The sequence below is a fragment of the Leptonotus elevatus genome, chromosome 6, assembly GCF_054856555.1.
Source record: "Leptonotus elevatus isolate MCC_2025b chromosome 6, RoL_Lele_1.0, whole genome shotgun sequence".
In the NCBI taxonomy this organism is placed as follows: Eukaryota; Metazoa; Chordata; class Actinopteri; order Syngnathiformes; family Syngnathidae; genus Leptonotus; species Leptonotus elevatus.
The window spans coordinates 7495721-8072436 of record NC_141244.1 but is presented as its reverse complement, the minus strand read 5'-3'; the positions used below and the strand labels follow the sequence as shown (position 1 = coordinate 8072436).

Sequence of the window (576716 nt, the reverse complement as noted above, 5' to 3'; positions counted from 1 at the left end):
TTTTTTTCTTGCTCCCAGAAATAAGGTTCTCTGTCAACATCGGACACAAAATGGGAAATGCCTCATATAAATGGCCATGGTTACATCTGGCTGAGATGAAAAGATACCTGCATAATGCTTCAATTCCTTTTACATCCCCTCTCCAAGGCTATAGCATCTGCTGCTGGGAGACTAAATAACAGAAATATGAAGGCATTGCACACTAATTCCCTTTAGAGATAGATCTTGGCTGGTGCCCTGTCATAAATCAGAGAATTTCGATATGAAATGAGGCAAGCTGCTCTAATCATTTCTGCATTTCAAATTGGATCACTGGCTCAATCGCTTGGCTTTTAAACTGCTTGCCTAAGAGCAAATGTGAGGTGGGAGATAATTCAGCTGAAATCTCTGCCTGTTCCGTGCGGCAGTTAGTTTACTGCTTGAGTGCAAGAGAATGCTTCCCCCACCCTTCCCTTCGCCCATCGTTCTCTTTTCAACTTTCTTAAATTGACTTTTCATTTTAAAATCGATTAAATTGAGAGAGTCGCCGCTGTTCCCAGAATCTTTGAAGGGACACACATGCTTTTGCGGTTGCTATCATGGCCGCCGCGCTGTAAGGAATAAATATTTTCTTCATTTAATTCACCTTTTATCCCATTGGCTGGACTGTAAGCATCAAAGTACAAATGCAGCATTAAGCTATTGCTTATTTCACCCTTGCTGAAATGCTCACACAGGCTTGTATTTATATTGACCATGGGTGGCAAGGCATGCTGTTTGTTCTGCTTCAGACATACGGTAAGTGCTAATAAAGCAGACAAATGAGCGCTTAGCCGAGATTCTGCTTACACAACAATTCATCCCGAAATTATATTGTTATCTTTAAATATTTAAGTAAATCCAAACAAAAAAGACGGAAGGATTAATTGTCAATAAATACAGGATACATAGAGGGGACAGATGGCTCTGTTTTTAAGACGCACTACAGCAGTAGTTCTTAACCTGGGTTTGATCGAACCCCGGGGGTTGGGCCGAGGTCAAGACACACACCCTCATTCGTGATGATGCAAGTGATGATGCTAAATTGTTTGGGCTATCTGTGCTCCCGTGAATTTATAACGGAACGTACACTCTAAAAACAGTTGGGTTAAAAATAACCCAACTATGGATAAAAAATGGACCGATCCTCTACTTGGGTAAATTTGACCCAACTTGGAGTCAAGAAATGTGTCTTTTATTCTAAAACAACTCATAGATATTGGTCAGATCCTTGGATAAAAAAAAGGGGTCATTTTGTATAAAACAACCCAGAAAGTTCTGTCTTTTTTTTACCTATAAAGTGGACTGGTCCATTTTTGATCCATAATTGGATTACTTTTGACCCAACAGTTTTTAGAGTGTATGGTGTTCCACAGGGTTAAATTCTGGGGCCTCTGCTGTTTTCATTGTATCTGCTGCCCCTGGATACATAGAAAAAATAATTAATTAATTAATTGAATTAACACTGAGAGTGTTAAATCTAACACTAGAAACGTGTTTATATGTGTCCACACCAATGAGTGTAAATCTTGCACTTTTAAAAGTGTTACATTTTTCACACTTAACCAGTGTTACTCCAACACTGTATCGTGTTTAAAATCTATACTGTTAAACACTGAGTAGTGTTGAACATACTCTGGTGTTTAAACACGTATCCGTGTATTGCACTAGTTTCAATGGTAAAAAATTAACTCATTCAAACTACACTCAACTATGGTAAATGGCACTTCATTTATATAGTGCTTTTCCACCTTACAAGGCCCTCAAAGTGCTTTACATGTTGACTACTGATGACACAGTATCAGAAGCAACTGAGAGTTCAGTATCTTGCACGAGGATAATTCAACATCACACGGGCCAGGGATCAAACCCACACTTTCAGGGTTGTGAGACGTCAACTCTACCACTGATCCACGCAATTTACTCTGACAGTGTAAGTTTGTAATCCTAACAGTGTAAAAATAACACTGCCTACCGCAAATTTGATCGAACAATGGAAATTTAACACTGACCGATTTGCTGTGTACCATCTTATCAAAAGAGCGGTGGTTGTTTTGGAGTGATGGAAGTCATCGTCCTAACTGCATGATTTGCAATGCCAAGTTGAGCAATTCGAGTCCAGCACAACAATCTGAATAGCAAAACTAAAGGAAGACTCGCATGGGGAATGGGGATGGTGAATATAAGAACAAAACACTTTCTGAATTCAAGGCAAAGAGAGCCAGAGTTGATGAAAAGGCTACTCTCCCTCTTAATTGTGTTCACCAGTAAACCCTATGTCTTGAATTTGAAAATATTTATTCACATATTTTGTTTCTAAATAAAGAAGTGTTCTGTGAATGAGCATGGGAAACTATTGGGGTTCAGTACCGCCAACAAGATTAAGAACCACTGGACTACAGACACTTTGAGTTGCTCTTCTACAGTCAAAAACTTTCATATTGAACATAACTCCTTCCCTGTCTACCGCCACAACCACTTTCCCCAACCCGCCAACAGAATTATTCTACAATACCCCAAATTCAAATTTACCATCTCGTTCTGCTGTGCAGAACATTTTTCCCCAAGATACTTGATTTGAAATGTTAAACAAGAGAGTGGTGCATTTGTAATGCTTGTGCTGCAGGTCTTAATCATGTCTTGGAGGTACATGTTCAAACATGCACTTTGCTGTATTGCTCTGGTCGGAGAACATCCCGTCGCTTCACTACTCACTGTTTGAATTACAAGAAATTTCCCATTTGGATTCAATTGGTAAGGTTGTTTGATCTTTTGCATGTACTATATGTAAGGGCTGCCTGCCAGAGCATGTGGGGAGAAGTTGTGTGAGGAGCCATAATAGGAAACTCTGAGCCAGTAATGTTCAGGTGTACGGATATTAACGCAGTCCCTGGGGGCCACGGTGGTAGGTGACATATTCTCAAGACAGATCTGCTCTTTCCCTGTTGGGAATAAACATGTGGATCTCTCCAGAGAGGATGAAAGGGAACTCAGGAGTCAATCAGTCAGTGGGGTCATAAAAAATCCCTGGCCTCATAACTGCACACATCAGTCAGACCCTGTAAATATAGACACAACTAAAATGGCGGGCATGAATCTTAAATAAAGTCCTTGACTTTAGATAAACCTCTCTGCCCCCCCTTTCGGTTTAATATTCTTTTGAACTTCCTTCTTTCTCTGGGTGACTCAGAAATTTCACGTTGTATTAGAATTGCATCGCTCTGTGTGTGCTTTATATTTCAGGAGACTCTCTGTGAGCAGCCAATCTCACTTTTTGATGCATAAATTGGGTTCCAACATCTACAGAATATCAATTAGACTAAACAGCAAAACAATCGCAACAATGAACTGAAACGCATGGCATGCTTTGCTTACTGAACTTCGAGCCAAAAACAAAAGGAACAAGATACTGAAGTGTAGCTGCTTTCCATATACTGCCTGATCAATTCAAGTGTGCTGCATGGTTCTATACTGGAGGTTCATCACTGGGTGCACTTTAGGGAAATTGCGTCTTACTTAATCCACTGTAAAAGACCAACAATATTTACACTAAGTTAAGTAAATAAGATAAAGACCTTGCCCCTTACTAAATGCATTAGACGTGAACTCTCTTATCAGAGTCTCAGCACATGGACTGTTAAAAGATTGGATCCCGGGTTTGAAAATGGTCTTTGTTGCCCAATTAGTTTGCTGACGTCCAAGTGGTGTAATATTCTACTTTGACAGCCTCACTCTCATCCATCTAATGAGGCTCAGCTGGACCACCAAGGGAAATAATGGACACTATCCAGACCATATTGTCCAGCAAGCATCTTTTTCCTTATCTTCCATGATTATCTTCTCTTCTTTGGGTTAAAAGTATTTGGAGTTGGAAGTCCATCCATTCAGAATTCAGGCTGGATTCTTGTCTGAATGGAAGGTCATGTGACAATAATGCCTGCAGGTTGTTGTTTTTTATATCGAGACGTTTCTTTCTTTCTTTCTTTCTTTCTTTCTTTCTTTCTTTCTTTCTTTCTTTCTTTCTTTCTTTCTTTCTTTCTTTCCTTCCTTCTTCATTCTACAGACTGAGGTGAGGCAGCAGCACAGTGTGTATAGGCTATTGAGGACAAGTGATATAGAAAATTAGTAGGACTGTTCGATACCACTACAGGCCGATACCAGTACAAGTACTCGACTAGTCTTTGATACCGATACCAAGTACAAATACCACTAGTACTTTTGATACATAAAATCCTCCCATAGATACATCTTAAAAAAATATCTACATGTCTCGATATAGCATATTTCCTTAAAATTGAATGAAATGAATGCCAATTTTTTATTCTTTCTCATGTTTTCTCATTTCTAGCCCATGATCAGAAATCGGTCATTCGCAAGTACCGATACCTTAATACCTCAGAATTTTAATGAAAGACATATATAAATATATCCCCATATTGCATTATTCCTTAAAATTGCTTGAAATCAATGCAATTTTTCTAGTCTTCTAATTTCTAGTTCCTGATTGAAAAAGGGCCACAAATGAACCGACCGCTGTCGCGAGTACTGATACCTTAAAATAAGGCAAAGCACCGATACCGATACCTGGTACCGGTACTCATCCATCCCATTAGAAAATGGATGGATAGAAAACTAAGGTAAATTGTGGGCTATAACATGGATAGTTGCCAAAACGTCTCAAGACTAGCAAAGACTAATAATAATACGGAGCATCTGCTGTAAATGTACATGTTTTCCGCTCTACCGAGCACTTGGAGAGAACCCACACAGGCACACAAAGATCATGCCCACATCACACAACTCTTCCTGTGGGGTGACCACCGCACAGCGGCACTGCCCACGAGCAGGGGTTTGCAAATGTAAACAATCAAGAATTATCTGCAGCACTTGTCAAGGAAGTTGTTTTAACATATCACAAGAAAAGCCACGATGGCGACAGATGGAACAGCAGCTGGCAGCGCTCAAACTCGTTTCATTTTTCTCTCACTTTGCTTCTTCTACTTGTGCCTTCGCTTCAGTGGAGGTCTGCTGTGTATTGAGGTGTTGAATAATCATTCATTTGGAGAGACATATTGCATGCTGTCCAACCGGGCTATGTGCGTGAAGGGAGTTTGGTTGAGTTCAATAAATGAAGGGCCACAGCATTAGGTACACATGGACTCCCACCAATTTCTCCACAAAATATTTATAAAGATGAGAATGCTTGTAATGGAGACTGTCAGGGACTTATTAATTAAACAATTTGTTTCTTATTGGTTAGGTTAGGACGCTTTATTCACTATCTGATTTATTGAGTAGTAGTTGTAGTTATGCATAAGGGTAGGTGTTTGAAATATTGTTTTTACTGCTGTGTTAATTTAAAATATAAGGTCTAAAGAGAAATAAAAACAATTTCAGTATGACGAAGTACACTTTTTTTTTTAAATGTAGCCTATATTTTTGGTATAAGCAAATCTTTCAGTACAGCTTATACTGGGATAATCATTCGATTTTGCAAGAACACCTAATGTTGAGATTAGAGCATATCGTCACCCTCTTAAAATAATTGCCTGAATAATTTTTTTGTGTGCAAAAAAAAAATCATTGTTTTGTCTAAATCATCTCCTCATGATGCAAAAGGTTCAGTTTTTTTGTGTTTCATGAAAAATAAAAAATAAATGACTTGGCGTCGATATGCAGTGTGTCATTATTTTTCAAACCTACTTGACACATGTCAACATCGTATATCATTGTATATCTCCCTCAGGCACGCGCACACACAAATATGCAAATCACCAGCATGGTTTCAATGCACGCAATTACAACTGGTAGAAGCACTCAGGGCAACAACAACCTAATAGTGATTAATGTACAGTTCTCTGATTTTCTTTTTCAATCCAATAATGTCAATAATTTCATCACTAAAATAGCCAAATTTGGACACTTCGTTTTGAAATACATGGGCAAGATGGGAAGAGACAACGCACACATTAATTGACAGTCAATTATTTGCTCGTACCCTCACACAAGAGACCTTGCTGTTTATCTTTATATCACCAATATACGACTTATTGGTGCAACTGCATGCCATACACTGAACACAGAAAATAATGTAAAAATGCCACGGAGAAATCAATGTATTCAAGTTCGGCGGGCTGACGTAGTGGCAACGTAAGATGGCTGCCAGTGGCTTCACTTCTCCCGACAGCAATTAAGCAGCATTGTAAGTCCATAATAGAGATACATAACCGCGAGAGAAATCCAAATGAGTCCAAAACAAATCAATGTGCACTATTTAAGTGTGCTCCATATTAATTTGGTGAGTTGAATTTGCATGTTAGGACAGCAAAATGGCAGGTTCGCTTGTAGATCAGGCCGACCGTCATCGGTTACAATCATTCACTGTCTCCGTCTCTGACCAGCTGACTGAGTAGTTGACAGCTGCGCATGGCGCTGTGGGCATGATGAACTGCAGCCATGCAGAGACACTTACCTACTATAAACTAATAAAATAAACAATCTTTAGAAACCACAAAGGATCTGACTATCTCTGACACAGTCACAACCTGCTTCCAATTTTTATCTGACACATGTTGTAAAATTACAAACACACTCAACCATGAACAATGTCACTCGTTCATATAGTGTGTGATGGATGGTTTATTAATAATAATAATAATAATAATAATAATAATAATAATAATAATAATAATAATAATAATAATAATAATAATAATAATAATAATAATAATAATAATAATACCGTAGATATGTACAGCATGTTTCAAGGGACGCAAGGACGATGACGGAAAAGCATGCCAAATAATTAACATTGTAGCCATGTGAAGAGACCTCAGCCCTGATATTGGTTTAAGCCCAAGGAATAATTGATGCATGCAATCACATAATGGTTCTCCGCTGAAAATTTGGGCCCATTATTTCATTAGATGAAACCGCATTCTCGGTGCCAAAAATGTTGGTGTGCACCACAGAAATTCAAATCCTGTTAGTCCTGATAACGTCTGATGTTTGTAAACCAGATGGAGGAGTGTGCATGGCAAAGAAATACACCAACACAAATCAGTTTGTACTTCCACATTTTGATTTCTTAGAGCTTAACAGTTTGTCTGAATATGAGTGTATATTTGTCGCAGAGTTCCCGTCATTTTCGACTGTGTTCCATAGGTCCTATCCTGGGGTGCCTTCTTGCATATGTAATTGGGTGTTACTGTAAATAATTGCCTGAGCGTTTGCCAGTGTGATGATGGCAATGATTTGTGTCTTGTCTCGTGTGTAGAAAACGTGAATCTCTCTGTATGTTTGTGTGCATCTGTTCATACGTGTGTGTGTGTGTGAGAGCGAATGAGTGCATCTGCCCCATCCATACTCCACTCTCAAGTCCCACTGATTCTCCTTTCCAGCCATGTTGAATCCTCTTTTCCTTATCAGGCGAGCCCAGGCCTGCATCAGGCTCTCCTTGCTATGACAGAGGCTACAACAATAGGCCTGCGATACCGCTGCTTAGCGCTGCGTTTCGGAGGGGAAACCTGCCACGGGCGCAGATTAACTACAACACACACGCACACAAAATAGATTGCAGCCACCAAAACAAAACATTTTTCAGAATGCCTCCTCTTGATTAATGAAGCAATGACAAGAAGAAAAATATAATTTCTAAAACAGAAAAATCCGCCACCACTTGTTAAAGTTTAGGGGTAGCGAACAATAAACATATTGGATGGAGAGGGTGGGCAAAAAGGGTGAGATAAATGGCTTGAGTGATGGGCTGAATAATTTCTGGAGCATTTTTTTTTTTTGGTTACACATGCCCGTATTCCTACCCTTGTAGTGAATTGTACAATAATCACACTCCAATGGCTGACAGTCCACACGTCTCTCTCTAACCCAGGAGAAAATTAGGACAGTATCTTGACATTTTTGCTCTTTTGTAGTTGACAAGCTAAAGCTCTCTGTTCACAGCACATACAAACACGCACGCACACACACACACACATGTCTGCCTTCACACATACGGTATGACTCCACTTTTCCCTAATATGGGCGTTCAGTTGTCATCTCCAAATATAAACTGATTTAAATAATATGCACACAGTCCACAGCATCATCATACAATAGTGACAAATCATTATTATGAATATTGGGATATATTTTTTGTCAAACCACTTTGCTACTTACTGCTTGTATCAATTTGATTTACATTTTAATTTTAGCATAATTTGATTCTCACAGCACAATTTACTGATGTGTAACAATTATATTAAGATGAGATATCAAGATTTTCATCAACAATTAAGCATGTCATCTGCATTTAATCGCTGTGTAATTTACTCTAAAAGGCCCTCAAAACACATCAGGACTGGAATTCTATAGACTCATTACAGTGCACCTTGACTAAGCTCTTGTAATTAGCATTGGTAAGGCATTACAAGTGACAGCAACACCCTCATCAACACATTTACAACAGAGCTGGAAATCTGCCTCTCATTAATAGCTTGCCCCCAAATCAATTATTAACACCTACAACAGAAGCCAGGCTCAAGCGGGCCAGGCCTCTTCAGGCAAATTGTGGCCCACCTTCTCCTCCCAGTTCTGGCCAGTGGAGGTAATTATCGCTTTTAAAGACACCTGCTACTCAATAGCTTCGACCCAGGCTGTTCATTTAGCTCCCTGATTGGAGACATTTATGTCCGAGTGTCACTATTAATTTGGGCTCATTTGGAGAGTGAGGAGCCGCGTGGAGGTGTTTTCTACAGCTCCATGAATGTGCTTGTCGCTCACCTGCACCACGGCCGCTGCTGTAATTGCACTCTAATGGTCTGATTGATCAGAGAGAGAAGTGAGGGATGAGACGGTGCTCTGGCAGCTCGATCAGTCAGACCAAAAGGAGTGGAGGAATAGAGATGGGATAGCAGTAATGCCAAATCTTCTCTTTAATTCTTAAAAAATAATATCTATTTATTGACTATAAATATATAGTCAATAAATAGATAAATGAATACATTTATGTTTAATATATATATATATATATCATGTTAACATATCGCTGGTGTTCGGACGAAACCTCCGAAGTTATTTAGTAAATTTCATATTTTCTCCAAATTATACTTTTGGTCAGTCTATACATGTGGGTGTTATTTTTACAAATTATTGACCAATATAAAGTATTGAAAATGGCTTGCTGTCTTGTGTTACTATGTTAATAGTTAAACAAACATGACATTTTTGGCATGTCCTGAAAAGTGACTATTTTGCAGGTTCAAGGTTTTGGCCCAATGCCAGCGATATTATTGTTTAATAAAAAAAAATAAAAAAAAATAGCATTATGGCTGTCTGTCTGTCTGTCAGTGCAGTATAAATAGATTAGACCTATTCAAATACAATACAATCATACTGACTACGGTGGCGCTTCCGAGTGCCCCAGCCTGAATGTTTAGAATTATGAGTCATCGTTGAGTTGTTTTTTTGCTTCATGTTGTGTGCCCAAATTTGAATTATGAGCAACCTCCAGATATGCTGCCAATCAAGTCCCCCCCCCCCCCCCAACAAAACAAGGGGAACAAAAGTTGCAAATGCAATTTTAGCCATTACTGAGCGGGACCAATGAGCCCTATTTTCGTGCCCAGAGCAAGTCTAGCGGAAAGCACAGTAACTGTGTACATCGGGCAGGGCATTCTTTCTTTTGGTATTTTGGAAGACTAGCGCAGATAGATAGAGGTTGTTTGCGCATTTTAATGGGTACGGAAGAGCCACTTTGATTGGCCAGGAGTCGGCTGTGTATCATCCCACAACTGCGCAAAACGCCCTATTCTATCTGCACTACTCAACCAAAATACCAAATAGAAAGAAAACTCCACCCCTGTCCACAGTTAGACTACCGGTACACTTTTTGCTTCCACTTCGCATAAAATTAGGGTCCCTTGTCTTATTTCCTTTGTTTTTAACATATCATTAGTACCAGTGGCCAGTACTAAATATTAAACCAACAGGAAGCAGTTGGGTAATTAGGTCTGTCTTGTTCAACAGTGTCAATCAAACTAAAAAATATTATTGGTATAAACTTGGAATATACAGCTCTTGTTTTCCATCTCATTTGATTATGCATGTGAACGCAATGTGACTGTACTGTATCTGATAAATAATTCATCCATAAGAATTGACGTTAAATATAAAAGTCTAATCAATCACACCTTACACAGTGCAATATAATTTAGTCAACATGTCTGTAACAGCCATGATTATAATGCCAAGCTGAGCCTCTAAACTCCAGCAACAGACAACACATCAGCTGTGAAATCTGCTTTTCCTCTTGATAAACAGTACAGATATGACCCTATCTTTGTCCCACAGATGATCAGATTTCCTGTTATGTTTTTTTTCCCTCAGTGTTGTTTTTCCTGAATTAACTCTTTTTCTTCCTGCCATGTTGTTTCCTTCTCACCTTTCCAAGCTTTATGCATCTTTTTTTTTTCAGGCCGGTTTGCACATTGCATGCAACACTCTGCACCTCGTTCTTTCTCAGCAACATCCATCACTCCCGTCTGGTCATCCGCTGAGGTCTGTCATCGCTCGCAGCCAGCACATATTGGCCTCCAACCCATTGCATGTGTAGCGACAGGCTAGCAGCTCTAACTCACGCACCCATTTGCTGCCACCAATGAGGCATTTACACTAGAGTCCCTGCGGACATGGCAAACTTGTTTCAGGCCACCCTGGACAAAACGCGTGGGGACGGGATGGGTAAACGTGGCAGGCCGTAACTGTCATGGATGCCCGGCAGGATTTTTAAACAGTAGAAATGTTAATAATGGGCTTTTTTTCATGTTTTGTACCAGATATCAATTGTTGACAGAAAACTAATATCAAACGTTGCAATCCCACAAGGACCTAATGCCTTACAATTCCTTCCGAAGTTATCGTGACCTAAAAAAAACTTGAATATGGAGACAAACATAGCCAAAATCGTGCGGTGCACTACATTTCAGGCAAATGGGGTTGCCGTGGTTGCGCAGCATAAGACCACGAGCATCCTTTTCTTCTTAACCAACACTATTTCTGCAGGATTTACACTATTCAAACATAACATTATATGTGTTTTAATCCCAGAGTGCTGCTCATATGTAGTTTATGGCCAAAGTGGCTTAACTTGACAGATATTTCATTATATAGTTCATTATAGTCATTGCACCCCAGTATTATCGCTTCTGAGTTTTAGCCAACCATTTACAGGTTATTCATCACCACTATATCAAACTTCTAAGCAGGTAAAAGGAGATTTAATAGTCTGTTTAGGTAACATCTTAATTCCTCTCAGGTAAAGATGGGGCCAATGAAGCAATGGGCTTTTATTTCTATCCTAAACGTGTTATACTCCCTTGTGACCCCACTCTGGACTGCAGTGACATGCATCAGAAAGCTTTACACACACATCCCACTTGCCTAGGCCTCTCTATATCCTCACACACTACCATTTGAAACTTTGCACAATGACTCCAAAGTTAATGCTTATGCCAATAAAGCACATGCTTGTTGGTTAGGAATTCTTTCGTAAAACAGCAATTAATTACATTCAAAATGGAAGAATTAGAACTGTTGATGACATTAAAAAGTTAAGCTATTGCTTACTTTGGATCAATCACTCACAATTGTTTTGTTGACTTAACTATGGCACAAAATATTTTGCTTTTGTAAAACTAACTGATATGTACTGTATTGCTTTTGCGTACCGACCACAATGCCTCAAAAGTCGAAGACCCCGCAGTCTTTTGGTTAGTTGACAGAGAATCAAATGTGAGCAAAAGCAAGTAATAAAAAAAAAAGAAGCAAACCAGGCTCTCTCATAGATGTTTTGCATTGTATTTCTGTGGGGAAAAAAGGGGAAACAGTCACATGTCAAGGAAAAAGATACCCTCAGATTCCATAGCTCCAGCTAAAATACTGTTGTAGGACACATTATGTTTGCTTTTTATTTAAACAAATAATGAAAATCAACATGTAACATCTCAACTCATTATTGTCCCTTACTACAACTCCCGTGCTGACTCTTTAACAAATAATAGTACCCACACTTCCCGTTCCAGTTTCTTACTCTAATCCTTCTGAGGATTGTTGGATCTAAGGTTCTTAACCTTGTTGGAGGTACTAAACCCCATCAGTTTCCTATGCACATTCGCCAAGCCCTTCTTTATTAAAAAATTAAATATTATGTCCCCAAATTCAACCACCAAAACAACCACCGCTGTTTTCTTAGGTACAATGAAAACAGTAGAGGCCCCAGAATTGAACCCTGTGGAACACCATACGTTCCATTATACATATGAATTCATGTTGCACATATTCACCCGGCCACTTTCTTTTTTTGCGCGACATAGTTAGTATAAAGGGATTACAATAAAGAAATCACGCGACGTACCACACAGCCACAAGTCGACCACTGAGCACACCGAATATGACGGGTGCATATGATCATGAATCATTTGAGTCGGGTATGTCTTGACCTCTGGCGAACCCATTAAATTGACTCACCGAACCCCTAGGGTTAGATCGAATCCAGGTTAAGAACCATTTACTGTACCAACATAGGCTACCTAGCCCATACAGTATATGCGTGAGCTGTTCTATGTGGTGAATATTAACAAAATAAAACATTACAAAAGAGTTGCCTCACTGATGAACATCTAAAAGACAAGATGACATAAGAAAAAATAAGCTATTTTAAAAGTCATTCATTCCAATGAACGTATTTTTTATGTCTTTTAAGACTCCAGACATTCAATCACAGGTATGTATTTTCATGTGGGAGGGTAAAGGAAGGTCTATGTGACATATTGTAATGCACTTTGAGCACCATTTGGTGTAGAAAGTGGTATATAAGTTCAGTCCATTTACTATTTACTTTGGAATAATATTTTATATGAAAAAAACAAACAATTTGTTTTAGTATGTTCAATAAATGACTATACTGTTTGTCCTGCGATCTTAGGTGGGCTTTGAATTGTGGCCCCCTTGTGTGATTGAGTTTGGCACTCCTGAAGATCACAATTTCTTAGCTGAGCATCAAAAATTGGAACAAATAGGCTTGACTAGTGAATAGTGTCAAAACTGTGACCCGAAGATATCCCTTTGCTTTACATTTTTCATTGGGATGCTCTCTAAGCTTACACCACAGCCTATTTTAGTTAATCTTCTTCTTCTACTCCCTTCAGCCTCTTCGGTAGCAGGTAAAGTACAATCTCTATAAGGTTTCAGTCTAAAGATTCACTTGGCCTGTTCCCACGTTTTGCTCCTTATTAAATCTTATTTAGTAAATACAAGCTAGCAGTTTACCATTTGAAACCATGTCATGGTGAGTTGCAATGCGGTTGAATCAAGCTCCTTGCCATACCAAAATACAGCAATTGATGGATTGTTGTAAAAAGAAGTCACATTAAACTTTGGGAAGCTCACGAAGACAATACTGCAAGTTGTGCTGACCTAGCCTTTAATGAGACATACTGAAGAGCTGCTAACAGCCTGTATCCTTATGAGAGATGGAACCTAGGAAAAGAGGAGGGCAAGAAGCAAAGCACTGAAAGGGTCCCGTGAGAGTAGCCACACCAAAGATCCTTAAAGGCAAGATGCCGAAGCTTCTTCCTTTGCTTTTAATTGCGAGGAAGGTTTGGCATATTCTGTAACCCCATGCAGCCAATTAAAGCGTATGACCAGAACTTGCTCACAAAATGATAGAATAGAATTAGGATCTGCTAGGTAGTGATGAATTCCTTGGAGGGCACTTAGCTAAGAACACATCACTCTTGCCAGGAGCAGGAATCAACAATTAACTGAAACATTTTGTTCAGGAGGTTGGTGGTACTTTTTCAAGTTTGCACACAGCGATATAAATCATAATTGTATCTTTTGATAAGGACTGAAGAAGTTTGGTTTTGGATACCTGTCAGAGGAATTCATCGTCAAATTCAAGAATAACCGACTTTACACCGAAACAGCCATAATTCATGGCTATAATAGGGCTCAAGCTATTTCAAGCCACTGATGACTTCAAAATGATGAGGACAGCTTAGAAAAAAATTGAAAGTTCTCTGAAAATGGTTTAATAAAGTTGTGTTGATATAGCAATCCGGGGAATAGAGCGGGTGGGAGGTGGAGAGACCCAAATCCTCATGGGTTGCCTTATGTGTCTTTGCAAGGGGAATGTGGGACTGGTTACAGTTTTAATAAGAATTTGTTAATTACTCCAAATGTAGAACAGCGTATCAAACCCGTGGAGGACTCGTCTCTCCACCAGTGCAACAGGTCAACACTCAGCTTGGCTGGATCTTGGAAGACTTAAGCAAGTTGTCATACATTGCAGAAGTTACCTTCTTAAAAGATGTAATTGCTTCATGCGTACATAGATAATTAATTTTTATAAACATTGCCTTTGAAAAGCCCATATCCCATTGAGAGGCGAATGTTGGCGAAGGCAGCGGATGAGTGCTCCTGTCAGGGTTCGTTCAAGGTTCACAAACGTTTGCAAATGTTCGCCTGGAGTTCAGAGATAAGACTGTTTAGAGAACCATTAAAACTATTTAGAGAACGTTTAAGAAATGTTGCGACCTTGAACAAATGGGAAATCAACATTCGCAAGCGTCTCAAACGTTTTGAGTCAATATATAAATGATTACAATGCTACTATAACTATTTATAAGTGTGTTTCATTCCATTTATATATATTTTTCATTTAAATACAATTATGGAACTTTATAGTACTAAAAAAATACTTCAATATCTTCAAAATTTAAATAACAAAATGTAGGTTATGATTAGTACCACCACCAAAAACTACAACCAAAACAAACTGCACTCCCACTACAATTTAAATTCCTTTTTGCAACATTTAAATCTGTTAAATGTCATAACCTTAATCAATGCTCAGATATAGGTTTTTTTACATTGCCATTATAAGCCTTCACGTAAAGATCAGACACTTCAAAATCATCTCTGTAATTGCATGATAATGTATGTTCACCCCTCAAATTCATTCCATGCCACTCTGACCTCCTTGTTTCCTTTGATATGTAATTGCATGTACTATAACAGGAACATACCAGTGTGCTGTTCTCGGTACCCATCTCAATCTTCCCTTCGAAGGGTCCCCAAGTTGTTCCCACAGGCAGCTCCTGACGACTGTGGATCCGGCGCTCGCCATCTTTAAGGAAGGCATCCAGCTCTCCTGAAAACATGCAGCATTCATAACAGTTAACCACACGGCTCGATTTAGCCCAGGCGTTCCACGGCAAATCACAGTGACGTTCAGTCATTGTTTTTTCTCCTAAAACCTACATTCGGCATCATATGATTATCTCCGAGCCCTGCGGTATAAACATTCAAAGGTTAAAGCTAAGCAGTTTTAAAATAGATAAACAAATCAAGCAAGCAGCCATCTGATGGTGCACCTCAGATGCATCGTGCAGTAACGTTACTTGAAAGGTGTCGTCTGTTGAGATAATCTCTATGAGACATTGCAGGCGGCACACTGGATAGCGGCAGGACTATTTTTGAAATTCCAGGAAGGCAGGGCCCTCGTTAGTTTTTTTACAGCGCTCTACTTAATTAACAGTGAAACCGGATAGCGCTGTTCGTACTACCGGTGCTCACCTCCCTTACACCCCCAGCTATCTTATCTCTTAGATTGAGTGTACATTTTAGGAATGGTGTTTAATCAAATAGTTAGGATGAACTCCAAGTCAGGCTGCTGCACAGTGTACTGAGGCGGATGTTTCCCTGTGGGGGCACGTTTGTTTGTGTATCGTACAAAGAGAGAATGCTGCTCACAACTGTGAAAACATTTAGTCTTCTCTTGGCAGATTCGCACATAAAACTACAAACTTGAGAAATTGAGATGGGAATTGGCCATTAAAAATGAATGATGAATCAGAATTTTGGGATTGGAATAAGAATGATTAATATCACAACGTATGATGTATGTACGTACTGTATGTGGAGAGTGCGCAGCGCCATGTGTCGTGCGCTCTATGAGACCCGACACCTATAAACGTTTGCGCGTGTGTACGGGAATGTTTAGCTGGCTAATGAGCATTATATTAAACTGTTAAGCAATTAGTTAAAAAAGCCCATCCAAACAGTGTATCAACACCTTTTTCATGACTTTACTGTTGGCGTCTGACGCATCCTAGCACGGAGGGAGTTTGCAAACTTGGGCGCTGGACCAATGAGACAAACCCTCACAGAGGTTAGCTTAGCACTAGCTAGCTGCTACAACAGAGATGATTTAAAACTTTACCAAAATTGAAAAAACACACCCTGGGTTCTGCTGTTGGCCAGTGTACAGCGAGCGATCCAGGAGGTTAAAGTGGGTGATTTTAAACTAAAAATGAAAATCTTTCTAGGTTGACACAGCTGTGTTAGCAAGTTGGCTGCATATGTATGTACACTCCGATATATTTTTAATAAAGTGAATATAAGGCTTGGTGAAGAGCTTTGGACAACATATGGTGCAGATAAAGCGCTATAAAAGTGCACTCCATTTACCATTATGATCAAATTGGATTTTTTCATTTCTAGATTATGACATGTTTCGGTCATTTTACATTTGAATGGATTTGGGATTCGGTGAATGAATGGTAAATGATTATGCAAACGCATATTCGAATATTCAATGTGAATTGTGGCCCGTTTCATCAACTTTGACGAAAAGCAGATCTAAAATATACCCAAACCTTTATTAAGGTTTATTGTTTAATCAATTTGGTAAGATTTGAGAGGGAAAGTCAATGTTATTAATAAAGCATCGACACCATTTTTTTTTAACTATGACACAGTGATACAACCCTTACTTTCTGATCTATTGTTGTATTTAACCAATAGCAATGCTACACTATGTGTCATTCCTAGCATTCATGATTACGACAACAAATGAATTACTGTAATTTTCCAACTGAAGTTTAATTGTAGCTACATAGAAGGCACAGCAATGGAGAGAAACAGAACTGCAGAATTCCATTGAAAAAAGTACTGCCATATGCCAGCCACGCCCACTGGGCTGTTTAAATGGTGAGCTCGAGGTATTTACTGTTGTGCCCCTGGACAGAAGGCTGGCAGAAACAGGAAGTCAGAAAGTTACACATCAGGGGAATGACAAAAAAAAACCAGCACTATAAGGATTATAATGTATTTTACCATGTATACACATGAGTATACACTATGAATTAAATGTAATGGAAATGGCCTCTAATGCAGCGTTGTCACTGGTCTGATGTCATTTGAACTTTCCAATGGTTCTGGGGCACAATGGACTATTCAGGCCTTCAGTACTTTTTAAATACCAGATGCGTATCTCCACCACACTATTGTATCTGCCTGGTCTGATGCTATTGCAAGTTACACTTTTATGCTTCCTGCATGCATGAAAATAATCTGGACTTCAAATCGCTCCCTTCGTCAACAGTGCTGATTCATCATTTGTGATCACTGCTATAACAGAGAAAACCTAAATGTCACACATAATGGTAATTTGCTACAGTCTGGCATTCAGTCTTTGTCTTAATATCTGCGAATAAGTATGCACGCATTTCTACTTTAAGCGATTTTTAAAGTCATCTCGTCTTCTTTTCTCTCTCCACTTGTGTCCCTGCCGCTGCAGTGGAAGGTGGGTAAGCTCATTATGGAGAAATAATTAAACACTGGTGCACAGCTGGTCGTCATCACTGAGATCAACAGCCGCCGCTTGATGCATTCTGTTTGTCCTCAGATAAGACCCGCGGCCTTTAACCGCTTGGATGCAAGTTGCTGTTTAGCGCCACTTGACACGCAGCTCAACCAACCTCCAGCCAGCTATTCTTTTGCTTTTCTTTGGTCTTTCCTGTCCCTTTTGCTGGGGTGGTTTTAGTTTGTAGTGAGCAGTGTAGGTGCAAGTGAGTGGGGGAGGATGAGGTGCGGGGGTGAAAGGGGCATTTTGTGTGGTTTGTGGTTCACCGTGTTTGGGTTCCAGTTGTGTGCATCTCACAACAAATGTTGCCTGAGGACCTCGCTGCACAGATGGCTGGTCACATCTGTTGCAGGTACTCATGGACGCCACAGAAAAACAACCTTGGATGAATAATGAGTTGCCTTGGTGAACTGTCTGTATGTTCCATGTTCACTGTTATGGGTTTGTAAAAGTGAAACAAAACAGATTGTATGACCTGGACTCCCTCTCCAGTCAACAGCTCCTTATGCCATCGAGATGTCTTATCCTATAACACTGGGGCAAAATTTAAAGAATATTCTGTTGAGTTAGATTTTTGATGTTGATTAAAACTAAAATAAGCATGCTGATTCCAAAATTGCAGTCATTTTTTCCTAGCATGTCAAGTTTTTACTTCACAGTTGACCCTAAATTCCAGTGATTAGCTGTAGTAAGACTGTAGTAAGAAGAGCTGATTACGATTGGACTCATCTACAGCTACATAGAAACTATTCTGTTTTTTTCAGCTCTTGTAACATTGTGTTTTATTCACTAACAGACACGTTTAGTTCCTTTTTTTTTTATATACCCCTTCTGACCCGTAGATCGTTGCAGTAGACATGACATAATTGCATGTCTAAACCAATAAAAACGCATAATTTGGATAATGTCAACACTTCTGGTTCATGACTGGATACGAGCTAACCAATCACAATCACAAGTTGATTTGCAAGATGTTCATGTTAAAAATGTTACATATAAGCTTGGTAAGTTTACAACACATTACAGCCATACTATCCTGGCGTCCACTATAACAAATAAAAACATCAGATAACCCACATTTTTCCTTATGTTGTTCTTATGTGGGAAATCAGTCAAAAAAATAAAAACAAAATTTTGCCCAGCAGAAAAAAAATGCGGCGGGTCTGAAGGGGTTAAAAAAAACAGGGGTCCTATAGCTCATAATCTTGAAGTGATCGAAAAATTCAACTTTTAAGTATATTTCAAATATTTTTTTTCTGTTCAGAGTATTTGAGTCTGTATAAAAGTGTGTAATTTCCTTTGACACAGAAGAGGTTCGTGTGTTTTGTATGCTACATGTAGCAAACAACACAAAACTAAGTGGAACTAAAATTACTAACTTAATTCATGCGTTGACTCTTCTCTTTATCTAAATGCCAAAATTATGCCAACTAAAATATAATAATGAACCTTTACTCAAACTCCCAGCCAGCACATCCCTGCCTCCTTCACCCCCTACACCTCCTAACTCCACCTACCACTCACCCGTCTCCCACATACACACCCCACTGGACCTCCCTCGATAAGATCATCATCTGTCGCTAGACTCTCGGGTCTGTTCTTGCACTCCACAGATACTTGGCAGACCAATGAATGTGTCTTTGTGTGGAGAGATCCTCCTCAGATAGCACCCAAGATGCTCCATGCTGGCATCTGTTTGTTTTTGGGTGTCCAGTTTTTGTTATTCAGTTGAAGAATAAGATGCCTCCTCACTTCACTGGCATATGACTGAATGCTGATAAGTTCTTTGGTGGCAGAGTGCCAGCCTGGTATTGTTTAAAGAAGAAATGCTTGTAGACTTTTCATTCGTGGAGGGCATGAAACATGTAGACCACCATCTCAATTACATACTGCCAGTTTAGATCTGTTTTATTGTACAAAGTTGTTTGACTCCACGGATAGCGATTCAAGTCCCCTATATTCACATTTTTGTATGTTTCCCTTATTTCATATAATATATCGTCGTGAATTCTTGACATGTAATTTCTGACCTTGAGCAATGGTGCTGTTCATAATTTGAAATGACAAATTACTTAATCAAATTGCTCACAGATAACTTTTTTTTTTTTTTAATAGCAGTGGACCTGCTCCAGATATTTCCACATCAACTTTAAATTCTTAATTTTAATATGTCTCACTAGTTGTGAGAGCCAACTTAAAGATGGGAAACTACTTCGCTGTAAAACACATTTACAAAATTTTGCTGGTCCGTCATTTGTCATTCGTCTGTGCCCTGGACACCCTTCTGTTATCGTCAGTCTATCATTTTTTCAAGCCGAATCAAACTGTAGTCATCAGTCTGTCATTTTAACCACGCTTCCGTCATCACTTCATCACCATTATTTTAGGGCCGACAGACAAGGGTGGGCATTCAATCAGTACTGACGTCATCATTCGTGTACAAAACGGGCGTCTGTCACTGAGAGGTCTGCCGGTACTTGACACAGTTAGTGACGATTAAACTGAAAGAAAAAAAACACTTTTATCAGTCCTTAGTTCGTCATTTTGTTCTTAAAGTTTCTCATCATTCGTCATAAAAATGGCCGTCCGTCAGTACTGAGGCAACGCCCACCTCTTGTAAAACAAATCCATTTCCACCTGTATGGTAGATGGTCTTGGTTATACAATGGGAAAGGGCAGATCATAATAATCGAGACACTTGATATCAAACTGTCGTGAATTAAAGCTAATAAATGTCTGCTGCTCAAAGTACAACTAGCGTGGGGCAATTGTGACGTTTGTACTGAATCACAGTCATAGGATCATAGTAAGAGGCAGTACTTTACAGACAGCAAATGGGCTATAAATTAATATAGCACAAGAGAGGCATATGGGGTGAAATAGAATGCACTGTATCAGTTCAACAAGAGGTGTCACATCTTTATACCAGATAGGCCCGTGTGATATGAAATTTTACAGCTGAAGGAGAAATGTCACACAGCTTTGATAAGAGAGCGATGAACTTTCTCCTTCCCCTTACCCAAACTGCTATTATCAGGTCTCACTGAGCAAAATGCAACATTTATAACCCACAGCTCACACTATTATCTCTTGGGAGAGGCACTTGCTTTAAAACACCTCTCAGCTACCACACAGTACATCTCCTCCTCCTCCTCCTCACTCTCGGCACCCACCTCTATTATCCCCAAAAAGCCTAAAGGGTGCCGCTCCTGTCTCCGTTCCTTTTGAACAGCAGGAAGAAGGAGCTGATCGATTGTTCCCAGGCAGCAACATGATTTTGTTCACGCGTGTAAAGAAAAAACAAAGAGGTGGAGGATTGCCCACTTAGGGTCAGACTTGTTTTCAGACAATGTACAGTTAATGGGGAGCCTTAAATTGACAAGGAAAACATGGGCTTTAAAAAAAAACATGTTTTGCAGGTTTGGTTGAAACTAAATACATGCAGATTGAGGGTGGATTACAATTAATATACATTTTATTTAATTATTTATTATTATTTTTATCTTTTCTTGATCAGGGTCACTGGTGAGCTGGACCCTATCCCAACCGACTTTGGGAAAGACTGGCAGCTTCATTCACTCATGTGTTTTTGTTTGTTGTTTTTTTGCATTTTTTGGAGTTGGATCGCACATGCGCTTATATGTTGCTTTGCTCATAGGTCAACCTTCTGGGTTGCAGGACCGATGACTGAATATCATTGAGTCAGGTCGGGCACAGAGTATGTCATGAAAATGGCAGTATCGTGATATAATTATTTTAAAATTGCTTCAAATTTGTCATGTTACAATATTAAATCAGCACATCTGTTGAAAAGGCAGGTTGTTTTGCATTTGTGCAGTTTCAACATCCTCTGGTGGTTAGTTTATTAGTGCAGTTTCATTTTAATTAGGCATGTTTTGGCCACCTACATTTAAGACCTTTGCTAATCGGCAGATGAAGGGGAACGTAACACGTTTGTGTTCCTCCACAAATTGAGGAACAATGTGTGGGTGCAGTGCATAAGCAAGTAAATGCCTCAATGTTGTCATTCATGATTGGGGGTCGTTTAGTACATTGAAGTTAATGCTACCTGTACTATTTGAACTATATATATAATCATGACCTCAGATAATTAACATTTTATAGACGAACATGCAATTGCTCATGTTTTCTTGTAATAGGTATTTGTATTTGGCGTTCTACAAAAACCACACGCATAACCCCACACAACAAATTAAGGAGTCCAAAGAGAAAACCTAGTCTGATTATTACTCAGGTTTGTGATCTACATAGACCATGATACTTTGGCCACTGAGCCAATAAGAAGCACATGGCAATAAAAATGACTGGCCAAGCTTATTTCTTTGTCACTACTGTTATCATGCACATACTGTAAACCCAATGTTGTTTTTGTTTTCTTTTACAATATCGTGGGTTTTAATACTACATCATCAGTCACCAACTTGCCCACAACATCATGACTGCAAATAGTATAAATAGTATTGGTAGACAGGAAAAAGTTGAAGTGAGGCAACTAAGGCTACTTTTTAAACCATTTTCCCCCTTTTGAAATCATTCATCTGATTGCAGCACCAGATCAATTCCCTTGAAACGACAAATTACCCAAGTATTGTACTGTCACTTTTTGCCAGTTTAATTGTAATGGAAGGTAATCTGAATCCAGGCTAAGAATGCAGTTCAAATATTCAAATGATGGCTCTTCACCGAACTCAAACTTTTGTTGTCATTGAACAGATGAATTATGCCAGCTGCTTCTATCAAAAACCTGGCAAAGTTAGCAGCCAGCTTGCTGACAACAATCTCCACGACATCCATCTTTGGAGAAGCGCAGCAATTCCCACTGATTGCATGTAAAGGAAGACAGAAAAACTTAAAGACTGATTGCCCTCACACAAAGATATATCCCATATCGCCACCAACATCTAGAGGACACACACTACTCCTGCTGCAATCCAATTCTTTTAAATGCTTTGTTCAAAATTTCCAAGCCATCAAAAGGACATTACGCCACTTGTGTCAAGATGATTGAGAAATGGATGGTCTGCTAGCTTGGGATGAATTTTAAGGGGCAAAAGGAAGTTGCCATCATCACTGTTCAGTATTTTCATAAATAAAATGTTTAAAACATTGCATTGGCAAATGGTTGAGCTTGAAAGTACTGTTTCCACCAAGTAGTGGGGTGTTCTGTTTTGGATGCATTTGATTGTTTCCATTTTAAAATCCACGTCACAGCATACTCCATGCCCATACTGCACTTTTTTTTAATGCCCACAAGGTAATGACACAGCTAGGCCTGTCAGGAAAACAAATTTACCTTGATGATAAATTGCCCCAGAAAATATAGTGGTATAAATATTATTTTTCAACTAATATGATAAGGATTTAATAATGCAATTACATCCTTTTAAAGTTAAATGAACTTTTATTACTTGAGAATATTTAAAATTTGAATAATATAATGAAAAAAACAGTAAATATCCAAAATAATCAAAACCACCTAAAACTGTTAACAAAAATGCACTTGAATAAACCCCCCACAAAACTGAAAAAAAAATCTATTAATAGAAAATAAGATAATTAACAGGCAAAATTGGCAATCTTGGCCGATTAAACTGCCTTTGAAAAGTAATCTGATGTCTCTTGCCAGCCTATATGGGGCACTCATTTAGCAGCTAGCCGCTAGCCATGAGATGCTAACGCTAGCAACAGGTGCAATATTATACAATCGTAGCATAATTAATTGGAGGGGTTTTTAGCATCCTTAATAAGCAATGATAAGTCAAGTCAGCTGCCACGCCATGGTGCGCTGCCAGGAACTACTTCAAAATAAATGTGTTCCATTGATCTCCATGTATTACCATTACACATTCTTCTCTGAAATGATGGGTGTGTCTTACTGGCCCCACGCAAGAAAGGATGGGGACCATTGCATTCGATTTCAAGCACCCAAGTGACAAGCCACCTTAAGGTACAATGATACACCGTTATTTTGAGACTTCAGACTTAACACCGCATATAGTGCACATTTGATATTTAATTCTGAATATGACTATTTTAAGTGGTTCTGAATCTCCTCCCAAGTCAATTACCAGGCTGCAACTTCTCCTGGGTAACGGAGAATTCTGTGTTTTTTTTCCCCTGTGTGACCTAGTTGTCTTTTGTGAGTAGGTTTTAGCCGAAGCAGTTTGACAGCCAACAGATAAGATGGATTAAGCGCTTTTTTTTCATCCAGTTTTGATGTGAACAGCGTAAAAGCGGGTTAAATCATTGAGTTTCAGGAGTATTTTTAAATGCCTGGAGATAGTGTGATAAAGGAGCTAAACCTAAGACTTGGGCTTGGAAGGTCAAGGTCGCAGCTTTAGAGAGCAGTTACCCCATGACAGGCCAGCTCCCCTCTCTCTCGGAGCGAGCTGAGTGCCGTGGTCGAGCCAACCTCTCATCACTCCGAGAAAAGATACACGGAAGGAGTGAAACAAAATCCAGCTCGGGCTCAAAGAGCGTGGCACCCTCGCCTTGTGTGGGTGCGAATGTGTGCCTGAGAGAGAAAGAGAGCGTTTCAGTCCCTGCTTGTCCCAGTTTGTGTGCATGCAGCGATGGGTGTGTGCGCCTGCCTTTGTGTGTTTGTATACTGTAAAAATTCACCCATGAGCAACTTGCGCCATAATTAGGTTTTGATTATTTGCGAGGGCTGAAATAAAACAGCAATTAATCTGTTGATATTGAACAGGAAATGAGCAACAAATTGAGCATTGCTGTTTACAGAGCCATGCAACATCTAATTATAATATATATATATATATATATATATAGCGTATATGAGTGCACCCCCTTCAAAAAATTTAAAGATCTTATTCCCTGAATATAAAAACAATTACCAAAATGTTGACAAAATGTTTTCTGTAGAATATGCGCTTAACTCACAACATGAAAGTAAGGTTGATAATAGAATGCATAAATTACAAAATCCAATGCAAAAAATTAATGCATCCCACAACAAAAACGACTATATCTAGTATTTTCTATGACCTCCATGACTTTTATGGATAGCAACATGTCTGCTAGGCCTGGAATTAAAAAGTTGTAAGTCTTTTTTTTGTTTGTGTGTGCACTAATTAACACATTTTGTTTGCAATCAATGGCCCACGTTTGAGTATTTCGTAGTATAATATCCCATAGAAAATTTTGATTCTCAAAGGAAACTAAAGGTTGGGTTGTACTCATTTATGCTGAGCACTATATATAGATGGATAGTACAGTAGCACAAACACACATAATGCCCCATTGCCTGCGAATAGTAAATATCCACGTATAATTGAGGCCCATTGAAATACAATAGGGAAAAAATGGTTGTTTTATGCGTCATATATATATATATATATATATATATATATATATATATATATATATATAGATAGATATAGAAAGATAGATATAGATAGATAGATAGATAGATAGATAGATAGATAGATAGATAGATAGATAGATAGATAGATAGATAGATAGATAGATAGATAGATAATCGTAATTAATCACATTACTTTAATTGTAAACCCACAATTAATCACAAATTCTATATCTGTTCAATAAAATATTGTCTTCTAAGTTTTCATACTCTTTTTACCATAAAAGTGGGGAAACAATGTTGGCTGCATCTTTTAGTCATTGATACAGTAATTTCATAATAATTCATAAAATTTAGTTAAAAAACGAGTGTGATATTGATTTGTGTTGAGGTATTTTTTTTGCCACTAGATGGCATAATTTCATTTGTAAGACGTTGGTGACAGCTCAGTGCATTTTCCTTTTCATATTAAGAGCTATCTAATCTTTACCGTGACGTAACTTCTGCACATTTTTAAAATAGTAAAATACAACTTGACCCCAGTCTCCACAAATATATGTATTGTTATTAATTATTTATTACTGCTAAATTTTGACGTGGACGTGTCTGTTGCGTTGCGCCTGGAATCCCCCCAGTACAGGCTTTCCAAGTAAGGGCCGGTCATTGGCAGTGAAAAAAATGTGTGGCGTTAAAAGAACTTTAAATTAACTCAAAATGAACGCACTCATTTTGACACCCCTAATATATATATATATATATATACTGTATGTGTGTCTACAATTTGTGCAACACCTCCTCTTTTTTGCCTCCCCCAAACCTGAAGTGAGGCGTGCTTTTACACACGCCCAGAAGTTGACAGGCATACAATCACATGACGCCGCTCAGCCAATCTGTAATTCATTTGAATTTTAAGCTGCACAGCATTGAAGCCACTTGAGCAAAAGGAAAGGTGAAGAGGTGCAAAACATAACAAACAAGTCAATGATGTTGCACAGGGTCAAACTCCAACATGTTTACTTATCAGATGTGACATCAGGCCAACACTGAGAGCTTTCTGCTCCAAAACCTTTCCACTGGGACATATTTAGACACATTTTGTGGACATCTTTTCCCTGACTGCTCCTCATGTCAGTGACAGGGGAGAGTAATCCTATACACAGGCTGCTATTGTGAAATGAGAAACTAGCCTCCTTCACTGGCAGAGACCAGATGCACCTCTCTCTCTCTCTCCCTCTGTCCTAATCTGTAAACGACTTAAAGGAGCCTTATCTCCGGGCTCTTCTGCTTCATTTCATGCTTGATTTACTTTAATTTGTCTGATAGGGCACAAGGATTTGGAAATGGCCCATCTTTCGCTGGAAAATGTTCTGATTTTTCTCCGGCATTGTTATGTGGAGGTTTTTGACTTTTCTGCCCCGTCCCTCGCTTTCATTCTTCCATCTACATCTCTCACTCTCTTCCTTTCTCCTCTTCTCCTCTTTTCTCCTTTTGCCACCTTTCCTTGTGAGAGGGTGAATGCGGAGTGGGGGTCGGTCCAGCGCAACAGTCTGTTTGAGTGCAATTGGATTCAGCAGTAACTTTTCCACAAGGTGTGGTTTTTCTGATGGGCAACACTCGAGTGATATTTGCTTTTCAGATCCACGCCCGGTGCAGAGCAGCCAAGTGCTTCAAACCACAAAGATCTTATGTTTAAGTTAGGCGAGTAGGCGAACGGCTCCAGCTGATAATGTTGCTTCACAGTGTGGGACGCGGACAAGCCACACGCTTTCACAGATGCCTTGAGTTTTCCTTTCGACTTAAATACTTGCATGGCTGCCTGACTGCTCTCGTCACCAAGACATTTTCTCACTTGTGCTGAATGACAGTACAGGAAGGGAGTTATGATTAGAGAAGCCCAGATCCTGAATAATCTCCATCCCCTTCCATCAATGAGCAAGGCAACAGAAAAAAAGTCACTAAAGGAGACATGGGGAAAAGAAAGATATGAGCTCTGTGTACAGAGATGTCACATGGCTCTGCCAGTTTCCTTTACCAACTCAAATCTAAATCCATACAACCACACACTGAACAGTCTGAATGACGCTATTTTCAAATTATTAACATTTCAGATGTACAGGAAAAAGGAGATTACAGACTCCATCATGAATTCCAGGTATGCACGCTTGCATGCTTTGACACATACACACACACACAAACTGGTGTGAGACGTCACTACGTTCAAACACGACAAGAAACAAATGGTTAACCACACACTCTAAAACACACACACACAGGAAGAAGGATTGAAATTCATCCCACAGCCTGAATTTACTTAACTGCTGGGTCTGTATGTGGTGATAAACGGAGTGATGATCCAGCAACACGTCTTTATTCATGCTTTGCTTTAATTAACAGTGGCTTGTTTGTTGAAAAGATGATTAATATGCCAATGAAAACTGCATAATTGAATACTGCAGCACTGGCGCAATCAGGGAGGAACATGAATTTTTTATGAACTTTTGATTATTGTTATCATATACAATTATTATGTATTTTAATTCCCCTTGACAACATGTTTCCGCCTCTTCCATTTTTGAATTGAAAAAACAAACAAAACACAAGGATTGACCAGTAGGCTTTGCTGTGCACCACCAATGGCATGCCTTCACATCACAGAACATCAACTGATAAAAAATGCTAGGGCCCAGCTGAAATTCTTTTAGGCAGATGACGGTTATTGGCCAGAAGAAAAATACATATTGATTAATCAGCCGATTAAATTATATATATATGTATATATATATATATATGCATAAAACAAAGATTTTTTCCCTATTGCATTTCAGTGGGCCTCAATTATATGTGGATATTTACTATTCGCAGGCAATAGGGCATTATGTGTCTTTGTGCTACTGTACTATCCATCTATCCATATATATATATATATATATATATATATATATATATATATATGTATATATATACATTTTTAAACAAGCAAAAATTAAGATTTTCTTTCTTTTGAATGATAGGTCCATAGAATGACCTTTTCAGCAAATTTAATCATGTACAATATTACAGTATTTAAGGATGCTCAATACCACTTTTTTTTCAGACCGAAAACAGAACGAATATTCACTCTTTGAGTACTCATCGATACCTCATACCAATACCTCTAGTACTATTGATAATAATTAAAAATAACATTTAATTTAATACAATGACAAAAAATTAAGCAGGTGACGATTCCGTGATCCGTAGTTTAGTACTTATAGTATCGGTGGCTGGTATTGACACCGATACCTTAAACAGGGATATCCTGATAACGTTTCTTTTGCACCCAGGTTTGAGTCTGTCACATGATTTTGAGTATCTGCCGATACAGTCTCGATCAATACCTCTGCAATGAAATGCAATGAAGGAAAAGAAGACCATGTCTAAATTGTCTCAATATTTATGTATGTATGTATGTATGTATTTATTTATTTTCTTCTTTTTTTTTTAAAAAAGGTATCCCACCCCATGATACCTTTTTATATGGCTGCAAATCAGCAGCCTTTCAATTCAAGTAAAGTACTAAAATATGAAATCCGAAATACCGATAAACCTGAATATCATTTGATTTGCTGCGATTTCCAATCATGTCGATCAGAACAACCATAACCTTAAAATAAGGCTGGTATCAGCACTGATATAGATTATTGGTATTGGTATCCCTAATACTAGATTATGGTATAGATTTATGTGTAATAATGTAAATAATGAGACCAGTGCCACTTGTGTGCAACTGCTGTAAATGGTTAGAATATATAAAGGTAACAAATAATCAGCAAATATCAGCTGTTTGGCCGATGATTTTGGCTGATGTTTGAAGGGCCATAATCGGCCAATTAATCGGTCGGCCCTAATCAATACCCATGAAGTCCATAGGGGTATTATAATGCATTGCTGTAGGTTACTGCAGTAACTAGTTACAAGCAAAGCAGTGTCATGACATACATTATGGAAATATTTCAAAAGAACAAAAGCCACATACATTCATGCGTGGAAATAAAATCAGACCAATGTTAATCCAGTCCATTCTTTTAAAAAATCCCCCCACTTAAAAAAAATAAATTAACATTTCCACAACCAAGTAATTTTCAGTTGAGCAATCCAGAGTTTACTCAGAACTATTTCCCCTCTTTCAGCTTGCATTGTCTCCATGTTAATACTAAACAAACACATCAAATATTCAAGCAATTATAATGATACCTCTCGTATGCGCGCAGCCCCGAGTGCCTGCGAGGGTACGTATTGCAAAACAGCCATATTCAAAGAGCTGAAGAAAGACGCAATTGGTGACTGGCCCCCGGGGCAGAATCTGCACCACCAGCCGCGTTTTAAGTCAGATTCATTTTTAGTGACAACCCACATTTTCTCCCTGAATCTTCTTTCGACTTGCTCATGTGGAATCGCAGTCAAAAGATAGCATTGTGAGTTTTGTCTTGTAAGTGGCCATAATTTCCGTTGATATGCAGACAAAATGGTGGGGACTGAATTATCCTATTAAAGGCATTCTTACGAGGCTACATCCCACACATCTGTTTCAAACTAGAACTGAATGTGGTGACATCTTCCTTAGATGATAAGAACATTGATTACATTTTGTCCTATTTTAGATTATATAACTAACAACCATGAAGTTCCTCCATAAAGCCTCTTAGTATTGCGGATCAGTGACTAAATTTGCATCAAGGCGATGCAGCACAGGAGTACAGTGATTTGTCTAATCTCTTGTTGCATATTTCATCATTATAACCACGCGTCGTGAATGTGTGCGGCTGTGCTAAATGAGGGCTGTTCCTCACACAGGTGATGCCTTCAACAACAAATACACTTCCAGAATATTCGGGAAAAGCTGTTTCACTTTAATGGCCAACTTGTTTTAGATCAGTCAGTCGAGCAAGTTTGATAGAATCTGATGACGGACTTTCATAATAAGCATCAGAAATCGGCGCCATTCAAGTTTTGTCAGACTTGTCAGAAGATGTTTGAGTAAACCCCTTTAGGTACAAGATAAAACCTTTCTCTTCCCAGATAAAATTGCTGTGATGCACATCCAAATTTCTTGATTATAAGACGGCGGTGGTGCTGGCAAATAGGGTGTGTGTGTGAGTGTGTGTGAGTGTGTGTGTGTGTGGGGGGGGGGGGTATCGTGCAGAGAAAGTTTCTAGTTTGCTGATATAACAGTCAAGTGTGTCTATAAGTCTACTTAAAAAGCTTAGGTATCAGTCGAGACAGCTGTGACACCCTCGTCTTACGATTCTGTCGAGACAGTACACTATCAAACCTTTCATACCGTTCCCAAGCTACATTTCTGGTGACAAAAGCTTTGCGAAAGCCTCCTGAAGGATTCATCTATATCCTAATATTTCCAATCCAATTTAAGTGGAGCAGCCAGAGTGGTCTGTGCACTAGTTTACCAATCTTTGCTTTCTAAGACTCCGTATGTGAAGGCTTGAGGGGTTCAATCAATGGTGCTTTGATCTCGACTGGAACCATAATTATTTAACATTGTTACAAGGATTTCTCTAATCCATCCTACCATTAAATCCCTTTTACAACCTCATCTTCTGCAGCCTAATCTGCATCTGGGTGCTCCGTTTGTCTCTCTCCCCTCATTTTGCTGCATCCCTCTCTCCCATGACTGCACCCGGACTTGAGAAAAGAGTTAAGTGCCAAGTTGGAAAGTGTCTTGTTTAGAATGAGCAACCTGACTGGACTGTTGCTGTGTGAGTATCGCAATGTGTTTTGGTCTTAATCTTCTGCAGTCTGCACCAAATTCACTTTGAGTTTCAAAAAGTCAAATTGTAAAGACATTACATTACTTCAAGTTGTTTGCGGAAATGTACCTCTACTGGAGACCATGCTAGCCTCATAATTAAACAGTCAGTGATGATATTTTGATTTTAGATCAACTCAATTAAGGCATTAATGAAACTGTAAATTGATTAACCCTAGTAAGTTTATCTTATGACTCTAAAAGACAACAAAACAAAGAAATGCATGAATCTGGTCTCAGAGGTAATGCTAATAATGATTTGTGTTTCAAGTAAACTGGACTTTATGAAACTCGTGTTGGCTGGAACTAGACAAGCACATTTGAGTAATCCTAGAGTTTTTGCCATAGCTGGACTTCCATTAATCGTTACTTCCCATCGATGACGATACCCTTTCGACGAGGCACAATGACACGAAGCCTCTAATAAATACACAGAGTAAGCACCGGTTGAAGCACGTTTACGTCCATGAATCGGGTGAGTAAAGAGAGTCCCTCTCACTTTTGCGAGGCTTCGCGTCATAAAGCATCCGCTGGAAATGCGGAAGCACTCGCTGAAAGGTGGGCATCGTCATTGATGGGAAGCGACAATTTACGGAAGTGCCCGGTGTCAGCAAACCTGCGTATAGTAAACTATCGGTAGCCTCACCCTAAACTCAACCAAACACCCAACCTGTTCTTATTGCGCATGACCTGTTTCCTACAGCGCATGCACAGAAGTGCAAGGTATGCTACTCCGACGGGTATGCTGTTTTGTTGAGACACCGGCTCTCATTTTTGCAATAGGTTTTGAACAAATTAGATTTTTTTTTTTTTTTGTTGATGTTAAGGTGAAAATAATCGAGTTGACATAGACTACTTGATGACGTCATTATTTTTTTCTTTCCATTTAGTTCACTGTACTCACTTCCAAAGAAAAAATTGCTTGCTTACTCTACTCACTGCCCTCGGTTCCCCAAGCCCGAACCCCCTCTTAATCATCCAATCACATTCAGACATTCGCTCATCTGATCACATTTAGATACATTCAGGGAATGCTTTTCAATAATGTTTTGTAGCAAACCTGTAGTAGTAGTAGCAGTGGTGTAACATCATACTGAGTGGCTCTGGTGCAAAATGTTTTGCTTTTTTAAAATGAAACATTGAATGAATGTGTTCGATTCAGTGACCTCTCAGTCGTTTCTGTCGTTTGTCAAGCTAAGCTAGGCTAACTGTAGCATGGCGACCTATTGCTGTCAGATGCTAGTGTGTTCTTTCTGGTACAGGTATTTGTTCAATAAAGCCTTCTCACAGAGCAATAAAAAAACAGCCGTCATTCACCTTGTGAGACTCATCAGTTCTTCAATAATTTGGATGAAGATGCCACTCCCAGTTTCCTTAATCGACAAATTGGTTGAACCTTTGCTTTGCAATCTATTAATGTGAGGCTGGTTTCTTTACCTAAACTAAGGGAATTCAAAGTTCATCTGACGGTTTTATCCATTGGTTCATACAAGTGATCACTTTGAATTACAACAAAAGGTCTCACTGTCCTTTAGCAAATATTTGCGTGTCTTTGTTTCACCATGGCATAAATAGCTGCATGGGCAACCACAAACATTTGTTGAGCCACCTGCCAAAGTATCGTGGCCATCTGGTCCCCCTGTTCTCCTAGTATGACATATGTGCATTAAACCTGAAATGTTTTTGGACATGTGTGGAGAGTGGGGGGCATGCAGAAAGCCGATTGGTCACTGAGTATTCTGGATTGGCTGGAGTCACAAATGAGGCTTTTTACATCTGAGTAAAGCCGCATTTTCGGCATGTGCATGTTTGATGTCTTGAAAATGGAGGGAAGGGGGTGGGTGACAATGGATCTTTCATTTTTGTGTGTGTGGCTGTCAGGTAGAATCCATTGGCTGACCCCTTGGTCAATGGCCAACTGGCAGCAGGAGCTGAGCAAGGTGGGCCGTGCTGACGTCGAGGACAGCCAAGAGAAGCGATTTGTGGACAAAGTGGCCACATTGCTCATGTTCCATTCTGTCTACAACCAGACACAATAACAGATTTTTACCAAACGGGGCTACATGCAAGTAGACAATCCATGAACCGATACTCATTATCAAATGAGTATAAGTACAAATTGTCATTATGTTATCCTGCTCACTGATAAAGGACACAACAGAAATTTTGGGTTGTCACTCTCTTAAAAGAACATATTGTATTTTTCTGACCATAAGTCACACATTTTTCAATTTGGCTGGTCTTATGACTTCTACTCAGGTGCAACTTGTATATACTATGCTAAAATTAAAGCTCGGACTGGCACCGCAAATCCCCATTCCTTACTGTGTGTTTGGAAATTCACTCTTGATGCCCTTACACTACTTTGAGAGTGATTGTTGTCAGTGATTGTACGTACAGTTTCACATTAACCATTCGGAGCGTGGTGCCATTCGGTTATTCAGAGTGCCGCAAAAAAAGAGTTCCTGAGCCCAGTGTGTCAGGCAGTACAAAATGGAAGCCATTCAAGCACGAGTTGCTGATTGCTATATAACAGGGTTCACCAATTCCAGTCTTCGAGGTCCGGATTCCTACAGGTTTTAGATGTTCCCGCCCACTATCACATCTGATTCATATAATCAGCTCATCAGCATGCCTGATAGCGATTCCGTTTTGGAGGACCGGAATTGGTGAATCCTGCTACATAACATAAACTGTGTCATGGAGTGGAGCACATTTTGCCCTCTTTGAACACACACACTCTCAGAGTTATGTTAGGGCATCTAGATTTCAATTCATCAATTTCTGAACACACCCAGTCTTGACATCAGCTAACGAGGATGAAACTTCCGCTTCTAACTAAAAAAAAAAAGGGTTTCTTTTTAGTTTTAGTTTACAATGGCTTACCATCACGTGTTGTATCGTGGCCAAAAATAATACCCTGGTCGGTTAATGTGCCTTTTACGCCCTGCGCCAATTCTATATAGTTTGATTGTAGCCACATGCTAGTGGTGCTAGAAAACTTACAATTATGCATTTACGACTACTTAATCGTCTTCTCCTTCCAAAAGAAGAAGAAATTAGCTGCCATGAAGACTGCATTTTCTTTGTCTTCTTCAAACGGGAGACTCCAGACTTTTAGTCCGAAAACTAAAGTAGTACTTATCTGTTTCTTCTTGCTGCTCAGTGGGAAGATTTCAGTTTGTCAGTGATTATCACTGGCATTTCCACTTCAACCAACTCCTGTGACTTCCTCACTGTGGATTCCACGTCACTTGAATATTTAATTGCACCATGGGTGAGGGCACAATACAGACACCTTTCCTACTAACTAATCCTACACATTGACATATGATCACAATTGCTTTTTATAAGCAATGCTTATTTTACTTTTCCCGCTACAGTTGTTCTTCCACCACAATATGTTTTTTTTTTAACCCTTTATTTACATTAGCAGCGTTGTCTTCTTTCCAATATGATTAGGGCGGGTGGCGTTCCCACTAACTGTCGGTCCAGTTTTGTTGACGTCCCATGATGACTTAGCTTTTGTGAGACTAAAAGCTAATTTATAGGCAGAAATATTTCAGAACTACTGCTCCCACAATCTTCTTATGGCATTGTAAAGGGGGTGTGGTTTACACGCACAAGCATTTAGATAAGGCGGGGAACAAGTTCATTAGCAAAGTTCGCTAGTTGAAACACGCCTTTCCCAATTAGCCTAGAGGAGAGCAAGAGAAGGGGGATGAGAGACAGAGACAGATTCCTATCACTACTCGTCCATGAAAATTACAAGAATAGCGTGACACGTTATCTCCCGAATCAGCGGCTGATTGCGAAAGTGCCATGACAAGAAATGAACACGAGACAGAAGATCAGCGTGCAGATTTGCTTGAGGACATACTTGTAAAGACAAGGGGAGAGAAAGACGGCTCGCTGGGTGTTCCACATCAGAGACTCGGCACTCGGAACAACACAGACAGCTATCAGATTAATATTGAGTCATCGTGTATGGTTCTCTGCAGACTGAGAACCAATCAGAGAACAAGGGCCAATCATGGACAGTCACTTGATATGTGCACAGTGGAGATGAAAAGCAGTGACTAAAAAAAAAAGAAGAAATGTTCAATTACAGGATGTGGATTGCAAAGGCTTTTGTTGTTACTCAGCAAAAGGGAAAGTGTACAGAGGTGTTTCAATAGAATCACCAAAGCAGGTGGGCATGTTCCGAGTTAACCCGCCTCATTAAAAGGCTTGTCTCTCTTTTTATGCAACGGCCATTACACATCCTATTCAGATGCACGCGTGGAGTGATTAAAAATTATCTGTGGGTGATCATAATCATACCTGCTTTAACTTAAGCCAGCCACTAACAAAGAACTTTTTCAATGTGGAGCTATCTGAACATTTACAAAGAGATTAAAAGGTAGACAGTCACAAACTAAATAAATTTGCTTTAATCGCTTTGAACAGGAAGTCATGTCTTTTCAAATGTCCCTATCTGATGGTCTGATTTGCTCTTTATTCAAATTATAACATGCCCATCTGACTTTTGCAGTACAATGGGAAAAATTAAAAAGGGAAATGACCTTTCATGGCAGTCTTGATGGCAGAGTGAATGGCATTATTATGCGGCAAGATTAATTTCTGCCTACTCTGTGCTGCCCAATGAGAAAACAGAGGGGCGACAGGGTCAGCTCACTATTATGGTGGCATAAGCGTCGCATTTGTGGCAACGTATTGATTTAAACAGGATACTTTTTCAAGCCTTGCTGTCAAAATGAAGCAAGTGCAAGCAGGACGTATAAGAGCTGGACACAGCAATTTTTTCCCGGATGTAATACAGCAGAGATTAGGACGACGCGTGGAAGTCGACAAACCAAAGGCCGCATGATAGCTGAGAAGCACTCAGGCTGCGCTTTAGTAAAACATGAAATGGGCAACACACACAACCTCCTCCGCAGTTCAACTGAGTGTATGCAAGAGACTAAGTCCTACTGTATGCCAGCCCAACTGTGTGGCTCTGAGTCTCTAAATCTCATCATGACGAGTAAGTAGAAGGCAAGCAATAATTACAGTCAGGCATAAGTCTGACCATGCTACTGTACATCCATTCCTCCTTTTGAAAGTCATATTTTTAAGCTCAGCATTTCTTGGCCCAAACTGTCTTTTCTCTGCATGTGATGCCTTCTTTTTGTCATGGCCCGCATAGTTCTTAGCTGACCCCCTCAGCCTCGTCTCCTGACTGATCACAGTGATGGTTTATTACTGTCGTCCCAGCGCTCTTATCTGGCTAAAGATATGCAATGCTCATTTCCTTCCCCAGATTTAAATGCAAATGTGAAATTTAATGATAAATGCATTATCTGATAGGTGTGATAACGCTGATTCACTGTCACTATAAAATACACACCCCAGGGGGCTTTTAGCTAGCAAGCACAACTTGCCCAAATCCACTTTTTCTCTCTCACTCAATTCTTTTTTTCGGTCTGTCTCGCTTGTTTTGCAAACGCCTGTACCTGTGATGCATTATTGAGGTCATTTTATACATTAGATGGAATATGTTTTGAGTGTTCAGCAGTGTGTATGCAGGCTGTTTGATGTATTATCCGTCACTTTGATGATGTCACCTTTGGTAGAATGGCAAAACACGATTTGTGCTTAAAACACACAAATATTTACAGTGACTATGCTTACATGCAGTCCATAAACCTTTCAAAATCCGAATATTACAACATTTGGGTTTTGAAAGGCTATGTAAACACGAATTAAAAAAAACAGAATATATATATATATATATATATATATACGTGTATCAGGATACCTCCTTTGATGGCCATCTTAAGTTGCCACTTGCTTAACGAGCCTAACTTAAATAAATTGATTTCTTCGTGGCATTTTTTACGTTGTTTACTGTCTCTACGGTGAAAATGCCACAGTGTGTATATATACATACAAATATGCATGTATATATAGTAAGTCCGTGCATCTGAATTGCAACCTACTGGAAATACACAGGCAGAGAGAGGTAAACAAAAAGACTATTTTAATAGTGAGGTGAGTGACATGAATATAGCCTAATGTCTATTATTAACTGTAGAAAGCTAAACACGGAAATTATGTCTATTAGCTTAAATACGTTATACGTGTGCCACGGTTTAAAACGGAATATGGATGCAGTAGTAATTCTGGCTGCTCATGCATGTAAACGGGTTATCCTGAATGTTTCAGAAACTGGAATTTTGACGACAACCCAAATATTGACTGCATGTAAATGTAGTCAGTTTGACAGATCCTGCGCCTTTTATGGATTAAAAAAAGAAAGAAAGCGTAATGTGGTATTTACATAGCTTGTTCTGTTGCATGCAAATATTTTACAGATTGAGCCACCTTGGAATCGAAGACACAATACTTGCTGGATTTGCTAGCCCAATCACTTCTATACTTACTGGCATTCTATTCACTGTATTCTTAGAGTGAAATGCATTACAAGTTATTAATAACTTTGATGGCCCTCAAAGGTTTTCGAGCAGTGCCCATGTGAATGCCTTGCTTACTTGGACCATCCCATTCATCCGGCCCCACTGAAGCGTGCCTCGTCTTCTCAGCCTGGCTGTCCACCTCTGGTTCGCCTGCCTCTCGATTGACACTGTCCTCTCCTGAAAAAAAACAATTAATTAAAAAAAAAACTCTGTATTGAGCAGTACAAATACTATATAATGATGCACTTCATTGACCATACATTAGAAACACCCATAGATATTGTGTGTTTGCCAGAAAATGCACAGTAATAACTGACTGTGTATTGGTGTATACAAGGCAATGTATGTATATTAGCACTTCAGCAGTGAACTCACAAGGTCCAGCTGCACACTTTTATGTAAAAGGTTTCCCATGCGTTTTTGCAGGAGAAGGAGGAAGTGCCATTAAACAGGAAGGAAAGCCATGTGCGGGAAAGAGGTGGCTATTTATTACCGTTTGATCTATTGTGGAGCGAGGGAGAATGTGTGTTATAGGATGTTGGGCTGATTTGCAGTCTTTGGATTCAGACAGACCGCGCTAAGGGATATTTGGGTATCTCACTCCAGGAAGCAAGTGCTTAAAGCTCTTGTTAAATAGACACCACCTCCAAATGCACAGCAGTGACAGTGATGGGATTGCTTGGTGAGCAATCTTTGATGCACTTACCGAAAGAAAATTGGCATGCTTAGTTACTAGGGACATGTTGTCAAGAAAGGCAGAGCCCTGCATCATGAAGGGTATTAAACAATTATGATTTGATAAAAAATTATTTCAATTTCAGTTCTCTGGTATATTATACTTTAATTTGATTTTCTTTTTGGATCTAATAATGTTGCTGATTTTGTAGCCAAAATTACATTTGCTCATTTCCTAGCCTTACCTCACCTCAGATCCTTCATTAACTGGTTTGAAAGACTTGCAATTGGCTAGTGCTCATTTCTGTTTCTCTTCATGTCTCCAATATTTCAGAAACAAATTTCAGAAAGGAATTACAGAAATGAATTTTCTGTATTCAGGCTAGTGTATTAATTTGTGTTTTACATATTTAGTTTTGCTGAGTGCATAAAACCACAGCTAAAAATAAAAATGAGGTGAGGCAGAGAGTACTGTGCCTCACTAAAGGAGAGCTAACAGTGCCTCACCAGCCAAGCACATTGCCACAGTAAGAGTAAGAATAGTAAGAGTTTATATGCAATATTTCTAGGCACATAAATGATTGCCTCATATATATGCACATGTTTTAAGTGATTGACTGAGAGTGAACCTACAAAAATATATAATGTTTTTGTTAAAAGTGAACATGAGAATACTTTTCTACTTTTGCCACCACGGTGTCTATTTGGCATGGGCATGGGATTTCCGGTTTGATTGTTTACCGTGCCACATCTTTGAAGAGAATTGGAGAGGCCAGCATCTTTTCCCCCCCTCTCCATTCTCTCGGATGAGCAGAGAGGGATGGGTGAGCAGGTGCACGCAGTCGAAAAGGAGGGCTGGTGCGATAAAGACGAGAGCATACACGGATGCCCTTATGCTATGTCGATTAATGTGTATTGTTCTAAAAAAATTAGAATAATACATGCTGCCAGTGGGTACTAGTTAGCCTTAAGGACAACAGACGACGGGTCTGTTCTAATACTTCAGCCCAAGCCCTAAAAACCATATACGTTGTCAGACAGTGCTTCTTCCAAAGCCTTGAATGTTGTTGTTTACTTTTATCTGAATTCAAATTCCGTTTTCAAAATGCAAATGTTTTGGCGATTCTAAAAAAAAAACGCAGCTGCTGCATGTCTCCTTAAAGGACATCAATTGATGTACGGTAGTAATTTTTGAACAGCCACAACTGCACAGACTCAACACTTAATGAGTAAATGTGGCTCTACAGTTTCAGCACCTTGGCTCAAGGTATGAACAACAATCATTTCAATATCAGTTGTGCAGCCCATAACAATATATATATATATTTAAACAACTAGAAAAAAAGGCATAATGAATATGTTTTTGTAGTCCCAAGAGACTATTTCCCCTTGAAGTACATGTGCAGGTGTTGGTTATCAATTTCCAAATGATAGCTGACACAGGAAAACAATGTCCATCCTCACTTACAGTAATTTCTGGACTACAAGCCGCTACTTTCTTTCACTTACATTCGACCCTGCGGTTAATACAAAGGTGCGGCTTATCCATCAGATCACAAGGGGGCGCTCTATAAAGGAAGCGCAAGAGCATCCGGCAGAGCAAAACAAACCAAGTGAGCCCAAATACAGTAGGAGAGACAGAACGAGAGCAAGACAATTTCCGCTCTCATTATGGAAAAGAAAGTAGCGAGAACCCGGTGCGTTAACATTAAAACACCTGCGGCTTATATGTGTAACCAACTCGAGTATTCAGTAGTCAGATGCGCCTTGTAGTCCAGAAATTACTGTAAATTAATCTTAATCAAGCACACACACACACACACACACACACACACACACACACACACACACACACACACACGTTTGTTTAGATTTTTGGACATGGTTCAGTTCAAACAAGGAGGCAAACACTGCCAAAAGGATCAGCTGTCATCCTCCTACTTGTGTAGATGTTAAAGAGAGAAAAGTAATATTGCACTGAAGTCTTCAGATATGTCCTACTTCCAGCACTGGAGGTCATTACGACCCAGTTTTGTTTATGTGAGCGTCTGCTTGGGCAAGCATCTCTCTCCATCCACTCATTTACCCTCCCTGTATGGTATCAGAGACACACTCAACTAAATTCCTTGCTATTTATTGTTGGGACTGGAGAACCTCTTTTGCATACTGGGCTTGTATTATGAATTGGATAACAAAATGGCACAGACCAAGAGTTCTGGGGGGGAAAGCTGACGAGATAACATTAAAGGCACTACCTTGATCTCAGGCGAACATGTTAAGCCCTGTAACTAAATGTATTGGAAGTGTTTAATTACAGCCCGGGAAATAAAGCTACAAGATGATTCCTTAATTAAGGAGTGATTAAGGATTTTCTGCCTTCTATCTAACACAGTTTGCAATGCATTTTAAACACAATCGTCCAGGCAGTCTTACAGGGAACAATGTCACAGGGCTTTGATGAAGTTTCCTGCACAAATGTCATGAAGAAAAATCACATCAGGAGGAGGAAGTGCTGTGGCAGCAGTCCTTTGCTACAGCAAAGTAGGGAGAATTTTCATTTTATGGTATTGTAACCTCTCATGTATAGAAATAGATTTATTGAGGTGCTTAGTTTTATTCACAAAGGTCAATGCTAAGTAATAAAGACAACGTCCAGTTTCATTATTTGAACTGAGACCCGGTGAAGCCTTATGAAGAGAGACAGATTGTCAATGATGATCTTCTACTATTATCGCCTTCATCATAATTTACATCTGGCTTCGGTTCCTTTCCCTGCAGACTTGAGCAGAGATATACCAAAGGTTGAACAGAACAGAAAGGATGGTGAGCGAGGTGGCCTGCTGGTTGCAGGGTTGGCGGGCATGCATGTGGACAAAATGAGCTGTTCACATCAGTCCTATCACTGTTTTATCAAAGGACAGCACTCGAGCCAAATCACAGTCACACACGGTGTGACACACATTCAGGTCAATAAGCTTATAGGCAATTTACACAAACAATTCCTCGAGCAAGGTAGCAACAAAGTCATATTGGCTTTTTCTGTGCCTTTTAGCATTGTCTCTGCGAAGGAAGCCCTTGAAAATGTCAATCCATGTGTGTGAGCTGAAGGAGCTCAGAGCTCTTTAATTCTGACCACTGAGGCTAGAGACAGGGCACCATTTCAGCAATACAGCAATATTGAACATAAGCATTTGAAAGTCTTCATACATGATCGTCCTTCATCACTAAGTTCAACTTTTGATACTTTGACCTTAAGGCTTCCCCTTTTTAAAGCCATTTCAAGTAGGGATGCGCAGTATGTTTCAGAATGTGATGTAGTAGTTAGTTGATAATGCATATTTAGTTGCTGATGCATAATATGCAGCAACAGATTACATTTTCTCATAAGCAATCTTTTTCTCCAAAGTCAAGCATAGCTGTAAGACTTCTCTGCAGTCAGGAAAATAGGTTGAAATTGTTTTCAATTTGTGGCAGAGAGACCACGCCAATGGAGGGAGGCTATTAGTGCAATGCTCTGCCACTGTCTCTTTAAATGGCAATAAATTCCCATCATTACAGAATCTGGCAGTTTTCCTCCTTGTCTGCAGCCTGGGTCTTTATCTCGCTCTGCCTCCGTCTCTGAGCATGCAGATCTGGCCCAGTTAGATTGTCATACTTAACAAACATTAATGATTAATTTCCTCCACTGAGTCAAATGGGGCTAAAGGGATGACTTGATTCATCTTATCGCACCGCAAATTAGCATTTGCCCACATTCTCTTGCATCAACTGTGCATTAAAATTCCACAATCACCATTCTAGGCACTAGCAGCTGTGGCAAAAGAGCCAAGGAGACCTTCCGGTGCACTGTGAGAGATTCAGATTGCTTCTGTGAAGAAAAGAGTCATCTTTGATTCTGCCACTTTACAGGTCATTCGGTCAAGATATGTAATTGTGCTGAGATTAGGGTATTTGTCTACATTAATTGATTGTGAAAATTAACAGTTACACATGTCGTAGAAAAATGGGTACAAATCAAGGGGTCAATAATGTATTTTTAAAACAAAACAAAACAAAACCCAGCAGCAAGGAAACATAAATATATTTATAACAAATGTAATCACTTGTCAATCTTGTGACCAATCATTGCATTATTGCTTCAGCTAATGCTAAATGCTATCTTGGTTGACAGTTCAACAGTGTTAAACACATACGTACACTCACCATTATCCAACCTTTTTTGCTTGGCCCCGGCAGCTAATGGAAGCTGGCTGTATTGTTTAACTCGCGATCCCACATTGTAACATTGGAAATATGCCGCCACAAGAGCTCAACTTGCGTTGGGTTTGACTGGTGATCGCAGCATTAGCCTAGTACAGGGATAGGCAACCACCACAGTCCTGCATGTTTTAGGCTTCTCCAGAGCTTTCTGAATGAGCTGATCATTTGAATCACTTGTGTTGGAGGAGGGAGACATCTAAAACACGCAGGGCTGCAGCTCTGGAGGACCAGGGTTGCCTACCCATGTCCTAGTAGGACTACATTTCTCATGATTATTAGATACAGAAGCAGGTTGTGTTCTAGTTCCGTTATGACATAAAAACGTTAGCGATTAAATGGAGCTAGATTAGTCATATGAATCTCTATGACAACTGTATGATTGACATACACATGGCCCAAAAAATTTACCTGATGACTGGACAAAAAAAAAAAGGGACGCCAAGAAGGGATCTGTATAAAAGCGGGACAAAACAATGGGGGTGGCGACATAAGGCTCAAACGGTACTGCCCCGGTTAAACCGAGAATTCTGGTCACTCTAATGAAGGGGGTAATAACAGCTACTGTTAAATTTTACTATTTCAGTATGAGAGGTGTCACTCAATATGTACACACATATTTAAATCTATCAATTATGCTGACTGAACTTTAAAAAAAAAAAACGGGACGCACGGAAGGAACCTGCATAAAAGCGAGACAAAAACAATGGGGGTAGTGACACAAGGCTCAAACGGTACTGCCCTGGTTAAACCGAGAACTTTCGTCACTCTAATAAAGGGGGTAAGAACAGCTATTGTCAAATTTGACTATTTCAGTATGAAAGGTGTATACACACAAATTAAAATCTATCAATTATGGAGCCTAAATCTCTATGAGCAGCAGAAAGTGTTTGGGGTAAGATAGATTATGTTTTAGAAAAAGGCAGGGCTATTTCTTTATATTCTGTGCCATTTTTACATTAACCTTGGTAGGAACAAATTCTATTAGCCTGAAAGGTGAATTGTGTTAATTTGCGGTTTTAGGTTCTGTGTCTAGTCAAGGTATGCCGCCCTTAGCTGAACAGGTTCTGAAGTCAACCATCGCCTAATGTGGAGTTCTCCAAGGCTCCGACCAAGATGGGACATGAAGGTGCTCCCTACACTTATCTGGGGAGTCTCTTTTCTGCAAGGGTAAGGCAAATGGCTGAGGCTTTGGTGGCATTCAACTTCCTGACCTTTGCGCCTTTAAGCAGCTTTACTACTTCACCGCACTCTGATCAAAGTTAATAAGTGCTTCATATGTTAATGAAAATTGGTACTCTTCTTTGTGTTCCAACAGCTTTTTAATACCTATTATAGACTGAAACTTTTAATGGAGGTTTTAGGTCCCCCTGACAAGCCCATTTCATAGAGTGACTACACAGATACAAGGCTAAGCTAAGACCAGAGAGCCGCTGCTCAGTGGAGGAACCTTACACGGGAGACCTTATTCTCCAGAAAGCAGCACAAGATAAAGGCCATGGGATGAGTGGCTGCTTTAAAATCCACGTTCAAGTCCGCACATGGCTAATTACAGCACGCCATCGCATTTGAGAGGGTTTAGTTAATCAAGGGGTCCCTTTTCCTCCTATAGTTGAGTAATAACACACTTAAACCATTTAATGCTGCCTGAAATGCGTCTTTCTTAATTCACGGCACTTTCACACAAGTGGCGTAGATTTAAGCCCCACTGACATTAGTTTTAAATAGATCTAATTGAGAAAAGGATCATGAAGGCTACACCTGATGATGGCGTAAAACTTGCCACATTGAAAAAAGAAATGTGGATAAAGCATCACTTGGGTCTTAGGAGGCAAAAGAGACTTAGCCACTGAAAGTGCAGACAGAGAAGTAATACAAAAATCTGGCATGTAGCGCTTGTGTATGACAAGGAACAGATTAACAATTTCCACCAGTAAAACTAGCCCGTCACATTTTACTTTTTAAGTGTTAACTTTGTTCACAAACACGGGACATGAAAATTAGATTTTTGGTCACACGGTTTTATCCAAAACAATGGAAAAATCGCTGGCTTTGACAAACCACTTTGAAGATATTCTGAAGGCGAATATTTATTAATTTTTTAAAAGAATTTTTTTGCAGTGGCAGCAGCAGCTTCCAATGTGTTCGGCGGCATCTATATCATAGCTACCGGGCAATTACAAGCCTATATACACACACCACTTTGAAGTTTAAGGACACATCGTGTCAGAGACAAAGGCTAAAAGCGGACGCGGTGTTGCTGGTAATTGCAATTTCTAAACAAATGCGCCGTTCAACTTTTCCCAGAGAACAAAAGGAAGACATTGATACAATTACTAGGGCATAGCCTACCTGAAACATGAAAGTTTCATTTTCCTTCGGTAATGTAATCCCACGAGGCACATCAGTTTAGAGGTGTGAAAAAATAATTCTAAACCATTTTCATTTGAAAGGAGAAACAAGGCCATTGATTCAAAGAACGGTTGCTTCATTAAAAACTCAAATATATGGCAACCATGAGGGGGACACCTGGGGTAGCAAAGACATGCGACCTGGGGGTACGAAGAGGTGGGTGGAGGGGTTGGAGGGGGATTGTTATGAGGTTGGAAAACTCTGTCATCTTGTCACTGTAACCTGGAGAAGACCACAAATTAGTTCATGTGATGGCACGGTGTGACCAAAATGAAACAAACACACAAAGAAGAAATCTAATTGAATTGCAGTTCAAAGAAGACTGGCGCATGCCTGGCGAAGCGTGGCTCTTTCTAGTGTTGGACCTCCAAGCAGTAGCAGGTGCTGCTTAGTGGAGTCACAAGGCTTTAGCGCGACCTCAAAAGGAAGTGCCGTGCTCTCCAGTGCATTGGTGCGCCGTAACACACCTTCACAGCACTATCAGTCTGCCAATCTCTCAGATCAAACCACTAGTCTTCGGTGGATTGTGGGAATAAAATACCAACATGGATACTTTCCACTGTAGATAATGATGCTGGAAAAGTACAAGAAAAAAATATTCATGCCAAGCTTGATTTGAACAGGACTTTTATTAAAAGCCTTTGGCATGCGTTCCACTTTTTTTTGATGTCTTGGCACGAGGGTTCCCCAACATATTGTCAGGCATTAGGCATCAAAAAGAGCAGCGCACACGCCTTGTGGAGAATGATTGGGGTTTGGTTTCAAATAAGTAAACGATGCTAACCTTTGTTGCAGAAGTACTCCATGTCCTCGCAACTCATGTTCTCGGTATCAAACTCGGCAGGGAAGTTTTCTTCCACCGAGAACTCATCTTTGGCCAGGAGCTCGTTCTCCTCAGAGACGCACTCCTCATCCTCTTCCTCCAGGCCATCCTCCAGAGGACCTGAGGGAACACACACACATACACACATGTACACACACCGATGTTAAGCAGTTTCATCAGATCCTTCAGGCTTTCAACAAGTAAAAAAAAAAAAGAAAGTCTCTGTCACTTGTTTCGTTTTCTAAGCTAATACAAATGCAGATTCGATTCTGCAGTTCCTGTCAATAGAAAATAGTATTTGCTTATTTTTGCTGTAAGGAAGCTGTAATGCAGCCAAGGTCAGTGATGATTTTAATTACAGTCCTTGAAAAACAAAACGTCACACAGAAAAAGAAAAAAAGTTATTTTCCAGAGTTTTTATACGGGCATCAGCTTGGGAGCAGGAATAAAAATACTTTTATTAATTTGTTAGCCTTATCACAGGGTACAATGTAGGTTTTCCATTTACATTCCATGCCTCCAGGTAATACACCAGTGCAATCTTAAAGCAGACACTTTTCTCTGTGATTAATAACCCCCCCACACACCTCCTTCTCCTGTGCAGTATTATTTCTTTAAATCTAAATGATTCCAGAGTTTTGCTTGTAGCTGTACATCTATTTTGGAATTTGCATATTACCATTTTGCTTCAATCAAGGCCGTTGATGGAATTACTCTTTTGCAACCTGAATTGTATTAGCTGTGAAAAACATCTCACCCAGCCTTTGAATGTCATTAAGATAATCTCACACACTTTTCCTTCACACCACAACATGTCCCCAGAGTTTGTATACCAAATGCTCGAAGTTTGAAAGAATACAGTTCAAGCAAGAAAACGGCATTATTTATTTATTTATTTATTTATTTTTCTGAAAAATCCCTCTTGAGCTTAGGGTAATCATCATTTTAAGTGCTGTCATTGCTCGCTGCCTGCAACATTTGGGTGTGGTATCAGTTTCTCCTTGTCACATGAGTTGAGTTGCAGCCTCTTGTGCATCATTCTGAAGCTCAAACACAGCGCTGATATCCTCTCGACACCTTTCATTATGTTTCTCTCTATTGTGGTACAAGTGAATCCCTCCGCTATAGTAAAGCAGTGATTTCAGTTCAGTTCAGCAGCACTTGTGCTACTCTCATATTTCTCTCAATCTGAGCCACGGAAGAGACCCCCGCCCCAGATGTCCATAAACTGATTGCTCTTTTCATTAGTCCTATAAATGACTCTTTTGTAAGGGTCTACATGGGCACAAGACAATAATTAGCACACATCTCTAATAGACATTGCACAAGTCGGCATGCCACGCTTAAATCAGGATGCAGTTTTCTGATCGTATCTGCTGATTCGCTGAGAAGTGAAGTGAAGCGTGATGTGACTCTAGTATCACTTAAGATGATACAGAGAGATAAACAAGGCAGAATCAAGGATAGATTGTATGACTGGCATTAAATGCTGCCGCCAAAGCAAGTGGAGACAGAAGGTGCAAGAAAGCAGGAAAATACATTTCGATAAACACATTCTATTACACAGCTGAATAAGAGCTGTGTGTACAGCAAAACTATTCTTCCCCGGCTGCGGACAAATACAGCAGCACTAGCGCATACCATAGAAAATGGACCCACAGTGTTGTGCGATAATAAGGGTGAAAAGAGATTAAAGATAAACTTCATGGTCAATAAGACACAAAGATTAGGTAGATAAGATGAGATAGAATTGCAGTTTAATAGACTCTGAATAAGGGCATCTCACTTCCCCTCTCGAAAAGATAAAAACTAAATGGAGCATTTTCAAAGCGATAGAGATACCAGAGGCCTATCTGAATATGAAAAAAAATGAAATACTCCTCACAGTCAGCGTCCATTGCAGAGGCCAGATGGCAACTTCTTGCCGACTACATAGATTAGTTAAGTTTGTTTATATTCTCACGTTTAGTTTATTAAACAGTATTCATTGCATGGAGAGACCTGAAATTATTTCAGAGACAGCAACGATAAGAATAATGACTTTCTAAACGACTAGCACCACACTCCTAACTCATTTTCTGATAGTGGTGTCCCTGCTATATTTAGTTGTGTACTGTTTAAAATCCTGTCACATTCAGTGTGTGATCCATGCTTATTTGCTGCATTTCTATAGGCTTTGCAGGCCAGAGCAACGTCTTCTGCTTCACACAATTATCATGCCTCTTCGAGAGTTCAGTTGGCCAGCGGCACCAAAAAGAGACCTTTCAGTTTATCTAAGAAACAACAGTTTGTGATGGCTGGTATTATAACAGACTCTATTATAACAGGCTCAAATTTGAGAGGTTCTCATAAATCAAACAGCAATAAAAAAAAAATCAAAAATAGGGATGGGATCGAGTATGCTACTTTACGATCAGGAACGAAAGACATAGATGTCTGACAGATGCCAATTACGATGTACAATCACATATTTTGATTGAGACTTTTTCTGTCCACTGGATTATTACTTTAATTTCATTTATTGATTTATCAAAATTCCTTTTTAATGTGTGTTCTATACAAATGGGAAAAGGTAATAGAAAATTGCCATGAATTTCATGCAATTGTAAGGAAAATTTCTACATTGGTAATGGGATATATAGGTTTTAATTTATAAATGGTCTGTCATTGTTTTTGTTGTTGTTGTTGTTTTTTATGTACCAAAAGTACTAGTGTTATCGATACTTGATATTGGTGATTACTCAATACCTGAGTACTCACTGGTATCGGTCTGAAAAAAAGTGGTCTTAGGTCTAATTTGCAGCATGGTTGCAATTTTGAGAAAAAAAGCCACCACTTTTGAGGAAGAAAAAATCTGCTCCTACTGTCTGATTCTTCCTCTTCTTCAAGGTAAGTGTTCTGATCTGATTTTTTGCATGGCCTCTGAACTATATCATCCACATCCATCAAGCTATCTCTGCCTCTTGGAAGAGGAAGTATCGGCCGTGTTCTAACAATCATGCAGTGGGAGCAGTGGGCAGGAGCAGCCAATGTTAATAGAGACATTGGTGGCTGAATGCAGGCTTGATCACAGTGGCTCTTTTGTTCGTGGCATGGCCTCTGTCTGATATAGATCGCCCATGTAGAGTGGCGCTCCAGCATGGGTTATGCTAATGGCCCCACTGAGTTTATAAAATGGGGTGATACTCACAGAGCACATGATGGACAGAGGATTAATGAGTCACAGAGGAAGGGGATACTAGTAGAAGGAGGCTGCAGACAGAGGTTATGGAATGAGCGGATTTTTCATGGGAAACTCAAAAGCAGGCATGGAGGGGGAAAAAATGACACATACTGTACTTTGCAGATGATATGTAAACTTTGAAAAATGAAAAGGGCTGCTAAACAAATTCATGTGTGGCATGAGTGACTGATAATTTCATGGCATACTTTTCCACACTTCTGCAGCATGGGCAGCTTTTGGCCAAGTTATGATAGCGACACCTCACATTATCAGCAAGCTTCCCAGTGTGACGTGCGTTGCAGCCCCCTCTATAGCGCTCCCCAATTAACGGTGAGGTAATTGAATCCGACAGAACAAAGCTATCCATCTCTATAAGGATGGAAATCATTTGTGCTCCCATCTATACAAATTTACATTCAAAGGCTCGACTAAAAACAAAATGTAGTACTTGAGATGCAAAACATGGATATGTTTAGCTGAGCCAGGTGAGCATAAAAATATACACCTACCAGTCATAACCATTACGACTACAAAATAATGATATCCAATAGAAGAGTTACTGCATACAACACATGAAATGATTTAGGTAGATAAGATAATCATGTTAATTTTTTTGTACTGATTTTACAATATGTTCGTATTGAGTGGCTGGAGTTTTCTGTGGTGTATAACTATACAGTGAACTATACATACTTCCTTTTGTCACATTTCAGGCTTCAAACATATATATATATATATATATATATATATATATATATATATATATATATATATATATATATATATATATATATATATATATATATATATATATATATATATATATATATATATATAACATTTTAAGGTAGAGAATCAAAACCAATTGGGACGCAATCGTGACGTGGAATGGAAATGTATACATTATCTCAAACTTTTTTTTTGTAGAACGTGTAAAACGATCTACCCCCTTTTCACTCAGTGCAGCCAATTGACTCCAGAAGTTCCTTGGTGATTTTTGAATGATCCAACGTTGACCTAAATGACTGATGATGATAACTAGTGTCCACCTGTGTGTAATCTAGTGCCAGTATAAATGCACCGGCTCTGTGACGGTCTGTTAAAAGAATATTAGAGCGCAAACAGCATCATGTTGTGCAGAGGTTTAAAGCAAAAGATCAAAAAGTTCAAACTTTTAAGCGGTGTCTAATATTTCAGTAACATTAGACAGTCAAAAATATTAATGATAAGTATGATGCCAAAGATATATTGTCGGAGTAACTCCTCTCTGACAGTGTCAAATTTGAATATTTTGATTTTTGCAATGTCAAAATATATGACACAGCCGGTGTAATGTAGCAGCCAGTTAGTGTACTCATTCATACGTTTACACTCACTGGTGGTGTAAGGGAATTTTTCTCCACTAAAAATGTAAAAATGAAATGAAGCTAAATTGGCTCCTAATGCATGAGGGTTTGAGATGTGTGAGCAGGAGAGAAAGTGAAAGAGGAGAAATGCAAGAAGAGACTTGGGGCCATATTCTCTGCTCAGCTCTAATGACCTTTGGGAAGCAGAGGGCTCCCTCGGCCTTGGAGAAGACTTAGTGTATATGTTACAGGGCTCAGGCCTCTAATTTAATCCTTGATCACCATAATGAAATAGATATCATTTATGCTGCTCTTAATAGGTTAATATGTTACAGGAACCCCCGGAGGAATTCAACCATTCCCCTTAAGTATTACTAAAAAAGGTGGCCTTTCTTTAAGTGTTTCCACTCTGATCACAATAAAAAATGTAGCCAATTCGCCACTTGTACATACCGTAATTATTTGAAAATATATATTGTGTTCTCAAAGTTACAGCCTGTGACTATGATATTGTTTAACTTGATTTTCCAGTTGCCAAGCAATCTAATTCCAATGATTAGACATGGCTGCCTTCCAAAATTTGGGCAACAATCAGCAGTCAACAAACTAATCGGAAACTCAGCAGCAAGGATTCTTGCTTGGAAATTGTGTTAATTGTTAAATGCATTCACATTTTTGTAAAAGACAAGTAGACTTATGCTGCATTCGAGGATGGTCGGAAGTCGGACTTTTTCGTGTTCAAACCAGGAAGCGTGTACGGGAACACCCCCTTGAACTCGGAAATTTCACTTGCAAAGTCGGAAAAAAAAGGATCCCGACTTCACAGACGGACTACAATTGACGTCACTCTACAATGGCGACCCATTTGGAAACGTGAATGGTGAAACACAATTTACTCGAGTATAAAACTAGTATATATATAAAATAGCTTTCTTCATTCATAAATATTTAACATAACTTCACATAACACAACGTACGTGACAGTATGCCGCTATCTCCCTGCATAAAATTATACGATGAACTACTGAACTGTATGGAATGCTTATGAAATAAGATGAAAATAATAAATGAAGCAAAATTGCGAGAAGGTAAGTTTGCTGGAGGTCAAAATGAGTTTTGATGACCAAAATAAAAAACTATTTAGCACTATCCGACATTTACTTTCGCCTCCAATGCTTTCAGGTTGGAATTAGGAAAAAACAACTCTGATATATCCGACTTCAAACCATTCTCGAATGCAGCATCACCGTCATCTGGTGATATCTACAGTACATAAAGTGAGTCATATGACATCATGCATTTAGCTGGCCTATGATTGTTTATATTTGTGCATCATAGAGTGAAATTCCTTCCGTTTGATAGTGAGGCCTCTCTTAAATGAAAAGCATGTGATGGTGTTACCCAGATGTAGAAGGATACTATTTCAAAGAAATGGATGATCTGTCTCAAATATTACCTCAACAATTCTTTTTAGTATCAGACCCAACGATCCTGTCGTGTTTTCCGAGTTGCTGGCTTGACTGTTGTTGCGCCCAGTATGCTCTATTGAAGGGGAATAACACGAGCTCGTTTCTTTATCCAGTGAATTGGAATTGGACTGGCTTGAAAACATGCTGGCATTTGACTACGCCATTAAAATGCTGGAGGCACCTCTGAGCGTGCCCGAAGGCTTTAGCAGATGCCAGGCAGTTTCTCTGTGGAGTTAGCCGGGTCCTGCTTCACTCTCCCGCCTCTACTTGTCTCTCTGCAATTTACACATACAAGTGTAAGCGAACTTGGTACATCGCGTACGCCCTTAAAAGTCACAGAGATTGTCATTTAGTAATATGGACTTTGTCAATTCCTTCTTTTAAAGGACCCATTTTCCCTTTGCAGAGGTGCCATACTGTTGTGCCGGCTGGGTGATTTATTGCTATCATTCTGCTTTTTGTATGGAAATAAAAGTTAAGCATGTGCCGTACACCTAACATGACAGCTGAAACAAAGCAGGTAAAATATATTTGGCTTTAATTACGGCGTTTTAAGCAAGCTTTTCACACAAACGTTGACTTTTAATGAAGCCATTGAGTGCAGCTCCTCCGGGGAGCTATCATGGTTAAGTGGGGGCATCCATCTTCAGCCATCAGCTCATCTACAGACGAGTGCAGGCACTGTTGAAAACGCGCTCACCTCATACCGGCTCACTTTATCTCCACTAAGTGTCGTCAGTTAGGTGACGCTAACAGTGGGGCAAAATCTATTTGTTAACTAGCTGCGATTGTCCAGGGAATTTTCATGCTAACGAAGGCAAGAGAATTATATGCCTTTATGTAGTTTTTATTTTTCGCGGCGGAAGAAAAGCATCATCATCGTATTTTGTAATGGACTTCAATACTGTAATAGTAATACTTGTTGAACCTATTTTAATGTGAATATACAAAAAGAGTGTCAAGTGTATCAAATAATGTAGATAAAACAATATTTTCCATCAAGGAAATTCAAAGAAATTAATCAATCTGAGATGCCAATTTCATTCCCATTATGAAGGAAGGGGGTTGTCTTTCGCAATAAATTCTTCATTAATTTAATTCTAATTTGCCCCTAGTTCCTATTTCTACTATTGATAGTTCTACTCCTTAATACCTCGGATAAGGGGGAGCAAATCATCGCAATAACTCAGAAGAGGCTGTGAGCTGCAGATATGATCTAAATATTACCAATGCCAAAAGAAGTGTGAAGTCTGATGAACATTTCAAAAGAACAATTCTTTATGGATCAGCTAAATCTTTTCCACTTTTTAATTAAAAGTAAAGAAAATAGAAGTTAATTATCCTGTTAAGATTAGCTGCTGGGCATCTTTCTGTAAATTGGTTCTAATTAAAAGGAAATTGTCAAATGACATTCAAAGCAAGCACTGTCCTTTAAAACAGAGACTGAGATGGGCTTTTCTCTCTACAACCCCCCAGCGCCCCCACCCCCACCCCCATCCCTTTCCCACCCGCAGCCTCTCTAATTCTTGATCTGGCCTTGTGAAACTTCTTGCTGGAAGATTACAAATGCGCCAGCGCTTCACACACACACATACACACGCCTGCACACGCACGCACATATGCGCACACACTCCCTGGATAGCAGGCCTGCTCCCATGCAACCAGTAAAATTCACAGCGAGCATAGAGGTTATTGGAGATAAAAACTGTACATGTATACATTTACAGAAGATGCACTGATTTTAATTGAATGCTGATTTAGCTGTACTGATATAAAAAATATATATATATCAGTATTTTTTTATTTTTTTATTTAGCTAGCTAACAAGTGGGTCATTGACAGATACATTTGTTCAATTACGTCCATTTTATGAATTATCATGTGGTTCAACCAAATAGAAATAACCAATTTGCGACTTTGATTTTGAAATACATTTAGAGACAGGAGTTTGTATCATCCACATTCATGGGACCAGCTATCAGGTTTGTACTGTTTCACAACTATGTAAAAAAACGAAACAAAAACCTTTTAGCAACTGGTATGTAGTGATCACATTTGGTTTGAACAAGCATTAATTTCATTGTGCTTTTGCTCATTTTGAAGATTTTGACATTTTCACCTGAAGTGTACAATCAGGCTGAAAATGCATTTAAAGCAATAAAAAGTTCATTTTGGCTCATATATATATATATATGTCCTATATTATACATTTCATAAATTGTAGATAATAGTAAATGATGATAACGATTAAATATTTTATTTGTTTTTATAATAAATTAACTGTGCTCGGTCTGGTGAAATTATTATCCCTCAATGACCCAAGTATTACAAAACCTACATAATTGTTTTGCCATTAACTGTCAAATTGTTTCTAAGTTTCAATGCTATTTGTTTGTTGATATTTATTACAAACAAAATTTATGAATAAATACCGGCCACAGGATTTACACATTCACTGTAATACTAATAAGAATGTGACGTATATTGATTTTACTCGGGATTAGAGAGTACAAGTAGTAAAAACAAAAAAGAAAAAGAAAAAAGAAAATAGAAGAATAGAAAATTTTCATTGATTTCATGCAATTTTAAAGAAAAAAATATATATTGGGATATGTACGTCTTTAAAATTATCTGTCATTGTTAAAAATAAAAAATAAAGTGATATTGAATGTCCCTGGATTTTACCTTGACTTTTGGGATGATAATTTCGGAATTGAATTAATTTTAGAATGTATTGGATAGAAAATATAAAAATGTGCAACTCTTAACTAATTAACTCTTTTTATATTGTTTTGTTTTATCTTGTCGTCTTAATATGACATTCTGTTGTCTTATTGCAATGTTCTATAATATAATATCTTGACCTTGTATTCCTTTGTGATGTGTATTTTAATGTATTTTTGTATATGATACTACAGATGCAAATTAGCAACTGCTGCTAGAATCTGGCATGTTTACAACTTAATTTGTTGTTCATCAATGTGCATTGTCCCTTTCAAATAAAATGGAAAAAAAATTGTCTAATGTCTTGTCTGCATTAAAGTGAAGTTGTAACAAGCTGTAACACACTGCCCATGAATCTAAATACTGTCCACTCAAAACGAATGGTTTTGGATATTGATAATGACAACATTTTCTTCTTGAAATAACATTCTTGCACCACATTACACACCATTAGATAATGTATCCTTACATCTTTCACCAGTTAGAGATGAGCTTCGAAGCCTTTTGTGTGGGTGCTGTTATACCTTTTATCTGATTTCAAGTGTGTTTCATCATTCTCGCTTCCATCCGAATACTTTTTTTTTTTTAATCATAGACAATTCCAGCAACAGCCTTTCGGAAGAGAGAAACCCCTCGCTGAAGCCGCTCCATCTGCTGTGGCTAATGATGGTGCGCTCCGTGGCCTGCAGCAGAACTGTATAAGGGAGATTTACACCCATAACCCCCATGGGCCCTCAGAACTGCACCTCTCTCTAAAACACCGTCACTCCATCAATTCCCATACGATAGCTGGAAGAGCCGGCAACAATGGTCCAGCAACAATGACTTTTTGTACGAGTGACAAGTACCTTTTTTGGATGACATAACCTGCCGCGATGTCTGAGTAGCACGAAGCGCACTGGGAAGTGCATGACAGTTACACCATTGAGGCAGCAGCGATCATACCTGACTTTACTTGAAAAGATACTTGGTAATGAGCGTGACATGCCGCTAAGTGAGAAGGGTGGCTGTCTTTGTGGATGCTCTAATTAGAGTGATGGCAAGAGGGGGAAATAAGCAATCAATAAAAGAAAAACTGCACAGAGCTGCTTTTACTATTTAGTCTGTTGTTTTTGTTTATACGTTGTAATGGCCCTTCAATTTTGGTAAAACATGTTTTCACATATATGGCTTGTAACAAGTGAAGTAAATCTATAGTGAGATGCAGGAACAAATTGTGTGTGTGAGTATGTGTCTGAGAGGGGAGAGAGCACCATTCCTGAGGGATTGAATGCTCATAGTAAATGGAAGTGGCACAGCTCTGACCTTTGAGCTGCAGCATATGAGTAAAATGAAGGAACTGTCAAAATATTGCTTGAGAAATGACAATCCACTACGCCTGTCCCAAGTCTTGACATGGCATGCAAGTGCAGAGCAGTAACCTGCTGATCTCGACATTATAAATGCGGGGATTATCATGACAACAAACTGCTGCCTGACACACTGCGTCCCCTTAAGACATTCGGACAACTGCGTATGTCACGCACAGTGTCCTCAGCTATTTTTGTTTGTGTCAGAATTTTCTAAATACAGCAATTCAATACAAGACAATAACTTAAAACACTCAGTCTCACCATCTTGTTATGAAGTTTCTGCTGTTTCTAACCTTAAAATTTGGAAGCTGAATTGCGCCTTCATTTACACCCATGTGATACTCGAGTCCACCGAGAATAAGTCATTTTATAAAAGCAAAATATCACAAGCAAATTACTAGTGCTCTGAGAAAAGAAAGATTGGGAGGAACAAAGACAGGCAGCCATAATTATTTCTTGGCGAGGCTAGCATGTCAAAGCAGGGCCACCGTCTTTCTGGTGGCCAGTCCCCTGGGCATCACGGGCATCAAAATGAGGTCCAAATTATTGCAGTATAGTTGAAAATATCATATTTACTTGTGGCGCATTATGAATGTTGATGTTTACACCTGTCTGCGTGAAGACGGCAAGATTTATAATACTCAGTAATTTAGCAAATGTACAGTATGCATATGAGCTTGTTGGCAGGGATTTAAATTAGGTCAGAAACGGAATACATCAATCGCAACCCATATGTGCATCTTGTTTTTCTTTTTTACTCCCCGACCCCCACCCCCTTCCTCAGCCATCTTTGCTCAGAAGCTTGGCGATGAAGTAGCTTGAAGACTGCAGAAGTGTGATATGTGAAAATCACATTTGCAGATGAGCTTGAAACTCCTTTTTAATATTCAGATATCAGACATTCTGCACTGAAAAGCTCACTAAGACGATTCGGGGAAGAAAAAGCAAGATCCGCGCCATTAAGGGAATCGTTGGAGGCTTGGTTTACATTTGACATATTTCACAAAAATGTACAACCAAGTAAAACATCACCAGTTATCAGCGATAACAATGCAAATTTTTGTCACAGAGCGCAGGAAGATTCTGTCAAAATCCAAAGTCGCTCAGTTTTTTTCCCCCTCTGTGGCTTAACACCCTCAGCTTATTGGGGCTTTGATTTCTTTCATTTTTTTAACTGAGAAGTCAGACAGGGTTGTGGAGTAAAAGACGGTAAAAGGTATACTTGCCATGAGGCATTTAAAGCCAATAACGCATCAAACACACAAGCCTGTGGATGGATGGACGGAAGCCCGGCTGGCTCCAAGGATGCCTAAAAACCCGTTAACCAACTTTCACATGCACCACAAAGAAAAGCCAGTTTGATGACCTTTGCTAGCGCTTGTAAGCACGAGGAACACAACAACGCCACTGCAGGGTGTTTTTCCTTTCTCGTAGCTCTTCCTCTGTGGGGCACAGTAGCACTTTGACAACAATTTTGCTGCCTTACAGCATAAATCCATTCAATGAATTGCAGAATATAGCCTCTGCAATTCCCCTGACCATTTTCAATTCACTGTGTCTTAGCCGTGTGCCAAATTTGTCCCCGTGCCATTTTAATTATATACAGCCAAGACAATCTTTATGATGGTATTCAGTAAGAACACCAATCTGCAAAAAAGGTGATAAGTAGGAACACCATCCAGCTTTGGTATCAGTAATAAACAGACATTTAATTGAATAATTTGACCTAAGAGGCTGATGTGGGGAAAAGGCATGTTGATATGTAGAATGACAATATTTGGAATATTGAATATAATTCAGTGTTTTGCATGACGCCTGCAAAACTGTGGGTTTGGTTGGTTGCCCACCAACTTGCCAAGTGAGCTACAGGGTGAGTTTTTTCACGACTGATAAGCCTCACTAGCACTCAGATGTGTGTGTTCAATTTGGCCAGAGGAGCGCTGGCTTAAGTCTATGTGCGTGCCTGTTTGTATATACATGGAGGGAAGAGAAAAGAGCCAAATTGTACACGCATACATCTATGAACACACATGCAAAGAGACTTTCCGCATAGACTTCGATACAATGACACAAGACCCCTTCCTGTTTAGGGATAGCTGTCCGAGGACGCCTCACATTCAACTATTAAGCCCATATCCCACTGAGGGTCAGATGCAAGTGTTGGCGAAAGTAATGAATGTGCACTCCAGTCAGGGCTCGTCAGGGTTTGTTTGTTCAAGGTTCGCGAACGTTCGCCTGATTTTTCTTGTTGCAATTTCATTGCGACAAAAAAAAACATTAAGACTGTTTAGAGAACCATTAAAACTGTTTAGAGAACATTTAGGAAACGTTGAGACCCTGACGTAAAATCAATATTCCCTAGCGTCGCTAACATTCATCCCTCAGTGGGATATTGGCTTTAGAAATTATTAACTAATAGACTGCATTATGTCAGTATAAATGTTAGTCTGAGAGGCTTTTGATACAATTTGGGGTACCACAAGGTTCAATTTTAAGGCCATTATTATTGTTTCTTATACAAAGTATATATTGTCACCTTCTTAAAATAATTGCCTAAGTATTTTTTTTTGCAAAAATTATTACTTTTTTTGCCTAAACCATGATGCAAATGGTTAAATTGTTTTGTGTTTCCTGAATAATCTGAAAAAATGGCATGGTGATTATTTTAAGAAGGTGTCGTTATGAACGATCTTGCAGCAGTATTAGCACTTTATGTCCAATATTATTTGCTGATAATACCAATGCACTTATTTCCAATAGATTCTGCGTTCATGAATGGATTTAACAGTGTTAACATTTTTAAAATGTTAACAAAGTTCACAAATGCCTTCATGCATTTTCAGAATGGTTTCAAAAAATTAATTGGCATTAAATGTGAAAAAAATCTTGCATATGATATTTGTAGGGACAATTAATTATAGCCTAATTTGGGTTCAGTGAAAGTTCATATTGATGGTGAAGAAATTATTAAAGCTACATCAACAAGACTCCTAGCCTAGGATTCTACATCTCCTAGGAGTCCTTGGCATAGTAGTTTATGAGAAATGTACATGGAAAGAGCATGTTAGTTTTTTTTTCAATAATCTCTGGGGATTTTTTTTTTTTAAATTTACGTTATTACAGTCATCTTTTATATTATTATTATTATTATTATTATTATTATTATTATTGTCTTGTATATCCATATCTCACCTATTGTAATATTGAATGGGTGAGTACTTTCCGTACATATATATCTTCATACAATGTTACTGCTGCAAATGTGTTTTGTCAGAATGGCTGCTTTTTCCAAGTCCCTAACCGCTCCATTTGTTTTTCAATGTAACATACTGGCTTCTTTTTTCTAAATTTATAATATGCTTCAAATGTGTACATTCAATTTTAAATGGAAGTACATGGATTCAGATTTGCCACAAAGCAATTTTTTTATTTTAATTTTTCATTTTCAATTGCCCACTGTGTAAAATAACTAAACTAAATGAATCATCATTTATTCTTCGACTTTTTACTTTTGCTCACTGTCCGTTCACAGTTCAACACCATTTTGACTACTAGCAATTTTGCAAAGGAGACCATTTGCAGATGCAGCAGTTATCAATTCAAACAGACACGCAATCCAGGTCCAATGTCACTTGTCCTCATTATGTTAATGGTTAATATATGCAAATGAAAACATTCTAGCAATTTGATTTCTTTGAAGATAGTTTGGCATATTGTCTTAGCCATAATGATGATACACTTTTCTCCCGAGCTTCGATTTATGCGGGGCTAGTTTGTTCATTTTTATCAGCTCAGAGTTCAATTTCTAGAGCTACTGGTAGGTGTTTTTCACCTTCCCCTCACTATTTAACTAATTACGATTCAGGTACCATAAGCAGATTTTTCACGCTATTGGTGTTTTTCTTAATTAAGAAACAAATGAATTCTCCCCAGCAAAATAGATGGAACAACGGGATAGGGTGCCAGAGGCCAGATGCGGCGCTACTTAATTAGAAGTCACCCCATTGTCTGGGGTTTTTAATGAAGCTCCAATCTAAATGGATATCAAAAAAGCTTCTAGTGAAGAAGAAAAAAAATGCGCAAAGGATGGCCATTTAAAATAATAAGGAAATAAAGATAATGAAAGACAAAAGACATGTACTGGCAGCCCCTGCTCCCACCTTTAGTTGAACGCAAGCAGTGCTCCCTTCACCTCTGGATGAGCCCTATTAAAGCAGCGCCATTCCTCGCCTGCCCCACCTGCCTGAAGCCATGTCTAATGTTCTGCCAAACCAACATGGAGTTGAAAAGAGTGTGCTTTTCAACTTCTCATCAAAGTGGAAGTTTCATTACCCTGTGGATGCTTATCAACTAACCGAGGCAGCCGTCGACTTCCTGTCTCGACTGGAAAAAGAGCTGAGGCGAGCTGAATCCATGTTTGTGATATCATTGTAATTTGTGATAGGCCGGTGTTTTGTTCTGGGAAGACCGACACAAACTTCCAATTAGCTGAAACAAATTGTCACCTCCGTGTAATATGCACGCTAGAAATGCTGGTCGACAAATCGGGTCGGTCCTGTGAAGCCCAATCATCAGCTTCAGCGATGCTGGCATCCTGGGAAGCGAAAACGATAACATCGGGACTGCTTTGAGTGAAATAAAAACCCATAGTATGCCCATATGTGCTGCCAACTTCATCAGTCCTTCTTCAGACAGCATGGCTTAGGAGTTCCCAAAGGATGGGCCAGTGCCCACTGATACAAGCCCAGCAACCATCTTGTCCAAGCCAAGTATCCCTGCGCCCAGGGGCTGTGCCATCAATGCCATGACTTGTGCCAGAGTGGACCCCCACACCCCCAACCCTCCCAGGAATCCATTTCAAAGGCTTTTTTTATGGATCAGGTATACGGTGTGATTTTTCTTTCACTTTCTAATGTGCTGTATAAAAGGCTGGTGGAGGCCGACTGAACTATTTTTTTTAAGACATGATTTGATTTCAGATTGAAGAGATTAAAAGGGGGAAAACATTATTTAAGAAAAGAAAAAAATCAACCAATTATCAATAATGAGGAGCGTCTATCGAGATATACGTATCCAGTATCTGTCTAGACCCCGCTATGTGTGCCTGTCAACAAATTTCATTGCATGTGCGGATCTGGACAAAAAACGAACTATCTTTATTACCCAGATGCATAATATTAAAGGGAAAATGTGGGGGGAAAAGTCATTTTTTACATCTATAATCATTAATTACCATAATCCTCTGGCTGTTCACTCATGTGCTTTCCTCATTTACATCATTACTTGTTTATTTATATCTTTGAATGAGATTAGAGGGGGAGATTACTAAGCACAGACACATGAATAGCATTCAAAGAGTGGAGGATAATGTAAGTCGTTTGGTGATTCCTCAGCTCCTTTCAAATCTACCGGTGGAGTATTAGAACAATACAAGTGGATGTGCTCCATATAGTGTGACAACAATAATACAAAATCCTCAGGGAGTGAGCCCCCGTGTAAACACTCTGGAGCAACACACACTTGCAAGCTGTGTCCTCAAATGCATGAGAAATTAGCTTAGATGCCAGTGAGGGCACAGGAAAGCGGCAGTTCAGAGAAATTACAAGACCTAAATAGAGATGTGCATGGTTAAGTATCCGTACAAAGTGTTTTATTGTTGTCACTGTATCTGAGAACACACTTGCAGAACATCGGCCATGAGTTTACAAGAAACACTATATTGGTTATAGCCTATGAAGCAAAATTGTGGACTTCTATTTTTTTTTTTTTTACTTAACCAGGTGATGGATACAGTAAAGGTTGGCATGGTGGTAGGTAGGTAGGTTTTTTTAGGTATCAAATTGTCCCTAATATTTATAGTTGTGGCATGCTATATGCATGCATGTGTAAAAATATGGGAAGATGGTGGCAAGACTTGACAAATTAAGAAGGAACACTGTAAAAAAACAAAACAAAAAAAAAACACATTCAGTTGTTTTTACGAGAGAAAAAAAAATAGCAGGTGTGGTTGCCGGAGAACATTGGAAAAAATACTGTGTAAATGTAAGCAACTTTACAGAAGAACTTGTACATTTTACTGGTATTTAATGTACAATAAACAGTAACTTCTTCCAAATTTATCGCGATTCAATGTACAATAAACAAAATCTGCATGTACGTTTTACAGAACAATATAGTATAACAGCAGCATGTTCTTGGTAAATGGTACTTGTTTTGTATAGCACTTTCCTACATTAGAAGGCCTTCAAAGAGCTTTGCATTTTTGACTACTCATTCACCTACTGATTACACAGCATAAGGAAGAACTGGGGTTTCATTATCTTGCTCATGGATCTTCCACACAGTCAGACTGCACTGGGATTGAATCAACAACTTCAGGGTTGCAAGAAGATCATTCTACCACTGAGCCACACCACCTTGTTGTTAATTTATCACTAAAGGACTGTTGAATCTACAAGTTTAAAAATATTACAGTTGTAGGATATATAATAATACAAGTTCTGTACAGTTGTTTATATGTGCACAGTATTTAGTTTTATTTTTTTACAGAATTTTTCTGGTCACCACAGCTGCCATTTTTTTCTGTAAAAACAACAGATTTGTTTTAAGTGTATTGCTAAACTAATAATTTAAGTAAGTAATTAAGTAGATCAGTTTTAAATTAACATAATACATTTAGTTTAGCCTTTATATTCGCATGTTTTTTACTGTATATCTAAATATTCTCATCTGTAATATGAATTTGCAAAATGCATGTTTCCTTTGGCATAAACAAAATGTACCAAAGAATCTGCTGACAAAAAGTGTTATTCTAACACTGCTATGATGTAATTTTAACTGTATCCCACAGTTTTTTGTTTTTTTAAATTTTACAGTCATTTTTTAATTCTCCCCAAAAATGTGATCTTTTTAAGTCTTTTTCTTTACTGTCAAATCAACAGTTGTGTTTGGTTCTGAGTTTTACAACATATTAATGTAAATTAGCCAATGCTTCATTGTTTTTGTATTTACAGTCACAATTTTACAGAAATTCACAAATTCTACAGACATTTTTTACAGTGAAGAACACAGAAATACCAACAGAAAAATTCCACATGCAAAAATGATGTATGCGCGTTTTGACGAATAAACTGCAAGGTGGATTTATTTGCCGCTGCAAATGAAGAGATGGATCTAAGGAGCAGTTGGCTAATTATTTATCCTGCTGGCTTTATAGCTCTCATTAATTTCCTTTCCCTCTTTCTTTACCTTGCATTGGAAGTCTAAAGTCAACCTGCATCTGGTGCTGATAACGCTGGGGTCTCGACAGCCTCGCTCTCAGCCTTTCCTCAAAACACTTCTATTAATGAAAAGAACATTTCATATACATTTGCTGGATAATGCCATTTGACACTTTACATGCCAAATTAAAAAAGATGGAGAAAAAAGTATGTAAAGTATATTGTAACATGTATGTCAGTATGTGGGGTGCATCTGTCATTCCATGTTTCAATTCAAATGAAAGTGGGAGTCAATTAAATGTTATTTAATTTCCATGATAAATAATATGGGTAACAGACACTGTGATGTATTCAAAATGTGTTTAAGTGCAAATCCATCCATTCATCCATTGAATTGATTAATAAGCAAATGTGAAAAAGTTAATCAACTAAGATGTGTAAAATGTACTGCAATAATCAGGAGTTTGCTTTTTTTTTTATTGACAACCTTTGAATCCATAATTAATGAAATTACAAATCTGGTCATTTCAGTTTTTAGATTTGCAATATTGGAATGTATTCCTCAAATAGACAATTTATGCAATTGAATTAGTTCCTGTATCTAGATTTTTCACTTCCTATTGTAATAAGCGGGGGGGGGGGGGGGGGGTCTAAAATTGTATTTTATTTGAATTGTAGAGATTCTTGCGATTTGTCTCCCGTCATCATTGTCTCACTTGTCTCCTACTGCCAAACAGGGTGTAGACTGAAACGTGCCCACTTTGGTGCTTTCAAGAGATCGCACCTCAGCATTTCTGAATTGAGGGTGTCTGCCATTTCCTAATGGCCCAATCTGGCTCACTGCAACCTCCATCACGCTTGGCCACTCTCTCTCTTCCACCTGTCCATCACATTTACCCCATCACGACCATGACTGCAAAAACCTTCACTTCATTGTCAATGCGGCGACAAACCAAACGCCAAATTTGAAGCAATTCTTCAAGGCAGCGCACTGATAGAGGCTGCACACAGGTTGCAGTGGGCGGAAATTGGTGCAAAGCAAATATTGTCAACTTGCGCTGACTTCAAACAACAGTCAGATGGCAGACACCAGCTCAGCAGTACCACTGTTGCTTTACACAAAAGAGAAAGCACTTGGGATATTTTTTCTCACATTGCACTCTTCAGTCTAACAACATTAGACAGTTCCATGAAAGTAAAATAAAATAACTACAATATATGCATAATATAACATACTGTACACAGGGCTTGACATTAACACACACCAACTTTCCAAATGCGGAAGACAAAAACAAGACATCTAGTGGTAGGTTGTAAATGTTTTTGTTGTGGCTGTGCTGAGGCCAACATTAGCACTATTTTATTGTCATAAGTAACTACCAAACAGGCATCTTTTTGGGTAAACACTGTACTGTATTCTCTCTCTCTCTCTCTCTCTCTCTCTCTCTCTCTCTCTCTCTCTCTCTCTCTCTCTCTCTCTCTCTCTCTCCCTCTCTCTCATCAACGGTATTTTTGCAAGTTACATAAAATGTAGCTACTAAATACACAATGCTTCATCAATAAATCTGGTCAACAAGGCAGCATGGGATTTGAATATGATTGGATACTTCTGAGCACAGCAACATCTCAGTTGTAAGAGGGTGTGCACACTTGTTCAACCACATTTTTCTTTTGTTTTTATCTTTACCTCACCTCTCAAAAATATATATATATTTTTGACTTCTACAGGCTAAATACCACATTAATGGTGGAAAATGTTTTGAAATTGGTTTCATATTTTTCAACATTACAATAATCTGGCATTTGAAAATGGGTGTCTTGACTTTGCCTTGATTTGTATTGTTTTATAAAGCTTTATCGTGTAATTTCATGATTTTCTTTCTTTCTTTATTCTTATTATTTGTTTTTTAAGTTATATTGTTCAGCGTGGTACGGTGGAAGACTGGTAAGCACATCTTTCTCACAGTGCAGAGGGTGTGAGTTTGAATCCGGGCACTGCCTTGCTGGGTGAAGTTTGCATGTTCTCTCCATGTGGCCTTTCTCCGGTTTATGGCATATTCCAAAAACATGCATGGTAGGTTGATTGAACATTCTAAATTAGTAGTCTCAAACTCACGTAAATGTTGAGACAACCATGCTTAAATTCCTGTTTTGATTAACGTATTGATGATTTAAAATTATATGTATACATATACATATATATATATATAGTTGTGAAATACAAGGTTTCAGGCCAACACCCTTTAGTTGTCTTGAAAAAAAGAAGAAACTTTGGATAATAATAAGCATGTATGTATGTATGTATGTATATATGTATGTATGTATGTTCTCCTACGTTCCATTGAAGTGGCATAGAACATGTTTAACATTTTACTAAAGTTAAACTCAACTCAACATTTCAAACGACATATTGTACGTACAGTATAGGTCAATGACCCAAACTTAACTGGGAGAACTTATCCCAGTTAAGTTCTATTTCAAGCTCTAAAATAACTATCAGTGCTGTGAGGGTCATGGGCCTGGTCGGTCAAGATAAAGGAAATCCTGATGAAATGAACCATGAGGAAGCAGAGAGGAAACCCAGGAGAGGTGAGATTGTTACAGTGAGTAGGGTATTGACCTGAGAGACCCACCTTACTGCTTGATGGCACAGACGTTTGATTTGACCTGCACGTACATTAACATATATATATATATATATATATATATATATATATATATATATATATATATATATATATATATATATATATATATATATATATATATATATATATATATGTTTAGAATAAAACAAATTGAGTGGTGAGCACTTCTACCTCATAATTTAGGGTTCAAATCTCATCCTTCGTGTGCAGAGTTTGCATGTTCTCAGTGTGCTACCAAATTTACAACTAAAAATTTTCTCCAATGTAGGAATAATTATGAATGTGAGCGATTGTTTGTCTCTAAGTGTTTGTGATTGTCTGGCAACCAGTACAGGGTGTACCCCGCTGTTCACCCGAGGACAAGTGTTTTTTATTGAAAAAAAGATTTACATTGGTGGAAAGGGATACGAGTGGCTTTGACTTTGTTATCGAGTTGCAATCTGTCATCTGGCCAATTTTTGCTTTGACTTTTGACTTTTTATGCAAACCTGAGACACAAGCACTGTATGGTAGCATTGATTCACTTCACTTACCTACAAGAAGACAGGCTGGCTTACTGTAGGTTGGCTTGGGCAACAAAATAGAGGCTTCAAGCTGTTTATTGCCACTCCTATTGCCACAAGTTTTCTAGCTGAATGCTAATGCTAACACATAGCGGGAAACACCGAAGCTGGGCTGAGTGCAGCATGTAACATCTATGTACCCTTTAGACAACTGATATTTGAACACAATCGCTGAAGCAACACATGTTGGCACTATAATATAACCATACTCAGGCAAACATTCTTCATCTTCTGCAAAAAATAAAACTTATCTTACTGCTCAGGAGTATGGATCCCACACCAGACACACACCAGAAGCAGCAGCATACTGTACATATAACTGAAGCAAGAAGTTTGACAAAAATCTTTAATTCTTTACATTCTATTTAATTATCTCATCGATGTATGCTTTTCACATGTACAATATTATAAAGTGCTATTTTCCTTTCTCAAATGCACATTACTATGTTGTTGGTTTTTTGGGGAGATTTAATGTGTATGTTTTGTTACGAGTGTAGTAATGGATTGAATTAAACTCTTATCACACTGCACCACTTTACAAGAAATTCTGAAATCTAGTGGAGGAGTTGTGAATATGTATATTTTAATGGTGCATTGGTTTACAATTCATATCTGCAAAAATAACTGGAATTATTCAAAAAGAATAAACAAATGATGAAAAGGATACAGACTGAACTAAAAAAATACCTTTGGATCGATGTAATTTAAGTGCAGTAATGATGTTGTAATTTCATCCCCAAAAAATTAGGTGGACGTTCAATTGTACAGTTATGAAAGAAGAAAAAAATCACAAATATATTTAACCACTTATTGGGCCTCTTTTACTAACATTTCATGGCTACGCACTTTAGTGAATGACGCCAAATGTGACCAAATGATAGATGCGTATTTTATCTTGCTATGTTTTCATTTGCAGTATATTTTAAATACTTAGGGTCAATGATGACTTACAACAAAAAGGACTGCTCTCAATGATCCTTCTTATATGATTGTAGCAGTGACACAAATCAGTATTTACCATTTCCACATCTGAGACATACAGCGTATCGCCACCATTGAGCTGGTCAATATACATCACTTCTCCACCAAAGGATTATAGTGCTTATCTGAAATGATATTCAATAAAGTATGACCACAGAAATATCGAGTGGAGTGTTCCTGCTCAGATCTGGCTTGAGCCAAAAAGAGGGGGGGGGGGGGCTTTATTGGAGTTAAGATCCAAGTCAAGATTACCTGTAGAAAAAGCAGTTAGATGTTCTACTGCATCATCGTCCACTTTATCCTAAAGAGCAAATCACAGTGTCTTATTTCCCACAATGGGTTGGAGAGGTGTTAAAGGATACCTTTCTAAAATATATAGAAATTTTCCAGTAGCTTCCACAATTTAGCGAATATGTTTGCTTGGTCTGTGTGTGGGCAGAACACCAGTAACATTAGAATGCAATTTCAGGAGAAATTGTGTGCGAAGGCTGAAAGGCTGAATGAAAAGACATGAAATGATGTGGAATAATTTGGAATGAAATGGACTGATTATGAATGATATGGAATGACATACTATGACTTGGAATGAACTGGACATCTTGACATTGGAATGGTTTGAAACAATTGAAATGAGTGGAAACTGGAGGTGAATGTGTAAAAATTTATAAATAGGGAGAAACTGAACAGTTTGAATACATAAAAACAATGTAAAAAAAGAAAAAACACATAAACCTCAAATGTTAGCTTTTATTTTGGAACTTTGTGAAAAATGTAGAACTATTTGAATCGGTCAAACACTGTAGAAATTAGGACAGGAAATTCTTGATTTGTTAACTTTTAATTTGATTGGGAACGAATTGGGAAATTTCAGTGGGAATTTTAGTGGTGAAATTGTTCAATGTTTGATAAATGGGAATTTCGGCAGGTTGAAAATTGTTCCCAAGGTGAACTAAATGAGCTGAAAGTTTTGAAAGAGAATAATGTGAATCTGTTTTGTTGAATGCGTCACTAGAAATGAATGGGGATTTATTTTTTGTGGGGTGTAGACATTTTTGTCGTATCAAAAGGTGAACTGAATGAGCTTAATTTCATTTAGAATTTAGAATGTCAATATGTTTTGTTGAATGTAACATTGAAATAAATAGGGAATTTCTTTTTCATTTTTCTTTTTTTTGTGGTGAAAAATGTAAACTATTGATGTGGGAATTTTTGTAATGTTGAGACAAGTTGATGAAATTGGATTGGTATGAATCAATGAATGTGGAAACAAAAGTGAATAATATAGAATTTGTGAATTAGCATAAATTATGAATATTGTGAAAAATTTGACATTTTTGTTACTTGTGAATTTTTGAAGTGTTGAGAAAAGTTTTAAAGGTGAATTGAATAAGCTAGCTAATGATTTGAATTTAATTCTGAGTTGGAACGTTGTGAAACCTGCTGTTGAATGTCTCATTGGGAATGAATGGGAATTCATTTTTGGTGTGTTAAATGTAGAATTTGGGGGAAACTATGACCTTTTTGGAATAAGAAAAATAGTACCCCTGAAGGTGTGAATTTTTGGAACGGTGAGAATCGGTTCAGATATGGGGAAGTAGAAGCATGTCAAAAAAAAGTGCAAGGAACAAAATGTAGATTTTTAAATTTAGGGGTGAAGAATAACATATGTATGTGTGAAAGCCTTCAACTTCTGTAACATGACTTGCTTTAATACTCCACAATCCAAAATGCCAGTGAAGCATTGCTGGTCTTAATGTGATGCTTTACACCCACATTATTATCGAAGTGCACAGAATGATACTACTCCGTCACTTGTGTGGCCTAATTAGCTGTTGCAACTTGCCCACTGCTGTGCCATCCATTTAGAGCTCCTTGCAAAACGGCCAACATTAACTACGTTAATGCATGATGATGAAGCATGTTTAACTGAATTGCTCCAAAACCAAAGAATGGTGGTATTATGAACTATACTGTAAATATACAGTCACCTACAGGGGACCTTACACGTGAGATGACTAAAGTAGCTGAGTAAGAGAGAAACAACAAGTAGTTGAGTACAGAGTGCTTCCACAACGTGTACTAAAATCAACATTGTAGTTTTTTCCATAGCCCAAAATAATACAAACACGACAATACTGCTTTTCTTTGTGTAGTCATGATTTGCAGTCGCTCCACCACACACACACACCCACACACCGCCCCACACACACACACACCCACACACACACACACACACACACACACACACACTATTAACCCTGCTGTGCACAGTATAGCTTTTTTGTCAGGCATTCGATAAAGCCTTCAGTGAGTGTGGTTAGAGCACTTGGATTGAAGATCTGATGAGAAGTGTGGGGTCTGTCAGGTCTGTCATACACACTGTAAGTACATGCTAATTAACTGATGTTTGCAGGACCTCATCCATGTTGGAGAAGTATCAAAAAGCAATCAACGCCCCATCCCTGATGAGCCACAGAGATCCGCATTGTCTATGGAAAGATGATGTATTGCTGCACCCCGACTCAGCTTTCAGCCACCATGCAGCGCAATCACTAGATATTATGCGTACTTCTTAACCCCAAAGCCACAAAGGATAGGAAAAAAAGTAGAGGAAATGTTGAGTTCATCATTTTCCAAAGCAGTCTGATGATTATGACAATTGCCCTACTGAAAAAGGCTACTGTGAAGTGGCAGAAATTTGAGAATTGGCTTGCAGGTGCTACAAAATAAATCATTTTGATGTATAAGAGAAACATGTTTTTGTCTTGAGCAAGGTCAATGAGGCTCGGAATTGTATTGCATACTGCATTGCATCATGGATGTAGCTGCCATGTTAGGAGCTGGTAGACTATCAATTATGAAAATAAACAAGGTTTTTGTAACGACATGCTTCACATTAAAAGGGAAGAAAGGGAAGACAATTTATATAGAAAAAATAGATCATAATAAAAGAGAGCGATATATGGCAAAAATAAACATAATGGATGAATTTATACAAAACACCAAATAAAGATAGAAGCATTGATCCGGACCTACTGCCTATGTACGACGGACACAATTCTTTTTTCATTTTTTTATTTTTATTTTGAAGAATAAGCGGTTCAGAAAATTGATGGATGGATAGCTCGTTAAATGTCAGGTTGAGCTACATATATAAACAACATGTACAGCATTATCATTAATCAATGAACACAGTAATTACGCATGGTTCAATAGTACTTGACATGTACACTATGTATACTACTACTAAGTTTATTTCCACGTGCATTGGTCTGAATGATGGTATTTGCATTATTTGCCAGGTTATCATATGAAGCTGCTGTACTCATTTGTCGGTAAAATACACGAGGCAAAAGACTTGACAAAACATATCCAAAATGTAGACACACATACCACACACAACTCAGGGAAGGTTTGTCATTCACAACTGAGAAAATAGGATCTAGATTGCTGTGCCACTCTTTATTTGGCATTTTGTACAGAGCCAATCAATTTGACAGAAATTGGTCTCTTGGCTAGTCCACTAGCTCCTAACATGGCCACTAAACCCCACTATGCATTGTGGTTTCCAAGCCCTATTTAGTCTAGAGAGTAAACGGCAAGGGTAAGATAACAATTGGTTGGGCAGGGTTTTGGAAAGATTTGAATTTGGACCAAATCGATATGGAGAAATCAGCATTAAATAATGAGTAATAATGAAAAAGAAACATCCGCTAACACTAAAACTAGCATGTAGCTGCCTTTCATAATCTAATTTGACCTGAGGCCATACAGCCATTTCATTTGAGTAAAGACTATAGGTGTTTTCCCTGCAGGCTCCAGCGAAGAGAGGCATGTCGCACAAAGACCATCAGTTAGCAACGTACCGAAAGGGACTCTGTATCACCATCTTATCTTCAAAGGACTGGGCAGGGACTCAGGGGAGCTCTGCCACCGCCTCGCATCGACACAGACACACACAGAGCCGGGATTTGGAACCAGAGATCTCTCGGCCAGCACCCAGGCCTGGACCCGCCTCCAACTCGCCCGCGGAGAACAGGCAGGGTTCCTGCACATGCGGCACAACATCAGTGAGCTCATCGCCCTCCCTCCCCTGCTTCATCTCCCGCTCTCCCTCCCACCTTCTCCTCTGCAACCCCCCCTTTACCGACTGGCTACCCATTTGCTTCCTGGCTTGGGCTTGGTGGAGGGGATGGGATCTGAACTCAACTTAGACACAGAGTTTCCACATTTCACAGATGGCAGTGAGAGGCTTTGCATGGAGGTGAGGAAACAGCGAGAGAAGAGGGGAACAGAAAGAAAAAAGGGAGAGAGAGGAAGCCGCAGCACCGGCGCCGAAGCGAGGCCGATTTCACACCGTGGCAGAGTGCACTAAAGCAGGCCGCCGTTAATCCACTCACTGAGGGAAAGGCCTGGAGCTATTCCACCGCCCAACCGCCATCTCCATCCACAAAGCCATAAATGGTGCATTATACAAGCGGGCTTCAGAGACACTGTTGATATGCTGATAGGTGATGGACAAAGACCAAAGCAGCCACAGGAGCCAAGCCGCATACACGACTGAAGGCTTTAGCGCTGGACAGAAGAGCCCACACGTATTCAAGAATGATCTCTGTACCTGCTGAGGTGCTTAAATCTGCCTTGTATATCAAGGTTAGCTCAGGATCCCGTCCGTCCGAGTACATTGATGGGCGTCAAGCATACTAACACTCCCCCACTAAAGCAGCTTTTCTCTCGCCCCTATCCTCACGTGACTTCATATCTGTAAAGTTACCAAAAGTCTGAGAAGATGAGTCTTTGAACTTATGAAAGGCAATCATTATGAATGAAAGAAGACAGGAAATATATAAACATGAGGGAATTTAAATAAATCGCCACAAAGAAAATCACAGGGAGTTCAGTGAATTGTGTAACGATAAGACAGCGACCAGGCTGAGCCACAAAATGAGATGTTTTACATGAAGCGAGCAGCGGTCTAGATTAGAGCACCATCCTGTTTGGACATGAAGCCAATTGGGTTACTATCACATGTAGAGAAAATTTGAAAGATAAGTGAGAACTATAAGAATTGTTCTAATCCAACTGTAACAAAAGGATGAAGTATATTGGCTTTTCCCCTAAGAGCCACTGTATGATAAGCATCTTTGATGAAAGAAGTTCATTAGTTGTGCACAGTGTAATGTAACATGCTGTATTATGAGCACTAAGCCAACCTACAGCGAGCCGCACTCTAAATGAAGCCTCAAGCATTTAATGGACATCATTAGTTGAAAACATATAAGAGATAATTATGGTAATTACAAACCCATTTTATTCACCCTGAGTCTTTGACAAGAACATTGTCATATCAACCACTTCAAACAAACAAAGAGTTGTTGTCTCCTCACATAAATGATGTCCAGTTCCATTGGGATGGGAAGATTATGATTTGTATTATTTGGCTAGTGGCGGTGAATGGAGGCTCCGTTTTGCACAATGAAAACGTGATTAAAAAAAGATTCACAGTTGTTGAATTTGACTTCCATTTACACAACCACTTCATTAACAAGTGAGACCTTGATGTTGAAAGCAGCGCCATACAAAGCTAATGGATGTGTCAGTTATGTCCACGGACCCTCAGGCAACACTGTGGGCACATAAGGCTCTGCTTAAACATTACAAAAATGATGTAAACAGTTACAAAAGACCAAATGTTGCATAGAACAGAGACACTGAAGGTAAGAGGCAACTGAGAAATACATGTTTATTTACAATATGCATCCAAATGATCTTTTGTCATAATTCAATGCTGGTCTTTCTCCAAAACCGCAGACCAACACTGCAGATTTTTCCTCTTTGCTCCACAAACATAATATGGGGGTGCTGTCTTATCAGATTCTGCTTATAATAACAGATCGCTTCAAGTCAAAGCTGTTGTTTAACTTAGTCCATCCCCTGGGAACGTTCAGTTCAAACAAGTCAAGAGACATCTGCCAGTCGACTGCAGCTGATGATGTCAACGGGTCTCTGTTGGTACCAGATTCCTCCACCACTTTCAATCATTCCCTGTGAGATTACTGCAATAGGATATTACTGTACAAACTATGACCATGTGTCCTGCCGCCACAAAGCTTGGCAACATATTACAGTTTGTCAAAGCCAGCTATTGCCAGCGAGAGATAGATACAGCGAGGAAAGAAGCCATTGACCTTTGTGTCCTTCATATTTGCCTAGCTTCCCCTCAAGCCCAATCTTGAGAGTGAAATCATCTGATCCCAAACTAACTGTCAACTGGCTTGTGATGGTGGCAAAGCCGGCGGACATCAATCAATCAGATTTTCTCCTCGTCTATCACAGAAGGCTTTTTCCTCCTGTTTTTCTCAAGCTTATCAACTGACCCTGTTTCTGAAGCTTAAAAAAAACTTGATTATGGTCAAATGTACGTCTCAGAGATTCACAGTCACTTCCTGGGCTGAGCGCCCTATATATGTGATGATTGTAGCTTTTCAATATCTGTCATTTAATTCCGCTGTCATTCTGGAAATCGCGAGTTTGAGCCTGTTATCCTTGGTTTTCAGGAATGCATGAAGCTCAGATAAAAATCCAATCTGATACCATGAAACAAAATGCCATTTTAGCTGGCTTACACTTGCTCAGTGTCAACAGTTTTCAGTAATTACTAGATAAGCATTCTCTGAAATGCACAAGGAAAATGGGCTAATTCTGAAATGATAGTGACTGCTTTTCTCCCTGGATGTTTACTCACTTAGCCACTTAGCAAGGCCTGCTTTGAGATAATAAGTAGCAGATGTGCACTTTGCATCATGTCACTTCTTTTGTCACACACACTGTTTTGTCTTGATCTTCATAAGTAGTAGAAAAAATAATCAATAGTTTCCAACCGGTTTTGATTAGTAGTGCATTACTATTTATGTTGCAGCACTTTCTGCTAATCACGTTGGGAAAGATACGGCCCCGATCTCAAGAGGTGTAAGCCGCGCAGTCAACAGCTTTAGTAACTTTAAAATAGCGGAAATCAAAACGGGGCTTTTTGAAAGCATTAACATGTTTTGAAGTTTGTTTTATATTTTAAGCATATTCGACATAAATTGTTTATCTATTTACAAAGCCTTGTCACAAGTTATTTTCCACTGTTAAGATGCTATGCGTTTTATGCCATTTGCCTGGCGGAAAATGCTGATGTACAAATTGAACTGAAAGGCTTGTTGCCTTAATCCTCTGGTGCCACCTATGCCTTAACTATCCTTCGAGTCTGGTGCATTTCATCCAAATGTAAGGTTCTGCAATGCGCTCCCCCCACCCCAGCACCCAAAAAACAGAATCGGGAGGGGTGGGGGCACATCTCCAGTAAATCCTGCCAAGCCACAGATTTGGCCCGAGCAGCTATTAGGGTGTCACTCCATGATGTGCAAGCTACTACCCTTCTTTGGTGTTTGTTCACTAAATTATCCCCTTCATGACAGTTTGGACATGAATGCATTTTCTGTTGATTACAATATTATTGTGACAAAACCTAATAAGTGAGTTATTTTTTTCAGGAGTCACTCTTCCTGTTATCATCCAAAACCCAGTCAAAACAAAAATATATTATCTGTGTATTAGTGTTTGATTGACTGAAATCAATCAAACGGAACTAATTGAAATGACTTTATTAGACACATCGAGTCAAATTATTTTTAAATATGCAGAGGAATACTGCCTAACTTAAATCTTAACACTTAACACATGCTCTCATGTATGCAGATCAAAAACAATTGTGGCCCATCAAGAAGCATGATGGAATTAAAAAACCTGCAATACCCCTCAACCCCTTAATTGTGCACTGGCTTCATTCCTAATCTATGTGCATCACCAAAGTGAAAGGAACAGTGCTACTTTAAATGAGAGAAGAATTCATGATGTGTGGCAGCCTCTCTTCTGAGCCTCGCTATTTCCTCTCTTGGCTGGGCTAGTGAATGTTAAATGAGGCAATTGTGTCCCGGAGGCAAGAAGAGGATGAAAAAAAGTAGGCATTGCCCCTGCTCCAACCCTTAGGAACATTCTGCAGCATGATGAGGTACATCCAAGCACCCTGGCCTGCCGTTTTACCTAAATGGCTCAGAATGAAGCGTTCCTCCGATGAAAACAGACCACTTTGCTTGCAGTTAGGCCTATGATAATGACACCAGGAACACCACCAAATTGAGCATGCAAGATTTTTTTTTTATACCTACAGACAGCGTCCATTTTTTTCAAAATTGAAATAATTATTTGTTTGATTAGGCTTCTTGATATTTATATGTATTTAATTATTAGTTAAAGTGAAAAGTAATTGGAAAGGGTGGTGTGAATTTGAATAAATTGATTTAGGGTAATTTGATAAAAATCCAGCCTATGACATATGCAATGCGCACACACTGACTGTGAGTATAGAAATGTCAACACACATTTAAAGATGACCTATACTGATGATGATATATGTTTAGATTATGATTGCAACAATATATTGACAAAATATCATCATTGCTGTAATGGCACGTACAATATACGTATCGCATAGATGTGCAATAAAGTCATACTTAATACTTTGCATGTTTTTACCTGACTTGGACCAATCAGATTCAACCTTCAATGCACATCGCCATCCAATAAGAACAGTATCTGGATCATTACTAACACTAATTAACTTTTTTTTTATGTGCAGCACGAAAAAACATATTTATTTTATTAGGTAATAAGAATGTAATTCCTTTGACAATATTCAACAATACTGTGCAGCCTCTAGTTTAAATACAGCAGATGTCCATATTCACATATATTTGATTAATCTGGGAAGATTCCTTGACCAATGTTTAAAAATAAATAAATACATCAAGATTACCTCTGACAACAAACAGAAAGATGCTGCTGCAGGTTGGCAATGACATGTATAGGAGGACAATTTGGTTTAATAATTGTGAAATCTGCTATGGCCAAGTATTTGTGATGCTTCTTTTAATCCAAAAATCAATGGTAAAACTGCAATTATAAAGGAGGTTATCTATTTATATATTTTGGTATCTATTTATCTCATAACGCAACCAAAACATTGTTGCACTTCCTTTTTTTTCCCAACGGTATCATAATGGATCATATGAACCATAACATCAATCAGTAGACAGAATAGTGTGCTGAGTAGGACCTTTTAATATTCCGTGACTGTGTTTGCAGGAAACTGATCTCCCCTGCAGTCCCACACTGTCAGCTATACAGACACACTCCACAGTGACACCTCTGATAATCAAAGCTTTGTCTGGGTCTTAAAAGGACGTACTTGAACAACAGCAAGACCAGAGGCCCTCTTTGCTTGTAATGGCCTTTGGACATCAATATTTAAATCTTACATCTCTGTTGTGATTAGAATGTTGCCTTTCTCTCATCCTCACCACCCTTTCCTTTCCTGGAACAACAAGGTGGGGGGAAAAGAAAGCCTAAATCAATGATCTCTGAGTCTAAACTAGATTCCTAAGCAGTTTGCCACTCTCGGCAGCAAGATAAGATAAACTCTCTTTGACCTTAGAGATGAAGTTGCCATGACAATCGGGGAGTCCACTTCATTATTGATATTTTCCTGATGTAACAACAAATGGAACTAGATCTTGTGCTTGATAATGGTGATTAATTATTACCAATATTGATCCTACAAGCTGGAGCCAAGGCTATTAACTTAAAGCAGGCTGAAAGTCATTCTTACCTAGGGGCTCAATAGGCATCCCTGAAATCAAATCTGAATAAACAGTGAGCTACACAGTCAGGCCATAAAAAGCAACACAAAGTAACAGTAAAAATATTTGAAGACTATTTGTTTGACAGACATAACATGACATGTATGATATTATTAGTATTTTTTTTTAATTAGCAAAGCAATAGTACCAAAATAAAACCCACACAATGATAGCCTGGACAAGCAGTTATTGGAATAATAACAGAAGAATCCAGGAAAGAGGATGATAAAGAGGAAGCTGTGTGAGGAAGTGACCTGCACCTTGGTTGCGACCCTGCCCACATATCATATCACTGTCTAGGCTTTGCAGGCGGCAGGGCCACCAAGGACAACTTTAGGCACTGGCATTCCGTCGGCTACCAAGCACAAGCCCGTCCAACATGACACACGGCTCTTTTAAACAAAGGAAACAACAGCTGCTGTCCATCTTTTCCCTATAGCTTCACCTAACACAAGTTATCAGTGCTTAAAGTGCAAACACATTCTGTATTATATCCTTTAATAAATATATATATATATATTTATATATATATATATATATATATATGACTTCTTATTTTTCTCCAAAAGTAATGAGGCGATTGGGTATTCTTCAGTAAAAGACAAGGAAACAACACATGCTGTTATTGTCAGGGAACAGATGTTAACGTGAAAGTTGGCAACCGTTCTGCTTCGGAAACAAATCAACAAAAAAAACACGGGAGACACAAAAAGATTGTCACCTATTGAAAGACAGACCCTTAAACATACAGCGAGGGAGACATGGACAGTTTTTGATTTCCCACCCCCGAAACATGTGACAGCCGCAGTTGCCAGTCTTTGTGGGCAAGGGTGAGAGGCAGCACGGTACAACTCTTGCAGCACACAGCAGTCTCCACAAGAACACGGCGCTATGTTGTGAAAAATACGCACTCTCTTCAACTTCCACAAAATAAATACTTCAACACAGCTCACGGTTCTGCCAGATCAAATGGGCACATGCTTGTCGTACTGTACAGTAGGCTACATGTGCTAATGTATACACACGCACGCGCGTGCACACACACACACACACACACACACACACACACCCCCACACACACACACACACACACACACACACACACACACACACACACACACACACACACACACACACACATACACGCACACACACACACATACACAGGATGTTGGCAGACAATTCAGTAAACACTTCTCTTATCCTTTACAATTGTAATCTGCCTCTGATAAATGCCCCTCAAAGATAGAAATGTCACCTGATATGATATGAACAGTTTGCTGGCGTTCCATAAGTGGCCATATGCAAAAGCTGGGCAGATTAACAGTAGAGCAAAGAAAACTGTTGAAAGAAAAAATATATATATACCCTTGTATCATACAAAGGTTTATATACTTTTTTTTCTTTCAAACATACAAGTTGTATGTTTGGATCTATGTTTGCTTCAAAGTGCAGGGACTACATTGTTTGTTGAATTTAAAGTAATCCAAAAATATGTACAGTGCATGCTTGTACAAGTTATTTGTGTGAATGCTGAAAGATGTTTTTCGTCCTTCAACTACTTCTACGTACTCTCGACCGATTCAAACCATTCCAACTAAAATGCACGGCTTGCAAACTATTACATTTCTCATTCCAAATATTCACAGTTTTCCCACAATTCCACAAATTTTACCTAGAAATTCCCCATTAATTTATTTCCAATGGGATGTTCAACAATTCATTTCCATTTGAAATTCAAAATGTTCAGTTCATTCCATTCGCCTCGTGATCAATTTTCACCATTCCCCACAATGCAAAAAAAAAAAATTCACAGACATTTGCACAATTTTCACCAACAAAATTCTCCATAAATTTTCAAGGGTATGGGCTAGTGGGTCCATTCAAAATTCAATGTGTTCATCTCATTCAATCTGATCAATTTCACCTGCACAAAAACTTTCAACATTCCGCACTATTCTACAATTCTCCCCACATATTGCACATATTTCACCAATATCATTTCACCTAATTCCATATGAATATCATTCTATCTCATTCAATATCTTTCAATATCATTACTTACCATTTCATATACTGTATAATTAATTGCACATTTTCACCACAAACATTCAAGGTCATTATATATTGTAGAATATCAATCAATACCATTCCACATCATTCCATAATTTTGACCAACATTCCACCTCATGCAGCATTATTGCACATTTCTATATTTTTTTCTTTCAGCTTTTCAGCACTCACATGCAATTTCTCCAATAATTGCTTCATCTGGTTGTCAGTTTACAATGCTATACAAATAGCAAAATCCTAAAAATGAATTTTCACTTCAAATATCGTATACAATCTGCAAAATCAAGATGACCCTTTTTCTATATTTCTATGGGGTAGTGTACATAAAAATAATAATCAGAAACATAATTGTACGCTGCAGTGGATTATCTTTTTGGAAGTGAGATCACTATCACAAGAGTAGATTAAGCATGATGGCAGTATGACATAGTGTTAAGACCTGGGAAATGTGGGTGCTGTACAACATACAGTTGAAGAGCAGTACTGAAATCACCACATCTTGCTACTTCATTCTGATTGGATAATGTGAAGTAAAGGACAAAAAAAGAAGCTGCACAAATTCCCAGGTGGTCCATATAAAGATACCAACAGTTAAGGCTGAAGCACTAAGTCAGTTTAATAAGCACATTTGACATTCGATGTCTGAGCATGGCCTCAGTCGGCTGCTTCAATATGTTCCCATAAACACTAGCGGAGGCACACCCGCTACATCATCCAGATTCCGCTTTATGCTATGAAACTTTGGGGGGCAATTTTACAGAAAAATTACTCCGAGGGGCCTGGTTTCAATTCAGCCTGTTCATATCTTTCCTTCCTATTAAGCATCAAAATGTTCTCCTCTCAGTTCCAATAGAGGTATGGACACCAGCAGCCGCTGGAAGAAGGGAGGGAGAGAAGAAGGAAAGGGTGGGGGTGAGAAGAGAAGATACAGAGAACTTGGTGGCATTCACACATCATATTGCAGCAGCTAATCGCAATCCGCAGAGCATCAGCGATATTTTCATCACTCCTGTCCAATTCTACCGACCTGCCTAACAATCTGGGCAATTTATTGGCATATTGGCACGGGGTGATAAGGCTAAAAACAACAGCAGCGAGCAGCTGGGCCAGGGAGATGAGCTGATAACATTGATATGTGCTCCCACACAAAACACCTCCACCACTATCTCCATTTTCTATCAAACTCCTATTACAATAAAAGAGTATGGGTTTTCGCTTTCTTGGAAAAGGGGTGGGCGATACAGAAAATAAATAAATAAATAAATATATATATATATATATATATATATATACACGTACAGAAAAAAAACAAAGGGGAAAATACATAATTTATCACTGTATTATCGGGATATCCAGGCACCCTAATCAAGAGTACTGAGTGACTATTTTTTGCCTTATCATCCAAAGTGGTGAAAACGGAGAAGGAATTATCAGGCAGCTGCAGATTGCTAGGCTGGAATTTTAATGGTAATAATCGGGTTTCTGATGGTATATCTTCCCTGCTTATCTTTCCCATTATCTGCCCTTATCTCCCCAGTCATCGGAGCAAATTAATGGTGCTCTTTCAGCATTGCCTTTTTATCACCGCTCAGAGAGCACCCAAGGGGAAAGAATAAGCAAAATATTAAAATACTGCATAAATCACAATTTTAGATAACAGTCCAATGTATGCAGGAGGAGGTGGGGGCGGCAGCGCTGGTGGTGGGGCCACTACGCCCAACAACCTTTTTGTCCTTTAGAATGACTGTCTACGCTGACTTTCCATGCAGTGGCTTTTCCCCAGAGTTCCCGGGTTAGGAGAGAGGATCTAGGCTCCTCGTGACCTTTCTGGTGGCAACTAGAGCTTGATTATACAGCCGCACACCGGCTGCACATTAACATGATCTTACACATGACATATTAATTCACACACGGCCGGGTCACAATGCTGCAACACAAATGTTAGACTTCCTTCGCTTGAAAACAACATTTGGATGCTGCAATTGGATTGGCTCAAAGATGAGCAGGTGCATCATGCTCATACAACGTTGTGGATTGTTAGATGTGTTATGCCTTTGCTATGTGTTAAAAAATAATGCATTTACATTTGCTTACTTACTTACTTAACCTCAGAACTTTTTTTTCTCTTTTGATCTTATGGAATTTAGAGTGCAATTCCAAATTGACCAAATGAATACTTTCTGAGGACAAAAGTTACAGTGAGTAAAAAGTTTGAATAAATGGGAAATATAATATATTAAATAATGCAACAAATATTTTCAGCACTGAATATGTATGAAAAGTGCTGACAAATTATCATTAATGTTGAAATGTAAAAATCTAAATCAGGGCATATTTATATATATATATATATATATTATTATTAGCAATGCAATAAGACGGGTAAATAAATATTTTGCAATTAAAAATTGCTCAGTGTCCTTTGAGGCTCAATTTTGTGGTACAAAAGCAATAAAAAGCTATTCCATATCATTATATGTGTCCTCATGGATAGATGAACATGTGCATGCAACGTGTATGCAAATAATTGCTAATGCCCCCGCGCTACTTGAACAAGTGTTTTTCCTCTTTAGTCCCTCTTTGTCTTTCGCACCTCACTCCAAATTGCTTTAATGTTGACGAAGCAAATGTATTGCGAGACAAATTCGTTGCAGTTAAATGTTGATGTTGTGACCTCCAATTACAGTCCAAAGTGTGTCAACCTCTTGCAGCAGTGAAGTGCTGAAAGAAACAGCAACACTAAACATCCTTATTGAAGATACACGCCAGCTGCATTTAAGATTGAAGAATGTCCATGCTGATGTGCCCAGTATGTGAGTGTGACTATTGAAATAGTCCAATTTAGTTAAGTCAACAATGACGCACATCCGATTTGTAAATGATATAACGTGTCATTCTATAATTCCAAAGTAGGCCAAAGCTTCACACACTGATTAAAAAATAATAATAAGGTAATCTTCCCAATAGTGACTTGCAATTAATTTATACTGTATGTTGACTATGCAGAGGGTATAGTGTGGACACTAATCAAATACAGTTTTAGTAATTACAAAATAATCTATTGAAGAAAACAACATACATTATTGGAGACGTGTAACATTACAATCCAATAGCACTCATTAAAAAAAAAATGAAGCTCTACAGTAAAACGTGTGCGTATCAAAACAGGTATGCACACCTGCGGTAAATGACAATGCCAATGTGTGTGTGTGCGTGTGTGTGTGGGTGTGCGTGTGTGCGGGGGTGCGTGTGCGCGCGTGTGTGGGCGTGAGACAATTCCTGTCATGGCAATTAAAGCGTCTTTATAATTCACTAACAATTGTGCAGTTTTTTTTAAAACACTCGTTTCAATTATTATTTTTTTAGCACTTTATGTCCAATTTCCCACTGGCTACCCAAATGAGGATGCACACGCTGAACTGATGCACTGATCCATGACATACATTTGTGGATGGATACTAAATTAAAGTAGGACCAAATCACTTATAGGGTGAGGCTACTCAGTCTGTTTGTACATTCGGTAAAACTTTTGAGCCACGAGGCGGCACCATGGAGATTTGGACCGGAACTCAACTCACCTCTCTACAACCAAAACATGTAACTGCGAGGGAGCGCGTTCACCGTTTCGTGAATGGCGACAGTTAGGGCTGATTCGCCGTCGTTGTGGACGGACATAGCGTCTCACAATGATGAGCAAGCCTTACATAGCCGACATGCAACATTTGAAGAAAACAAACTTACGTTTGATTTGCCTGGGGTTGCTCTGCTTCCTTCGGGACATGCCTGCTGCGTGGCCGGTCAGCGAATCCAGGTGTAGTGTTGACAGAGCGATAGATTTTGGTTCATCCAAGCAGTTTTTTTCTCTTTTTTTCTGGCGGTAACTGAGAAGGGGAAAAAGAAGAAAAAGCGTATATAACTACTTTTCTTCTTCTTCTTTTTTAATGTCTATCGTTCCGTCTGTCTTCGCTTTATCTTTCTGTTCTCCCTGGCTCTGGCATTGGCTTTGCCCCTCTCTCTTTTCCCTCTCTCTCTCTCACATGCTCGCACGCTCTCTCTCTCTCTTTCTCTCTCACCCTCTCTCTCGCGCGCTGTCTCTCTCTCTCCCCGACTCACTCTCTTTCCAGCGTTCCTTTCGGTAATGAGGCTGCTGAGCTCCGCGGCGTTCCGCGTGCTCTGACTGTGTGGAGGTGAAGGCGTTTCGCGCTTTTGTTTGAAGATACGATTTGTTTCAAATCGGCTACCGTAGCCAAGGTTCTGTGAACTTCAGTTGACATGCAATTGACACTTCTGTCATTAGAAACTATTGGCAAGTTAGATATACATCTACTTAAAAATATAAACTCCAGTCTGGCATTTTAAAACGAATGCAATAATAAATACATAAATAAATAACAAAGACAACAACAATAATAATAATAATAATAATAATAATAATAATAATGTAATTGTTTGATGACCAGTCAAAGTGAGAGGAAGCAGTTCAGAGAATGGATGGGTGATGATAATAATAATAATAATAATAATAATCGACTCCCTACATATCACCAAATATGGGATGTTTCTATGAATCAGCTAAATTGCAATTGCAATTACAGCATTTAATTGTAATTTTTGTTAATCAACACACAGGGAATTTGTTTAATAAATAAATACATAAATAAGCACATATCGTTTTTATCATGGTAACCAAACAATTACAAACATAAATAGGCTGTTTGTTACATTTTGGCCATTTTTTTCCCATACACTATGTATTGATTGAGTTCGACCCCCACATGATATTTAGATTTCATTGCAAATTGGGAATACTGTACTCCAACCTTTCACTGCAATTTATGTATACAGATGAGTATTCCCAGACTGAAGATGTGCATTTTATTTTTTAAAGTAATTCATATTTAACAAGCGCTGATGCAAATGATCGACACGTCTCTCAAACTGTATCACGTCTGCAAAAAAATAATAATAATAAAAAATACAATGTTACAATATTCAGAGATTGACTCCCATGTTCTGAATAGTTGCACAAACTGGAAATCACTCTCTTCAATTAGCCTGTTGGACTGCAAAGGAAGACAAGCAAGTGGCCTGTGAAATTATCTCATAACCCAATTCCACAACTTTGGAATGGAGTCTAAAACTACGGAATAATTCATGTGACAGACGGTCAGTGGTGGTTCACCTCCATAAGAGCATCTGCTTTGCAAGCCTTCTCATCCTGTGCTCCCTCTCTATCCTCTGGTGGCTCCAGTTTCAAGTAAAAGCTTTCTTTAATTCTTTCCCTGCATACGCCGCTATAATGAGCCAAATGGCAGTCAGTGGCAGTCATGAACAGTAAATCTTTGCTGTGAAAACCATGAGCTGTTTAATGTCGAAAAGCTATGCAAAATGTGTGAATTGAAATATTACAAAGAATAATAACCAATTCAGTTATCATTCCTGGGTAATATGATTGATTGATTGATTGGTTGATTTTTGCTTGTTCAAACCTTACACAAAGGCAAGTATTTGACTTACACACTTAAACATAATCTTTGAAACATTTAATTAGATTAATCATGGAAACGCATAGCTAGCACACTGTCTACTGATCATATTCATACTCTTCCAGGCCCAAATCAATAACAATATTTGGTAGAAGCAAAAGCTTGAGAGGGAGCAAAATTGCCAGCTGAAGATTAATTTAACGCCACTCCTAAATCCTGTGACTGCAGCATGCTTGTTCTCTGCTGTTCCTGAGCCTCAGTGACTTGTTTGAAGCAGTGCGTGATTGACAGGTACGAAGCTGCACCAGCGAGGCAGCTTTCTTTTTTTCTTTTTTTTTTGTCCTCACAGCTCAGACCAGATGGTTGTGATAATTAACATGATACTGTTTCCATCACAGGGGAAATCACTGACACAAGGTTGGTCATATTAATAGGTTAAGGTATACTGTATGCTTTTGGGATGTTGCACAGCGTAGCCACATAATCAGATTATTAGGGGAAAGGTTGATTTGTTGTGCTAAATCATTTGATTACAACTGCCAAGTCACATCTGGGGACTGTCGTTCAGTGTCAGTGCAGGCAAGGTGTGTTGTTTGTGGCTGCATCATGTTCAGTATTTGACAAATGTTTCAGTGGCTCACCCATTTCGATCAGTTATAAAGAAAAAAAAATACAACACACAGGTCAGTCATAAAAAGAAACATACAGACCGAAAAGGCATAGGGTGAAGCTCACGCTTATTTTCGCCTACCCTTTTTTTACTTATTTAGAAAGTTTCATAACAATTATTTACATCACAAGTGAGTGATTTCACAAAAAGTACAGTTATATTTATTTACTCCATTGTACTTTCACCAAAGACGTGAGTGACTAATAAAATTACACAGTTGAAAGAAAAGAGCAAATGAGGTCATCCCAGCCAATTTTGTATTTTTGTGGCTTAATCTACTTTGTGGTTAATTTGAGAACAAGTGTTTTTTTGTTTTTTTTGGTAAACTTATAGTTGGCCGGGAGAAGTGTTTTATTAATTATTGCCATGTATTTTGAATTTTAGCTCCAATTAAATTGATGCATTTTTTGCTTAATAACAGAGACAGACAGAAAGAGGAGACCAATATTTTCGTTATCTAACATTACCAAAAAACATTAGGCAAACCTGACAACAACTATTGTATGATAAATAATGACACACAAATATATTGACATAATGCTCTATTAAGTTACCGTCTATAGATGAGAACCTCCCGATCATAGACACATAGTTAAGTAGTTAAATCGAAATAAAACTGTTTACTGGATTGATATGTTCTCCAAGAAATTTAAAATGCCCTCTCCATACAGTTGCACTATAACAAATATCACATGACAAAGAGCTGTTCTTGTTTTCTCTCTCTAGTGATACAGTATTTCAACGACAGATAAAAACTGTATCATTCAGTGTTAATTTGTCCTGCATGAAATATGACATTACATACTCACAGCTGCATGCTCCCTCTTACACTGCAAGTGAGCAGCTTTGCTGCATGTACAGCATGTATGTCACAGTGTTGGCCATGACAAATTACTAGGTTGATGTCTTTGAGGAGATCACACATGTCCGGTGGCGCTGGGAGTGACAGCTATCCCTTGGACAGGAACTCCATCCTTAAAGAGTCGCCTCAGCAGCTAAAGTTGGACAGCAGTGTGATGATTTTGCCTTCTGTGGTGACACCCTCTGGCTGTTGGGGATTGGTTTGTCTCCAAAGGAGTGAGTGTGTGTGTTTGTGTCTGTGTGTGCATGTGCATGTGCGTGCATGTGGTTCTGGGCCACCAGTCTCAAGAAATCACCTTGGGTTTATGATATAAGTTACATTACTTAAATATGATGTATGGTCCAGTTTTTGTTAGCAATTATAAATTGGACTTGCTGTTGTCCTGATGCAGGTTGCAGTTGCGCCCATCCATCCAGCAGACCGGCAGCTCCTGCAGCAGCAAGCAAACAGATGTCTGAGAGAGTGCCCACTCTGCTGGCTAAGCTGCTAAAACCACCCGCGGGCCTGGAGGCCTCGGTGGCACTTCTTTCCAAGAGGCTTTATTCCCTACATCAATGTCTAGCACCCCCCCTTACTCCTAACCCACCCGCTCTTTTCCCAAAATCATGTCTGCTACCACTAAAATAAAATGTTTATATAAAATGCTGACAAAGGCAACATTTATGTAAAAAAAAAAATACAAACAAGAACGTCACTAATCCACTCAATTTACACCATAAGAATACACTCGACTATCAGTGCAATTCAAAAAATAAGGTTGGATGAACAGAGTATGACCCTCCCTATTGGATATGACTGTAACGCTGTAAATAAATAAAGGAGGCGGGAGAAAGAAACTGAGTAGCATTTCCGAATAATCTCAGTGTCCTGTTATGTGGTCAAATCTGAGTTTGTAACACCTCCAGGGGATAACAACTGACTTTTAAGGGATTAAATACCCTATTTTAGTTTCAAGGACGTAATTAGTTTAAATAACTGCTGCTCCATTAGGAGAGAAGAGCATTGATCAGACGGTTGAAAGTGAAGGAATGCAGCCTGTCGCATAATAAACACTCAACTGAATGGTGGAACAGTCTCTTTACTTAAGAGACAAACAATAAGAGAGTTGTGACCCCAAGTTGAAAACCAGATCAAATTATATTGAAAACATCGGTTTAGCATTCGAAAGGAGTAGGAAAGTTCCTGTAATGGAAGTTCAACTCTAGAATTTGGAGAAGTTGGACACTTGCATAATATCCTTCTTCAGAATTTCTTAATATGTATGTGTGTGTTAGTTGAATTATTTCAATAAACAGAAATTATTGTACTACTCTTGTAGTATGCCGTATTTTAGATATGATCAAACGTGCTACAGTGTGATGAAGTGGATAGTGATAGTTCCATACATGCTTTTAGAATTGAGGGATGCACACTGAAAATTAAAAGTCATTTACATTAAGTGATGTTGTAGTAACTACACGTTTGCTGTTTATTCCAACAAGTCAAATCCAATAATGTTGTCAACCTTTTGGAGGAGCTCAGACTTTGTCATCATAGTTAATAAGAACATTGACTTACAGTTAAAATCAATTTATTTAAACTATTCACATTTATGTCAGATTTCTGAAATATTGGAGTAATATTTCTCTCTCTCTCTCTCTCTCTCTCTCTCTCTCTCTCTCTCTCTCTCTCTCTCTCTCTCTCTCTGCACACATACACACACATATATATATGTCTTATTTTAAGGTTTCGGTTTTTACGATCATGTCTGACAGATGGCCATAAAGATGTACAACCACATATTTTGATTGGGACTTTCTTTGGCCATTGGATTATTTGTTTCATATTTTTTTAATTTATTTATTAGAACGCATTTGTGTTGTTTAATACCAAATTTGTATTTTACGAACAAATGGGATTTTTTTTGTTGAAAATTGACATTTATTTCAAGCATTTTGAAGAAAATTGCTATATTGGGATTTATGGGTCTTTCTTTAAAATTATGTGATTGTTTTTTAATTTTGTGTATCAAAAGAACTTGGTATCGGTGACTACTCAAGAGTTGAGTATACTCGTACTGGTATCGGTGTGAAAAAAAAAGGTATAGAACTGATATTTATACCTGATATTATTGTTTACAAACTTTTAAGGATAAATTGTACTTCCTAAAATAGAATGGAAATGCCAGTCATTTTTCTTACAATGTGTTTTTGTCATGTTTCTGGTATATTTATACATATGCTTATAAATATAACACATAATCTATTAAAAAGTAAATGGCCGTAGTTTCCCAATAGCTTCACACATCACTAGGCATTAGTGAAAATGTCCATGACAAAGCTCTTTAGCGTAGCTCTGTAGCGTAGCTCTGTGGTAATGTTGTCACACAAGCAATTGAATTTTGCTGTATTTTGCCTTTCTATCAATACATTGTTAGGTTGGATTTTTTTTTTACATGAATATATACACTTTTAACATCCAGTTATTTTCTATTATTAATTTCGGAAAGGTCAGGTATATTAAATATAGATTATATATGCCTTTTGAATCTTCCCCATCATGATCTTTATTCTCATACTGTATGCAAGACCCACAACGGAAAACACCATCGTAATAAAGTCTGTTGATGTATTTTATAAGTGTGTCTGCTGGTTTATTACATATGCAGAGGCATCAATGTACGGTAAAATGGAAAAATGCAATGTATTCAGTGGAAGGCAGCCCGTAGACAGCTCAGAAAATAAATCTACATCTGCCAAGCTCCATGCAAACGGCACAGCCATCCTTAATGGTGAAACCATTGATGAAAAGAGATAAACATTTTAAATATTCAGACATTCCTTTCACCCAGTATCAAAAGCGTCCAGATGTGGGAAGCTGAAGTTGTTATCACAAAGCTAAAGACAGCCATTGAAAGGAATTCCTCTGAATTTTCAACCGTATAAAAGTATTTTATGGCATGCAAATAAATGGTAATTTTACATTAGAAATAAAAACATGCCATTAAACCCTATCATTTGGGACTAAAACTCCACAAACAGGAGACACTTTCAATTTTCCTTGCCTGTCTCCCTGTTAGATGCCTGCGATTGCCGCGAAATTAATCCATTTAACAATCTGTGGCTTAAATTTGGGGATTTACAGTTTTTTTTAGAATATCAATAAGTTCCAATTGAAGAGAGGATTCTTTTGCAATTCAGGCATGTGCAGGCGATAACGCCAGAGTTGGCATGAAGAGAGGCAAAGATGGATTAATTATGCAGAGAACATGGAAATTCTGCTTATCATCGCTTAGCAAAGGAGCCCAGCTCACATAATCAGAAAACGAGGATGAAAAAAATAACAATGCAATGGCACCTTCCAGCCCATCATCTACAAGTTAGATTTTTTTCCTGTAATTAAAAAGTAACATACAATTATATTCATATCTCATATGCGGACTTTGAGTGGCTGTATATTAAATCATTACAGTTGGATACAAGGGAGGGAAGTGAAAAATCAACAGAAAAAGTTTATTTTTAAAGAATTATTTATATATATATATATATATATATATATATATATATATATTGGCACCAGGTTAGCAGTCACCAGGGTTCTATTGAACTATTTAGAAAGTGGAAACTATTTAATCGTCGTTGGAAAGATAACAAAGATGAAAGACCAATCGATGACAGAAGACAAATGAAGAGTTCAAATGTATAAAGGAGGCATCTTTAATAAAATGTCTTTATTATTATTATTGTTTTTGGTTCCAGGTTAAAGCTAACAATTTGTATTAGGATATTCTAAGTAAACGTATATGGAGTAATTAAAAGGCTAATTTGGAAAAAACAAAAAACTTTTATTTAAAAGGTCTTTTAAATATATCTTTGATGTCATTTCACCGCAAAAACAGACAACTCCAGAAAATCATTTTGGTTAACAAAAGCAAAAAAGTCTAATATTTTTACATAACTGTAACATAACACTGAAATGGTACTATGCTTTATAAAAAAAATAAAAATTCAAAATAAAATAAAATAATAATAATAATAATAATCAAGAGAACCATAATCTTTCAACCTAACTTGTAGGATTTAGTGCCAACTAGTGGTGAACTAATAGAATGCAACAATTTTGAAGCACTAAGGTGCCTCAGAGAGACCACACTTCACAAGTCTACCGGCGAGCAATAATGGCTAGCAAGAACTTGCTGAGCAGCGAGCAATAGTGGCTAGCTAGAACTAGCTGGAGCGGCTAACAAGGCAGCAGCCAGCGAGAGAAGCTATCAAAAGTTAGCGAGAGCAAAGCAGCGGTAGATAAGCGGTGGGAGAACGAACCACAGGAATCAACGACGGCCACCTGCATGCTCCAGCTGTGGATGGTAAGCGCACATTGGATCCGACACGAGCTGCAAGCACCACCAGAGACTACGTTCACAAAATTCTTCTCCTTCAGGTAACCAATATGTTGATGTTAGAACATTTTTTGCATATTAATGATAGTGGCTTTTTAAAATGAATTATTAGTTCACCACTAGAAAGCAGTAAATCCTACACACTGTCACTTTGATTTTATTTGTCCCTAATCCTAACCCTTCAAATGGAGAGACAATTTACATTGATTGCATCTGCTGACCTGGGGTCTATTTCACAAAGCATGTTCAACAAACACTGAGACTAACCCTGAACAGCGAGTTGACATGCCTTGAAATAGGAAACTCAGGTATTTGAGGTACCGGTAGTTATATCAACGCAGAGTAGTTTCACCTGCCGTTACCACTAAATTAAAAAGACCACATCAATGGAGCGCAGATTCTTCGAGTCACCATGGCAACGGGGAAGCAGAGCCTTCTGCTTCCGTGTTTTTTTTTTTTTTTTACACCTCTCAACTGAAAATCTTAATGCAATCATATGTCTTTAGAAAAAAAGTGCATTACCGCAGCGGATCTCTATTGAGGAAGGCGCCGTGGGAGAATGTTGATCCTCGGGTGTTGGGTCAATGCGTACATTTAAAAAAAAAACGTAGCACAACACGCATTATATGCTGTGATGTGAGCGCATGACTACGGCGCCGGTAATGTTGCAAATGTAAGAACGGTTTAAGTTGTGTATGATGTAGATGATGGACTGTGATATGAAACAGTACCACTCAAAAAGATAACTGTCTGGAAATGCCAGCATATCTATCTATCTATCTATCTATCTATCTATCTATCTATCTATCTATCTATCTATCTATCTATCTATCTATCTATCTATCTATCTATCTATCTATCTATCTATCTATCTATCTATCTATCTATCTATCTATCTATCTATCTATCTATCTATCTATCTATCTATCTACCTATCTATCTATCTATCTATATTGGTTTGATAACAAACTCACAACGAATATTTAATTCCCTGTGCAATAATGCGGCACCTTCATCAATAGGATCATTGTCAAAAGAGCTTAAATGACCTCTTTTTATGAAACAGGCTAGAGTTACCACTCTTTCTCTGGTTTCAGTTACCTCCCTTTCTGAAACGGAAAACGCAGTTTTCCACATTTCAGGGTTTCTTGACACTGAGTTCTCACTAAACCTGCTTTGTGAAATAGACCCAAGATCGCTAACATCAATATGACAAGATGGGTTTCCATCAACCCACTTATATTCAAATTTTAATTGAAACACTACAAACTAAAAAAAAAACAATATATACCTAAAATTCACCCAAAAAGTTTTTATACTTGGAATGGGTCGATTTTGCCAGTGTATTTTAAAAAAAAGAAATTTGCCAATTTTGGCTATGGAAACAATCAATTTTGGCTATGGAAACAAGTTTTGCAAATATATGACACCACAATTATACCACATTGCACATTTTGTCACACTTCAAATGTGCAATAAACGACTGTTTTTGGGGATAACATTTTTGAAATATTTCTGGAATTAATAAAAAAAAAATTGTTTTAAAAAGCAAACAATCTTTTGTTGACAGTTTACCAAGTGTCTTATGGTAGAGAGACACTCTCATACAATGTAATCTCATTGCACAGCTTCCTCTCCTTTCAATATTCAAAAATAATACCAAATGGAAAAACGGGCATTAACTGCTTTGGTGTTGTTGGGTTTGCACATTTTCACTAAATTTGCTTAAAAATTAAGAAGCATTTGGATGGAAGACCCTATGACTGGTGTGATGGGAATTTCGATGGTTTCCCATCCTGATTTTTTTTTTCTTACAATCTTGCCTGGTCACTTCAAGCCAGTTCCCCAATCTGAACTACTTCCAATTTGTTATTGGTATTGAGTACTTCTGTGAGAATTTTGTTATCAATTGTCAAGCTGTTTTGTGTCATTCAGCTTTTTCTGTGTATTTGTTATTCACTACGGCCTTTTGCTGTTGCAGTTGCAGTCTGGTTCATCCGTTAACCAACCATTCAATTGCTGTTGCTTGAAATAATTCATAACCAAAATATGTGTAAAATTAATTACTAATTTAAAAAAAATACATAAAGTATTTCTTTATTAACATACTAATACTTGCATGTGCTTATTTTTTTCTCCTTAAAGGATAACTCAACACCAAATCAACTTTTTTTTTGCTAATAAACTGTATAAACTGGTGTCTACAAATGCTGTCTACATGTCCTGGTCATTACTTTGAGATGTCAGTGCACGTTTGTTTAAAGCTTGAATTTGGGTCAAAAACCGTGCGCCATCTTCATGAGACATTACATACTACGTCACTTGTTCCGCATGACGTAGTCGCCCCCGCCACCCACAGCCTCATTCTCGTACACGCCTCCTTAAACGGCTTCTTAGCGAGTTGCTGTTGTTATACACAGCCAAACCACGCCCAACTCTCTCCCCATTTGCAACCCAACGGTCCTTAAGGCAACACCCCCTTTGAGCGCCAATTTCAAATCTTAGTGAGGGGTGGAGCAAGAGTCTGACTTCCTGTTGAGTTATCCTTTAAAATGAAGTAATGGGTGAACAGTACAAGTATATAAGATTTGTGGAACAGGAAAAAAAAACTGATTGATTTGAACAACTGGAATGTTTGTGATGGGAATGTTCAAGACCTCCAGTAAGTTCCCCATTTATTTGTTGTTTTTGTTGTTTTATGAAGCCAGTAAATGTTTGTATTAAGACACTATACGAGAATGTTTTCTTGTAAAAGCACATTTGAAATGTTTACTTTCTAAAAGGTTATATAAACAGCTATAATGATTGATGGTTGACTGTCAAGGTCAATAGTCACTCCTTTCTTACTCCTCCTTTCATTCCTAAATGACCATGAATGCATAATGCTTCCAAACATGAAACACACAAACAAAAACATCATATGGTGAGGTAATGTTTTGCTCCACTACTTTATGTTGTCCCAACTTATGTTAGTAGTTAGTGAGAAGTTAAAGGTAGCCAAAGTAGGGTCAGTACCGCAGCAAGGAAAATTATTCTATCAATGAGATTTGTAGCTTTGAGTAAACTCGGTCCACAAGTTTCTCAAAAGACACCATGGAGCAAATCCCTTGAAACTTATCGGCTCATTCTTCTCATCCAAGATAGCTTTCCAGTCCACTTGCAGTTTGCCGGCCTTTCAGAATGTGCACCTGTTGCTGCAGCCTTGATTTTGCTTTTTGATCAGAGGGCACTTTGACAAAAGCGGGGGAGACGAGGCTGAAGAAGAAGAAGAGGCAAGAGAAAAGATCCTTATCGAATGTTCTCCACCGGACAATGAATTTTCACTCACCATTCAAATGTATCTGTGGAATGCTTGAGTGATTCATTACAGCAGATTCTGAAGTGTGACAATGGACCTCAGAAATGAGTGATGGTATCTTTTTGCTGATTTCATTTCCCTGATCCTCCTTATCCCTCTGGCCTGTGTACCTCTATTAATTAGAAAGTAGGGATTTCCACTCATCAACTGATGGGTTTCATGCTCCGCTCTGTCACAAATCTCCTGTCTATGCTATCTCTCATTTCCCAACCGATGACTCCTTTGGAGCTGGAGCTGCAAGTCAGGGTGGCTTTGGTGAATCATAAATATTTATAAACCGCTTAAAAAGAATGATAAAGTTATAAGACATTGGTTGGTTACCCTTGAACAGTGCATTGGATGACTCCCCAAGGAAGTGGAATGTGTCAGAACATGTCTGAATCCAATTATTTTCTTTAGGTTTTTTTGCAGGACTATAAACATGTTTTGTTCCACATTGGTTGATATAGAAAATATAAAACTAAAATTTTTAACTATGTTAATCCACTCAACATTTATAAGCATTCATGCATTCATAATAAGCTATTAATGGGGTGCATGCCCAAGCCCTTCAATAAAATCATTCAAAAATATTTATCTCTCAGTGTCCTCTAATTATGCAATACCTTAGTTCTACTGTTTTGGTATTGAATTCCTGTGTAATTTGTCCTGTTTTCCTCGCAGATAGGTGGAAAACCGACAGCTTGTTGCGCGCATGCGCAATGAGAAATCAAGGTGTGTTACTTCTGAGAGGTTATTTCTGTACGTGCGCCTTTTGAATGGCAAAAAAGCTTTCAGTAATGCAGTATTGACAACGCGCATTCGCATTATTGGCTTACTTGGCTTGTTCTCCGGTAAACAGTCAGTGGTTGAGAAGAGGGCCGGCAAACATCGGATTTTTACTCGGGATGGGACACAACGCCGGCGGGGTAAATTTTTGCAAATCCTCGGTGTCCTGGAGGTCTTTAAACGGCCGTATCTCCCAAACCCTACGTCCTCCCGGGCACATATGGGCATCCCCGGATTCATCTTGACGAGACCTTTCCAACGGTGTATGGTCCGTCGGCATCCACGGCCTTGCGTCCCGGAGATAGAAGGCCGGCAAATGCCAGATTTCATGCCCGAAGAGGCTCCAGCGTTCCCGGCCGTGCTCCGTGGGCCTCCGACCATGCCCAGGAATGCTCCAGCGAGAATATGATTTCAAGTGGTCGTCCTACTAAAGTAGCCTAATCATCACGAAAACGGCAAAGAATTTCGTCCGTAATTTTCAAGCAAGGACGTACGAGAAACATAAATGGCTAGCTGACTGTCCACAGGTTAGCAAACTTTAATGTTGGTTGAAACCTCTTGTGGCTCTGCTGCGAGCCAGTTCCAAATACTGTAAATTCCATCGTATTGGCAAATTTGTGGGCATGTGATTGTGTCATGTCACTCACCATGGAGCTGGTTACATTACGTAATTTTAGACCTACACAGTGGTATAAAATAATAATTAAACTAAATTATTAATTATTTATTTCATATTAAAATTAATAATAAAAATACCCCAAAATTTGCGGGCGCGAGCATACAGCATGCCCACTCTAAAAGGTCACTGCTCGCCACTGCATTCATGTATCGTGTATATATATAATCGCATATCATTATCAGGTAACAATTACACTTGCAAAAGTATTATATAGCAGGATGGTACAACTATAAGACACAGTTACAAAGATTTATTTAGGTGTAGCTTTACCATCATTAACTAGCACTACTAGAATTCTAAAACAACTAGATCTCCCAGGCAGTCATTTTGACGGCTTGCGCTCTTGCACTCACGTAATCGCCTAATATGGTTATTACTCGCTGTTTTGAGTAGCTAATAAAGCCCCTCTCTTGCTTTTCTATGGAAAACAGGTGTATTAATTTCGATTATCAGGCTTTTTACTCTACCTTGAGCTGCGTCGCCACTTCCAGTGGAGCGGTATACGGCTCCTCTTAGCGGAGGTGGGCTGGTCTTGTTCGGACTTGCTGTCTGAAACTGCAGAGCGATCCAGTGACCACTCTATGTGATTCATCAGACTCTCTTTCAGCTTCTCAGAATGTAGCTGTGTAAAGTAAGTCTCCTCTGTAGAATAATTATCTTTTCATTCAACATGGTGATCAAGCTTGTATCCAAAGCAAAATGCCTCTGCGTTGAACGGTAGTTATTACGGAAGCACAGCGGCTCAACCCCCAGCAACGCGAAAGATGTACAATGGAATGAATAGAGCCGTCAAATTGACACGGAGGTAAAGTAGTACTCCTAAATATTTTTAGATTTTTAATACAATAAAATGCCAGTGCAGTAATTATATACATACAGAGAGAGGAAAAGTCAAAAGACCAGGAACATTGTTGATCTATGTAAATAGAGTAACAACAAATCCAATTTTGAGAACAGTCCAAATGACGGTTCTGGGAGATCTAGTGTTGTAAAGTACCACTTGATTGTCACACCCTATCATGAGCAATACAAATTGAAATGAAATGATCAGCATGATTTTGTAGATGTGTGATTTATTTCACTATTATTGGGTTTTCAGCTCCCAAACCTATATGCTTTCAAAACTAGTGTGATACTTGTTAAACTACAATTTAGAACCAAAACATTGATATTAAAGAGCTAATTGTTTTGCAGTGACTACAATTTGACTAGTTACATTAAAAAGACAGAGTGCAGATTTTTTGTTTTTTCAATGTTCATTCATTCATTTAAAAAAAAAACATTATTTCAATAATACACAAAAAAAATGTTCTATCACATCAATGTATTTTTTTTTCTTCCCCCCCGCCCCCTAATTTGTAATTGTAGGTTCAGTAATCACTAATTATAGTACATAGGTCGTGCCACACCTTACAGGAGGTTGACATGTTTTGCCGCCATCTTTCTGCTACAGATACCCAAAGGAGAAGAACTTAGCAAACATAGTAACTGGTAGTAGGCTTGCAAAGTGTAGTTACTCTGAGGCATCTTAGTGTACGTGCTTCAAAATATATGTACTTTGAACTTAGGTTGGTGCATTCTAGTAGTTCACCACTGGATGGCAAAAAAAAAAATCTACACACTGTTGCTTTAACACGCCATGCTGATTAGTTGATATCAGCGCAGGTCTCTATACTAACATATTTTACTGGGAATAAAGTGGCCCCTAAATTAAATTTTAGGTGGCATGCTGGAAGAAAGTTTTAGGGCCACACACGCTCAATTGACTTGCAAAGTAAATAGTCACATTTCCTTTGGACAAAGGACTTATTTTTTAGGGTCATTTTAAAGTTCTAATGCACTCCAACAGTATAGAAAAAACGTTCTATGCCGGAGTACGGTGTTGGTATTTATAACATCAGAACAGACAGCATATTGCATAATATCCTGAACAACTCTTGCTCAGGTTTTTCGGGACAGTCTGTGTTGGAAAAAAAGTGCCATGTATTATTAATGACACCCAGGAGAGCAGAAATGGCCAATTTCCCTGTTGTCTCTATGACTAGGAGGGTGCTTGGGGGTGAAGTCCTGCAATTAGCTGTTGTATGTGGGTGGCCATTTAAGGCAGCATCAACTCTTGTTAGTAGCATGACTGTAGAGGAAATGAGTGTGACCCGCCCCAACTAATTATCCTTCCCCACTTCCTTCAATATTAAGACATTAATGTTGATTAGTCTTTCTAATTAGGTTATGCTTTTTGATACAACTTGTGCTTTTTCCTTCTGGCTTTTAAGTATGATAATGTCTTTTTTGCACATTTGCTTGCAAAGTTATTCCTTCGTAGTCACGCAAATCAGCTCAAAACGGAGAAGTGCATATATGTATGCTTGGGAAATAATGTGATCATTTAAAAAAAGAAAAATTGACTTTGGTGTGATGTCACCTCGATGAATCATGTTTCTGTGGAACGAGCAGAACAGTGAGTCAACTTGGACATGTTTACGGGGAATTCAACTAAAAGAATTAGCTGACCGAGAGTTGCGCTTTCAAATAACAGCTACATCTGATATAGCAGCCCCTCTCCCTTTTTGTAGCACACTGAGACATGACTAGCCAGAAAAAAAAGAAGAGTTCGCTGTAAAATTGGCCTGGAGTAAATTATAGTGAGATTCTCTCAGAGATGACAGATGGAATCTGTCTGTTAGGGCTTGATGTGGACCTGCAGGTGATACATGATGTGTGATAAGGCGATGATGTCACAGCCGCAGGTGCCTCATGAATACAGTACCTCCCAACACCCCAGCACCCGCACATTATCCCACCCCGCTCCACTGACCCTTCCACTTGAGTTGAGATAATTTCATGGTATCGGTACTTTGGCCGTTGTATGATCAGGAACTAGAAATTGGAAGATTTTTTTTTTCATTATTTTCATGCAATTTTAATGAAAAAAAATTATTCTGGGAATAAATAGGTCTTTCCTTAAAATTATCTGTCATTGGGTTTTTTTGTGGGAAATTTGTATGTTTCACAAGTACTACTGCAGGAACCAGTATCAATGTCTACTCAATTGTTAAGTACTTATACTGGTATAAGTTTGGGGAAAAAAAGTGGTATCACACATCCCTACTAAACAGCCAGCCAGTATTTGCCAGAAATTGCTGCATTTCCTTCAGTGTTGCTCTCAGCCTCGACAGCCTCCCTTGACTGATATTTTTATTTATTTTTATCAAGTGGGAGGGATCCCCACCACTTCGCTATGTAATTGTTGTGCCGTATTTTCATCACTTGATTGCGACTATCTTCACTGTGTTTTTCGTGGTATATATAATGCTTAGAAAATTGAAAGTTACCATATCCCCGGACCCTAACTGATACCTTTAAGCAATGAGCTCTCTGATGCTGTGGAAGCGCTCTGTGGTCCATGACTTGTTCTGCAAGCTGTGTATTACACAATTGTCAGAAAAAGCCTACTTGAACATCTGAACTTGATTTGGGGTAATCAGAGGTATTTTAAATGGCAACAGGTGTGTGCCGACTCTCCTTTATCATGAGTGTTGATGTGATTGAAGAATGAACACAGCCACATCTCCCAGCTATAAGAGGGTGTACACACTTGTTCAAACACATTATTTCAGTTGTTCATTTATACTTCCCCTCTCTAAGATATTTCTTAAAGTTCTAATTATATTGTGTGTTTTTTTGGTTTTTAATATATATGTTTGGTACACAGTAAATTATTTAGAGTAAATTTGACTCTATTTAGAGTGGGACCAAATAGACTCAGTTTCAGAGTAATATTTACACTTGGAAGAGAGTGAAATAAAGAATTTAAATAAATAAATAAAATAAAAATCACTCAAGGGTTGAGGAACGAGCTCACGACCTTCAGCTTGGGAGACAGCCGATCTGCTCCCTGAGCCACGCAGCTCCTGGTTGTGTTTGCATATTGCTTGTGTCAGCTGGAATCTTCCTAACGATATTTTTGGTCTCTTGGAGATAAGCAAACAGTAGGAGTGGTATAGCGCAGGTGGTAGAGCGGCAGTCTCCCAAGCTGAAGGTCGTGAGTTTGTTCCTCAACCCTTGAGAGTCTTTCATTTATTTTTTTCAATTCTATATTTTACTCTCTTCTAAATATTAGCCTACTCTAAAACTGAGTCTATTTGGTCCCACTCTAGTCACTCGAGTCAAATTTACTGTGTATTATTATATATAAGTTTTTAAAGATAATTTAGGTATATATATATATAATATAATATATGGGCGTCTTGTGGCCAGTAATTGTGTTGGCTCCATTGGAAAGCTACCACTGCTAATACCAACTGTCAAATATAAGAATATCTTATTTAAAAAACAAAACAAAAAACATAACTAAAGAAGACAAATCATTAAAAAAAAAAAAAGAAAAAAAAAAGTAATAGACCTATGATTTGTAAAAAAACAAAAGTCAAGTCAAGTTTGTTAAAAGCTTTGAGCGCTCGAGAATGTGAAGGAGAGACTTGGGTTGGCAAGCCCTTGTGAACAAACAGGTATGTCTGTAGTTTTTGATAGGGACATCTTCACAATGCAGACAGTGAGTGGGGCTTGAATGGCTTATCATTTTGAAATGAGGAAAAGTAAATATATGTGGCTTGTCAATAATTATGAATGCCTTGCCTTTTGTTTCTACACAGCAGCTATATATGTTGTTGTCAATGTGCCATTTCAGGCTCAGCTGCATTTGCGAGATATAGCGAGTGGCCATGTTGTTTCCACTGTACTGTGATATTGCAGCTTGGCGCCCCTTTCATGTTAATGGTTCAACACTGGCTAACAGTATATCAACTCTCAAATTGTGTGTGTTTATACATAAAAATGCCTTTCATAAGGGCTAAAACACCAAAGATTGTTGTAATGTTATGCAGTGTTGTAATGCTAGAATTCTATTAAGTTATCTGATTGTGTACAAAAATGGGACAGAAGGGCAGAATTCAACTAAATAGCTTTGAACTCCAGATAGTTCTCATTAATTAAACTGCATTCCAAGTTGTTTAATCAATATCAGAGGCCCAAACAGTGAAATCAACCGCTCGTAATCGGAGCGTGTGTATGTGCATGGATGTGAGTGTAATATGCAGAAGTGTGGACCTAAAGAGAGGAAAAATACAAATACATTTGTCTGTTGCAATGCCACCAGTACGACTTGCACATACGGTCTCACTAATTAACCCCCATGCTGATAATGCACGTAATTACTTTAAATTGGGATTTTTTTTACCCCTTCAAAAGGTTACTCTGCCTTTGAGATTGCAGAAATAATCTCACATGCCTCTAAGGTGTTGGGGCTGCAAATACAATGTCCCAGTGAAACCATGGCCTAAGCTGGCATCTATGAGAATTCTGATTAAATAGAAGGAAATAGCAGCAAGATGTGAATTTGTTGTGCAGAGCCTCTCATCACTTTTACATTTCTCCTGCCTCAGCCGATTTTTTTTTGGGGCAGGGGGGGGGGGGATGTGCCAACACAACATGGGATGGAATGAGCATCTTTTCCTTTTTATATTGTTTTCTGGTGGAGTTACTGGTGCAAAAACTGTAGGTCAATATTTAGGGCTATAAATTAGAACAATGCAGCCAGGAACTCTCTAAGAATGACTCAATTTGATGTTAAATGGCAGCTTGCATTTTAAAGAAGACGTTGGTTTATCTGTGCTTATGTATGGAACAATACACTATGAATTAGTGCTGCAGCTCAGGAACATCAGCTAAATACAATTTCACTTGGTAATGACTTGGGATTGTCCACAGATAACAGCACACACCTGCATTCTCCCTCCCTTCTTAACATTATTCATCCCACACACACGAGCGCACGCTCTTCCTGTTTGTTGTTGGCAGTGAGGATAACACCTGCCTCTTCGCATTCAATGGTCTTTTTAATTCATGGCTCAAAACCCATTTAAAGACCTTTTACAATTTGCTTAATTTCTGATGTCATTTCCACTCAGTAATTACAGTTCTCTTCCTCTTATTTATCAGCCGATGTACCTGCAATGTAAAAATAAGGCCTTGACGCCACTTTCACAGAATCACAGTATTTAATTTGGCATTTTGGGCCATCAAGCAACATTGTCCCAGGGCTGTAATTAGGATACATTTATCTTCCTTATTTCATTTTGCGGATATTGACAGTACATGTGGGATTTATGATAAGAAGGGGGGTCGAATGTTTGAACACAATGTACTTCACAGCTATTGCAAATGGCTTTCAGTGAACTAAAATGTGTGGCTCAGATTGCAGTGTGACCACGTTCCAATAGGATGCAGATGTGCCTTGAGGGCATGCAGGTAAGGAAACAGTTCTTTCCTGGAGACAGTGTCGATGCACACATGCACAAGTAGGAATTTGTATCCCTGTTATTATTAGTCCCCAAAAGCCAATTACAATTTTTGACACGCTAACTGCAAAACGAACCCGCTACATGTAAACCAATGAGCGCACTGAATGGTGAGAAAAAGGCTTAATGCCCGTAAAATCCAAAATATTGTATCAATTATTTTTTATATTTTCTGAGGTTGAAGTTGACATGAGTAGAGATGTGCATATGAATTTTGGTGCTGATACATAGCATTTTTGTTCCTTTCCTTAAGTGACATTTAGCTTTTGTACATTTACAGTTGTGCTTTTAAGTTTCATTTGTTTGTATGTAAACTTGCAAGGACATACAGTATACACACACACACATACCAACATGGAACATTTTGGGGTATCTCATGTTTTTTATTTGTTATGGTGGACGCCAGAATAGTATGGCTGCAACGTGTTGTAAACTTACCAAGCTTATATGTAAAAAAAATTAACATGAACATCATGCAAATCAACTTGCAATTGTGATTGGTTAGCTAGGATCCAATCATGAACCAGAAATTTTGACATCATCCAAATTACGCGTTTTATTGGTTTAGACATGCAAATATGTCATGTCTACTGCGATCATCTATGGGTCCGAAGGAGTTAAAGCGTTAACTCTGGAGATTAAATTAAATTTATTAAAGCATTTAGAAAAAAAATACTCAGATAACTCAGTGTGCAGCCAAACTTGAAGGAGTCACTGGTGGAAGATGAATAAACATGGACTAGAGGTAGTTTTACTTTCTGGTTTACTTGCTTGATACTTGTCATAGAATTCTAAAGAAATTTGCATACTTTGCAGAACCAAATTCTAATAGCATATTAGTTGTACACCTTTGGCGTATCATCTCAGAGCAAAATTCCCTGCTCAAGTTACCTCCACGGGGCCTCGCACATCAAGTGTGGTGCTCGTGAGCAGAACTAATCCTGTAAGCGAGAAGTTTTGAGAATTGTTTTTATGAGAAAAGAGATGGCCTGTAAAGATTGTTTTGTTTATCAGCTGTATATTTTACAGAAGTATTGTATTCTATTTGAGGATTTTACATTAATTCCAAGATCTTACTCAAGTGAATATTTGTTACTAGCTGAAGTAGAAAAATGTGATTAATCGCAATTAATTATGGAAAATCACACACACACACTCACGCGCGCGCACACACACATTTAAGGCAACATATATCACTTAAATTGGAGTAAAAAATTACTATTGGGAGAGACAGATTTTTGGAAGTTTGTACAGCCACCAAATGTTCTGCACACAACCTGATATATTTGATGTTGTCAAGATGAAGAAAGGAAAATTCATTGCAATGAGGACCGAGAATTTGTTTGCATATTAGCTTTGTGGAGCATTGTGCCAGAATGGAGTAGGACAGCTGTAGGGGAAGGCTGGCCGACCTGCTGCCGTCTGCCTCTCCCATGCCTAACTGCGCAGTGTGGAACAAAAAAAGCCTGAAGGAATACTGGGCAAACACTGACAACTCCGCACAGGGAGCTGCACTATTTCTTCAGTGTGTCACAGCCAACAAGATTCACACTTCCAACAATGTCTTCACTCTTGCTAGCTTCTTGCACTTTTTGCTCCTAGTCATGATCAGGAAATCAGTCAGTGGCTTGCAAATATGCTCTCAAGCATACTCACTGAAGTGCTGAAACTGCACACAAGCTTCTCTGTTAATGTGCTTCAACAGCTCGCAACAACAAATAAGGTCAAGCATGTTGTAAGTGATTCTGGCTTTTCTCAATCTGCGTGTGCTCTCACTGTACAAGCCTGTCAAGGCTGAGCCAGGAGAGATGGGGATGATAGCGCAGGCGGAGGTAGGAACCATTTTCACACTCCACAATTACAGGAACTGTCATTACATTGCTCATTCTTACGCAAATACAGATAGACGAGCCCCCCCCCCCCCCCCCCCCCACACCCCCGCCCTAAAAAAATTATGCGCAGACTAGGAGGAGAAAGTGGCTCACTTCTGTTTGCTAAATTAATCGCTTCCTAAATGGCTCCAGGCCAGGCAAAGTTAACATTTGCAGTTTCAAAGGTTTTCAGCGCTTGCAATGAGCCATGAAATTACTGCATGCCGTCGAAAATGGCAGCTGATGAAAAGCCCAAGGACCAGGTCCCACAGGCAGAGAGAGCTCGGAAGTGAAATCTTAAGCACAAAGTCACATGCCTGATTTCGAATCATGGACAAATTCACCACCAAGCTCCCTCTCGGAATCCACAGTCCGGGAGTGGGACAAAGATGAAGATTGCGCTGAGGAAAAAAAAAAGCAGTACAATCTTCATCTTTGTCTTTGCAAGGTGAGAGCAGCATGGCCTTAATGATGATGTTGAGGTGCTCAGCTGCAGCCAAAATGGACTGACCCAAATTGCGTGATTAAATCAGGGTTGACTTTGCAGTTCTGCACCGCTTATCACCATCAGAATAATTAGGGTGAAGCAGTTTGGCTCAGCCTAGCGCAACCAGTTCACACCAACACACTAATACACCACTTCTCACATTTGCATATTGACTGAATTACGCTACATCTGGTAGGGAAGCAACTTTAACCTCAACACTCTCAGAAATTTTACATTCCGGACGGATCATTGGACGATTAGGATTGGTTGAAACCAATTTTCTTGTCAAATGATACCACATTTTTCTGTTGTTGGAAAAAAATACATACCTGAGATGAGCATGTATCACGGTGCTTGAGATCCCAGTTCCTTTCCCACATATAAATCTGTAATTGTAGAGCCTAATGAACACTTGGGATTGAAGGAAAGGTGACCTATTTTTCCACAGGGTTAGGTTTGGGAGAGCGCAAACAATTTAGAAGACATTCTTGAAAGGAAGATTGAGTATGTATGTATATATATACATACATACAAAACTTCTAGTACTTTTGTCCTAAAAAAAAAACAATGACAAAAATTATATATCCCAATGAAGCATTATCTTTGCATGAAATGAACTGCAATTATCTATTTACTAGTTCCTGATTGTAAAATGGCCACAAGAGAGCAGCTCACACTGGTATTGGCCTCCATCGCATGTACCAATACTTTTAGATATTGTAACCAATAAAAAGACAGAAGACAGAGTTCTGATAGGAGTTTACTATCGGTCCAATGTAATTTTGTTTTCTTCAAACTGAATGGACTGAAATGCAGCTTTACCTCACCTCTTTAACAACAAAGAAGTTGTACTAACATATTACATGCATTCAATTGCAACAATCAATGAAAAAAAAAATGCTTCAAAGTCCTTTTACTGTCAAAAAAATAAAATGAAGGCTAGCTAGCATAAAAAATAAATTGTCCAGAGCTCTTATTATGTGCTGTAGGTGTATGAATGTAAAGTGATATCTATATGTATGTGTATATGTAAATGATTGCCTGAAGTGGAGTGAGTGGGCACAGATTTGTAGCTCCAACAGCTCTCTTCCTCAAGGACCTCTCTGCTCCGCAACAGCCACGGCAGGAAAATATAAACAATATATGGCAAAGGTTGAAAACACGAGCATAGAGCACGAAATGCTCACTCCACGATAGCCTCTCCTTCTGGACTGCGCTACTTCACAAGCGCTATCGTTAACAATCTACTAAATCTACTAAATACAACCTACTTAATATAATATCAACAGAAAATATACAATGAAACACTGCGGTATCATAAAGGAAAGCAACACATACAATACATGGAAAGTAAAGAGTCCGCTAGCATTGCGGCTAATTAGCCACCAGCATCACTAGTAATTCTCATTTAAATACAATTGTACACAATTCAACGTAACCGTGCTACTTATATGACAATGCTAACGACAACATATATTTTCACATTATTGCTCAGTGCTCACCTAACAGGAAAATATTTGTAGCTCCAACAGCTCTCTTCCTCAAGGGCCTCTCCGCTCCGCAACAGCCACGACAGGAAAATATAAACAATATAAGGCGAAGGTTGAAAACACGAGCATGGAGCACGAGACGCTCACTCCACGATAGCCTCTCCTTCTGGCCTGCGCTACTTCGTAAACAATGGCGGCACTGTCGTGAAAATGTCAAAATACGGCAACACAACCATATATGGGCATAGTAGACAATAATTACCAACACATGAAATAAAACTACACCTGGGTTACAGTATCAGCCCTATACCGATACCTGGTATGGGTACTCACCCATCCCTGAAATATGAGACACCGCGAGTAAAACTCGCACAAGTGCAAACAGTAATCTTTTCATTATTTTTTTTCTTTCAAATATTGTAGTGTTGCAGAAATAAGACCAAATGGCAAGCTAGCAACAACTCCTTAATGAGACCTTGGCGTGATTACTGTCAGCAAGATGCTACCCAGTGCGTAGCTCACAAAACGTCCCCCGTTGCCTTCTTAGTCTCTTTAGACTATCGGAAACCACAGAACCCATGAACCACATATAATAGTTATTTTTCGTTATTGACCAACACAATAACAATTTGAAGTAAAAGACTTTCCTAATTGAAGCAACGCCGACATAACTAGGATGTTGTGATGATGCAAAAAAAAAAAAAAACGCTACCACCACACGAGTCTGTGTTTGTTAGCCTCGTGTTGCTAACTTTCGCTAGCCGGATCACCACAAGATTTATTCCAGCGGCAGCGGGACTACAAAATGGAATAGGAATAGGAGCAGCGATGCAAATTAACACTTTGTTGCCTACACGGGCAACAACTACGGGCTAAAGATAACTGTATTTGTTGTTTTTAGGACAACACACAGGAACATGACATGACACAAGACACTTTACGTCACTGTTACCGTAAACACTTCACTCGGAATACGGCATCCGCCAGGTCACGTTCAGGTGAGTGATATAATTTTTAATCTGTTTCTATGCCGGCAAACTATGTCTTCGCACGATTAGTGGCACTGTTTGGGGATGGTGGCTAATAAGGGGTGGGGTCTGAGAGGTGTTTTTGATCTGTAAAGCAATTTAAGTTGCAGTCCATGTATGAAAGGTGCTTTATAAATAAAGTTTGGATTGATTGATGTCAATACAATGGAAATATTTGAATACTTTTGTTATTCTTTAAAGCATTAACATTAATGCTTGCAAATGCAATGCCTTTATTTGAAAGATTTTCGTATGCAATCATGAAATTTTACAGTATGAAAATGCTTAATAGGAAATTATCATACAATTTATGGGCCAATGCTGCTTCTGACAGGGCCAACACTCAAAAGGGACTAAATGTCAGACCCCGCAAAACTCTAATATGGAACAATAGTCAAGAGATCGTTTTCTCCCCAATAAATAAACCTCGTGTGCCAGAGGGGTCTAACATTACTTTGTTAAAATGGGAAGTGAACCAACCCTGCCTGTAGCTTAGTCAGGTGAGTGAATTTAATTGAACTGCAAATTCGCTTATTGATACTCACAAACATACAGTATGAGTGTGCAATTTGCTGTCATGTCAGCCCTGTTGTGTTGTTTTTTGTTGTTGTTGCAGTGTCAGTGATTAGGGGGCGCTCCCCCAGTGCCTCACCTGCAACCCATCTGTAATCAATGGACTTTAAAAGGGACTTCAGGAGCAGCAAACAACTGCCGTATTATTCTTTGCTCACCGTTGTGTCCAAGTATTCTCTGAACCCTTGTTGAAAAAGGGTTCCCGAGTTTTGTATCTACGCGTTTTGTATCTACGCGTGAGTATATAGCCACGTCGCTTTTCCCTTTGGTTTATTACTGCTTATGTTTTGCATGTTTATAGTCCTTGCGTTCTGCAAGCGTTTTTTGTTCTTTGTTTTTATCCTTGCACTTTGCAAGCATTTTTCGTTAAGATAGTTATTCCTCTCCTTTTGCGAGTTTTTTTTTTCGTTGCTTGATAGTCCTCGCCTGCGTGCAGACGTTTTTGTAGTGATCCTATGTAAATAAATACAAATTGTATTTTCCTTACCTGAGCCTGCGTTTCTGGGATCCACTTTTTTCCTATCGACCACGGTCGATACACAACATTTGCTGACAATACTTGCACTTCTGGTCTAAATATCAATTTTTAGTATTTAAGGTGTAAATGAGGGCCTGTTATTTCCTACTTGCGATATAATTTTTGTGTATCTTTATCTGTTATACTTAATCACATAAATGTTATATTCATATCATGTTATGATCCCACCATCAAAAATTAAATGCTTGTTTATGGGGTCAGATTTGGAGTGAGAGACAAATGCCGGGTGTTTATAAGTAAGATATTAATTAAAGAATGTATTACACTTTAATGGTGAAATGTTAACAAATGGTAGCAGCCTCATTAATACGGACCCCGTGGGGATTTCAGTGGCATCGTCTCGGCAGCAACCTGCAGGTCCTGTGGCCATCTTAATGTTATGTAGATTGATAGTTGACAAAGCAATTAATCACGGTGGGGAACAAGCATCTCCACAGTGTGTGCAGCGGGAGCAATACTGTTTTCCAATTGTGTTTCACTTTTCAATTAGCAAAGAACATTTGATCACTGCTGCGTCAGAAGGGAAACATAAGGAGTTCCATTTAGTCCGATTTTGAAGTTCAAGTTCCATCTTGTGAGGAATTTATGTGTGACGTTTCAATTCTACATCAATATGAGAAAAACATGAATATTAACATTTATTTCACAAGAACATTCCTATGTCGTATTTTGCTAATAAAGTAAACCAATTACTTCTGCCATAATAAGTTTTATTCTACAATATTAACACTCACAGCCTCACAGCATGTGAAAGCATGTTAACATGAACACAACAATGGCGTGTTAAGTGGACAAAGGCCACGAGAATTCCGGCGCCATTTGAATACTGTTGTTTAAAGAATCTCCCTAAACTCAACCACCATTTTCTCTCCTTTCTCTCCTAATTGCCATAGCCTCTCCAGAAAGTCCTCTGTTGCTCCATCTGTCCCCTCAACCGCGGACAGAGATGCTCTAATCACCTCACATGGCAGGCCTCACATGGGAAAAGACTACACAACCGCCATACTGTCTCAGATAAAGAGCCGCTACTGGATGCCAGCACCTCACAGGGGGTAAGCTATAAACACTGGCCGCAGCCTTGTATGGGATATGTTCAGTGATGTGCACTGAAATTGAGCCATTTCATGTTACAGATCACCAACAAAGCCTGAAAACAGTGATGCCAAGTGGGGTTTTGTATTGAGTATATGTGACATATGCCGGCCGCGTCTGCAGTCCATCAGTAGCTTACATCAAAATGGTCCTGAAAGGACGAGGCTCGCTTTTGGACGGAGGCTGCAGGTTTACATTAGGGAGTATATTGAACGTGGGCATCAAGTGTCACAGCAGGAGGGCCTTTGGAAGCAAAGTATGTTTCAGTGTTTGAGAATATATGAAATAAATCTAGTTGAGAGAAAGAAAGAGATAGGGGGTGCGGTGTATAATTAAAATGAAAAATCACTTGGCAATATTTAATCTTTTCAGGTGTGCCCTACGGCTGTGCTACCCTTCCTCTATTTCACATTTTTCTTCTGAACCAGATTGACAAGTTTTGACTTCAATTTTGTTGCACCCTCTTTCTGATAACTTTTATGTGTGTTACCCTGTAGGCCACTCCAAGTTCTCCCAAACTTTTCCCGAAGCATAAAAAGAGCAACTTTCCATTTTTGTCAGAAAGCTTTCTCATCTTGGCAGAAGAGCAGCTGAGGGATCTCTCAAATGATGACAGCCATCGCGAAAGGGCAGATAAGCCCGTGTGGCTTTGCCTCTGATTGTATGTTCATCTCATTCTGATCCAGCAGTGATTCTAAGCCCCTGTCTCGCAGTCCTCACTCTCCCAACCGTTGATCTTCTGCATGTCATTGAAATCGTCTTATAGCTGATCCAAGAGACATTGGGGGGGGGGGGGGGGTGACTGTTTTTCACTCAACTTCAAGCTTGGCAAGTAAGATAAGTTCTGCCTTTTTTATGCCATTCTGACTGACTGACCATTTCCTCTGGTTTCCTCTTTACTTGAGACCCCAACCCCCCCCCCCCCCCCCCCCCACACACACACATACACATACTGTAGGTTGAATTTAAAGGAGTACCCATTGTGAACAGTTGTTGTTAATCTGCTAATGAGAAGATGTTTGAGTCATATATGGTCAAATAAAAAGGTTATTGTAAAGAAATTTTGGGAAGAAAATCCAACATAGAGCAGCTTTAATGTGTGTAGCATTTTTTTTTTTGTTTAAATCTGAGCTGTCATTTAACTACACTATAGTTAAATTAAATCACCATTGTTGCCACAGTTACCTTGCAAATTTAACTTATCTGTAGTTACTTGACTGATTACTTACTTTAAAAAGTAACTTAGTTACTATACTGATTACGTGCTTTAAAAAGTAGGTTAGATTACAAGTTACTTTAAAGGTGTTTTCAAGGATCTTTTGTCGCTGCGTTTTCCGGGTGAATCCTTAACGATTTGTTTTCGATTACGTCAATCAATCTGCGTTAACGTCATGCGTGCTTGTTCAGAGCTACACATGTGCACTTTGAATGTCTGTAGCATGTAGCCTCTGAGCTTCGGATTCAGCCATTCATCGTAGTAGCTCCACCGGTCTCACCACATACTTTGAAAATGGCTGAGAGCTGCAAGAGGACATCTGTCGCTGAAGTAAGGCCGGCTGCAGAGACTGAAGATGAAGATGAGCTCGCACGTTCCCGACATTTGATACGTTTTCCTCCTTGTAAAATTTACTTAGAAATTGTGCATCAACCTTTTCTAGGCTTTTTCAGGTAAATATCGCTCCCCATTTTTAGAGTGTAGACGTTTCCCACGGACGAGCAGGAGAGCTGGTAGGATGGTCTTCCGCATGCGCATTTTACAAAAACTGACTACTTTTCAAGAAGATCCTTGAATACACACCTTTAATAGATATCTTAAGGTGACGGACTTTAATTGTTACATTTAGCTGACCACCCTGTTTAACATAAAAATGACTTAATTGGATGTGCGTTTTGAATAGTGATGTTTAAGAAAGAAGTTTGTTTTCATTAAAGGTGCATAGTGTTTAAAATGTCAATGTTAAAGATTTTTCTATATCATGCATGCTCCACCAATGCCGAGATGAGTGACGTCATGCACGTCACTGCCAACATGTAGTTTTTTTCGAGCACGCATACTCGCGTGTGCGCCATGCACGAGCTTGACACAGAGGTTGCAGGTACGCTTTAGGCCAGAGGTGGCAGTCGCGAGTAAAAAAAAGAAAGGAAAAAAAACTTGAATTATATTAATTAACACACACACACACACACACACACAAAAAAAGAGTACTTTCAGGATTCCACTTAAGAAAACTCCGTATTTATAATGTACTTTTTTTTTACAGTGTTTTTGAAGCTGTGAAAGAGTGCAACAAACCTTAACATTTGTTTTTAGACAGACTCAAAATAGTGAATGCACTTGCCTCTTGCAAGCTTCTCTCTTTCCTCTTGTTGTTTAAGGACACGTGAGTCTCAATGTGCTGTCACTCCCACAGATGTGAATTTTAATTTCAGTAGGCTACTCCCACAATGCATTTCACTATGTACTATAATACTAGAGTTACTCTTTCTTGCGCGTCCTACATTTGTTTAGCAACTTTAGTGAGTAGTATAGGTTTGGTTTTATTTAGCATATAAACATTAAGAAAACACATCACAAGTTTAAAATATAAGTTGAAGTAAAGAATAGGAAAAAAAGAAAAGAGTTTATATGTTGAAAAGGGGTAGGAGGATGTTAAAAACTAGTTCTACCCCTTATTCGTTGTATGCTAATAAAGTACTAAGGTTAATGTATTTCAACAAAAGGAAATGTATAAACCAAGTCATATATATAAGTGCACTTTAAGAATCAGGTGTCCTGTAACAGAGGAATGCTGTTTGCATCATTCCTGTGTTTGCAGCGCGTTCGCCCCTGTCAGCCACCACACTTTTGGGATAATCATTAGGAATTACCTGTACACGGTAATGAAATAGTCACTGACAGTGTAGGGGTTCACTCACCAGATTCACCACACAATTATCGTGCTCAATATATGCTCAATAGTCAGGTTCCCATCCAATTGTTTCAGATTTGTTATCAAATAAATTGACTGAAAATATGTGACTTATGCCCAATTCCATCTGTTCTTCTTTTGCGGTATACACCATAGAGATGTGATCCACCAGTAATTTTAAAGAAGAAGAAAAACAGGAAGCGACTGCGCTATGTTATGGTGTCGTATGAGTTTGCTTTTGTAATTCATGATAAACTGTAGCGTTTCTTTGCTGTTTCCCATCTAAAATAGCATTAATAATCACTTCTTTAATTAATTCCAAAAAGATTTAGGTTTCGTCGTCCCCCCAAGCATACCTTACGTTATCGTCCACCATTGCTTTGTAACTACAAACGTACGTGTGATGTAATATCTAGTCAAAACGTGCGACGTGTATCCAGTCTTGTCAGCGTTTATTCGCAAAACCTGTTCCATAGCCAAAATCGCATTTTCCTTTTTTCGATACGCTTCAGAATCCAACCACGGCAAGCATAAAAACGTATTTTTTTTGCAATTTTTAGGCCCTTTTTTGAATTTTTTGCATTTCCATTCAGTTTTGTTTTTTCATTTCTTGAAAATTCGAGTAAAAATGGGTGGATGGAAACCCCACTTAAGATGGTGGGAATGTGAGTGTGACTGGTTGTCCGTCGCTATATGTGCTCTGTGATTGACTGGCGAGAAAAAACGCATGAGCAGTAACAAGTTGAATTGAAAACAATGAATGGAAGCAAAAATTTAATAAAACAAAATATAGGTCTGCTCAACTATTTTAGGAAACTTTCATCATATTGGATAATGGATTCATAGACGAGAAAAAAAGGAACGAAAGATGTCCAGCATCACAGACCAACACTAATAAAATAAGGCAAGTGTATGGAGAAAAGACGAGGAAGCAACTTCAAACTTCTGAGAGCAAGGGAAAAGTTTTTAAAAAAATACTTCAGGTGCACCACGGCTATCGAAATTTAATTTCTGAATTCAGTCCACCATTTGCCATGAAAAACATACTCATCGTTGATGCAAAAGCCACAGAGCAGGGCTTGGGGAGTGTCACACTCCCACACATCTCCCCCATGGGGAGATCTACTCACTGCTCGCTCGAGTGTGCAGTGGGCGAGGAGCTCCTTTCACTTAACTTGACATTTTCAGCTCCGGTGTCTGTGGTGGTTTTTGTGCATTGTGACATCTATGGCCCCGAAAGTATGCACTGCTGAACGCTGCGGGCCTTAAATGAGATCCCAAAGGGAGCAGCAAGCTGAGAGTGTCGACGGAGAAGAGACATATTATCTTAGCCACTAATGAACAATTGTACAATTTCTATCAAAAGTAGGCCTGTAGTATCTGCTCTAAATACTGTCATGATAAAGGGGCCTTTAAAATGAGAGGAACGTTGGAGGGGACTCGGGAGCAAAAGCTTGGAGCTGTCAAGAGGGGCCACCGTGGTCAGGAGGAGCGCAAGAAAGGAACGCCTCTCCGCCTTTATCTGCTATTTCCTGCTCCCTTCCCTTCCTACATTAATAATCTCTTAGAACAGACAATCACGCACAGCCATGAGAGATAAAACACGGATGACAAAATATCAACTTCCTGCTACAAAACTCAAAGCCGTTATTAGAATATCAGGCACAGAGGATAATTAATTTCGACTTTAATTACTTCCACTGTTCCTGCAGATTAGATCACAGGTTTGAGATGGGTTATTAAAACAACTGGGGAAATCTGCCAACATAAAAAAAAAAAGTTAATTTTCTTCAACCTTGTCTCTTAACCTGCTTGTTGAGTGATGCAATTACATGTGTGTGGTGCAGACAAAGGTTGATAGGATGTAGATGAAAAAGACACTTGATCACTTTGGAAGCTTGGAGCTTTTTGCCAGCGACACTCACAGATATTAAAAAGACGTCGGAATCATCCAATTGTGAGGTAATACCACAGGTGTAAATCACAGAATATCAGCTTGTGTTAATGCCGATGATTACAGCAATGTTATTGAGAAACACGTTTAATCGCATTATACAAACAAAAACAGTTATTGTCCTGAAATTAATTGTGGAACCAAAGTCATTCATACAAACATGTTTCATTCAACAAAGTTCTCTGAGAGTTCCTAATTTGGATTTTAAGAAAAACACTCAACAATTATTTGAGCACCGAGCACCTTATCCGGGTCGCAGGTGTCAAATCTGATGACAATAAAGAGCCGAAAGGATGCCCGCATTACAACAGTAACTACCACCACCCAGCCGCATTATTACACTTACAAAATAATAATAATAATAATAATAATAACAATAATGGAAAAAGTATGCTTATAGTACTCAGAATATTTATTACTTTACCTTACCATTAAGATTTTCATTTTTATTATTAATTTCTATTAGATGTCCAACCATTATTTTACAGATTCCACCATTGATTATTAAATGGTTCATTAAAATAATATATAAAAACAAAAAAGACTACACAGTAAACCAAAGCTAAAAGAAAATGTGCTTTTCAAAATAAGTCTCAATCAATGGCAGGAATACGCTAACTCACAATCGAATGCAGCAACAGTAATAAATTATTCTGGCATTACAAACATCTGTTAAATCAATCTGAAAGCACTACACCACATCTGTTAGAAACATTTTAAATTAAATAGTCTGTTGTACACTATGTTCTTTCAATACAAGTAAACAACTGAACTTTCCTTTAAGAAAAATTGTGACAACTCCAACTAGAGGTGTGAGAGATAAAAACATTTTTAATGAAATTAAAAAATAAAATAAAATAGAACGTTGCTTTTATTTATTTTTTAAACACTTATGCCAATTAAAAACACACACACAGAGAACCCCCCCCCCCCCCCCCCCCACACACACACACACACACGAACGCACGGGCACGCACACGCACGCACAAACACACAAACACAACTCAAAATACCAAATATTTTGATTTTAGGAACAAGTGCAATATAAGGCAGGATGATTTCTTCTTTGTTTATATTTTATTATTTTATATATGGACTGTGAATGAAAAATATCTCAAAGTGCAATTTTAGGCACACCCTCTTCCTTTAAATACGAAGAGTTAATTACAAACTAGCAACATTATTGAATAAGAAGAGGAAGAAGAAAAAACAATAACAACAACTGTTGGAATGCTTGCTGTTGCCAGTCGAGCACTCGTTGCTCGCAAAAGCCTGAGACTTGTATCATACAATGACCGCATAATTAACTAGCGGCTTCTTAGAGTCCTAAATTAGCGATTGGGTGTGATTTTGAGATGGCGTTGTGTTGCATCGATCTTTGCTTTTGTGAATGTGTTGTTGGTGGAGTTGTGCTCATGTTATTGACGTAAATTTGAATAGTTAGTTGAGAGCTTGTGACGAAATTCTGTCATTCAGTCGCCACCACCATTGCCTCAGGTTGCAGCATGATGATGCATGTTCAATATTTCAAGGATCTCTTTACTTTAATACTGAAAACTAAAAATATTCAATTCCTTGCAGCAGCTCTATTATCCCAACGTTACTGTATGCACTGTAATTTCTTGAAAATATTATCTTGGATAACTTAAAACACATTTATTTCTTTGCTGTTGAATGTATCAAATTATTAACTGAATGTAATGTATCCTAGACTGCTTTTAAATTACATAAGGCAATTTTTTCAGTGCTTTTGGAGAGTGTTACATCAGTTTCAGCTTTTTGCAAGAGTTTGCAGAGACCCAGTTTTAATGGACACACATCCACATACGAACATAACACAAAGCTATTTCATACTATTTCCTTCTGAATTTTGCAGAAATATTCCTGCAGGTTCTTGATGAGCTAAGCATGAATGCGAAAACGACAGTCTCACACAGATCTATTCTGTGGCGACTCGTGGATAAATTACTTCTTCTTTTTTCCTGAAAGAAATCTTCCTTAAATCTTATTGGCTGGGGGGGTAGAGTTCTACGCCCTAGAGCAGGGGTGGGCAAGTTTGGTCCTAGAGAGCCGCAGTCCTGCATGTTTTTGATGTCTTTCTCCTGGAACACAGCTTCTTAGAGGCTCCTGCAGAACGTAATTATGAGCTGGTGATTTGAAACACCTGGGTTGGAGGCAGGAGACACCGAAAACATGCAGGACTAGGACCGAACTTGCCTATCCCTGCCTTAGGGTGCCCAATACGTGTGAGGGAATTGGGCATGTCACTCTTTAATTCAGAGTCTATGTTGTCGATGCACTGTGCACCCAAACAGAAAGTACGTCACCAGACACCAATCACCTCTTGCTGAGACACCAAACAATATCATATCTTATGTTTTTCTCCTCCAAAAGAGGGATGGGAAGTGTTGCATGTCTTATCTGGGTTATAATCAAATTAACAAGGAAAGGAAACCACAAATTGAGATGAACAGATTATCTTTATTGTTTTGATGCGATTGGATGTGACACTTTTGAAATGTCCCTCTATTAGAACCAACAAATGGTCTTGTGAATGGATCGTTCATAACGCTGGTGTCAGGCCAAAACCTTGTACCTCCAAAATGGTCATTTTTCAACTATTAACATTGCGTCATCAAAGAGAACAAGCCATTTTCAACACTTTAGACTGGTCAATAATTCGTAAAAATGACACCTACACGCCTACCTGATAAATGAATGCATATGTATAAATACACACACACATAGCCCTAAAAAAAAAAAAAGCTACTGTATCCAGTCAGTGTTGCTTAACAGAAAATCTTACATTTCCCTCTCAACTTCCTTGTTAGTCCCATTACAATCCGACGTTGTAGTGTACTGTGCCCTCTCCCAAACAAGCTTATTTCTAAAAGCTGCTAAAGCTTAACTCAAATCCTCCGGATCTCAGTCCCTGCTGAGATCCTCACAAAAACACTGGCCCGTAGCATTTGAGTTAGACGACATCCGTCCACCACACTCTGCAAAGACCATCTCCGTGCTCATTTGTGAAGCCTTTAGCTGTTCATGAGTCTGCGATTAGCAGCTCTTTGGTTTGGTGGCAGTTCACCAGTTGTAAATGTCAGCATGGACATAGCCCCCCTTCTGAGAGCCCTCGCTAACATGGCCCTAATGTAGCGACCCCACATGCACGAGGCGTGACTGTGCTCACAGGACCAGGCGCCGTAATGTTGCATCTCACATGAAGATTTACATTACAGATTTGTAAAATTATTATAATTGAAGATGTGATCATTTGTCATAATTGTTTATTGAGTGACACATGATTAGATTTACTTGTAATTATTCTTATGTACATCATGGTCTACAATGCTGTTTTGGAAAAGCCCACTTTTTCGTCACAAACAAGCTCTTTTTTACATTTTATTTGACCTGAAGCACAGAAAAGTCACACAATGAACAAAAAAACATTTAATTGATTATAAAAATGAAGGGTGTCAAAATTAGAGCGTTCATTTTGAGTTAATTTAAAGTTCTTTTAACGGCACAATTTTTTTTTACGCACGATTAATGACCGGCCCTTACTTGAAAAGCCTGTATTGGGGGGATTCCAGTCGCAACGCAGCAGACACATCCACGTCAAAATTTAGCAGTAATAATAATGCATACATTTGTGGAGACTGGGCTCAAGTTATATTTTACAATTTTAAAAATGTGCAGAATTTCACAAGTTACTTCATGTTAAAGATTAGATAGCTCTTTATATGAAAAGAAAAATGCACTGAGCTGTCACCAACGTCTTACAAATGCAATTATGCCATCTAGTGGCAGAAAATGACCTCAACACAAATCAATATCACACTCGTTTTTTACAGTACAGTACATCTTTTTAATTTTAACTAAATTTTATGAATTATTATGAAATTACTTTATCAATAACTAAAAGATTCAGCCATATTCCTATTAGTTTAATTTTTTTCCACTTTTATGTTAACGAGTATGAAAATGTATAAAAAATATTTTATTGTACATTTAGAACAGATATAAAATGTGTGATTAATCATGAGTTAAGTATTGAAGTCATGCGATTAATTATGATTACAAATTTTAATCGCCTAATTATAATATTACATCCCCCCCTTTTTTTTGTTCTGACAATTTTTGGTTTCGGTTCACTCTATTTTAAACCTGTTCTAATGCAGTTATTTTTAAAGAGATTTGGAAAACGAGCACATCCATGCACTCTCCAAATCCGTGCCATTCTCACAAGTGTGTTATGGAAATCACATCTTGTAGGGTTTTGCCGTGAAAATGATTTGTTCAACATTATTGGTCAATGTTCTTGTCATTGATGGTGGTTCGCACACGGCCGCACGAGAATTGGGACAGGGCGTCATCAAACTGCGACAACTACTCTTCATTCCAGGAAAATATGTGTATGTGCTGTCCACACTGATACGCAAAAGTTTTAAGATCTATCCACTCGTGCCCAGTTTGTGGGTGGGGTTAATGTCATGATCTTAGTTTTTGTTGACTTGATTTTGAATAGATTCTGCTTTGTCATGTCTGCCTCGACACAAAAGACGGTCTCTTGTGTTTACCTGAGAACAAGATAGATGATTTATTTAGTTTTGTTACACTCCTTGTTTTCTTTTCTCTCTTTTTTTTTTTCTCTCTTTTTTTTTTAAAGAGTAGCCATTGCTTTCATTCATCATTACATAAGCGTTTTATGTATTTCATTCAATGTAAATGTAATTCAGAATGTCCTCTTTTTTTTTAATGCGGTCAGACAAATATGCAACAAATAATCATGTGTGTGTAATTGTCCATTGTGCATAATTATATAAGATCAATTTAATAATTAACATTTAGTCACATCAAACACATATTTGCAAAACAACAGATTTAAGTACACATCTGAAATGATCATGTGCCTAATGCTGTGCATGGCTGCGGATTATTCAGAGATGGACAGAGGCAGAAAGAAAGGGAGGAAGTAATTAGCATTGAGAAACTTCTACACTAATGAGAAAAGAATTTAACTGGGATACTTTAGTTGACCCAAGTTTAAAAAAAAAAGCACATTCATAATTACACTCTGAAATGCACCATGAAATTGTTATTGTGGGATCTGCTTTTGAAAGTGTTACCTCGCAACTGTTGCTCATGTCTGACTGAAAGTGAGATGCTGAGTCTCCTGTCCGATTCATGCAGATGAGCCCAGCTTCTTTTTTCTCCTTTCCCCCGAGTCTCTATTCCTACGAATGATGTGGAAAATAAAATAATGCTCTGATAAAACGGAAATATTTTATGACAGAATGATAATCATTGCAAGCGTACGTGCCACTGATATGAGACTGTTGCAGATGCGGGAGGAGAGGAAATAATCCTTTTTGTGGGCTTTAAAAAATGAATCTCAGTAGAATCACATCACAGGGGGAAAAAAAACAAAACTCAAAGACAGTTCCAAGATGAGCCAACTCTAGGAGAAAATGACCTCCTCGTTTTGGTGATAAAGTTCTAGCCAAAATATGATATCAGCCTGCGACGTGACTCATTAGAAATGTGTGTATGGCGTGGAGGCAGCTTTCTCTATCTGCCGGTGCCTGGCTTGCTGACTGATAAGAGGCAAATGCAAATGTCCTGATAACAACTGAATGCAAATATTTATGATATGATATTCCCTGGGAATTATGTGTGGATAAAACAAAGTGTTTTATTTTCCTGTAGTCCTTTCAGGTTTGCCTGAAATGTTCTCTCTGTTTTCTTTTACTTGTACAATTTCCATTTCTTCAAAATTGATTGGGCCTGCGTATTATGTTAAGCTATTTGTTTGCGGAGGGTGGTAATTAGTTACTGTAATTACGGCGATGACAGTTGCTAAATTGTTTTTAAAGCATTACAGTGCGCCTGTGCCAGAAGATTGCAGTACTTATTTTAGGATTTAGGCATTTGCTGGAAACACTCCCACTCTAAGGCCAAAGTGGGAATTTTTGAACAACAAAGCAGCAGTTTTCTAAGCAAAGACATTTTTTGAAAATGTCTGTTAATTTGCACTAATTGCCGGTTTGACTATGTTGTGTACTTTCTTGTCCAATCAGGGACTTGTTACTGATAGGATGTCTCGGGGGATCAGAACGGACTTGAAATACTTTCAATATGTTTGTTCGCTGGCTACACTCATATAAGTCATACTTTTTATGTTTACTGTCACCCAAGAAACAAAATGTTCAAGGCGCATTTGTAATTATTGCTCCCAGTGTAGCCTACGCACTCTTTTAAGTGGAGTCAACATTAATTAGTGTGGATACAGACAGTATGGAGGAGGAGCCTTTACGTTCAGCAAAGACAGGAATTGTTTGAATCCACATGGACCTGGGCTAGTGGAGCTGCCACAGAAACATATTTTCTACAATACAGTACTTGATTTTTGGGGATTTTTTGAAAAGTAATAAATAAATAAATAATGCAAATTTAATTTTGCATTATTACTCAAGCTCCCTTCTGCTCAAATGTAGATTGCGCATGAACAGACTGTTCTCATCAAGGAGTCAAAGAGAGATCAAATTACAAGAATTTACTTGTTTTAACATTAACTCCTGCATAACATATATTATAAAGTTACGTTTTTTTGAAGTTTTACATTTATCCTGCAAATCCAGATTAACCCTGATTGAATACCATATACAGGAGTAAAACTTCAGATTAGAAACGGTTTACAAATGTATTAAAAAAAATAATAATTATTACTTCAGATTAATGCACATTATTAGTTTCCAAATGGTCTTGGCATGCATGGCTGCGAAAGGCTCAGAACTTCAGGTATCAATAGTCGTTTCTCAATTGACATTCTTGTCAATACTTATGTCCTTATGATCTTGTGAAATGTCACTGCGGCCCAAGTCCTGCTTCACTTGAAAGTATTTTGTAACTATATACTGCAAGGGACACTAAAGAAGCTGGTTGGAACCAGGGTTATTATAGTTTTGGAATTTTTCATTTTAGTTAGTTTTTATTTCATTTTGAGTTTTGTTTTTTAAATTTAGTAAGTTTGAATTAGTTTTCAGGGTGGTTCTGTTAGTTGTTATTAGTTTTAGTTATTTCATAAATGCTTTGTTTTAGTTTAGTTTTAGTTAGTTAGTTAGATTTTTTTTAAGTGTCCATTACTTGTGCGCAACATTTAAAAAACATCATAGGATCAACGTCATCTGGAAGTGCTTTTCTATTGGCTGCTGCTAGATGACGTCACTTTTGTGTGACACACTTTCAAATGTCCTCATTCCGGTTAATATCAAAATAAATCTACTTAAAATCACATTTAAAATCATCCCCAAAGGTTCATGCATTAAATTTATTTCCAAAGACTAAAACGAAGGACATTTTTAGTTTAGTAAACATAAAATGTAGTTTCAGTTAGTTTTTGTTTTTTAAAACGCTTTTTTGTTTTTATTTTATTTCGTAACGAAATTGTTTTTGGAATTTTAGTTTACGTTTTTTCGTTAGTTTTAGTAAAATAACCTTGGTTGGAACCATATGAATGAGAATGGAGGGGGAAATTCAATGTGATTTTCTTCTTCCCCGTCCGTCCTTTTCAGGCATTAGTCTTCATTCTTTTCAAGTCAAGTCAAGTCATCTTTAAAGCGCTTTCAAACAGCTGTGGCTGTCACAAAGACAAATCATTGTATTTATAAGAAGAGAATAAGAACGCCATTAACCATGTACTTAAAAATGATAAGATTAATGAATGCACATAAATTTGCTTGTGAAGCCACTGTTATTTTATCATCATAAATTGTGTTTTTGACCCATTTCTATATTATATTTAATGTTTAGCCACATAACTACCAAAATATTAACGTAACGTAATCCTGCGGCTGGAACAGATAAATTCTCTTTCCATTCATTTTAAAGGGAAACAAACAGTTTACAAAAGTTTCGGTTTGAGAATGGCCGTCACGGATGATCGGTATGTCACTTCATTTTTCTCAATAACAATAATACATTTTCATGTAATTAAGACATGGTTGAAGGTTGAAATTCAAACAGGCAACACATGGAGAATTCAAAATTATTTTATTACAGTATTATTTGTTTTTAGTTTTCTTTGATATTTGGTCAAATGTTAAAATAAAGGCCAACACTTAACATCCAACCGAAATGTTTGACATCCATCCATTCCACTTGAATTCACCTATCTAATGTATATATTGCTTATCCTGCTCAGGGTCACAAGGAGCTGGAGCCTACACCAAGAAAGTTTGTGCAAAAGGCGGACTACTGTATACATTTGACTGGTCACTCGTTAGTCACAGCGCAAATAATTGAAGACAACCATTTACATTCACATTTGCACGCCTCACTATGAGGGAACTGAAGCAGTCCTTTCAGCACATAAGCCAGGTGAGTCAACCACAACACCATCTTTACACTTAAATATATATATTTTTTGTTCATAAAAATCAGCTTCCTTTGACAGTACCGGTATGTAAATTGTAAATATATTTTTACTTTTTAGTAAAGCAGATATCAGATTTTTTTTTTCTTCATGTAATGTTGTACTTATTTAACAATGCATGACAGTGATGCAACAAACAAAGACATTGTTGTAAGAACATCTGCCCTCAAAGTCTTTGCAATGTGGCATCGAGCAATCCCACTGCTGGAGAACCCAAAGCGCAAGACGACTAGCTTCCTTTTCAAGTGTTAAATTTGTAATAGCATAATTGGATTTATTATTAACATAATCAAACACCGTGCACTTTGTTATTCCCTGGTGTGCTGCATTGCTTCTCATACATGGAGGGATGGTGAATGCACATCCATATCCCACGAGCAGCCTTTTGTTTCGCCAGCTTCAAGTTTGCAGTGCCGTCTTCATGGAGGTTGAAGCATTGCGTTGAGGTGAAAGCAACGTAAGGATTTCCCTACAATTTGTTTCAAATTAAAATGACTAAAATGTTTACAGAGATAGAGCTGAATCTTGTGGTTAGCATATAAGCTCAATCAATTTACCGCATACCAGCCTTCTCATGCCAGCGTGTATTCTCTCCAGGTACTCCAACGTCCTCCCACATTTAAAAAAGATCAACGTTAGGAGGAAATTATAGATGGAGCTGTGTGATCAACATGAAAAAGTCCACATTTTTAAAGTATTTAAAAAGACAGTGTGTATTATTTACAGCCATCTAGTGGTGAACTAATAATGCATTCATTTTAATGACCGACTATTCATTTCAACAATTTGCCCTCCCTCCCAAAAAAGTTATATGACGTCAACGTTAATTTTTTTGTTATGGATACCCAAAGAACTTTGCGAACGTAGTTAGCCTCCGGTGGTGCTTGCAGATATTGTTGGACCCTATGGGAGCTTCTCCCGCCAGCCGCTCTTGTTAGATGCTCCAGTGAATTCTTGTTGTCCACTCTTGTTCGCGGGGCTCCTTGATCACTCACTCCAAATAAATTGGTAGTAATCGGCGATAGCCTTGCGAAGTGCGGTCTCTCTGAGGCACCGTAGTGCACGTGCTATAAAATTCATTGCATTCTATTAGTTCACCACTAGATGAGACTAATTAATACACGCTATCCTTTCAAATAGTTGCTGATTACTTTTTGAATTTTCACGTATTTGAATAGGCCCCATTGAGCTGAGGACAAAACGATCTAGAAAAATACACCACGATGACTTGAAGAATGAAGTGCATGCACGAGAAATTACATGACAGGAACAATGAATTTGATTATAATTTATTCATGTAATAATTAGGGTTAGGATAAATTTAATGTAATTTATTATATTTATTATATCAAGTTCATTTATTTAATTGTAATGTAATTAATTTGGATGAAAGCATAGAAACAGTATTAATAGAGATCTGGGAAATTGTGGAGAAAAAAAATGCAAACTGTGTATCATTATAAGGCAGTAGAATGATTGTAGGATCGTGGTTCTGATTTTTCTCACACTGAAGCCACAATTTTCTGACTGTTAGTCACCAACTCCTGCACAGTAATTAGCTTACGCCTCAGCATCTTCATCAGGTTTAATGTCTTTTATTGGACAACAGGGAATGCAAATGACAACTAAATGGGTTTCACACAGATTAGGTTTGTCTTCATCAGATCAAACGTTATTGTCATTATGCCAGGTAGTGAAATATTACAGTTAAAAATAAAATATTCTCAAAATCAAGAGTCCCATCTTGGACTGCTTCTACCTTGTATTTGAAGTGCTCTACTGTAATTGCATGTGAAAATTGAGCACAGTGTAACTGTACAAAATGCATAATGAAGTTAAAATTCTAATCCAAATTACAGAATTGTTTAAAAAAAAAAGCATACAAAATAATAAACCATTATTTTTACTTGGCCTGAGTTGTGAGGTATATTGTGCAGAACAATGTGATACATTATGCATACGCGCGCACACACTCACACACACACGCATTATTTATTAAAATAGAAAAAAAGCAAATGAAGAAGAAAAAAAACAAATAATGGAAAATAAACAGAACATGCACTTTTCTTAAATGCACAGATATTAGTGTAAGTTATAAACCCTTATTCATTGCTTACACAAAAAAAAGTAAAAGATAAAATAAAGCCCTACATATATAATTAATCTAATCACAATATTATAAATTTGGGCATCTGTCAATGTTACGTCATTGTCAATCCGTCACTAAAACATAGATGGATTGTCTAATTTATTGACGGATTAACAATTACATTTAAAGATGGAAACCCCCTTCCGTCATCCATCAAGTTCATCAATTTTTGGAAGTTTCCCGTCAATTGTTAACAAAAGGGCCGTCCGTCATTGACGGAATACCAACCTTTTATTACTTTTTTATATGTATCTTACACAAATAGATTGCACATAGTTTGCAAATTTTTTGTAGTTGTTAATAATATTTAATAATATTAATGATAATAATAATAATATAATGTATGCATTTATTAATTTTTTGATATTGGGGGAGGGTGGGGTGGGTGGGCGATCTAGAATCTACACTTTCGCCTAGGGCACCAAATCACCTAGGGGCGGCCGTGTACACACACACACACACACACGCACACCACACACATACATACACACACACACACACACACACACACACACACACACACACACATATATACAGGCAAACTGTTCCTAGATGCACCCGCTAGTTACCTCCTAATTAAGGCCAGCTGCACACATAACAATAGAATCGCATTCCGCCTATTTTTTTTTTTAAATCCCTTGGAAATTACGCAGGATTAAGGAAAGTTGGTTGCTAAATGGGTGTGTATATCTGTAATTTAATTGCGTTTGAGGCTATTAATTAATAAGGTGCTTCCTTTAATAGTTAATGTGTTGCAATTAATTAACCTACTAGTCTTGATAAAGTGGCAGCAAAATCAAAGAAAAAAAGCACTGACGTTGATATGAGGTAGTTCGAATGATATGCAGTACTTAGTAGAGACGCTAGTGTAAGTTTTAATTAGGAGGAAGAGCAGGAGAAAGAAAACAGCTGACATCAATAAAATAAATCAAGAATGATGCCGTAATTATAGGATAAGATCATTGTTTTATGATAAATGATTTCAATCTCTCTTCTGCTTGCTCCTGAGAGTGAACTTTTACTTTGCATTCATTTAAATGTATCTCCTTATACTGTAAGTGTGTTCAACACTACACAAGTTTGGATTTGTAAGATTGAGTGTGGTTTAGATACTTAAAATGATTGCACTCCTTTGAAACTTTGATTTGCTCATTTCCAATAAATTACATTTGTTGATAAACGCCTTAAAGGATTGTTTTGTCTTGCATCATAATCTTAATCACAATGTCACGCAGACAAATATAACAAGCAATAACTCACAACATGAGAAACACAAGAGCGGCGTTTTACATTCTTGCTACAGTGATTGTATTTAAACAAACGTCATGTGAAGCATATTTAGGAAGAAATAGGAGCGGAATCATCTGTTAGCTTTATTCTTATCTGGTATAAATCAATGGTTGGTGGTTTTAGCTGGGTGTGGATGTTGGCGCTCAGTAAATTAGGTGCCAGCTTGTAAAGCATAAACATGTATCCAGAGCGTGTTACGTTAAACAAGGCCAGCTATTATTTGCACTGCCACATTACCTTGAATACAAATGACAGCATGACCTCAATTTTCTGCACAGTGTGAGTGAGTAGAAGAAACCAACACTTCAAGCGCAAAGTGCTTGTTCCGTCACAGTTTCATTCCAATTAGAGAGGAAACATACATGCTGTTTTGTACAGAATTGTCCCTCCTGTCATATTGTTTGTTGATATGGATTAAATACATCGAATACATGCAATAGTCACCGTTTTTATGCTTTACTTAATGAGATCATGCAAAGTCGCACACGCTTAACATTCATGTTTAAATTTGAGTCGAATAGTGAGTATGTTACTTAACAATTACTGCAAATTAGGTACTTGCCACTCAGACCTTTTGGAGGACTCAATTCATTTTGACTGCATTAGCCATTCTACTCTGCTCTCCCCAGACAGGCAGGGATGTTCAGGAAGTCCACAGGGAATTAGGGAATATTTCCCTCCGCCTGTGATTCCCCCAGTGGGGATAGAGGTTGGAACTGTGTGACTTTGTATCTCATTTGTTCGCTTATGTAATTGGAGCACTGATAATCCTCTAGGACTGCAAGTTGTGCACCTTGGAAACAAGAGACAGACTCGTCAACATGCAGGCAAGCACAGACTAAGCTGGTAATTGCTGCATGTACTAATATGAATCACAATTTAAGACATAGGCCTCTATTGTATTAGAGAGCATCTATTTCAACAGACAACCTGCTTTAAAAATTAATAAAAATTGTATTAAATAGGTAATTTCAGTACCACTTTTTTTAGACTGATACCAGTACTCAACTCAACCCTTTACTAGTCACCGATACCGATACCACTACCAAAACAAGCAATGACAAATCATTTTTAAGAAAGACATACTGTATATATCCAAATATAAATTTTTCCTTAAAATTGCATGAACTGATGACGTCACGAGTATGATACATTGAAATAAGGCCTGGTATCTGTATGATACCGATAACTGGTATTGGTATTTTCTTAGCCCTAGCAATAAAGTGGACATCAACCTTAAACATTTCTTGACAATAATATGTTATATGTTACCTCACTAATCTAAACATGACGTTCTGATTAATATTAATATTTGTGGAATATGAGTTGTGAAGCAAAATCCAGCCATTTTTATCCAACTCAGGGGGCGGCCATTTTGCCGAAGATGACATCAATGTTGCTCAGGGCTCAGGCAACGACCAATCACAGCTGACCTGTTTTCTGAAGCTGCGCTATGATTGGTTGTTTCCTAAGACCTGAGCAACATTGATGTCATCTTCAATCAACAGCAATTGGCAAAATGGCGGCATGAAATGCTGTAATCAGTTTGCAAAACAATTCCTGAAACATCCAAATATGTTAACACCGGTGTTTACATTTACTGTAAGGCTGAACCAAAAGTCTATTGCACAATTGAGACATTCTTCTGTTCCGGTTTCATTCACTGATTCCAACATTTGACCCTCTTCCTGAGGTCACCGGAGAGCATCAACTTGAACCCTGCTGGGAGCAAGGAAGATGGGAGGGCAGCAGAAGTGTCAGTATCATGCCGGGGTGACGAACAACATAACATCATTTAACCTTTACAACATGTGTATCGATCCATCTGGTTGTTATCATGCTGCGATCAGAGCTCTGCTCGGGTGGCTCAGCTTCAGGGCCTTGCTGAGTCTACCTCACAATATTATTGGGAGACCGGGTGTCTTTTCTCAGCCTGTCTTTTATAGAAATTCTTTACTGCAAAAGCAGTTACCATTGCAGACAAATGCATACTGTACAATGCACAAGATGCTGGTTTGTGTTTAATGTTTCTCTCTATGGCCACGAGTGAGTTTCTTCTTTTTAAGAATGGTTCAAACTGTTGATTTGGCCTCACCCCCAAAAAAAAATTCCTGTTTAAATTCAACCATATAAAGCCAAACGTATCATATTAAATGCAAAACATGTAAGCCGTCTATTTCATGAGTATAATATATACATTTTCCATTAAAACCCTGATGTATATGATCTGACACATGCATTGCACTGATAATCCATTAGAGGGCAGTATCACCCGGCTGATGGCTTTTACAACGACCTCGCAAGATCGCCACAATTGAGAAAGAAGAGACACCTATAGTCTACTTATTAATAGTGGGAAATGTTCTTTATGATTTTTGGGAATACTAATATGTTTGATATGTCTGTTTAATATGATATTTTTGACAGTTATAAATGTACAAATTTGAAGCATTGTGACCGGATGTGTCAAATATGACACAAATCAAAAGTCAGATGTGGAAGTTCATAAAAATAAAAATAAAAGTTCTGTTTGTTTGTTTGTTTGTCTCATATATTTCATGGTTCAGGCTTTATAGAGTTAATGTTTCTTCCTATGACCACCAGTGAATTTCTTCTTTTTTAGAATGGTTCAAACTCTTGGTTTAGCCTCACCAATGGTTTTATTTTTTTCAGTGTAATGATGGTTTACTGCACTTGCCTTTAACTGTATCAGTATGAGTGTAATGAAAATTGTATATGTGAGTATGAGGATGAATCATTATGGTGTACGCCTATGAATGACATGTACTTATGCTACTGGCAAATGTATGTACATGTCAAAGTGCAGTTGTATACACGAACAGGTTTATACATTTTCGTTCATTAAAATATATTAACCTATTATTGTATCTATTGAAACAAGTTAAAACATAACGGGTAGGACTATACAAGTTTTTTTTTAACTTCTTCCTACTCCCTTTTAACATGTAAACTGCAAAATTACTGATGATTTTTTTTTCTTTCTTCTTATTCTTGTGTTTCTTTTTTTACTTCAACTTATATTTTATGCTTGTAATGTGTTTAAGTTTATATGTTTAATAAAACCAATCAATGAATCAACTGTGGATCATATTTCTGGTGCTTAAATAAAAAGGTCCCTAGAATGCTTTGCCTCATTCAACCTTCCAATGAAGACTAGCTCAGGTCACAATTAAACTTCTTTTGTGACTTTAAAAGCAGAGCTTGGTGACCTTGTAGTTACGACGTATGCCTTCAAGTTTTGGAGCTTGGGTTTCAATTCTTGATGAATGGATGTTTAAAAGCAAAAATCTAAATTCAGTTATTGAAATAAGGCTACATGTTGACCGTGTTGGAATGCTAGCACACAGTGTTTCTTCTAGCATAGAGATTAAATGATATTTTTTAATTACAATATGAATATTGTACATTATATAGTAGAACATTTTAATTATGCATGCTATTTTTTTTTTTCAAGCAAATGAGTGTGAAAGCAACGCTGTTATCACCTTTGCTGTGAATGTGAGATATGTAAAATGCTGCTTTAATAGAGTTTTTAACTGTAGATCTAGAACAGAAAACTGGACATACATTCTAATTGAATACCTGGTTGAAAATGCACCTTGCACACCGTTATAAATCATCAGGAATCAGTTTTCCTGAACTCCTCTCTCCCTCTCGCCCGACTTTGTGAACACAGTGCAAGGCTTTTTCAGCCTCTGATAAGTGTTAATAAATTACCTGAATTTGAAAATTAATGGCCAGCTGCCTGCTTCAGGGAGATATCATTGTGCTTCATGAATATTTTGATTTTGTGATTAGATCAAAATGTGGTGAATTCCTAAACAGCCCCCTTGTCCAGGCTCTCCTGATCATAAAGTCTTTCCTTCTTAAAAAAAAAAGAAAAACATTCCATGCAAATATGCTGATATGGAATAATTAGAATGAGTTTAGCCAGTATTTTTTTGCAGTAATATTTGCATGTCTTTAGATCTCAGCTGACTGATCTGCTCCAAGCTGAGGGAAAATATGTTTTTGTGCAGCATACCCGTACCAATCCACCCCCAACCCCACCTCCATAAAAAAATTTACCTTGCCAGGCGAGATAATGGCTTATATTGTGATGTTAAAGAGGCTTGTATTTACAAAAAGAAACAAAGGCGAGGCATGTGCCAGCCCTGGAAAACATTGATTAGGCTCTTCCTGTCTCTTTCTATTCACACACTGTATCAGTGGCATTCCAGCTCCGTGTGCTGATGGGGATCAAATAGATTTCCACATTTTCTCACATTTACCGGTTTGAGAAGGTGAGGAAGGAAAAGTGTGAAAAGCTATGCAAAAGCTGATGACATTAAGGAATGTATTGTCTCTGTTTTATTAAGAATTTTCATAAATAAATGAATGAAATCCTCGAGTAATCAAAAGCAGGTGTTGGAATGGACCCCTTAATTGCCCTTATGGCGCTCAAATTAATGGAGAGTTCCACATTTGATCACATTACAACTCCAACGTTAATATGTATTTCACTGTAATTTTACGTAATAGAACAGAGTTCGATAACACAAAGTAGCACATTATTGTAAAGAATCAACTTTATCCTCAGCACATACTGTACATGCATATTCAAGTAATCTGATCTGTCCTTTTAGCCCATCACAGTAGTGAACACATGGGGGCTACTTTTTTTATTTATTTTTTTTACTTATTTTAGCCAGACAAGGCTATCAAACATTTTTACAAATGCATATCTGAGAAGGTTGGCGCATTGCACTGGATTCCCTGGTTTATTCCCATATTCCAAAAATACACACGTTAAGTTGATTAAAGACTTTAAATTTGTCCTAAGTTTGAATGTGATTGTAAATGGTGGTTTGTTTTTATGTGTCCTGCTATTGTCTGGCAAGCCAGTCCAGGGTGCATCCGCTGTAGCCTGTCTCTCACCCAAAGTCAGCTAGGAAAGGCTCCAGCTCACCAGCGATCCTAGCGGTTTAGAAAATGCATGGTTGGATGGATAAACTTTCTTGAGTTACTCAACAGACTGGGAACATTGTCGGATTTTGGGCTTGCCACACATCGTCAATAGGTGACAGGTCTGGACTGCGGGCAGGCCAGTGTAGTACTCACACTCTTTTACTACAAAGCCACGAGATTGTGACTTGGCACTGTCTTGCCGAAATAGGCAGGAATGATTCCTGGAAAATACGTTGCTTAGATGGAGCATGTGTTGCTCCAAAACCCGTATGTACCTTTCAGTATTAATGGTGCCTTCACAGATGTGCAAGTTACCCATGACATTGGCACCAACCAATACCATCACAGATGCTTGCTTTTGAACTTTGGAACTGGATAGTCTTTTTCCTCTTTGGCTCTGAAGACACAGAGTCCTTGATTTCTAAAAGCATTTTGAAAAGTGGACTCGTCAGACCACAAAACACTCTTCCTCTCTGAGAGAGAAGACAGCAGATATTTAATGTGAATGCTTATATGCAGAGATTTTGATGATCCCTAAATTCCATGCGATTGTACGTTGAGAAGTTGAGAGTTGTTCTTAACTAATTCACTGCCATTGGCGGCTATAGACGTCAAAAATTCATTTGAACTATTTCTATTAGTTTAAAAATGTTTCCACTTTAGTTAACAAGAGTATGAAAACCTAGAATTGTTTTTAGAAATACAGATATAAAATATGTGATTAATCGTGAGTTAACTATTGAAGTCATGCGATTAATTACAATTTTAAAAAATGTAATCGCCTGACGCAACTTAAAGATTATAAAAAATTCGGGGCGTCAGGCGATTACATTTTTTTATCAGAATTACTCGCATGACTTCACGAGTTAACTCACAATTAATTACACATTTTATATCTGTTCTAAATGTACAATAAAAAATGTAGGTTTTCATACTCTTGTTAACAAAAGTAGAAAAAAAATGTAACTAATAGAAATAGTTCAAATGAATTTTTGACGTGTATAGCCCTCAATGGCAGTGAATGAGTTAAACTCAAACTGGGAATATTTGCTTTTACAGTGCAGAAGGTGAGAGTCAGTCAACCTTTTACTGCGAGTTATCTGGGACAGGCTCATGCTCCCTGCAACCCGGAACCGAATATGTAGAAAACAGCGGCGATTCCTCTAAGACTGCAAGGAAAGCACAGCTTCCTCTGAAATACCAACTGACCCACAAAAAAAAAGTGTTTGCCTTTCATTGACTCAATATGTGCTAGAATACCTTCATCTTTTTCATCATCAGCGATCCTGAAATATAAAACTCTACCACAGCATTTCCTAAGTTTTTCATTCCGTTGTTCTGAACTGACCGGAGACTTTACCGATCCCCAGCGACTTAGTTAAAAATGACAAGCATTGTGTTTGGTGACTTTCACCAATGAGCTAGCCCCCTCGGTCACACAGTAGTGTATCCATAAGAAGCTCCACCTGCTAGCAAGCTGCACATCATGGCAGGTAATGTGAATTTTGTCGACCAAATTTTGGTGACGCCATTTGTTAGTCTTCCTTACAAAGACAAAAATGAGAGTACCGGTAAATAAACACGTTTAATGATATGCCCACAAGAAGAAAAAATCTTTCCCCTGTGAAAGACCAGCAGCCGCCCGTATAGAAAATTAATGGTTGTGTTGTCAGGAATGAATCAACCTTTTTTTTCTTTCAATATATTGAATACATTAACATATGCTGTATGTTATCAGATTTACTCAAATCAATCTATCATGTGGTATTGGGCTTTTTTTCTTCTTCTCCACAAATTTGGGCACTGCTGCAATAGACATGCAGGACATTATATGGTACAAGATGATGGCAGATTCTCAATGGGAAGTTTTGGGACTTCAGATCTTAGAGTAGTATTCTTTCAAACATACTTTGAAGCTGGGCACATACAGTGTGTGTCTGTGGGTGTGTGTGTGTGTGCGTGTGTGTGTGTCCCGGCAGCTGCACGGGGCCCAAGGGACAAGTCTGTGTAGATTGGGTCTCCTTACTCCACAGCTCATTAGTGGAGAGTGAAAAGAATCTGCACAGATGGCTGTCAATGTTCAAAAAAAAAAAAAAAAATCGGCTCTGAGAGACGTGTCAATTGAGGTTTCAGTTCCTTCTGCACATTTCTGTGACATTGCAGAATTCAAACAATATTTGTTTGAATTAGTCTTCCCAAAAAATACTAAATCCGAACGCATGGTGACATCTGAAAAATGTGTTTTCTAATGAACGCTCAGCCTACTGAACAGGAGCCTGCACTTGTCAGTCATCACCATCAATTACTCTTACTCGTCTGACATTTTTTCAGTGCTACAGATGATGTGCTTGTCTGTTCAGCAGAACGGAGGAGTAGAAATACAGCAATGAACAATCTGGTGAGATCAATTAGATTGTTTACCTGTCAGAGTTGGAATGGAGGCCAGCAACTGTAACGGCTGCTCATAATTTTCACACCAATACTGTCACCAGCTCCCGTTACAGTTATTAATGCAAGCGAATGCCCACTTACAACACAGTAGTGCAGTATATCCACACAGCAGGGATGTATTTAACTTGGCTTGCTCTCATAATATGCCACACTCTAATTGCATAGAAATGGTCTTGACCTTGTGAAATATTTAAACAAGCATTTTAAAACATTTAATGTTGTGTTTTGACTTCAGGGCAATTACATATTTTAATAATAAATTCTTTTGAAGACTGCTGCATACAAATTAGCCTAGGACATGATTGAATTTATCCAATTAACAATAAAAACAAAACATGTCAACAAACTGCAGCAGTAAACGATGTATGAGATACAGAAATGCATTGCATAAGTGATCATTTATTGTGTGTATAGTATCAAAATGTTATGTCTCTCCATTGGGCAAAAGTAACATCGGAAATGTGTGCCTGAAACTCCTTGTGGATTAATAATGATTTCTGAAGTTAGCAGGACTTGTTCCCTCACTCCAACATGGATTAAAAGTTGCTCTGGTCCAGAGAAGCTACTTTTCAGTAATTGTACATAACAGCAATGTGAACGCCACTTGAGCTGACCTACTTATGGGGCTCAGAAACTTTCTATCCTGCAGCCAAGTCTAAAAATAACCCTGTGGCCAGTTTTAGATTCATCTCAACGGAAACCCTGACAGTTTTAGAGTGCCAGTGACAGAGTCCTGCTAAGCAGCACCAGTCTTGCAACATCGTGCACACCCTTTCGCCTTAAATTTGCTAGTTAAATTGTCGTAAACATGCATCTGTAATGTTCATGTGAATGCTGTTTACGAATGAAGTGAAGCTATACAAAGTATTTTTATACACCAAAATGAATATTTTTGGCTGAAAACCAAAACGCAAAAAATAATTATGCCAATTCTTACCATCATAGCATTTATGGCTAAAGTTTGATATTTATATTGTGGTGTGCTATTAAATATTACTTCTTTATTTATTTCCGTGTGTGTGGGGGGGTCAATTCACAATTCGCATGTTTGCCTAGGGCACCAAATTACTTTGGCCCTGGTCAAGATATTATGTTATATTATATTAATATTCATGTTCCAAACAATATTTGACTTGAGATATTTGACACAATTTGCAAATGGCTATCTATGGGTCTTTCTCCAATGTATTGAAATGCGTCCACACTGCAAACATGTTGACTAATGCTATTTAAACGCCAAACGTAGGGTGAGCATTTTCTAGCGTTGCAATAGTACTTTATAGTCAATGTAGTTCGCACGGGCGGGCACAGATGAGTGTGATGTGGTGCGGATGACGCATTTGTATTTGGAGCGGCACACGGTGCGGCACACTTAAAATCCGCACATTCGCATATTCACCAATATTTAAAAATAAATTAATAAATTTCTTCGGACATCGCCAATCGGCTTCGGGAACCGACTGCAAAGTCACACACAGCGTCCTGCAGGTCTGTAATCACCTGGAGATGGCGGTAAGTGTTTACTTATTTACAACTAGCTAGCATTAGCCAAAGTATTTAGCACGGCCACCGGAATGGCAAAATTATTGAGTCCCTTTGGAATGGATGGAAGGGCGACGCTGTATGTGGGGGATAGATGATGTCACAAGCCATCTCCACTGTTTAGAGATGATCTTTCCATCTCCACTTTCATGTAGATGGCCTTTCTCACACCTCACATGAATATGCTCATTTTTGTTTTCAAAAGAGTGCTGCTTATCTTTGAGGTACAGACAGTTGAGTTGAGTTGAGTTGAGTTGAGTTGAGTTGAGTTGAGTTGAGTTGAGTTGAGTTGAGTTGAGTTGAGTTGAGTTGAGTTGAGTTGAGTTGAGTTGAGTTGAGTTGAGTTGAGGAGGTCGTTGGGTGTCTGGTCTGAGGAGTGGACCAACCTTTGCCTCTGAGTGAGACATAAGGAATGAATGATATAATTTGTGGGTGGAGGGTGTGGTTCCAACTTGAAGCATAAATAATTGACTGGTCAGTATTTACGCAGCTTTGTGATTGATTCAGTACCCTGAGAAAGTTATAAGGAACATTCTCTTTTTTTTCCATTATTTTTCCTTTTTTGCTCACAATTGTGTTTCTCATGAGCAATCACAGTAATGTCGTCAAGTCGTAGTAAAATGATTATGGGAAGAAATTAGGTTCATGTCCAGGCATGTTTTTGTGATTGTTTGTCTCTCCCCATCCGTTTATTTTTGTGGGTGTCATTGCATAGGAATCTTCACTTGTTGTTCCTTTAAGATGATTGAGAATTAGAGGCTTTTCATATAGCACGTTCTGGAGCTTGGTAGGATGGGACTCTATTAGTCTGAATCAAAGAGGACAGCGTTCCATGAAAAGCCACACAATAGTGTGACAGCTTGCGTTTTGTCAAATAAATAACAAATCCGCCACAAGCTGCAGCAGCCAATGTAAAAGTAATTAGAGGATAATAGATGGATGTGTGAGTTTGAGTCTAATAATTCCAATAACATTATAATAATGATTATTACTGAATCTTTAATCTTCTACCATATCTATATTTATAAAACTATGTTTGTCCGTTGAATAGAGTGCAATTAGGACATAAGTGTGCCTGTGCATATTGCTTGTGGATTTTTTTTCCCCCCAAAAAACCAACAGTTTTTTTTTTATATAATTTTTTGTTTTTTCTCTCCATAAAATCTGTGGTTTACTTCCCTCAACCCTTGCGACTTCCTCTCCTCTAGAGTTCCTTCTCTCAGAGCATCTTGGGAGCATTGAGCTCAGACAGCAGGATTAGTCAAGGATCCATCTTGAGACGCAGATAATGTTTTGCACACAGACTTCCATTCCCTCTCCTGCAGCTTCTGCAGCGCTGATTAGAACTCCAAACTCTACCAGCAATGCCTATTTGTTCTTAAGCTCTTTTTTTCCCCTCCCTTTGTTGTGCTGGTTTTGTCAGCCATCCTTCTAATGCAGTGCAAAAACAAGTTACTAGTAGGTCAAGACAATGGAAGCAGCCAGCATTTGCTGGTCTCGCAGTGGACTGACAGCAACATGGAAGAGCCACAGGGCTGTTTAAAAATGCTCTCGGGCTCCCTCGCGCTCGCTAAATGGCTGCAAGTGGGTCGCGCTGCTACAAGTTCTTTTTTTTCCCTCCAAGATTCAATTATTCATGGTATATCTATTGGGTGGGGTCTTTGTTGGAGTTCAGAATTTAAGAGCTGGAAAGTTCAAAGGAGTGTTTGTTATATCATTTTAACAGACACTTACTGCAGTGCGTGCTGCGTCACCTGCCTGTCAATGTGATTGACAGGTGATTGGAGGTTGTTTTGGGAGGTTGAGACACAAACATACTTATAAAGGGTTCACTGAAAGTCACATAAAGGAAGGCTGTACAAATAATTTATTTGTTCTCTCTTGTGTTAAGATGTACCTCCCCAAAAAGTGTGTGCATAAAAAAAAAGAAGATGGAATAGAAATATACCACAAAACAATCTCTTGTCTCGGCACCTCATTATTTGAGGTAAAGCGGCCACATAAAACACACAATAAATACAAAAAAAATCATGTCTGGCCTAACATTGAACACTGAAAAGGCTGTTTGGTACCAATTTAAAGCTCACAATTACTGAAATCAAACACGCTGACATTTAAATATGAATAGTCTCCACTTACGCACATGAAACTATTACATGTTTTGTGTGATTGTCAAGAGGGGTGAAAAGCGCTTCAGTTTCAAACACACACAATGCACCACTGAGGCAGAGCCTGTGCAAATTTAATTTAGAGACAGTCTCTCCTTCCCTCCACATCACGGGCTTTTAAGACACTGAAGTGACTGTTCTTCTTTGCCCGTAAAAAGAGAAGCCCATTATCAAAGCATTAAGATATGATTAAACTGACATTTTCTTCAAGAAAGCCAAAAGAGTTGGAAATAAAAGGAAGGAGAGAACTACATACTCCAGATGTTATCAGGAGAGGGGTGGGAGGGGTTGAGAGGCTGATCTCTGAAGGAGCTTATTACAGAGCAAGTTAAGAAGACAAGAACAGTGGTGTACTGATCACAGGTATGCACGGCAAATGCACCTGCTGGATTTCATAATCATTTACAGTGTCAGTCAGTGCTGATCCCCCCACCCCCGACTGCAGCTTGTGCCACACTACAAAAAATGTCGATTTTATACAAACGTGTGGATTTTAGTCAGCTTTCTAAATATAATAATGTTTAGTATTAATTGACACAATTGGTGAGATGGAAATTGAACCATATATTTTTCATTGTGGTTTACAGAAGTGAACTATTCTGCATTATTTTAATTTTTCACATGGAGGCTTTTTTGTCATTCCGAATGAAATCATTTTGAATGACGATCTGTTACAGCCGTGGAAAGCGCTGAGATTGATCACATGATTCATCAAGATGGAGTTCATTGGTCATTTAGCACAGTTGTGATTGTTTTTAACACTTTTATTAAAGCAGCATCTTGATTAAAAACACGTTTCAAGTACTTTAAAACAAGTTCTCCTCTCGCAGGTGAGCTCTTGATAGGACCCTGCCATTTTAAAGTGTGTATGATACGCCGCAGTAAGCGGGCCTGGTCTGCTCTTATTTTGTCCATCCATTTCCGTTTTTTATTTTGAAAGTACTAACCACCACTCTCACTTCAGGTCACTTGCTGTTCCTCCTGCGCTGCTCAGTTCCTGATTGCATCCACCTGTCTCCATTTACCCACCGAATAAATGGACTACATCAGCCGACGCCCAGTGCCTTTAATTGTTCTTTTTTTTGAATGCCCTATTTCTTCTCTAGTTCGTAGCAATTTGTGTCCACGACCCCCCCCCCCAACTCCCCACCTGCAAGAGGTGATATTGTGTTTGTAAATAAACTGCAGCGGTTGAGGCCAACCTACTCTGGTGTTGCATCGTTCACGTACGTTTCGTTCAAAAAGAACGAATCTTTTCAGTGAACGTGAGTGAACAGATGACTTCCTGAATTCGATAAACAAATCTTTTGAACTGTTATTTTTAATGAACTGATTCTAAAGATTCAGTTCACTTAAAAGAGCTGTCATGCCTATCACTCACCTACTCCCTGCGCCTGGGTCCTCCCTTCCTCGTTGTGTCAGTGTAAATGATGACGTCACAACGCATTTATGTCAAAACAGAGTATACGCAGACTGGACGCAACCTGCCCATTCCGATTGAACTGTTTACATGACGCTCGTTCGGATTGTCTAAAGGAATATACCACCTCTGTGAATCAGCCTTTTCATTCTGTTTCTATGGAGAATTTTCATTATGTTTGGCTGTTCAGATTAATTCTAATCGGAATACATGACTCCATGTAAACCCGACTCACAGACAGAACAATTAAATGCTCTTCCATTAGATGGAAGAAGGCGCAATTAACCGGTGTATCCACCTGTTGCTATTTATACAACCAAAAATAGCTTTGTTTTTAATAGTCCCAGATTTCACTCTAAGTCACTTTGTAAGTAAATAGAGACAAGGGCATCATAATTTCAGTGTTTATACTTTTTGTTACATTTTCTCTTATAGTGTGCTGTAAGATTTTTCTAACGTAAAATGGGTGCATTTATTGGCTCAATGAAGGTTGGCAAATATTGATTTATTGTAGGCTATAGATGTTTGTTTGACGTCTAGCTCTACCCAGCATAGTGGTCAGTGATTGTCTATTTGTGCTTTTAATGCGCGCAGGATGTTGTTGTTTTCTCTCTCTGTCTCTCTCTTTCTCCCTCTCTCTCTCCCTCTCTCTCTCTCTTCCAACTTGTGTCATTTCAGGTATGAGTTTTCATTTACAAACCCTTTTTGATTACTTTTTTCCTTAACTTTCAGACACAGATGACAGTTAAGCAACATGTGTTTTCAAATTTAGAAACGATATTAGTTTCGCACATTAAAGCTAATAGCACTATGTGTACACAAAAGTTTAAATGTATACACACATTTTGAATACTGTATATTTAGTATAAAATGTATCTGTTGATGTTGATTTATATGTTAATGTAAGCATTATTGAAACATAATTATTGCTGTCTTTTTAAATTATTTATTTCAGATTCTTCTTGTGTCTATAAAAAATATAAAATAAAAGTTGAATTCCTGCAAAAGCATTATAAAGTATACAAAAGGCAAAATTTGGCTGAATGACTTAACGACATACATACAGGCAGCGTTTCAGGGGAGCTGCCTGGCCCTTCTTTCCTTTCACGGTCCCCACACAGACAAAGTAAAGCAAATAGCACACATGGTGCAGACGCATGCAGGTGGCATGCATGAAGATGCCGACTGAAGTGAAAGTATTCCCAGCATGTGATGTGAAATGGGAAGATATATTTTTTTAAATATCAAGCAGAGCCAAAAGCATTCTGGCAGTGATTGTGGTCTGGCCGCATACACAACGTACAGCAGAGATATCTGACCAACGGAACCAAACTGTGAATTATGCTCCTGAACATTGTATTAGTTAGCATGTCTGAATTTCTGTTTCAGGTAATCACCTCTCGAGGGGTTCTCAAACTTTCTGGGTCCAGGCACCCTTACAGGGGATACGCTTTTCCATGGATCCCCTCCTAATCCTACCACCAATTAAACAGAACTATTATGTGGAACTCTAAATGCAATGGGAATAAAAAACAAGTTGTAATGTATTGCGTTCCACCATCCATTTATCAGCGACCCACGGCATATACTAGAAATAAATTAGACATGGCCCGCTATAAAAAAAAAAAATAAGTGGGGGTGGGCGGTGTAAATAGTATAGCTGTCGAAAAAATGTATTTGATAAACTATCAAATACATTTGCAGCAAATATAGTAACAGAATTTATTTTCAAAATTTTGAAAACTAAAGAAAACTCCATTTCATAAACACAAATGTGTTCCTCCACTTTCTGCTTGTGTCAAGAATCGATTTGTGGACGATCACATTAATGGACCTCATGTATGAACGGCTTACTACAGAATGCTCTTTTTTTTTACTCTGAATGCCGAGCTGCTGCTGAGTCGGAAGCTAATCTGTTCTAGTGGAGGGCAAGGCAGCTAGCCACACCAAAATTTATATAGATATATATACTCTATATATTAGGGGTGGGAATCTTTAAATGTCTCATGATTCGATTCGATTCCGATTTTTGGGTGTGCGATTCGATTCAGAATCAATTTTCCTCTAAGAACGCTTTTTGATTCAAAATGATTTGATTGACAATGATTTTTGCTTAAATTTATAGATGTTCAAGGAATCGTAATGATCTGCTCCAGTCTGACTCGCTAATGCTAATTAGTGCTCTACTCGTGGCACTTTTGTCACTCAAAAGAACGGCTCCACGCTGCAAAAAACAACTTTTATCGGAATAACTTGATCGTGACTTTTTCCTTCTATTCTCTAATGTGGCTACAACTTAACAGTGTATCAGACCGCGTGGAACCACACTGCCCCGTAGTGGCCAAATCAGGTACAACATGAACAGCGCTCCAAATAAAGGCACACACAGACAAAGGCAAGACAGTATAAAATAATTAAAATAAAATCGATTTTGGGACATTTAAAATCGATTCTGAATCGTACTAAATAAGAATCGCAATTCTTATGACAATCGATTTTTTGGCACACCCCTAGTATATATATGTATATATATATATATATATATATATATATATATATATATAAAGTCCTTAACTATTTGCCTTATCAGCTTTAACAGAAAGCATTGTTGTAGCAGTTTTAAAAAATAAATAATAATAATTACATTACATAAACTACGTATGTTTCTTTACTGTGTTAAATACGTTTTTCTTGGTGGAAAATGTTTGAACACCCCTGCATTGGAGCTTTTGATTGACACAGAGCTAAGCTAGGAGTAGTTGTTTTTTTGGTGCCTTATGTACCGTAGTATGCACTTTTGAAAATACTAAATTACAACATAATATGCTAATTATTTTTAAGGACCCCAAGCAAAACAGACACCCGGACCCCATTTTGAGAACCCTATACTCCATCACTACTACTACTCCCAACTTGGATGAAGTTCAGGCACCTGCAAGAAAGAGCCATATTTCAAAGCAGCACAACTTTTTTTAATGGCAAAGGTCTTGAGTGCTCGTTTGACCTTATTTGGTGTTGATGATTTAGATCTGTGCTATCGAAGAGAACATTTTAAATTGAATCTTTCTTGATGCGCATCCAGTGGCAAGTTGCAAGCAACATTCTGTCAAGAGATCTGAACTGAGATATGAGAGGCACGTTTTGATTTATAGTCTGGTCAAGCAGCTCTTTCTTCTGTATGAGCTGTTTGATACTTCTTTGTCTCTCAGAGTTCACCTCATTTCTTCAACGTATTTATTTCATACGATGTTCTCATCTGAGGTCCGCTATGAATACAGGAGGTGAATCAGTGACCAACAAACATCAACAAACACATCTTCCCTTCCCAGTCATGTGATTTAATGAATGAATCAGTGGGCGGAGTGCAGTTGCACCAAGTGTTGCATTGTTACAGATTTCCACAGTCCTGACACACTCCTGCTGAGTTAATAAATCTGACCTCAGCTTAATTAGAATAACAGAACATCCTCCACTGAGGAAATAAAATCAGCATGAGAATTTTTCAAACTAATCGCTAATTAAGATTATACATAAAGAAAAAACATGTCAATTAAGATGCAAAATTTTGGTAAGGGAGAACCTCCGTGTGGGGCTTTGAAAATGTCTGGCTGCAGAGGAGGAAGATATTCACAGTGAATCACCTGGCAGAAAATCCAACATAACACTTTTTTTTCTTTCTTTAATACAGTGTAGCTTTGCTTCTTTAATTGCTAATTTTGTAGCATTGCTCTTTTGACCGAATGAGGTGAACGGGGCCAGAAACACAGCCACAACATCATAATTGTGCTGTAATAACTGTGGCTCCGCTCTAGTCTTCAATCTTGGCCCCCGCTGCTGAGAGGGCTGTAATTCTGCAGCAAGGAGTGTTAAGAGGATATCATTATCATGTGTTTTCACCAGTAAGCTGCAGATTTAGTTAAATATAGTCGCATTTTTGGTTTCTTCTCCTTTTCAGTTTTGCATTCAAGCTGGGTCAAGCCGACCCCTCCCATGGCGATTCTTTGCAAACGGAGCTGCCAAAGCGCCTCTTCTGCCACAAATGTAGCCAATATCGATGCCATGCTCGAAAAATGATAGAAAGGAGACTTGCATGTTTCAAAGCATGCTGGGAGCTGGTGGCCAGGCGAAAGCCCAAAGTTATTAAAGCACAGATAGTCGTCAGTACGGCACACTATGCTATAAAAAGGCAACATATGCACTCATGGCATGGAGACGGAGTAGGGTTGTTTTTTTAAATTGTAAAACTTCCATTTCAAAAACTCAAATAGTCCTTTTTTTTTTTAAAGTAAATTTATATTGTTTTATTCCTATATATATATATATATATGTATGTATGATTTATTTGTCAGAAGATGAACATGAAGAAAAAAAATCAGACCATTGTCATCTCAATGTAACTTTGATGTCTTCGATAGCATCATCGAAATTCTGTGGTGCCATGTTGAGCTGCACTCTTTGTCTGCATATTTATTCAGTCGGCTTATCTATCAAACGCAGATCATCAGCGGAGATAAACTAGCAAGATAAGGGAATAATGCAACGTGCTGAGATGCTGCCACATGATACAAGCACTGTATATTCTTGAAAACACACCGAGGTTTAACAGCAGCAACAAGGCCAATACCTTCTGTTGATGGTAATGTTAGTGTGCTGCCAATTACTCAATAAGGAAAGTAGTTAACAGAGTAAGAGAAACATCGTAAGTTTCAAATAACGGCATGAAAATCAAAATCTCAAGGTGTGTAAATACTCACTAAAGAATAGCAGCAACTTTTGACTCCATTTTCTTGACTCAACACTCCACATTGGCAAATTACATCTAATGCCAACGCTAACAAAAATTGTTCTTGAACAATCAGTGTATCAATCTACTTTGAATAACACTACTATCACTACAAAATATATTTTGTATTAATTGAACACGTTTTATGCACTTGTAATTTGCAGTGCGATAGATTTGTACCTCCTAATATGGATATTTGATTTTTATAATAGTCATCCTCCTTAACATTAAAAAAAAAAACATTAAAATACTTATCAAATTATGCAACCCAGTTCTATATCAAATACAAAGTAATAACTAAATATAGAGTTGAATTAATAAAAAATAATAAGAATTGCATCACTGCACGATATCATATTTATAAAGTGAATGCACATTATTACAATTCCTATACATATTTATGCAGGCAGCACACTTGTATATTAAAAAATATATATTTAAATGACATTTTTCATAAAAGCAACAATGGTAGAATACAAGAAGGATGCTGTAAATTCAACAGAAAACGCTTGTGTAAAAGTGCGATCTGTGACATTTTGTGAAAGAAGCCTCTATGCTTGTATTGTTGATACCTCTTGTGAAAAACCAAATTAATCATTATCAGGGGACTGGGGGAGACAAGAAAATGTCCCTTTTTGAATGACACTGAATATATTTAAAAAGCATCCTGCTTGGACTTGTTACAAACATTCTGACCTTTCATTTCACCACAGCATCACTTAGAAGACATTCGTTAGGCTATCATGAAGCTCCGTGTGTCATCTGTTCCTCAAATGCATGTACACCCTCTCTGCGAGGACACTATAGGACTGTTAATTGAACAATATTGAGGCCATCACGGCCGGCGTGAGGAGAAAACTTTGCTCAATGGTGCCATCTAGTGTACCTTTAATAACTGCCAGCTCCAGTAACGTTTGCTGCTACTGCTGAGGAAGTTTGGATAACAATTATCTGTTGTATTTGCATTAATGTGATTACTCTGCGTGCAGATTCATCTGCAATTATAAAGAGCAGCATTAAAACACTAATTAATTAACTCAATTGTGACTGGATAGATTAATTCTCGACAAACATGAGATTCCAGCAAGTAAATGAGCTCTTCTGGAGTGCCGATGCATGTGGGAGTGCTGCTGCACAAGTCATTTTGATTATCTGCAGACACATGTAGTTGCAAATCTTTTAATTAACAAAGACACGATGTGGGTTACTTGGGCGGCCATCCTGCTTATTACTTGCACTGCACGAGAATGTTGTCACTTTTAAAAGGAATGAGTCGGAGACAGTGATTGAGAGGCGTCTCCGTTGTAAGTGATGCCATGGATAGTTTTTTTTTTTTTTTTGGAGTGAATGTGTACAAAAAAATGGGGTTTGACACGAGAAGGCAGCACATAAAAAGAGACAAGCAAATTAGGATTGTGGCCAAATAAATCATCCGTTCATGTGTGGAACTGACGCCTTTGTTACAGAACAATCACTGCCTATAGCAACATTCAAGAGGTGCTATTAAAAATGTTCTTCATGGTGTTATCACAATTTTAAAAAAGTAACATATTTGGGCTGCCAGTAACATCATATTGCCTATAAAATGGAAAAAAATACATATCTATTTTTTTAAGTAATTCTAATGGGGTTGTTTGTTTATTGTTTTGTTTGTTTTTACACCTGTCATTATAAATTAATTTCATCTGAACTCGATTTAAGCTTTTTCCATTGTGCTGTCTTCATCTGCCTATGCCGAAATAAAGCTTAATCGGCGATACCATTAATACTTCAGAGATGTAATGCCGTTTTTTTTAATTGGATAGAAGCCCATTATTTTCAATACAGAAGGGGCACTGAGGCACATAAAGCTCTTGAATATTTTGCAAGTCATGTTTAACAGCACTATGGTTTGCCACAGCGCTGAATTTGCCTTATGATTTTTCCCCTTCACATTTTCTATCTCCTACATGAGGCGCATTAACATTTTTGTGACTGTTTTGCGGCTACCTTCTGATGCTTGGGATGCAACACAATGACATGTTTTGAAGAAGCTGCACTTCTCCAACATGTCATGTGTACAGTCCACTGGTGCTCACTCTTTATTTAAATACTGTAAAAACTACCTCTAAATATGACATCTAACTGTAAATTCTTCATACATAGCATCACATTTTAAACGTAAATACAGTAACAGCAGCCTATTTAAACAACTTTTCACCACTATAAATTCCACATGGGACGATTTTGTGAGATGATTGCGAGAATCTATTTGATTTAATATTGTTGAGATAAAATTCTGACATTAATCAATACAAATATATATTACGGGTAATATTCCCGAATAGAGTACATCACACAAATAAATAATGGCTGTTTTACATGAGCCCGTTGTATTGACAGTAGCCTGAGAACACTGCCATCTGGCGTCTATCGGTGGTAATGCATTCCATGCAAATTCACGGCATGAATAATCAAGACCATATTCATAATAAAGTTACCCATAATGCCGAAAATCTTAGATGTAATACATACACGTCAACAAAAGCCACAAGGCCAGCAATAATTTTAAATGGGGCAAATTATTCAATCAAAAGTATCCTGTCACCCAATACAGAACAAACCCATTATCATTCATGTGCTAGCATATGCATTTCATTAATAATCAGTATCACCATATTGCTATTGTAAAGAAAATGTTCTCGTGTTTATTTTAACTTGTGTGCAAATTTTATCTCTTGTGGGTGATGCCTGTGTTCAGCCAAAGGTCTTCACAAATGCGATGACATTCTTGCTTTTTGATGCAGCGACATCTGTCGTGTGCGTGTGTGCGTGTACGTGTGCGTGTACAGGGGCACAAGAATGAATCTAACTGACTTGGCTGTTTGTTGACTGTGTGTTTTTTTTATTTGGATTATATTATATTTTGATTTTTTGTTTTTTCAGAGGTCAGAATGACCTATTTATTAGAGACAAAACTAAGCAACAATAAATCTAGTCAAAGGTGCAATGCAGACCATCTGATGATTTTTTGTTTTGTTTGTTACTTTTGATTTTCCTTCTATATCAAGGTGACAGATTTGTAATGAGTGTATTATATGTGGTATGCTCATGAATGATGTGTTTTTCTCTCTCTCATAACCAGTTCAAATGAAAACTAATAATGTTCATACTAATGTAAAGATGAACATTAAAAGATACAAATTCTTATCTGGTTGGGGGGGGGGGGTTACTGTAGCTCAATGATAATTGACCTAAGTGACTTTTTTTATGGAATTTTCGCCAAAACTGATCACACTCATGCTCACTAACTTCCATTCGAAATAATAACACGTGCCTGTTTCTAAATCCAGCGGAATCATAACTTTCCTTTCTCAGCAACACAACGCAGATACTTTTGAGGAGATGCCATTGCTGCCTCATTGCTTTTTCACTCCCTCTGATTACTCCTCTCATCTTATGTAAATCCTCTTAAGTCACATGTTATTGTTTATTGCAACTGTGAAGGTTAGGTGTTCCTAAGCCCCGTGCGTGCGCTTATCTCACCAGCGCACGCATCTTTGTCTCTCCAATGTGTGTTGCTTTGCTAATACACTAATGGATGAGGAAAGTTGTCTCTCTTGATGCGGCACAGACAACCAATCTACTGCAGTAAAAAGCTAATCTCTCCCATTGGCTGACAACTCCTCATGAAAGGGAGGCAGACGCATGCAACTGGGATATCTCGGCATTATCACCGCCATATTGTTAGGGGGGGGGGGGGGGGGTGTTTTGAAAAGAATGTCACATTATGAACGCACGACCAAAACACACAAGTGCAATTTTAGGCCACTTTGCTCATCTGATACACTGGACCAAAGTTATTTTTAGCCTGCCAAAACAAACAATCAACCCTTTTCCCCCTATTATTATTGTTTCCACTTTCAAACTGCAGACTGAATGAAATCTGGAATACAGACCATAATGTCACGAAAGTTTAATCCAGGACATCATTATGGAATAAACCATCCAATTACAGTGACATTTTACGGGAGGTATCGATTTAATCATGTTTCTCAATGCGTACAGTGGAGTTGCACTGTATCGCACAAACAGGGGTTTCTAATGACAAGGGCTTTCCCTTCACTTGTAATAAGAACAAAATCACCAACTACCTGGAGTGCTATGTGCAGATGCACACATTTTCAGTCAAACTACCGCACACATCCTGAGGATTTATTAGGTGACTGTTGGGTTGGGGGACAGATTGAAGGAATGAAAAGCTGGTTCATATGGCAATGACACACATTGAATGTGAAAGGCATTTCTTAAAGCAAATGATTGTTTGCGTGCCAAAAATGATAACTTGAACTGCTTGCAGTAAATATCAGATTGAAGCGTCCCCCATTTGGCTGGATTAAGTGATAGCAAATTGCAAAAACACTGTGTGCTGCCTGCAGATACCAAAATTATCAAAGTCGTTGCCAAGAAGGTGGATCAATGTTTCCAATAATCACTGAAAAAAAAGGAAATCACTCTCAGCTCTGTGGACCTTGTAAAATTTGGGGGTGGTGTTCTCTTAAGGAAATAAGGTATATTCTGATTTAAAAAAAAATACTGACATAATAATAAATAAATAAACATAATAAAGACAACAGTCACACCATGTATCCAGGACTGTGTCCACTTTTGTATTATAATTATAATGAGTGTTTCTTTACTATAATATTTTGTATGCACTAGTCTAAACACGGTATTCTGTTTTATATTGCATTTGTGGAATATGAATTAAGCAGCAAAATCCATCTGTTTTTATTTGTACTGTCAAACGAATACATTTTTAAACTAATTAATTGCATAATTTTCTGTAATTAATCTCAATTAATCAAATGTTTCGACTTTTTCTTCAAAGTTTGTAACAGATATTTACTCGAGTAAAATCTTGGAATATTGTAAAATCATCAAATAGAAAGCATATTTAGTCTTAAAGACTTTTCAGATACTTCCTTTGATTCTTGAATAGGATGCACAGTAAATTCTGCAGAGTACATTTGACTATTTAGAATAGGATCAAATAGACTCAGTGTTAGAATAATATTTACATTTGGAAGAGAGTAAAATAAAGAATGGGGGGGGGGGCTTGGTCACTCAAGGGTTGAGGAAAGCATTCACGACCTGAGGCTTTGGCAGTAGATCGGGTATCTCCAAAGCTGAAGGTTGTGAGTTCAGTATTCAACCCTTGAGTGACTTTTATTTTTATTCCAATTCTTTATTTTTACTCTCTTCCAAGTGTAAAAATTACTCTAAATCTGAGTCTATTTGGTCCCACTCTAAATAGAGTCAAATTTACTCTACATAATTTACAGTGTACTTTTCATATATATATATATATATATATATATATATATATATATATATATATATATATATATATATATATATATATATATATATATATATATATATATATATATACAGTATGTAAATAAATTATAATTTCCAGATTTCACCTAAAATGGGATTATTCATCCATCCATCCATCCATTTTCTTAACCGCAACTGCTGACTACTATTACTATTATTTTGTATATTTTTTAATTTAATTTTTAAATTATATTTTATATCCATATTTTATTTATTCATTCATTTCTTCATTCATTAATTAATTTATTTTAAATTTTAGCAGTTTTGGTCCCACCCAATACCCACTACAGTCAGTTCTGATTGTGTTTGGTTCCAACAGAAAAGGCACTTTATTCAGTCTAGGGAACTAGGAACTGGCAACAGTCCTTCACTACGCATATTATATCAGTCATACATACAGTAAATATTTGTTTAAGAACGTTTTCAGTAAACATAAATTAATCACATTTAAAAAAAAAAAAAAGTAACTACGTATGCTGTGTTTTAGTTTGAAAGTCGGGCTTTTATTTTGAATTTCTATCACGAAAAAGAGTAAACATACAGTGGACACCAACAACAACAAAACAAACAAGAAAACTGCGCGACAAACTTCGGTCACAGGAATATTTACTACAGGTACACCTTTGATAAACTTGACGTGTTTTTTGTGCTCATGATGTATTTTGTACTGTGTATAACATAGTTTAAGAGAGTTTTAAAGTAAAAAGAGCATGTTTGCGCGTTGTTGTTTTAGACGATTACAAATGATTGCATTGTCATTCCCTTTTACTCTCTCAGCAGAGCAGAACACTGTTACAAAATATTGTCCATGTTTTACTGCAAAATTGGAAGGTTTTTCAAAAGTAATTAAACGTGGCGGGGGGGGGGGGGGGGGGGGTTCCATATAGAGTTATTGTATGTCCACAAGTTACACAATAAACCAGAAGAATGCCTGTTCTGTCCGATCAGCATCTGTCTCTCTATCTCTATCAATAGCCTCACCCTAAACTCAACCTGACACGTTCCCTACAGCACATTCACAGAAGTGCAAGGTATGCTGCCCCGACGATGCCCTGTAAGTGTTATCGCCATCAATTTACAAATTGAATAATAATAATAATAATAATAATAATAATAATAATAATAATAATAATAATAATAATAATAATAATAATAATAATAATAATAATAAAAGTGTCTTCTACGCAGAGATTTGAGGCCGCAGCTGTCAGTCAAACAAAAATAAATAACCTTGTATTATTGAAACGTGGCATTTGTGCGTTACATAAACGTGGAAACTTAAGCCGATGTATTGAACGTGGATATGGCTCCCTCTAGTGGCTCAGTTATCTATTACATGTTGGGTAATGTTTTTACCGTGTGTGCAGCCTACCGGTAACTATTGGCAAATAACAAATGACAGTTTGTTGAGTTAATGGCCACAGGGGTTGTATTAGGACACATATTTGCTGGTGTTCTATGAACTTTGGAACATACTTTGCTGTTACTTATTAAAAGCCATTGTGACTTTCCACTCTGCAAACCATTTCTCCGCATACAGACAGACATCTAGTTACACAGCATCAGCAAGATGGCAGAGCCCCGTGGTATCTTGATCAAGGGAGGAAAAGTTGTGAATGAAGACATCTCTGCGGTCAGTGACGTTTATATTGAAAATGGAAAAATAGTGGACGTTGGACTGAATCTTCAAATTCCAGAGGGAGTGAGAATTATTGATGCTAGGGATAAATTGGTGATCCCCGGTGGAATTGACGCACACACACACCTGGAGCTGGCGTTCATGGGCACCAGGACTGTGGATGACTTCCATAGTGGAACTCAGGTAAAACACATATACACATCATTTAGTTGTATTTTTACAACAATAAAAAAAAGTTATTGTAGCACTCGATGACGTCAACGGATATCATAAGCAAATGTCCTTGCAACAACGTCATCTAACCTTCAATCAGTTGACTTTGTGCTGATGCGCCTAAACCTTTTAGTTAACCTTTAACTATCTCACCAGGCTGCCCTAGCAGGAGGCACAACAATGATCGTGGACTTTGTCATCCCCCAAAAAGGCGAGTCTCTTCTGGAGGCCTATAACTCTTGGCGCAATGCAGCGGACAAAAAAGTGTGCTGTGACTACTCACTGCATGTCGCTGTCACGTGGTGGAGTGACCAGGTGAATAGATCACTCATTTATAAAACTATGACATTGCAGATTAGATTTTTTATTTTAATTTTTTTGTATAGTCTATTTTATTATATTATATAGACATTCAGACAAATACATAAACATGAAAGAGTTCTGCTAAGGTTTCAAATGTGTCCTAAATTTACATAAAAATAGTATACATGTCTGTGCAAGAAGGAGATTTGTTACTATAATCAATTGCGGGGCGTGGATTGATTTTCCTTTCCTTTGGTAATTTTGCAGACATGCAACAGTTGCACACCTATGGCACAGATGTGGGTGTGAACACAGCAGACTCGAAGCAGCTCCTCTTATTCCCTTTAAATTCAGTTTATAAGGAACTGCAAGCAGATCAGTTGCCTGGTAACACGTCATCGGCAATATCGTTTGGTTATTGTGACGTAGTGAGAGGACTAGGACGCAGTATGGTTCCAAAAAAATTCCCTTATCAAACCGACAGTCTCTTTAATGGGAGCACCCATCAGTTTGTCCATCCATTTTCTCGAGCCCTCTCATTAGGTAGAGCCTATCCCAGTTGCCTCTGGGCAAGAAGCAGGAACAGGTACACCCTATAGAATTATCATAATGAGGTTATTGCTATTTTTCTCCTTCCCAGGTCAAGAAAGAAATGGAGATTATCGCCAAAGAGAAGGGAGTCAATTCCTTTAAGATGTTTATGGCGTATAAAGGTCTGTACATGCTGCAGGATTCGGAACTCTATGCTGCCTTTTCACACTGTAAGAAGATTGGCGCAATAGCACAAGTGCATGCTGAGAATGGAGACCTGATTGCTGAGGTTGGTTGGACAAGTTAAACATGGACACACATGCTCATGCACAAAACTGAGATCAGATCAAATGATGTAGGAGCACCTTCCTAAAATAATGTCTAAAATTGTTTTTTAAGTACTGTATGTATCCAATTTTAGCCGAGGTGGCCAGCACCATGAGGAGATTTTGAAGGCAAAAAAACAAAACAAAACATAATTTTAAAAAGGCGGTTCCTCTTCTGATACAGATGCTATGCTGAGAAACACCACAAGAGGGCAGTAGATCTTTAAAAAAAAAAAAATGGAACAACAGTGGCGTGTGGCACTTTACTACTCCTGTTTTGAGATTTTAGGAACATTCGTGTTCTATGCTTGAAGCTCTAGCGTAAGTTTCATTTTGTTGTTCTCCACTCCGACAGGGGGCCAAGAAGATGCTGTCCTTGGGCATCACAGGGCCTGAAGGTCACGAAATGTGTCGACCGGAGGAAGTGGAGGCGGAGGCCACCCAAAGGGCCGTCACCATTGCCAGCGCTGTCAACTGCCCTCTCTATGTGGTCCATGTCATGAGCAAATCTGCAGCCGACGTGGTGTGCAAAGCACGTCGAGATGGTGCGTGAGGAATGTTACGATTCACACACACCGATGTTTAAAAAGTGATATTTGAGGTCTCACAAGGAAAGCTTTTATAACAGAATGATGGCGAAACTTTTGAGTCAATCTGAAGTGAAGTTCATCTCCTCCAGGGCGGGTGGTGTATGGGGAGCCCATTGCAGCTGGACTGGGAACTGACGGGACTCACTACTGGAACAAGGATTGGGCCCATGCGGCTTTCTTCGTCATGGGTCCTCCCCTAAGACCTGACACCAGCACCCCTGGATACCTCATGGATTTGCTGGCCAAGTAGGTGGCTTTTGTCTACGTACTCACACCTCCTCCCACGTTCTGAAAAAATGCAAGGTTAATATATAATAGTTTTTACTGTATAGTTATACAGTACAAAGGAGACATTATGCTTGAATTGACAAGTGAAGATGTGCATATTTGAATTCATATATCTATCCCCTAAATGTGTCATTAGTGATGACCTCAGTGTGACGGGCACCGACAACTGTACCTTCTCAGTTTGTCAGAAGGCGCTTGGAAAAGACGACTTCACCAAGATCCCCAACGGGGTGAACGGCGTGGAGGATAGAATGTCCGTCATTTGGGAGAAGGGAGTGGTATGTCATCATCGGTGCATGGCCAATCTTACACTCATCTTACATTTTGTTCTTTAACTTCTAAAGTTCAGCTTTTCCACTATTGAGTGTGAGGCTGCCCTCCCCCAATTTAAATATTTCTCCTCAACCATCAAAAACAACTTTGTTATACAGAGTTCAGACAAAATATTTAAAATAATAAGAGGAAAGGCAATGATTTGACAAATGTTGGTACATGTCTGGCCACTCGATGTTTTCCTCAAAAAATAACTCAGTTTAAGTACTGTATGATACTGAAGTTGGGATATTGTGTAAGATGTAAATAAAAACAGAATATACAGTAAAAATAAATTTCAACCTACATTCACATTCACTACAAAGTAAGATATTTAATCTCCAAATTGATCTTTACTAGTTTTTGCTAATTTGTAATTTGATGTCTGGAAAATGTCACAAAAAACGTGTGTGTTATGCCACCTTTCCTTTTGACAACACTCAAAAAGTGTTTGGCAACTGAGGACAGTATTTGAGTAATTACTGAAGCTTTGTATCTGGAATTCTTTCCCATTCTGACTTGATGTACAACTTGAGTTGCTCAACAGTCTGGGGTCTCCGTTATATTGTAGTATTTTACACTTCATAATGCGCCACACATTTTCAATGGGAGACGGGTCTGGACTGCTGGCAGGCCAGTCTTAAGTACTCACAATGTTTTACAAAGGAGTAACACATGCAAAATGTGACTTGCCATCGTCCTGCTGAAATAAGAAGTGACATCCCTGAAAAAGCACATGTTGCTCTGAAATCTGTATGAGCCTTTCAGCCTTCACAAATGTACACATTAACCATGTCAACAACCCCAGATGCTGGATTTTGAACTTTGTGATGATAACATAATCCTTTACCTCTTTCGCCTGGAGGACAAAAAAAAGAAGAAGCTATTTTAGAAAACAAAAACATAAACCCTAAAAACTATTCCTAAAAACTATCCAAAAAGTGGACTCGTCAGACCGCAACACACTTTTCCCACTTTGTGTCAGTCCATTTCAGATAAACTTGGGCCCAGAGAAGCCAGCAGCATTTCTGAGTGTTGTTATATGGCTTTTATTTTCCATGTTAGAGGTTTTAATTTGCATTTGTAGATGTTGAGACAAACTATATTCTTTGCAATTATATGTTTAAAAAAATTCTTAAACTGTTAGACTAGCTGTTCAACCATTTGTTCACAAAGTGGTGAACCTCACCCTATCCTTGCTTGTGAACTGAGAATTTTGGGGATTTTTACACCCAGTCATGACATTCACCTATTTCCAATTAACCTGTTCACCTGTGCAATGTTCCAATGTTTTGAGCATTCTTACCAGTCTTTTGTTGCCCCTGTACCATTTTTTTGGGAACATGTTGCAGACAAATTAGAGAATATTTGCAAAAACAATAACATTCATCAATTTCAAGATTAAATATCTTGTCTTTGTATTGTATTCAGTTGAATATAGGTTGAGAAGGATCTGCAAATCATTGTGTTCTGTTTTTATTTATTTATTACACAATGTCCCAGCTTCTTTGGAATTTGAGTTTTTTGTATGCATGTGGGCCATCGACGGATAATAAGTTTGTGCGGTGATGCCCATTTGATAAATTGTCATGTGGTACGACCAAAAACAAATAACCAATTTGGGACTTTTATTTTTAAGTACATTTAAAAACAGGCACAAGACAGTCAAGAACTCATGGGAGCAACTATGGGGTTTGTACTGGCTCAAAAAAGTTAGCAACTGATATGTAATGGCAATTTTTGGACATCATGTTGAATGCCCTGAAAATAAATATTAATATAAATTTCCCCCCCAACAAATTCAATATATATTTTCATTATCATTTTAGCTGTGTGGCTAGCTAGCTTGTTTTGTTTCGATGGCTGATAGTTAGCGTCATAACTTTGATTTAAGTTGATAATATTACAGTATGAGGTGCGACCAAATGTAGATAATCGTAAAATTGTAGATAATATTAAATAATAAAAAATTATAAATACTTTATGTGTTTTCATAATAAATAAGATGTGCTGGTGAAATCCTTATCCGTTATCGACCCCATCTATGTATGTAGATTGTAAAACACATGTCAGCATTTGATTTTAAATAGGTTTATAACGTGGTAGTTATTTTTTCAACATAAGTCAAAAATGTTCTTTTATTTTGACCTTTAAAAAAAAACAAAAAAATGTGTGAATGTGCCAAAAAGGAACTGCAATTTGCCAACCTTTCCCCGTGATACAGCAATTACAATATGAATTCTTAATTATATACAATATTCACTATGGTCTTCTCCGATCACCCGTTTCTTCTATTTGATCACATAATATCACTTGCAGTTTGACGACAGCTGTTTCAGTAATTGCAGTTGCAACTGAGCATTTGTGGTGCTCCACAAACAGTAAGCAGAGTAAACAGAGATGGACATATCAATGCATCGAGCTGACAGTGCTTTTTCTTGGTGAAGATTTACTTTGCAGTGCTTTCAAATCACACATTGGCTCCTGTCTGGTAATTGCCTACAGTGCTTTCAACTGTGCTCCCTCACTCAAACGGGCTTATTTGTGCATTTCCAACTTCCCAGCACAGCGGCAAAATGGATGAGAATCGATTCGTGGCTGTCACCAGCAGCAACGCAGCGAAAATCTTCAACTTCTACCCGCAAAAAGGCCGCATCGCCAAGAACTCAGATGCTGATGTGGTTATTTGGGATCCCAAGGCGTCAAGGTGAGGGGTCCGCTTGGGCCATTCAGCACTCAAGCTTTGAAAAGCAGAAAAATTAGTGCGTGTGTGTGTGTAATACTGTACACATTCAAAATACAGGCAGTTTTAAACATGGAGACGTTTCTAGCACATCATCAGTCTAAATTGCATGTGGTCTTGGAACGACAAGGTCAATTCACTTCCTTTGTTATTGTCGGATAATAAGACGTGGATTTCAGATCAAAAGATGAATATGTGGCACAAGTTAAACATTCCAGATTGTATTTCATGGTATTTATTTACACCTCCATGTGTTAGACAACTCAGGACAGAGCACCTTTTGTTTGAAGCCACCCACTTTACAAGAGAGCAAAAGTATTGGAGCGTAGCAAACGTGAAGACCTGAACTTTGTCTATGGGAGAAAAGTAAACCAATTTGAAGCTTAGAGAAGCTAGAGCTAATGCACAAACATTGGGCATAGCCAACACTACTACTGGTGAAAGTACTGGTGTACTCAGCGACAGACGTGCAACATGGCTGCCAAGCATGAACATGCCATGTAGCATGTAGCACGTAGCCTCACGGCTCAGTTTCAGAAAGCAGGTGATACGTGATTGGTCAACTCGTTACCTGTTTAGACTACTCTGAGTGCATACACAGTAAATTCTGTAGAGACCCTATTTAGAGTAAATTTGACTATTTCAAGTGGGACCAAATAGACTCAGTTTTAGAGTAATATTTGCACTTGGAAGAGAGTAAAATAAATAATTGAAATAAATAAATGCAATAAAAGTCCCTCAAGGGTTGAAGAACAAACTCACGATCTTCAGCTTGGGAGACTGCCATACTACAACCTGAGTTATGCCCCTCCTACTCTTTGCTTATCTCCGAAAGGAGAGCAAAAACATCGTTTTTTGGTTCAATGTTTTTGGTCTTGGAGTTGGAAAGATTCCAGCTGACGAGTGATATACTAACACACAGCAGGAGCTGCGTGGCTCAGGGAGTAGATCGGCTGTCTCCCAAGGTGAAGGTCGTGAGTTTGTTCCTCAACCCTTGAGTGACTTTTATTGTTGTTGTTTTTTTTTTTTCAATTCTTCATTTTACTCTCTTCCAAGTGTAAATATGACTCTAAAACTGAGTCTATTTGGGCCTACTCTGAATAGAGTCTAATTTACTCTGCAGAATTTACTGTGTAGAACGTATTGTAAGGACATATGCATAGGTCAAATTTTGTTTCTTCTTCAAATTAATTTCAAATCTATTTCATCAGATTCTCAGAAATGATAGCTTGAAGCATTTATGTAAGAACATTTTTTTTTCTTACAATATATAGACATAAATCTGCTGGGATGTTGATGATGTGTTATGCGGAGGATGTTAAGGTTGATGAATTGTTCACACATTCCGTTTTCTTATTAACTCCTTCACTGCCATTGGCGGCTATAAACGTCAAAAATTCATTTGAACTATTTATATTAGTTTAACTTTTTCTCCCCACTTTTGTTAACAAGAGTATGAAAACCTAGATATTTTTAATTGTACATTCAGAACAGATATCAAATTTGGGATTAATTAGTTAACGAGTTAACTAGTGAAGTCAGGTGATTAATTACAATAAAAAATTGTAATCGCCTGACGAGATGATTATTAAAAAGGGGCGTCAGGCGATTACATTTTTTTACTCGTAATCAATCGCGTGACTTCCATAGTTAACTCACGATTAATCACAAATTTTATATCTGTTCCAAATGTACAATTCAAAAAATCTAGGTTTTCATACTCTTGTTAAAAGTCGATTTTTTTTTAAACTAATAGAAATAGTTAAAAAAATGTTTTGACGTTAATAACCATCAATGGCAGTAAATGAGTTAAATAAATCAGCATTAAAGCTCTTATCAGGAAATGATTCAGTTAGGAAGTTTGGAAAAATATGACAGCCGTGTATTAAAAGTATAAAATCGCTGAATGAGGCTTAAAGCAACGCAAAAAACACGATGGATTTTATTGTGAACTAACATTCAACTAACTAACATCTAACATTCAACGGCTATGACATCATAGTGCTAACCTGCAAAGCCGGAATTGAATCCAGTTTTTGGATTGTCTTCTCCTTAACCTTAACAAATGTAAATCCTAACACAAAAGAGGTCTCTTCATATGGAGCAGGTTGGGAGTGAACACACACACACACGCACGCACACTCCCACGTACACGCTTACGTAATCCAAAACGAGACTGTGCTGTTCTGCTTGCAAGAGAATCTGGGCTGCGGCCCTCAGGGAGGTCGCGATGCACTGACGTGAATTGGAGAGTAACGCATTCTGACCCAACGTATTGTAACTTACTGTAAATCAATACGCTCATGTCTAAGGTTTGCAGATTGACCCAATCAGCTTTCTTGTACCGTTAAATTGCTCAATCTATAGATATATATATCTATATATATATATGCTTTTTTTAGCGCAAGAGTGCCTCAAGTTTAATTGCTGCTGCCGTGAATTCATCTGTAAAACTGCGTAATTAATTGCTCTCAGTGCAAGTGTCACTCCATAACATCCGACGCCAGAGGCCACCGATGGTTGTGTAACGCTGAGGAAGCTCATGTCACATAAAACGGCTTCTTGGATGATGACCATGCAACTTGGCTCTCAGTGTAAGCGAAATTTTTATTTCGTTCTTTTGTTTGTTTTTCTCAAATCAACTGGGAATATGGGTGCACGGACACATTGTTAAAATACACACTCACACACACACATATTAAAAAAACAAAACGGTAATTTTCCGTCAGCTGGGGCGCCAAAAATATACAGTCAAATAACAGAAAGTTATTCTTTATATTTATTTTCATATTTATATTCTTTATTCCATAATACAAATACAGTTTGCTTTATTTTTAGGTTGCTTTCAATGTTTAATGTTGTTACTTTTGTCGCTCGTCAAATGATCAATATCAAAATCATAAATACTTATTTAAGACATAAACATGTAAGTACTGACTGTCATTGGGCAATGTCAGGTAGTGATGCAACGTAATAAATTAATCTACAGAAGCCACAAAAAAAGTGATATTCAGTCCCACTTTTTTCAAACCAATACCAGTACGAGTAATTACTTTTGAGTATCACACTAATACAGAGTAATGATTCCACTAGAACTTTAGATAAGTAACATTTCAATTAACCTACTTACAGATAATTGTGACAAATTTTGACGCATACGATGTATGTAGCATATGATGCACAGTGTATCTCCAACTTCTTGCGAGTGGGACTGATTTTTTTTTTTCCGTATCGGTGACCTGTATCGACGTAATTTTGATACCTGCTATCAAATCAAAACGATCATCATTCAGACAGTTAAACTTGAAATAATCAACAACATTAAATATTCACTCAATATACACTTTACATGACCGCTAGACGTGGATAGCAAAGAGAGTAAGCATTTCTTCTATAGAAATACAATTTCCACAGAATAGTATTCTCTCTTGTCTGAGCAGACGTGTGCTTGCACCTTTTGTGTTTTGACAGGAAGATTTCAGCCAAGACGCACCACCAGGCTGTGGACTACAACATCTTTGAGGGTATGGAGTGTCATGGCGTGCCAGTGATCACCATCTCCAGGGGCCACGTGGTCTACGAGAACGGACAGCTGAAGACCACGCCTGGCTGGGGCAGATTCATCCACAGAGAACCCTTCGCTGAATTTGTCTATAAACGAATCAAGCAGAGGGACCAGGTGAGTAACAAAAAAAAAGGAAAGAAGAAAAACACTTGAGCTAGAAGCTGCACTTGGCATTCATTAACATGCTGAAGCCATCTCGCCAGTCCAGATTGTTTGGCGAGTGCTAATTCTCTCAATCCTTGTTCAAGTGGAAGACGCGTGCTTTGGCATGGTACAGTTCGTGCATAAGCACAAACACCGGCTTGCAACTACTTGTTGTCATAGAATGCGTTATTAGTTATAAAAGATAAAATAGCTACTTAAAATAAACAACAAAGCCAAATATTGCACGGGAAATGACTCCACACTATACGGATTTGGCATTTTGACACATTTTTGACCACTCGCTTACATTGGTTTTACCTCATTGAAAACATTGTCAACATCAAATTTTAGTTGATATTGGAGTCAATTTACCTACCGTAAATGAATCGATAAGTATTCAATGCAGAAATGCTGCTTAAGGAAGTAAGCACTAAACAAATTGTGGCATTTATTTGGACTCAAATCTCCAACTGAAATCAACACTTAAAGTAAAGTAATAAGATTACTTTATCATGACGATAGCAATAGCTACAGATGAAAATTAGCGAAACCTTGCTAACTTGGGCACACTTAAAAATCAAATGTCGATTAATGTGCCATTGTACCTTTTCAAATAAATAAATTCACATTTTGAGGCAGCACACTGGACATGTCTGTTTCAGGCCTTGCTTTGTGGAGTTTGCGTGTTCTCACAATGCTTATAGTAAGATAATTTAGGACCATTAAATAGGCTATAATTTTACGAATGCGAGTGTTTCATAGTTGTTTGTCAAATGTGCCCTGAGATTGGCTGGCGGACCAGTCCGGGCTGTAAATTAGCTGGGATAGGCTACAGCTTAAAAAAAATAAAAATAAAAGATGGATTTGATAGTTTGTGTAAAAAAAAGACAAAATGAAAAAACTCATGTGTTTGTACTGTCTATATTTCCCATTTTTCACTTGTAGCAGGCAACTAAAATGTTGATTAAATATTGAGCAGGCTACGAAGGTTGTCTGGCGATCACATTGCCACCTGCCCTGAGTTAATATCGATGACGTGTGACCTTTCTCTTTTCTCTCGCTTTTCCCTGCAGGTGTGCCAACCTACAGCTGTGATCAGACGGCCATACGATGGAAAAGTCATTTCTGTGTGAAAGTGTGAACCATGAAAGACAGTTTGAGTCTCCAGCTGTGTGTTTGTGTCCTTGTGCGCACACGGCCATCAGCGCCTGCACAAGTCAACATTCTCTCTAGAACAAAATAAGGACTGCGCAATGTGTTGTCATTTTAACGACTCTTTCCGGTGAGGAGTGGATGGATTTAGGTCAATTCAACGTCAAGGTCAATGTCATGTTATGTACTTTTGTCATCTTTACAAAATCCAATTTATCACTAGCTTTATTATCGTTGGAAAAAATAAAAGCGGAAGAGGCTAATAGGGAACAGTGTTGTTTCATGATTTATGCTACGCTATTATTGCTATATCCAGTGAACACTTGCCAAAGTGTCTTTTTGTCATAGACTGGAGAAACAGTTAACAGGCTGTCGGTAATGAGATTTTTCTTGACCCACAATGACTCTGCATTTGCATATTCAGCAGGATGGCTCATTATCATATCCACTCCATCTTTGTCCATAAAATGAGCACAGTCCTTCCCTCCTTGGGTAAAAAGGTCTGCGGTTGTCGGCGAGCGTCATGTGGAAGCTTGCTGTCGGGCCAGCTTGCTGTCGGGCCGGCCTACTGACGTGGTTTTCTGCCGCAGGGCCCGTTGAGACATAACGTGAGCTTATCAGGTTGCCACACGGGTCAGTGGCAATGTGTGACTCACACAAGGCCCACTCTTTCTTCCGATGTACCACTTCCTCTTACTGTTTACCCTGGAAGAAGTGATGGAAGGAACAGTACAGTTGCACATGTGTAAAGAGGAGTGGGTTTTTGTTTTGTTTTTATTTTGCATACATCACAATGTATGAACAACTTTGCATTTTAACATGAATAACAATTTAGACAACCAGGGATAGGATTAGGTAAGTTGTGCTACTTCCAACTCCCTTTGAATATGTAAACTGAAGACATCTATAGATGATGTTTATATGTTCAATCAATGACTGTAAAAAAAAGACATGGGCCACACTTTGGACATTTTGCAAATCATACTCCAATGAGCTCTTGTTTACAATTTAAAGTGGAAGTCAAACAAAAAAATGTTGAGGACAATACTATCCATGCAGCCCCACTAGTCTAAATATGGTATTCTGGTTGATATTGTTTTAGTTGAATATGAGTTAATGAAGTAAAATCCATCCATTTTTATCCATGTTAGGGGGCGGCCATTTTGCCACTTGTTGTGGTCTGAAGATGACATCACAGTTGCTCAGGCAACGACCAATCACAGCTTACCTGTTTTCTGAAGCTGAGCTATGATTAGTTGTTGCCTGAGCAACTGTGATGTCATCTTCAGTCGACAGCAAGTGGCAAAATGGCCGCCCCCTAACATGGATAAAAATGGATGGATTTTGCTTTATTGACTCATATTCCACAAATGTAATATTAATCAGCATATCATGTTTAGGCTAGTAATGTCTCAGGTCACATATAACATATTATTGTCAAGAAATGTTTAAGGTTGACTTCCATTTTAACTCATTCACTGCCATTGACGGCTATAGACATCGAAAATTCATTTGAACTATTTCTATTAGTTTAAAAATTTTTCAACTTTTGTTAAACCTAGAACAAAAAAATATTGTACATTTAGAACAGATGTAAAATTCAGGGCGTCGGGCAATTAAAAATTTCAATCGTAATTAATCGCATTACTACAGTTTTCATACTCTTGTTAACAAAAGTGGAATTTTTTAAAAATAGAAACAGTTAAAATACATTTTTGACCTTTATAGCTGTCAATGGCAGTGAATGAATAAAAACAAAAAGAAAAGATTATAAAAAATTTGGGGCGTCAGGCGATTGAAATGTTCAACCGTAATTATGGCTAGTCACAAATTTGATATCTGTTCTAAATGTACAATAAAACAATTCTATGTTTCCATACTCTTGTTAACAAAAGTGGAAAAAAACGTAAACTAATAGAAATATCTCAAATGAATTTTTGACGTCTATAGCCGTCAATGGCAGTGAATGATTAATGTAATCTTTAAATCAAATGACAAAATAAGCATTATCAGGCATACGAAGACGCAAAGCTCAAATGTTCCTGTTGTATGAAACACCTGTATGATGTTAATGAGTAGTGACAGACTGAGCAAGTGGAAGGAGGGTTGTGCTGCAGTGCTGTTGACTGCACATGCAAGGGACGTCTGTCTTGGATTATGTAAGTACCCAGTCCCTGTCTATGCAAACACACACGAGGCATCTTTATTTTGGCTTATTAAAGCTTTGTGCTTTTGATATGAGAGGAGTCACAAGGAAACGGCTTGTTATGTAAGAAACAAACATGACAGTATAAATGATTGACTCGTGCCAACATATCAATTGATGTTCTTGTCAGGTGTTATTTCAACTATAAAGTGCTGGGATGTTTGTAGGAAGGTAATCAAATAAAAAAGCAGTAATATTTTTCTATACCATTGGGCAAACGTCTGACTATGCAGAATTCCGAAGGATTCACATATTTTTTTCTTGTTAGTGTATGTTAGATGTACATTGGATTATAAAGTCTACACACCGCTGTTCAAATGTCAAGTTTTTGAGACCAAGAGAAATCATTGAAAAACATTTTCCACCATGAAAGCGTCATACAACATGGCTGTTTTCAGAACGAACCAATCACATTAAGCTTATGTCAAATGGGAGACAGCACACACCTGCCACCAATTCAAGTGCCTCTGATTGACCATTTTTAGATGTTCTAGTAGGATTTTCCTGATATTTTTTGCTTTTTAGCAAAAGCCTGACATTTTTGTGGTAACACTGATTGCTATTTTGAACTGTTCGTAATTCCCTCCCTCAATGCAGGTATACTGTTCTGTTTAGTGTTAAGTGAGGAGCCCGCGATGTCATTGTGCCAAATATATTTTTAAAGGGGAAGTCAGGACAATTTTGTTTTCAATTCATATGTTCTATGCAGCCCCACTAGTCTAAACATTATTTTATTATAATTACTATCGTGTTTGAGGAATATGAAAAAAGCAGCAAAATTCCCCCATTTTTAGCCATCTCAAAGGGCCAGCCATTTTGCCACTTGCTGTCGACTGAAAATGACAACACAAAGCATAAGGGCCAACCATGGCTCAACTTTAGACAACAGCTGAGCCGTGATTGGTCGTTACCTGAGCCCTAAGCAACTGTGATGTCATTTTTAGTTGACCTCATGTGGCAAAATGGCCGGCCCCTGAGATGGGTACAAGTGGATTTTGCTGATTAACTAGTATTCCACAATCTCAATATTAATCAGAATGCCGTGTTTATTAGTGACTAGTGGGTAAAGCATGTTATTGTAATGAAACATTTTGGGTTGACTTCTTCAATTCATTGAGTAGTACATGTTATAGGCCTCCTACATGAAGAAAAAAATGTTTTGAAATTATTTATCTTTGTCTGATTCAACTCTTCAGTTCAGAAAATGGATGGATGGATGTATTATTATTGCAGAGTTAAAGCTTTAACTTTGACAGCACTAATATACGTATACAGTACAGGGCAAATGTTTTGACACACCTTCTCATGCAATGCATTTTCTTGATTTTCATGACTATTTACATTGTAGATTCTCACTGAACACATCAAAATTATGAATGAACACATGTGGAGTTATGATGTTTTTTTTTTAAAGGTAAAATCATTGAAAACGTGTTTTATATTCTAGTTTCTTCAAAATAGTCACTTTTTGCTCTTATGATTTTTTTGCACACTCTTGGCATTATCTCTATGATGAGCTTCAAGAGTAGCCACCTGAAACGGTTTTCCAACAGTAGTGAATGAGTTCCCAGAGGTGAGAATGCCAAGAGTGTGCGAAGCAGCAATCAGGCAAAAGGTGGCTATTTTGAAGAAACTAGAATCTAAAACATGTTTTCAGTTATTTCTCCTTTTTTGTTAAGTACATAACTCCATATGTTTTCATTCTTAATGTTGATGCCTTCAGTGAGAATCTACAATGTAAATAGTCATGAGATTAAAGCAAACACTTTGAATATATATATATATATATATATATAGTCACAAACAGAACAACATGGATTGTGTATGAGGAAGACGTTCCTCACGTAGTGTTGACCTCTTCTGGAAAAAGCAACGGACACCAGAAATGTGGCTGTTACGTGAAGACAAAAAAAAAAGAAAAATATTATCATCCAACCTAAGGATTTATTTGTGCGAATTATACATCCGTTTGTGACCCATACCTTAGTGATGAGCAATGTAAAGCTGTTGCTGCTTTCTTTCTCCCGCCTCTTTTTGAACCTTTTCCTGAGAATTTTGCCATGCAGGTACTTGATCCTTTCCTCGGCTTCAGTGCAGTAGAACCTGTCACACACCATCAGCCTGATCTGGCCCAATTTGGCCGCCACTGGGGCCATAACGAGCAAAGTGAGTAGGATAGCAGCCAGTGGGACGACAGAGTTGTGGAGCAGCAGTTTGGGTTTGGGGAGGCACTGCTTCTCAAACAGCGTCACAGAATAAGAAAAATCCTTTTGGTGGTTCTCCTCAGCCAAATGTACACCAATTAAGGTCGCAATCCCCTGAAAAAAGCATCTCACGTTTAGGAGCTGTTTTGTTTCTTTTTATTTATTTTTTTAAACACTATTTACACTACCAAATTCAGTATTATGTTTGTTTAATTTTCCTAGTTAACTAAATTGATATACCATTGTATTCTTGTTGACATCTTATTGTTGTTATTGCATCATCATGATTTGTAAGGCATGGAAATGTTTGGTTACCTAAGTGGGTGTTCAAATGCATCACTATGAGGAAGCAACTGACAACCAGTCAGCTTAATATATGAATCATAATTATATATATTTAAAAAAACACACACACAAATGGAATAATGTCTTGATGTGAGTGTGTATGTACGGAAGCATATATTGTATTAACTTTGAAAAAAAAACTCCAGGTTTTTTTTTATTAAAAAAGAAATGGGGGGGGGGGGATTATTTTTTCTTTTGCTGTTCATTATGTTTTTTTCTGTTGTCCCTGTTTTTTAAATATATTTTTCTGTTTTTCTGAATAGATTTTATTTTTTCGGAGTATTTTTTTCAGTTTTTCTAAATTTTTGGTTCTCTTTTTCTGATTTTTTTGTCTGTTTTTGGATTTTGACAGAAAAAAGAAAAAGAAAAAATGAACAAAAACAGAAAAAAAACAAATAAAACAGATAAAAAAAAGAAAAAAGAAAGCCCTTCAAAAATTATTGTCAGTAAAACAAAAGTGCCCCCCCGCCTTCATGTGAAGGAGAAATACACTTCCATATGTATGTAAGTACGGAGCCTTCGTAAATATATAGCTGTTGTGACTTTTGGCTCTAGTTGAATGAAAGGACTTACTTTGAGGCTCAGCAGCAGAGGGACGTGGAATGGTTCCATCTCTGATAGCTTGGTTGTTATAATAGCAACGAAATAGTACAACACGGCATCGACAGTTATAAATATGACCCAAGCAACCAAATGGGAGACGATCGGAATACCAAATTTGAGCAGAGCTTTTCCTTCCTGGGCGGTGGGACGGAGGGAAGGAAGGGACGGGTAAAGCTTCTCCTCCTCTGACGTGAGAGGAAGCACATGTTGCTTTCCTTCTGCCTTCTGCTTCTTGTCAAAATCAATGAACTTCTTGCTGATGAAATTATTTTTGTACTTCATGTCGCGGCGGTACTTTCTTACGTGCAAGGTTATAAAGATCACGAGTGCCAGGAAACTGATGATAGGATAAACACCTTCCTTGACAGAGGAGACAGTGTTTATGAAGGTCACTGCATATTTGACACTTTGATTCAGCTTTAATTCTGCTTGGGTGAGTCTCTCCCGAAAATGTTCCAAGTCCACTTTGGGTGAAATCTTGAGCTGAGAGTCCAGGTTGACCACCCCGAGATCCGTCACCCCTTGCAAGATATCAGCCAGCCATTTCAACATGTCCACATAGTTCCTGAAGGGAGCGATGACGGATGCTTTCTTGGCCCTCAGGTTACAAATCATGCTGCTGACCAAGCCTGTGAGGTTCTCCAAAGTGTTGCGAATATTCCCAAGGACAACAACACTCGTCCCAGCGGTTAGCAGCAGACTGCGACTCTTCTTGGTGAAGATAGAGATGAGAAATAACGTGAAGAAGCATCGTACTCTCTGTGACAGGAAGAGGGCAAGTGTCAACAGCACCCCGTGGATGGCAGCAATCCCACCTGACACTGCGGGCTCACAAGTCACAGTATAGAGGAGGTACAGGAGTAATAAGACACTAAGGAGCAGGCTTGGGAAGGCACATATGAGGAGGAGGACGGCGGTACTCCCAAAGCCTTTTCTGTTTCCACTGGTGAAAACATCCACAGCCAAAATTCTCAAGTCAATCAGGCCCTTGCTGATCATTGTCCTCGGAATTCGAACAAAGAAAAGCTCTGGCGTGAAATTAATCAGATGGCTGTGCTGTTTCTGAACTAGTAACCTAAGACGTGGACCCGCGCGTCTATTATTATGTGTGTTGTTAGCTGTCGCCTTAAATAATGCTGGAAGAGGATGTGGCTACAAACCACAGTCATTCGTCACAATACGGTACAGTCATCTGCATTTTTGGTCTCAAACAGAAAAGAAGGAAGCAACAAGGATGAGGTCGACACGGGGGTTTGGACGTGTGTGAAATGACATTTGGTTTTGTTTAACAGGCTAATAAACACAACACAAATGACTGTGAAAGAGGATGTTAGCCAAAAAGTAACTGATGGGAGCGTGGCGTCCTCGTGAGACATTAAGCTACTTTGAGCTCTTTAATCCAGTGGTGCCTGCTCACGTGCGGCACAATTCAGGACCATCTGAGTCTTAGGAGACTTTTTGCAGACGCCTGATGCTGAGGAATGCAACAATCTCGCCAGCGGGCTACAAATCATGCTATTCAACTGTGGCTGGAACATGGAAGTGGACAGATTTACAGCGACTTCTGTGGCTTTTCAAACACTGAGGAATTAATTCAGAATAATTATTTTTACTAATGTCTCCAATCTGACATGGTCTTGGCTTCTTCATCAGGAGCTTCCCAAAGCCCAGCATGAGGTCTGAATGACATGAGGCTAGCCATGTGAGTAGTCCAACAATACAACTTTGTGAAAAGTGTCAGGTCAACTATTTAATTAGTTTGACATAGTTGCACCAAAGGCCTCACAAGTTATTTTAAATCACGAGCCATTTTAGATGACAGTAGCAACAACAAACATTTGAGTCTTGCTCACTCCTCTTCAAACATCCTTATATATATATATATATATATATATATATATACACATATATATATATATATAAACTTTTTTAAGCAGTCCACAAAAATGTCCGGTTTTATAAACAGTAATGTAAAAAAAATAATAATAATAAATAATAATAATAATACATCTGTAGCCATTTGTAGTTATTACTGGTAACACAAGCAGCCTGAATGAATATAAAATGTAGTTATCATGAGAGTCTAAAAAAATATGGTAAAACAACATTTTGTGAAAAATTAACAAAAATAGAGAAAAAAGTCACTATTAGACTTCAATATTGTTTTAGGCCAATCATTTGTCCTCGACTCTCCATTCTTGTTTTCTACTTTGAAATCAACTACCAGCCTAGCTAAAATAAAACTAAACTAGATGATGTAGGTTAGCGTATAGCCAGCACTCGGCAGCGCCCAACCTGAGGTTTGAACCCACACCACGAGCAAGTCTATATGAGCTAGAGCTCCAGGACACCATCACAGCTCAGTATACTATTTGAAGGATTATTTTCCTCTGATTGACAGTCTAGGCCACATGCGTAATGAACGTGGCCAAGTGATTTGTGAAGATGCCTTGTTCACATTGTCCTTGTAGAAGTATAATCAGGCCAGAACTCATTGAATTAATACTGAAGCGTTGCTTTTATTTATCTAATTTTAACTCAACTTTACAAATCTGCCAATTTAATGTCTGAAACGATGGCCACATCCAATATGGCGGATGTGTTGACACCGCTCGAACCGGCCACCCAGCTCAAGGTGGTGTCTGCAGCAGAAATAAAAAATGACTCCCCAAAAAAAGGAAAAGAAAAACGATCTTCATTTTAGATGTCCAAAGGGTTTGTGGCTCCCGTGGTTTATTTTATAAAACAGTACAAAATAGCTCTTCAGTTGCCGAACCCAATGTTTGTCCCTCCTCCCTTACCATATTGTGATTGTGCCTGGCATAGTCTTGAGCTAAAATAGAGAAAAATGTCCGGAAACCAAACAATCACACAACAGTCAGCATTAGTGTAATATCATTTTTTTAATTTTTAATTTGAAAAATAACTTACATAAATCTCTGTACTCAACCATACTTAACCAAGACATAGCCTTGGCATTAACACATTGCACAAAAAAAGAGAAAATTAAAAGGCATTCAAAAGGATAAATAACATGTCTTTTTCGTCATGTGAGGCATTTTTCCTGCTCCAGAAGAGTGTCATCATAGTATTGTGTTTATTTAAAATCTGACATCTATGTATGTATGTACAATGGAAATCAAAAAGAAATATATATACTGCAGATTGTTACAGCGAAAAAATAAATAAATAAATCCTTGTTGGACATTAAAATTCATTATCTCCATGTGGAAAAGGAATAATGCCCCAGTTCAATTTCATTCAGTCATACTGCAGCTATACAATTCATATATCTCCCAGACATGAGACGGTTATATTATTACTAAAAATAGAAAATAAAAAATAATCAGGTCTTGGCTTTTAAACGAAAGCTAACAAAAATATACTAAATCAATGTCATTTTCATTAAAACAAGAAAAAAAAAACATTTTCTGTGGCAATATTCCATATTATATGAACTTGTGATGAGCTCATCTCATAAACAGTGCTTGTATTGAACTCCAGCAACACATCTTCTTTTTGCAGGTTTGCTGCCGCTTGATTACGATTAGACCTTTTGCTGTATCAATACAGAATATTTTTGCATGTTTGTCAACAATACTGAAATGAAATACACTTGAAATCACAACTTCTCAACCCCATTAAGTAGAAAATATTTTCCTTGTCCTCAAAGAAATCATGACCTTGAGAGTGGAATGTTTTTTTTTATTTTCAAAAAATTCAATAATTGGTCATTGGACGACTGAAAACTAATTTAGTGTAGCGTTGAATTTAACGTGAGGGACAAAATGAATGACGTTGACATGCACTGTACAAGAAACTGCAAAAATTCCAAATATCATCTTATATCAAAACATGCTGAGTTACTTTTAAGGTGTGCCCAAGCCATGTTGCAGAGAATCCTTTTCAACATGCTTGTTAAAGAAATCAAATTGGAACATAAATGCATACCAAAACAATATAGAAGTGTAAAATAACCAGATCTGGACCAGACCAAATCCGGACACTATCAGGGGACATTGGTAGAAATGAACAGTACAATGTGAAGTACCCTGGGAGAAGATAAAAAGAGAAACATGTACAATTTTCACATAATCTTTATCTGAGCTTTTTCACGACGAAATAAGTCATTTACATTTATTGTCATTATCACTTTTTTTTTGTCATAAAACTGTTAAATAGTCCAAAATGTTCCTTTTGTTTCCCTTATTGTACTGACTCATGAATGGTCTAAAGACTGATGACTTTTCTCTTAATCATGATGTTGCATTCACTCCCCTTGAAAACCATGCACTAGTGAAATGTATCTTTAAAAATAATAGAAATTGTTGGAAATGGCTGATCTGTTATTTCTTTTTTCTTCATCTTTTTGCAGCCTCAAGAAAAAAATATTTTTTGTACTCAGCTAAATTTGTATTCATGCAAATGAACTAAAAAGGGAAAATATATTTTTCTCAGATATTTTTCTTACAATACTGTATATCAAAAGAGAAAGAATGAAACCAAGATGGTAGATTGCACATCTTTTCAACTGGGGTTCTGATTACTCATTTTGATTTGTTGCCTCTTATTTGCCGTCTGGCGAGTTTCCAGCACAGTTTGGTTGAGCACATACACAGAGAGTCTGCAGGCAATTGGGGGAGTGTGGATTCAAGCTGGGACAAACCTCACCCTATGTAATGGTCTTCAAAAACCTCACCTACAGCTAGGCCTGTTGGCGGGGGCATGACCAAGCATCTGGTGGCAAAAACCCTTTCAGACATAAAAAAAATAAAAAATAAAATACAACAGGAAAAAAAAAAGAAGAAAAAAAAGAAAAAGAAAATCAAAGCCAAACATTTATTTTTCATCCGAAAAAGGGTTTCTGTAGAACTGGTTTTGCGGTTCCCAGTCCTGACCCCCCATGGCTTCGAATTGGATGAAAACCTGGAAATGACGGATTCCTCGTGCTAAGGAGTTCATTCCAGTTTCCTTCCAACGGCAAGAACAACATCGCCGGGCGATCCTGGCCGCCAGGCGCTTGCGATGCGCTTCGCCACGTGCACCACGTGTTTTTGCTCAAAAGACAGGATCGCATTTGCACCCCGAGAAACAGGCTCAGAAGACACAACATCAAGCATGCAGTGTAACCGGGGGGGCGTGACCTGTCGTCGCAACACTGGCTGCTACAACAACGCTATCAGTCCTGCACGCTGCTATGACCGTGAGAAACTGTCCAGTGAGGACTGGGAAGCTCTTCTTGTCAGGGGGGCGAGAGTTGGGTCCACCAACGAGGAGGGAGGAAAGAGCTTGAACCAGCCAATCACCATGTTGGACAGGTCCAGCTCGTCTAACAGTATCTGAACTGCTCCCATGAAAGATTTATGGTCCATGCGTCCGTAGTCGCCCCAGACGATCACCTAAAAAGAAGACGGGTCAAATACGTGGGGCAAACAGACGGGACAGACTCTCAGACTCTCTTTTGCTTTTCTTACCTGTAAAACTTTCCCTCCGGGGCTCTCCTCAAACGGCAGTTGCTGCTGGTAAAGAGGATCCAAGGTTTTTCTTGCTACTTTTGTTTTCTTTTTGGCTATGCAGACTCCGTTTTCCAAAAGATAGACCTTAACATATGGTGCTGGGAGGAAAGGGGGAAGGCAACATGCGTCACTTTCAGAGTCCAAGAACTTCGTACTTGTCAACGTGACATGTTATGTGTGGTTACCTGGCAGTGCCTTGGAACTTGGCTTTCCTACAAGGCCACGAGCTCTTATGACTTCCACCTCCAGTGCTCCTTTCTTGTCCACCATGCCGATTTGGATGTCGCCTAAAAAAAACATGTTCAACAATTATGCTTAAAAGATGGACAAAAGCATCAGGAGACGAGAGCTACCGAAAAATCCTGTGAATAACACACACTCGTGTGTAATACCCCCCCCCCCCTCCCAAAATCACTTTTGACTCATTCACTCCCAGCCATTTTCACTGAAGCAACCCCCTTTGCTCCCGGCTGTTTTACTGGATTTTGACTGATTTTGCAAGGCCTACAGAAAAACATGAAACATACCAAAAGAAAGATTAGAGTCTCTTCTATCATCAGGAAAAAATATATTTCTGTCTGTTTCTGTTTTGCACCAATTGGCATTAGAATATAGCTAAGTTTCATCATTATTCACAAATCTGTTTAAAACAGTGGGGGAAAGAGATTTTTGCAACATGGCCCTGGTTGATCTCTTATACTCTCCTGCCCCCTGCTGGCCGTTTCTGAAAAAGAACTACCATTGCTTCAATCATTCTCTTCAGTTGAGAGGCTGCATCAAAGCCTTCTGTATGCTCTGTCATAAAAAAATTAAATAAAAAACGTATATATACGTTTTGGGAGCAAATGAGTTAAAGGGGAAGTCAACCCAAATATTTTCTTTACAATAAATAACATGTTCTATGCGCCCCCACTAGTCTAAACACCGCATTCTGATTAATATTATCTTTGCGGAATATTAATTAAGCAGCAAAATCCACTTGTTTTTAACCCTCTCAGCGGGCGGCCATTTTGCCACTAGCTTTTGACTGAAAATGACATCACAATTACTCAGGTAACGGCCATCAGTCAACAGCAAGTGGCAAAATGGCCGCCCCTGAGATGGATAAAAATGTGTGGATTTTACTTCTAACTCACATTACACAAATGCAATTCTAATCAGAATACCGTGTTTCAAATCTGTAAATCTGTACCGATTTGCTGCTATCCTTTATTATCAGAGTGAATGATCTAAATGAAGTTTCAAAATATACTTATAAAGTATTTAAAAAAATAAAAACAAATCATGATTTTTAAAATCTTGTTCTTGCACTGCTTTGAGTAATTTTAGTATGCAATTTTTATTTCTTGATTTTAATTGCTTTTAAGTGTACTTTGAGTTACATTGCATATTGTATGAAATGGGATATAAATGAGTGATTAAATATATATATATTTTTCAACCCATAGGTACTGCCTAGGAACTGGTAAACCCCCCCTGTATAATACACAATCTGATAATCCCAATTAGGGATATTTTTTTAAATGAATGTTATTCACAGGATTTTACATTGCTCAAAATGTTGCGAAATTTCCGAGGCAAGGAGGATTTTTGTGTTTACCCATTGGCGGTGTAGCCAACGTCTGTCGTCCGACTAGCTGGGCGGGCCCGAGTCCGTCCAGGAAGTCACTAAACTGGGCTTCTGAGGACAGCCTCACACCAGGGAAGATGAGACTAGAGCACAAATACACACTTGTTATCATGAAGAAAAACTTATATCCATGTCATATATCTTGAGGTAAGCAGCTGAATTACGTTAAGATGCTAGAAAGATCAACAACTGAAAAACAAGGGTTTGTCTGCTTACTTTCCCTCGGAGCTGTAGCTGTTCATGCTGCCGTCTGTGGATTCTCGGCTGGCCTGACGAGTCATCCTGCTCCTCATTTCCACCGCCAGGCCGGTCTCTGTGCTCCTCTGGATAGTGCTGCGCAACTTTTTGCCTCCCGCTTCTGCACACAAGAGCAAAAACAGTAGTCAGACTTGTGGTCATTTTTGACATTGAATACTGCAGTGATGCACAACAAAACACCAAAGACACCTCCATGAATGCACATTCATCCCACATTCAAGTGACAGCATCATTGCTAAACTGCAAGTTTCACACCAAAAATTATAATTAAAAAAAACATGTCAGACGTTCTCGGAGCTTCTCCACCGACAAACATTTGACATCTGCCTCATTTGGCTAATCAAACATGACAGCTGACTGCTTCTATCAGCCTGCAAACTCTCAAATGCTCACATCTTCCAACCTGCATGGATGCACCTGTGTCAGATGTACCATTACAAATGATTCCTGGCATGAACATAAAGCTATGCTATATAAATACATCTCGTCTCGAGTGCTAGCACAGTATTATGCACGTGCGGAAACAGATGTGAAGCCATTTAGCCTTGAAATCTGCTGGCCTCTTCATCCGGCTCACTGTAGCTTTCAATAGGAGCAACAGTGACAGAGACTGAATGACGTCTGGCTCCATGTCATCATCGAGTGCTGTTTTCAAATAGCAACATTCTTGCTCTGACAAACCTTATACTGTAACACTGTAATGTCTGAGTTTATTCAATCAGCAGATTATATCCGTATTTTTTGTCCAAATGCGTCCTTGGATTCCTTTTCTGAAAGGGATTCAAGCACAGCAATATTTCACACAGCATTTACCGTGTTTACGAAATACAAGCCAACAGTAGAAACTCAACACAATTTCAAGTGCTCGAGGTGAGACGAGGAAGTTGAAATACAGTGGTCCCTCGTTACTTCACTTATTGCGGATTCACTATATCGCAGATTTGTATTTGGCTCCAAAATTCATATATTATATTAGGTTGTAGCTCGCTCTATAGTGGATTTTTCAGAGATTATTACATATAACCCCAGCCATTTTGGATTTACGGTATTCTTCATTTATGCTGTTATTGTTCTTATTATATTTACAATGTTTAGAAGGGTGGGAACTGTGTGGTGGTTCCATTATGTCTCAGCAGAAGTGTAACCCAAAAAATAAAAATAAAATTACGTCATTTACTTTACGGAAATTCACTTACCGTGGTGGGCATGGAACGTAACACCCGCGAAAAATGAGGGAACACTGTATAGCCTACTCATATAGCTACGCAAGACAACAAGTATTGACCAGCTTGCAAATTGTTGCTCGCAAACATACTCACTATCAACAAACATAAAATAAATTACACATTTAGTATCACATTCAGAAGTCCCCTTTGACATAAATGAATATGAATGAAGCACAAGTGGACTTTTCAAAGACATATTTTTTAATACATGCTTCAAAAGAGCCGCCAGTAAGTAATTCACAAGAATTATATTGTAACTATTTTTGAGTACTCGACAATAAACAAAGCATGGTGAACTTCAACACTGTATATACTGTCTGCATATACACCGTTGCTTGATAAGCAAAGTGTCGTGTCACCAATTTGATGACACAGCAAGACATCTCAGCAGCTTGTTTCAAGATTGATTAGTTTAGCTTCCTGGATGAAAAAGCTATCACAGTGTTGGCAAATTTGCTTCAGCAGCATTTTGACAGTGATACATGTGCGTGTTCTGCATTATAAATGTGAAAAGTGTAAATCCAACCAATTCTGGTAGGATCACGAGCAGACAGTAAATTATAGGCAGTCACTCATTTCATTTACATGTACATGTCTGTTTTCCACTAACTGAGTATTTCACTCCAATTACTAGCCTGGACGATGAAGAGAATTGCATGTTGGCACAACGTAACTGACGCACAACCGGCTCAGCATCCTTCAGTGTGGTCTTACCTCCATCGTCCTCATCAAAGGAGTTCATGCAGGGGAAGTAGACAGCCAGCGCTTCAAACGACGCAGACAAGCTCATCTTACTCTGGGAGCGTTGGATCCGCATCCCAGCAGCCGGAGCGGAGGAATCGTGCCCCTGCCTGCCCATAGCGACGAGCGCTCGTCCTCAATGCAGTCAAATCGATCGATCGGCAGGTCAAGCTTCAAAATTCAAACTGATATCTAATCTGCTCGACGGAGAATTTGAGGTTTGGCAAATGAGCCAGTCTGTCTGTAGGTGCCTCTCGGGATGAGATGTGGATTTGTTGCCTCAGTGGCTGCTGTGTGGCTGATGCTGCCTGCAGCACCTCTTTTTTCTAGGGGGGAGGGAAGAGAGCTGATTCTCACTCCACCAATCAGAGGGCAGCCTTCTTAAACAGTAAGGCAGAAGAAGCTCTACCCAGAAATATGAAGGGATAAATTACCTTGCTTTCGCCATCGACTTATTCTTTCCCACTGCTCACCTTTTCGCTTCTTTGCGTTATTCTCATCCATATTCATCCATATTTTTCCATCCCTGGTATCAAGATCCCCACAGAGGCCAGTGAAAACAAGCTGTCATTCTGTCTGCCAGCTGCCTTGCTACGTGTGAGACGGCTGCAGCCTCATAGCGGCCACTCCAACTGCACGTGCCAGATTTGGCTCTTTTGATTGTTCTGCCTACCATTACTAGCATAACACAGCTGTGTTGACTTGGGAGGAATTCGGTTTGAACAAAATGAGAAATCCAGGAGATGATCACATTCACATGGCTCAACCTAAAAACGTCATCTAGCATCCATCAGTAGCCTCTTGTTCAGTTTCTTTTGATCAATCGAAGCCACATAACCACAAAAAAACCCAAAACATTCGCTTTCCTTCTCTGTTGAAATGAAAGTAAGCCAAAATGATTCAGTTGTATCGATCTGGAGTCGGTCTGTTTTAAATAGACTTCCTTGGTGGTCTGTTCAACACAAGGCTCTGCATTCATATCTTGAACCGAAATAAAACGTAACTTCACTTCCATATTCATACAATGGAGTTAGTACAAAATGGCCGACACCCCAGCTCAGTGGTACTTCTAGTGAGGATTAGAAAGTCAAACCATCAAGCTTCAGCAATTGATAAATGACCACTGCCACAAAAAAACAAACAAAAAACAAACAAACACAAAACAACAGCAACACCATTTTTGGCTTTGAAAATATGGTACAATAACTAATGATAATTTCAGAGTGATCATTAATGCAAAAATTGTCCTCTGTAAGATGCAGCAACCTATTTCCACAAGTGTGCCACTTAAGATTCCATCTGGGTCAGCACCGCCAACATCATCTCCACACTTTTGCACATCTGGGCAAAGTTGGACATAATGCACTAACATTACAACTCCAGTAATTGGGTCATATTTAATGGCTCCTTCTTTGTGAACGCCCATCCACGTGCACCCAGCTCCAGACGGATTTTTGTAAGAACAACACTGTGCACTTGGGTTGGTCTTAAGCGTCTCTGGCGGTTGGAAACAGTTGGTCTGACGGTTCTCCATTTCAGTCCGCACTGAGAGACTTGGTCCAACTAGATGCAGTTTTCAATTATGACTACATCGTACATTTTGTAGAGTACTTTTGATTCAAAACAGAGTCTATTTGGTCCCACTCGAGTAAAATTTACACTTGGAAGAGAGTAAAACATTCAGAGTAAAATTTAGTGTGTACAAGACAATTTGCTATCTCATGAATAAACCTTGTAAAGATTTTTCACCCAGAAATTCTCAGTTAATTTTGCGAGGAGAGATTTTGACCACGTAAATTTCACAAGTTTATATATATATATATATATATATATATATATAAAAAAGGAAAAGTCACTCAAGAGTTGAGGAACAAACTCCGAATTTTAGGTTGGGAGACAGTCAATCTACTCCCTGAGCCATGCCGCTCCTACTGTGTGTTTGTTTGTTTGCTTATTTATTTATTTCCTTTCGGACATTATTACAATAGATTTCACCGATCACATCATTTGCAACATCAACAACGTCCGAAAGAAGGGCTGACGGGTTGAAGCCATGGCTTACTGATATTTTTGACGCATCAATCATCAAACATGATTTGTACATTCATTTTTTGACAGTCATTGAGGCACTTCATTATCAATCAATCCCCAAAATCTCGTGCGAATGCGTGAGTGTTATTATACCGCTCGTCAGCTGGAATCTTCGTACCGCCAAGAGACCAAAAATGATGTTTTTGGTCTCCATTTGGATATTAGCAACAGTAAGAGTGGCATGGCTGTGATCAGTTGTTTCATATGCATCTTCTGATTACAGTAAAAAAATAATCGGAATTTGATTCACTCATGGCTGTGAAGTGTATTAAACCTGTTAGTTATAAGTTCTCATTACAATATTTTGTTCCCCATCATTCTGACACGCTCACTGTGAGTGAAGCGAGTGGTGTAAAAAGTCATTTAAAAAGAATGGTAAAGTCATTTACGTCACATATGTACGATGATTGCTTTGTCTTAAGTCATTCATAAATGATTGTACTGTAATGTAAGTTTCTTCTGATTACTGTGGTTACTGTAATTGATGCAGTATATGTGATTACAATTAAATGAATTATGCTCACAGGGTCATTGAAATAAGGCAGTGAAAGAAAAGGGGGCAATACGCTGTTCCAACTACAGCGAGTACAAAGTAATGATCCGAGTCAGGCAAGAAAGATACAACAATTAGTCTCCCATCTGTTTCGGTCCCCCCGCCAAGTGCGTCAAAGGACACGTGGCAGCAGTCGATGGCGTTACTCAAACAACACATTCAGCACGTGACGGTTCAACTTTTGCACTTCTGAAGTTTATTCTTACCCATCCACCTACTGCACATGGGCGCAAGGACAGAAGAGGAAAAGGGCTTTAGAAGATTTCCAGTAAACCGAACGTGACACGTGTCTCAGGGTTTACAAGGTAATTAGAACTGCTGCAAATATGTACTGCTAATAGATGTGTTCACCTCATTAAGGGTTTTTGCCAAATTTTCTACTCTTGTTTTTAAAGCCTTCAGTGCTTCTGAGACTAATCACCGGATTATTTATAACAGAGACTGAGGGTGAATTGATGAAAGCTGATATAAAAGTTTGTTTTAAGTGTATTTTTCCCGATAACTTAGTTTTAAGATCTGCAATTTATGATTTAAAGCAAACATTTTGGTTTTACTTTGGGGAGCCCCAAATTTAGGCCAAGAATTTGCATTGCGGTTCCACATCAGCATGACTAATAGAGGTTACCATTAAAGCATACTTGTACAATGTGACGTGTTCCCACAAGTGACAACATAACAGGAAATCGTATGCACTCCAGAGAACAGGAATCTGAAAAATTCTGTCCGTTCTACCGCAGCATGAGAAGAGCGTAATATCCCAGAAGAGCAGTGTGGAAACCGTCGTGATTGATGAGAACAGGGACTACTAGGATGAGCGTCAGAAAGCTACTCTGGTCCTGGACACTTTAAACACAACACTTTAAACTAACATACGCTTACACACGTTTGTCTTTGTATCTTAGTGGGGACAGCTCATTGACATAATGCACTTCCTAGCCCCTTACCTTACCCTTACTCCAACCAAAATCAATTCAAACCTAAACTCTAAAACCAAGTCTTGACCCTCAAAAAGAGGTCTGGACTTGTGGGGCCCACCAAAATGTCCCCACAAAGGTAGTGGGCCCCATAAAGTAGCAAAGACAAAGGTGCGCGCACACACACACACACACACATACATGCAGTTAAAACATTCCTTTTACTACTGCCAACCTTCATGTAATGAAGCCCCTCCTCTACAGTATGTCTATTTTTAATGACATTGCAAAATGACAAATCTTCATTGACAATAGGTTTTACTCCAAGAGTATTTTTCGGCCGTTCACCGATTAATGAGTTTGAAGAAAAAAAAAGATAACCAATCACCAATTCGATCAGAAGAAGAAGCAATATATCTATTTAAAAAACTTGCCCCGAAAAATTCATGAATAATTTATGCCAAATGAGATGTAAGGAATTACAAAAAGAAATCTTCCAAAAAAAGCTGATAAACATTAACTATAACATGTACAGTACTGTCTTATTTTGCGAAGTCGATCAATTACGTCACTTATTGAATGGGCAAATTAAGACATTAAAGGCGATCATCAATTTTGCATAAAATTTAAAATATCGTCCAATCCCGCCCGATCCAGCCGATCAGATTGGCGTAAAATCTAATTAACTCCTTTGCTCCGAAAAACGTATGAACAAGTTTTATTTTAAATATTGCCAGGGTCCCAGTTTTTATTTTTTTATTTTTTTTATGCTAGAGCATGCAGAATGCTTTAATGCAGCTTCTGACCTGAAGAGGTCGCTTGGAGCAATGGTAGTTATTACAAAAACGGCCAGCAGGTGACAGCAGAGTATAAGAGATCAACCAGAGCCATGTTGCCACAAGCCCTTTTTCCGCAGTGTTTTCAACAGGTTTGTAAATAATGATGAAACTTAACAATATTCTAATGCTAATTGCTGCATAACTGAAACAGGTAGAAATATACTAATAAAAGAAGAGACTTTAATCTTTCTTTTGGTAGGTTCCATTAATCTGTCAATCATTTTGTCAATGTCAATTGACAATTAAAAATGGTTTAATTTTCATCCCTTCAAATACAGAGCAATTATTTCAAATTGACTGTGTGGAAAATGCACAAACATGAATTATGATTCAGTAACTGGTTTGGTTTGTAACATTGCAACAATCTTGATAATTGTTTTCCAAAGTAAAAGCAGTTATTTGCAAATGTCTTGTTTTCATAACCTGGCAAGAGCCAGATTGATGTGATGTGAATCACTCAAAGTCGTTCTCTACAATCAATCTGGGATTGCTCCAATGTAATTTGCTTGCGAAAGGCGGGACATTCTGGACAATATTGCGAGCTGATTGGATGACGCAGCAACTTGTGCACACCTACCAAACTTTTGTTGTGATTAATCACTAAGTGCCTCTCACTGTTCCTCTTTAGAAGGAAACTGTGTAAATCTGTGAGAACAGAATTAATTGCAGCATCCATGCATTCGTCCACCGGTGTCGCCAGGTTAGGTTTGTTTGTTTCCCACGGGCTCGGTGCCATCTTGTCTTAATCACAGCCCCCAAACACACTCTTGCTTTGTGATTGGTCACAACCACTGGCAGGCTCGGTACAAAATGGATTCTCGGGAGTTTGTGAACTCACACGAGAATTCAGCTTTCAGGCAAGTTTATTATTTTCATTCATTCAACACAATCAGTCTGCTTTCATTGAGGACTGCAACAATTGGAGAATATTTACTGTCCAGAGGCTTAAATTCCAGATTCGGACAAATTTGAAGAAAAAAAAAAACTACATGTAGCAGCATCACGTTTACCCTATTAAGACTGAACAGCACACTATATTTTGGTCATGTCTCATCAAGCTTCCTCACTGATTGACAACTTTTGGAAGAGAAGGAAGGAAGGAAGAGGAAGTTGAGTTTTTTTTCTTTCTTTCCTGTGGTTCGAAGCCTAAAAATACAAAACAGAAGTTCATATTTAGTCACAACATAAGCACTGTGGCCTGATGGTCAGGGTACAGGCTTGCTCAAGTGCATGTCAGTAGGCCTCGATTGAATTACACAATGGCAGCCATTATTTGTTAGTACGATAATTATGTTTTGTTGATATTATATTGTTAAGAACGTGAATCCAGGGATGCCATGGTAATCCTGCTCCGAAGTTAACAAGTAGACAAGATGGACGCCATAGCTCTAAAGTGTACAGTTCAAAGGAAAATGAAGGGTGCAAATGGGGTTGTGAAGCTCTCATGTTTGAAATAATATGACTTTATGTCAAAGATGGCACCAATCTTCCCTAAGTTGTGGGGCCGAGCACGGCTTGTGCAACCCATCACTCTGGCAGCTCTCCAGTCTGCATGCGTGTGGTCTGCTTCTCTGTGTGCTATGAAAAAAAGATCATCTAAGTAATGTAAATAGAATTTCCTTTTGATGGCTTACAAACAAACTAATGGATGACAAATTTGGTCTTGTTCAAAAGTCCTGCCAAAGCTAAAGTAAACAAGATTTTCAAATGATTGTTTTTTTAGGGTTGAGCATAAAAAAGTGCATATATGCCCATAGAGCATGACTTCCACTGCTAGCAAAGACAGCAGCTGGTGAAGCGTGACACGGTTGGTAACAAATATTCACAGCTCATTAAAATATTGACTATATGTCGAATACAGTACTTTCCTTATAAACGTACAGTATAACAGAGAGGAAGGACTACTGTGGTATCTATAAGTACATATATATGACTAGCAAGTGAAGATGATGGATATATAGATGGTATGCTAATTGGAAGAAGACTAAGCTAGCACAAGGGTACAAAGGCTGCAGCTTTCCATCCGTTTTGATTCACCCATCACCCTGAAAGCAGCATATTTGCAGTGGACTTCTGGGAAATCAGTCAGTCTTAGCTGGGTGAGGAGGTACTGAGATTACAGGCCAGCTTAATACATGCAGCTCATAACACATACAGTATTTACCGTTTTTTTTAATATTACAAATGAAATGCTAGTTTTGAGGAATGTGTTGATACTTTGCTTTGTACAAGTGTTTGTCTTTTCATTTTATACATATATGAAGAACATTCCACATTTCCATCCCATGTTACTGCACTGTATGATCCATGACGTTAGGTAAAGCCTCAAATGTCATTGTCAGGTGATGGCTTCTCCTGTCTATTTTCGACAGGACTCATGGGAAGTACCCTTTTAAGGTTGAAATGAAATTAATCTGTGAGGTCAGATGCAAATATAAGGAAATATGAAACTTTAAGTCTGAGGAGAAAAAACCTCTTGTTAGCAAGGGGCTACTGCTGTCCTACAATGTCGTCGAATCCCTCTGTCGACTAAGCCGATGATCTGTGCCGATATTTGGCATTTTGACCAATACCGGGAGTCCTCAAGTTACAGCGGAGTTCCATTCCTACGCTGGCGATGTAACCCGAATTTCAATATAAGGTATACATTTTGCCGAAGGTAGATATTTTGACTCTAGCGTGTTACCGCGGTAGCGCATGTTGATAACGTCATCACATAGCGCATGTTGATGATGTCATTATACGGCGCATGTTGATGACGTCATCGTATCTGCGTCCCAGCCTAGCGCAGGGCTTGTGCTCAGCGTAACAAATAAGAGTAAACAAATAATTACAAGTGGTTAATGAAGCTTCATTTTCCAACACTATTTGCAACTATTTCAGTCTCTTTGTGTTATATAAAACCTAGACTTGTGCTGTTTACAATGGCCACTTGTGCATGCCCTTGTGATCTTTAAATAAATACTTGCTCTAAGCCAGTTGTACTGTTTTCATTTAAAATATCAGCAATATTTGTTGTTTGCTCTACTTTGCACCAGAGAGTGCTGACTTTTAATTTTGATTTGAGATTTGCGCAATAAATGTTATCCAAAGTAAATTTATTCTTTCATAAATTTTTAAAAAATCCATTTCGCTTCTATAAAGGACTACGTAAACCAGTAAGCAAATTATATATATATATATATATATATATATATATATTAAGGGTGCACCGATCACAATTTTTTGGCCGATCACCGATCCCCGATCTTTTAAAAAGTCTGACCTGAAGATCCCGATTTTTTCCGATACCATTTTTTTCCAGTACAAGCAACATATACATACCTTCAGTGTTCCAATCTTGTTTTATTGAAAAACAATAAAATCGGTGAAATAAACAAATATCGGTGAAATAATACAAATGGGTTGTTTTACCTGCACATGAAATAGTTTTCTCAAATAAAAATTAAAATCCTATTAGTCATCTCAGCAGAACAGGACAGTGGCTGACTTTTACAGACCTCTGAGGAGGGAGATGAGATTGGTGGAAAAGATCAGTTTATTTTTAAGGGACAATCGCCGATCTTCCAAAATTGAGGAAATCAGTGCACCCCGTATATATATATATATATATATATATATATATATATATATATATATATATATATATATATATATATATATATATTCAAAATCCAGTAAAACAGCCGGGAGCGAAGGGGGTTGCATTAATGAAAATGGCTGGGAGTGAATGAGTTAAAAAAACCAAGTTGAAATATGTGGCTGCATAGCTACAAGTGTCACGATCGATTGAATTTCATGTTTAAAGCTACTGAACGTATAATATTCCATTTTGAATTGCTACTGCCACCCGCTGATGAAAAATACAACTGCAATTCTAACCCGAATCCAGTCTGAAAACTGTTGGCCAGAGGCTTGCAGGAGTACCGATTGTGAACAGCTAAGGTGTTAATCTACTAATTAGAAGACATTTCAGTCATAAATGGTCAAATAAAAAGCTTATTGTTAAGTTATTTTTGGGAAAAAAAAGTTCCATATTGCAGCTTTAAAATGCTGTAAATTTTAATTGCATTTAATTCAGTGATTCTTTCACATACTAAAAGAGAGAGCGCATGTACCACATTTTGATCTCTGCTCAAGCCGGTCCAAAATGTTGCGTACTGAGTACTCACAAGATTGAGCAAAACACATATTTTGAATGTGACAACGTCACTGCACTTTATTTGGCATTCAGAAATTAATTTTAAATCCTTCCCCTCACCTATTAACTCTTTCCATACATAAGCCGTGTCAATACGTCATAAAAGTCATAGTCACTGCGTACATATGACATATTTATACGTCATAAGCGTTTTTTTTCATGCAAGAGTGTACAGTAAGGTCTGACGCAGCTTCTGACTGAAGGATTAGGCTTGACTGCAATGTTATTTTGGAAAAAAACGGCCAGCAGGTGGCAGCAAGTATAAAGTTAGCAAGGAGTAAGTGTAGGTTGGGACTGGGAGTATCGGCTGTCACTAACGTGCTGTATTAGCGCCGAGGCAGCGGTCAGGAAGTAGAAAATAAGTGATGGGCAAAACAAAATAGTTGACCCTGGAGGATTGTTTTTTGGCAAAATAAAAAAAAAAGCATCAAAGCATGACGGCGGCAAACGAGTTGCTGCACATCAAGGAATGACGCTTCGTTCATCAAGCAAACGCAACAAGCAGCCGCCGAGCGATGATCCACGTGGTTCACGGCCCGTTTCGCCGGTCACATCGAGCCCTGGACCACTGGATCCTGCGGCAGTCAGACCAGACATTTTTTTTAAATTTTGTTATCAAAAGCTCTTTTTGTTTTTTGTTGTTAAAGTCAAAGTTGTGCTTGAAATGTTTGTTTTACAAAAATAATTTTTTTCTACGTTTTTTTTTTATTTGGACAAAACTTTCCTATATTCTAACACTGATAACTAAAGAACGGAAAAAGATTGAAATACACTTTTTTTTCCTGCTGAAAGAAGAGTCTAATCTTTCTTTTGGTAGCTTCCAAGTTTACATAGCAATAGAACACAATATTCTGTGGGCCTTGCAAGATCAGTCAAAAATCAGTAAAAGTAGTTATCAGGCTCCTCTTATGTGGAACCATCTTCCTGATTTGTTCTGCAAAGCAGGGCAGGTTCTCTCTAACTACTTCAGAGCAGGCTTAGAGTACATTCTTTTTCTTTGATAAAGCAAATAGTCCGAGATGGCTAAGGACTGTCCCGAGTCATCTTTCAGCAAAGCTGCTGTAGTCCTAGCTGTTCAAATGTGTCCTTATCAGTTCTTATACAGAACTGACCATGTGTACCCTCTTGAAATAGTTGCTTTCAGTGCCATAATCAAGAACACTGCCACAACTAGTTCACTAGTTTGCATCAATATTAAAATAGTCAACCTGGTTGAGTTGAGCACACCTCAACTCCTTACTAACATCACAGTTCCAAATATCACTACGTGTACTGATCTCAACCGCACCGCATGTGATGTTGATGCACACGTATTTACGTGCCGACCTTCACTAGTCTGGGAAACGTCATTCTATTTCAGTTGAAAATGGTCCTGGAACTGCACTTCCTCTCTTACTGTTAACACACTCTTTTGATTTATTCAGCAGTGATTTAGGCAGCACACACTGTTGCTTGCTGCCAAGTAATGAAATCCATTATGCCTCCATTGCTTGACTACAACAGAACCAACTAAGCTCATGACAGAGATTTGACATTAATACAGAATAGCATTGACTCACACAACTAAACTAGTTCTAAACAGAAAAATCTAATCTCAGAATTGAAGAAAAAAAAAATCCCAAGAGAGAAATATGAGGCAGAATTTATAAATGAGCGTTTGATGACTGACAGCAACCATCAAGAAGAAACAGCTGTGACACATATTCCAAAATAAAAAGGTAATTAATGTAGAAGCAGCAGGCCTCATCAGCATAATTCATGACAACTCTAAAGCAGCAACAGAATAACAAGAAGCAACGAGGAAACAGGAGAGGAATTTCCAGGAGTTGACATAGCCTAGAGGAAAGAGGAAGACATGAGGAAAAAGTCACGTTGTTGGCTTCATCTACGGCAAACGTCTTTGCCAAGTCCAAAGCCTGTCTTTGTAAAAAGTTGGGGAAAGGAAGAGACACACGGTAACGCAACACAAGACGGCTACATAGGCAGGAATTTATTTTTCTTTTTTAGATATTTGTCAGTTTCCTACCTGTTTGGCTGAGTTGTGAGGTGCTCCGGCTCTTGCGTGACATGCCAACCATGGCCTGCATTTTGGCACCAATGCTGGAGCGCCTCTTCTTGTCGTCGGTGCCTACCGTGCCCACCGCCGTGTCCGACTGGCTGCCGTCTGTCTTTTCCAGGTTACACATGTCGCCGCTGATGCTGGTGCTCTTCGTCATGTTCACGCCGCCCGACGAGCCCATCTGCCTGTTTTTCATTTTGGATGCAAAGTCACTGTCAGCCACCACCATTGACAGGGGGAGGCAGGAGAGAACAGAGAAGAGAAAACAGGCCAAAGGACAGGAAGAGGCCAGTGGGGAGGATGTGATAAGAGAGAAGAGGGAGACAGAAAGTGAAGGAAAGGATGACAGGAGAGTGAGAGGAGATGGGAAGGTGTGGGGTAAAAAGGAGAAAAGGACAGAGTTCAGGTACAGGAATTCATGACTTACAGTATAGAAGACTTACGGGCTCAGCGTGTATCGGCATGCAAAAAGACTGCTTGTGTGTAGCAAATTGTCACGTTTTAGGGCTGGGTATCGCCAATAACCTCGTGATACGATACGTATTGCGATACACGTGTATCCCGAAACATGACCTTCAAGGCGATACGTACTCTAATATTTTCATTACTTTGCATACATTTTGGTGATAGTCTGATATGTTTTTTTCCAAGGCCGATATCGATACTGATTATTAGTAGTCCAGCAGACTGATAATCGATATTTCAAGCCAATATTCATTTGCAATAGTACATCAATTTTAGCGTAAAAAACAAACAAAAAATATTTTCATTTTAAACAAAGAATTGACAGCCTTGTTAAAATTATTTTAAAAAATCGCAAAATAAATAAATAAATAAATAAACAAACAAAAAAGCGAGCTTCCAGGTCTCTAAAGTTTTCTACTGCAAGTAGTTTTCCAAAGTTTCAATATACCAGTAATTTCTTTATTTTTTATTTTTTTTAAATAAAAAGTGTAGGGAGTTCCCAGTGTTCCCAGCATATTTTTTTATAAAGTTGAAGGTAAATAAATCCATACATGAAACGTTTCCAGTATCTCACTGAGCGACAAATGCATGCGAATGTAGCTAATTTGCCGTTTTCGTCAGGGTTTGAAAAAGATTTCAAAAAATCTTTGCAGACGGTGAAAAATTGTCTGAATAAGTTTGAAATGTCTTTGTGACAAGTAAAAACAGTCTGTAAACATCTTACAAATCCTGATGAAAAGCCTAAATTCGCTACATTTGAAAGCATTCACTGCTCATATTTTTATTATGCTGGATGGCAAAAACATTTTCTTCTTTAAATGTTAGCAGCACTTCCGGTTTACCGCAAGCACCGTGCCTGTGAAATATTGATTCAGACACTTGTACAAGTTGCAACAATCTATTCCCCAAACGATTTATTTTAGCACACCACTATTTCAAGTCAGAAAGTTGATTTTGAAAACTAAGATTCAAATAAAATGAAAGCATAGAAAGTATGTGAAAATCAAAATGTATTGCTTGTCGTCGCTACTCAAAAAGTAAGGACTTTACTTTGAAGAGACAACATGGCAGATTGTGTGATATGAAAGATTCAAGACAACCCTTAAGTTTGTGTTAAATTGGTTCTATCAGCTGCTCTTTTAAAACTCAATGGGGTGTTTTTAAAATCTTCAAATGTTCAAACAGCATTTCAACAAATCTGTAGCAACATCATGTGGTTTACCAGACTGACATTTTTCAGTTTATCCACATAGCATAAAGGTAAAAACTAAAAGTGGGTGCCGGTTTATATTTGAGATCTCTTGTTATATCATACACTGATCTGTACTTTGGTCTGACATGAGAGTTAATTGTCAAGTGGAGGGCTTCCTATCTAGGCCACATCCCAAATTAAGATCTTATTTTAGCTCATCCAGTTATGTTATATTTAAGAGACAAATTATATTTTGTGTCAAGGGGTTTGCATCGCTGATGAGATGAATTATATGTAGAACTTGATCTACTTCTCACGATTCATAATGTTTTAACCTTTGCTGCCTTTTGAAGAGAATTTAAGGTGTCACATGTAGTTTGATGGTCAATGCTATCAATTACTCAAACTGGGCTCTGCAAAATCTGCTCTATTATATAAATATGTACTATGTTAAGATCATTCAAACTGGAAAAAGTCTTATCCTATCATACTATGCGTCTGTGAAACTATATAGACTGTAACTGAGGATTGCTTTTTTCTAGATCTCATTTTGGTTTCCTGCTGCTGGTGCAATTAGACAGATGTCCGCACTGTGGACAACACAGCGACTTGCTCTGCATTTTAAAACTGTTTATGTTGGTGCCCGACGCCGTGCAGATGGGTTCTGCTGTGGATCAGTCTACCCGCTATACATAAATATTGAATACTTGGCATGGCACAGTGCATTGGATTAATTAATCCAGCCCGGAGATTTCAGGGGCACAAGATGGGAAATTGTTGGGAGGGGTATTGGCAAAGGCTGACATGGCTTTGCAGCACAATCAGAAGCTTTCATGCACACGGCCATGTTCGATAAAAAATATGGAGTGGTTGAATAAAACAGGAAACACTGTCCCGCATACATTGTCTATACCAGTGGTTTTAAAATGTGTTTGTACCTCTGTTCAAATGCCAGGATTTTGTGATATAAAAAAAATAGACTAAGATAACTGTTTTCCCCCATTAATGTAACATATAAACTCATAGAAATTTGGAGCTATTTCTTCATATAAAGCTTCCTTAGAGAAGGTGGAGGGAATTAAAAACAGTTCCATATATCTGTCAATGTTAGCATCTTCAGTTTTCTGTGAGAAAGCAAAAATAAATAAGTAAAATTGTCATGAAAAGCCTACTAGAACAACACAATTTTATGTGGGATTAATCAGAACTGATTTAAATGGTGGCAGATGTGTGCCGACTCCCATTTAATATGAATTTGAATGTGGCGGGCTAATACTGCCACATCACAGTTATAAGAGGGTGTGTACAACCACATTATTTCAATTGATAATTTTAGCTTTCCCTCTACACTTTCCCTTTTCCCTTATGAAGATAAAAAAAAAAAAGACTTGTACAGGTTATAGGTCACATTACGGTGGAAAATTTCAGATTTAAGGCTCTTAGTGCTTGTCTTGTTAACTACAATAATCTGACCAGTTAATGGGGTTTATATGTATATATAACCAATCCCCCCCCCCCCCCCACAAATATAACTTTTTCTTTGTTCTTTAGACGAGCTGTTGTTGAAATGGTGTGGATAGACAAAGGTTTAAGTAAACATTTCCCCCTAAAGTCCCTGTCCTTGAAAACACTGGCCTTTACTCTTACCTGAATGAACCGTTACCAAGGCAACAAAATTGGTGAAAAAGATTTGAAGATGAGACCCGAGATGTAAAAGCGCAAATGGAAACCATAATTCATCTTGGAGGCAACTGCACACACTGTGTGAGTGCATATGTTGGTGTGTTGGTGTTTTGCGTCTGTGAAACAGAAGTTCTCATAAGACTAAAAACACAATTGGCTCTTATGGTGTTTGCACACCAAGCCATGTGAGCAGGCCCATTTAATGCGCAGTAGATGTGTATTTACACTGTGACCTGAATACATAGGGGATGAGTCACTAGTAAATGTACCTTGTAGCGATGTTTCTGTTCAATCACTCGCTTCAGTGCTTTCATGGTTTGAGCATGGCTGAGCAATGAACAAACATTTTATCATTTGAGTCAAGCTGCATCTTCCTTTAAGTATCCAGTTCTGTCTCGTTTCAGCAATTGAAAAATTGATCTTAAGGCTCTGAATGACTCATATAGTTTGTGCTTAAGGTAGGGCAGGCTAACGTGAGCGTTAATATGGCAGACAACTCGACTCCGAAGTGGCACAAATTCATATATAACAACATTTTCGCTGCTTACCAAAATCATGACACCATCGCGAATGACTGTGTCCCAAAAAAGGACACGGAAGAAGGTAACGGCCAGATGTGGACTATTTACAAAGTGTTGCTAGTCTGTCGTGTGTCTGTGCCTTGGGCACTCTATCATCAATAATGTAATAGACTCAATCAGTGGTCATTTGATAGAGGAGTTATCAAAGTTTGATTGAGTGTCAACTTCAACGCTGCGGTTTCGTAATCCTTCCGGCGCCATTCAATTGTTAAGAGAGGTGCTCCAGGCCTCGCTCTCTGCATTTGGCCAGCCAGATCCTCGGACCTCATTGTGTGTGAATTTTTAGGGCATTTTATAAAATATTTGACCGATCTGCAAACGAAATCCTTACCAATCAATTTCTTCACTGATTTGTTTATAAATATGTGCAGTACAATGTATTAAAAAGTTAAAGTTCAAATTCCGTATGTTTTTAGTAACAACTGCTCAAAGTTGAGGTACCAAATACTGATTTTCAAAAAATCTAAAATGTTCTGTTTGGCCTTGGGTATCTTGCGAGGGGTCAAACTAGGGTTTTTTCATGATTCTGAGTTGATTGCAATCATGTATTTTTCACCAAAACAATTCCTTGGTTGAAGAAAGGCCATGCCCACGCTCATGTCCAAAATTCAAAAGTAGCTTTATTTGTAGTCACAAGTAGTCACAAGTGCTGACCACTTCAGGATCAATCTCTTGGTCTTCTCTAGACTCACCACCATCTTGACTACAATTCTTGCATGAAATTCCTTTACAGAGTCTACTTGCACATGCTGAGATGCACTTAACACCATTCCTCTTACAGAACTGCACCACAGGTTGTTATAATCTCCATTGCAGTTGCAGCTTGTGAACTGCAGTAGCTCGTTAGGAGCCATGGGGTCTAGTGTTGGAACTGGCTCATAGCAATGTACACCTAATGTCCATCTATAGCTCAGCAATGGGAAGAAATGTGATGGTGTTTATCCTTGTCCTTGTTCTGTTGGTGAATGGAAGAATCTTCACTTCAGCTACTCTCAGGATCTTAGCTTTGTCAAGCGCCTTCAACTTCACTCTGTTGTTTGGGGATCTGGTAAAGATGGTGCCGGAGAGGTTATTTTGATCCAAGCCAATAAATGGCAAGAAGTGTTTCCCTGAATAGAGACCATGTTTGAATCAATATAGTCTCAGGCAAATTGGATCAATACATTGGTTGTTTACCCAACCTCCATGGCCTCCATGACCACCCGATTGTCATGGCTAGTTTCACTTCCACTGGCTCTCGTAAATGATAGATCCTCAAGCACAGAGTCAACCACAACCTCATCATCAATCTACTCATCAGTTTCTTCCACAGTGGTATAAAGAGTACCAGACGTGTCTTGGATGCCATCTCCATTCCTGTTATTGAGGAAGCAGTATTTGTAGCTTTGTGCCTCAGAATACGGCTATGTGTATCCTAGCCTGTGTAACTTGTTGAGCATCCATTTTAACTCAAATCTATGATCAAGTTGTATGGCAAGGCCCATCTGGTATCCCAAAACTCCTGATCGAGGCCAACAGCCCTTTATGAAGTTCTGCCCCCAAATGGCTACTCTTTCATCGGTCTTCACCATTGGCCTCAGGAACAACTGAAGACTCTCAGGAACAAGAACCTGTTTACTCTGGATGGCAGTCATACTGTGTGCTGTGGGGTATGACTTTGGGTCTAGAACTCTAGATCGACCATGGTGATGTCATTGCATATCAACTTCAGTGCAGTCTTTATGATTTGTGTCTTCTCATCTCCATAATGAAAATTAGCATGGCGCTCTCGCAGAATGTTGCTGTGTCATCTTTGAGGCTGAGCACATCTACCCTTCTCTCCTGTGATGTGAAATACAAGGTGGCACAGAATTTATCTTGGAGTTTATTTTTTAACCAATACTTTGAATAACGAAGGCTCTTATCTGGTGATGGATCAAACTGCTGTAGCTTTACGTGGACTTGGTCAAGACTCATCACCCCATGCTCGAGTTCTGAGTCTAACCTATCTCAAAATAACAAAAACAGCCTCTTGTTCAATAATTTTCTTTTGTCTTCTCTTTTTCCTCTAACTTGGAGTAATGGCTACCAGCTCAGTGGCCTTTTGGTAGAGTGTCTGCCCTGAGACTTGGAGATCGTGGGTTCAATCCCCGACCGAGTCATACCAAAGACTATAAAAAAACAAAATAAATGGGACCCATTTTGGCTCCCTGCTTGACATTCAGCATTAAGGGTTAGAATTGGGAGATTAGATCACCAAATGATTCCCGAGCGCAACCCACTTAGGTGGGTGTGACAATCAGTGGTACTTTAACTTTGTTTCAAAATGAGTTTTGCAGCGCAAATGGTACAGGGTTTATTTCTGCCACAAGGTCATTGATCCCTTCCAGATGTCAAACAACTTCAGTGCCCCAGTCATCCTCGCGACTGCTGTCTTCCGCAAGCTTGCCTTCAGTATATCTGCAGCCGAATTATCTGGCACTCTCCATGTCTTTCTCGCTTCCTCTGGATCTGCAGATCTGTGCAGGTTGGTTGCAAAGAATGCATGCATTCTTGTACAGAAGCTGAACGGACCGAGAGCGAGAACGGTGGGTATGGCTGTTTTTCCATAAACGAATGATTTTTGCAAAAAATACATTATTGCAATCAACTCAGAATCATGAAAAAAACCTAGTTTGACACCTCACAAGATACCCAAGGCCAAACAGAACATTTGAGATTTTTTTGAAAATCAGTATCAACTTTGAGCAGTTGTTACTAAAAAACATACAGGATTTGAACTTCAACAACGGAGCACTTGTAAAACATGAAATAAAAACTTGAAGTACAACACGTGTCCAAGCTAGACTTTTCTATTGTTTTTTAGATATTGTGTGATTATTTTGGCATATTTTTTTAAATCACCCAGTACATTGATAGCACTCTTGACATTGACAAAAAAAAAGTAAACCTCAGTAAAATCGGTTGAGAAATGAGCATTTCATGACTTAATTTCAATGTCCATACAATGCCTTTGATGGGAACGTGGACGTCCCCAACATGGCCGACATGTATGTACGTCAGTTAGCTGGCTGCTACAGCGCACTGGCATATACATTCTTCATATCTACGGTTCCAATGAAGGCTTGAGTGTGTACAGCCAAAACTGTTAGTGAGGTAAGAGAACTTCTCTTTGAACAAGAACAAAAAAAGCAAAGTGTCTGAATGAAGGAATCCCAATTTCTCAAATCACAAGGCAGACACATTTTTTAGGTCAAATACCATGAAAGAAAACAACAACAATATTTGCTAAAATAAATTAGAACAGAAATAAAGCATTCTTTTATTTTATGTCCCCCCCCGAAAAATGGAGAAAAACGATAACACCTTTAACATATTTTGTTGAACAAGCTATCGGCAATCACTAAGATCAACCAAATTCAAAGTCTTGCAGCTGTCTCAGGATTGAAAGGTGCCTTAAACAGCTGGTTCCATTTCTTTCCACATAGGTTCAATCGGATTTGGATCAGGGATTAGGGCCATTTAAGAATAGCCCCATGTTTTGTTCTTAGCTATTTTGGAGTATTTGGGGTCATTATCCTGTTGGAGGACCCATAAATTGCAGCTGAGACAGATTTGGGACAATGGGAAGCACATTTTTGCCCCAGATTAGCATGTTGACATATTCTGAAGAGCCCAGATCTAAATCTGAAGAGAACGGTCTGAATTCAGCCCTCAAACCTGCAACCGCTTGAGCTGTTTATGCAAGTGGTTGGCCAAAATACCTGCTTGACAGGTGGCACAACCTTCATTGACTTACATAAGCTGTTTGTTTGTAGTGTCAGGATTAGTCATATGACAATGATTAATTATCATCTGACAGGCTTTGGTTTAGAAATATATAAACCCATGCTGGTAGTGATTGTTTTCTGAAAAACTGCAATTTTACACTCAAACATCTCTGTGTAGACATAATTTCACCAGGACATTTTCTTTGAACGTACGTACAGTAACTACGTATTTTAATATGTGTGTATTCCATATGAATGACTGTACTGTATGTCATGGTGAAACTAACAGTTACCATATGATGATTAAAGCTGGACAACTTGTGTGGTTTCTGAAAAAGCACAAATTGCAGTAATTTGTGGCCCAAATGTATACTGTAGCTGTCATGAAGGACACTGTTTGCAGTCTGTTAAAAGGAGGCTCATCCAGCTCACTTTCAGTCAAGTCTTCAAATTCGGTTTGAAAACAAAATGGTGTGATAAAGATGTTCCTCTAGAATTAATTTGTGTTCATAAACATTTTTGCTCTTTCCTGAAAGTGAACTGACGGGCAATAATAATGGTTGGAGTATTGCTGGAAATTAAGTTTGGGTGATTTGGGGGAATGTTGGGGTGTGTTGTGGAAAATGGAAGTGGCTGGCAAACAGTAAGACTGAGGCATTGGGACAAAACACTCACATTACACTGAGCAGCACAGACACACAGTGAAGCAACACAGTGCAGCCATCAAGTAAAACAAGAGTCAACTGTCTATAATCCATCTGAACAAAGGAAAACATTCTCTCTGCTTTTCACTCTTTCATTCTAAAATGTGTATTACTTGTGTTGATATGTAAAACTCGTTTGGCTTCTGTTGTGAATTCCACTTGATAGTTAGGACAGTGTAGACTTTCTCTAGAACTATAAATACATGTGCTCTGATATGGTCTTGACTTTTTATTTCTGTCAAATAGGAATACTCTCATGTGACCAGAATAAAGGGGCCATTGTTGATTGTACTGTACTCAAAATAACTAGGCTCCTTGCTCTGACAAAATTTTTAATTTTAAAACGATTGTTTGAGAATTAGTGAAATGTCAATCAATTTAACAGCAAACTGCAGAGAGCTGACAGATCTACATACACACATTATATAGATATGGAGGGTTGAGGTTACTTTGGGAGTCTTCCAATAACATGAAAGACTGATCTGAGTGCTCTCTCTTGGTTTCTCTCTGGTTGACTTGTAAACGGGCATGTTTCTAACATACTGGTGTTAGTAATATTTATTTGTAGAGGTGGGCATTCCATCAATATTGACAAAAGGTCCGTCAATCCGTCAAAGACGGACGTCCATTTTGTTGACAATTAACGGTTGACAGGCAACTTAGAAAAACTGACGGGCTAAGCATTGCCAGAAGTGAGTTTTCGCCCGTCAGCCATCAATAATCGGGTCAGTACTATCGGATCTGGGCATTCCATCAATGACAGAATGCCCATTTCGCTGACGAATGACGGAAACACTGATGGTCACCTACTTTGCTGACGCACCGCAGAGTACTTGCTTTCCTGCTTTTGCTGTTCTTCAGTAAACAAGTAAATTTACACTTACCAGGTAACTTCCTCGCACACCATTCTCTCTCTTCTGGCCTAATTGTCTCAATGCTAATAGCCAGTCATGTTGTAGAGCTCACGTGATGACAAACTGCACTGATAATGTTTCCTTCGTCCTTACTGGTACATTAATGTAAGCATTAGTTTAGTGCTCAGTTCACTTATCTGACATCAGGCACATTGTTAGGCAGCTAAGGGTCCTTCGGTGCGCCATTTTAAGTCAGGCAGGTTATTAAACAGCTAAGGGTCCACATACTATATATGGTGACAATAGTGACAATAGTGAGGAAAAACATAGTAACATAACAATCTCAAGCGGACTGAATGAATGTGAAGCTTCGTAAATCGTAGTTGAGCTATCATTAAAACTATATTGTTCCGTCTATATTGTTCCGCTCTTTGACTTGAGTGCTCATGTGGATGAGGTGCTCCAGCAAAGCCCCCGTTGACGGACTGATGATTGACGGAGTGCGCTCATGAAATTTACTGTCGGTCCTAAAATTTTACGCGAAAGCCTGTTTGAAATAACATTAACGGATTGATGGATTGACGATTACAGTTTGATTCGGTTTGAAATAATTTGATGATTGATGATGACGAAAGGGTGTTCCGGCTGTTGACGAATGACGGAAGCACAACATTCATTGACGTGCCCACCTCTGTTTAGTTGGCTGTTTTGTTATCCATGCCTTCATTATAGCTTCAACACCATTAAAGAAGCATGCACAATGGTGACGCTTCACATAAAAGTGAAATTGATGTTTATATTGATTAGTAGTAGTCTACAGCTAGAGGCTGCCACGCTTGTTACCTGAGGTCAGTCTCTGAGATACTCCTCTGGTGCAAGTCGTCTTCTTTCATCAGCATTTCTTCATGATGCAGCTCGTCTTTGTCTACTTTGTCCCCTAATCCCTTTCTCTCTCCCTTTGCCATCCCCTCTTTATTGACCCTTGTCCCTTCACCTCTCTTGCCTGTCTCTTCCTCTTCTAGTACTTCAACTAAATGCTCATCCCCCTCCCGCGACTGGCTCCTTGATCGCAAATGGCTGTAGACGGAGACAGAAGCAAGACAGAACATGCACAGCAGAAAGAAAACCAAACAAAAACATGAGAAGTGTCAAGTGACAAAAATAAAGCCAAACACACTGAACTATTGCAGCCAAGATCAAAAGCAGACAGAGCAATAACAGAAGACAGAAATGCCAACCTACTGCTGAGTGTCATGCAAGATGTTCGTTTATAAATCAGATACAGGAAACACCAAAATGATGCAATGTCTTGTGATTATTTCACCAATTATGACCAGTTGTGGACAAGCTTCTCCCACAGCTTAAAAGCAGCAGAGTTCAAACATTTGGTTCCAGATTTTTCTACAACAGAGCCAAACCTGAACTCATTGGGGTGAGAAAATGGCACAGTATGCTATCTTGTGCATTTTCCTCTTGGGCTCAACCAGGTGCAAACAATTTCAGTGTTGAAAATGTCTGGACATGGGAACCTATACAGGAATAAAACATTTCAGCTGTGGGGGATTTGTCCACTCGTGAAAACAAGACATTGGGGGTATATTGAAAAAAAACGTTCAATCTTCCCTGAAAGAGGTCATCTTACCGGATCTTGCGGTTTCCTTGTGGCCTTTCAGACTGGACAGACATGTAGCTCGTGCTGCTGAACCGAGAGGCGCTACTGGTTCTCGACACAGCGGACACGTCGCTAACATCACTGTCTGATGATTTGGCGGACAGGTTATCTGAACCCCGTGGATCTCTGCCGGAATGCTGTTCAGAGAAGAAAACAGGTTATAGTCTTTCTGTCATTAGGATAGACCAGAACAACTGAACATTTGTATGGTCTTCCAAGTACACCATGTTGCGTTTGAAGAGCAGCCACCCTCGATCAGGGTGTGCCATGCTTCAGGGAAAGGCAAACATACTCCATGCGCAGAAAGAAAAATGTTTCTATTAAACAGAACGAGGTGGTGCAGTATAAAACAAATGTTTGTGGCAGTTGACACCCAATTTGTCGTGCCTACTATTCCCTCCAACAACAAATGGGTGCAACGATATCTAAACCTCATGATTTCATTTCATTAAATGAAACAGTTTGACACTTTAGGATTCATTAGCCTTGGCGGAACTCTTCACTCAACTCAGTAGCATTCTTAAGTTAGCCCCTCTATTCATTTTCCATACTGCTACTCATGATTATTATTATTTTTTAATTTATTTGATCTATTAATACTGTGCAGTGTTTCCCACACCATGTTAATACTTGGGTGGGCCACCGAAGTAAATTGGCTACCACCCAAGAAGTTTTCAAGAAAATTTATTAAAAATGTATTTAAAAAGAAAAGAAAAACATGTCGCGACAGGATATAGCGCATGTAACGTTAGTTTCGCCGTCACTCACTTGTGGATCATGAGGCTAGAGGTTGACGTAGTAACAGGACTGAAACCCACCGCCCTTCCAACCCACCTCCCATCTCTACCGCCGGAGTCCACCCACCCAAGTAGATTTCAAATCTGTGGGAAACACTGCTGTGATTACTTTACATCTACAGTTACAGCTTACCATAAAGTAATTAGAAAGGCTATGGTCTTCATATAAAAAGGCTGTGGGCAAGGATATGGGGGGTAGGTAAGGTGCAGAGTCGGTTGATGTTGGACTGGTGGAAGTAAGATAGATGATTGGCTTATTTTATTGATACGGAAATAAAAATCATAGTGTGCTGCCAAAAATGGCACCTATACTCTTGAGGAGGGGAAGAGGAATCTACGAAGCGAACAACTAAGATGGTGCAACTGCTTAATTTGGATCATGTCGATTTCATGCCAACAGAGACAACATCTGTTTTGTCACTATTTAATTTTATGAAGTTAGAGAGTTGAACTCGATGATTCTGATAAGCAGCAAGTGAGGGAGAAGGGGGGGAAGTGAAATGATGGTTTTTCAGGAGAGTAGAGATTGGTGTCATCTGTGAAGTAATGACAGATAATAAATAATACATTTATCAAAACAGTTTTTTTTAAATGCATGTATTAAAAATGGTGCTGAGGTGGAGGTAAATGATGAAAAGCAGAAGCCCCAGGATAGAGCCTTGGTGCACACCATAAGAATGGGTAGAGAAAATGACTTTTTTTAATTAACTGAGTGCTGTCTTTGAGGTACAAATGAAAGCAGTATAATGCCGATGGAAGATATAGTACTGAGGAGGAGATTATATGAGCTGGTGTCAAAAGCTGCACTCAGGTCAAAGAGGATGAGAATCCAAAGTGAGTCAGCTGTGACAAGGTAATAAGTATTATACTACTATATATACTATAGTACTATTCAAGATATGAAAAACGAGACAAGATAAATACATTCTAAACTTTTCCCATCGTTAATGTAAACTACAAACTGAACATCTCAATTGCAAAAAAATATTTTGGAGATGGAAAGCAAAAATATTAGTAGTAAAATAGTGTACTAATAGTAAAAAAACAAAAATAATTGAGATATTGTGGTTGCACAAGTGTGCACAGCCTCTTACAAATGGGGATTTGACTGTGCTCAGAATTAATATTCAAACTTAAATTGGAGTCAGCATACACCCCACCATTTAAAGTGCTTCTGATTAACCCTAAATAAAGTTCAGTTGGTCTATAGGCTTTTCCTGACATGTTTTCCCCCCCGCTAACACTGACTGGTAAAGTATTTGATATTGTCAATAAATCTGTCCACCTTGCCTCTGTTCAACTTCCAACTGAATAATACAGCCCAAAGCATGATGCTGTCACCGCCATGGTTCACTGTAGGTGGTCTTCTGGTGATGATCAGTGTTGGGTTTGCTCCAAACAAGTCTTTTAAAATTATGGCCACAAACTTCAGTCTTAGTTTTGTCTGATTGTTTTGCATTTTACAACATGCATTGGGGAGACCTCAAGCATGTTTTTGCAAAATGTAACCGGACTTTGATGTTTTTTTTGACAATGTTCTATCACAATACGACTGACCGTCTTGCCACCCTAGCGCATAACCCAAAGGTGAAGACCCTACTCACGAGAGAACCCAGGCAAGCAGGGGAAGAACTTGTAGATTCCAGATTGCAAGGCCCTAGCTGATGGCCTTGTTGGTAAAACACATTCCACCATGCTACCAAAGTGTGTGGATGGTCTTTGAGGAATGTTTATTGTACCGTTGAATTGAGTGTTTAGTGTAGCTACTTAAAAGTCCTGTTTGGAAATTCAGAATGTTGTTTTGTCAATGGAGCTTCCGAGAAGGATATTATTCAACTGACAATTCATAAGCTGGTCTGCTTTTTACAGCACACTGACTGCTTCTAAAGTGAGAGTGTTCATAACACAGACATAAAAGGAAAGCTGGGCAGCGACTCTTGAGTTTATCCCAGACACTTGGGAGACAGCAGGCTGTGGCCAAGCTTTCTAAACATGTCCATGATCACTTTAGAGAGTAGTAAACACTTGACTCTGCAAACTGTCAAAGTCACGTTCCTTTACTTTACAACAGTTGAACCAAAGTACCTAAAGAAAGCACCATTTTTCATTTGCTCTACCTTTAACTCTATCCAGTCATTCAAGTACTACAATTGTGCTACCACTTTCATCTGATCTTTATTACCTTGTAAGCTCTATCTGAACAGCTAGCTACTGATTCCGATGTTCACATATATTTAGTAAGTTGTTAACACACACAGACACAAAAAAAAAAGTCTATAGGCCTTATTAACCTATACAAGGTATTAGTTATTAGTAATTCGAGTTCTTAAACAACATTGTGATGATGATGCTATAATACTCTGTTAAATCCTAGTTATTATAGTATTGTACACTCCTTGAGCTGTCACCTTATTGTGGTGGAGGGGTTTGTAAGTCCTAGAGATCCTGGGAACTCGGTTGTCTTGGGCGTTTTTTCCCCCTGGTAGAGTCACTTAGGGTCAACAGATCATAGGCGAAGGACCACACAAAGCAAGGCTCAGGACCCCCTGGAACCAGGCACAGCTTGAAAAGGAAAATTAAGTTCCTCTTCCCAAAGGCTGACTAACTTCGGGCGGGGCCAAGGTGGTCAATATGTGCTGAGTGGTGGCTGAAGGCGGGAGGGACCACAGACTATAAACCATGGCACCTCTCTGGCAGGGAAGACACCTGAACTGGTATGCAAAGTCAAGAGGTTTGATCTCGATATAGTCAGGCTGGCCTCGACACAAAAGTTTGGGCTCCGGAACTAGGGTTGGACTCTCTTCCAGTGAAAAGGAATCTGATTCATGATTACCCCTTTAAAACATAATTTAGTTACAATTGTCAATGCTGCATTGGATGTCACACCTCTGCAACACTGCATGGATATCAACGACTGGATTAGCAGACCAGGGGGGTGACCTCCCTTCTTAAAAAAGGAGTGTGACGTCAAACTACAGGGGGATCACAAAGTCCTACTGGTCTATTCAGGGGTTGAGAATAGTCCATTGAGAAATCGAACCACATGTGCCCTATCGCAGCAAAGTAGAGGTGTATATTATGTCCATGAATCTCATGTGGAGGTAATTACGGTATATGCAACGCATGTATTACATATTTCATTTTGACATATTTTCACCTTGTGGTAGTCCTGCTCCAGCCGCGAGTCGGAGCCAGCTCCCTGCTTGTACTTGGTCATCTTCATCTTCATCTGCCTGGTCCTCTCCTCCATGTCAATACCTGGGCCGAGAATGACAATTGTCATATGGAGGTCAATATACTAATGAGTAAAATGTATGGCAGCGGCGGGAAAAACTGCAGTGATGGGAGACAAGCTTCTGTTGTGCTATGAGTCACGAGCTATGACAAGGACCAGTCAAATGGGAGAAAGCTGAATGGTCTGCTTGGAAATCATCAAATCTCTTGAGTAAAGAAACAAGCTTTGTAACACATTAAACATTTAAAAATTTTCAGTAGTCATAATCCAAGTGTTAAAACCTGATCTTTACCCCGATGTCCGCAACAATTTCACACCCTTCAGAACATTCTCATTCCTCCCCACCCAAAAAAATCTTTGAAAAAGTTTTCTTAAAATCATAAAAATCACAAAATATGTACTCTCAAACAAGCTACAACAGCACTGAAACCTTCCTAATGGAAGTCACCAGTGACCTCCTTCTCTCTTCCGATCTAAGCTCTCTCACTCTTCCTTCTCAACCTCAGTTCAGCTTAGAATTTCATTGATCACTCGATCTTCCTCTGTCACTTGAAATCAGCTGGCATCATCAACACTGCATTTCTTCTGGTTCACATCATACCTGTTTGACAGATCTACTACATCTCCATGAATAGCAACAAATCCAACAGTATTCCAGTCTTACATGGAGTCCCACAAGGAACAGTGCTCGATCCCATTCTCTTCATATAATACACTAGCTTCATCAGTCAACCACCGTGGTTTAAATTTCTGCTGCTATGCCGACGATACACAGTTGTATGCATTCACCAATTCTCTATAATTCTCTCTGCTCTCACCGACTGCCTTACTGACATAAAAACCGGAATGAATAACAACTTTCTGAATCTAAACTGCAATAAAACGGAATAAATAATCACCACATGACTAGACTTCTGCAAAAGTATTCTCGATGGTCTCCTTTCCACTATGTCCTCCAAAAACTTCAATATGTTCAATATACAGCTATCCGGTTACTCATCTACACATACACCTGCTAAAATGTCTCATTTGTCCTGCTTCCTATATTTGGGATCCACCTTTTGCCTCCAACACCATGAACACACACAGAAGACTCTAGCATTGCACTGTGCGAAGACAGAGCCTTTTCCACCACTGCTTTAAGAGTCTAGAAGTCCCTGCCCCTTGATTTCTAAATTATCTCCTTTAAAACTACACTCCCACCCATTCAAAATCCCCTACAATATATGACCATCCTCCAAGACACTACCCCTCTATTTGTTAGGCTCGCTGCACACCGAACGATGCGGCAAAACTCCAGTTAACACAGGTGCAGTGTGAAGGGTACTGCCACAGGATTTCACAATGGCCGCAAAAAAAAAAATCACGGATACTTTGCTTTGTGGTGATTCAAAATTATCGGTGATTAAAAAATTTAAATTGCTGTTGCAGGATGTGGCGACATCACAAATTATAACCAATAAAAATGCAAGGAAGCTTTCACACAGGTGAAAATTTCCATTTAAGGGTTATAAGCGAGCGAGACACAGCTGACCACCAAGTGCCAGAAATACAGTATATGCAGTACACATATTGTGTTTTACAACAGTAATTAACCATATTTATAATTTCATATCACTGGTGTCGGGTCAAAACCTTCTACCTCCAAAATAGTCACTTTTCAGGAGATGCCAAAAAACTACATGTTAACATTAAATCATCATCAAGAGAGCAAGCCATTTTCAACACCTTAGATTGGTCCATAATTTGTAAAACTGATCCACTGGTCCACACGTATGGACTGACCAAAAGTATGGATTTGTGAAAAAATATAAAATTTGCCAAATTGTGACTTAAGAGGTTTTGGCCCAACGGCAGCGATCGATATGTACTTGTGGGTGAAATAGTAAAGCTTACGGTAAACATAATCGCAAACGGCGTACGTACTGCGATAGTTACATTTCAATTAATGGGAGCGAGCACAGCCTTTCAAAATATCTCCATTTATTCATTTCATTTTCATCTTATTCTTTCATGTCCTCTTTCTGTAGCAACCTGTGTATTTCTTGACTGACAAGTGATACGGTACAACATATTTTAAGAGGAGCCTCAGAACACGATAGGATAGGAATTCTTATGCTAAATTGTCCAATGTGTGGGGGGTGAGTGGCCAGGTTTTGCAATGGCCGGGTCCTAGTAACCTCTTTGTTTGCTGTAAAGTGTTTCAGTATTAAGAAAAGCACTAATCAAATCTGATTCTTATTGTTATTATTATCATTATGAGTATCATCAAAGCCATCTTTCCATTTACTATACCGCTTGTCCTCATTAGCGCCAAGTTTGGGCGTGAGGCGGGGTTTGCACTAGATTTGTCGCAAGCCATTTGCTGAGCAGTCAAACAAAATATAAATTAAATATAAACACACACACGCACACACAACAGAGAAAGGTAAGCAAATGATTATAAAGCAAAATTTCTGAAGAATTAGGTTGCTGTCATTGCAGTTAAAGTCAACTCAGATTTTTCTTCTTATAACACAGAGACAGTCTTATTGATGACTCATTTGCAAGAATATCTGATTTGTGAACATTATTTCTTAAGTTAAATGTAAAAATGTCACAGTACTGTAGATAATGCTTCTTTTTTTAATCTTTGTATCTTCAGCCCTGCAAGTATGTCCAACACTGGGATACAGCAAGTAAATGTAATTCAGAGCATGATCCATATGTTAAGCTGCCTATCACTAGGTTGTATTCTATAAGATGGCTTTTGGTAAATAACTTCAGTCAGACATTTTTGTATGTCACATCTATTAAAAAGCAAACATACATAATTCTATGAATTCACATGGGGAACTGATACATAATCAGCTTCTCATGCATAATTCATAGAATTTGAGTGACTATAATGATTCTAATCAGTATTATTTTTTTCATTTGTGAGGAGAACAGTCCATAGTGTCCCTTTTGAGGAATGTGTGACACTCTCCACATAATATTTTTATTTCATGTTTTATTCTTCCTTTTTTTATGTATACATAAAAGAACAACAAGAGCTGTAACAAGGATCACAATGTTGTGACAATTGGATGATTTTCCTAACTGAAGCCACACAATCTGAATAGTAAAATGACCAGGACAATAAATAGCGAGCAAAGCGTGAAAGACAACAGAGTTCAGTCAAAGTAGATGGCATGGGTAAGCCATGGGGATATGTTGTGGGTGACTGGTGGGCAAGCAGAAAAAGAGAAGGGAGAAGATTATGAAGAAAGGACAGACCTGAGTTCGTCCAACTTGGTGTGGCAGTGTCTTCTGGGATCACATCCAGAATGGACAGACACAGACAGAAAGGAGAGGAAGATGGATGTGAGAGGATGCAAGACGGGGTTGGGGTGAAGTCAGAGGGAGTGTGATAACACCACCGTAACCAGAAAAAAGGCCACTGTTTGGATGGTGAGAAGATAGAGGCTCGGGGAAGGAGGGCACACGACAACAATATGACACAACATTGACAAAACAGCAAACACCCCAAAAAACATACAAACATGCACACAATGCAATAAGAACACAAAAACTCCACCATGGGCATAAAAGCAAAAATAGTGCAAGAAGATGTGAGGTTGTAAGAGGCTTGAGGTAGAAGCGGAGATTTTCATTATTCGATTAACTGGAGAGGAGCAGGAATTGGGGAAGGCTCTGTGCTTTCAAGAGGAAAAAAAGCTGTAATAATAAAGACATGTTAATGCACTGAACCAGACAGAAACTTGAGGCCTTTGAGAGTTGGAGGTGTGAAAGAACGGTGGGTAAGAGGGGAAGGAGAGGTCAATTGAGTCTGTATAGGTCAACTTTGTGAAGTCTAGGGAAAAAAAGCTGTCAAATTATAATTAAAAGACACACAAATAGAAAGCTACAATCAGGAAAGGGCACACGAGCACAAGGGCATTGGGAAATACACCAAGAACGTTGACGGCTAAACACACACAAGCACTAACTCATGAAAGAAAATTATATGACACATCCACTGCCGGCTTTCGGGTTGTTCTTCATTGCCTTTGCATTCTCAGCCAACTTCAACCCTGAAATATTCTGGCAAATATTTGCTTTCCCTTCAGTGAATAAATGCGTTTGAGTCAACAACCAGCTTGTGACTTATTTCCCACAGTTATTGTTTGCTTCACTCCTTTATCTCTTCCTCTGTGTCGCAAAATGACAAAGCAGCAATGACTACAGAAAGGGAAAAGCATTGAGTCTTATCCAGACCTAATTCTTTGGGACAGTTTGCATTAAGCTCATTTGTTAAAAATTCAGGTCAATAATGGAGTGTCACATTAATTAAAATACTTTGCCAGACTTTTGATGTGCCTTAGCAGCTTTCTTTCATCTCTTTGTGCAGGCTTACATCACACAGTTAACGAGAATCAAATAATAATCGCCTCAGCAAGTTAAATTTGAAGTCCTCAAAGACCTCATGAAGTTGAATATAAGATGGTATGAGACGTGTGAGTACTGTATTGATGATATTAAGACTTAACAGATACTACAAATATGATCTATTACCACTTCAAGTAGTCATAGCATTACATGTAACTAGACAAAGTGTAATTTCTGGATAAATTGTGTGGGAATGCTGAAAGCTTTCTCCACAAATAAGAATCCGAATAATATTGTAGCTTGTGGGAATGCTAAGTTTTAGCAGAGTTTTTGATTTACCAACATACTACTATGGGGATGTTCAAAACATTCAATATATTTTTTTTAGATCGATACAAGTTACAACAAGTACTCACCGCTTGAGTAATTAGTGATACCAAGTACTGATACCAGTAGTACTTTTGATACAGAAAAAAATCATACACCAAAAACACACACAAAAAACAATGACGTATTTTTATAGAAAGACCTATTCATGCCAATGTAGCATATTTCCTTAAAATTGCATGAAACTAATGGCAATTTTCTATTCTTCTAATGTTTAGCTCCTAATGGTAAAATGGTATCGGCCTCCAAATACCAATACTTTGAAATGAAGCCGGGTATCAGCCCGATACTGATACATGGTCTCAGCACTCACCCATCCCAACACTACTACTACTACTACTAGTAGTATAGTAATAGTAATAGTAATAGTAGCTGTATTAGTAGTCATGTATCAGATCCAGAAGACAATAACAATGCTGGTAACATCATGGGACTGAAAATGGAGACATTTGATTCATTGAGGGACCTGCAATGACTGAACAAACTTTTCTCCATCATGAACAAAATTTGACATTCTCTTCATGACACTCTGCAGCCGCAGAGGAGATCTTTCTTATTCTTATTCAGCTTGGCTGCTGGAAACGATGGTTTAGGTCATCTTCTATACTTATATAACAAGTCTCCACTGTGTGTGTAAAAAACACTCGAGGACACTATAATGTGATTCATATTATATACAATTAGTACTTTACATTATACACTGTTTAAATTACTATCCATATTTATATCTCTGAGTCAGAGTAGCTAGAGAAAACCCACAAAAGCAAAATGAGAACATGCAAACACTACTCCAGGAGTGCCTGAGCTGAGATTCAAAAGACACACCTTAGAACTGCAGGGCAGATATGCTAAACACTAGTACACCATGCTGCCCAAATACTATTACTATCATTATTGTTATTATTATTTCCCAAATGTATCATCTCCATGCAGCACTGCAAAACAACACACAAAGACAAGAAAGTCAAACAACCGGTAAAGAAAGCCAATCATAGACTGCATGTTCACATTTAAAACACAATCCAATGATGAAGCTGCTTCATACAACAGCATGTGATATAGACCTGTCATTACTTAATGTATTAAAATTGAATTGTAGTTTATTTTTATGTAGTTATTGTTTCATATTTTTGCTAAGTGGATAGACTTCAGGAGACCAGTACACAGTGAAACTGACACAAGGCATTCAAAGAAAGCAGAATGCACACCCAGACCAACAAACCTGTAAGACTGAGGGAGGGATGTGTCCCTTCATCAGACAGCGAGCCATTAAGCCCTCGCTGCTGGTCCTCCCAAGTTACTTCTAAAACGTGAAAAACATACAATAGACAAAAACACCTAAGGCAGGATGGAATAATAAGCAAGCACAAAAACCCACTACAGACCAAGTTCTAAAATAAAATGACAAAATAAAATGTATGGGATGTTAAAAGGTTGAGGTAAAGACAAACAAGCGAGAGAAACTCCTTTTCTCTTCAGCACCAAAAAACCCCCGAACAGCTCCCTTGTCATTTACTTTTGCATTTATTAGACATGTGTGCCATCTCCTGGTCACCAACTGTAAGGGCATGCTTGCTTCTAAAACAAAACTGAATTTGTGATGTAGAACATGTTCCCTGGAATAAAAAAGGAGATTAACGAGGGAAATATTTTTGGGATTATTTTAAATGCAATAATTAACTAAGGAGACATGTGTGTTTATCCAGTAAACAGTTTTCATTTTTTTAAGGTGAAGGTGAGAATTATGGATTCCTGTTGATGATGACAGCTCAAAATGAAGTCTAGGATTCCATATGGGAGAAGCAAAGATCCAAATTACATAGCTCTGTCCCTATGACATTTCAAATCAAGTACTGACTAGACCTGCATGCTTTTAATGTAATCATAATATATCTGCTATTGCACAAAGGAATGGAGAGAAAGAGTAAGTAGGTAAGTAAAGAATGCCACGCTCAAAAAATCAAATTTGTTCAGGGATAGGCTGTATAGAAAATCAAACACAATCACACGTGCCGGAGGACTTGCCTTTCCTCCCATTTACTGGTGCACTTTGAACCTTTTCTGTACAATATGCTACTGGTGGAAACACAGAAGGGTGCTCATCAAGCCAAACATTCCAAACATTGACAACATTTGGCAATACAATAATATTAAAGCAGTTTAGTAAAAATGGATATATGAATAGAGCTGCCAACAAATTTGCCCCCACATCTAATACTTTGCACTGACATACTATAGACTCCTAGCTAACATTCTCAAAATATTTTTCAAACAAGTCAATATACCCAAAGTCACTTGTCACTACGTCGGGCACTGTTTTGCTGTACTAATGCCACATCATCAAACAGTAGATAAACAGCATAAAAGAGGGAGTGTGATGTAAATTGTTAATATGTATTGTAAAAATATATATATCTACATTTAAAAAATAAGCCAATACATTTAAATACAAATTTTAAAAAAATTAGAGATTAGATAGGGTCTAAATTTTTTGGGGGGATAAACACACCTGGGCAACTATCAAGAGGTCCAAGTGACCCGAATTCCTCTACTGTTCTTTCTAATAAAAGGATGGAAATACTACTCACAACAATTAAGCTATGTGCTAGCATAGAATTGAAAAAAAGGTAAGAGTGGACCAGTATACTTTTGAAAGAATTACAGAAGGAAGTCAGGACAGAGGGAGCAACAGAGAGAAGAGCTGCGTAGACAAGGAGAGCCCTAATGGACTCTGACAATGATGAAAGAGTCTTGCAAATTCTTTGACAAGTCCTACAGGACTGTCTGTGCTTTTTAATTGCTGCAAGCTTTGTCCAACCCTCCCCTCCAATCCCTGTAAGCCACACCAACCGTTTTGTCTCAGATAAGTAAAAAAAACAAAAAAACAAAACCACATACACACGAAGTTGTTTTTCAACTTTTGCAGCACAATACAATAATGTAAACATGTTTTAAAAGGATCTTGGGGATACGTTATATATCTTAAAATTATGCAAAAGATGAAGATAGATTATGTAACACTGGGAACAAAAAAATCAGATGTGTTAAGATGATGAAAGCTAAAATTGACATCCTGATTCCAAAATTGCAGTCAGTTTTTTTCTAGCACGTTAAGTTTGCCCTCCAACAAAATTCCATGGATTAGCTGTAGAAAGACTGTAGTAAGAAGAGCTGATTATGATAGGACTCGTGTACAGCTCTGTGGCAACTTGTTTGTGCAGTCACAATTGAGACGTGAGGTTAGAGGTGTGTCAGTACTATCATCGTCTGCAAACAGAAAAGGTAGCAAAGCAACAATTAAGAGGATTGGTGCTGCCTTGGACATGGGCATAACATTATAAGTTTTATTTCGTTTTATGCATTTTTTTTAGTTTTCAAAGCTTGTACACATTCCAACTTGTTTTATTTAGACACATACACATTTGTTCCTATTTTTTTTTTTAAGAAAACGGGAATCCTTTAGCTAAAAAAATTGACGTGATAGAAAAAAACTGAAATCAGTTTTTGTTTGCGAATTCAAAAATTTGTTAAAATCGATGTTTTTTTGTTTTTTTTCATTTAACCTTTATTTAACCAGGTTGGTCCTGGTCTGTCAGACCTAACGCAACAAAAACTGTGTTCACCAGTTTAATTATGTTTAAAGTACTGGTGAAAAATAATACATTTATCCAGGGAAAAATATGTTTTAGGTAGTCAAAAGGTCTTAAAAAAAAGAAATCAGTAATACTGACTGAAGACAAAGACACTCTAGAAAAGAACACCAACAATGGAATCCAGACAGGCCAACACAATACTATGACAAAACAGAAGTTTACACTAAGCTACTCTACACTACACTACACACAGTAGACTACATTAAACATATCTGCAACCACCGTTGCAGACGGGTTTTGGTGTTCAGCGTGAGGTGTGGCTCGAGCACCGCTCACTCTGAAGACGTAAACCCTCACACGCAGGTACAGACCTTCACAAGGCTCGGTTCCTTCGTCTCCATCTTCTACGAGGGAAATTGGAAGGGAACCGAGTAGACATGTTATGAAACTTCTTTCATGTACGATATCATTCAGACCACAAGAAAGAAAAACAACATAGCATTTGTTTTATCTTCCCTAAGTGAAGTGTGAGAATCATAAATCTGAGTGATTACAAAAGCCTGTCACTTAAGGGACATCATTTTCAATTATTAAGCAAGGAATAAATAGAGAGAAAACAAAAGATGACTTACTTCTGTCTTTCCCTGTGGATGGAAGCAGGGGAAGTTGCCGACCTCGTCTGTGGGACATCGGCGTACTGTTCGGACTGGTCTGGACTGATCCACTACGCGGGTGCGCCCTATGTGACACAAAGGTTTTGAAAGTGTGGTAAGATGTGCACACATGTGAAACTTAAGGCAGAAACCTGTATCTGTACTTCAGGATAATACATAATATAAAACTAAAAATGTGTTATACATACTTCATATCCTCAATTTGACAATGTCAACTATTTTCTTTTGACCAAATTAATGTCAGCGCGAGGTAGTTGACAACACAACCGGGAGATCAATCTACAATTCAGTGCACTTTGCATCCCTAAAGACAATGCATGCACAATGAAGTTTGGCACATGGCATGGGAGTGAAGGGACACATCAACTGTTTGGAACTGAGCTGCAAAAAAAAATAAAGAAAAGAAAAGAAAAAGGGGAAAAAAAGAAGCGTTGAAACGCATGTGCAGTCAGTCGTCAAGCTGCAAGAAGAAAAAAGTTCAACGCAGAATCAGCAGACCATTGCGACCATGCGTTGGCACCGTCTCCAAAAGGGCTTCAACTCAAATCAGAAAGGAAAACAAACAAAAGATACCATCAAAAGGATCAAAAGATCAATCCATGTTAGTAACAAAACAAAATGAAAGTCAGCCCAACACTGCTATACTCACACAGGCGTATGAGCAGTGTATTCCAAAATCAAAATAAATCAGCACGATATCTGGAGCCAGGATTAGCGTGCTTTGGACATGTAAAGAAAATGCAGCATCAGTAATCTTGTGAACAAAACGGAAATGGGCGAGGTGGGTGCATTTAGGGAAATAAGGAAGGGGAGCAGGTATTGGGATTGTGGGCACTGGGTGGTGGTGAAATGATTTCCCTCGTTCGTTCTGGGTTAGTCAGGTTAGTTGGTTTAGGGTGAGTGGGAGCTTGCATTACTGAGAATTCAATGTAGCAGGCTAGCAACTGTTCAAAAAGCAGTTGTACTACAATCCGATGGTGTTTGTTTACTAACTGCCAATCGGTTATTATCTTCACTGGACTTCATTTGATACTGAAATCCTAACTTTATTCTCCCTCACAGTTAAAAAGCCTCAGGGAAGTCTAACGAAGGCCCGAGTCTGAAATTGTGATGAGTTGATTGACGAGTCCAATCTGGGTCACACCTCGTCATGGCAGGAGAGGGAGGGGCTGACCTCCCGGATGGTAGCGACGGCATGGACCTCATCATCGATGAGTCGTGGGGGCGTTCAGTGGAGCGTGATCGGGATGCGGGGCGCTCTATTGTGGGCCGCTGGTCTGCAGATCGGGACCTGCTGTGATACTCGTGTCTATCCATGGCTCCGTGGCTCCTATAGAGGTTATTGAGAGATAGGCAGGAACTCAGTGGGCCCCATGTGGCAGGGACAGTAAGGTGGAAGGGAGGTCAGCGCAGAGGTGCATTTGTTTACGGACCACACCGGTGGTTGGACATGTGTTGAGTAAGGACCAAACGTGTGTTGTTGCCTATTGTCCGCAGATTTTACTTTCCACTTTTCATGATAATAAATGTGGTCAAACCTGACAACAGAAAAGTGGGCTGCAGTCCTGATCAGAATGCTCTACATATCCTCTAACTGTATATAGCACACTTAAGTGTCAACAGTAGTGGGGTTTCCATCCACCCATTTTTATTCGAATTTTCAAGAAATAAAACGGAATGGAAATGCTAGAAATTCGAAAAAGGGCCCACAATTCTACAAAAAGTTTTTACGCTTAGAAGGGGTGGATTTTGAAGCGTATCGAAAAAAGGAAAATGTGAATTTTGGCTATGGAAACAGGTTTTGCGAATAAACACTAACAAGACCGGATACACGTTGCACGTTTTGACCGGATATTACGTCACATGTATACGTTTGTAGTCACAAATCAATGGAGGACGATAAAGTAAAGGTATGTTTTGGGAGACGATGAAACAGAAATCGTTTTGGAATTAATTAAATTAGCGAATATTAATGCAGTTTTAGATGGAAAACAGCAAAGAAACGCTACGGTTTATCAATAATTACAAAAGCAAACTCATTTGATGTCATCGCACGGCGCAGTCGCTTCCTGTTTTTCTTATTCGTCTTTTAAATTACTGGTGGATCACATCTTTATGGTGTATACCGCCACCTACAGCGGCTATTGAGTCACCTCTCAATATTTGCAAAAGAAGAACAGATGGAAACAGGCATAAGTCGCATGTCCGTTTTGCGCATTTTCAGTAAATTCGCTTTAAAAAATCGAAACAAAATTGATGGAAACCTGATTACTGAATGCAATCCAATCCAATCATGGCTCACCTGTTTTCTGGGTTTGATCAGCAAACTGAGCCATGATTGGTCGTTACCCATTTCCGCAGCACAGGTTATGCCATCTTCAGTCGACAACAAGTGGAAAAATTATTACTTTAATGTATTAATTGTACATGAAAAATAATGAAGTTACCAAATTCATTCTGGACAAAATATTAACTTTTTGCTGCTGAAAATGTCTCAATGAGTCAAGTATCCCTTTAAATTACTGGTGGATCACATCTGTATGGTGTATACCGCCACCTACAGCGGCGGAGTCACCTCTCGATATTTGCAAAAGAAGAACAGATGGAAACAGGCATAAGTCGCATGTCCGTTTTGCGCATTTTCAGTCAATTTGCTTAAAAAATTCAAAACAATTGGAAGGAAACCTGACTAGTGTCACATTACTTAAGCGTATACTGTATTTGTTGATTCATTATTCATTCTTAAGATTGATACTGAATTGTGTAAATAACTGCACCCTAATTCGAAGCATACAAAAATACAAGTGTGGTCCTTGAAAGGGGCAATTTATCAAACAAATATATAAAACCAGATGATTAAGAAACTCAGAACAGTAGCTGGGAGCTGGGATTGCATTATTTCAAATTATCGTACATGCAGCAATTTCTCTCTGGGTAGCTGAATTACTAAATTAGGTGGGTGAACTATTTGTCTTGCCATTTGATGCCTCTGGGTTCTTAAATAGGGAACCTAGTGAGATACAGAATGAAGTGTGCAAGGTACAATATTCTGTGCTCATGCCATTGGCTCAGTGCTCATGTGCAGCAGGTTTGAGGTACCAAAGGGCTCTGTGAGTGATGCTTATATTCTTTTTACATTGAGTTGTTGTGTCGGCAAAAAATTGTATTTTGGCACACGGTACACATACAAAAGGAGCTGGAAAAAAGAAGTAACAATTATCAACAATTAACATTAATGATGCATACATTAAAAAGAAAAAAACACCCATTTAAGACAGTTAGGAAGGGATACATCATGTGGCACAGTACTGGGATTTTGAGCATGCATATAATAAGAAAAAATGGCAGTAATCCATACAAACTTTAACAAATTTGTAAAGTCTTATTAGTACCTAAATGGGTGTGCCTTCTTATTAGGTCCTAACTAAGACATCAAAATACTTCTTGTAAATTGTTTAATAATATAATGTTGTAATGTGTGCGGTGTTAGTGTTCTATAGATAGTTTCAGTCTTTAATGATTAACAAAGCTCATCAGTTAATCACCGTAAAAAGGCTAACATATATATATTTACAGTAATGGCCAACATAATCATTAGCTTGGGATGACCAGGTGTCCCGGGTTTAACCGGGACAGTCACGTTTGAGCCTTGTGTCTCGAGTCTTGGCGCCCCATTGTTTTGTCCTGCTTTCACGGAGGTCCCATCCTGGCATCACCTTTTTATTTCTTTTTTTTTTTTAAGTCCAGTTATCAAGTCAATTGTTTCGGCCACGTATATATCAATCACAGTTGTCATAGCGATTCATACAACAAACCAATTAAAAAGGAATTTAACGGTTAAATCCTTCCTATTTACTTTCACATTCACGTTCGCGTTCTCATTTTCATCCGCATGTAACTGCTAACATGCGCGATGGTGAGTGAATTGCCTTGTTTGGTTCTGTTGAACTGGTATTTAGCATTAGCTAAAGCATTAACACATTCACCGGTCACCAGATTGACTGGAGGTTAAATTTGTTAGAAATAGTTCCTGGTGAATATATATTTTCAGCGAAACTGTAGTGACCAGGTTTTTAATTGAGAAAATTTGGTCACCTTGCGTTAGCAGTTAGCACGGTAGAAACCAAGCTGTGTAATTTGGAAAAGCACATACCGCTAGGTATTTGATTGCCTGTTTTAAATAATGCTCATATTGTACAGTACAGACAAGCTGAGTCCCACTAATGGTACACTCTGCGGCAGTGCACTTCAACACTAGTACCATTTTCTCTAAGTCGTGGAGAGAGATCACCTAAAAAAGCCAGCCGAAAGGAAACAAGTTCCTTAATGCTTACATTTACTCCCTTCTGTCTGTATTAACACCCAATTATTTCTCTTTCCTGTGTCCTGATCACTCTTCAAGCCCCTTTGTTACTTTTGGTCTGGCTAAATGCCGAAAAACAAACGATTTCAGGATAGGAAGTGGAGGGTATCAGATTTTCCAGCAAGCAAACACTTTTTTTTTCTATGCCGCTTTAAAATACATTTTTAACAAGGAGCTTTTGTTAATGGCCATCCGTGCTGATTTGCAGTCCAGCTGAGCCTTGGGGACATTTTGCGACACTTTAATAAAGACAGTCAAACACTTAAAGAAAATAGTTCTGAGAACTCATCAGTTGTTCGCCCCAGAGGAGGAGCAGAAAGGCGCCGGCATAATTCCTGACTGAACGTCTGATGGCAGAAGATTGAGTGGTCATTTACAATGTATCTGGGAAAAGGAACATGTGAGATATTTCATTTTATTTGTGCACCGGGCACTGGCATTGGTCCCGGAGGTACACTGGTGCTATCAACCCAATATCACATTCTGGCCAGACACCAGAATTCTAGGTGCAAGGACAGCATTCACAGAGTTACTTAGCTGCTCCAAGCAATACATCTTAGATGCCTAAGCATTGGTATGCAAAAGGTAGCTGCCATTAGAATGTAAAAAAGTACACTACGAATCATGCACAGCCTGTATCCGCATACAGCTGCTTGCACAATGTAAATGGGAAACACAAACAAAGACATTAACAAAGCAACAGTCACGTGCTGGCCAGCAATTTACTGAAAAGTCATACAGCTGGGGGCAGCAACAGAAATAGCTCTGAGCCTCAGCCTACAAGCACAGAGGCAGTTGTGTACCATTCAAGTACATTTACACAACATCAGAGCAGTGATGTCTCCTTGGCAGAAACCGATATCAAACAGGATATCATTTTCTGGCATCACGGTCACAGATAAATTAACAACGGAGACGTCAACATGGCGGATGCACAGATGCAGCACCACTGCATGTCAATACCTCTCAAAGTCATAGTCAGAAGAGTAGGCGCCCTCAGAAAAGGCACGGGATATCCTAGTGGAACGCAGTAACCTGACTGCTTCCTCACGGCAGATTGGGTACACACGGTGGTTTCGGCTGGGAAAAAATATCACAGCGGGTCAGAGTTGGTTGGCTCCCCCCCCCCTCCCGCAAGGGATGGTAACAAAAACGAGAGGGTGGAACCTTGTAATGAACCGCGAAGGTTCTATTCGCAGATCATTTGCATACACTCCTTCATGTGAATGCATAATGAATTGACGGCGATTTCGCAATCTCAAGGACTGCATGGCCAATTTGAGGCAGGAAATGACTTTTTAGATAGTAACAATTCGAAGGATGAAAATACTGATTACGCAATGCTGATGTAATGGATGGGTGAGTTATTTACCTGTTCAACTTTTCTGCTCTGTTTAAATGACACATATGACATAAGTAAGTTCAATCATATGAAGATAAAATCTACACTGTCAGCATAACTTTAATGTCATTAAGGACTTAAGGTGTATCTAGCTCATTTTACTACCCACCCATTTTAATTGACTTAAGTTACAATATTGAAATGTGAAGTTGACTACAGTACTGTGAAGGTCAACACACAATCAAATGGGAGTTGTCTTGGACAATACAAAACAAAAGACTGCGGATTGTAGGTTTGCAGTTTACTGAGTTGGAACATGTTTAGTGGGGTTACAAGCAAGTTTAGATCAGCATCTACCTGGGTTCCTTTTGGGAAACATCGCTAGACTGATTATGTCTGGTTCGAGGAAAGGTGAGAAAATGACTGCAACCATATGGAAGGTGGAGGAGGAGGAGACAGACATAGATCTGAGATGATGTCAAGGAGGAAACTGAGGTAGACAATATGAAGTAAAGGGGGCAAGAGGTGGACAAACTCACAGTGAAGCAGATGACAAAATCAAATGGGATATATTAACGTCTTAAGTTCATATAAACTATTTCAAAGAGGAAAATAGGACGAGGTATGTAGCTCATTGAACACAAATGTATTATTATTATTATTATTATTATTAAAAGCATTTTTTTGCCTCATTTACAAATTCTTAAACTGAATGTTATAGGTTAAAAAAAAAAGAAGAAGCTGATTTAGCATAGTCCTGACCTAGACAATTTAGGTAAGTGTGTTTGCTCTTCCTATGACACTGATTTAGAGCAGGCCTCAGGAAAATTCTAACTATAATTGAACAAGAGGAAAGTAGCTACAGTCTGACGGTGCCAAGGCTATGACCAGACACATCGAGAAACTTCTAATCATCAGAGAAAAAAATACAATAAGAAGGATTAAGGGTCAACCCAACCCCCCAACCCCTCACCCCCCTTTCAAGATCTTTGTAGCATGTGCAACCTTAGTGTATTTTCAGCCTCTATAAAGCATTACATTAAACTTGTTCTCAAACTGAAAAAAAAAAGCTCAGTTTTTATGTAATACACTGATACAATGCAGGAATAGAGCAAAAATATTGTTTCGATTAAAATAGCGTATTTTTCCTCAAAAAATTCGCATAATCCAGAAAATCTTGAAGACATATGAGGTGTACAGCTCGTATAGCCTTTTTTTTTTTTTTGCACATAATAACCTGAGATGTTTTTCACCATTTAAATGAAATTTGAATGGATAATAAATAAAATAATTAATGTGATTATTCCATTAACTATGGTAAAAATGAACAGTTAAAGAAGCCAATAAAAACAAACATAAAATAAACAGATGATTTACTATTTATTTACCTGGCGGGTGGGGGAACGCTGGGGGAGCGCGAACGTGCTCGATGTATTTCAGCAGACCGGGAACAGTGGTTAGACGACATCACCTGTTCTGGGACAGACAAAGTGGAGCTCTGGAAGTCTCTGCCATTCAGTCGGTAGTCTGTGAACAAGGCAACGATAGAAGGGGCGACACCAAACCATTAGTTGTTTTCGATCTTGTGGTGTTTTTGAAGCGTGGCAACTGCACAACCAATAACTAGCATGGTCACCACTCTTTGCTGAAAAGTTTCATGGACTTGGTCACTGCAAAGCTCGATCTCTGACACTTCAACAACAAATTCTGGAATATCCCTTCATCACAATGAGCCTTTAGTAACTAAGTTTACTAATAGTGCAACTTCAATCTATTTGCTTATGAGTTTGTCTCTTGACTGATATGTATGGAGGCATTTTGTTTGATTGGAGATGGATTTTACAACAAAACATTTTGGCGCAATGATGAGAAAGTAGGCAAAATGTGTGCGAGGATGAGCCAGAAAAAGAGACTTCTGGTAGCTCGCTCCTCCTTTTCAGTATTGTAGACTCTTGAGCGTCACACTACATGGCTAAAAAGCTATGAGCTGTCCATTACCAATATCAAAAGAAAATGGTGATGAAAATTAACCTCTTGGTAAAGTAAAAGTGTTATGCTTTACTTAAAAAATGTTTTAATTACTTTCCTCAACTGAAAATGTCCTTTATTAACAGTTCATCTGCTCATTTACTGATTACAATACGAGAAGAGATATGAGATCGACTATTTCACAGCTGAATTTCAAAGTGGTTGCTACGTTATGACAAATATACCATATGAACAGTTTTGCCGTTTGCAATACAGTGGACCGGATAGAAAGGGGGTAGGCACGCCAATAGCAAAAATCTGTGTCTAACTGGCACCAATTGAAATGCATTTGGATCTTTTTTTTTTTTTACTTTCCCAGCACCCCATAAAAAAAAAAAAAATTATAATAAAAATTTTAAGTAGTGGTTGACTCACTATAATACAAAATAAACCAAGCTTGCTACATTTCAAGTACGCCTCATAGGAATAATCTGTGGTTTTCTGTGGTTCTTTGTTTCATAAGAGCTCGAGCTCTCATTCTGATTTCCAGCGTGGGCGTTCTGCTGGAGACTTGGTGTGAACAGACAAACAGCAAGTTGCAGTGCAGAGGCAGACAAAAGCTCACTGATGTCTCATTTTGCTGCGGTTAGTGGGCGCACAGTCTTAATCCACTCATCTTTTCCATATTTCACTTTGGAAAATGCTGAGGCTAAAACGGCCTGTTTAGGCCCACACAGACAGAAGTATATAATATTAATATGAGCAGAGTGTCTTACCTGTTATTACCCCAACCCCATCTTCACAATCATAGTCTGAGATCTCGCCATCACTTATCCTCTGGGACCCTTTGAGATAAAGATAGAGAAAAGCGGGAGAAGGTGAGTAGGCAATGGGCAGAGCAAGTAAAGACGTGAACTCAACTCTCAAATCAATCATCACTTCGTTTTGAATAAAATCACTGTAGTGGTGTTTGATCATTTACATATCCATCCATTTCAAAAATTAAAAAGAAAAAAAAAAGAAACCTTGCTAAACAAAAAGCAGAATAGTCTTCATGAATTTAATCATTGACACTTTTACACATCATCACCGCTTTAGAATTTTCTACCCACTAGACAGACACACATTTACACTGTGCTTTCAATCTTCACAGTCAGAGCTGAGTCAAGTCAAGTGGACGTTTTCTTTTTCTTTTTTTCGTTTATTATAAATGACAAGGGCTGCACTCTGTAATGCTGCTCCCAACCTTTCACCTCAGTTTGTCACAAACTTTTCACAGCCGTCAGCACTTGCAACTCTCTAGTAGCCATCATCAGGTGCCCAGAAAAGGCCTTCTAAGAGAAACTGTCAAGAGTACAGTATTTGTCCACAATACACTGCACAAAATTCTGTCTAAGCATATTCGGTGTGTTAAGTGATAGACCACTAAAACACGACAGAAGAGGCCTAAGAAAAACAAATATAATTTTCATAAAGGTTTTCAAAAATCACTTAAAATGACACTATTTATGTGTGTACTATATCCTGTGTCAGTTTAAAGAGTCACATTCAAAACACACAAATACAAGCAAAGCAAAATGAGAGAATAATTGTGCTTTTAATTTTAAGGGCCTATTTGTAATGGGCAATATCACAAAGGGAGAGGTTTCTATGAATCAGGATTGTCAGATTAGGATTTTATAGCATTTTTAGAGCACAACATTAGGGCTGAGTGCAGTTGTTGCAGGAAAACATTTTGGGTTGCAGTCGGGCTGGACGATTAACCGTAATTTTATCGCTATTTCGATTTTGGCTTCTCTCAAACATTAAAACATAACGATCAAAGAAAAGCGATTAATGTGCAGAACGCTGCGGCGCGTTTATAAATGATCTACATTGTGAAAGGATCCTGAATGCAACATGTAACTTGTAGCCAGCTGGGAGCGAATCAGTGTGATTCTGCCGTCCCTAAGTGTCCTTGAAGCTGTTTAATGACACTCCAGTTGGAGTTAACTGTAATACACACGATAAGGAGAATTACATACAGTGTGTATTTAAATACAAAACATGCTTCGTTTCATTTTTAACACACAGCAAGCCTAGCGCTAATGCTAATGCAAGTAAATGGAGGATCCCATTCAAATGCTAACAGGAAGTTAGCATCAACTTTGGGAGTAATAGCCCTTCAAATAACGAATATTCACACACAAATGTTGTAGATACCCACGGGTAAGATAACACTACTCAAATGCACAAATTCTCCCCTATATGTGAAAAATGAGTTATTTGAATAGAATTCAATCGCAACTTTCTTCTGTTCTCATTGAAAGCGTGTACACTATGAATGAACGGCACCACACTGCCCCAAAGAGGCCAAAACGTGCAGGAACACCCAATATTTGTTTTGCAATTACTGTTTTAGTATACAGTATATTTATATTACTTTTTTATTTTAACTTTTTTTATTTATTTAAAGATTCACAGAATTGTATTTTCCACAAAATCCCAGGATATAAATATACACAATTTACCAAAGGACTTTTTTTTTCATACCAACACACATTTCCACATGACATAGCACAAAATACAATCCCTGAAGGTCCCAGGTTATCCTACTAAGTCCCCAGACTTGTGAAAATAACCTAAGATAAAAAATAAATATGATAAAACGGGTAATTTAATGCTTAAGTTTGGAAATAAAGAATGAAAATACAAGAGGCTTGAATTTCATATAATTATAAGGTTGTTATATTCACAGAAAAAATAGTGTTCAAGAATAAAGTGTTCAACGTGATGGGTTGAATGGGCATAAGACTATGATCATCATTTTGAGTAGTTGAGTTATAGTTGTTGAAAAATATAATATGTTTTAATCGTTTTATTAATTGTGATTCCAATCGTAATCAAAAATAATTGTGATTATTATTTTTCCCATAATCGTCCAACCCTTGGATGCAGGGTGGGACTGTACTGGCTCACCACATTGAAACACATGTGAGGGAGCAGACACATGCACCCTTCATGGATGTGGGGTACAGAATCAAGCCACAAGAATGCATCATTCAAGAGGAGAGCAGACACTCAAATGCACCACAGAAAGGTGCCGCCTATGAGTGCAGGACCTTTACCTGAGTATGAATATGAGCCTTTGTCTGCAAAAGCAAAAGCAGGACGGTTGATGTGACACACAGGACATAAATGCTCATTGTAACTTAGCAGGCGGGGCTTTATGACACAAGTGTGAAGGAGTCAGCACTTACTCTGAAGCCGCCGTGTTGGGCTTTCTCCATGAAGCTGCCTACGTTGTGTGTTCGGGGAGGCACGCGGGAGCGGGATGGAGGACACGTCATGGGTCTGTAGCTTGTACCAGTGAGGCTCGTCATCCAGAAGAGCCGTCTCCAGTTCAATGAGTATCTATCCATGTGAAAAGCCACAGTCGGGTTACAGACAGTGCCAAACACTCATCGAGCAATTCAGATTAACCTGAGGGTCATTCCATGCCAAATCACCCCCCAAAAAAGAATTCAGAAAATTTTAACCAAGCAGATTTTGATCTTAATGACATTTGGTGTACTTGCTGATAGTAATGGCAAAACACTCAATCTCATTTTGACATTTTCAGCAAAAATGGGTTTGGCCACCTTCCTTTGAACCCTTAAATCTCATAAACTACTGGATCAATCTTAACAAAGCAGGTATTGTTTGACGGGGGGTTCAACAAGACTGAAAAATATACAATATTCAATGAATATTCAACTTTCAATGAAAATCAATAAATAGATATTTTGACCCCTCCAAAGTCAACCAAAACAAAAGGCGAAAAGGCTCAAATATGCACCTTGGAATCCTTGTTGAATCCTTTCCAACCATACCTCTTGTGAAGATGGACCCAGTAGTTCGTGAGAAGGGCTAAAAGGAAGGCAGTCACGCCCTTTTTGCCCCCAAAAAAATAATTTGTCTGGATGTAGTAGCTTCCAAAACGATTCACCTCAAATTTGACATTTAGTGTTGTGCCAAGTACACCAAGTTTCATTAAAATAAAAATTTGCTTGGTTAAACTCACTGGGTGATATTTAGCATGAACGGCCCCAAATCAAAATTCATCTGTCAATAAGGCAATTGTGTTTCCAATGGACAAACGTTTAAAATGCACACAAATATACATATATGCTAATCAGCTATTTGTTTCCTTGTTCAGAACATTGGAAGAGAAAATAGTCAAGTTCCTCCACATCAAACTCATCCAACCATGGGCCTGGCATCAAAGGCTGGAAAACAGTTGCAAGCAAAATAACTTGGCTATATAGTCTAGCAATAAGATGCAGGGAGTAGGGTTGTGCAATTAATCGAAATTCAATTACAATTTCAATTATTACACTCCACATTTACAAAACCAAAATAATCGTAAAAAGGTTTTATTTGATTTGAAAATTACTCATTAATTATAGTGTTTTTGTCTTAATATTTTTCCACGTTTAAAAATTTTCTTGTTTTGTACCCATAAAACAAATGATTGTCCTAATTGTGATTTCAATTATTACCAAATTAATCGTGATTAATATTTTTTTCATAGGAGAATTAAAAAGACTAATCTAACCCCTGATAATGAATGAAATGATAAATGTGTTTCAACATATTTGTATGTACAGTGTACACCTTGGCGAGATGCCTTTTTATCTTTCTTACCTCTCCCAAGAATTCACTCTCCTCTTCCCTCACTCGGGCTTGATCCCACAACGTGATCTCCAACATGCGCTCCCGAAACTCCCGCCGATGTACGGGGGAATACATAAATGTCTGGTTCCATTTGGGCTCTAAGGATTTCTTGACTGTTTTTGTTCTCCTCTTGCTTTTGTCACTGTGGGAACAATAAATCAAACTATTTGTGTTTACAATTATAACCTGAAAGAACCACAAAGACAACTGTGGAAAGATGGGAGTGTGAAATGGACAGACATGACACTTAAAAAAATCCGCCAATGTTATCGCCACACATTAAGAAAAATAGGAACGGTCCTTTCGCTCACCTTCGATCAGGGAGGAAGTAGATTTTCACGTAAGGATTCCTGGGCCGACCATCTTCCCTGGGTGGCAGGTCTTTGGCTCCCAGTATGGTGACTATTAGTTGATGTCCGACTTTGTCGTACCACAGTTTGACCTGCAAGTGCAGAACAGAAACATCATTCAGTCACAGCCGTCTGAGCCACAAGTTGAGAAAATGCACAAAGTGAATAATGCTGAAGAAGACAACTTCACCGGGCTCTGTTAAATCTTGGCATGCACTATATTGTTTCCTTTATATAGCACAGTGGTTGACTACAATATGGGGTTCTCTCCTCTATACCCAAGATAAAATCTCATGCTTGAAAGTACTGCATTATAATATGAGTTTTTTTTTTTAAATAGACAGTGCTGGCATTGATGTATTATTACAAGATGTGTAGATCCTTGTTAACTTTACACTTCCTCTTTGTAATTTAGGAGGTCCCTCTTGGATGATAAATTTGTGTGTGCAAGTGTTTACAGTTGTGTATGTTTGGGTCTGGGCCGATCATTCATCCTGCAGTTATTTCTCTTGTACAGATAAATAAATATTATGGAAAGGAATTGGCTGTAATTCATCTGGATTTCATTTCACCAAAGTTGAAGTGAAATACTACAAGAAAGATGCTTTAACATTGCCAGCATGTGCTCAAGGGAAATAATGCCATCTAGCAGTGATGATGTTGTCTGTAATAATGTCTCCGATATTGGACAAAGGGCACTGTTATTGACAAATCAATCATGCTCTTGCAAGAGTAATCAAAGGCGGTAAAAAGGAAGTATGGACTCCAAAATCAGACACTTAGAAGAGGTACAACTCTAACAGTGGCCTTAAAGCAATTGGATGAGATGAAAAAAAAGACATCTTCTAAGTTTGTGTCCATACTTCGTCAAGAATATGATAAAGTACCAGCTATCCATGCAGCATTGTAAAAGAATGTAGCCAAGACAAGGTTGCCGAGGAAATATGAAAATAGATGGAGGGGGGGTTCTGACCAAAGAATTTGCTAAATCTCAAAACACGCTACTATAATCAAATACTGCATCTCAATCAACATGATGTGATCATATATTAAAAACCTAATAACACACAATAAATGATTAAAGGGTTAAACACAAGACATCAACAAACTATATTGGTCCCTGCTTTACAAGCAGATGTAACTACCATGCTTTGATTTGATTTGATACCGGACTGTACCAATTCGAGCTTTTCCTCCAAACAATTAGAAATGCACACCGTTTAGCTAAAGGCTTCACAACGCTTTTCTATTCACAATAACAACGGGACCCATTTGCCAAATTTAAGTTTAGTTGATACCAACACCAACAATACTTGCTTGCTCTGAACTCTAAGGCCACAATTGTGTATTTTTAGCTCCAGCCACTACTAAATAAATACGAACAACATTTGCATTTGCAATTGAAGTATTTGAATTAGACCGTTTAAGTTGCATATCATTGCAGAACAACCTTGTCCGATGTTGTTGTTTTGAATGGGAGACTTTTAATGTTAGGCTACTTGGGATGAACCAACACATGCTTGCAACTTTGGAGCAAATAAGTTGGACACAAAAAAAATGCACATTGGTCCCCTAAATGGCCGTATATAAATCGATGCTGTTGTGATTAATATTATCACGCATTTATGGAGTTTCGGAAATACAATGAAATCCCACATTGTATTTTTCCCAAGCACTTACTGAGGAACTGATATACCGAAAAACACACACAATGCCCTCAAATGTCAGAGTACACTAATGATAAAGAAAGGTGCTCGCTGTAAAGGACAGGCTCCCCCGTCTTTGTTTTAGTGTAACTTTATATGTGCATTCATCTTGTGAACTTTTTTTTTTAAATCTGGAAGCTAAACAATAGTTTGTCTGTTTTCACTGTACAACTGGATTTATGATGATTTATACTACTGCATCATTAACTCATTCACTGCCATTGACGGCTATAGACGTAAAAAATTAATTTGAACTATTTCTATTAGTTTAAAATGTTTTTCCACTTTTGTTAACAAGAGTATGAAAACCTAGATTTGTTATTGTATATTTAGAACAGATATAAAATTTGTGGTGAAGTCAGTCAGCAATTAATTACGATTAAAAATTTTAATCGCCTGACGCCCCTAATTTTAAATAATCTTTTCTCTTCTTTTTTTTTTAAACGCGTCAGGCGATTACATTTTTTAATTGTAATTAATTGCATGACTTTAATAGTTAACTCACGATTAATCACAAATGTTATATCTGTTCTAAATGTACAATAATTGTTTTCTAGGTTTTCATACTCTTGTAAACAAAAGTGGAAAAAAAGGTTAAACTAATAGAAATAGTTTGAATGAATTTTTTACGTCTATAGCCGTCAATGGTGAATGAGTTAAAACACAAAATTACTTCAGGAGATGTGTGTGCATGTGTGTGATTATGTTCATTTTCCACTGACTCTAATTGTCTGTCCTCACAACACCCCCTGCCCCCACCCCCTGCCCCCCTGTCCAGTTTTCATATGCATTACAAAAACTTGAATATCAGCAAATTGAACAAGGCAATGGAAACATTATTTTTCTGATGTTGATTAGTTGTTCATGCACTGCCTAGGCAAACTGACATGAATGGGTTAAAATGAGCAATACATCATAACTCGAATCAAAATGGTGATAGCAAGAAATCATATAGAAGAATGTAACACAAGGCACTGCACTGACAGGGAAATACAAAGCATTAATTTCCCTGGAAATGCACTTTCCCAAATATGGAAACAGAAAAAGGCCAGTCAACAGTCAAAGAGCAAAGACCAAATAGAGGGTGCCCTTCAGACAGGGCCCATTACCTGGACCCTAGGGGGAATAGGCGGTGTTCTTCTACTAAGGCTTTGGCTCTGGATAAGCAAAATTAACAACAACAAAGGAAATGCAATAAAACCAAACTCGCACAAAACAACATCAACTCACAATTCACCCAAACACAAACACAGATTGTGCTCTTAAATGGCACTGCTCCTTTCGTCTTTTTGTATTTTACAGATTTTTTTCCACAGATAACTTATTTTCTCTGCTTATCAAATGTTACGGTTGCTGACGTTAGTGGCAAAGCTGGCATCTCGTGTTTATTACGTTTGAAGAGTCCTTAAAAATATTGTCATAATACCGTTTTGAGCTGTCCCAAATCTAGCATTTTTCTTACGTGAAAATGTTCATTGCTTAAAACACATACAGTACACACAACAATTGACTTCTCGTAAATGCCCAAATCATTGTATATAATTAGTTCATGTGATATTTCAGTGCAATTGTTTAACCCATTCATCCCAGGAGGGTTTTCAAACTCGAAAATGGACACATCGTATCACTGACAATCCCGAATCGGGATGGTAAAAAGGTCAGCGAAATAGATGTGACTCTGTGCCCGTTTGCCTTAACAAACTCACACACCATTTTCTCGACTTGTGTCAATGTGTGCATTGAAAATGATACAAACGGGAAAAAACATATCAGTTGGATGAGCCTCAAGTTCATATCTCGTCTCACCAACGGACAAGCCCATTCATCACTAATGATTTCTCTTGGCCCATATGTTAGAGTAAGGTCACTTACTGAAAGCTGTCCTGACAAGTACTGGGGGGCGTCCCTCAGCATGTTGGGACTCATGGGGGAGGTGACAGATATGGACGGGCGATCCATCTTTTGGGACTCAAAAGAACTTGAACCTGAAAGATGACATGAGGCAACCAGTCTGGATGTCGCTTAAACATAGTTAACAGAGAGCCAATATAATAAAAGTGTGGTACATATACTGTTTATTATATACGTGTCTTTTAATATCATTGTTAAACTACCTACACGAATAATACATTTGTAAACCCCTCATGAGAAAATCTTTATTGTAAAGTTGACAGATTTATACTTGATTAGTCAGACAAGGCATGTTAAATCCTGCAAACTCACTTGATTCCAGTTGTGCATGTGTGCTGTCTGGTATCCTTGGAATATCTCTGGTGGGGGTGAAGAGAAAGTTGGAGCATAAAAGAAAAGGATGAGGTCAAGTGAATCAATACGCTAATGCTGAATGTGCTCTGCCTTTAATGACCCTAAGTACAACATTAGTCTTCATTCATACAGCAGACCCCTTAGCAGCACAAACCAGGACAGACAGAGAAATTGACTTATTTTTTTTAACTGTTGTTGTTTATGAGTGTAATGTTCTTGTATGAGAGTTTGCTCGAGTCAGAGCCGGAGAGAGAAAGATATTGAAGTAACTTTAATTCTGAGACTAGGCCTACACAAAATTCCAAATGATGCTGTTCTTTTAGCAATTATCATTAAGTCCAGACTATAAACTGCGACTTTTCTCCCCCACTTTTACTTCTACAGCTACAATGAAATATTTGAGCATCATATTCTCATCTATTCTTAACATCTCTATATTTCACCAGCACCATATTCACTCATGAATTTTTGACAAGCTACACAAAGTGTTAACTGGTCACACTTTGTAGCATTTGGATCGTTAATTCCCAACTTTATTTCACCAGTTTATTTTCCACGGTAAGGTTGATGAGTTTCCTTCCACATTTGTACGAATCTTCCCTAAATGACAATTGTCATGACATTGTCGCAAGTGATATTGTGTGCAAAACACATGGCAAAATACACATAACAATAGAAACAAGCAACAACTGACGTTAAACATACTTTTGGGGGGCTGCTCCCGCTATTTGTTTCTCGATTTAGTTTGCAGGTCTTAATGCTCAATTTTAATTTTGGGGTGAAATCCGAAATTTTTTTGGGGAGTAAGTGTTCACATTACATGTTAATTGTGAACTCAGTCTGTCTGCTGTGTAAACGTTTTGCGACAAGAAAGTGATCCGCATGCGCAGAAGAAGATACAAAGTCACTCACAACGCTGTTTGCGGAAGTAAATACATAAGGTTTAGCGTGTTAGGGCCACGGACTTTTATAAGTCCGTCGTCGGCTTTCATATTTTTACCACCTGATATCTACAGAGGAGTGATGCGTGAGGAGGTAGAAATAATATTTTGTAAAAATGAGGCGACCACATATGAAAGCGACCAAGGTCGGATATGAAAACATCGGATTTGAGCCGTTCAGGCTGACATAAAAAAGTCAGATACAGGTCTCATTTGGGCAAAATACGTCGCATTTGCCTGCAGAGTGAACTAAGTGATGCTGACTAAGTTTGTTTTTACTGAAGCAAATACTTCTACTACTCTTGTATAATTAATGTCATATTTTGAGATCTATTTCTCTTAATAAACGTTTGACTGATGCAGGGTGGTTAAAATAAAGTGGTACATTCGTCATCAAACTATGCTTTTAAATATTGATCATTTTGTGACTTTTACGGATATAATAATAATAATAATAATAATAATATAAAGAAGAAGAATACAACAATGTGCAATTTCTGAAGACATTTTGTGTGAATACTGAAATGCTGAATAAAATATGTATGCATGAGGAATGATGTGGAATGATAAAGAACAATATGGCAATGGCATTGAAAGACACAGAATGATATTAGTGATGTGGAATGGGAATAAATGGGATGTTGAAAATCATTACCAAGGTGAATTAATTGTTATGAAATCCAAGTCGAAATGATGTGAATTTGTTTTGTTGAATGCGTTATTGGGAATGAATGGGGAATTTTTTGTGGGAATTTTTGTGGTGAAAATTTTTGGCAAGTTGAATATTGTTAACAAGGTGAATTGAATAAGCGGATATTTTGAATTTCAAATGGGTACAATGTGAAACTGTGTTGTTGAATGCCCCATTAAGAATGAATGGGGACATTTTATTTAAAACATTTTGAATTTTGGTTAACACTGTGAATTTTTGGAATAAGAAAAATAATAGCCAGCAAGTTGTGACTTTTTAGAATATGTTGAAATCAGAATGATGTGAATCGGATGAATTATATGGAAGTAGAAGCATTTCAAAATAATAGGCAGGAAAAAAAATAGGAATAATGTGTGAATGCTTTCAGTATTCACACAATGATAATACCAGATTTATATTGGATGCGAAAAATCTTGAAATAATATGAAAGCATGTACAAAGACACTCAGAACACAGACACGTGTCACATAAGGGCTAAAACTGCACATTGAATGGGATAGTTAAGTTCTCACCCGATGGGCCGTGAGACCACCAGTTCCACTTGTGGTTCAGGCTTGGATTCTAAAATTATATTGTAAACTTCTTTAAATGTAGCTCCTTGTAAAAGCCTTCCATTCCATTCCAGCACCTGGTCACCTGTGAAATCATCACGTTTGATTAAACTCAAGTGTTACTTTGTCTCCACAAGTCAGCACAAAATGTTGTTGATTACGATGTAAATGTTTGGGTTGTTCTGACTACCTGGTCTGAGGTGCCCTACAGTATCCGCTAGACTTCCTTTTCTCACTTTTGTGATGAAAGCGCAAAGTCTACCAGATTCTGTCATCTTGCCTCCGACCACCTGTGGTGAAAAAGAGAGATGAATGTAACAGCAAGTACACACTGATGGAAATTAAGCCTCTTTCTAGGATAACCTGTGAGCAGATTATCTCCAGTTATAATGTTTGTGTATGGCTGTAACTCTTTTCCTGCAGTCACTTTTCAAGTATGATACTAGAGAAAATCTTTGTCAAGGGAAAGCCAGAGATAAAAAAATTATTTTTCTTTTCTTTTGATTTTAATGTCCAATGTAATGCTTGAGTCCTTTGGGGCATACAAGTATTGTTCTGTGGTTCTGTAACATTGCAAGCCTGTGGGCTAGAACTGTACTGTAGTCAAGATGCCGTACTCCACTCTCATCATACAAATAAAATCCTGCTTAATGGAGGCTGAATGCCAACATACAAAGGAGCTTGGGCAAGTCTGCTAAATGAAATGGCTTTATATAACAAGCTGAGGCCGAAGCGGGGGGCCTCGCAGAGGAGAACAGAGAGGGATGGACTGTGAGGGCAAAGCTGGCAGCCTGAATGATGGACTGACTGGCTGGACTGCAGAGTGTGTTTGCTGCTGCTGAGGAGACAGAAACGCACAAAGGCACTGAGCAGACACAAACGTGCATTTTTAGGAGGTTCATTTAATCAGTAATGATTTTTCCTCCCGATCTTGCTGCCCTTTGTTCACTCTTCTGGTCATCGGCCTGGCGCTCATCTGCCTGGACTTCAGTTGTTTTTGTGGAATGATCCTAGTATGCAAGCGCCAACAGTGGCACTAGTATATAGAGATGCTATATGTGCTCTAATATGCAATTCAATCATTTTAGTGATTCAGTTTCAAGCATGCTCTTATTAAAGACTAATATTAATCAGGACCAGATCAAGTCCCATTAAAAACTAATAGAAAGCAAGGTTATGATGTAATGAAATATTGGAAGCAGCAGAGGAAAATCACACAAAAAGAGAGCACAGTATAGATCAACAAACTACCAGAGTAAGCTCACCTTAAGACCAAGCAGAGCTCCTGAGTCTCGAGGCACACTTCCATCTTTCATTCTCTTATTGAGCAAAATGCGCCCTATTAGGCGATCCCCGTCTTTGGACGGCTGCCACGTCACCGGATGCTACGAGGTCAGAGCAACAACACACCTTGTGTTTACAAACGTGAATGTGATCACTTTGGATAAGTTCAGTGAAAGGGGGCACTTGGGGAAGTGTTTATTCACTTAGAGGGGGAAAGTTCACACAAGCTCTGCGCTCACTTTTCTACCTAAGAATAGGAATAATTTAAAAATTGGTTTATGATATACTTTATAGCAGGGGTCTCAAACGCAACTTACTGTATGTGCGGGTCGCTGGAGATAAAAGTCTGGCTGAGTCTGGGCTGCAGTAAGTGTTCCACAAAAACGGGGTTCAAGAAGCGTTGGAAAAAAAGTCAGCTAACTCGATTAAGTCAACCACAAAAATTTGTCGACACAAAAATTTCTGCCTCGAAACTATAATTAACAATTTTCAGAGGTGGATGTTCCATCAATACTAACAGGCTGTCCGTCAATCCGTCACTAACAAGTGCCCGTTTCTACTAACGAATTACGAGAACCTTTAAAAACAAATGACGGACTAGACACTGACAAAGTGTGGTTTCTTCCATCAGCGTGATCATCACAAATCGGCTCAGGTACTGATGGACCTCTCAGTCCGTCAATGATGGATAACCGTTTTGTTGACGATTAACGAATGAATGAATGACGGACAATACTGATGGAATTGCTGGAATTTCTGTTGGTACTGAAATAGAGGTGACGAAATGACGGCAGAAACGTGGTTAAAGTCAAATGATGGACTGACGGACTCGCGATAACAGTTTGGTTTGGTTTGAAAAAAATGACGCAGTGACGATAACAGAAGGGTTCCCAGTGCACTGACGAATGATGGACCAGAATAACATTTGTAAAATGCCCACTGCTGATAATTTAAAAACCATATTTGGGCACCCAGAACCAATGTTTAGCCATTTCCGTGTTTCCGCATAGACATTGTTGCTGCGAATGCACCTTTACAAAAGTCCATGGAGATGAAGAGCAATTATCAGAGTAATTGATGTAATAATTTATAGGATAATCAATTCAAGAAAGATTTGTTAGTGACATCACTTGTGAAGTATTCAAAAAATGTATGACTCAACCAATCTTCTCAATGTTTCTTAATGACAGTTCAGAACATCAACGTTTCTAAACCAGATTAGTGAGCCGGCCCTCTCGCTCATCTCCATGATACTTTGCATTCTCCGCAGCCTGTCTAAGTGAGTCATGACGTCTGATTTCTTGAGCAGCACAAGTGGGGGTACCCCTGTGCTCAACAACAAAAAACATTCCCGACTCCTGTTTTTCTTGAAATTGGCTGCTGGCTGGTTACAAACCTCTCTTCATGGCAGCTTTTGAAAAATACATTTTTGTGACAGGATGACAGGCTTTCTTTTGCTTCCACTTGGTGTCACTTGAGAATTACGTTAAGCCAAAAGCTGTAATGAGCCTGAGCTATGGTAGCCTATCAATGATTTAAAAACAACACAAAATGCCCAGAACAGGACAGCAAAAAACATATTGTTAGACTTTAATGTCAAGTAGGGGGCCGCAAAATGTCATGCTGATGTCTGCTGGCAAATGGCCCCTGGGGCGTTATTTTGAGACCCCTGTTTCATAGTAACCGTGAGATTTCACAAATTCATAGTAGAGCTGTTTTATCCAGAGCTTATGTGAACCTGCCAGAGTGAGGAAGGGTGAGTGAGCGTCATGCAGTGCCCCATGCAGAGTAAAGCAAGCAGCCACAGCATTACTAAACCAGCGCATCAAACTTGGGGGAAAGAAGACACATATACAACCAATTTTGAAGAGAAGTTATTAAAGGGATAGAAGACTATGAAAAGGTCTAAAAGGGTCATCTTTGATAGAAGAACCAAATTCAAGGCGCAGAGATAAAAAATGTTTTGAAAATTACATTGCGCACAACAAAGCAGTGAGACACACATGAGGTGAAGACAGACGCAGCAGTGGAAGGGAAAAAAGAAAAACATGTTCTAAATGAAAAACTAAAAAAGAAATCCAATTTTCCCTATTAGGTGTGTTGACAATTAGTTGGGATTTTGTTTTAAAGTGGGTGGACTATTGGCCAAGGGAAGGTTTTATCTGGACTGGTTGCTGTGGAGGAGGGCAGCAGAGTGAGAGGGACGGCCTAAGGTTTGCCTATTGCTCTTAACAGGACTGCTGCAGAGCAACAACAAAACATACAAAACGAGCATGCAACTAGGAGAGACACACATTCCTTTGTGCCATGACAAACAGAGAAGTTCAGTGTCAGTGGTCATCTTTACTATTACTATTGTCAGGTGTGTGTTTTTTTCTATTGGGGAGCAAAACAGCAAGTACAAGTAGCAAGCAAAGAGGGTGTTCCTGCAAGAATTTTTTTCAGCCACACCAAGCAAGGTGCAGCCATAATTAACCCAAAACCACAAGGAACAAAATTGTAAAAGAAATTGATTTTAGACAATGTCAAATAAAACGAAAAACAAAACAAAAAACACCTTACCTATTTACACTTAGTGACACAGAGCAAACAAAGACGGGGAGGTCATAATAGATTTTTTTTTTTTATGCAGGCTAGATTGTCTCAGTACCTTCTCACTATGGCTATGCTCCTCGTTTAGGGTAGTGCTACTGCACGTATCAACTCCTGAGTCTTTAACTTGCGGTTCACACCACGCCAAGTCCTCTTCAAATGAGTGTCCCCCAAAGCGCACCATTTTCTTTTGCCTCTCAGATAAGGTGTGTGCCGGCTCAGACATAAATGCCTGCTCAATTGTTTTTCTTTTTCCCCTTTGACTGTCCCCTAAAGGTGTGGGATAAAAACAGAAAGAAAACAGAAAAACAACATGCAAAGGTGTAAATAAAACAAAGGAAATGTGAAATGACAATAGACTCTGGAATACAGGGGATGAAGAGAAGGAGAGAGAGACTGATAGAGGTTACGAGGCAGGGGGGAGGGGACTCCACATGTCTCACCAAAGACATTGGGGAGGCCTCGCTGCTATGCCAAGACGCATGGTCCCACCAATGGCCATCCAAATCTCCTGTAAGGCGCGGGGAGGGTGTACGTACATGAGAGAGGACAGCAAGAGGGAGCAGTGAGGACACCACAAACCACATAGACACAACCTGACACACTCGTACACACAGACTCAAGTATACAAAGACCCCAGTGCACATACACCACAAATTCTCAAAACCACATATGATCCCTGTGGAAAAAGCAAAATGACAGTTGAGGTTATAACACACACTTGAGTAGCAATCCATCAGATATGATTGTGGCTCGATTCCTGGTAATCCCTCAAGTCCTAACGAAACACGATACTGTACTGAACTCAGTCCCAGTCATCAATCAATGTGTGCATGATGATTACTTTCCTTCCGTGACAGTCCACATCATCGTTACTGAGTGAATTGGTAATTGAATCATCAATGATAAAGAACTTTTGGTTATGTTGAACAAAAAGAATATAGTATATAATTACTGTTTACGTGCTATTTTCAGCAATAATCACACTGTATTATTACTTCAGGTTAGTTTATTTTTCTTTCAACCAAGCGTTACATTCCCTACGTTCCTCAAAATAATCATAAAAATTATGTGCATATCTTGCCTTTTTTCCATACTCTGGTAAATGTTTGGATTTTACACAGGCAGAGATTAGGATTAATATTTGCAAAAGGTCGCCTCTGTTTGCCAACGAAAACCATGTCACACTTTTGTTTTTCACAAGAGCAACAGTCAGTTTTACAACAACTTGTCAATGAAATGCACCACAAATTTATTTTCAATCTTATTAGACATACGAAAATCCTGACCCCAAAACCAAAGGATAGTCTCTGTTATCACTGTTAGTTATAAATCAACATGTTTGCACAAAGTTCACTATTGTCATCAAAGCAATGAATTTCCACTAAAATCTGCGTAATAGTTCAATAGTTTAATGGCTAAATTAGTCCCCCGGGTTATGACATTCCCATGCCCAATGCCATTTCTGCTGGCCACAAGCGATTGTTTGTTTTGCTTGTTATAAACGTGACATTATAAAATATGTCTTCATTGTTTGACTATACGTCTGCCTTTTTCGTTAGATTTGATTTGGAGTTTGTAAAATCTTTGATTTCTTAAGTTTGGTTCACAATTTTTTGCCCAGCCACTAAAATGTTAACTTTTTTCTACAGGCTTCTATTGCAATGCAATATTGAGGTCATCAGTATCCACAACACTACTATGAAGGCATCGCATGCACCAATCTCACTATTATACTACTGTAGAGTATAGCGATACTGCTACAATAAACATAACCATGCAACAATCTGTAAAAGTTAGCGTGTTTCTTTTTATCATCCTACCATCCATGATCTGTAGTAGTGGCATGAGAGGGGATCTCTTATCATGTGCAACTCGGGTTTCAGATTACAGAGACACACAGCCTTTACTGACCTCAACCTAAAGTGCACAAAGGACAGCTACAAAAGATCAGCTTCTGATTACAGTTTTTTTTTTCATTCCATGGCAAATATACAGTATGGACATAATTCAGCAGTTCACCAACTAAGATCCATTCAGTGGCCATAGCTCGTTTGTGAGACAACTCTCCAATGCTTCTGCCAATATAATCATATTTGAATGTCTTATGCCAGAATAATTTTGATTAAGAGGATTAAAAATTTAACTAATTAAGACTGTGGCCAAAGGTCGCAGAACATGTCCTGAACATGTCAAAAGAATAAAGGCTTACCAGAGAGAGAGAGAGAGAGAGAGAGAGAGTCAGAGAGGGAGAGAGAGAAGGGGGGGGGGGGGTGAAAGAGGGGTGGGACAGAATTACATTTTTAAATCATAAAATAGTGACAGATCAAAACAAGTGGTTTTCATTTTAACTTGTGCAGCTGATGATACAAAATGTGTGCACTTAACTGGTCAGTTAAGATACATTGAGTCATGATACCACCACTAGATGTAGGGACGTCAAGTCATATATACAATTACAGTTCTATGTGTCCTCTATGTCTATATATCTGATGGCAACAAGAAAAACTGTTTGTGACCATTCAAACTTTTTGTCGAACATCTTTGCAACGGTTTCTGACCTTGAACGAACCCTGATGAAAAATCAACACTCACTATAGCTGCTCAGTGAGATATGGACTTAAGACTTTTTCGTCTGTATTAGGGCAGGAATGGTTTTTAAAAACTGTTAAATTCGATCAGTTAAATAGTTTTGGTTCGGTCCCTCCGCATTCCATTCGGTCATTTCACGCAACTCTTTTTTTCCTCCCCTTATGAGCGCTAATCCATTATGGCGCCGTCCAATTGTTACGGCCGCGCCTCGTGTGATCATGATAGATTGCAGATCGACCTTCCATGACTCGGAAGAACTTTGCTCCATCTAAAATTGCATGAATATTTGCTTCTTTACTTAATTTTTTGTCGTCCCCCCACACATACCTTACTTTATCGTCTGCCATTCTTTTGTGACTACTAACATACATGTGACGTAAAAGCCGGTCATACCCAGGACATGTATCTGGTCTTGTCATTGTTTATTCGCAAAACCTGTTTCCATAGTCAAAATTTACATGATCCTTTTTTCAAAACACTTCAAAATCCACTACCTCCAAGCGTTAACAAGTTTTTGCAAATTGTGGGCCTTTTTTCGAATATCTAGCGTTTCCATTCCGTTTTATTTTCACATTTCTTGAAAATTTGAATAAAAATGGGCGGATGGAAACCCCAACAAGTGTTCTGTAATTTCCGATTGTGTGCAAGATAATGACGATAACCAAGTGCGATTTGTGATTGGATGAGGGAGTCGAGGGGTGGAGGCAGAGAGAAGAAGAGTGTACTTTGGAGTGAATTGGGCTTTCTGTCATGGGGAATGCAAATGCAGTATTAGTTTAATGATTTTGGCATGATAAGTTAACAATAATCATTTGTTTTGAAAAAAAGAATTTGTTGATAGCTCACTGCACATCCTGGTTACTTTGTCCATGCTAAGGCAACACTAAGAGGACAAAAGTGAGCCAAGCAGATGCTGACAGTGGCTACTGTGGGAGCCCCGTGAATGGTGTAAAAAGCTTGAGGACCACTGGCCCAGATATACAGATAGATTGATATTTGGTTTTACTTGATTAGGGCTAAACTCACCTACCACTGGACTCTGTTGCGCTCAAGGTGCGCTTAAACCAAAGATCCATAAAAGCTAATTGTTATGAGACGTGTTTGTCTTCTCCAGTCATCATAATCATTACCACCAACCACACAGCCATCAGATGTTAGTGTGGAAACGAATTATGCATTTTGATAAAACACTGCGTGTCCCTTGACAGGCGTTAGCCTCTGTGACCCTCTAACAACAGCTGACAACAGTGATTATCCTCCCCAGCTGCTTATGTGTCAGCAGTATAAACACTGGAGAGTATTTCAGCATGGTAGACAAACTCCATTGAACAAATCCTTTGCCTTAGGCCAGACTCTTTTTCTGGGAGATGAAAAACTCACATAATTACACAGACACACACATTGCACTACATGGACAAAATGCTATTGATCAATTCATTAACCAATAAGCAGAGCTAGGCACTTCTGTTAATCGTAAATTCACGTCGATGACGATGCCCACCTTTTGGCGCGTGCTTCCGCATATTTGGCGAATGCTTTATGATGCGAAGGCTCGCAAAAATACACGGAATGAGCGGGACCGTATGTACTCACCGTGATCGACGGACGTAAACGTGCTTCAGTCGGTGCTCAGTCCATGTATTTATCCGAGGCTTCGTGACATTGTGCAAAGACTGGAATTGCCGATTAACGGAAGTGCCCAGCTCTGCCAATAAGGTGTTTGGCTAGACTCATTTGCTCCAGTGCATCAAGCAAGGAATGCTGAGATGTGGAAGACATTGAGTTGCACAAACAAAGACCTAGCCTCAACCCATCTAACATCTTTGTGCTGAACAAGAACAGATGTTCTGAACCGACCCAACATATCGGTATTTGATCTTACACGTGGTTATTTAACCAGCAGCGAACTCATCTAAGATGAGAAGTGCTGAAGGGGTACATTTGCCAGAATTTGGTGTTGGGCAGCAAGTCAGTCCCCACTCAGTGAATGTGAGTGAATGCTTGTCTGTCTCAATATGTGCCTAGCAACTAATCCAGGGTGCAGTCCGACTTTTGTCCAAAGTAGCCAGTTAGGACAGGTCCCTGAACCTGAAATACACACATACAGTAACAAGGCCATCATCTACATCTGTAAAAACAAGTGGACACAGGTTTCAGCACAGAGAGCGACACAGTATTCTATTTCTCTCCTCAAGCTTTATTAACGGTGGCACTCCAAAATTGGGCACTGATCCCCAACAAGGCACTGTGTGTGTTTTTTAAGGGAGGAGGAAACTCATCACGGTAGTGAATTGTTAGCATCAGCAGTCTACGCCCAGCCCAGCCTGTTCGCCCTGGCTCCTAGGCGCCACAAGGTGCTGATTCAGGATGAAGGCAGAGTGCAGGCGGTGGTGGAGTTCACCAGCAGCATGCGCTCCATCACTTTGACAGCTCAATAAAAAACAGTGTAAACTATTAATTGCATCATTAATTATTGATGCTGGTTTTACTATAACTCAAGAGGTGCAGAAAAGAAGCATGTGTGAAATTGTGTACACTATGTTACCAAGGTGATAGTGTCAATGAAGTGACTAATTGCGAGGGATCCTAGTAGGGAAGGGGAAAAAAAGTCGACCAAGTCGGGTTCGGTCGACCACAAAAATGGGTCGACGCAAAAATGCATGCGTCAAAGCTATTTTAATAATTTTTACAAACATATTTGCAGCACCTGGAATTTGTCGGAACCAATATTTTGTGTTTTCCGCAGGGACACTTTTTGCTGACGGACTCCGACCAGCATTCACCACTACTAAATAAGATGCCTCTTGTTTGTGGTCTCTTTAGCATCGCTACATGTCTTATGTTTGTAATAAAACAATACGCATCAAAATAAATAAATAAATAAAAGGGTTTCAAATTTATTGGAGCCAGACACACGTAAGATGGTGGCCCTACGTGCATCAGCAACAGGAAGGCGGTATCTACTATAGCATAGAGCAAGACTCACTTGACATAAGGAATATTACTACGGTTTTACGCCACCAAATGTGCAATAATCTAGCCAAATTCACTCAGTTGGCCGCAATGCACTTAACAACAGACGCAAGGGAGTTTGCAAATGCGCTGGCGGACCTTAGAAACAAACTCACTTCGAAATTCCATTGGCTAGGTTAGCATTCGCTAGTAGCATTATCAAGTAAGAAGCTACAATAGCGAGTACTCGTGATGTTTATGAATTTAAAATGGGATGGAACAAAAGAAAAACACCAGGGTGATCCTGGAGCATGAAGTAAGTTATTTGAAAAAAAACTTTCTGTGCGGTTAGCATGCTGCATCACTGGCCATTGTAGGCTTCGGCAATTCAATATGCTCGAACGAGACAAGCAAATACATCAGGCTTAGTAAACATATGATGAAGATAGAGCACTATTTAAGTGCATTCCATTTACCATTTAATATTTTGATCAAATTCGATTTTTCATATGTTGGACTATGAAGTGATTTTCAGGAAAAGTACAATAAGTGATTTGAGTTTATTCAGGGCTAATGCTAATCGCAATTGTTATTTCTTTAGCATAAGCTAATTTTGTTGGTGTTTGTGTAATATGCGCATTTGTGTGCAGAAGATGAGGAACAATGAGTATTTATATCCACTAAATTCAACTCACGTTCAACTTTAGTGGACTTTAATATAATAATAATAATAATAATAATAATAATAATAATAATAATAATACACATTTGAAAAAAAATGTGGGGGGAGGCGGGGTGATTAGTTAGATTAAGCGATGGAATAATCAATAGGGGATTCTATGTTGTTGTTTTTAATCGTTAGTGACAGCACTAGATCCTAGTTTACATTTTACAATACTATGACTATCTATACCAATATCAAAAGGTTACCCCCCATTGTTCTTCACCTTGGATTGATAACCATTCACTCATAGCGCACATACAGTATACAGTGAGGTCACCAATCACACTATATATGCAATAGGAAAGCTAAATGGCTAATAGTGAGTATAAGTGGTTCAAAATGGATGGATGGATGGTAAACATTGTGACGCTACTGTATAGAAAGGGCCATGGCTCATTAAAGTGCAGCTATGGTGAGTGATATTTTTAATCTTTTGTTTTTATTTTGGTCCTTAAAAATGTCTTCACATGAAAATGGCCAGTAGCACTAAAATGTTTGGGGTCCTGCGTTTATTTAAAAATATGTGTGTGTGGTTGTATTTGTGTGCAAAGTGCATTGTTGAATTGTCATTGCTGAGTAAATAATTTTGCGAGCGGTTTGTTCTTTGAAGCATTAATATTAAATACTGTATATCGTATATGAAACTAGTGGGGGTGACAACAAAATATGACCAACTTTATTAATAGTTACTGATACGCATCAGAGCTTTTGAGATTGTTCATTGCCTCACAGTCGGAAGTGACAAGAGTTAGTAAGTAGCAAAACATGCGACTGTACATTTTTATTTTATACTTTTTTGTCATCCTCCAACCCCGCTACATCAATAGGAAGTGGGATTGAAATGTTTTATTATTTTAAGATGTAACAACAAATATGTTTGTAGGCTACATATCAGTCGATATCGGTGTGGAGGAACAGAATGTTATCGGTATTGGTAGAAGAAAAACAGTTATCATGCGTTCCTAAAAAAAATGGTTCCATGTTGCAAAAAACGGTTTTGTGATCATGAATCATTATGAAATTTTGGCTGTCACTGCACAATGCCCACCTCGCTGCTGTAGTTAGCCATCCAGTCCCCTTTTCTGTCTGTTCGGCACTATTATGAGACTGCATGTCAGGGGAATCAATAAAGTGTAAAATACAAGGAGAGGTTGATAGCGGTAAATCAGTAACCAGCTCTCCCAGGCACGAGCCAGACCCATTACAGCTGGCACATCCTCTCACCTCCTAACTCCCTTTCTTCTCTTTCCATCAAAACCTCCTCCCTCCAGGAGAACCCTTGGGGTTTTTGGGAGATTTGAGAAGATAAAAAGCACCCTGCTTAGCCTGCTATTACATCTCATCTCCTCACCCGTGCAAGCTGAGTGCACAAACCCTGAGATGCTGACAGACCACATACTGTATGGTCAAAAGGTGCTTTGCACCCTCTTTTCTGTCTCTTTGCCGATCTGGCTTTTGGTGCAAGTTGATTGCTTTACTTTTGCTTTGGTTGCAGAACGAAAGAGTGAAGGTCAACATTTTGGGCTTAACAGTGAATGAATATCATGATCAATAACATAGTGGGGATAATTAAAGCAAAACAGGTGTAATTATGGCTTTCCTGTCACAGCTATTGCATAATTACACTCATTTTTTAATATTTGAATAATAATATTAACATGCATTAATGTGTTTGCAAATGATTCAATGTTTCAGTTCAGTATTTTTGGGGTCATTTATCAAATTTGCAGCATGCATGCATTGGTAACAGCAGTAGTTGTCGATCAATAAATAAAACTGACAATTCCAAAACAAAAATAAATCCATGTAAACAGGTAGAATAATGTTTTTCCAAGAGAATCACATGAAGTTTTAATCCAACATTTTTTCAGACTCCCTCCTATACAGGCCGACATGTGGAGCTGGCAGACACATGCAGACAGAACCAACAAAAACTATGACCCAAAAACGGCCTGACTTCCTCCACTTTTTTTTTGTGGCTACCTGGAAAGCCCCGCATCAATAATGTATCACCAAGTCTGGACTGAAGAGTGGAGCAAAACTGTTACATAACAGAACAAAGCAAGATCAACTAAATTAGGGCTGAACGATGATGGAAAATGATCTAAAAGTGATTTCCCCCCCCTCAATTTTGTGATTGCAATTTAATAAGCATTTATTTTTTCAGCTCCTTTACTAATGTATTTTTCAATAAAAACAAGCAACTAATGAATCTTTATTACAATGAACCATTGCCATATATAAGTGGCTGGGCTTGCGGCCACTTGAATCGGTTACTTATTGTACTTTACCCAAAAACCGCTTCATAGACCAACAAATTAAAAGTCTAATTTAAACAAAAATATTAAATATCTCATTCAAACCCATCAGAGTACATCTACATTGGCCATTGACACGGCAGCTGTGTCAATGGCTTGGTTGGTTGGTTATCAACCAAGGGAAATGGTTTCCTTTTCAGTTTAAAATAACATACTTAAATCTCCAGGATCTCGCGCCATGGCTACAAGGGGTGGTAAGTCTTTTTACTGGCTGGTTGACTACAACACTATAATGATATCCTGAAATGATGGCTTTTAGTTTTGATGTGCCACACCAAGATTTTAAGTGTGTCAAATTTCTGGCTTTTTTAAAATCCATATCTGTAGTGTTGTACTAGTTTGTAGCCTCGTTCTAGCTAGTGCTAAGCTAGTTCGTCTCTCTCGTCCGACCAGTGTCCAGTGCCGTCCACGTTTACAAACTCACTTTTGTTTGTTGCTAGAATGGCATAAGAGGCCGATAGAGAGGCGGCCAAACATTCCCCCTGCAGTGTTTCCTACAGATTTGAAATCTACTTGGGTGGGTGGACTCCGGCGGGGGAGGGGTGGGCGCTTGGTTCTCAGTCATGTTTCTTGCGTCTCCTCTTGCCTCAAGATCCACAAATAAGTGACGGTGAACTAACGTTACATGCGGTGTATCTGGTCGCGACACGTTTTTTGTTGTTGTTTTTTTATACATATATTTTTATTACATTTTCTTGAAAACGTCTTGGGTGGTGGTCGGTTTACTTGGGTGGCCCGCCCAAGTATTAACATGGTGTGGCAAACACTGCCCTGATAGGATAGCGTTAACAGGCTAAATATTTCCATACACACACACACACACACACACACACAACTATTTGCTGGTGTACGGGCAAATGTTGCGCATATGTATCTTCCGCGCATGTGTAATCCCCACAAGGGAGACCGGACATCCCAGCCAAACATTCCTCTCAGACCACTGTATGCTATGACGCATTCTGAGTCGAATGGAAAAATTCTGATTCGGTGTTCGTTTTCAATGGCCAGTTCGCTATTCAGTTCGAATCTATCCCACATCCCCAACCACCCACCCGTTTTCAAATTTTCTCAAAAAAACATGGTATACAATTGTTGTTATATCTCAAATTGACTGAGTTTGTAAATGATACCTGGCGGCATATTTAAACAGGGGTTCGCACACAAACACACACACACGCACACAGCTATAGACTCACTGTTTTCCATCTTTGGCATTCATGGCAAATCACTATAGTGATCGAATATCAAGTATAATAGTAACTAATTTATACATACAAGTGCAAAATTATTCTTCTAAGTGAACCAAAAAAAAAATTATTGCTTTTGGGGAGAGGAAAACAATGAGCCCTTAACATATTGTATAACACAAAAGTAAAAGTCATTACACAGAGAAAGCACACAGACTGAAGGTTATACCTGACAGCTAAAGCTACATAAACATAATAAATGAACATACGCATAAAACAACAATAACCAAATCAGCCTTCTCTGAAAAAAACAAACACATTATGTTGATAGAATTAGAATAGAGATTAGATTGAGTTGCGGGGGGGAAATCCATACTAATTCCAGAAAAAGTGATGCTGAAGGGATGTGTACGTACCTTTCTCACTGACTGACTCACTCTCTATCTCCACATCCTCACAACTGGTGTACTCCGGCGTAGTTGCCAGCTCCTCTTCCGAGCTGCTCAGCGACACCTGTCGCATCTTCCCTCCCTTTTTTGTTTTGTGGGGCTTAGGGGGTGGAGGACGTACCGACTCCGACTGATCCGAGCTCAGAGAGTCATTCCTCAACAGGCTTTCCATCTTCTCCCTCTTGGTCTTACGGACAGCTGAATTGGGGTCCAAGTGATGTTGCTGTCTCCTCATAGATTCCCCTCCGCCGCCCAAGTCACCTCTCCGAAGATCTCCAGATCGGTCACCTAGCACAGGGCTGCGGTGAGGTGTTGGGGGGCTGTGGTTTGATGTTCTGTGGCCCCCAAGGCCGGGACCCATGGGCCCTGGCGAGGAACGGTCAACAGAATAAGATCGCTGTCCCACCATAGGCGGACGGCGCTCAGTGAGATGTTGACGTGACAGCCGAATGGGAGCCGGTTCATCCTGCTCGGTGTAAGCTAGCGAAACATCACTATGACGTCGCTCATGCCTCAGGCGGCCCACCTCCGCATGCATTCTCATCTGCTCTTCGTAGGGCTGTGGCTTAACAGGATAGCGTGCCAGGTTGGGGTCGCTGCGATAGCGTGTCTGGAACTCCTCCTGTCGTTGTCTCTGGAGGTCATATTCATTGTGTGGCCCATCCAGCTCCTGGTCCAGAGGGTATTCCTGGGAGTGCCAGCGTCCAGGCCCCTGCCGGTCTCTGTAGCCGATCCATGCTGCATTTACATCTGGATACAAGCGTGGGCCCCGCGGAGCCCGCCGAGGGTCCCCATCCCCATAGTCAGACGGTGATCTGGGCATGCTTCCGTCTGTCGGGGCATACTGTGAATGTTCACCCCCGTCCCTTTGGTCGTATTTTTGGTTTGGATCCCTGGATGCAGATGGACTTCGTTTCCTGTGGATCAGAAGAGTACAATTTGTATCAACATAATTGCTGTTTCCTTTCAAATGTTTATTGGTGATATACAGTATTCAGGGAGTCCTTGAGTTACGGACGAATTCTGTTCCTACGCTGACAATGTAACAAATATTTCGTGTTTCCACACGGACATTAATTGCTGACGGACGGCAAAGCGAAGCTAATGGAAACTTAAACACGGAAATGTGAGGCTCCTGATGGTGAACCGGCCTGCTCGATGGACACCCGTTGCTGGAGGTAACAACACAACTTTAAATAACTTTAAAATGTCATGATTACAGTGAGAAATGAACGAAAAAGAAGGTGCTACGGACGAGGCACGAGCGCCGTAAAGTCGAAACGTCGTAGGTCGCGTACGTCTTAACTCGAGGACTCCCTGTACATATTTGACTCTGACATACAACTTTTATTTAGTTCAATGCTCATCACAAATTGCATTTTAATGAGGGAAAAAAGTATGTGATGCATCTAAATTTCTAAGTGGTGACTGAAATACAATACATTTGCTCGGTAAATCACAGCTGCAAGGATTGCTGCAAGGTCACATGTTATAATGATCTACTGAAGGCATGATTCTGGTTAGTCTCAATCTATTTTGCAATAAACCATTAATGTTAGTTAACCTTAGCTGTGATATGACAGATTAGCCTCAAGTTTTTTTTGGGGGGCTTTTGTGTTAGCTTTCTATACACTTTTGAATGTTGAAAACGTGATAGCTGAGGCAGGGACAGAATGATGAATGTGCATTTAGTATGGTTCATGAACTTCTGTACAGCTAAAATATGGGCTGTTTGAGAGCAAAAGAAGTTGAGCAATAGTGCATTGCAAATATGAATCACAGTCACACTACTAGGACGCCCAAAAGAGCTGAGGGCTTTTGTACCAACACAATAGTTTGTTACGGTTACAGGGTTATGTGACACCGACTGTATAGACTAAAGAATGGTTAAACAATGGTTTGGAATTATAGATTCATTTGCTATGAATCTATTGTGATTTTATTTATTTCCCCCAGACCTGCAAATTTTACTAACATTTGTTTCCTGTAAACCAATTTGTTGACTTAGTCCAAACAACAAATGTTAATAGAGTCTGTACACAACTGCATTGCAATAGCCATCTAATATCCGTTACCCATAGGTGTACTATATGTGTGAAAAGGACCTTTTACAGAGCTTGGCTTTTCCATCTGTTTGCCTGACACATTTGCACACCAAAGGCTACACCGACCTAACTGCGTAAGGTCCACCAACAACCAACAGCTGCTCTCAACAAAATAGCAGTGCTAAGGTAGCAAGTTGTAGGAGTTACAACTGTTTGCTGCTCAAATGAGATGGAATATGAATATAATATGTAATGCAATATAATAATGCAAGCAATATGACATCCCGGTCATTCGTCTGTCTTTCACTGCCGTTGTTTAAGTCGCCGGAGTGAGAGGTGAGTTACATTACCAGTTGAACAAGCCAAATACAACTGCAGTCAGTTGGCCAGGTGCATTCAAACAAGGTGCTGAGCTATCTCGGTGGCCCAGAAGTTTTACTGGTAGCATTCTGCACTCCCAAATTAGAGACGTGGTTGCGGCTTGGGTTCAATCCCCGATGCCCCCGGCATTCATTGCAACAGAGAGCACAACATTATATTGCAATATAGATTTTTTCCCCCACTCCTAGTGTATATAGTCATGTCTGGAAGCTAGCATTAGCACTTTGTGTGTTACATGATGTTCTGTTTGGCACACTAACATATTTGTAAGGTTTACAGAGGTTTTAGTCAGCGCACTAGTTTATTAATAACCAAAACAGTTTGCCACCGAACACGTTGACATCGAATGTGCTCCCTCACGGAGGTCTTTTTCTCTCCTTTGACTCGCGAATCGCGACTATGCACAGTGTGGACATAGCAAGACTCAATGAAACGTGACAGCTTTGCCACAACCCCTCAACGGCAACACATTAAAATAAAGCACAAAATTGTTTGTTATAATATGCAATACAGTGCTTTAAAAGTCCCTCCTAATCATTAAAGATTTATTTCTTGTCTTTTATTTTTTCATTTCAGGTGCATACCTCATTTTGTTTGTGTAGATCAATTCACTGCTTTTAAAATACACATATTAGTGAAGCAAAACAAAGCATATTGGATAAATGTTAAATAAAACAAAATAAAAAAATAATACAAGTATTCATTTTAGTTAGCACAGTGTATTTACTCATCTGATTTCACTACCTTCTAGACCTACATAAAAAAAAAAGCTTAGTCCCCAAGAAGAGTGAAATATTATAGTTTCATAGTATTAATGCTACTCTGCATAGTTTTTGGTTCAATTCTAAATTAGATTAAAGATTTACAGCAAAAAAAAAATCTAAAGCACAGTATCACCATCAATTTATAAACATGGCAGAAAATATGGTACAAGCTGCAAAATCTAATCAAAGTTCAATGTATTATAATATTAATTGTCTTCTTTATTAATTTGTACATACTTGTAAAGAATTCAAAATGTAAACTAATGATGGTTTTAAAGAGCAGCTGCTTGTTGGTGTTGTTGCTGCTATTTACATATCGTCGCTGTCCTGTGAAAAACCCATCAATTTGCGTCACTTTTGACATTTTTCCATTTATGAGATGAAACTAAATGCAGACATCCCAAAAAATTGACACAAATGTTTTTCACAGGACAGCAATGATATGTTCTGATTACAGTAATTTCTGGGCTATAAGGCGCACCTGACAATAAGCCGCGCTAGCTAAATTTGAGGAATACTCGAGTTTGTTACACATATAAGCCGAACCGACTGTAAGCCGCAGGTGTTTTAATGTTACCGCACCGGGTTACCGCACCGGGTTACCGCTACTTTCTTTTCCATAATGAGGGCGGAAATTGTCTCGCTCTCGTTTTGTCTCTTTTACTGTATTTGGGCTCACTTGGTTTGTTTTGCTCCCCCTCCATCACATCCCCTTATAAGGCAAGATGCAGATGTGATGTCACCATACGCTGAGGCACAGGTCAGAGGAGGAGGTGTGTTGTGTTTCGCAGATCAGCCAGTAGAGACTTATCTGAACAGGCAGACAACAGAAAGGCATTTCCAGCCTGCAATTCATAGAGTAGATATAAAATCCAATTCCACTGTCAGTTAATTACATAAATCCTCTGCTGTGACACTGCATTGACCGTGTGACTTCATTAATCAGTACACAAGGACAATGCTAACAATAATAAGGACAGGAACAGGGAAAGTGGCGCTCCTACATGACAGGCGCCAAAGTTTACCAGGCATAGACATTCCTTTTGTTCCAAAACCAACAATTTATAAAATGTTAAAGTGGAAACAAGACTTATGGTTTGCTATCCTCTCCAAGAGCAGACCAGAGAACCCCAGCAGCAGCAAATGCATGAATGCAGTTTGACTTTTTCAATTGCCTATTTGACGCCAGCTCTCTGCCTATCCTGCTACTGGGGACACATGTTAAGTAAAACAGGCAAACGCATTCAATAAAAAAATGCAGCACCAGCCAAGTGGGTATTGTGTCACCTCTACTTTGTGTGTAACGGAGAGAAGTCAAATGAAAACAAATTAGTGACATCCTGTCGGATAGCGCTTTCCTTGAGAGGGAATCAGCTTTTCTAATGACAACAATACATCTTGGGAGGGTCAACGAGAAAAGCAAAAAGAAAGCAGCCAGCATTAAAGTCAAGAGATGTAATAATGACTAATAGCCCATTCACGTTTATACATCTTCCAAGAATCTCAGCGTTACCATACATGATAAAATCATAGTAAGCCTCACAACTGCTGCTGTAGCATCAGCACGGCCTGCTTTTTTTCCGCCCGTCTGCTGCACAGGCAAGTTTCCTGCTCCTTACTGTATATGGCTGGATAGCAAAATTTATAACCCGGCTACAAAAGCTCAAAGAGGTCTTAACGAGAGCTCAATTTCAGGATTAAAATCAGCATCATTTGACTGCTACTAATAGTGAGAGGTCAAGCAGCAATGCTGCTCAACTTGCCAGAAGAAACGGCATCAACAATTACAAGCAGAGCAAGACGCGCAAGCTTATCTAATGAGGGTGAGCATGAGGGACCGATACCGTTTCTTGGTTTTATACAGACAATAACGACTTGGTACAGAGTCAATAGAAAGGAGAAAGAGGAGGGGTAGACAGAGAGATTGGAAGTCCAGGTGGGTAAAAAAAAATCTCTACTTCATCATTTCTATGCATTATATTTATGCAAATACTGTACATGTCTCCCAGGCCTGGCACTTTGATGATGTAGCTGCTTTTCAGTGACTTGCTTAGAACTAGATCTGGTTTATTCTATGGGGAGGTGTGCGGAGATTGACTGTGTGTAGTCGATGCATTACACTCCAAAATTGATTTCACATCTGTTACTGTGATTGTCCAATCACATTTCCTCATTCTGTATACCCCATTTGCCTCATCCCTCCCAAAAGGTCGGTTCTGAGCTGCAAGGGACCATGTGTGAGGGTGGCGGTGACAGCAAACTGATGTGTGGAATCACATGATGGCAGGAGGGGACAGGATGTTGAGACAGCATTTACAAGGGTGGAGGTTAAGCATGGATGGCACGCCTGTTAGACGTGTATTCTAGGGGGGGGGGGGGGGGATGCACAATATGAATTATTAGTATGAACTACGAAAGCAAAATGCAATCATGATTAACATTTGTAATATTTTGATTAGTTATGCTGCAGTGATTTGACAGTGAAACAGGCTTCTTCACAGATGGAAAAAAAAATCTCTTAGAGCTGTCACAAGGATACTCTTCCTCCTTCACCTCAAGTACAAACTGTCCTGTGAAGATTTGTTCTTTATTTCTAGTCCTGCACATCAGGTCCACTTAGTGGCCACACTTGACGCTGACAAAGTTTTGGGACATCGGCTTCTGCTCCTTCTCAGCTCAGTCATGCCACTGATTTTTAATAATGGTGCAAGGCTGCAAGACTGAAAGTTGGACAATAAACTTGGAGGACACTATGTACTTGGAAGACTTGAAGATTCTGGTGCTGCAAACTCAGTGGGGAAGTTTTTGACAACGACTATCTACCAACTTCAACCTTACCTTCCATGCTTAGCTTTTAGTTCCATAGAGTTTTTATACAGACGTTCAGGGTCTTAGTCAAGATACACATAGGTTATGTAAACACATTTAGCCTTTAATGGACGGATGAAAGTAAAATTAACCTTTTATCAAAATTATACCCTGAAGAAGAAAGAAGACATTAATGTACAAGTAACAGACACCAAATGGGTAGATCAAGAGGATGGGGGGGGGGGGGGGGGGGGGCTGCTGCAGTTGAAGTCTAAATAAATACGGCCCCAAATCAACGGTTCATCAGCAGCAACCTCCCAAGGCCATCACTGAAGTATCACAATTTACTGTTTGTAGATGACTTCATGAAATCGAGTACAAAGGCTACACTATTAGAGGAAAACCAATCATTAGCATGAAGACTAGGAAGGCCAGGCTTGAATTTGCCTAAAAGTACAGTGACACACCTCAAAATGCCTGTGATAATGAGACAAAGATGACCAAAGCCATGGAAAAGCCCAAGTTAAGGGAAAAAAAAATGATATGTTCATGATCTCAACATACAAGTTCATCTGTGAATTAACCGTTCACATTCACACCTAAGGACCATTAATTAGCAGGGGTGGCCAAATATTTTCTTCCAGGTTATCTAGGTTTAATTTTTATTTAAATTGTATGTGCAATAAGTTTCAATTGAATAATAATTTTAGTAAAGTTCCCCACCCCCTACATTTAAGTCCAGTTCCAGTTCAAACTGTGCATGTTTACAGTGGCTTTTAATGTTTAGGAAAAATTGAAGAAGAAAAAAACGTTCTAATTTTTGGTGACCAATTAGACCTTCTAAACTAATATATTTTAACGTTGGTCGTTATGGTGGTTCTAGAACCACTAATTGGTTAATATACTAAAACCAACCAATTAGTGTAGGTAAATATCCATCCATCAATTTTCTGTACATCTTATCCTTAGTATGTATGCAAAGCAATTACATATTATTTTACCCCCCAAACCCAGATAATTTCTGGGCGGCCAATGACCGTGCATCCCACTAGAATAGATCAGCTATTTCATTAATTTTATTGATGATACCATTGACATTATTGGATTAAAAAAGAAAATCAACGTAAAGCACAGATAAGAAAAACGAAAACTGACAAAAGTAAATATGATTATTTTACTCTTCACATGCAGGGGAGGGGACCTGGAGGCTCTGCCTCCCCTGACCGCACATCCTTGGTAACACATCCTCCATCCATACACACACCAACCAGCGCCTTGTGTGTTCTAATCTTGTTGTTTATACTGTGTATGGTTACATACAGCCTCTGCACAGCACTGCGCTGCACTGTCTGTTAGGTCTCCTTTTTAAGAAGAGACACGGCTAGCATTCTATGTAGGCCAAGCCCCAATAGACTATGCCATCAAGATTAGATACAAGTCAGAACAACTACACTGCTGCTTGCTATTCCTCTCTGAAGAAAAAGGTTAAAAGAGCAAACAATATATAGAAACTTTTTATCACACTGAAAAGGCCACAATACATATACAACTCGCTTACAACTAGAACTTTAATACAACAGCTTTATGGACCAGAGAGAAACACAAATTCAGTGTTTGCTTGATTTTAAATGTAATACAGATTCCTGTCCAATGTGGACTGGCTTTCATCTGAAGGGTCTGCAAGTAAACAAAAACCACTTCAGAAAAGATTTGTATTTAACATAGTACTGTGTAAGTGAATATAGTGTATGAAGATGTACATGTAAGTGGAAATTATGTGTGATTTGACCCACTGCAGACAGGCATCCTCAATCTCATCAGTACGTCTAGGAAAATTGCTTTTTTTTTTAGATTGTGAATTAAAAATAAATGAAGCCATGACAGTTCCAGTGTCTGGACATAATTTGTGTCATAAAACCATACCTTGTTTAGCCTGGAAAACAAAGCGGCCAAGACACTCACTGCCTTTGGTCCCCCTCCTTTTCAAACAACTGCCACAAAAGTACACACACAGCCAATGACAGCCAACATAAGAGAACTAATGAGGCATTTTAATCAACATCTGAGATGGCTAACAGTAATGTCAAATTCAAGACGTGTGTTTGGATAGAAGTTTGTCAAAACGCTGAATAAAGGAAAGTTGAATATCTGTTTGGAAAATAAAGAGGCAACAACGTAACATTTTCTCTTTTGACTGCTTTGGGTTTGATGAAAATAGATGTATTTGAGAATGTGGCAATTCCACATGCTGCCTCCAATTCACCTCGATTCTATAATAATTTATACCATCGTATGGCGTATACTTTGTGACAATGTAAAGCATTAAAGAACATGACATTATCTGTGCACCTGTCTCAGTTGAAGCAAATGACATTTCCTTCAATATTCCCATGGCAGGATGCAAATCAACTTTACCTTTAATCAGAATTGTGACAGGGCAAGATAAAAAGTTTACGGGAGCGAGATTTTAGTAGGAGATGTGGAAAAAAAACTCAAGCGCACTTAAAAGTCTTAAATTTTCTCAAAAATCGATGGTGCGCCTAAAGATGAGGTGCACATTTTGTGTACACCGAGTTCCAAAATCTGTAAATGTTGTGCAATTTCGGTAAGCGCTCTGATTTACTGTCTAGGTGGGAGTATTTCTGCCGATAGACAGCAGAGCAATGTTGACATATTGCCTATGTACAGGAAATCCCGCCCTGGTTGAGGACTGGCAGGCATGATAACTTGAAAGACTCAACTGAAAGATGGAAAGGAATGGAGTGTTTTTTATATAGCGCTTTAACTACACCATATGGTGCCCAAAGCGCTTTAAAATTTAAGAAATGATGATTCTATTGGGTTCTCATGCCTGCCAGTCCTCAACCAGAGCCGTGTTTTCTGTAAGCTACAGTAGGACATCATGGTGCTCATTGCTTTCGCTTTATGCAACTGCTAGACAAGAGTGAGTTACGCCACAATTTGTGAATGGATTGTGCATGCATGCTTGGGCTAAACGTGTCTGCTTGCACTAATTGCTTGCACAATACTACAATGACGACAGGGAACCTGCCGTGTTTGATTTGTGGATGAGGATTGATCAAAAGTAACACGAGCACATTGTTAAATACTTCAAGTACAACCAAACTCAGTTTACATTGTTAAATACTTCAATAAAGTACAACCGCTTCACTGCCTTTTTAAAAACATACGCTAGCAAGTGAAAGCATGGCACCATATGTTATGAGCTAGCGTATGCTTAACCGTGCCTGCGCCTTATATTTGTGTTAAATACAGAAATAGCACTCGTAACTGAGACTGCACCTTTTAACGGTGCGCCTTATGGTCGTGAAAATACGGTGGCTGACCTCCAAAATGGGAGCCGTACAGGACTGGGAGTCATTCTGAACGGGACAGAATTTTTACTATGGCCCCGAGACTGAGACGGGATGGGATTTCTTTCTGTGGAAGTGGGATATGACGAGAATTCAAATCCACTCCTGTGTCATCCCCTAATGTGAAGTGACTCACAACATTTCAGTAACATAAACAAGTGCATTTGTAATGTCTGACCAGAAAGAAAACATAATTCAGTCCTAAATCTGAAATTACTTCTTCTTTTTTTTAACAACACAAATTTCAAATATACTGCAGTGTAATTGTAAAAATAGCATGTAGTTATATGATATGATAGTTGATATGAAACAACACATCCCCACCAAAATCTTTGCAATATATATTACTACACTGAAGTGTACAACATGGAAATCTAAAAAAATAAATCTGTGAAAGTAAATGTCTAAATAATTATGATCCGCCAACAACAAAGTATGATCAAATAACCGTTGTTATAACGACTACCCCAAATGTTGACTTTGTTGCCATTCCACTACTATGCCATACAGGATCAAATCAGTCGCTTAAACAGTCCATTAGTTACTCTCAATTTTACCGGTTGCAGCCACTTTAAGTGAGTAGCAGACCAGACTACAGTATTTTCCACCAGGCAGTGTATACCAGCAGACTGCAGAGACAGCAGAAACCATATCCAACAGTCAAATAGATTTGCATTAGCCTCTAGTGCACAGTTAATTAGTGCCACTGAAAGTCATCATTTTTACACAGGACTTTTCTGTCAAACGCATAGTGCTTGTCAGGTATTCTCCTATTGGCGTAACTGAGTTACTCGAGATTGTAACAAATTTTGCATTGATTTTTATTTTTATTTCCTTGTTCTCTGATACTAAAAAAATAGAATGCACCTTCTGTCCTTTTACGCTCTCACACAGGCACACACTAACACAGGCACGCACCAACTCTTTTGGTTTCGCTAAGTATGCAGTTTTCATATCAATGAGCAAGCTGCATTTGAAATCAGAGGCAGTGACGCTGTCTGGCTCTCTGGCGATACAAGTGAGGAGGTAATGAAAAAGCTAAGGGGTGAGTCAGAGGAGGCTTTAATAATTCCTGCCGACCAAAATAACATCTCCGGGGCTGAACAGAGCGGGTAGGCTGAGCTGGACTCCTCACACCGTCCAGAAGCAAGGACTACGCAAGGTGGCTGTGTGAATGCAGGAGTAGACGAGCTGCAGGAAGTCAGACCCTGTCAGCGGGAAGTAGGGATATGGAGGTGAGATCAAGGTGAGCGGTGCTCTTTTGTTTGTACAATCATTGCTGACAAATGATGAAGGGCTTCAGGTTAAATGTGGGGTTGAAGGCTGGGGTGCAGCTGTCACCTCACCATGTCTGTTTCCAAAGGGAAAATGAACCCATCATCGGGGATTACCACTGCCAGTTGAATACTTTTACATTAAACCTTCTCACTCGCTCAAGACATTCTTGACATTCTCACCTAATCCTGTTAATGTTCTGAACATTAGTCTTTCAGGCCAAGAAAGCTGCCATCAAAAAGTGGAACAACAGTAAACTATGAATGTACAGCACAGCCTATGGCTGGATAATTAAGAGTTTGGCATATTTCACAAACATACCGTTATAATGCCTTTTGAGTTTGACAATTACTGTAAATCCTTAATTAGACATCTACTGTAAAACAAATGGAGGTCAATGGATGTTGACTGAGTGACCGCATAATACCTGATATAGCATAACATTCTCCAGAAATATTATTTTTGCAAAAACTGGTCATACTTAAACTAGAAGGTTTCAAAAGAAGATACTGTGCATTGAGTGACAGTAAGAATACCGTAAAGGCAAACACTAAATGCACCAAATCACATTAAAGCTGCTCTATTTAACAATTTACAAAATGTCTTTGCAATAGCCTTTTTATTTGACCATTTATGACTGAAACCTCTTCTAGTTAGTAGATTAACACCTTAGCTGTTCACAATTGTCATGTGTGCAATTGTGTCCATGAAGAAGGGAGTGCGCATTTTCATTTTTCGGCCACAGGTGGCAGTAGTGATTCGAAATTCAATTTTCTGCATTCAGCAGCTTCAATGATTAACTTATCAGATGTATATTTTTCTGTATGACTGATGACAATGCTAAAAAAAATATTTAAAACATATTATTTTCGTTTATGAAGCACGTGCACAAAAGCATGATAAGGTGCTATACAAATAACGTTGATTTGATTTGATGGATATATGCACAGACTTTTAGAATATTTTGAGAACTGGTGCACGAGGAGCGCTTGATTAAAAAAAAAAAACAATGTTATACCTTGCCAAAATCAGTAAACAACAAGCATGAAACAGGTATATACAACATTTGAACTGCATACCTACGGTGACGCTAAGCTAAATTAAATCAAGGTTCCACTATAATTAGACATCTGGCAACATCCCTACCAGCATATGTGATAGTAACAGTTGCTTTTAACATAAAGGGGTGTGGACACTGGGCACTGAGCCTTAAATGTTAGACTTCATACTCAGCTTTACATCCAGTGTTCTGCCTCTCTTACACCTCCTTTTGTATACTACATCAGAAGATGACTATATCACAAAGATGCTTCACCTCTATCGTTATTTTACAAAAAGCACAGTGAGCCAGAACAAATAGATGCAATGTTATAGTTTTATGTTGTACTGTATTCGCAATGATTCATGTTGACTTTTAGCAACCTCTAGTGGTGAAATGTGTATTACGTGTCAGTTTTCAATGACACTCCTGAAGAGCAACATGTACTTGGTGGAGGCTAAGCGTTGGCCCACGCAAGGCTGTGACTATTTGTGTTCAAGTGCATAATTTTCTGTAAGCTGTGAAGAGCTAATAAGTCAAGTCGAATGTTTTTGGGAATTAAAATGTTGCTAAAAATGTGTAAGAACGAGTCATTGAAGATGTTAGCATCCATTAGCCTCTTATGCTAGCGGACTTGAGTTTGCTAACTAAGTTAACTACGTTAGCGTACCTTATTTGTGTTATATTATTTCTTTACATTTGTGATTAGTGTATGCTAATTTCGTTAGAAAACAATGTTAGTCAGACATTTTCAGCGCCGTACTAATATTCTGTATTGTATTTTCATTTGTTTCTGTTTTACATAAAAGAGATAAAAGCAACAACTGTGTCTAGCTGAATGGAACAGTCACACATCTAGTGAGGACAGAACAAAAGCTGTGAAAAAGCCGGGTGAGGTGGGCATTTGAAAAGGGGATGATGACTGACATAAATCTTAATGTCAAGAACCTTCTTGTCATAGGTCCCGATAACTTCACAAGCACTGGACTGCGGTCTAAATAGAAATACTGAACTTAACAATTATAATAATGTGTATCAGAAATGTAATACATAGCCTATAGCGCACATACACATTAGCTCACTCAGGTCCTGTTATAAGATTTTCTTCTTTTTTCATCATTGACAAACACACACAATGTAAGATAATCGACAGTTTCTCCTTACCTCTTCATATAATGAAAAGTGGTTTGCTAGGACCTGTGTTTTCAGCAAAGGGACTTTTTCAGCTGTGCTCAGTGGCATTGACAATTCAACGTTTCAATCGATGAGCAAACATCCAGACCTTTGGAAAGCACAACTCAGACCAAAGGGCTGTGTAGGTTAATTGTAATTGTATAGGGCAGCATCTGTGACATAAACCTTCAAGAAAGGACACTGACAAATAATTCCGCTTAAATGGTGGTTATCTCCAAGCATCAACAAAAAATTCTCATCTGTGTAGCAGGGAGATCAGTACAAAGGGCCTTGTGGCCCTATTTGTGCTTAAGTTATTTTTTTATGCACCTGGCTTGCGCACTTTCAAGTCGTGCCGATTCTCAGACTTCAGACACACCCACCATACGTAAATACGTAAGAGGCGCGAGTCATTAGAGTCTGAGGGTGGCGTTTTCCTGAGGCATGTGAATCCCATAGAGATCCATTTGGAAAGCATGACATGCTACATTACTACAGCCTCTGGAGCACGCAAGAGGAAAGGCACTCGTTGAAAGAATGCGGTCTCGTCAAGATTTGAATTTGGGTAAGCGACGCACTTAAGTCAATGAGAGGATCTGTACAGCCAAATAAGTGCACAGCGTGTGAGTGTGGGCTTTTTCTGATTCAAGCACACAGGAGAATATTCCCCGCAATGATCTCATCACTGATGATCCTTTGGTTTCATTTACACAAATGTGAGAAATTATAACAGTTAGGATATTGTCATATGTCAATAAAATGAGTAAAACACCAGCAGTGGAAAAGGGAAATTGTCCAACTGAGCTTCTTCCCTTTTCTGAGCCACCTCGGGAGATCAACTACGATCCTAAAACTTAATGAACTAGTAAATAGTGGGGATTAAACGAATATTACATGGTGCTTCATTAATGCTACCAGCAGACAGACAAAATAATGAAGGCGGAAGAAGTGGATGCAGGAGGAGGTTACTGCAGTTTCATATTCTCTGTTTACTCAGCATCTGCCTGCCAGAGTCGGAGGCTTTTGATCAATCCTTGGCTGAGTCCTCTCGGCCGCCGCATGGCAGAAGAGGCCCGGCGAGACCGCCAAGTATCGCGAGGGCCGACTCATTTGCAACCCAAATGAACTGAGCTAATTGTACACGTTCCGGCAGACAGGGGAACCGCACACGGTGCAGTGTTTGCAAAATAAGGAGATAATTAATCTCATTGAGCTTGTGAAATACCATCAGCGCTCCAGAAGAGGATTTGAGAACAAGCTAGGGATGAGATGGATGACGACGGCAATGGGCTGGATAGACGCAGATGTTAGATTAAGCTATTTCATGATTGTGTTATCACACGGCTTCTTCAAGTGTATTTTTGGTAATTTAATAAATTAGAGCATGAAATGGGTTTGGATTTGCTGCACGGTGACAGGATTACGTGAAAAGCAGCCTCTTAGCCATTCATGAAACAATGCAGGGACTGGGAGATAATCATGATAATGTAATAATAAAGGTATAGTATAATGTACTATACACTTACAGTACATAATTATATCAGGACCATTTTGCATTCCATAGGAGAAGCATAAATAGTAGCTGGATTTCTCAATTACAAAACATACCATACAGTTTGCATCAGGGGTCGGCAACATCCAGCCCACGAGCCAAAATTGCCTCGCTGCCAATTATAACTTGCCCGCCAGATGACATTGACAACTAATTAAGGATGTCACAATAGTCAATTAATTAAAAGTTTCTTTCTATCATCGTGGTCTTGTTTTGCTGCAAAATAATGAGCCATTCCGCTTAAAAGGTAATTTTATGCGACAATGTCGCGTTGAAATACTCCACCTCCGGGTTCGTGTTATGCGACCATTGGCTCGTTTGATTGGCTGACTGGTGCATGTGACTTTACTCCAGCGAGCTATGTAAACATAAAAAAAGGCAGCCATTTACGCTAGGAGCTACATTAACTCATTTGCTCCCCAAAAACGTATAAATATGTTATTTTTAAAATGCTTTAAATGTCCCAAAGATGTATTAAGATGTTTTTTTAATGTTTTTTTTATGCTAGACCATACAGAAGGCTTTGATGAAGCCTCTGAACTGCAGAGAACGGGTGAAGCAATGGTAGTAATTCGAAAAAACGGCCAGCAGGTGGTAGCAGAGTATAAGACATCAACCAGGGCCATGTTGAAAAAAACACATTTACCCAGAGTTTTAAACATATTTGTGAATAATGGTGAAACTCAGCTATATTCTAATTCTAATCGCTGCAAAATGGAAACAGATAGAAATATACTTTTATTTTCCTGATGAAAGAAGAGACTCTAATCTTTCTTTTGGTAGGTTGCATGTTTTTTTTTAAAGCAATGGAACACAATATTCTGTGGGACTTGCAAAATCGGTCAAAATCCAGTAAAACAGCTGGGAAGGGAAGGAGGTTGCTTCAGTGAAAATGGCTGGGAGTGAATGAGTCAATATATTGATGAAAAAAATCGAGAGAACTAACGTGAGTTGAAGCATGTGTCGATCATAGATTATGGGTTCCCCGGCCCATCTACATCTAAAAAGGGCAACCTTCCTGCATAAAAATGAGTCATATGATTTATATGGCAAATTCTGACCCTGTTATCCCTTGCTCCATTGTTTCACCAATGGTGTCACATTTTGTGGATGTATATACCTTACTGTGTAAAATAAAATCTCAGAATGAATCCATATTAAGTGAAACAAGAATAATGACGTTACGTATCATATCTTAGGGTTAAGAAGCAACATAGAATAACGCCCCAAGAGGATTTGTGAAATAACTTTTGTAGCTGCCCTTCTATAAGGACCCTCCACTGACAGCAGGCAATAACCGCAAAGTCAGGCAAATTTAGACTCTGTTCAAACTACTAAATAGTTCCTGACATTGACAAATAACATCACACATTGGGGCATATGGTTGAAGGAAAAACACCATCCACGCAGTTAATCTTCTCTCTTCTGGCTATTTAAAAACAAAACGACATCAGACATCTGTGTGAGCACAAAAAAAGCAGCAATTTAAGAAAGCAATAGATCTGGTAGATCCTGGACTGCAGACGCTGTCTCAAACACAAACGGAGGAAGACACATTAATGTCACACGTGTGTCTTCTCTTCAGTCTATTTATGAGCGGGGAGTCTTTAGGACCTGGGGCAATACTGCGATGGAAGATCCCTCTATGCTGAAATTGAAATGGTGTTTTACCGTGTGAACTCCAGAGCTACCATCACCCAACCATGAATGATACTTTAAGGTTAAAGGTCACACACACAAATACATGCATGCATTTTTATGCAACCAGTTGGGCATGAAAAGGCTCCAGCTGTCAGATGGCAACATTTCAGTCTTCATATCTATCTATTCAATTGCAATTACATATAGGTGACTATATGTGCCTTGCTCATCTCTGTTTCACTGCACATAATGAGCTATACAGAAAGAGCTGAACATTATGTACATGTATCAGGGTTAGGGGGTACCTTGGGCTTTGAGACTTTGCTGAGACAACCTACAACCACAGCTGCCAAAGGCAATTTCACCTACCTTGCAGGTCAACGGGATTAACATCCAGCAAAGCAAAGCAGGGGTTGAGGGCATCAGCGGGATGCTTATCTTATTGTACAGTCCATTTTAAACTACCATCCTTTCTCTCTCCCTTTGTGTCTGATTTGTGAGATATGATTTCATGAAAGCCGAAGTTCTGGAAGGACTCAAACATTTTGATTCACTAGCTACACTTTGACTCATCCTCTTTCTTCTGCGCTGCTATCATTTTTATTTTAGCTTTCTTCTCGACTTTATTGCTCTCTTTAGCCTTTTCTTTTTTCCCTCTCCAGTGTGCAATCATCAAAACTCCTCTCTTAGATGCCCAGGCAATAAACCGGGGCCTCCCTTAGTCCTGCATACATCTCCCTTGGCGAGGACAAAGCCAATAAAAGGCTGGTTTAATTACAGCAGCTGAGTGCTGCCAACACCCAGGTACGACACCATGGGGTTGAGGGGTGCAGGGAGGGGCTGAGTGTGGGCAGACAATGTAACTGGATGAAAAGCCATATAGGCTGATAATAATACTGGGCCTGTCCAACTCTTGGCGGTGCGATAACTGAATCTAAATCTGTATAAAAGGAAGTTGATCAAAACTAAAGACGCCTTTTGGAATAAATAGTCAAATGAAAAACACTCTAATGTAAATGCACATTTTACTGGATGAGCAAAAAGCTACATCTTCCACCAAGGGTACATGTCACGACTGCACATCAATCGTTTTTCAGCATTTATGAGTAAACAATATATGATGTGTGCATTTCCAAGTACCAACATCCAAGAGTACAGATGGATGTTAATAAAGAGTATTCTTATTCTTCATAACTTTAAACCAATCACAGGATAAGACGGAGCTGTGAGTGATACAGGCATACTGACGACACCAGGGCTAATCACCAACAAGTCCAAAGAGAAAATCCTAAATCCCAAAATGTTCTTTAAATTTTGTAGTTTAACTGAACTGAAGCGAACTTGATGGAAATGTGGCTTCTTCTCTCGCTCCCATGTTTATGTCCTATAAGCTTGCTTCATCTGCCTCTTCTATAACTCCATGCTGACAGATGGCGCTATGCTGCTGCCACATCATGCTACTTTTTGTTGGTCTCTACTTGTTTTTTCTTCTACAACCAAAATAATTAAGTCTCTTAAATTTGTTTTTTCCATTTATTTTAAAAGGAACACCTGGTAAAGTTCAGCAGAACTGAGGTCTACTTGGAAGACTTTACTTAAAAACGTACATTACTGAGTGTGATCATGATAATCAGTCCCAAACACAAGGAAATAAAATCCAGACTAATTAAATAGTTTAAGTACTGCTACACTATTATTATTGAGAAGATATGCAGTAGGCCTGGGAACAAATTGTGTTTTTCTCACGTCCTTAACTGTACATGCTGTTGTGCTCTTAAAAGCTGAAAACTGCTTCCACTATGGAAGACAATATGATACCAGGAACTGAAGTCAAGAGTTGTGAGTAGGATGACTCATAAAAGCACACCTGAGATCACCTGAAGTTCGTGAAGGGCAGCACTACAGATTTACAGGGTGCTGCATTCATTTTTACATCTCAAATGACATCATTAAAAATGAATCACTAATTATTTAAAATATAAAAGGCATCCACGAAAATACTAGTGCCATGCATATGTAAAGAGACACAGGTAGTTAAGTTACTTAAAACAGCGAGGGAAAAAATGAAGTAGTAGTGTGCGTTCATGTGTCATGCAGTGATATTCATAACTGGTGAGGCACTGACTCGGATATAAAAATATGAACCTAAAATCGAAGATTAGCCTGAGAGCGTCACATGACCAAAACTCAGAAAACAGGTAAGCTGTGATTGGTCATTACCCGAGTCCTGAACCACACTGTGATGTCATTTATTGTAGCAAAATGGCCGCCCCAGAGATGGTTGAAAACGGTTGGGTTCTGCTGCTTAATTCATATTCCACAAGCGCAATATTCATAAAAATTCCATGTTTAGACTACGTAGAACAAATTATTGTAAAGTAAATTTTTTAGTTGACTACCCCCTTAGTAATGAAATAATTGACATTATTGGACTGAAAAAGAAAATCAATGTAAAGCATTACATTTAATGTAATCATTATTAGGGGGTTTTTTTGTACTCTTCACATGCAGCGGAGGGGACAGGGAGGCTCTGCCTCTCCTGCCTGCCCTGACCGCACGTCCCTGATGTGTGTCAGTGTGTGTGTGTGTCAAATGTAGGGAGCACTCAATTCAGAACCATTGAGGCCTTCTAAGAACAGAACCCCCCTGTCCCTCCCCCCATTAGGACCTCTGCTGACACGCACATGCATAATACATGGTAGCTGAATCTAAGAGCATGCAGCCCATTAGCAGGCATGGTATGGGCAAGAAAGGCACAAAACGAGAATGAAAAGAGAGACCTAGGACTCAATCAGCTAAGCTTGAACTGACAGCAACCTGTTTAGTCTCTGATAAGAGCACTCGCCACTACTATGCAGCAAGTTATGTTGTTGTATTCAAATTTTAAAAAATCAGCGGGTATAAACAATTTGCTAGCCTCAGTTTCATTGAGTCCAAATTTTCTATGGTCGTTAGTTGAATCAGCACACCAAGTGTTGCTTTGTGTATAGCCACTAATTGCATGTGCTTGCTGTGTTCATTGCGATTACATGGAAAGGAACCAACATACAGTGGCGTAAATATCGACGGTGCAGCCCAGAGACAGCACAGGGGCCCATGACAGAAGGGGGGGAAAGGGGGGGAGAGAGTTGGGGGTTTTTGCACCAGGGCCTCTCAGCATGGTGTTACGCCACTGCCAACATACAAGTAATGATGACAGTGTGATGAAGAATAAGCTAAAGGAAAATTGTCTACTTGCAACCCCCACTTTCTTCCACCGTCATCATAATGTGTCTGTCGTGGCAGTCAGGCCAGATGACCAGAGGCCTCTCTGCGAGTGAAACAAGCATTTAGCAGGCTAATCATAACATGCTCCAGTGCATCCAAGCCAGTTCCAACTTCTCTTGACACACCACACAAGCAGTCTTGTAGCTATAGCTATCATTGAACATGTTTAGGTACTCGGGATAGATCGATTATCGGCCAGGCCAATATTCAGCATTTTGACGAATATTTGCATTTTTTTTTTTTATCATAATGGCGATAATACATCTATTTAAAACGGTGTTAACTTTAGGGAACTATCTATTTAAATTTCTGGTTAACTTGATCAAATATGCCATGACCATGGGAACTCTCTGTAGTACTGTCCAATCTCAGTTTTTGTAAAGTAAAACTTTAACAGATCACATATTTTGAAATTTTGGAAAACTTTACTGTATCTACTGTAGAACACAATAGGGGGCTATTGTTAATGTTATTATAACTTTTTAAAATATGCTGATGACCCTGGGAGGTCCCTCAACTTTGTTAGAATTTTTGAACAAAGAAAGAGACACACGGGTGTCTGCAGCTTGAAAAAAACAAAAACAAAAACATTTATATGTGTAGATGCCAGAATGTCACTATTAACAACACAAGTAGCTGGGGTCTGTTCTACAAATAGCTTAGCAGTGATGGGGCACTGACTAGCTAAGAAGATTTGAAACAGAAGAAACATGTCAACATTTATGTAGTTACTTAAACTTACCATGGTACATGTTTCTTAACAAATATTCTATATTTTGTGTAAAAATGGAATACTGGCCCATGCCTATACACAACTAGAAACAATAACACAGTAACTATATTAAACCCTGTCTGTACCCTACGGTTACCTTTGTTGTCTTCAAGTTAGCGTCAGTCAGCTAAGTAGTGCACCGGAAGTGGTGAGAATAGGTTTCAAAGTAAGATTGATAACAGGAAGTACAGTGTTCGTTAAAATAGCCTTTTTATTAATTTGACCATTTATGACTGAAACATCCTCTAATTAGTAGATTAACACCTTAGCTCAGGGGTGTCAAACTTGTATTAGCTCAGGTACCACATGGAGGAAAAAATATTATCAAGTGGGCCGGATCGGTAAAATCATGGTATACAATAGGGGTGTTACAAAAAATCGATTCGGCAATATATCGCGATATTACAGCATGCAATTCTTGAATCGATTCAATATGCGGCCGAATCGATTTTTACACATCAATTTTTTATGGGAATATTCAACAAAACGTCTTACTTAGGGTTAGGATTCACACATTAAGCATGGAAGAATGTTATATTAATGGAACATTAAGCCTTAATAGTTTATTTCAGTGCTGTTCAAACATGAAACAGACTGCAACCTGTTTGTTAAATGCAGTGGCTCAGTTATAAGCCTGAATTTTCAGATAAATAAATACATTTTCATACAAATCTTACAGTGTACATGTACAACTTTACTGATTCGTATTTTCTAAATTTGAGTTTAAAAAAAATCGTAATAATCAATTTATAGATTTGCATCGGGATTAATCGTAATCGAATCGAATTGTGACCTATGAATCGTGATATGAATCGAATCGCCAGGTACTAGTCAATTAACACACCTAGTAAACAATTTAAAACCAATGGGCGTCAGTTATACACAGATGTTTGCTTTTTTTCTTTTTCTTTGAGAGAATATACACAGATGTTTGCTATTTGCAGGCCAGCCATAAGTAGCGGGGCTCAACTGTAAATATATTTATTGTTCCAAAAAATAACACAAATGCAAATGGGAACGGGCAACACTTTGCATGTGTGAGTTCCGGGCGTGTTATAGCTACCTGTTTTGCATATAAATCGCTCCCAGAATGCATTGTGTGGTACAGTTAATGAAGTTATTCCATGTCATATGTGTTTGTGTTACCAGTAGCTGAATGTGTGTCATATTCAGATGATTTATGTTTGATTTAAGTTGGTCTATGTTTGTATTTTATTTTATTTTTTCAACAAACCGTAACATTCGATTGTGTGTAAAATAATGACATCCAGGTCAATTCCGTGTACAAGTTGCATTGCTCATCTGAGGATTGCTTGTCAAATTACGAATTTATATGTTTTGATTTTCGCCATCTGAGGAGGGGTGTGCGGCCGTGCAATTACGTTTTTCGTCAACAGGTAGCGATTGGAAATTGAATTTTCTGCATTCAGTAGCTTTAATCTTGCTGTCTTAACTGCATTTGGTAAATGTGCCTTATTAAGTGTAAACTGTATTATCTCATTTGTGCACTTGCCTTTTGCCCATTTTATGTGCTCATACTTGTTCAAATAAACATTAACCGAGTGATTGTGATCTTGTAAGCACATTAAATTGTAAATTAGATTTTTAGATCATTGTAGGCAATGATAATAATCTATTTTACATTGATACATTAATAACTGTAAAATTGTGTATGTTTAAGTGGGCCGGTCTGAGCCCTGAAAACTGCAGGGCTGAAAATGAGTCCCAGTACCGCCCTTATTAAATCCCACCAGAGTAGGTTGCAATTTGATTAAAAGCTATAGAGTTTAATCCAGATCCATCATGTGCACTCAAGGAAAACAAAATTCCAGGTGTTGGTGTGATTTTTCAGGTAGCCTACAAAAACTAAGCTTCTTAGTACTGGTAGTGTTTTTAATTTCCCTATATGGGAAATAAAAAAATATTCATGTGGTTACAGCTATAAATGTACAATGGCGTATTTGGGCCACGTTAAATATATATACACATTTTTAGAGGTGGGGCAATATTCAGAGGAAAAGACTCAAATTTGCGACTTTATAAAGTGGCAGATTTGCGAGGGGAAAAAAACTCAGAAATTTACGAAAAATACAGGTAGCGTACTACTCGGATGTTTATGCCAATACTTTTCGGTCGGGTTTTCAAATAAGGAGATTGTAATTGCTTTACCAGAGATGAACTATATCATGTTAAGCATTTGCACTTTGAAGCATTGGGTACTGCCAGTGACAAAAGTCCACCCTGAGGTTCAAGCAATTAAGTTAATTTATTAAAATCAATATTTACTTGTATATTATTGTTTCCAGAATTATTATTTACACATTCATACATTTTGTTTTGTTTTTTGTACAAATAGCTAAGTTGATGTGTCGAATCTGTTGCACTCCGTCATTCACTTGCATTTATTTAAAGTATGCTAGCTTCTGATTGGTTAGTGTTAGTCAGCTGATAGGAAATCAGGAAGTGTTGTCGCTCTAGCTGCCATCTATGTCGAGTAAAGTTTAAATTAAGCAGTCTCCATCCTGCCTTTTCAAGTTGTTTTCTCTCGGAGTACCACCATCTGAATTTATTAATATTATTATTATTTTTATTTTTTCATTATTATTATTATTTTTTTACATGGCCCTAATACGGCGTCGCAATAAATGTATCTAATAGTAAATTCCTTTTTTTATTTGGTCTACTTGTGCAAGACACTTCAATGTGTTCCTATACCTGAACAAGAACAAAATGTCATGCATTTGAGTGTGTAGGTGGATGTGACTTTGTGGGTCTGTACTCTATACGGTACTTATTTCCTGGGCTGAAGTTAAACTATACCGGTCTCCAACTCCCTCATGTTCTCAAGCGCACATACAGCCGTTGTGAAGCGCGCACACGCTGCAGCAGTGGCGCGCTGGAGCATACACGCACGCACGCACACGCAAGCACAAGCGCAGTACGTCGCAAAGAGCAACCACAAACAATGATTTGAACCCGGCGCGTACACATTCACGCACACATGCACGTACATTTCCGATCACCGCATACACGTGCACGCCCATAAGTATAGCGCACCAGAGGAGCACGGCTGGCAGGAAAGATGCAGCAGCAGCAAGTAGCAGCAGCAAGCTCACTTCTCTGCCGGCGGCTGCTATACTACGCGGGCATGGCTGCTAATCAATAAACGCAACAATCCTCCCACCACCAATACAGGGTTGACACCGTAACGGGGAAGCCCTTCCTCATAAATTAGGGCCACGTCTTCTCGAAGGAAGCACTCACCCTATGTTGCTTAGCGCCTGCTCCAACAGCTCCGTCTGCAAGATGTTCTGAGGCGCCGAGAATGCCCCATTGAAATGGGATAGAACCGAGCTACAGAACTGACGCAATGTCTCAAACTGCATTTTCGCCCTCCTGCTTTCTTTCTTTTGTGTTCGACAGCAGCTCTCCTCTTTGCAGTTTTTTCTTTCATCCACAATACATCCCAAAGCCTCCGTCACACATTCTCCGTTGATTGGTATATCTCCCCAGGCGCATTAAACGCGACGACGCCGATCAAGTTCCATATTTCCCCAGCAGCTCCTCGACAAACGTGTCCTTAGGTGAGCCGCATTCCGGGTGGGATCCTTCGGTCATAATTCTTCGGACTTGCAGTAAGAGCGCGTTGCAGGTACCCGAAAGGCGTCGTTTCTTCTCCTGGTCGTGACACGAACGTCCTCGCGCGGCGGGGCTGCGGTGGGCGAGTGGCCGCCCGCAAGAAGGTGGAGGTGGGGAAACATCCTACACTGCATCTCCCCCCGACCGCGCAGCAGCCGCCTCACATCCAACTCATATTTTTGTCGAAGAACGCCGTCTCGCTAGCACACGCGCACACGCACGCTGCTGCACTGGGACGCAACCCACTCTTTGTCATATCGCTCATCCCGAGCGCGCTGGCAGAGGCGCACAGCAGCAAACACATCGCAAAACATCCCAGAGGCGAGGCTGTCGTCAGGGGGTTTTCCGCGTCTGGGGTCACACCGTCAGCTCGTCATTACAATGCAGTGGCGTCCTTACAGCAACGCCTCTCAAGTGGGAGTTTGTGTGTTCACGATACGCAGTGGGTGGGGGGCGTGTAGGGGGCTCTGGGGATGAGGGACGCCGACCCATCGACTTTAAAGCGTTATTAATCAACCGTCACATCGTCTCATTCACCTTTCAAGCTATTAAGACAGCTTATCAAATTCGTATTCCTTTCTTTCTGAAATGAACTGGAAATGCATTCATCCGTTTTAGCCCCTCAAAACGACCAATTCATTTAGGTGTTTTTAATAATATATACTGTATTGTATAAAACAGAATGTTACTTGGTCTATGTTCTATGTTCGATCTTATGTACAACACTTTATAACAGCTGCAGTTGTTGTTGCTCTAAATAAAGTTGAGCAGAGTTGGTAGTCTCAGCTATGCCTATACGCCCGGAGGCCTGGCCTAGTGAACTATGTCGGGTTAGTCCAAGTCTCGGCCTCCTGAATCTGCTCAGGAGTGTTCTCATTTTACATTTGTGTGTTTGACTCTTTGTACCATTCAATAAACGGCTGAGCGTGCATTGCTGACTGGTAGTCTCCTTTTTTCACTTTACTCGAGCAGCTGCAAATCTGTGGCTGGCTTGTATCGCTTGTAAATCGAGTTATTTATACTCATTAACTATTTCTTATGATCTGAACTTTTTTTTTTACCAAATAACGGAATCCGCATCTGCCTAAATAAATATTTCTATGTTGAGCTCCAGTTTTTACTTTATATAAAAGTATTATACTGATTACAATCCGTCAAGGGGAAATTCAGTTTACACTCTGCTGTATATATATTATATATATGTTGTATTGCAGACCACAAAAATAGAACCAAAATCCTACAACTGCAGGCATGCAGACAAGAAGCAATGTCAGGGTGAAAGGGGAACACAAAAATATCTGGGGCCAGGAAGCAGACTAGCATCTCTCCAACAACTAGTTGGTATTTTTACAATTAGTCTGCAGCGGGACTAGAATGTTCTATTTAATTATGCCGTAATCATCGCTATCACAACAATTTCCAAAACCCTGTAACCATAACAAATTACTTGCAGCATAATGAGAACAGAAACGGCCTAACTGATAGCTATACAAGTCTCCAGACATCCATTGCATGAAAGGATGAATCACGTTAACCAGTTGTAGTCCAACACACCATACATTCATCAAATTTTGAAAACAGGCCAGAAAGACTATACTGTACTTCCTGTTAGTACTCTTCTTTTGAAACCTATTCACACCACTTCTGGTGCACTTCTTAGCAGACTGACGCTAACTTGAAGACAATAAAGGTACATTTGTACCGAAGCTTTCATAACTGTAATGCAATTTCTGAAGAATTTGTATGTGAAGGCTGAATGAAAAAAAAAGATGGAATGATTTGGAATGAAGCCGAATGATATGGAATAACATATAAAGACCAGGAATGAGCTGAACATGTTGAACTTGGAATGGTCTGAATCGGTGAATATATATGGAATTGTGAGGTAAATATGTATACATTTTGAATAAGGGACAAGTTGAACAATTCAGAGCTGAAACTGTCCGAATTGGTAAAAATAAAATAAAAAAATAAAGAGAGAGAGAGAGAGAGAGAGAGAGAGAGAGAGAGAGAGAGAGAGAGAGAGAGAGAGAGAGAGAGAGAGAGAGAGAGAGAGAGAAACCGGAGTAAAAAAAACAAAATCTTTATTTTTGTATTTTATTTTCAAATTGTATTTACAAATTGTGCAAGAGATAAGCTGAACAGTTTAAAGTCACAACAATTTAATTAGGTCAAAAATGTAGAAATTATATTTAAAAAAAACAACTTTATATTCAGTATAAAGTTTGAGTGGTTTGACTCAGTATGTAGAAAATGTAAAAATAATTGGTGATAAGACGAAAATGATTAATTTGTTTGCTTTTATTTTGACTGAAAATGAATAGAGAACTTTTTGTGGGAATTTTAATGATGAAATTGTTGAATTTTTGGCAGGTTGAAAATTGTTCCTAAAATGAACTAAATGAGCTGAAAGTTTTTAATTGCAAATGGGAAATATGTGAATACATGCTTTGTTAAATGTGTGGAAGGGATGAAAGGGGATTTTTTTTTTGTGGTGCATGGAAATTTATGGGAATAGTTTTCAAGGTGAATTGAATGAGCGGAACGTTTTGAATTTCAAATGAGAATGATGTAAATCTTTTATGTTGAATGTGTCACTGAGAATGATTATGGGGTTTCTATTGTGTGTGTGTGTGGGGGGGGGGGGTATTACTTAAATGTTTGGATATTTGGTGAATGGGAATTTCTATTATGTTGAAAATGTGAATCCAAGATCAAATGCATGATCTGAATGCTTTGAATTTCAAATGAAAAAGATGTCAATCTGCTTTATTGAATGTGTCAATGGGAATGAGTGGGGGAAATTTCACTGGTGAGAAATGTAAAATATTGATATGTTGGATTTTGTGAATTTGTGTATTTAAAAAAAAATGGGAATATTATCGTGATTTTTGTATTATTTTTGGTACATGTGAAATGTTGAGAAATGTTGAAAAGGTGAATTGAATAAGCTGAATATTTTGGATTTTGAGTTGGAACAAAATTTGTTGAATGTCTAATTTAGAATGAAAGAGCGTTTTTGGTGTGAAATTGCTTTGGAAAAACAGTGACATTTTGGAACGAAAGTGAAATGAAAGAAAAATACTACCCTGGAAGGTGGGAAAATTTCAAATATGATGAAGTCGGAATGGTCACTAATTTGAGTGAACACACCAAAAGTATAGATGTTTGAAAAAATGTTAAATTTGCCAAATTGTGTTTCGTCCCGACGCCAGCGAATGTAGTTTTAGTTGTCGTGTAGAATACCATGTGTGAAAGCCTCAGTGTTCACATAATTATGGAAGCACAAAGCATTGAGTTCATAAATACAAGACAATACAACAAATAAAATCTGGAGATATTTACTCTCTCAGTGTCTGAGAAACAGAAACATGAATGATGAGCAAGTGAGGGGAACAATTTGTGAAGAAGTGTCTAGAATGATAATAACTAGTTTGGGAGACGAAAGAAGAAGGAGCCTCCATGTGGAAGAACTGCCTTATATGGTACCAATTAAAATTTAAACTAAATTAACTAATTCAAACCCAAATACGTGTAAATAAGATTTTTAATACTTTGTCTGTCACTCCCAAAAAACGCATATATACGTTTTTAAGGGGTGGCGTTGATGCAGCTTCTGACATGAAGAGGTGGCTTAAAGCAATGGTAGTTTTTACAAAAAAAACAGCCAGCAGGCGGCAGCAGAGTATAAGAGCCATGTTGCAACAAGCTCTTTTTGACCGTGTTTTCAACAGGAATGTGAATATTGATGAAACTTAGCTATATTCTAATGCTAAGCAAGCTTTCTGGAAGAAAAAAAATACGGTGAAAACATTAACCCTCCATATCCCAGCAGTTCATCATAGCTGCTTTCCTACCTATTTTTTTCCTGCTATGTGCGAGTGGGTTGGGCGGATGGCTGTCGAAGAATTGCTGAGAGATACAGTATCTGTCTGTCTCCTTGATAGGCCTCATGGGCTCCATGTACAAGCTGTTTTATATGTGGCATCTTGACTGGCTTGCAAAGAGACACACTGCTCTGCGCCAACCTATACAACAGCCACACACATTAGCGCTAATATTAAAAGTCTTCTGATCCTTCAACCAATCGGAAAGGATATGATCCCACACACATTTCGTATGCACTCCTCATAGCATTGTGAAACTAACCTGTCTATGGGTGCATCGCCATGTCCAGAGTACCTCAGCGAGCCGTTGTCGAGGGACGCCTGTCTGGGCAGGAGCCCGCCGTGACGTCTGCTTGTGTCTGACGTTGGTGTCAAGTCCCCTGAGGCGCCGTGGTAAGGGTAAAGTGACGGGTCCTGCAGTTTGGCCTTCTTCCCCTGCGGCCCGCCTTCAAAGACAGCCCGCACCTGACCAGGCAGCGAGCCATAAAACCATGCCCCCGATTTGGTGAGGATTTCTTGTTGTTTTCGGCACAAGTTGCATACCCACATCACCTAAAGGGAGGTAGAGGATAAACGTTAACGGTGTGGGAAGTAATGGACAGAAGTTATAAAAACTCAACGCATCCATGTTCAAATGCCAGGTTTTTGTCATGTAAAAACTAGGGATGTTTAATATCATTTTTTTGTTTTTCAGACCAATGCCAGGACGAGTACTCAACTCCTGAGTAGTCATCGGTATCGATACATAAAAAAACAAAAAACAATTACAGATCCTTTTTAAGAAAGACCGATATATTCCAATATAGTATTCTTCCTTAAATTGCATGAACTCAATGGCAATTTTGTATTCTTCTAATTTCTAGTTGATGTTTGTAAAATGGCCACCAGAGGGTGGCCGATATTGGTATCGGCCTCCCCGTACCAGTATTTGCCCATTCCAAGTAAAAATACTATCAATAGAGTATAAATAATTTCAAAACGTGTCCTGTACAACTCTATAGAAATGTTTAGTTTTTTTGTTTACGGAAGTAAAAATAAAAAAAAGTGGGATAATGTGGTCGCACAAGTTGCACACCCTCTCATAACAGGGGATGTGGTTGTGTGTGTGATACGCAATAACATTCAAATTCATGTCAAATGTGAGTCAGCACACACCTGCCACCATTTTAAGTGCTTCTGATTAATCCTAAATGAAGTTCAGATGTTTTAGTAGGCCTTTCCTGACATTTTTGCCTTTCTAGCAGAAACCTGAAGGTTTTGTGCTAACATTGACTTGTTGGTGTTTCGTCCATTTTGACTAATGCACTAGTTGCAGCTGAAGAATAGCCTCAAAATATGATTCTGCTGCCACCATCTTGCACGGTATTTAGGGTGTTCTTTTGATGGTGAGCAGTGCTGTTTGCGAGAGAAAAAAAACATACCTTTTGAAATTGTGCTCAAAAAGTTAAATCTTTCATTAAACCATAAAAAAAAAATTACGTACATTTTTGTAAAATGTCTTTGTAATAATAAGGCTTCTTTCTTGCCAACCTAACCCATGGACCAGGCATATGAAGAAAATGGGAGATTACTGTATGTAGTAAACAGCCTGTATGTGCCACAAATTCCTGCAGCTCTTTCAATGTTGCTGTCAGATTCTTGGCAGATCAGTTATGTTCTCGCCTCTTTCTTAGTTATTTCAGTTTTTCCATATTTTCTCTCACTTGATGACATCATTGTATTCCATGGGTTATCTAATGCCTTGGAAATTATTTTGTATTCTTCTCCTGACTGATACCTTTGAACAATGAGATATTTCTGATGCTGTGGAAGCACTCTGCGGACCATGGTTTGTGCTGTATGATGTGAGTACAAAATTAATATAGTAATAATATATATTTTTAAATCATTTATAGAGCAAGTGCTGTACAGATCACCCCAAAAAAGTAAAAAATACATTTAAAAAATAGAAACAAATAAAACAATAAAGTAAAGTAAGTAAATAAAAACATAGAAACAAGACACAATTAAAATAACACAAAATTAAAACAGCACACCAATTATGAGATAAATGTAACAACAGTAAGTCTTAAGCTTTAAAAATCTCAACTAACCAGACATGACTGATGTCAAGCGGGGGAACATTCAACAGCGTTGCTCGATCCTCAAACACTTTCCTAGCTCGAGGAGCATTTAGCTGGCTGCTCCCTTCTGAGCGCAGAGATCATGTGGGAACATTGATGTCTGCATTTAAGTATGCTGCTGCTAAACCATTTTAAACCTTATAGGTTAAAAACAGCACTTTAAATGTCGGGAAAAGGCTACTTGAACACCTAAATTTTATTTGGAGTTAATCAGAGGAATTTAAACATGGTAATGTGTGTGCTGACCCCCATTTAATATGACTGAATGTTATTGGTTAATTTGGACACAGGCACATGTCCAGTTAAAAATAGGGTGTGCACACTTGTGCAACCACATCACTCTCAGCTATTTATTATTATACTTGCCATGAAATTTTTTTTCAACCTAGCTGTATTAATTAATAATGGCAAAAGTTGAAATTATTTAACTTGTTCTCATTTTTTTGTATGACAAAAACGAGGCATTTCGACAAGGGTGTGTGGACTTTCTATATCCACTGTATTTTATACTGTCTATGATGTGCTGTAATGGCATGATCTGTGAACATATGCGATGTAAATTCTTCACAAAACAAAGGCATACCACTGTTGATGGGTGAAAATCTGTTCAAATCCAAAATAGGGACTGAGTCACAGCAATTTTGAAATTGAAACACAAGGTTTTCGCCCCACAGAAACAACATTCAAGATTTGACAATTGGTGCTAATGAGCGGAAAGATGGTTTATTGCACACATGCAGCAGCCTTCAACATAATTTAAACATTTCATTTTCTTACTGTTTTTACATTTTGAGTCTGTGAGTCTTTTGTACATTTTTAAGCATAGCTCAAACTTGATCTTCATGTGACTTTGGTTGGCCAGGCATTATTATCCCCCCCCCCCTATTTTTTTCCGATTCCGATTTTCCGGTTTTCCAATTGACATACTGCATCAGCAAAAGTGCCCGCATCAACACTGACTGCAGAGATTACCTAATGAAGGCAAAGTATTTTGGGGTGGCACGTAATGCAATTGCAGTTAATGTTCTTTACTATAAATGGAAAACAATAGAAACATGTTCCTTTTGTTAAGCGCTCTAAAGACTAGCAATTGAGGATTTTACTGCTCTGTAATGCCGTGCCTTTATCTGCTCTACTTTGCAGTTGCAGCAGCCAGTTCACCACATTAGCCTCACAAAACCACATGCACACAAATACACACACGCACACAAGACCTAGTACCAGAGGTGCTGTGTAATGTCACCAAATCCAGTACAGGTGACCATATCTAGCCCATAGTAACTTACTTTGAAGTGTGTCTGTAAAGTTGAGGAGAAAGAAAAATGATGCGGCCAGTGAACTAACCAACAGCTATAACTCCATCCCTCACCCACACACGCACACACACACACTGGCACCCAAACCGCCCGTCTTAAAAGTCTCGGTGCTGAGTCAGTGCATTACTGTTATTAGCGCTAGCAGGACTTGAACGCTGCCTCTCCTGCTATCAGAGCTGTCCATGTTTTAAAGCTGACTTTGCATCAGTGATGCAGATGGCGTCTGTATGTCATTTCCTGTAATTTCCAAAGCATTGGTACAGTACAGTGCACTACGATTTCTGATTGTTTGAAAATACTGTATTGTTAGTTTAGTCAATGAAAACTAAATGTATTTTCATCAACCTGAAGAAAATTAGTCTAGGCGGGATTAAAAGCCTCATTAATAAACAAAAACCGAGCACAAGGTAGCTGGAAAAAACACAACAAACCTAAAGAGACACGCTGCAGTTGACTACAAAACATTCAAGTTAACCACATTTTTGGTGGTGGTTGTTTATAACGTAACATTAAAGAGGCGCTAAGGAACTTTTCAACCGTAATCAAATATTTTCATAACTCTTCTGATAAAACATTGACTTAAAACTAGTTGAATGGTACCTTAGCCATGGGCTAAGGAGGTCTGTATCATTTTTACTGGCACTAAGCTACTTTGAGGAGGATGGTACGAACACTGCGTGCCACACAAAAAAATACAAATGTGCTGACTACTTTATGGCATACGTCACTTCCCCCTTTCCCCATTTGTTACAAAAACAGAAGTCAATTTGAATGCCAACGCTCGCTGGTGTGAACGCAAAAACGACGCAATGCGCTTGTCTTAATTGGGAAATGTGGTCTTCCTTCAGGCATAACATTACCGCTTTTGTCCATATGGATGTACAATGAGTGATGTCATCCCATGCATCTTTAAAACTTGTGCTGAAATCTCTTGAACTTTAGAACAAATCGTGGACTAGTTACGCACATTAAACAAACAAAAGCTATGGTAACTGACAAAAATGTGCAGATAAGGAAGAGTACAGCAGCCTGACCTCAAACGGAGACAAACTATATGGTTGCGGCTACTTGTTTAATGCAGCTATGATAAACTATAACAGCTATACTTTCAATTCAGACACTTGTGCACTTGAAGGCATCATGTACCAGCTTATGTGATATTGACACATGAGGCACTTATGACTTGCTATCAATGTTACAGATTGGTTGTAACAATACTGACACACAATGGAAGCTGAGAGGCTACAAATTGTGCTTTATGCGTCCCAGTGGAGTCAGTGAAGCCATGACTGTGTCTTTAACCGAGGTCATGGTGAGAGCCCTTCAGTCAAACATTTGTCATCGACTAACACCCACCACCAGCCACTGAGGCCAGTTGTCCTCGCTGATGAACCACGTTCTAATTTTTGCAAAGCATGTAGAAACTGAAGAGTTACAAGTGAGAACATTAACTCACGAGGCAGGGTGTCTTAAAAAAATTGTTTTAATCTGTTGCGCCGCAGTGATTGAAGAGCTAAAATTGTGGTTCAGCAATTTCATTATCACTTGCATTTAGAAGAAATCAATGAATGTACCAATCACATAGGACAGAAAAAAATACATCTCAAATTCACGAGTACATTTTTTCTGCCATTAAAACTCTGATGTATATGATCTGACACATGCATTGCACTGATAATCCATTAAAGGGCAGTATCACCCAGCTGATGGCTTTTCCAACGACCTTGCAAGATCGCCCCAATTGAGAAAGGAGAGACACCTATGCTTATTAATAGTGGGAAATTTCAGATTTTTGGAAATACTGAAATGTTTGATATGCCTGTTTATTATTATATTTTTCACAGTTATAACTGTACGAATTTAAAGCATTGTGACCGGATGTATCAAATATGACACAAATCAAAAGTCATATGTGGAAGTTGATTTAAAAAAAAAAATGGGGGGGGGGGTTGTTCAAAAGGACCAATAAACAGTCTATTTACAAATATTCAGACTTTTCGCTCACATTTCATGGTTCAGGCTTTATAGGGTTAAAGGATCTTTGTGCAGTTTGTCGCTTTTTTTTCTCCCGACTGCCACCTCTGGTCCAAAGTGTAACTGTAGCATCTGTGTCAGGCTCGTTCATGGTGCGCGTGAGTACGTGCACGATCTTAAAGCGACAGCCACAGTTAACTCATTCACTGCCATTGACGACTACAGACGTCAAAAATTCATTTAAACAATTTCTATTAGTTTCACATTTTTTTCTACTTTTGTTAATAAGAGTATGAAAACCTAGGGAACATTTATTATTTTACATTTAGAACAGATATAAAATTTGTGATTAATCGGGAGTTAACTATTGAAGTCATGCAATTAATTAAAATTAAAATTAAATAATCGTCTGACACCCCTAATTTTTAAAATATTTTCTTTTTTTTAAATTAGGGGCATCAGGCGATTAAAATTGTTAATTGTAATTCATCACATTACTTCACTAGATAATCAAAAATGTTATACCTGTTCTAAATGTACAATACATTTGTTTCTAGGTTTTCATACTCTTGTTAACAACAGTGGAAAAAAGGTGAAACTAATAGAAATAGTTCAAATGAATTTTTGACATCTATAGTCGTCAATGGCAGTGAATGAGTTACCAAAGGAAGACATGACTTCAAATGAGGTAAGAAAAACTCCGCCCCTCCCCCAAAAAACTGTGGCGTGTGCAGGGTACGCTGATAGATGCAGTCAGAGTAAAACAGTCATGGCTCTTCGTACTCATCTGGGCATTGGTGTAGCATGCATGATGTAGAAAAAGTTTTAACATTACCTTTCTAAACAGCATAATGCACCTTTAGGCACAATCATGCAGTGATGTCGGTTACTTAGTAACGTGTTACTCTAAAATGACCACTTTGGGGGGGGGGGGGGGGGGGGGGTAACGAGCAATCTGTCCTGTTACAATTTCCAGACCAGTAACCAGATTAAAGTTTTGGACTATTCTGAAGTGGCCTTCAATGAGCCCTGATCTAAATCCTATTGTACATCTCTGGAGCAAGTAGACGAAACAAGCAGTCTGGAGAAAGCACCATTCAAAATTGAAACAACTGGGGCGGTTTGCCCCAAAAATTTGGGGGCCCATTTTTGTCCAGGCCCGTTTCATGAGATTCAAAACTATTGGTTAGTTTTCATTATTATTTTGTTTAATTTATGAATATTTGTCACTTGACTTAACACTGTGTGCGCTTTTCATGAACAGAAAGTTACCAACAAGTTTGTTCACCTGTGTATATAAATTGCTGCCTAGTTCCTGTATTGTTTATTCTATATTTTTGGGGGCATACACATTGAATTACTACACGTTTACACATTTTGTTCATATCCATTGTGGTGGCGCACGAAAGCAAACATATGGTAATGGCATCACTGCCCCGATACTAATGGACCTGGCTGTATATAGACACATATGGGCGCCTACTCACACACACACACACACACACACACACACACACACACACACACACACACACGCACACACACACACACACACACACACACACACACACACACACACACACACACACACACACACACAAACTCCGCTTCATATCAACTCTTCATGGCTGAATGCAGGAAGGGGGTTGGGGGCTGCAGCCCTCAGGCAGAGCCATTTCTCCTTGTGTTTGCACATTTCATAGTCATTGAACCTGCAGCTAAAAATAGAAAGCTAAAAACCCTTGCACTACTATGTATAACAACCACGGCAATATAGTCCTTATGGCCTACAAATGAGCCATATAAGATTTACTGAGACACACAACAACAACAACACACTTCCTGTGCCAAAATATTACTTGCACATTCTACACCGTTGTTCAGGCTGTTAGTAACAACTGCAAAAATAGCCAATGTTGTTCTGAATGACATATTTAAAAATAATAATAATAAAAACAGTCACATAAAAACATATATAATTTGCAGCCTGTAGCAAAGCTCCTTCTTGTGCTGTCTTTATTATTTACATTTCTCATGTGGAGATGAACACATTTTCAGCACCAGAAGCAGTGAAGAGCAGTGAGCAGCTCCTAGTGGCCAATAAGCTGCATTACAACCTTACTTCACATGAGCTGAGAGTGAATCAGCAGTATCTCACATTGAGAGCCAGTTTCAGTGGCAAATCAAATCAATAACATTCATTTATCTCCATAAGGGTGCTTAAATTGCCTTTTTTATTATTTGTTTTCTTATGGCAAGACTTTATCAATGCTGAATATTTTTTTCTGCTCAATCATAACAATATGGGAAATATGGTTTTATAAAAATTACATTTCATTTTTTAGACACACTTATTGTATATTGTAATCAAGGAGTGTGCCAATGGCATGAAAGTCATTTTTTACATTTATTTAGTTATACCTATCTTGTAACATTTCCTTAAAAGGCCAATGTAGTCATTATCATCATCTAATTAAAAAGTGAGGACGAGCTAGCATTCTAGTACGGTGTCGGTATCACATACTGTAGTGCCAAATTTGATGAGAGACATCTTTGTAAGAAGTCCAAAAATAATGACGGAGCAAAGAAGTGAGGCAAAGAGTGGAGACGGCATATGCTGCAATATTGATGGGCCATTAAATGAGCTGTCATAGGTATCATATTGCCTCGCAGTATCTCTCCTTCACCTGCACCGAGGTGAGCCGTACTACTCATTAAAAGACTCATTGTTCAGGGAGTGGAGCCCTTCTCAGAACATCCCGGGCTGGACCGCGCCCAGATTGAGCCGCAATCATCAATAAGGATAGGAGCTAATACACTCCAGAGAAAATTATTGCCACAGCTGGGGGGAACTGCAGTCACTTTATGGTGCTTGTTCAGCCAATGAATAATGAATTTAAAGTGTACACAAACTCCCCGGGCGTTTTTGTTACAGGGCATACCTATCTAAATATACATACTGCACTCTTTTAATCCTATTGTTTGTGTTTCTCTGACAGTAAAATGAGGCCTTTGGGGGCATTTTCAAGAGCAAAGCGTCAGCATGACTCTTGAGTGTGATGCACTGCATGTGCAGATGATGAAAACAAGGCAAGCTGCTACATTCACATGCTCCAACAGTGGCTGCACGTGGTGAATTACATTTTAATGAGCTTCTAATTTTAGTGTGCGCCAGCAATAATAATAGACTTCATGAATATTTATGGCCCTTGTTTGAAGCTCAGAGACACGGGAATGAGGTGGAAATACATTTACAACATTATTGTACATGTGAATATGTGGTTTACCTCCCCACACACACACCATCCGTGTTTTTTGTTTTGTTTTTTTGCACAGGTTTACACGTTTCAAATGTAATAAAACAATACCACACGAACTATACATGCATGCAGTAAACAGAATTCAGAGCATCAAATATTCAATTCGCCACATTCGCCAGCTTACCCATTGTGCTGCTGAGAAAAAGCACGGGAGTGTTCAATTCAATCCCTCCGACAAACCCGCTACTCCGACCTTCAGAACCGCGGACAGCTCCAAGTCCAGACACCAGCTGCTGGGAGCAACGTGAAGGTTACGCCGGAGACTCGTCATGCACGCCGATCAAACCAACAGCAACACAGTCGCTCGCTGCCCTAGTTTCTATCGCCGGTGCAATGTCACAATCCAAATACTGAAGGTGCTTGACTCGGCGGAGGGGGGAAAACAAACAGATATCCAATTCCGGTTGATCCAACGGGACTGTCAGGACCACTCTGGGAGAGAAGCATGCGGATCAAGCAACAACCCGCCAAATGAGGTTATGCATCCCACCACCGCTGCATTAGTTCGTCCATGACACGGTCAGCCTGCCGTTTACATCAGCGAGCTTCATTTATATGCGGCAACCCCCTCCATCCAGCAGTAAGCGCTGAATGCTGACAGAAAAATATTTTTGTTCCCGTTAAGCACACTTTGTCATTCGCTGTGTGCTGTGACCGCTCTTCTTGGCACCGCCATCACAGTGCATTTTGTCCTCAAATAACTGCAAGAGGATGAAGTCACAGGGACAAAAATATGACGTGAAGTTATAGGAATGATGCTGCGTTCACGGACAGTAAGAATAATCATGTTCAATTCCATTTCATCAGCAGAATGAAACCACATAAAGCAGTGAAATCAGGGCACTTCCCCACATATACTGTATTTCTATGCTTTTTACAAAACGGTTCATTTGCTCCAATGATCCCCATAAAACAAAGTCATTGTCATGAAGGTGGCAATTGTTAGATATGATAATGGTAAGACATACTGCAGTAGGGCTGTCAAAATTAAAAAAGTAATCGGTTAACAAATTAATCAACAACTATTTTAATAATTGAGTAATCATTTGGAGCATTTTTTTTAATTAAAAATTGTCCAAATCATCTGATTTCAGCATATCAACAGTAATTGTTCACTGGTTTCTGTAATCCTTCATGAAAGAAGACCGATTATCTTCTGTGTTTAATAAAAATAAGTTGTTTGCAAACATCTATTTTTACTTTGGAAAACAGAGACCGAACCGGTAACATAGTAAAACATCATTCACGTGACCACCATCCCCCCCCCCCCCTCCTCGCCTTTTTTTTGTTTGCTTTTCGACTGTATAAAAAAAAATCACTACAAATACGAGGTGATAGACTGATATGTTTTTTTCAGGGCTGATACCGATAGCAATTATTAGTAGTCAATGAAGCCGATAACCGATATTTCAAGCCGATATTCATTTAAGTAAAATCCAGTAATTTTTTATGTCAAAATAAAATTATATATATATATATATATTTATATATATTTATATATATATATTGCTGAAATGCCATTAAACATGTTTGTTAAAACAACTTTTCAAATGTTCAACACTTTGGAGTTTTTATTTTATTTTAAACATATAAGGAATAGACAACTTTGTTTAAAATTTTAAAGACGATAATCGGTCAATCCCTACTACAAAATAAACATCAATCACTGGTTAATAAACAGTAATCAGGGAGAAAATGCTTTTGTAATACACTTTAATGCAAAATTAAAATGAATCCAATTAGTTGATTAATCGATTGAATAATCGATAGATTAATCGATTCTAAAAATATTGAAAAGTGACAGCACTATACTGTAGGTTTCTTTCTTTCAGAATCTAAAGATGCCAGCGAATGTAACACTTAACAGCATTTTGTCTTGAAATTAAATACTGAAATATTGTCTCACTGTAAATCACGTGCGGCTTAATTTTTATTTTTTTTTGCAAGTACGGTACACAACTCAGAACAGAAATGTTGCATCACTGCCAGTGATAACAAAACATGACTGCCTGGTCCATCCAAACCTCGAGACCACTACTGTAAACGAGGCTCTGGTTACCATGACAGGGACAACATAGCTCATGCCAGCAATTACAAGGCTCAAAGGTTTTGCATCGCAGCTTGTGAGGCAAAATAACAACATCTGCATTTTGTGCCACATCAAAACACAATGAATTGCAAAACTGAGAATCAACCGCCCACACGGTCCCAAAAAGCTTCGCTGGGCTGGCTGGACACAAGTTGAAGTGGAGACAAGCACCAGTGGGGTTCAAGGCTCGAGTAACTTGGGGCTACTTATGCCACACCAGCTAGCTACACTCTGGCGAATAAACTACAATTTGAGCCTAGAATTGGTATATTATTGATCTTCTACCGTGCTATACTGATTACTGTATGTTCCTAAAAAAAACTAGACATTTCTCAAATATGAATATATAACATTTAAATTAAAATATCTAAAATTCCACAATAATCCTACAATGAGAGGAAGAAAAAAAAAGAGGGCAAGAAGCACATGTAGTGATTTCAAGAGTTGCTTTAATCACAAATGACTTCCTCCCTGGAGACTGTTGGTTCCTCAGGCTCTTTTGAAGCCACATTAGAGGAAGCATGAGAGGACTGGTGGTGAACTCCACCAGGATAAGCAGGCATTCTGAGGACTTCAGAACATTGGCACGTCGTCACACGATGGCAAAGGTTTTTACAATCAAATGTCGCTGCTTTCTCAAAAATAAATACATAAATAAATAAACTAAAGCTTGATTCACCTATGTTTTTAGTTTGATAATAAAATTGTAAGTTAAGTAACAATTGGTGAGTGTTAAAAAAAAAAGACAAAATCAAATCCAGAGTGCAATCGCTCTGCTCGCTGCTGACTCCAGACGTAGACTTAAGACTAGTAAATATTCTATGCTTTTCCACAGAACAAGATCTCTCTCACCACGGTTGTCACCATCATGTGAGCGAGAGAAAGCGTAGACAGAATGAACAGATTTCACCACTGCTCCCGCCTTCACTGACACACAATACAAGTTAAATGGCTGGCCCAAAATATGGCGGGACATATGGTGTGCATGTGTGTGCGTGTGCATTTGCGTGCACACACAAATGTGCTTGAATGACGGAAAAATGTTAAGTCTTGTACTATTTATGCGTTTCCCAGGAGCTGTAACTTATTTTTGTCCACATCAACCCATTCATGAGATTCTATTTTGTGCACCACATTCATATTTAACCCTATAAAGTCAAACGTATCATATTAAATACAAGACATTTTGTATTGGAAAAAGGGTCCTCATGTGCCAAAAAAATCTAAATTGAGATATTGATATATTCAAATTCTGCACTTAATTCCCTTTAAAACGATATATAATACATGGATGTACCTAAATAAATTGGCAAAGTTACAGCAGTTTTAATGTTGGAAGGTTGAAATCCCTAGTTTTGAGAAAAAGGGGTTTAAAGCTTTGGGACTTGCAGCTTTCAAATGTCCATCGCAACCAGTACCTTAGGAAAAAGATTTGAACCTGAAATTTTCATGAACTATTAAAATATCAGTGGGAAGTCAATTCTAATTGCAGGTAAGGCCATCGTCCGAGATTTGAACCCTTTAAAAGTTTTGGAAGTTTGACCTCTCAAGAGATTAAATCAGCCTCAACTTTGAAGATCACATTCAGCTTACAATTCAGCTTCTGAGGCATCAGCCAAAGTTTGGTTATTTTATTGTTGCATGTCCTTGTTTAAATGAGATCATAACACTGTAGTGGGAAATTTGAATTAATAATTCTGTGTGAATTAAAAGATTATTCGCAATTTGGTGTGGCCTGTGACAAGTAAATTTATTGATAACATCAATTATTTTCATTGGTCCTTCCTCGGGTCTCCTGACGGCGGTGTTCGGTTTAGGTGAACGGTATGGGATTTTTTTAATAGGTTTTTGGTGAACTAACGAATACACACACAATCACATGCACGCACGCACGCACATACACATACTCACCCACATACAAAATAATAAAAAAATAATAATAATTTAAAAAAAAAAGAGAGAGCAATGATGATGACATTACCGAATGAACAATACTGAGCTCTTTAAAAAAATAAATGCTTTTGGTCAGATAAAGAAAAATAAGTATTGCACTCGCTTGCACCTGTCAGCGGACATGCCTTAGTGTGAATGTAGTCATTTTGATTAAATATAGAAATCGATTCATTTAGAAAGAGATCCCGGAATTATCTTTGGAGGTATGATGGCGTGTTATGAGGTGCGCGTCATTCATTCATACATTCATTATGGTGGACTTTGACTTTGTTTTGGGTTGCTATGTCCATCCATCCATTATCAGAAGCGCTTATCCTCACAACATTTGTATAAATCATTTGTGAATGATGTTTGAAGCAGGAAATCCGCGTTGAGTTTAAATAAACAGTTGCCCGGCGCGGTGCTAGCTAGCAGCTAGGGTAAAAATACTCCTTGGTTTTGATGCATACTGTCTAATAATTGCTTATTTTCATACACTTCTATTCCATTTTTGACATTTGTGCTTCTGGGAAATGAAACGAGAGACCTCAAGGAGGCTATTTGTGGAGAAATCTCAAAATCGAAATTTTCGTACATTTCGCCTCGCAAGCCAGATTGATAATTGTGATTCACTCGTTTGTTTTGACCAATAAAAGCAACGGATGAAAATGTCGTCTTCCGTCTCGTCTTAGGGAAGGGGTGGCGGGGGGCACGAACATCTTTACCAGATAAAAATGCACAAAGGAAATGATGAGTAATTCTGCGAGAACAGAATTAATTGCAGCGTCCATTTGTCTGCTAGGTTTGTTTGATTATCGGCGCCTGATTGGTCCGACCTATAAAAGGTTGGCTGCAAACGGATCAGCAGGAGCGGTACAAGATGTATTATCCGGAGTTTTTGAACTGTTATCCACCAAGTGAGTACCCCAACGACTTCCTAAAATGAGCTTACTAATGCTGCTGACGATTAATTTTTTTTATCTCGAAGGACAAAACTGTTTAGGTATTCTTCACAGGCTAAAGGCAAATACAACCAGAATCAGGTTAGAACGACAGCCATTATTAAAATCCGTGTTTCTCAGCTCATTCAACACCAGTTCCTCCATACATAACCACAAAACCATTACAATCTATTGTCTCAATACACACATCTATGGTTTAACTTCATAATCACATGAGCTTCATCGGATTTCATTTTGATTCCAACCCTAGCAGTATTTCTCCATAATAGCACTATTGATTATTCTGATTAATTCCAGCATTAGGTGACACGCTCACAGAGACTGCTGTTCAGTATTATTGTTGTTGTTTTTTAGATTGTTTTGGGCTGCTGTATGTGCATGTGTACATCAACAGTAACAACAATGCTTCAGACACACTCCTAGCAAATGCAGAAAAGGATGCTGCTAACCACTTTGTCCTCCTGTTGCAATTCCATGAACGCAGGAATGCAGCAGAAAGATAGAAAAGAAGAAAATAAAAGGGAGGAAGAAAGAGGGGAAAAGAGTGGAGAGTAAAAAAAAAGAAAAGATTGTGAGTACTTATAACAGGTCCTGGCAGTGCTGTCACATACAGCAATTAGATTGATTGGATGGTTTTGCATAGAAACATTTAAGATCATGAGCAAAATCTAAACCATGAAAAACTAAAATCTTGGTCTTAGTATTATATGTTTGCTCTACCAACCACTGATGTAGTTCCCTGGTAGGGGAAAGAAAGGAGGAATAGTTCCCTCCAGTGGTGAAATACAGTAGAACAACTGTAGTTAAAGTCAGCATGAACACTGAAAAAATAAAAACTGAAAATTAACACAATGGGCTCTGACAAATCCTGATTTTCTTGCCAATGCAAACCTCAGCGCTTTTTGGGGGAATTTGTTTCATTTCTATGCGCCATGCTGAGCGTTCCGGCCTACAGAGTTTCTTTGACACGCACCTGGCCCGGCACGCCTGACAATTAAGTGACTGAAAACAGGCTAGACTTTAGACTAGCATGGAGCAGGTCTAAATTGTGGCACAGGGGGTGTAACGCTATTTCGCTCGAGGTGAAAGAAGACAGATTCTGAGCTCTGCGGACATTTGTGGGTGATGTCATTGTATTTCATTCATAAATATATCATTGGTGTCCATCAAATCCTTTGAATCATTGCATAAATGAATTCATTGAACGTATTATTATTAACTTCTTCATTATACAGTATATCACAAAAGTGAGTACACTCATCACATTTCTGCAGATATTTCATTATAGTATATCTTTTCATGGGACAGCACTGAAGAAATGACACTTTGACATGCTGAAAACTAGTCAGTGTACATCTTACATAACAGTGTAAACTTACAGCTCCACAAAATTACTCAAAATACAGCCATTGATAGCTAAAACCCAGGCAACAAAAGTGAATACACCCCTAAGTGAAAATGTCCAAATCCAGTCCTTTTCCCTCCCCAGTGTCATGTCTCGTTACCGTTACAATGTCACAAGTGTGAATAGGGAGCAGATGTGTTAAATTCAGTACTACAACTCATAAACTCTCAAGTTTAACATGGCACCTCATGTCAAAGAACTCTATTATTGATTTGATTTTTCATTGTGTCTAAGTGTAATTTCTTCAGTGTTGTCCCGTGAAGGATATGATTAATCTAACTATCTGCAGAAATGTGAGGGGTGTACTGACTTTTGTGAGATTTATAAATGTATTTTCTCGTATCAGTGCCTTATTCTGCTATGTCAGTGTGCCTCTCGCTCACAGCATTGAACGGGAATAAAAGGAGCTACTTCAATTGGCGGTGAGACGAGTCAGTTGTGTCCACGCCCATAACGACGCAAAATGCTCTGCGAAAATACCTAAACTTGGTCTAACTCGCCCCCGCACAGATAAACACCGCACTTCACACCAGACTTGCACTTGGCACAAAAATAGAGCCCATTGGGTTAACAGTGATCATAACAGAAACGTTGCACTCTCTTGTCGAAGGCAAACTACTGAAAAACATGCGTTACTGTGAGAGACACTACTGGCTCAATTCCCAGATTACGATTTCACTGTGTAGCACAGGGAGAAATTTGCCTGAGAGCAGGACATCTGTATGTGTGTCCTTATAAATGGATAGTTCCACGCATGCAAAGCAGCGTTACCTTATTTGACCGCAGAGACACTCGTCCTCCGCACCGAGCACAGAATTTCGTTTGGCAATATGAACAGAGGTGGCCACAGCCGTCAGCAAACTTGGTTTTGTGGCATATCCCGCAAGTTGGGGCTTCGCTCTTCTGTTCCTGAACCTGCTTTGTCTCATCCCCCATCTTCTTGACCTGGTCCTTGTAGGACTCAAACTGCTGGTGCAACTTCCTGTGGGCAAAAAGGAGGACACGTTAAACAGGTCTAATGATGATTTTAGACAAGAGAGTTTATGAACGATGACAGTGTTGGGGTGGAGTTTTCAGAATATCCAAGAGCCTTAACATAAAACAAGAATGACAGTAACGCTCCAGTTTGTGTCATAGAGAACAGAAATGCATTTGATGATCACGTCTGCCTATTGCGTTGCCACTCCAGTCCTTAAGGCTTTACCCTGTAGAATGGATTTCAAAATTCTGCTACAGTCCAATAAATCACTGAATGTTTTTGGTATTGAAATGCTGATTGAATACAAACCCAGCAGGGCTCTGAGATCTACAGACTTGGGCCAACTTGTGGAACCCAGAGTTCCAAGTAAACATGGTGGAGCTGCATTTAGCTGTTATGCTGCACACAAATGTAATAAGCTGCCAACAGAAGGGAAGTCAGCAGCGAGTATAAATGCTTTTAAATCCAGGTTAAAACTTTGCTTTTTTCCCCTATACCTTTGATTACGGTATTTTAAACATTTTAAAATACATTTTGGAACCTACTTTTGTTTTCTCTTTTTTTGCTTCTGAATGTTGTTAACTGCTGTGTTTGTTGATACTTATCGGTGTTGTCTTTCCTTGTGTAAAGCACATTGAGTTTCCTTGTGTATGAAATGTGCTATACAAACAAACTTGCCTTGCCTTTAGAAGGCCTCCCTACTGATACACAACACATGATCTTTTGCAGAAGATGTGAACTCTTGACACGTCCTGAGAGGCTGCTGAAAACACATGGGCTCTTCACATGCATTTTGTATGACACATGTCAATTGAGCGTCTCCTTAGAAACTAAACACTGGGCTGACTTCATAATATGGCGATTAGAATTGGTTTCGCCCCACATATCCCCTGCAACATTCATTAGAGCTGGTGAATTATTGAGTAGCGCTATCCTTTTACCACATACAGGTCTGTGTTTGAGTGAAACGTGCTTCCTTTACCCTCAGCAAGTGCTTTGGAGCCTAAGTATAGCGACCATCCACACTACCTGATGAGTAACTTGTGCGCACGTGCGTGCACGCTTTTGTTTGTGTGCATGTGGCATCAAAACAGGAGGGTTTGCCAGCAGCGTGCCCCGCGTTGCACTGCGGGATTAGAAGTGTCACAGCCTTTGTGTGATAAACAAGCCGAGATTAGTGTGTCGCCTTGTTCAACAGATCTCACTAAATCTCATTTGTTGACAGAAGGTCTGATAACGCGGGCGACAAAAACTGTTATGCAAGTTAAATGGCCACTGTCAAAGAGGATCAGAGGCTACAAACAACCTTGTTTTTTTTATTTATATTTAACTTGAGCTGCTATTTCATTCAAACGCTTATAACTATATGACTCAACGCCCACACCAGGCTCTTCACCTAGAAATTGGAAGATGATCATACGCTCGAGTAGAAATATCGTGCTCAGTCCTAGAGATAGTAATTGTCCAAGAGGTATTAATTTATTACTAGACTAAGTGCAATTTCTGCAGAAATTGCGCGGGAATGCTGGAAGCTGAATGCTAATAGCTGAATGCTAATAGCTGAATGCTAATAGCTGAATGCTAATAGCTGAATGCTAATAGCTGAATGCTAATAGCTGAATGCTAAGATGAATGCTTATGAAGGAAATTGAAAGATAAATGATGTGAAAATTACACATTTTAAATTTTAGTTAACTGACAAATTAATAAAAAGAAAACTTGAACTGTAAACTGTCTAAAGAGAAATTATAAACCATTTACTGACATAATAGTCAGTTGGTTTCGAACCACCGAACCCAGGTTCTCAGTGGTGGGAGGCAACTGCTCTAAGCATTGAGCTAACTGGACTTGTTAAATCTCATGGCTAATGGCGTATTTATTTTATAATCCATTTCCTGATATGATAGTCAGTTGGTATCGAACCATCGAATGTTCTTCCAGCATTCCCAAGATTATTGTGGATGCAGAGCTGCAATGCAGGTTTACTTGCCTGGTTAAGGTGACGGTAGTGTGGGTTCAGTTCCCCACTCAGCGACGTAATTGTGTGTATGAATGGTCGTCTGTGAGAAATGTTCAAGTAGGAAATTTGCCATGGGAATTAACAAGAATTTAGGGGAATAAAATGGGAATCTACTAAATTGAAGGTTGCAGGGAACATATATCTAGTGTCATTGGCCAAATTATATTTTAGAAAATCGTCAAGTCAAATGTATTTATAGATATAGCCCTTAATTACAAAAGGGTCTCAAAGGGCTTCACACACCCACAAATATTAATGACATTCTCTGATCATAATGACAAAGGAAATGACAAGGAAAAACTCAAAAAACCATCAGGAGAAAAATAAGAAACCTTGGGAAGGAATGGCAAATGACTTATAGAGAAGTATTTTGAGTTACGAATTGCCTTTTTTTTTATTTGTGTTGCAGGTCGAAATTTGAGCGACAAGCAAGCTTCACATACGCCGCCACTCAAGGGGCATTAAAAAAAATGGAGCAAGTGAAGTAGGGAGAGATCTCTGTTTTGTGCATATGTCTGCTTATGATGTCCATCCATTCATTATCTGAACCGCTTGCAATATGTTCATATTAATGTTTGAATATGATACCTTCCCAGTAAATTACCAACAATTTGCATTAGTTACAATAATTAAAATTTGGAGTAATTTAAAAATTCCCCATCTTATCACCATTGAAATTTTACCTAACTTGCCAGATATTTTTCAGACACCCTGACCGAGCGTTTTTATAAATAAATTAATGAAAATGTCCGTTTTTCATTGCGCGACTAATTCGAGGTGGAGTGCACCGAGTTACTGCGACTGGTAAACCACCATTTTGAGGTCGGGCCGATTGTGGAAATGAAAATATGGTCAACCTATCTGTGATTGACTGGCGAACATTTGAGAGTGTATAATTACTATTATGCTGCCTTTTGCCTCAAGTCAGCAGGGATAGGCTCTAGCTCCCTGCCATCCTGATCAGAACAATTGGTATAGAAAATGGGAGGATAGCTATGTTTCTAATATCATGCATACCTTATTTAGCTACATGAGTGAACTAAAATACTGTATTACACACACTTCTCATTATAATGCATTACGGTTCTACACCACTGCACCGCATAAAATAGCCACGACAATAAACATTACCGTAAATGAATAGCTCTGACAGTACTATATTATTAGTAAATACCTTTTTTTTTATCATTAGATTGGTGTAGCTGATGAGTGCATTTCCTAGAAAATGCCCAACATAAAAAAAAAGAAGAAAAGAAGCAGAAGTGGCAACAGGCCACTGTGCCCAATTTTGAAGGTTTACTTATTCAGTCAAACACGGTCAAATGTAGGTGAGACCGCCTATCAGTGATCATATGCTGCTCATTGTACCGTCCCATGCTAGCATCATTAGCTGAGCTCTCTTACCTCTGGGCTGTGCCCCAGCAGGGACCCGCAGTAACATGAATCTCTCGTTTGTACTTATGGCACAATATGTCTGAGGCCAGGGTGGAATACACGATACACACTGCCATAAAGCTAATGCTGCTCTATTGGGGTACTTTGTGGAATTAGTACTATTTGTAACATAATATTTAAAGTAAATATATGAAACTATCATGTTTGCACTCAGAACATGTAAGTGAGCTAAACCAAACTATTGTACATTTATAGTAATCATGAGCAATAAGTAGATGCATATAATGTAGTAGAGGGCATTTTTATAGTATTTGAATGTCATTGATGCAATAAAACCATACTGCCTCTCAAAGGTAAATCTTTGTACCACGGCAGACATCCAGTTTGGGGCAGATGACCAATTCCTGATTTGTTTTTTCCCTGCATATTCACTGCTTTTAAGATTTCGGATCATCAAGCCAATGTTAATATTGGCTGACAAAGACAACCAAAGTAAATACAAAGTGCAGGTTCAAACCTATCTGACCTATGTGAAAAATTTAAAGCCCCCACTTGGTAAATAATAATGAGGGTTTTTTTATTGTTATTGTTTTTTGGAAAGCTAAATTGAATTTCATTGGCCAGATCTATAAAATTAAAATTAAAATTAAAATTAAAATTAACATTAACATTAACATTAACATTAACATTAACATTAACATTAACATTAAAATTAAAATTAAAATTAAAATTTAAAATTAAAATTAAAATTAAAATTAAAAAAAAAATAATAATAATAATAATTTGTGACCGTCCTATCAGATAGAAACATCACACTGAAAGAAATGGAAAAGAAAAGCAAGTACAAAGACCTAGAACTAGAAATACAGAGGTTGGGTTGACTTTAAGAGTTCTCTATTTAAATTACATGTAAAGTTTCCATCCATTCGAAACTCAACCTTAAAATTTAACAGGACAATAAACTTTACGTTCCTGTATATTTGCCAGTCAAGTGTATATAAAACAATTAAGAACGAGTGTTATGTAATGCAATTTAGAAACCCTGTGTGTTTTTAATACATAATGACAGATTTCTGTATGTTTCATTAATAAATCCAATGTGTTTAAAATATTCCAACTGTGCTGTGTGGGGTTGTATGGTTGTGCCTGCTGGGAAGAAGATCAAACTGTGTCTGATCTATTACTTACGCGTCTGGCTCGGGCTCCTTGTCATTTTGGGACTTTTGCTGTGGCTGAAGAACATTATTTACCAGCTCAGTGATACCACTAAAGGGAAACCACCTGTTCAAATAAGCAAATAAGCGTGACAGGTACAGCGCAGCTAGTCATCACTTGAGAAAACAATCCATCCTGTGAGGTATTTTAAGAAGCAGGGGTGTGATTTCCAGGAAGTGGGGGCATTCACTACAACCAGAGCAGAAAGAGAGGAGACCAAGGCACCGGTAGAGAAGCAACTAGTGTCCTGAAACCAGCAAGAGTTGAATAGAAATCTAGAAACAGAGGGAAAGCTGAAGCAAGAAAGCACAACAGCCAGTAGAAATGAGAGCAGCCTCAAATGCTTAGCTGAGGAAAGGAGACACTATAGGACACTACAGGGTTCAAGTTCATCCAACAAATACGGTACATGTGGTTAAAGGAAATCCACAGTATAGAAAAGCAGCATCAGGGAAGAACTAGTGATTCAAGACTACACAAGCCAGTCCAGGTGCAGACAGCACACAAGGAGAGAAAAACAGCCAGAGACACGGGGAAAATTGTACAACTTGGATTTGAACAAGAATGTTGAAAAGGAAAAGGCATTGTCATTAATGTCATGGAAGTCATGTGTTTAGCACACAAAGTGACGTTCTCTTACTACAGCAGCATTCCATGAACTTAGTGACACCTCTTGACTAAGACATAAGGAACGGACCCACATGAAGCACAAAACAAGAAATTACGGGAAGAAAGTGTCAAAGCCTAAAGCACTATGGGTAATGCGGTTTACTTACTGAGCTGACTGAGACTTTGGTCCTTCTTTGATCCTAAAACATAAATAAATTTTAAAAAAGGTGCACAACTCAATACATGAAGAACACAAATGTTTGAGGAAAACACAAGCAACAAAATGTAAAAATCTCAAACTGGTCAAATGTGTGTATGACATAAATGGTGAGTCAAAATAATACATACTGTATGGTGGCAATGAAAAGAAGACAATATGGTGATGGTAATGGCAATGACAATAAAAGTGTGAGGGAGGTTTAAAAACAACTTTTTTTAAATCAGACAAACTTATCTTGATGTGAGCCACACACTTGTATCTGTCACGATAACAACGAATGCAGTCAGATCACCGATTCAAGGAAAACAAGTCAAAGTATCTTGCAACAAGAACACTAGCTTAGTGACACTAGAGCACCGCACAGGTGCACACAATAACTAGTACACAATAAATATATTGAGAACAGAACAGAATACAGCACAGTTACTTTTTGCAGTAAATTACGCAGGTATTAGCTTAAAATGTAGGTGTCGTTCTGCATCTGTCATCAAGCATAAAAGGATTACTGTAAACCTTAAGTTACCGGTTATTAATAATGAGTTATTAATAACGTTAAACTAAGCCTTCCATTTGCAAGTTATAAACCATTGCAGGTCATGATGATTCTGCCGAAAAAGATGTATTTCTGTGAGTGAGCTAAGTTTTGTATAACTTTAGCCAAATAAAATTAGAACATTAAAATTAAATACTGTAGTGTTTTTAAAGTGCACATGTTTATGCAACTCTCCTCACACATTAAAGAAAACCAAAATTAGTAAAGTAGTGTGTCATCAAAAATAACCTTATAGTAGAAAAGTATTACAAGACAACATCCAGTCAACAAACATCATCGAATTGTTCCACAATAATGAGAGTGAGAACACACAAGAGAAGATTATAGTCCCGTTTACCCATCAGTCTTGTTGCTCTGTTTCCGGGTGAGCCAGTCCATATTTATCCTCTCGCTGTGTTCTCCCATTGACCTACAACGTTGTTCTTCATTGATCCCATCAGTCTCGTCTCTGTGGTCGCATTACAAGCCTCATATTTATCTGATCGAGCCTTCTCCCTGCCTGCATGTCGACTGGGCAGAACGTGTGAGGATCTGCTTCAAAGCACCAGCCTCTGTGGACGCGGATCCCACGTGTGTCATATGCTCCTGTACTTTACTGAATGTGTGTACAGGTCCATGCGGGAGCAGTGTATTATTTGCTACAGGGCTGTAAAATGACTGAGTGTAAAATGTCATGAGTGATATAGTTGGTATGTTGGCTGCTGAGGGGGGGCAAGTATAAAATACAACAATTTGTATCTATTTGTTTTGAGCCTGTTCTGACTATATCTGATGCTATAGTGCTCTCTAGTGGGCATGTGGACTGCAAAACTAACAATTACTAAGCAACCTTTCCAAAGTCCATTCCAAAGTTTATTTATACACAAAGTGAGAAACATATGCACAATATATTCATTCATCTACCATATTTTCTATATGACTTATCCTTGAGAACCCATCCTGGACTAATCACTAGTCAGGGCCAATAGAGAAACAGCACTAACCATTCACACCTATTGGAAATTAAACCTCTTTTATTAATTTTAAACATGTTTTGGATTGTTGGTTAGTTGTAACAATATACTTGTTGTTGTTGTTGTTGTTTTTATTGTTGTTGTTGAATATCAAAGTGACACATTATCATAACATAGAAGGCAATAAATACTGTGTAGTACCAACATTTGGGGGGAAATAGGATTCATGCCCCATCTATATTCATTAGTGTCGAGAGTGAGCTGGAGTTTTTCCCAGCTGACTTGGGAGGAGAGGTGGCATACCACCTGGACTGGACTTACAGTTTGTGCCTTCTTTAATAGTAAAAATATAAATATGATATGAAATTACAAGCACTACTTTCAAAACCAAAATGTGGTCTGGAAGTGTAGACAACAAGCCAGTAATTTTTAGAGGTTTGTTTACCGCAAATGGGAATACGACTCCACGGATTGAAGCATGACAAGTAGCCAACTAAAATGCTACATTTGTTTATGACATACTGAATATTTCTCTAATTCTTTGACGATATAATGCAACAAATTAGCCTCACTGACAATTTTCAGAGGAAAGTTCACCCATTTGTTTAACTATCCAGAAAATTTTATGGCAGGGCATAGCCACCCACTGCAGATAAAATGCTAAATGAGCCATGACAGTAATACATTAAAACACTTTATTCTACCACAAATATAATTGTTTATATTTTTAGAAATTAAAGCTACGGATATGTTCATGTAATCTCACAAAATGTTGTCAAATTGTGTGTTCTCTATCAATTGTACTTTTTGTTGAGTACAAACAGAGGAAAAAGAGTAGAACACGCACTTACATATACTTTCCTTTTTAATCTCTCCGCCTCTCACCTATAAACCAGCTGCTTCACAGAAATGGTGACGTGACAGCTCTAAGGGCTGTGAATCATCACTTTTACCCACTGCTGAGACAAGGTCGGCAGCATGTCACAAGCACCTCAGCAGATCCAACAACTTCTGATTGGCAGTGCAAGCAGGCACATAGGCCACTTTCGCTATTGGAGGACATTAAAAAAAATAGAATTGGAATGAATGAAAAAATGAGCAGCAATTTAAAAAAAAAACGTTTCCTTTTGAATGGTGTGCCAAGCTCAAATGAGCATTACTTCACTTTGCATTATACAAACCCCCTAATTTGACACATTGATTGTCACCACCTTGAGAACAAAGCTACTGCTCACGAAAGATTAGCTACAACTACATACTACAAAAGCATCTAAAATCCCTTTAACATTTTATATTAGCATTTTAAACAAATGAGATGCGACTTCATCTTGGCATCTACAGCAGACACATTCGGATAAAAGATCTCATGCCTAAGGCAGTGAACCCTGAGATTCCTCTGCGTCCACCACAGATTGAGTGATAATTGGATCATAAAGGAGTAATCTGGCTCAGTGGGTAAACACCAACTATGTACATCATTAACACAGACCCAGCCAGTCAGTCTGGCATAAGATGTAACTTTCATGCAAATGATCAATAGGGAAAATGTCACAGAAGTCTGCTGGAGTTAATGTTGACATATATCAACACGCATGACATGAGGATATGGTATAGATTTAGTGGGAAAATTGGGCAGTAATGCACACAAGCGCAAGTAATGTTTCCTGTAAAACAGACTTAAGAACTCCAAATACCGTAAATACAATGCTGGCTCTAAACACACAAACCCCAAGTGTCATACAATTGACCACAACTAAAGTCACCCAAAAATTTGGATTGAAAGGTTGACCCACCATCATCATCATGCAGATTGTCATGTCAGCATGTGGCAGAATGCTTCAGCAAATCTAAGGAGACAGCAGTATACTTCCTTCGTCATTCAGTTGCACATTTTGCTTTTTTTTGGGACTTCCTAATTGTAACACTGATTCTAAAAGAATATTTACACTCAAACCTAACTCAGTAGTCTAACCCCGAGATTAAGGGATGAGTGAGCAGAAAGTGACAATAATATAGACGTTGAAGAGAAAGAAGCTGTGAGCAGGAGCCACCAACTGGTTAGTTGCTACTGTCATTTCTTGTTATACTGTACAAGTGAGAGTGTTTTATTGTTTTATGATGAGGTTGACTTATTTTTATATGTGAAAAAATGAGTGTGATAAATCTGCAACTTAACTTTTATTACACGCTTTATATACAACATGTTATAAGAATAAAGTCAACAACTGAGAAAATTAAAAAGGGCTCACCGCGATTTTTACTCTGATTTGTTATGGTTTATTGCACCTTTAACCTTATAGCAACCATATCTATGAAACTGAAGGTCAATTGTGAACGAGAACTTATTTACTCAATTAATCATTAAAGCCGACACTATTATATTATTGTGACAATGTCAACAGATATAAAACACATTGACATTATCAAGCATAACAACCATTTTCATCACAGCAATTTATATTGTTCCAAATCAAAATATATGTCACAGGCTTCAGTATGCAGTATTAGTCTATGTAGTTTGTTGCAAATTTAGCATTGACCTTAATGAGTAAAGTTTGACCTGAGGCACCAACCCTGAAATGTAATGATCAAGTTCCACCAAAAGTGAATTGACACATATTCCCTCTTTATAATTCATCAAGTCAATTGACAAGCAAATAAAACCTGTCATTTTCCATAACTGCAAAATGTAGCATAAACTGTATCAACATAACAATTCTTCAAATGGGCTCTATTTTCATTCCCAGTACTAGTCTAGCACGAGATGCTGTCTAAATCTGTGCAGGGGCTGGTCGGACTGGGTTTTGGTAATTTCACAGACACACGCAGCTGGGTAGAGTTTAAAACAGCAGTTATGCGGAATTGTGACCATAAACAAACTGGTTTGCTGTAGTCCATAAGTGTAAGGTTGAAATTTGCAAAGTACATATTTAAGGACCTGCGAGAAGACCTCCACGGATATGAAGCAAAATTGGCCAGGGAGATCACAGATTTGTGAAGTGGGCACTTCATCCCCAATCGTTCACCAGAATTGTGCTACACTACCTGCACCAATAGCTAGATGTGGTTCCAGCAAGTGTGTAGTTTAGTCAGCTTTCAGCTGCCAAATGGTCAGGCATGTCAAGGGGGGGGCTTCGCACACCATGACACAGAGCAAATTCCCGGAAAGGCAAAACGAGCCTTACAGTAGCACGAAAATCCAGATGTGGCTGTTTTTACGCTCAAACACAGCTGCGCTGTCTATGAACATGCAGTGTGTCATTGTGTGTTTTCTTGTCATCCACATGCAGGAAATCAACATCCTTATGTAAAAGGAGAGCATACTGAAAGCAGTGGCTCATTTACATAATTCACACCTGCTCATTCCAATGTACTGCATGTACACGTAGTAGTCAAAAGCACTACTTTTCCTCTTTAATGTATACAGGCAGCGCTGTTGACTTCCTGTGGCAAACGGAGCTGGAAAAGTGTGATAGGCTTTTAAGGGTGGGTGGCTAGAGGCTCGGTGGGATGGTTGTTGGCCTTAAAAAACACAGATAGAATTGAATCCATAGGGTACACACTCATCTGAACAGGTATTTTAACAGTGCACAAGCCAAATCTCCTGACCAAGGACTAACATTCAGAATGTTAAACAGAAGCTGGCGACTGCAGGTTTTCTGCACAACAGGGAAGTGGTTAATCTGTTGCCATATATAACTAAAATCCATCTGTTTCCTTAGATTACTTGCCAGGATTCAAAAAGCTCCTTCACGTCTCCCCTCTCAGATTCCCAAATGGAGATTCAGCTGATCACTCAGCAGCTCACACATTCACAAGTTCATTTCCAAATCAAGACTTTGGATACATTTACTAAGGAACAGGTAAAAAAAAAAATTATAACTGCGTCACAACTAAGTGATTAAATAATTTCTGATATAGCTCAGTGTATCAGCTATAAGATCCTATAAAAAACATACCATAATGCTTAGTCAGAGAGGTATTAATTTACTCTTCTTGCTCTATGACTAACTGAGTCCAAGGTGTAGTGTCCTTTTCGCATTAAGTCAGTTGGGATAGGCTATAGAAAATGGTGTAACAAATGGATCAGTCAATGTTTGACTTACAGTATCTATGGCATGATAGTAAGAAGTGTCTTTAATATTTTGCCCATCGTATACTGTAAATATAAGGTGGACAAATATAGCATATTAGTAACATTTGGCCAGATTGTATGAAAAAAACTAAAGTATTAAGGCAGTGTTGGACAGGTTACTCAAGATCAGTAATATATTACTTATTACTAGTTACTTGCTTGAAATATTCCTTACTTATTACACCCTGCTAAAAGTAACGAGTTACTTATTATTTTAAGTTATTTTTTTCTTCTCACCCTGAATAATTGCATCCTTTCTCCCCAAAAGTCTTACTTTGCGTGTTCAACATAAGAAGTATTTTCTACAGCCTATTGTAAATTCTCATTTCCATTGTTGATTTAATTCTTTACACATGACATGAAGAGTCAATCTGAGTCCATTTGTACCCTCATTTGAATTATATTAACACTAAGACTTTTACTATGTATGAATTCATATTTTGCTGACTAAATGAAACCACATGTGGGCTCAAACTGATAACAATAATAACAGTTTACTGTTCGCAGTTTCAGAAATACGCAAACAAATTCATTCAGACCAAACAAAATGGGTGGTTTACACCACCTGCCTGAAAAAAGAACAGACAAGTATGAAATGTTTCCAACCGGGGGAAAAAAAACAAAAAACAGAATAATTTCCGTATCCGGTCGGAATGAAAATAGTAGTGATTTATTTTTGTGGGGAAAAAGTAAATGTAATATTATTACTTAAAATTTGAAAGTAGTTCGTTACACTACTCATTACTGGGGGAAAGTAATATTATTCATTTTAGTTACTAGTTACTTTAGTTACTTTTCCAGACACATACCTTAATCAAGTAGTAATTTACTAAGAAGATGAGCTAGTATCAAGTTCATCTTGAATTTTAATTCTTCACTTACAAAGAGATTTTGGACAAATATTCGCTTTTCCAATTTTGAATAAACTTTTTTTCTCCAGCATGCCTCTGCCCCCTGTGCACAGATCAAGCTTTATATGCATGGGTGGAGGAGTTTGATTTGAAAGAACTTAACTGGCCTGACCATCAAATACCTTTGGTATGAATTAGAACATAAAACTGTAAGTCAGGCTTTCGTCCAACTTAAAAGAATAACAATTGCTCTAACTATAAATGGGTAGTAACTTCATATTTCCTTCCATTTTCCATTTCCTGTAGACCAGTATTTTAGCCATATTGCTCTTGCTTTTTTTTCTTTTCTTCTTTTACATGTGAATGCTTGGCAGCCTTCTCTGTCTTCATTTATTGATTTATTTTCATCCCGACAGATGTATTTTATTCTGGCTGTGATCAGCACCTTTTTTTGGGCAATGTCCCGTGCTAACGTCACACCTCTTCCCACTCATGACTGAATAGTAGCTCTGGGAGCAGAGAGCCAGCCTTAAACCTAATCCTCCCTGCACCACCACTAGGGTCACAACCCTTTACATTAGCCAGATATCAAACTGCAATATTCAGACAGAGGCTACTGACTCTAGCGCCATGCCCTCCTCTAACCCGCTACGATTTCAGCATCAAATGACTTCACAAGCACCAGTTCTGTGCAGTCTTTCTATCACCCAATTATTTCCGGTCTCATAGCCAGCAAAAGTATTTGCTTGCTGCTTTTGCCCGGTGAGACAATTCTAAAACGGGAGAAACTCGGATTTAAATGTCCTCAAACACAAACGAAGCTAAAACACGAAACAAACAATAAACACCTTTATAGTACAGCATGTAATCATGATGACATCATCCCATTACAAATACCGCACTAGCTACACATCCCCCTTTCTCATATCAGCACATCACATGTGACCCTATTCAAACAAAAACACACCTAAAAAAAATCTCAATGAGGCTGTTGTTTCTGGATGGCTGCAGCAGGTGGACTCTACTGTACTCACTTGGGGCTATAATAATAGCACAGGCATGTCTAACAATAGAATTGTAATAGATATCCTGGCCTATTGTCATCCCAGCCTTCACTACTCCGTCCTGTGCCATTTGATTATCGCTCCCCATCAGGAATGAATTTAAGATATGAACTTGAGGAGTGTTCAGCCTTTATCAAAATTTCAGGCACAATTCACTTTGCAAATAATACAACAACATACTTTTTGTAAAGTTCACTAGAGACAAAAAATAATAATTTTTTAACAATAGGGGAATATGCTACTTGCATCAATTTTACCTCTGAAAAAATCCAATACCAAAAGAGTTACATATAAAATGGTGGTGTTGGAATCTAATTCTAAAAACATATTTAAAAAACACTTTTACAGTACATCTGTTTAGGGCTGGATAATTTAGTCAATAAAACATGAGGCAAAGACTCATAACATATTCAATAATACACATTGCTATTTGATACTGACGCTCCTGACCACATTAATGTAGCAGTTGACAATTCCATTACTCAGAACTCACTAACAAGTTCACCTTTTACAACTGAGCACTGCCTCAGAAGCTAAATTAATAACCTTGATCAAATGAGCATTGTCTTCCTAACAGACAAAATTTGGAGTACGTTTGTGTCGGAACTGCCGAAACAGAAGTAGCAATGCATACTGGGATCATGACTGGCAAATTCAAACAGTTAAAAATGCGCTCACTGCAAAAAGTGATTTCTTAAGTAAATTTAACCTAAATTTACTTATTTTGCTTTGACAAGTTATTTTCACTTAAAATAAAATTGTCAGACAAGATTATTCTGCTTATTTTAAGATACGTATTACTTAATTATCTTATTTGATCAAATAGTCTTGGCCTTGAGTGTTAACGACAGTTACGAATGTAACTACGGTTCTATGAGTCCTGAACGACCGCCAGATGGCGGAGCTGAAACAGCACGGAAAATCCACACACACACACACACACACACACACATACACTCGAGAAAAGAACACGTAAAAGGGCACATAGTCCCTGGTTGCGGTTGATGCAATCACCACGTATAAGAGAGGGTGGGAACCAGAAGTGCAATATAGCTCTTTATTGTTAGCATTTTTTTCTTGTGTAAAAATCATCAGTTCGTTCGAAGTGTGCACGAGCACCCCATAAGAGGGTCAAAGTAGACCAAAGTGAACAGTGTACACAGGCAGACAAGTAGAAAGGCAATCCAATATCACCTTGCCTAAAAATACTGATGTACAGACCATATGGCGTTACACACTCAAGATGAAGTATCAATTAACTTATGGAATTATCATTTTGTGCATAGACAATAGGAGTCAGGGACTTACATTGCAAAAGTGCTGCACAAGTAAAAAAAAATAACTTCAACTAGACAGCATTGAACATCTGTCTGGAGACAGACAGTTCTGCTGAACTTTCTCCAAATCAAAGGATTCACTTGCATTAGCTTAGCTGTCACATTGCACAGATGGAAAGCCATGATATTACAAACAAGACCATGCAACAGCCATTAACAGCAGTTTGCCTGCTTGGTAAATTGTTCAACAATGTTCAGGAAATTCTCCATAGATTGTATCATTCAGAGGATTTCTGTGGTTCTGTGCCACTACCATTGACCTCATTTCACTTCTTAACAACCAGGCGTTGCAATTTGTAGCTCCGTAGGGCGAATAATATTAAGGGATTAGTAGGAGACCCTCCATCAGAGTTTGGTCGAAGGGCATGATCCTGAGATCACTGCATCAGATCTCTTTGTCCCTCCAGCCAGATGATGGGGATGAAAAAAAGGCCTCCTCTGGTGGATCATATACACAAAATCACACATTTTAAGCATGCATACATGCAGACTGGATCTGTGGGAATAGTGCATTTTATGCATCAACAAAGCTCCCTTCACCCCTCGGCTGGGTGAGAACTAGTCCAGACTCCACAATGTGCAGTATGTCTTAATGTAAGATCCATGCTAGTGACTTTGAATGAAGCGTTCAAATACTGGCCATATACTTCTTTATAAGGCCCAAGGCTACATTTGTGATGTCATGTGAACCATTTTCTTTATGGCAATCAATCTGGCATGTACTTGACATTCACTTAAAAAAAAAAAAGAATGCTGCTCAACATCAAATTATTTGCACTTTGCAATGTCGAGGAATGACTTATTTGAAGCCCTGAGAATTGGGGAGTAAACAATGTACATTTATTCAGCCAAGAGTATGTTGCCCTTTATCGGGAAAGGGGCATTCACGGTTTCTGAGTTCAAAATGAACCCTGAATGCCTCACAAATGGGATAGCTAAGGGATAGCTAACAAAAATTTGGCAAATAATATTGATTCTAATAATATATTCATTAAAGTAAAAATTGCAATTTCATTTAAATAATACAATAATGATAAAACATTTTTGGAAAATGTCAAACATGCTAATTTGCTTAGTAGAAGAGATGAATAGGCGGCATCTATGTGTCTGAGTTACTGGTTTGCACCTGCTCCAAACAGCCTGAATGAGCAGAATACAGACACACACACAAACACACACAGAAAACATACCGAGTGAAGAGAAGATTATAGAGAGGGCTTTGTGTAAAATACCATTAGTAAATAAACCTGCACTCAGAAACACACAGCCAAACATTTGATTGTGCGCCTGTCTGTGTTTGACATTTTTGCTACGCAATACTATATGCCATAATAGACAGTAATGTGAAGAAAAAAACAGTACTGTAGTGGTAATTTCGTTAATTAAAACTAAACAAAAATATTTTCGTCAACACACATTTTTAGACGAAAACTCTCATTAATAAACAATAACTGGGAATAAATCAATATGCATTTTCGTCAACTAATGAGGACAAGACAAAAGTGTACCTCACCGGACTAAAATGGACTAACTATGGACATTTTAGTTCATGAACAAAGACGAGATGAAAATTATAAGATTTTGTAAAATCCTGTCTCTGCTAATCTGTCACTATGACACTGTCACGCACCCTTGCAATTCTGCAGCTAGCGAGTGCAACATGCACAAACACATGGGACAGAAAGGAGGTGGATTCACAGTGAAAGGTTAAGAAAAAAAAAAGTAAATCAAAGTTATACCGTAGCATTAATCCAACTGCTATAACATTTTAACAATAATCCGATAGCTAACTAATACTCGCTAACAGACTAGCTCGCAGCATGGAGCCACAGTAGCCACTGACTGTAATTGTGTGCTGACAAAAATAAATAAATAAACAGGGGTTGTCCTGACTAAACTGGACTAAAATGTGTTTGTTGACTAAAACTAGATGAATAAAATGATCTTTTCTTGGACTGAGATAAAGACCAAAATGCTAGATTTACCAAAAGTACTAAAAGTTGACTAAATAAAAACGGGATGAAGTTGACTAACTATGATAAAAACTATCAAGCGTGATTGAAACTGGACTAAAATTAAGACTACATTTTAAAAAGTCTGATAAAATTTACAGTACACTACTGTATAGTCTTTTTTGATTGATCAGAATGAACATATAGCATCACACACATGGAAGTAAAAGAATTTCCAAGTTAATTGCAAAATTTTGTGTTGCTGTTCTAGCCCAGTCTGTGGGTGTCAGCTGGTCCCTCGGGCCCGGGGATGCCTTGTCTTTGCCTTTGGCTTGAGGGGAATTGAGGGGGGCTCTTCTGTCGCTCTTCGAGCCCTCCTCCTCCCTCTAATCTTTGAGCTGTGTTGTGGTACAATGGGGGGTTTGCTCCCCATTAGCCTTGGGGCCTGTTTAGGGACTGGGAGCAATATTCCTCTCCCTCTGTGGTTGTCCGGCTGGACATGGTTCTTATACCACACATCACACAATTAGCCACATACACTGACTGTATAACAGGGCACTCCTCCTTCTGTGGGTCTGTTTAGGTGCTTCACTGGTGCTGGTGGAATTGTATTCGTATTGACCCAGGTCCTCCTGGATATTGATATCATCAGCTCTTGTTAAGTAGATGTTAACAAATTGCTTCCTGCTGCAAATAAATGACTTATCACTCATTTGACACTATTTTCACTGACAACAAAATTGACCAAACATTTTAGAATACACGACATTTAGCAATGGCATGGATTCTAAAACTAACTCACATAAGAACTTACTGACTTCAAGGACTTTGCAGCTATTCGATATGCAATACAGAGAGCTGTGTGAAACTCTCATACAGAGCTCCCTCACTGTTTGCTAGTGATACGCTCCCAGCCCCCCTGCAATAAGTGAATTTCCGCAAAGTAGAGGTTGACTTAAAAAAAATATTTATATTACTTTTTATTTTCATTTATTTTAGGCTGAATTTGCACACTTAAGCCATTACGGACCCCCACCTTTTAAAACACTTGTTACAATAAATAAATTTGACTTTTAAAATGCAAAATGTATAATAAATACCGAGCTACTGATTATATTATACGGTAAGTGTTAGCTTCTTATAAGTGACATATACTCATACGTTCTGGCGAGTACATGTAAAACTCAGCATTTTCTCTTCATTCATTTTATATACATTAATCATGTCCTATTTCATGTAAAAATATGGTGCAAACTATCCAAATTTTCATTAAATAACATAAACTTGAGATGGTCTGGCACCATGATGAAGCTTTAAAACTATAACTTTAGCTTACTCTCAATTTAGACAAATAAAGTCACAGCTAAAACATACACCAGAAATAAAGCACTGAATTTTTGGTTGCATATGATTGTAATTTTCCACTCTTTTCCTAAAAAAAACAATAATCAAATGCTCAATGTTAGTTTAACACATCTAAATTGGTGATGCATCGAATATTAGGCCACTGAAAATTTGCGGCCGAAAATGGCAAAAAAGAAATAATAATTACGGCATAAAATTAAAGCCGAAAGAATATTATAATTTTAATTAATTATAATAAATGCAATCATAGTAAAAAATTGGCATACATTTTTGGGGTGGCGTTTTGGTTTTTGGTTTTCGGCCAAGCATTTTTCATTTTCGGTTTTCGGTTTCGGCCAAACCTTTTCATTTTGCATCTCTAATTTAAATCATGTACAACCGATATGCTTGTTCAAATTAAGTAAGTCCAAAGAATGTATTATCTTTTCCAATGTAGAAAGCCCCGTGTCATGACTCTGTTAAAAAAATCTGTTCTAGTTAGAACAAAACCCTTCACAGATAGCTATCTTTTTTTCTCACCTTAAAGACAATAAAATCCAAAAACCAACCCAGGAAGGATTATCACATAAATTGTTGAGTTGAATTGTTGAAGTTAGAGTTTATAATCAGTGTGTTATGTTGAATTAATTTCCAGTGTTGGTTTTGAGAGCAGACACCTAGTCTTCAGGAGCGCTCACCTTCCTTCAGAGGTTCAGAACAGGTTAGAAAGATCAATCTTTTTAATGCATTTCTCAATCACATCTTTAAAAACAACTCAAGTAATTAGTACAGATCTACTATACGTCCATCTAGACACCTAGTCTTCCTAGCCATGATTTAATGTACAGCTGCACTGCAGTCCTTTGATCACTGAAAATGACACTTCATTATTAGTAAAATATCGATTTAATTTGAGCTTTCATCTTACAGCAAATCAATAGCGACACACGGCAAAATCATTCCCAAAAACTGGTCAGCTGCTTTGTGAAGTGAACGTGTTGATGCTTATCACAATGGTGAGTGAACAACAAATGCTGTGTGCAGAGTATCACGCTCACATGCAACACATCAGCTCTCAAATAGAAGAGGAAGCTCACTACTCAGAGCCTGAAAGATCATGAGTCTCTTCATAATAAATACGGTAATATGGTAACGAAGATAGCAAGGGTCACCCCACAACAATAAACATATCGATAGCTCACAATCTCAATAAAGCTTGAACTTGGCCTCCTGGCCTCTCTCTAAATGGTCACAAACACTGGAAGTATAACTCAATGGGCCACCTTGCCCCCACTCCCATGTTTGTATTCGCAATATTGTGAGCAAACCATGTACTCATTGCTGTCATTTGGGCCATGGGAGCTACTGTTGGCTTTAGGTTATGTTGACAAGTGACGAGCAAGTTGCTTGCATTAGCCATTCATTCAAGTGACGGGCTTCACTTACTCACTTTAAAAGCGACTCAGAGGAAGTCGATTGCATATCACGGGAGGAAATATTCACTTTAAATAACATTAAGAAATAGTCAGTGTGAGCTGTCATTCCGACTGCTAGTGTTGGGGGAGCTAGCAGTGATCCTGAGGTCATGTGACTTTCTCTAAACACGCCCCCCTGCGGCAGGAAAGTATTGTTAATGGGCTACAATGGCGTGGAGGGCGAAAAGTAGCGTTTATCCGTCAACTTTCCGCCCAAGAGCATTGACGGTCACTTTGTTGAAAAGGACATGATATAGACGAGGTGGACATGTTTTTTTTTTTCAACTTGGCGACGCCGGTGAGTGCTTTCAAATCTGATCATACAAAGGCTTTACAAGTTTATACAATCCGGATTTATTTCCCCTTTATGTGTGGTTTCACGCCAGTCTTGGCAGTCTTATTTATGTACGTTAGCAACTTAGCAGCTGCTAAATCGGCCGCTGTCATTTATACCGTAAAAATTCTTCTTTATGGTGTTGGTCAGTTATTAAATTCAACTGTGTAATATTTATTAAACCGTAGCAGCACAAATGAATGAAACTGATTATTTCCCCTACATTTGCGTGTGGTAACTGTTAGCATCTGCTGATTTAGCCACCATGTACAAAGTGCAACATTGGCTACGCATTGGTTACTCTTTTGGTAGCCTGGAGCATGCTCAATCATTTGTTTGCCTCTTATCGTTGGGGCAGCTGGTCTACAACAGCTGTCAATCATTGTTAAAGTGTGGCGTTTGCCGTTTACTCAAAGTACGCGTCTTTTATGCTGCCAAAATGGTTGCACTAACGGCCATTTTGGGACATGTGATGTCAACATCAAGATCTCTATGTTTTACTATCCTGTCTCAAACCACCTAACACCATATTAGCAATCTAAGATGCTAAACTTGTCACTGGGAATAAACAACGAATATGTTTTAATAATAAAGAATAATAATGCATTAGATTTACATAGCGCTTTTTGGACACTCAAAGACGCTTTACAGCGGTTGCATTATTCTCACACATTCACACTGCGGTGGCAGTAAGCTACTTAAGTAGTCACAGCTGACTGACGGAGGTGTGACTGCCTACGGCCCCTCCGACCACCACCAAACATTTGCACCTTCCATACACCAGTGTGAGTAGCACATTTTGGGGACTTTTGTCGTATCATCGTCATCGTGAAAAAAAATATCAAAACGGTATGTAGTATTTGCGTAGGTGACCGGGGGTCAGAGCGAACACTAAATGCAAAGGTTGTGTTCATTAGCTCAATTTGTCCTCTTTTCCCCATTTCACTCATAATATAGCACAGTTTTAAAAACTTTATGAACCTGTTATGTCTTATTGTGGGTGCTTCAAATTGCTCTCCCGTTCCAAAACCATACATATTATAACAGAAAATGCATCAGACAATATTTAAAAATGCTGAAAGCCATTTGGATATTTTGCCACTCATGTCAGTGTTTCGTAGATTATTGCTTCAGTTGTTTTGACTTTTTTTTTTACTGAGGGGTAAACTGCTCTGTTGATAAAAGTATTTAAAAGGGGTATTCAAAAGTAAATTGATATTGAACTTATTCTCTTTCACTGTGCATGTTTCTCTTGTCTGTCCCAAAACAAGCTATATCTACTATACAGTATCTGCTGCAACAACAAACCGTATTCCTAATCATAACAGTAATACTACAACTAATAACATCATAATAGCAGAAACAACATCTGCATTCTGCACATAAATCAATATTTACTTGTCGATTGTTTAAAAAAAAACAACTCCAGAACAATTTGGCAACCTTGACATAATTTGGTCCTCAGGGAAAACTAATTGGAAAACCCTGATGTATGGAGTTCACGGGATCATATAAGTACCACATACAGCATACAGTAGTACATGATTGTAGTTAAATTTTTTGACAGTCATGTTTCACCAAGGGCATTTCAAACTGCAGCACCGGGGCAGGAAAATCCCTTCAAACTTTGTTAGAGGGATAAGAGCCTAGAAGAGAATAAATTCTATGCTGACGAGTGCAGATGTTATTTAGAACAAAGCCTGCGAGACAATGAAGTCTGATGTGGCAAGCATGCTATGGGAGATGGCTGATGCTTGTCAGCGGGGACTGAGGCTGTCATATCAGCAACAAGACCTGATAGCATCTCAGACGTCAATGTCTCTCCTCTTGTTTTCTCTTCTCATTTCCTCTACTCGCTCCAATACTAACACCACCAAACTTTCCACTTGTCTTTCCCCCTTCTGTCCTTTCCTTTTCTTCACACCCTTCACTCTCACAAGGAGAATTTAACAGGCTCTTAATCAGCGCAAAGCAGTGTGGCACATCTGGTTAAACTGTATTTTAGAGTCAGCAAATCCTTTTAATGTAATATGTGAAGAAACACAACATTATGACACAGCCTGATATATTCTATCCATCTGGCTGACACATTCTACTGTCAATAAAAAGCACGCGAAGTCCACATAATTTCACACCTTTGCACCATGTTCATTAACATGGACATATATTTTTGATCAGTCCCACATTGTACTGCTGCGTAGGATCTCCATAAAAAATAAAGATAAAAGATATCATATCACATAAATGAGTATACAGTTGTGCTCATAAGTTTACATAACCTATGGGTATGTAAGCTAATGAGCACAATTGTATGGTGAGAAAAAAGGCTTAATGCCCCAAAAAAATCCAAAAATACTGTGGCAATTGTTTTGATATTTTCAGAGGTTGAAGTGAACATGAGTAGAGATGCGGATGTGAATTTTGGTGAGGATTCGTAGAATTTTGTGTCATTCAGCGACATTTACCTTTTGTACATCGGAGATGGGAAGTAATGAAGTACAAATACTTTGTTACTTTACTTGAGTAGTTTTTTCAGTACTTTGTACTTTCCTGAGTATTTTTTTTTTTAGACTAGTTTTAGACTAGCTTTTATCTGTTACATTTTAACATGAGTATCTGTACTTTTTACTTGACACATTTTCAAAACAAGGTCATTACTTTTGGTTTTTAAATGCATTAAAACGATTGAAATAATTGACCTGGAAGAAAAATCAGCGGCCAATGTATCCTGGTTCCACCAATAATATGAAGTGTTTCACACGGTCCCGTACATCCCAGCCTGTGATTGGCTCTACGACACGTGATCACATAACGTGCAATTGGCTAGATTAGAACAACCTGTAAATATGAGGGTACTGTGAGTCACCACTATTTTACTTCTACTCGTCAAGTACATTTCAGAGCCTGTTTTTTTACTTTTACTTGAGTCATTATTTGAGTGAGTACTTTTACTTTTACCAAAGTTGTTTTTACACAAGTAACTGTACTTTTACTCAAGCAGAGAATGTCAATACTTTTCCCATTTCTGTTGTACAGCTATAGTTGTGCTCATAAGTTTACATAGGCATGTAAACTTATGAGCACAACTGTACATGTGTGGTTTGTGTAATAGTAATAAGATGTAATGAATCAAAGTTAATGCTACGCACTTCATGGTGAGCACAACACACTACACCCTTACACATCTCACATTAAGAGTTTGCATGCTTTAGCCTTTAACTGAGAATTTCAGACTATAATAAATGACATCTAAGTTTATAAGAAAGCAGTTGATTTTATTTTTTTATGTGAAAACTCAGTGGAGGTCTGCAGTCCATACTGTGGTATGCTAGTTTTGATCATGTGAAACACAGACATGTCCGTCAGCCATATATGACAGAGCATGCTCACAAATGCAATGCTGATGAAATGTTATCATTTGAACTGGAGGAGACAGTGGCTAGTTCAGCAAATCACAGGCATGTAACTTTTTTTGTATTTATTTTATTTCATCAATAGCAGGCCTCCTAATGAATTAGTATTAATGAGTTGTTGAAAAAAATTAAGATTACAGATGGCATGTTAATCTCTCCAATGATTTGATTTGGATCCATAAACATTCGTTCTCATCTGTGTCTCATGCAAACGAAGCCCATGCAACTTGATGACAGAGCATGCAACACTTCTGAGTCCTACAATAGTTGCATCTCAGATGGAATCCCTCCTATAAGACAGTCATAATAATTAGTAGCTCAAAGGATGCCCTAAGCAAATTATTTGAATCTCTGTGATCCTTGAAAAGCAGGAAGCGGATGCACTGGACCACTCATCAAAAGTGTTAAAAGTATATTCGATCTTAACCTAACAACATGTTTTAGATTAGTGATTTTATTTATGATTGGCTCATAGCACCAATCACAGCACATGTAACACTGTCGAGAGCAAGAGGAATACAGGAAGTGATATGACAGGGATGAAAAGCACAAAACGAGCCCAACTGACTCTCCTTTCATTCTAAGCCACTAAGCAGAAACAGGAAGTAGCCCGAGGATAGAGGAGCAAAGAAAAAGTGAAGCCCGGGGCATTCTATGGGTCACCCAATTACAGCCAGATGATGCTTGCTTCAATTATATACCATGTCTGGATGGGTGGGGGATGGGGGTCCCATAAACATCATTACTGTTCTGCTCAGAGACGCATTGATGCATGGAATGCCGAGCTAGCTGATAGCTTCAGAAGATTTCATTGCACAAATACTACTGCAGCCGTGGTTCATAATTGCTCTGCTCATATTTGTATGAGTATGGCGTTCTACAAAAGGTATCTGCATGGCTGCATCCAACTTTGGAAATGCTCCGACACAGGAGTGCTAAGAAGTAAGAACCTAGCTGAATCGTGCAGGTCAGCCCAGCAGCTGAAGGCTTCTCTCTCTGTCCACCACGCCTTCATCCTCCCATGATTCCCTCTGTTGGATTACACACTTGGATGTTCAAATTGCCACTTTCTTGAAATGCCATCCAAGCTGCTGTGGGATTGGACCGTGACTGCGCAGATGCACAAGCTATAAGGGGTGGCTACACGGTGGGATCGGTGTTTGATTCTGAAATCGCTGGCGATGCGACAAATCATTCAAAGACAAGCTAATCCGTTGCAGATCCAGCATATGAGCATATGAATGTTGCCCCAATGTATGCGTTAACGCTTGCTTGTGTGATTCATGGGTGGGTATTTACTTATTTGATGACTCATGATGACTCAACTTTTCCACTTAGTCAATACAACTACACAACACGGGCTGACTGAATGACTGAATGAAAGCATTATTTCACTATGAAAAATACGTCTTGCTACAAAACAAAACAAACAGGAGGACTCTTAATGGTTACCTGATATCATTTATCAGGATGTACGTATCTGCAGTATAGTAGCTTCAGTAGTATGCAGAAGTTCAGCTACACCGGTCACATCATTCTAATGTTACCTAACATTATGCTGAGATGTTCATTAATGAGAAAGCTTTATCAAACTAAAACTGAACCCTTTTACCTTCGACAAAAAGTAAATGTGACAAACACTCAACCATTGTTAATAAATAAAATAAATAAATACATAAATAAGGAGTGGGGTTGATGGGGCGCAGAAAGGGTCTGTGTGAATCAAACAGTACACAGCACAGTAGCTGAGGTTGTTGTATCTTTGAGTACATGAGTCATGTTTCGCATGAAGTAGCGCTAGGTAGGGGCTGCATGACTTTCTTTCCATTAGGAATGCTGCCTTAGTGCAAATATTTACCTGGTGATGGAAAACAACAGCCCTAATGCATCATAAAAGCTTGCAGTAACAGGGCTCACACTAACGTCACTGGGCAAGCTTTGAGGCAAACGGGGATGGAGCACATGCGAGTCACTATGGGCAATTGTAACCATTATTTGATTATTAAAGACAGTCCTCTCGCTGGACATTTCATTAGGTACACCTGCACAGTCTGAGAACCGGTACAAAGAGATACCTTTGTAAAGATAGTAATAGTACACTTGTCACAGCAGAGCTGCACTGCATCTTAGTCAATGTTGTTTTATTATATAATGGTCATCTTCTACGTATAACAGGGGTGTCTAAACTTTTTCGATATTTTTAACACCTGTTAAAGGTGATAAGGCAAACAGTTTTGGATTTTTCATGATTCTGGGGGTGACCACAGCCCTGTATCCCACTAGAATAGATCCACCCAGCCCTGAGCAGATCTCCACATTCAGAACCAAAGCAAGAGTAATCAGTAATAAGATCAAAACATTTTAAAGCAACACTAAGGAACTTTCAGTTTTCGTTGATTATGACGACACCATATGGACAAAAGTGGTAGTGTTTTGACTGATGTAAGACCACATTTCCCATGAGGAGCAGCGCATAGTGTTGTCTTTGAGCTCACACCAGCGAGTAAAAGCCAGGCAATTGTTACTCCTTGACTGTCCCTTTATCTGTCCTTTTTAACCTCCCTTTTTCTTTTTTCTTTTTTTGTCTCCTCAGACAAACATTTTGCAGCTTCTGCCATGACAGCAGCAACCGCGCGTAGACGTTAAAATCGACTTCCGTCCCGTAATGAATGGGGAAAGGGGGAAGCATGCCGTAAAGCAGTTAGCACAGTTTTTTTGTGTGGCAGGGTTCCTGCCACCCTTCTCAAAGTTACTTCATGCTAGTAAAGGTGACACAGACCCCCTCAGGCCATGGCAAAGTTTTAATTCAACTAGTTGTACACTCTAAAAACAGTTGGGTCAAAAGTAACCCAATTATGGGTCAAAAATGGACCAATAGTTTGACCCAACTTTCTGGGTTGTTTTATGCAAAATTACCCAATTTTTTTGACCCAAGTAAAGGATATGACCGATATGTATGCATTGTTTTACACTAAAAGACCCAGTTCTTGACTCGAAGTTGGGTCAAATTGATCCAAGTAGAGGATCGGTCCATTTTTGAACCATAGTTGGGTTATTTTTGACCCAACTGTTTTTAGAGTGTAAGTCGATGTTGCATCAGAAGAGTTATGAAAATATTGTTATGAAGGTTGAAAAGTTCCTTAGTGTTGCTTTAAAGCTGTGTTTAATTGAGGATCTTAATCATAAATTTGATATGTTCGCAAATCTTTTGACACAGACAGCAGAAAGTGGAGGAAAGCATTTTTGCTCTTGAAACTGAAATATCTTCATTCATTAGGCAATACAAAGAAAAATGTTGTTACTATTTTTGTTATAAATAGTTTTGCCGCATAGCTAGAAAAGTTCTATAAGTCAATTTCCTTATTGTTAGTAGTTGTTATGTGGGTAGCATTGTAATTTAACATGTAATTTTACTACCCCCCAAAAATCTGGCCTTTATGCTCTTAAAGACAGACTTTTGAACTGGATCTCACAGGGGTAGCTGTTTTTATTTATAAAGTTTACATTTCATACCATACACTGTAAATTAAGACTCATTTGGAGAGGAAAAAAACTGGAAAAACAACTGCATAGGACATTAAAAAACACAATTCTCTCATTTAATTCTTTTTTTTTCTGAATCAACTGTTTTAGGTTTATAACATGGACAAGACGAATGAGTAATAACATCGCACTACAGTAGAGTTAAGGCACACGTACACCACCAGTGACGGAAATCCTCCTGGCCCGCCTTAAAGAAGAAGAAAAAAGACCTACTAGGCTTCAATGGACAGCGCCTGGTGCTGAAAAGCTCTCAGCGACATCTGTGCACCGGCGAAGTGATAACGCGCGCGCGTGTGCGTGTTTGTGTATGGTCTCATTCACGCGTGCACATATACACGCGTGCGTGGCTGCCACAGAGAGGACACCTTAAATGATCTTTCCAGTGACATATTGTGTAATGCTGATGACGTTCGTGGGTAAAGGTGAAACAACTTGGCGTGTTTTTACATGAAAATGGCGCCCGTTGCCGCCGCTCACCCAACCCCTCACAGTGCGGTACGCCAAAGTAGCACGGAAAGAATGTCATACTCATAAAACATTTTTAAAATGTGTGTTAAGAGAGAAGAGCTGCCGACTGTAGAGGGAAAATGTCGAGCACACGTCGACTATTTGAACCGCGGCTTGGGTGTCAAGAGGCAACATGATCGAGCCACGACACATCATGGACCTTACCAACAAACTAGCTAGCAGCCACAGCAGCAGTGTGGACAAAATGACTGTAACGAGCAACTTCTTACTTTAACATGGACTGTTCCTTCGCCTCCTCCGTCTTCTGTCGGTCCATGACACCGAGGATGATCTTCCTCTCGTCCTCGGTGAGGTGGCTGAGGTCCGGCATCTCCGGCATGGTGCCGGCCGCGGAGGCAGCAGGGCCACGACCGCCCCTGGGCCCTCGTGGAGCGGACATCTTTTACTCACAGTGGCTACAAACACCAGAAAGGAATTTGCATCAAACGGAAGCATTTTCTTTTTTTTATGCTAATAATAAAAATAACTATTTCATGTCGTGGGCAAATTCTGAATGTGCAGTTGGATGGAGCCCGTCGAGGCTAACAGATGACACGACGGTTCATGCACATGATGGTGTGCTACACGTTAAATATATTCGCTCTTTCTATTAAAATCTCATGATGAGCTTTCGAGTGCGTTGTGATATGGAGCAGAGGCTGCAATCAGAGGATTGGTGGTCTTTTAGATATTGCAGGTTGAAATCAACACAAACATTAGTGCTCTCGAGAAAGCACTCAGGATTAGAAATGGATGCCTTGAATAGAAGCAAACGCTGCAGGCTGAAACCTCCATGTAGTGTTACAAATATCCATCCATTCACGAGGTAGGACAAAAATCTAAATAAAAGGTGAAAAGAAACGCATGTCTTGCCTTTTATTTTGCAGTCATGTTAAATCCTGTCTAACCCATCGCTGCCATCCCTCAGAAAGGTTTCATTCGCATTTTAGAACAAAACAGATTAGGTCCGTCCGCGTTTGTTTTGGAGTCCTTACGCCTCCTCTGTCACTGTTTGGCTTGTTTTAATCCAGGTTGGTAATACTTGGAGATTTCTTAAATGCACAAAAATGGATGCAATGAGAGAGGGATGAAGGGGGTAAAGAGAGGGGGGGGGGCGGCGGGCAGAAGAGGCGGGGCGACGGAAACGCGTAGAAGAATCAAACGGAGGATGCTTGGATGTTCATTGACAGCAGGCGTAAAGCAGCACGGGAAACACGGAGTGGAGCTAATGTGCAGCTGGAACATGTTAATACTTTATTTTAGCATGTACATAATAGCTTCGAACGACAATCTGGCCATAACATAGATTTGTATAGTAGCTATGTACAGTACATTGCAGGCCTATGTAACATTGGAGAAACATAAAAAATGGTAGTTGTCACTCAGGTATGAAAGGTTATAGGCTAGGCTACGCAAAACATTTTACATTTATTCTTGTCAATCAATTATTTTTGAGCAATAGCATTTTATTTATATATATATATATATATTTGTAATACTGCAAATTTCCAGGAACCGTTACTCACGCTGGCCTCAACCACGTTCAGGTAGTTGTGGCGATGGGATTTAAACGACAGCATTAAGAGGATAAAGGATATTACCTGACAAGGCCAATAAGCAAATTAGCACTAAGTAAAACAACAGGTAGCTTAAATGGTTTAAATCAAACACTGTCAGCTCATGACATTTAAATCAAACTTGGGAGAAAACCTTGTAAATAGGCTTCATGGAAATAATTACAGAGCACAACTTTGAAGTTGTTTTTAAGTGATTCCCAGCAATTTACTTGAGGAGTTCAAAAGAGAACATACCAGATGAAATCTTACTTTGTAAAACTGAAAGCAAAATGGAGATGGTCATGCAACAGCAGAAGGATTTGTGAACCTCATTGAAGGAAACAAAGTAACTGTGGCATTTTCTTTATTTCTCATTTGGACAAATACACTTTCAGCTCATTTCTGTCCCAAATGAGGACAATCATTGTGGAAAATGGATGGATGTAGTTGTCAAAGGTGATTCTCTACTTATATCCATTAGTTGGAAACAAGTTGACAACACACCATGATGATTGCTTTAAAAGCAATGTTTCCACACATTTTTAAAGCCAACAATTTAATATTAGTAAAATCTCACAACAGACCACCAAACAAAAATGTCAAAAAAATGTGTAAATACTGAAATAATGATCTTGTCTAAGTTTACTCACAAATTCACTTATGCAGTATGAAATCTGGGCCCGTTGAATTGAACGCAAAGCTCATATTTTCACAGAAAATCATGAGTTATATTCTGTTGCATGAATGGCAGCAGGTTGACACAGGGTTTATTTACCAGTCACTGTATGCCACTGGCATAGACAGATGAAGAATAGTCTGATTTGCAATTAAAAAACAACCATTTTCAGACAAATTAAGTGAAGGTGGACAGCACCTATGATAATCTCTCAGCACCCTGGTTGGGAATCAGTTCTCTAAAGGAATTCAGTTCAACTTGTCACATTTGAAGTGACCCAATCAAATACAATTTTAAAGGTGGAATAAGAATGTTTTAACTTGTAAAAACATATCCAGTGAAAGGGTTCTTGCATGATTCCCAAGCAAGAACAGACACTGTGTGTGTGTGATGCAATCCAGATTGTTCTATTTATTTCTTCTCTTTTTCATTTTGTTATTTGACCACAGACACAACGTGCTTCTCTTTTTCAGACAACACAGGCACACTTCCGGGTTTGCTGTGCTTGCGTACATTCTTCTCCCTGAAAGACAAAGACGAAATATGGTGAGAAAAGCCTGCTGGTGAAAACGTGCAGAGAGGGGATGGAAAATTCGGGGGTGATCAAACACTTCATTTACTGATATTATTGTAACAATAAAAATATAAACACAGTGATTACATGAAGTACATTATTCTTCACACAGATCTGATCTCAAAGGGAAAATGATGGTGGGAAAAAAATGACAGTGTACTACAGCTTAGTGGCATCAGGGTGAAATGGGACAATCAATCCCCCATCCAAACAGAGAACGAGAACATACTATATTGTGAGAGGGAAGCCCCGTTTGAGGGATTTTCCATGAGGTGAGTGGGACAACAAAAGGCATCACCTGGCAGCAGTCCAAGTCAACATAACCCATGCACATGCACATCATGGCCATCCTGCAATCAGCAGTAGGAAACGGTAACGTAAATAAAAACTCACTTTCTGCGGCGAGCGTCCTTCATTGTCTTCAGCTCGTTAGCCTGGTAGTAGATGGCCTTCGGAAGATGGCGATGCTGAGCAATGCGTCTGACCTGCGGGAAGTGCTTGAACTTCTCTCTCAGCTTATGGCGGTAGTTGGTGGCCTCCCTCTCTCGGGGCGTGAGCTACAAGACATCATGGGAAACGTTAAGTTGGATTTGAAGCACAAAGATACTGGGTTTGGATCAAGGGAGTGGAACCTTGACAGTAGGATGGCATACATAAACAACTGAATGAGGTAAACTGGTAATACATTTTACCTTGGGAAAACTGTACAACAGTGGACATGTACTGTGCATGACAAAAATGGCCACAAAGAGACTGCAAACTCTTAACATACAAACAAAATGTACTAAGAAAATTTGTATTTGAGCATTAAAAACAATTAAACAATTCTGGAGCAAGGTGTCTTGTCTTGATAAATTCTATCATATCATCCCGACGTGTGGCAGAAAATGTATGCATGAGCAGTGGACACCAAACAGCGACAAATATTACGACCACGTCAATCAAATAAGATGTTAAGTTGTTTTAACTAAGGCTACCATCAATATTCATTCTTATTCAAAACTATGATACGTCTGAATTAAGCTTGTAAGAATTAAGTTTTATGAGATGCGAATCCTCTTTGACTCCACTAGTTCCTCTTTTAGCCAGTTAGAATTGCACTAGTGGTAATATTTGGATATCAATAGTTTGGGATGTAGGAAAATCATATTTAGTCAGGTGTTGAACAACTATTTAGTAATAAATACTATAGCTATCGCGCAAGTTATTGGACATGCGGGCACAGGCAGTAGGGTAGCAGAGATTAAAGAGAATAAGCAACCAACAATTTGGTCTCTGAGCAATAAGATCACAAGTTTTTGAGCTGAAGCCTATACAGAAATTAAAAAGTATGTATCCGGTGAGAAATAAAGAAATGTACGCAATAATTGGTATAAGAGTGGTAAGAAATGAAACACTAAACAGAAATGTTAACACAGAATTTGCCTAATGAATGCAGTATAAGCCAGCCGTAGGCCAAACTATGATCGATAATAGCTATTAATTAAACGTAAACAAGATTAGACAATGAATCAAATCACCGTTGTGGTCCCGGTATATCACATATTTTTTTCTACGTGTTATTTTGTTCAGAGTTAAAATCCTTGTTTAAATACTTTTTTTTTCAAGTGCTGCAAATGCCTAAGGTGTATATTTCTATGTCGCGGATTTCACTTATTGTGGGGGTGTTATGGAACGTAAGTCGATAGACGATAAAAGGGATTAGTTAAATATTATTTGGCTTGAATTATGAAGAAATCAGAGATTGAGCGGCGCACTGGGTTGCAATTAGGGGTGTTCTGAACAGGGTTTTATGCTGTCGATTCCGATCACATAGATAAGTTGCAGAATTTTAAAATTTTAGAGCAATTCAGTTAATGTTATTTTAATAGATTAATCAGATTTTTTAAATTTGATAAATTAAAAAAAACATTCTGTCCAAATTTCCATCCCTTTACAAGGCTCAAAATAACTTTTTCTTTGTGGAGCAGTTTTGCTAATCATTGACTTCATTTGAGGAGTAATTTTCTAATTTTGAGGTGCATTTATTAGCAAGTTAATAACTCAAAGGACCTGAAGCAAGGGTTTTTATATATATCTCTCTCTCTCTCAACAATTGCTTTCTTTTGTATATCAACCAATCAACCATTTTTATCACATTGTGCATGGCAACAAACAATTTTCTTGTCTAATAGAAACATTTTCAGTGGGGCAATGTGAAACAAAAATACACATTTCATTTCAAACTTAGTATTTACAAACGTGTTTATGGTCTTTTAGCTAAGCTAAATTGATTAAAGTCCAAAAATATAAGATGTACTGTAATGTAATTTTGAGAACAGACCTCAAAAGTCAAAATCATAAAAACTCAGGATTCAACAACATAATTGGTATTATGAATATTTTACACTATTAAGATACTGTACTTTTAAACTTATAGGCCATTCTTCTTGGTTGACCTACGGCGTAGCGTAGGTTACTGCAATTCATTTCCGGATCCTGTTCTGATGAGTATAATTTCTCTCTTGAGAGCAGAAACTTATTTGCCTGCTCTGCTATTGGCCGTTCCAAGTTGGATACGCTCTGCTTTAACACAGTTCTAACCAGATTTCTGTGAAAAGTGTACTCTTAATTCCAATTAAATGTCAATCTTTGGTTAGCTTAGCAATTAGCATTGCTTCTCTGTCTTTCGTTGTCATCCTTTTGTGAGAATACTCGTCAGAAATGTACTCTAGCTTATTCGCTGCCATGGAGGCGATGATAACTGACTTGGGAGCAACTCTGCGTGTTATTGTGTTAAGCTGCAGTAGTAGGCAGCTAAAGCTGGTGTGGTGTTGGTAGCACAGAACTAGCCTCAACATTCGACTCCCTGTAATAGTTGATGTAAGCGCGTTGCTACACTTCAACGTGCATGTGGCCAATGAAGCCTTTTTAGGACCATCTCCATCAATCAGAAAAAAATAAATATTTGCTTCTCAGTTTTCCTATTCATTGTATTTTGATGAGGCGCAAAATGCTAATATTGATTTAATTTGAACAATAACAGGACGTTATGTAATTTCATTTCATGTAATACTTTGGTCTGTAATGTGCAGTTTTGAGAAAAGAGGGAGGTGATGCTACACTGCACACAGACTTTTCTCTATAGTTGGCTGCAAAGTACTAGCTACGGATCATCGTTTTTTGTGAACGGCAATGAAAGGCATATGCTGATGCCGTATTTTATTGCAAAAATCGTTAGATCTCGATCGGTGGCCGATCGATTTGGAGCCCCACTAGTTGCAGTCATTTGTACTTCCACATAATGGAACATCATTAGGCCCCTTGGCATGTCTTCATTTTTCATGGTCCTAACCATTCAAAGATTATTAGTGGATTTATCATTATCATATCAACCAAAAGAAATTCATTTTAGACAATTTAAAAAATGACAACATTTGTTGTAGAGCATAATTGCATAGCATAGAATCCATTGAATCCAAGTTTTCAAACAAAAAAGTGAAATGCAGCAACTAAAAGAGAAGTCATCTGTGATGCCTTGATTCAGCATTTCCGTATTTCTTGATAATGAAAGACACCCTCAGTCCAGCTTGATTGTTAATGCTTCATTATGTTGCGAGCGGTGCGCTTTAAGTGATTGGCCGATTTAAACTGCTGATAGGAGCAGGCCCCGTCTGATCTCTTTAAGTGCAATTCTCGCGAATAAATCTTCTCTTACACAGAGACGGTAAAACAACTACCAAGTGAGCCAATTTTCCAAACGGAAGCGGTATTAAGCGAATAAGCAGAAGTGGCTGATTTGAAATGAAAGATGGCCGCTGTAAATGGCGATAGGACACCATTGATCATTATTTTAAAGCCTTAACTGAATTTGGAACATTTGAATACATTAACGACTGTTAAAGGAGTTTTATTTGAAAATTGAGCACAACAAAACTATAAGGAAACTTTGTCCATGATAACAGACTGCACTGTCTGACTAGGTGAATGTGTTGAAGTTGAATCATTCTTTAGTATTTTGTCAAACAAATGCACGAGTGAGTGCATTTCTTTTGGGTATACTCCTGCTGGTACATTTCACTTAATAAGAGTGATCCTGCCCTAAATCTGAATGTTTGGCATCTACTGACAAAGCCAAGGTGGGCGGTGTGCTGTCAAAAGCAACCATCTAATGAGTCAGGAAATGAATCAGAGGGTTGTGGCACATGTCTGACATTTAAGGAAGATTGAATTGCTTAGTAGATAAGTGTGTAGTGTACTTTGAGTAGTTGTTCCAACTTAAAGCAAAAAAAACAAGTTTTAATAGTAGTGTTCTCATTGTTACAGTGGAAAAAGGATAAAACATGGTACTTACCACTCCCAATTTCTCAGACGCGGTCGCTTTCCACAGACGAATATTCATTTCATCCGACCCACTCAAAAGGTAACGGTTATCGGCCGACCACTTAATGCAGATGACATGCTGCATGCGTTTGGTGTGGTAGACCTCCCTGGTTGGAATAGGACAAATAAAGCAGTCACACAACATGCATACACTTTTCATCAAATAAGCTGTTCACAGTTTGATCTCAACATGTATTTGATCAATTATTCCTTTCAATGGTACTGACCTACTATGGCCAGCATCTTTGTTGAAGATGCGGATGGTCTTGTCAAAACTGGCAGACACAAACTCTCTGCCAGTGGGGGAATAGTCAACATCGAGCACTGCAGACACGTGATCTGCGTGTACCGTGACCGGCTTGTTCAGGTATCTCATGTCATATGTGTAAAGACTGTAGAGAAGGGACACAGGAACATAATATTATTGGAAAAAGAATCTTCCGAATCTACATTGAGGATTGTCTGAAGGTCTCGTCCGTTCACTCACTTATAGTCTTCATTACACGCTGTGAAGAAATAGGCCGCCATTGGATTCCAGCACAATGTGTTGCTCCTCATCGTCATGATAACCTAAAGACAGAAAAAAATATTTATAACATATTCTTGTATAGGTTGGGGAAAAAAAGGGTTAAAACTGCAGCAAAGGAGTGGCTTCACTATACTTTTTTCAGTGGAGCTGCTTCTCTCATGTCATACAGTACGATGCTTCTGTCTGAGGCGCAGCTTGCAAGAAGTTCCGTCTGACAAAACAATCATACATGGTCAGCACAACACTATCAATACAATTTCAAAATCTGAGATGTGTCCCCCCCCCAATACGTTTCAAGTAACAAATCAAAACATTTTCACACTTGGATGGATAGAGCAGACATATATCCTAGTCCTGAAAACCAAAAGTCCCAAATGAGTACCAGCAGCGAGGAGACTGATAGTCAGAAAGGCCAGCCAGCCCTTGCACATACAATACCTGCTCGTACCTGAAGGATTTTTTTTAAATGGTTGGACGCCAAAACAACTCCTTTCGAATACGCTTTTAACTCTGCGTACCCAAGTACCACGAGCTCATGGTTTTCAAAAATTTGCAATTACATTTTTTTTTTAAAGCATATTGAAGTAAAATAAGAGTTTATGATCAAGGGGGTGGAAAAATGTATGTGAGACTTGATATTTGATTTTAGCTGGTTGAACAAAATGATTATGAGAATAAGAAATTGTTGTACAGACCTAGTAATGTACTAGCGCTAACTAATAGTAAATGTTCTCTTTGCTATGGCTGGTTCACACAAGACATGCCATTTTGTCGGTTTATTGGCTAGCAATTGACAATTCCATAAATGACGTCACAGGTCAAAATGGCGGTCTTATGCTGCGTGGGAAGTTGGATTTATCCCACTTAGAGTGTCCCAGTTCTGCTCTCAAAGCATTTGAGGCAAATGTAAACAATAAAGATGGCTAATGCCGATAAATTGTTTGTTATGGTTAGTCATTCCAAATCATGTTGTGTCACGTGAACATATGTCTTATGCCTCTAACCCTTTGAGGGCGGAACTGACACAATGGAAAAATCTGTTTTCCCACTTTCCTCGAATGCAGCATTTTTCTTCGGTGAAGCAACGCTCTCCGTTCATTGAAAAGCATTGAACTTTGGATCGTTGTAATTGGATTTTGTGAGGATTATTTTTATTTGAAAATGTGGCAAAACGTTGTTTGACTACTATAACAATATGCCTGTTTTTTATGCTAGTCACAGGCAAAAGCAATATGATACGCCGTGGAAATGAAACATTGCATTGTGGAAATAGCAGAAATGCTGAGATTGTTTGGAATTGTCAATAGACTGTGATTCAACAATACTTGGGGAAATAGTCATCATCCCTGGAGTTTTCTTTTACTAAGTTTTGAAACCATTTCTTTTACACTTGAGTGTATGAGGCATTACAATACATCAAGACAAAGTACGTGCAGACCGGACACCGCTTGACCATTCAGATTGAGCTGTTTACATGATGCTCATTTAGTTTGGCAATTTAGTGTGGTTATACCATTCCTGTGAATCCAAATGAAATGCCATTCGAATGCAGCCTGTTTGTCAGTTCAAAGGGTATGAATCCTTAATGCTGCTTTCCGAACGGTCCAACTTCCACGACAAGCATGTTAACAGAACCCAATAACGTAAAATGTTTTCTCTCTCTTGTGACAGAATGAGGACAATCCTGATGTGCTACATGCTGCATAGGCTCACCTCCACTGGGTTAAAATGGACCGAGCTGAAGCTGTCCACACCCCAGGTGAAAGAACGGATAGGTGTGCTCCTCTGTTCATCCCAGATGTCCACCTGCTGGCCACATGTTGCAAACACACCTTCTTTCTGATGATGGTCAAGCCCTGTGAAGACAGTCTGCAATGGACAAGCACCTATTTTTTACCAAGATCATTTTACTGAACTTCATGCATATGTAAACACAATTGAGTGTGGAATTATCCATTATTAAAGAATAACACAAGAGGTACCTTGCCCAGAATTGTATTCAGTGGCTCCACTGCCTCACCATAACCCGGGGCTTCCATTTTCCATTTTTTGATTGATTTGTCATCCCCAACCTGTTAAAGATCATTTCTGTTAGAACTGAAATTCAAAAACTGTGGGGCGCAAGAATTTAATAGCCCATCTTTGGCATGATAAAAGTTGTAGTCACAGTGAAGAACGAAGTTCCACAGAAGCGAACAGCCATTCCACGGACAAATCCGTCATGGGCTTGAAACGTGCGGAGGCATTCACGACTGGAAAGATTCCACACTTTAACCTAAGGATGGAATTAAAAAGCCTTTTGTTGTCACACAGCTGTGCATATAACACAAATATCTGGAAAATAATAAATGTGTATTCAATGAGTAGTTACCTCCCCATCACAAGAGCCAGACAACAATGTTGAGAGGCTCTTGGTGTGCTTGGCCATACAGTTCACACCATCTCTGTGTCCATCCAATGAAGCCAGGAACGGCTTTGCAAACACCCTATCCAGCTTCGTGGCATTAAGGGCCCGGGTGTATTCTCTGCACACTTCAAATGGATGAAGTGTAGGGTCATAGTTTCTGGGAACTGACAGCAACAACACTCGTCATACGTCAAATCTATTCACCCTATATTGCCAAATACATATATAGTATACCTGTGGGACCAGCAAAATACACTCAAACAAATTGCACTAAAGGTTTAAAACAGATTTAATATTATTCACTTTTTTTTTTAAACGATTTTGTTCATGTACTTTTTAATACAACGGTGCACAAATCACTAATCTTATTAAAACAAAACAAAAAAACACTCAGGTCACTAAATGAATGAATGAAAATGATGTGATTTATCTCCGTATAAAAACTGGACTTAAGAAGACTTAAGAAAAGCAGTCTGCTTATCAAAACTGGCTAGTAGCAGCTAGCCTAGCCAGGTTCACTTCACCACTTACCACGCTGAATATCTAGTTTGGTCTCCCGGACGTAGTCGTCCGGGTTCCTCGAGAGGACTTTTACTTTCATCTTAATGCAAAAAGAATAATATCAAAATGCACTTGCACTTGGTTAGGAAATTAACAATATAAACTATCACAACAACAGGAGCCCATGCGTCGATTCGGAAGCATCCATTTACGGAAACTGCGGTGCATTGTGGGACCAATGCACCCCCCAGCCCCTTTCCTCGCCCCGGGTACGTCAGAGAGGGAGTGGAACACGACATATCCGGTGACTAAAGTGAACGCACTTTCTCCACAACCTCGTATTCCTATTTCTGTTATCTGCTTAGTATGCTAGTACATGCCACACTGCTAAAGTTTAGCTATTGGAAGAGCGGTATGAGAAATATGGGTAGTATATAATGACACCGTGGTAATGAAAACCTTGCGTCAGGTTCCAGAATTCAGAGCAAAATTTTACCGTGTTTTTTTTTTCAAATTAAACGATTGTAGGCCTCTGACTAACACACGATGTTTTGCCAGATTTTATTTAAAAACAACAACAACATGAATTTAAAGATCGAGTGTATATATATATATTAACAACCTTGGTTGAATAGGAAATACAGTACAGTAGTTGTATTTATTTGTACACAATGTTTTAAGTTGAAATTCAAAATCGGATATACGTACACTATTCACTACACTAATTTGAACCGCAAGGTCGACCAGCAGCGGCTGCTTGACATTTGGTTGGGTAATGTCAGTCCTGGTTGACGCCACATGTCAGAAACGTGGGTGACTAGTTAACATGGGTTCACGATGAGACATTTCAAAGATGTTACATCGCTGCAATATCGTGACGACATTATGGCTAAGATTATGACTTGCCTGATAAACTCACTGAAGATTTGTGATCACGTGCTGTAAACACAGTTAGCTTTAGCGAGCTACAGCTAAAGTTGGTAAACATGAGCACTGGCCCAGATCACAGTACCGATGGCAAAAAGGGATCTGCTGTGTCACTCGCCGGACATGTGCAGCAGGTTTTCAAACATGTGAAGGTGGAAAACCTGTTGGCAGGATTAAGTGGAGGAGTTGTGTCAACGCTGGTGCTTCATCCTCTTGACCTGGTCAAAATCAGGTTTGCAGGTGAGCCAGACACAGCATTTGCTATATAAACCATACTCATCCTGTTGGACGCTGTCGGTATTTTGTAATGCTGCATGTTTTATCAGACGTAGGGAATGGGCTCTTTGCACAGCTCGACTATTTCCTGAATTTAATACTACTCCTTTGTTTTCTGTCTTTCATGAGTGGACAAATTGATTATTCCAGGTGTGTCTGACCACTGTCGTCGTGGTTACTAAAGTCAGGCACACTTGGATTAATCAGATTGTTCAATCACGAAAGACAGGAAATGGAGTGGTATTGAGTTCAGGAAGTAGTGGATTTGTGCAAAGAGCCCACTACAGCCCTCGAGAGCCGCTGTCCTGCCTGTTTTTGATGTTCCCTCCTCCAACACCCCTGATCCAAATGATCAGATAATGATCATGATGTAGACATATTTAACAGGCAGTATCGCGGTTCATGAGAATTGGACTTCCTACCGTTGTTCTAGATGTTTAACTCTTCCGACACCCCTGATTCAGATGATCAAGATTGTAATCAGGTTACTATAGAGCAGGGGTGGGCAAACTCGGTCCTCAAGGGCCGGAGCCCTGCAGGTTCCCTCTTCCAACACAAGCTGATTCCAACCAACAGGATCGTTATCAGGATTATGCAGAGCTTGCTGATCATATACAGTACCAGCTGAGTTGGAGAAGGGAAACATCCAAAACCTGGAATCGTTACACAGTCAATCTATTAATGTGCACTATTGGTCCTACAGTGAAATGTGTTACTAGTGAGGACAAAGAACAAATGAATTTATGGACCTGAAGATAGATTTCATTCAAAAGAAAAAAAACATCATTAAATAAATCATTAGCTTTAAGTAAAGGCACGTTGTTATCATTAATGTATTCAAGGTAGAACTCTTAAACCGCTGTGTTAAAAATGCTTTAGTGATTATCAGTATAAAACATTCTATCACCCCCCCCCCTAAAAACAAAACAAAAAAACAACTTGAGTGTTGTTATGGTTTTCCATGATAGACCATATATTACTTGCAAAGACTAAGCACACTTGAATGTATTTTTCCTACAGTGAGTGATGGTTTGGAATTGAGGCCCAAATATAATGGCATACTGCATTGTATGAAGAGTGTGTGGCACCAGGAGGGACTGAGGGGACTCTATCAAGGAGTAACCCCCAATGTGTGGGGTGCTGGAGCCTCTTGGGGTCTCTACTTTTTCTTGTAAGTCTGTTGTTTATTTATGCATTCTTTAACATTCCTTTTGTATCATGACACACTGCTTCATCCACAGCTACAATGCGATCAAAGCTTACATAAAGGAAGGCCGCCAGACAGAACTGAGTGCGACGGAACACCTGGTGTCTGCTGCCGAATCAGGTTAGTTGAACTATACAGTATGTGACATGGTACACTGGTATTGACGTGCTGGAAAATATACCAATGTTGCACATTGTCATCTTTTCCCCTCTCTCTCTCTCTCTCCAGGCATTCTAACGCTCACCATAACAAACCCCATTTGGGTGACCAAGACCAGGCTGGTACTGCAGTACAGTTCTGACCCAAACACTAAACAGTACAAGGGGATGTTGGATGCCCTTTTCAAGATCTATCGTGTGGAGGGTGTGTCAGGCCTCTACAAGGTCAGTCTCCACCAGGCATTTTTCTTGTAGCCTGTACTAGATAACGGTAATCTCAGAAAGGGTGTGACTACAACTACATTTGACTGCTATTGTCCATAACCACCACTAGAGGGCAATATTACACTTTTGTGATGCCCTTTTTTGTTGCAATATAGACCACCAACGTATTTATTTCCACTTTTAGTCATTTATTTATTTATTTTTAATTGTGGCAGTTTTGGTCCATCTTGCCAGGACAAAATGTTATTCAAATAAGGGGGCGGTCCTAAGCGTGTCTTGGGTTGGAAGTCTGGCCGGCTTGAATGGAGAGCTCCAGCAATGGACGACTATCTGGTCCACTGTCACCTCGACTTGTTGTCGAGCAACCCAAGTCGCAAGTTGTGGTGACAGTGGACAAGATAGTTGTCCCTTGAAAGGCAGTTTGCAACGACTGAGTCCAACCCAAGACACGCTTAGGACCGCCCCCTCATTTGAATAACATTTCATCCTGGCAGTATGAACCAAACCTGCCAAAATTACAAATAAATAAATGACTAAACGTGAAAATAAAAACGAATATAAAAAATATAATTCAAAAATTATGTATATATATATATATATTAGGGGTGTGAATTGCCTAGTACCTGGCGTTTCGTATCACGATTAATCCCGATACAAATCCATACATTTATTATTGCGATTTTTGTTTTGTTTTTACAAAAAATTAGAAAATACTAATCAGTAAACTTGTACATGTACACTGTAAGATTTGTATGAAAATTTATTTATTTATCTGAAAATTTAGGCTTGTAACTGAGCCACTACTGCATTTAACAAACTGGTTGGAGTCTGTTTCATGTCTGAACAGCACTGAAATAAAATATTAAGGCTTAATGTTCCATTAATATAACATTCTTCCATGCTTAATGTGTGAATCCTAACCCTAAGTAAGACCTTTTGTTGAATATTCCCATAAAAAATTGATGTTTAAAAATCGATTCGGCCGCATAGCGGATAGATTCGAGAATTGTGCGCTGTAATATCACGATATATTGCCAAATCGATTTTTTTTCTAACACCCTTAATATATATATATATATTTATTTTTGGTGATTTCATTTTTGTATTATATTTTTTATATCCGTTTTTATTTTCACTTTTAGCCATTTATTTATTTATTTAGTCATGTATTTATTTTGAATTTTGGCAGTTTTGGGCCTCAATAAATAATGTTTTGAGTACTGTTTACAAAATGACGCTTTAACATTGTGAAAAATTACACATGACAGGAGGGTCACATTCAAAATTGAATAATTACTGTGGAATATAATAAGTGTTGTGTGCAGTGAATCAATTTTCTTATAACTTAAAAAAATGTATAATGTATTTAAAAGCAAATCTATGCTTTTACTTAACTTATATGTTGTGTAGTTTGCAGTGGTGTAGAACTGTACTACATCATACACAGTTATTGTATATCTTGAGTCCCATATCTATCTTAAATAAGTCAATTAAAATATTAAATGTGCAATTGGTCATAATCTTGTGTTGTCAATGGGCGTATTCAGTGTTTCATCCTCGACTGCACTTAGCTAATCACTAAAAATTCCTTTTATCACAATAAGAAGGCAATGGCAAATATTGTATGTTGTGTTTTGCTGTCAGATGATGATTGAGAAATTCAATCAAATTACTTACAAAACATAATCTTAAAGGGTTACGTTCCTGGTCTCTTTGGAACATCTCATGGTGCGCTGCAGTTTATGGCCTACGAGGAGCTCAAGAGAGACTACAATAAATACAAGAAAGTTCCTTCCGATGCAAAGCTGGTGAGTCATTGAACCTCACGACAGCCTCTTCTGAGTTTACTAGCACTCAAACCTTTCAGCTGAACCCGAGGCAGACTACAGTTGATGTACTTCGAATGTTGTATGACCCACTGCTGTACCTGCGACTTTTCTCCGCCCATTCGCCAGAATGCTCTGGAATACATCGCAATGGCGGCACTGTCCAAAATATTTGCTGTGGCGACGACATACCCGTATCAGGTGGTGCGAGCTCGACTGCAAGACCAGCACAACAGATATGGCGGTGTTGTCGATGTCATCAGAAGGACTTGGCGGTACGATAATGGTGTACCAGTGATGCTTTCTACAAGTCTTACCTAGTGCTGCAGATTATATATATATATATATTTATTTATTTGTTGTGTGTGTCTGCGTGTGTAATCGTCACTACCTTATCTCCAGGAACGAAGGCGCCACTGGCTTCTACAAAGGCATCATCCCCAACCTGATTCGTGTCACTCCAGCATGCTGTATTACATTTGTAGTTTATGAAAATGTCTCACGCTTTCTCCTTGGCATAAGTTAGCAAGGTCCAGTAGTGAAAGGGAAATGGACACATTCATACTGAAGTGCCAAACACAACAGGAGAGACTCAATGGCCAGTCAGAATATCTGGATTACGAACCTCATTACATGTACGGAGTGTTACACTCACCTCTTCATTGATTTTTTGGCCTGCTTGTTTGTGCTTCCACCCTTAAGGATGTAATACTGATCTAAGGATCTTGTTTTGACACAGATGAGCGTCTCCAAAGGACTTTTGTGAAATTAAAAATGTCACAGCTAAGTTTGCTTTTTGTATATTTTGTCTGAAGAATGAATAAGGTGCTGAAGATAAACAAATAGAACAAGGGTGACATCAAGTTGTCAGTTTTTAATTCACGTAATGTAAAAAAATAAAAAATATATCAACTTTTTCTAACGCATATATTATTTATATAGCATTTACTGGCCACTTTTGTTCTTGCTGTGAATTTATAACTGCACACTTGCCTAAATTATGTCATTAATTCATAGGCATATTAGAAAAAAAATGTAAACAGTCAATCGTTCATTAGTGCTGCTTTGAAGAGAAAAAAAACGCACCTTCAAAATTGACGTTTTCCTCCTGTGATTTTCTTTTTTTTATCTGTTATTGTTGGGTTTTTTGGAGTAACATTTTCAATTCCGTTTGCCTTGCATTGTATTTTATATGGTTACATTTTGAAATACTGTGAATGTAGCATCTAGTTCAGGAGTTAAAGTTCTCCGTCGTGGGGACGGATTTCCGTCATTTTGAAAATGAGACCGGTGCACTCCATAAACAAGTCCCCATGGGGACTGCACATTTTTTTTAAAGATCCCATCATTAAACTGACATTGCTTTCGCGCATTTAATTTATTAATACAACCTTAAAAAATCTTGAAAACGTATTGAATTTTAATATCTGGGCGAGGTCTTAAATTTCACGCTGTGTGTACCTTCTCCGTGGAGAAGCAGCAAGCCATATTAGGAGAAGTTGGCCGAACTGTCTGTCCCTAGAGTGCAGGGTGGCATTGCGGACGGTACATGTCGAGAGTCCAGTCCTCCACACACTACGCGGCCAATTTGAATTTAGGAGGGGAAAGACGATGTTTTAATAGCTATTCACTGTTTGGAGTTTACTCACTGAAGAAAAGGAAAAAGTTGGAACTGTCAGCATGCTGCGGCGTCCTGCTACGGATGAGTTAATTGCTAACCCGCTACATGCTAACGTGAGTCAAGAGTTCCACCTTTACATATTACGCACCGATGTACTATTTAAACACCATATTAACAATAAAAATGTAAAAACTAGCGACAAGGATAAAAGTTCGTTTTGCGGTTGATGTAACGCATCATCATCATCGTAGCGTAATTAGGTCATAATTACTGCGTGTGCGTGCGCGCGCGCTTGCGTCTGTGAGAGATGAAGGCAAGGTTATTTGGGTGTGATTCTGTAAATGTTGCATTCATAAGTGTTATTTGTCCGCTTTTTCCCCATTTCACACGTTATGATGGCAACAACTGTTATGGAGAAAGCAAATCTACTTTCCTTACGGGCTGAATAAAGTATGTTTAAGTATGTGTTAGTTTTTTTAAAAATTTCATCACATTTTTCATCCCTGATTAATGCCTAAATATTATTATTTAAAAAGAATCAGTGTGTGCCCTACTGCCCGCAAAATTTGTGTTAATTGACAGCAGTCCATTTAAACATAAACAAAAATCAGTCAAATTAAAATGTTTTGCTTTAACCCTTGATCTAGTTTAACCCATGTGTATGTGCATATCATATACTATATTAGTGCCTTACAGTTTTCCCCAGTCGCTTTTGTACATTTCTCATATCACAATTTGAAATTTGCAAAACAGTAAGTTTACTTCTCCGAACAATTGATTTGTTGACAAACCAACTCATTGTGATACAGAAAAGAAAATATAGCACTACATAGCACAAATTGGTCACAAGTTGTCGTCCACATCACATTTAAAGGGATACTTGACTGATGACATCACCTCTGCTGAGGAAGTAAGTAACGACCAATTATGGCTCACTTTGCTCACCAAACCCAGAAAACAGGTGAGCCATGATTGGTCGTTACCTACTTCCTCAGCACAGGTGATGTCCTCTTCAGTCGACAGCATGTGGAAAAAATAGTTTTTAAATGTATTAATTGTACAAGAAAAATAAAGTTATCAAATTCATTCTGGACAAAATATTAAAAAGTTAAGTATCCCTTTATCTTCACTTGCTATGCTCTATTTTAGAAAACTGGTTGATCTAATGCTTCACGCGTCTCCCTTCATTAGAAAACGCCAAGATTCGCCTGGGGAAAAGAAATCTAATTTGAAATTGATCGAAATATGCTTGACATTATAAGAACTTGATTAACCATTAAGACTCATATGATATATTAGAACATTTTGATCAACATGCAAACAGATCCGTTCAAAATCATTTGCATGGATGCGCCGAAGCGTTCGCTACATGTTCAAATAAATGTGAAACTGCTTTTTTTCATGTGCACAACTGACACCATGTGAAGTTTGAAGTAGTTTTGACCATTTAAATTCTGATCTGAGAAATGTACCAAAGCAACTGAGGAAAAAGTGTAAAATGTTGACACTTATGGTTCAAATCTTGGCTTGGGTTAACTACCACGTCTCATCTCATTGACATTCTAATACAGGGAGAGTTTTGTGAAATAATGCACATGCAAATGCAGCTGCTTAACTTAAGGCAGAACCATATTTGATAGCATGCCTGCTCAATTTTAGAAACCTTAAAAAGATTGTATTTATTTGTTTATTAACAGTGAAAATGCATATTAAAAAAAATGTCAAATGAGTACAAGTTTACATACTGGCAATTGCTGCCGACAGCACCAGTGAGCAGAAAAAAAGTACAGTACAGTTTTGTTTTTCTTAGTCATGTGAATGACCTGTCAAATAGTGAATTGTGTCAACAAAACATTAAAGTTCCCATCAGTGTTGTTTTACGGCCTCAGCAAACTGTACCTGCTCATTTTGGAAGACCAGATAACATACTCTTAGACTGCCAGGGCTGACCCCATTCCTCTTACGTAACCGTTTTTATTTGGGAAGCTCTTCGATGATAATCCTGGAAACTGAATTCCACCCCGTGGATGCATCACCGCGGGGATAGTCAGCGCAGGTCCCCACCCATACAGCCACGTCCACCAACCCTGCTTTGACACCCTCACACAGTCCTTCCACTGGCACAGAAAAAGAACAGAGACAAAGACAGGACACATAAATTGCAGGGAACACCCAAAATGCATGGCCACAAAACGAGTTTCTTATGATGTGACCTCTCTCAATGTTTACTTCCCAAGCGCCACAGAACTTAATGGCACCACATGACATTTGTTTTTGCCTTATAATTCTACCGAATTTAGTTGAGTGTGACATAGTGGCAGCTGGTGAAGTTTTCACTTATATATTTTTAAAATATATTTATTAAATAATATATTTATTAAATAATATATTTATTAAATAATATATTTATTAAATAATATATATGTTTAATATGCCACTCGTTAGCTTTTTATTAATAGAATTTGTTTTAGCAGTAGATAATAATAATTTGGTAGACTGTTGAAGCCTGGTTGAGAGCCCTATCCAATATGGGCCACATTTGATGTGGCGGCCATATTGGATGGGGCAAGTACCCACCAAAGACAGAAGCCACTCAGATCAGCTTTAACTAGTAACGCTGTTTAAACATCATTGGCTGTGGGCGGTGACATAAGCAAATCAATTTTACTCATTAATAACATTATACTATTTATCCTGCTTGTCTAGAAAACTTAAATTTAGAAGAATTTTTATTGTAATATTTCATATTCTTAATAAATTTTTTGTCTCTGACAAGCTGCCACTGATTATCCAGGTAGCTTTGCTTAAGCATAAGGATTGGAAATCGCAATCCCAACCACTGTAACTTTTTATAAACGGCTATATATAAAATTTGCGTATATCACGTTGATAATAGAGACCTTACTATTATCATCTTGCCATTTGCAACCTGCTATTTGTCAATATTTGCACTCCAGAGAAAAGCGTACTGTACTGCATCTCCAAACTATAAAATTCATTGCCGTTTAAGAGTCACTCACTGATAGCGTAGTTGTTTACTCGTGTAATAAAAAGATGTGAATGAGTGTGTAATAGTGGTGTCCCTCAAACACCCTTAGAACAGAGATTGTGAGCCAAACCCTCTCAGCTGCCTCAATTTCTTCTTTTCCTGCTTCACTCCTGCATTCTCGACCCATTTAGTCCCACTTTGACATTATGGTCATTACCAGCCATTAGCGCGCTGATGTTTATTATTAGATATTAGATTATGTTTATATTTGGGGTATCAAAACTAGTCTGTTAGTTTTGAGTTCATTTAAAATTACTCTAATGCCACAAAAATTTTTTACGCGCGATTAATGACCGCCCCTTACTTGGAAAGCCTGTACTGGGAGAATTCCAGTCGCAACGCAGCAGGCACGTCCACGTCAAAATGTATTAGTAATAAATGTAATAATAATAATGCATATATTTGTGGAGACTGCGGTCAAGTTGTATTTTACAAAGTGTGCAGAATTTCAGAAGTTGCTTCATGTTAAATATTAGATAGCTCTTAATATGAAAAGAAAAATGCACTAAACTGTCACCAATGTCTTATAAATGCAATTATGCCATCTAGTGGCAGAAACATGACCAACACAAATCAATATCAATCAATATCATACTAGTTTTTTACAGTACAGTACATCTTTTTAATTTTAACTCAATTGTATGAATTATTATCAATGACTAAAAGATGCAGCCATATTTCTATTAGTTTAACATTTTTTCCCACTTTTAAGTTAACAAGAGTAGGCCTATGAAACTTAAAATAAAATATTGTACATTTAGAACAGATGTAAAATTTGCGATTAATCGTGAGTTAACTATTGAACTCATGCGATTAATTACGATTTAAACATTTTAATCGCCTGACACCTCTAGTTTATATGTAAATGGACAGAGTGCATAATAAAGTGCAATACTGTAGTTGTCCTCTACGTAGTTCCAAAAACATTTTTTTTTAACCATACCTGAGGATGTTCTGTGAATATTGATGGTTGAGTTGAGCTCTGGACTGCCTTGGTCCAAGTATATGATGGACTCTATGGGCAGTGGCGCCGTGCACTCTGCTCCATTGAAGGTGAAGTACCACCTTTGGCAACATGCGTTCTTGCACTTGAGTCTGAGGGAGCCACTGAAGAGGACTCTGAGGGCGCTGTCTGAGCGCAGCTTGGTAAACGTACAGTCCTACAAGACACAGAGCAGGAGAATGGCACGTTTGAGGTCACTATTTAATATAGGGATCAATTAATCACATTCACATTGACAACACGATGCACATTACTAGAAGGCAATTTGTATTTACAGCAATTTTTCCAAGGTCGATCCCATAATTCAAGGAGTTCCAGGCACACTGCTTGTAGTTGGGCCTCCAAGGTTCCTCAAAGATCTCATTGACACATTCACCCTTCTCCCCTTTGAGTCCATCACGTCCGGGGATGCCCGGCGTTCCCGGGATTCCGTTGGCCCCAGGGTTACCGTCTCTGCCGGGAGTTCCTGCTGGACCCTGCATGCAGCTGCCATACTACAGGAACAAGCAAGTCGGGGTCAATGTGGATATTGAGAACGAAATCATTATGTAACTTCCTGCTTCCTGAGAGCTAAATTTCATGTGATGTGAACACCTGAATTTAGCCAGCTGTTTTGTCATTAGGAAGCTATAATATTTGAAAGTCATGGAAACAAACTACTACTGGGAGTAAGATGCAATGCCAAATGAATAACATAATACTACATTGTCAATCAAATTTGAAAGGCAGATAATATATATTTGTTTCCTGTTGTATTCATGGCCCTGCTGCCATATTTAAATAAATGCCACATCTTACTCAATTTGACTCAACTATATACCCAGGCCTGCTAAAAACAGACCTATTCAAAATGACGGCTCTGCATGACTCTGCACAAGTTCCCTTTGTCCTGAATATTACAGAGTGTCAATCATACAATACATTTACAATATACTGCATAGTCAGTTTTTTCCCTTTTTAGCTGAACCTGAACATGACCAAAGGGCATTAAGTTGAGAAATGGCAGGCCATGACAATAAAGAGCTTTTTACTACCCATTCAACAACATCTTTCAGTTTGAATCCCTGGGGTGGAGTCTAAAACTGTACTTCAGAAGATGAGCATCTGGAAAAATGCCTTCATGTAAAGGGATTTGTGGTGTTCTAATGTCTGCTTGGGAAACAGATGGCCAAGGGTCTGTTTTAGTCATGAGTGGCTTAGCTGGATTGATCTGCTGATGTGACATCAGTTCTGATGGAAACTGAGCAGCCTGTGGTCAAAAACGGCAGACTATGCATTGCTGGAACATATACCTGAAATTTGGACCCAGCATTTGACTAAGTATGGGCTGTTTAAAATATTACGGTGGTTGTTTTATTGAGAAGAAAATTAAGAAAACATATCTGAGTTGCCGTTTCTGTTAGATTTTCAGAGCAGACTAATGAATGGATCCACTGTCCACTTGGCCACACTGCTGACTCTTATACCGGCTTCCAGCTCAAAATTTGGTGCTGTCTGCATGAATTATACTGAATATTCCGAACACACAACCCATTACTGTACGCGGTATTTGGCCCTAAGTGTTGAGAACTCAATGCATTTCATGCTTTAGCTGCAACACAGCTGCTTGGCTTCTCAGGATGATGGAAAAAAAAAAGAAGGATTTTATGATTACTATGCTGTTTGAATAAAACGATTGTCCTCCCTCGGATAGCAGAGTGCAGTTTGGGTTGCCAATGCCACAAGATTATATTATAGAACAACATGCTGTTCAACATCCTTCCACTGTGGTGAGAAAAGTGCAGCTCAGAAGTACTAAAGATCTTTGGGAATCTTATAAGAGCAAAATAGTGCCTCTAGGCTTCTCAACGTGGGGTGTACAGACTTCTAAGAGAACCTGAGGGAGGTCTGGAAAGTCTTTGCTAAATAAACAGTTTGCACTTTCATTTGATCGATTCCCAAGAGAAGACAGAGAATGTGTGCATTCTATCCCACCAGTGGCCACCCACTAGGCTACTTTAAAAAAAATGAAAATCTTGTTTAAGCAAAGATTTAGCCTGATTGGTCAAAGTTCTAACTTCCTACAATAAAAAAAAACATTGATAGGTATATAAAGCAACTTTATATTTGTTCCATATATTTGTATGTGTGTTTTTTCCCCATCAAAATCAATGTTTAAACAAAATATAAAACAGATAAATACACAGGCAATGTGCTTCCTGTTTGGCTTTATTTCTGTCACCAAACCAAAGTAGAAATAATAATACAGAAGCAGCAGACCATATTTCCAAAACTGCAGCACATAAATCTGGGGACCAAGTCAGTGTGGACATTTTAACCATGGGCTGTGGGTTTTTGTTGTATTATCATTTAAAGTCCCTCAAACATAACCTTGTGCTTTAATTATTTATTCTAAATAGTGTGGCAGACTCATCTGGGACGCAGCAGAATCATCCACAAGCCCCCACCTATTGAAAATGCCACATCGCTTTATCATGATGTCGACATTTATTTACAATCTGTCTTACCTTATCAGCGTCAGGATCCTTTCGGTATCCTCTACTTCTCACCTTTTCCTCGCCATACACGGGCAAAGTCAAGCAGACGAGCAGCAGCAAAAGGCTGTGAGCAAGAGGAGACATCATACGGTGCAACTGGCCGCTCTCACTGGGAACTTTTGAAGCGTCAGCTTGCCTCCAAGCTTGTACTCTTTCAATCCAGGGGGCGGGCAGGACCAGCGGGAAAGAGTTAGTCAATCTCTTGAAGAAATCTGTTCCAAAGCAAACAGCCCAGAAACGTGCATTGCGTTCATGTGAGCATGTGCTAAAATATGACCAAATGTCTGGACTTCGACATGCATGCGTGGCGATAATGGGGATAATTACAGTAAGGGGGGGGGGGGGGGGGGGGGGGGGGGGGGGGGACAAAGGAGAAAAAAAGCATATATTTGCATGCAATAAATCTTTTATTCACTATCTTGTGTTTTTTGTATAAAAATACATAAGAGAAGCTACATTTAAAACAGCTAGGAAAGCAGCAGCAAGACAATGTCACATAGTAAATACAATAAAAAGCTATAGGTCACTATTAGACTCCATAACCCGCTCCACAAAGGTTCCCTTTTAAATAGCCACACTGAGACCACCATGTTTTCTTTCTGTTTAAGGAACACTACATTCCTTGCACTGCAAACTAGAGAATAAAACAAACTACACATAAGAAAATAATTTTCTTTAAAAAAAAAAAGGTACATATTAAAAGTGTAATATATTTTATAAACAACCCCGTAACAAATTTACAAATTACCATTTTTTAACTCCATTTTAAAATAAGTAGTGTCTGGTTGCCAAATCGAGATTTGTTTCCAGACTGATTTTACAATGGGATGCCAACGCTGACATCATGTGAAACATCTGGGTTAACCTTTAAAATCGAGGAACTTCTCAAATTAAAAACACATTTAAAATTAACATTCACTGGACTGAAACAGAGTAAAAACTGTACAATGGAAACAAGCAAGAAAACAACAGAAAATTACATTGAGAAAACATTGTAAATTATGCTTCTATCATGACTTATTTTTTTTAAGTATAGTAGCAGAACTGTATGAGACAAGCCGTGTTTGTAGGGAATACATTTTAAAAAACACAGAGAACACTTCCCTCACAAGGTTTGGAAACACGACCTCACATTAAAATACCCAGTGTAGTGACTAATTCATTGAATAGAGAGGGGGGAGGCGGAAGAACATTCACATTAAGACTTCTATTGAGTTTGTCATAAAAGAGCAGAAGACTCAAGGCTTCATATCAGTCCACAGGTAATATAGTAGTTGGCATAGAGCTGTATAGGTAAAAACTTGGCTAAGGGACGGCGTCTTTTAAATGATCTCAGAATGCAGATAGAAGAAAAAAAAACTACTTTAAAAGTTGTGGAGGTAAATATTACACGGTGGCTATGCACATGAAGTAACTTTCCCTCAACTATCTGATACAATCAGGGTCGAATGAACCGTCCAGTCTGCCGTCAGTGCCAGGGACATTTTGTAAACACCTCAGCAGTGTCTGTCTTTTGTGTCCTTTTTCTCCTCAGACACCTTGAACACCTGCTGGTGGGTGGAGTCGTCAATGCTGGGAGATGGGCTTAAAGCTGAATCCTGCTGTGCGATCTGCACTGGTCGGACCTCCGACTGCTCACTCTTTGGTGTCATCCTGGGGCACAAATAAAATGAGTCCTTGGACATGTAAAACTTTTTCAACAATTGAGTACCATGGTGGCTTCAGTGTAAGTTCTACAGTAGGAGGTTCATAGTTATTACAAATGTTTTTCAACAAATCAAATTCTGTCACAATTGTGCCTGTAAAATAAGTACACTGACTGGAAGCTAAATGTTAACAATAACAAACTGACTTACCTTGCATCCGGTACTCTGCTGTGTAAAGATTGGCAGCTAACTTTACTGGAGCTCCCCCCTTTGCTCCGTCTCTCTCCACCGTCTCGCTCCCTGTCTTCACGTCTGGAGCTTCGGCTCAAAGTGCCCTTTTCCATGTGCTCCCTCACAGAGCCCTGCATGGCATGCAGCCCATGATTTCCCAGAAGTGACGTTCCTGCACCAATGGACGGATTGGTTGGTGTGGCACCGGTGCTTGTGCCCATCGACTTTGAGACGACCTTGAGCTTGTGCGAGGTTGACTTGTAGTGCTTCTTCTTGTGCTGGACACGACTGTTATGCTTAAGGAAGAACTCGCAGGACTCCTGGAGCACCCGACGGCTCTCACTGATGGGACTGTGGATCAGGAAGCAGGTAGAAGTGAGGCCAAAACCTACAAATGTCTGTCATCAAAGGCAACGTGACAAGGTAACAAAAATGTCCTTACTCGCTTTTGCGGGTCCTGTTGAAAAAGTAGGCCCACTCAGAGCAGGTCTTTTTGCTACTAACCCAGAATACTGCAGATATTCCAACAACCAGGGTCATCAAGTATTTTACCAGGAACAGAGCGAGGTCAGGACGCTCATACTCGGTTGTCTGAGATGGAAAAGAGAAGATATTCAACAAGCATTTAAACATTTATGGAGTACAGTGTGAGGCTAAATGTAAGTTGAACTAGAGATGACGTGGCTTTCCTTAAAAGGGGAAGTCAACTTTAAACGGTTCTTGACAATAATATCTTATGTGTGACTTCACTAGTCTAAACATGGCATTCTGATAAATATTACATTAGTGGAATATGAGTTATGTAGCAAAATCCAGCCATTTTTATCTATCCCAGGGGGTGAAGATGACATCACAGTTGCTCAGGGCTCAGGCAACGGCCAATCACAGCTCACCTGTTTTCTAAAGCTGAGCTGTGATTGGTCGTTACCTGAGACCTGAGCAACTGTGTTGTCATTTTCACTCGACAACAAGTGGCAAAATGGCCGACTTCTGACATTGATAAAAACTGCTGGATTTTGCTGCTTAACTAATATTCCACTAATGCAATATTAACTAAAATACCGTATTTAGACTAGTGGGGCTGCATAGAACATATTTTTCTCAAAAATACTTTTTTGGGTTGACTTCCACTTTAAGTTAGATTTTGCACTAGGCACATATAACTTTAGTTTCTTTAATTTAAATGATCCTAAAATTTGGACATTCTCTGTCTTATATACATTGTATCCTCAATGGCTCGCAATTAACATTCTGTGTGGGAAAGGAAAACAAACGTAAAATAGCAAATAATTGACTATATAAATCAAATTTTAAAAAATCTGCCATGTAGTGACACTGCAAAAAGTGCACTGCGATATAGTGAGGGACGACTTTTGTCACAGAGTACCCATAAAAGTACTTGTTTTGGGTTGAGTCATGGGGTCATTGTGTTTTTACGGTCCTGCATTTGTTCCCTTGTCAGTTCCCTGTCAGTTGCTGTACAGTTTTTATGGTCCTGTAATTAATACATAATTGTGCCTTACCGCAGCTGGAGTTACTGAGTGATGCTTTTGTCAGTTACATTACACTTACCTTGTATGAGCAAGGGATGCTGTATTCTTGGCAGCGGTCGTTGATCCATGTGTTCTCCCAGGTGCTGCGGCGACTCTGTTCATAGGTGTAGCATGCTAACAGGGTGACCAGTGGGACCAAGTAGAGGCAGCTGAACACACCTATGCGGATCATGAACTTCTTGAGTTTCTCCTGGTTGCGCTCATCGTGCTGGATAACTTGCCGCACGTGGTTGAGAGAAATGATGCCGGCAAGAATGAGGAAGAGGCCGACTATGACGCCCACACACAGGGGAGCGATGACAAAGTAGCGCAGGGCCTCCAGATCGTAAAGTCCCACGAAGCAAACCCCGCTAATGTTGTCCCCTTCAACCTTGTTCAGAGCTAGCAGCATGACAGTTAGCGCTCCGGGGATTCCCCAGGCAACAGAGTGGAACCACACCTAAAGGCAGAACACACATGAGACCTTTGAACAGCATGCAACGTTGCCCTTGAGGAATATTAAAGCCTGTCACTAATGAGCAAATTTGAAGCCACAAATTAATTTCAATCTGGTCAGAACTGGGCCAATTATTTTCATCTGTTCACTTTAAAAGATAATCTTACCGCTTTCTTCTCTATGGCTTCACAACTCCATTTGGGTCCAGCTGCCAAGAACCAGGTGATGGTGAGTATGACCCACCAGACAATTCCAGCGATTGAGAAGAAGTAGAGAAGCATAAAAAGCAGAGTGCAGCTTTTGCTTTGAGAGCCCAAGACAACCGTGTCCGCACCAGTAGGATGGACTGCCTTGTTACAGGCTGCACTGTTGCCTAGCAGGAAGCCAATGAAGTATATGAGTGAGACAAAGCTGTAGCAAACTGCATAGAAAATGATGGGACGCTCGGGATAGCGAAAGCGCTTGACATCGATGAGAAAAGTAAGGAAGGTAAATAGAGTGGCAGCCAAGCAAATGATGGAGCAAACTCCAATAAAAGTCTTGGCAAATTCAATGTCGTGGGGTTTGAAATACATATTGGAGCAAGGTGGAGCACAGTCTTGAGCTCCCAGGAATGATGCGCCGTGGCCAGGTTTGGATTTCAACTGCAGTGGGCACCAAAAGCCCAAGTCCCTCTTAGCAGATGTTGAGCCCATTGGGGTGGTTGCAGGAAGCTTGTGATCATCTCCAAAGCCACATGAGTCAAGTCTAGAACAGAATAAACCTTTCAATGGACTGATCTTGCAGAACTCTTTTCATTCGCTACTTGTACTTACTTGTCACACTGTAGCTCAGGAGGCCAGATAATTCCAAAAATCTGAATGTTCTCCTGACAATCGGACATTACAGCCTCACAGTCTTCTCGGCACGGCTGTAGCACTGTATTCTCCTCAGTGCATTGTGGGAAAAAAGCCTGGCACAGGAAGTGGTGGACATTTGGGGAACAGCCAAGATTTGCCAGGGGCATAAATGGCTGCAATGACATTAATGAAACAATGTTCAGAATAACAGCTGAGTTAACTCGCTCAGACCGAAGCAAAAATACGTGTTGCGGTTTATGTCACAAATTTGCTCACACTGGCTACTTTGATCAGTTGCTGAGTAAAAGTCATAGTGGAACCCAATGGGACAACGCACAGAATACGAGCTTCTAAAATGTATTTAAAATGAGTAAAATAAATAAATAATTGAGTTTCAATGAGTTCAGGTGTGTTTAAATCATGTGGGAGGGGTAAAACAACAACAAATTATATGGGCTCTATCACGGGTTTTCACCCACTGTGGAACACATCTCCCACAATAAAAGGAGCGTTTACTGCTTGGGTTCTATATTCTTCTGTTACTATGCAGGAAATGAATTTGGGGACATATCACCAAGAGGTTCTTGGCCAGCACAGAGCTTGTGATGTTGTCTAACATCACGCAACACACATCAACATCTTTACTATTATATCATAACATTCAGGTATATGGACTATTTAGAATAATTGGGATCTCATAAACCATTGCCAATCCACTAATAATGTGTGTAACCATAACAAATGCATCAACACAGACCTCTATTCAATCTTTTTTTTCCCTCTGCTGAAATTCAGTCTGGCAGGACACATCTCTGGGGCCGCTGTGTCGCTCTCACAGTAAGTGTCCTTGTTTCTCCCCAGTAGAGGTTGAGGAATCCTTGTCAGTGAGTTCCTCTTGCAAAGTTAAGAAGTACAAACTGTCCTTATGTGGTCAGCTGTAGGTTGAATTTTCTATTCAAAAGTCAACATCCTCACCTCCACCACTCTCAAAACTTGAGGTGCCTTTGTAACAGTATGTCATTGGCTGATTCAATCCCCTTTGTATTCTGACACGTCTCACTTTCAAATACAGGTGAATGCTAGTGGAATGTTGGGCCATGGGCTAAACAAGGGAAGGTCTACTCTAGAAAATCCCTTGTGATGGGCTCAGGCTCAGGCTGAATCTGACGCCTGGCTGATTACACGTCCGGACACTACATACTTTCTTAGAGGAGGTACGATGACTGTGTACAGAAGATGAAACTAGTGAGGGATTAACAGAGAGAGTGTATTCATTGTGGTATGCAGCGCAGGCTTTGTGTGACTCTGGGCGTGTCCATCCCCTTCCTGAACAAATCAAAGGCTCCACACAACAAAGTCGATGATTAGTTGCCTGTGGCTGAAATCAGAATCCTTTAACTTTGCCAGATGACACACAAAAGATTTCCTGAGCACAAAACTTTTCATGTTTGCCATTCTAACATGCTACTCTAAACCTTTAGCCTTTTGGAAGGCGATATGATGCAACTATTGGAGAAAATCAGTTTTGCCAAGAGACAAGACAACATATTACTAACATCGCTCATGCAATACACTTTCTAATTTCACTGAAAAAATCGAACATGAGTGCAAAAGTGTGTACTACTGTATTTCGTCAAATAGATGCCCTCCACACTAACAGATGAATTGTTGCATTCTCTTAGCTCAGTATATATATATATATATATATATATATATATATATATATATATATATATATATATGTCCCTTTAAGATACAATGAACCAACTTATTGCATAAGCTTGTATCTCCCTGAGCGGTGTGGGCTTGCGAGGATGCGCACATGAAACATTGGCTTGCCTCTGATAAACCTTTTTAATCTTGGAACGAGTGTGAACAAAACCAATGACTGTTTTAACGGGCACCTCTAAAAAAAAAAATGAAGACCCTAAAACTGTACAATTTGGAATTCAATTAGAATATAAACTTCTTAAATCCTATAAAAAAAAAAATTCAGACCACCGCTAGCATATGCAAGACACCAGAATATCACACAAGGCAAGCAAATCTAGCAAGAAAGTTAAATGGAAGTTAAATGAAAGTTAAATGGACTCACATCCAAAGTAATAATAATGTTGTCCAGCTTTCCATGCACATCTTTAATTGTTATTCAAGTTAAAGATGGAGTTAAGTCAAAAGATTTCTTTGCAATATGTTCCATGTTCTAGTCTAAATACAGCATTCTGATCAATAATATTGCATTTGCCTAATATTATTTAAGATGAAAAATCCACATGCTTTTTTCAATCCCAAGGGGGTGGCCATTTTGCTACTTGTTGACTGAAAATGACATCACAATGACAAGGGGCTCAGATAACGACCGTCATGGCTCACCTGTTTGCTCGGTTTGGTCATGTGACATTTGCAAGCTGAGCCCTTAGGCACTGTGATGTCGTTTTCAGTCAACATCAAGCGGCAAAATGGCCAGCCTCCAATAGGGATGAAAACATGTGGATTTCACTGCACAATTCATATTCAACAAATAGAGTATTAGTCAAAATGCTGTGCTTAGGCTAGTGGGGGCGCTATTACAAACAACATTTTTGACTTGAATTCCCTTTTAAGGTAGATGACTACTTTCTATTTGATGTTTTACAGTAGTTACTTTTTTTTTGTTTTTTTACATTTGTGTGACAGTTAATTTTAACCAATAAATTGAATAGGGTATATTAGCAAATCACTTTTGTTTGATGCTTTTATTTGTTACTAAAGTTAAGACAGTGTTTAATTGTTTGTTTGTTTGTTTTTAATGAAAAAGACTCACCTTGATTTTACTGGCTGCAACATCCTGATCATAGTGCTCCATCATGTTGGGAAAGAAAGTCATGTTGTAGGACAGCCCCATACACCGATGAACGTCAATTGGCTCGCAGGTGAAGAGGCTGTGAGCACTGCAGCGTTGCAGCCACAGCAGACCCAACCATACCAACATCATCATTATGAGGGCTCACTGGAAATTTGGGGATAGTTTATTTTCCAGCGTGAATAACTTGCTTCTTTTAGATTTAGTTTGAGGATATCTTAATCAAAAATAGTCAAATGCCCTGACTCTCACGGTTCCACCTATCCTGGGGTCATCTCAGTGGAGGCATTGGCAGGAGCAGAGGGTGCAGCTTCCCCATTAGCCCGCTGCATGTGCTTTTACTTAGTGAGAGGTATCCAACATGACTGGAAATAGAAGAAAATGGTGCAGAGGTTATACATCCAGCAGCTTACATACACTGCTGCTGTTTATCAAATCCATGTTAACACACAACTTGGTGGCATGCAGAAAGAAAGACTGATACCACACCAACCAAAAACATACTAATTGTACTGTCATCAAGAAGATGAAATGTAACCCATGAACTCCTCTTTTCCCCATAGAGGTCTCTTTAGCTCCAACATAAAAATACATTGATTAGATTTGTAGCACAATTCAGTCCGTAGCTATGTGGACCATTAGGGTGGGAATTTTAAAAATTCATGTTGATTCCGTCGAATAAGTCTCAACTTGTTGGGACACATTGATGAACATGACTTTTTGCCATGTATACTTGCTGTATTAACCTGGAAACTTGAATGGTTGAGACCACCGTAAATAGTACTCTAGTAAGTTTATGAACAGTTAATCCACTGGTTTATTAATGTGTAAAATGCAATATGACAAATACATAAAATATAGTGCAGTGCAATGGTTTACTTTCAACCACATTATAGCTGAGTCACTTGCATTTTACTAATAAAAATACCTTTCAGGTTACGTTGGACGTTTTATGTTTCAGTTATGTACTTTTTATTTTCTATTAACAGGGAATGTCAATGTGCACCGTGTAACGATAACATAACACATGCATTGACTTAATATTAATAGCGCCGCCATGGCCAAACGAAACGAACAAATACCGCAGGTTAATACCCGTAAATCTGTAGTGATACAAGTTTTAATATACGATGTGTCGCCAATAAAACACAAACTTCTGGGAGTGCGCCGTAAACATCGCTGCCCCGACTGCCAACCGTGGAAAGGGGGGCCAAAACAACTTCGGAAGTTAAACAAAAGTTTGCAAAGCTAAAACGGAGGAATAAACATAGAAACTTACCAAAGACGGCTATGACTCGATTTCGAGCTGGAGCTGGCTACATGGATAAACTTTGGAGTATATTCAGAGTGAAATTTGATAGCGTGTTTCCTGGAGAGAAAAAAATCCAACAAGCTCCCGTTGGTCAACTCCAATCTCGTGCTGCCTTTACGTCTATGGGAAAGTTGTGTTTTTCTTTTTAGTGTGTGTGTGTGCGTGTGTTTGTAAATTTCCGTTAGCGGGGAAAACGTCCACATTTTAATATTTTATACTCAACTAAAAATTATTGGTATATGTAGATTGGTCGCGACCCCCCCTAGGAAAACCACTTAAATGTAATTTTGAGTATACAGGTACTGTATTTAAAATGTGTTATTTTGCCCTTTCAGTTGTGCTGTGATTCCCCAATCGCTAATGCTAATGGTCGTCGTCGATGATCGGTTTTGTCACGGGAACTAATACACCAAAAGAAAAGAAAAACGCGATGTAATTTTAGTGGAAATAGACTCAGGTGAAGCTGGACATCTGAAATTTCAGGCAGCGATCCTATTCGAAACCCGACGAGGACCCCTGGCGTCCAACTACCGACGTTGCTATTCCCATAATATCCACTTGGAGACGCTAGCCCACCCCCCACCTATTTGTCCATATTCATGTGACCATCGGGGAGGCGGAGTTTTGTTGTAACATTTTAGGTGCTACACTGTCACTAACACAGATAAAGTGCCGTTGACAGTTACACGCCTTTGTCGCCGTCGTCTTGCTTCCTTATTTTGCCTGCAGATGTGCTTCAATAGCGGCGGGCTCGGACAGTTTCATTGTCAAAGAGGAGTCGGACGAGGACAGGACACTGACATATAAGGTGGGTGAGCTGTGTAGCACACAGGGTGACAACCACGCATTCCTGAATGTGAGTATACATATTGTGTATGACGAAAGTAAGAAGCTTTATTCCGCGGAGCAAGGCGCTGGCCTGTTGCTAGGAAACTCTTTGACAGCTGAAAGCTTTTGGAAAGTGATAGACTCAGTGCATCCATGGTGTCTAGTCTACTATCTGGCAACGCAAACCTCCTTCCCCATCATTCACATTTTCATGCTGTGTTCGAGTCTAAATCCGTACCTAGTGTGACATAGACATATTTCATATTATCAATCAGTCAAGTGACTATTACTGTTTGCAGAAAAATGGCCTACTTCTTGTGATCGTCTGACCATATGTACAAAAAGACAGGACACAAGGCATGATCACGATCTGCAAACCTGTGCTGCTTGTAGAATTGCACTGACATGCACCTCCACCCCCTCTTGTTATATAACTTTGACAATTTAATGTGACAGTAATATTGGTCTTTGATTGGAGATGCAAGACGGCTCCTTCTCGACCTCATCTATCAGATGCATTTGCCAGTGGCCATGTATTTGAAGGTCACTCATGAATGGATCGATAACTTCATCTTGCCGGGAACTACTCTCTAAGGAAGATGAGATGAAGTATACACATGTTTGCATACATAAACAGCTTTTGAATAGCCATATGAGAAGACATACTGTTTGGAATTGTTCCACTCAGAGTGATGCTGACCTTATTGCCTCATGTATTGCTTGGTATTTCTTTCACTGTGGGATATAATACATTACAGATGTGCAATAATGTGACGCCTCTGAAGTTGTAGCTACGGAAAATCTAAGTTATTTATTTGTATACATTTGGCTCCCAATTTTTCAATGCATAAATTTGGCTCCCAAATTATCAAAGTGCCTTTTATTAAATTCTCAGACATCAAACTACCCAGTGTGCTATTTCATGAACATCACCCCCACCTAGGAAACTGTAAAATGATAATGGCCGTGTGTGAGTCAATCGAGAAGTTGGCGCGATGCTTGATGTGCAGTTGCATTATTTCACGCATCACACAGAAGGCTGCCACGCTGAATTTGAGTGGATTGGATAGACTGAGGAAAGCTGACACTCTGCTCTGTCCTATCAGGCTGATGTATGTTGCCGACGAGGAGACTTCAGTCCTCAGGAGACGTATATCACCTCCACTCGACCTCCACAAAAGTCCCTTCATCCTGCATCCTGGGGCATGCCTCCTGAACGCGGCCTCAGGTAAACGACCTGGTCAGTCCATACATATTGAATGAACATTAAATATAATTGCAAAAGGTATCTCGATAACTGTACAGTATGTGGTGTATGATATTGGCTGTGTAAACGAGTAATTGCTGGTTGTCACCTACTGTTAATTTAATTTAATTATATTGCAATTTATTACACTCATTATAATCCCTCATTGGATTAAATTTGGGCAGTATTCTTATAGGGGAATTTATAGGGGTGTGAATTGCCTAGTACCTGGCGATTCGATTTGTATCACGATTCATAGGTCACGATTAGATTCAATACCGATTAATCCTGTGCGAATCTATAAATTGATTATAAGTTGTTTTTTTTACTCAAATTTAGAAAATACTAATCAGTAAACATGTACACTGTAAGATTTGTATGAAAATGTATTTATTTATCTGATAATTCAGGCTTATAACTGAGCCACTGCATTTAACAAACAGTTTGCAGTCTGTTTCATGTTTGAACAGCACTGATATAAAATATTAAGGCTTAATGTTCCATTAATATAACATTCTTCCATGCTTAATGTGTGAATCCTAACCATAAGTAAGACGTTTTGTTGAATATTCCCATAAAAAATTGATGTTTAAAAATTGATTCGGCTGCATATTGAATCGATTCGAGAATTGCGCGCTGTAATATCGCGATATATTGCCGAATCGATTTTTTTTTACAACCCCTAGGAATTTCAGATACTGTAATCACATTTGCGGCTTAAGTAAAACCAATGTAAGTCACATTTCAGACCAGTTACATTTACCTATTTAGAAGTTAATATATGTCATTGTTGAATTCTCGATTTTTCAATCCATCTACAAATCCTCCATATAATACACATCCCTCCTTGTTTTTTTTTTTTTTTTAAACGCTGTCATTTCTTTTCACTTCAATGCAGCGACTCTCCTTGGGCTCCTCCTAACAGACTCCAATCTCCAAAAAAAAACACCCGTGACTCATCAGTCGTCTCACTTTGGGCCCCACATACGCACACGCATGCGTTCAAACCCACACGCACCCATTATGTTCTTTGTCTTACACCCAACACTACAGAGTGTGTTGCCTGGCAGGCTGATGCATTTGCAGGGATGGCCAACACTAAATGGACAGAGATGGATTTAAATGGGCAGTGTGGCAGGCTGATGATGGAGACGTACAAAAGGAGAGTAGCTGAGCTGAGGATTTTAGAAAATATGGCCTGACTATTTAAGCCCGTTGCACTACCTGTCAGTCATTTCGACACTCAGTCAGCCTGACACATTGAATTCCCCAATGTAGTGTATCTATCTTATCAACCTTCATTAAATAGTTCAACGGCGCTATATGGTTGATATTGCAGGAAAAATACCACAGTCAAACAATGGATGATGATACAAAATCAGCAAGTTGCTATTGAGTGACATTTAGTTGCTGCTTTTTAATAGATAATGTATTCATGAAGTCTAAGTTACGCCAAATAGAAAGGTGAAATAAGAAATGCAAGTGCTTCAGTCTCTGAAGTCTAATAAAAATTCTAATAGCTTTGTGTCGAGTTTAACTGTAAAATGTGTGTGCCCATTAGCAGGGAGATGCTGACAGGACAGAGACTCTGCCAATCCAAATCTCATCAGGACTCCGTCTTATCTGCCCTCAACCAGCAGAGGAATGATGGTCTTCTGTGTGACGTCACTCTGGTGGCCGGGGAGCAAAAGTTCCACGCGCATAAAGCCATTCTGGCAGCATGCAGTGATTACTTCCGGGTGAGTGTAGAACCTAATCATACTGTATATCGTTAAAATAAGTCAATGTTAGGCAAACTATGTCTTTAAACAAAATACACTATCCCTGCAGTCGGATACAGCAACTAAGTGATGCACGTCATACGTTCAGTGCATGCAGTGGCGATCTTGAGGGTAAGGAATGTGATTACGCTTTGAAGTCAGCTTGCATCTCAACAACTGCCGGGATCCAATGCAGCCAAAATGAGTCTAAACATTCTGATTAATATAGTATTTGTGAAATAGGAGTTGAGCAACACAATCCACCAGTTTTTATCCATGTCAGGAGGTGGCCTTTTTGTCACTCCCGGTCAACTGAAAATGACATTACAGTTGCTCAGGGCTCAAGCAGCGACCAATCACAGCCCACCTGTTTTTTTTATGCTTAGCTGTGATTGGTCATGACCTAAGCCCTGAGCAACTGTACTGTAATGTCATTTTCATTCGACAGCAAGTGGCAAAATGGTCGCCCTTGAGATGGATAAAAATGGGTGGATTTTGCTAATTGATTCATATTAAACAAACACAATATTAATCAGAATACCATGTTTAGACTAGTGAAGGCACATATAACATACACTACTCACAAAAAGTTAGGGATACTTGGCTTTCAGATGAAATTTTAGGACGAGCCTAAAATGCATTGAAACCGTTACAGGTGAACTTAATGTAACCTTCTCGAAGTTTTTGAATGCATATGTCCAACTGTTAAATGTTTTAGTGTGCGTTGAAATAAACCGCTCCATGAAATGAAACCCAATGTAACAAATGCCAAGATGCTACTTCCGGTGTCTTACAGGAAGTTGCACGCATGATCGTTTCTCCATGAGAGCCCTCAAGAACAAGGTGGATATTTTTTTGAAACCAATACGTTGCAACATCTTCCAAATTTCTTGACTTAATTGATGGATGGGCTCTATAAAAACACAGTTATGCCATGCGCTAGTTACCTCTAGCTACCTAAAAAAGATCACAGTTAATTCTCCAATACCTCCTGTAATTTTCAATTTTGACCTGAAATTTTTGTCCATGCTGCCACAAATCAAGTAAAAGATATTTAAGAAAGTACACTCCCCCACCCTTCACTTGCTCCAGTTGTCATTTGCAGTATTTATGGTGCAAAATGCATTGGCAAATGAAAATTTGCTGTCAGGCAGCCATATACTGTGTAGTTGAGGTGGGCTGCACAAGAAAAGTGCACCAATGAGATTTCCTTTAGAGACACAGAGCAGATTAGGAAATCAAAACTAATCCCTCTTGAAAATGAAAGGCAGATTAAATTGATCCAAGTTGGCCTGTAGGATTTCGCATGTGTGAGTGGAGGTTATTTTTATTTCTCCTTGCACAAAGAGCGGACGATTGAGTCAGTCTTCGCCTCCCCTCCTTCCAACCCCATGCTGAATACTATCAGAGCTTCGTCATTGTACTGGTCAGGACTTGGATTATCACACTAACCTGATGCAGCCAATAGTGACCATGCATTCATCCTCACTCACCCACTTTCTGTCACTAGTCAAACCCCTAATCCCTAGCACGCACAATCCACATAGGAGTGGTGTGAACACAATATCTGACTCAATGGTTAGTGGTTGTAATGAAATACCTGACCAAGCGTGAGTTATTTAAATGTGTCGCCTGCCTCTTCCAATGTTGTCACATTACTAAGACGTTTGGAAAGAAAATCAGTCAAGCCAGCATTGCACGCACATTGATGCCCCTTGTCCTGTCCCTTCCCAGAAAAACACGAGACCAAATGTATTTCTTACTTTGTGTAATACTCCAATATCATCTCAAAGTATTAGATAAGTACCTTAGAATAATAAAACAGCTGAATACAAGAGGAAAAAACACACTCTCTCTTAGGACCTGGCATAGTGAGGTTGCCTAGCAACAAGCAGATTGGCATGAAAATACTATTTAAAGTATCTTTTTTTTTTTTTTGTGTGCAAGTTAGTCAAAGAAGGTGTAAAACAGCAAAATATTTCCACTAAACTGTTGTGTCTGGTGTGTATATATCAGGCATGAACAATCAGGATTTGTCCGATGGGCAAATGAGGACACACTGTACAGTATGTGCATGCAAGTGAAATTAAATACAGACCACGTTGAGTTTTGAGCAACACTTCATAACCATATTACTGGAAATAACATGAACAAAAACAAACATTTGAAATGAAACAAAATCAAGATGATGTATTCCACCCTTGTGGGAAGATTTTCTTCAAGGTGTTTCTGTGCGTTTTTTTCCCCTTCTGTCCATTCACCCAGGAAAACATTTGTGAAGTCAGAGGTCACTGAAAACTGACAAATCTGTTTTAGTTCATTTGAAGGGTGTTTGATGGGGTTGAGGCCAGGGCTCTCATTTTTTCCCACACACAGTTTATTTAACATTTCCTTTTTGGACCTTTCTTTATGCACTAGGCTACAGTTATGGGGGAATTGAAAACGGTCTTACTTAAACTGTTACCAAAATGTCTAAAAATTCGGATTAAATCGAGATTCAATATGAATTTGGAGATATGGATAATCATTTTGTAATTATTTTGTCGTAATAATTGCAAGTACAAATTAAACTACACTATGCTGTATAGAATAATTTCACTGGCACAGAAAAAAAAAAGAACCTAGCAAAACATACAAAAACTGTAGGTAGAACAGCAGGACAATGAAAAAAAACATTGTCAAATTCTGAGCAATCAGACAAATAGAGAGCGCAAAGAAACTGTGGTTTACACTATCCAACAGCCTGATTAAAAAAAAAACTCTTCAAATTAATCTTGTAATATATATTTCCAGTGCCTGTGACATAAAATAGCAAAGTACGGAGGAAACCTTTAGATTTAGACGGTTTAGATTATCCAACAGCCTGATTAAAAAACAAAGTCTTCAAATCCTTCTCAGAATTTTCCCCTGATTCAACAAAACTTAGAGAGTAGGAGTACAGTGCATTCCAGAGTTTGGGTGCAACTGACTGGGGAAAAAAAGCAGTCATCATGGGGATTTGGGTGGTTGCCCAGGACACCTGATGAATTTAGATTATTTGATTTTGAGACTCAAGTCACGCTGAGCCAGCAGGTGCAAATAGTTTAGATTTCTTTTAACTTTAGACCTATAGCGATTATTCTCTAAATCAGTGTTTTCTAAACTTTATTAAGCCAAGGAAAATTATTTACATGGGAAAAATGTCACTGAACAAGTCTGAAAATGCAATTTCTCAGAATTGTTTTGCAAATCTGGGCCTGATATACTCACAGCAATTGAAGAAAGAAACACATGAAACATATATATTAATTTTCAGACCATCCGTCCATCCATTTTCTGAACCGCATATCCTCACTCCTAGGTTTGCGGATAATATAATTAAGTGAAATTAAATAATTACACAAACACACCTGTTCTAAATGAAGTTTGGCACTAAAGGTATTCATGTGTTTGAATGATCATACAAGCAGTCATATTTATTTTGTCAGAAGGTGAGGCTAAGTGCAGCATTGTACTCCTGCTGCAACACACCATGGGAAAAGACTGCAGTGAGCAGGACAACGGGGATCTATATCCCAAGTCAGCACAGCTATCCATCATCAGCTGTCCCACCTACACCAAGGTCGGGAACAGTCATGCGAGGCAAAGACAGCTCAGTAAACACTCCCAGGGCCCACAATAATGACACAAAAGCTTGGATGAACCTGCACAGTGTAATTTTTCCTTTCTACTGGCAAACTAGAGCGCCACCACCATTATTCCTCTGGCCTAATGGACCAGTCTATTTTTAATTGGCTCAGTGGTAAATTAACTAGACTGTGCAAGCACTGGATACAATTCGACTCAAATTTAAGTTGTTGGCCATTCGCCTGAGGAGAAGGGGGGTGATGCCGAGCTAATGTTCATGCGCACCATGAATCATCAAAAACTCGATTAGCGTTTTGGGAGGAATGCACTTTGTTTTTGTGACAGAAAGACATGCGCTAACTGCCCTGCCTCTGGGTCTTTGCTACGTATAAGGAGGTTATGCACACACTGAACTTTGCATATGACATCAAATACATTTAAGTAAAATTTCTACTTTTACAAGAACAAGTCAAATGATACTCTGTCTGCCACTAAATGTGAGCAATAAAAAAAAATCTTTAATAGAATAACCACAACATGTCAGGCAATACTGCTCCACTCCAAACCTTTATGGTATAGTAATCCTGTCAACTAGCCGACTAAATAGGGGTGTGAATTGCCTAGTACCTGGCAATTCGATCCGTATCACGGTTAATGGGTTACGATTCGATTCGATTAATCCCGACACGAATCTAAAAGTCGGTTATTGCGATCTTTTTTACTCAAATTTAGAAAATAATAATCAGTAAACATGTACACTGTAACATTTGCATCAAAATGTATTTCTCTGAAACTTCAGGCTTATAACTGTGAGCCACTGTTTTTAACAAACTGGTTGCAATCTGTTTTATGTTTGAACAGCATTAAAATAAAATATTAAGTCATGTGCCATAAATATAACATTCTTCCATGCTTAAAGTGTGAACCCTAATCCTCCGGCCGCATACTGAGTCAATACGAGAATTGCGCGCTGTAATATCGTGATATATAGCTGAATACATTTTGGAAACACCCCTATAACTAACTAACTAACTCTCAAAACATGATTAAATCATACACTCATGGTTTTGGGCTTGACATAGTTCAATTTTGTTAGTACTGTAAAATACCTTGAATAACACTATTTTTTTCCCCGGGTGGGGGGTGGGTTATATGCAGCTGGGGGGTGTATTTAAAAAAAAAAAGGCAATTATTTAAATCGCTAATTTATATGACATTTCATACACAATATAACTCAGTATGCTTGACATATTGTAGTAAAAAGTGCAACAGTTCCAGATTTAAAAATAAAGTAAAGAAATAATAATAATAATAAATAGCTTACTATAATTAGTAAAAGAGCATTCAGTGCAAGCACTAGATTTTCAAAAACATAACTTTAACAAATACTTTGAAGGATCTTATTCATAGATATGGGAAAATAATTTTTTTTGGGGTGGCCGTATCATACACAATTATATAGGGGGGGAGCTTTTTAAGATAGATTTTTGGGGGTGGCGTATTATACAGGGGTTTGTGTTATTCACAGGATTTTACAGTACACATTCAGAAAAGTATTAAAAGTATGGATTTCAAAACAAGATATAATTAAACATCACACACTAAACAGCTTGAGGAATTCTTAACATGGTAGATATTACTAAATTAGTTGAAGCCCTCTGAATTGAATTGAATTTCCCTCCTTTCACTCTTTACTGTCACACTGCTGCACCGGTCCCCTGATCAGTGGGTGACATCCCATCATGGCATGACAGCAATCAATATATTTGATGACCAAAGCTGCACTCAGCAGGGTCAGACTGCAGACACTGTGGCCACTGCTTTGATTTTGCACGGGTGTTTGTGTGCGCACATCATAGGGAAAAAACCGCAAGAGGTGCTGTGTACCACAGAGTACTGATTGTGCTATATATATTTATGCTGAGCTTTGGGTCTGTGGAAGGCAATCAATACCGGAAGTTTCTTGGCCGTTGTGTCTGGCAGGTTCTGATTAACTGCGTTGTGTTTTCTGCAGCTCCACAACTCATTTCGCAGTGCAGCTACAACTCACACATAAGATACTAATAAGTCACCATTAAGAGTCTGGAAAAATCCAGTGAAATAAAACAGTAAATTGTGAAGTTCTTCATCTGAGCTCCATGTTTTGTTTGTGTCATCAGGCCATGTTCAGCTTGTGCATGGTGGAAAGTGTGGCAGATGAAGTGACGCTGCAAGGAGTGACCAGTGTTGGACTGAAGCACGCCTTGGACTTTGCCTACACTGGACAGGTAACAAGAAGATCCACAGAAATTAGTTGAAGGAATAATTACGTAGATGAAGAAAGTAAAGAGCTGCCCCTCCCTCCCCCAATTAAATGAAATTAATTAATTTCTCATACACAGCGAAAACACAAATTGTCTTGCCACAATTTCATTACATTTTCTTTTTAGTTGTACATTGCCATCACTCTTACTCACTTATTGCTGCTATTCCTTTTACTTACTTTCCTCTCATTTTTAATTTCATGCCCCCTTCTACTATTCAGTTCTACCATTTTACGGTTTATACTGCATTTTTAATCCTCTAATCATTTTTAATCCTGTTATGAATGTATTCAGAAATGACATCTTAATACAAAAAGGCAGTGAAAATGATTTGGCGTTAGACGATCCTTGTAAAATGGTGATCTTTTTCATGTAGCCAGATACGTCATCTAAATAAATGATGCAAGGTTTTTGCAGATTAGCACTTTAATCTCCACAGCATAAATTTAATCAGCAACGTGACTGGTAGTGGGAATTTGTAGATTTGCAATCAGATTGAATTAGTTTCCTGCCGTTCATGTCATCTCACCAGTCACAACAAGTGTCTGACCATGTCGTATGACCTTCTTTAACCTTGCACCATCAGCAATATTCGGTCCACAAGCAACCGAGCGGCTTATACTGTATACCGAGAGGCCGCAAACTCAAGTTGCAATTACTCCCTAATTGTATTTCCACAGTGGAAATGAGCAAGTAGTAGTTGGTTCGGGAGTATAAGTAGGTCAACAGCAGGCTTGCAAGCTGCCTGCATCAGTTGGCTCAGCTATCCGTCTGCCCAGAGGAGATGATAGCAGATGAGATGAGGGCAATATGCTTATCCCCACACCGTAAATAATGACCCACTAAAATCCTTCACCCACATGTCATACAGGCCTACAGGTTGAAGAGACATGCTGTCATGGGATGTTTTGGCCATAGCTGTAAAATGTTGATGTCGAATCTTGCTTGCTGATTCTGTGCAGTGCAGACACTCGCTGCTTTGCTCTCTCTCACCTTGCTACCGTTTTTCTACTGATCAACTCCTTTCTCCTTTTCTTTTGGATTTAACAGATTCTGTTACTGGACTGTTTTTTTTTCATTACTAGATACAGTTGGCTATGACGATTTTTTTTAAAAACATGAGTACGGCTTGCTTATTAGCACAAGACAGCTATTAGGAGAGACTGGAACCATGGTTTCCATTGAGGATTATCACACACTTGTTCCAACTCACACCTTCGTTGTGCTTTAAGCTTTACTCTTTTTTTTTAACAGTAGAATCTAAAACCCAAACATAATACCGTGCTCACAGTAAAAACTAATATTAAAATATTATTATTAAAATTAATATAGTTAATATTCATTAAATTTCTTAACTGAAAGGCAAGTGTAAAAGTGCTTTGTTAAAAACAGTAAAACAAGAACTCAAGCCCTATTTTCATTCTAGCGCAAAGTGCAATCTAACAGTGCCCATGTGAGGAGTTTTCTTTGTTAAGGTATTTTCATAGATTTTGCACTGGTAGAATTGGGCATAATTTCCGTTTGTGCTATTGTGGGTCTTTGTGCAATTGGACAAAGCAGTATCCCAAACAATCATAAAGGCAGACCCGTCGCCAGAGCCCAGGCTGTAAGGGGGCTCATGAAATGCATGCAGGGCCCCAATTATTATGAACAGACAGCATTAACTTGCCCCATATATTTGGATAAATTCACGTAGCACTGCTGTGCCTCCTTCCATTGAATGGTGCCCGCTGACAAGTATTATCATAGACAGCATTTACAGTACGTACGCATACAGTAGACAGGGGGTGGGGGGTGGGGTTGGTGCTGAGGGGCATCGCGAGTATGTTGACGCCGCATATATATAATATCGCCTTGTATGTCGAGTCCAGCCATGAAAAGCATCACCTGCTATATCTCAACATGCATCTTCAATGACTTGGAGGAGGGGCACATGCGTTTGTGGATTTCGGTCATATACCGTCCATCTCCAGCCAGAAAAAAAATATTTGATCGGATTGAGGAATGGAGAATATGGAGTGAGATAAACTATTGAAAAGCGTTGGTGGGAAGTTATGCACCAGAGCATCCCGGTGGAAACTTACATTGTCCTAAATGACAACATACCTGAGCTGCTCTGGCTCATCTACCTGATCTGGTGGAGTGAGTATGTTGTGTCGGGTGTCCAAGAATGTTATCGGATGGGCAGTGTTGTAGGGGCCAAGGGTGGCATGGTGATGGAGGACACCGTTGTGGGTAATAGCTGCACACATCGTGATGTTCCCTCCGCGCTGGCCAGGGACTTCAACAATGGCACGCTGGCCGATGATGTTTCTTCCCCTCCTTCGTCTTTTTGCGAGGTTGAATCCAACCTCATCGATGAAGATGAACTGGTGCTCCACACAGCCACCTCTAGCATAAGAATTCTCTGGAACACAAAAATATTCAGACAGATAATTGGTTGCTATTGAAGTACAATTATGATTACAATGCTGAAATATGTTTAATTCATCCACATTTGTGTAGTAGGGTTGTGTGGCAAGATACACCACACAAACTTCCCAATTTAAATAGAGAAGAAATACAATAAACACACAGATGCTGACAATAGAAAGACACCCACTATGTGTTAAAGTCTGTGTTCTATAGCGCTTAAATTGTCCAATAGTAAACAGGTTGACGACTGTATGTATTTATATAGAGCACAAATGTTGGCCACGTTACTACATATTACATAAGGAATAAGCAATTACATGTGTTTGAGATGAAAAACACCTATGCCCTCCTGTTTCTCAGACTTATAATCATGAGGGAAATTTAAGCACAAAAAAAACTTTACCTACATGTTTATCACTTCAGCCCAACACTGTTTGATTAGTTGTGACAGGTAGGGGAGGCAAACACTGTTATTTTTCTCACTTTGTACTTGTGATTCAGTCATGGCCCTGTGGTTAAATAGGGCAGCACTGCCAAATGGATTAGCACAGGTTGCTACACAGGTGAGTCCACTCAGGCGGCATGAGGTATGTTACTACTATGATTTGCTACTTGTTCAAGAATTACATGGTGTGGGGTCATGAAATAGACCAGCATGTGTTAATTGCATTAGAATGTTTTTGTATATGAATGTACAGATCAAGTACAGGAAGAAACAGAAAAGCGCTCTCAGCAGACGTTTCCTGCTGCTGTTCATTCATCTAAATGGCATAAATTTCCCTTGAATGAATCACTGTTGTGAGAGTTGGAGATTATTTTCTGCTGACTATTTTCCAATAGCCAATTCCAATATAAAAATGATAGCTACGTCCAAGTATAATGATTCTGAATGATGTCAGATTTTTAAAATAAATCTTCAATTGACCTCTAACGTGATTTAAAGTGTCATAAAATATAATTTGTTTTCCTACTGAAACACATGGCACAGAAAACGACCTTTTTCACCATGACGTCCCACATACTTCCGTTTATATTTGTACCTTTTTATAGGCAAATATGTACATATTTGCATACAAAGGGTGCTTGTGGAATTGTGGAACTACTAATGTGGAGTAAACATTTTTGACTGCCGAGTATGTTCAAATGTATTTGCGAGTAGGTTTGTACATATTTAAATAAGTATGAACGTACTTGTAGGCTAAATACTACAAACGTAGCATATTTTCCCAAAATGCCACAGGGCATTAATTGTGCATGCACAAGTCAAAAGTTACAAATAGATACTGTTTTTTTCTTAATTTTGACCAAATTGCTTAATTATTTTATTTTTAATCGCTCACATATGTGCAAGTAATATACCCTGTGGCATTAGCCTATAGGAATATATGCTATGTTTGTAGCATTTAGCCTACAAGTACAGTATGTTCGAACGTACTCACAAGTATGTTTGAACGTACTTTGTATGTGTAGGTAAGTAAGACGTTCAAATGTAGAAGATTATTCCCCCACCACACCTGGTCAGTTTTAAATTGTAATCATATCGTTCTTATCAGCTAGTAGCACTTATGCCTGCTCATCTCCATTAGAGTAGAAAATCAAACTAATGACAACCTTACCAACATACAGAAGGTGAAGGGTGTAACCATGTACTAAGATGTCTACAATCACATAAACGGGTGTAGTACTCGATTGTGAACACTTTATGTTATCATCAATGGAAATAGGGTTTTTTATGTATCACATAAAACTTAGTCAGGGTCAACTTAAATTTAATGTGATGGTTAAGACGCACATTCATCCAATTATGGCTAACATTTAAACACACTTAAATGTTAATGGCTTTATGATGGAAAAAGTGAAGTATTGTGTGCTGCAATGCTTTCTGTGAATTGAAGAGTGAGAGAAGTACAAAATTACACAAAACAGACCTTTTTTTTCTTCTTCACAAATTCCATTGTCAGTTGGTCTGAAGCGCACAAAGTGTAGTAAGTTTCCCATCCCAGGTCTAGATTACTGCTTCGTATTTCTTCAAACTGTGTTACGTACAACAGTGTTTTTTTGAAAGACATTCACATACTGTGCCCAGTACTTGTTTGCACCCATACAAGCAAACAAAAAGGCACATAAATTCTCTATTTGAAGCAACAGTACCGTACTTATTTGTACCGAGGGTTTCAATTGTGAACGCTAAAGGGTACATCACAAAAAAATGTACCTTGGAGAACAAAAATGGACCCTGTGCAGTCCCCCCTTATTTCTGAGAGCGTATGTTGATTCACAGCAAGCGATAATGATGAAATTCAACATTCTTATTTGTTTTAAATATGCTCTTATTTACTAATTAGCACTCAAATTTCATAACAGTTGTAGAATTGTTTTATATTTTGAATGCATGTTCATGTTTTACATTGCACACACATGGTTAATGAAGACGTTGTAGTTAATATCTCAAGGTGCATGAATATGTTTTCTTTTCACATGCAATTGTTGATACAGTAAAAAACAAATGCAAATATCAAAGTAAATGATCAGGAGAACTTGCAAGCCAAACCTGTTAATGGAAACTGGAGCACTGATGTAGTCTATCTTGAAACTTGGAGCACTTAACTAGAAATAGGACAAAACTAATGTCATTTAAATACAGATGAACAATCATAAATGAAAAGAGCAGCAGGTGCAAGAAGTAAAATGGCATGAAATGACTTCCACTTTATTAAAGTGAAACACTACCAAAGCAAACAACACACAGGTGTGTACAAAAAACAACTTAATTCTGCAAAGCTCCAGTATTTTTCAATTCTTTTTGGGTGCGACATATGAGTGAGCCCATTAGACATGTCAATCATTGTTTTTTACTTTTACATTTCTTATTTGCTCTAGTTATAGCATTATTCGTACATCGTCCTTAAGTGTGAATATCGGTTTGTTTATACTATAACAAAGAGGGCACAGACATGCTATAGTCTCCATAACATGTCTTTGTCCTCTGGCTGGCGACCAGTTCAGTGTTGGTATAGGGTAAGCTTAAGCCCCCTTGTGGGTAAGCAATAAATGGATGTATACATATAATTTCACATTTTGATACTGGATTAAAAAAATCATGACAAATAATTTGGGTTGAATGAACAACTTTTTCTATATTTCTACTACTACCGCCCCCCGCCCCCCTTTTTTTTATTTCTCCACAAACACACAGTCAATTGTTATTATGTGTTATTATAACAAAAATAATGTAAGACAATGTTGTCGTTTGGGCAGATTGTGCTGGAGCCAGCAGTGATCCAGGATGTGTTGTCTGCTGGCAGCCACCTTCAGTTGCTGGAGCTTCTCAGCATCTGCTCCCACTACCTCATTCAGGTACAGAATCATTCACCATCCTCTTTCCCTCATGTCATGGAGGCAATACAGGTGCTTGTCAAAAAATTCCATAAAAGTTCCATAATTTTATTCAAAAAGTCAAATTGATCATAGATTATAGATTGGGCCCACAATGTAAGTGATTTCAAGTATTTATTTGTTTATCTTTACATTATTTGGGCTTCTAGCTCATAAAACCCACAAAAAGAGGATTAAAAAAAATATATACTAAAAAGCACCTGTATATATTGTATATAGAAGTGGGACTTTAATGCATTAATTACAATTAATTAATGAGGTATAGTGTTTTGGAAAATACATCAATGAATGATTAATTACGAATAATGTTTCTGATTGGTTGATGCTGACAATGATGGTGCTTGGTTTTTTTTATTTGGTAAAAAAAAAAAAAAAGCTAACTCCCTCCTTATCTCATCTAATCCCTTTTATGAAACCTAAGATTCCTCCTCACATATTATGTCAAACAAGTAACCTAATTTGTCTTTTTTTGTAATCTCATACTTACATTCTTTATTCATTGTCAATAAGCGAAGTGCGCATTACGTTTGCGCATGCGTGAAAACAAAAGCGAGACTACCAACTAATCAGTCATTTGAATGCCGGAGATTAGAGTGGTGACAGTCTTTGCGTAACTGTACACCTTAAAGCTTGCAAGTCAACCCCCGAAGTCAGTAAACCACATGTTTAAAATACATTACATAAAAAACAAACTTTCCAGCTCATTCCATTGGATCCAATTAATTTTCAATGACCGTATGGTAGTTTAGCCTACCCACAATGCACCACGCCGCTACCCATAATGCACCGTGCAGTCGAGATGCTCACTTCGCTTCTATGTAGCACATTTCCCACAATGCAACTGATTCCACCAGAGACTGTGTTTTGAAAATACTGGCTATGAGGCCTTTAAGCCACTGGCAGCCAAAAGCCAAAAGCGGCTTCATGCAGGCACGCACACATGCACGGGCATACTCATGCTCGTACAGGCACTTGTACGAGCGCACACACATGCACATTTTGGATTACATATATCCAGGGGACTGCAGCAGCTCTTTGGCACTCTCGTGTGCAGGGACGTTCAATGACATTTTTGGGGCCAAGTGCTGAAGCCTAAAAAACAGCATCCATCACCAAAAATATCCACACAATTAAGAAAAAAACGTAGTATTAAAACAGCTGAACTTTATTTGGGGTTAATAAGAAGCACTTAAAACGATGGCAAGCGTGGTTGACTCCTGTTTAACAAGAGTTTAAATCAGTTTGATTAATACTGAACACAGCCACATTTCCAGTTATCAGAGGGTGTGTACACTTATCCTGCTTGTTTATTTTACTTCTCATCTCCAAAAGCAAAAAACAAACAAACAATCAATTAAGTTACACTGATTATACAGTAGGTCATATTAAAGGGATCCTTGATTGGGCTGAACATTGACACTTATGTAACGTCTGTATGTAAAAATTATATCAGCACTAAAATTCACCACCTGAAAAACTCAAGAAGTGATTTCAGGGTTTTTTTTGGGACGGCTTTCAGCACATCTTATAACACCCAATTTGAGAGTCGGGACTGCTTGATTGACACAACAGTCTGAGTACCTCAGTGAAGGGACGACTGCAGCATTTTACTGTTGTTTCCCATCTTGATTTTAAATGAAATGTTAACACTTAAAGGGGAAGTCAACCCAAAAGGTTTCTTATGTTCTCTGCGACCCCACTAGTCCAAACATTCTCATTAATATTGCATTGGTGAAATATGAGTTTGCCACTTGCTGACAACTGAAAATGATATTACAGTTGTTCAGGGCTCAGGTAACGACCAATCATGGCTCACCTGTTTTCTGAAACTGAGCTGTGATGGTTACCCGAGCCCTGAGCAACTGAGGAAAATTCGCACAATTACTGGGCTTGGTAAAGTTCTTGAAAAATCCTTTGTGAGGATTATTATCTAAGTGAAGCACTCAATACTTTTACAGTAAATAGAAATGACATTATTCAACATTTAATATAGATGACCTGTTTCCAACCATTTTTATAATCATATTGTTGATGAAAATAACACTAATGCCATTCTTCACTTCATATATTTTGCATTGTAAAATATAAAATATTGAATTTATGAAAAATTATCATTACTGTATTCCAAAATACCCATTTACTTACTGAATTAAAAAAATTGCCATTCATTTCATGCAATTTATTCTTATTTTATGTGACTCTCCTTATCCTGGAGATAGTAATGGCCTCTCATTTGCATAATACACATTTAAAAATGAAATTCTCCCTTAAATACTTGTGTGTGAGTACAAGGTCAGTGCATCCAGAAACACCGGTCACGTGATTACAAAATACATCTGTAGTATATCTTGCACGTTGAACGCTCAGTTAAATACCAACGGCAAACATTGCTCTTGTGAGCCATCTGGTGGTTTCACAACGTTATGGAGCAACAGCTTGACCAGCCCTTATCATTTGAAACAGACGAGCGTTAAGTGATTGTTTATTCATGTCAGTTACTATAAACACACATGCATACTTACGTATGACCCAAGTTGCACCAGATGTTGCATTAATGGGAGGCAAGGTCAAATTATTATTGATTTCCTGGTACACATTACATCAATACTGGCATTAACAATCCGATTGAGTAGCGTGTCACTATGACCTACCCGCATAATTGTGATTGTGAATAATGATGTGCGGTGAATACTTAATTGATCAAAGCCATTCTCGCAGTGTACAGTATTTCAATTTAATTGAAAATACACCAATCATCATAACTCATTTGATTGTTTAGTTAGAATGAAATAAAATAATCTTAATCAAAATGTATCCTGTGTAGAATATGTACTTTGAGTTATGTCATTACGTGCACGAACGACACTGTCAACATTCAGGGTATACACTCACTGCTGTATTCGCCAATGCCACAAGGTGGCAGTCGTATTCCACATTTTCAAAATACTTTGATCCCCCCCCCCCCCCCCCCAACACTTATTGCCTTTCTCCCTCACTGCTTTTTCATTACACTGTGAGATTGAAATCAGCTTACGCTTAATGTAAAAGCTGCACATTTGTGGCTTGTCTGATAAAGGACATGCGCTCTATAATAAATGTTTGCCAAGTGGGAATGCGTGGCATTTGTTCTTAACTCAAACTTAGATTTTACTGTAATATTGGAGTGTGTACTGAATGGATACTAAAATAACATTTAAGCAAAGTAAGAGATGGCGATTCATATTTATAGAAAATCATTTAGACCATTCTTTCTTTTAGAGCAATTAATATAGAAACTCTATCTCTCTCTGCACATTTGCAGGAATTGAGCAGCGTCAACTACTTAGAGCTGTACCGTGTGGCCGACCTCTTCCACCTTCCCTCCTTGGAGGGAGCTGTGGTGGACTTCTTGGTGGGTCACCTGTCTGAACTGAGCCAGACACGGCAGGAGGAGGCCCTGCAGCTGCCGTTCCGCCTTCTCAAAGAGGTTCTCAAGAGTGACCGTCTCACTTCGCTGAGTGAAGAAGAGATATGGAAGGTATGGAAATGTGTGAGTTTGTGTGTTTGTCCGCGTGTTGTTCAGTTGCAAGACTTTATTGTCATGGAGCTGTGCATAAATGCACAAAATGTGAATTTGATTCAGATACCATGCTCCAGTTTAATTACAATCTTAGTTTCTGTTATTAATAAAACGACTATGTTTATAAAATGCAACTCAACATTATTTCAATTGTAAAAGGGATCAAATGAAATAACCCCTCCCAAAACAAAGAGCAACTGAAAGTGACACGTTGAACAATGCAGAAGTTCGCAATTTTAGAAAGTAAAGGATTTTCATATAAATATAAAATCTTCTTCCCTCCATACATTTTCCCATACATTTTCTATACGGCTTTCCCTCACGCTAGGGTCGCAGGTGAGCTGGAGCCTATCCCAGCTGATTTACGGCAATATGATACACCCTGGGCTGGTCACCAATCGATCACAGGGCGCATACAGTATAGACAAAGAAACATTATGGCGTCTTCAATTAACCAAAAATTGTGCAATGCAGACTTAAGCCGTAGTACTTGGAGAAAACGCAAGCATGGGGACAACATGCTAACTTCAGCGTGGTTTTGGATCACCAACCTCAGAACTTTAATTCTCTTTTCCGATACTTTTGTCCACCTAAAATGTGTTCTTCTAAGTTGGTGTCTTTTTTCCATCTTTGTTTCAAAATCTTTTCATTCGACAGAAAAAAATAAAGGCATTGGCCTCACTGTTCTAAAACTTTTGGAGGGAGTGTATAAGATTCTACGGATAAAAGATCAAAGATGATATGCAGTGATGTGCAATAACATGAAATATAAATCTCAGAGATGGAAATTAAAGCTACTGAATGCAGAACATTTTATTTTGAATCGCTACTGCCACCTGTGGCCGAAAAATGAAATTGCATTTTCACTTCTTCACATACACAACGCGCACATGACGTCACATCACATCCGCAGACAGAGAGCAGGAAATTTGAACCCGAATCCAGTCTGATAACCAGAGGCCGGAGGCTTTCAAGGAGTTCCAATTATGAACAGCTAAGGTGTTAATCTACTAATTAAAAAAAGTGGTCAGATAAATAGGCTATTGTAATGCTATTTTTTGGGCAATTTGTTGCAAAGTGCAGCTTTAATGATGCATTTACACAATCACAAAAAGACAAGGTCAAAATTTAGAGGTTGAATGCAATTTAAGTGCACAATCTTGAAAGATAATAATCAAAGATTATACATGTACTACATTTAGACATATAGGAAGGATTGTACATGGTTTGGAAAATGGATGTATGGATGGGAATCAAACCCGGGGGCATTTGGTCACAGGTCACATTCTCATTCACTTGACAAAGCTGCTCCAAAGACTAGAGATTAAGCCATGTTTTGTTGTTGTTGTTGTTGTTGTTTTTGTGCCACTACTGATACAGATTATTAGTAGTCAATATATTTGGAGTGCATATTCATTTTCACTGAAAGGGAAAATATGGACATCATTTTTTAAAGAAATTTAAGCATATGTTTATTGAGCACCTTTTAAAAGTAGCAAAATGACAATAGACATATTTGTTTTAAAATTCTAACAAAAAGTGCAGGGAGGTCCCAGTGTTAAAAAGTTAAATAAAAACAAACACGTTTTTTGTTTTTGTTTTTGCTTTCTTTATTAATTCAAACTCCAACATTCAATTCAAACTGAGCACACAAACCAGAACGGCGCTGTCAAACAAGATACAAGAAAAAGAAAACACACAAAACAAAAAGGTCTAATCAGACAGTACATTTTTTAAGTTATTCAATACCGACAATACAATACAATACAACAAATCAAAACCAAAGGTTGACATTTAATAAATCTACATCTGTGAATAAACTGTTTTGCCATTATTATCAAAGTAGTATTGAGCATCATTTCCCTTTTTCTGTCTTGTCGTTACAATCCCAAACGTAATATTCTTGAAATCCAGTGTTAGTGAATCCTTGTCCTCCGAAATCCAGCGCTGAAATGCTTCCCAAAATTACTTGGTGTACACACATTCAAAAAACAAATGTTCCAAAGTCTATGAAAACAAACAAGTAAATTCCAAAATTTCACATTTTTCACTTCAAACAAAAACAGAAGGTCATGTAGAGTGTTTCCAACGTCAGGAGCATGCCTTGTAATGTTAATTGAAAATTTGAATAAATAGTGCCCTGAAGCTAACACAGGTTCAAATTAAACTATTATAAGCTATCACATAAAAAAAAAAAACAGTTTTTTAAAAAAGGCCGATGATGACGTTCATGAAAATGCGGAATATCGGCGCCGATAATTGGTCCGGCCGATGATTGGTCCGGCCGATGATTGGTTTATCCCTACCAATGACTTATAATAATGCAAAGCAATATCGCAGTTTTTAACTTCAGACTAATTGTATCTTGGTGCACAACTAGAAAAACACAACTGGAAATGATTGACACAGTACAAAGCAAACACGCTGCTAATAGAACAAATTAAACACTGCCATCTGCATCTCATATAATGTTTGTTTGTGTTGACCTGCAAATCACAGTGGTCTTTTTCCGACTGTGTGTGTGATTGATTGCCATGCATTCATGCATGTGTGTAAGTAAGCAATCCTGGTTTGTATGCCTGTCTGATGAAGTGTCAAGGTGTGTGCGTAGACGGCGGCGTGAGGACTTGCCATTTTGACTGTTCATTTGCGCCAATCAGCCTCCCCCCATGTGCCCTCCCTCTTTCCTCCCTTTCTCTCTTCCTCCCCTTCTCTTTTCTGATTAGGCCCTCCGCGCCTCCATCAGGGCCCCAATCCCCCAGCTGTCAGTCGCCCGCTCGTCTGATTGAAAACAATCAGGCCTCTGATGGCACAATTACGCTGACCCCTTAACCAGCCGCCGCCGACATAATCAGTCTCTGATTAGGCTGCTTTAGGCCTCCTTCACTGCACCCAGAAGGTTAATTTGAGCATCAGACGGAAGCGGACAGGAAGAGGGGGCCATCGTCCGAAATTGTGAGCGCACCAATATCGGGCCGATAGAGCTCAGCTGTCAATCATTGTCACCCCGAGTTTTCTCAGAGACTCGCGCTCGGAAAATCACATTTTCTCCGGCTTTGTTCCCCCCTCTTCTTTCTTGCCATCCTTTGCTCTGCCTTCATGTAGCTCACCCCCTCCCCTCACCTCACCTCGCTCCCTCACTATCTCTTTCCCTCACTTTACCCTTTTTATACACACACACACACACAAACACTCATGCGCTTGCTCTTTCAGCGTGGAGCGGAAGGAGTTGATTTATTCTGTGCCCCGAGGAAGTTGTGTGATGCAGCGTGACCTTCACAGTCAGCCGCCGCCATGCAAACACACACGCACACACACACACACACGTACACACACGTACACTGTCACTTCAGAGCTATGAAGCGGAGGAAAGCAGGGTGAGCGATGGCAGTTACCACAAAATGATGGAATCCTGACTTTGGTGTTTGTTGCAGTTTTTCCACCTTTAAAGTAAAGCTAAGGCTAAGATAATCTACATTATGATTTATGCATGACACAATTGTGATTTATATTGCATATCAAAATCTATAATCTTACAAATGAGTCTTCACGGTAAAATCACTTTGTTTACGTGATAATTAAATCAGTCATCTCCAGACATCTTGCCTACATTCACACCTCACAGCAGCTAAATAACCTTCCACAGCTCTCAAGTTCAATTACCCAGTTCGCCTGCATTAAACAAAAAAGTGTGCCCGTGCATATTTACAGTTGTGTTGGTTTGCCAAAGTCTTTCATAATAGCCTGTAGGTATCTTGAAAAATAATTACGGTTTGGAGTCCTCCATTGTTTCTTCCCTTCAAATCCCCCCTGCACCTTTTTATTTGTTAATCAGCATGTTTGCCTTCTTTTACTGTTTTGGTTTATGCCTTGGTGCTGTTTTGAACCCATCAAAGGACTAATGATTGATTATTTCTATCATTTGTCTTTTGTGGGTGCTACAAGTAAGGCATTCACACTGATGTTGTTGTGCATCAAATTGATTACAATCTTGCGATGGGCATCACTGAGAAGAAAATGTACGACTGCGTATTAGAGCCACGTATAAATATATATATATATATATTTTAATGGGGAAATATTCTAAGAAAAAAACTCGAAAATTTGCGAGAAAACCCCCGTAAATTTGCGACTTTATAAAGTGGCAAATTTGCGGGAAAAAATAATAATCAGAAACTTACAAGAAATCCACGTAGCGTAGCTATAGTTTAACATGAGGAGTTGTTGGTGGTTAATGGGACACTGTTTATAAAATGAAAAGGCAGGATGGAGACGGATTCATTCTTAAATTTAAACTTTACTCGTCATACACGGCAGCTAGAGCGACAACACTTCCTGATTCCCTATCAGCTGACTAACACTAACCAATCAGAAGCTAGCATACTTTAGGTAAATGCAAGTGAATGTTGGAGAACAGCAGATTCGGCACATCAACTTAACTTGCTGTACAAAAAAATACGTAAATGTGTAAAAAATAATTCTGTAAACAAAAATGTACAAGTAAATATTTATTTTAACAAATTAACTTAAACGCTTGATCCTCAGGGTGTGGACCTTCGCAAAGCGAGGCATCTTTGTCGTTGGCCGTACTCAACGCTCCAAAGTGCGAATGCTTAACATGATATGGTTGAAGACATTACTGTCTCCTTATTTGAAAACCCGACCGAAAAGTATTGGCACAAACATCCAAGTAGTACGCTACGTGTATTTCTCGTAAGTTTCTGAGGGGTTTTTCTCGCAAATCTGCCACTTTATAAAGTTACAAATTTATGAGTTCTTCTCGCAAATTTGCCACTTTATAAAATCACATATTTATGAGTTTTTTTCTCGCAAATCTGCCACTTTATAAAGTCGCAAATTTAAGAGTTTTTTTGTCGCAAATTTGCCACTTTATAAAGTTACGAATTTGTCACTTTATAAAGTCACAAATTTATGGGTCTATATGTGGCCATAATACGCCGTCGTAAAATGTGCATTTTGGTTTTATTTTTTTCTCAAGGCTTATTTTCACCAAAATATGTTACTATTTCTACATACTTTAGCATAATGGATGGGAAAAAAACATATTAGGTGCCAACTAGACTTACTTTGCATTCATTCATATTGCTATGATGTCATCCCTTTTAATGTGGTATCGGGAAATTCTATCATACTCTTAATGTCGCATTTGAGCTTTTCCTATTTGTATTTGCTATGATTCTGAATAAATAATGCCAGTGTCAGCTATACGGTGTGAATTACAATGTTCTCTTTGCACAAATCCAAAACTTCCTGAACTCAGTACCACTCCTTCATTTTCTGACTTGATGATTGGACAAATTGATTAATCCAGGTTTGTCTGGCCATTGTCGTCATGGTTACTGAATTCAGGCACACCTGGATTAATCAGTTTGTTTGAAAATAGATGGATAATATTTTTCTTCTACTTTGGCTTTATAATTGTTGTAACATATCCATACTTGATCAGCCTTTTTGTGTTATCCTTTTTAGTTTGTCGTCATGTGGTTGGAACACGACTGTCGCTACCAGTACACTGAGGATCTTCTGCAGCATGTCCGCTACGGCCTGATGGACGTCTCAACCCTGCACCACCTAGCTTGTAGCCACCCCCTGGTGCAATCCAGTTCCACTATTGCTGCTCTGGTAGACGAAGCCCTGGACTATCACCATAGCACCTTCGCACAGCCCCTTCACCAGTCAGCCCGCACCAGGCCTCGCTTCCAGTCCCTCACCCTCTACATCGCCGGGGGAAGAAAGCGTGAGGTGTGTCGAGTCCGGGAGCTACGTTATTTCAATCCGGCCGCACAGGAGCACGTACGTGTGGCGGGAGGCTCCAATTGGAGCGAGTTGGCACCCATGGACACTGGACGCAGCCACCACTGTGTGTCTGTTATGGGGAACTTCCTCTTTGTTGTGGGCGGCGAGATGGAGCACAGCAGCGGGAGGACGTGTGCGGTCCGGACTGCTTGTCGATATGACCCCAGGGCAAACCGCTGGACTGAGATAGCCTCCATGAAGGCTTGCAGAGAACATTTTGTACTGGGAGCTTTGGGTCAGTACCTGTATGCGGTGGGTGGCAGGAACGAGCTGAGGCAGGTGCTTCCCTCGGTAGAGCGTTACTGTCCAAAGAAGAATAAATGGACATATGTGCAACCCTTCGACCGTTCACTTTCATGCCACGCAGGCTGTGTGGCTGAAAACCTGCTCTGGGTCTCAGGTAAGCACCAATAGAGATACACATGATTCTATTAGTATGCTACGTTTACAAACGTACTGATACACACCTTGCCTTTCTGTCATACTGCTTGGTAAACGTGTTTTAAATTACGTTTCACAGGTGGGGTGACAAACACAGCTCAGTACCAGAATCGACTGATGGTATACGAGCCAGAACAGGTAACCGTTTGCACTGGCACATTGGTGACAATGGGGTTGAAGTATGGGCTGATGGTAGGTCATTCCATCCTCTCCCAGACACTGGTTGTAGAATCTCATCTGGATATCTCTCTGCATTGAGCTTGCCTCCAATGATAACATTCGGACACCACTACAAAATGGCGTGACCCCTCAGTAGGGAGTAGGGTGGACATTCGGACACAGCCTTGGTCTTTTGAGTACAGGAAGTACACTGATCTGTATATATTACTGGATAGCCGATAGCCCATACACGACCGTGCAAGCTGTTGAAGCCACAGGGCGGCCATCTTACCACTCCCATTTCGCAAGCAGACTACTGTATATACTATAGGTATATGTTCAGATTAGACATATACGGCTCATAGGCTCTTAGTATAGGGCGTTATGTGCTGCTTTGAAAACCCCCTTTTTCTTTTATTACTCAGTTCCTTAGTATGGATGTAACGATATCCAAACATCACGTTATGAAGCTCATGATAATATCAATATTGTAAAAGAAAAAAAGAGTTTATACTAAACAATATTGTGTTTTTGTTCATACCAGCAATGCATATAAACCACCTGCAATCTCTAATAACACTTAATATTGAGGCACTTACTTGCTAATGCACGCACACATTGAGTTTCTCAACATATTGACTCGGTTCACACTTCACAGGCATATTACGTTCCCCTTTATCTGCAGATTAGCGTAGATTTTAAACATAGAAGGGCCAAAACACCCCTAATGAAAATTAAACTGCACAACAACAACAAACTAGCCACCGAAGGGTGCTAGAACTGCGCAAATGCAAATCAACCTGTCTTTTTTAAACAGATGCGTTGCTTTTAATATTGCAACATCACGATATTGCCGTTATCGTTATATCCCTATTCCTTAGACCAGGCATATTTTGTTGAATTATAATTCTTTAATAAAAATGACATAATGTTCCTCCTGTAAACATCAGAAACCATATAATTTATACATTTATTTAAGGCAAGTTGTGAAATGTCTAAAGTCCTCTTGTTTATGTTTAACAAATTGAAAACATCATAAATCATACTGTTATGATGATAATGTTCTCTAAACTCGATACTGTAAATGTATAGGATCATTGTCCGAGAAACGTTTCTTGGCAAAATGGTGGCCTCGCGGCTTCAAAAGTCTTGGCCTATCCGCTATCCAGTTATATACAGATCAGTGAGGAAGTACTTGTACGCACAGCCTCTAGCCACAGACTGAATGAATGGACTAACAATGCTGCTTACTCGCTATAGTAAGAAGTGAAACCAGAATTTTGACCCTAAAGGGGAGATATACCTCAAAATTGTCTTTACAATAAGTTGTATGTGCCTCCACAAGTGTAAACACAGCATTCAGATTAATAATGTGTTTGTGGAATATGAGTTAAGCAACATAATCCAGCTGTTTTTATTCATCCTGGGAGTGGGTGGGGTTTGTGTGTGTTTGGGGGCATTTTGGCACTTGTTGTTGACTCAAAATGACATCACAGTTACTCAGGTAACAAACAATTACGGCTCAGCTTCAGAAAACAGGAGCCGTAATTGGTTGTTACCTTAGCCTTGAACAACTGTGATGTCATTTTCAGTCGACAACACCTAATGACAGAATGACCGCCCCCTGATATTGATAAAAACAGGATTTTTTCTGCCTAATTCATATTCCACTAACGCAATATTATCAGAATGCTGTATTTAGACGAGTGGAAACGCGGAGAACATATTGTGAAGAACCTTTTGGGGTTACTTCCCCTTTAACTCTAATATTGACTGCAAGTTGATGCAGTCAATGGCAATAGCAAAACAAGCTTTTTTAACATTCGGCTAATTTTCCAGGGGCGTAACCCACATAACAGCTAAACTGCTCATCCCAAAAATGTGTGTTCCTTACAAAAATGCCACCTTCCAAAAAAGTGTTGTTACAAGAAAGAAATACTCTTCCGAACACAATTACTCATTCTTTTGTGACACTAAGAGAATAATATCGGGCTAGCAGGAGAGCAAGTTTTACAGTTGAGTTTTAATGCCAAAACATTTTCACTCATCATTTATGCCATTGACAGTGGTGTCAATACATCATACAGAGATTTTTTCTCATATTTATATTTATTAGTAGTCATTTTTCACACATTAGGATAATTTGTGCCCTTGCGTAGTGGTATCTCATCTGTGGGTATGTGCTCCCACATCATTTGTGTGTGAATATTTGTTATTTGAAGGAAAAACACTCCCAAAGTCAAAGCTAACTTCCTGTTAGCATTTGAATGGGAACCTCCTTCGCTCTTAGCATTAGCACTAGGCTAGCGATGTTTTAAAAACAAAACATGTTTTGTATTTAAATATACAATGGATGTAATTCTTCGTTGTGTGTTTAGTTTTATAGTTAACTCCAACTGGGGTGTCACCAAACAGCTTAAAGGACACTAAAGAACTACAGAATAACCAGAATAACATACGCTTCACACTTGCTAGTTTCTAATGCTACGCAAGCAAAATGGTGCATTCAGGGTACTTCCACAGTGTCGGAAACTTTGGTTGTCTTCGATGATAATGTTTTAAGGGGAATATAATCGGCCGATTGTTTTGGCCGATGTTTGAAGGGCAATAATCATCTAATTAATCGGTTGGGCCCTAGTATTAATATTAGTTGTAGTGTATCGGATGATCTCACACAGCACACTGGTTGGAAATGTCTGCCCTATGAAATCAGAGTACAGTACAGAGAAATATGGTTTAAAGTACAATAGTCACACGCAGCCAATTACAGTGGATCGCATTGAGCTCCGGTGTGTTTGTGTATGCATATGAGCCAGCTGTTAACAAGGCCTCTGCATCTTTCTGGGGCTGCACATAATGTGGAGGTATGCGGCATGTTTACATGTGAGGCGCGCATCCATATGGGTCTGTGTTTGTTCGTGTTGGCCTGGAAGCAAGGGAGGGAGGCACGGGAGAGCCTCATTTGTATTCACCAGCGATCTACATTCACCTGCCAGAGCAACAGCAACCCATACCCCCACCCACCCACTGTACCCTCAACAGATGGCCACCCGTCAACACACACACACACATACACACACTTTCTGTACCTCAATCAAGCTCTCTCTCTTTCTTTCTCTCTCTTGCTCTTTCTCCCTGACACAAAATCAGCTTTAATACACTTAATGAAATAAGCAAGGACTGTCTAAAAATTGAATGGCTAGCATACAATTTGAAATAGTCATTAGTACAAAGCGGAGCTTCAGTGCCATATTATTTATCTAGTATACTGAGCATACATCAAATACCCGACGCATGCTTGAATATTAATCTCATTTATCTACCTTCACTCCGTCTCCTCACTTCCTTTTTAACCCTTAATTCTTTCCTCCGCGCCGTCGTCTTCTTCAGGACCAGTGGTTAGCACGCAGTCCGATGTTGCAGAGGCGCGTCTACCACGTGATGGCAGCGGTGAGAAGGAAGCTGTACGTGCTCGGGGGGAATGACCTGGACTACAATAACGACCGGGTTCTGGTGCGCCACATCGACTCGTACAACCTGGACGTGGACCAGTGGACGCGCTGCTCCTTCAGTCTCCTCACAGGTGGGCAAAGTGGAGAATGGCCACAACCCACGGGTACAAAAAGTGGTGTGGAATGCAGAGCATCGACTGTAAATGTTGGACAAGGCTTGAAGCAGCTTGGCTCAAGTGAGCATTTACGAAAAGATCCAACACAAGTGCCGTTTGAATTGGTCTGCCAGTAAACATATAATTTTGTTTAAAATAATAGTAAATAAAAAAAACATTTATTTAATAATACATGAATTTTGTTTGAGGTAATATAAAATACAGTATTTTGGTTACCATATTATTCACATGAGAGTTGCAAATAATTCTTGTGCAGTTTTACACCACTGCAAACCACAATTATGAACTGATTTTTCAATATCTTGTGTATATTTAACTCATTCACCCCAGCCATTTTTTGCCGAAGCAACCCCCTTCGCTCGCGGCTGGTTCACGGGATTTTGACTGATTTTGAAAGGCTCACAGAATATTGTATTCTATTTCCATCATTATTCACAAGTCTGTTTAAAACTGGAGAAAAGCGCTTTTTTGCAACATTGCCCTGGCTGATCTCTTATACTCTGCCACCTGCTGGCAATTTTTTTATAATAACTACCATTGGTCTAAGCCACCTCTTCATGTCAGAAGCTGCATCAACGCCTTCTGTATGCTCTTGCATAAAAAAAACAAAAAACAAATATGTAAATACGTTTTTGGGAGTGAAGGACAACATTTTAAAAACGTGTTTACACGTTTTGGGGTTTGAATGAGTTAATCAGCAGGCACAATCATTTGTTTTGGGTCTCTTACGTATGACCTTATGTTCTGGCCAATCACTTCAAATTTAACATCTTAAAAGGCAAGTGGAAAGTTCAGTCATAATTGTATCCACTAATATCAATTAGTCAATTACTTCAGTCAGTGCTAATCTTAAAGAGGGTCACCAGTTGAGACAAACAACCACCCACATTCACATCTATAGACAGTGCATTTGAACAAAAACTATGTTGATTTTTTTTTTTGAGGGGGGGTACTGTTATTATTGTGAGGTTTGTTTAAAAACACTCAAATTATTCTTAAAATTATTAAAATGACTGAAGCCTATGCTGAGCGCCATTTGCATAGCTCGGGGGTGTTTTTTCTCCAAGGGCAGAATACAGAAAAATAGAAAGATGTAAGAGCCACAGCGGATGGCTCTCCGCCGAGCAATGTGAAACGCCCGTTAAGGAATCAAGGTAAGCCTCGTAGCGTTCCTAAATAAACAACATGCGATTGGGAGAGCTCTCAAGAGCACGGCGTGGAGGAGGGTGACTCTCACGATCGCATGTTGTTTCTTTAGGAACGCTACGAAGCTTCCCTTGCTTTCTTAATACGCGTTTCACATTGCTCGGCAGAGAGCCAGCCGCCATTCTAAGTCACTTGAATAACAATGGCGGCGTGCGTCCAAATAACGTTTCTACAAAATGTATTAAACTGGAAATGATTTATGAAAAATGTATCTCATAGTTATGTCAGTCGGGGTCCCTTTTAACTTAAACACCGTAAAACCAATCAATCAATCAGGCACATTGTTAAAATAATGTTGTTATTTTGAAAAACTGCTATGTCAAGCAAATAATTTAGCATCTGAATCCCATCTTCACATTCACAGCCAAACAAGAGCAATCTGTAATAAGCTAAGATGACCATACATTCACAAATCGGACTTTGACACTAAGAAGAAAGCGGATGAAACCATTTTTGTTTTCTGAGACGGAACTATCTTTATCCTCCAAAGTGTTACCAAGAGAAATGATGCTGCTGTTTTAGCTGTAAATATATTTGTGTCTTAGCATATTTAGAAAAGTTATTAGTATAGTGGTAGTACCCGTTACTCTCGTCCACCCACCCGCATTTTTGACCGCTACACTTCTGCTCACCCTAAAAAAAATTAAATAAAAAATACATTGCAGTCCATGTAATAACTTATTTTCAGTAGGTACTGAGTAGGCTAAGGGCCGCAAAAAAAAAAAAAAAGGCCCATAGATTGGACACCACTGGCACAGTCTATTTAGATTTAGAGAGACGCTTAATTTGCATAATCCTTTGGAATGTGTTGTAGTCAGTCGACTCGTCACCATATCCTACTTTGTTACTACTGAAATTGAAATAAACCTCAGTCATGTTTAGAAGATTTAAAAAAAAAAATGCTGTTCATCAAGAGCACTTACATACATACACATACTGTATAAATACTTTTTATGATTATATGATTGAAAGTTGAGATGATATTGGATCTTTTTTCCCCCCTACTCTTGTATGTTTTATTTTTGTATGTGCTGTAACAGTATACAGTACACTGTTTTATGTGCGCAAAAGTTCAAGATTTGTCTGTCAACACCTCCGCCTACCTGTGCCGTCTTCTGTGCTCATCTTTGGCTGAGTGTCCTCAGCTCGGTTATTTGAAGCTCTTCTCCTTCTCAGGTCAGAATGAGTCTGGAGTGGCGGTCCATGATGACCGGATCTATGTGGTTGGAGGGTACTCCATTTGGACCAATGAGCCTCTGGCATGCATTCAGGTGAGAGACGACTTTCACAGTTCAAACTTTTCATCCCCTTCATTTATCACAAATGTTCATTCTCAACTCATTCATTGCCATTGTCGGCTATAAACGTCAAAAATTAATTTGAACTATTTCTATTAGTTTAACATTTATTTTTTCCACTTTTATTACAAGAGTATGAAAACCCATATTTTTTTATTGTACATTTAGAACTTATATGAAATTTGTGAATAATCGCGAGTTAACTAGTGAAGTCATGCGATTAATTACGACTAAAAACGATTAATAATATATATTTTTATTTTTTATTTATTCACTGCCATTGACGGCTATAAACGTCAACATTTCATTTAAACTATTTCTATTAGTTTAACATTTTTTTCCCACTTATGTTAACAAGAGTATGAAAACCTATATATTTTTTTAATGTACATTTAGAACCAATATAAAATGTTTGATTAATCGTTAGTTAACTAGTGAAGTCATGCAATTAATTACAATAAAAAAATGTAATTGCCACTTGCCACAAATTTTTGATAATCTTTTTTTTTTTTGGGGGGGGGGGCATTTATGGCAGTGAATGAGTTAACATAGTTTTAGACATTCTGACATTGTCGTCTTACACATACACAATACAAGGGTTTGAAGTTTGGAGACCCCGGATAAATCTTTGTACGTCCAAATTTCAGGTGCTGGATCTGAGCCGAGATGGAAAAGAGGAAATTTTTTATGGGCCAACGTTGCCGTTTGCGTCCAATGGGATAGCAACGTGTTTCCTTCCTGCTCCATACTTCACATGCCCCAACCTTCAGACACTCCAAGTACCCCATCACAGGATTGGTGCTGTTTAAACCACTGCTCAACTATATGTCAGGACGAAAAGAGGACTGGTGGGGAACAGCCAGACCTTTGATAGTCAGTATTTGCAAATGTGATTTGAAAATAAAGGTAATGATGGTATTTACTGTGACACTCTCCCGACGCTGCTCTCCTATCCGGAACCTATTGTGTTTCCCTGAAATGCAAACCAGTCATCCTGGTGTGTAGTGATTAACAAAAAAAGAAAAACACCTCAAAAGGCATAAGCCAGTATATGCAGGCATTAATGCAAACCCTGGAACATAAATATTGTAACTTACTTAATTATTCACTATGTCATGTCAATAAACCTGAGCAGCAAGCTGTTTTTTTTTTTCAAACTCAATCACCCTTTAATTCAAGACTTGTTTATTGTTACACACGCTTAGCATTCTCAGTATGTAAATGCACTATTTATCATGCTGAAAATAATTCAGTGCGGTGCTGCCATTCTTTGTCTGAGTGAATACTGTATATCGACTTTTTCAGAAATAAATATTAATGAAACATGATTTATGTATTATTAATGTTATAGCTGGAACATCCAGAGAAAATGAGGGATTAGTCTCCTTGATCAATGAGCAGCAATAGATAAGTGATCAGTAAATTGAGGAATTCTGCACGCACCACTGAGTAAAGTGTGAAGGACTCCAGACGAACCTCGCTGACGTGAGAAGAAACGAAATGACCACAAAAGGGACTTGGTGCAAATTTAAGTCACACGGCAAGAAAGAAAGGCTTGCAATGGGACAGACTGTAAAAAATGACACACCATTTTCTCCCAATAGGGAACTCTACTTGCCGACAGCCACCTTTACATGTGCAACTTGGAATTCCAACCCATGAGAGATATAGAGCACCTGAATGTGCTCACTTTACAAATGATCAAACAACTCATTTGAAATTTGAATGACATTTAATTGCAGATGATATGCTCGTACAGTACAATATATACAGTATAATACAATCTGGTCACACATATACATTGCAGGCATTAACAATCAGTATTGAGTGGAATACAAATGGACATTTGGCAGCAACGAATATGACATAAAAAGATGCTTGAAGCTGGTTGTAGGTCTTAACTTCAGTCTGCTTCCAAACTTGAAATTTCTGCCTGCCCGCTCTCCCCGAGAAGACACAGCAGTTTCTTGTATGCACTTCTGTTTAACAAAAGAGGCGGAGCTGTCAAGTGAAAGAAAGCAACAACAAAACCGGAGTGTGATTGATGTACTTGGTCACCTTAAGGTGGCGTTCTTGCCCAGCCCTCTCTTGTGTTCGTTGCTTCTCAGAGCCAGAGACAAGGTGGGAATGAGGGCTTCAACAACAGGAGGATCTAAAATAGCCACCGTCTCGACAACGCTGTAAACCTGCCTGTCATAGACTCCCTCGTTCTCGGCCACAAATGACCTTGGAACATGAAAAAGGAAAAGAGTAAAAGCATCGAGTGGAGCCTCTCAACTGCAAACACTGCAGCGCATTAATAACAGTTACCTTAAGACAGCCAGCAGCTGCTCGCACGGTCCTTGTGCAGACGCGGCGGCACATCGCTCGACTACAAGTTGGACCGCGTCTGTGCTCGTCTTCCTCACTACACAAAAATAGCAAGGATGGGATTTCACTGAAAAGTTTTCATACACAATTATATGATGACAAATTCATACATTAAAAATATTGTAAAGTTGATGTGTTACAATAGTTTATTTCACAAAGTAATAGCCATTGTTTTTAATATATATATATACATTTTAAGAAGGCAAATTGTGATCTTTTATATTTAAAAAATATTTGTATTTATGTAATATTCTAATTTCATGATATGAATTTGTTATTACTAATTTCAACAAAAATTATTAAAAATAAAATCATGGAATGAATCACTGTGTGACTCATGACTATATGAGTAGCACTACTGAAATAAATACATTTTACATGGTTTATTGAGCAGCTAACGTTAAAAGAGAGGTGGGGCACACCTTGACATACCACATGGAAATGAGGGTTTCTCTGAGAGTACTGTAAATATCATATCGATTTCATGTAATCAATTTATTGAGGGGACACCTGTGGAGTGAAAAGTGGTCCTAAGCAACTGAAGCTCACCCTGTGGGTCATTGACCAGCATCAAGCAGCGCAGTAGAGAAGGAAGCGGCAGAGTGAGGAGCTCGGCGTCAGAGTCGCTGTTGCGTCTTAGAAGTTCCAACAGGAATAAGAGGACTGACGCCAGGCGAGGTGGGGGACAATGACCTTTGAACTGAAGGAAGCTCTCACTAATCGGAGAACGAAAGTGGAAAATCCACAAATTGGGAGTTGAAATTTAAACTTGGGGCAGATTTGATTTTGGAGACCTACCAGACCACCTGCAGGACGGTCCTCCTCAGCAAAGCCCCGGGGCCGTTTGGGATGTCCTCGCATGCAGCCAGAAGCACGGGATGGTTGGCGATGCCGCCCAATGAAGGTGAGGCGGGAAGGAAATGGTCGAGATATCGACGGATGATGGACTGGAGCTGCTGCTTCAGGTACATTCCTTGTGACGGCGAAACGCTGCAGGCCACCGACAGACCCTGCAGGGGCATGTGTCATTTGCTCCACTTAAATATATTATAAGTTGTAACCTCCCACATCATACTTCCGATTTACACCGCTCAAATTGCTTCAAAAATTCACGCCTTCCTGATTCCACATTACTTATAGTTTTCCCACAATTCAACATTAAATATCAACTTTTTCCCCATTCCTTTTCAATTGGACTGACATTGAACTTTTTCTAAGTCCCACTTTGCAACTGATCATCAGTACTAGCTGTCTGATACTGCTCGGTGGCGCACTTGGTAAAGTGGACTGTCCAGTAACCAGGAAGTCGCGGGTTCAAAATCCACCTCCGACCGTACATTGCAAATATATCCATGGCCATTATGCTAAGTGAGATACAGGTATACCAACTGACTTATCAGGAAATGCATTCAAATTTCACTGAAATGATGAAATGCATGTGATACCTTTCAGCATCAGATGACCATTTCCAATATAGATATGCCGTTAGCCATGACCTTAAACAGCTCACTTAGCTCATTGGTAAAACATCCACCTGGCATTGCACAGGCATGCCAGTGCGTGGGTTCAAATCCAGGTTGGACCACAGATTTTTGAAATAGTCATTGTCCAATAATTTCACATCCATTTTCTTTAACTCATTCACTGCCATTGACGGCTATAGACGTCAACAATTCATTTGAACTATTTCTATTAGTTTTAAAAAAAAATCCACTTTTCATGCGATAAATTACAATTAAAAATTGTAATCGCCTGCCGTCCCTAATTTTTAACAAACTTTTCTTAAAAAAAAAGATTATTTAAAAAAAAGTCTAGGTTTTCATACTCTTGTTAACAAAAGTGGGAAAAAAGGTTAAACTAATAGAAATAGTTTAAAATGAATTTTTGACGTTCATAGGCGTCAATGGCAGTGAATAAGTTAATGTCATTCACACTACAATGAATAATTTGTAATTTTCACATCATTTATCTTTCAATTTACTTCACAAGCATTCCACATGCATTCAAATCTTAGCATTCAGCTATAAGCATTCATTGTTGAGCATTCCCACGCAAATTCTGCAGAAATTACACTTTGTCTAGTTGTATTCTATCATTGTGTGTTTTCTGAGTGTGTGTCTTGCACATTGGATCCAAACCTGCAGATAGAGCGGCAAGCTGTTTCTTAGAGCCGCTTCTTGCTGAGTGAGGTTATGAGGGAGGAGCAGCCGATCCACAATGCCGAAGAGCAACTGCTGCGCTTTGGATGTGACCAGCAGGGGGCTCCAGTGCTTCACGATGCAGCCTGGCACACAAGGTCCAACAAATGATAAACAATTGTTTCTTGCCTGGACACATACTTCCTGAATTGTGTCATGTGACTCTTACCTACGGCCCAATAGGCCAGCTGAATTCCTTTCTGATTCTTGCTGACTAAAGAGGGTTTAATATATTTAAGGATGTCTCCCATGTAGTCCAGAGCTCTAGTCACCATGGCTGAACGCTCGGACAAAACCTGCAGTCCGCTGTACACTCGGCCCACGGCCTGATCCCAGGAAAAAAAATGATAGGCGCGAGAAAAGCAGGACACATCTCTCACACATGTGTTTTGTCAATCTGTATGCCTTATTTGTACCGTATGAGACTTGCAGTTCACAACGCGATAGTGACATGCTTAGAGTATAGCGCACGTGTCGCCCGTGAGTATGCGTTCACCTTCACAAACGTCTCCAAGGCCGAGGTGGGCTTTGTGATGGCGGCTGTGGGACCGAGGTTGGCTTTCTGCAGGAGATTGTCCACCTCAGGAAGCAGCAGCACTTGGCGGGTCAGTTCACAAAGCTGCTCCTCCAAAGCCACGTCTAGAGGGCGGCGGGTGCGTCGGAAACAAGTAACAGAGGGGTTCAACTTCAGATCTCAAACAAGGCTGACAAAAATATGGCAAGGAAAAGTCACATTTGTCTTTTCACCTACATGCTGGGGGGGGATTAAATAACTAACAGTTTAGGGACACCATCAATGTCTTTTTTATGACCATACATATTATTTTATGATTAAAACTAGAGATGTTCAACGTTACTTCTTTTTTTTCATACAGACACTAGTATGACTATTCAACTCTCTATATTCACTGATACCGATACCAAGTAACTGATACTAGTACTTTGGATACATGGAATTTGTATTATACCAATGACATCATTTTAAAAAGAACTTGTGTTTATTTCTGACAAAAGGCAAACGATCATAGGCAGTTTAAGTTCAAAATAAAAATTTGAATTTCAGAGTCATTTGTAATAAACTAACAGTGCAAATGACAACCGTCAATGGCAGTGAATGAGTTAATAAGCCTATTTGGCTATCTCAGTGCATTGAAGTCTGGGAATCACAGATATACGAAAAAATTGTATTGCAAACATCACTAATATAAACATTCATATACTTACACAAGTTGTGTTGTATTGGACATATGAGACGATTGACATGGCTACATTTCACTTAAAAAAAAATGTTCAGCCATGCATGCCATTTAGTTCCTGGTAGTTACTTTAGTGTCGTGATTGGTATCGGCCGCTGTCAGACATACCCAATACATTGAAATAAGGCTGAGTAACCATCCATTTTATTCATCACTTAGCTTAACTTCTGTAACTGGCATTGAGTGGGAATTAGCATCACATCAGGTGCAGAAAACAGACACAACAGTCAGAAGTTTTGAAGTACTGTATACCGCGTTCCCTCGCTATAGTGCGGTGCACTTTTTGTGGATTTTTTTGTGTGCAAAAAAGGGTATATATACAGTGTGGTGAGGGGTTTTAGAGTCATAAAACCTTTCAAATAAATGTAAAAACATAAAGCTCACTACTTTGCGGATTTCATTTATTGCAATCTAACCCGAGCGGAAAACGAGGGAACACTGCATTACACAAAATGCAATAATCGGCACATCAAAGTAACACTGGAGTCAAAATGAAACCATGGAGAGCAAGTGCGGTTTTACCTGCTCTGCTTTCAGATGCACAAAGGTGTTGCTGTAGAACACATCGGAACCAGGCCCTGACCGACATACTTTGTGACAAAGCAGACACAACGGCACCACGATCGCCGCTGAGTGAAGACAACAGCTCTCTGAAAATCACATCCATGGTCAAAGGGCTTCAAAAGTCTTCAAGGGAACATAATTTGGCCCCAACAGTTTACTAGAACCCGAATAACAAATATGGTGTAAACCAAAGATTATTTTGCGTGAACACTCGTATGTGACAGACCAGATCAGAAGTGATTTAAAAAAGTATTTATTTTTTGGGGTATGGTCCGAGTGAGTCGAACCTGTTTTGAAGCAGATGCGGAAGGAAGCGCGTGACAAGAAGTGGATGAATCATGTCATCCCAGGCGAAGCATTGCAAGATGGACTGAACTGGATTGGGTTGAAGGTCCTGGCGGGCAGAGGCGGGCATCTCCAATGCCAGAAGAGTGAAGCCTGAGGGCATGAAATATGAATTCAGAATGGTCAATGTGTCCATGTTTCAGTTTGTGCATGCGGGATGTGCGTGTGCCATCATCAACTATCACAGTTGACCTTCCTCACCCTTCATTTATTCAAAATTCTTCAATCAATTCAAAAGGCAAAAACATTTAATTTCGCCTCCACTCTCCGCCCCTCTCTGCGTGTTCTTCAGCTGACGATGTTACTGACCTGCAGCCGCATCTGCCAACTGGGCTGGCGGAGTCTGAGAGAGGCGTAAATCGCGTAGTGGGGGGAAGAAGTTGTCCCAGAGTGCGTCTGCTACCGCCAGGTGAGGCTCTTTCACAACATTGTTGCTCACCATCCGGGTCAAGGCGGGTCTTGACTGGACACAGTGTTGATGTGCCCGTCTGGAAAAACAGATAAACAAATCTGTTCAATGCAAAAGTCAAACCTAGTGTGCACGATTACAGTCTCCCCCACCATCCTCACTCCCCCCCCCCCTTTTTTAATATTAATCCTGTTTCTCCACTGTTCCTCTCTCACTGCTTCTTAAGTGTTTTCTTGCTTCCCTCCTGGGGGATTACTGGGGGCTGCGGTGTGGAGCAGCAGAGTGCAGGATGAGATGTGGAAGGAGAGGAGGATATTATGGGTATAGAGGGGGAGCCTAGTGCTGATCCTCTGTACACACAATGTACTTTGGCTCTTCTGGCTCATCCCTGGCCCTCGCCGCAGCCTCACGAGCAGCCCCACGGTGGCTGGCATTAGCCCAGATAAGCAGCTGAAGAAGCTGTAATCTCATTTAGACTGGAGGTGATCCTTCTGTCCCCCTCAACTGCCCAGATGGGGGTGTGGGGAAGCTGGGGTTGAGGGAAGGAACCCCCTCCCTCATACGCACGCTATCCCAGCCCCATCGGCACGCAAACGCACACACATTTCCCTTCTTCCCTTCCAGCAAGGTTGCATCTAATCCAGAGAGAGCTGAGACAATCGATTAGACTCTGAATTCATTAGCCTCGTTACTACTGCGGAATGGGCCTCTCACACCCATCAGCCCTCATTGTACAAGGCATCGTCAGAGACCCTACTTAATCCTGCTAACTGACAATCCTTACAAGGTGTACCCGCAAACACACACATACATTAAACGTGGTGCCAACACAACACAGACACCAACTAGTGCTTGGGATTTGACTTCTGAGTTCAAACGCAGGCAAGATGTTGGATAACAGAGACTCTTTATGGTATATCCAAATAAATACAAAGTCATAACAGAGAGCAGGGCTGGATGCACGGAAGCAACTCGAACACATGGAAGAACAGCTTGAATGAGGAGTAGAGATAGGGAACTTCGACATGCTGAGAGAAAACCTCGGCTAAGGAACAGGAAAAGTGTCATTCACTCTCCCTAGGGCAATGCTCAATGCTATATGACAGAATAAAGGCCTATAGATAGTATTCACTGACATGACGGGGTCGCGAGTCTGCCTCTCATGGAGGGTGTCAGCAGTGTTTCTATTGTGTTTACACCGAATGTTCTTTTGTTATTGATGTTGATGATGATGATGACGTATGCGGAAGATTTAGCTCAACACTCCTTTGAAATGTTTGATTGGTAGAATCATTTGGATTACAAACATTTGCCGATGTCGCTGCCCAGACCGGGCTACATGGCAACGTATGCTCTGAGGTAGGATGGCTCAAACCCAAAACACGGACATTTTTGCGTCTTCTCTACTTTCGGCTTTTATTGGTTGCTCTGTGCATTTACCATTTGTGAATTTGAGGTGAAGAATCTCGTTATCTCGGAACCAAGTTAGCTAATTTCCCGACCGCACTAGCTACTAACGCTAGCATGTTACAACAAAAACAACCACAACTTTGTTGATTTTCACTGATTTTCAAGAATTTCAACTTTTGGGCTGCTGGGAAAGGAAAATAAGAGACCTTAAGGAGGGTATTTGGAGAGATCTCAAAATCGAACATCTTGACCACAAATCTATTTTTAGCCAGAGCTAGCGGCTCACATATATCACATATCACATTATGGTAAAGGCATTTTTACCATCTTACAATGACATTTGTCTTAATCAAAATGGTCAGAACACACTTTGGTAGACTTTGTCGGTTGGAAATCCTTTCGATTGATCTTTGCAATTCCGGACACTTCTTTGTCCGTTCCCATTCAACATTCCATGGACCCATGAACAGCACACAATGTGGAGCAAAGACGTCATGTGAATACTATCTATAGGATAAAATAGAAGTGACTAGACAAACTAATTCAGTGTTTCCGTTTCTATTAAGTGAATGCAAAAGTCAAACTAGATCATCTCTCGTGATTGGTCTGTTTAGTCACATGCTGTGATGGCTGCGAGCAAACAGGAGGGTGTACATGTACGCTCAAAGCCTGGATTCCGACTGATGCTGACAGGGTTTCTGAGGCTCACTTTATTGCTGGTAAGTACTTGTGACTATATATTTGTTATTCGGAGAGGATTTAAAAAATAATAAATTGAGTTTGTGCAGTACGAAATACACTGATTCATATTGTTTTCGCGGTCTCATTCAGGTGTTCCAAAGCACGATCGACAGCCTTGTTCCTCACCTTGAAAGTTTATTGTTGTACGTCACATCTACACAGCGTGCTATTATTTTCTTCCACCAACCAACCGTGCATGCAAACAAACAAAGGATCCTCCCATACAAGGATCCTAGCTTAAAAAAAAAACACTGATTACTGTTCTACCCTCGAGATAACAAGACGACACAACACAGAACCACACTTTTGGAGCCAGAAGGAAATCGACTGTTTTATTGGTGTGGTGAGGGATATGAATAAAATGTGTTTTATTGACGGTAGAATGTAAAAATAAAATTATGTCTATTTGCATCATGACCTTGTGCGTCACCGTTTAAATCGGCGTGTTCCCTATTGCGTTGTATACATTCGTAACTGTGTCCACTCACGCATGTAAACGGGTCATCAAACCAGAATTTTGACCTTAACCCACATACTGACTGCATGTAAACGTTGTCTGAGATGTGGCCCACATTCTCCTGACAACAAAAGGCGAGAGATACCAAGTGAGAGGCTGTAATGACCTCAAAGGAAGGCCTGCCTTCTATTAAGCCAAGGGGACTGCTGTTAATTGGTTCTGCTGAAAACAGATCCAACGGGTTGCGCCACTGCCATCTCACCTCATCAACCAGCGGCACCCCCCATCTTACCACAGCCGAGAGACATGGCAAGGAATAAAACTGAGGAATTAGGCTTGGGACTGGCTTCTTGTATAAGTGCCATCAAGGGTGAACACTCGGACGCTCCACTTCCTCAGCCATTGGCACAATAATCATCTTAATGTGTGCAGATTCCATGTGGCTCTTAATAGGTATAATGATGCACCTGCTCAATTTGACAGTTAAAAAAAATTACCACAGTTAATAATTAATCATGTAACATGGAAAGCACAGGGAGACCACACCGATAAACCAGGAATTGCCAAGCTTAATAGTTAGTTTTAATTTGTGGGAGTAACAAAAACAAATGTATACTCATTTTTCGTTGTTGTTGCTAGTTAAATGGGTCAGCGGAGGCTGGCCCATAGCAGAGAGGGCCTCTGGGATTTCTCTTTTCCACTCTTGCCTTGGCCATTAATGTGCAAATGTGCGCCCTCCTAACCCCGTGATGCGAGATGAAAAGTTAGGGAATTAGGTGCACTAACAAGATCTTGTGCTATGGGAGCCAGACATTGAAATAAGAGAGTAACACCAAGGTTAGGTTTCACTTGTAGTGTGTGTAAGTGTATAGCTTTGTGTGTGCATAGTGGAGAAGGTGGGATGTAAACACTAAAGAAATAATGAAGTATGAAAACCCAGTAAGAGTACCCTGCACCTCAAAGCTTTATACTGTATTGCGTTTTCACATACACAATTACACATACAGTTGTGCTTGAATGTTTACATACCCCTGGGGTATTTCATATTTTCAGGGGTTGAAGTTGGCATAAGTAGAGATGTGCACGTGAATGTTGGTGACGATTCATAGCATTTCGTATCATTAATCGACGTTCAGCTTTTGCAGATTTAAAGTTGTGCTCATTGTAAACTTTCAAGCACAACCGTAACTCAAAACCCTGTAAACCAATCATCCAGCTTTCCCTCCGCTACATTTCACTTGTGGACCTCATCTACACCTGAGTCCCAGTATGTAACTAAAGCTTGCGTCCTACAGGTGACCCTGCCTTCATGACCTTCAGACTAGCTGCATCTCAAACTGCTTTTCCCATGATCCTGATAGAGTCCCATGGGCCTGTAACACTATTCAGGACTCCGTTGGTGAAAGGGACCTGCAGGTTATGTGGTTCCCTGAGACTTGTGTTAACTGTACTAGTTGCTTTGAAATTGCCTCCACGACAAATTGGCACTAGAACCCAACCGATTTATAGCGCATCACCAATAAATTGTCTGTCAATATGTAACCGATGCTGCTCCTGTTCGTCTGTGCTTTGGTGCACGCTGCCTGAGTGTCACACAGCAACTTGCAGCACACACACACAGGCACTCAGCTGAGAAAAACAGCTTTTGTTTTACTCCAATGTAAGCTGTGACTTTGTAAAACAATAATGATACGCTTTAGTGCCTGAAGTCAATAATGTCCTCGCAGTAAGACGCTGTTATGTACCTAGGGAAGAACATTCTAGTTTTTTTTGTTTGTTTGTTTGTTTTGAAGCAGTGTTTGAACATTCTGTAAATTGCATCGCTGTGACTAAATAAAGACATATGCAACTGTTAACCCATGTCCACCATTATCAAATATAAGACATTAAGACAATTATACAACATTTTAAGTACAGTCATTTCTGGACTACAAGCCGCTACTTTTTTCACTTGCATTCGACCCTGCGGCTAATACAAAGGTGAGGCTTATCCATCAGATCACAAGGGGGCGCACTATAAAGGAAGCACAAGATCGACAGGCAGAGCAAAACAAATCAAGTGAGCCCAAATACAGTAGGAGAGACAGAACGAGAGCGAGACAATTTGCGCCCTCATTATGGGAAAGAAAGTAGCGGAAACCTGGTGTGGTAACAAGAAAGCACCTGCGACTTACAGTCGGATGCGGCTTATATGTGTAACAAACTCGAGTATTCCCCAAATTCAGCTAGCGCGGCTTATAGTCGGGTGCGCCTTACAGCCCAGAAATTACCGTAAAAGTGTTGTGTCTATGAAATTAACAAAGACTGATTTGTACAGTAAGTAAAATCTGTGTTCTTCTATTTTATATAATAGGGCAATATATCAGATATTGGCCAATGTATCAAATAATATATTTTTAATAGGGCTGGGTATGGATTCTAATTTCCTCAATAGATTCAATTTTGAAGAGTTCAGTTCGATTAGATTCGATTCAATTCAATCTGATATTGCTTAATTATGGAACATAAATTCTTCTTCAATATAAAGTATGATAAAAACTCCACAAACATTACATTCCAAATTAATTTACTGCAGAGGCAGTAACTGGGTAAATTAATTAGTTTATTAATGAAAGTAACACGTGTTATAATGATATCACTAAAGTGTTACACAAACAATGTCATGGTGCAGGGCTCTCAAGTGCTGTTCTTTTTTTCATTTCAGTTTCGGAGTGATTGAGGGGGCGTTCCTCCAGCGCCACACATCAGCAAATTAGGACTTTATATGAACCCAGACGCCAACTGGACTTACAGGCGTAGTCAAGTGTGTTTTTCGCCATAGTTTTGCTCTACTCTCGTCTTAGTTGCTGCGTAAGTTTTGCTACGTCGTTTTGTGTTTTGCCTTTTTGACTGTTGTTTTCATATGTTTTTATTTAATGTCCCAGAGCTGTTTGCGGTGTTCTGTTACCTTGCCTTTTGCAAGCAGCTTGTTTTCCCATTTTTGTAACCTGGCTCGGTTTTGTTATTTACCCAATTTGGACTGTAATACATCTTTGTTACGCCCTCACTGCTGCCCGTGATTTTGAGATCCACCTTTCCAGTCACTATTGGACTCTGACAAACATTGACATCAGCAAGGATGAGATATGAAAATATTTTCATAATTCTAATTCAATAATTGTAAATATAAATTCTGAATTACCTTAAAGTGCAATAAATTAGGTCTTTCATAAATGTAAGAAAAATGTAAGATTCATGATTTTATGAATCGATACCAGGCTGGAAAAGGAAATGGATCCGATATTGATTATTTGATTGTTTAAACCCAGCCCTACTTTAAGACACCAATATTGGTGATTGATTGTGTCCAATGACAAAGATAATTCAAATGATGTGTGGTGACGTCAGTGCCAGCGTCTGAGACAGCGCCAGCAGCAGTGAGCCTTGTGGCAAAATGTCACACTTTCTGGCAACATTTGGCCTCTGATTCTATTTAAAACTGGGCACATTTTCTGGTAGACTTAACCACGCAATTTACGTAGATAGCTAGTGCGAAAGGGGCTTATGAGAGAGAGAATAGTAATCAGTGGGATAAAAAAACAGAGAGAGAAAGGTTGGGAATGTGAGATGATTACCCTCTCACCTGAGCTGAGCGAGGACAGTCTGCAGAAAGCCAAGTACCGAGTTTAGTTCGGACTGACGGCAGGCCCGCAGCAACCAGTCAAAGCCTTCACTGAGAAGTTTTTCCTCTGATAAGTTGAGCCGGCTGCTTGTTTCAAACACTTCAGCCACCCCCTCCAAGTATGATCCAAGAGGCCCCCAGAGGGTAAGTTTACGAGACATCTCGGTAGTTTTGTTGTAGAACTCCTTAGCGATATTGTTGAAAGATGTGGCCAGCCCACTAGCTAGGGGGCCAAGATCCAAGCCTTTCTCCTAGACCAAAGAACACAAATGTCAATTGTCCTGGACTTCCAAATTAGTCTTACACCTTTTGGATGATCAAACCTACCTGAAATAACAACACCAGTGCCAGCTGTCCCCTCCATACCAACGTGCGGTGTCCTGGGGGGCAGTCAGATGGCAAGAAGGCCAACAACTCACAGATTTTACTGGCAACGTCCTCCACCTCCATCTTCCTGGCAACCACTAGAAACAGAAGCAGGAAGTTCATGAGGCCGGCCTCCGTCAGGTCCTTCATCTTCTTTGAAGAGAATTTGGAGCAAATCCTGAAAAAGGACAACAACGCCAGTGATAGGACAAAAAAACAATTAACACTTTGGTTTAAAGTGTGCTTGTTTATTTATCAGATAGAATTATTAGATAGTTTAAAGAAATTAGTGCAACATTCAACACAAAATGTTGTTCCATTTAGAATCACTTCAGAGGTAACATCCTTTTTTAGTCTGCAGTGACTAAACTTTCCACTCCCATGATGCTCTCGACCACCTGCCTCCATCCCCCTAACAGCACCAAGGGGAAAATCTGGCCAGCCATGCGTGTGCATGTGTGTGTGTGTGTGTGTGTGTGTGTGTGTGTGTGCGTGCGTCAGGGGGCGGGTGGGGGGCGGGGGTTAAAGTGGGAGACGGAATAAGAATAGCGAAACGCCCAGCATTCTGTTAGATCCTGGGGGCACTGTAGAGAAATGCCTTTAAAGATCATGTTAAATGTCAGAGACACTCAGACACACAGCAGTAGGCGCTTGGTCCCTCTCCACAACCAAACCAATTTACAGCAACACCAAAGAAGGATCAATAGAAACACACACAAACATACACATTCACACACACAGTGCCACACTTCCAGTTCGCATTCTGCTCACCTGTAAGAAATAAAAAAGAGCCCATTACCCCCCTTCCTCCCAAAACCACAGACAAACAAACATGCCAGTCTGCACAGGTGAATCGTGATGCTACGCGGGTCAAAACACCAACAGTGACATGTCCCGAGACAAACTACTGTCAAAGTTGGGCTGGGTGTTTTTGAAAAATAATCTAATTGCTGGTGCAAAGTTGCAAACACAATCAGTAAATCAGATTACAACAATAATGCATGTTTCATAAAACAGTGATATGTAAACATGTGGATTGTACATGTACTTCAGCACTTAACTTATCTAGGCATTATATAATTGAATAAATAATTTATATATATATATTATTTAAGTTTTCATGCACTTGTTAACATAAAAGTCCCAAAAAAATTAACTAATAGAAATATCAGTGACTAAAATATATTTTAGTGACTAAAATATATTTTAGTCACTGATGCAGTAATTTAATAATAATTCATAAAATTCAGTTAAAATTAAAAAGATGTACTGTAGCTACTGTAAAAAACTAGTGATTTGCGTTGGTGATTTTTCTGCCACTAGATGGCATCATTGCATTAAGAGCCATCTAATCTTTAACATGAAGTAACTTGTGAAATTCTGCAGATTTTTACCCTAGTCTCCACAAATACATGCATTATTATTCAATTTATTACTGCTAAATTTTGACGCGGGCGTGTCTGCTGAATTGCGAATTCCCCCAGTACAGGCTTTCCAAGTAAGGGACGATCATTAATCGCGAGTTCAAAAAATTTGTTAGTAGAACATTAAATTAACTCACTAATTTTGACACCCCTAATATATATAAAGCATACCAACCAACCGAAGTAAAACAGAGGTTGCATGCTGCATAGGGAATATAAAAAAAAAAGATGAGCAAAGTGAGTAGCCAGATATTTCAATAGATGAACGTCTGGCATCTCAAAAGGATATCAACGACACACTGGGGATTTTTGGCGTTCTCCCCCCTGTTCTATTTGTTTATTTGAGACCGTGTTTTCCCCGCAGCCAAGCAGATGTTCCAAATTTCTGGTTCTGGAGATTAACACGGCTAAAGTGTCTCGCATTAACGTGGCCATGAGGGATGTTTCCCTAGGCCAGCCAGGATTACCCAAATATTATAGGAATACAGTAGAGCCTGCTGAGGGGGGTAGGAAGAGTGATAGCTTTGGTTGAGGGAAACAAAGGGGGGTATCTGGCCATGTTCCAGCCTGCCACACAAGCCCCCTCGCTATCCATGTTGGAAACCACCACAGCTTTGCTAAGGCGAATTAACCGCCACGCTCGTTAGCTAATTAGCCCCCATGTCTGCAATGCTACTGAGCAACATTCCAGACAGAGGGAAGTCATTAGTCGGACTTATCTATGGCTGCCTCATTTTGGGACCCAGCCTGCATGTGATATGTATATGATAATCCAAAGACTGTCACTATACATCGCTGCCATACAGGTTAAGGAACAAAATAGACTGTATTTATAATTAATAAATGAAGATTTTTGGACAAATTAACTGAGTCAAATTGGATCATTTCCCACAGCACCCATGACACAACCAGTGTTCTGAGAATCACTCACGGTCTCTGAAAACACACCGCAATTCTGGAAAGAGCAGGTGCTGTTCTATTTGTTTTTCTGTGATGACGCGCAGGTGGCTGACTAGGACACCTAGTAAATTAAAAAAAGCTTCATGCAAGATGGGCTCTTTCCATTAAGACAGAAAAGCATAGTGAAGCGTAACTACTGTATTGAGCAGTATGTTGCATGTGTGTCATTTGACACGAGATTTGGTTTCATGTCAACAGTCAAGCTTTACCTTCCTTTGATCTGTCTCTGTGGTACTCCCCCGCTGTCCTGAGACAGGCACAGCGCCAGCACTCGCAGGAAGATGTGGAATGAACTGGCTGAACGGTACAGTTGGGTGTGTCCTGGGGAGCGCAGGGGCGACGGCTCGCAGTAGGTGCGTACCTGCTCCAAAAGAGACAGGGGTGTCTTGCACAAAGTGCCCAGACCGCTCAATCCAAGCCACGGTACAGTGAATGAGGCACCCTGGATTACAGAGACAGAATGGAACATTACAACTATATATGACTTTGGATATTACATCAAATTGACTATAAGCATTTTAATTAGTGCAAACAGAAAGACACAAAAATTCTGCAAGTAAATGAAGCACCTGGCCAGAACATTTATTATTGCCTATAGCTGTGTCAAAGCACCACTTTTCTATTAGAAAGGGTTATGGCCTGTATGACGGAAGCTCCACCCCTCTCCAAGGTGGCAACAAAGAACAATTTCTGTTTATTAGACGAGGCTTTGGCCTGAGCACAATAAAGTGAATAAGCGAGTTTTTCAGCAACCAATGGAGGATAGGTTTCAAAACTATCAGCGATTAGGTGAATTCACAAGTACTACTGAATCATGAATATGCCGGGGAACACTGTAGTAGAGAAATTGATTTGAATATGGCATTTGTATGCTTGTTCTATTACCAAGTCAGTCAATGTTTTCTTTGTTCCCCATGTGTTTCAACTCAACACAACTCCACTTTATTTATAAAGTACTTAAAAAACAACCATTGATGTATACAAAGTGCTATAAACAAAATAACACAAAATAAGCTCATTAATAAAGATCGTAATTAGATAAGTAAATAAAATAAATAATGAATTAATAAGTGAATAAGTAAATAAAATAAGTAGCAATAAATTAATAACACAAAATACAGCAGACACCATAAAACACTGAAACAATGCTGAGTCTCATGCTGAGGCAAAAGCCCAAAAATTGAGATGCGTTTTAAAAGTGCCTAAGAGCCTAATAGCGGAAGGTCTGAAAAGAGAGCCTTGGAACATTTCTCACGTACCCTAGTTTTTTTGTTTTTGTTTTTTTAAATGAGGGGCATAACAGATAATAGCTGGGTGTGTGACGTGCATCATCCAAATCATACCTCAAATAGTCACCTTGCTTTTTCCTTGTTTTGATTAACCCCTTCCAATGAATAGAGAAAAAAAATGGCATCTAACCGTTTATTGCAATAGATGTCGTTGGAGTTTAAAGAAAAAGAGCTGCAAAAATCTCCGCAGCAAAACCTAAAAATAATGTTGCATTAGTACAAATTAGGCCAACCACCCTGAAAAGCACACCAACGCCTTAATGGAGCCCGAGTTCTCTCTGATCTGTTGCTAATAAACACCACAGACACTTATTAGATGAGGAAATTCAGTAGATTACTACTTAAAATCACTATGGATGTAAAGTACTTGACTAAATAAAATATTTGACCTCACCAGGTTTTTACTGTAGTAGTCCCAGAGGGTGGAAACGGCACTGGTACTGGGTTTCCACAGTAGACACATAGAGAGACAACAGTGCACATGCATTCTGATCTGCTCCTCTCCAAGACCTCCCTATGATTATACAGACAAATACACATACAATGCAAACTGGTGCTGTAATCAACACTGACCTTAAAAAAAAAAAGACTTGTTTTCATTATGTTTGATAAGTTAGAAAAAATGCTGACCTGCGGCTTACAAGTCAACTTAAGCAACTCTTCCACAAATGCCCAATTGTCATCTAGGGATGCCTGCAGATATGGATCATGAAAGAGTTAGTATGATACACAAAACAAAATAAACAACACTTATTAACATACTATTATACTGTAGATCAGAGGTTCTCAAACTTTTTTACACCTCAAAGTCTAATTAGCACCCCAAAAAACACTAAAACATAAATGTAGTAGCATAGTAGGCCTATGTGCTCATCAAAAATGAGGCGGAGGTTTTGTTCCTAAAACGTACATTTCATATTATGGTAAAACACCGTAATGATATCCACAGCTCTTAAATATACAGTAGTAAAAAAAATAAAACTTAAATGATGATTCAATTACCACACTGACACTTTGACACTTTTACAAACTATGTAATTCAAAACTATCTATTGAACATTGTGATGTCTTACCACTTACCTCATCTTGTATTACGCCATTTGGACTGTACTGGCCTGACATTGCTAGATGAGTGAGCAGCCACCACGTGAATCCGAGAGGGTCCTTGCAATGCGTAGGGAGGCCACTGAACTGTTCTGCTGCAGGTTGTCCTGACACTAGAGGCCTCAGCAATGTGTTCATATAGCTCCAAAAGGACTAAGAAATAAGAGGGACAAACTAATGAATATACATCTCATTTTTACAAATATGCACACATTAGCATCGATATCACCTGTGAGTGTAGCGTTTTATTCCTGTATTGCAAAAGGTGAATGATCAGGATCCACAGCTCTTTGGTGCAAGAGCAGAGGTAATGATGACTGCTAAGAACCTCTGTAGGCCTCACCTAAAAAAATAAAAAAATAAAATAAATAAAATAAATAAATACAGTACACTGGGAATATAAACATATTTCCCCAAAAATCCTCACTATTCGGCACTATTTATAAACTTTTTTGCGGCATTATTTTTGTTTGTTTATTTTGTGGGACACAAGCCTCCATTTTTTGTAGGAAATGTATTGTGGAGGTTCATTAATGGGTTTTTTTGTAGGTTTTTGGCCCAAGGACGGGATTCCTGTTTAGAGTTGTGCAATTGTTACATGGCTATCCCAGCTGCAAGCACACAGAACAAAATTATTTTCCTCCAGCTAGAAATAATGTCCCATAATAGCAGGCATCACGTTGACGCTCTAGCCTTAAAGTTTTTGTATAAATTTGGTCTGTAAGCAGATTTGCAAAGCATTCCCTTCTTGTGTGATTGTTTTAAATTTTAGTACTGTACTGAAAAAATATCAACGACAGTAGTATCAGCGACTAGTTGACATGTTGGCTTTCATCATGGAATTTTAATGAAAGTACTTGCTCTCTCTTCTCTATAACCAAAACACAACAATAATACACGTGGCTCAGGAGGTAGAGCCAGTCGACCAGTAATTGGATGGTTGGCTGTTCGATCCCCGCTCTCACCAAGTCATGTGTTGTGTCCTTGGGCAGGACACTTAACACACATTGCCTCCAGTGCCACTCACACTGGTGTCTGAAAGGTGTGAATGTTTGGTGGTGGTCGGAGGGGCCGTAGGCGCAAAATGGCAGCCACGCTTCCGTCAGCCTGCCCCAGGGCAGCTAAGGCTACTTAAGTAGCTTACTCTTTGAGTGTCCAGAAAAGTGCTATATCAACTGGTGATGCACCGAATATTTGGCCACCGAAAATGAGGAAAATATGCATTTTTGGCATTTGGCCAAAAGAAAATTGGAGCCGAAAAAACATTGCTGAAATAGGATGTTGTGGTAACGCAAGCAAAAAAACTGCTGCAAGTATGTATGAATTAAACGCTGGGGTGAGCGTTCCGCCTCAATATTAATTAATGAGCAATAGCTGAAAGCTAGCGTCTTGAGGCTAACCCAGTCGACGCTATCTCAAATCAGCGGCGAGGAATATTGGCAACGGCACAAAGTATTAGCGTGATCTCCATATGGTGTGTGTGCCAGCGAGAGAAGAAGACACGGAAGACAACACAAGGCAAGTGTGTACGTGTAGCAGCTACGCGCTAGTTTACAGCGATCAAACTTGTTATTCTGCAACTGAAGTGTTGTAGCAAATTGTTTGCTGCTGAAATGCAAATAAACCCCCGTTGAATAAGCAACACGGCGCCCGGTTCCTTTACATGATAAATGAATTTATTTCTCATGACCGAGACGAGAGCTGCGTTATCAGCAGCGACCCAAATCAATTGAGGCTGACGAGAGACGACACTTGAAAAAGTTCACAAAAGTAAAGCTTCATCTCCAGATTATTACGTCCAACAATGTGCAGAAAAGCACTGTGTCTGTGTGCTTAACGACAACTTTATTTATCATAGAATAACAAACGCAATGACATGACGCTGCACTGCACTGCTTGTGGATATTTTCATTCATCCACCTCATTTATTTCTCAATCATTACTGTAGTAATACGTGTTGAAAATGTGGAGTGGACTGTAGCTAATGATACTAAACATTGTTTGTTTGTTTTTATGGCATTTCAGTTTTCGGCCAAGCTTTTCTCATTTCCGGCCAAATATTTTCATTTCGGTGCATCCCTAATATAAACCTGATGCATTATTATTATTATTAACATCCACCTTGCTGTATTTGCCCATGGCCAGGCCAGTAAGGTCACACAGGAGGCTGCACAGGTGTTCCTCAAACAGACTGGTATCAGTCAAGTTCTCTCCCGTCAGGTTCACAAACTGGTGCGCATACACCACCTGGCCTGGGCAGAAGAGGATCAAAAATGGTTAGGACCACATCTAAAGGTCAGAAAAGCGTATGCCTGTTCTGCTAGCGTGACGACACATCACCACCAACCTCAAGATAAGAGAAAATATACTTTCGTGTCTATTAAACACTTTAAAATTTTTCTATCTAAAAAGTGTTTGTCCTATATATTGTTAATGTGTGACAATGGCATCGTTAAAAATCATTAAAGGGCAAGTAACTTCCCCCACCCCACCCCCCAAAAAAATATTGACTATAATATGTTCTATGCAGCCCTACTAGACTAAATACAGTATTCTAGTTAATATTGCATTAGTGGAATATGAGTTACGCAGCAAAATCCAGTTTTTATCAGTATCAGAAGGCGGCCATTTTGCCACACTGTCGAGTGAAAACGACAACACATTTGCTTAGGTCTCAGGTAACAACCAATCACAGCTCAGCTTCAGAAACCAGGTGAGCTGTGATTGGTCATTGTCTGAGTCCTGAGCATCTGTGATGTCATCTTCAGTTGACAGCAAGTGGCAAAATGGCCGCCCCCTTAGATGGATAAAAATGGCCGGATTTTGCTGCATAACTCATATTTCACAAATGTAATATTAATTAGGATGTCATATTTAGACTAGTGAGATCACATATAACATATTCTTGTCAATAAATGTTTTAGGTTGATTTCCCCTTTTGTCTTTTACTAAGCCATCATAAGCTACTGTTTTTCAACAACATATTGCACCTTGCATCTTGTGGCCAAACAAGTGGAGGATCTCCAAGACTGACCAGTGGATATCAAGGTGAAGGTGCAGCAAATGCCAAGAGGGAGGAAAAATCTGCAGTAATAACACAGAATATTTTACCAGCAAGATAGAACACCATCAAATCTTTAGACTTCTAAAACTTGTGTGTGTTTGCTTGTGTACTGTTCATCAACATTTTACATTCACAAAGTTATGAATTTTGTTTTTCATATTGAATTATTTGTTTAGTCATAACGTCTACAGCAACTACAAACTTATTGTATTATTTCTTCACAGATGTGCCCTATAACTAACAAAGGTTCCTTTCCTTCCTAAAGTTTCCTTTATGTAAACCCAAACCATTAGGTGTACCTTTCCAGGATTCTGTATAGTGAAAGCATTCTGAATATTGACGGGCTGGTCTTTAAGACGTCCAATGAGGAGAATGATGCCAAACAACTCTTCCACTAGAACAGATGGAAATTGACCCTCCAACTCCTCATAAGGGTGGGGTGGATGTGCATCGAGGCTGCAAGAAATCTTCAGGTGTCTGAGCAAATAAAGTCAGATAGATTAAAGAGACAATACGCAGAAATTCTGCCAATGGTTTTGTGTCAAAAAGATTACCTGTGGAGGAACACTTTAACATATTGAAGAAATGAGACACACTGCTGTCTGAGCTCAGAGGCCTCATAGTGAAGATTGCCTCTTTGACCTAAGACACACAAGACATTTTTCAACTCAGACTGCATGTAATCAATATTTAATCAACATAATAGAAACATTAGTTGTCCATCTTAGTCCACAAAAAAATTGTATGGTAAATGTTTCTTCTGACATGTATTGTAAATACTATGCTATTTACAGTATGGTTGTTAATTATAGTCTACTGAGAGGAAATCATTTTTCCATATTTACTAAAAGCCAAAAAATTAGACACACTGCTGCGGGATAGATATCAAATCATGCTTACCAAAGTCATGTGAGATCTGCTGTGCCATAGTCTCAAGCCTGTAGACCTTTTGCCTGAAATGTAACAAAAAGCCATAAAAAGTATATTAGTGAAACTGGATTGAGAGTTTTATGTTAATTGCAAATTATTGGTGAGCAGTCCATGGTGTACCACCTCACTTAAGACCCTAATGAGTACAAAGCAAACTGCACAGAAAAGGGATTGATGCACAGATGTTCCTTGGAACATGCAAACGGAACTGAGCTTTGTGTCTTGTTTTAAAACTAATAGTAGGTTGAGATGTGATCGGGCCTTTTCAGCGGCCGCGCCGAGACAGGTCAATTCACTTCCAGTCTGTAAGCCATAAAGTTATTTATTCTTACTGGCAATTAACCCGGCTTGAGTATTGACTTTGTTACTTTGATAGTTTATGTTTAATTATCTGTGCCTTTTATTATTTGTATTGCTTTTGCTATTTTTTTAGTGTTGTTGCCTATTCTGTGCCTTTTTCTGCCTATTTTGTGCCTTTTTCTGCCTATTTTGTGTCCTTTTCTTTGATTTTTGCACAGCACTTCTGTCGGTGTTGTTTTGAAAGTGCTTTATAAACAAAGGTGGATTGGATTGTCTTACCTGAGTAAGCCAAAGAGTAGTTTTGTTGACTCAACCAATGCTGTCTCTGTAACCCAGGTTAAACCAAAGATCTCCACTGTGTCACTGTCATACTCTGCAGGGGCTGGATCGAGACACAGCAGCAGCCTGCGTAGTGGGTTCATTTCATGTTATTATGATTTTGTTAATTCATGCAGCAAGTTTGTAAAGCACTTTTAATGAAAATGTTTTACCTTTTCAGTGAACCTCTAGCAGTGTACCCCTCGCTTGAGACTCCCCCAGTTGAATCCTCCTTAGCTTCAGCGCAGCAGAACCATGGTGGTCTGGCTGGGGAAAGCTCACACAGACCATCTGTTGGGGAGACTGGAGGGGTGAGGGATTGGCTGAAGTCGTCTGCCATGCTGCTCCTCACTCGCACCTTAAATTAGAAATAAATAAATAAAAATGCAATAGGAAGTTTGAACACAGAAATGCCGCAAAAATAATGTTGCAGTAAATTCCGTTTTGTGTTTACAGTGAACCTCCACAATAATTAGTAAGACGTGAACGCGCTTTAAAGAATGATACGTTAGGTTATGTCCGTAATTTTTACAGTGCCGTACTAGTGTTCCTTTACTTGACTCCAATCATCGTAAAATTAAACTCAAAACATGTTTGGCTTTTTTTTTTTTTAATCAAGCAGATAATCGAACTGAGCTAAATCATGAACAAACCTTTACTTGTTATCTTTATATGTGAAGAAGTATTCCGCTCATTTTAAACAGCGGACGACGCAGCTTTCTGTCAGCCTCGTATTGTTTGTGTTCCGGGATTGTCCCGCGCGTTCGTATTGCGCATGCGCGAAGAAACGTTGAGGTCTTTGATTGGTCCGAAGTGTAACAATGGGCGTGGATTTACAAATACAAGTCAATGCTGCTTGGCAGAAAACGTATCCTTGAATTCATTCCCTTAACCCCATTCAAGGTCGGTTTAAAGAAAAATCTTCCAATCTCTGCCTATGTCCTAACCATTGACCTTAATTAAGAACATGATTTTATATAGCATATTTTTAGTCAGTTCACAATGTTAGCAAAACAATGTTTATAGGTAAGGATAATTATTCATTTTTAATGCCTAATCTGAATGATATCAGTCAGAAAATTCCGTGAATGAGAACACTGGGATATTATCCACACATTGTACTTGTAAAAAGTGTTCACCAAAGCAACAACGCACCATTTACCAATCTGATAAATCTAATCTAATCTAACATCAATTCTCTTTTCACAGTATGATGAATTGCAACTCCGCGTCACTCCAAACTACAACCACAAACGGAAATGTTATTTTAGGTTAATATACATTGCATGAATTAATATTTGATAGCATAAAAAAAACTGCGACTTATTATCTCAGATGATTTGATTTGATGTCATGTACTGGATCACAATCTGTTGTGCAAGTGTATCTAATATCAACTGAAGTGGCTGTGGATGTAAAGGGTTGTGATCTACAAAAAATGATTTGGGGTAATACAAGTAGTATTTCTGTGCCTCTTTTTATATTTTGTATACGGGTAACTAAAATCAGCACATAGAATGGTCTGTATTGGCTTCTTATATATTCTGTATTTACTCAGTGAAGTGGTTGGCCCACAAAAGCAAACATAGTTATGGTATGGATCTCAATTTGTGTGTGTGTGTGGGGGTGGGGGGGGGGGGGCATATGTGACAAGGTATGCCTTCCATTGTTTTAATTTTTTAAGCATTTTTGTGCCATGGCTAAAACTTGTCCTGTAAACGCAGACTGACTTGCGACAACCTTCTAGGTGCTAGGTGGACCAAGAGTGCAGTGTCACAAAGCATATTTTTTTTATGTGGTCAAGATCAAAAATGAAATTCTTAAAGACGGGTATATTTAAGCCAAGGATTTAAGGATTTGAATGTGACATTTGATCCTCTTTCATAGCCCACTGAGATCATGGTTTGAGGTTTCAATTACCACTGCTGTACTTGCTTGTACATGTAAGAGTCACTTTTACTCAGATTTGGCAGTGACCAGTGGCAGACACAGCATGGAGTAGGAAAATGACATTGTTGATTGCAAAGGAAAGGTCAGGTTGACAGTAGGGTAGTTTTTCTGTTTGATTGCTAAATAAATCGGTTAAACTGAACCTTTTGTTACTTGCTCTTTTCGCATACAATTCAGTGTTTTGGACTTATTTGTTGAATTGACACCACAGAAATGTCAAAGTGCTGTACCCCATTCAGGCTGAGAGCTAAACAGGATTTTATCAGGTGACATTGTATTTACAACGGGGGGGAAATTAATCATGTGGAGTTGATTGTTTTAGGTCCCCAATGTCACAAACAATAATGATGAAACACTATCAGGATTTTTTTTTAATTTATTTTGATTTGGAGTAAATATTTAAACACTGTTTAAAAATACAAACAATATACTGAGAATGGGAATTGCATACTTATTTTAACAAAATACTCCAGTAATTTGGCTTAGGCCTACATATCCTACAATGCAATGAACCAGAAAGTAAAAGAAGGCTAAAAAAAAGACAAAGCAAGCCCACTTGATATACTGTCTGGTTTAGACAAAACAATGTTGAACACATTGTGAGATTATGTGAAATAATTTGACCCAGTCACAGATACATCAAAAGAAAGTCTACTCATTTTTGCCAAGTTGCAAGCTCTGTCACCAGAATTTAGCAAGTATTCAGACCCTTGTACTGACAATTTTTTACAAAAGCCACTTGTGAAAACTCGATCAACTTTTTTTTTATTGGAGACTCCTTGCCAAGCTCTTCACAGCAAATGAAATGTAAATTAAATAGAGCAACACATACAGTGTACTGCAGGTTTATTGTCATGGCAACATGAGCTAAGGCCTGAGACAGTGAATCCAGCAAATATAAAATATATATATATATATATATATATGATTTTTTTTTTAGAAAGGGGGGGTAATATTCTGGGAAAAACTCACAAATTTCCAAGAAAAAACGTATAAAGTGGCAAATTTGCGAGAAAAAAACTCACAAATTGATGAAAAATAAACTCAGATATTTGCGACATTATATAGTGGCAAATTTGTGAGATGATGACACGCGGCCCTACGCCATCGTAGGCAGTGCCTCTTCAAAGTACAAATGCTTAATCTCTGCTAAAGCAATTACTATCTCCTTATTTGAAGACCCAACTGAAAAGTATAATTTAACGAGTTCTACCACCGTAGGCATTTTGTACACTTGGGAATTGTGACAAATATCCGAGTAGGCTATACTTCTCGCAAATGTATTATTATTATTTTTTTCCACGTTTATTTCTTGTAAATTTGTGATTTTTTTCTCTCGCAACATGCCACTTTAGAATGTTGCAAAGATTCAACTTTTTTTCTCATAAAATTGTGATTTTTTTTGCTGAATATCATCCACCTCTGTAAAAAAAAAAAAAAAAAAAACATATATTCATACGTAGTCATATTTTTCAGTTTGCAAAGATTTGCCAGCAAACTGAACAACCCCTGCTGGTTGCAGACAATTCATGCACTCTATTTAGCCTCAATTTCTTCAAGACAAGATTATGCAACGGTCATTTTCACAGCAACAGAATTCTTAAAGTCAGAGCGCTCAATTATTATCCCCATTCGTACATCACATGAAGGTTAATTTTTTTGTACCAAAGCATCTTACAAATCTGTCTTAAAAGTTCAAAATACTTTACCAAGAAGAGGATTATACCTTCTTTCAACACCAGCAGTTACTCAATTTTGTATGCATGTTTGAACGGAAGTATCACTAACCTATGCTAATGTAGTAGAAAATGATTACAGTATCGTATATGTTTGTATGGAAAACAATACTGCTTAGGTTGGCTTGCACATTGGAAGGGGTTGTTCATTAGGCACTGTTCATAACCACAAAATCATAAATTTAGGACCACTGTGTTGGATTGCAGTTGTCAGAACTGTAAACGCATGATAAAGAATCATTTGAAGACGCATGGCACCATGTTATGTTTTATTTGGATCTCAAAAGGGCATTGTCCAAAAGATAATTAGCCAGCATGTTGCTACACCTTTTTAATAAGCCCTGTATTTCGGTTTGACCTCAAAATGGTTATCTTTACATTTTAGCGCAATAATCTTCTGAAGCAATGTTATCATAGAACCGGTCGTTTGACCTCTAGAAATCCTTACAATACAATTTTACTATTAACTCCCTCTCTTCAAGCAGAATAGTCGGAGGGCAGTAATGACTTTGCATAATGAGTTACTTTTTTTTTTCTTTTTCATTGAGTCTGCATTCTAAAAGATCTTCATATTGTACCGACAAAAGTGCTAGTCCCTTTTATCTCCAGAAAAAAACCCTTGTGGCTACAGCTTGATCAATTAAACTCTTGAAAGCAGCCCGCCCCTCATTCCTCTGCCTGAGAGGAATATAAAGTTATCAGTCTTCCCAAGCGATATGAGGACTGAAATAAGTAGTTTGTCTATAAAAATGTCCAGGTGCTTTATCAGCATCCCTGTAGACCCTGAGGCCCGAGCACTGTTCAATGTACCCTCACGGTCTTTCTCCTCACCTTTCCCTGTCTACTTTGTCTCTGCCTGTGGTCTGCTCCTTGCTGGGCGGGTGTACGCTGCTGGGCCTTCACCTCAGTGGGATTGGCTGGGGCTCGAGCCCCGAGTTAGGTACTGGTAATCGATTTCAATCAGAGGCTTGAGAGATTGGAGCTGAAAGGTGCTGTAGACTTTAAACATCTGTCAGTTCTTTCGAAACACTGCAGGTGGGCTGCAGTTGATTTTGACTTGAAGTGAGAAAAAGGTTGGGACAGAATGCATCGTATTTAATTGTTTGTGTATTCCCATAATGCAACATGGAGATTTCCATTTTATGAGAAGTGCAGTTTTGTGACATCATCACAAAAGCAACCTAAAATAGAGAAGGATTGCTGAAGTTTTGCGGTCCTTTGTGCTTTATGAGGGGAGTGAAGCGCTGTTGTTCCTCTCAGCAGAATTTAAATCAAGAATGAGGGCCCCTGATGCCAAAGCTCTAGAATTCAACAGACTGGGTGAAAGATTTCTTCTACGCATTTTCACTTTCTCAGGCCGCAGGTGGGTAGATTTCATGCACAAGTCTTGAGGATGTGTCTGTGATGGCCACAGGCACATTTTTTGTTGCCAGTGGTTCACTATCCACATTAGATTTAGTCTCATTTGAGGAATTTTTGTTTTTCTGGTTAAATATGGTATATGTTGATTTGACTCTTGACTGTGAAGAAACATACACATGTGATTGTTACGAAGCGGATACAAATATTTTTTCCCCCATGATGTTTCTTTAGGGTTAGTTATTGAAATTCCGCTTAGGAGCCCATGGCAGATATCTTTTTAAAATATAAAATTGCAGGACTATAAATATTCATGAAATAGGATACAGTATGTGAACATTTGCCTCCTCTGCTTCAGCTGCATCAGAATATGATCTAATTACTTCCAAATGTGAACAAGTTGACTTTTACTTTGACATTATTAAAGTTGGTATAGGATCAATTTGACCTTTAATGCATGATAAATACAAATTAATATACGTAAATATGAAAACCTAGTTGTGCGTTACTGTACCTTTTTGAAACAGTTGCATTTGAGTGCAGTCTGAATTTGCTATGGTACACTTGCAGATGCTACAGTCCCTTTTACAAGAACTTCAGAGGATCGCCAGGCCAACCAAGATGACTTCTTACCTTTTCCCCTGAATGCAGATTTTTCATCACACCCTGAAAGTTAACTTGAAGCAAAGGCAGACCTTGAGATTTGGGCTCAAATTTGCTCACTCCCATAGTGGGCAGGCAAAACATGTTGAGGGCTTTAGAGACTCATACAGTTGGTTGATGTTGGCTCTGATTGCGCTGGCAGCTCAAGATATTGCAGTAGGTCAAATGTTGCGCCTGTTAGGTGAAGATTGCCAAAGTCTGAGAATGAAGGAGAGAAGGATGGTACATCAGATGCTTCTAAAAAACTTGAGACGCTAATTAGCGAGCCAGCAGGCTTCCCGTTCTGTCTCCTTCTATTGGTCAAAAACTTTTTACATACTTTGCCAATAAATCTGAAAGAATATCATTAATTATTAATGATAACATATAATAATCAATCAAACAGGTGACCCCTAATGTAGAGGTACCATGTGTCTTGAAGCCCCAATTTACATATCATTTTGAATTTTAATATTCAATAGAAAAGTTAAAGTCATGTGGACAAAAATAATTTAGCGGCAACATTTTTCCTATGACAAAACAAAATTCTAAACAAAAATCTCCACATTGTATTCTGTATTTCTAACATACGTTTTGGGCTCCCAGACTAAAATACTTTACTTGGTCCAAGGGAAGCCTGAAACAAAAAAATGTTGAAACTTCATCTGCATGTTTAAAATGTTCACGCTGTAAATTAAAGTCAATAAAACTACTGACTTCTAGATAATGTAGTCTTTTCAAATCACATGTTCCTTTTCGGCCACTGATGGTGTAATGGTTCACTCACCAGACTTCCGTGCATATTTGGTTCCCACTCAGTATCCTTTTTGAATAATTGTCTCTATGTAATCTGAATGAAGTGTGCCTTTTGCCTAAATTCTTCCAGCTGCCCGTGATCCTGAACAGTACAAGCAGTATAGAAAATGAATGGATGGAAGTTTCTTTGGTGCAGCCTAGATTCTTATACTTGGCTGCCTCCTGCAGTGTAATCTATTGGCCACAGAGAGGCATCATGGGACCAACAGACATGGCTCGCTTGGCTGACTATAGATGGAGGCCTCCAAGCTGCATCAATGTTGACATGTGATCAGTGTACGTTTGCATGTTTAAAATCCATCAGTTACATATGCCGCGTAATTTACACTGTTTTAAGACTTTTTTTTTTTTTTTAAATGCCCCTTGAACGTGACATGGTAAAAATACTGAATGAATGACTATAGACAGCTGAGTGACTTTTATTTTTTTGATAAAATCTTGTCAGATTACCACCTGTGATTTGGACTCAGTACTTTGAAGGTTACTTAAGTGGTGTTTGCATGCATGTCAGCGGGTTTCCCTAAAAAGTACAGAATTCTGAACAGCTCCTGGTGAGGTGGGTTTTTAGTATTTTGTAAGACATTGAAAGGAGAAGTTCAGGAAGTAAAAAAGATTATGAAATGAACCATTGATTTTCTTTTATGAAATTGTCACTTTCAGAAAATCATAAAAAGATGAGGATCCTTATAATATGGCTCTATTAGGTTGAGAATTGTTACTTTAAAAAAAAGAAAATAATAATTACACTGAATCAGGCGGCACGATGGAAGACTGGTTAACACATCCTCCACCCAGTGCTGAGGACGTGATTTTAAGTCATGGTGAAATACAATAAGAGGAAATTTGTTTTGAAAGATCAATTCAATTACTATCCTGTATGTGTTTTTTAAATTTGTTTTTCTATAGTTTTGCCTGCACAAGCGTGTTGGCTATGCTTGGTATGGAACTTAAACACACATATGACTCAAGACAGATCACAAAAGTAACTACATAAGTATTGTTTATTAGTAGAGGAGGAAAACCTTCAATGCACTTTCAGTATAGAGGAATGAAGCAATACAAAATTCAGCATCTCTCTAAAAGAAGACAATTCGATGCAATATCTCGATACATGGGGTAAGATACGGTTCATTTTAAAGTGGCACAATTCGATTCAATGGGATTACGATGTGATTCAACATGGGACAGCTCCGTTCGAGAGGGTATGTGTTCCTTGACGTCATTTTACAGTACTGTATTAATGAACTTGTCAGTACGGTACTGTAAATGTGGCAATAATTAAATAAATAAATAAACACAATTGATGATGGATGGCACATTTTAAAGTGGAATGATTCTTTTCAGTTCTGTTTGATGTACTCGCATCTGTTAAATCAAAACTGATCCTCCGATACAAATCAGTTTTCATTACACCCCTGATTTACTTTGTAGAGCCTTTCAAATTTGCATAATTTTGCCAACTGTTGTTTTTCAAAGCAAATTTCTGGTAAATTTTATGTCATGTCCTTTCAAAGTGAGGTGCATTTAGGTGCAGTATTCTAACAATGGTTTTTCTTCTGGCAAACCACCCCAAATTTTTTTTTTAAAGCTATCGATAATGATAGTGATTGTGGGTGAAGGTGTTGTCATAGTTGATAAGTATGTGCCAGTGTATTCTGGCCTCATGTGTGAAGTTGTGTGCAGCATTGGCTCCTGGGGAATCAGGATGCAAGCTCATTTTAACCTTGGCCCTGGCGCTGTTGCTGCCTCTGCCGCCTGAATCATGAATAAAACATCTTTTTGACCTTTACCAGGAGTATATTGGACAGTGCATCCTTGTCTCTGTCTTCCTCTCCCATTCTTCCTAATGTATGCACACAAACAATTTTTTGCATCCCACTATGCACCACTGAGATCTCCTTGCACATAAAGATTTGCTTTTTGTAAACAAACTAAACACATTCACGTAAACAGTATTTATTCATGGTCACAGATAACAGTGCTGCCAACAAAAATATGCTGGCAATCTTAGGTTGTTTTCTGTTTTTTCACTTTGTTTGGATGCAACATTCATGTGTGATTTTCAATTTGACCACTGCCAAGCAAGCGCAGTTAATAAGTTAGTTAAGCAGGTGCTTAGTCCAGCAACACGCCACGTTTGCCGCCAATCTGCTGACCGGCCTCTTTTCTCTCACCAGAGGGGCAAATACCATTGACACTAAATGGCCTTCGTTATGTCAAACCTATTTTAATTGTGTCTGTGATTTGTGCCTTGCATCTACAGCAAATGCTGCATATATCAAGAGAGAACAGGCGCCTCACGATTTGCTGTGATTTATTTATTTAAAGGACTGAAGTGAAATGAGACGTCTGACAAGCACAACACCTGCTTGGGGGGATTTTGATGTCTGTTGGCTTTCCAGTGGTATTGCCGCATGAGTAGAATAAGAATCAAATGTCTCCATGCTAACGCTCAACATATTGTTGGTCTCTTTGATTTAGTGTGCATCACTCTGGAAAATGTCACTGTGCCTCTCAGGCAGGGTATTTCATGAAACTGTAAGACAAAGGAAAATACAACAAAATGACCATCATTTTTCCCTACTGTATTTACACAACTGTGATGTACTGCAGATGCATTTTCCGGGACTATCTGACAAATTCACAGTAATTATTCATCATACAGTGGACTGAATTTATTTCCCGGCATGTAATGTTTACTTGGCTTTACATTGCTAATCAGCAACTCCTTTATCAGCATTTCTTTCAATCAAACAGCGTCTTGTTGTTGTGTCATGGCTTAATAAAGAGGAAAACAGTAAACAGCAAATGTAGATGTGTAGATTATATTCTTCCCACAGGTATTTTATGTTGATTTATAGTGCACCATGTTCAGAGGGTGGTCGTCTTGTGTCATTGCTTAATAGTTGAGAAAAATAATAATTTTTTTAAAATTCTTTAAGGAAATTGTAATTAGTAATGCCGACCAGCGGAGGGCAGCGGTCGCTATTTTGTGTGCATGGTCAAGAGGGGCTCTTCGCATTCTAAAACGAAGAAGAGCCACACGCAATGTGGAGATAGCTGGTTGTGTGAACGCTGTGCATTAAATGCATTATATTTTGTGTTTTACAGGTAAGAGAAGGTTGCTAGAATACTATATATTGATGGATGCTTATATTTATTGATTGTTTTGTGTTTCATATTGAAGTGAATATTGTTTAGAATGATGTGACTGAACGTGACGGAGCAGTTAAAGGTGGATTACAGGATCTTTTGTCGCTCCGAGTGGATCATTTTAATGATTGTTTCTCGATCCCGTCAATCAATCTGCCGTAACGATGACATCGAATATTTTCAAAATGGCTGAGAGCCACAAGAGGACATCCGTCTATGGAGTGAGGCCGGCTGCAGCGACTGATGAAGATGAAGAAGAGCCCGCACGTTACCGGCATTTGATAGGCGTTTACACCGGACGAGCAGGAAAGCTGGTAGGATGGTCTTTCGCATGCGCAGTTTTTAGAAAGTGACAAACGGACATTTGGCTTCTACTTTTTGAGAAGAACCTGGAATCCACCTTTAAAATGGATGACAAAGTTACCGTGTAATGGCGAGAGCAGAGCACGATGTACGGTGTTGCAACTGAATGTTGCTATTGATTGTTGCTACAGTATTGTTATTTTGTTTTTGGATACTTGATAACGACTATTGTGTATGAGAATTGATTCTAAAGTGAAGAAGAGCCACGCGCACACGTCGTGTGTGTGAGCGCTGTGCATTAAATGTATTATATTTTGTGTATGCACAGAACAACAGCGACCTCATGACACAGATTTTTTTTTTTAAAAAAGAAAAAAGTTCCGATATCAACCACTCTCAATTACAACCATCCAGTTTTGGTTTGTTCACAAACTTCACATCTTGTGGTGTACGGGTTTTATTTCACAAATCAGATTAGATGGTGCACTGCATTTATAATTCTCTGAGAACAATTTGTGATTACTAAGGTGTCTGTATTTGGGGGCGTATGTGCAATTGTGCGTGTAGGTTTGTTTTGTCTTGAACTCTGACATCACGTAGTCCCTGGTCTTAAACCAATGGTGAAAGGCCTCTCAGGTTCCCCTTCTCTCCTGTGAGGAGGAATACTGCCGACTGATTACCATATCATTACCATATCATTAGCATAACATTACTGCAGCACAGCTTGGCTCACTGTCTCACTATCAGCTCATCGAGAGATTCAATCTCCAATCCTCTCCATGCGAGCAAGCCCACAACATCCTATTCCTCCCCCTCTCCTTTGTATGTACAGTAGAGGTGTGTTCTCCATCCGAGTAAAGCAAATGTAATTGAGGTAGAGTTCTGGATTTACCAGCTAAATTAAATCACGCAAATACCTCATGTTCAGCTGGGGCTGATCAGACGGCTTCTTCTCATACACCAACAATGCTTTGAGAATATTTTATATCCAGGGTTTTTCCTGGCTCAAAATGAGGCAGAGGTGGTATCATCCTGACTATGATGGGTGACTACCGATACCAGGTATCGGTATCGGCCATACCAGTCTTATTTTAAGGTATCGGTACTCGCGGCGGTGACCTATACCATTATCGGCCGTCCTCCTGCAGCCATTTTACAACCAGAGACTAGAAGAAGAAGTTTTTTTTTTCAAACTACAATCATTAAAAATTCATCCACTAGTACATATTAAATTGTAAATATAGTTCAGCGTTTTTGTAAAACACTATTATGTTTATCGTATATACCATAGGCGTCAAACTCCTCAAGGGCCGCAGTCCTGCAGGTTTTGGAGGTTTCCCTCTTCCAACACAAGCTGATTCCAATCAGCAGGATCGTTATCAGGCTTATGCAGAGCTTGCTGATGAGCTGATCATATATCAGCTGTGTTCGAGAATGGAAACAGCCAACATCCGGAGTTTGACACTTATGGTATATACTGTGTTTTTATGAATTTGGCGATGCTGGAGCGCGCCACCTCTGCCTAACAACCAGGAAATGGGCGTGTGCAACGGCTGCTCCATGATCTGTTTCTTCTTCGGTACAATAAAGTAAAAAAAAAAGAAAGCTTTTTCTTCTTCGGTTGTTGCTTCAGGAATCTCTTAGTGTGCAATGCCTCATTCTCGCTTGAACTGCTGGGGAAGAAGAAGCTGTGTCCGATTGGTCATTCATATCTTCCTTATCCAGGTATGAAAATCAACGTTTTAGTGCATTAGCATCAAGATAAAAGTTAGTAGTAAGTTCGTTTTTAACAATATATGTGTCTGGTCGGTGCTGGATTTCACTTTTCTTTCTTTTCTTTGATCCTTCCTCGGGTCTCCTGACAACCTCACGACTCTAGCTGGATTCTGAAGTATTCGGTTTAGGTGAACGGTATGGGATTTTTTATAGGTTTTAGGTGAATTAATGAGCATACACTCACACGTACGCAAATATGCACCCCCCCCCGCACATACTCATGCACATACAAAAAAATGAGGAAAAAAAGGAGAAAAAAAAGAGAGCAATGATGATGACATGTCGAATCGGTAAGATTACCAAATGAACAATACTGAGCTCTCTCTCAAAAAGAAAAAAACAACAACAATATATGTGTTTTTGAATGTATTAGAAGCTGTATTAGAAGCTGTATTAAAATACATGCTCTTACTTTGCGACGACAGATGCATATACTTATAGCCGAAGAGTTGAAATGTCCTTGTGTGTTAAGAATGAATGTATTTTATATGAATATATTTAGAAACGCTTTACTATAGATAAAATAGACTTTAGATGTATAATTAATGTTACATATTATTCGTGTGTATTTGAAGTGTACTTTATTACATTTAAGCTTCTGATGATTAATTTGGAAGCTATTGCAAATGTGTACCTTGTTAACTGAAAATATTGTTTCGGTATGTGACAGCCCGAATCCGTGACGCCATTTTTGTGTCATCACGTCAGTTTAAGTCAGTTTAAGCTCTTGTCAGAAAAAGGCGCTCTGCTTGGTTAAAAATGGGTTTTCAGTGTCACCTTTTCTATTTCATGAGTTTGTGAGAAGTACTTTGATGTCTCTCGCAGGCATGGCTTATTAAGTCATCTTTCAACCCCCCAAAATTTTGAAAGGTAGCTATTTTTTCATATCAACATATCTCAACCAATTTTGAGGTATTTGAGGACACGCTGACGTTAGATCCAATTTGTACAATGGTACGATCCCAAATTTTTTGTTCATACTGCATTTATTCTTGATAATGCTGTATTCACGAGACCCACGGAGTTGTCGTCCTACGGTGATAACGGCCATCGTCTGTTGCCAGCGATGGTGTGGCAGTCCGGTAGCCAAATAGCTTGTGAAATCGGTGTCTTGTTTTTCTAATTCGGTCCATATTTAAGGAAACTAGGAGCCCTCAAGGTCTCAGATTCATTTTCTTAAAAACTGATCACAAGGCATTCAATTGTTTTGAGTTTGAAACAAGGGCTTTTGAAATCTTCAAAATGCCCTAACTTCCTTATTTCTTTACATATTGACAAAATTAAAAACAACTCATTTTTACAAGCTCTTTTCAATGACATTGGTTTTGATGATAAAAATTTTAATATTTTTTTGTCACGTACCTTTTTTGCTTAGTATTATTGTTGGAATATTTATATCCAAGTATAATTTGTACTTATTGTGAATAGTTATAAGATAAAATTCTTGCTTAGGCTGCTGGAGAAAAAGCATCTGCGACTGAGTGGTCATATCTCCCTTACACAGGCTGTTACACTAAGCTATATTATAAGCGTAACTAGTGCAGGATCACTCCAGGCTCTTGTGACCATCATGCGCACATACCTCTATATAGAGTAAACGTGTGTGCATGTGTGAAATGAGAGGAAAAAAAGTCATGCACTGGCACCCAGAGGCACATAAAGGGACACCAATCCTCTAATGGTTGATCATGGGTCCATTCCATTAAGTAGGGAGCCCAGAGTTCAGTCTAACTCCTCAGCACAAAGAGAGCCGAGGTAGTGAAATTAAGCAAGGTGCAGGCCAGGGCCAGGATGGAGGGCAACCCTGCATCAGATGCATTCTGGGAAATGCAGCTCATTTGGCTGCCCCCTCACATACCCCTGTGCCGATTTCTATTTCCTCGTGCAAGATGCACACATGTAGCTTGTGAATGAAGTATGCGCACACACTCACATGCTGTCTTCCTATCACCCACTTTCGTCCCCCAATTTAATTCATTCCATTGAGCTTTTCTCCATTTTCCTTATCGCTTTCTCCCTCCCTGTCTCTCTCTTAGCACCACACAATTCATTCACTCTCGCCTATCTCCATCTCTTTCATATTTGCTCTCTCTCTTTGCTTACTGTCCTACATCGCCGACTCCCTTCACCAGCCCACATCCTCACCACCCCCCATATCCTCACCCACCCCCATCCCTACGCTCCCGGCCTGACTCATACCTCACTCTTCATTTGTAAATGAAGGAATCTTGGAGAGAGGACTCGACTGTGGGGAATATATGGTCTCTGTCCCAGGTGAGAAACTGGTGGGAAATGAAGGTAGGAAAGAAAGAGAAGGAAGAGTGGGATGGAGGAGGCCAAGAGGGTGACAGTAGCCAACCCCCCCAACCGCCCCCCTTCTTGGCTAAGATGATGTATAGCTCCAAAGGCCACATGTTGGCTGTGTGATGGATTGAAGCACTTTGTTGGAAAATTAATGAGAGCGCTTTAGCACACAGGAGTCTAGCTCCAATAAAACTGTTCCATATTGAAATAAAGAGAGCGCAAGAGAGAGAGGTAAAGACGATAACTGCAGATGATGAACATGGGCACACCCAACTGGACATTGTGGCATATATTTCTTTATAGCGGCACAGAAATGGTTGGGCAGTGAGTCGATAGCAACTGGACTGTTCTGGTTGTCTTGGAAGGCGTTTCACCTCCCACCTGAGCAGGCTTCATTGTCATAGCTTTGGGCCAATTAAAAGCTGTGATATGCTGCTATCATCATGTAAATCTGTCATCCCTGCATAGTGAATGACTTGGTACGCAACATTTCTAGCTTATGACTGATAAAGATTTATATACGTTAAGTGGTATTTAATGCAAATCAGTTAAAATGAGAAAATATGAACATTTTGGCTGAAATTTTTTTTTTGGCATGTACAGTTTAACAATGTGCAGTGTGGCACCGCGCCACAGGGTGGCCAAAGAATTTTTGTGTGCATGTGTAGCACTTCTTTTTTTGGGTGGTCAATATTTTCTTTTGATGCCGTGGAAGCTACGGTCATTGTAACGCGTTGTGGCACCGAGCCTATTGTTTTTTTGTCTTAATAAAGTGAATCCATATCTCCCTTATCCAGGTATGAAAATCAACCTTTTTAGTGCATTAGCATCAAGATAAAAGTTAGTAGTAAGTTCGTTTTTAACAATATATGTGTCTGGTCGGTGCTGGATTTCACTTTCCTTTCTTTTCTTTGGTCCTTCCTCGGGTCTCCTGACGGCCTCACGATTCTGAAGTGTTCGGTTTAGGTGAACGGTATGGGATTTTTTAATAGGTTTTAGGTGAACTAATGCATACACACTCACACACACGCATATGCACATACACACCCAAATACAAAATAAAAATGTATAAAAAAAAAGAGAGCAATGATGATGACATGTCAAATCGGTAAAATTACCGAATGAACTGAGCTCTCCAGAAAAAAACATAAAAAAAAAAATAATAAAAAAATAAAAAAATTAAGTGAATCCGTGGACTGCCAATCCTTTTGTTGCTCTCCCGTTTTTTTGCTGACCCGCTGCGCCATCCATGGACGATCGGCCCGCGCGCGTTACAACAGTAGTGGACAAATCATAGCCTGGCAAGTCAAACCCGCTTTCTTTCTGGTCAAAATAAACCGTGCAATCAAATGCATTTTTTTTGCTGTGCCTGTGATGTATTGTTTGTGAGCAATGTTACTCTTCGGTGGTGTAAGTCCATATCCTTTTGTGAAATAGCGAACGGGAAAGACGATAGGTTGTTACTTTTAGCATTAAACTCATTTTAAAAAGTCGAGAAACACATAGAGACATTAAACCCCATAAGATGGCGGCACTGGAAGCATTTATTTCAAAAGAAGACGTGGTCACCTTGTTTCCCACGACTTGCACAAGTTGCTTTTATGACACCATGTCTGCTCTTTGCTGATTGGTTCATTCCACTGCCTGTTTGCTCAGATTTATCCTGCCTCAGAAAAGTGCTTGAAGAGTCTGGATTTCCAGGCTAGACAAATGGTATCTTTAGGATTAGGATTATTAAAAGATTGAAGAAAAGTGTCGTAACACTACTAAGTAAGGGTTTGTTGATGTCCAGTTTTTTTTTTCTTATGTCAAGAAAACCGTGTATTTGCAACCTTTCCTTTGAAGACTGCAATGGTACATTCACATATAATAACAGCAGCAGCACAATAAAAACACATTCAACTGCCAAGATTACAGTTTATTATCTTAATGATAGCTTGTGACAAACACCGTTCAAGAAGCCTTCAGAAACCAATCAAATCCTGATATGTGCACCCAACCCCTTCCTGCCAGTACTGTAACGAAGTAATCTTAAGTGTTGACCCAGTTTAGCCCCGAGCCTGCCACCTCATCACTCAGGCTTGCTGCTATTTCTTCCTTGTATCTCCTAGTTGAGGCGATAGGGGCCTCGGTCATAGTCGTGCACAAGCTGCTGCTTTCGCCAAAGAGCCAGCTGCATCACAAGGCGCTCCTTCATTCTGTCTGTTTTTGTTTACCCATTATTATTTTTCATCATATACATCTTTTAATTTCTGTTTAACTTTGTATTAGGTTGTCCACAATCACACTCATCTTATTGAACTTTGCTAAAAGATAGAGACTGCAAATAACTGTTGTGAATCCGGTTAGAAGTCCAATAACGAGGGTCTTGAGTTTTCTTTGCTGATATTTAATCAAGTAGACAGTACTTGATGCTTCAAGTCAAAGTGTGGTTTTACAAACAAATAATAATAATATAACAATATCTAAATATCACACAACACAAACTTAGGGAGATGAGAGCAATATCAAGTTCTAAATACAAATCCACAATGATAGCGCTCTATTAAATGAGCTTGCAAATAACGCATGCTAATGATTAGCAGTGCAACAAGTACTTGTACAATGGATATACGGCGCTCTTTAGCATTATGAACTTACTTGTCTCACGCACAACTCAGAAGCATGATAAACTGTGGACTGAGGATGAAATTAACTCAAACTTGATGGTAAAAGTAATAATTAGTCTAGTCTTGTCTAGTCTCTCTTTTTACTTCGTTGACCGGAGCTCTAAGTCCCGCCCCCCTTAAAGGAGCCAGCATCACAGTCTTAACAGCCGCCCCTGTATATGAACAACATTACACTAGCCATGGACTTTAGGGAGGTTATTCTACTTGTGAGTGTAATCTCTGTCCCTGGAGCCATTGAATTCACATTGAAAATTAATGTAAAAATTACTACTACTACTACCAGAGCAGCATGTATGAGCGCAACAGCTATACACTGACAGGCAAGGGCAAATAATTGAGATCTGCTGTTTCTGTGTCATCATGTCTGCTGGAAATGATGTGTTTTATTATTATTATTATTATTATTATTATTATTATTATTTAAATTGATATATAATGATTTTAAACTACTATGTTGTAGTGTAGAGGTTTTGAGTTTTTTGGAGGTGAAGAATTAGAAGATAAGGCTAACTGTGTTTCTTGGTAATAAAGGTAATGAAATGACTCTGTCTCTTCTTTGTCTGTCTCTCCCAGGTTTGAAACTCCCTGGATGCTATTGGTCAAACCCATACATCACAGTAACCTGATGGCTTAAGGAGGAGTGAAAGGGACAACACTGTTTTAGACTTAAATGTGTATGTATTTATTGTATCACATTTCACCAGGAGTCTATGACATCACACACTCTTCTCTTCTGGGTGGCAGTAGCCACAAGAGGTAGTCACTTTCATGTCATTTGACCACGGCAAAGTGGCTGAAAAAAAGAAAAAAAAAAAGGGATAAACAATGACTTCTTCTCTACCTCTATAGTTTCAGTGTCAGTCGACAAGATGTTATGCGAAATAAATTGTTTGGTTGGGAGGCCCAAAGGCGTCTGTAATTTTACATTTGAACAGCTAAGTTGATTCAAAAACAGACATAGTGGAAATTCAGACATAGTTAACATGATCATTGAGAGACAGGCTTGTTATTTGACTTGTTTTGTTGCTTGGATTAATAGCACCGATGTGGTCTTTTGACAGTGAAATGTATGGTCTACTGTAGTGCTGACATTAGCTATGATGATTAAGCTAAATTAAGCTAAATTTCTCAAAGACAACCCCACCAAAACCTACATGTGAGATAGGAGCTACTCTACCACAAAACAATTTTGCTGTGTTCTCTAAGGGCATCAAAAAATACGTAATCATTTTGGGGTCTATGATGTGGCTCAACCCCAACACATCCATCCATCCATTTTCGTGATCGCTTATTCCTCACAAGGGTCGCGGGGGCGTTGAAGCCTATCCCAGCCAGTTTTGGGCAGTAGGCGGGGTACACCCTGAACCGGTTGCCAGCCAATTGCAGAACCCCAACACAAGTTTTTGTCATTATTTTAAATCAGGTCAGCAGCAGTCACTTGTGTTCTGCCACCCGGGAGTATACCGCTTAGGGATGAGCGAGTACACCACTATCTGTATCTGTATCTGTACCTGTTCAACCATCTAAATCATAGGTGTCAAACTCCGGTCCTGGAGGGCCGGAGTCCTGCAGGTGTTGGATGTTTCCGTTCTCCAACACAGCTGATATATGATCAGCTCATCAGCAAGCTCTGCATAAGCCTGATAACGATCCTGCTGATTGGAATCAGCTTGTGTTGGAGAACGGAAACATCCAAAACCTGCAGGACTGCGTCCCCTGTATCTGTATTCAGAGGGGTGTGGCCTATACCAGAAGTGGGCGTGGCTTAAATTCGGAAGTGGGTGTGGTTTGATCAGAAATGAGTGGGTCTTACATTGCCTGTGTCCAAATTCACAAGGCTGGGTCCTCCGAAGGCCGAATTTGTCGACTGCATGACGTCACTGTCGGCGCAACTCGACAGCATGCACAGACTTACACATGAATGGACTGTCGGTCAATGCACTACCGACAAGCAGCATTGACAATCCATTCATATGTATGTCTGTGCGTGCTGTCGAGTCGCGCCGGGAGTGACGTCATGCAGCCGACAAATTCGGTAGTAATTTTTTTTCTTCTTCAATTCCCCACTTAAAATAAATGGTAAAATAAAGTGTGAAATTGATATGGATTGTTTAAAAGTTTTTGTTTATTTGAAAATTATTGCCAAAACAGCCTAATTGAGATTCAAATCAGTGCTTTTGATCACTAAAGAACTATTTTTCGAACAAGTTTTTTTTTTTTTTTTATAAATTAGGAAAATGTATGCATAAGAATAAATATTTACTGAACAGTCATTATTCACATAACATTAATATTTCCCCAGTAACCATGCGAACATTGTAGCGATGATGAGGCCACGCGTTTCCCAGCGTGCTTTGCAGTTCTCTTATAAGTTCTCTAAATAGCTGTGAATCGTTGTTGCTGTTTTATTGTTTTAGTGACTATGTCATCCATATGAGGACATTATAATATGCATGTTGCAATTATTACATCATGGAGTCAGTGTGGTTTCGTGTTTGAACACAGTGGTTGGCTGATGGAGATGATTTCTCCAACAGTTTGCTGTGTCAGGCAGTCTCAGCGTCCACGTTGGAGAACATGAGTGAAGGAGCAGATAATTGATAGTGACAAGGCACTCCCAGCCTTAATTGCAACTGGTGAATTAGATTACCTTTTGAAAGTGCCTTCATTAGTAGGAGAGAGCCATACCAGTGCTACCTTGATTGGCCTCATATTGTTTTGCTGTGACCCTCCTCGGCCAAAGCATAAGGTTATGGGTGTTTGTTTGAAATGCTATCTAATTGTGATGCTTTCATTTAACTCAGCATCAACAATAATGGTGGCTGTGACAGTTCAAGGTAGCTTGGAGACTTTTCTACGCAGTCTTAAATTGTCAAGGTTTGGTTGAAGTTTAGGGACCGGGGAATTTTTGTGTCAAGAAACCTTTCCTACTGACAACCAAATTAAAATTTAAGAAATGTTTGTTTCCTGTTTTCCATAATTTCTGGCTTTAATGGCTGCACATTCAATTTTCACATTACTTTCTACTGTATGAATGTCTGCCCAGAATCCATTACTGTCCTGTAGCCATCATAGTCATCACGTATCCACCTTTCTTTTCTTACATTTTTGACATTCTTAAAATTGTTCTCCGGGATTTACAGTTTAGTCAAGCTGAAAGCTGCGCACAAATGAACATCCAATAGGGTAATGGAGAAAATAGAATTGTAGTGAAGGCGCAGAGAGGTCATGATTAAAAGCAGGCACAGTGGCAAGGACATAAAAGTTCAGGCCTGAAGTCCATAACCGTGCCTAGTTTTCCTGTCTAGCAATCACCATTTCTGTTATGCATCCCATTCCCACATATACGATCTCTCTAGTTAGCGCTCCATCACCATTCCCCCCTCATCCCAGTAACATACTGTACCTGTATTGCATCCCCATCTTCTTCCTGTGCTTCACCCGTGGCCCCAGTCAGCCTGCAGCCTCCCTGCTGAGTTTAATGGAGTGTGTCAGCATCAGGGCTGGCGGATGTGCTCAACTCGGCTCAGCTGGACTGCCAGCATTAAAAAACTTACTTTGTGATTATTATTGGAGCGAGGCTTCACCTCACAGGAGGTCTGTGCCGATGAGTACCATGTCACATCGTATCCATAGATGACAGAATGTGAGGGGTAAAAGTGGGAGCAAACAGTTCGGATTGAAACCCGGGTAAGAAGGAGAATAGACATTGAACAGAAACAGCATTCCTTTATACTTTACCAGAAATGAACTGGGATCACAGGGGAAGTGGTATAAAAGACGGGTAAGACACACCACGGTTAGGAATCAGCAAGGGGAAAAGTCAAGCCGAGCAAAGGAACCGTTTATTCATAGTAGACAAAGACACAAGGAGACGCTGAGAGAATCACATAAAACAGAAGTACAGTAGGAGAATAATGTGCTCCTTGAAGACAGAGAGGCAGCAGGGAAATTTACAAAGGAGAAACAGAGAGAGGCAGGGAGCCTAGGCAGAAGTGAAAGGTAAAGAGAGAAATTAGTGTGAAAATTTAGCAAGTGATGTGTTCTTTGATTTTTTTCCCCCTCTCTTTCTCTTTCTCTTTCTCTCCCCCTTCTCTGTCTCACTCTAAATGGTCGTGATGTGGCCTGTATCTGCCAGCAAAAAGGAACTCAATTTGGGACAATTTACTCGGCAGTCCCAGCCCTGATGCACCTCAGGGACAAAGAATAGAGCGAAAGAAAGTGAAGGAAGATAGAATCAGTAAGGCACACACACAGACACACACAACGTGCACCTTGCACACAATTGCAGCCGAGTAGATTTCACTTAGTTAGCGCTAACTCTCCCAGGCGGTCAATACGATTGAGTTTATAAAGCTTGGAAATGAAAAGCCCAGGATAAGGTTAAATAAACTGTGCTTTTTTTTTTATTTCAGTGCACAAAGCCCACATACAAAAACAGTGGAAGAGTGAATACCTCGAAATTATGTTGTGCAAATGGTTCAAAAGTGAGTGCGATTGGCCACATTTCTATAAATGTCTTGATCGTTCTTGTTGAAAACTGCTTTCCCCCTTCATCTTGTCACGCCAGTTATATTGTTTGTTGCTATGTGACATAGCACATATTCTACAATATCAGGAAGTGCGTGACCAAACATTCTAGTTGTGCAAATGCCAACACTGAAGAGAGACATTGTGAGTCAGCAGGGGGCGCCCTGTCAGTGAAAAGGCAACTCCTGCAAGGGCGAATGCATTTCAGTTGTACTAATTCATAACCAGTGCCATAGATTCCCCTCACATGTTAGAGTCTAGCGAGTGGATCAAGCTAAAGAAGCCACTCATTGCTTTTTTTTTTTTTTTTAATGACCTGATTGAGATTGTCTGGAACACAGCGGGAAGTAGATTTGTACCTCTAGCAAATCAGTGTCATCAGTTACTTAGACATGACTGTGTGATACATTTGCATGGCCACCTTAAGATAAACTCACACCATCACTTTGGTACTGATTTTACACAGCATGTATATGCAAATGACTATTCATTTGGACAGCTGTTATTTTAATCAGTGACTAGTGTTGATTAACAAGATAGAAAAAAAGAGTCATGTGACAAATAGCTGAAAGTTATTTAGTCTTGACTTTTTTCCCCCTTCAATTGCTACCTTCAACCATGCTTCTTCTACTACTCGCAGCGCACAATGCAGCCACTTGCAGGGCTTATGTTACCAAGGAAACCGTCACCTTCGGAGATATCCCATGACAGCACAGGGTGAGAGTCGAATTGGGAGGAAAGGGTCGAAGCTTTGGCCTTGGGCTTTCTCTGGGGTGCATCAGAACGCTGGCCTCTTCCCAACACACACATACATTAAACTATTGTGCAAGGACACAAACATGCATGCCAAACACATTGAAGCATGAGAAGGAAAACGACAAAAGTCAGGAGGAACTTATCTAATTCTACTTCCATAATGAATCCATTATTATTATCTTTATTATATATATTTTTTCCTACCAAATCATCAGCGCCAGCCTCTTTTTACACTGTCCTATTGTTCTGTTTGCCAACAATTGGAGTCCATCTCATTGTCACAAAGGGATTTTGAAACACTGACGTGTGCAGAATATGTCAAACCAACTTCATGCATTGATCGTTGACAATTTCAGGTCCTGCCGATCATAATTCATTAACACTGAAGTCCACTTGCACGACCAGGAAGTCCCCAGTGGCAGTGTTCTCACGCACCACCTCCAAGGATTACAAAAAAGGGCGGGTACTCTAAGCTGCTGTTTGCCAAATTCAGGACCCATCCTCCTGCCGGGAAGCGTAGGGTGGCTACCCTCTCATTCACCAAGATGAAATCCAACATAAGGCACCAAGCCCTCGGGCAATACATATGCCCACACCAGCACGGCAACTCTCGTAACACCAAAGTGGACACATACTTAAATTTTAAATACAGTAAGACTAAAAACACAAAGTGCATATGTCTGTGTGTGTGTGTGTGGGTTTTTTTTTAACCAATGTACAAAGACTATCTTGCATATATAACTGTTAATGCGCAAAGGGCTTTATACACTCTAAAAACTGTTGGGTCAAAAATAGACAGATCCTCTACTTGGGTCAATTTGACCCAACTTTGAGTCAAGGAATGGATCTTTTAGTGTAAAACAACTGATAAATATTGGTCAGATCCTTTACTTGGGTCAAAAAATTGGGTCATTTTATATAAAACTACCCAGAAAGTTGGGTCAAATTGACCCATAAAATGGATTGGGCCATTTTTGATCCATAATTGGGTTACTTTTGACCCAACTGTTTTTAGAGTGTAAAAAATTCCCATTCAAAAATATCACAAAACTACGTCGCAACAAATCAACATTGAAGTGCAATGACTCATTTTGTGCATTTTCCCCCCTCCAAAAATAAACTAAAAGATTTTAATATTATACTACTATATGTTTTGTTTGTCCTGCATCATTCAGAACCCCCACATTATTTCCTATCTCACTTACTTGTAGCTCAGTATAGGAATGATCGTCACCGATGGGTCCACCATCCTTCAACAGCTGCTCCTCCAAGCCATGATACACATTTTTAACTCTATTAAGCATTGCATATATCCATGTTTTTTGAGGAACAAATGTACAAATATAGTCATCCCTAATGCACTTTAAACCAACTGTCAACACTGTGGGGGGGGGGGGGGGTCTGACTGTTGTTTGTGTATTTCACTACTTGTGGCAGCTTTGCTCAGAACCTTAAATAGCTGTGGAAACTAGGCAGATAGGTTTGCGTTTAAATTCCACATATATTTAGCTTCCAATTATAACTGAAAAACAAATTTCTTGGCCTAATGCAGGTCCTGGCGAGACACTCTTCTCTGATGCACGACAACCTCGAGATTGGAAGCGCTGGTGAGTGATGTCTGCCATCTAGCAGTGAAAACTGATATTACACCGCAAACACAGAACACTGTGAAAACAACAGCTCAGTAAAGATTATTTAAAAAAAATCATCGGAAGTGTGAGTTGCCCATCCCAGATATACAGTATATTGTAGTCTGCACACTGTTCAAGAGTTCACTTGGGTTCGGCCTCTGTATACGGCAGCTAAATATTAGGGGTGGGAAACTTTGAATGTCTCACAATTCGATTTGATTCCGATTTTTTGTTCTGCCATTCGATTCAGAATCGATCATTAAAAATGATTTGATTGACAATGCTTTTTGGTTCAATTTATAGATGTGCAAAGAATCGTAATGATCTACTCCAGTCTGACTCACTAATGCTATTTAGCGCGCTACTCGCGGCACTTTTATCACTCAAAAGAACGGCTCCACGCTGCAAAAAAACAACTTTTATTGTAATAACTTGATCGTGATTTTTTCCTTCTACTCTCTAATGTGGCTACAACTTAACGGTGTATCAGACCGCGTGGAACCACACTGCCCCTATGTGGCCAAATCGAGTACAACATGAACAGCGCTCCCAATAAAGGCACACACAAACAAAGGCAAGACAGCATAAAATAATTGAAATAAAATTGATTTTGGGACATTTAAAATCGATTTTGAATCGTACTAAATGAGAATCGCGATTTTTATGAGAATCGATTTTTTGGCACACCCCTACTAAATATATATATATAAATAAACAAGGTGTGTAGTCTGTGGAGATGAAGACAAATTGCAATCAGACTCGTTGGAGCTCTCTGTTCCTCACAGTATAGAGCATAGTGCACATTCAAAAGGAGCAATAGGCAATGTATACACAGCACTGATGATAAGGACATATACGTTGTCAGAATTCACATAGTTTTTGAATAATGAAGCAGATGTCAACCTTGCTGATAAAGTTGGTTGATGTTCAAAAATATCAAATCATACGCACTATAATTAATATCTACCTGGCTGTCTGTGCTGTTTTAAGAGTGTAAACAAAATATATCTATGACCATTTCTTGATGACGAAATGTAAATTAATTTATCTGTATCTGTATGTGTGTGCGTGCGTGCGTGCATGCGTGTGTGCTTGTGTATGTGGTTTAAAATACATTTGAATATCGTTTTTGTTAATGGGATATTGTTGGGCAATATCTAAATTCGCAAGTTCCCAATATATATATATATATATATTTGATAAATTCAGTAAGTCTCTCACTAATTACATAACTTTTCCCCCCCACTGGACTCAAGTGCAATTTTGGCTTCTCTTCTCTTGTATATATATCTGTAGTTTAGCTAATTGTATAACAAAAACTATTTGGACTGTTAGAAGCTGCTTCACTTCCTTTCCAATACAATGGATTGAGGTATGAGTGAATGGTTGTTTTGATTTATGTGAATACTTTCCCCTGAGCGCCACACAAAAACCACTCCCTTCACTTTTCTTTTGGAACAACATGAATGACAACTGAAAGCAATCAGACTAATCGAATACACAAACTCAGTGTATATTATAGACTGAAAACAACCAAGATTGTATTATGTGTAGATGATATATTCATGGAGGCTTATGTATCGCCAAACACAATTAAAGAGTGTTAGCTACAATATTTGGCACATTGCCAAAGGCTAAGCTGTATTTTTATCCACCCACGTCTAACTCTGCCTTTGTCCATGGAAACACGCATGCTGATGCTTACTTCTATTTAAGTGATCTTTGTTTCCAAGCGAAACTTCATTTATGGAGTTGACAAAAAGAAATCAGATTAAAACTACAGGCACATCTGGTGTAGTTTGCTTTAGGAAGAAACCCCCGCAACTCAGACTAGATCACCTAATAGATGAACCAGGTTTGAACAGGATTGGAGACGTTTAAAACTAGAAATGCAAATATTGACATTGTCTGTATTAATTGGACCAATAGCAACCAATGGCATGGCACCCCGACAGTTCAGTATTATATAGCCAAACATTAGCTTCATTTTCTCACTTCCCCACAACTTGATTTTTCTCTGTGAAAATCATGAAGGATCACTTGGACGATACCTATTTTGGACAATCCAAATAAAAACATGAATAGTATTTTACATATACATATATTTTTCAAATAGATCCATTCTGTCAGCAAGCTCACAATTGATTTTTTTTTAAAGGCCTCTATAATATAATATAATATAATATAATATAATATAATATAATATAATATAATATAATATAATATAATATAATATAATATAATATAATATATTATATGATTTTTTTTTTTTACTAATTCAGCAAAGGTGATACAACCTTATACAATTTACAGTTACCACATGTTTTTAGGTGGGTACACGGTATCGGTGTGGATTACATTATGTATTGTTTATTATCCTCCAGTTTATTTAATAACTAATGAGTTACAGTTGCTACATCAAATCATCTGTGTTACAATAAACGACAAATGGTAGACCTTTCTCCACCTATATAATAATAATAATAATAATAAAAAAGGCCAATAAGATTATTTTTTGGGGTGGAGCTGCTCTAGCTCCTATCAAATGCTGGTTTGACTACAGCGATCCACGAAAAAGCATCTCTGAGGCTCATATGCAGCAAGCTATACAAAAGCTCATTGTTTACAACAAACACAATCGAGGTCCATGGTGGTTACTCAGAGGAGGCGGAGGTTTTGCCACCATGTAATCCCGATTGATCTCGCCTGCAGTCAGCAAGGCAACAATGAGCAGTTGTAATAATCACACTGCTAATTACATAATTAGCAAGACGATGGAAAGCAGCTCAATATAAACCTATGGGCCCTCTATGATAACTCAAGAAGAGACTGGAACACATATACAGTACATTAAGTTAATAGCATATTTGGCACACGCAGTACCTGCATGAGTAGCAAAGCAAACAAACTGAATTCATGCACAAAGTAATAACAATATGGTATTATAGGTTTCAATGTACAAATTGATTTGGCACGCCGAGATGTGAAAGCTGCACGATCCACTAACCAGGCACAATCAAGATTGCGTCTGCAAAACGTGCTCAATTGTCATACAGTTCATTTTGCGCGAGGAGTATATGCAATGAGATGAATTTACTTTGTAGTACACGCTGCTCATGTGATTTATAAAGCTCATCACAAATTGCGCTGGAGATGATTTTGTGTTTTTAAATAGTATGTTGCAAGTAGGTGCAAAACAGTGGGAGAAAATGAAACAACAACAAACTTTTCCATTAATTCCTTAATGCTGATTTGGAGCCAGTCACAAGAAGGAGTCATGCCATATTGCAAAAAAATTAATACAAATAAAATCCTTGTAACCAATTTTCTTGCATTTTTATGTCACATTGTTTATTTGAAGTTCTCATGTTTTTCATGTTGTCATGTTTGCTTTTATTTTGTAGTCTTTCTTCTTGTTTTATAAGCTTGACTTGACCAGGTGCCCTTGATTGTCTCCACGTGTCTCGTTTACTCGTGTATAAATACTCTGCACATACCCCTGTCCTTTCTCAGATTTTCTTGTCTTATTTCATCTCCTCAACCTGTCGTATGAGCTTTTGCTTCATGTTTTTGTTTCTTGTGTGTCTTGAGTTAGTTTTTTTTACCCGCTCGGACATTTTGCATTGTTACTTTTCTGGGTTTCTAGTTAGTTTTCACCAGTGTCTACTTTGTCATTTGAGATCCCTGTTGATATTTTTATACTTATGCATACACAAACAACCTACTTGAACTGACCACAAAAGGATAAAAACAAAACAAAACAATGTTGTGCTAATGTAGTTTGCTGGTAAGATTTCAATTAACTCTTGTCTCACATCACACTGTTTTTGTTTTACAGGCTATTTATTTATTTATTTATTTAGCTATTGCCAACAGCACTCATAATCCGTTAAAGTGAGTGAACATGCAATTTAGTGCCCATTATTTAAGATTCTCTCTCTCTCTCTATATATATATATAATTTTTTTTTTTAAGTAACAAAAATAACCAATTTCTAGCTAACATTGCTCATAGTCTATTTGGGGTCTTAATAAGTCCTGCCCCTAGGTGCATATATGTGTCACAAATGTGATATGTCCTTCCTCCCCTCAATAACCCTCATCCAAAGTGTCATTACTATCAAACGGTTGTCTTAAACTCCAATACACCCAGATACCTTTGATGGAATTCAACATTGAACTTTAGCAAAATGCCCTAGACCCTGCCAGTTTATAATGTATACACACGTCCTTGCTAGAACAGTAAACCTTCAACAAAGCCTTCCATGTGTTTTTTATATATCTCATGTTTGCCTCTGTCTTAATCTGAACTGCAATTGTTAGTCTGACCTCAAAATTCACATTTTGGTTTATTGCCAAGCGTGCACACAAACACAAACATAAACTTTGACTTGATATGGCGGAAACAGAGAGACGAGAATATTTGTGTTGGTATATGTAATGTTTTACCAAATAAATGCAGAGAAGCATTTCTTATATTTTACACCATTTATTTATTTACAGTATTTTTACATCAGAATATAATATACAACTAAGCTATTGTGGCAATAAATTTGTACTTCAGTATTATTGTGACACTGTGCGTAGTAAAAATCTTTTTATTTTTATTTTTTAACAAGATACAGATCAGTCAAAAATGACACCAGCCCACAATACAGTCATGTGATCAAATCTGATCAGACTGACTGAGAGGTATTCTTTTGACAACATATTCATGAGCTTCGAGGTTGTACTGCAGAACCGTGTCATTTTGATCCGTGCTAACGTACCTGCACCGAATCTTAAAAACAACAGCAGTAATGTACAATTGTAAACACCCACACGAATTACGGATTTTAATTTACAATGTGACAGTCATTGAAAGTAATTGGTCAACTTCAACGAGCCTGTCAATGGGTAGTGTCCGCCGCGGGTACGGTGATGCAACCGATATTCGTAGACGTTTGAGAGAGAGAAAAACATGTCGAGTTGTTAGTGCGACATTCCAGTGTTGCATGAAATCAGGTGGTGAGCCAGAGAGCTCTTCAGATGCGCTCTCGCTTTGTGGCTCTTTAACATACTCTCATGTCTACACAGGACTGAAGTAACATTAAATTTCCCCCTCAATGTTTCCTCACTGCAGCATTTATGTGCTTTTTTTTCCCACCCTCCCTTTTCTCTCCTTTTTCCCCTCTCATTTTGCTATTTCTCTAAAGACTCCAGTCACATCCCCAATCCTGCGGCCCTATAAGGAGCTTTCACGCTTTTTGGTTTGCTTTAGATGTTTAATACCCCCTCTCTTTTGTGTCAGAGAGCTGGAGAGGCGTTAAGAAGCGCTGATAAACCCCACTTAGATCCCTTCCTGGCCCGTCACCCCGGCCTGCCGGGCCGCTTTAGCAGGGAACTGATCTGTGACGGCCTGCCACTCAAACTGAGCACTTCTGAAGGCTGACACAATGGAGTGAGCAACACCAGAGGGGCCAAGGGTGGGCAGTGGAGAAGGGGAGGGGGGCGAGGCCAAGAGGTGCCCTGAAAGAAGGCGAGAGGAGGAGCTAGAGTGTATCTCAGCGTTATCTTTCACTGCATGAATTTCTCTCTCTTCTCACTGCTCAGTGCTGAAGAACTCTTATTTCTCTCTTCCTCCTATCGTGGTTACCATTTCGCTCTTCATCTTCTATGTATTGTACACGCACGCGCACACACAAAACCCTTTTTCCCCCCCCCCTTTGTGTGGCAGCTGGGGATGAAGTATTAAGAGAAGGTGGGGGTGATTTAGGGTCCAGATATGGATCAGCAGTGCATTAGGGTCTAGGTCCTGCATGGGTGGATCATGAGGTTCATTCACTGCTGCCTGCCAAAATGGCAGCAGGAAGGACAACGTTGTGATTGACAGGTGCGACAGAGAAAAGAAAAGGGGGTGTAGGCGTGCGGCTACTGACACCGCCATGGCCATCACTTTCCCAGGAGGCAGTGGGTGGGTGGCGAAGCCCAAAATGTCAGCGCCGATATCTCTGCAACTGGGCTCGTATCACTCTGCCGCAGCTGCCTTCGAGCCTCCATATTCACTCATTCATGGAGAGACATGGGCGAACAATGCACACATGCAAACATTTCTCTTTGTTTTTCCTTCTGACCTTGCTCAATTACTCAGACCTCCTCCAGAGGAGCAATACACACAGACATACACATGCATTGTGCAGTCAGAAAATTCACTCACACACTTGTCTTTCTGTTCACTGTCTTACTTCTCCTACAGTCACATTGTGGATCTGTCAGCTATAACGCTGCCATTCAGTCACACTACTGCTATGTTTCTTACATATCTTTCTTCCCTCATCATGGTCAAAAGGTTTTACCATACCCATTTATTAGGGAAAGTCTACTCTTTTAATTCTCTGACTTTGCCTGGTGATTTTTCCACGACAAGAATCCAACCTAAAGATAATCTGCCTTTATTCACACCTTGGCTCTGCTAGGCTGCTCATGCACATTAGCTGACCAACCTGGATGTGTTGTATAATCAATGCATTTGTTCCTTCTACTAGTTGTTAATGACATAGAAGTGGCTCATATTCCAACAAATACAGATTTTTCAAGAAAACGCCAATCAACTGCATTTGGAGTATACAGTATCTCACAAAAGTGAGCACACCCTTCACATTTCTGCAGATTTCATTCAATCCTTTCATGGGACAACAGTGAAGAAATGACACAGTGACACAATGAAAAGTACAGTGTTCCATCGTTTATTGCTGGAGTTACGTTCCCCCCCCAAAAATACCTGCAATAAGAGAAATCCATGATTTTTTTTTTTACTAGGGGGTGTCAAAATTAGTGCGTTAATTTTGAGTTAATTAAAAGTTTCTTTAATGCCACTATTTTTTTTAATGCACGATTAATGACCGCCCCTTACTTGGAAAGCCTGTACTGGGGAATTCTAGTCGCAACGCAGCAGAAACGTCCACATTAAAATTTTGCAGTAATACATTTAATAATAATGCATATATTTGTGGAGACAAGTTGTATTTTACAACTTTTAAAATGTGCAGAATTTCACAAGTTACTTCATGTTAAATATTAGATAGTTCTTAATTTAAAAAGAAGAATATATAAGCAAATGCAATTATGCCAACTCATGGCAGAAAAAGGACTAACACGAATCAATAAATATCACACTTTTTTATAGTAGCCTATGGTACATCTTTTTAATTTCAACTCAATTTAATGAATGATTATAAAATAACTGTATCAATGACTGAAAGATGCAGCGATATCTGTATTAGTTTAAAATTTTTTCCACTTTTATGTTAACAAGAGTATGAAAACTTAGAGAAAATATTTTATTGTACATTTAAAACATATATCACATTTGCAATTAATCCTGAGTTAACTGTTGATGTCATGCGATTAATTACAATTACAATTTTTAATCGCCTATTTTTATTTTTTACATTTATTATAAATGTTTTAAGTCTTTAAAACCCCTCACCACACACTTTTTACCCTATAGAAGCATTTACATTTTCTCACATTTCTCTCTTGTTTAAACACTCTCAATGTTTAAACTTAAAAAAAAAGGTACACTACAGTAAAAAAATAAAATAAAATGAAAAAAATGCATGCAAAATTGCACTAAAACAATCTGTGAAAAAAAAATCCACTAAAAGTGACTCGCGTTATAGCGGGGGAACACTGTAATGTGTGTGTGAAGCTTATATAACTTTATACAACCCCTGGCAACAAAAGTGAGTACACCCTTAAGTGGAACTGTCCAAATTGAGCACAGTTAGTCATTTTGTGTATGTGTGTGTATCGAGAGTGGGGGTGTGTGGTGGGGTTGTTGTAGGTTTGTGAGTTGATGTGCCCATGCTGTCTATATGTCACAGCTGGATGATGAATGTGCTGACAGTAGAAAGGGTCAGTGTCATAGACAGCGTGGTCAATTGCCCCTCAACCCCCTGAGTCTAACCTTGAGGAACACTCCCAAGTCTCTGTCTGCTATTAACACCCCCCCCCCCCCACACACACATGCACACACGCACACACACAAACTCAAAATCCCCCATGAGTTTGTGCTATTAGTAGCCGTCAGGCCCTGGCTTGGCATAGAGCGATTAGCTTCCTATCATGTGTATTGATCAGTGTGTCCTGGCTGCTCCTTCAGAGCAGCTAGAGGCCTTTTTACAAGGTAGTTAGGGCTCACATACTTATGTGGACACACACACACTCGGTGATTTGTGTGTAATTCATTGATGTAAGTAGCATTTTCCTTGCAGTTTTTATATCGCTGTCTTGCAATACTACGCAACTAAATGTCGTTTGAGTGAGTGTGGAAAAAGGCAGGCAACAGCACCATAACCCAAATTTGTGCATACTGTAAGACATAACATGCCATATTCTGTCACTAAACTAACAGTAACTCAGTATTATGACCATAATTACAGTAATATGTATGAAAAACAATTGTAGCACCCTTTAACCCTATAAAGCCTGAACCATGAAATATACAAGAGAAAATTCAGATTCTTTGTTAACAGTCTATATATTGGTCCTTTTGAACATAAAAGAAATAAAAAAATCAACTTCCACATATGACTTTTGATTTGTGTCATATTTGATGCATACAGTCACAATATTTTAAATTCATACATCTATATCTGTCAAAAATATAATAATAAACAGACATGTCAAACAAAAAATCTGAACGAGCATTTCCCACTATTTATAAGTATAGGTGTCTCTCCATTCTCAATTGGGGCAAGGTCGCTGGAAAAGCCATCAACTGGGTGATACTGTCCTCTAATGGATTATCAGTGCAATGCATGTATCAGATCATATACGTCAGGGATTTAATGGGGGGAAAAATATTATACTCATGAAATAGAGGGCTCAAAACGTAAAATGTAGAACTTAGGACTGAAAATAAACATAGTGTGTGTGTGTATATATATATATATATATATATATATATATATATATATATATATATATATATATATATATATATATATATATATATGTGTTTTACATTAATGGAAATTTTTAACTAACTAACTAACTATTATTCATGGTGGTAGACATAATAATAATAATAATAATAATAATAATAATAATAATAATAATAATAATAATAATAATAATAATAATAATAATAATAATAATGTAATCATTTCAATGGATAATTGGTCAATTTCAAAATTTCTGGTATTCTTCATCCATCCAAGCATTCTCTGAACCACCTCACTGGGGTCTCTGGAGCCCATCCTAGCTAACTTTGGATGAGAGGCAGGGAAAACCCCGTAACAGGACAGGTAAGTATTCTTGGAAAAAAAAAAGTGTAACTGGAGATGAAAAGAAATGAGTTTAATTTTGATTACTGTAAATAATAAAATAATAAAAAAGGATTCAAGATAATCAAGTGCATTCTTGTTTGATTTCCCCCCACCTCTAATCAACGAATCACAAATTTCCATTTGATTACATTGGGGTATCTATACACACACCTCCTGTTTCCAGCTCCAGGTATTTTGGACCGGATCTTTTAATTAAAGAACATATATGATGGGTGCAGTGCCTTGGCCACAAACAGACAAACAGTATTTCCTGTAAAAGACTGGAGCAATCTCTCAATTACATTTATTGCTAACCTCATCACCTGCAATTTGATGTTAAGAATACATTAGCGTTGGACCACAATGGCTTAAGACTGGTGTGTGTGCATGTGTGTGAATATTCGTCTATTTAACATACTGCACCAATCTTCCAAAGCTCCAAACTCTTCAGAACAAAGTCAACTTAGCCAACAATCTGTGCGTACATGAATGTGTGTTGTATTATGAAGAGGTGTTGGTTAGGTGAGGGTCTATCATTACTTTTAACCCAGCCAATAGAACTTTAAGCAAATAGCAAGCATTGAACTCTCTCTTCCATTGTTTCCTGATTCTTGGAGGTGGGAACGGGATTTGAGTAGTATTGTGTTGCTTGCGCATGATTCGTTCAAACGATTGAATCTTTTGAGTGGACGTATTGAATTGACTCACTTTATTAACTGATTTGTTAATATTTGTTGTTTGCAAGTGTGTGCCTCACGAGAAACTCCAGTGAAAGTGGTAGAACTTGTCTGGCAGTGACGGTGGCTGCATCAAAGAGGCAATAGGTTTCGTGAGCAGTCTGATTGCACACTGTAGGTCTGTGGTGGGATGTTTACAAAAAAAAAAAAGACCAATAAGCATCATGCTGCTTTGAGAACTAGACCAAAATTGTTACAGTGTATGTGTATCCCTGCATATGCGGACTAGAGACGCGTTCTTATACCAATATACCCATAGGGAAATGCTATTAAAAGACCTTGTTAAACAACACAAAAATCAATATAGGCCTAAAGAAAAAATACATTTCTACGTCCTCAGTAGATTAAAAATTGACTTGAGAGCCAATATAGAATATATGCCAGAAGTCAAATGTCAACAATGGCAAATATGTAAACATACTGTATAATCAGAGGTTAAAGAAGCCATTAACAGAACTCAAATGTAAGTACAGTATAACTACAGAGCGGACTTCAGCTAGATATTCCATTTGTTGAGGTTACACAGTATTTCCATGTCCATGTCGTAAGAACATCAGATATTATGTCTAACGATTGCTTGAAACAAGAATCTTTGGACTGAATATTCCACTTTAGTAACATGTGGATCTGATGGTTAACAGAAGTACAGGAATATTAAAAAGTGAGCTCCAAAAAGAAAAAAAAAAGGAAAAGCTTTTTCTTTCTTTTTTTCTTTCTTTCAAAATATTGTGTCAGGACCTGAAGCGGGCAGTTTATGCTAAACGCCCATCCAAGCTCTCTCAACTGGCTGCATTTTGCAAGGAAGAGCGGCAAAAATGGCAAAAATTCCCTCAAAGTAGATGTGAAAGACTGATAAAATCACTAAAGAAAGTGTTTGGAGGAAGTTCTCATTGCAAAAGGAGGTGCAATGTCCGATTAAGTGAGAGGTTCACATACTTTTGCACCCATGAAATCTGAGTTTTTCTTAAATCAACAACTTTTGCTCAATAATGAATGACAATATTATCATTCTTTTTGTTCAAGTCCATTATTTTCAATGTCAGCATCGTAGATTTGGGTATGACCAAACATTTATTAAGGTTATTTTATTATTTTCTTTTTTAAGTCTTTTTAAAATTTTAAGTCTGACCATGCCTGCAGGGTTCACAAACTTTTGAGCAGCACTGTATATAAATATATATATATATATATTTATTTATTTTATCCCTGCTGCCTTGCCTTGCCCCTTTACCCAAACCACCCAGGCGTGGTAGACTGTTGTGTCCCAAAATAATGATATGATAATACAATGCTAATAATATGAAGCTACATTATGTAGGCAATCTGGGAGTATGGGAAGCATTTCAACATTGGCCAGAGACCAACAGTCCTAGTTCCTGTTGTCAAGAGTTCAAGACATGGAAATAAGAACATGTACACACACACATATGGCCATGTGACGGCTCTGTGTGGTTTATGGTCTCACAGGAGAGGACTGACGGGCAGTCTGTGGAAACTAATAGTGACCAGTCCCTCACCTTAAATAACCTGCTGTGGCCAATGTAGAGGGAAGCTATTTACTGTACCAGGCTTTTGGGAAAATCTCCACTTTCCCTGTCTGATCTTGTCCACATGGTGAAGGATGTTTCCCTGGCAGACAAGTCAGACAGGTTTTCATGTGTGACTGGAGAGGGAGACACAAGATATCTTGAATGGATGTCTGGGTTTGATGAGCCTTGCAGTAATACTGACTCACAACTGTGATACAACAACAAGACCCAAGTTGCACCTTCTGCTCAATTTTGACATTTACCAGTAAAGACAACACCCCTAGAAAATTTCGTATTTCCTCACATAGTGGCAACCACTTAAATACATGTCATACAATCATCCATCCATCCATCCATCCATTCATCACACACTTGTTCAAAGCTGCAACAATCCATTCACCCTGTTAAATGTCCTTTTTGTTGGTTTTTAGTTGTAAATGTTTATGAGCTTGACAGCTGTGCATACTGTATGTGCAAATGTGTGGTTGTGTGTATTCCAGTGCTGTAGTGGTGTCATGTGATTTATATACATTTCTGTGTGTAAACGCTTGCATAGGAGACTTCCATTTAATGACTATGTGACATGAAAAAACGACTCCCGGCATTGCCTCTGTCTAAGGTTATATCCAAGTTGTCAAAGGTGTGTGTCTGTGTTATTTGAACCTGTGTTCACATTCCCCAGGGCTAGATCTGTGGCGGATGCTAGCTTGCTAGCTGCTTCCATGCATCTTTGTTCAGCCCCACTACAAAGCAATGCTGCTCCCCCGTTGTAACCTCTTGAAACACACACATACACACCCATATTCACACACTCTACCCCCTACTGAGCTGCTCTTTTGCAATTGTGTTATTTTTTTCTCTTTCCTCATCAGGATAACAACAACAGAGTTCCTTGAAACACTCACTTTGAATATCATAACGCTTGTGCGCTTGTTTCGGAGTGTGTGTCTGAGCTGCTGCTGACATTTTAAGTTGGACAGATTGTTATCTGGGTTTTGGTCTTTCTGCAGCCCGTTGTCTGTTTTATGATCAACAAAATAGCTTACAGCTTTTTACTCTGACAATTGGTGACCCAATAAAACAAATAAATACAAATACTTGGGAACTGTTTCAAAATGCTTGTTTTGCAAAAAGAAAATATTTTGTTGAAAATCTATTTTGTTGTTAATCCTTAGCCTAGTTAGCTGGCCATTGCACTGCAGCAGCCAGGACACGTGCACCAGTTTTCCATGTTGCATGTCCATTTCTGGCTTTGTGGTTGTAAGTATGGTTTCCCTCTTTGCCATCACAGTAAGTAAATAAAATAAAAAAAGGTCAAGTAAGTGCAAAACTTGCTAGTATACATTTTTTTTTAGATGCTCCCCGTCTCAATATGCTGACCTCTCATATGGTGTCACATAAATTTCAACATTTTACTTATAAGTTATTTGAGTTGATAATTATGATCATAATGTGTGTGGTGTCCACTTTCAAACCCCACTGTTAACAAATATGGTTCCTTTCCAGCATGGCTGTGCTTTAAATTTTTGTCTAAATATTGGGAATGTCGATTTGTTCTGTATTGACTATATGCCACAGAGGAGGCGGGACTTCCGACTTCTGGGTTTTCACCCATCAACTTTGTTTCCGTTTCCGGTTTGCAACGTTTGGGCCGCATCCCAGTACTTGCGCTTCCGCCTTTGTGCCCCTCGGTTGCGCATTCCCGTCGACGGGTGCGAGGCTGCGAATGTGTAGTGTCTATCTCAGTCTTCCGAAGCATTTCAGATAGCCGAGACGCCCTTCCGCCGATGAGCGGGAGCGCGCATTTGGGGGGCGCAGGGGTGGGGGTGCGAGTGTGGGAACGCGGCCAGCAGTGGCCGGAAACGGCGCTGATGTGTAAAACTCGGGAGTCGGAAGTCCGTGGCATCTCTCGGTTATGAAACTAGTTATAGGTATGTTTAGTTGGATTATTAATGAGTTGGTGGAGAACACCTGCTTGTTTGTTTGTTTGTTTGTTTTACCAGTGGCGAAAAGAAACGTCTCAAAACTACAGAAATTGTGTTCAAAAGACAGGCAGAGAACATCAATAATTTCTAAAATAACATTTAAAAAAAACATTAAACAAAAAATCTTTAGATGTAATGCAGAAAGCCCTGTTTGCAGACGTACGAAATCACCAATGACTTTGATGCAAGTATTTTTAGTGTGACAATGCTGAACCCTGAGATGGGGGAGTGTATGTATTTGTGTGTGCCCCTCCATACCCAACAACACCAACACGCTCCTCATCTTGGTCTCAGTCACGGCACAATGAGGATTAATTTCTGTCTGATTGTTGAAATATCTGGCAACCAGGGAAATGAGAAAGTGTCATCTTTTGGGCTCATTCATCAAGAACTAATTGAAGTCTCACTATTCTGAAGTGCTGATAGAACTGCAGTTGGTGTGCCTTGTTTTGATATGTGGGCATTGATGCCTCTGTTTCTGCAGTGAGTGCACTGAAGTGGACTCAGAAAATGTCACGTGACATTTTCCGAGTCAGAAATAGGAATGAGAGCAGGTGTCAATAGGCGCCTTCAGTTGAGTCCGGCGAACCTGTGCAATTTCTGTGGCGGCCATTTTGTTTTATTGAGCGGTTTGCTTCCAGGGTCATGCTATTGCGATATTGGGATTGACTTGGACAAATAAACATGAAATGAATGATGGATTATCCGACAAATGACAAAAAGTGGTACAAGTTGCTCTACGACAACTGACGAATGAACGGGAAAATGCGTTTTGGAAAGAGTAAACTGATATGCAAGGCAAGCATATAAACATATACTGTATTCAACTCTCGTGCTGCTCGTACACCGCAGATATGGTTCCAAGTGATAATAAAACACTCGGTCTTCATCCCACTTGGAAACCTGTTTGTGGGTGCGAGAGAGACAGTATTAGATTCAAATCAGCACCTCTTCTCTCCTCTGAGGCTATCATACTCCGCTTCACCCTTCACTATTGATTCAACTGGACACAAGCTCGAGTTCTCTCATCCCAACCCATTCTTTCTTTTTTCCCTTCTCCTCTCTCTTCCCGAGGTTATCCTTTCTTTCTGGTCAAAGTCGAGGCTGACAGATCATGTAATGACTGTAAACACTAATCTTTAACCTCCTCTCAATCTATTGATATTTATGGAGGTTGGAGTCGCCGCCAGTTAATTTTCCTGAGTTGAACGGGCATGTAGCAACCAAGAAGTGGGCACATGATTGAATATTGACCCAGAATCGTACGTCTCAACTGTGTCAAATTCAAATCTGCTCATTTTTGCATGCTTTTTACCTTTTAAAGAATATTACATGCAAATGACAAACTGCTTCGGTGTCAACTTAAAACCACGTCACAGACTCATTTTGACATACATTTAGGCATTGATTGTGAGATGACGGTGGTGTATCCATGCCTTTGCAATTTAGGGACAGAAATAATTAACTTTTCTTTTTTTCTTCTTTTTTTTATCTTCCTGAGAATCAGCGCAGCACTGTTATGGCTGCAATGGAGCTGCGGTTGATGGCAGGGATGGACACGAGATTATCCCAGTGTGTGTAATCCTGTCTGTAGTGAGTGGGAGGTTTTCTTCACTCCATATTACAGTATTACTTTACTTTATGCAGCAGGGCCCACCTTCAGGGACTTTTAGTATGCCACACTTAAGGTGGTGTTGTGATTAGGCATGAGGCTAATGATGATGAGTGGAATGAGAGTTTAGTGGCATTTGAACCGCGCCGTCCCATTCCTCACCCGTCCATCACTCGCCTGTGCTCACACTGCTTTTAAGCATTCAGGTTTAAGACCATTTCGGTGTGACTGGATTATTTCTAGTCTTTTTTGTTGAATCACATTAAACACTTTATCATTATCGTCATCTTAATTATATTTTTTAAATCAGAACCCTGGGCCGTGGTACAGATTTCTTTGGGGGGTATGAATGTATAGAAAGTGTATTAAGATGCATCATTTATTTGTAATCAAATTGAATGTCAATCGTAATCCAAAGGATTTGTGAGGTGGTGAAAGATTTCGACCCCAGTACCTCGATGTCGCTACAGTAAACGGTATCATCCAAAAACACAGACAGTTTTTCTTGTTGCCATCCAATTTTGAACATGTTCAAAATGTCTTTGCGACCATAAATCATTTTTGTGAGAGTCTGCCGAACGTCTTTGCAACATTTTGCAATCTTTAATGAACCCTGATCACCACACATGGCACTGTTATTACACGTCAGCAGTATGTAGCAAAAGGGGACAATCATTTGACTTCTAAATCAGAGAGAAATGATTGATGAATGGATGGAGAGAGAGGAGTTGAAGAATTAATGTTAACACTAAGAAGGTTGATTGGTGTGATAGACAATTATGGGAACAGATGTCTCTAATACAGGGATGTTTTGTAGCAGAAATTTGAATAACCTTCATTGTCTTTACTGCACCCTGTGGCATCCCCCCCATAATGATTACAGGCAGGCCTCTGTGGAAATAAGTGAAACACAATCGATGTCAATACAAGTTTGTTGCCAAATTTATCTTTTAATGTAGGAGGAGTGATAAAACACTTTATGGCTTCCCCTTTAAGCTTTTACAGCTGATTGACTTAATGAGGTACAGTACATCCATGCATCCATTTCAGATTTATTGCTTACTGGTCTGTGTCCTTCAAAGTAAAAGGAAAAAAACAACAACAATGTCATGGGTCAATTTAAATACTACAATTTATGTTCAATACATACACGAAATGGCAGGTAATTCAACAATATGAGTCTGTACATTTATTAACAAAGACTTTCTGTTTAGAGATGTAGGTGTTCCTTCAGAGATGTTGCTATTAACTTTAGATGTAAGAATCCAAACATTTATGACAAATGTATATGAAAGGTCAACCTAACAACAGACATTTTCAGGGTCATTCTGATCCAAAGTTTGGCAGCAAAGTAGCCAGAAGTGGCAGCTGGCCAATAGAGGGCGCTGGGGTGATGAATTACAACTCCCCATCACCAAACACATGACCTTGAATAAGACATGAGAAAAACTAAACAAAAATGAAATAATAAAGTAAAAATACACTTTAGCGGGAGCATGAAGGCCACCTCCATAGAAGAGAATGCTAGAGGCAAAAATAAGGGCGAACCGGAGAGAAGTTTACCTCCTAGCGGAGGCACTTCAGACTGTCAAACGAAGACGTACAGCCCAAGCTCCTCCGCCTGAAGAGGTAGAAGAGAGAGGTAGAAACCATGATGGTCTCCAAAAACCCAGCTAAGTTATAAGTGGACGCCATGATAGTTGGGCTGTAACGTGTTGTAAACTTACCAAGCTTATATGTAACATTTTTAACATGAACATCATGCAAATCAATTTGCGATTGTGATTGGTTAGCTAGGATCCAACCATGAACCAGAAGTGTTGAGATCATCCAAATTATGCGTTTTTATTGGTTTAGACATGCAAATATGACATGTCCCCTGCAATCATCTATGGGTCCCAAGAGGTTAAGCTCCAAGTTGGAAGAATGCCCCAAACCACAAATGGTATCATTGTTTTGGGATGCACTATTCCTGGTTGTAGTTTACTTGCACTTGACTTGGAGTGATTGGACGAGACGTGTTTGGACTTGACGTGGCGTCGTGTGGCTGGTTGAGACGTGACCGGAACAGACTTGATGAGACTGGACTTGATGTGGCGTGAAGTGGCTTGACTTAACGCGGCTGAAAGTGGACGTGACTTGTACTTAACTGGAAGTCCCGGTGGCTTGGCTTTGGCTGGCTTTGGCGTGAAGATGATTGGCTTGATTAGACAGGCTGTGGCTTTACTACAAGATGAAACACAAACGTACAGCAACAACGACAATGCACCCACACGGACTGAACAAAGACAGCAGACTAAGGCCCCGTCCACACGAAAGCCAGTTTCAATGTATCCTCATAAGTTTCTTACCGTTTAAGCCGTTCGTCCACATGACGGCGCGGTTTCGGAGCATGAAACCGATCACTTTTAAAACCGGGCTCCAGAGTGGAAAGATTTCAAAACGCTCCCCGTATGTGTCCGTCTGGACACCTTATGCAGGATACTCCTCCAGCGATGACGTAATGGTTGCAGCTCGATGACGACGCATTGTCGCAAATTGATGACATATGCGCCAATTCTCGCGTAACTGCGCGCGAACCGTCAGTCTGTCAACCACAATGGCGGATAGCCGTGTCGTAGTTGTTTTGCGCAGCCTCCTTCGCTTGCTTATGCTTTTGCAGCAAAATATTTAGCTTCTTTATTCCCACGTTCAACAAGCGGTGTTGTACTTGAATCACCCGCTATTGTCACTTCTTCTGTGTTCGTCTTTTTATGTTGTTTCAATACATGCAAAGCCATGTTTGTTCTATAGATTGCAATTAAGTAAAAAAAAAATGTCCGTCTTCTTTGCTGATTCTTCTTTTACGCTTTCCGTTAACTTCCTGTGGCTGCGCTACAGCGCCACTCCAGACTTGGCATATACATTACAGCCGTTAAACGTTCTAAGCGTCTTCTTTTGGACACACGCAAGTCTTGAAATGCTTCTGTGTGTACGAGATTTGTTTGAGGAACAAAGCCGGCTTTGCTTCCGTCTGGACGGGGCCTGACTCAACAACTGGGTGAGACACAAGCGGCTGAGGGCACTGATTGGTCAACACACGGGGAAGGGAAGACACACAGGTGGAGATGGTGACACATGACGAGACAAGGAACACATAACAAAACACTGATCACACAGACAAACATAACACATACTCTATTGGGTTGAAATCGGGTGTGTGGGTAGGCGTGTCATCAAAATTGAAAATCAAGAGATGTCTTAATGACTGGAAAAATAGAGGCTTAACAACAACAGTAAAACCGCAAACCAATGGTAAATTTCAAGTCAGAATTAAAAATGTTTTCAAAATAAAATTATTCGTCACTATGAAACCAAGGTCAAATTGTTACAGAATGATGGAAAGAGAACATTATGGAAAACTGCTCATTATCCATGCCGTTTGTCAAACGTTAATATTATGGCAAGGGTGTGTATGACTGGTGTTTATTGATTTAATTGATGTGTTATTTTTATTAATTAATGATCATTTTTACAGATTTTTACTAAATTTGAAAGAAAAATTCTACTTTTTGCATTAATTGTTAGAAAAAAGCAACAAAAAAACAATAGTTTTAAAAAAAAATTTTTATAGCTATGATTGCATATACTTTCTAGTTTATATGCATCCGTGTCAGTTGCCCTAAACGAGTGTGTTTGTGTGTTCATGGTATGCAGTCTATGGCTGCAGTCTAATGACTGTTATAAGCCTGTATGCGCATGCACGTCTGGTGTAGGCTGCCTGGTAGAGATGACACTGGCCGGCCATGTAAAAGTGTGTCTGACAGGGGGAGCGACAGAGTCAGCGCTTTTTTTTCTCCCTCCTCGCCCCCCGCTGTTCAATCCATCCAGCTGCTGTCACCACAGGGGAGCAGACAATCTATCAAGGCATCGGGATGCATTCTCCTCACCTGCGCCGCGCCTTTAATGAACAGCCAACATGATCCCGACTGACAAGCAGGAAATGGATGTAATAAAGATTGTTTCTGCATGCTCTTTGCATCCCTGATAAATCACCTCGCTGTGCAACAGATTTGGGAGCTTCATGGAAATTTGATTTCACACTGTAAGGGGGAGGATGAAGAGAGCAGTGGGGGGAAAAAAGAGCTGCAGGGTCACTCAATTTTATTTCCCTTTTCTCTCCAGTGGAGCAGTGGAGCGAAGGGTGTGGGGGTTGAAGGGGAGTGAAGGAGGAATGGTATTTTTTTAAATTATTATTTCTGTCTCGGGCTGGCTTTTTTTTTTTTATCCTCCAAATGCTCGGTTAAGCTCAGAACACGCTCTTGTGTGTGTAAGTCTATAAACAATAATAATATATCATTCACATAAATGTCCCCTACTTGGATTTAACCAACCATACCAGAATGTATGGCGCAAATCCCAACACATGTGCTGCTGGATATGGTTTTCAGTCACTGCATGTGTTGGAGTCACAGGAATGGCTATGCCATACATACAGAAATGTGCCATTGTGCTTTGTATAGAACAACTGTTGACATCCTGTAAAAGAGCTGCTCAATAAAAACTATTAAGGCAATAATGACACAGGCAAAGTGCTATCAATGTACTTATTGATCAGAATTGTGCATGTAGTTTGCACACATAGACCGACAAGACATGGGGCAGTTTTAATAGCAACTTTATAAGAGGAGAAGCAAATTCAGTTGTTAAGAGCGTGAACTATCTTTCAAGGGAAGCCAACCCAAATATTTACAATAATATGTTCTATGCAGCACTACTATTCTAAACATGGTATTTTGATTGATATCGTGTCCATGCAATATGAATTAATCAGCAAAATCCACCCGTTTTTATCCATTTCAGAGGGCGGCCATTTTGATGCTTTCTGTCACCTGAAAATGACATCACAGTTGCTCAGGGCTCAGATAATGACTAATCACAGATCACCTGTTTTCTGAGTTTGGTCATGTGATAATCACGTGTTTGGTTGCAGCATTAGTCAGCAGAGTTGGGAAGTAACAAATACTTCATTACTGTACTTGAGTAGTTTTTTCTGTACTTTGTACTTTTCTGAGTATTTATTTTTTAGACTACTATTTACTTTTATCCGTTACATTTTAACATGAGTAGCTGTACTTTTTACTCGATACATTTTCAAAACATGGTCGTTACTTTGATTTTAAATGCACGAAAATGATTAAAAATACCTGACCTGGAAGAAGTTTGCGTAGACGAACGATTCGATGAACAAATCTTTTGAACGGTTCTTTTTAATGAACCAATTCTAAGGATTCAATTCACTTAAAAGAACTGTCATGCCAATCACCACTGCTAATCAACAAAAGTGAAAGAAGGTTCAATCATATCCGTGAGGAGTGCACCAGCAACATGAGCGAGTGATATTCAACACCATCGACTCGATGCAGGGCAAGTCAGTGTCAACTAGCTGATGTAGCTAGCCTATACCCATTTTTGCGCCATTAGATAATAGCTTTCAAATTGACGTAGGAGGAAACATCCGGTAAAAATACTTTTAATTTCTACTCGTCAAGTACATTTCAGAGCCTGTACGTTTTTACTTGAGTAATTATTTGAGTGAGTACTTTTACTTTTATCAATGTTGTTTTTTACACAAGTAATTGTACTTTTTTATCGAAACTCAGACACAATCTGCTTCTTCCTCAGGTCATTGAATCGGTGGAGGCTGGTGTCTGTGGATCTCACTCTGCTTCGTTTGTCCTTCTTTCCTTTCCTCAGTCTCTCCTTTGGTCTCTTGAGGTCTCCCTGATTTTTTTGGATTTGTTGGAATTTAGATGTTTCTGGGGTTGGTGAAGAACTCTGGTTGGTGGCCCGGTGGGTGGTGTCTGGTCGGTGCTGGATTTCACTTTCCTTTGTTTTCTTTGGTCCTTCCTCGGGTCTCCTGACGGCGGTGTTCGGTTTAGGTGAACGGTATGGGATTTTTTTTTAATAGGCTTTTGGTGAACTAACGAATACACACACGCACGCACGCACGCACGCACCCCCGCACACACGCACATACACATACACATAGTCACCCACATACAAAAAAACAAAACAAAAAAAGAGCAATGATGATGACATTACCGAATGAACAATACTGAGCTCTTTAAAGAAAAAAAGAAAAAGAAAAAAAAAAGAGAAAAAAAAGTAATTGTACTTTTACTCAAGTAGAGAATGTCAGTACTTTTCCCAATTCACAGTGCTGTGTTTAGACTAATTGGGATGCATACAACATATTATGGAATTTTTGGGGTTGACTTCCCCATTAAATTTGCTTCCCTTACATTCAACTGAAGATTACATTATGCTTGAAAATAGTTTATTTAAAAAAAAAGAAGAGCAAAAACTACCAGGCTGCATATTCGCCATTTCACCATGTTCTTTTTTTTTAAAATGTAGAGACAAATTATTAGCATGTGAGCTTCCTTCACACTGCATCATATAAACACACACACCAAATCTGAAAAATGTATCACATGTGGAGGCTAACACTGCGCTTCTGCCAAAAAACACTGTAGCCGCGCTCCATTGTAGAGTGTGGTGATGGAAAAAAAATGGGGGGGGGGGGGAGGGGTGAATAGAACAGAATAATGATCAGAGTTGGAAGAAAATAATAGTGGAGGAGCGGGAGAAATACATGTGGAATGGAATAGAGGAGAAGAAAGCGAGAGCCCGATTGTGATAGGGAAAGGACCAGCGAGGATAGAGTATGATTGGGGGGTGATGCAGATATGGGGGTCGGTGGGTAATTTATGATTTAATCTAATGCAGTCTGGACCTGCTGTAAGTCACACAGGTCTCAGCTGGGAAAGTGAGGGCAGAGTGGTGGTGGGGGATACAGAAAACGAGAGCGAGAGACATTAACCTTTCCTTGAAGCAAGTGTGTATGGGGCTGTTTTATCTGACCATCATCCACCTTGTAAACCTTTTCTCCTCTCCACCTATTCTGATCTTTGGTTTAGTTTCACCAGCTGCCGCTGACGATGCTGGCACAGTTTGTGGCATCACACTTGGTCTCATATACAGTATCTCACAAAAGTGAGTACGCCCCTCACATTCCTGCAGATATTTAACTATAACTTTTCACGGGACAATGCTGAAGAAATGACACAATGAAAAGTAGTCAGTATACAGCTTATAAAAAAGTGCACATTTATTGTTCCGAAAAAAATAACACAAAATACAGCCATTGATACCTAAACCCCTAACATGAAAATGTTAGGCCCCGTCCACACGGAAGCCCGTTTCAATGCATCCGCACAAGTTTCTTACCATTTGAGCAGTTCGTCCACACGGCGGCGCCGTTTCGGAGCTTGAAACCGATCCCTTTTGTATCCAGAGTGGAAAGATTTCAAAACGCGCCTCGTACGTTCCAATGTGGACACCATATGCGGGATACTTCCTCCAGTTTGACGATGTATGCTCCAATTCTCACATGACTGTGCACGAAACGCCAGTCTGTCAACAATGGCGGATAGCCGTGTCATAGTTTGTTTTGCGCAACTTCCTTAGCTTTTACAGCAAAATATTTTGCGTGATGTTGCTGTACTAGATTCACCCGCCATTGTCACTTGTCCTGTGTTTGCCGTTGAAGTTATATATATATATATATATATATATATATATATATATATATATATATATATATATATATATATATATATATATATTCAATATTGTAAATGTATAGAATCTACTACTAAGGAACTACTTAAGTAGCTTACCGCCCTCACAGTGTGAATGTGTGAGTGCATGAATAATGTATCCATTCCATTGTAAAGCGTCTTTGAGTGTCTAGAAAAGCACTATATAAATTATGGTGGCCACACAACATTTTGACACTTTGGGCATTTTCACTTAGGGGTGTACTCACTTTTGTTGCCATTCACAACATTCACATCTATGAAAGCTGTACACTATTTACTTTTCTTTGTCATTTTGTGATGCCACATGAAAAAAATATAAATAAATATATGCAGAAATGTGATGGGGTGTGCTCACTTTTGTTAGATACTGTATATGAGAGACACATTGTTTTTATGTGATGGTTGAAGCACATTTGCTGTATGAGCATTTAGACTGGGGTAGAAAATTAAACATAATGCCCAAAGCACAAATCACAAAACTTACCACAGGTTCCCTCATGATTGTTTGCACAAAGGTTCAACAGAAGCATTGTAAATATGGAGACAAACTTGTTAAAAAATGAAGAAAAAAGAAAAAAAAGTTGAAAAATAATTGAATGTTTTCAAACTTTGTATTTCATAAACAGAATGACTCATTGACTGCCTCTTTTATTTTTAGGCTGACTAAATAGTCACTGACGGTGATATAGTCACATGCATGACTTCTATACACCCATTGTGGATTCAATTCCCACTCAGCGTCAGTGTGAGAGTGAGTGAGAATCGTCTATGTACTTTACTTAGGTTTGTTCCTTTATACAGTATAAATGTGTTCAGCAAGTTTCTGGATATGTATGCATTTTATTTCATAAAACCATGATTGTGGATGGTATGACTAACAATGACTTTTCAGTTATGCTGTGTGATTCATATGTTGTGAAAATAATGGATTCAAACTGACAGTAAGAATCAAGACAGATTCTTTTTAAAAATTGTGTACTCAGACATGACCCCTGGCCACCCCTGGCTACCACATAGCTCTGCCATTGATGTTGATTGATTCAGCTTGCTGTCTATATTATAATGGGCTGGGCTGCTCTCTTGAAATTGTGGTCCATTCTCTTAAGATGCCCCCCCACTGGGCATCTACCCTCTATATGCCAGATGACTTGCAACCAGTCCAGGGTGTAGTCTGCCTTCTTTTACTTGCAACCCTTAACAGGAAAAGGAAAATGGATGAATGCAAAACAATCAGTTTGGAACTATGACATTGTTCCAGTATTTTGTAACACTGTGAAATTATGGTCATTATGATGACTCAGTGTGTGTCCATGCACTGCTTCCTGCTGACAGCTATGATTTAACCAGGATTGCGGTCCTGAAGTAGCAATCTCATATATTATATGTATGTATAAACACATTATTTACTATAGACTACACTGCATATTTATGCAATGTCCCCTATGTACAGTAGGTGTGTGCCCTTCAACATGTAGGATGCAAATGATGTAGATGTGTGGATGCTTTTGTATACCTATAAATTAATGCAGCAAAACATTTTATTTATCTTTTTTATTACTATGGTTTTGGGGACAATGAAAAGTAACATTAATATAAGAAATCCCACACAGTTTAAGAGGTTGTACTCTACGGAACTATAAATGTGGAGTAAACATTTTTGACTGGCAAAATCGTTCTAAAGTACCGGTATTTATACCTTATTAATATGTATTTAAAATATACACTCTAAAAACAGGATGTTACGGTGTGGTCACGGAGCGGCGTGGTGTCTGTCGGCGTGTGAAGTGGAGGACCCAAAATGCAGGGAGGCAGGAGAACCACAGCAGGAGTGCGGGCGAGACTGGCGTGCTTTATTTTACAGAAAACACTAACCAGGGTACTGGTTAATGCTAACTAAACAACAAACTGAAAAGATACAAAATCAAAATGACAGCCCGCACTCCAGTTGTGACCGTGACAAGCAGCAATGATCCCACGCTGACTGATCACCACCCGGGAACTAAATACACCCACACTAATTGGGTAACTAGCCACACCTGGGGCCAGGCACAAGTGGCTGAGGGCCCGGATTGGTCAACCCGCGGAAGGGCTGGAACCCACTCAGGACCAATCGGGACCCTCAACCAAAACCAGATCTTCCCAGACATGACACAGGTGGCTCAAAAATAACCCAATTATGGATAAAAAAATGGACTGATCCACTTTATGGGTCAATTTGACCCCCCTTTCTGGGTTGTTTTATACAAAATGACCCCATTTTTTGACCCAAGTAAAGGATCTGACCAATATTTATGAGTTGTTTTACACTAAAAGACCCATTTCTCAAAGTTGTTTCAATTTGACTCAAGTAGAGGATCGGTCCATTTTTGACCCAACTGTTTTTAGAGTGTTAATTTTAAATAATATAAATTGTAGGCTAAATGCTAAAATTAAATTTTCCCCCATAATGCAACAATACGTAAGTAAACATTGTTTATTCATATTTTTTATGGTTCCATAACCATATCTGCATGAATGATTTAGATACTGTATTTTGTCCCATAAAGTCACGGGGTAGGCTATGCCATGCACAAGTCAATACCCCATGGCATTGTGGAAAAAATGCTATGCTTTAGCGTTTAGCTTACAAGTGCGTTCGACTGTGTTTGCAAATAGGTTGGAACGTACTTGCAAATTTATAAACATTCAAACGTATTTTCCACACTTCTGTAGTACTGTATGAACTATTTGAAGAATTAAATCAGGACACACATTGATCCACACAGATGAACAATTGTGAGGTTTAATGGCACTGATGTCACTGTAAATAAGTAGATTGTCTCTCAGCCAGTCCACTCAGTATTTGAATGGACCACACTCAGGCTTGGGGAGTAATGTAATACATGTACCGCCGTTACGTAATCAGATTGCAAAAAAAAATTAAGTGTATGCCATTACAGTTACAGGAAAAAACATGTAATCAGGTTACAGGTACAGTTATTAAAAATGTGGATTACTTCGAGGGATTACAATTACGATGAGAGAGAGTGCGAAAGAGGGCGAGAGAGAGAGAGAGAGAGAGAGAGAGAGAGAGAGAGAGAGAGAGAGAGAGAGAGAGAGAGAGAGAGAGAGAGAGAGAGAGAGAGAGAGAGAGAGAGAGAGAGAGAGAGAGAAGGACAGAGCAAGAGAGAGCGCGTGCATATGGCAAGCCCTTTGAGCATTTATTCCATATCCTTGATATCAGACAGTAGTGTTTCTTACTAGTTCAGTCTTTGTCAGCACTAGTTGGACAATTAGCCACACTGGCTATGCACTTTGTCATACTAGTTGGACAAAAACTCTGACAAGTCGCTCATTTTCAGCAACGTGCTAATTAGTCAAACGTGAATTCTTCTCACTAGTGACATGTGTCCTATGATTTCCTTGCACTAGTTAGGTTGTGAGAGCTGAAACACCCACTAGTTAACTTGTGAAAGACAAAACATTGACAAGTTAACTAGTGAACGGCTCTTGAAGTCTACATGTTGAACTAGTCACACACAAATATTTTACTAGTTAACTAGTGATGCCCCAAATATCCACTAGTTACTCTAGTGAGACATTTTGACTGAACTAGTTCAACTAGTGAGGTCCAAAACGTTCACTAGAAGAACTAGTGGATGCCAACATGCTCACTAGTAAACTAGTTACACCCAAAAAATTAATGAGGAGGTGGGGCTGACGTGCATCCAGGATTCATATTGGCTCTGCAGTTAAAATACACCAATCAAGATTCAATCTTCCTCCCGCCAATTCACTATTTAAACATCATGCACAACATATACACGGCTAAACTTGTGACTGGGATAAAAGTTCATTTTGCAGTTGATGTCACACATCGTCATCCTCATTGGATGACTATCTATCTATCTATCTATCTATCTATCTATCTATCTATCTATCTATCTATCTATCTATCTATCTATCTATCTATCTATCTATCTATCTATCTATCTATCTATCTATCTATCTATCTATCTATCTATCTATCTATCTATCTATCTATCCATCCATCCATCCATCCATCCATCCATCCATCCATCTATCCATCTATCAAACTGTGAGGTGTGGTATATATTGTGGTGATATGTATTTTTATTTTATCTTCATGAGCATACTCAATATTGGAGTAATCCAAAAGTAATCCAGTTACATTACTTTAATATTATGGTACTTGGATTACATTCCTAACATCATTTTTTTTTTAGCAGGTAACTTGTAACTGTAATGGATTACATTACAAAAGTAACCCTCCCAACCCTGACCACATTAATCCAACCATGCATTGGGAACGGAAAAGTATATTCTCCAAATTGGTATTTGTCTTTACTTTTGTCCATTAAGTGTTCTTCTGAGTTACACACATTTGTCCGTAGCTTCCTTCCAACTCAGACCAACGATAATGTGAAGGACCCAGTGAGCCGCAGCTGTTGGTTGCACCAGCGCCTCCTACTGGAGCGCAACTCTTTCGTCTGCAATCATCATCCCTCTCATGAGAACCATTTGCTTGGATAAATATTGGTTTTGCGTTGGCCCTTGTAATGGCGCACTGTGCAGGCGGCATGGCCCCTAAGTGACGCTGTCTGTCACACTGATGGCGGGCCGGCGGGGGAGTCGACGGCGCATTGTTGGGTCTCTCCAATGCTCATTTGAATTCGCTCGTCCCCAATCATGCCTCTACACTCAGCGACTGCACACTTCCACACTCCACTTACACACACTACTCCCACTACCTGTTTGGGCGCTGGTTCTCTCATTTGCATTAAATAAGATGGAAATGGAGCTCTTATTTATGCCAACAGAAATGGAGTGTGTTATTAAGGGCACTATTGTGCAAAAGAGACTATGGCAGTAAGCATACATTACAGGGGCTATTTCTGGAGTGGCTCGAGTCACACAGAGGCTAATGCTTTACAGGTCCATGATGACTTCAGTCTAGGCGCCAGCACTCTGGGGTACTTGTTTATGGCCGTTTTATATGCGGTTGTGTGTTTATTTGCTGTCTATCAGCCAGTGCTTTATGCTTGTGTTAATTGTTGTGTAAATGCCACCCTTATTAGTGTGGCTGTGCTTTCAGGGGAGGAGAAAGTTAGTCAAATCTTTTGGCTTGGTGTTTTGTTCCCTGGTCAGTCATTTTCAAGTGTCCTTGAGCACAACATTGAACTCTGAGTTTCATGCACAGCACCTTTGCCACCGTCAATGAGTAAATAGAGTGAATAAGTGTTTAAGACGTTATTTTGTAAGTTTAGAAATGTCAAGGTAAATACAATGGTAAATGCATGCGTTAGTGTTATTTGAAAAGGAAAAAGTTGTAAATTGTGCTGTTTTTCATTCAATTCCATTTTGTTCAATTGAAATAACTATTTTTCCGCCACAAAATTGCCATCAACACAGTGCATGTGTAACATTTTAACATTTTTAACTGTCGTACAAAATACGGCATACGTGAAAAACATCTCATCCTTCCATGATACGGCGTAAAAGAGAAGTGAGTGTAACATTCAATTGCAAAAGTAATAATTACTGACTTTACATTTTATTCTTTAGTTAGCAATGCCGACGTGTCACTTTGGCCATAAGGTATAGTAAACTATTGTGTTTCCTTTACTGCAAAAACACCATCATCTCCATTGGTCCTCAGCAGGATAACACATAAATACCTATCAAAACAGACCCGGAGCTATTATTAGATCACTTTGACAAACACTTGTAATTTTACTATTTGCAGTTATCTTGCCTTCCAGTAAATAAATGTACAAGATGTGTCAGAAAGGATATATTACAAATTACCGGAGGTGGGCACTTCAGTGACAATGCCCACCTTTCGCTGAGTGCTTCCACATTTTCGACGAATGCTTTATAACATGAAGCCTCGCAAAATTTCGGTTTGTGTCATTGTTCACTTGCCGAAAGGTGGGCATCGTCACTGACAGGAATTGACAATTGACGGTGAAGTGCCCACCTCTGCAAATTACAAACCGCAAGTTTTGCCCTTCATTGTGGGCCATTTAGATTAAGCTTCTTTGGCACATAATTAGGTTACTTGTGCTTGGCCGTTGTGTCGCTGTGGCCTTTCTCCTGACTAAATCTTCTTATCTATCTGCACTCTTGTACACTTACCAGTTGAAACCAGTTAAGACCATCAAGACACACATTGTCATATGGGCTAGGCTAGGATGAGCAATGGTGGTCCATTAAACTATATTGTGACCAGTTATCCACTTAACTCCAGAAAAGGAAATTTGCTTGATCTGCTGGGTTGAAAACGAGTGAGGGATGTTTCACCCCACATGAAAAATAATCCAAATAGTTAATAGATGAATCTGTTATCTGATTACGGATTTTTGTTTCCATAACTGCGATGTATTACAGTTATTTATTTAAACATATATACTTCCCAGGCCTGATTATGGGACACCACATAATAATAATAATAATAAAAAAAGTGATATCCCTCTGCTTTAATGACTATGTACGGACAGTATAGGTTTCATTATACATATTATGGAGTTTATGTCCATGAAGTCGGAGGGATTGTGGATCTAGCTTTAATTGTAAAGGTGCTGCCTTGTGTTTTCGTTGTTTTTTGCAATTGTTGTTTTGGTTTTAGGGCTTATAATGGCATTTATTAGCATGTGAGTATATTTCTCGTCTATCCTCCTGAAGGGTTGCCACATTTAGAACTATAATACAAGAGTCATAACCAAAATGTTGGATTAACTGGATCCCAGGGCTAAATTGGTGTGAATAGTGTTGCACCCTCTCAGTCAAACCATACATGGAAAGTCATCTGGCTGATGGCTTCGGTTTGCTCCTTCCAGGCAGACGGATTGCTATGACAAATCTGCTTCAACACGGCACCCAACCCCTGGACTGTGTTACTGGCTTCTTATAGCATTTGTCATGTGGTGTGCGTGCGGATAGCTGTTATGGCTGTGTTCACAAGCAGTTAACAGCAAAACAAACAATGGACACAAGTACAATAAAAAGAAAAGAAAAATGAGAGCGCGGACAGCGCTGCTGTTGGGAAACTATACATCAAATAAGCTCGTATCAAGTCCAGTGTGATCCCATAACTTCTCCATTCAACGAAAGGTCAAACTGAGGTCAAGCACTATTGATTTCTTCCAGGCTTTGTGGCAGTATTTCTCTCCACTAGGATGGTGCTAAATCCAGGTCATATCATTGATTTGACACAAAAAATACTTGAATAAACAAGATCTGCACATGAACTTTGATAATTTTGGCAATGTACTGTATACATAATTTCAATCAAATTAAATCTGTGTTCGCTTTCATAGCAAACTTTAATTTGCAAGGTCGTTTTACACCCTTCTTTTTCTGATGTATACATTCTAAATACAGTTATGAATCATACGTTCTTGAGGTGTGGAAAATGTCTGGTTCTATTCACTGCACACCATATTGAAATGATTAATTAGATTTAGATTAAAAACCCAGCCAACAAACTTATGTCACATTATGTCTGACACAATGTACTATGAATGCACCTGTATATAAAACAATGGCCGATTGGCCAAAGTAATTTTTTGACCTTTTATTTATTTTTTGTCTCAATGATGCTAACCACTTCTGCTAAAATTGCTCTAATCTGCAAATGAAGAGGCCATGCAATTCTACTCCTGAATTAAAATTATTAATATAATATAATATTGCTGTTTGACTGTGGTACAGCTGGTGTCCATTTCATCTTTTCAATTGTAAAGTATAAATTGCTGATTGGGTGATATTTTGACCACTAATTGAAAATTCCATAAGAAGGTAAGACATTCTCATAACCGGTATACTTCAGCTCTGGTGTTGTGTTCTTGGGTTTTTCAATAAACTGAGCCAAATTGTATCTATTGTCCAATGTCTCTATTGGTCAGTCATCTGTGTACGTAAACAACAAGTGAGCGCGGCATACAACTGCGACGTCCTCGCTGGTTCTCCTAAAGGTCAGAAATAATGTAAGCAGGATACATGGTAATCGGTGTTAGCAATATTAGCTCAGCCCATTGACAAACAACAGCTCCAAAACGTCACCTACTGACCACAATGCGAGCGCAAACTCACACAATATATCTTTAACAATAAGACGGCCCATCTACTGTAACATTGAGTTTTATAACTTTAGTCACCGCGACTATTAAAAGAGAGCAGCATACACGGCTTAACTCGACACATCGACGTATTATGACGTCACCACGAAGCATGCACATCAACTCGTCATAAATGCACAGGTATTAATAAAAGACAAATATACTTAATCCAAATAAAAACAGAAGTGCTGGTGGTGATAGTCTACTGTAAACGGTTACAGTAGCATGGGGAAGTTCTACTTGAATTTGAAGACGGTTGTTTGTTGTCCCCAACATTTTAAGCACCTTGAGGTAGAATAAAAAAAAAAAAACTCACAGAATTTGGTTAGCTTGCTTTAAAATGTTTATGAAAGTGAGCAATTGTGCATGCCAATTAAAACACTGACATATGTATGGATGGAGTAATTAATGAACAGCCATTTGCAGTAACAATTTCAATACAATACGTATTACACTGATTTAGGTCTGCGTAACATTAAGTTTATACCAGAAAATTCACATAAATAGGCCTATATATTTCAAATCCAGGGTGACCAGACAGTGACAGTCCCAATTTTTTTAGCCTGAGTCCCACATCACGGTGGATTTCGCCAGCGTTGTTGTTTTGTTCCAATATTACACAGGTCCTGTCCTGGGACCCCATTTTTTCTCCATATCTATGTCAATCACACAGTTGTCATAACATTTCATACAAGAAACCCACTAAAAGGGAATTGATAACCGTTACATTCTTTCCTATTTACTTCCAAATTCATATTTGCGTTCTCTGTTTTTCTCTCGTGGGCACTTCTGAAATGATTTCTGAGTCACGCTCAGAATTCGATGATGCTTCTTGCAACAACCAAGAGGCATGACTCTATGAACCTGATCTTCGGTCATTTCTTCCTCAGGTCTCTGAAGTAAGGCTAAAGCCTCCATAGATGCCATTTTTCTTTTATTTGTCATTTTTGCCTCTCTTAAGCCCCTCTCCCACTGAGTTGCGAACGTTGTCAAACGTTGCAAATGTTGAAATCGGCAACATTCACAAATTTTGAGGTTGCCGTCTGTGACATTACCGACATATTGCGACATAATTGTGACACATTTGCGACGATTTTCGACGTCTTTGCGACCTTTGTGACAACGCGCAAATTTTGTGAAAGTTGATGACGGCAACAAATTGCAACAAATTGAGACATATTTACAACGTATTTGCCACTATTTCAGACTATTTGCAACTAATTAAGAATCTTCGAGACTTCTTGGAGAAGCAGGTTGGGCTAATATATAAAAAGGTGCGCTGTCGCATTCATTTTGCAAGTGTTCTCCCTGGAAGAAGGATTTCAAATTGGTGGATATGAATATCTGGCAGGAAGAAGAATGTAACATAAATGTTATTAAACTACCACTACAGTAGGCTACATAAATCACTGTTCCAAAACGTTTTTGGTTTGTGCCCAACAAAAGCAGCTTTGCCAAATTGTCACAACTTTGTCTTTTTTTATATATATTAAAAAACGTATATATTTTTTAATTGAATAAACATAACGTGAAATTTGGTTGAAATTGACCCAAGGGTTCTGTCCTATTTTTGATCACAAATTGGACCTTTATCCCAGAGTGTAAACACAACAGAAAAACGTAAATGAATTATGTGTGAAGTAAATACAATATAATAATAATAATTAAAAAATACTTACAATTTGGTACAGGCCAGCCTTCAAAATTAGCCTTGACAAACTGGTTTACACGTCCAAACGTGGGTTATAAAACATGGGGTACTCTTAAAAAAAAAGCCACCAACAAGTCTTTGTCCACATACATCATGTCTTCTTCCTCTTTACGGGTTCAGTAGTTTCAGTAGAAGACGAGTTACCTTGGACATCAACCGCGGCCTCCACAGCCGCAGGATCAGCTGGTTGAGACGGACCAGCGGTACCGCTGCAGCGCTCAGCGTCTTCGCATTCCGTCTCGGCTGAAACCTGGGCACACTCGACGTCCTCCTCAAAAACCTCACGAGGGTTTTTGCCTTCCTCTTTGTGGCCATTTTTTTTCTTGACTGGCATGGTGTAGATCTTGCGACTGTCGTGGTGGGTATAGATGCGTGATGATCACCGTCGAATATGTTTGAGTTGTGCGCATCAGGTGGGATGTAGCGCTGTCGAATAGGGTGCGTTCGGAAATACATCCCGAGCACGCACTGCTACCCTCCAATGCTCAAATTTGGCCTTCAGAACACAAAAAACAGAGGGTTGTTTCAAAAGGTGCTTTTGACTGGGGATATGGTGGGCCAGCGTTTCATGTAGTACAACAGACTAGTGCTTTTGGAAATCACGGCGTGCGGGCAGAGCCTGACAAACAGCGAGCACAAGAAAGAGCTCTCTGTGTAGTGCACGGAAGTCAGCGTGAATTTGTGAACAGCGACCTATGTAGATCTTTACCGACATAATTACGACGGCATCACGAGCAAATGCGCATCTTGGTGAAACGATGGATTCAATGTCGACAACTACGAATAATTACGAACACAAATGCGACGTATTCCAAACCCTGCCGAACTCTGTCGAAACGCAATTTTCTTAGCATTCGGCAACGTTCGCAACTCAGTGGGAGGGGGGCCTTAGGTTGAGAGTGAAGCTACTGTATACAGGGCTCCAGGTTGCCACTAAATTGTGACATTTTGACCATAAAATTTGAGGCTGTGGAACTAAAATTTTCTTGTTTTCTACTTCTAAATGTGCAGATTTTTAAATTATTATATATATTTTTTAATACCATATATTTACAATTTTTGATTTAAGGGGTTAGGGTCAACTGTGCTGCTCCAAGTATTAAAAGTTATTCTGGAACCCTGGTGTAGCTAGCTTTTAGCATCACAGAGCATAAAACAACCAACCAACCAACCAAACAAACAAACAAACAAACAAACAAACAAACAAACAAACAACAAAGCACGGTCACCGTAAAAAACATGCAGGGTCCTACTGATAGTTAGCCTTTTCTTTTTTTCAAGCAAGTTATGATGTTGTAAAATTTGAAAGCAGTCAAAATGACTGTCTTTGTAGTTGTTTTTTAAAGGGATACATGACTCTCTAGCCGTTTTTAGTTTTTAATATTTTGCATATAACTCATTTGATAACTTCATGTGCAAATAATACCTTTAAAAACACATTTTGCCACTTGCTGTTGACTGAAAATGACATCACAGGTGCTCAGAGGTCAGGTAACAACCAATCACAGCTCAGCTGTTTTCTGAGTTTGTTCATGTGGCGTTTGCAAACTGAGCCATGATTGGTCGTTACCTGATCCCTGCGCGCACGTGATGTCATTTGCAGTTGACAGCAAATGGCAAAATGTATTTTTAAAGGTATTAATTCTACATGTAAGATAATGTAGTATCCCTTTATTAATGTATTGTATTGTTTTGTAACAGGAAACCTTTTTTCACCCCAACAAACAAAAGTTATGGCCTGGATTTAGACCACCACCGAAGGCGAAATCATTAAAAGAAAGAACAGAAGAGAACAATCTGTGGATATTGAAAACAAACCACCACATGTTGGTTTGCACGTATTGGTGTGTTCTTGTCTTTGCTGGCACGCAGTGATGGATCGCAGCAGTTGCCGGTTTACCTAGCCTCATGATTTCCTGTGCGTGCATGTAACAAGTGGTGTTTGGCAGGATTAATGAGCATGCGGCTTGCTGAACGGGTGTTTGGCTCTGTGAAGCACTCCATCATGGCCCGATGCCGAGGCTGGCCATGCACTCACTTACACGCAAACACACACACATACGCAGTGCTCTTTGCGATTTAACCACTCACACCTGCTCTTAATTGCAAATGCTTAGCCCTGTCCTTTTCAGCCCCATCCCCAATACAAGACACATGCATTAAATGTCGACATCTCTCATAGGCTAAAGTCCTCCGACTGCAGCTTGTAGGAGGCAAATTGTATACATATAAAAATATATATATAAAATGTACTTTTCTCACCCTACTTATTACCTAATTATCTCATTTATTGATAGCATGAATCAAAACATGCTTCAAAGTGTACTTTATTGAACATGTGTATATTCGTTTTCAGGAAAGCAGTTACATTCTGTATAATCAATAATAATCCTCTTGTTGAAACATGGTCATCAAATATATCAAATTATTTGCATGCAAGTATAAATCACTTTTGTAAATTTTGAAAGTTAATTTCCAGTGAAAGCTGCACTCCTCCAAGTCTGTCCTTTGTCATCAACTCAGTATTACATCTCTGCTTTTTGCAGATGATATGTTACTGTTGGCTTGATCAAGCAGTGATCCTCACTTCTTGGTGGAGCGGTTTGCAGCCGAGTGTGAAGCAGTTGGGTTGGGTTCAGCATGTCCACTGCCGGTCAACCACATGACCCGGACAGTCTAACGCTCAATGTAAAAGAAGCTGAAAACCAAAAAACTGTGATTAATCAAGACCAAAATTCACGGCCATGTTGTCATTCCCACTTCAACATCTAAAAATATTAAAAATGATCACCACAAGATTTAGAATTTTATGGCTATTAAAAATGTTCCTCTTCTTAGACACCACTTGATGTGGGCAAACTGCAAGCAATCATTAAAATGTATGTGGATGTTTTGACTAATGCCAACTGCTGCAAATATTAGAACAATTGCTTCAATATTTTGAATGTTATGAGCATTAACAAGTTCCTCTCTTGTGATAGTTCAGATATGAAAAAAAAAAAAAAACGTTCAAAAAACCACTCCCATTTATGGCATACTGCTACTTCTGGTGTCTTGCAGGCAGGGCTGTGGTACTCAAGTCCGGACTCAGCCGGACTCGACACTTTTCTCAGACTTGACTCGGACTCCATGGCATTTGGACTCACAAAGTATTTCTATCGTCTTGACCAAGTGCAAACACATTTTAATACCTGAAAATGAATGTCCTCCTTCATTAAAAAACAAACTTGAAATAAAGTTATTCAGATGATCAAAATAGACTGGCATTGACAATGGCCAGGCGGGAACCGGGGCTACCGGGCATCAAGTCATCTGATTGGTTAACCTGACATTGAGCGCCAAAGCACACAGTCTTTTTCTTCCATTTTTTTTAATTTTAATTTTTTTATTTTTATTTTTTTATTACAATCCTGTCAGCCAACAGTGGGGTTATAAAATTTGGTTTTACCAACCATCAAGAACTGGCATTAGCATGACGTAGGTCGCGTACGACGCAACTCGAGGACTCCCTGTAAGTAATAATACAATAGTAATAGACTTTAGTTTAATCTTGATCTCATCTGGATTTAGACTCAGACTTAGACTCAGATCTTATGGACTCAAACTTGACTTGGTCTCAGACCTCTGTGACTCAAACTTGACTTGGACCCAATAAAGCTGCTTACAGGAAGTCGCTTCCATAATTGTTTGATCTGTTGTATTCAGTCTGTGTAGTAGAAGGAATGCATTAGACGGATATTATTTGACTTGTATTATCCACATCTAATATAATGCGAGGGTCGTATGTTTTGTATTAGTGAAGAGTAGTACTTTGTAAGAAGCTCACTACTGTATGTTAATGACTAAAGCTTGACACAGAATAAATCAAATTCATCAGCTTTCACTTCTTGCCTCAGCATACAGTATAGCTGACTGATATGTTAACGTGTGTGCACTTGTGTGTATGAATGAGTGTTATTGAGTTTTATGTGCGCATCTACGTTTTGAATACGGGTTGCATATCAATGTTTTTATTTATTTATGTGCGTGTGTGTGTTAGTGTGCTTGGGTGCGTACGTGTGTGGCCCTAAAAAGAGGCTGGTCGAGAGAAATCCAGAAGGGTAGAGCAGAAATCAAATCACTTAATTGCTGCATTTTTCATCTCCATCTTTTGTTGTGTGGCGGCCGGCGAGCGACTCTGGCTGTGATTCATGGACGCGAGGGAGGCCTGTGAGCAGCACCATCCCTCATCGGCACCCAGCCGCTTGGGTACCCAAAGCACCCACACAATTACAGTGATTAATATGAGTTGTTTTGGTTGTTTGTTTGTTTTTCCCTTCTTTTTACTTCACCACCATCATGCGGTTTCACTGGGAATGGGGGTGGTGTTTAATGCCGCATTGAGTTGTCAGAAATAAACAATTTACCATTTCAAGCTCATTCCTCCCTCCTAATTTTCACCTTGTGGGACTTGAGCCCACTGAGAGTGGGAGAGAGGGAATGCAGAGACTCGTGCATGCAAGGAGGGAGGGTGAGATTCAGATAAAGATGAGATAAATATAGGGAGAGGAGGAAGGATGTGTTCATAGACGTTCCTAGGAGATGAAGGATACGAAATGTAAAGAGGGAGTGCAGATGTTGAGAAAGCGTAAGGAACACAAAGGAGGAACAAGATGAGATTCTGAGACGTATGCGACGGCGGAGAGAGCGAGAGAGCTGTAAACAAGAGGAAGGAGCTGGATATGGAAAAGGGGAATGTTCGCTGTCAGTCATGCACCAACTCTCCTACTCTACTTTTTACACATTGACATTTCTTCTTAATAGAAGGCACACTATTGTGCGCTATTGTATGAGTGTGTGTGTGTGTGTGTGTATATTACATACATATCCACACACAGATGTCAAACTTAATCCATGTCACATACTTATTCTGACTTATGTTATGCATAAAACAAAGGAAAAAAATGATTTTGAGGGAATGTTAAGGACCTTTACTTCACTGTAAAACAGTTGCACAATATCTCACTTATTAATCCAGTTTGTTATTTTATTTAGTTTTTTATTTCTTGCTTACATGGAAGGCGGCGAAATAAATAACTCCAAAGGCAATATTTCCCGCTGTTGCTCCTTCACCTGATGAAACACTGGGTGGTTTCACCAGTGTGAAGCACAGTGTGACTTTTTCCTGAAATCAACACTGACAATGATCGCTCTTCAAAACGACTTTTAAAAAAAAAAAAATATCAAGCTGGAGTCACAATTATTTTTTCTTGTCTGACATCTGACAACATGATTTTTTCGTGTGCTTGTTCTTCTTCTCCTCTATTGTATGTGCAACAAAACATCTGCTGTGTGATTGCTTGTTGTATTGCTGGCACGTCTGCAGTAACCAGGTGTGAAAACTCCCGGCGTCTGCATTCTTAACTATTTTCAGCAGTACAGTATATACCTATAGATTAATTATTATCTGAAAAACACAAGTATTAATTTGTTTTGTGCAGGCAGTTTTAAAAAGAAGATCCGATACTTCTTTCTTGATATATTTGAAAGTGAAATGATTCTTATTGATTTGCTGCATTCGCACCTTTTAAATCAAAAGTGATTTTCCATTTCAAATTGTTTTTGCTTACTCCCCTACTCAAGCATCATCACGTAGTCCGTAAACTTAATCTGCGGCCTCTTGCTTTAAATATGGCGTCCATAAAGGACTGTGGGTAACATGGAGGAACCTTTCAGCGTTTTTACAATTCCAACATATTATCCTCCAAGTACTTCTTGGTAATCTCGCTTTGATAGGAAAGGAACGTTTCTAATTGAAAACATGAATCTGAAGTGCCCAAACCTCAAATCAAAAAGGGGTTGTCTTATAGAAAACTGAATTTTTGGTGTTTAGGTAGCCACTTCACACCAACAAAGGACAACAACGACAAGTGACACTGACTGGTTGCCAGGTTGACGTGAAGGAAGCCTCCCCCCCCACACTTTTTTCTTTCTTTTGTTCTTCCTAAAAAGGCAAACTATAAACAAGATGACTTTTAAAGTCAAGTAATTCAAGTCGTGTTTCTTGGATACCAAGTTGAAGAAGTCAAGTCTTTCCCAAGTTTTTGTCGCAGGATCTAAAAATGGCAACTCAAGTCAAGTTATATGACTCAAGTCCCGCATCTCTACTAATTATGGGCCTGCATCGTTTAGGTAGGCGTGTGCGCTTCTATTTTCAGAATGGGTCAATAGAAAGGCCAAGAGGGTAAATGATTTCATTTTATTCTTTTTTAAGTGTGTAATGTTTAGCTTGTCTTGTGTTAAAGAGGCGCACCGTAATTTCTGGAGAATAACAAGTATTTTCTGCATAGCAATTTGATAGATTTCTAACAGTTCAGCTGTCAATTCTCAAGCCTTCATCGGAGCTGTCACCACCTCCTGTTGTGGGATGAAGCCCTCTTGCATGATCACACCTGAAATCAAATCCCATATGTCCTGTTGCTTCCTAGGCTCGCACAACTTTTTTCCTTATTTACTGACGAGGCGCAGCTGGCGGTGCGTGGCTAACAGCTATCCTCCTCAGTGCTCTTTTTGTACTATTTCATTGTGCGTTCATGCCCTAATAGTTCTGCAAATATTCGATACACCCGCCAGGAACTTAAAGCAACACTAAGGAATTTTCTGTTTACGTTGATTATGGCGGCACCATATGGACTAAAGTGGTATTGTTATGTCTGAAGGAAGACCGCATTTCTCATGAAGACAAGCGCATTGCATCGTTTTTTAGCTCACTCCAGCGAGAGAAATCCGGCCCAATGTTGATGCTTGCCTGTCCTTTCATTTGGGGTAGCTTTTGACGTATGCCATATGGCAGTCAGCACATTCGTAGTTTTTTGTTCCTACCATCCTCTTCTAAGTGGCTTAGGGCCAGTAAAAATGATACAGACCCATAAGGCCATGGCAAAGGCAACATTTAACTAGTTTTAAGTCGATGTTTCGTCAGAAGAGTTATGAAAATATTTTATTTAGGTTGAAAAATTCCTTAGTGCTACCTGTTTTGAGTGCCAGAATTGACAATAAAAATATGCAGCATTTGAAGGCAAAGCTTATATATTTGTGATCATTTGAGTCATATAGTTATTTGAGTCAGTATAAAAAATTTTTTTAAACTACAGTATTCCATCGGGTCCACAATCTGCAAAATGTGCAGTAACACAAAATACATATTGTGACAAAAAAATATAATTGGCAGGTTTCATAATTTCAAAATAAAGGATGGTATTTGCAAAAGAACATTTCCTTTAAAAACAGTTTTTCATACAGAAAATGGCAAGGTTGTGCCAAAGTAAGATTCCATTTAAATTTAGATTAAATGGACCTCGGAGAGAACTAAAGATTCTGATACCTTAAAATGCTTCTTCTGTATATGAATGTATTAACTGTAAGTGTATTATATATATATGTACTTTGAGTGTAAGCAGTATTTATCTATACATGGATCACAACAGGCAGTTAATGAGGAAGGCTTCAGTTCACCCGTGGCCTCAGGGCACACCATGATCAGTGTGTACTTGATGCGTATGGGTGTAGAGACTGGAGCTGGATTTTAAATATTAATCTCAAGGTCAAAGGGACAAAGCTTTTTGATATTCATGCAGGGTTCTGTACCCTCTGCCTGGTGCTGAAGCCCTCCCTGCGCTGCTGCTTTTTTCACTGGGTCATTATGTCTGCTTCACTTTCTTTTTCTTACTGGGATGTGTTGGCACAATATTGAACCTGACTGCGTGCGCTCAGAGGCACACACCCTGTGCAGTCATTAAAAGGTGGTAACGTGTCGAGTGGTGGAACCACTGAAAATCATTTTCACCTATATGACTGATTTGTCACATGCAGTAGAACCTCGGTTACAAAATGTGATGCTTGTCATGTCACAGGATGCGGGTTGATGTGGCAAAAAGGTGGAGGGTGGCAAAGCAGAAATGCAGGATGAACTCAAAACAAAATGTTTGTATTCTTCCCAAAGAAAAGGCGAAGAATGCATGTGGAAAATACTGCATTCAATCAGGAACAGAAGCACTGATCTGACAGACTGAAAGGCAGCACGGAAGTAAATACAAGCAAACTGGTGAAAACACAAGGAACACTTGGACATGACACAAGTGGTTGGAGGGAGCTGATTGGCTAACACAAGGCTGACGAGAACAGGTGGATCGTAACGCGCAAGATAGGGCTTGGTTTAAAAAAAAATAATTAATCAATATCAAATCCGTCCATCCATTTTCTTAACCGCTTAGTCCTCACAAGGGTTGCGGGGGTGCTGGAGCCTATCCCAGCTTGCTTCGGGCAGTAGGCGGGGTACACCCTGAACTGGTTGCCAGCCAATCGCAGATATATCAAATAGATTTTCCTTTTCAGAGCTATCGATTCCTAAAACCATAAATCGATCATTTGAATCTATATTTTCCCCATAAATTCATTAGAAAATATAATTTTAAAGGTCTAAATGTTTTTTGTATGTATGTATATTTTTGGTTTCTTGCTGTTTTCTTTAAATTTACTGTTCACAGAAATGTAAAAGTAATTTCTTACCTTTACAAAATACCTGATTTACTGCACTTTAACATGCTAGACATAAAATAAATCTTTTGTTGACCAAAAAAACCAAAAAATCATCATCTTGAACCAAAATGAGAGATGTTTCTTCAAGTTTACAGAATAAAACACATTCATTCAAATTGGGGTCATTTTTAGGGTTAAGACAATTTACAATATTGATCATTTACATTTGAAATTATTGAATTAGAATCATGGAAATAGTATTTTCATCTTATCCTTGCTGATGTCATTGTTTGTAACACTTAAGTGAATATATCACGTGTTACTTTCATGAACAAAATTAAACTAAATCATTTGAGCAGCTACTGCCTCTGCATAATTTAAATTTCGAGGGTGGGGGAGCTTGGGGAGGGGTGGCAGCTTGTTGGGGGGTACAGGTGGCTGGGTGGGGGGTGCTGGGTTGTGGTGGGTGGCAGGTCGGGGTGGGGGGAGCGGGGGACATGATATCAAAACTTGATCTAAACTAATGTTTACAGGTACTTAAAAATAAGGCTGCTCGATTATGAAAAAAAATAAATCATTATTATTATTGCAATAATTCAAATCACAATTATGCAAACGATTATTCATTTTTTGGTACAAAACAAGAAAATGTTTCAGCATTTAAAAATATTAAGACCAATTAAAAAAAAAATAGAAACACGATAATTATGTAAGTTCCTTTTGAAACACGATAATTATGTAAGTTCCTTTTGGATCAAACAGAATTTATAATAATATATATATATTCATAATAACAAATGTTTATTTATTTATTTATGTTGGCAAAAACTTAAAATTGGAGTGCAGTAGGACAATCATTTATTTTTTTTGTCAAAAAACAAGAAAATGTCTAAACGTAAAAAACAAAACAAACAAAAACAAAAATATAAAGACTAATACAATTCTTTGAAACACTATAATTATGCAAGTTCCTTTTGGATGAAACAAAATTTAGTAAATTCGTTTTTTTTTTAAAGGTGCACATGTATAAATTTTACTCAAAATTTGCATTTAATCATCTTTTTTTTACGATTATGCTGATTTTGCAATTGTGTAGTGTAATAATTGAAATTGTAATTGAATTTCGATTAATTGCACAGCCCTACTTCAAAATTATTTTGATTTTACAGAAAAGTATTAAAAAGGTAATGTCCTGGAGAGGAGATTATACTACTATTATAAAGCAGTATAATTTCAGTTCTTCAGCTTGTTCGGCTTCTCTGACAAAAACACAGTATATAACCTACAGTATGTAATTGCCACAAGCTTGTTGTTTGCCTTAAATTCACTCATCTGTCACTCTCACATCCCCAAATCCAAAAAGTGTCACCTTCATTTTGTAGGGTTGAGTTTGTTCATTTACCTTGCTTCTAAGTTCAAATATTTGTTTTGTCAGCCTGGCCGTGTCAGGACATGTATCTGTCATTGTGTTTTAAAAGCCTAACTTGTGGCTTACCCCATCAGTGTCAGCGTAACATCTTGGCTCTGATATTTGCAGCTCTCAACTGACTGCTCGGCTCGCACATAATTACGCTATGAGCTTGACGTATTATGAGTGTCTTGTAAGTGTGTGTGTGCGCGCGCTCGCTCGTGCGTCTTTTCACCCTCTGCAGAAACATGTCATTTCCACTGCTCCTGTCCTTCTGGTAGACGGATACAATATTAAGAGCTACAAATCGGAGTGTGAGTTGAGAGGAGACATTGGGTAGGTGTGATGCGGAGACGAGGCGAGAGAAGGTGGAGAGATGACAGTAATAATAGCACATAGACAATTGTCAGGGAGGGAGACAGTGTGTGTAGTAGTAGAAGACGTGTCGAAAGACGAGGAGACAAAAACGGATATCAGACAAATATGTGGAGGAAAAAGCAGAATTCTGTAGTGTTGTTTTATCTTGTTACGTTGTGAATTATTTCAGCTGAAGTCTTTATTATTAGCTCAGTACAGTATTTTATATATATCATCAATGTTTTTTTTTAGTTTGCTGTTGAAAATAAATATACAGTAGAACCTTTCATTTGAACACACTTTGCAAGAAAAGCTGCTTGACTTAAAATGTGTTGATTATTTGCCCATAGGAAATAATAGCCTACATACAGTACTATAATTTAATCTGTTAAGAGTTTCAAACTATCACCATTAAAATAGAAGGAATGTTTTTAGCTATTGGGGATGAACACTGCTCGTGTTGCGTTTATATTATTATTGTTGTTGTTGACTTTACTATATTTTCCTCAGTAAAGTGGTATCGAAAATTCCAATTGTACTTATGTGTCATGAATCAATTTATTTGCATTTGAAAATTCATACATGTTGTGCTATAACCCTTTCAGCAACTGATTGAACACAAACACATACAGTATATATATAATATAACAGTGCTCACAGTCATATATCTTTATCCTCTGCAAAGAGCAACTCATACTCATGCCGTACTAATGAGCTGAGAGTGGTCTCAATGAACTGTACATCCGTTTGTCTGTCAAGGCGGGCACATCAGAAAGAGCAGCAAAATGGCCATTCAATTGATGCAGTGTGACAATAAATTGTGTTTTTACAAAGAGCGCAATAATATGGAGGGTTATTTTTCCTCATTTAAAAAGGATGTATGTTCAACATTATAATTTTTTTTTCTGGGGAAGGATTGTTTTTTCCATTCCTTTCAATATGAAAAGAGGATTTGAGATATGAGTGTTTTGAGTTACGAGTTTAACTTATAATACATGACATTCATCTTTTCATGCTTTGACCAGACGTTTGACTTCATCTGGATCAATATATGGTACCTTAAATTGCCAACTTTTATAGTTGGACATTAAATGTTTACTACTATGTATTAAAAATTGCATTATATGAATAATGACATAATTTTAGCATTCCATTAGCCTTTCATCCGTACTCTCTTTTTATACACTTTCAAGCTAATGCCAGTGCTTTCTTGAATGGCCCATCATCATCCCTATCATAACATAATCTCCTCTGAAATCGTATTTATTTTAACCTTAAGCTATGGCCAAATACCAGCAACATTGAAGCACCGTCAGGGGCAGAGTTTTATATTCCATCTCTTATATGAGACAAACACCAATGGGACATTTTCATACGCAGACCAGTTTATCCGAACACAAACTGAAATGGTACTTCATCACATATCACAATACATGGAATTGTAATAGAGTCAAATGTAAAGCAAACCTAATCATGAATAGCGGTTTGTATGTAGAATGTATGGAAAATGGATACAACATTTAGGTTCTTTTTTTTTTGCGAGACACGTTTTGACTGGTGTGATTACATAGGGTGCAAAATCCTCCATCAGTCTATTTTTTTTTAACTTTTGCTTTGAAAAGGCATACAGGTTTTTTTCCTGGCTCAAAATGAGGCAGAGGTAGTATCATCCTGACTATGATGGGTGACTACCAATACCAATCTTATTTTAAGGTATCGGTTCTCACGGTGGCGATTTATACGAAAATTCATCCACTCTGTGACTTTGGACCGAGGGATTAAGTCTATCCACTCAGACAAGCATCTTTTAAGTCTTTATCCAGCAAATCACGCTGCTTCCTTGTCATCAGCTGTTGGTCGATCGACTCAGCTCTGTCCGAGGCTAACTCATCAGTGAGTGTTGTAATTTCTTCATCAGCAAACCTGGTACAGACCTCAAAACGATCTGTTCAGTTTCACAAAACTTTCGGTCACACTCAGCTGTTTTATCATCAATGCTTTTTTGTAGGAGTCTTCATCGTCCACTTCTCTCAGGGCCAGGGAATAATCAAATCCTGCCGCCCTGACTCTGGAGTGGTCCTTTTTAAATTCTCTCCAATCTCTTTTCATGTTCTTTTCCCCCAGTACTTTAAAACCGGAGGCGAGGTAGTTGGCTTTTTTGCGTGTGAATGTAGCCTGAGCTGCTGTCCGCTTCTGCTTTAGCCTCTCCAGCTCCTCCTCCGATGATGTTGCCATCTTGCTGACCCTTTTGCGGCAAACACAATTTATTTTCGCCAACTGGACTCAAGCGGTCCTTTTTCTTTTAGACTCTGTCCTCTTTTGGCTTTTACTTGTGATTCTTCAGCTTGCAAGTCAGTAGACGATCAAGCAGCTTTCCTTGTGGGTGGGCTGTTCGCTTATCAGAAGTCCAACAATCTCCAGATTGTAATTGTTGTTTATTAGTTTCAGGCTCTCCTTCTTCCCAGATCCTTAGCTTACTTTGCTTTGCAAAGGAAAGTCAACGGTTTATAACTGTTCGGATATTTTGTTTCACCCCTCCGAAAGGGTGCATCGTTATAACTCGTATTATTTGTTTATTTATTGAACAAAGGTCCACCGTTTATAAACCTGGAACAAAAAAAAACAATATCACAATGATATGATGTTCTATTCCAATTATGCAAATAAACGCACTGTACGCATTGCTGTTCATTGCGTCTGAATACAATCAACTACACAACCCACAATGCCCTGCAAGACTGGCTCATGCGCACAACGGCTCTCCCTTGCCCGTAACTTAGCCAAACAAACGCACGGCTATCCATTCAAGTCTCACACGGAACTTTTGTCAATGCAAGCACCGCACGCAACAGTCACAGCCAAACAAAACCCCGTTACATACCGGTGGGCTGTGTGCTCCCGCTTGACAGTTCAGGGATGATGATGACAGATGACAATCAGCTGTGCTAAGTAACTTTTGAGCATGCGCGTACCTTTCCACGGAGAAAAAAAGTTAGAATTTGTAAACGCATGAAACATAGAAAAGCATAATTTCTATTTAGCTCGATTGAATTAATAAAGAATAAAATGAGCAATTGTTGTGGGGATTAATTCGTCCATTATTCAAAAGTCTTGACATACATATTAAATTGTAAAATCTCTGCCTCACAACCAGGAAATGGCCGTGTGCAACGGTTGCTCCATGATCTGTTTCTTTTTCGGTACATTAAAGTTTAAAAAAAGAAAGCTGTTTCTTCTTCGGTTGTTGCTTCAGGTCTTTCCGGTGAACTACAGTTGATATAGCGCCTCCATAGTGGCGCAACACTGCAACTGCAGTTAAAATGCGTTGCTGCCAAGCTCAATCAACACACCGGGAGCGATATTAGCGGCTCTGGCAGGAGGTTGCGAGCAAATTAGGTGGAGGTGGCCGCCTCTGAATATTGTACACAGGAAAAACCCTGGCATATATTACAGATTCCAGTAGCACCAGTCAAAAAACTGTTAATCTTTAGGTGAACAGGAAAGCACTAATATAAGAGTAATTTTTTCTTATTAATTATACCAAGCCATAGCTCACAGGATTGACTAAAACATTGATTATGTCATTTTCTGACCTGGATGCCCTAGACATAAAACTACACATCAAATTATGCAGAGCGTATTATTATTATTATTATTATTATTATTATTATTATTATTATTATTATTATTATTATGGATGCACGGTAATGCTATTTTCAACCGATACCGATAAACCAGTAATTTAGAAAGTGCCGAGGTCGATAACCGATACGTAAGCCGATAATTCTTTGCAAAATTAACTTGAATACAAACATACTTTATAGTCTTTCAATAAGTCTAACATGTTAAATACATTGTGTTAAGCACTATGAAGCTGAATTTTATTGATATCTCTACTTCAAAGACATCCCGTAACTTATTTTGAGTTTGCCATGTTTAAAAAATGCAAGAAAAAACTGCAATGGTAACATTTTGGGGAGACACAGTAAAGAAAGCCCACACATCATTATTATTATTATTATTATTATTATTATTATTATTATTATTATTATTATTATTATTATTATTATTATTATTATTATTATTATTATTATTAATGCAAGTGGTTTGGCAGACATACCTATCAGGTATTATGAATAGAGGCAAGTCAAAAACTAGCCAAGCACCCCATCTTACACTCACACAACAGGACTGGCTGACTGGCCCCTAACCACCAAGCCCCCCGTCCCACCTGCTGAGCACGGAACCCCACTGCACAGCTAGTCTGCTGTTTCATAGGTCACATCAGAGGCTGGCACGCTGAAGCCCTGTTGACAGCTTGTTGTTTACAGTATGTGCAGTCAGCATGGGGTAGACGCTGGGGCCTGGTGGAAGGCGGATATCACGATGGGTGTATGCACCACAGGATTTATTTTTATTTTTTTTGGGGTGGGGGGGGGGCGTCTTGGAGGTGCAGTAGCTTAGTGGTGGGGGGTTGATACTGGCGGGGGGTCTGGCGCAGGTTGCATAGCGTGGAGCCCCTGGCGTGAGGCCCAGCAGTCTTTGATGCTCACTGGTTCTGAGAGAAAGAGGCAACGGAGGGGGAGAGGGGAGGAGAGAGTGGAAAGAAGATGAGGAATGAAAGAGAAAAAAGGTTACCTGTGGATCAGCCAACCTTCAGCACAGAAGGGTGGGGGGGGGGGGGACTTTGATGTAAGTCCAGGTTGGATGAGACCATTGATCGCAGGAGGAAGGATAGCGTGTGCGCAGAGGAGGTTTCGATGATGACATGACGATGGCTCGAGTTTAACTCAACTTTTCAGGGCAGAAGACTGTGAATTGAGGCTCTCTGTTGTAGCTGCGGTGTGAATACGATAAGAAAATGTGTTAACGACATGTACTGTATGTAATGAATTTTTGGGCGGCTGCCGGCTAGGAATGCGAGTGTCATTCTCCCAGAGCTGTGCAGAGTGAGCAATGGGATTTTGACTTCCTTTGTACGAGTGTGTTGGTTTGTGTGCGTGAGTAGGCATGTAGGTGTGTGTGTTTTCAACACAGCCACTCACACAACCCGTAACACCCACTGGGTCTCGCACTCTCCACAAAACATGCCAGCTCCCGCAATGCAGCCATGGTTCAAAGCTCCACATCCCAGGAAAGTTTGCTAACAGTGAGGTAGCGTACTTCCTATTAGGAAGCAGTGACACACTCCCCTGCTGAGACTCAACTCTGACAGTGCACTGAGCTGACTCGCAAAGAGATATACTAAACATATTTGCTCCTGTTGGAAGCATGCTGCTTTGCATCTATCTACCTGGTGTTAACTGAATGCATATTTTCCTCTCATCCACCCCAATTCTTCTCTTTCCTACTTAAACAGGACACTTTCCTTCTCGAGCTCAGTTTAGGTTTATCATGCTGGGGTCAAGGGTTAATAGACAGTAAAAACAAAAACAGACACAAACCTCACGACAGACTGACAGGCTCCTTAAGGATAATTTGTGTCAGAAATGCCCACAATGACATATTTCAAGCTATTCCATGCCTGGTATAGTGATATGTAAGACAGTTGAACTACTCGTTAATATTCAACATGTAAATACAATTTGCTCTGATTGGGTCACTGTTCTTCTTAATTTGATATGCAAAACAGCTCCCCTCTGATTGGTATTTGCTGCTACGTGGGCATCTTGTGGCAGTCATGTCTGTCATTATGCTGGCTCCAATGATTATTGGAATATGGACCATGATGCAGTCGAGCGCGGCCACGGCAACACAACAAACCAGTCACCTTGGAGGAAATTGGCATCTCCTTTTTTAAATAAAAAATCTACTTCCATGGTTTGCACAAGACTCAGGTACCTGAATTATGAGAGTGTAATTCACGTTACAACACCGCCAAATTCTAATCCACTCATTTTGCAGATCTTTGCTTTACAAGGACTAATACATATAAATGAAAATTGCATAGGTCTCTCAAATAAACCATATCACAGACTATTTTTGACACGTTATGCTTAAAACAGTCGGGAGGAAAAAAAGGATTTTGAGGGCATGGGACCATTAACATAATATCTTTAAAATATTGACCAGCTTGTCACTGAATATTAAAGAAGAGTTAAACCTATAAAGTCGCAATTCCATACATGTCCTTATAAGACTTAATCACATTTAATAGAAAAAGGCAACAATACAAAGAAATTAAAGCCCTTCACTTTATCTGTGACAAATGAATGCATTTATAAGTAATGGCCTGTCAGTGGAACAGTGCATTTTATTTTATTTTTTAAAGCAAGCAATTCAAATTTTTATTCAAGCCACCCTATTAGTCTACGTTTGTACAGGTTCCAACCATTCTGAAAGGATATTTAGATGACAAAAGTACTCCAAGAGCATTCAAACGTTTGACGTTTTAACATTTAAATGTTTCAAAAGGAGCATCATAGTATTGCGGAGGCGGTCCTAGTTTGGGCCAGAGGGGTGTGACTCGAGCCAGGACTTGGAACTTGCTTGGCTAAAACTTTGGAAAGACATATAGTGAGTAATGCAGGACTCAATGGTTATTAGAGGCATTTAAACCATGTAATAACTAAATAACTAGATCCTTCCCTGAAACCAAATCAATCCAGAGGACAGGAGGTCAAAGAAAAATCCAAAAGTTGGATATTGTCCTTGGGGAAGCAGTACAGCAATCCTGTCTCACCATTCAAGCCACTGCCCTCACATTTAGCCTTGTTAGCTGATGTCGATGTACCACAGTCGGGATTTAAGGGTTAATTATAGATCTTGTCAGAACTTGGACCTGGCCAGCTCAATAAGAGATTGCCGTTATTGGCATGCCAACTTGTGTGTATGTGATTGTGACGCTTGTGTATGCACACGTCTGCGGCTTTGGTGTTGACCCAGGCCCACCTTTGCCTCGGCACACCGTCTTTATTGACACAGCTCAGACTCCAAGGATGAATGTGAGGCCGGGGGGGCCTCCACACACTCGTAACATTGCTGGAAGGACACCTGTCCCTTCTTTCACACACAAACTCACGCTCAATAGAGCTTCGGACGCCACGTGACTGTTCCCGAATATGCTGCCTCATTGGCGTGGTAGTAGCGGCGCCACACGATGGACTAACAATGCGATAAAACTAGCGTTTATCCGTCCACATTTTCGTCTCAGTGAATTCACATGTCACTTTGAAGTTGGACAATTGTTGCAATTGTTTACTACTCTTTTGGGGGAGGCAAGTCAGAAGACCACAAAGCAGAAATGTATGCATACACAATGTTTGTGAATGAGGCCCAAGGGCACACTTTATTTTTTGGGTGTGCATGGTCACTTCCAAACAAGTTAAGCCTTGGTTGCATGAATTGTTTTCAAATCTTTTGCCCTGCTCATAATCTCAATTCGCTATATTTAAGGTATCGCTTACAGATACTGGCACTTGTGCTGTAGCCATAGCAACCCACGAGACAGGTTAGTGCAGAGCGCCGATGGTTGGACACAATCTATCCAATCTGGCCACATGTAAATGACAGTGAGGACACGGAAACTTCAAGATCAGATTTGCCAAAGTGTGAACAAAGCTATGAAAACGAAAACTAAATTGGAACTCAAAACAGACTGTGTTGTATGAAAAAAAAAAAAAAGCAATTCATTCTCACTTTCTTGTAATGTGTTTTCTGGTGTGTTTTTGTCCCCCCACTACTCACTTACCCACCTACGGAAACACACACCTGCAGAAGCACACCACAAACTCCATCTCTGTTGACAGGGTAAATTGTACAAAAAGCTTTTAAGGCAATTAGTGGATTGAGCTTGAGCCTTTCTTCCCATTCGCTGTGTTCATTAGCAGCTCCTTCAGTGTCTGATATTACCATCACTCCAAGCTGGCATCAACACCACTCAATGCTTGTGTGCGAGAGTGTATGCGTGTGTGTGTGCAGCTGAGTTTGCATTCCATGTGAATGTTACACATCTTCTTGTTCAATTTCAAGTGCAAATGTAATTGTCATTAATACTGGAGATCTTTGACATATTTTTTTTTTCAAATAATAACAATAACAGAGAAAAATGAATGTCACTCAATGTGCTATTGAAGACATTTCAGTGTATTTTTCCTCATTATTGGTTTAATTGCTACAGTGCAAGTTACATGCCAGGACAGTACAGTTTTTTTTTGCTTGGGAACTTTTTGCTGGAAACATTCTGATATTTTTATATAATCCTAACCTGGAATGGTCGTCATCATTATTGAAATCCCTTTTTTAAAAAAAGTTCTGTTTGGAAATTGTTCTTTCTTATTTGTTAAATGAGAAAATTTTGTTTTTTATTAACTCATTCACTGCCATTGACGTTGCCGTTATAAACATCAAAAATAATTTTAACTATTTATATTAGTTTAACATTTTATTTCTATTTTTGTTAACAAGAGTACGAAAACCTATACTTTTTTTATTATACATTTAGAACAGATATAAAATTTGTGATTAATTGTGAGTTAACTATTGAAGTCATGCGATTAATAACGATTAAAATTTGTAATCGCCTGATGCCCTTAATTTTTAATAATCATCTCGTCGGGCGATTACAATTTGTAATTGTAATTAATCGCATGACTTCACTAGTTAACTCACGATTAATCACAAATGTTATATCTGTTCTAAATGTACAAAAAAAAAATCTGGGTTTTTATACTCTTGTTAACAAAAGTGGGAACATAATTTTAAACTAATAGAAATAGTTCAAATGAATTTTTGACGTTTATAGCCGTCAATGGAAGTGAATGAGTTAAGAGAGAAGCATTTTTTTTTAAATCCAGATATTAAATTACGGCACAACAAATCTTGTATGTTAAGCTTTTTAACATTTCCAATAGGTAAAACTGTCGCTTGGAGTATATATTTATTTTTTATATTTTTTTAATGTACTATGTGTGCGTGTATGTTTCAAAGAGTTAATTATATGGAACACTAGAGCGCTACTTGCTTTGAAGAGGGCATAACTGAGGGTCGTACATTATTGATGAGTGACACACATTGCTGATACAGACGCAAACATAAACATAGACATGTTGGCACATGCTCACTCACGCACAGATTTGAACACTCAAACTCACGCACACACATACAAGTATCATACACACACTTAAATACTGTATATATATATATATATTTGGCAATTATCCTTACCAGAGGCCCTGGAGTATTTAACAGCGGTTGTTGACATACTTAGAGTATCTGCTATGTATTAATCTTCCAACATTCCTCTCTGCTGGCCATAAGGGACAGCATTTGGCGCTACCTGCTGCATTATTTAACAGAGTGGGTGTCTGATCCCTGAACTTGAACTGATCTCAATTCGTCATTAATACCAGCATTCTGTTGGACGTAGAGCATGCTTTCAAACATGTATGTACATGGTACACACACACCCACACCCACACACACACCCCCCCCCCCCCCCCCCCACACACACACACACTAGACGTGTTCTGGTTATGATCATCTAAGTAAGGTTTCTTAAATTAATAATAGCATTTCTTCCGTCTAACTGCTTGGTTTAGTTATAGCAGCAGGGCAACCCATTTTATACCCGGACAAGTTTTACAGTTCAATGTTCAAGGCATTGCGACTTTCAAATTTTCCACCGTCCTGTACATTTAGATTTTAGTTCATTCATGTGCGCTGTGTATATTATAATGGTTTCAGTCTTTTTCAAAAATGGAGTTTGCTTAAGCTTCATCATCATTACCTTTGCTGCATGTTATGACACTCTAAAATTTTCTAGAATTGTTTCTTCACGGGGCTTCAGCCTTCCTGGGTGGAGTTTGCATGTTCTCCCCGTGCTTGCGTGTTTTTTCCTGGGTACTCCGGTTTCCTCCCACATTCCAAAGATATGCATGGCAGGTTAATTGAACACTACAAAATTGACCATAGGTGTGATTGTGAGTGTGGATGGTTGTTTGTCTCTGTGTGCCCTGTGATTGGCTGGCAAACAGTTCAGGGTGTACCCTCTACTGCCCGAAGCCAGCTGGGATAGGCTCCAGCGCCCCTTGTGAGGACAAACGCTTAAGAAAATGGATGGATAGATGGATGTTTCTTCACGGCTTGCGCTAGTATCGGACCCTCTTGAAATCTACAATTAGTGGAGCTCAAAATTCAAAGCAATCATGGTGAAGCAGCATTTAGCTGTTATGCTGCCAACAGAAGTGACGACAGCCGCAAGTGCTTAAATCCAGGTTAAAAACTATAATTTTCCCCCATGCCCATGCTTAAGATCATTTAAAGCATTTTTAAAAAAAAAAAAATTTCTTGCATTGTAAATTATTTTAGTAATACACTCTAGTTCTTTACTTTGCTTTTAAATGTCTTTAGGCTATTTGTTTGGACATGGTTTTAAATGTTACATTACATGAAGTTACCTTGTGTATGTTTTTTGTTGATTTTATGTATCATAAGTACTAATGGTATCGGCACTTGGTATCTGTATCGGTGAGTACTGACGATTTGAGTAATATTAACATCCATAATAATAATAATAATAATGATGATAATAATAATAATAATAATATTAATAATAACAACAACAACAACAACAACAATAATAATAATAATAATAATAATAATTATTATTATTATTATTATTAATATTATTATTAATATTATTATTATTATTATTATGCCGACAGTCAGCCTTGTGACTGAGAGACTCTAATATGCTGTCATCTCACGGGTCACGGCGCAGTCACCGCTCCTCTCAATATTCGCAATATAACAAATGGCAACGGGGTACAGGCAGTGCTGTTATGCAGGGATGTGAACGCTGATGGACTGCAAGAAGAAATGATCGAATTAATAGGCTACCACTTAAAGGCCAAACACGAGGTGGGGGTGCATACGTAAACCTGTGCTGAAGAGTTTAAAAAGGACTTCATTTTATTTCCATGGGGAGGTCTGAAACCACAGAGATGCATTATGCATGTTAATTTTTTTTTTTTTAATCCTCAAAAATAAAAATGATATCAAAAGTCAGATTTGTAAATTGTCAATCACCTAGAATTACAACAGAACAAATAAATAAATACTGCACTCAAATTCTAATTCCTTAATGTTTTACATTGTATCAACAGTGTTGGGAACGTTACTTTAAAAAAGTAATTATAGTTACTCATTACTTGTTTAAAAAGGTAACTGAGTTAGTAATTGATTTACTTCATAATAAAAGTAACTTGTTACCAGGCAAAGTAAATATTTTCACTATTTAAAAAAAAAAGTTTTATCTCAAATAATTTGGATTTTTATTTATTTTTTAATATTATTATTATTTAAAAAAGAAAGAAGAAAAAAGAAACCACCAATGCTATGAAAAGTACAGTGCTTAATGCTATCATGGCCAAAATAATTTCCATAACTTAATTTCCTCAAATCATCAGCTTCCACATGATCTCTCTGAAAAACTTTTGTACACTTTCAATTAAGAGACTATGGTGATATATCTTCAGTTTATAATTCTACACATTTAAAGATAATTGATTGATTTACGTCAGAAAAACTGCCCAACTCTAGGCTTGCATCATTCACAACTGCGCAGCGTTTCTCACTTTAATTACTGTAACACGTTGTCTGCCAATGTGTGTTTTTATTTACTTGTAATTGTTACATATTTGTTTAGTAAATTATTAATTTTGGTTTTGCATTTTGGAATGTTTTGTGTGAGCGCAGAGGAGAGAGAGGTGTAACTGAGCAAGCCTCGTTCGAGAAAGAGACGTGCTTGAATCCTGTCCTCCCGTGTCTGGTTAATTTAGCAGGAAGACGCCAGAAAACATCATAAACTCAAAACTATTTGTAGCCCGCCTTTCACCCAGCCTCCGAGAAACTACAACAACATCTTAGGGTTACATTAATAACAATAATAACTAGAAAAATTCCCGCGGAAATTTTGAATGGGCCTGCTAACTCTTTTCAATGAGCTGAACAGTTTAAACTTTCAACCATTGAAATCGCTCAAGAAATGTGGAAGTTAACCATAATCAAGATCAAATAAAGTATCTTACTGTCCCTTTAAGAAATATGCACATTCACGCACACACATTTGATTTTAACCAACATTTCAATGAGCTGAACAGTTTAAAATTTAAACCATTGAAATCGGTCAAGAAATGTGCAAGTTAACCAAAATCAACAGTATGTTACTGCCCCTTTAAGAAACATGCACATTCACGCACACACATTTGATTTTAAGTAACATTTCAATGAGCTGAACAGTTTAAAATTTCAACCATTGAAATCGCTCAAGAAATGTAAAAGTTAACCATAATCAAGATCAAATAAAGTATCTTACTGTCCCTTTAAGAAACATGCACATTCACGCACACACATTTGATTTTAAGTAACATTTCAATGAGCTGAACAGTTTAAAATTCAAACCATTGAAATCGGTCAAGAAATGTGGAATCTACCATAATTAACAGTATCTCACTGCCCCTTTACAAAACATGCACATTCACGCACACACATTTGATTTTAAGTTGTGAGGAGACGTCACGCACCAACACTCCATTGATTTGTATAGGATTACGCTCACCTCAAACAAAAGCCTCTCGCGACTTAACGGTTGAAGATGCAGATTCCAGAAATGGCTCGTTAGAACGGCAAGGGTTTGGGGAACGCGAGCATGTTCTCAGTTTTTTAATCGGATGAAAAATGACCAAATGAGAGCAGGTTGAAAACTTATGATTGATCGAAAATGAAGAGGGAAAAAACGGCTAAATTTACATGGAGGAGATAGGCGCCAAAGTCCGACTTCTCCTCGCTTAAAGTGAAAATAAAGGTACTAAATGACACCTTAGCCAAATAAAACTTAGTTTTTCAGAAAGCAGAGGCTTGTGGCTACAAAATGTGCGAATTTGATGTCTAGTGAGCAAAGATTGTGGCCATGGTGACGAGTTGAAGTGAAACTTTTGGAAATAAGATTTTTTGGTTCCCGTCACTGAAGCCTTAATTGGGTATCAGAGTGGCGATTACACTCACTGTCTTTGAACCCGCACAGGGGGAAGACCTTTCATTCCTTAATTTTTTTTTTCACACTGAGCTAAAGATGGGAAAAATTCCAACAAAATGAGCTAAAATTCATATCAATCGGTTAACGTATGCGCGCGCAGCGTCTCTTTGAAAAAGGTGCTTGATGTGTGATTTTGTCTTTCCTTTTCCCATTCATTCCTATGGGACTTTTATTTGGGAGTTTTTTGGGAATAGCGTCGCCATGGTAACTGGGAATTCTTATAAAAATAATAGCGCACCGAGTCAGATCGAGCCGCATCGTTTGATACCTCATTTGTCCCGGTGCGATCTACGGTACGGGCCGCATTTTTGCGGAAAATAATAAACCCTTTTTCCCTTTTTCTAGGATAGTAATATGTGCCTTCTGCTTCGCAGCAGGCCCATAATAATGCATCTGATTTATATAGCACTTTTCTAGACACTCAAAGGCGTTTTACAATGGAATGAATACATTATTCATGCACTCACACATTCACACTGCGGTGGCGGTAAGCTACTTAAGTAGCCACAGCTGCCCTGGGGCAGGCTGACGGAAGTGTGGCTGCTAGTGTGCGCCTACGGCCCCTCCGACCACCACCAAACATTCGCACCTTCCATACACCAGTGTGAGTAGCACTGGAGGCAATGTGTGTGAAGGGACTTGCCCAAGGACACAACGACTGTTGTTGTCGGACCTCGTCACAATAAAAGTGTCTTGACAGCTGAAATGTAGGGTGACTTTTATTTTGGAAGTGCCACAGGAAGCGTGTCACACGTCTTAATATGTGTACAGTTATAAACTGAAGATATATCACCATTCTCTTATATTTGAAAGTGTACAAAATTATATGTTTTTCGGAGAGATTAAGTGGAAGCTGATGATTCTGAGGAGTAAATATAGTAGTAGTTATGGCTATGATTTTGGCCATGATAGCATTAAGCAATGTATATTCTAATAGCATTGAGCATTAAGCAATGTATATTTTAATAGCCTTGGCAATTTTTTTTATTCTATTATTGATTATTTTAGCCCGCATGCCACAATCATAAAAAAATGCCTGGTAAATCCTGGAGGGACTGTCTAGGACTGTCTACAAATTACCTATAGATGACATATGTGCCACAAACCACCATACATCCAGTATTTATTTTATTTTTATTTTTATACTGATTGCTGTAGTAACTGGCAGTGGTAGAACATACATCACCACTCCAAAATTAATGAATTATTATTATTATTATTATTATTATTATTATTGTATGATGTGTCATATTATGGAGTGAGGTATTTGTGTGACATAAATACTCACAAAAATAAATGAAAACACCCTAAATAGCCTGGACGTAATTTGAATTCCTTGTATAAAAATATAATAATAATAATAATAATAATAATAATAATAATAATAATAATAATAATAATAATAATAATAATAATAATAATAATAATAATAATAATAATAATATATTTTAAAAACATTAAAAATCCAAATTGTTTGATATAAAACCTTTTTTTAAGTAGTGAAAATAGTTACTTTGCCTGGTAACGAGTTATTTTTAATATGAAGTAATTCAATTACTAACTCAGTTACTTTTTTAAGCAAGTAATGAGTAACTCTAACTCATTTAAAGTAACGTTCCCAACACTGCTGAACAACCGTCTCTACACCCTGAGTCACGGCCGCCACATTACCAGTAGTTTGGTGCTCTCGACAGACCTCAATTCCATGGCCTTCGTCAGTGTGATTTGCAGAAACTGGATATTTCTTTCAACACTTCACGTGTTTAGTACTCGTGAAATAAGAGAAATACAATTGTTGGGACTATTAATTACACTAGGCAAGCGTGTCGCTATGATTTACCAAACAGGTATCTTTTCTTAATCGCTGTTATGCTGTTTGCTTGTGGAGTTGCAATGTTAATGATTCTTGGTGGAACAGAATTGTCAACAAATCGCTCCTCATGATTTGTTGACAACGGCCGCCATGACTCTTTTTCCGCAAATCTACTGTTATTTGTTTATTAACGTCACTCATGAATGACTTCCAGGCGAGCTAAGTCCAAAAGGAAGACACATCCGTCACGCCGTGACACGCTTCCCGCGGCACCTACAGAATAAAAGTCATTATACATTTAATCTGTTAAGACACTTTTATTGTGACGAGGTCCGACAACAGCAGTGCCTCTAACTTTGCGCAAATGACATTTCAGAGCAAAATTTCCGCAAAAGAGCCGCACACGACTGCACAACGTCTTGCAGCTTACTTTGAGCCTTGAAACTAATAAATGAATTGTAACGCAACGCATTTCACATACAATAACGATAATAGCAATTCAATTATGGGGCGAATAATTAGTTCATTAGTCCATTTATGAAAAAAAATGGAGTTACCTAATGCCGTTAGTTTAAAAGTGCACAGCTTCAACACATCATCAAGTCCATTCCACAATTTTACACCCAAAACTGAAACACATCTGTATTTTATGTTGGTCCTTACTTGACATGTTTCAAATATAAATAAACCCTTTAACTTATCGTTTCCCTCTCTTAATTTAAAGGGATTCTGAATACAAACAGGTAGGCTCTTGTTCACTACACAAAAAACATTTCCAGTGTCTTACACTATGGGCTACCCATAAATTTTAAAATGGCAGGTCCTATAAAGAATTGATTTGTTAATTCGCTGTAGCCAACCTTGCTAATTATTCTAATTGTTTTCTCCCTGTAATTTAATAATTGAGTCTTTATTATACACATCTCCACAAACGTTAGCACAGTATGCCATGTGAGGCAACACAAGAGAAGTGTACACTATATGAAGACCTTAACTAAAGAACAGCCACTGATTAGAATATTTAGCTATAAACGTTCAAAACATAAATATGTCATTTAGGGGTATACATAATAGTTACAGTATGTTTTATTGGTGTTAGAATTACGAGTGGGTTCTTGGAACACCCCAGCACCTCTCTCTCCACCCACCCCGGCAACGGACTTACTGACTGAAAACTGACTGAAAACCGACTGACCTCAGAAGTGCCATTTTTCCTTCAGTTCAACAGCTACTCACCAAGTCAGTGCACTCGAGGAACTCAGATAGTTTTTTATTGTCATATTACGGTTTTATTGTGGTCAAGGGTCAAACACGTATACCCTCGGCTCTGGCTTCAGATCAATACTGGATAGAGCCGCCCAAGGAGCAGAAATATTGATTAATAAAGATGTGTATCCCATGTTGTATATGCTCTCTCTCTCTGTCTCTCTCTCTCGCACACACACGCACGCACGCACCCCCGCACACACACACACACACACACTCAAACACAAAGGGAGCCTCTCCCCGTCCCGGCTGCACCGCCGAATGTAAATCTGCACAGAGGTAGGTTAAACCATTTGTTGGTAATTTGACAGACAAGCCCAAGCCGGTGTACTTAAGACAGGGAGTTTTGCGCCGCTGTGGAAGTGAACACAGACCACTTGAAACACTGTCAGTCTTGACATGGCGAAGTTTCCCAAGAAGAAACTGATTTGCTTGGCCAGGAGGTAAAGTAATGTACGTTTGTATGGAACTGCAAGTATACCTCCACTGGTCGATAATGTAAAGTTGGCTTTGCGGGAGATCACAATTTTTAACTTTCTTGTCACCTTTAATGTCATCAAATTCTCACTCTACACTCTCCAAGGACACACCCTTGACACATCCAGCTTGGCACAGACTGTCTGCCAAATTGGCTAACAAGCACTGAGCCTTGCACTTGCATGAAAACAATGTCATCACTTTATCTACCCCACAGATGCGTTGTAGACCAAAATAAAGCCAGAAAGTAGCTCTAGCTTCAGTAAACTTATGTTTGCAGATATGAGTGTTTGTCTCTGTGTGATTGTGGCGACACACCATTTTCCAATTCACGTACAGACAGTTAGAGTCAGGAGATCAAGTTGATGATCTTTTCACTCCATCAAGTCAGTGATCACATTGCATTAACCCTTTTGTTTCTGCAGCACGAACCATTTGAATTTTACTGTAATTTCTACCAACTACTTAACATTTTTTGTCATTTTCAATATGCTGTGTATCTTTGGTAAAAGATGTATGTTTGACGTAACCCGTGGACGTTATTTAGTTTTGATTAAATTGTTGTAATTTTTGCCAAAATCAGGCATTTCCTTTGAAGTGTGATAACTTAGTCATTTATGAATATTTTTTTCACTTTCAACCGCTCAAAATGTTCACTGGCATCAGACCTATCTATACATATATAGTTAAAAAAACTATATTTTTTTAATGCCCTCTATGGACAATCATAGTAGTATTATGCTAACAGCAAAATTAACTATGCCGTGTATATATATGTAAAATAAAAGTCTAATTTGAATATTTCATATGACATATTTAGAGGCTTGAATAAGTCCATAAGTCATAACAATATAATTTTTTATGCATGCCCAGTTTTCACACAATGGTAGTTTTCTGAATAACACAAAATTCTTGTAATTTTGCCCAAATCTGGCTTTTCCTTTGAAGTGAGATAACTTAGTCATTTATGAATATTTTTTTCACTTTCAACCGCTCAAAATGTTCAGTGGCATCAGACCTATCTATACATATATAGTTTTTATTTGTATTTTTATTTTTTAATGCCCCCTATGGACAATAATAGCAGTATTATGCTAACAGCAAGACTAACTATGCTGTATATATATATATATATATATAAAATAAAAGACTAATTTGAATATTTCATTTGACATAGTTCATAGCTCAAATAAGTCCATAAGTCATAACAATATTTTTTTTTTTTATGCATGCCCAGTTTTTACACAATGGCATTTTTCTGCATTAAATTCTTGTAATTTTGTCCCAAATCAGGCTTTTCCTTTGAAGTGTGATAATTTATGAAAACTTTTTTCACTTTCAACCGCTCAAAATGTTCAGTGGCATCAGACCTATCTATACTATATACTTTTTTTTTTATGCCCCAATGGACAATAATAGCAGTATTATGCTAACAGCAAAACTAACTATGCTGTATATTTATATTATGGATAGATATAAATCAAAGTAAAATATTTCATATGACATAATTAGAACCTTGAATATGTCAATAAGTCGTAACAAGATATTTTTTTCTTTAGAATAAGAAGGTCAAAGTGACAATAACGGATTTTGATGACAGAATTTATGAGTAACACTTTAGAACAAATATGCCGAATTCATGAACATGAAACACCAGTTACTGAAACGAAGAACTACTACTAACTAAACACCAGAACTACTTTTTTTTCCATTTAACATTTCATGCAATGGGTCTTGATGTGTTTTTTGCAAATGTAAGTTCCACATTTTGCGCAAAACGTTTGAAGCCCGAAGTGGCTTTGTGCAAAGGCCACATTGTTTGCGCTTAGACGGGGGTCCAGCACGCTGCTCTGCATGCTCCACCTGCTCCACCAAGCCTTCGGCAGAAGGCTTTGCTTCCCGTTTCAGAATTTCAGGCCAAATTAGAGCCTTGCCTAGTTCCTCAAGCCGCTTGAAGCTTTTCTTATGTTTCGCTGTATGATACCCTAGTTGGAAAACAAATCTAACGCAGTTTCAGGGCTGCTGATTCTGGCTACTGCGTAGCATTCCGGGGTTAGGAATGGGATGGGGGAAATAATGTGTGGCCACTTAGTTAGTAGGAGACCATAATAGTTTTTAATTTTTTGAGAGACACTCACTAATTTCTTTGCCCTGATCGCCGTCATTTTCATCATCCTCTGCCTCCTCGTCGTGTTCATTACCGCTTAAGTTTAAAGTAGCACTGAGAAACTTTTCAAACTTAATCAAATATTTTCATAACTCTTCTAATGAAACATCGACTTAAAACTACACTCTAAAAACAGTTGGGTCAAAAGTAACCCAATTATGGATAAATAGACCGATCCACTTTATGGGTCAATTTGACCCAACTTTCTGGGTTGTTTTACACAAAATGACCCAATTTTTTGACCCGAGTAAAGGATCTGACCAATATTTATGAATTGTTTTACACTAAAAGACCCATATCTTGACTCAAAGTCAAGTCCCTTTTTGACCCAGAGTTGGGGGTGTGTATCATTTTTACTGGCACTAAGCAACTTTGAGGAGGATGTTAGGAACACTACCACACAAAAATTACTAATGTGCTGACTGCTCTATGGCATACATCACTTCCCCGTTTACTCATTCGTTACAAAGACGGAAGTCAATTTGAATGTCATCGCACGATTACTGCTTTCCTGGCAGAAGCTGAAACCTTTTGTCTGAGGAGACAAAAAAGAAAAGGGAAGCTACCCGGATAAAAATACAGTCAAGGATCAACATTGGTCCAGCTTTCACTCGCTGGCGTGGGCTAAAAAAAACTACGCAATGCGCTTGTCTTCATGGGAAATGTGATCTTCCTTCACACATAACATTACTGCTCTTGTCCAAATGGCGCCGCCATAATCAACACAAACTGAAAGTTCCTTAACGCAGGTTGCCTTACACTATTTACTCCACTACAATTCCTGGTTACCAAAATACTGAACATAATAATTGATAGGGTAATCAATTATAAAAAGATGGGACAATCAATTCTGAAAAGATTCCTTCGTGACATCCCCAGTTAATACCCACCTCTGATTGTAACTTTACAACTTGGAAATAAGTTAAATCAAAAATTGAGTTAAGATACTTTTACCCAAGTGTCGCTTAGGTGCTTTATACAAGACTCAAAATGGTGTAGGACTACTAAATTTACCAGTAGAATTAAAAGGTTTTTTGATTGCCTGTGTGATTATGTGATTTCCTATGGGAAAAGTCAGCATCATGAAATTATGTTCAAATTCAGAGGTTCCACTATATTTTACGCCAGTGGTTCTCAACCTTTTTTCAGTGACGTACCCCCTGTGAAATATTTTATACCCCTTAACCAGCGCAAAGCACTTCTGGTTGGGAAAAAATAATTGTTATGTGCCATCATTGTCTGATTTACAGGTTTGTCCAATGCTCGAACACTATAGACACATGCTTAAACCAAAGTAACATAATTTGAAGTTGTTGTCACAATACCTTAAACAAGGTGTGACCAATACCTTAAACAAAAGTGCTGCTTTACACTTTAGTTGCAATTCTGTAACATACTTGCTCCTGTATACTACACGCTATTTCAAACATAAGACACTTTGTTCAAAAATGAAATCTCAAGGCACCATTGGGAAAACACATCTATTCAAAATATAACATATATTGTTTAATTGAAAATACTTGGACGCACATTTAATGTAGCCACAAGGGGGCACAAGCCAGTGTCTTCTTGTGCCGGTCCCAAGCCCGGATAAATACAGAGGGTTGTGTCAGGAAGGGCATCCGATGTAAAAACTTTGGCCAAATCAAACATGCGAATCAAATATATGACTTCCATACCAGATCGGTCGAGGCACGGGTTAACAACGACCACCATCGGTGCTGTTGACCTACAGTGTGCCGGTGGAAACTGGACTACTGTTCCTCGAAGAAGAAGAGGAGGAAGGTGTGTTTGTAGGAGGAAAGTGAAGAGGAACACCAAGAGTCTAGGATAGAGTAGAGACTTTGAATGTTGGAACTATGACAGGAAAAGGTAGAGAGCTGGTTGACATGATGCAGAGGAGGTGGACATATTGTGTGTTCAGGAGACCAGGTGGAAAGGGAGCAAAGCTAGAAGTTTAGGAGCAGGGTTCAAGTTATTCTATCATGGTGTAGATAGGAAGAGAAATGGAGTAGGAATTATCGTGTAGGAGGAGTTTGTTAGGAACGTCCTGGAGGTAAAAAGAGTGTCAGATACAGTGATGAGCCTGAAGCTAGGAATCGAAGGTGTGATAATCAATGTTGTTAGTGGGTATGCGCCACATGTAGGATGTGAGCTTGAGGAGAAGGAAAACTTTTGGTCGGACCGTGATTAAAGGATGCAGTGCATCCCTAGAAGTGAGAGAGTTGTCATTGGTGCGGATTTCAATGGACACGGTGCAGGAAACAGAGGTGATGAGGAGGTGATGGGCAAGTTTGGTATCCAGGAGAGGAACGCAGAAGGACAGATGGTGGTTGACTTTGCAAAAATAATGGAAATGGCTGTCGTGAATACTTTCTTCCAGAAGAGGCAGGAACATAGGGTGACCTACAAGAGTGGAGGTAGGAGTACACAGGCAGATTACATCTTGTGTAGACGGTGTAATCTGAGGGAGATCAGTGACTGCAAAGTAGTGGTAGATGAGAGTGTAGCCAGACAGCATAGGATGGCTGTGTGTAGGATGACTCTGGTGGTGAGGAAGACAAAGACGGCAAAGGCAGAGCAGAGGACGAAATGGTGGAAGCTGAAAAAGGAAGAGTGTTGTATGACTTTCAGGAAGGAGTTGAGACAGGCTCTGGATGGTCAGGAGGTGCTTCCAGATGACTGGACAACTACAGCAAATGTGATCAGGGAGACAGGTAGGACAGTCCTTGGTGTGTCATCTGGAAGGAAAGGAGATAAGGAGACTTGGTGTTGGAATGAGGAGGTGCAGAAGTGGATCCAGAGAAAGAGGTTAACTGAGAAGAAGTGGGACACTGATAGGACTGAAGAAAGTAGGGTGAAAGTAGAAGTAGCAAAGGCCAAAGAAGGGGCTTACGATAACTTGTATGCTAGGTTGCATCGTAAGAAGGGAGAGACTGATCTATACAGGTTGGCAAGGCAAAGAGACAGAGCTGGGAAGGACGTGCAGCAGGTTAGGGTAATCAAGGATAGGGATGGAAGTGTGTTGACATATGCCAGTAGTGTGATGGGAAAATGGAAAGAGTACTTTGAAGAGTTGATGAATGAGAAAAATGAGAGAGAACAAAGAGTAGAAGAGGTGAGTGTTGTGGACCAGGAAGTAGCAAAGATTAGTAAGGATGAAGTGAGAAGGGCATTGAAGAGGATGTAGAGTGGAAAGTCACTTGGTCCTGATGATATACCTGTGGAGGTATGGAATTGTCTAGGAGAGGTAGCAGTAGAATTTCTGACTGGGTTGTTCAACCGGATCTTAGATAATGAGAAGATGCAAAGGAATGGAGGATAAGTGTGCTTGTGCCCATTTTTAAGAGCAAGGGAGACGTGCAGAGTTCTGGCAACTACAGGGGAATAAAGCTGATGAGCCACACAATGAAGCTATGGGAAAGAGTAGTTGAAGCGAGACTGATGGCAGAGATGAACATTTGTGAGCAGCAGTATGGTTTCATGCCAAAAAAAAGAGTACCAGAGATGCAGTATTTGCTTTGAGGATGTTGATAGAGAAGTACAGAGAAGGTCAGAAGGAGCTGCATTATGCCTTTGTAGATCTGGAGAAAGCTTACGCTAGGGTGCCCAGAGAGGAACTGTGGTTTTGTATAAGGAAGTCTGAAGTAGCAGAAAAGTATGTTCAAGGGGTGCAGGACATGTATGACTGTAAAACAGTGGTGAGGTGTACTGTAGGTGTGACGGAGGAGTTCAAAGTGGAAGTGGGACTACATCAGGGATCAACTCTGAGCCCCTTCTTGTTTGCTATGGTAATGGTCAGGATGGCAGATGAGGTTAGACAGGAATCTCCATGGACTATGATGTTTGCAGATTACATTGTGATCTGTAGTGAGAGCAGGGAACAGGTGGAGGAGAAGCTAGAGGTGTGAAGGTTTGCCCTGGAAAGGAGGGGAATGAAGGTTAGTCGTAGCAAGACTGAGTATCTGTGTGTGAATGGGAGAGACTCAAGTGGAAGAGTGAGGTTACAGGTAGAAGAGACCAAGAAAGTGGAGGAGTTTAAGTATTTAGGGTCAACAGTCCAGAGCAATGGAGAGTGTGGAAAAGAAGTGATGAAGCGTGACGACCCCTGAAGGGAAAAGCTGAAAGGAAAAGAAGAAGACTTAGACACGCATCTGAAAACACTTACTTACAAAATCGAACACCATCAGCCGGCTACAAGAAGGACTACTTTAAGCCATTTTGAGAACTTTGCAAGCATTAACCACATAAATACATTCAGAAAACTGGAGCGTTTTTTTTATATGTTGTTGTGTGCGTTGAGTAAACCATCCACAATATGCATTTTTTTGTTACAGAGAATCTTGGACATGGATGGAGCTCCCAGCCTCATGAATGTATTTACACTGACGATGCTGGATTCAACCCCAGCAAAAACTGACGACAGGGACAAAATATAATTGGCTAAAGGGCAATTGTGCATGTCAGGGGCAGCGTGGGCGAAATATCACATTGTCTTCCGCCATAAATCTTCAAGGGCAACTGCACCATCATGCCAAACTGGGTCCTTTAATGCACAACACATAATCACATTTCTAGCACTTCATGATGCACAGGTACAGGACAGACCAGAGCAGCCCAGGTTTTGTTGTTGTCTGGGTTAATGTTGGTTTCCATCGGGCTGCTCTGGTCCAGAAATGGTTCACCAACCATGATCAATATGGGGTTGTGTACTTCCCCCCCTTAGTCACCATTTCTAAATCTTATAGAAGATTTGTTTCTGCTTGGAGATGGCATGTATATGAACACATGCCCGTCTGTATGCCTCTTCTGCAGGCAATGGAACGGGCCTGTGGAGACATTGAGGTAAGGTCAATCCAGGGATGGATTCGGCACACAAGTGCATATTTCCCCCGATGTTTAGCTAGAGAAGACATTGTTTGTGATGTTGATGAGATCCTGTGGCCAGACACCAACAGAAGTCAGGATTCCATATGCCCACTTGCACACAGTTTTCCTGTGTTTACAGCAGTGCAGTTTGTTTCAATTATGCTTTAACTGAATTGACTGGAATAGACACTTCAGTAAAGTAATACTTTTGTATTGAGTATTTCAGCTTTTGGTTGTTGTGGGAAAAAGTGCCTTCTATGAAAGTGAATTTAAAAAAAGTGAAAACAAAAGTCTGTTGTGTTTTATATAAAGTAGACTAGTGTGGTGCTGCTGATTTGAGAGTGTATTCATATGATGCAAGTGTGCATTGTTTTGTCATCAGAATGACATTTTAACAAAGGATTGTTAGGTTTTGATAGCAGAGCTTCAATTTGGTATAGATGTAATTGATTTATTTCCCTGTATTGTGTCTTATTTGCTTGTGTGTAGAGTTTGACACAGTGAGCCAAATTTTGCTAAACGTGTTCAAGCAATGGACAAAAACTGAATGAAATTTTGGAACTCTATTTGTATTTATTTGTTCTCTCTTGAACTATTTGGAAATAAAAAGATATAACTAATAAAATAAGTAAATAATTTAATTATAAATTAAGATTTGTGCACATACATCAACATAAAATGTTTTCCTTTGAGATGATAGTAAAGCTCTGTTCTCAAAAATAATACCCGTAATTGACAGGTGATTCTAGGTGGCATATAATAAGTTGAGTTAAACCATTCTGGTATGGGAGAGATGCTGTTTTTATGACACTGAAATAGAACAGCTTACTGAAAATAAAATTAATTTTATGAATTTATATTTTTTTCTGAAATATTTACAGTACATGTACAATATAATCTCACCTATGGTATGCCTTCACGTACTCCAGGGGTACACATACCCTCATTTGAGAACCACTGTTTGAAGCAAATTACTTTTTTGCAGAGGTGGGCATTCCCTGAATATTGGCAGAAGATTTGTCAATCCATCAATGGCAGACGTAAATTTTGTTGCCGATTAATGATTGCCGAGAAACTTTGACGGACTAGGCATTGCCGGAAGTGGGTTTTCGTCAATGTGTTCATCAATAACTAGAGTTTCGGGGTAAATTTATGTATGTATGTGCGCGCCTCCACTGTAGGAGCCTTGCCCAACCGGGCCACATTTACAGGAATTTACGGGGACAAACAGAGGTCCTACTCGAGGGTAGGTACTCCGCCGGCCCGATAAACTAAAAAAATTATTTAGTATAAAAAAAGATCTTACCTTCAAGCGCGCCGATGATGCATTCTCGGTTTAAGTCTCTTCTACCAAAATAATTATCTTAATAATCCTTTGTCTATTTTCGTTCCACTCTACTGTTAGCCTTTTCAAATTCTTCATCTAGGCGCCGTCTCCTCTCACTCAAACCATACATCCTCGCCAAGTACTACATAAAAAAACAGCTGAAAAAATGGCAACTGCCGCAAGTTTTTCTCTTTCCTCGTTCTGATTTTTGCGGCGTCGTGCTTGGATGACGTCACAGAAACCATCGCAAGGCGATTATGTGTCGATCGAAACTCGTGACTTGCGAGTCAGCTTTTTCAAAATCTTCATCTAAACGCCGTCTCCTCTCACTCAAAACATCCATCCACGCCAAGAAAATAAAATAAAAAGCAGAGAAAAACAGCAACCACCTAAAGTTTTTCTCTTTCCTTGTTGTGATTTTCGGCGCGCGGTGCTTCGTGACATCACAGGAGAAATCGTCGCACGGCGTTTACATGTCGATCGAAACTCATGACGTCACGAAATGGGTCGTACGCCACAGTGGAGACACAGCCACAAGCGGGCCGGCTGAGAGGACGGTTCCTGTGAAAGTCCCTTCCCCCCTCCCCATACCCAAACGTCCTGCGGTTGAAACGCGGCTTAGGTCAATAAATAATGTCAATGATGAAATGTCCATTTTGCTGACAAATGACGAAAACATCGACGGGCTGCATTGCAGAATACTTCCACTTCCATTAACCTGGGACTGGAACCTTTTTTTTTCCTTCAGTAAACAAGTAAATACACATTTAGCAGGTGTGCTAACTAGTACCTTTCTGTGTGCGAATGACGCTCAAAATTCATTGACGCGCCCACCTCTGCTTTATTGGATTACAACTATAATCCAGCCATTTTCTCCATCACACTGTGTTCATGAATGTTGTTAGCGGTAAGGACCAACACCACAATGCAATGTTCCGAAATTACTCACTCACTGCATCACTCCGCAAGCCTCCATTACACATGCAAGTCACAGACATGCACGTGGAGAGCAATAGCCACCTGACTATTACCTTGACACATGCTACCGCTGCTTAAGGACCATCCCTGTGATATGGAGTGACAGAACGCTCGTGCAAAAAAAACATTATCACTATCATGTGCATTATAGTCATACTCTGGTGCCATTATGGCTAAGGGATCTCACTTTATTTTTCAGAGTAACACAACAGTTGTCCACATTACCATTTTATCATTACCACAAGTTGAGACGCCAGCGTTTGCATTGTGACACGACAACGCTGGCGAGAAATGCTGCAGCGTGTAGCTCCACATCGCTGTGAACAATGCAGTGTGCTCATCATTCAGAAAAGGGTTCCAAGCCACTTTTAACACACAGGGTATCGCTTTCTCTCTGTCTTTGTTTCTAAACAAAAGTCAAGTCAAACATTGTGGAAGATATTTAATGACCCCAGTCCTCGCTCTTTGTCTTTGCTCTTTTTATCGGCTGCCTATCTCTTACTGCCTCTTGCTGTCACCCGTCTCACTAAACTAGGGTGTCGTGACCAGTCCTTGGTTGCTATGGTGACAGTCTCAGTGGTACGGCAAAAGTGGCAATGGCACCGATAGTCGTTTGTGCACTTGTAATCATTTATTTTTGTGCGTCTGTACTCAGATGTGTAAGTTTGCAAGTGGTGGTGGAATGTTTAGTTATGAATGTAGTTGTGTGTTTGTGTGTGTGCGCATGTGTACACAGGCATGGTGTGTTGTTGCCACCTGCAGATGTTTTCTGCCCTTGGTGCTTCCTGCCAGCTGCTCCGCCCCCAGAAAACATGCATGTGCACACACACGAATACTTTTCCCTTAATTGAGAGACCTGTGCCACTGTGGTACTCAAACAGAGGCGTGATGATGTACACACACCAGTGTGTCTGTTTGCCAATTTATACGTGTATGTGTGTGATTGGCATTAGGAGCTGCTCTGCTGTTATTCCTGCAGTTGTGGTGGTAGAGTTACTGGTAGACTTTCTCACTTGTTAAATAATGCAGAGTTTCTGAAGTTGTTTGTAGAATTGCTCAAATACATTGAATGAAGAAAAAAAAAACAATGCCAAAGAAAAAGTCAAAAATAAATTTACAATAGTTGCTTATTTAAGACTCAATGAAATCGTACATGATAGCCAGCACAACGTCAGTTCAACCTCCAAAGTTTTGAGCAACTTTTGAATCAAATTTAAATGTTGATTGATTTCTGAATTATATAACATTTAGGACATTTGAATATTATTAAGGTTCCACTGAGTAATCCTTTGACCATTCTGATTATTGTAACTGCTAACATTTAAACCCCCACATCATTGCAGCTTCATATCGATCTGTCAGTCAGTAACTCTATCATTGTCTCTCCATTCTCTCTCTCTCTCTCTTCCTCCCCTGGCCTGTCAGCTTCTCTTCTCTTCTTCCCGACACTCTCCAACATGACGGAACACAACAGATAGTTAATAAGTCTCTAATTTACACTCTTCACGGAGTGTAGAAATTGTCACAGATAACCTGATTTATCAGTCGACAATTAGAATGTGGAGCAGGGGTATTACTGGGTTGGACATTAATGTGCACATTACTTAATCCACACCAGGGGATGAATAGACTTCCCAATGAATTTGTCAACACTTTTTTATGTCAATGTAATAAAACCATCATGAACAAAGCAGTGGGAGAGGACACCAAAGGAAGCAATATAATATACATAATATTAGGTATCTGGCAGGTGTTATACAGTATACAGTACTGTGTGCAGTATGTATATATATATATATATATATATATATATATATATATATATATATATATATATATATATATATATATATATATATATATATATATATATATATATTAGTGATGTCAAAGTTAAAGCATTAACTAATTAAGTAATCACACCAAAATAATCGCATTAATCATGTATAAACGCAGATTAATCACACTATTAATTTTGACCGCAGATGATGCTTTAGCTGACAGCGGATGGTTACGTTTTAAAGGTAGCACTGGTTGTGTTTGAACAATAGACATAACTACATGCATTAAAGTAAAGCATTTAATCATTTTTTATGTATGACATTCAGACTATTTGTTCATGTCAAACTGTTGGGGTATTTTTTTCTATTTTAAATTATGCAAGTAATTAGCTGATTAGAAAAAGAGGAGGATGAGCGTATGCAGTAGATATCCTTTTTTTTAAAGACGTCCTCATAACATTAAATGTTGAAAAAAGAAATACATAACAGGTGCTCTTTAATTCTGGCGAGCAAATAATGTTGATTGAAAAAAAACAATTTTAATTAAGCGATTAATCGTGATTAATCAAAATTCTAAGATGTGATTAATCTGATTAGAAATTGTAATCGTTTGCCAGCTCTAATATCTATATTATTTGAATCATTTATTATGGAAGAAGACTCTTTTTCAATGGAGGAGCTGTAGTCTTCCTCCCCTATTTCCCTCCATAGCGCAAATTATTGACGCTTTGGGCAATTTCATTTAGAGGTGTACTCACTTTTGTTGCCAGGGTTTTAGCTATAACGGCTGTACTTTGAGTTATTTTAACTGATTTATATACATTTACAGTTATATAAGCTATACACTAACTACTACTCATTGTGTCAAAGTGTCATTGTTTTAGTGTTAACCCATGAAAAGATATATCTGGAAAAATGTGGGGGGGGGGGGGGTATACTGACTTTTGTGAGATACTAACTATATATACACAGTATTTGATTTGATTATTGACAATACCAAAACTATCACATACAATTTTCCATTTAATGACACTCAAACCAATAAGGAGATAATACGGACTAATAGCATTTCCATGTCTTGCATATTCTACACTACATTTCCTTGCCATAGCAGTATTCCATTTACCATGAAAAATGGTGAAAATGTTAGCAACAACATTGCATCTTGATTTTGTCACATGAAATGCATGATTGAAAATTTTAAGATGGACTGGGGGGGGGGGTGTTTGAGGGGCAAGACATCTTCATAATAACATATCTAAAACATCTTGTAATTAGAATCATTCATATATATAATTCTATGTAATAATCAACAATATATGACCATATGATTCTGAAATGATGTGAAACAAATGAATGTATGACTTTTCCACTATGCACCTGCAATGCAACATTGCTTTGTGGTTTCACGAATTCACTAATTTGCCTCACTTGTGCTCCAGCATGCAGATGAGTGTTTATTATTTTTGCTTAGTGGACTGCCAGCTATTTGGCTTCCCTAATTATCTGCATATTGGTACAGTGCATGATCATGTACATGCGTACGATGACATTTCAAGTTAGTCAAATGTGCTCTGAGAAACATTGCTCTCTTTTTAATGCAAGTATTTGCCTCTGCCACATGCCAGTCTGTGTTTGGGTCCTCGGCAGGACGAGAACTGGCCGCTGGGCATACAGGGCAGCGGAGCGTGGTCGGGGTGGCGGTGGTGGCAGCGGAGTGTGTGAACGACTGTAGCCTGAATACTAATGTGCCAATTTGGAAGTCAAACTCGACTCCATCCCCACACCTCCTGCTCAGTCCCTTCCCTCCTTGCCCCCACCCCCCCATCCCCTTCGCTTTCTCTCCTCTGCTTCCCCGTTCCTCTCCTCCTCCAGCTTGTTTCCTCTGCCTTCTCACTTATGTTCCCCTTTCCTTTTTTTTTCTCGTTCAAGGCTTTCTATCCCTCCCACACAGGAAAAAGATAGCTAATTACAAGTTACAAGTGTCCACTCCAGCACTTCTTAAACAGAGCTATGGAGCTGATTAGCCAGATAAAAGTGCAGGGCAAAGAAATCTCAGGGCTACGGTCTCTCACACACATGCATACACACCTTTTTATTTTATGTTCACACATGAGAACGCAAATTATCCATGTTCGTCTTTGGTATTGAAATAGTATGGAGGACCAAAACTGCAAAATTTAAAATAAACAAAGGACTAAATAAATAAATAATGTGAAAATCAAAACGGATATAAAAAAATATTATTCAAAAATTAAATACAAAAAATAAATATAAATTAAAATAAAAACAACAAAATAAATAAATTATATATATCCTTCTGTCAATATACTCACTCTCTCTCCTCTGGACATGTCCAAACCATCTCAGTCTGGCCTCTCTGACTTTATCTCCAAAGCCTCTAACATGTGCTGTCCCTCTGATGTACTCATTCCTGATTCTATCCTTCCTGGTCACTCCCAAAGAGAACCTCAGCATCTTCATCTCTGCCACCTCCAGCTCTGCCTCCTGTCTTTTCCCCAGTGGCACTGTCTCCAGACCAAACAACAATGCTGGTCTCACTACAGTTTTATAAACCTTCCCTTTCATTTTAGCTGAAACTCTTCTATCACACATCACACCTGACACTTTTCTTCACCCGTTCCAGCCAAGCCTGCACACGCTTCTTCACTTCTTTTCCACCTTCTCCATTGTTCTGGACTGTTGACCCTAAATACTTAAACTCCTCCACCTTCTTGGTCTCTTCTCCCTGTAACCTCACTCTTCCACTTGGGTCCCTACCATTCACACACAGATGCCCTTCTCACTTCATCCTTACTAATCATTGCTACTTCCTGGCAGAGCGTTTTTATTTATTGATTGATGTTTAATTCTATTTATATATTTACTTTTGTATTTATTTCAACATTTATTTTTATTTTTGGAATCTCGTTTTTATGTCTGTATTTATTTTTACTTATATATATAAATAAAATAAAAATAGAAATATATATATATATATATATTGGTGTTTTTATTTCATTTATATATATTTTTGGGAATTTAATTTTTGAATTATATTCTTGTAGCCATTTTTTATTTAAATTTTTATGCATTCATTTATTTATTTATTTAGTCATTTATTTATTTTTAATTTTAGCAGTTTTGGTCCTCCATAAAATAGTACCAGTGTTTTATCTCCTTTAAGTGGATCCCTCCTTTTAATCACAGCAGTTGCTGGTTGACTTTTGTACACTGATGCAGGTAAGGAGAGCCATACGGGAAAAGATGCAGGTGGAGTTGGGGCCTCTTCTCTAAAGTGATGCTCATTTTCTCAGAAGCAGCAAAGCAACGAGTCGCCACCAACTTAGACTGGCCTCCGACACATGTCTGTGTCTGATTTGTGTGTGCGTTTGACCCCGAAGACCAGCGTGAATGCTGTGGGAGCAAAGAGACAGAGTGCAGCTGCTTCTACTGAATGTTTCCACACAAGTGGAGCACCAAAACACACTCGCACAAACACAATCGAGACTGGGTCAGCCAGGTTCAAAGCATTTGTATTCACAAAAGGTTTTGCATTGGCTCCACCACCTACAGTTCTCCTTCTAAACTGTGGGATGTGGAGTTCTTATTTTGATGTTCGCTCAGAACTTGCACTGATAGAATATGTTTATGGCTTCTCGCTCATCCCATTTTGGCAAAAGCTTAGATTTTCTAATGAGACCATTTGTCATTTTAATCAAGTAGATGGGGGATAACAAAACAATGTTTTACAGTCATGTTTTCCCCCAGAATTTTCCCGCCATTTTTGATCGTGGGCCGCCATTTCGAAAATTTTGAAAATTGTCACATTTGTATAGCTAATGAAATGTACAGCACTGCTACTATTTGCATTTTTTTTGTTTCTGGGTATTTCTTTGGATTCATCTGTTTCATGGGCTGTTATTCATACTAAAAGTCATTAGATTTTCCCACCAATTTTGACTGTACCGCTATTTTCAATTTCTTCAAAATCGCAACATTTCGATGAACAGCACCAAAACATAAATATTTTCCGACACTAATGAAGCCTAGCTCGTTGTATTTCTCTTTCCTATACACTCTAAAGACATTTTTACTTACTTATTTTTCCTGATAAGCCGCCATTCTGAATTTTTCAAGAATACTGTAGTATACATTTCACTATTACAAATCCCATACAAAAGGCAATGATTTACATGTCAGGATCCCAATAGAGCACGGTTTAAATTTTTTAAAACAAATTTATTATTAGGGTGTGTTGACAAAACTCCCTAGAAATGCCACCCTGTGCAGCTGCTCATATTGCAATAGTGGTTACTATGACCAAAGTTATATTTGCAAAATGTACTCTTTTTTTTCAATTGCAAGGAATTGATGGAATGTTTTTAATAAGAAAAAAGCACTGTCATCTAAAATCTAAATATAAAACCATAAAACTTAGCCAAAGAGAATCTAAATATGAATGTACAAAAAAAAAAGCAGTTTTTTTAAAATGTGTAATTAATTGAAAGTTACAAATGTTCATGTTGGCAAGTGCCCTAAAAAGGTGAAAGTGTTTTAATTTTGTATTTGTGTGTTTGACTGTTTGTCCTGTTTAATAAATGTGTGAAATTGCATACGCAACTTTTGTTTCACTTAAATCAAGCAGCAGCATATCTGAAACTCACTCCTAACTGAAATTTTGGTTTGCAATACAATGTTAAATTAATAATAATAATAACTTGAAAAACTTGAAAGTTGTGCATAAGTTACCGCTGCACTATGTCATTGTTAGTGAAAATGGAACTCACAGATAAGCTCATTGATGTGGTGTTAATGATTTCAATCAATAGCAGTTTCCTTATTGGAGATGTTCGGCCTGCCACACACCGAGTGACGCAGTCAAACGCAACTGAACAGAACAATCACAAAATAAATACAGTCAGCGACTTCAAACAGTGTTTCTCAATTATTATTTTTTCGCAGCGTGCTCTCCCGGGGGGGGGGGGGATGAGTCTGAGAAGAACTGGCTAAAACCCACACACCAGGTGATTGACCCTCACACAGACTACACCCACTACTGATCTTATTGAGAAAGAGTTTGAGGCGCCACATATGATACTGTATTATTATTTTTTAACTAACCACAATAAAACAACAGCAGATTGTCAGGGGTGCCATTGCGTGTGCATGTGCATAATTAAGTCTTTTCAGGTGTGGTGCACTGGAATCACTTAACAGCTTTCCCATCTTCATCAACTGCCATCCTCGGACTCCACCAATCCGCCAGATTGCCAATGTCCTACGTCCGCGACTAATTTGTGCATCCACAATCTTTGTACCTATTTGCAAGGGATTTTTGAATACCAATCCTGACTTGTATTTTGTTTCTTGCTTCCAGCCTAACGTCGTCTTGCCTGTATGCTCCCTGCGAGCCTGCTCGCTTCAAGCGCCGTCAACCCGGACTCATCCCTTGGACCTCCTGCACACCTGCAAACAACTTCTCTCCCTCCACCTCTTCCCTCCTGTTATAAAATTAACATTCTGTTATCTCAACCTGTTTGTTTCCTCTATTTTCTGCATTTGGGTTCTCCCGCCACTGGAACACTGACACAGGTTGATATGGCCATTGTAGCAAACAAAGGGAAGAACCAGGCAAGTAAAGATCAAAGTAAGGATATTTGAGTGTTGTTAACTTGTTTGGCAAAACGCTACTTCTGCATTTAAGCCCTGGGGCAGTATTTTACTTTGAAATGGCTTGGTCAGAACCATCAAAAAGGTACAGTCAGTGATCCCTAAAGCCATCTAGCGGCGAACTAATAACTCATTCATTTTAAAAATTATATTATATTTATATACGCTTTCAAACAATGTCAATAATATGCAAAAAACAAAAAAAAACAAATGTTGCCTTGCATAAATGTTTTTTTTTTTTTTTATATATAATCATGGGTCTAGTAATAACTAATTATTTTACATGGCTGTAGTCTCAACCTTACAAGAGGCTGCCATGTTTCGGGAAACGTAATTAGCCTTGGTGGTGCTTGCTTCGAGTGTCAGACCCAATGGGTCAACCGCCGCTTACTTTTCACAGCTGGGGCCTGGAGGTGGTCGTCGCTGAGTTCCGTGATTCGGGCTCCTGTCGCTTGTCACCTTCTGCTTTGCTCTCACAAGATTTTAATAGCTTAAAAAAAAACTAAAAAAAAAACATTTACTTATATTTTTTTAACTGGCTTCTCCTGCTAGCTGCTCGTTAGCCACCCTAGCCTATGCCTCCGACTAATGTTAGCTGCTTCGGCTAAATCCGTTTTGCTTGATCTCTCAGCGTCGCTCGCCGAGGCGGTAGGCTTTGCAAAGTGTGATCTCTCTGAGCCACTGAAGTGTGCATGCTTCTAAATGCATGCATTTCGGCTGCATTCTATGCTATAGCGACATCTAGTGGTCACTTTCTACACACTGTGCCTCGTCGTTTAAGCGCACATTGAAGGCAGCACTTCTTTGGAGTCCACGCTGCTGCTTCTGGCATCTGTGACTGGATGACTATATTGTACGCAGGTGGAACTTCCCCCTCATCACAACTTGCATGGAGGGCTATTTTGACATGATTACACAGGTGTTAACCATCCATTGGTTAATTAAAGATCCTACAATTGAATATATAAGATATATACTGTAGAGAGCATTTTCTGCTGACAATTGAATAATTTGCAGACTTCTAGGCTACCCATGTCAATCATTTGTGATGTGGATGAGGTGGAAATTCCGCTTGCATATTATGCAATGATTTTATGCGGGTTAGTTTACAGCAATGTGTTATAAATGTTGTCAGTGACTGTTCTGCAAAACGATAAACGCAACAGTCCATGCCAAGGCTGTTCGTATACCGAAAATAGTATGCAAGTAATTTTTTAAAGATTTTGTGGGTAACTCAATTTGTTCGTGAACAGGGACATACGTGCATCAAGGTTCCACTGTATAAACCTATAGACTTTTGGGAGAATATTCTATGGGCCGACAAGATTAAAGTTCAACTTTTTGAAAGGCGTGTGTCTCGTTACCTATAGCGCAAATCTAACACAGCATTTCAGAAAAAGAACACAATACCAACAGGCAATCATGACGGTAGTAGTGTAACGGTCTGGGGGTGCTTTGTTATTTCAGGAACTGGACAACTTGCTGTGATTAATGGAACCATGAATTCTGCTCTTTTCCAAAACACACCAGCAGGTCTACGTCCGAAATGCTTACAAATAAATAAATAAATAAATAATTAAGGTCCGGGCTTGAATCCGATTGGAATGCTGTGACATGATCTTAAAAAGACTGCTGATGCTTGAAAACCCTCCAGCGTTGCTGACCGAGATGTGAAAGACTCATTTCCAGTTAAAGGAAACACTTGGGGTCATATTTCACACACAGACACAAACAATCGGTTCGGAAGGCGGTCTCCAAGTTGCCACTTCAGAGCGGTGATCTGTGATCGCCGTGGGTCTAGTAATAACTAATCGCCATGGCCAACTTTACATCATCCACTGACCATCATCCATTGACGTCTGCTTGCAGTTCCTTATAAATATATTTTGTGCACTTTGATCTTCTGCAGGGACTTCAGCTTGGTTTCAATGTAAAAGACTGTGTGCCTCTCGACCACTGTTTCTAAAGGGATTGAGAGGAGCTACCTCCATTGGCCAGGAAACTAGTCGGCTGTGTTCATGCCCGCAACGCCACTAATGGCCATTTTGAACCGTGATCATCTGCGGAGCTACTAAACTAAAGAAAAATCCACCCATGCCCAAAATTTGAGCGCTTTTTGCGCTAGAAATGCGCTGGACATGAAAATACAGCCCACTGAAGGTGCCACACATACATACACAAAATCAAATACTGACAATTTCTCTTCGCTCTGTGGGAACAGTGACTATTACTGGAGCATGGGAGATGGGGGACCTTCTCCGCCTCTTCTTCTTGACTCATAATTCTGCTGATTTGTTCCAGTAGACATAAGTGCTGCCTGCCACAATGAGGTGAAAAACTTGTTAAAATACCAGTATATTATTATTATTATTTTTTTTTTTATTATTATTACTTGCTTGTCAATTTGGTATTGTAAAGTCAGGACAAACTGACTGACTGAATGTTATGAATAAATATTAAACGTTTATTTTTTAAAAGGGTTAATATTCTACTCTAAAAAATAAAAATAATATCGCAATAAAAAAAACGATACAAACAGAAATAAGCTGTCTGATGCATTAAGCCTATATAATGATGTAGGATGAGGGGATAAAAGTGGTTGATATGGGAAAAATATGGCGGTTATGCAGAGGACATCAGAGTCCAACCTGGCGTGGCATGAACAGCATGACACGGCACGGCAGGTTCCAATGAGGCTTCACGCACCTGGGGCGCCATCCTGCCTAAGCGCAACACAATCAGTTCTTAACAGCAAATCCAACTGCAGGTTGCCATGACAACCCATAGGTAGTGCCTGCGTGGGACAAAGACAGGCCGCTTGCGCGAGTATGCATGATTGAGAGGGAGCGAGTGAGCGATGTGAGGCAGAGCAGGCGCTGCCCTCCTGGGGCCCTCATTCGTTTGTCTCTCACTGAGACCACACGAGCCATAGCGTAGATGGGGAACAGGAGGGGGCGTGGAGAAGGGACCAGGCAAGTGAAAGATGCACAACTGATCTGGAAAGAATGGATGGGGGACAAAAAGTGGTAGAAGAAAATAAGATTACACAATATACTGAAGCCTTTTGTCTGAAATAAAGAATTTCAAAGCCGTTCTTTCTTTCGAGTTGTCTACACTTTAATTTAACCTAATATGTCGCTTGCTAAAATGCTTGCAACTCAAGTCAAGTTGCATAAAGCCTCTTAATGTCTTTTCTTTTTGTTTTTTTAATGATTGTCTTACATTTTTCACACAAGAAATGCTCATTTAAACTGAAGTATATATTTGTGTTAATCAAGTAAAAATATATATTTTATCCAAATATTTGATTATTTGATAAACTTTTAGTAGGATATTAAAATACTAAAATATACACAATAACTGCATCCCTACAACTTTTCTGTCATATTGTCATATTTTTGATTGTTTAATTAACTCATTCACTCCCAGCCATTTCCCCCCGAAGCAATCCCCTTCACTCCTGGCTATTCTATTGGATTTTGACTGATTTTGCAAGGCCCACAGAATATTGTGTTCTATTGCTATAAAAACATGGAACCTACTAAAAGAAAGATTAGTCTCGTCTTTCATCATTTAAAAATATATATTTCTATCTGTTTCCATTTTGCAGCAATTAGCATTAGAGTATAGCTAAGTTCAATCATTATTCACAAATCAATTTAGAGCTTTGAGTAAATGAACTTTTTTCAACGTGGCCCTGGTTGATCTCTTTTGCTATTTGTGTAATAACTAAAATAAATGTCAACCGTTCTTTGCAGTTGAGAGACTTCATCAAAGCCTTCTGTAGATCTAGCATAAAAAAAAACCCCATTTTTTAAAAAAAAGCGTATAAATACGTCTTTGGTTCACTTAAAACATTTAAGATAGAACGTATTTATACGTTTTGGGGAACAAATTAGTTAAACCTTTTAATGTTGCTCCTCAATATTATATATAGGAGCAACCTCAATAATATTGTTGATTAGCACAACAAAGAAAAAAAGGTATTTCTCGCCCTTAAACAACATTTTTATGCCATATCAAGGTATATATATATATATATATATATATATATATATATATATATATATATATATATATATATATATATATATATATATATATATATATATATATATAATTTTTATTTTTTTCAACTTGGTCCCTGTTACCCCCAAGCTCTAAAATCCCATCTGTGCCACCTGCACTGACCAGTTTAAAGCATATGTGGAGTGGGTGTATGTTTATCTTGTCTCAAAGCCTAAATGCAGTTTGAGGTAAACAGGCCAACTTGTTCCTTCCCAGAGCAGATTGTCTGGCATGGAAAAGGCAATTTCACGTAGTATAAAGAGCAAGGCAAATATATTTTCACTTGAGCCTTTTGCTGCCAGCTCCTCATCTTTTCACGCCTGTACAATAGCAAACAAGTTCTACCAACATGTTCCTGTGTATAGCATGCACATACTGTTTGCTTAAGTAAAATTACTGGAGTTCACACTTTTTATTTATTCTCCCTAAATTGATTCAAATGAGGGTAACAACAGCATTATCGGACTGTCCAATATTAGCCATTTGTTTCTTTATGTAGTGATCAACACACCTAATATACTATATTTAGACAATATTTGTTTGTCAAAGCTGTAATTTTGATTTACAGCATGTCTTCCTTATCTTGTTGTTTGAACAGACTTGGGTGTGTGTAGGTCACTAATTGGCACATTTGGTGATGTCACGCTCATATTTACACTGCACTCACATCGGCAAATAGCCGATATGTACCATAGGCAAGGTAGGCGCTGCCTACCCCAGGCTGAAATGAATGTTTGGCTTTTTCTATTTATTTGAATTATTTATTTCATTTCAGAAAGCCTACACTACCTAATGGTTTAAAAGTGACAACATTTGGTGATTTTTAGACCTCAATTAAAAATGACTCATTACTTTGTTTGGCCTGCAGGCAAAAATTCAGCAAAAATTATCCTCCTGAAGGCACACCGCTATTGTGCTTTTCCCAGCCCTGTCCGCGGCATGCGTAGTCATTTTCCCAGTAGAAAAGTCCTTTAAGCAGATAATAGGCAGATCGCTACGCAGCCTTTTTACGTCGCTGTATTATTCCTATGCGAACGTACGTTCGCACAGTGCATTCGTGAATTCAAAACACAATTAGTGCACAGCAAAGCGGTAAGATGACGCCACTCTGGAGAATATAAAATTATTTTCACGCCTTTCTTTTGAGGGAAAACGCCATCTTTTGAAGGATGGGAGACCAACGCCTTAGCTACCGGATCTTCAGCAAAGTAAGGGACAAAGAATTATTCGTACTTTTCACAAAGAATGGTGCAAAAGGAAAGATTGGCTTTGTGGATGTGCTTCGATTAGCTGGCTGTTTCACTTTACATGGTGTTAGGCATCGCTATTGCTAGCTTAATTTTGTGAGGAGTTAGGCTGTTTTACAGGGAGATATTCACTTTATTACATTCTTTGCGGGCGTCCGGGCGGGTTTGAAATTGTCCGTTTTTCGTTGTGCGGCAATTGGGAGGCAGTGCACTGCAACATTTACTTAGTGGTAAGTGTTGAGCTGCCGCACCGGAGGCGAGGGGTACGAACCCCGCTCGAAGTAAAAAAATTAAATTAAATTAAAAAAAGATTGCGGAGAATTTTTTTTTAAAACTTCAAAAGAGAGTAATGTTTTTTTGTTTTATTATACAGAGGAGGCATTTGTTAAAATAGTTTGAATGTATGGCATCTTGTATCTGAGTATCAAGTATCTCAAGGTCAGGCTGAGTGTCCTCCTTATTTTGGAAATTAAAATATGGTTACCCTAGATTACACTCGCCTGCCGACACAAATTTGTAATTGGTGTGCGTCCCAATTTGCGACTGCCTGTCTACCCAAACCTAGAGCTCACTGCACGCCACTGTATGTATCGAATTCTTACTATCATTTGCTAATTTGCATCCAAGGGTATTTGATTCCGAAGCCATGATGTATGCCCAAATTGTAGCACTTGAGAGCAATTGTGAACTCGAACCGTGCCTAATGCTTTTTCAGTCCGCAGTCACATTGCGAAAAACATATTTTGCTCAAAAAGCATTATCAGTCATTATTTTGAGCAGCCATTGTTGTGTTATACATGCTACCCTCAACACATATTTTATATGGAAATGTCATTTTCCCTTTAAAAGAATTGTACAGTACTTACTTAGACCTACTTTTAAGTTGGCAATTTGATTCCAAAACACTGCTGTTATGTAAATGCTACATAATTGTCTCCTCTCTTCCAAAATTCATACACATTGCCGCTTTGAAGTTGTTGTTTTTTTCCCTCCCTGAGATGTAGTATATGTGCTTTGTCTCAGTATGTGGGTAACACATTTTCATGTCTAACAGAAAAGTACCTGGTGCGCAGAGGAAATTACCTTAAAGGGCGGCAACTCCCACTGTGGCCTATGCATCGCCATTAATACAGAAACAGCTGGTGCCACTATTGAGGTTGTACTATGGTGACCAGGCAGGAGTATGACATGACATTAAGAGCAAGGCTTGGGGCGGAGAACATAACAATTTTACCGTCATGTATTCTGCATTTATTTGTTTTGGGTTTGTGGTATGAAACAAACAACGGGTACAGTATATAATGGACCATAGTGGCCGCTTCAATAAGTGCCTTTTTGCATAGGCTTCAGCACACTTGTCCCCACAGGTGGGCCAGAGGGGGGCTGTGCCTGTGTCCCACCACTTGAGCCACGGATATCTAAAAATAAGGATAAGTATGATTGGTGGGCAGTCTTATCTGCATCAAACTATCACAACCGTACTGAAAATAATGTTTGGTGCGCAGGCTTACATTATACACAACAAATACATCAATTGTTGGTATTTTTTTTGAGTTTTTGTCCAGGCACAATCACAATATGGCAAGTGATGAGGTGAGCAACAAAATAACCATTTTGGACCCATTTCATAAAAGAAACCAAGCCAAAAACAAAACACTTTTCAAATGAAGATTGAGATTATTTTCTTGTTTTAAGTTTTATTTCTGCTGCAGACAGCAGCACCCGTACCAGAGCAAAATGTCAGCACGTCCACCATATTGGATGTGGCTATCATATTAGCAATAAAATCTGCCAATTATTTTTGAAAAATTTAATTAGAATGACATAATACAATCAAAAGCAATGGTTCAGTCTTAATCCCGCAAATTCTGTCTTGATGATACATCTCCAAGGAGCAAATGAACGAACCGATGTGGGGTCTATGTATATGTACTGTAAATGTTGTCTATGGTAATACTTTTAACATCAATAATATGGAGCAAAGTAGGTATTGTCTGTAGGATACAAATAACACAAGAGATGCAGGAAAAAGATTGTAAAGGGAAATGTGATAACCAGTAATGGCATTATAAGTAAAAGTGTTTCTATTGCGTGGTTTTTTTTTCAGAAATCTAATACAAACCCAATTCTCATTTGCTTGGATGGGAGCTGTATCTCTAAAACCTGTGTGTACTTTTCAGCATGAATGGTGCCTTCACAGATGTGTAAGTTACGTACGCCGTTGGCACTAACAAAGCCTCATAAAATCACAGATGCTGACTTTTCGAACTATAACCGGATTAGGGATGTTCGATACCACTTTTTTTTAGACCGATACCAATACTCAAATCTTCAGTACTCACCAATACCGATACCAAGTGCATTAGTACTTTTGATACATAAAATGTCCACACAAAAAAATGATTTCTTTTTTTTTTAAACCTATATATCCCAATTAGAGCAAATTTCCTTAAAATTGCTTGACAATGGCAATTATAGTCTTTCAATTTGCTCATAAAAGTCATTTTGCATAGAGCCCACAATAAAATTTACTAAAAAAAGAGATAAATAAAATGAAACAAACAATCCAGTGGCCAGAAAAAAAAAAGTCCCAATCAAAATATGTGGTTGTACAACTTCCTTTTAAGGAATACAGTAGGGCTGCAACTATAGAGTATTGTAGTTTATTTTTTTGTTTTTATTTGTTCATTTTTTTCTTTCGGACAATCATAGAGAGAATTTACAACATTCACTTTTCACACACAATTATACCCGAAAAGAAAAGGGGCTGAAGGGATGAAGCCGAAGTTTATTAATTCCTGTTCCCAGAATGCAATAGGACGCAGATAATCAAAGTGGTAATTCGTCACATATCTTGTTGTGTGGATTATCAAGTTGTTGAATGATGCAAAAGTTCGTCTTCCCAATAGTCTTTGTTGATCAAAATGTTAATTTGTTCTCTTGTTGATCAGTTTGGTCCAGTAGCATTGGATAGCTAAGGATAAATGGCAGCCCGCATCCAGTCTCACCCTTCAGTCGGTTTCTTCCCCGTTTCGATTTCTGTTCATCACTGTATTCCGACCACAGATTAGTTTCACTGCGATTGCCCCTTCGCGTGCACTTTCTTGCCGGCCTTTTTTTCCGGGGAGTAGCAGGTATATACTGCAGTGTGTGTTTGGCCATGTTGTCATCAAGTCTACTCTCAGGATCATGATACGGTGACCTGGTGTTACGTCTGGCTTCCTCATGTCCTTCAGTTCCTATACCGGGTGGTAAGAGATGTTCTGATCCATCTTATCCACTCCATTAATGGTGGCATCGTAGTCCAGAACCAGTGTCTTCTCCGTGATCAGACTGTACCCACTCCTCCGATGAATATGCATTGGACTCGGGGTACTCTTCATCGTCCGATTGAACGTCCGCCTGTGCAGAAGTGCTCGTTTTCCGCCGTTAGCATCGCTAGCCGGTGAGGCTTTACGACGCGATCGAAGCCGCCGCGTTAACGGTTCCAACTTCGCCGTCAACCGCGGAGTTACCATCATCTTTATCATCATCAATGTGCTCTTTAGCATTGGTCGATGCTTTTTGTCTTTGAAGAAAATTCTCAAGCGTGAGCTGCTTGCAACAACAAAAAAAACATAGTGAATGTCTTTTAACATCTTTGGCGGCACTCATTTGGATTTTACTAAACGTTATTAAATGTTTTTGGCGGTCAAAGAGTTAAGTACTTAAAATGTATTTTTTTAATCAACAGTTTATTTTTTCTCAAATTGTACACTTACAATATACGCCAGGGGAGTCATTGTGCATTTATGAATTTGGAAAAGTTGACCAGTAGGCCTAATAAGGCATATTAAATAGGGTATTTTAAGGCATTTTTCTTTTGCGTTAAAGGTTAAAAAAAAGAAGAAGAAGCTTGTGATGAATCTGCAGACACGAAACACATTAGCTACTGGAATACTGCCCTACAGGCCACATCTTAAATCGGGAGGCAGTTAAAACGTAACGTGGCAACCGTCACATCACGCTCAAATAACATATACACATCCAATCACAACCAGAAAAAATAATCCCCTGCACACTGACAGAACTTCACTCAATGAGTTTATTTGAAGGAAACAACGCGTTTCGCGTGAGTGTCATCAGGTTCATCTCAAATTTTTGTTGTGTCCCTCAAATAAATTAATTGAGTGAAGTTCTGTCAATGTGTGGGGTATTCTTTTTTCTGGTTGTCATACACAAGCTCCGAGCTCCTGCTGCCCACCAGCTTCTGCCCATTGGAGGCTGTGCATAGACACTTCACCATTGATTAAAATATACACACATTCATGTATCGTAGAGTTCGCTCCATTCATGGCGCCTTGCGCGCAAATGCGGCAACTTAGCCCACGCCAGCCGTAGCCCGGCCTGGACCAGGTTGAGTGGACGTGGGGTGGGAGTGGACCGGAGCGGCGGCCCCGCGGGGCGGATGGTCGGCCACCACCTGCTCGCCGCAAGCGTCACTGCGGGTCGTCTCACAGCTTTTTCTTTCAATTTTATTTTACACTACACTAGTGGAAAAGAGTCCAACCCCTCCAAGATGACTGCTACTAGAATTCCAAGCTGTGTTACTCAGAACTTTTAAACCTCACACACTAGTTCGTCCCTAGAGCCAGCTTCTGTAGCCGGGGGATCCCTGCTCCAAGTCGCCGCCCTCCTCACAATGCACCCAACTTCTATATACTGCCTCTCCTACAGGTGGTGTGCACATGCAGGTAGGGGGGACCAACATTGTCCTTTTCTGCTGCTGGCCTGGCCAACAGGCACGCTAAGGCTTATATATTCTTCTCATTTTACCAGTGTCAGTTGATGCCTATCGGACGTGCGCCTGTCTCTCAGCACCCAACCGCTCCCAGAGATGTTTATTATTTATAAAAAAAAACTCCATCCTCTTTTACTAGCAGAGTTATATCGTCAGAGCTGGCTATGTAATTGATGCCACTATGAAAGTCACAGAAAAAAAAGAAGAAATAAATCAATTTCTAGGTTGAAACAAGCCAGTCAGCTATAAGTGTTGTCCAATTTATGTTGATGTCACCTGACACCTTCTAGCTTGCTCTGTTTGGCTATATTCATCCATTATATGAACTGCTTATCATCACAAGGGCTCTGCTTATTGAATATGAAATCTGATTGGTTCAAACTAGTTAAAAAAAACAAAAAGCAAAACAAAAACCAAGGAACCAGACATCTCAATTGTATATAGGCCTATTTGGCATCGGCCAGCAATCTTAAGTCTGAAGAAATTGGGAAGTTCATATTGCTATGGCAAAACATGCTGAAACAAACAAGCAAACAAAATAAAAACAACATAATTGACTGTAAGTTGCAACGCCAAGACACATGGTATGAAATGAAAACAAAACACTGCTGTAAATAAATGTATACAATTTCATGTGAAGGCTTTAAAGGCTTTCCGTGCACGCCACTGCGTTGTAAATATTGCAATTCACAGCATCAATTCATAATTATTTTAGTAAGATTGAACGTAATTTCACTTAATTTGTGAAAATAAAGGAGGAAGAAAATGGTCGTCTTTCTCAAACTGGAAAAGTGCAGGTGTTGAAAGGCTGAAATACTGTCTTCAGTATTCATCCAACACTATTGTGATCAACTCTGAAATAACACCCACTCTGGATCCCATTTAACTCAATTACACTTTGGGAGTTAAAATCTCAATTTAACACTTACATTTTAACACTCAAATTGTTGTTGCATGGTATAAAAATGACCTGGGAATTGTTTTCAATTGTTGGGAATACATTATGCATTCTCCACATCTCCATGTACGTGCCTCGTGCTTCCTGTGCAAGCCATAAAAAACGACTATTCATCCTTCCCCCCTTTGTCTCCTCAGCTTCTTTCAGCAATTTTCCAAGCCCATTTTTTCCTCATGCCTCTTAACTCGCCAGCTGTCGCGTGGCCTCGGGCTTGGTGTTTTGTGGTGGTATCACTGGCGTCCACACCTCCTACATGTTATAGATGGTACTAGAGGGCAGCTTTAATGCTCCAGCTGTCATGCCACAACGTCTCAGTCTCAGTCGCTTGGCTGTAAAATGGAGCGCTGGTCCCCTGGGCGAAGCAACTCCCAGGACATTACTGTTAAAGGCTTTGTTGTGACCTCTGCTACTGACTTAACTATATATCACCTCAACGGCTTGCATCCACAGCATTCTGCTCACGTCTTTAAGGAGCTCCATTCTCTCGCTCTCTCTATCTTAGTTTTCTCTGTCTTTCTCGCTCCATCTCTCACATTTAAAAATAAAACACACATGCGTACATACATTTATTTTGATCTCTTTTTTTTCGTTAGTGATAGCATCCATAAAATTTTAAGTATTTCAATGTATTGGGAGGCGATTACTTATTATTTTTTATTTTTGGCCCATTGTTGGATTTCAACAAAAGTTTTCCATTTCAGCTTTACTTGTTTTCATGCTCTCATGTAGATGTATGCACTATAGTTTTTCTGCTAATTAAAATGTACATTACCACGTGTTTATAATGAACTACACCTATAACATTGGGTGGATGATGATTGGGAAGAAGTTTCATTTGAGCTGACCGCAGTGAACCTGTTTTTTGTTCTATACTGCTACAGTGAATGGTCACTGAATGGTTTGGGTCCTGAATATATTCAAGAAATGCTGATTAAATGCAAACCCAGCAGGGCTCTGAAATCTGCAGACTTGGGTCAATTAGTGGTACCCAGAGTTCAAAGTAAACATGGTGGAGCTGCATTTAACTGTTATGCTGCACAAATATGGAATAAGCTGCCAACACAAGTGAAGTCAGCCAAGAGTGTAAATGCTTTTAAATCCCGGTTAAAATCGTTGCCCCCGCCACCCCCCCCCCCCCCCCACCCCCCTTCCACTCCACACACCCCTATATTTTGATTAAGGTATTTTAAACATTTTTAAAACATTTTTTTTTCTTTTAATTATTTTAGAAAAATTCTTTACTCTAAATGTTTCCTAAATTTGCTGTCTAATGTATGTTATTTGAGTAAATGTTGTAAGCTACTTTTGTTTTCTCTGCTTTGCTTAACTGCAGTGTTTGTTGATGCGTGTAGGTGTTGTCTTTCCTTGTGTAAAGCACATTGAGTTTCCTTGTGTATGAAATGTGCTATAGAAATAAATTTGCCTTGCCTACAGTAAATAATCAGTAGGCTGAATGCATGGTCGATGCCCATGCATTTCTACGAGGGTCATTTAATAAATAAGGTGACATTTTCGGTATAAGAACTTCTAATACAGATCGAAGCTTACTTTTGTTTGTTTTGTTTTTTTGGGTCAACATAGTCTCCCAGCACTGTCACAAGCTTTTCCCATCTGTGCACAAGCTTCCGTATTCCCTCAGCGTAAAAATATTTGGACTGATGTCTCAGCCAGTCGCTCACAACACTTATGACTTCATCGTCACTTTCAAACTTCTTGTCTCTCGTGAACGCTTTCAGGGGACCAAACAGGTGAAAGTCTGAAGGGACAAGGTCTGGGCTGTAAGGGGAAAGAGGTTTACCGTTCAGCAACCAAAAACTTGATAACTGACCGCTGTTCAATTCTGGAGCATGCTTCTTGGTCGGCCATCTTTGTTAATCGGCAAAAGTTTGTCTTGAATCTGCAAAATTAATTAAATCCATGTGAAAAAGAAGTAAAACAGAAATATATATACAGTATATAAAAAAGTAAGCTTCTATCTGTATTAGAAGTCCTTATACCAAAAAATTCCCCTAATTTATTGAATGACCCTCCGGCGCACTAGGCCTGGGCAAAATTCAGAATTTTCTAAATTCAATTCATTTCAATGGATGCATTTGAATTTGAATTGACTGCACCATACAAGAAGTGGAATTTAATATATTGCAATTCAGAGAAATTCATTCTCATCATCAGTGGGAATGCGACTTTTCCCTTTTTTATTCCAATTAGAAGTACAGAGACTAACAATACATGTCCTTAATGTATAGGAAAGCTTAGCAATACTTTATTTAATTTATGTTTTTGTAGTTAGGGGTGGGTTGGCCATCGGGAATATCGGACGGCCAGGACATTTTCGGGCCGGTTGCACCGCTATTTTTGCCCTGCCATACACACACCCAACAAGACCAACAATAAACTACTCCCACTCCAACCATCCCCACCCTCTTCGATAAATACTTATTTGGGAAGTACTGGGAACAAAATTTAGCCCGGGAAAATGGATAAATATCTCTAACGGCAGTAGCATTATTGGGCCGTATGATAGATAGGTACATTCATTGAGTGGGCTTCTTTAGCTTTTTGCCATGACACAACCCATGCAGCAGATAACAGAATACTGTATGCATCGTTTTTTTGTTGCATAATTGTAGAGAAAAACATCTTGATTCTTGGGATTTCTCCATGTCATATATTTGACCGAATCTTCAATAGCAGCAAAATACTAATTTGCTCATGATTCTGGTAGTCACCAACATCCTACCTATCTTTATCATTGTCATTTTAAGCCCACCGTTTTTTTTCTTCCTCACTTTCAATTTGAGTCATGGCACACTCTTTAGGGAGTTATGGAGTAATAAACCTAAGTAATAAGTATATTAGTTAACATGGAAATGGAAAATCCATTCACATCTATTTGGAACACACACAAAATCACACATATGTTACACACACAAATACATCAAGAATGCCTTCAAGACACCAAGGTTTACATGGTCCCCTGCCTCTGGTGTATGATAGTCTGATGTTCCCTCTGCCTCTGTCCTCGCCTCATCTTGATTAATCTCATAGCCGTGTGCCAAGGACTTGTAAAATGCCAAACATTGCCTGTAATCTTCTCTTAATGTGCTGCTCTCTCTTAAGTGCAGCCTAAGTGAATCTATTTGCAGGGACTGTGAGCAAAGGGAGATTTCTCCCATGTTATCTGAACAAGTCTAACAAATGGCTTGATCAATTTGGCCGAGTCCAATGACTGCACACCTTTTCAAATTAGACTAAATCTTTTCAAAACTTTTATGATGAAAAATAAAGATACATTTGAAAAATTAAAGCTTTTCAAGAGGGGAACTTAAAATAAATAACCAGAGATGTGGCTGTGTTCCAAATTGGCCAGTCACATTCAAGGAAACATAAAATACAGTTTTTAAATGGTGACTTTATTTATTGAGAAAACGTTTTTTGTTTTGTTTTTTAAGCCATTTAGAGGTTGCCTTGCTGGTGTGTTTTGGATGATTGTCGTGCTGTAGAACCCAAGTGCGTCATCTTGAGTTCAGGAAGTGATAAACATACTGTATATGTATACATACGTACCCATGAATATACTGTAGACGTAGACAGATATCAAACGCTAAACATCACAAATGCATTATCCAAAATGTTGTTAAGACATGTGTCGTTGCAACCTAAACCATAGCAAAATTGTTTTAATTTAATTTAATCAGACATCAACCCGATTATATATGACGCAATGCAAGAATATTTTCTTTAAAAAGGCCTATAATCTTAAAATCTAAGATTTGAGGGTACTGTAACTCCTGACACTTTGGTGTAGTAAGTAATCTGAAGGATTACCTCCACAACAAGTGTGTAATACAATAGTTTGTACTGCATTTAAGGTAGACAGTTCCCAGTCATCTTGGCCTCTTTTGAACATCAGCTACGCTAACGGTCCCTTAGTACACACATCTATGTTCATCCTGCCTAGTAAAATATAGCTAAATTAACAATATGTTTACAATAATAGCCCTAATAAAAGAAGAACATAATGTACACTGTAAAATGAGCTGTGTTGTAGGATTTTACAACTGCAGATCCTGACTGATCATGTTTAATGCAAATTCAATTTCACTTTTACGTACTGAATGAGATATGAATGAAAGCGCAGTGGTACCTTGACATAGGAGCTCATGAGTTCTTCGAGATGTGACCTATCGCTTGGCCAAAATTTGAGTTACGTGCAAGCTTTAGATACGCTGCTGCTTGAGTGAAATAAAAACGAAAAGCAACAGTCGTCGATACATTTTCATATGTTTGTTGAATGGTGAAAACAGTCAACCAAAATGAGAACACTGGCAAAGAGCTACACCCACTAAAGGCAACCAATTTTAATTTAAAACATTTGTTAATTGAGTTATGAGCTTGGTCACGGAACACATCAAAGTCAAGGTACCCCTTTAGATCAGTGGTTCTTAACCTTGTTGGAGGTACTGAAGCCCACCAGTTTCCTATGTGCATTCAACAAACCGTTCTTTATTGAAAAATAAATGTATTTGGGGTTTTTTAGAACTGAAAACATACAGTAGGGATAGGGTTTGCTGGTGAACAAAATGAACAGGGAGAGTAGCCTTTTCAAGCTACAGTTCAGTAGGCTACTGTAATTGATCATGTACAGTGGCCTATTTAGTTAAATTTTCTGGCTCTCTTCACCTTGAATTTAGAAAGTGTTGTGTTTTTGTATTTCCCATCTCCATGCAGCTTAAGGAAGTGAGAAACAAAGATACAATGAAAACAGCAGAAGCCCCAGAATTGAACCCTGTGGAACACCATAGGTTCCGTTATACATGAGAATTCATATCGCACATATTTATCTGACCACTTCCTTTTTTTGCTCGACATATTATGAAAGGTTTACAATAATGAAGAAACCACACGATGTAACAATCTGCAGTGTGGCAATGTGCCACATGGTGGCGCCTCCTTGTTTTTGTTGTCCCTATGCAGCACTTTTTCGTTTGGCCACCAATGTATTTGATGCTGTGGACGTCGAGAAGCATACTGGGGTTTTTTTCCTATTAATAAAGTAAGCCTGAGGACTTCCAGTTCCTTTTTTGCTCTCCAGTTTATTTGCTATCCAGCTGTGCCGTCCATGGCTAATCAGTCAACGCGCGTTACAACGACGTACCATCACAACAGTCGACTACTGAACGCACAAGATTCCAAGAAATGTAACATTACTTGCAGCCAATGATGGCCAAGTGGGGTGTATCAAAGCGAATCATTTGAGTCGAGTGTTGATCTCTGCCGAACCCTTGAGACTGACTCATCGAACGCTTGGGGTTCGCTCGAACCCAGGATAAGAACCACTGGATTAGATCAAATATCAACAAACTGTCATTTGTCGCTTTCTATATTGTAGTATAATACTATATATTGCACACACATTTCAAACAAAAATTGTTGTGGGTAATACAGTACTGGGCTAGTAAAGCAATTTGATTATTTTACTGGAATCATGTTGATGGTGATACTACTCAATGTTTGACATTGTTTTCCTCTGCCTCCTGATCTTTGCCTTTCTTTAACCCTTCATCTTTCTATCCCCTTCACTGGCAGTGGTTTGGCAATCCCTCCCTTGGGCTGAACACTTTGTCCTTCCACCGCATTTCTCCCCCTCCTTCTCCTCCTCCTCCTCCTCCTCCTTCTCTCTTTTTTTTTTTTGCCCAGTCCAAGTGTGAGTGATAAATTATTCGTGGGCATGCTCAGAGGGCCCAGGGCTGCTCATTCCAGCACACAGCGGACTAGCATTGATCCGGCCTGTGGTTCAACTTAATTGGAAACCTAGTTACACTGTCTACAGGCACACAGTGACACACACACACACACACACACACATACAAGCATGTACATGCATAAGCGTACACTTGAGGACATACCTTCCAACCGTAAAGCCTCGCAATTAAACACATATGTAATACGCTATACAGTGTTATGCCTGGGCATGGGTGCATGGATGATAGCCTAATTAACATAATTACTTAACAGACACAGGCAATCCCCTTGTGTATACCTGCATTAAATTGTTATATAATTAACATCTGCCTATGTATCAATTTAATGTATATGTTTAATATTTTAGCATTGCAGCAGTACACAAAGCGTACATCCACTGCATGAGCAGATACTGCATTAAAATATGCACACATTGTTAAACAAGGACAACTAGGCAACTAGGAAGCACATACACACCAACAAACATGGACACACACTTGCATGCACTTTATAGTCACAAAGCCTGCATTCTAAGCAGTACTAAAGAGGAGTAACGGTCCACAGTGGAGCAATACGGAGGCCCGGGGTTATCGATTGGACTGAGACACTGACTATCATGCAGCTAATAGATTACATCAGACACATTGAGGCGACCCAGTCAATGAGGCCTGATCCTATTAAGTGGGATTTGTAAACAGTTGTGTGCTCACTGTGATGGCTGCTGTGCTGCTTTGTGAGCCTTGGCAAAGGGTTGCGGGCTGCAGTGGTTTGAATGAGGCTCATACTAGGCTGCGCTCTGTCCCTGCAGCCTCTCCTCAGCTGCTGCCCAGTCATGCTGTCGACAGAACTACCACGCGGCACATGCCCTCTCATTTGAACAACTTTAAATAGCAATGGAAATTGACAGGCATTCTCTGTGTGATATTACATGCAAAAAAAGAACTCCAAAAAAGAAAAGTGGATAAATGTATATCTTTTTTTTTAATCAAATCATTTCAGTTGTGTGTATGTTAAAAATAAGCTTGAGTCCTCTCCCTGCAAAATGCAAATAGTAGCAACTCAATGGTCTAATGCGAAGGTCTTGCATCTGTAACTAACAGATATAAAGCAATCTAGGACCCCATGAAATTTTACTTTTTAATTGGTTGCATGCAAATAGTTGGGTCTCTGGAGTGCCGGGCCCTCACCAAGCATGAAACTAAAACACCAAGTAAATATTTTCCTAGCTGCCTATTTTCAAATATGTGTCTGTTAACGAACTGTTCTGAATCACACATCTGTCTGAAACAAAATTAGGCAAAGCCACAGTGATTTATGATAGGAGCACAGATTATTGTTACCAAACATTATTAGATTCTGATAAAGGACAATTCCCTTAATGTGGTTCAACTTAATTGGAAGCCTTATGGGGTGGCAAGGCCAGTGGCGTTCCTAAGTAACTTGGCACCCTAGGCAGGATTTCTGTTAGTGCCCCCCCAACTTATTAGACCAACCACAAACCAGACCCTGCACAACTAATTAGACCTATCACAAAATATTCATCATTTGTTTGTTTGTTTGTTTATTGAACATATAAACCAGCAACAGAAATACTGTAATCAAAATAAAAGGATTTAAAAGAAAAGTTTTTTTTTTTTTTTTTACATATCATTATGCACAGCTTACATGTTCAAAAGGGAGTAGGAAGAAGTAAAAAACGTATCGAGTCCTACCACCTTACAAAATAATTAAACAAACAAACACAAACTTACACATAAACAGCGGCACTTATATGTGCATAGATATGCCAACATTATTGTACATTTAGTGGATAAGCAAATATTTTTACGGATATATAAATCAGCACAAAGGCTTACACATACATTTTTAATTGCACCCTATTTCCTACATTTGTACTGACTTATACCTGATTTAAATGTTGTTGTTGTACTTTGTTTTTATACATCCTTTTAAAAACAACCAGTGATTCACACCTTTTCAGGTTAATTCCAAAATGATTCCACAAATTTACACCTATAATTGTAACACACATTTGCTTAATATTTGTTCTTGTTTTGAATTTTTTTATAGACACTCATACCCCTCAAATCATAGTCACTGTCTCTGATTTCAAACAACTTCTGAATATTGTGGCAAAGTAGGTTGTTGTGTACCTTATTTCAGCAATTTTAAACTCAACTAGATCATAAAATTTCAACCAGATCATAAACTCACGCAGAGCACAGGGTATCTTCACTTCTCAGGAATTTTAAAACCACACTTGCAGTGCAATATGCATATGTAGTAATTGAACTACAATAAATCCCTGTATGGGATAAGTAGAGCCTAGCAAAGAACGAAATTCATTGTTTGCATCAACCATTCAGAGTATATTATTTCAGTATAGCGAGTCGTGACTTGCAGAAGTTAGGTTTACACTTCACAAATGTTTTTTTTTTCTTGAGTGCTTTGCTTTCATTTCATCGTTGATGTTTCTAATAACTGGTTCTGATGATGCAAACCAATCTTTGAGTAGCAAAAATACCGTATGAGAGAAAATGTATATTCACATTCTTACTGATGACATCTGCATTTAGAGCATCTCCCACACTTATTTTATACTTATTGGCACAACCGTACGCCACACACTGCGGTATTTTTGCTGTAGAAGAAGAAAATAACGTGAAAATATGCAGCGGAAATGTCAATGTGTTAAACTCACTGTAAGTGTGGCAACGTAAAATGGCTGCCACCGGCTTCACTTCTTGCTACAGCTTTTTATTATGTCCGTGCTGTATCAGCCTGCGAATCCACCTCAGAGTTTGACCGTGGTCTTTTTCTTTTTAAGCTTTGAGCCAGGACAGCATGGTAGCGTTTTCATTTCATTTTCTTCACTCAAGAGCTATGGTTGTACACAAGCGTTCGGGTCGGCTAGCATCGGGCTAGGCCAGCATCACGTTTACAGCCAGCGACTTGCACGTCTCCAGCAAGCACATATTTATACGAGTACTGGAGTAAGCGTGCGCATGGTGATGTGATGAGCGCAGGGCTTCCATACTAAATGTAACTCCGTGGATGAGCGGTGCTCGCCAAAAACTTCTCCTTCCCCTGGCGCCTTGTGCTCTCGAGCGCCCCTAGCATCCGCCTAATGACAGGAGCGCCACTGGGCGCGGCTCAGTGGTAGAGTGGTCGTCTCGCAACCCTGACGTTGTGGGTTTGATCACATGCCACTGTGACCACAACAAACTATCCTTGAGCAAAATACTGAACCTGTAGTTGCTCGATGCTGCATCATCAGTAGGTGAATGCACAGTAAAACTGTAAAGCGCTTTGTGGGCCTTGTGAGGTGGAAAAGTGGAAATGGAGTACCATTAAATATAGTACAAATTCTAAAACAACGCGCGGTGTAACTGTGTGCATGGGTAGAATTTCTTTGCTTTTGGTATTTTTGAAGATGCGCAGTTAGAAATGGCTGGTTTGCGCCATTGTGGGCGTGAACACAGCTGACTAGCTTCACAGCCAATGGAAGTGGCTCCTCTCGTTCCCTTTTTGAGAGTTTGTATTAGTTTGAACATTAAATTGTTGTCTTTGTAGTGTATTCAATTGAATATGGGTTGAAAAACATTTGTAAATCATTTTATTCTGTTTTCATTTAAGTTTTACACAATGTCCCAACTTCATTGGAATTTCAGTTTTTAAGTTTCGCCATCATAAAGTTGTCTCAAGTTTGATAAAAACACATTATGCATGCTAAATTAATCTATTTGCACATACTCCTCCCAGAATGAACTACATGGTAATTTTACACTTTTGGTATACACAATCCTGGGTGAGTCCAGTTTGTGCATCACCTTCCACATCTGCTTCTGTGAGCAATCAAGTTTGAGCCTATTTTGCACTTGCAAACCTTTAATTAATCAGGCCCGAAGTATAATAGATGACAAAAATGTACACAACTCTCCATCAACAGATGGAATTCAAACTGCTGTGAATGTTGTGCATGTGCATTGTTGTTTTTGTACCAAGGCAAAAATAACTTGTTTTGTTGATACAAATAGCCAAAGAGAAAAAATATTGCCTCTGCTATCTGATTCGGGAAATCTCATATGTTACCAGCACAGTTCATCTAAACAACATTATTTCTGCCTAACCAGTATAATATATTCCGGTCAGGGTCTTCAGATTAATTCTGTGACCTTAACCCATTCACATGTCCCTTCAGGGCCTGTGCAGCAAAGAGGAGTGAAAAATAGATAACAAGAAATTTGCTCCACAGCCAATTGTGTGTTTTTAAGAGCAAAATGGCTTTTCCAAAATAAATAGATCTGTGTCGCAGACTGCTTGGAGAGAGCAAAGCCTTGGGTTCAATAATTAATTCCCGAGTCGAGATTTGGAGAGCCGCTGATTGGGTTGATACTTTTTTTTCTTTTATTCTGTTATGATACAAAGGAGTTCGTTTGAAGTAATTTGTCCCAGAGAGAGTGGCTTGGAATATCGTACATGCTTTGATTTAGCAAAGCAAATTTAATTTTGTTTGCTTTATGCAAACCAGCCGGATCTTCGGGGCTTTCTGTGATTCCACTAGAGGGGTGATGCAGGTGCCTGTTCTGATGATGATGGAAGTGGGGGGGCACAAAATAGAATCACTCTCCTGCTCCTAATGTGTAATGTAATTCTCACATGCACATACTGTAGAGTTAACAGCAACAATTCCAAACGTCTAAAGCTTATTAATTTGCATCTTTGTGCTTTATTTCATTCCCTCCAATAAGTCAAACAATAAATCAGCCAATGAGTGAAACCCTACAGATTTTGCTCAAATTTTGTGTGGCATATATATATATATATAATAGTTGTAATAATTTCATCTTGATCGGATTAACGGTTTCTGAGATATTGCAGTTTCATTGTTTAACAATGTTTGGTGAAAATAGCCCAATTTCAAAAAGCCATTTCTCAGCAACCACTGGTCTGATTAAAAAACAAAACAAAAAAATTATATATCTATGAAAAGTGGAAATCATAATACATCCAAATCTGGCATTTAATTTAGCATCAAAGTAATTTTGAAATGAATTAGTCTTTGATCAATATATTTGACCTTGAAATTCACAATAAGGGACATGCCCAACGTCAATGACACAAATACAAAAACATCTCAGCAACCATTGATCCAATCAAGCTGAAATTTGAAATATTTTCTTAGCATGCTATAAATGACCCCTACACCAAATTTTATTAAAATGGGAAATGGTGGGATTTGAAAATAGTGGAGTGACCCGTCAATTGCTTTTGCTCTGGTTAATTTTTCCCATACGTTAGTCTTTTTTTTGGTGTCAGATATTTCTTGAAGTCCATGCTCAGCAGTATAATGATGAAGAAGCTTTCTTTGTTAAAACACTAGCTAAATAGTAGTTATGCCTCGAATATTCGGCCACCGAAGATTTTGGGCCGGAATAAAATTAAAGCCGAAAAAATATGTCTGAAATAGGATGTTGTGGTGACGCAAACAAAAGACCGCCGCAAGCAAGCGTCTGTTTGAATTAAACAGCGAACGCGGGGGTGAGTGTCCGCCTCGCTTATTGCTGGCGTTTCCGTGAGTTTGTACCGGTCGGTCGCAGCAGCTTCATTGCACACACCGGAGGAGAGGGGGTCGCTTGGTGTGCAGAACTGCCGAGTACTGCAGTACAGTTGAGCCACTCTTTCTCCTGCAGCGCCTTCTCTTCTATGATTAGTGCCCATCAAACGCTTCCACTTTTTCACCGGCATCCCGGTGGCCGTGCTAAATACTTTAGCTAACGCTAGCACTATTGCTATCAACAGTTTTAAACACTGAAACACTTACCGCTATCTCTGGGTGGCTACAGGCCTGTACAGGACACTGTGTGTGACTTTGCAGTCCGTTCCCGAAGCCGATAGGCTGGTGCGAACAAATGTATTTATTTATTTTTAAAGGGACTACACCATAATATTGTAAGCCCTTCCACAGTTAACTATAGGCATATAATAATTAAATCTTACCTTTGACACAATCGCGATGTATTTAAAAAAAATTTTTTTTAATGAAATATTAGGTATTTTGCTGGCTACTTTTCCAATGCGGAAGTAAAACGCCTGTTAAAATAAAAGCCCGCCTCTCCTCCTGTGATTGCCGCGCCCCTCTGCTGCCAAGGAACGCTGCAAGACCGACCAGCCGTTGTAGTACAACCGTGTCTTCTTCACATGTGGAAATTGGATGGATGTTCAATTCCTCAATAAATATTTGAAACAAAACGCTCCTTGCCGCAAGAAATCGTAGTGGAGGAAGAGGGGAAAAGAGGGAGGGGAAAAAAATGTAATTTAAACCTGCTGCTCACAAGGCAAACGTGCTAACCACTATACCATCCGTGCAGTTATTTACAGCAGCACAATAAGTTTCACTTGTAGTTTACACAAGTGTCAGCCAGAACCCTTTCTGGGATTTTAAGACGGCCAATTGTCATTACACTTTGGCATTGCAAATGTGAAGGATAATTGATTGCTTTAAATTCATCTGGACAGAATGTTTATTGATAAAGGCTACTTTTGTCAATATCCCATGGAGGGAGGTCTCAAAGAAAGTGGGCGTGCGTTTAGTCCGCAGAGGCGTTGCAAGGGTGGGGCCGCACGCAATGACGTCAAACCGTGCAAACAGCTTGTTTTCTCAGGTTGGGAAGGGCTGGTGCTTGGAGAGCAGAATAACCTAGAATTTCTCATACAAGGGTGAATGGAGGAAAACACAACTTTGGTCATGTTTTTGGTGAGGAATTAGCATTTTAACATGGCTAAAAGCTCCAAAAAGTAGATTTTTCATGTTCCAGTCCCTTTAAATTTTGGTGAATATGTGAATGTGCGGATTTTAAGTGCGCTGCAAACTGTCCCGTTGCGCGCATCCGTGCCTGCCCTTGCGAACTACATTAACTGTAAAAAGTGCTATCACACCGCCAGAAAATGCTCAATCCTCATTTGGTGTTGTGTACCATTAGGCAACATGTCTGCGGTGTGGGCACATTTAAATTTATATTGTGCTTTGTTAAAATCCCAGTGCTAAATAAATATTTTATAATAATATTATAATTTTAATTAATTATAATAAATGCAATGATAGTAGAAAATTGGCATACATTTGTTCGGCGTTTCGGTTTTCGGCCAAGCATTTTTCATTTTTGGTTTTGGCCCAAAATTTTCATTTGGGTGCATCCCTACTAAATAGTGAATGAGTGTATAATTTATTCTGAAAGAATGCACCTCCCTCATTTCTGCTCCCTGCCTATATATATATATATATATATGTACATATGTTGAGCCTGATGGTTGCATCTTGTTCTGAAACCCATTTCAGAATGGGTGTCCAAGTGATTTCCATATACAGTCGTCAATTCATGTATTTTTTAGGGAACAATAATAAGTGAATAAAGCCGAAAAACCCAATTTCCTTCATGCTTGTTATATTGAGAAAAAGCTCACAATGACAGCCCTTTGGTCTTTTGTTATAGAAAACTGAGCTAATATCCTCCAGCTCTCTGTGCAGTTTAAAGGTCTTAATTGGATTCCATTAGTATATTGCTTGACATGACACTTGGGTCTGCTCTATTAGAATTCCCCTGTCTGGGATTAGAGGACTCTACCCGGTCCCTTTTGATAAAGTCTCCAATATTCTTTGTTGAATTCCCAGTTTTAGTGACACCATTATTAAAACAGCAAGCTTGACTTAAACCGGTTATTTTATATCCACAGGACCTGTTGTAAATGTATGACAGTATCTCATGGCAGTATTTTATGTATCATTAAACCTCTGCATTCTTCATCCAATAGAATGTGCGGGAATTCTCATAAAATAATCCTCTAGTTTCTTTTACAGATGACCACTGTGTGTTTGGGGAGCTCCCTGCTGGTTTCTTCTCAGAATATCACAAGTGTTTCCTTTTTGCTTTTTGCCACCTCCAAACAAATGCCAAAAGAATGTGTTTGATAAAGGCTGCTTCATATGTTTTGCTTTAGTCCTTAGGTGACATTGAAGATGTTCAAAATCTGACAACCAAGACTATGAACTCCTAAAAACTATACATCATTACATATGTTATGTCAAATGCCAACTGCAGCCCTCTGACAGAGGCATTGAGACATTTTCTGTTTTTTTGCCTTTTTTTTTTATTATTATTTCTCATCCTCTGCAACCACTGCTGTTTAGTTAGGCTTGCAAATTACAACAGAAAACCTTGCCATGCTAGTAGTTGTGGGGCCACTGACACATATACAGTACCCGGTAATGCAAATGTAACTTAAGACAGAATCTGAAGCACCCCCATAATACGCCGATGGGGCACACAATTGGTTGTTATGGTCAACACTACAGAAATCTGGAAGACATGGTAACAGATGACAATTCTCAAACAGTGGACACGGTGGTCATGTAAAAAAAAAAAAAGACAAAAAAATCTTATGTTAAATAATATATAGTAATTAAAAGAAAAAATGTTAAAAGAATTCAGCAGCTATTAATTAAATGACCACAAATTTGAAAAACAAATGTGTTTAGTCACAAAACCCCTAAGATAGTGTGGTAAAGAAAATTGGTTGCAATATTCTGCAACATAAAAAAGATGGGGCTTTTCCGTCAAGAGCTAACTTTAATTTTTCAATTATTTATAGTCCAGCATCAAACTCTTGACAGGGACAATGTGACAGTAGTCCTGACATTAGCATTGGCTCAAAACACTACAGTGAGTGGGTCTCTTTGGTCCATATCATAGGCATAGATTATAAACATTTAATTCTTAACATATCCCTTAAACACTGTACATAAGGTTTACAGAGCAATTAAAATGCCTGCAGTGACAATGGGGAGATAATTGCTGTGTTTTACGAGTAGAAGATTACTGTAATTATCCCCATATGATCCTTAGCTGGAATAATGTAATGACATGTTGTGTGTGTGTGTTTATATATATATATATATATATATATATATATATATATATATATATATATATATATATATATATATATATATATATATATATATATATATATATATATATATAATATATATATATGTATATATAAATATATATTAGGGGTGGAACGGTTCACAAATTCCATGGTCCAGTTTTCGATTCAGTTCGGTATGCAGTTTCAGAAAAAATAATTGTCTTGGAGTAAAAAGTGACAGTGTATATTATTCACAGCTAATTCATTAATTATTATTATTATTATTGTACTATCATTTAAATTATTATTCTATTTATTCCAGTGGCATATAGTGGCAGGCATAACAAATGCCTGCCACTATATGTTATTTGTTAGGCATAACAAATAACTGCTCTTCAATTGGATGGCAAAAGGTGTAAAACCAACCTGTGTGTATCCATCTGTTATCATTTATACAACAGTCAGGTTACCTGCAAATATATCATCTTTGTGTTCAACTATACAAGCCCAGATTTCACACTAAGTACATTTGTGACTAAACTGAGTTAAGATATGAAAACTTTTTATTTTTGTTTGCTAGTTTACTGTGGGGGTTTTCTTATGCAAAATAAGTGCCTTGGTTCCACAGGTGGAAAACAACTCTCAGATTAAATGACAACTATACTAATATAAATAAGTCTTATTTGATGGACATGAGAGAAAGATGTGTCATATGCGTTCGTATGGGGCTCAAGGCTTACTAGCGTCGGTTAGCTGTGTGCTATGCTATCATCGATTATCCTCAGACCTTGGGTTAAACCAAACTCCCGTTCCAAACAAAACACCACAGTCATGAACATAGCGATTTCCCATGTCCGTTTCATGTACCATAAGTGTTGTGTTGGATTAATAAAGATTTGGCAGCGATGAGAGTTGGCTCAGGGCACTAAACGCTGTTAGCACCGTAGCATACACTAGCAACATGAAACCTGAGAATTCGCTCTACCGCCCCGCTGCAATATGATTGGCTGCAGCGTCGCTGGAAGGATATAACGTACATGATGTGCCACCGTAACCATGGACGGCGCAATAATGGATTAGCGCTCATAAAGGGAAGGGGAAAAAAAGAGTTGCGTGAAAGGATTTAACGGTTTTCAAAAACCGTTCCAGCCCTAATATATATATATATATATATATATATATATATATATATAGTCACTGCTTGCTAAAAAATCACAAAGAGGTCTTACATAGGAAATTTGTCCACAGTACAACACAAAAGTGCCACATTGAAAACTGTTCTGTAGACAGTGTCCTCTCATAAAAAAGAAAGAAAGCAGACGTCTACTTTATGACAGCGGAGACAGGTGATCTTGTCCAGGGAGGAGTGACATTGTAATTCTCTAATGTTATTATCACACCCACTGGGTGTCTGAGTGTCTGTACCTGCTCTGATTTACAGGGGCAGCCTGCAGCAAATGGATCTTCTTCTCAACGAGTGAAGAGTAGTATAAACACCTTTACAATGCTTTTACAATAAAATACATGTGATGACTTATTGGTAATCAGTCATAGTACTTCTGAGCTTCTCCCTCTGCCCTTCATCTCACTCACCTTAACATTTGCAGGATTTCCGTCTTTCCCTTCCTTCCTTTTTCTCGCTTCCACCCCCAGTTTCTCAGCATGTCGCGTGATAAAATAGATTGTAATTACTCTGTTGCTGTGAGAAGAATGGATTAATTAAAATATAATGATGCCGATCACACCAGCGGGCATCTGGTGAAATCTGTCCATTTAGGGGCTCTGGCAGAGGACTTGTAATGCCCTGATCATACTGCAGCGGCCACGCTAATTATGAAGAATGGTTTATTACATGGGTGAGGATGGATGGATGGACAAGGGCGTACAGTGAACGCTAAGTAGTTAACTATCATTCAGCTTTTTGGAGACCAATTTTGAATTAGCTACAGTATGATAGGTTAAATGAGTGGAAGCTATACGAAAGGAAATTAATGATAAAGATGAATGGTTTTTTTATGGAGATAGTATTTTTGTGTGTGTGTGTGTGTCAACAAGGCCAAGGCTACTGAAATAATGTGTGGTAAATTTCATGTGCAGCTGTCTTTCAGATATTTTCTCAGTGTGACCAAGCATCTGGCCTGGCTGCCCAGCATGCCCCTTCAAGATCAAGGTTCGAGAACAGTTACAAAATAGTTCAAACTGGACTCAGATGAACTGGGAGAATCAGATGAACTGGGAGAATCAGATGAACTGGGAGAATCAGATGAACTGGGAGAATCAGATGAACTGGGAGAATCCATTCCTATTGTGAAAGAGTGGGTGAAGACAAGTGTGTGGACAGTTTAAACCAACATTGAGTAGTTTTGAAGGAACACTTATATTTGGCGGGAAAAAGGCACAGCACACCAACATCAAAATGTTATGCCTATTGGTGGTGAGGGTTTCATGGTTTGGGGCAGCTTTACTACCTTAGGACCTGGACACAAAATCTTAATTAGTTCTTAAAGGTGCCGAATGCAAGTTACCGAGTTTTTGCAGATTTGCGACCCCTCTGGCGAAAAGCAGAATGGAAGCCAGGGACGTGCACGCGCCCAGAGTGCCAAGACGTTTTATTGTGCATTGCTTATCATAAATAGACCCTATCGAATTTTCGTGACAAGGTATTACCTTTTTAGTAAGAAGAAAGCAAGTTGTGGGTCCCGTTTCATCCTCTTAGGTTATTCCACCTACTCCAATATTGATCCACGTCTTGTGCGACTTCAGTTTTGCATTTTTTGTCACAGTGTTATCCGTTCCTGCTCGGTATTCTGACCGTGGCAGGGGAGATTTTTTCCTCAGTCAGAGTCACCTTTGTCGCCAAACTTTCCCGATGGTCAAACAAAAGGAGCCACCGGGAGACGGAGGGATGCACTGCAGTATTGGTTTATTATTATTTTGACACACTTTAATATTCGCTTATAAACGCTTGTCACAGACTCGTAGAAACACTCCCAAACGCTTCCATGGAGCAAGAGTGAAAGCATGCACGCACCTGACCTTAAAGTTTCGAAACCCCGAAAATAATAGGAAAATAGGAGCAACAGCTGTTGTGCCACAGTAGTGCCTCTTGTCCATTATACACTCCTTAAAACATGTGTGGGTAAAAAAAATATGGTTATTTTAACACTCCAATTTGCGTCGATATTGCGACAAGCACCTTTACGTTTTAAGACATTTTTTTCTCTCCAAATGAAACAGAACGGATGATGCAAAAGGACAATGATCCGAAGGACAGAAGTAAATCAACAACAGAGTGGATTTAACAGACGTTAATACCCCTCCTAGAGTGTCCCTGTCAGAGTCTTGACCTCAACCTGATTGGGTGCAGCGGCATGACCTCTTGACATCCCAAGAATATTGCCGACAATAACAAATAAAACAGCTGCGTAATGAGGAATGGTCCAAAATGCATCCTAACTTTTGTGCAGGTCTCAACTACAACTACAGGAAATGTATGGTTGAGATAAATGCTGCTAAGAGGCTCAACCACTTATCAAATCTTAAGGTTCTCCTAATTTTTCCATCCTGCACTATGAATGCTTCCATCATGTACAGTGCTTAATTGTTTCGTATGTGGTGGCCAGCTGACAAAATGTAATTGTTTTTGTGAGGGTCCACTTCAGTCTTATTCGGCCGCTTCATTTGGTGTCAAAAGGTAGAGTCACGAGTTGGCTGTGAAATGTACTGTACACACTGCAACCTCTTCTGATGGTATGAGTTTTGTAATACACATTTTCCTATGTGTTGGGACACGGTGTCAGTAGTATCTGCAGTGTATGGCTTAAAGGGGAAGACAAAAAAAAGTATTTATATAACAGTAAATTCTGAAGAGTAAATTTCCTCTAAACACAGTCTATTTGGTCCCACTCTTAACAGAGTCAAATTTACATTTGGAAGAGAGTAAAATATATATATATATTTTTTTTTTTAAACAGTCACTCAAAGGTTGAGGAACAAACTCACAACTTCGGGTTGGGAGACAGCCAATCTACTCCCTAAGCCATGCAGCTCCTACTGTGTGTTAGTATATCACTCAGGTCAGCTGGACTCTTCGTAACTCCAAGACCACCGTTTTTGGTCTTCCTCAGAAAATAAGCAAACAGTAGCAAGGTGCGTTTCCATTACCCTCAGTTTTGCGTAAAAGGCAAGTTGTGCAAAAGCAAGCTGGTAATGGAAACACATGATTTTCAAAAAAACTCTCAAATATCGCAAAAAAAATTTTACGCTCTCATGAGGTAGTTTTGAAGATGTGTCGAAATAGAAGTATTTCGCAAAAGTGTTATGGAAACACTTTTTATCACGTAGGAAAAGAAGTAGGAAGTACGGGGCCACTCGCTTCCATGTCGGAGCTGCCTCCGGAGGGGATAACAAGTCTTTTTAAGCACAAAGCGATTCAGTTATGGAGCCAATATGCCGCCGTTCAACGCACGTCTCATATCGTTGCATGAGAAATGGCCGGTGCCCCGGGCAACGAGCAAACGAGCGGCATACGGTGCACGTCGTCGTTGAAATCCATCCGTCCACACCATAACACGAGTTATATGCGCGCGCACACACACCAACACCAAATGGCCGAACCCGCCTGATGAGGGGAGGGAGATGTTTTTAAAGTAATATTAACAACTCCGGGCGTCTGTCTTCCGTAAACATCATGAGCACCTACTACAAAACTGCGAGACCCCGCGAGACGGGACATTACGAGAATTGCGCCTCGGAAGCGAAACGCTCTTCAATGGAAACACCGCCAAGTCGAAATTGTACTTTATCAAAATAGTACAATATCACTTTTATTTTGGCGAAAAACTGTAATGGAAACGCAGCTTCAGTGGCATAGTTCAGGTGGTAGAGTGGCAATCACCCAAACTGAAGGTCATGAGTTTGTTCCTCAACCCTTGTGTAATTGTTTTCATAATCTTTCAAAATTTACTTTGAATTTCTGTGAAGAATCTTGAATAGTTTTTTTTTTCATGGGATAGGCAAATACTCTCATACACACAAAAAATACTTTGAGTAAAATTTACTCTAAATATTTTACTCTCTTCCAAGTGTAAATTTTACTCTGTTTAGAGTGGCACCAAATATATTCTGTTTAGAGTACAATTTCTAAAATGTACTGTCTAAACAGGACATTCTGATTAATATTGTGTTTGCAGACTATGAATTAAAATAAAAATCGGTACCTGTTTTTGTCCATCTCAGGGGGGCGACCATTTTGCCTCTTGCTAGCGAGTGAAAATGACATCACGGTTGCTTAGGGCTCACGTAACGACCACTGCTCATCTTGCTAACGTCATATGACCAAATTCAGATTCAGAACACAAGTGAGCTGTGATTGGTCGGTGACTCAGCACCTGAATCCTGGGCAACTGTGATGTAATTTTCAGTCGACAGCAAGTGGCGAAATGTCTTCCACCTGAGATGGATAGAAACCGATTTTACTGCTTAAGAAAACAAAAAAATCGTTCACCAGTGTTTGGAGAATGGTCATTATTGCGCATGTGTTTTGTGGTTTCTGAGTTTGTTTTGTGTGTCAGTTTCCATCCGTTTGACTGCCACATAGGTTGAGAGCTTTAGAAACTATGACGTCGGCTACCAAGCACCCCACTAGCACTGCTGCTGCTCCCAGCGCCATGGCAACAATAAACATGTCAGTCGCCACACGCCAGCGCCATCTGCAATCAGATTTACTGTGCATGAAATATGGTGCTGCTTTTATTGGTCCAAAGGCTTGTCACTCATAATTTATTGGCTGTTGCCAGGAGGGCTGTGATGTCAGCGAGCTCCCACTACCCTCAGGAGAGTCAGAAGAGAGCGGATGAAAGAGATAGGGGTGTGAGGCGTGGTGGTTGGGTGGGGGAGGGAAATGAAGGAGAGCGAAAATGTGTGACTTGAGCATTAGAGAGAGAGAGAGAGAGAGAGAGAGAGAGAGAGAGAGAGAGAGAGAGAGAGAGAGAGAGAGAGAGAGAGAGAGAGAGAGAGAGTGTGAGCGAGAGTGGTGAATGAGGGTGAAAAAGGTGTCAAAGATAAGTGAAAGGAGTGAGGAAAATAACATTCATCCGTCCTGTTCCCCTCCATGGTGAATTGAGCAGGTTGAGCGTTTGAATTTGTCAGTTTCCTTTCCTTTCCCTTTCTTCCCATCCTTGCGTCTTCCTCTTCCCTCCCTTCCTCAGTACCCTTTGATGTATTTATCCATCACACAGTTGGCAAAATGTAACTCGCATCTCTACCTGGAATATCCCTTGTTCAGCCATAATACAATCAGATTCCTTACTATGAATTATCAGTACTAGAAAACATGCAATTTGTAGAAAGAAGTTGCAATGCTAATTTAGAAAAATATAAAAAAAATTCAAGGGAAAAGATTTAACATTAGGGGCTAATGCGTTAATATTGAGTTAATTTAAAGTTTCTTTTTAAGACCACTAATATTTTAAACGTGCAATTAATGACCGCCCCTTATTTGAAAAGCCTGTACTGGGGGAATTCCAGTTGCAATGCAGCAGACACATCCACGTCAAAATTTAGCAGTAATAAATGTAATAATAATGCATATATTTGTGAAGACCGGGGTCAAGTTGTATTTTACAATTTTAAAAATGTGCAGAATTTGTAAAGTTACTTCATGTTAAAGATTAGATAGCTTTTAATATGAAAACAAACAAGCACTGAGCTGTCACCAACGTCTTAAGAATGCAATGATGCCATCTAGTGGCAGAAAAACACACACTTGTTTTTACAGGCCAGTACTTTTTTTTTTTACTCAATTTTATGAATGATTATGAAATTACTGTATCAATGACTAAAAGATGCCGCTATGTTTCCATTAAATTAACATTTTCACTTTTATGTTAACAATAGCACGAAACTTAGAAAAATATTGTATTGTGCATTTTATTGTTCATTTAGAGCAGATATAAAATTTGTGATTAATTGTGAGCTAACTAATGAAGTCATGTAATTAATTACGATTAACATTTTTAATCGCCTGACACTCCCAAATATAACAGTATAAAGTGAAAAAAATCAGAAGTGACAGTCCAAATTCCAACAGCCTGAAACCAGATACTGCTGTCTTTCGCAAAATTACGAAAAAATACTTATTCATTAAACTCTTTCTCAATCAGCAATCAACTGTGGTTGATGGTCAAATAACCAACTGAAGAGTGTTTTTACTTCACATACAGACACAAACATTTATACTGATGACTTTTTCTGTCACATTTTGACATATTCTTGCAGTTCGAGTCTTTTCTTTTCTTTGTAATACTCTGTACCTTTCACCAGAGAGATGGCGAGCAAATAATAAACATAACGCCTCAACAGATTTAATTTCATATACTGAAATTCCTTGGATAGCTTTTGTGCAAACATAGCAATATCCAGTGGGATATATAGAAGAAATGAAAGAAGCGCTGTCCTCTACAAAGACAAAGTAAATATCAAGGAGAATGCAGGCCGCATTGTGGCATTAAAATATGAGTTAAGATTGAATCTTTCTGTTGAAAAATGATCCAGTGTTCCCAGAAAACTATTAGAATGTTTACATTTGTGGCACTTTGTACCATATCAAAATAATTAATTGCCTCCATTTTCAAATTAAAAGTACATTACAAGACAATTAACGATGCAAATGAGTCTGGGCCTGTCAAGAAGAGACAGAAAGTGAAAGGACTGACTGTGTTGATGTATGAGAGTTTGTTTGCTTTTGTGTGTGTGTGTGTGTGTGTGTGTGTGTTAGTTGTGCTGCAATGCATCTTTGTGTATCAGTGTGCTTGTGTGTATCTGAATTAAACAGGCACTATTAACAGCAGTAAAGAGGAATGTGCTTTTTTTTATGCTTTCTGTGTTAAAATTACATCAGCATATGTGGATAAATCAGAGTTCTGCATTGATAATCAACAGCAGAGTATTCAAATATTTTTCTCCTCTGTAAATGATTTGCCAGAAGAGAATTTGTGTGTAAGGCAAGGACCAACACTCATCCATTTTCCTCACAAGGACTGACCTCCAATGACCGTGTTCCATGAACAATGTCTACATTGCGCTGGAAACTAGGGACAGTAAAACATAATTTTGTCATAACCTCCTCTCTTTGGAGGGAAAACATATATAAAAGTATATAGCCTGTGGTTAACTGCGAGTCCCCCTCACCCAGTGTGGCAGCAGCATGCGGGGCTGATGGATGCGGGGCGTCAGCCAACTTTTAATTGCTCGTAAATTCTTTGATCCGGGGAAAACGCCACATTCTCCTTGTCCCCCGTCGACATGAGTGACAGAGAGTCTCTGGGGTAATAACACCGTCTCAGTGAGAGATACAGACGGGAAGGGAGGCAAAAAAAAGTGGGTTACACAGAAATACTAGCGCAATAAGGGACAGGGCAACATCATGCATGGGTACAGGTGATTCATAATGGTGTTATGAATCTATGTATGTTAACCCTCATTTTTATATTGACATCGTATATTAATGATGTGGCAATGAAGTAGAAATATACTTTTCAATCTGTTAAGTAGGCTACTGACACTGACATGAAGATGTAAGGTTGCATCATTTGCATATCTAGTCATTTTCGGTGTGCTCACTGTGGAACAGCCCTGTAAGTGCCTGAACGCCATTGACACTAATGGAGATAAGATTGAAAAACGGGCTTTCAAAATGTCTCCATAGGCTTGTCAGCATTGCCAAGCCCAACAGATGCACATCTGATCAATGCCTGAGCCATTTGTCTTCTTTCAAACGCTTCCGTGTAATGATATCAGAAGGGTAAGCCGACTCTTTGTAGTTTGATGCAGTAAGGTCCAACATAGAATTTTTAATTACATTTTTTACAATCCAACCTGTCAATTTGTTTTTCCTTTCTGAGGCTTGACCATTGCTGTTCATGGCGTCACACTACCACCCCACACATGAGGCACCATCTAACACACCGCACAAAAGTATGTAATGTATTGACTCACATGTAATACCAAGATTGGGGTTACCTAAGGCTGAATGAACCATGAAAAATATGAGAGACAATTCTGATTCTTTGTAAATAGACTATTTATTGGTCCTTTTGAACAAACAAATTAAATTTTTATTTTTTTTAAACTCAACTTCCACATGACTTTTGATTTGTGTCATATTTGATGCATCAGGTCACAATGCTTTATATTTGTATATTTATGACTGTCAAAAATATAATAATAAACAGACATATCAAACATATGAGTATTTCCAAATTTAGAAATAACATTTCCCAATATTAATAAGTATAGTGTAACTGCTATCATGCACGATTGGGATTTGAGAACTGTAACTGAGTAACTGAAAACAGCCTTCTTTTTTAATTATTTGTATTTATTTATTTTTACTAACTTTGTCGGTCACATTTTTTTATTTTGAATAATTGAAAGCCTCAAAACAGTTTCTGCTCTTGTTCAGGCAAAGGTATACTTTGCATTTCTTACATTCGACATAGGCAAAGCTTGCATTTCTGTCGTTTTTGTCATTTTGGGACATTATCAACTATGTATGATCAATTATGTAATTTAAACATGTTATTAATTTGATTGAAAAATCAAGGTTTGATTACATGGCAAATGCAAAAAAATAATGTTTGACTGATTAAACGTCAAATGACTTTATACACCTAATGTTTCCAATTGTATACGCTTACTTTTAACACGGTTTTACAAAAACATTTAGCCAAAAATATTGAGTACTTTCACATTATATCTACCCATTAACTTCTTATAACGTTGTCTAAGAAACATTTTTCAACTTTCTCTTACCTTAACCACTCTATATTTGACAAAGAAAATCTTTAAAATCAGGTGACTCTCCTTTCTCAATTGTGGCGATCTTGCAAGTTTGCTGGAAAAGCCATCAGATGGGTGATAACTGCCCTCTAATGGAGTGTCCGTGCGATGCATGTGTCAGATCATATATGTCAGGGTTTTAATGGAAAGAAAATATACTGATGAAATAGAGGGCTCAAAATGTCTTGTAGTTAATAGGATACATTTGGCGTAAAATAAACAAATTCCAACACTCCAGGGTACGCTCCAACCGCCTGTTTTAGCTAAAGATATTACCAAGCTTTCTCCGACAACAACAAAAAAACTCTCAAAAATATATAAGTTACTTTCATATACTGATAAAACGTCTTTACCCATCTCGAAATGGGAAACAGACTTGTCTATAGCTCCGGAATCTGACTTTTGGATTCAAGTTTGTGAAAACGTTTTTAAAATGACAAAACACACAAATTTACAACTTATCCAATATAAAATTATTCACAGAACATACATTACTCAATATATGATGAAGAAAATGGGACTCTCAGACTCCGACATTTGTCTCCAGTGTTTACAAAACACTACAGACACTTATTTTCATGCTTTATGGTTATGTACTCCGGTTATGTGTTTCTGGACTAAAGTCTTAGAAAAACTTTCCGCTGTCTTGGACTGTAGGATACCGTTCTCTCCAAACTTGTGTTTGCTAGGTGACTTAACAACAACTGACTTACCACATAAACAATTTCAATCTATACTTGTAGCCCTTACTATCGCAAAAAAACAATTCTTGTTAACTGGAAAAATAAACAAACTCTGAATATCGACCAATGGTCTAACCTCCTCATAAATCATATTTTAATGGAAAAAATATCTGCCTCAAATAAAAACCAAATGTCAAAATTTAAAGAAACATGGTCTACGTATATAGAATTTTTTAACCTAAACTTGGATCTTAATTCTGCCTGTTAGCGAGAGCCACAGCAGCGTGATAACTTGCATTGATGTTTCTGTATTTGGCAATTTGTAACTAATGGTTGTGTTTCTACAGTCAGGAACCCGGCTGCTGCCAGCGGGATCGAGCGGATTCGCCTCCGATGAGCACCAGGGGTTGATATTCGGATTCACGGCATGCCAGTGGGTTAATTCTGTGGGTGCTGTCCCCCCTGGCTGGGCATGGGCGGGTCTGCCCCTCTGTTGGCTGCTGGGTGGCGGCTGCGTCTTGGCCGTTCCCTGGGTCTCTTGGGGGGTGCTGCGTTGCGGTGCTTTCCCTGGTGTCGGGGGCGGTGCAATTCCGGCGCGGTCCGTCGCTCTGGGCCCGGCGACGTGGTTCGGGGCCTGTGGGCCGCCGGGGTGCCCGGTGGTTCCCTCTCCCCTCCCCCTTCCTCCCCCTTGCTGCCTCTCCCTCCTCGCCTCTCCCCGCCCGTCCTCCGCCTCCCTGTCCCTTCTCCCTCGTCACCCTTCCTCCTCCTCTCCCCCTCTCTCTGCGGCCCTGCCGCTGCCCCCTGCCCTTCTTGTCGTCTCCTTCCCCCCTCCCTTCCCCCTCCCCGGTACGCCTTCCTTCCCCTCCCCTGGGCCGGGGGCTCCATCCATGGCCCGGGTCTCGGTGCTCCGGGGGCCGGCGGGGGTGGCTGGGGTTTGATGTCGTGCCCGCCCCGCTCCGGTGGGCGTCCTGGCACCTCGGGCGGGACCCAGTATCCGGGGGGCGAGCCCTATCGCCCCGCCGGACGGGTCCCATATGCCCGCCGGGGTCCCGGTGGGGTGGGTGGGGGCTTGGTGGGCGGGTGCGCCTCCTGCCCCCGCCCGGTGGGGGAGGGCCCCGCTGGTCGCTCCTCTTAACTCACTACACTAGGTTTGCACAATACACTTTTATAGACATATAGGGCACATAACACACTTTGGGGGGTGGGGTAGGGTGGAAACACCGTCTTCACCCTACAACTCCCCTCCAATTTTAATGCACCACACAACTTGGGGGGGGTGGCTTGTGGGGGTGCCATCGGTTGGGGGCCGCAGTATAGAGCAGTGCTGCGGTCCCCTGTCCGTGTCCGCGGGGTGGGGGGTGCTGGGGGTGGGGGGGTGTCTGGGGGATTGGGGACCTGGGGGCGGCTGGGGCTGGGTTGGGGTGGGTGGCGGGGGTGGATGGGGGGCGGGGGGGTCGTGGGGGGTGCGGGGGTTGGGGGCCGGTGGGGTGCCTGGCGGGCATGCAGTGCCCCGTTCTGCTGCGTTGGGTCGGGGGGGGCGGGCCATGTTGGGGTGGGGAGCGCTCCTGCTCCTGGGTTTGCTCTCCGGCCGGTGGCCCTGGCGGGGCCCGGGGATCGTCCTTTGGCGCTGCCGCGGCCTGGGGGGCCCTAAGGTGTTGCGCTTGCTCTGTTCCGGCGGGGGTCGACGGCTCCCCTTTTTGGTGGAGATTTTCATGCATGCCAGATCCACCACACCAGCATCTACCGAAACTCAGACACAATCTGTTTCCTCCTCAGGTCATTGAATCGGTGGAGGCTGGTGTCTGTGGATCTCACTCGGCTTCGTCTGTCCTTCCTTCCTTTTCTCTCCTTCGGTCTCTTAAGGCCTCCCTGATTTTATGTTTTTTGGATTTGTTGGGGTCTCGATGTTTCTTGGGTTGGGGAGGAGTTCTGGTGGGTGGCCTGGTGGGTGGTGTCTGGTCGGTGCTGGATTTCACCTTCCTTGGTTTTCTTTGGTCCCCTCGGGTCTCCTGACGGCGGTGTTCGGTTTAGGTGAACGGTATGAGATTTTTTCTAATAGGTTTTTGGTGAGCTAACAAATACACGCACGCACGCACGCACGCACGCACGCACGCACATACACATTCTCACCCACACACAAAAATAATAATAATAATAAATAAATAAATAAAAAATAAAGAGCAATGATGATGACATTTCCGAATGAACAATACTGAGCTCTTTATAAGAAAAAAAGAAACATTTGGCGTTATAGGGTCACTATTGTAATTTTTGCCTGTTTTATCGAGGTGGGCGTTTGCATTGCCGGAAGCGGGTTTTCGTCCGTCAATGTAATCATCAATCACCGGGTCAGTACCTGCGGACCTTCTCAGTCCGTCAATGATGGGCGCCCGTTTTGCTGACGGATAACGGAAACACTGACCATTTTGCACCATTTTGCGTCAGGCTAAGGGGTCTTATCCATTTGACATGTGTGATTGCGCGGTAGTATTCCCGACCGTGTGCTCATACTGTATGGGGCGACATTAAGCATAGTAACATAGCAAACAATGTCAAGTGGAAAATTGTGGTGCCAAAATGTAATTTGTCAAAACGGAAGCGTGGTTAAAATAGTGTTGACTAACTGACGATTGACGAGCTACACTCGTGAAATTTATTGTCGGTCCTAAAATAGTCGCTGTAATTTAGCAATGACGGAAACCCGGTTCAAATAATGTTGATGGATTGACGAATGCAGTGTGGTTCGGCTTGAAATATTGATGGATTGACTATGACGGAAGAGTGTCCTGACTGTTGACTGCTACTTCGGAACCAATAAAAGTTATTCAAACTTTAAAAGATTTGCCAAAATTCAGGACATGTCCGGTACCAATGATTAATTATTATGGATGGATGAAACTCCTTGCGCCGCATTTCTTGACATATTCAAAACATTCCAAGTTCGAAATGCTCAAAACAATCAGGATATTTTGGGAAACATTTCTCTCATTTCCTATATTTATAAATCACCATGATATTCTTAAATAAAGAGCTATTGTATTATATATTATATTTTTCACATTCCTCAAATTACCACATTTTTTGTTTAATAAATATTTAAATTGCACATTCAACATTGTTTCTGTTTCTTTAATTCCACTGCACTTTCTAATTACTACACACAGTATGTGTCCATCTATATGTTGACTGAAACAAAGCCCAAAGCTCATTTTCACCGGGCATACGTGAAGAAAGATGGCCAAGCGTGGCAGCATTATTACTCATTCTCTTAGAGAGCTATTAAAGCATGATTGGCCAGTAATTTACATTTGAGTTAACATGAGCTCCAGATAATTTATTTTCTTTTTTTCTTTCTTTCTTTCTTTCTTTCTTTCTTTCTTTCTTTCTTTCTTTCTTTCTTTCTTTTTTTCTTTCTTTCTTTCTTTCTTTCTTTCTTTCTTTCTTTCTTTCTTTCATGAGGGGACTAAAAGTGTGTATATAGGAGAGAGAGGGAGACTGTAATTTCCTGAGTCATTGAGAGAGGCATGTTGGCAGCCCTGCGTAATTGTTTAAAGCCCGCACTCAGACACCTTCCAGTAACCCCCTTTTAATCCTCGTTATCGCTCTCATTAGCCCATGGTCAAAGGTCAGCCAGATCCCCCCAGAAACACAAATGTAGAACTGGGGCGATGGAAGAATTGATGGTGAGTTGGCTGAGAAAACTGTGAGATAAGTTGTATTTTCTGTTGAAATGACTTTGTATTCATTGATGTTAAAATTAAGATAAATAAATTTCCCCACAAACTATGATGGGCCATAATGAAAATGTGTTGTTGTTATCCAAACAATTGAATGGGTAATTTATTTAATCTTAAAGTGCATTATGTTACATTAGGGGTTGCCTTTCCTTTCATTTGGCATTTGTGAGGATATTGCCCAATTGTGTTGCTATTTTTTTTCACAAATATATCTTGTTGTTACACTATGCCAACCTCGTATCATGACAGAAAATTACATTTTGGTGCCAACCTGTTTCCTAAATATAAAGGTGCAAGTGTGTGAAAGTGGATGATTGAGAGCTATTACCTTTGTGAATTTTGTAGGTTGTCGCTGTATGAAATTCAAGTAGACATGTATTAGTTTACAGTGGCTCTGCCACATCAAATATGGTGGACGCTTCCAAGAAGAAAATAACTCAAATTGTCAATGCTTAAATCTCAATCACTTTTTTTTTATTGAATAGTTTCAAGATTACGATCTCCATATTGCCTAATTTGTCACTTTGTTGTCTTCTCAATTAAATGCATAACTGGCATGAAGTTTGGCTAATATTTACTGGTGAGCTAACCTGTCAACTGAATTGGTTCATTTTAAAATTTGTGAGCTGAACTATGAACTATTTTGCGTTGAAAATGAGCGTTCCTAACACTGTCCTGGCGTTCAAGTCAAGTCTACTCAAATCTATGTAATATAACTGGAATCCCCCACCTCTGAACAGAAAGTGACATGTTCACAATAATGCAGGGTATCTGATGGAGTCAGCATGAGCAGACAACAAACAAACAAACTTCATACAGCCAAGCATCCATCTTGTCCATTACTACCTCTACGTATTTAAAATGTGACCTCAATGTGTAAATGAAAGACTTTAGATGTTTGTGTCACATATTTATGTTAAAAGAGTTCATTTTAAAGAAGAGATATTGTGGAATTATTTTTTCCAACAAATTAGACAACACTTCATCATCAACCTCAAAAATTGTCAATTAAAGGTGGATTCAAGGATTTTTTTATTATTTTTTTGGTCGCGGCGCCTTAACGATTGCTTCTCGATCCTGTCAATCAATCTGCCGTCACGACGTCGTGCGTGCTCGTTCCTAGCTGCGCATGCGCACTTCGAGTGTTTGTAGCATGTAGCCGCTGAGCTTCGGATTCAATCATTCATCGTTGTAGCTCCACTCGAAGCTCACCGCTTACTTTGAAAATAGCTGCGAGCCACAAGAGGAACCCCGTCTTTGAAGTGAGGCCGGCTGCAGAGATTAAAGAGACTGATGAAGATGAGCTCGCACGTAACGACATTTGAGAGGCGTTTCCGCATGTGCAGTTTTTTAAACGTGACAAACAGACATTTGGCTTCTACTTTTCGATAAAATCCTTGAATGCACCTTTAACGTGCTCATTTCAGTGAGTGTAGAAGCAGACACAATGGCAAACACAAATACCCCTCAATCCTCATCACATGGAAGACTTCCCCAATCAATCAAGTATGTGCATCTTATCAGAAGCTAATGCTGTTAGCTAATGCTAATCTCTGCATTCAATAAAACTCAATGTTGTTTTGCTTACGTTTTTTCTGTAACATAAACAGATTTAAAGTATCTTGGGATCTTTGCCTGTCTAGCTTGGATGTGGGGGTTGTTATTAGGTAAATGAAATTTTGCATACGGACAAATGACACGCTTACAAATGTATTTTTACAAATAGGCAACAGACGATTTGCTTGGATGTTTAATTTTACAGTATCGAAAGTAGATGGATGGATGGCCCCTTTAAGTCTCATCACTTCATGTTTAGATGTGCATGCATTATGGGCGGTTAGTAGAGGCCAATTTGTTTCATCAGAAGTGGTGCTTCATGCACTGGTGTGCACTTTCAGTAGCATATCACAGAGACAAAATGGGAAGCCCACGTTTTGCTTCTCTTTATATGTCCACACCGCAGCCGGTCCTTACTGCTTCCCCAGGCCTCCACCAGTGTGCAGTGTGGAGGAATTAAGTGTCCCATCATTCAGTCGGGACACGCAATTAGAGCTGTAGTCGTAACTTGCAGTAGACATGGCATGAGTCATGTTACTATATTTCTCAGCCAAACTGATGCCTGCCATTTTAATGCTCTCGAGAGGGAGGAGTAAACACATCAATGGACACACATACATTCACTCAAGATGCTCCCTCCCTGCCTATCTTTGTAACTCAGAGGCAACAGTGACAGGAGGCAAAGTTGAATCATACTGGCTGATGACACATTTATTGTTTGCTTAGCATAAAAGCATCTGCTAAATGACACAATGGAATACCATGTAACAAAATACAATTGAATATGTTACAAAATGTTGTAATGTCTTGACAATGATGCTAAATAAACCCCAAGACAAATTGTGTCTAATTGTTTCCCCAATAACGAGGTGATGATCAAAGTCATTGAAAGGCATGACTGGCATTGTTTGCATTTTTGAGTTATGTCAAGAGCACAAACAAAACACCACATCCTACCATCCTTTTTGTATGCCAACAGTTAATAGATAATTGATACAGTAGCAGCAAAAACGAGAGGCTTCTGTTGTCAAAACAATCCCCATTCACTGAGCTGCTAAAGCAACCACAAACACATGGGATACATATCTTGATACATGAGGTACAATTCAAAGACGGCATATTTTAAAGTGCAATGATTCGATTTAGTTTGATCAGTGGAATTACAATTTGATCAAGGTTATAACGCAATGGGTTTCTTGGTGAGAAAATCATTTTGCAACGTGAATTACAAGGCTTGAAAAAAAAATTTCTTTGGTGCAATGACGTTGAGAGGGAACGCTGTGACCAGCACTTGACATGTCGTCCAAACCGTAGATATAAATAACTGACTAGACTCTAGTTATCTCACCTGCTTTCTGAGTTTGATCCTGTGATGTTGGCAAGATGAGCCGTGATTGGTCATTACTCAGCCTTGAGCAACTGTGATGTAATTTTCAGTTGACATCAAGTGCCAAAATGGCCACCCCCTGAGATGGATAAAAAGGAGTGGATTTTGATGCTTAATTCATATTCCACAAAAGCAACATTGATCAGAATACCAACTACTGAGGCTGCACAGAACATGTAAGATTTTTCGGTTAACTTCCCCTCTAATACATTTTGTCATCATCCGTGAGGATTGAAAAAAGTAAGTACAGATATCTGTTTTCATAAATACTCAAGTATTAGAATGACACAAGTACAGCATCAAAGTATTTGTTCTGTGTTTCTTTCCACAAAGAATCAAAAACAGCAGAAGCACCCACCTGCATATCAGCAAAATGTAATATTATGCATAAAACATCATAAAGGCAGCCTTAATATTGTTCAAAGTTATACATGCATTTCTTAGTAAAGTAGAGAACTGTAAGCTGAGATCATGTTTGCAAACTTGATCTGCTAATATTTTAAGAGAAATTGCAGCATTTACCCAAATAATACAATCAGGTAACATGTGTGGGGCAAAAGAACAAAACAGAACATTTTGATAGTTCCAAATTGTAATCCAGTTGTTTTCCATGTTGAAAGGCATTTTTTGTATTGTAACCATGTGTAAAGTGAATGCGTGCTACAATACACAGTAGTGCACTTGATGCCAATAGGATATTGATGAATATGCAAGGTTTGGGGTCAGTTTTTGTTATACTCCTCATGCCACATGTCAGTCACTACTTCGTTGTGTGATCATGGCCATTAATCGTCTCACAAATCTTATAGTTCTGCTTTTGGACAAGTAAAAATGACATCAATGAAGGTTCACACCTCTCATCATCTATACTTCAAGTATATTTGTGATTGGCTTCAATATAATAAAGTCTGCAATTCCTGTTTCAAGACTTTGTAACCCATTACTCAGTGGCAGATTAATGATATTGATAGTGAGATGCACATAAGGGTTTTAAGGTTTAATAAAAGTACAGAGTGTATGACAGCAAACTTTCATCATTCCGGAAGGTGACTTGTGATTTTTTTTTTTTATAATATAAATAATAGTCTATTCCAGGGACAATTTATTATCAGCGCATATGAGTGTTAAAGTATTTTGTTGTGATTATTATCAGTCAGTATAAACATAAATTACCCATTGTACTATAAATACATCAAAAACTAAGGTTTTTGTGTGTGTTTGTTTTAACGTATGGACAAAAGCATAATGTAAAAGTGATTTATATCATACTTTAAATACAGCACAAAAGCGAAACTCTTACAGTTTTTAATTTTCACAGATTAAAGTACATTAAAGGCCCCCTTTTATCATTTAAAAAAATCTCTTATCAGGTTTGCATGATAATGTGCAATGGAAATGAGTAGGGTGCCCTTTTTCCAAGCTATTTTCATTGGCCAGAAATAACTGTGATTTTAAACAGTCCACTGTCTCTAATATTAAAAAATCTTAAATATTTAAATGGTTGGTTTGCAAGTCTTTTGCTTTTTCTTGGCTTTTGTGCCCAATCAACAAACTGCATATATAACCAATGTGTGTAAATGTTGTATTATGTCTTACCAACAATTAATTTTTCATTTGTATTTTGCGGTGGATCATAATTTATATATTTGCTTTTATGTATGTTTATGGTGAGTCTCCATATTAATAATTTCACTTCCTCTCTTTTTGCGTTTCTGTCATCAGTCGCGGTGAGACTGCTAGGCGAGAGGTACGTGTCAAGGCGCCATCTGTGACTCCTGCACGATCTGAGACGCTAACCTACGGCAACCACACTAGGACAAAACATGTAAATTAAATCCCATACGTACAATTACCGGTACGCATTCGTAAATTTAGATAGAGACGGACGGACGGACGGACGGGCGGACAGACAGACAGACAGACAGACAGACAGACAGATAGATAGATAGATAGTTGAGCTGTGATTGGTTGTTCCCTGATCCCTAAGCATCTGCGATGTAATTTTTATTCAACAAGTGACAAAATGGCCACCGCGTGAGATGGATATAAACAGGTGGATTTGCGTGCTTTATTTTAATTCCACAAACACAATATTATTCAGAATGCCATGTTTAGACATGTGGGGGGTGCATACAACATAATATTGTAAATAATAATAATAATAATAATGAGGTGAGTGTAAAACTTCCAGAACCATTATTGCCAACCAAATATTCTCAGTCATTGTCAAGTGACTTAGTCCAAAACTGAGAATTGCAGACAAAGTTCGATAATTGCCACTCTCACTAGGAATTTGGCAAGCATCTTCCCCACGAGAGCCCAGATGAAATGGTGCTTCAACCCCCAAAAGTGTCATTCCTAATGAAATGGTAATTACAAACCCAGCGGAACAGCTGAGGGGCCTGCTGAGGCCCACAGAGCCAAACTACCAGAATAAACCTGCTACAACATCCCGCAGAGAGGAGAGAGCTCGGGGAGGCGGAGATGATGGAAGTGGGGGTGGGGGTGGAATGGGTACAATAAGAAACAGCCACGAGGTTCAGGTAGACCAACAGGAATTTGGGATTCATTTCAAAAGCAATATGCAATGCACACACCAGGTTGCATGTGCTGTACACTGGGACCCTCATCAATAACGCCGACTGTGTGGAAGGCAGCAAGGGGTGCGATGGGGGTGGTGTTGGTGGGCAGTGGTTAAAAGCGCCCTTGCAGCCTGGGTAATTGATTGCTTTGTAAGTGAACGTGTCTTTAACCTTTGGGAGGTCAGGCCCAGTCGGACACCATCGCTCCTGCCTGTGGTTGAACCGCTTCCAGCCGTTTGTCTTCAGCTGCTCCCTCGTCTCAGGGCCGATTTGTCAAGCATGAGATGTTTGGGGTGTTTAGATTAGAGGCGAGATGGGAAAACAAAGGCAAAATGCCACCCCAAACAAAAGGCCTGGGCCCGGATCTCCCACTGATCTGCGGGCTGGGCACGGGGCCAGCTACCTGGGGTGCTGAAACTGCGTGAGGGTGGTGTGTTGCTGGCTGGTTGGTGGTTTGGGGGGAAGAGGGAGTGGGGGGTGCTTGTTGTGGGTTGGGCTTTTCTGAAACAGAGCCACAATGAAGCCCCTGAAACACATCAACCGTGGTGCTTGAACCGGAGCCAGAATGGAGGCTGAACAGGAGCCAGGGCAAAAATTGAACGGCAGCCAGAGCAGTGACATGAGATAGAGGCAACATATCGCCTTGAGATGCAGCCAAAATGGCAGCCATAGACTCAGGGGGGATAAGAGGGGCTTCCAACTGTGCTCTTGGTTGTAATACTCCTCATCACTGGAGATTTTAAAGTGTTCCTCTGCCACCCACCCAGGTACTTAGGCTTGTCTGTTTGTCAGAATGTCAGACAATGACTGGAGGTGATTTATCTTTGAAATTGCCAGCACTGGAGGGGAACTGTAGCTCATATAATGTCGTGAAACGACAGGTCACAAGCCAACCACACTTCCTGAAATGGACTCTCGGCCATATTTGCATAGGAGGAACACATTCGTGGAGGTGCTATTTATAGCCGACGTGCACTTTTTAACACGTTTACGGGAGGGAATCAAACTGATGTTGTTAAGTTTGAGTGTGGAAAGACGTGAAACTTCATCCCTGCAGGCAAAAGGCCACCTGTTCTTGATAGTTATTTTTTAAAAGTGTGACTTTTTGTAATGTACTGTATAAACAAGTATGTATGAGCGCATGCATGTAAGCATGGGTGTTTGTGTCAAAGCAAAAGATGCTGCTTGTGCCTGCCACTTCCATCTGCACTTCTCTTACCATATCGAAGTGTACCTGTCACTTCCCTCCTCTGCTGACATTTGTGGGTGTTATACTGTATTTTGCCGTCTTGTTGTTAAGCTTGACTGCCAGTAACAAGTGGGAAAATGGTGCTGGAAGTGGCGGTGGTGGTGCTGGACAACAGCTTGATTTTGACAAACTGTCTAGTAGCCTACTGTAAGGAAGTTAAATTTGATTTTTAATGTGGACTATTCCGCTAACTCCTCTGAAATATTTCACTTGGGTCAATTTATTTTTGCCTACTGTATTGGGAAGTTGTGTCTATCACAACAACAATGGAACCTTGAAAATCTAAAATAGGGATTGGCAACTTAAATGATGGAGGGGGCCAACATTTTTCATCAGCGGTACTGCACACACTTCACACAGGCCTGGCCAACAAAATAGCAAAAAGATGCATATAACTGACACCCAATGAAATGCATTCACGTTTACGTTCACATCCACATCTAATCGCTAGCAGGTGTGTGTTTCATCATATTGGAACCAGAACTACTTCCTGCTTCTGTGTCTAAGAATCATGGGAAATGTAGTCCTACCAGCCTAATGCTGCGGTCACCAGTCAGACCCAATGCAAGATGAGCTTTTCTTTCCAATGTTTCAATACGAGACCGACGCAAGGTAAACAACACAGCCAGCTTCCAATAGCTGCTGGGATCAAGCAAAAAAAGATTGGATAATGGTGAGTGAATTGGCAACCAAAGTAGCATTTAGCAGTAGCTAAAATAGAAACAAAACCACCGGTTACCAGATTGACAAGCAGTTACATTTATTATGAATAGTTCCTGGTGAGAATATATTGTACATCGGCTTTTCGGTGAAATTGTAGCGTCTCGCTTTTTAATTTGAAAAATCTGGTCACTCTACCTGCAGTTTTGTGCTAACATTGGCTGGTACGTGTTTGCTGGTGTTCATAATTCCATCCACCTTGACTAAGGCTTCAGTTCCAGCTGGAGAAAAACAGCCATAAAGCATGATTTATTTTTGTGATGAGCAGTGCAAGTGATGTGTTTGCGCCAAACATCCCTTTTGAATGGGTAAAAAATAGTTTAACCTTGCTTTCATCACACCATAACACATTTTCCCTCATGAGAGATTTCAAGTATGTATTTGTATTTTTATTTTATTTTTTTGCAATATAAGATGTATATCTTGCCAACCTACCCTAGACCAGACATTCAAAGAGGTCACGTATAGAAGAGGTACGTACAAAACAGCCAGTACTTTCCAGAAATGTCTGCAGTTCCTTCAGGGTTTCTGTTGGCCTTTTGGCAGTCTCCCTCACCAATTTTCTCCTTGTGTTTTTATCAACTTTGGAGGGACAACCAGTTCTTGGTGTTGTCACTGGTGTGCATTATTTTCTCCACTTGATGATGACTGCCTTCACTGTGCTCCATTGTATATTTAATGCCTTGCAAATTATTTTGTACACTTCTCCAGAATAAAATATTTCAATTCAACAATGAGATCTCTCTGATGCTGTGGAATGTCACTGCGTCTCTGTGGACCATGGCATGTGCTGTGAGATGGGACAACAAAAATGTCAGAAAAAGCACCAGCCGGAGTTGGTGTGGCAAACACAATTATTTATGCTCCAAGTTGGAGAAAAGCCACAACCATAAATGGTATCATTCTTTTGGAATTCAAAATGACACCCGGTAAGATGCCGAGCAAGAGGCCTCTGTCCATCACAAGAATTATTGGGGGGAAACTCCCTCGTTAATATTCAATTCAGTGGTAAAAAAGTTTGTGGAGTTGCCACAAGTCAAGAGACTGTGTTTTTATTATTTGTTGGAGGCTAAATCTATCTAAATCTTATGAAGCCTGCTCAGATGAGAGGGGAACCTTCTTCTATGACAACCAAAACAGTCCAGGTGTCATCGATTCAGTGCCCTGAGAACGTATTCCAACATCTTGTTGGGGTTACCTTTAGAGGGTGACTGGTGTGTGCTGACTCCCATTCAAAATGAGTTTGAATGTGACTGTGTCCGAACACAACCACATCCCTCATTGTGTAACAACTAAACACATTAATAAAAAAAAGATGTTCAGGTTTTAGGTGACATTAATGTTGGAAGACATTTTGAAATTATTTTTGTAGTAGTGTTAATTTTATTCGCCATTTTTAAATTTAGTCTCAGTTTTAGTCCAGTTTCAATCACGCTTGTTAGTTTTTATCATAGTTAGTCTAGCTCATCCCGTTTTTAATTAGTCAACTTTTAGTCAACCATAAATTGAACATATTAGTCTTTATTTTAGTCCGAGAAAACCTTTTTATTTTAAATTGTATACGTCTGAACGTTTTAGTCTAGTTTAAGTTGGGACAATCATTTTACTCCTATATATTTTTTGTAAGCATATATTGTTGACCATTTTGAGTCTAAAACTATTTCACATAAAATGTTCTCTCATCTTTTTGATGAGAAACAAATTCACACACAATTACAGTATATCAACAAGTGGCTCTATGGCTCAATGCTATGAGCTAGTAAATTAGCCAGCATTAGTGAACGGGTTGGATTCAAATTATTGTTGGAACGTTATAGCAGTTGGATTGATGGTTAACTCTAATTTACCTTTTTGTTTTAACCGTTCACCACGAATCCACCTCCTGTCTGTCCCATGTGTTTGTGCATGTTGCACGCTAGCTGTAGATTTGAAAGGGGGGTGTCACTATGTGTCACATGACAGTGTCACAGTCACAAATTAGCAGAGACAGGATTTGACAAAATCATGTAATTTTTGTCTTGTCTTTGTTCATGAACTAAAATATCCTTTTTTTTTAAGTGAAGAACATTTTCGTCTCGTCTTAATTAGTTGCTGAAAATGCGTACTGATTTAGTCCCAGTTGCTGTTTATTAATGAGGGTTTTAGTTTAGTTTAGTTTTCATTAACGAAATTAACACTATTATTTTGTAGTATGATCTCTTTTTTTGTATCATAAAAACCTAGCTTTTTTTTTTCTATTGGGTTTGTCTTCTCTCTCTTCCCCTTAGTCTACTAGTTGTGTTTTGGCAACAGCCGTATAGATTAATTCATTATACAGACCCCTTTGTTGGCTTACTGCACCATGACTGAGCCTTGGATCAGTCTAAGGTTTTTGCCAAAGAAAGAATGTGTCTTTTGGAATGTGTGTCATGTGTGTATGAGTGTGTTAGTAAACGCACATTTGATTGATGGTTCAGCACAAGAGCCAAGATGAATATTGGTAGTGTGTGTTTTTGTGTTCGACACACACCATCTTGCCTAAGGGACAGGGGAAGCACAGCTCTGCATCTCCTGCAGAGGGTGCCGTGTCTCCCAGCAGGGGGTTGCAGCAAGCAAACAGAGGGGTGCCTGTACATGCCTCTACCCAAACCCCGATACGCGCACCATCACCAGCACCACCACCCTACTGTGTTACAAGAGGGGCAAGTCTGTTGCCGGGACCCTGTGCTCCTCCAAACCACCGCTCATGAATTATTCATCTGCAAATAGCAATTTTGATATTTTGCTGGGGGGAGATGGAAAGAAAATAGAAGAAAATCCTAAACAGAGCTCAGCAACAACTTCTTCACTCTTATTATTCATATTTACTAAGTTATTATTTTTAAGCAAATTTGAGAGAACCTGATTTACATTTACTTTGGGTTTTTTTCCATGAACAAATATTCACACACACCTGTGAAGACTTGTTTTTTTTTAAATGAATGCGCAGACTTCACTGCGGCTTCCAACTATTCACTAAACCACACTTAAGAAATAAAGAGACTAAAGTGTCTGCGTGTGTGAATTAGAGAAAGCTTGATTCCAATTCATCCGCATAAAACAGCGACCATATTGGTGATTTTCCATATGAACTCTCATTGAAAGATATTCTTCTGCTGTTACAAATTTGCTCATGAGGTGGGTGCTCATGTGGAACCTGTGAAGTCAAATCGTCTGTTCTGGGGTGCTGCTGTTAGTAAAACATAAAAGCAATAGACATACTCAGTCTGCACTTCAATAGCTGATGATTATCAGGTTTTCTCAATTTTTAGTTTGACTTTTTATTTGATGTAACTCTTCATATTCTCCTCTGAGCAGTACGCTATTCCCTCCCTCTTTGGAAGAACTTTTGCAAAAGCCAAATATAAAGCTAATTTTGCACAAATGTAATCCTCAGATCCATGCTGACCAGTGTTGTTCAAGTTACTTTTGAAAAGTAAGGAGTTGTAGTTACTTCTCTGAAAAAGTAACTACTTTAAGTTAATTGATTTTGCTTTTCAAAAAAACAATAATATCAAAAAAACTATTTAAAAAAGTGTTTTTGTTGTTCTGTCGTACTCGTAAGAGAAAAGACAACTCCCTCCTAACACTATGAAATGTAATAAAACAATAAAACGTGCTGAATTTTTGACAGGCATCTTTATTTTATCAACTTGCCTTCAAAACAAAAGTTGCTGTGCAAAATGAAATAAATAAAATAATAATAGACACTTGCCATTGCAGCGTGTTGTGTTGTTGTTCGTTCTACTGGAGTTGTGTGGGGGGGGGGGGGGGCGTGTGTGTGTGGGGGGGGGTGTAAATTAGGTTTGTGTGTCTGTGTTTACCCTGTCTTCACATGCTATGGGAAAGATGGACCTTAGCACTTGGACACTTCTAATTACGCTTTTGTAGTAGCAAAAAAATACACATGGCAGCTGCTTGCTCGTAAAACGGAACAAATACGGCAAACAATGAGTTGTAACGGACAAGACACGGAATTGTGTACGCTGCGTAATTGTGTACATTCTAAAACAACCTGCTAGCGGACGGCAATCCCCTTATGTTTGTTGTTATATGTGTTCATATTTCTTGCCATTCACGAATCCTCCAGAACTCTCCGCTATGTTGAAACTTTAAAAGTTCTCTCAGCTCGGAAACTCGGGTATCAAATTAAAGTCCCAGTTGTCCAGTGAAAAATACGACATGAGGGGGCGTTCACGTGAAATTTTCTACTCGACTTGTGGTATTTACCATCATTTCGATACCACATGAAGGCAGCTTAGTACAGCCATATTAGTAAGACCCGCCCTACTCTGTCAGACTGTCTCTGATTGGCTTACCCTGACATCTTGCCCTATGTTAGCCAATCAATAACCTCTACTGGGACGTGCCTGTGTTTACGTTTGAGGTAAAATAGCCATGTGGACTCCGAGGCTAGCATGAGAGCACAAAGCTGTCAACAGAGAACACCACAGATAGCGCTCTCACAGAGAGCAGCAGAGCCGTCTGTAAAATGACAGATAGACTCACGTGCCACGGCGCTGCAAGGGGAGACTTTTCACTTTGATCACGTAACATAAATAACATGGGTAACGCTTGTACAATAACTATAGGGCCGTTATAGAATGGGGAGATGTAAAGAGTTATGTTACAAGTTACAGCAAAAAGTAGTTTCGTTATGTAACGTGACGAATGTAAGGGCGTTAGTTACAACACTGATACTGACTGAGATTTGTAAAGTTGTATATAGGGATGTTCGATAACAGACCGATACCAGTATGAGTACTAAGCTATTGCATCACATATACCACCAGTAGATAAGACATAACATTTCCTTAAAAACAAACAAAACAATCAAAGATAATGTTAAAGAACCTCTAGATTTCAATACTGCGTTTCCCCTTGAAATTACATGAAAGTAATGGCAATTATCTATCCTTCTAATTTCTATTTCCTGATCATAAAACGGCCACAAGAGGGCAGCCAATACTTGTGTCAGTGAGTAGCGATACCTTGAAGTAAGGCTGGGTATCGGTCCGATAACGATAAGATATCACCACTCACCCATCCCTAGTAACATACGACATTTCTAAAAGCAAGGATTGTAGCAGTTTAAAGGTTTTGTTTGACTATCGAGGTATATTTTTTCACAGAATTTTGGAGTGAATTTCAAATGTTACGACTTCAATGACATTCAATTTTCATTATTCTTTTTAGCCTTCCCACCATTTGTCCCTTATTCCCATGTTTTCATTGTGTGATATTAAAAAAGCGTGACTGTGAGGATAAAGTTGCATAGCAGCTATTATATTTTGCCAAAATAACTCTTTGTTTTAAATGATAAAATTGAATGCTGATGACCCGCTTTGAAAATGTGTGCGGATTGAAAGGAATCATTCAATACCAGAGAAGAAATCATTTGCTTCACTCTCTACCACTTGCTCGTCCACTGGGGCAATGCCATCTGAAATTACTTTACCTTGGTGTACGGCCAACAAAAGCTCTCTCCTGAATTTCATCCTCTTTTAAATTTGTGTTTGAATAACCCTCAAGCTACAAATCAAAGGATGTCAGACATGAAGAGTTAGGTCATGGGGTATAGATCATTGTGACTTCCAGAGACGTCTCCTTGGGAGAAATAAGGAGACGGGTGGCTGCTACTTTGACTGATGGCAGCAAGAGAGAGACAGAGGGGGCCTTTCGGTGCCCGTTCTCCAGAGACTAAATCCATGTCTGTGCCAAAATTCTCACTTTCTTGCCACAAAATATTTTATTAAGCTTTTAACTCTTTGCGAGGTATTTGGCTTGACTTTTGTCAGTCTGGTTTTCATTTTTCCTTTGTCTGCAAAAAACGTCAGACAGACCAACAGCCTAAGACTGTGCAGTGTTGTAACAGGGACGACAGTCTGTGCTACCTAAACTCACAAAATTGGATCACAACATTTCCCGAGTACATCCGTGCAGGTCCCAGTGGCACCGATATAATTAAGACCTCTTCTTAATTACTTAATAAGACCAATTAGCAGCAGATTTAGCTCTAAGAATGATAAGAATCAGAAGGATGTTAAGTCTATTTGTCACTGCATTTAATTCTGAATGTTAATCAAATTAGTGCAGCTTGACATAATGGAAACGTACCACGCTGGGTTGTGACCAAGGGGCTCAGCCAGCTTTTCCTAATGCTGGACAGTAAATTACGTGTTACAAAGCAGAGACACAAATCATATAAAACAAAGGCCGCCACTTCCCTGTGTGTTATATTCTTCATGAATGTTTATGCATACATTATAATGTATATTGTTTCATAGATGTGATGGTGCGGCTGATGTCAGGCTAAGTGAGGCAGTTGACCAATCCCGTGCAAGAGCGTCTACTGCATTCTCGGCCACTTAATTAGAAGTTGTTGGTACCACAGAAGGTGTCGCTAACCTTTTCAGGGGCTGAACAGATGGTGTCCCTTCTTTTTGAGGTCCTGCCAATGCCCACTCTGTGGCTCCTGGGAAAATGACCTAACTCACATGCAGCTGCTTAGTGCGGCTTGAGTGATTCTTTACAGCCAGTATACCGCTGCAAACAATGGATGAAATGCTGCCGCTCGGCGCTCGCTATGTGGCGCTGAAATGTGTTTAGTTGCTGCATTATGGTCATAACGGTGGTTTAATATAAATAAATGTGCAAGACAAGTGGGAAAATATTTGATATCCCAATGCCAGGAGAATTGTATGTTCCTTCCTCCTGCTGCTGGCAGATGGTGTGAATATCAGCAGAGAAAGGACCTGAGAGGGCAGGCAGAACAAAAAGTGAAAAGAGTTCCTTGACAGTTACAAAGAGGCCCCATGGAGAGGTGGGGGGCGTGGCCTTCTCCCTAATGGATAAAAAGGAGGGAGTTGATCTTGCATGGGCGTTAGCCGTCGAGGAGTGAAAGTGGATGGTGAAAATGCGAGGGCGCAGATTTGATATGTACGGAGGCGGGGGATCAGTGCTTTAACATGCTCCGTGCTGTGCGGACAGAAGATCGGCTGTCACTCTTTGCAGACTTGGCTCAACCTCCTTCCGACCACGCAGGAAGTCGAGAGTTGGATGACTGCTCTCTGACTAATTTCTTGATATGCGTAACATCGCGTGGGTTTCAACATAAAGACATTTTAACATGGATCTATAAAAGTTTCAAATAAAAACATTTGGATCAATTAAACTAGAAAACGGTGCCTCGTGTATCTGTGTGGAGAATACAGAGGTGTGCAAGATCCTGAAAAGGCCTCAGAGTTTTTGGGGAAAGTGTCTGGGCTCAGTAGTGTTTCATTGACATGGCAGGGGACATAAAATGTGTCATTTTCATCATGTTCTTTCATGGGTAAACCTGTTTCCTGCAGCTATCTCCATCAGATATATGTCGACACAGCTTTATGGCCACCAAGCAGGAGCAGGCTCGATCGATCTTTCAAGCAATAGGATTTAATAGCTGTCCAGCTCTGGGGTGAATATATTTAATCACGAAAAAGGGAGTAGCGTGACAAGACCTGTTTACCCATATAATCAGCTTCAGGGAAGTTTTGGTATTTTGATTTCCTTTATGTTGGTTAAAAAAAAACTATTACTCATTGGAGATTTCATTGAGTACATCTCGATATTATAATCCCATATATAAAACAGCAATAAACAAATACGTATTAGTTTTGAATAGCCCTTCCAAAGAGGTAAATCAATGAACAATTAAATGAATTAATAATAAAATGTTCAATGCAGCCCCATTGATCTAAACACGGTAGCCTATAATGTGTTTGTGGAATATGAATAAAGCAGCAAAATCTTTCTATCCATCTCAAAGGGCGGCCATTTTGCCACTTGCTGTTGACTGGAAATGACATAAGAGTTGCTTAGCGCTTGGGAACGACCAATCACGGCTCAGCTTGCAAACGTCACATGACCAAACACAGAAAACATGTTCAGGATCACGCAAAAAACGTGGACTTTTGTCTCTATAAAACTGAAACTTGCTTGAGTTATAAATAGTGTGGGTGAAACTGTGGGCTAAGACATACTAGCTTGAGCAAGGCAACAATTTAAAATATACAAAGTCCAGCATGGAAACTGTGGCGCAACAACTCTAAAAAAAACAACAACAACAACAACTTAATTAATTGCTAAGTGCATTTTGATGATGTTGGAACTGATGGAAAGCTGGCTGTGTTTTTGTTTGGAAGTAGGCCTCCATCTTATTGTTTATACTTATTTTGGGGGGAATATGGTTTACTTTAATTTTGAACTATGAAATGAAATTCTAACAGGGGAGATTTTTCAGCCCCGTAATATAAATGCAATCGATGCATCTGCAACAAGCACCCACTGATCACTCAATAAACAGTCATTGTTCAGTCGATGCAGTGGAGTGACTCCCGAGCTGCGAGCCAAGACCCCCTAAGATCATTGTTAAGGTCACAAGATGAATATTTATCATAAAATGTTAATCTACTTGTAAAATGCTGTAGGCATTTAGAAGTGTGAACGACAAGGTGTAGCCTCTTGGCAATTTCATTTCAAAATAATAATCTATTTGAAAGCAACTAACATCAATTTTATTTAACATTTATTTAGGTTATTGTCTTAATTGGGTGATCAGATTTTTAAAATGAAAAGCAGGGATAATACAATTTCACTGAAAAACAAGTAGGCTATACAATAAATTCTCACCAAGAGCTATTTATAATTGTCAATCTGGTGACGAGTGGTTGTCTTTAGCGAATGCTAAATGCTATCTTGCTTGATAGTTCAACAGCGTTAAACAATCATTGCACTCACCTTTATCCAACCTTTTTTTTGCTCGGTCCAGGCCATTGGCTTTGTGCTGATCGCATGTAATGTTACATTGGAAATACGCCACCAAAAGCTCAGCTTGCGTTGGGTTTGACTGACGGCAGCAGCATTATGCTAGTAAGACTACATTTCCCATGATAGATACAGAAACAGGAAGTAGTTCATGCTTGCTAGCGATTAGATGCAGATTAGAATGAGAATGCAAACGTGAATGTGAAAGTAAATATGAAAGAATTTAACAGTTAAATTACTTTTAATTGCTTTGTCGTATGAATCGCTATGACCCAAACAATTGGTCTGCTGACTGAACTTAAAAAAAATACAATAAAAAAAGAGGGTGGGGGGACACCAGGATGGGACTTGGGTAAAAGTGGGGCAAAATGAGGCTGGCAAAATCCACCGGGACTCGGGACATGAGGCTCAAACCGGAGACTGTCCTGATTAATTTGGGACATCTTACGTCAGTAGCTGCTCAGTTTCTGCATTGAACTGTTGTCTGCTGTTTTGTTCTAACCCCCCCAACTCCCACCCCCGAATGACCTTGTACTTTAGCGGTGCACCTCAGTCCCACACACACTTCTGCTAATGCTATTATGCTGGGCCCTACATGCTAAAAGTCAGGGGTGGTGATAGAGGCTGATTAGATTGTGTCCATTGATCGGCTAATGTGCCGTTAGGACGTGGACAGTGTGGGCTGCGGCTCGTGCCTCTCCTCCGAAGACACTCTGACAGTCTGAGAGCGAGGAGATGGAGCCCCATGCAGGGCACAAGATTGAGTTATTGATTAGCTCTCTTCTTTCTCTTCTCGCTGTCTCTCTCGGAGGTGCTCCCAAAGACCCTTTCATCAGGATAATGAATTTCACTTATTGCACATTAACGACGTAATGTCTGTATGGTAATAATGGAAGAAATTAGCTCTTTGTCACCTCCTTTGGACTTCCAAGAGAGGGAAGAGAAGGCTGGAAATCTGTGCACTTACTCACGGAAGACTGTGATTTTTATAAAAGTGAAGTAAGCGAGACATTTGCAGGAGAATCAAGAAACTTCCTGTGATTTCAGCCCCACTGAAGCAGCAGAGGAGCATTTTGGTGGAAGCGATGTGTTTGATGTGAGTGAAGGCGTGCATGAGAGAGAGAAAGAGCGATGTGTAGCAGGTTGTGATGTGAAAAGGAAAGGGCAATGAGAAGAGCGGATGATTCAGGAGAGACAAAGAGACGGTGAAGCTGGAGCAGTCAAGTGGAAGAGAGAAAGCACAATTGGCCACATTGTCAACTCTTCAGGGTTGGCTATGGTGTCTCCAACACCCAGATTAGGACGCTAACGAATGAATAATGAGGCTTGATTATGGCCCGTGAGATGGCGCGTTGTCCAGCATCAATCCACCAAGCAACTACAGGCGACACAAACAGCCTCAGCCAAGGCAAGCGATAGCGTCAGAGCACATCTTCCTCACATCGGACCCATTAGCTCTAACTGCCGCTGAAATGCATTCAGCTGCCCTCATAAAGCCCCTTATCTACAGATACCTGTCATTTTTTAACATCTTAGACACATCACAGCATGTTGTAAACTTGTTTCAGGTAATGGCAAAAATAACTAGCAATTGGGCCTCAAGCATGTGGAAAATATTAATCAAAATCAGACCCTAACATGGTCAGTTGGTACGGAAGAGGATTAGGGCCAGTGAAGAGAAGAAAAAAAGATTTGCAGGATTTCCGACTTTAATCTCAGAACTCTGACTTTAAAGTTAGAATTCTGTCTTTGATCTCAAAATTCTGACTTTAAATTCTGAGATTAAAGTCAGAAAGTGATAATTCTGTGAATAAAGTCAGATTATCACTTTAATTTCCGAATTCTGACTTTAAAGTGAGAATTCTGACTTTAATCACAGAATTCTGACTTAAAGTGAGAATTCTGAGATTGAAGTCAGAATTCTGACTTAAAAGTCATTCCGACTTTTAAGTGAGAATTCTGGGATTAAAGTCAGAATTCTTACATTAAAGTCAGAATTCTGAGAATAAAGTGAGAATCCAGCCAACCCCGCCCCTCTTCACTGCCCCTAATACTCTTTCGTAATTTGGAAACTATGTAAATCCATACTATCCTAGAATATAACAAAAGCCCAAGAGCTACACATGCGCATCTGAAAAGAAATCAGACGTACAAAATCCTTATCATACTGACGTGCTGTGCTGCCTTTGTCACTGTGTCATTTATGAAAGCCTAGCGAAGGGGTGTTTGGAATATTGTTTATGACTAAGTGTGCAAGCAGGCACTGGCACTGTGGTTTGTCTGCGTACATGCACATTTGAGTAATCAGTCTGAAAGTGTGTACAATACTTGTAAATTAGCAATTTCTTTGTGTGCCTGCGTGTGTTTTGTGTTAGTGTATAAAGCATGTAAATTGAAAAGGCTTCATCTTTGCGACCATCACTGCGAAGTGTGATTGATGGGCATGTTGCCGTGGTAACACACTGTAAACAGGAGCCGGCTGTCAGTCTTTTTGCAGCCTAGTGGCTCTTTCTTTGCCATGTGCCATTGTCACACAAGATGTGCTGCTTGTGATCAACGGAGACAACAAGAGTGTTTAATATAGGTGGGAACTGGGTGTTGGAGGGTATGCACTTATCCAAGACATGGATCGTGTTTCTCTTTTATTCCCATTCCCTTCTAAATTCTTTAGTCTACCTCTACAGTTGGTATTAAGTAGATGATTGACTCTTCCACCAGCTTCTCGTCAATTGACCTATAAAAACATAATGCTGTACAACAATACATTCCTTCCATATAGCTGCCTTCATGTTTACTTTGTGAATTACGTTTTTCGTTTATTATCTTTGTCTATTTGTTTGTTTACACAATCTTAAAAAAAATACAAATATGGCAGCACAAATTTTAAATAAATACAACACATGTGAGGTAGAAACCCATTACGGGCTTATCAAAGACCCCATCTAAGAATAAACTAACATTTAAATAAATATATACTACCAAGGCTATGTATAGCCTCAACAAACATATCTTAAACATAACAGTTACTATAGAACTACTTACTTTAGCCAAATATTTCCATAGCAGCGCACATATTAAATACTGCATATACAATCAGTCAAGCTTCTGCAGTACCAAATCTCTTTAAGATCAAAGCTTCCTTCAGTTTCATTTTACATTTAGATCGAGACAGAATCAGTTAATAATTGTGAATTTGTGTTCCATAATAATATCTTAATGAAAACTGACCTCGAGACGTGTAATACAATTGTAAGTACAAATTGTTGACTTGTCTGGTTGAATAAGAATTAACGTGAGAATTACAAATAAAAAATGTTTGGAAACTAGTTTGAGGCAAGTCTGAATCTATGTACTTTAATTTGAAAATAAATACAGTATACATATTTGAAGAATAATTACATAAAAAATAGCCAATACAATACTTTTTTTTTTTTTTTAAGTGGCGCGGTTGGGGCATATGACTTGGAAGAAGTAGCCAATCTGACAAAACGCATTTGCGGCAGTAACATTTTATGAAGATACGTAGGAAAAGTACTGGCCTATACAATATTACAACAGGTGACATATGGATAAACTAAACTATAATAGAATGTTAAAAAAAAACAAGATGAATGTGCAAACGTACCAATTTTTCTTAATGAACCCCAGAGATTTAATTATCTAATTGCAAACAAAACCAATATGCTTTCCAAGTAAGCGTCTTATCAGTGGTTTGCCTGTTTTAAATGCGGTTACATCATTCCCAATGTCAATGACTTTGTGGCCAACCCTAGCAGATATTATCACTAAAAAGACTACAAAATTGCTGTCAGGTTTTTGTGCAAAATTCTTATGCAACTGAGACTCAAAGATGTTTAGTGAACCTGAACTGCTCACCAGCCAATCACAGTACATATAATAGTACAATATAATTATATATTGTCAACCCCAAAATTTGCTCAGCTTGCGACCATCACGTGACCAGACGTGAGGCGCAATTGGTCATTACCTGAGCCCTTAGTAACCGTGATGTCGCTTTCAGTCGACAGCAGGTGGCAAAATGTCCGCCCCCTGAGATGGATCAAATTGGGTGAATTTTGATTTAAATATGTATTCTGTATGTATACTGTACTGTAGTAGCTATTTTTTCAACATTACAATTCAGTTTACAGACAAGCATTATTATTTCCATTCCAGTAAATGCACATCTATATCCATTACCATTCCAACATTGAAAAATTCTGGAAATTCGCAGCTCTACTCTCACACAGTATTAAATACTCAATACAGTATTTCGCATACGATCTCTTATAATATAGAAATGACATATTCAACAGTTCACACTGTCCTCCATTAGCTGTGGCATATCTACGTTTAAAAATAGCACAGCTCAGCTCTACTTGGTTCAGTTCATTTTGCCACAGCAATGTGAATCATCTTTTACTTTCATCTCCGAGCTTCAGCCAAGCATGGCAATCTTCATCTTTCCTCCAGACACTTTTCTTTTCCTTTTTTTTTCCTTACAGATGCGCTGATGTTTGATACGGAGGAAGGCACTAAAATGGAAGGGAAATTAAGACTGGAAGGTTAAGTAACCTTGGCCAGGTTTGACAGACACAATACTGCCGGCATTTGATTAGAATCCATACTCACAGACGGTAGCGCGCTAAGGTCATTTACTGTATATGCGTGTGGGTGGTAGCAGTAGAGGTGGGGGCTGCCTCACTATGTGTGTGCGTGTGTGTGTTTGTGCAGATAGGCAGCAGTCCTTGTAAACTGTTGTGAGAGAAAAAGTTGTGAAGATGAAAGACTCCCACCCCCTGTCCTCTCTCACCTAGCTCTCCCTGTAAACTCACACAAAAACACTCTTTCCTCGCTCTCCTTCTCCTTTCCTCTCCCACGTCCTCGTGCAGATTTACTGTCCCCTCTGTGACCAATTACCAAGGCGCAGTGTGTCGCAGAGACGGGGAGGAAACACCGAGAAGCCGGGCAACACAACAGTGCTACTGCTCATTATAGGAGGGCTGGGACAAGTCACTGTGATGCTCGCAACACAAATTAACACTCATATCTGATGTGCCCCATGCCTTAACACACCACTAATCAGTGTACACACTCAGAGTGGTTTCACACAAGTTGTCCGCCTTGCAGAAGGTCACAGAGGAACAACAGTACGAGGGGATGGACAAGGTCATATTTACCAGTCATTGCAAATAGCAATCAAGCAAAGGAAAAGATTGTTCTTGATTCATATAATCAAAACAAAAAAAGAGAGAGAGTTTTGCTTGTTTGTTGATTGTGTTGTGTTGTGTTGCTAGTTAGTCGTTGGAAGGGAAATTAGAAGTTAATTAAAAAAAAAAACACACATGCGATATAAGTGCGCCCAACTAGTTGGTGCCCCTCATTTTTCCCCTGCAAAAGTCTTAACCAGTTCTAAACTAAGCAGTGATACCAAAACTATGTCAAAATAATCAAAATTATATTATGTTTACTATTTTTTTTTTGTATTTTTAAAGTCCTGTAGAGGATTTTCCATTTTTGAGTAAATTCTGAGTAAATTTTACTCTAAACTGGGTCTATTTGGTCCAACTCTAAATAGAGTAAAATTTACACTTGGAAGAGAGTAAAATTATTAAGAACAAAAAGTCACTCAAGGGTTGAGAAACAAAACCAAAACTTCAGATTGGGACTGTTTTTTATTATTATTTTGTTTTTGATTTTCTGCAGAGTAAAATTGTCTCTATTTAGAGTGGGAACAAATAGACTCAGTTTTAGAGTCATATTTACACTTGGAAGAGAGTAAAATAAAGAACTGGAAAAAAATAAAATAAAAGACACTCTAAGGAGGAGTAATGAACTCACGACTTTCAGTTTGGGAGACAGCCGATCAACTCCCTGAGCCACCCAGCTCCTGCTTTCTGTTAGTATATCGCTCGTGTCAGCTGCAGCTGATTCCATGATTCCATGTCTCTTCCCCTCCAAGAGACCAAAAACTATGTCGTTGGTCTCTTGGAGATAAGCAAACAGTAGGAGGGGCATAGCTCAGGTGGTAGTGTTTCCCAAGCTGAAGGTCGTGAGTTTGTCCCTCAACCCTTGAATGGCTTTTATTTTTTTCTCAATTCTTTATTTTATTCTCTTCCAAGTGTAAATATTACTCTAAAACTGAGTCTATTTGGTCCCACTCCAAATAGAGTAAAATTTACTCTACAGAATTGATTAGGAGCTGATTTGTTGTGTTTTCTCATCTTTTTACTATTAACGTCACATGTGATTGTTGGGTGGCTGCGCCTGTGTGTTCACACTAAGCAGAAGGGGAAAGAAGGATGTTACAGACATGCAGCAGAGTGAGCACACAAACAGGAGTGAAGGAGAGACAGAAGAGCAAAGAGAGCTTTGCTTTAAATAAGAGGTTACACATTTTTAAACATTTTAAACTTAATAGTGTAAAAGTAGAGTCCAGACGTTGCAAGTTTAAAATGTCAAATGACAAATCTGCATTAGGCATGTGTGTGCTGTTCACCCATTAATCAGTTAAAGGAGAAAAGCCAAGGGTGTGTCTACTGCTACGGTTGCTACTCCTACTTTAATAATCAACAATACACAAAAACATTCAACCTTTTTGATGATTCTTAGTGTGTGTGTTTTTTATTGTTGATTTTTTTTGCTATCACTCGTAGAACATGAATTAATAAAACAGTATGAATGATGCATATTTAATATCATGTAATTTTAAAAAGTCATGAATTTTATGAAATTCTTTAAAAGAGCGGGCTTGCATATATTAAAATATGTGGCATTTGAAACAAGGCCAACGAATTGCAGTCAAATATATAAAGTACAGGCTCTCAAAACAGGTCTTTAACTGTGCTATCTTCTCGACTCACGTTTGAAATCCCGAGGGCAGCACAGAGAGCTGCAGATGGGGGGTCTGTGGAGAGTAGATATTGATTTGTCATGAAGACGTTTGTCAAAGAGCGCTGAACAAAAAGTGGGGCTGAAGTGAGAAGAGAATTAGTGTTGGGCCTTTTGAGGCTCTCCTGACCTTCCACAGTTGTGAAGGAGACAAAACCACAAGCCTGGAAGAACACATTCAGTGACTCTCCCCTGCTTTGCTTTTTCCCAGGGTGGCTCTGCCACTTAGAAGATTGATCAAACTTGACTATGGAGAAGAAGTCAAAGTTGTAACAAAGTTACAGGGTTTGGGGGAGGTGGGCTGTCTATGAAAATCATATCTCATTCATCTATGCACTGACACATGCAAAAAGCGCAAACAAAGTCAGGAAAAGAACAAAAAATGAGCTCTGCAATGATACAGCCTGCATTATGCCAGAAGCTTATTGATTACATAAAAGCAGTCAAAACACTTGCTATTGGGGCTTTTAACCAAAGATTTGTGGAGGTATACTTTGTAGAAGTTTGACCCAAAGGGGATTCGATTGGAAAAAAATATCGGTAAATGGAAAAATGTGAACCCAATTCTGTTTTTGTAAACCCACCCTAGCAGTTTTCGTTATTTATTTATGTATTTATTTATTTAAATGTGTATTACTTGTGCACAGTATTTAATACCATGGTAAAATGAAAACATCACTTCAGTATGACACACTTTCAAATGTCTTTATTTCTGTTACTATTGAGATATTTTATTTGTATTTATTATTGAGATATTTGAAATCACATTTGTTTAGATTTTTTTAAGCAAATTTACTGAAAATGCGCAAAACGGACATGTGACTTATGCCCGTTTCCATCTGTTCTTCTTTTGCGAATCTTGAGAGGGGACTCCACCGCTGTAGGTGGCGGTATACACCATAGAGATGTGATCCACCAGTAATTAAAAAAAAGAAGAATACACGCACGCACGCACGCACACACGCACGCACGCACATACACATAAACACCCACACACACACACAATTTTTTTTAAAAAAAAATAAAATAAAATAAAATAAAAAAAAATAAAGAGCAATGATGATGACATTTCCGAATGAACAATACTGAGCTCTTTATAGAAGAAAAAAATAAATACAATAAAAAAATAAAAAAAATAAAAAAAGAAGAAGAAAAACAGGAAGTGACTGTGTACTGTCGTGCAATAACGTCGTATGAGTTTGCTTTTGTAATTCTTGATAAACCGTAGCGTTTCTTTGCTGTTTTCCATCTAAAATTACATTCATATTTGCTTCTTTAATTAATTCCAAAAAAGATTTCTGTTTTGTCGTCCCCTGAGACATACCTTACTTTATTGTCCGTTATTACCTTTGTGACTACAAACGTAAGTGTGACGTAATATCTGGTCAAAACGTGCGACGTTTATCCGGTCTTGTCGGCGTTTATTCACAAAACCTGCTTCCATAGCCAAAATTATCATTTTCCTTTTTTCGATACGCTTCAAAATCCACCCCCTCTAAGCGTAAAAACGTTTTTGCAAATTTTGGGCCCTTTTTCGAATTTCTAGCATTTGTATTGAGTTTTATTTTCACATTTCTTGAAAATCCTAATACAAATGGGTGGATGGAAACCCCTGCGATTGGCTGGCAACCAGTACAGGGTGTACCCCGCCTACTGCCCGAAGCCAGCTGGGATAGGCTCCAGCAACCCCCGCGACCCTTGTGAGGACAAGCGGTACAGAAAATGGATGGATGGATGGATGGATGGAAACCCCACTAATGTGTAGTGATGTCATACTTACTGTACATTTTCACAAATTTCCACTGAGTTGACACTTTGTTGCAAACATGCGAAATTGGAATTTCATAGTTTTTATTAATTGTTATTTAAGCATTTGCTATTAAGTGGGTGACAACACTGCAAAGTTGTATCTATGCAATATATATCAATACACAAGTGCACACATCATCACAGTTTGGTGGAAACACTGTCAAAGCATCATCAGAAACACACACACACACACACACCCCCACACACACACACACACACACTCTTCCAACCATGTACTTTCACCCGCAAGCGCACACACTAACACTCTGGCTCAAGGTGCATTTGTAGAGGTGCATATATTTGCATATATATGCATTGTTAATGAGTTGTGGGAGATCAAGTGATCCAAGCGTCCCTTTGTGTATTTTCTTCCTTCCTTTTGTCGCTGTGTGTTGGTGGGGGTCTCCCAGTAAATATCATCCGCTCTGTGCTGGCACCCATCACAGATGGTGCTGGCTGAGGGCATGCTGTGGGCGCAGGATACCTATTTTGGTTTGTCAGTGGGCATTTTGTGACATTGGAAGTAACAGAAAGTGTGACTGTGTGTATGTGTGTGTTTTATGTTGTTTTTGTCAACTCTTTTGTGCACATTAAAACACGTTTATGCGTGTTCGTCTATCGGCTCTTGTGTGTGTGTGTGTGTGCGTGCGTTGTGGCACGTATGTGTGTCTCCCAGCATGCAGTGTGGCTGTGATGGCCCTGTTTTGTATGATTGATGTGCTGGAGGGAGAAGAGGGGAGCTCAGGTTGGGCCAAAGCGTCAGTCTGACACACTGCTGCCGCCCCCGCTGTTTTACATATGTAGCCACAGCAAGACGCCACCGCCATTCCCATCTACCACTGCCTCCTTCCCAAAATCCGCCAGCATACACCGCTTCATCCGGTGCCAACCAGTATTTGTTGAGAATTACAAGGCAGCGTATTCTGACAAGAGTCAGATCACTTCTGATTATTGTGGCCTCCTTTATTTTACGTCTGAACTCAGCCACCTTTCTTTCTCGTCGATGCTCACCCATTTCGATATCCTGTCATCTCTCGCTCATCACTAATCCCCTCACTTATCTTTTTTCTCTCTATTTTCTCTCTCTGCTTTTGAAATCCTTCCTTTGCTAATCCTCTTGTGTCTTTGTCTCTCTTTTGTCCAAAAGTCAGTTTCATTTTTCCTGCCTTTATATTATGGTTTGCTCATTTCACAAAACCACTAGGACATTCCTGATGAGTTCAGTAAGCGTTGTATGAAATCAAGTTGATTCGTGATTGATTTTCTACCAGGACTGTCAATCAATGGCAGACAAATTTTGGTGTCAGAGACGTGCCCTTTAGGTCTCTAAAGGCAGTGAGCAAGTTTGATACTAATTTGGAAAATGTATGTTTATTTTTAAGCATCAAGCTCAACAATGGGATGAATAACATTACTGCCCTGCCTCAAGCCTTGAATTAAGCGGTTTTGCATCACAGTTAACAAGATCGTCGTCATTTGCTTTAACGATTGATTGCCAAAGTATGACAATACAACGGAGTACTGATTTTGCATAAAAAAATGCAAGACATCTGCTGATCCCATTCAGCCGATCAGATTCGTATAAAGTCTAGTCCGAACACAGTATTCTGATTAATATTGCATTTGTGGACTGTAGAGGAACCAAACATGGACAAGGACACAGGCGCTTCAAAAAGAGATACAATTAAATTAAATCGGAGAAAAAAATATTTTAAAAAATTCCAACATCAACTAATAGCTAAAGTTTTGGGCCCAATTTAAAAGAGGGCAACTTAACATAACAAAACTCAAACCGGACTGACCTCCAGACAAACAATTCAGGTGGCTTAAATAGGGGTGGACCAACCTAAATGAACACAAAAGGTATGACTACAAATCAAACAAAATGGCCAACTTAATTTTATAGGAAAAAATAAAAATAAATAGCACTAACAAGTGACAACTAAAGTGCATTTGAACCAAATTAACAAAAGAAATACTCCAAACAAATCATTAAACAAATAAATTTCCCCCTCCAGTCTTGAACAATGGCAGGTGCCAGACCTTGACTCCTCCCACCTTCCAGCCTGGTCGCTTCCCTCAAACAAGAAAAAATGTAGCAAAGATTCAGACAAATATTAACTAAAGTGTGCACCCCTTAGAAAATATGTGTCCAAATAAAACTATAAGGACTTAATATTAACTGAAAATATTCAATGATTTAGTAATTAAACACAAGCAAATTCAAACAACAGCTACTAACACTAGATGGTGGTGGTAAGGCTTTCCACCACATGGACTATGAATTAAGCAGCAAAATCCACCAGTTTTTATCCATCTCAAGGGGCGGCCATTTTCCCACTTGCTGTCGACTGAAAGTGACATCACAGTGATTAAGGACTCAACTTGCCAACGTCACATAAACTCTTAGGCACTGTGAATTCATTTTCAGTCAACAAGTAGTAAAATGGCCGCCCCCTGAGATGGATAAAAACTGGTGGATTTTGCTGTTTAATTCATATTCCACAAACACATTTATCAATCAGAATGCTGTTTTTAGACGAGAAGGAGCTCGTAGAACATATTATTAAGAGAACATGTTTGACTTGTTGACTTCCCCTTTTTTTAACTTACAGCAACAGTACAGCAATCAATTCTAACAAAAAAACATACTCAATTGTATCTAACATCACTATTTTCACTTTCATTGTCGGCAACAATTGTGCCACATGGCTCCTGCAGAGCAAGGAAATACAGTAGATTGCATATTAAGACCTTTCTCTGACTTTTTGAGCGTTCAAGTGCATTTATAGATTTGGTCTCAAGTGTTTTTCACCACTTTAAATAGGTTAGTATTGCTTAAAAATTACAGACTACATAGAGACCGACCAATTGTATTGTGAAGCAACAAAGAACACATCCTCGAGGTTGTCAAGGTTGACTTCAGCAGGCTTATGTCGCGGGTTTCAACCAAAATGTGGGTGGGGCAAAATCAGGCTGAAAATCAAGTATGTCATTAAAAAACAAGCCTAAAGCCCGTATCCCACTGAGGGGTGAACAATTGCGCTGCTAACAAATGTTGATTTGATTCCACATCAGGGTTCATCAGGGTTCGTTCAAGGTCGCATTTTGAAATTGTTCAAAAAAAGACCATTAAGACTGTTTAGAGAATGTTTAGAAAACACTGCGACCTTGAACAACCCCTGACATGAAATCAACATTCGTTTGCATGGCCTCTCTGCGGGATGCAGCCTTAAAATCACTACTAAGTGTATTTTGGGAGGATTTTTTTCTGCACTTTGTTTTTAAGTCCAGATCCATAAGCGCTAATATTAGTATTAGTGAGGAACTTTCCCTCCTAAATATACCACCGCATTTACGTTATCAATTTACGCAATTTACCGCTTAGTTTTAAATCAATAATATTACAACATTCACAAATGTTTACAATTTAATTTAATTTAAAATTTAGTTTACATTACTCGATCAATCTTATACACTAGCTTGTCCTTATTATTGTAAAGTATGAGCGGGAGCTAATTCTAGCTAACTTTAGGCAATTACACATTAGACTGGCCACTTGTTGATTACAGGGCACATATTGACAAACAACCATTCACACATCTTAGGACAGTTTGGAGTCTTAAATTAACATTCCATGCCTGTATTTGGAATGCAGGAAAAAGTCAGATACCCTTTAGAAAGCCAACGCAAGCACAGGGTGAGAATCTCACAGGAAAGCAAGATGTGAACCTGTGAACTCTACTCCATACTAACACATTGCCATCAAGCACGGTAACATTTTACTCAAAGCAAAATTCTATAAACATATTTCATGGTATCGGTAATGTAAGTATACAATTTGAAAAAAGTAACTGTTAATTTATAAATAAAAAGGAAACCACTGAGCCAACTTGTTTTTCATTATTAAGTGAAAATAGAATTTTGGGCCGATAGAATTTTCAGTTGAGTATTCGAATACTAAAATACTCAATAGGTGCACCCCTACTGTATTCCTTAAAATGAAGTTTTACAACCACATATTTTGATTGGGACTTTTTTTTTCCCTGGCCACTAGATTATTTGTTTCATTTTATTTATCTATTTTTTTAATTCATTTTGTGTGCTCTATGCAAAATGACTTTTATGAGCAAATCGATAGAATATAGTTGCCATTAATTTCAAGCATTTTTAAGGAAATTTGCTATAATTGCTCTTTAAAAAAATCTGTCATTGTTTTTTTGAAATTGTATTTTATGTATCATAAGTACTAATGGTATCAGCACTTGGTATCGGTGAGTATTGAAGATTTGAATATCGGTATCGGACTAAAAAAAGTGGTATCGAACATCCCTAGTATTGATGATATTTATCTCTGAAACCTATTTATTGAATTTCCTCTTGATGGGTTATAATGAGTTTAAAAAATTACAAATATATTTTTACGAATGTGGAGTCACACGTTTTCCTCAAACCTACTTGTTTCTCTCCATGTGATCCACATTCCTCAAACATGGCAAAATTATGCAAATCAGCATAATTGAAATCGATATAATTTGAGATTAACTGTTAATCAGATCCTGGATTGGCTGGCATGTGGATTTAGGGTGTACCCCGCCTACTAACCAAAGCCAGCTGGGATAGGCTCCAGCACCCTGCGCTCTATGTGAGAAGTAAGCGGTTAAGGAAATCGATGGATGGATGTTAATATGATCCATCCACAGAAATCCTGCTTTTATGCTGTATATGGTCATCATACATATGGTTCCATGTCATATTTTACTGCTGCATTATGAAATCGCACAGCTCCATTAATTTGACCGCAATGAAAACAGTCACAAAATATAAAATTTGTAAGGTTTTCATGTGGCTCACAACTTGTAGGACGCTGGGAGGCATGCAAGGCATATTGATTCAACTATAACATCCAGCTGTTTGTTTACCAACAACAAATCAATGAGGGCTCGGCCGGGGGCTGCCATGCCTCGCCTCGGTCAGCTCAGAGCACTCACACACTTGGAAGCCACTCTTAGCACGCGGGGAGGGAGAGAACGTGTAAGGATGTGAGCTCAGAATTGAGATGAAGATTCTTGCATGCGTAAAATGTTCGATTTCAGATAATGTTCTTGTTTTTATTCATATAATGGAGGCCATAGTTCAAACAATGGCTCAGATCTATCAAAGTAATGCCACTATTTACTAATAATCCGTGGATCAGAAGACCGTAGTAGTCATCATCATAAAATGACTCCGTGTTCCAAGCAGATATTCAGGCGACAGTCAAATTGCACACAGTTTAGTTAGTTAGTTCGTTTTTTTCCTCAACTCAGGCTCAAAATACTGCTCACATGCCCCCGAGCAAATGAGCGAGTGATGGCTTTTCTAAATAGTTCTTGCTGGCGCTGAATAGAGATCCTCTGAAAACGACTCCACCACAAGTGATCAGGAACAAAATGACACACTTCTCATTCCGTGCAGGAAATGCATTCCAAGGTTCAGCGGAAGTTAATGTGAATCTTTTAGTACAAAATTCACATTTTGCGTGGCAGCCTCCACTGTGACTCGACAAGTATATCCCATCTGTAAAAGAGGATTTTTTTTGCACTATACGGATGAGAAGAAACGTATAATACATTTCAGACAAGTGCAGTTACATTCATTTTAATGGAAATTTGGAACATGGACTCTATATTTTTGCCAGTCAGATGGAAGATTTTTTTTTTTACATGCATTTTCATAAAATCTGTTCTCTGCCACCACAGTAGTGAGCACAGCAAGCACACACTGCAGCTGGCCCACAGTTATAATGTTCTGATGTTTCAGTGGCTTGCTCGAAAGCACTGTGGCAGGCCCCCGCTGTGGCAAGCAGACTTCTTCACCACTCAACCACGGCTGTCTCTTTTTTTTTTTTTTTTCAGCATTTTGCCAAGTTTAGGACAACAGTTTGGAACATACTTTTCAGAGGTGGAATGACCACATAATATTTGCCCATAATACTTATTATTCATGTTGTTATTCATCGTTAGACAATTGTATTCAACTTTGTGGATGCACAAAGCAGGGTCCAAAGAGACAAGGCTAGATTTTTTTTTGCTAAAAATAATTTTTAATATAATAATAATTTGAGATCTCTAACCTCCCCTTTAGACCACACTAAGTATTACACATTTTTATAGTATTATTATAAGAGGTGTTGTACCTGTTTAACCATCAAGTTCACCTCATGGGAACTGAAAGGTAAAATCTCTAGGGATAGCCAAGTCCAGCACACAGCCTTATTTCAAGGTATTGGTCTTCCTGACGGCAACCGGTACCTGTAGTGACCGCTTTCGAGTGGCGATCGGGAACTAGAAATGAGAAATTAGAAAAATTTAATAAAACTGCAATTATAAGGGGAAATGCTATATTGGGATAAAATGATTTTTCTTTAAAATGGTCTGGTATTGTTTAGGTTTTTTTTGTTTTTTGTTTTGTTTTTTGTTTTACGGGTAAAAAGTACCAATACTTGATAACAGTATTGGTGACTACTTGTACTGGTATTGGCCCCCCAAAAAAGTGATATTGAACATCCCTAAAAATCTCTCATTCAAGAGAGAGGTGGGGTTCACATACACACCTATGAACCCCACGCAAGCATGGAGAGACAGGTTAACTCCACACAGTTTTATATTTATATATATATATATATATATTTATTTATTTATTTATTAGGGGTGTGAATTGCCTAGTACCTGGCGATTCGATTCTTATCACGATTCATAGGTCACGATTCGATTCGATACCGATTAATCCCAATACGAATCTATAAATTGCGATCTTTTTTAAAACTCATATTTAGAAAATACTCATCAGTAAACTTGTACATGTACACTGTAAGATTTGTATGAAAATGTATTTATTTATCTGAAAAATCAGGCTTGTAACTGAGCCACTGCATTTAACAAACAGGTTGCAGTCTGTTTCATGTTTGAACAGCACTGAAATAAAATATTAAGGCTTAATGTTCCATTAATATAACATTCTTCCATGCTTAATGTGTGAATCCTAACCCTAAATAAGACGTTTTGTTGAATATTCCCATAAAAAATTGATGTTTAAAAATCGAGAATTGCGCGCTGTAATATCGCGATATATTGCCGAATCGATTTTTTTCTAACACCCCTAATATATATATATATATATATATATATATATATTAGGGGTGTTATATATATATATATATATATATATATATATAAATGTACATAAGTGTTTTTCACAGGACGACGATATATATATATAAACACTTTTGTCTTTTGTTTTATGTTTTTGGGATGTCTGCATTAAGTTAATAAACTTAAAAATGTAAAAAATGACAAAAATGTACATAAGTATTTTTTTCACAGGACAGCAACGATATGCATTCACTTTGGAGGTGATTTGACATTTTATAAAGCGTTAAAACAAATAATTCAGTTAACTCAATTTAATTTACTTCCTGTGGCAGCTAACCTCTGCTCTCTTTGCAGCCAAACTTAGAGGAGAATCACTAGCACAAATACAGACTGACTTTTAAGAAGTTACCCGACGCAATCAGAACTAAAAACCCTGCTTAAGGTACCTCCACGAGGCCTCGCAAATCAACGCTGCTGGGGTGGGGTGCTGATGGGCAGAACTAAACCTATAAGCGAGAAGTTTTGAAAATGTATTATATGAGAAGAATAAAAGAACAATGTCTGTAAAGATGATTTGATTATGATCATTTTGTTCAGTAGATGTATTGTACAGGAAAGTAATCGTATTTATGGATCAGGGAAAGCTATTAGAACGGTCTTTAAATTGAATATATTTTTTATTTAATGATTTTACATTAATTCCAAGATTTTACACAAATAAATATCTGTTACAAGTGTCTTAGAAAATAGTTGTTGAAAAATGTGATTAATTGTGTTTAATTATGGGAAACTTTGAGATTAATTTGTTTTAAAAATACTCACTTGGCAGCACCAATATATTATTATTATCATGATTATGATGATGATGATGATGATTATTATAATTTACAGAATATTGATTAATGACCGGTAACTTAACTAACTTTAGTTTAGAAAATGTTTGGTCTTTCTCCTTATGAACATTAATAAGTATGAGTATTGTGTGTTTCTCCAAATGACCGTAAATGCCCAGCAAAGAGCGCCTGGAGACCAAATGAAGAGGAGGCAGTTGGAGCCTTGCGAAGTGTAACACTGTGCACTCTGCAACACTCGCCGCCCACACAGGAGCGTGCGCTTGCTGCTCGCATCACTTTGAACACTTGCAAACAGAGGTGAGCATAGAAATGCAGAGGTTGGACAAATCAAGTCCTGATGATGGAGAAAACAGCACAACTACAGAAACTATTGTGAATTGTATATTCTATTCATTGAAACATTGTAACAAACTACCGTGCCATCAAACTTGCTTAACTGGACCATAACAGTAGAAGCTAGTCAGACTGTGATGTGTAATTACGAAGTGACCCCAGGTCGCACCCCCTTGAAACCCCAACTGCTCCTCTTCCGTGTGCGTCAACTCCCACAACGCCCGTGACCTCCAAAAACACCTTATTAGCTAGGCTGAGACTAAGCCACACCACCTTCATCTCTGTTGCTGTCAGGGGGATTAGGTCTGTTCAAAATCACTGAGGCATGCTGGGAGACAGACATGTCGGCTGACTTTCCTGTTGATCTTTGTCTACCCGGACTCTCACCGGTCATTGGGGTCCTGCGTTATCAGGGAGTTAAAAATGGAAGGGGAAAGTCAAGAATCTGTGCTGCATTTATTTGGCGACCTTTTCACCCCTTAAGCCTGAATTCAACTTAACCTTGCCATGGGAGAATAACGCAGGAAAATACTCAAATTTGTGTGTGTGCTGTTGCTTTTTCTCCTTTTGTCATGTTGCTGATCTCTCTGTTACAAAAAAAATAAAAAATCAATGGTGCCCCCCCTCGCCGTCCCCCCTCCTCCTTTCTCTCCATCCATCCATGTATCCCCTCTCTGTGCTGCTGGATCTGACCCAAGATCAAGCTGTTAGTCAATCTGCTATCCACACAACACATTTTGGAAAGTTACACATATTTGCTTACATGGTGATAGCTAGATGAAGAAGTTGTTACCACTCTTCACCCCATGCATGTGTTCCTGTTACAGTAATCATACGGCAAAATTACGATTAGTAACCCATTTGGTTAAATGGTGAACAAATATGCCAACGGGTTATAGTTCAAAACATGCCAAGATATATTGATAACTGCTGTCCGATGCTCATTGGTCAAGCAGGCCCTTGTGATGTTTTAGTTTACAAAGCTAGAAATAACTTCAATAATCACACATGCTAATGTTTGGTGTTGGGATGCAGTTGAGCTCTTGACGCCACAATTTCCTCTTTGCTGCAGTGGTTTGTTTTTGTTGTTATTCTCAGTTTCAATTACAGTATTTCAAAATTAAAAACTGAAATTTCGTTGATAATAAAATATACAATAAATTCTTACCATGAACTATTTAGAACACATTTTACAGCTAGTAGTGTTAATTTAGTTTAAAAAAAACTAAACTAAATATTTTTGTCAGCTAACATTTTTCACCGGACGAAAACTAGACTAGACTAGATTAAAGCCCCTGTTAATAAAAAAAAAAAGTAACAAGGACTAAATGAACATACATTTTCGTTGACTAATGAAGACCAGACGAAAATGCCATTCACTTAATAAAGACTGGACTAAAATCTATGGACATTTTAGTTCATGAACAAAAGCAAGACAAAAATTATATAATTTTTATAAAATTTTAGTGATGGTTGTTTATAACGTAACATAAATCCGACAGCTATAACGTTCCAACCATAATGTTGATCTGACCACTAACTAATGCTGGCTAAGTTGCTAACTCGTAGCATGGAGCCATAGTAGCCACTTGTTGATATACTGTAATTGTGTGTGAAGTTGTTTTTCAACAAAAAGATGAGAGAACATTTAATCAAATTTATGTGATGATCAGATGGAAATTTTCAGTGTAAAAGGGTAAAACGATTGTCCTGACTAAAATTAGATTATGTTTTCTTGGACTAAAATAAAGACTAAAATGCTCGATTTATAGTCGATTAAAAGTTGACTAATTAAAAACAAGATGAGCCAGACTAACTATGATAAAAACTAACAAGATGATTGAAACTGCACTAAAACTGAGACAAAATTTAAAAATGGCTGATAAAATTAACTCGAACTGCCAGTCAATCTGGTGACCAGTGCCTGTGTTATTACTTTAGCTAATGCTAAATGCTATCCTAGTTTACAGTCCAACCGTGCTAAACAATTCAATGCGCTCACCATTATCCAACCATTTTTTGCTTGGTCCCAGCAGCAATTGTCGTCTACCTCGCAATCCCACATTGTAACTTTGCAGACTCGTCGCGAGAAACGCTCAGCTCACATGCGGTCTGACTGCAGCATTTGGCTAGTAAGACTGCATTTCCCATGATTCTTGGACGCAGAAGCAGGAAGTAGTTCCGGTATGATGAAAACATGGGACGCCTGCTAGCATTTAGATGCAGATGAATGTGAAAATAAATACTAAATAGGAAGGAATTTGACAGTTAAAGTCATCTTTCTGGACTAATTCATAAATAATGGCACACTGCGCAAAAGTGAGGCAAAACGACGGGGCTGCCGGGACAAACACAAGGCTGTCGCATTTAAACAGCGACATCTCGCCACCTCAGCATAGGAAACGCAGAGAAGTAATCGGTCGGTGCTTGTTGGCATGTCCCGATAATAGCAAACCATAAATAATGCATCTATAGATGTAGTATTGTGTGCTTGACCCCCACCTGTGTTTGTTTGGCGCTTGTGTGGCAAAGGAAGGTAAATTGCTGTGATTATGCGGCAGTAATTGAGCAGTGATGGTGTGTTTAATTGAGTTCTTCCTGATGTCTCTGTGACAGGTGCCTGAGAGGTTGTTTTTTGTTTTTTCATGCTGCCACGTAAGGCTTTGTTGTATCTCTTTTAGCTTGCTTCCTCCGTGTTGGGCCTAATGGTTTGTTTGACTGGGGGATGGTATGGAGACTGTAGGCTGTTTACCTGACAGAATGCGATGTATGCCTTTGAGTGTCTGTCTTTCAAAATGTATATTTGAAGGCTTACTTGCATCTTATATGCATTCATGTGTCGCCGTTCTTATGCTGGTGTCGGTGTGTGTGTGTCGGGGTGTGTGTGTGTGTGTGTGTGTGTGTGTGTGTGTGTGTGTGTGTGTGTGTGTGACTGATCTGCCTCCTGGGCTCTATGACCCAAATCAAATGGTAGGAAACATCAATTTCACTATCTTATCTCCTCCTTCCCTCCCTCCTCTCTACTTGTCTAATTTCTTTTCTCCACTTGCTCTCCTCCCCTGCAGCTCCTCTCCTCCTCGCCTCCTTCTGTTCTCGGGGTGTGATTACGGCCCTCCCCTGTTTGTGTGTGCGTGATTGCTGACTGGTTGGTGATCTGAGCAGCCCGGCGCCGGGTATTGTGTGGCGCAATTCCTGGATGACGTCCTTCGATGAATGCCTCTATTCACAATTATAGCCTCTCTATTAGTTGCCGCCCTCACTGCCTTGTTGTAGTCGGTGCTACTTCCATGCAAAAAAGACACAATTAAAGGAGGACAAAAACAAGCGAGGACACAAACAGTGTAGATCGGAAAAACACTTGGTTGAAGAGAGTTGTACGTGTGTGTGTGTGTGTGTGTGTGTGTGTGTGTGTGTGTGTGTGTGTGTGTGTGTGTGTGTGTGTGTGTGTGTGTGTGTGTGTTGCCTTTGTGTATTATGAGGACATGTCACCTGAATACACGCAACACTGCGAGGACATTTTGAATTATGAGGACACAGCCCATGTCCTCATAATTCATTCAATGCAGAAGTGCTTCTAGGGCTGTAGAAGGCTTAAATCCAAAGTTTTAGCCAATGTCCTTGTAAACCATAATTACATGAATTTGTGTATTT

General features: G+C 39.0%; 10 protein-coding genes across 45 annotated transcripts in view; 3 read left to right on the top strand and 7 right to left on the bottom strand.

Annotated features, from left to right (window-relative positions):
• Positions 1-83000, bottom strand: part of zfpm2a (zinc finger protein, FOG family member 2a) — a 138580-nt gene extending 55580 nt beyond the window's left edge. For both annotated transcript variants that reach the window (XM_086078803.1, XM_086078805.1), the window contains exons 1-4: positions 82576-83000; positions 45454-45612; positions 37401-37502; positions 15102-15226 (exon numbers count right to left, since the gene is read on the bottom strand). In XM_086078803.1, coding sequence (XP_085934929.1) covers positions 15102-15226; positions 37401-37502; positions 45454-45612; positions 82576-82615 — 426 coding nt within the window. In that variant the 5' untranslated portion in view covers positions 82616-83000. The remainder of the gene's footprint in view (positions 1-15101; positions 15227-37400; positions 37503-45453; positions 45613-82575) is intronic.
• Positions 83001-148435: 65435 nt separating this feature from the next.
• Positions 148436-159996, top strand: dpys (dihydropyrimidinase). 4 transcript variants are annotated; one of them, XM_086078582.1, is made up of 11 exons: positions 148451-148535; positions 148896-148951; positions 149461-149742; positions 149929-150087; positions 150716-150895; positions 151288-151477; positions 151612-151768; positions 151947-152088; positions 154687-154829; positions 158337-158544; positions 159648-159996. In XM_086078582.1, the coding sequence occupies exons 3-11, from the start codon at positions 149491-149493 to the stop codon at positions 159705-159707; spliced, it is 1491 nt and encodes a 496-aa protein (XP_085934708.1). In that variant the 5' UTR covers positions 148451-148535; positions 148896-148951; positions 149461-149490; the 3' UTR covers positions 159708-159996. The 4 variants fall into 4 exon arrangements, 3 of the variants coding, with proteins under 3 accessions (XP_085934709.1, XP_085934708.1, XP_085934707.1); XR_015095380.1 differs by lacking the exon at positions 159648-159996 and adding an exon at positions 157341-157459 and having other exon boundaries at positions 148468-148535; positions 148896-148974; positions 158337-158485; XM_086078581.1 differs by having other exon boundaries at positions 148468-148535; positions 148896-148974.
• A 3683-nt stretch (positions 159997-163679) lies between these two features.
• dcstamp (dendrocyte expressed seven transmembrane protein) lies at positions 163680-166083 on the bottom strand. The gene is made up of 3 exons (XM_086079360.1): positions 165055-166083; positions 163915-164250; positions 163680-163823 (listed from the first exon to the last, which is right to left on the bottom strand). Exons 1-3 carry the CDS (start codon positions 166081-166083, stop codon positions 163773-163775), a joined length of 1416 nt encoding a protein of 471 aa, XP_085935486.1. The 3' UTR covers positions 163680-163772.
• Positions 166084-167968: 1885 nt separating this feature from the next.
• Positions 167969-313764, bottom strand: rims2a (regulating synaptic membrane exocytosis 2a). 25 transcript variants are annotated; one of them, XM_086079536.1, is made up of 33 exons: positions 313550-313764; positions 312907-313092; positions 291163-291195; positions 290360-290452; positions 285549-285759; positions 269919-270208; positions 242007-242956; positions 232261-232328; positions 229207-229326; positions 228132-228231; positions 227903-228026; positions 225696-225742; positions 225345-225457; positions 224582-224629; positions 221728-221858; positions 221387-221558; positions 219961-220114; positions 217498-217566; positions 216142-216280; positions 214375-214491; positions 210193-210378; positions 209007-209113; positions 208746-208778; positions 203303-203335; positions 199967-200067; positions 195983-196149; positions 195184-195417; positions 185080-185297; positions 172447-172588; positions 172201-172313; positions 170786-170887; positions 170559-170698; positions 167969-170483 (listed from the first exon to the last, which is right to left on the bottom strand). In XM_086079536.1, the coding sequence occupies exons 2-33, from the start codon at positions 313074-313076 to the stop codon at positions 170280-170282; spliced, it is 4929 nt and encodes a 1642-aa protein (XP_085935662.1). In that variant the 5' UTR covers positions 313077-313092; positions 313550-313764; the 3' UTR covers positions 167969-170279. The 25 variants fall into 25 exon arrangements, with proteins under 25 accessions (XP_085935662.1, XP_085935654.1, XP_085935665.1 ...); XM_086079528.1 differs by lacking the exon at positions 232261-232328 and adding an exon at positions 231876-232087; XM_086079539.1 differs by lacking the exons at positions 195184-195417; positions 232261-232328 and adding an exon at positions 231876-232087 and having other exon boundaries at positions 185080-185324.
• An 815-nt stretch (positions 313765-314579) lies between these two features.
• On the bottom strand, positions 314580-323659 carry dcaf13 (ddb1 and cul4 associated factor 13). Its single transcript, XM_086079254.1, has 11 exons — positions 323312-323659; positions 322745-322944; positions 322541-322648; positions 322356-322445; positions 322087-322242; positions 320507-320584; positions 320332-320414; positions 320072-320236; positions 319816-319951; positions 315876-316039; positions 314580-315431 (listed from the first exon to the last, which is right to left on the bottom strand). Exons 1-11 carry the CDS (start codon positions 323379-323381, stop codon positions 315344-315346), a joined length of 1338 nt encoding a protein of 445 aa, XP_085935380.1. The 5' UTR covers positions 323382-323659; the 3' UTR covers positions 314580-315343.
• On the top strand, positions 323560-329986 carry LOC147171917 (solute carrier family 25 member 32-like). The gene is made up of 7 exons (XM_086079255.1): positions 323560-324448; positions 325505-325655; positions 325726-325811; positions 325920-326074; positions 327769-327882; positions 328030-328175; positions 328303-329986. The coding sequence occupies exons 1-7, from the start codon at positions 324268-324270 to the stop codon at positions 328424-328426; spliced, it is 957 nt and encodes a 318-aa protein (XP_085935381.1). The 5' UTR covers positions 323560-324267; the 3' UTR covers positions 328427-329986.
• Positions 329987-331055: 1069 nt separating this feature from the next.
• On the bottom strand, positions 331056-336345 carry LOC147171916 (collagen triple helix repeat-containing protein 1-like). Of its 2 annotated transcripts, none has more exons than XM_086078954.1 (4): positions 336123-336345; positions 333849-334067; positions 333514-333730; positions 331056-331638 (listed from the first exon to the last, which is right to left on the bottom strand). In XM_086078954.1, exons 1-4 carry the CDS (start codon positions 336195-336197, stop codon positions 331496-331498), a joined length of 654 nt encoding a protein of 217 aa, XP_085935080.1. In that variant the 5' UTR covers positions 336198-336345; the 3' UTR covers positions 331056-331495. The 2 variants fall into 2 exon arrangements, with proteins under 2 accessions (XP_085935080.1, XP_085935079.1); XM_086078953.1 differs by having other exon boundaries at positions 331061-331638; positions 336081-336345.
• A 153-nt stretch (positions 336346-336498) lies between these two features.
• On the bottom strand, positions 336499-345100 carry fzd6 (frizzled class receptor 6). Its single transcript, XM_086077702.1, has 8 exons — positions 344937-345100; positions 343619-344022; positions 340792-340988; positions 340144-340723; positions 339560-339979; positions 338430-338578; positions 337967-338338; positions 336499-337763 (listed from the first exon to the last, which is right to left on the bottom strand). The coding sequence occupies exons 2-8, from the start codon at positions 343790-343792 to the stop codon at positions 337607-337609; spliced, it is 2049 nt and encodes a 682-aa protein (XP_085933828.1). The 5' UTR covers positions 343793-344022; positions 344937-345100; the 3' UTR covers positions 336499-337606.
• A 40-nt stretch (positions 345101-345140) lies between these two features.
• On the top strand, positions 345141-377959 carry klhl32 (kelch-like family member 32). 5 transcript variants are annotated; one of them, XM_086077703.1, is made up of 12 exons: positions 346909-347025; positions 348605-348782; positions 348874-348935; positions 349600-349646; positions 354569-354676; positions 360386-360484; positions 363825-364040; positions 369573-370299; positions 370420-370478; positions 373890-374082; positions 376510-376604; positions 377279-377959. In XM_086077703.1, exons 2-12 carry the CDS (start codon positions 348688-348690, stop codon positions 377438-377440), a joined length of 1863 nt encoding a protein of 620 aa, XP_085933829.1. In that variant the 5' UTR covers positions 346909-347025; positions 348605-348687; the 3' UTR covers positions 377441-377959. The 5 variants fall into 5 exon arrangements, with proteins under 5 accessions (XP_085933831.1, XP_085933832.1, XP_085933829.1 ...); XM_086077704.1 differs by having other exon boundaries at positions 346909-347037; XM_086077705.1 differs by lacking the exons at positions 348874-348935; positions 349600-349646 and adding an exon at positions 345141-345777 and having other exon boundaries at positions 346904-347025.
• Positions 377960-378350: 391 nt separating this feature from the next.
• On the bottom strand, positions 378351-400580 carry mms22l (MMS22-like, DNA repair protein). Of its 3 annotated transcripts, none has more exons than XM_086077699.1 (26): positions 400451-400580; positions 399971-400155; positions 399759-399884; positions 399150-399202; positions 398804-398891; positions 398549-398726; positions 398176-398269; positions 397307-397437; positions 395415-395528; positions 395162-395338; positions 394712-394774; positions 394476-394595; positions 393002-393234; positions 390370-390586; positions 390004-390293; positions 383674-383852; positions 383307-383457; positions 382978-383105; positions 381696-381838; positions 381369-381525; positions 381140-381285; positions 379800-380011; positions 379551-379717; positions 378942-379038; positions 378690-378857; positions 378351-378610 (listed from the first exon to the last, which is right to left on the bottom strand). In XM_086077699.1, the coding sequence occupies exons 2-26, from the start codon at positions 400135-400137 to the stop codon at positions 378535-378537; spliced, it is 3675 nt and encodes a 1224-aa protein (XP_085933825.1). In that variant the 5' UTR covers positions 400138-400155; positions 400451-400580; the 3' UTR covers positions 378351-378534. The 3 variants fall into 3 exon arrangements, with proteins under 3 accessions (XP_085933825.1, XP_085933827.1, XP_085933826.1); XM_086077701.1 differs by having other exon boundaries at positions 382978-383084; XM_086077700.1 differs by having other exon boundaries at positions 400457-400555.
• Positions 400581-576716: the final 176136 nt, after the last annotated feature.

Bases quoted from the DNA above. Each gene is read 5' to 3' on its own strand.
- dpys (XM_086078583.1), top strand. From the start codon at position 149,491: ATGGCAGAGCCCCGTGGTATCTTGATCAAGGGAGGAAAAGTTGTGAAT. The intron at 150,088-150,715 runs GTGAATAGATCA...TCTCCTTCCCAG, and splicing joins TCACGTGGTGGAGTGACCAG to GTCAAGAAAGAAATGGAGAT. The intron at 150,896-151,287 runs GTTGGTTGGACA...CCACTCCGACAG, and splicing joins ATGGAGACCTGATTGCTGAG to GGGGCCAAGAAGATGCTGTC.
- dcstamp (XM_086079360.1), bottom strand. From the start codon at position 166,083: ATGATCAGCAAGGGCCTGATTGACTTGAGAATTTTGGCTGTGGATGTT. The intron at 164,251-165,054 runs GTAAGTCCTTTC...TGCTTTTTTCAG, and splicing joins CTCTGCTGCTGAGCCTCAAA to GGGATTGCGACCTTAATTGG. The intron at 163,824-163,914 runs GTATGGGTCACA...TTCACGTAACAG, and splicing joins TTACATTGCTCATCACTAAG to CCACATTTCTGGTGTCCGTT.
- rims2a (XM_086079528.1), bottom strand. From the start codon at position 313,076: ATGTCCGCTCCACGAGGGCCCAGGGGCGGTCGTGGCCCTGCTGCCTCC. The intron at 225,743-227,902 runs GTGAGAACTTAA...CACCCCCACCAG, and splicing joins GTGGTCTCACGGCCCATCGG to AGATATTCCAAGGATACCAG. The intron at 170,484-170,558 runs GTAAGAAAAGCA...TCTTCTTTTTAG, and splicing joins CCGGAGGGAAAGTTTTACAG to GTGATCGTCTGGGGCGACTA.
- dcaf13 (XM_086079254.1), bottom strand. From the start codon at position 323,381: ATGAAAGTAAAAGTCCTCTCGAGGAACCCGGACGACTACGTCCGGGAG. The intron at 322,446-322,540 runs GTGACTACAACT...GATCTTTAACAG, and splicing joins GTGGAACTTCGTTCTTCACT to GTTGGGGATGACAAATCAAT. The intron at 316,040-319,815 runs GTAAGTACCATG...GATGTCTTGTAG, and splicing joins CGTCTGAGAAATTGGGAGTG to CTCACGCCCCGAGAGAGGGA.
- LOC147171917 (XM_086079255.1), top strand. From the start codon at position 324,268: ATGAGCACTGGCCCAGATCACAGTACCGATGGCAAAAAGGGATCTGCT. The intron at 325,656-325,725 runs GTAAGTCTGTTG...CTTCATCCACAG, and splicing joins TGGGGTCTCTACTTTTTCTT to CTACAATGCGATCAAAGCTT. The intron at 327,883-328,029 runs GTGAGTCATTGA...CCCATTCGCCAG, and splicing joins TTCCTTCCGATGCAAAGCTG to AATGCTCTGGAATACATCGC.
- LOC147171916 (XM_086078953.1), bottom strand. From the start codon at position 336,197: ATGATGTCTCCTCTTGCTCACAGCCTTTTGCTGCTGCTCGTCTGCTTG. The intron at 333,731-333,848 runs GTAAATACAAAT...TGTGTCTTGTAG, and splicing joins TCGACCTTGGAAAAATTGCT to GACTGTACGTTTACCAAGCT. The intron at 331,639-333,513 runs GTATGGTTAAAA...TTTCTGTGCCAG, and splicing joins TATTCACAGAACATCCTCAG to TGGAAGGACTGTGTGAGGGT.
- fzd6 (XM_086077702.1), bottom strand. From the start codon at position 343,792: ATGATGATGTTGGTATGGTTGGGTCTGCTGTGGCTGCAACGCTGCAGT. The intron at 340,989-343,618 runs GTGAGTCTTTTT...ATGTCATTGCAG, and splicing joins TTGCAGCCAGTAAAATCAAG to CCATTTATGCCCCTGGCAAA. The intron at 340,724-340,791 runs GTAAGTACAAGT...ATTCTGTTCTAG, and splicing joins CCTGAGCTACAGTGTGACAA to ACTTGACTCATGTGGCTTTG.
- klhl32 (XM_086077703.1), top strand. From the start codon at position 348,688: ATGATGGTCTTCTGTGTGACGTCACTCTGGTGGCCGGGGAGCAAAAGT. The intron at 348,936-349,599 runs GTAAGGAATGTG...GGTGTCTTACAG, and splicing joins ATGCAGTGGCGATCTTGAGG to GAAGTTGCACGCATGATCGT. The intron at 349,647-354,568 runs GTGGATATTTTT...TTGTGTCATCAG, and splicing joins TGAGAGCCCTCAAGAACAAG to GCCATGTTCAGCTTGTGCAT.
- mms22l (XM_086077699.1), bottom strand. From the start codon at position 400,137: ATGGCAGACGACTTCAGCCAATCCCTCACCCCTCCAGTCTCCCCAACA. The intron at 398,270-398,548 runs GTACACCTAATG...TTATTACTGCAG, and splicing joins CTATACAGAATCCTGGAAAG to ATTTTTCCTCCCTCTTGGCA. The intron at 379,718-379,799 runs GTAGGTCTCCAA...TTCTCCGATTAG, and splicing joins ACCGTCCTGCAGGTGGTCTG to TGAGAGCTTCCTTCAGTTCA.